This window comes from Rhyacophila brunnea, unplaced genomic scaffold (assembly GCF_057557595.1).
Source record: "Rhyacophila brunnea isolate RB1 unplaced genomic scaffold, BYU_Rbru_1.0 scaffold_16, whole genome shotgun sequence".
Lineage (NCBI taxonomy): Eukaryota > Metazoa > Arthropoda > Insecta > Trichoptera > Rhyacophilidae > Rhyacophila > Rhyacophila brunnea.
Window position 1 is genome coordinate 571364 of NW_028232816.1, and position 576716 is coordinate 1148079.

Sequence of the window (576716 nt, forward strand, 5' to 3'; positions counted from 1 at the left end):
TCTTTTTATCTTGTAATTATTTAGAATTCTCTGCTCATTGTTTGCTAATGACATATATCGTAAATACACATATATCGTAAATAATATAATGTCAAAGGTCCCTAGGTCGAATCCCACGTCTGGCAAAATTCACATGTGTTTCAAATTGTGTGTGGACCCAGAGCATCTGTGGCTAACACCAATTACTCGTAAAAACAAAGCTGGTAGGTAATACAAACTCCACTCCGCGGAGGCCCATATAATCATCGTACATGGTCAACTTTAATTTGTAAATGCTTGTATTATAGATCATAGAAACATGATTGTTACAACCATAATAGCTATCGACCTAAAAACTATTTTCTGTATATCAATATTATGTTGCACGAACTTGACTGAACACAGCGCTCGAAATTGAACATTTTACGAACCGAAGCGCTTAATGATTTTCAGAAAAGATTAAGATAGTTATCTAATTTTATGCATATTTCATAAAAATGAGTGTGTAGATATTTTGTTTTATGGCTTATCTAAACTCAGATGGTCTAATTATTTTTTCTACGAGACGGAACGATAATTTTTAAGGACTTCAAAGAACCGGAACGGCGCTCCGGCCATTTCGAGCCCTGACTGAAAAACTAAAACCATCCGATATTTTCCCAGATGGCAGCCGTAGCCACCTCATGTACGAATGATGATTTTTTAATCTATTACTGGGCATTCGCACTATGCATGTGCAAGGTATCGTCTTTAGGGGAAACATTTTCAGATATAACCGTTATATGACTATCTACTATTAAACAAGCTTTATTATCATCGTTACACGAAAGCTTACTTTGTATCATACCATTGCCGACTCAAGTAGAAAGCCGATACATTCACAACGACTGGTCCTACTTTTTCCGCCCCGCCCGTTGTTGTCTATGTATAAACTCTCATTGCCTGTCATTGTTCTAAAGAGTGGTGGTACTGACGTTTATGTCGTGTTCACACAGGGAATGGTTTAATTTGAATGGATAAGTTACATGATAAATAATACACTTGCATTAAGGGGGGACATGCTCGTCGAAGGTCAAAATTGAGTTTTTATTGTATTTTCAAACCATGATCCTGGACACTCCTTAAACGTTGTAGTTAATCTATTTATATAATTTTGAAGCCTTATTATCTTTTATAGTTATTTTAAACATTTGATGACTGCATGAAGTATTTTTGTTACATAAAATAGTATTCTTTTAAACCTCTCGCTCTAATGTTTTAGAATATAGTCATATTTCGGTACAGAACTGTGCAGTGGTGTTAAGATTTTTTACATTTATTAATTTTTAAACGCATTTATAAAACCATTAGTATAATTTATTACGAGATAATTTTTATAAAATATTCACGATAAAAAATTATTTTGATAATCTCTGTGATCCCAAATTTGACAAGAATTAAGCATTTTATTATTCAAAAAATCGGCAAGATTAACAAATTTGAAGATGATTCTAAAGATATTTATTATAAGCTATGTCTTTGACCATTCAAGTGTGATAAAAATCTTATGAATAATGATTGCTTTATAATAATTATTGACCTAAGAATAAGGTAGTGTTTTTTTGAAATTCGCCATTTCTTTTGTCATTCTCTAGTGGTTAATCTACAACATACGGCCGTAGCCATAAAATGACAAACTATAATTAAAGTAGGGAGTAAAATTATGTTAACGCGCGTGTTTGAACATGTACCAAACTGAATTTTTTTTTATTTTTTTTTAAACGGTACATGTTCAAACACGCGCGTCAATATCATTTTACTCCCTACTTTAATTATAGATTGTCAATTTATGGCTACGGCCGTATGTTGTAGCTTAACCACTGGGGAATGACAAAAGAAATGGCGTATTTCAAAAAAACACTACCTTATTCTTAGGTCAATAATTATTATAAAGCAATCATTATTCATAAGATGTTTATCACACTTGAATGGTCAAAGATATAGCTTATAATAAATATCTTTAGAATCATCTTGAAATGTGTTAATCTTGCCGATTTTTTGAATAATAAAATGCCTAATTCTTGTCAAATTTGGGATCACAGAGATTATCAATATAATTTTGTATCGTGAATATTTTACAAAAATTATCTCGTAATAAATTATGCTAATGGTTATATAAATGCGTTTAAAAATTAATAAATGTAAAAAATCTTAACACCACTGCACAGTTATGTACCGAAATATGACTATATTCTAAAACATTAGAGCGAGAGGTTTAAAAGAATACTATTTTATGTAACAAAAATACTTCATGCAGTCATCAAATGTTTAAAATAACTATAAAGGATAATAAGGCTTCAAAATTATATAAATAGATCATCTACAACGTTTAAGGAGTGTCCAGGATCATGGTTTGAATATACAATAAAAACTCAATTTTGACCTTCGACGAGCATGTCCCCCCTTAACACACCTTCTATAAATGTAATGCATAGATCAATGCCACATATTTTTTGGATATCGATATTACCACCGGTTTTTGTATGAAGGACTATTCTGACTTTGACAGCTGATGAATAACAGGAATGTATATTGTTAAATTTATAAATAATTTCACTGATAGTTAATATATATGATTTGAGATTTTTTTATAATTCAATTTGCAACGAGGCGAATCAATATGTCAAGCAATCTGGGATCTGATTTTGACAGTTGAAAGTGGACCACTCGTTGCTTGTGCAAAAAGTTATGCTCAGGCTTTATTAATCTAAAGATGGCGGTGATTAGGGATTCCAATCCCGGGATCCCAAGCTATTTTCGATACCTATGAATCCCGAGATTCATAAACATAATCCCGAAACTTTCGGGTTTGATTTTTTTATCAATTTTTATGGAAAATTAAATAAAAACGAAAATATAACAGAAAAAATACTCTTAATAACAAATAGCTACAGAAATAAACTGAGTTTGAATGAAGTTTGATTTATACCCATGTGTAAGTTGCTGATTCATTTTATTTTTTCACATAAATTAATAAAAATGAGAAAGATTGGAATAAAACAATGCTTCGCACTTTTCAAGTTATTCCACCATGATGTCATACGTTTTACGGTAGTTTCATATCAGAAGCGAAAAGGCTAAAGTACACCATGATTATTTGCTTTAATATTTTAAATCTCGCTAATCCATTCATTAAGTCTTTACTATCAGAAACAGCAATCTCATATAGAATTCACATTATTATTTTTATTACAATATAATTTAATCCATTAATTTTATGTATTTCTAATATTGAACGTAGATATACAATATTAACAATAAATGTCTTAAATAGTATAAATTATAATAGATTTATTTTTGACTGATTTTATCAATGTTATTTGTAAATATATTTTTTTTATTCTAACAATGGAAAAAATGCCAATTCCGGGACCAGTCCCGGGATCCCAGGATTGTCAAATTATAATCCCGGGATCAGAATTTTGGCTCGGGATTGGATTCCCTAGCGGTGATCATACCTAATATAATATTTTATCCAGAATCTTTTAACGGATATAATATCGCCTGTAAAATACGAGAATGAATGTCGGCCTGTAATTGACTTTAAGGACGAATACGTTGAAAAAACAACACACCAATTATTCAACTATGACGATCCTCAACCCAGTTGCTCATATTCGGAATCAGAATGTTACCCAATCAATCAGGTTAAAATATATGAATATAAAAATATATTAAGTAGGTACCTACATACGATCATAATATATTTGCAACAATGTATGAATATTTAATGAAACATACCTACTTTGCGTAGGTACCTATTGTTCGACCTTATAAATTTTAATGTTCCGCTTGTAGGTACGCGTTGAAATTAGTATCCAGATGATAATAATCTTCTTCTTCTTATTGTGCCATCTCCTAGCGGAGGTCGGCCACCATCAAGGCGATCTTATCTTTATCGTCTGCTACCCGGAACAGTTCAGTGGAGCTGCACTCGTACCAATCACGGAGGTTCTTAAGCCACGAAATGCGGCGCCGTCCTCTGCTACGCTTCCCATTGATCTTTCCTTGAATGACAAGTTGAGGAATGCTGTATTTTTGTCCTCTCATAATGTGGCCGAGGTATTGTAGTTTCCTGGTTTTGTTACTACGTAGAACTTCTCGGTCCTTCCCCATTCGATTGAGAACTTCAACATTTGCCACCCGGTCAGTCCAAGGAAATTTGAGGATGCGTCTATACAGCCACATCTCGAAAGCTTCAAGTCTCCGTGACATCTCTTGGCTTAGCGTCCATACTTCCATACCATAGAAAAGAATTGAGAGCACATAACAACGTACTATACGCAGTCTCAGACCTAGGTTAAGATCTCGATTGCTAAGGAGGCGTCTCATTATGAGAAAGGCGCTCCTTGCGATCTCAATTCTAGTTTTTATTTCCTGAGACTGGTCCCATTTCTCACTGACCCATGTACCTAAATATTTATAATGGGTCACACGTTCTATTGGTTCGCTGTTAATGACAAAAATTGTGTTGGTGTCTGGTGTCGCTGTTTTTGATACTAGTAATAGTTTTGTTTTCTTGACGTTCATTTTTAAACCATAAGAATTACTGACCTCATTAAACCTTTTCTACCAATTGATGTAAACTCTTTAAACTATCAGCAATCAGCACAGTATCATCGGCATATCGTATATTGTTAATATGTTTGCCATTAACCATAATACCCACCGATTCACCTTGTAAGGCTTCCTTGAAAATAGCTTCCGAGTACATGTTAAATAGGAAAGGTGACAATATACACCCCTGTCTTACACCGCGATGAATGTTTACCTCTCCACTGATTTCGTTTTCAATCTTAATATTCGCTGTTTGATTCCAATATAAGTTAGCTATCAGTTGAATGTCTCTTGCATCGATGCCTTTCTCCTGTAAGAGTTCGAGAAGTTTAGGATGCCTAACAGTATCGAATGCTTAAACACATATAAACATCAACATTAACATCTAGGCATCTTTGCACTAGAACATTCAAGCTGAAAAGTGCTTCGCGAGTGCTCAAACCACTTCTGAAGCCAAAAGCTTCTTCGCATTTTTGAAAAATCCTATTATGGATGATTTTAATAAGACTTTTAACATGTGGATCATCGAACTTATTGTTCTAAACTCGCTGCACTCCTTTGCATTCGAGGTCCATTTACCTGGATCACCCAATGTTAAAACTCCAACTTTTTTTGTGTGCATTTGTTTGTGCATCGTTAGTGCACGTTTGTGCACGATTTTTTTTCGTTTGTGCACCTATAATAACCGAAAAATTCCAATTTCAAATTGGGTGTTCCAGCTAAACGTTGGGTCACCCAATGTTGAAATTTCAACTTTTTTTGAGTGCATTCGTTTGTGCATCGTTATTGCACGTTTGTGCACGCGTTTATTTCGTTTGTTCACGCACATTAAGGGGGATATTCGCATTTCAATTTGGGTGACCCAGCTAAATGCTGGATACTTGTGTCACTAAACTTATATTTTTTTCAAAATTTAAATTGTAAGCACTAGTGCGTTGGTAGTGAACGTTAGTGCACGATTCTTTTTTGTCTTTTCATCTGAATTCAGCGCGCTATTTAATTTTTAAGTTTGTATGCAAAACCTGACTGCGTGGGTTTAAAAATATTTCTTTTAGTAAAATCTCTTTTCGCATAGCTAATGCGCAATCCTGCATACTTTTTTATTTTTTTTCTCATATAGTGCGTGAGTTATTCGATATGAAATATTTGATGAACGTTAAGTAGAACCATCCAACAAACTTTTTTAATTTTTTATTAGGTCATCAATTTGCCTATTATTAGCTTACGTTTGTGCACGTTTTTTTTGCTTTAGAGATTTTATCGTGAGAGATATTAGTTCTCTAAATTCAGTGACTTGATACTTGAACAATTAAATTCGCTTTAAAAAAAATTTGTTAAGTGCATACGATTATGTATATTTATTTAAAATTTTAACACGATTTTTCAAATTTTTATCTTTTATATTAATCTAGTAAAATAATTTTGAGTGGCCGTCAAGTTTTAACACCAAACATTTTTTTTCCACATATTTAAATGCATACCTTTAAGTAATTTAATTATATGATTTTTCATATATTTTTTATTGTTTTTCCATGTAAATTACGCGGAAAATTCGCATTTTTCCATTTTCACTAAGTACCCCGTCAAAATATCCCGAACAAAAACAACCGCATCCGCATGGATGGTCTGGTCAAAAGAGTTTCGCAAAACAGCCAATACCGCTCCTATCTACCTGTTTTCCATTTATACTAATTAATGATAATCAACATCTTCGTGCTTCAATTTGGAAAGCACCTGTATTTATTTTTATTGGTGCGACGTCAAAATATACTTTGCAAAGCCATTCGCAACAGTTATAGCTGTCACCAAAAACTGGTTTCATCACTCCAATGTCACAATATAATTTTTTTTTTTTTTTTTTTTTTCGACCATGTCCGATCCTGATAGGATCATATGGGCCTCCACAGAGTGGAGGTTTGTATTGACAGATTTTGTTTTTTACGAGAAATGGATGTCAGCCACTTGCTCAACCTATTAGGTCCATACCCTGACACACACAAATTGAAAAACAATTTTTGTACTTGCCAGACCCAGGATTCGAACCTGGGACCCACGGCTTTGTAGTCCAACGCTTATGCGCGACATAATATTATACTATTTATTGTTATTTATCTTACAAATTATTGATGGCTTTCACTGTATCCTTAGACCTCGTGCGTTCATAAATGTTTCGTTATGCATTAATTTATGACGAGCAAGCTTTATATCCAACGCTAGTTACTTTAAAAATCCCAATTTTAAATACGTTTAATAATAAGACAACCAATAAACAAAATTATAAGTAGTTATTATCCACCTTATCGTTTCGAATGACAGCGTATGAATCATGTATAATTAATAATTATTAAATATTTGTATTTTGTCATATATTGTCTATGATTATATGTATACTAAGTTTGTTGTCGTTGCCTACCATACGTCAAAATCTTCTGTCACATGTGATGCGCCTTTCAGGTTTAGGGTACTGGAAATACTATTTAATACAAGTTTATCCGTCTATTTACCACATCCCTGCTTAAGCAGTTATAGTGGATAATTATTGTTCTCCCTAGAATTTTCCCAGCACCTAGTAACTACATTGAATTATTCTATGGTAACAATGTCACGATAACGTCGATATTTTTTTCATTTCCTAATACCCATCATTTTCTACACACCCAGTGCCGTGGTCAATATTGATGGATGAGCCATAATGCACCAGCACCTATGCCACATACGCTCCACGAAAATAACTAGGATGCCATCTGAACTGAGAGAATCATACTCTGTTTAACACTGTCATGAGACTTGTAGCTCTATAGCACACCGGTGCGCCGCTAGACGGTAGGTGTGTCGCGGTGCATTGCTTGCAAAAAAACAAATAATTTTGTATATTATACGATAATTACTTAATAACCAAATTTGCGTACATATAAAAATATATGTTCGGTAATATATTTTAGCACCTGCATGAACTTAATAAAACAATGCAAAGTCAGAATGAAAATAATATATTGACGTGCTCTGATAAACTAGAAGGAGTTAAGACAAGGATCTCTACAAATGTATCAAAGGACCTACCAGACCACCATTAAAAACAAGCAATTAATTTTGGATCCGTCTCAAAAACAATTAACTTTGCAGCAAAAGAAATTTCATCATTACATTCATACAATCAATACGACTGGATTCGAAACCCTTTCGCAACCAATGCCGAAAATTCTATAGAAGCGCTTTCTCTATAAATTTGAGAGGAATTAGTTGAATTGAGAAACGATGGGACTCTAAAAACTGAATTTTGCAGATGTTCCATTGGCTATTTTCTGGATTTCGGTTAAAAAAGAATATTCTTGGATTTCCGACAAGGCTATTGCAGTTCAGCTACCATATCTACGATATATGTGTGCAAAAGTTTTTCAACTCAAGTTATAATTAAAAATTTCGAGAATGTAGTATAACCAAGAACTTCGGGTTGCTTTTTCAAATATCAAGTCAAAAAATATATAAAACTTTTACCTTCATTGAAAGAAGCTCAGGTATCACATTAATTTGTTATTAATACAAATACATGCAAATGTACATTTTTAGTTCTTCCTCGTCTGTTATGTATATTTAATTATGTATCGACTAAAAAAACATAAACTAATGTTATTTTGGTGCATGGCCCCCACAGGGTGGGGGACTGATAGGCCTCTAGCCTGGGGGACCAGGCTCAGGGGTGGGACTGCGTGGCAGGTCAACCAGATAAGTAAGATAAACACAAATTACAAATTTGCTCACATATTAAAAATAATTGACTGCAGCGCTATTTTACTACGCTGGTATTAATAATTTAAAACATTCGATTGTAGGTTACAATAATTATTTATTATTATTGTGTCAATATTCGACAAACAAATATTCCTAACCAGACAACTAACCATAATTCAAGTGGATGTATTAATAAATACAAACATTCAATACCATTAATTTTACCTCAAACACCATTTTAAAAACTCTATTTTAGAGTATCACACTGTCTTTAACCTTAGCGATAGGTAGGGGGGGCAAATATCCTAGTCTGGGGTCACCCTTCTGGAGGGCAATTCACGACTGAAGCACAAGTGACCAGTAGCGCAAACTTTACACAACTTGCTTCAACTGTAGCATATTAAAAGTCAACCGCTGGGTGTCACTAGGCCAGGCTTTGGTAGTACACATGCTTTCACGGTAGGGGCGCTCGCAACTCTGCGTTTGACATAATAAACGTCAGATTTCGTATCGTACGTAATATTGGAGAAAGCTGTTGATCTATTGTTTACATTTACCACTTATTACCACATATTACCGCTGAAATTATTATTTCGTGTTTCAATTCTCATTTAAGGATGTATTTATTGTGATTTTGTAATACAGAAACACACATGTTTGTTTGCAAAATACAACGGAAATTCCGTGTTGTAATCTTGTTGTAATATTGTTATATTGGAGACGTAACTAGCGTGTTTAAAGATTAATTGGTTACGTACTTCAATAATGAATGATTTAATCATGCAACGTTAACGGTAAGTACTGATTAAATATGAAGTCATTACCAAAATGGATAAAAATGTTATTTAATTTCCATGACATTGACAATAGTGCCGTCTTGATATGTTTACTTTCTATCTTACTCTAACGCATAAACATGAGGTATAAGCATGTTGAATGCTTTCTCACTCGCACTTATATGCCGTTTATCCGTTTCACTCGAAGCTCTGTACACAAAATATCTCCAGTAAAACTAAGAATTTTACGAGCTTCAGTTGAAGCGGTTCGGTGACGTGTTTTGCACTGCTTCATTCAGGAATCGCCGTCCAGGATGTGGGGTCCATGTTTTGGTGTATAAATTGTTTTACATGCGGTGTGTCACTGTCTTCTGTGAAGACCTGTGGTGTGTCGTGGGTGAGAAAAGGTTGCGGGGCAATGATTTACATACCGGTGCAAGTCAGTTTACAGAAAGCCACGCGGGAACAATTTTTATTGCTGATTTTGGCAAAATTCATGAAGACAAAAATGAAAACCTAACCTAACAAATAATCCAGTAGGTATATCAGCTATTTTCAAAATTTGTTTGCCGCTGGCTTCCTATAAACCGACAAGAACAATATACCTACCTACTTGCACTGTTTGAAAACACCTCAGAAACATTGGTACTTAAAAAAATATGACACCTGACAGAATTCGAACCTGTATACATTGAATTCTGGCCGATGCGCTTTACCAATTTAGTCACCAGTATTATATCCAATTACGGCATAACTAGCCGTAATGTGACTGAAGCTTTTTACAAATTATGCTAGTATTATTGACCTTTGCGGCTTGGTAAGAATACAATGGGACTCAGCTTCCAGCGGTTCCATTAATCGAGCAGATATGTTTTAAAATTGTGTTTTATGTTCATAAAGAATGTCACCTTCACAAATATTGTAATATAGTATATTCTATAAGATCCCTTTAGAGCAGTGTGGACTCCTCCAAAAGTGCAATTAGTAATATTATCAAGGCCTGAACAAAAACGATGCATGAGTGCGAGTGGGAAAGTATTCGGCACCCTTATAATCTCTGCGACACGCGCTAGAGTAAGATAAAAGGTCTACATATGTTTGAGTTAGTTTTCAAAAGTATCGCCGACAAATTGTGGTAAATCGCTTCACGTAGCGTCGTAGCTCGTGTTGCTAAATTGCTTTTTTTTGTGTTAAACATAGTCATTGGTAAATATTTTTAGTTATTTAAGCAGGAAAGATGGTTTTATGTGTTATATTAAAATATGGTAGCCGTACTAATAAGCAAAAAGATGGTATTACGCTTCATAGGTAAGTTGATACATGTTCGTGATAATTTATTTGTATATTATTATAGAAAATTATATTTTAATTCTGAGCGTCTAGTGCGAGCACTACCGAAATGGTCTATGGTCTCGAACATTTGTAGACGAATGCGTTCGCTCGCCCACAAACCAAACGCATGGCACGCAGCTTCATTTAGCAATGCAACGGGTGGCGTCTAGATGTATCTATAGTCTATGAATATTATGCTCTCTGCGAATATAATAATATTTTATAACAGCTGAGCAAAGGAAAGGGTGAAAAAATTAAATTCAACATTTATCATAAAACATCAATTATTTATTAAAATACTTTAAACTACATTTCTATTAACAATCATCAATCCAAGAGGTACTTAACTGGGTGGTCGACTTAAACATAAAAATGTAAGGAGGTGTAACGTGTAATTTCTTTGCTTGGTCTAAATATATTACAATAAATCATCAATGTTATAAAGGAAAAATCATGAAATTTATGATACAAAAATTAATCAATTTTCTGTGGGTAGGTAGTTACATAGGTAAGTATTGAAAGTAATAAACTTCTGTGACCAATCAAAACGTGGGCGGACATTCTTCCAGGATGAGCACCATGGTGTAGAGTAGAGAGCCGTTACAAGGCCCAACTCGTCTGGCTCGTAGCAAAGCTATATTGGCTTCCTGGAGTCGATTCGCATACGACACAGCTCGGGCCATGTAAATCAAATCATCCACATTATGGTGAGCGTGGAATTTGTTCAAACAATTCTCATACTGCAAACAAAAAAGCATTGATAAGATTAAGCAAACGTGATATAGTTTTTATACAGAATATTACTTAAAATATTTGCTGTATAAACGTATATTTACTACGTAGTCAACAATTTATTGATTGTTTAACCATTAAATGGGTGAGCAGCACATTACAAGTGAAGGGTGGAGGTAGGCTGTTAAGAACTGCCATAAATAGTGCACATTAAACTTTGTCAAACCCTGCGAAAACAAGTCTTTTACAGATTAACATCCACATAGACTTTTTTGGAATTCACTTTTTTTATCCCAAATTGCTCCATGAGATTTAGTCGATCACCCTTGTCATATAGATACACATATTTCGGACCATGAATTGGATCTACAATATGGCTGCTGCTCGCTATAAAGACGTGCTTGGTGAATTGTGTGAATCTCTAAACTGTTTTACAAGTTTCACAATGCAGATAATAAACACCTCTTCTCTGAAGTGTATATTGATCTATCTAGTATCAACGATGAAACAAAGACACATGACAAAATGACTAAGATGGTTATACATAATTATTATATCTTTAAAAATGAAAGTTTATGTCTTGTATATTAATAAAAAATTGGATGATATAACTGCAAATCAGACTGCTCTAATTAAATCCAAGCTTCGATGTCATCTGGGAATTGATCAGTGACTTTCTTGAGATGTGCACGAGCTACATCTCGTTAAGATTGAAAGGTAGATTTAGCGTATAGTGATCCAAGAATTTTTATTATCTCTTAGTTGTTTGGTTGAGCATTCATGACATTTTTGAAACATTGGGAGGCCCAGTGAAGGAATAATTGTTGAATACAATAAAAACAACTTAATATATTTATACATTGGCTTTGCATGAATTATTTAAATTCGCCTACCATACAGTATTAACAATAATAATTACAACATCATAATAATATAGACTAGAACATAAATTTCAGTCCTCATACTTGATAAAAAAATAAGAAAAAACTCAGCAATAAAGTTGGATGGCAAAATTAAAAAGTGGTCACGATCCTCAGCCATGAGTGAACGACCAAGAAGAATGATGTATGTGGCAGTAAAGAATTATGGACCGAGAAAAATGGAGGAAGCTAAGGGAGGCCTTCATCCAACTGTAGATCGACCCCGGCTGATGATGATGACTTGATAAAAAGCTTAGTGCCCATACGCACTTGCGGCAGGCCGCATCGCGGCTAGCCGCATATCGTTTTTTGTATGCCGGCTAGCCGCAGCGGCCTGCCGCAAGTGCGTATGGGTGTACAAAACAATTATTGTAAAGCAATTTTCTTAAGTGGTGAATACCAGTTCATATTCTATTATATACAAATTTTGATTCATAGATAGCATAAGAATCTCTTCGAATTTTCGTACTGACATACTAGTACTTTTTAATAGTTTAAATTAAATTATAGATTCTTCAAGATGTTACACAAGATTTAACAATGAAACATTCATAAATCTTCCATACATAACTCGAAACAGGTTCAGAAACAAACTTAATTGATAAAAATGTTAGAACATGACATGGGAATCAACCCTAGATTTTTCGCATGCCAGCTGAGTCAGCTTGAGAAGATCTAAGATTTTTCGAATGGGTATTTTACTGAGGCTGTTCCAAGTTAAATATTTTCAATGAAGACTGTTACATTCATAAATCAAGTGTATTATTTAGGAATATCAACTGTTAAGCTGTGGACCCAATAGGTTGAGCAAACGATCATATATTTCTTGTAAAAAATATCTGTTATGAGACCTCTTCATGAGGCAGCCGAGATCCACATCGGATTGTGAGGCCAGTAAAAAATATATTTTTAACTGTACGCCTATACAAATATGATATAAAATATACATACATTCTCTGAATTCCCTCGATAAAATGATATACATCTGCTCGAGGCCAAAGTGCGGCAGGACAAATGCAGAAAGTGCAAAGTGCGTAGCCTGGTCGCGGTTTCTCATGCAAGTTAGTAACAGTTCTCCGCACACAACCCCCGATTCTCTGTGTTGTTATTGGACTTGGATTGTAACCCTGAAAACAAATTACAAAACATAAGTTTCTTTAGCAGCTATTCATTATGTTAAAAATACGTAACTCTTGATCGTTCAATTTACCAACATCAGAAGACTGTGAAGATGTTTACAGTTTTAATTTAGATAAGAATCTAGCTAATGAAACGCAGTGGTAAAATCTTTGTAATACTATTACCTAACAGTTTAATTATTTTTCAATAGTTGAGATAGAATAATATAGGACTTCCGAAATAAGTTTGTAAATATTATGGTAAAATGGCATAGAAATTACATTATTTTCAACAGAAGGTATATGGAAGAATAATTATCAGAAACATATTCAAATAACATGAACTTATTCAACGAAACCATTTGCGTGTGATGAATGTGATTTCCAATATAATCAAATATGTAATTTAAAAATACCTAGTAAACTTAAAACATATGGAATGGCAATACTGATAAAAACCTTATAAATGCGATGAAAGTTCATATAGATGCTCGCAAATTAGTTGTCTTCTCCTCTCTTCTTGGTTGTATACTCATGGCTGAGGATCTTGGCCACTGTTCAATTTTGTTATCCTTTGAGCGACTAAGACTTTCAAGTCTTCTCGATCTTCAGTCTCTCGCAAAGCAGAATAAATGGTGGCCGCAGTAATCGTAAAAGACATGATATGACAAATTCTTTCGAAGAACCTAAATTTAATCAGTGCACATATAGCTGCTCGCAACATAGTAGTTTAAAAAGACAAAAGTGATAATAAATAGTGTTGAAAAACCTTATAAATGCAATTATTGTTTATAAAGATGCTCGCAACCTAGAAACATTAAAATCTAATAATAATCGACCAAGACTTTTAAGCCGTCTCGACCTTCCGCTTCTCGCAGAGCGGAATGAATAATGCCAGCAATACTCGTAAAAAACATGAAATAACACATTGCGACGAAGAACGTAAATGTGATCAGTGTACATATAGATGCTCGTAGTTTAAAAATACATAAGATGACAAAAGAAGTGTTCAAAAACTTTATAAATGCAAGATATGGTTATAAGGATGTTCGCAACCAAGAAACCTTAAAATTTATAAAATAAAACATAACGGGGCACAACCTCATAAATGATCCCATATGGGATTTGGGATTATAAGATCTTATAAGTAATGGACATGTTCGAAAACAATATGTGTCATAATATGTAGGTATTTAAAGACTACCACGTCGCGAGAATCTATATGAACATACATTAAATTAATAAAATTTTTGATCAGAATGTGTCATTGTATGACTTTTACAACATTAATTCGCGAGCATCTATATAAACACAAATCGCATTTATGAGGGTGTGCCCCGTTATGTTTTATTTTATAGATTTAAGGTTTCTAGGTTGCGAGCATCTTTATGAACATATATTGCATTTATAAGGTTTTTGAACACATTTTTTTGTCATCTAATTTATTTTTAAACTAGCGAGCATCTATATGTCCACTGATCACATTTAGGTTCTTCGTCACAATGTGTTATTTCATGTTTTTTACGAATATTGCTGGCATCATTCATTCCGCTCTGCGAGAAGCGGAAGGTCGAGACGGCTTAAAAGCCTTGGTCGCTCAAAGGATGATAAAATTTAAAAGTGGTAAAGATCCTCAGCCATGAGTATACAACCAAGAAGAGAGGAGAAAACAACTATTTTGCGAGCATCTATATGAACATTCATCGCATTTTTAAAGTTTTTCATTAGAATATAGCCTTTTTTTTGTCTTCTAAAATATTAATTCGCGAGCATCTATATGTCCACAAATCGCATTAATTAGGGTGTCCCCCGTTATGTTTCATTTTATAGATTTTAATGTTTCTAGGTTGCGAGCATCTTTATAAACAATAATTGCATTTATACGGTTTTCAACACTATTTATTATGACTTTTGTCTTTTTAAATTACTATGTTGCGAGCAGCTATATGTGCACTGATTAAATTTAGGTTCTTCGAAAGAATTTGTCATATCATGTCTTTTACGATTACTGCGGCCACCATTTATTCTGCTTTGCGAGAAACTGAAGATCGAGAAGGCTTGAAAGTCTTAGTCGCTCAAAGGATAACAAAATTTAACAGTGGTCAAGATCCTCAGCCATGAGTATACAACCAAGGAGAGAGGAGAAGACAACTAATTTGCGAGCATCTATATGAACTTTCATCGCATTTATAAGGTTTTTATCAGTATTGCCATTTCATATGTTTTAAGCTCACTAGGTATTTTTAAATTACATATTTGATTAAATTGGAAATCACATTCATCACACGGAAATGGTTTTTCTCCTGAATGTGTAAGTTCATAAGTTCTTTCATTGAATAAGTTCATGTTATTTGAATATGTTTCTGATAATTCTTCCACATACCTTCTGTTGAAAATAATGTAATTTCTATGCCATTTTACCATAATATTTACAAACTTATTTCGGAAGTCCTATTTTATTTTAGCTCAACTATTGAAAAATAATAAAAATGTTAGGTAATAGTATTACAATGATTTTACCACTGCGTTTCATTAGTTAGATTCTTATCTAAATTAAAACTGTAAACATCTTTACAGTCTTCTGATGTTGGTAAATTGAACGATCAAGAGTTACGTATTTTTAACATAATGAATAGCTGCTAAAGAAACTATGTTTTAAAAATAGGATGAACTTGATATTTTTATATAGCAAACGTATATAAGTATAGACATCTTATCCGTGGTAAACTCAAAATACCTAAACTATCAACTTACCAACTTTTGGCAGCATCGTATCGAATACGTTGTAAGAACTCATAAACTTACACATTCAGGAGAAAAACCAGTTGCGTGTAATGAGTGATGACTTTGAGGCCATCCTCCCACGGCGCAACTGAAATTTGATGGAACTAGTTTGTGAAGGAACTCATAAGCTGACCAATGTGATGCTTCGCACACGGCGCTACTGAAACCCACTTGAAATAATAATCACATAACCTCAAACTGTCAAACTCAACTATCAACCGTGTTGTACAAAAACTGACAACACGCGCGCTGCAGCGTTTACATACGGTTATTTTGATTTTCCAATTAATATTTAACCAATTTTGGTAAGAAAATATGATTTTTCACCGAAATCTAATGATGTTGGTACCACTGTTTTACGGTGACTGGAAACTTCAGAGACCGCGCGACTAGCATGTCGCATCTCTTCGCGACCGTTTTGAAGCTGAGAGATTCCAGTCTCGCCGTCAGCGAGCCGCCATTGAAATACATTAGCTAGATACTGACTGGAATTTTAGTTTCAGTTCCGACGGACATAAGTTGCGCCGTGGGAGGATGGCCTTAAATGTAATCAAATATGTCATTTAAAAAACCTAGTAGTCTTAAAACATATGGAATGACAATACTGGCGAACACACTAACGAATGCGATTTATGTTCATATGGATGCTCGCAAATTAAAGTTTTAAAAGACACAAAATAACACATTCCGATGAAAAATCTAATAAATGCAATGTATGTTCATATAGATTTTCGCGAATAATATGCGAACTTGTCGGACCGAGGATTGGAACTAGGGACCCTTGACGCAATATACCAACGCTTAAGCCGCGCGGCCATTTTTTGTGGTTGGTGAAAAACCTTATAAATGCAATGTATGTTCATATAGATGCTCGCAACTAAGTCATCTTAAAAACTAACAAATGACAAATTCTGGTGAAAAACCTTTAAAATTCGATGTATATTCATATAAATGCGTACGACTTTGTTGTCTTAAAAGACATGAAATGAATATGTACATATTATATAGAACATACTCGTGAAAAATCTTATAAATGCAATGTATGTTCATTTGGATGCTCGCGACGCAGTAATCTTCAAACATATTTAAAGATACAAAATGGTGAATAACCTTTTAAATAAATTGACTACTTATACGGAGGCTCGGCACAAAATTATCTTAACGCACATAAAACGAAACAGGAGAAAAACCATTTGCGTGTGATGAATTTTATTTTGAAAGTAGTACCTAAACAAATATGTCAATTAAAAACTCATAATCGTGATGATTTTAAATATAAATGTAAACAAACATGTAAGTAGGTACGTTGTTTAAGAACTAATAAACACACACATTCAAAAGAAAACCATTTGCGTGAAACAATTGTCGAAGCCGTCAGAGGCAATAACTTTTTAAAGAAACTACAAAACTTTATTTGATATCGATTCTGAATAGCATAATATGAAGTGACTAACACTTCTCTCCTAACATAACACCTACCAGAACTACACGCATACGTTGCACCACCTGGAGAAACAGAGAAAAAGAAGATGCAAATATTATTAGGAAGAGTTAAGAGCCTGCAAGTTAACCCCTTTATATAAAAAAAATATAAATGTCATTCCAATATTATCTTTTGAAGAAAATATCGTTGCATAAAAACATACCTATTGCATTTTTCAAAAGTATGCATACCTAATTGTATTCTAATAACTTAACGGTATTTTTTTTTATTACAGATAATTTTAAAAAACAGTAGGTAAGTATAATTATATAATTTACTGCATTTTTCTTATGAAACTGACATTGATCCATTCAAAATCATAAATAAATAGATTAATGTTGAGAAAGTTGAATGATTTTGTAATTTTGACATTTTTGTGTAATCAAATTGTCAATTTTGAGGTAGTCTATTATAAACCGACATATTTAGTGAGCCTTACACCGTTTTGGCTATTTTGAGGAGACTCTTTTGACTGGATGTTCCAAACGGATGCGGTCGTTTTTGTTCAGCACATTTTGACGAAAACTTAGTGAAAATGGAAAAATGCGAATTTTTCGCGTAATTTAAATGGAAAGACAATAAAAATTTCATAAAAAATCATGTAATTAAATTACTCAAAGGTGTGCATTTAAAAAATGTGAAGAAAAAATGTTTGGTTTTAAAACTTGACGGCCGCTCAAAATCTAATTACTAGATTAATATAAGAGATAAAAATTATAAAAATCCTGCTAAAAGTTAACATAAATTAATTTATTCGGATGCACTAAACAAAAAAAATTTAAGGCAAATTTAATGGTTCAAGTATCAAGTCACTAAATTTTAAAAAATAAAATCTCTCACGATATAATCGATAAAACAAAAAAAGCACGTGCACAAACGTAAGCCAATAATAGACAAATTGATGACTTAATAAAAAGTTAAAAAAGTTTGTTGGGTGGTTCTACTTAACGTTAATTAAATATTTCATATAGAATAACTCGCGCACTATATGAGAAAAAAAATAAAAAAGTATAAAGAATTGCGCACTAGCTATGCAACAAGAGATTTAACTACAAAATATTTTTTTAAACCCACCCAGTCAGGTTTTGCATACAAACTTTAAAATTAAATAGCGCGCTGAATATAGGTGAAAAAGCAAAACAAAATCGTGCACTAACGTTCACTACCATCGCACAAGTGTTTACAATTTATATTTAAGGAAAAACACATGTTTAGTGACACAAGTATCCAGCATTTAGCTGGGTCACCCAAATTGAAATGCGAATAACCCCCTTAATGTGCGTGCACAAACGAAAAAAACGCGTGCACAAACGTGCACTAACGATGCACAAACGAATGCACTCGAAAAAAGTTGAAATTTCAACATTGGGTGACCCAACGTTTAGCTGGAACACCCAATTTGAAATAGGAATTTTTCGGTTATTATAGGTGCACAAACGAAAAAAAATCGTGCACAAACGTGCACTAACGATGCACAAACAAATGCACGCAAAAAAAGTTGGAGTTTTAACATTGGGTGTTCCAGGTAAATGGACCTTGAAAAATTAACCCTGCCTACATCGCAATAAGGGTTATTGTTGTACATTTCTTTCCGAAACTCTTATATATACGAGGGTGGGTCAATAATTCCTTAGAAAAAAGCATTAAAACACTTTTTATTTTTGTATTTTTTTTTTTATTTCTCAACATAATCTCCTTGGAGCTCAATACACTTGGTTAGACGTTTCTCAATTTTTTTTAAACCGTCAGAAAAATAAGTTTTCGGAAGGTCCTCAAAATAAGCATTTGTCCGATTGATGACTTCTTCATTTGAAAAAAAACGTTGTCCACTTAGCCATTTTTTAAAGTTTGGGAAAAGGAAAAAGTCACTGGGGGCTAAATCTGGCGAATACGGTGGGTGGTCGACCAATTCGAACTTCAATTCTTCAATTTTAGCCATTGATCGTAAACATGTGTGAACACGGGCATTGTCCTGATGAAAGAGGATTTTTTTCCTGTTTAAATGAGGCCGTTTTTCTTCAATTTTGTTTTTTAGCTGGTCCATTAAGATGCATAATAATCCCCTGTTATTGTTTTTCCTTTTTCCAAATAGTCAACGAAAATAATTTCACGTGCATCCCAAAATACAGTAGCCATAACTTTACCAGCTGATTTTACGGTTTTCGCCTTCTTTGGACATGGTTTGCCTTCGCAATCCACTGCGTTGACTGTTCTTTCGTCTCGGGAGTATAGTGGTGTATCCATGTTTCATCTACAGTCAAAAAGCGACGAAAAAATTCATCCGGATTGCGTTGCATGAGCGACAACAGGGCTTTAGAGGCCACCACCCTATTGCGTTTATTGTCAACTGTGAGCAAACGCGGCACCCATCTTGCAGAAATATTTTTCATGCCCAATTTGTCATGTAAAATAGAAATGACGCTACCTTTTGAGATCCCTGTAACGTCAATTATCTCACTCAACTTTAATCTTCGGTCACTTAACACCATATCGTGGATTTTATTGATCATTTCTGGTGTAGTCACCTCTACAGGACGTCCTGAGCGTGGTTCATCCTTTGTTGATGTACGACCACGTTTAAATTCATTTAACCAGTTATAAATAGTTGCAAGTGAAGGAGCAGATATGCCGTGAACTAAATCCAACTCATTTTTTATTTCCTTTGCTGTTAACCCTTTTATATTAAAATGTTTAATAACAGCTCTAAACTCAATTTTCTCCTTTTTCCATTTTCCACAAGCAAATTTTTTTTTAAATGTACGAGAAACACACAACAACCCGACCGATCTGATTGAAACTTCGCAGCATACTGAATCGGTAGTGCCGCTGCATGAAAACAAACCGCTTACAGTACAATTCGCGCCACCTGTCGGCTTTTCTAAGGACTTATTGACCCACCCTCGTATATTATATTATATTGTAGCAAGTAGTTAAATATTAACTTTACCCACATTGCAAAAAAATGATTATTCGAGATTTTTGAAAGATGTCTTTGACCTATTCTGCAAAACTTGCCCACTTTAATATTGTGATTTTGTATGAAACGGTGTATTATCATGGTACTTATATCAATGTATACAAACGAGTAAGTTTTAATACCGGCTCGGTTATTGTAACTTGGTTTCTATGGGGCACTATTTCTTTCAAAAAGTTTGAAACGCCATATGATTAGCAAGGTCTTTTTTCATTGAGGCATGACCATAATAGATTAAATTGGATTAGAAATCATGCATTCTTGCACGCCAATCGAGATATCGGGAAGATTCTACAGGTGTCACTCTTAGCACAGCTATGAAAAACGCCCAATGTTCGGTACACCATGGTATACGCTCGACTATGTTTGTCGAGACGTGGTGGTTGGCGATGGAGAAAAGCAAACACCAGAGAGTAATCATTACCCATAAAAATTGATTAAAAAAGTATTCATGTAGTTATTTAGTAAAATATTAATATACCTACTCAAAAGGGTTCACCATCCAGATTATAATTGATAGTTTTTTTTTTTGTACAATAGACTGTTTACCCTAGGAAATTGATGGTGATATTCTAACTTCATTACATTCCATGCGTAAAATCTTATAAGTACTTACTACTTACGCCAACATTGACATTGACCCAGATGATAAGTGGGATCTCTCTAGGCGAAGAATACTGAGTATTTTTTTTCATCTCATGCGGTAGGTAATAATTGTTCAGGATCCAACTTCGATCAGCTAAAAACAATTTAGATTAGGCAAACGACATTGGTTACGTCACATGTCATAAAATGAAGTAAAATCACATCACAAAACTTTAGCTAGTTCAATGTAATAATTATAACGAAACTATACATTCAAAACACTACATTATTATAAAATAAGTGATGGTTTATCTTTACACTTTTATCAAAAATCAAAATGTTTCGAAGTCGCATGACCAGGCACCTGCAGTAGGTACGAGGAACTAAAGAATGACGTCATTACATTTTAAGCTACTAGAGTAAAAAATAATTGCGCTGTACTTACCCGTGTTATGGGAATTCACCGTCTTCGAGCTGCATAAGAAAACTTGGGAAGCCCCGTAAGGAATTATTGCTTTGCCGTAATCTATTTTCACATTGCTGCAAAATTCATAATATATTATATTTTCTTATAACGAATAATCGTCAACTTAACCCTTTGTCTATTGTACGGTATAACGATACGCTACGGCCTACGCCAATCGATGTATGAAGCTTCTCTAAGTAACATAGAAAAATAATGAATCATTTCAGCGTATAGGCATGTGGGGCTTATAAAATTTATATCAGAAATACGACTTGGAAGTTAAAGGCTTAAAATAGTATACGATCACTTCGTTATAGTTTTTAGATCTGCTAACACATAAACAGTAAAAAATAATGATTCATATTATAACACAGCATAATAATTATAAATTATTAATGATTTTGCTGTATTTTTTGCCTAACAAAGATATTATGGGTCAATGAGAAATGGGACCAGTCTCAGGAAATAAAAACTACAATTGAGATCGCAAGGAGCGCCTTTCTCAAAATGAGACGCCTCCTTAGCAATCGAGATCTTAACCTAGGTCTGAGACTGCGTATGGTACGTTGTTATGTGCTCTCAATTCTTTTCTATGGCATGGAAGTATGGACGCTAAACCAAGAGATTGATGTCACGGAGACTTAAAGCTTTCGAGATGTGGCTGTATAGACGCATCCTCAAAATTCCTTGGACTGACCGGGTGACAAATGTTGAAGTTCTCAATCGAATGGGGAAGGACCGAGAAATTCTACGTAGGTACTCGTAGTATCAAAACCAGGAAACTACAATACCTCGACCACATTATGAGAGGACACATATACAGCATTTCCCAACTTGTCATTCAAGGAAAGATCAATGGGAAGCGTAGCAGAGCCGCATTTCGTGGCTTAAGAACCTCCGTGATTGGTACGAGTGCAGCTCCACCGAACTGTTCCGGGTAGCAGACGACAAAGATAAGATTGCCTTGATGGTGGTCGACCTCCGCTAGGGGATGGCACAATAAGAAGAAGATAGGTACCTATCTCTATAAGGTTTATAGATTTTTAATAACACAGGTTTTCAATACGCCGTGAAAAATCAAATTATATGTGGGTACTTATAATATAAGTATTATTATAATTTAGGTAACTATTCTATTCATACATATTATACTGCATTCCTAATCGCTGAAAAGCCTCAATTAAAATAAAGACTCAACTCGGTGTTGTCGGCAAGTTAGGTACCTAGGTACCTATATCTCGCCTTAATGCCCTTAATCAATCTAATATTACGTTCAAAGCTGACTGGAAGAACGAAATAATGAGTTTAATAATTCTGTAAAGATAAAAAAACAGGAAGATCGCCTCTCTTCTAATTATAGCAAGGAATCAATCATTTTGAGGTTGCTGTTGAGAGATGTCCCAAGACTACAAAATGTTATAAAGGTTTTCGCAACGCCATTTTTTCATTGTACCTAGTCACCCAAGCATTTTGAACCTATAAGATACCTAGACGAAATAATATAGCTTGCCAGCGATTATTATTAACCAATGCCCATACAGGTCACATTGAAGTTAAAAAAATGTATGATAGGTAGGTACCTACCTACCATTAGTAATCGAGTGGCAATAGTCGTGCATGATTATCATTTTTGAGGTTTTTACGCCGAATATGTATAATATGTAGGTACATACCTATTTCTATATATTTAATTAATACATAGATATGGTGCTTTTATTTATGAATTGGTCATAGCATAGTAGTTGGCCGTTTCAGCTTTTGGTTGATAAAATAAGGTGTCAGTCATTATTTTATTACGTCGTCTGTTGATATGACGTATAGCTTGGTCTCCATTTTCATACAGAAAAACTTGAACCAAAATTATTCCCTGTGATTTTAAAAAAAAAGTTATTGGTGAAGAAAAATACAAACACTTCAAAATGATAAACACCAGAAAGGCTGTGAAGACACCCCCAAAAATTATAACTTGTTTCAATATTGTGGAGTTATTTTAAAACATCAGAAAATGAAAAGACCAGAGCAGCATTAAATTTCACTGCCATAAGGTAACAGCGTCTACTACGCAAATATACAATAATATTGATGTACCTACTACCTATGTAGGTTTTCAACAGTTTTAAGAACACTAAATGATATAGAACCACAGTCTAATCACGAACCGACAATCATTTACATAATATTATTATCTCGGCAAGATGACATTGAACCATCCACATCTGTTTATTTGATCCACTGTGGTGCAGTTGAAAACTATGTATTCCGTTTAAAAAACCTACTAGAAAATTGAAGAAAAAAATTAAAAACTTTTTTTTGCAATAGTGAAACAACAGTTGTTATTAAAATAGGTACGAGTAGGTAGGTACCTAATTCGGAAAATATTATTCATTGCAGATGATACACACTAGGAATTATCGATATTAATGGTATTATAATAATTATATAGTACCTATAGCAATTATTATATTTAACACAAAAAATATTACTCCAGTATTGGAAGATAATGACTTGTTTTTGTGTCTTGCACTATGTGGTGCCAGATAATATCTCAGATGGTATTTCAGATAAATCCGGCATTCATAAGAAAAACAAGGACGATTCTGAAAGATGGATACAGAGAAATACTAAAACCTGGTTTTTTCAATTATTTTTTTAATGGTTTTTTCATATTATTTTATGTTTGTTTTTGCAAAATCACTTATTTTTCATCAATTTTCTTAGAATTGGGCTCTTATCTTCAAAATTCTAGAAGCTCGTATATTTGTGTATTCCTTCGCTGCAAGGTTCTTTTGTGATTTCACATTATTTTTCGGGTTCTGTAGACCTACTAAATTTAGGTCACGGACCTGTAGCCCTTTTTGTAAATTCAGCCCTGCTTGTAAGGGTAAATAATTACAAATTTGGAGCACATCTGAAAACCGAACAGCCTATATTATATTGTAGACCTTGTAGGACTAATCGTTAATAAATAACCTAACATATTCTCACGAATCAGTTCTTACAACTTTAAGAACTATATACCTACATGCAATATTATCTCAATAACACGAAATGGAACGCAATTTTCAAAGATTCCACGAGCCGGAACGGTATCTTTTAGAATTTCACGAACAGGAACGGCGCTCCGGTGCGTTCCGGTCTATTTCGAGCCCTGGCTTGGTTGTATATCTAATGATGCCAATGTATAATTTAGACCAGTGGTCCTCAGAAAGTTTTCTTGTGGTCCGCAATTTTTGGGCGTCCAAATGCTAATGCTAAAATTTTAATAAAAACCTGTGCAACTGTAAGTATTTGAGCATTGTGTTTTTGTCCTTAAATATATTAATGGTTTTACGTGACGAAATTAACTTTTTATTAATTAATTAATTATATATTATATAATATGTTTTCCTTATACGTTAGCGGTGCGTAAAACGTTTCTAATAATTTCAGTAATCCACAGCTGTAAAAAGGTTTAGAAACACTGATTTCGACCATTTTAAGGGACAAATAAACATTTTAAACATAGTATAGAAGTCTGTCAGAAATTTGAATACCTGAATTAAAAACTATTTCAGTCAAACAAATAATTTAGATGGACTAAAATACCTTGTTCAGCAAGAAAAGAAAAAATACCTACGCCAGAAGGGAAAAGGAATCTGACAAAATTACTGAAAAATATGTGTTTACAATAGACAATGCGTTTTGATATATCCAAAATCTAATGCCGGCGCTCCATTGGCACGCAAGTCAGACGATTTACAGTCTTCGGACTTTTTTTCGCGTGGAGCACCCCAGGTCTGCGGACTTTTTAATCCGCAGACCAGGCTCGTTGGATTTCAAACATGTTTGATATTTTACCTCCGAGTTGCCAGACTTCGTCCGTCGATCGCAATGCAAATTTGATTTAACATTAATACGCAATCATTCGGACCGCAAAAAAATCTGTAATTGTTTTAAACATTTTCATTGATTTATTTGTTAATTTACACATTATAAAATGAGAGATTTACCAATTATTTTTTTATTTTTATTTATGAAATTCATAAAAGAAAACGTAAATCTTGTGTTGTTTTCACTGCTATATTATTTTACGCAAGTCTACATATAAATAACACAAAATTATAGGGTTATCAGAAGACATTACGATAATCGCAATTTTTGACTTTTGACAGCTCGACTTTTTTATTCGTTCATTGATCAGTAGCAGGGCATAGACAAATCGGACGATTTATTGTCCTCGGACTTTTGGCTCGCCAATGAAGCGCTGGCATAATGTGTCCAGCGCATAATTTAAAACAAAACTTGCCATTCATAATTTTACTCTCTGCAACCAAAAACGATTGATGGTCTTTGCAATGTTTTGATTGAAGTCGAAAGTGGGCTTACTGCAAATTAGCTTTCCAGTGTAATAATATGTCAATAATTTACTCTTCCTCTTCTGCCTCTTTCCACGACGACGACGACGACGACTATAAAACCGCTATTCTGTATAGTGATGGTGATGATTATTAAATTAATATTGCAATGCCACGTAATATCACCAATGTACATTAAAAAAAGGAGAAGGACCACACTCAAATTGAGGTTGAACGATTCGCTCTGTAATTTAAATGAGGTTGAGAAATAAAAAAAACGTGTTCATGCTGATTATATAACTGCGTTTAAAGAAGCCTGGAAAAACCTAAGCCATACCATGTCACAATCTCCGCCTATAGTAATAGGGAACGACTCTACCTACGCTATGACCGGTCCCAAGCCCGGATAAAGGATGAGGGTTCGTCGTAGGGTTAATCACCCAACACGGTAAAAAAAACCCTGATTACGAACCCCGGACTCCCCATAAACCAACGACCCCAGCAAAGAATTAAGGACAAACAATTATATATACAATGTGGCACATGGAACGTACGCACTATGTTGCAGCCGGGCAAGATGGAGGAGGTTGCAATTGAATTGCATAAGTATAAAATGAGCGTGACTGTATTGCAGGAAATAAGATGGGAGGGCGCAGGTTTCATAAATAAGAGAAACAACACTTTGTATTACAGTGGATCTGCAGGTACGCAGGGTCGCTATGGAACTGGGTTCTTAATCAGCTCTGATATCCGCAGGGCAGTACTAGGATTTGAGCCAATTAGTGAGAGATTATGTAAACTTAAACTGAAAGGTACACTTTTCAATATTACGTTCATCAACGTTTATGCCCCAACTGATGATGCGACCGAGGAAATTAAAGATAGATTCTATGAAGATCTGCAGAGAGCCTGCGAAAAAGTCTTCCCACATGATGCTCTAATTATCTTGGGTGACTTCAATGCAAAAGTTGGAAAAGATGAAGCATTTAAATAAGTAGCTGGGCAGCACAGTTTGCATCAAACGACAATCGATAATGGTGAACGTCTATCCTTTTTAGCGGCTGCAAATAATTTATTAATTAGTAGTACATGGTTTAAACATAAAAATATCCACAAAGGAACCTGGAAAATACCTGGAAGTAATACATGCAACCAAATAGAATGATCACATTCTTATATCAAAAAGAAGAGCGACAACGGTGGAGGATGTGCGCGTCTGCAGAGAAGCCAATTGCGATTCTGATCACTTCCTGGTGAGAGCAAAATTAAAACAAAAAATCTCTTTAATACTGAAAAAAGAAGGCCAGCAGGTCGATTCCGTAACTTACGACTCGTGTGAAACATCGTAGTCATTCGCGAAAGTGACGTAGGTTATCGAAATAAGGCATGTCGAAACTTATCACTACCTGAATTAGTCTTAATCTGTGTCGACAATATTGCACATACCAAAGGGTACTCGTGACCAGAGACGGCCATACGACTTGAGTCTCTCTTTCTCTCTCTCGCATTGATGTCTCGCGCCGATACGTAGGTAGTTTAGTTTCGAACTGTCAAAGGTGACGGACTAAACTGCGATCGGACACTATTATCTTATCTTTACTCGCGAGAATAATTATATATTATTATTTTATATTTCGCCAAAGCATTGCTATATGCTTGTATCGTTCACCCAATTATTTTAAAAGATGTCAATCCCAGAAATAGTTTCTTTTGCTGCAGTTTTAGGATCACGTAATCATCCGCGAAACAGATCAAATAATTATGCTAACTTATCTGAAAATGCTTTTTTACTCAGTGATGCACTATTTATACGTAATTTCCGCTTAAACAAAGAGCTTGTGAGATATCTTTCACAAATTCTCACGCCATATATGGTTTTGCGAAGGAGACGCTCCGCCCTTGACATTCAAAGTAAGGTTCTAATAGCATTAAATTTTTTCGCAACCGGTTCATACCAAATGCCTGTTGCAAATGGCTTAATACGAGTTTCCCAGTCTTGCGTATCACGTGTTCTGAGTGAAGTGGTGGCTGCCTTAAACTCACCCGATATTTTTAATCGGTGGGTTAAATTCCCTACAAGCCCAGAGGGACTTCAAGGCATCCGGAATGGTTTTTACTCCAGGTATCAGTTTCCAGGGATAATAGGGTGTATTGATTGTACACATGTAGCCATCTTTCCACCTAATAAACATGATCCATTAAGCCCAGAGCATATTTATGTTAATCGTAGAAGATACCATTCGATAAATGTTCAGTTAGTATGTGATGTGAATTTAAAAATTTTAAATGTGAACGCACGTTATCCAGGAAGTGCACATGATTCATATATACTCACCAACAGTAATGTTGAACCGATGCTCAGACGTTTACATAGCCACGGAGAAGACAACTCTTACTTGCTTGGGGATTCAGGCTATCCTTTAAGATCATGGCTTATGACTCCTTTACATACCGTAGAGCCGAATTCGCCAGAGGAACGTTTTAATACCAAATTCACCACAGTTAGGGCAACTGTCGAGCGTTGCATAGGTGTTTTAAAAATGCGTTTCCGATGTCTCCTAAAACACAGAGTCCTTCATTATGCACCAAAAAAAGCATCACTTATTATAAATGCATGTGTCGTTCTCCATAATTTATGTATCGAGAGCAATATGCCTGAACCCGATCCAATTGATGAGACTTTGGATTTTGGTGATGTAAATAATGAGTTTATTTATGTAGAAGAACCGCCTCGTAATAGGCGGACAAATCCAGATTTGATTGCCGGCCAAAGAGTTCAAAGTAGACTTATACGTAACTATTTCAGTCGCCATAACACTTAGTTAAACATCGTAAAGCCATGTAATTATTTATATTTAGTTTAATAGGTACTTATTATTTTATTATCATCTTAGGTTATAGTATTATAATGTCGTCGAAGATTCTCCAAATGGGTGAAGTATCGTAGGCCTGACGAAGGAAAGTCCATGTAAATGTATTTACTACCTTCATTTTTCCCTATATAAAAATTATTAAATTTAATAGGTATAGTCAAGTTGGTAAACTTGCGTTAATTACTGGTTGGACATTTTCCTTCGTCGGGGAACCTTAACGAGTTTGGTCACCAAAACACTATTGAAAGATTTTATGGATAAACTGATTAAGTATTGCTAAAGAAACATAGAACATTGATTTAATGTTGTTATAATAATTTAATAAGACATTTTTATTCAGATTCCATATTGTCTTTATAATGCTTTCGTGACTTGCATTACCTCAAGGGTCAACATGGAAACATGCTCTTGATATAACTTAACATGTAGCTTCCTTCATGACTAATTTATACAATGAATATATACTTACCTATAATTTATTGCTATTATTAATTTAAATCACAATCATAAGATACTGTAAGTTCCAAAGACTACGATGGGCGGGACATGTGGAGAGAATGCCTGAAGTTAGAGCGCCAAGGATCATGACGAAGTGGCTACCTCAACGGAAGAGACCCAGAGGCCGTCCAAGAAGGAGATGGGCTGACGCCGTAGAAGTGGACTGGCTTCATATAGGAAGACCCGGTAACTGGAGAAGTTTGGCGAGAGACCGGAGTGAGTGGAGAGCGGTTGTGGAGGAGGCCAAATCCCACCCCGGGATGTAGCGCCGTGGAAGAAGAAGAATTAATTTAAATCATTAATACAATGCATTTTCACCATGAATTGACAGTTAACACAATAAAAAAAATAGCATATGTATATTTATTTGGCCTCTGCTTAGCACCCTCTTAAGGTATCCATAGCGTGTGATTGAGCCAGCTCCAATCATATTATGGGCGGAACCAAGAGTCATAGCCACCCCTCGGATGAATTAAATCCTAAAATACATTTTGTTAATATTTCACCATTGACGAATATAATTCAAAAACCATTTACATCACAACCTTATAAGAAAATGCATAAATTTATAAGTTTAAATAAAGTCAATTAAAAATTTTTAAAACTGCGATCAATGTAGAATATTTTCTTCTTACATAGATGGGATAATGTTCGGTAAGTATTCTCCCTTCAATTATGCTATGCATATTTTTTCATAAGAGTATATCTGGGATTAATGAATGAATCTCATAAAGACACCACATCAAGTGACGTACGGAGGTAAGTTCAAAACGATTAATGTGGTGTGCGTCACACGTATTACGTACATGATGTGATGCCCCCGACTACTGTTGTATTATAAATTAATAGTACCTACCGTATTATGAAATTTTGACTTTCGGGGGACAAGCAAGTTAATGTGATTTACTGATAATTTTCATTTGAGTATTTTAATTCAATTACAACTAACAATTTATTGAAATCTATTATAAAGTATGCGTTCGTCGAACACTACATATTTTATCAAACAGTACATTTCTTTATAAAAACAATCATTAAATAGTATGCAACTAGAAATGACCCACCCTTCAACGAACAGATGTCAACAGTTTTGGAGTTATTGTAAAATCATCTTGATTATTTTTTTGTATTCATTGGTAAATTTTAAATGATATGATCAGTGCACCTTAAAACTGAATTCATATTTAACCAATCAATGAAATATGCAATGTATGTGATTATGTTCAATGTGTGTAAAAAACTGTTTTGAATAAATTATTTACTTGATTATTATGATTGACATTCAATGGAATTGGAGGGTAAGAAAATAATTATATAAAGGCAATTTTCCCAAAGCATTATTTTTTATTCAAAAAATCATGGTTTAAACCTCAGTCATGTACGCTCTGCATACATAATATATTTAATTACAATGCATTGCTTTTAAAACTAGAATGTCCATGAATCAGTGAAGAGTCGGCTGCACCAGTCCTCTGTAGAGCTACAAGCGCCGAGTAGAAAAATTCCATCTGCTTACATCAGTGAATCTAGAATCATGCAAAAAATTAGGTAGTTGACTTCTTGAATTTACATAAAATTACAATATCAACCCAAAAATATTTATCCACGACCCATTGAATTGATTGGCTTTCATCATGTTTCTATAGACATTATAGTTGATTAGAAATATGCACAATAGCTGAGTTGGTTTTAGAATATCTTGAGAGCCTGACAATTGCATGAAAATTATATTAGAAAAAATTATTGTTTATTTCATAATCTCTACTAAGTAAAAAATCCACTGGATCAAGCAAAACCCAATGCCATTCCAGTCTAATGTAATTATAAGTTTTTTTGGACCATGTCTGATCCGAAGATCATATGGACCTTTTTGGTTTGTATTAACAGTTTTTTTTTCTTTTACAAGAAACGGATGTTATCCATTTGTTATACCTATGAATATTCCGACTCCAAACAAACACATGATGAAAAACAATGTGTATTTGCCAGACCCAGGATTCGAACCAGGGACCCACCACATTATAAGCTGACGCATTAGCCGCCATCGGCCACCGTTGGGCCGTAAAAAATATAGGTTATATATTTATTATGAATAAACTATAAAGCTGCAATCATAGACTATCTGCAATATTATATCAGTTACACATCCATATCTTCGATTACATAAGACTTTAGACTATATTTTGTATTAAAAATGTTATAACTAACAAGAGCATGTTTCCATGTTGACCCTTGAGGTAATGCAAGTCACGAAAGCATTATAAAGACAATATGGAATCTGAATAAAAATGTCTTATTAAATTATTATAACAACATTAAATCAATGTTTTATGTTTCTTTAGCAATACTTAATCAGTTTATCCATAAAATCTTTCAATAGTGTTTTGGTGACCAAACTCGTTAAGGTTCCCCGACGAAGGAAAATGTCCAACCAGTAATTAACGCAAGTTTACCAACTTGACTATACCTATTAATTTAATAATTTTTATTTATAATAAGGAAAAATGAAGGTAGTAAATACATTTACATGGACTTTCCTTTGTCGGGCCTACATTATTGATACATCACCCATTCGGCGGGTTAATCCAGAATCTTCGACCGACATTGGCATATCTTCCAGGAGTTATATCACTCCATGTATATAATATCAAGTGGAAAATATGATTAACCTGAAATCAGATTAGCATGTAGCAAATATTATATAAACAGCCCTGTCTAATAGAGGATCCAACGTAACCCGCAGTATGATTAATATTTTTATGCATCTGAAATGGATTTTAGATTTTTTTTTATATTTGATTTATTAACTAATTGATGTTAATTATTGCATATTTCAATAATAAAACTTTTATGTAACAAAGTAGTTAAATGTGTGCTCATCATAATCTGCTAAAATAATATTGAGTGATGCTTGCAAAGGTTATGAAACTGAATAAATAAGTACCTACATAATATTAAAAATAATAAGTTTATAGGTGACAACGCCAGTTTTTAAAATGAATCAATTGATTCGTTAAACCATACTCACCATTAAGTCTGTAATAAAGAAAAATTTATAAATTGACACAAAATCAACAAGGACAAGTGAAGAATTAGAAATAGCAAAATCCATTAAGTAAATGTGTTTGTGCAAAGTCAACCTACCATCCAAGGTAGAGATTGAAAGGTAAATTATTAATAATATCTGTGTTGGTCTAATCGCTCGACGAAATAAAATTTGCTATCGATTCTAATGCCGTAGCTATACGTAAATTTGATGCAATCAGTTCGCGAGATGCTGTTCTATTGTCATTTATGACATCTTGAGCCATATTTAGAGCTGACTCAAGCGCGACAGTACTACGGGATTGTGTGTCCAACATCTCCCGAAGCAACGTACAGAACGTGCTGTGCGTGTTGCACACCTCGTTTAATTTCATCTCCTTCATTTTCAACGTATCTTGCTGAAATTTATCCAATATTTCCATGTGTTTTTTGCCAATGTCACACATTGCCTTTAAGTTTGACGCCTTGTTACGTGGTAGACACGGTGGGCCTACTACCTCTGAAACATGCAAATATTCTGGCGCTGCCACCTGTACCCTACGCTGTGATGTTGGCACGGCCAACTCCTCAATGGTATCGTCATCTGGATTCTCAATCATTGACTCCGGTACTTCATCTAGGCCTCGGACGGATGTCGGATGTACGAATTCCAATACTTGCAGATCTATTCCGGTTAAAACTTGGGCAGTTGAAGGTCCGCCTCCTGTAGCAGTCGAGTCTCTGATTATTGCGGCTTGCTTCCCTTTCGTTTTATTCCGTATATCGTGCCATGTCTGCAAATTATTAACCATTAGTTAAACACACCTTCACCTATATCATCTGTCAAGTTAAGGCGTGTCAACAATAAAAGACCCCGAACAAATAACCAAACGCGTACAAACTAAAAGGTTGGTATAATTTAACTAGGTACACCATGCGTCAACTTGAGATAAATTAACTTTAAAGAGGCCCATTATAAATATACACAGCTGTTTCCATGATTTTACTAGTACGGGTATTCGACCTTATAATACTTGTGACACCCTTTCATAAAACCCAAAAAATTAAACGCACATTGAACGCTGTTTGAATAATTATGAAATACCAAACCACAAATTATCGGTATTACACCGACCACAGTTCGATCGTGCCTCCGTTGTATTTTTATATTAATGAATCACTGCTGGGCACTCAAAATATATTAAGTTAGTACTTATAGCATATGTATAGTATTGGGTAGTGGGTACTCACCTTTCTCCAATGCTTCCAGTCTTTATTTGAGCCCGGAATCGCATTCAAAGTTAGAGTGATTTCTTGCCATTTACGTTGGGCGTCTTGGAATGTGAAGGTGTTTGAGAACTTCCCAGTTACCAATTCCGGCTCACTGCCCATGAAATCCAACAAGATTGTTTTCTGCTGCACACTACAATATGGTTTTCTTTCCATCTTGACCTGAAAAAAATAGAAAAACGTAACCTTACCAGACTGGATAAAGGAAACGAATGATGTAATTTTTGCGTCGCGTTTACTATATAGTAGGTATTTTGATTTCACAGGAGTTCCCGGCGACTATTTCATCGTAAATTCAATGTTACTACCTACAAGCCTGAAGAGTTTACAATCCGAAAAAATAAATATGGGTGTTGTATAGCTTAAAATGAATCAAAGACAGAAGATGTATGTTATATTTTGACGTTTACCTATAATATTATATCCATAGAGAAAACAAAAGTGGTAGGTACCTACCTACCTAGGTGTAATGTTGAGATGGACATAACCTTACCTAATTTCAATTAAGATCACTTTATTGAAGCTTCTCCTTTCTTTTGCTCGACGAAGGACGTAAATTCGTGTTCCTGTTTCCCGATTTACATGTTTATTTTGATATTTCGTTTCATATGTGACAGTGACATTGAAAATCAAAATGTCAAAATGAATAAGTTAGGTGTCGTCCACGACAATTACCAATTTATAAACAATAAAGATGCCAAATTATTATATTATTCACAATGTTACTTAATACTCTGTTATCTTGAGTTCAATTAATTATGTTAATGTTTTATAATGGTTTGTAATGAATAAATACCTACATACAAATAAATGTTATTGAAGACATTGTGTTTATTTTGTTAAATCTTGTTTTACAGTGTAATAATATCATATGGTTTCGCAATTATGTAAGGTTATATTCTACGTACATATATCTATATCATATTATACTAAATCAATCGAATATTATAGGAATTATACACAAACATAACCAACAAAAATAATGATTTCGTTTGACATTTCATTTTTGACGTTTCATCTTGTACCATAGACACCGATTTTCTCGGTTTTGGCGATGTTGCCAACTGGTCACTCGCGAATTAAAATAGTCCGTAGCGAGTGGCTTCAAAAATAGGTGTTATCGTATACGACATGAAACGGGCGATACTAACTTGTCATCCCACACGGTTGTCGACCACACGAGTCGATAGTTACGAATTCGGGCTGCAGAGAAGAACTAAATGGAGAGCTGAAAAATTGAGGGATGAAGAAATTTTGGATAAATACCAGGAATCTATAGAAACAAATTTAAAAATGACTTTAATAACCGATGATGTGAATGTGGACTGGGAAAATACAAAAAACTGTGTTATCACGAGTGCCACAGAAATTCTGCGGGAAAACAAAGCAAAAATAGATGCAGGATGGTTTGATGCTGATTGCAGGCAAGCACTGTTTGAAAAAAATGAAGCAAGGAAGAAATGCCTACAAAGGGAAACTCGCCAAAATTACGAAACTTATAAAGAAAAGAGAAAAACTGCAACAAAGCTCTGTCGAGAGAAAAAGCGATTGATGCTCAAGAGAATACTTCAAGACATGGAATGTCAAAGAAGAAACAATGATCCCAGAAAATTTTACAAGACTAAATACTATCAACCCTGATTAAACTCCTGTAAGGATAGTGAAGGACAAATGCTGATCAAAAAGAAGGACATTATGGAAAGATGGAAAGGCTATTTCACAACACTTTTAAATCAGGCTTATAATAATGGTCATGAGGAAACGGAAGAAGTATTGTACCACACTGCTGAGGAATTTATTGATGAGCCTACTCTGCCTGAAGTAAGAAGAGCATTAAGAACGCTGAAAAAGAATAAAGCACCTGGAACCGACAGGATAACAGCCGAGCTGATAAAGACTGGTGGCCCTACACTGGAAGCAAATATCCACAAGATAATTCTCAATATTTGGGAAAAAGAAATTCTACCTGAGGAACGGAAGATGGGTATAATAATCGTGCCTATTCTGAAAAAGGGAGACAAAACAATCTGCGATAACTACAGAGGGATCACAATTCTAAACACAGCTTATAAAGTTTTCTCATCTGTACTGTATAGCAGGTTAATGATCTATGGTGAGGAAATCCTGGGAGAATACCAATGCGGCTTCCGACCAAATAGATCCACCATAGATCAGATCCATCTTATGAGGCAAACTATGGAGAAAGCGCACGAATACAACCTGACACTCCACCACCTGCTTATTGATTTTAAACAAGCTTTCGCCAGTGTGAATAAGGATAAGATGCTGCAAAGCCTAAAAATACTGGGAATTCCCTTAAAACTAGTAAGGCTTATAAAGACCACACTGACGGATACTAATTACAAGCAGATCCAAACAGAAGATGATCGACCATGGTGGCACAATGAAAATAAAAGCAGAAAACGCTGGGCTGGAAATAAACCAGTCAAAAACTAAGTATATGGTCAGCACACGCGATCAGGTACCGCTGCAGAATATAGTTATAGGACAGCATGCATATGAAGAAGTGGACAAGTTCACGTATCTCGGATCCAGCCTAAATACCCAAAATAAGACAGCAGAGGAGATAAAAATCTGCCTTATCTCCGGGAATAAATGCTGGCATGCCTGCAAGCGACTCGTGGGGTCGAAAATTCTAGGCCGAAGAAGTAAACTTCTAATTTATAAAACGATTATAAGGCCAGTGGTCACTTATGGCTGTGAGACTTGGTGCTTGACTCAAAACGAGGAAAACAAATTAGCTGTCTTCGAGCGAAATACTCCGCAAAATCTTTGGACCCACGTTGGAAAATGGGAACTACAGAATTAAAATGAACCACGAGTTGGAAGAGCTGATTGAACAGCAAACAATCATAAGACACTGTTAGTTCCAAAGACTACGATGGGCGGGACATGTGGAGAGAATGCCTGAAGTTAGAGCGCCAAGGATCATGACAAAGTGGCTACCCCAACGGAAGAGACCCAGAGGAACGTCCAAGAAAGAGATGGGCTGACGCCGTAGAAATTGACTGGCTTCATATAGGAAGATCCGGTAACTTGAGAAGTGTGGCGAGAGATCGGAGTGAGTGGAGAGCGGTTGTGGAGGAGGCCAAATCCCACCCCGGGATGTAGCACCGGGGAAGAAGAAGAAGATACCATGTTACATATTTATGCCACCATTTTAATAAAAAAAATATTGGTGATAGATTTTACAAATCCATAGGTACGACCAAGAGGAAAACTAATGACTTATATTCGAGCACTGCAATATCGTCGCTATAGGATTTGTTTCCCGAATAGACCAAATGTCAATTTTACAGGAGACGAAAAACAAATTTCATTGTCGTATATTTTAATATCAGTAGATGTATCAATCATTCTTTCTATACTGTATGATTGCAACATTATCTAAGAATAGATTCCAAGAATAATATACTGGTATAAATCATTAAATGCACAGAAAATGCATTTTATTTACAAGTACTCACTGTGGATATTCGGGAAATTTTTAGCGCTCTCTTAGAATAATGGATATTCGGGACAAAATATGGACGTTCGGGATTTAAGACCGTAGCGTATTGCTGCACGGCCCACAGATTACTGAGTGGTCAAAAAGTACGCGCCTCAAATGTTATATCTATTTACACGATAATTGTTAATAATTACCTCTACTATTTAAATACTTAATGATCCTAATTACCCAAGTTCGTATGTAATAATAACATGCGGCAATCGCTTTTTCGATTTTTTTTCGGATTAAGTAATAAAATAGTTTTTAAGTAATTAACTATTTTTTTATTGAACGAATAATTCACAAGATTTAAGAATGTACCATTCTAATAATTAAACATACTAACATAATTTTTTTAAATCACTTCTGAGAAAATATATTATAAGGTATCTACTACTTCAATTACTAACCGACGTCACGGTCATTTCTCCAATATTTTATGATGGTACTTACTCGTACTTACTAACAATTTTATATTATTACTTTTTCAAAAAAAAAAAATAATCTATTTATATATATCTGTATATTATTATATCTATATATTTCTATAATTGACAATTAAACTTATTACAAACCACCAAATAAATATTATATATTTACTATTATAAGGAATAACAACACAAAATAATAGCATGAAAAAATAATTACCATTGGCTGCTAATATTAGGTAGGTACCAATATCCTAAGTATATAATATCCACCAAATAAATAGTTACTAACATACATATTAAATTAAATTAGCTATCAGCGCATTCAAAAATAAATAATAGCATCGCCTTTATTTTCATAGAAATACCTAGATTAAAAGTAAAATAAAGACAAACAATGTTTGATTAATAATAATTTGAAATAATAATTATTTTTTACGTCATAGTAGTTGCCGGGTCATACTGTAGAATTCATATAACCGTTGGGATTTTGTGTCATTTATCAAAACAAAATGCAGTTATTTAGGTTAAAATACCCACTTCCACAACTCTACTGTAAGTTCAGGGCGAACTGGTGATGTATCAGCTATGAATGATCTCTTCAAATTTGATGAATTCACTATTAAAACAATAGTAACGTTAAAAACAATATCAATAAGACGAAATTTGAAAGAAGTCTCCGGACGGCCGAAAAATATGAAAGTGGGCGTGATTGTTTTAGAGCTAGACAGCGTGAATGTGTGAGCGAGATGCACGGCGTGAGCGCGGTTTGATTGGCTAAAGTCATATTCGGGAAATAAACACTCAGCCAGAGATATATTTCGACCGAAATTAACTTGGATATTCAGGTACGAATAGTTGGACATTCGGGAGAACACCACGGAGTAATTGTAACTTAACATGGCGTATTCGGGTTTTTTGAAAAAATATCTCTGTTCCTAGATAAAAATATATTGTTTTTATATATGATTTCGGTAGAGTTCGATAAAAGAAATTGAACTGCATTAAAATGTCGATTTCGACAAAAATGGATATTCGGGAAACAAATCCTATAGCGACGATATAATGGATCTAATAAATGGAAATATTAATTTCAAACTGCGTTTTGGTGAAGAATAGCAAGAGCTCCCTCCAATCTCTTTGTCCCTGTACGAATAAATTAAAGTACTATTATGCAACCAAAATTCTTTGCAGCCTTCCTCAACTATATCAAGAAAGGCATGAAATAAAATAACTAAGAATACCTTCAGTTCTTGAAAACAAGTATGGTGGCTGATTATCACTAATTTTATAATAATCTGTCATTTGAAAGCTAACTCGAAAATTAAAATGAATTAAATATTATTTTGTTCATTTATGTGATGCTTATTACCCCTATTTATGCGATTTTATTGAATTTTCCAACATAATGTAGACAAGCAATAGATACTGTAAAACTTGGTGCTGTTTATTTTAATTCAAACATTGTAACTCCCAGCTCAAATCTCAAAAAAACAAAAGCAAACCATGTAACTCCTCTATATTCTATGTTAATAAATATTTAGTAAAAATGACCAGACTTACTCATTTACAACATTAAAATACTAAAAGTGTTCAAATTTCCTAAACCAGTCCGTTTTATTTTAAAACAGTTTTTTCTTCCTTCTGTGAAGTTGGTTAATACGGAGTTACAAGTTCCGCGCATTTAGTTGACGAAATGTCATTCCAATATTATCTTTTGAAGAAAATATCGTTGCATAAAAATACATTGCATTTTTCAAAAATATGCATACCAACCTGATTATTGTATTATAACTTATTTATTTTTTATTACGGAACATAAGTTAAAAACAGTAGGTAAGTATAATTATTATTTACTGCGTTTTTGCTTATGAAACTAACATTCATCCATTCAAAATCATAAATAAAAAGACAAATTTTAAGTTTAATAATGATTTTTTTTAAATTTTGACACTTTTGTGTATACAAAATATTTATTTTTAAGTAATCTATTATAAACCGAAATATTTAGAGAGCATACACCGTTTTGGCTATTTTGCGAGATTCTTTTGACTGGATCTTCCAAACGGATGCGGTTGTTTTTGTTCGGGATATTTTGACGGGGTACTTAGTGAAAATGGAAAAATTGGAATTTTTCGGGTAATTTACATGGAAAAACAATACAAAATACATCAAAAATCATTTAATTAAATTACTCAAAGGTGTGCATTTAAAAAATGTGGAAAAAAAATGTTTGATGTTAAAACTTGACGGCCATTCAAAATCAAATTTATAGCTTAATATAAGAGATAAAAAACTGAAAAATCATGTTAAAGTTTAAAAAAATATATGTAATCGTATGTACCTAACAAAACAATTTTAAGATAAATTTAATGGTTCAAGTATCAAGTCACTAAATTTAAAAAAATAATATCTCTTAAGATATAATCTCGAAATCAAAAAAAGTACATGCACAAACGTAAGCCAAAAATAGGCAAATTGATGACCTAATAAAAAATTAAAAAAGTTTGTTGGATGGTTCTACTTAACGTTCATCAAATATTTCATATCGAATAACTCACGCACTATATGAGAAAAAAATAAAAAAAGTATGCAGAATTGCGCATTAGCTATGCGACAAGAGATTTCACTAAAAAAAATATTTTTAAACCCACGCAGTCAGGTTTGCATACAAACTTAAGAATTAAATAGCGCGCTGAATACAGGTGAAAAGGCAAAAAAAATCGTGCATTAACGTTCACTACCAACGCACTAGTGCTTACAATTTAAATTTTGAAAAAAATATAAGTTTAGTGACACAAGTATCCAGCATTTAGCTGGGTCACCCAAATTGAAATGCGAATAACCCCCTTAATGTGCGTGCACAAACGAAATAAACGCGTGTACAAACGTGCACTAACGATGCACAAACGAATGCACTCAAAAAAAGTTGAAATTTCAACATTGGGTGACCCAACGTTTAGCTGGAACACCCAATTTGAAATTGGAATTTTTCGGTTATTATAGGTGCACAAACGAAAAAAAAACGTGCACAAACGTGCACTAACGATGCACAAACAAACGCACCCAAGAGTTTTAACATTGGGTGATCCAGGTAAATGGACCTTTGCATTCGCCCTTTTGGTAGAGTGATGAATGTCGATTTCAACCAATCATCGGGAATTATGCCCGTTTCGTTAATTTTATTAAACAAATCAACGAGAATTTCTAGTTGATCTTCTTCTAATAATTTTATCATTTCGTTGTAAATATTATCAGGGCCGACAGCTTTACCATTTTTAGAATTTCGTATTGCGTTTATTATTTCTGCAATATTTATGCATGGGGCTTGTTCACATTCTTTAAAAGTATAGCCAATAGGTCCCCTATCATCATCAAACAGATTTTCAATATATGTCTTCCAACGAGTCAGCTTCTTTTCTATATCTAATATAATACGCCCATCTTCGTCTTTCAAGATAGTTGATGAGGTTCCTTTCGTAATTCCCAATGTTTCCTTTATCTTCTTGTGCATATTAAAGGAATCGTATTTTCGTTGGAGACTTTCAATTTCTTTGCATTGGTCGGACATCCATTCTTCTTTAGCTGTACGAGCTGTACTTTTAATGGTATTATGAATTCTCCTATATTGAGTTTCATTTTTATTTTTCCATTTTCTTCTTTCGTCCATTTAAGACAGAATCTCATCTGACATTCATTTTTGCTTCTTAGCTGTTCTTTTATATTCGAATTGATTATTAGATATGGAGGAGAACACATCTTTTATCCTGTCCCACTTGTCTGTTATGTCAGAGGATGTAATGACTGAAGTTTTTATTTGTTCTATTTCTGTTTTCAGTGCACTTTTTACTTGTTGTTTGACTTCGGGATCCTTCAGTTGATTAATGTCAACACGTTGGGTTTCGCGTTGTTCCCTCAGTAATCTTTTTAATCTAATTTTTACTGTAGCTACAACAGGATTGTGGTCAGATGAGATGTCAGTACCTGGATAAGTTTTAGTAGATGTTACGCTATTTCTGTAACGATTGCGAATTAATATAATATAGTCTATTTGATTTCTTACAATGTTATTGCCATCATCTTGTGGGGATTTCCATGTATACAATCGCCTTGCTGGAAGTTTGAATAATGTGTTACAAACAATCATACTCTCTTCCTGGCAAAATTGTAGCAATCTTTCTCCTCGATCATTTCTTTGTCCTAGAACAAATTCTCCTACTAACTCTCCATTTCTACCTTTACAAATCTTTGCGTTAAAATCTCGTATTATCAAGGTTACTTCATTATGTTTCGTCGATTTTAGAATTTCATTTATCTGTTGATAGAATTCTTCTATAACATCGTCATCTTTGTCGGCAGTTGGAGCGTACACCTGTATTGTATTAACATTACCCATCCATGATTTGAGTTGTAATAGCATTAGTCACTGTCAGAGTAGGGAACAAAACTATCAACCGATCTGTTAATTTTATCGGTCACTATGATACCCACTCCATTTCGATGGTGGTTATCATCATTTCCCGAGTAATATAAGGTGCCGTTGTCAGTTTTAATTCTGCCGTTTCTCTTCCACTTCACTTCGCTGATACCAAGGATGTCTAATTTTAACCGATTCATTTCTATTATAACGTTTTGCAATTTTCCACTTTTAAACATAGATCGCACATTCCAGGTCGCAATCTTCATAGCCGGCCCGGGGATTCTTAGCACCCTCTGACCATTTAAAGCCTGGCAGGGACTGAGGGCCATTAAATTTGATTTTCCAGCCATGATGATTACTAGGGATATAGTTAATGTGGTAGTTTCCCGTTGCTTTCCACATCGCATGTCAAAGCCATTAAAGCCGTTGCGACCATGCCTTCGGTTATCTAAATGTAAGCTGTACCAAAGTCCAACCTCTCCACCTTACATCAGTACTTATTTAATAAATAATTGCTGCTGCCCAATACCAGGGATATTTATTGACTCCCCAGTCTAGATCCGCTGTGTTCTGCGATACCAGGGTCACCTCTAGGAGGATGTGGTGCTGGAACCACGCACAGACGGTCTCGGTAAGGGTGAGGCTAATGATCTGTTTTAGATCTATATTACGCATCCACTTGCCTTGTAGGACAGCGAGGACCAGCGTCTGGTTTACTCAGAACAAAGGTAGGTACTACCTCTGCAGTCCAACTTAACCCTATGATAATAATAGGTAAACATATTATACTCTCTTACTGTTGATTCGCCCGCAAAAAAATGGAAGAATTTTTATATTCTGCATGTCAGCATTCCCATATGAATATAATATGTATAATATCTTCATAATATGAAGTTCATGTGATTTTTTTTGTCATAAGTTAATTTAATATTCCATGTTTTTTTAGTTTGGTCCTACAACATCCGCATTGACTCAGATTACAAGTCTTTGAACGCCAATTAGTGCATCGGAAGTACAAGACCTATACGAAGAAAATCAGATTGATGAATTAGATATTAAAAAAGAACTCGAGGTATATCAAACGATTCCTAGTACAGACGCCATCTGTCACATTGCAAAGCGTAATCTTATTCAAACAATCACAGATCTTGAATCATTGGTAGCTGTTATAAAGATAGAGAAAATAATATTGCATGAAGAAAATTTTGTGTGCTGTATTTGCTTCGAGCTTTTTGCATCATTCGACTTACTGAAACATCACAAGGAATTTCATGAAAAAGAAAGCTTTAAAACCACCCTTTCAGTAGTTAAAAGATTTAAATGTGACAATTGTCACTATTCAACTCATTTCGCAAGCGTTTTAAAGAAACATAGTATGATTCATTCTGCTGAAAAACCTTTTAAATGCGAAAAAAGTAATTACTTAGGTGTATGTGCATCTCATTTCAAATTACACAGTATGACACATTCTCACGTAAAACCATATAAATGTAGTGAATGTGATTATTCATGTATTAAATCTCGATATTTGAAATTACACAAAATGACTCTTTCAGGTCAAAAACCTTTCATTTGTGATGAATGTGAATTCTCTACTATAGATTCAGGTATCATGAAGAGACATAAAATTACTCACTCTGGCGAAAGACCATTTAAATGTGACCAATGTAATTACTCAGCTGTACGCGCATTTGCTTTAAGATTACACAAAATGACACATTCCGGCTAAAAGCCATTTAAATGTACTACCTGTAATTATTCGTGTAGAACATCGAGTATTTTGAAAATGCACACATTGATTCATTCTGAAAAGCTATTAAAATGTGGTGAATGCAAATTTCTAACTACAGATTCTGGTAACATGGAAAAACATGTAATGAGTCATTCTAAAGAAAAGCTATTAAAATGTGACTAATGTAATTATTCAGGTATACGTATTTTTGAAATGAAAAGACATAAGCTGACCCATTCTGTTCAAAAGCCATTCAAATGTAGTGAATGTAACTATTCGTGTATAAGATCTTATGACATGAAATCACACAAAATGACTCATTGAAACGTAACCATGGCTAAATAGATATAGATAATTCGTTTAAACATCCGGACCTAGCTCAATACAAAACAATAAAGGCGGTACAACATGAGAATTTCATCCCTGTAGGATTACAATACCTACATAATAGAAGGTCGTGGATTACCACGTGGTCTTTTGGTTATAGATCTTCCAGGTTCCAGCACTTCGGATTAAGAAAATAATAAATTAATTATAGTATAAGAGGGCGCCACCTGGCCTGACTCCTCCCCTGGCATATTTCTATATACGGGACAAATCAGGACAAGAAAAATAATAAGATCATTTAAGAATGTTTCAAAATGAACACTAAAGCAAGTTTATTGAAACCAGTAAAACAACAAGGATACACGCGGACACAGCCGGAGGTACATTATGAAAGTTACAAAATTAGTTTCGAACCAAATGCCAGAATACCTATCAACACAACCAGAGTAACCGGGGGGAGGTTATTACAAATTTTAAGAATAAGGAATCTAGTCCTTCAAACAAATGATACAATAAATACCGTAGGTGGTAGACATCTTGGCTAGGTGGCTGGGCGGCCAGCCCGTCCGACGTCTTTCCTCGCCCGCGATCCAAACTAGACTTCCTTCATTGCGATGCGCATTTCTCCAGTAACGCGCAGGAAAGGTGCCAACTTAAAATCGTTTCCGCGCAATCCTGCCAATCCGACGATGTAACACACTCTTCAACGAAGTTGCCAGTGTTCGAAAACGTATATTATTCACAAGACCGGGAATAATAACGTTACATTACCCCCCTCGTCGAGAAAGAAGGTCCGGCCAGAGGTTGGAACTTCTCCTGGCGTCGTCCGGTGGTAGTATGAGTTATAGGTAGTGTCGCTTCCGGAGCGCGGATAACATGGCCATCACTACTCTTTTGGGTGGAGATGCGGTGAGTAAAGGTAGAACTCCCACTCTGCTTTGGTCGGCAGAGGAGTATAAATTCAGTAGAGGCAGGTAGCGCAGAAGTAGTTCACAAAATATTTTCCAAATAATTCCCTCCGTTATAGAAGGGCAGAGATAAGTCTTGAGTTATGTCGGTGTTCCCGTCATGTCGGGCGGCGGATTCCGTGATGTTCGGTCGCATAATCTTCCCTACATCTCTTCATGTTATGTTAACCGATAACTCCAATAATAATTTTTAAAAATTTGTAAAGTGGGAAAAAGCTAAAATACTATAAATTCTTAGGCATTGGTTCGTAAGGCAAAAAAAAATTTTTTTTACAAGTCAGCAGTAGAAAGTAGTTACAAAAGGCATTCCATTTTTATAAATAATGGAATATTAAATCAGTTCTTACAACCCATTACTATGGTATTCTCCCAATAGTTTTAATCAGTGCCCAGACAATGATGTACTGGCACAATTTTAAAGTCTAAGTATGTAATCAATAAATTTGCTTTAAAAATTGCTTACACAAAATAACCGTTCATCAAATAGAACGTACAACAAGATTAATAGTCTCCTTCACAGTATAAAAGACAACAATTAATTGTTTAATTTTAGATAATAAATATTTGCTAAGGTAATAGTTAGCTTAAAAGTAATCAGTACTTTTTTTAAATTCAAGTTAAGTTAAGTCAAAGATAAGAATTCGCCAGCAAACAGGAACCGTCAAAAGAATTTAACTTGTGAAAATAGAAAAACTTTCCATAACTCCGGCGTATAAAGCCAATACCAGTTTTTAATTTACCGCAGATGGGTGATCTTACGGAAATTATTTCTAAAACATTCAACAGATAATCACACTATGGCTATTCAGGTATAATCTCATATAGTGAAAAGTAGTAACAATAGAAGTTGCCATTTGACAATGTAGGCAATGTACCAACAGGTATCAGTAGTAAGTATACCTCAGTATACAATAGTGAACAACAGTAGTCAATACTAAACATAATAGTTAATAGTAGACATATTAGACAATAGTAAACTCCGCTTTGATTCCTAACATTTGATTTCTATTCTCTTTTCGGAATAAATTTACTGGTCCTGAATCCTAGTCCGAAGTAGTATATCATTTAATATTATATTACAAAATTCAAGTGTCAGAACACTTAGTCATATAAAATTAAGCTACTGTTTGTTGGAATCCCTGTAAGCCTAGCGTCCAAAAATATGACAAGAGATGAAAACACAAGCCGCCGGTTCAAAATGCGTGTAGAACTTTCAACAAGACAAACAATCAATATAGTTGACACCTAAATCAGAGGGAAGCTCTAATAAAATATAAAAGGAAAAAAAAAATATATACCTACGTTAGTAAACTACTTTAAACGTCTACCATGTGTTATAAGGCGTCATAATTATGTTCCAGAGTATACGGTTCAATCTTCGAAATTACTCTAAACAACTCGCGACAGTAAAACTAACTGTATCCCTTTCACGCAACAACTTAAGGTTAAATTAATAGTACCACACCGCAGACGCTGAAACACATCGACCAAACAAAACATGAGACAGTCCGAGGCGGAACCCGTGCCTTGACCCGGAAGTTCCACTCCAACCACCGGAGAACTAATCCTGAGGTTAGAGTTCCTTGAAGACACCATTCCAACAGCGGGCTAACAAAAGGAAGCTAAGAAAGTGCTAAACGTAAACCAAACAACGTCGAGTAAAATCAAAAATCAAGTCTGAAGCTATGAGTAGTAATATAACCTTCACAGGTTGAGGCTTCTCACATTCGAGTAAGGACATTCTCTAAAAATATAAAATTTAAAATGGCTCCAGATACCGTTTTAAACAAAACGTCCAACTAAATCTACAAAAGAAAGGTACCTACCTACTCTCAATTTGATATCAGGCTGCTATCTCCAAATCGTCAAAGTAGATTCCAACGAATCTCGAGGCCGGAATGACATTTGTATATATTTATCACATCGTGTCAAACCTCAAAAAAACTCCCACCATTTCGTCAAAGAGCGCGATGGAATCATGATATTATAAACATGAATTCCAGAACGCAAAGAAGTAGGCTTAGTTGAAACAATCAGCTCCGACCAGCGCTGCCTTATCCAGTGAACTAGAGAGAAAAGAAAGTGTCTAACTCCCTAGAACAAACGTTGCAACTATTAGTGTCAAGAGCACGACCATATACAATCAGTTCCAGTCGCCGGGAGCAAAAATCATAACCGGTCCATCTTCAGTACCGATTCATGATCGCTGTAAGAAATAGTAAAAGTAGAGCACGACCAGATACAATAAGTTCCAGTCTGCGGGAGCAAACATCACAACCGGACCATCCTTGGCACCGATTCGTGATGGCTAAGAGAAGTAGAAGTAGAAAAACACACTAATAGCTGAACCAAAAACAACAACAAGCAACCAGCACCTGAATCAAATTACATCTGCGCGACAACGCGAGTTTTCCTGCATATCCCAATGGTATAAAAATATTTTATGTTTTAATTAAATATAAAAACAAATAATCAAAGAGTTAGCAGTTTTTTCAAATTAGACAGTTTCATCAAAAAATTTGTTTCGCATCACTAATATAGTACATTACACTAAACAGTTAATTCACTCGCCCCGAAGCTCTTCGACCAGCTGGTCCCTGCCTAATCCATGGGATCGAACCCTCCTATCTATGTTTACACAATTGGATATAGTTTTTGATTACCACAGTTTCATTTGGCTGGAGGCGAAATGTTCTGTTGTACGCCTCCGTTTGGAAGGATCATGACACCAGGATATCCAGGATATCTTGACAGCAGGGCACAGCAAATCGAGGAGTCTCTGCTAGGTACCACCAACAGTTATTTCTGAAAGCATTTGTAGAGAATATCTATTGTATAATGCAAAACAAAACAGTAGCATAGTATTTACAGGAATGTGAAAATGCTAGCTGAAATGTGATTAATGGATCTAATCACGTATGAGTTAAATAACTATTAGTCAAATTTTAAATCAGTTATTTATCAAATCGAAAAAAAATTGGTTCCTTTGTGTAAATAGGACCAAAGTCAAGAGTAGAAAAAGTTTATATACTTATATAGAAAGCCACTATAGTTAATCCAAATTATTAGAAATAATACAGTAGGTCTTAATTGAAAAGACAATGCAACAAAAGCACCAAATAACTCTTGTTTTCCATTATTTACAAGATTAATAGTACGACTAGTAGAAAACAATATAACTTGTTGAGTTAATATCTTCTAACTTATAAATAAGGGCTTATAATAGACAACAATTATATACACTCAGATACGATCATAAACAATCAACTCACGTTCAGAGAGATTTAAGATTATACACATAAGTATTTCAAGTAACTATAAAGTACTATTCTACTATTCTTAATAATTAATGTATTAAGTTTTAACGTGAAGTATCACGGAAACACTCCCCTACTAAAAATAGAAAGTACCTATACGTGATCAACGCCAGTCATCAAGAAAAATCAAATAAGTAGGTAAGGATTTTAATACACCAGCATATCATTTAGTGAGTGTATTAATTCAAAAAATTGAGACAAGCAAATTATCACTGCGGGTTCAGATTTATTAATTACAATTCTGTCGTTATAGGTATAATATTAACCTGATTGAGTTCTAACTTTAGTTAGTTTAGATCAGTTATTAGTTAGATTAGACATGACGATCTCTAGATATTTATTTGTCAAATAAGATGGCTTCAATAAAAATAATGTAAATTCCCATAAGGTATTGAATCAGGAAATTCAATAGTTATTAACGAGTTCAATAGCAGTATGACTAAAATGAGTTAGTAATTTTAATACTGTAAGTAATGCATAAAAGTGAAAATTCAAATCTCAGTAAAATTTTAGACTGTAGAAGATAGTTTTTGAATAACCTGGTTTTCCAGGAACCTGGGTGATAGTTTACTTAAAAAGTAACTCGCTTGGTTTGACGTAACGCAGTTTCGTCTCCAAACAACATCTCCGACGTCGATCTCAACTCGTTTCCTTCTAAGGTTGTAACGTTGGGCGTTAGAATGGAAACTTTCTAAGAGTTGTTCTTGAACAATTTCATATATTTCAGGTAAATTAAGTAATTTGTCAGAGAATACAGACAGATCAGCATGATTAGGTAAAGTAAGGTTTTTATCAGTAGGGCAATCTCGAGGAAAGTGAAAACGTCCTTCAAGAATCATTTCACGTCCATGCATGAGGAAATAGGGTGAAAATTTAGTAGCCAAGTTGACAGTTGAATTCAAGGCAACTTGGACATGAGATATATAAGTAGGCCATGAGCGTTGGTCTTTCCCAACTAAAATTGCTTGCGTATTTATTTCAGGGTACGAGAATAAATTACGTTACAAAGAGTAGGAGTCAAATCATAGTTCTCATTGAGTCATATGGTCAAAATATACAGCTTTTCTGTGCTTGATGGTTTTACTTACCTTTAAGTTATTTTGTCTTATTTGCTGCTGTTAAAAACTTCACATTAGTAATGTGATCAGACCAGGATATCTGCATGGTCCCCGTTACAGCCACACACATATACCTTTATCATCTTCTTATTTAACGTCTCAGCTTTGACTCAATAGACCAGAACGTAACGTACCTACTGATGTACCTACCCTCATGTTCGAAACTAGCTCAGGGTGTTGGTGCGCACTTGGGGTTTCAAATAAATTGTTTGTTACAACTTTGTAATTTAGTGCTATAAAGGAGCACGGGTTTAGAATTAAAAAAAAACACCAGGATTAGCTTTATTTTCTATATTGTTTTCACCAGTTATTTTTATAATAATCCTTTACACTTGCATCTTAATATTAATTTATGACTTAATAAAAATACTCCCTTTATAACAAGGTTCTAAATATTTCTTATTTTTAGGTATCTACCTAATTATTGTTCTATAGCACATTCCGAATTACTCTTAACAATTATTATTGCTTTGGATTATAATCCTTATTGTTCTTATTCTATAATAATTATTATTATATTTGAGTTATGACTTAACGCTTTCGCTGCTGAAGAGATAATGAGATTTTAATTGCCCCCTTTAAAATGCACGTTAATGACATCGATCGGCCGCCTGGTTATTACGCGCCGTGTGCGTGTTCCGCGTCCAAAGTATTGAACACCTAGCGATGACTTTAATTTAACCGGATAATTAATACAATCTCTGCAGCGACCGGCGTCAGCTGTAAGTTTGCACTATTTTTCATAACAAACCGTTGAGGTCATATTTCGTGCATCTCAGTCTGAGGCTCTAACTGCCTTTCCCGCGTGAACCGGCGCTTTTTACAGAGGTCAATTACTCCGCGTTAATTGGTTAACGGTTTACATAAAAATTGTTATCCGAATACATAAAATCTTATATCTACAAATATTTCCAACATTGTCTAAGTACAAATCTTGTTAATAATGAATATTAGGTTCTTATCTTAATACACATGCCAAATTACATAATGATGCTTATTTACAATTCAAAATTATACCAAATCAAACATTATTGTAATATAATTCTTATTACCTACTTATTTTCTTTAGCTTTCGTCTGCTTTTTTTCGTTAGCACTATCATCTACGTTATACTTATATGTTTATCAATTAGCGGCTCTATGTTACGACCGTACACCCTGGATAAACGTCAGAATTTATTACAATATTTGAAAGCATCTAAGCGACACTTTTTGAGCATAGGACAATCATTGAAAAATTGCTATTATATGGGTAAAACGCTATTATAAGCCTAGACAATAAGTACAAATATAATTTTTATATTTGTTCTTATTGTCTACGATTATAATAGCGTTTTAGCCATATAATAGCGATTTTTTCCATGATTGTCTATGCTCAAAAAATCTCGCTTAGATGCTTTCAAGTATTGAATAAAGAAATCTGACGTTTATTCAGGGTGTACGGTCGTAATATAGAGCCAATACTGGTGCACACCCTCACAAATGCGATTTGTGTTCATATAGATGCTCGCGAATTAAATTTTAAAGACACAATGACGCATTCTGAAGAAAATCTAATAAATGCAATGTATGTTCATATAGATTCTCGCGAATAATATGCGTACTTGCTAGACCGAGGATTAGAACCTGAGACCCTCGACGCAATAGGCCAACTCTTAAGCTGCGCCGGCATTTTTGGTGACTGGTGAAAAACCTTATAAATGCAATGTATGCTCATATAGATGCTCGCAACTTAGTCATCTTAAAAACAAACAAATGACCAATTCTGGTAAAAAACCTTTAAAATGCGATGTATATTCATATAAATCCGTGCGACTTAGTTGTCTTAAAACACATGAAATGAATATATACATATATAGAACATACTCGTGAAAAATCTTATAAATGCAATGTATGTTCAATTGGATGCTCGCGACGGAGTAATCGTCAAACACATGTAAAGATACTTAATGGTGAATAACCTTTTAAATAAATTGACTACCTATACGGAGCCTCGGCACAACATTATCTTAAAGTTCATAAAACGAAACATGAGAAAAACCATTTGCGTGTGATCTATTTCATTTTAAATGTAAACAAATATGTCATTTAAAAACTCATAAACGTGATGAATTTAAATATAAATGTAAACAGATATGTATGTCGGTACGTTGTTTAAGAACTCATAAACTCACACATTCAGAAGAAAACCATTTGCGTGAAACAATTGTCGAAGCCGTCAGAGGCAATAACTTACCTACAAAACTTCATTTGATATCGATTCTGAAGAGTATAATATGAAGTTTTTGTCTAACACTTCTCTCCTTACATAATACCTACCAGAACTACAAGCATACGTTGCACCATCTGGAGAAACAGAGAAAAAGAAAAAAATCATAATACCTATGCAAATATTATTAGGAAGAGTTAAGTGCCTGCAAGGTAACTCCTATATACAAAATAAATATAAATGTCATTCCAATATTATCTTTTGAAGAAAATATCGTTGCATAAAAATATATTGCATTTTTCAAAAATATGCATACTTAATTGTATTCTTATAACTTATTTAGTTTTATTGCGGATCATATTGTTAAAAAACAGTAGGTACCTAAGAATAATTATTAATTACTGCTTTTCCCGTATGCAACTGACATTGATATATTCAAAATCATAAATAAAAAGATAAATGTTAAGAATGTTGAATGTTTTTGTAATTTTGACACTTTTGTGTAATCAAAATATCAATTTTAAGGTAGTCTATTATAAACTAATACATACGTCACAAGGTAATAATTTAATCACCAAATATAATTTATATAAATTAATCGAACGTTTTGACAATGCCCGTGTTTCCCAAGGAATAAATTCAGTTTACTAAAGTGGAATATTGTTTTGATTCCAGCCTGTTTTCACGCTGAAATGGAGGCCTTTGGAACAGATGATCAGAGCAGGATTACGCATTCGTATGGACTCGGGTGTCGACACGCCCGAGTACCCACTTCCTGGTCCATCTCGGACACAAAGGAGGTCAACGGAGTGACCGGTGTGGAAGAAGAAGTGGGTGAGGTCGTTCGTGGTAGGCGAGGACATGCAAGGCGTACCTAGTGCTCGTGTGACTGAATCGTGGTCAACAGCAGAATAAACTCCAGCACCTGGGCAGTTTACAGTAGTGTCGGGTTGGCTGGTGAAAAACATTAGTCTGTGGGACTATTCGCATAAATAGAGGTCTTCAACTTGAGTCCAGTCTTTGAATGGAAGGGCGAGTTGGTTATCTGTATAAAAGGAGATATTAGGTATCTTACATTCTTGGAGAGATAAGCCCATAGTGAGGATATCATCTATCCATTTCAGCGACATGATTTGGGCCCCAATTACAGAAATAAACGACAAGTATTTTAGCCAACGTAATAATAATTGTATTGTTAAGTAGGTATTAAGTTAATTAATATTTCACTGTTCTCTGTGACCGTAATTATTGTCTTCGCTTATAATAGCGGTTATTTTTATTGTCTACGATTATAATAGCTGGATAGCCATGGTTGTCTATGCTCAAAAAATGGCATTTAGATACTTTCAAGTGTATAACTAAACAATCTGACGTTTACCCAGGGAGTAGCGTCGTAACATAGAGCCCCAGTATTAATTGTCATTCAACATATTTTAAGACTACAAGGTGTTTTAAATGACATATTTGATTACATTTCAAATCACAATCATCACACGCAACTGGTTTTTCTACTGAATGTGTAAGTTTATGAGTTCTTAAACAACGTATTCAATACATTGCTGCCAAAAGTTAGTAAGTCGATAGTTTAGGTATTTTGAGCTTACCACGGATAAGATGTCTTTACTTATATACGTTTGCTAGAAAAAAAAATCAAGATCATCCGATTTTTAGAACATTGTATTTTTAGCTATTCATTATGTTGATAAAAATACGTAACTCTTGATTTTTCAATTTCCCAACATCAAAAGACTGTAGAGATGTTTACAGTATATAGAATAATGTAATTACATTATTTACAACAGAAGGTATATCGAAGAAATATCAGAAACATTATCAAATTACATAAACTTATTCAATGAAAGAACTTAAAGTTCTAATGTGTAAGTTCATAATATGAACTTACACATTCAGGAGAAGACCCATTTGCGTGTGATGAATGTGATTTCCAATATAATCAAATATGTAATTTAAAAGTACCTAGTAAGCTTAAAACATATTATGGAATGGCAATACTGATAAAAAAACCTTATAAATGCGAATAATGTTCATGTAGATGCTCGCAAATTAGTTGTCTTCTCCTCTCTTCCATCAATAAACGTACAATATCATAGATAAATTATTTCTCATACCTTATTGAATCCCGTTCACGAGAATTCTCTCTCACTCTGGAGATGGTTGGATTGATAGTTATTAACTGAAATTGGTACTCATAATCCGGCATTGTTACTTGCATACTTATTATTATTCTGCCGATAAGTTGCCATTTTTGACAGCTTGCAATACTGTTCTATATTGATAGGTTGGCCCATAGACTAAGGTTGGCCTCCGCCACGACGTGAAGTTATCGGCAGAATATTATAATATATATTATGTATCCCTTCGCCGGCCACGGCCGATTAATAACGATTGATCGTTTCAATAATAATATATAGTAATATTTTGTTATCATGTCGAAGCGTAATGAAATATGCAAGTTCCTATTTCTTTCGAGCGTTGATTATATTTTGGTTTTTATTTCTTTTTAAATAAAGCTACGTCTTTTTCAACCTTGTAAATGGCTAATTTTGAAACAATAATAATTAATGTCGTCCACGAAAGCCGACGATAAGCGCGGTTGCAATGCAGATACGTTTCATAAAACACTTATTTACATATTCCAAAGTTTTTTCGTCGGCCTTCAAGACAAGTAATAAGATAGTAGTTATAATATATTAAGTTGTAGTCTACCCCTAGGTTGAAAGCATAACCGAGAAAATTAAGATTTAAAAAAATTACGAGGTTAGTTTGGTATATGTAATATGAAAACACGCTTCATGAATATTTATGATAAGTATATTATGCCGAAAGGTAAGTTTTAAGTAGGAAAAGTGGCATTTTAATGAAAACCAGTGACGTTTAATTTCAATCAGTGCTAGCCGTTTTATCGAGGCTATTTGACCGGGCCATTTGTTTGTGGAGGCGAAATGTTTTTGGGGCTCATAAACTGGAGCCTGTTTTATTTATTATACATTTAATTAAATGAATACAAATACGGAATACTGACTATGGATAAATATTATTATCTTATAAAAACAATCACTAATCAAAGAGTAAATAAATGCCATTCAATGGCTCATTTCATCTCACTCGTATTTCTTATTTTATTGATTAAATTTGAGTCGGAATAATCTGAAATAATAACAATATCGTTTAGTTAACACGGCTAAATTATCTATAACGTTATTTTGAAAAATTTTCCTTATTTTCGCATACTTACCTACCTATTTGAAGCGTTTTTATATGAAGGTTTAAGCACGAGTGTCTTTGTGTCGAAGGTTACTTTATAATTATTTAAATTTTATGAAATGCATTGGCGAACTCTAATATGCTATACTGATTTTTGTAATCTATTTTTCATTGTAAAAGATTTTTATATATGTAGTTATAATAGCGTGTTACCCATATAATAGCATTTTTTCAAAGATTGTCTATGCTCAAAAAGTGTCACTTAGATGCTTTCAAATATTGAGAAAAAAAATCTGACGTTTACCCAGGGAGTAGCGTCGTAACATAGAGCCCACTTCTGCTACCAAAGACTGCGCTACAAATGCAGCAAATCAAATTACGTGAGAAATGGATTTCCCTTCTTAATATAAGGCGAAGTTCCTTCGCCGTATCTCGTTCTAAGATTTCTTTTTTAATGTCTTTCTCATCTATCGTGACTTTTGAATACTGCATCATTCTATCCTGGATTCCATCATCTGAGTATTGTTGACTGTCGCCTGTATCGTGATGCTCTGAGAAAAATCCCTTGGTAGAAACCTAGAAAAAAATACAATATTATCAATAAAATTGTTATGTGTTATAATATTTCATTTGATATATGTTTTCACTTTGCTTTTCAGCATCTGCCGACATTTTTAAATAACGAAATGAGAGTAAAATGACAATAGTGTCATTGGAGAGTGTGCATAGGCCTGTGAAACCTGTGTTCTTGGAGGTGAAATTTTGACGACATAACTGCCTTATAATAAATTGAGTCGCTAAATAAAATTACATTTACCACCCATAACAAAACCAAAGTAAGAACCAAGGAGTAAGTCCCGCAGTTCATACTGACCGGTTAAGCAACTACTCAGGATGGCCTGTGGATGCTAAGAATCGACCTAAGCGGTAAGTATTATAGATGTAGTATATAGGATTAATTAAATAAATGTAAAGGTATTACTCGTATGCATAACGAAATAATATGTTTTTAAATGTTTAATTGTATTGTGTGACGTTGCAGACGTCACCAACGGGCTAATTAACAATCATAATTAGTGGAGAGGTTTTTCTCTCGCGGGCAACACTAAAATCCTGCAGTTGGCACTTCAAGCTTCCGGGTTGGATAAGTGGTGGGGGGATCGATGTCAGGCGATCGAATTTTGTTTGGATCTCCTTCCTTTTCTGGTTGACCCTTGGGAACGAGAGGACGTTGGGAGGAGCGATTCCCGCTTGGCAATTTGCCAAGCGGCTGTAAATACATTTCAATTTCATTTTTTTAGTATTAATTAATTTTAAGTTTTTGTTTTAATTATAACCTCACTCACATGTGGATATTTTGGTTTAAGTTTAAGTTAGTTGCTGAGAACTTATTGTGTTATTATTTTAGTTTGCAGACGCTGATATTGTGTCTTTTGTATAACGTAAATATTTATGTATTTTAACATCGTCGTTTATGAACGGTGGTGATTTTTCTATGGCCTCATGTCGCCATTTTTGTACCATTGACTTTTAATTACATTTTCTTTAAATACAGTGAGGTTAAAATTACCACGGTGTTTCATTTAATTTAATTGTATCCCATAATATTATGTTCTTTTATGTTCTTTTCTTTCATAGAAAAGGCTTTGGCGTCCAATAGAGTCAAGTTTTCAGTGCTCGCAATTAACTCCTGCAGCGGTATGGTAAACATTATCCATCGAATACCAATTGATTTCGATGGTCCTTTCCGTAACAGGATTGGAATTCATCAGAGAGATAGTGTGGAAACCCAGTACCCTGAGCTAGCGGTGCCTGTTATCCACATAGCTTGGATAACAGTGTTAAATGGTGGTCGGATGTTATTTATCATTTAACAATTGTTAACATAAGATCACCGAGCAAATTTAATATGCCATTACTCAATGTATAGATTCGATTAAATTAATAATCATTATATAATTGCCATTACATTATAATCAAATGACGTATCAGAATACGTAGTTGTTATATAGAATCATGTAAAAAGCAGCATATTTTATCATTATGCAAGTTTACGTAAATTTATTAATATAGTGCAAGCTTTCTTTCTTATAATTGCTATATAACTCCGTATGTCAGACAGAGCCAGCGCTCCGGCCAATTTTCCACATACGTTTTGTTTGAAGTATTAGGTGCAGTAAGTGGAAAGAGCACACACTAGGTGGGCAATTTTCCATAGATAAACTCCACACGAGTGAACGAGATAATACCGTAATGCTAAAACAGAATTAATCAAAATTTCCTTGCAGATTAATTATTTGTGATGCCATAATTGATTTATATAAACATAGATAGAAGGCGAACATAATAATATTAACTAATAGACTAAGATAACCTTAAGCCTTTATAACTTTGTATCTATCATTTAGACGAGTATGTCCGAACATAAGTAGAGATGAAAAATCATAGTTTGTAAAGCTCAAAACTGGACGATATAACCATAAAGTTTAAACGTGCATCCTTACAAGTCCAGTCGATGAGCTAAGGGTTCATAATGTATGTAAACTATTAACTTCTATTATTCAAGATGTAACTATTTGAGAGGTAAAACATTAATCCGCCCAGCGTATCTCGTCTTTTTATGGTCAAACCTGATGGCCGCGAGGACATACTAATTACGTGTGCGGTTCTTCAACTTTCTAATTAGCGACTCTATAATATTAAGACATTAATAAGACTTTTATAAGTTAATAAAAATTAAATAAATAAATATATATAAATAAATTTGGACTTTAATATTTATAAAATTCTACGAATAAGTTCGTATAATTATAAATATAAACTATATATATTTTTTTTACGGTTTTTCTAAGAACTATATTTTACAATATATAAATTATATGTGACCTTGACCATAGAATAAAAGTAGTACCATTGACAATAAATATCGTTATACTGAACGTGAGTTTTATTCGTTAAAATAACTGTAGTGAAGCACAAGCATCAAGTGTTTCCACTATGTACTCCAAGATCCTCACATAGGTGACCCCCAGATCACATAGCTGAGCATGTCGAATCTGGGTGACTGTCACCTGCCTAGCTTAAAGGCGAAACAAAGGTCACAAAAAATATTCAAATCTCATCAGACAACCTCGATCAATAGTATAAACAATATTTCAATATATTATCATACTTCGAAATTCCACATGATTTAATAGAACACTCACTACACGATACTACTTCATATTGGAGAAAGTGTTGTGGGGTGTGGGAATGACTATTAGACGACGAAACTCAAAATTACTATATCCAGTTCTACGGATTTTTTCTACGGTTGATTTCAATATTTCGTGAAATTGGAATATTATTTTAATTAAATTAATAACGTTTGGCTTGCCCACTCTTGCGGCACATCCCGCTTTCGCCTATTAACTATTGGTCATTAATGAATGAATAGCAGTGTGAGGTTTTCCATAAAGTTTTGATTGTATAATCTAAAGTATAGTAGGGAGAGGGGTGCAATCACTTATCCATACTAAAAATACACGCTACATGCAAGAAGTGGACAAAGGATATCTTACTTAAGAGGTGAATTTTTATCCACTGCACTAGTAAAGATGAGAAAGACAATCAAGATTTTGTATTTTATGGCAGGTGATATATTATAATTAGGTACTACATTAAATCACCGATTTCGTGATATTTCAACTCGATTCGCATGAAATACCATTACCTCTCTGTTTTCAAGATTCCACAACGGAAAAAAAGAGTTTTATTTTTTGATTAGATAGAACATACGAAAGGGTTAATCGTCAAACTGACCTGTAATACTGCGCATACTTTTTGACACTTATGATCAACCCTTTTAGACCGGCAAATCATGAATAGAGTGACGATCGAACAGCGATTCAAAGATATAATTGTTTTACTTAAGCGTTGACGTTTATTTTGGGCTAAACGGGTTTGTTAATAAACAAAATTGGCGCATATGGGGTCTAATCTGGAAGAGGCCCTAGAGATTTCTTTACATAAAAATAAAACACTAGCTTATGCGGTTTACATGCTGGTAGAATCATCGAACCTTATTTATTAAAAAAGAAGCGAGAGCTCGCGTTACGGTCAATGGAGATCATAAGGCATTGGCCCATGATCAATGATATTTGTTGCTGTCGCAAATATGTATGGCATTGATCCGGACAGAATGTGGTGTCAACAGGATGAAACTACGTATCAGAATACGACCGCAACCACCGACTTATTGAATAAGATTAATTTATGATATGACCCTGTCAATTTGCTTCCAAAGTCGTGCGATTCGACAAATATGGAATAATTCCTGAGTGGCTAGGATTGTAAGTGCTATTTGTAATATACGGCCAGCAGTATTCGAAAAAGTGGCGCAAAACTGGACGTACAGAATGCACTTCGTCAAGAACTCCGCGGTGGCCAGATACCACAAATCATTATGAAATGTTAGGCACTGTCGACTGTCTGAAGGTACACAATAGATACCTATGTCCATTGATTTTAAAACTTAAATACGCTACCTGTAGATATAAATAATAGCGAGGATATTATATTTAATGTAATTAAAGGTTCAAATAGACTATATGACGATCGGGCACATATATGCTAAGAGCGTTTTAGTGTCTATGATCAAATCTATGCCATTCCAACATTTTTACATACATATTGTATGACACCTATGACATCGTATTTAGTGCTCGTCCGTGGTGGTTTGGCGGGCGCGGGGCGGCGGCGGGGCGGGCAACTCAAACGTATGAACACGTCTCGACGTGTCCGTAGACAATGCGCGGGGACGGGTGTTCGCGCGTGTTGTTTTGGCGCGTCTAGCTCGACGCAGGCAAGATCGTACATGCGGCGGGCTCTTCCCATACTGCGCGCATAGAGGTGTCCGCACTGAATGGACGGGCGCCAACACGGTAAACGAGCGAGTAGCGGGTGTCTCAAACCATCATGAGCTTACTGCGCGCGTCTGGTGTATTTGTGGTATTATTTTCACAAAGCATAGATAGTGCGAAGTGATGTAAAGTAGGTATACGTTTTATAACTTTGCACTTTTTACTTCACTGATACGCCTCTTTTCTTTATTACGTCGCATAAAATTATACCAAATGATATTCACTTGTATTAATATAATATGTAGTTCTAAATAAATATATATTATGTAAAAATAATATCTTTAAATTTCAATAATTCTTAACGCACATATAATATTGTATACTTATCTTACTTATATTTATAAAGGTAGCTACATAAAAACTGTTTTTTTTTTGTCTATAATTATTCAATATTCTTTCTCATTTATCTCTTTATCGAATTTCTCTGTATTTAAATTATAATATGATTAACTATAACTATTATAATTTATTTGGAAACTTTGCTTGTTCAATATCTTTTTCTAGTCTATTTTATACATATTTTTAGTCTATGTAACTGTTTGTTTTCTTTAATAAAAAAATATAAACATAATAAAAATAAAATATATTACGTAGGTACATCATTTCCATCCTAGAGCCGGGGTGCAAAGTTATGAAGCGTACATTCTACACCTACATTCACACCATATGAACCGAAAAGTCTTTTTTAAACTTTAACTTACATATTATCCAATATATAATCAAATTATAAAATCGACCAAGGGTACTTGATGGAATTTGAATTTAAATTCATAAATATAAATTTACCAAATAAACAGGAATTAATTGAAGATCTTGGCATAAAAACAGCAAATGTCACAAAACACTTTTTTTTCAGGAGAGGGTAAAAACATAATATCTTGGTTGTCAATTTTTTTTTATTAATTTGACAATGAGAAATTATAGAGAAACCGTATATGCACTATATGAATGTAAAAAAAATATTAAATTTATTTCGGTTAAATAGATATTTAAAAAAGAATGAGTGTGACATTTGCTGTTTTTACACAATTTTTGGACATTTGTTGTTTTTATTGCAAAATTGAAAAGATCGAAATGTAAATAGTATGCCAAAAACTATAATTTTATGAAATAAAATAAAGAATATATATACTTTTAATAAGGTTTGGACATATTATTTACCTATTAACAAACGACTTCAATGTTTCTAAAAAATCAAGAATTAAATATTTGAAAAAATGTTTTAATCATGTGCGGGTTAATACTGATTAGCTTCATATTATTATTATTGATTTAATTTAATAAAACACATTTTTTAGTATCTACTTATTCCACTTTTAATAAATAAATCTGGACCGGTTTCGTCCGACTCTGTTTTTCTGCCAACTGTTTTCAACAGTTGAAAATGTCCCTCTAAGGCCGACGAAACCTATCCAGATTTATTTATTAAAAGTGGAATAAGTAATAAAAAAATGTGTTTTATTAAATAAAATCATTAACACAATAGATTTCCACCATGAATTGATAGTTAACACGAAAAAAGAAAACCGATAAGCCTCGTCTGACACCTTCACTATCAGCAAATTAAACGATACATTTATTGGGTTTTGTAAATATTAAGCTAATTTTAAAATATTTTTTTATTTAGCTCCTTTTAATGGAACTAATCCACCATATGTTGTTTTAAATGCAATCGTGACTTGCATTTGATTTTTATTCACTACATTGAATCTATACCACAGTCTAGAGTAGTCTAGCACTTCTCCCTTACTAGCCTGGTCTATTTTGTACATTATAACTAGCCTACAAATTTTTACCGAAAAATGCCTAAGTTTTAACCTATATTTCATATTAAAAAAATATTTTTCTCCGGTCTCTTTAGATTTTATAATGAAGGGCCTAGAATTTTCCTTATTGCATCGAACTAAACAATAATGAAAGTCACCGTTATTTGGTAAAAACGTTCCATGGTTTTGTTAATTTTTCTCTTTCGAGACGTTTCAGCTGTCTATGCTAGTAATATCCATGATAAAATATAAAAACAGTCATAAGAAAACGTTATAAAAAGCAATAATTAAACGAATCAAGGATAATTTGACAGCTCAGACACTAAATTGTATGGAACATTACTAACGCCGCCTGGTGATAAAAGTGTAGAACTACTGGACCTTTGCTGTTTTCACACAAAAATGCCTGGACTATTGCGGTTTTTAGAAAAGTGGCATATTTTTGAGAGCAGATTTGAGGGACTTATGATTTTTTTTTAAACATATCTTTGCACAGTTGTATGTAATCGTACACAGGGAATATAGAAATGCAATAAAATGAAAATGGAAAAAAGTGGACATTTGATGTTTTTATGCCAAGATCTTCAATTGTATCAGATGACAGTGTGTATTCACCATTGGTGGTGTTTGAAGATGCCAAAAGGCGATAGTCGGATCGCAAAAAATGACTCAAAAAGAATAGAAAAAAATAGAATATACTTTCGGTTTTTCGACATATATATCAGTGCTCCGCAACCTTTTCTCACCCATGGCACACCAAAGGTATTCCCAGAATTCCGCGGCACACCACAGGTAAAACAATTTATACATAAAAATATGCACCCACATGCTGAAGCGGGCCCCTTACCTATCGCTAAGGTTAAAGACAGTGTGATACTCTAAAGTAGGTAGTGTTTTTCAAATGGTGTTCGAGGTAATATAAATGATATTCATTGTATATTTAGCTAATTTTTGTATATATTAATACAAACACTCCCCAATCGGATATTTAAAAATATTAGTACACCGTAGTAATATATTTTTTTAACCATTAGAGAAAAATTGTAATTTGTGTTTATCTCACTTATCTGGTTGATCTGCCACGCCCCCCCCCCCCCTGAGCCTGGCCCCCCAGACTAGAGCTCTGACGAAAGAGAACCCGAAGTTCTTATCACTCGTCAAGTATGACTGCTTATCATTTTTAATTATGGCTTGAGTTGAAAAAAGTTTCTCACATAGGTAATATGTCGTATAAATGGAAGCTGAACTGCGATAGCCTTGTCGGAAATCCGAGGATATTCTTTATTAACCGAAATCCAGAAAATACCCAATGGAACATCGGTGAAATTCATTTTTAGCGTCACGTCGTTCCTCAATTCAACAAAATTCCTCACGAATATAATTATAGTGCTTCTATAAAATTTTCGGCATTGGTTGCAAAAGGGTTTCGAATCCATATTGATTGTATGACAGTAATGATGAAATTTCTTTTGCAGCAAAGTTATAAGTTTTTGGGCCGGACCCAAAATTCATTGCTTGTTTTCAATGGTAGTGAATTTATTTAATATATCTATGGTAGTGAAGCATATCAATATATTTTCATTCTGACTTTGCATTTTTTTATTAATTTTATTCAGGTGCTCAAATATATTACCAGCCATGCACGCAAATTTGGCCATTAAGTGAGTATTGTATAATATACAAAATTATTAGCATTTTTTGACACAATGCGCCGCGGCACACCTAGCATCGTCTCGCTGCACACCAGTGTGCCGCGGCACACCGGTTTCGGAGCACTGATATATATGACCGATCGTCATAGAGTGTATTTGAAGCATAAGGATGACTTAGTCGCTGATCAGCAATCATGTTAGCGTGAATCAATTTGTGACTTTTTAGGACAGTTTCGCATCCAAAATTGTGCAAATACTGAAAATTTAATGCGTGAGAAATATATTACCTTTGTCAGAATAAGTCGAAGTTCCTTCGGAGTATTTGCTTTAAAGATTTCTTCTTTAATATTTTGTTCGTCTATCGTCACTTCTGAATACTGCATCACTTGATCTACGATTCCAACAGGCGAGGATTGTTGCCTCCTATCTGTATGGTGATGCCTTGTGAAAAATTCCTTACTAGAAACCTAGAAAGCCAAAATTATCGTTATTATAAATTCTAAATTATGTTTTCTACTGTTTCGTTTGAGTTATTTTTTTTCAACGTTTATGATTTTCAGAATTTTAAGACATCAACTCATTTAGTGCTGACACCGCGACTGGCGCGTTTGCATTAGTTGGCCATTAGATATAATTAATATTGATATTTAAATGTGATAATTAATTAGTAATTAGTAGGCCAGCAATTAATCATCTATACATCATCTAGATATACATCGGTGCAAATGACGCATGCCGAACGAAATATAATTTGTCATATAAATCCAAGATGCGTCTATTTAATGTTCTGTTTATCGTTTAAATTAGTAACAATAATAATATATTCATTGACATGTTTTCTTTTTCAAGTAAATAGGTAACGTTTTTAGTCATCTTTACACGATTTAAGAATAAACCCCCGTCGCCATCACGAAACAAATTGACGTATTCACACCTCGACGTTCGCTCTCCGAATGCCAGCGAGTCCAAAATTTCGTCGCGCCTATAGTTGAAAATTATTTGCCGTTTCACTGATGTATGGTCATAAGTAAAGAAATTAGAGTAAAAATGATAATAGTACCTACCCTACCCCTACCAAGGTATTACATACGAATTCAATATTGTTACATAATAATCCGTAAAAAGTTAAAACAAAAAAAAGAACTCAACATGTAACATCCAAAAGGAAATACATAAAACAGAATAATATGATACAATTATTGTGGTACAAGTCTTGGTACAATATGTGTAATTTGTTTTGTACAAAATTAATATAGTTTTGAATGCAAATTCAAAGATTGGATTACATAATTGACTGATGTCAATAAAATATGTTCACTCTGCAACCGTGCTATGTTTATTCCTGATATTTTTTGATAAAATAACTTATGATCACCTTAATAACGTAACGATGGCCGAGCAGCTTACGCGTCGGGATGCGTGCAATAAACCTCCTCTTTGCTGGAAGCAATTTTTTTTATAAATGTTACGCCGAATGTGCGAAATTGACTATTACATGAAATGGGCAACAATTTGCCTAAATCAAGAAAAATGCAAGCCCGTTGCCTTATTCATGTATTAGACAAAATATCTACCGATAGCGTGAATTCGGCAGTAAATTTTTCTGCCCAGTTCATGCATTGAACAAATTAGATAGTAGCGCTACGGTGGTGTTTTTTGCAACTAAACTAAATGTGTCAAATGCTCATGCATTGGTCAAAATTTACGTATATTATCTATGGTCAAAATAAATGGTCGCGCTCCGGTGGTGTTTTTTGCAACTAATCAAACTAACCAAATATGTCAAATGTCATTGATTATAATATAAAAATATGACGATCAATAACTACAATGACGATCATATCCATTTATTATGCGCAAAAAAAATCTAGAACTATAATATGATAACGGAAGAATTTTATTAAAAGGTATTTTTGCGATTTGATTCGTGCTTGGGTATCAATCGTGCAATGGTCGAATGTATGTTTGTGATAGTTTGTCGACGCTTGTTAGCTAAATTCAAAATGGACATTCAGTTGAATTCAGAATTACAAGACCTAACCTAAACTAACCTAACCTAATAATAATAATATTATATTATGTCCAATTAGAACTAATAAAACCATCCGAATTAAATTTACTTTTTCTACTGTCATGTTGATAGTTTAAGAATTCCATACCCTGGCGAATTCACGTAGTCGGCAGATAATTTACCTAATTCATGAATAAGGCAACAGGCTTAATTATTACATGAATTAGCCAAAATTTTGCCCATTTCATGTAATAGTCAATTTCGCATATTCGGCGTAACATAAACAATTGAACAAATTAACGTTATTTTTTGTTTACATATCTTACCTTGCATGACTTAAAAGGCACTTCCGGGAGATTAATTTAACGTACAGTGGATCGCAATTTAAGATACCTATTCACATTAAAAATTGCTTTACATTCGAATGATTGTGATGTATAAATTATCATAATTAAATGCTCATGATTTAACGAAAGATGTACAAACCTACACATATATTATATTAATATATTATTAGTGTAAGCTAAAACCAACAAATGAAACAAGTTGGAGCGAATTAATAAAGGCGTAATAAGTTTCAAAGATGCATTTGCAAATTACAACCTTCTATATAAGACAGCATACATTATGTCTACTTACAATTGGCCTGTAATCTGAATGCGAACAACCCGGTTGAGGGTATTCTTCATTATATATTGGGTGTGAAACATCTTCAATAATCTCGCGCTTGACGACGGCTTGTTGATCATCTGTCTCAGATTTTATATTAGAGAGGTCAGCCATTAGGCACTGAAAGAAACAATTATTGTATTTTGTAAACACGGTAAAACCAGTTTCAGTTATCGTAACATCCATAAAACAATGTAATATAATTATATTTAACATAAATTAGTAGATAACCTAACCTATTATATCACAGATGTATTATAGCTGTCAAGTATTATTTTGAAACAAATTTTGATGTCATCTAATGTCCTTACATAGTTTGTAAAAAATCAACATATTATTATAATTGTATACTTATCGTTATTATTCTCAATCTAAAGTGATTGTAAAAGAATTTAGTTTCCAAAAACTAACCTCGAAATTGCAACTTGAAACGTCCGCATTCTCTTGCGTTACATGAATGCGAGGGTCCGGGTTATTTGGATGGCTAGTCAGCGTGTCAAACAAGGGCCTGTCTTCTATATCGGAGTGTTCTCCATCGTATTCTTGCTTTACATCCATGTTATATATTCCAGAAACAACGTGTTACGTGACAGACAGAATCCTTTCAAGGTAATATTAGAAAAGTGTTGCCGCAATACTGAAAAGTATTTCCGTGAAAACTACATTATAATAAAAATACACCGGTGACACAATTTAATAATATGTATGTTTTGTTGTCTAAACAAAACAATGGTACGAAAATGATCGTCAGCATTTCCTCAATCATAACGAGAACAGCGCATCTCGGTATATAATAACTAATGACAAATAAATCAAATTGAATCTTTTTTTCTCCTATAGTGTAAACACTGGCGATGTCTTTTTCGTGACGGCTCCACTCTCTGCTACTCTCCAGCGACAGGACATACGTTTTAGTTACGATAAAAGTTCTACGTTTAGTCGGTGTTCTTGACATTAGCATCTGTACCATAATACCTACAAAATTCAATAGGTACATTATTATTTATCAGTTATGACGGAATATTATCAACTGCATTTTGGCAACACGTACATTTATAATACTACAACAGAATAGAAAGTTGTCAAGTTGTCTCTAGCACATTGTATACAATTGTTGATACACAAACATGGAAGTCAAGCGAGAATGTGATGGAGACCAATCTGGTACTGAAGACAAGTTTGATGTTACGACTAGACTTATAATATTCCATCGGAGCTTCTCAAGCATGGAGGAGAAACCTTTCTTAGTGCCATGCTTGAGCTAGGTACTGCAACAAATATGGGAGGAAGAAAAGATCCCTGAAGCATGGAAAGAATCACTGGTCTGTCCTATCTTCAAGAAAGGGGACAAACTCAACTGTGCAAACTACCGTGGCATCTCTCTTCTTCCTACTGCATACAAAGTTCTGTCGAACATTATTCTCGAAAGAATTCTACCATATGCCGAAAACATTCTTGGTGACTACCAATGCGGCTTTAGACGAAACCGCAGTACTACCGATCAAATCTTTACACTGCGCCAAATCTTTGAAAAGAAATGGGAATACGCCCAAGATGTACACTGTCTCTTTGTAGATTTTAAAACCGCATATGACTCTATTGATAGAGAAGCTCTCTGGAATATATTGAAAGAATTTGAAATACCGTCAAAACTTATAAATATAATAAAAGTATGCATGGACGGATCCAGAAGTAGAATTCATATGCAAGGTAGTATATCAGAATCTTTTAAGGTGACAGCAGGACTAAAACAAGGCGACTCCTTATCACCAATGCTGTTCAACTTAGCTTTAGAGAAAGCCGTTAGAGAAGCTCTGAAAGCAGAAGGTGGAGTTACCCTGAATGGGTCCCATAAAATATTGGGCTACGCAGATGATTTGGTGGTGCTCGGAGAATCTGAAGAAGAAGTCAGAGATATTTTCACTCCTCTGGAGGACACAGCGAAAAGGTTGAATCTACGAGTAAATGTGGGAAAGACCAAGTATTTGAAAATGACAAGAGGCATTGAACCCTCTGGAAACATTGGAATAAGAAACTCCTCGTTCGAGAGAACCTCTCTCTTCAAGTACTTGGGCTCCAACATTACCTCTAAAAATGAAATGTCCCTAGAGCTCTCTGACCGACTGAGAAGTGGAAATGCAGCGTACTTCGCGCTGAGTCGTCTGTTCAGGTCCAAAATGCTGTCCATCAAAACGAAATTCCGGGTGTATAACGTGGTCATCAAGCCAATCGTCATGTATGGATGTGAAACGTGGGGTTTAACAGAAAAACAAGAAAAGGCGCTCCAAGTGTTTGAAAACAGAATCCTCCGGAGAATACTTGGACCCGTCAATGAGAACCACCGGTGGCGCATCCGCACAAACGCTGAGCTCTTCGACCGATACCAACCTAGAATCACTAATATTCTGAGGTCAAGAAGGCTCAGATGGGCGGGCCACGTTGTACGATCTGAACGATCTAGAACTCTCTATAGGATTTACAAAGGCACACCAGCTGGCACTCGACCTCTTGGCCGCCCTCGACGGAGATGGGCGGACAACATTCAAAGGGATGCGGAAAGGCTGGGGATAGTCAACTGGGAAGAGAGAGCGCTGGACAGAGATGCCTGGAAAAACGTTGTGCAGTCGGCCATGGACCTGAACGGCCCCTAGCGCCAGTTTAATAATAATAACTAGCCATCAAAACAGTAATGACACGCGCACCTATATAAAGCAGGAGAACACAGACGATTTCAGTTGCGATTTTGAGGTTAGTTTTTATTTATTAGGTCCTTTCCTGCGATTTTTTATAATATTATTATTTTAGCAGAATACCTACGATTAGTTTATATTTTGTACAAATTGTTTAAGAATTTACGAGGATGTCAAACTTTCTTTTAAAAACCTTTTGACATACTTTCATTTAGACAGCTACATACGTCAATTATATAAGTAAGTATTGTTATAAAATAGGTACCTACACGACCTCAAAATTGTTTTATTTATATGATTACAAAAATGCATAATGTTTTCTTCAGTATCCAGCAACGCATCTCACTGAAATTAAACCCGAGATTGGCCTCCAGCTGGTTGACGTTAAACGAGAGTTCGTTGCAGACGCAAAACACCCATTCCATGATGAAGTACCATCACCTGGATGTTCGCATTCAGATAACGGACTATTACAGCAGGTAATTGTATATTATGCTGATACCTCCACGTTTCTACGGGCATGGAGGACCCCTTAATAGTAAATCACGAGCGAAGATATGGATGCCACATTCATGTTTCTCATATCCCGCCAAAATCCTTCCATCGCCGTTTTATGCATAAAATGCTCTTTAGTAATCAACTATAAATGTTGCTTCTTTTGGGCTCAATTCTTAGAAATCTCTGTAACTTTCAGTCTGCCTGCCAAAAAGGTAGCTTGGACGACCCTTACGGTAAAACCCAGGCAAAAGCCAAACATTCGCCGCATGCAAGAATGATAGAGAGGGGTGGTCGTTCAGGGGTAGATTGAAAGAGACAGCGATAAAGCTCAAAAGAAGGAGAGCTAGCCGCAACACTGCAGGTAGAAAGTTAGTTAGCGTAAGACTCCCAAACGCGACAGGCTGTGTGCCCTGTGGAAGCTTAATTTTTAATTGACAGCCTAGGCGCCCGTTTTTAATAAATTTAGGGCTGTTAAAAATTTATAAAGTGTGAGATTGTTAATGTGTAGTAATATTGTGTTGTGTATGTAATGTGTGTTGTGTAATTTTTTTCGTGAACCTAACTAATTAGGTAATAAAACTTTCGGCAACGATTGGTGCTACGAACAACGTGCGTTCATCATTTTTCCATCCCGTCAATCCTGCATTTACCCCCAACTGTCAAGACCTACCGTGCACTGAACGTGCTCTACCGGACTAAAAACCAGCTACTATTGACCGCCTTGAACTATTCTGAGCTAGTCGAAGGGTGGAAGCTGGTCGTGTGTCTCCCGCGTTCTGCCGACGGCACGCTACGAGGGCCTCATTGACGCCCGGTTGACCGGCGAGTCGAGCTCTGAGGTCGGATCGGCCGTGCGGCCCCGACTCCCCTCCCTACCCGGACTTCCGGGGTGTCAAGTTTGGCGAGCCCAACGTGGACCTGTGACAGTACCTGTCATTTTGACAAGTACGTGTCAGAAATAGGGCAGTGAAGAACCGAAGGAGCTTCACCGAACCGATATCCTGAAATGAAGAGTCAGTGCTAAATTTAGTGTGCTTAAAGCGTTTGACAGTTGACGTGGACAGTGACATTTTGACATTTGTGACAGTGGGAGGACGGTTGTTGTGGTTGACGACTGTAATTTTGACGTTGGTGGTGTTGTGATAGTCCGCCATCTTGGGACGGCTGAGTCTGTTGACATCCGCCATCTTGGATCGGCTGTGAAGGTTGTCAACTGTCACTTTGACGTTTGTCGTGTTGTGATAGTCCGCCATCTTGAAACAGCTGAGTCTGTTGACATCCGCCATTTTGAATCAGCTGTGAGTGTTGCCATTTGTTACTTTTGACAGCTGTCATCTGTCAGTTTGACAGTAAGACATTTTTTTTCTCGAGTTTATATTTTTCTGTTGATTTTGCAATACGAACAATTGCCAGTGCGTGCAAATAAGGATCAATGACACTAATAATAAATTTTAAATACTAAATTTATTTTTAACTATACGATGGATAACTGCGATACGGACTTGATGGAAGTTATTGAGTGTACCGTGCAGTGTATCTGCGAGAAGACGGCGCGGACCAGGAGGGATGCCGGCTACGAAATGTCCGTGGAGAGGCGTGGTACGCCAGCGCGGCGCGGACGACGCGGTAACAGACCGCCACACAGCCGGTTAGCGCCTATAAAGCTCTAACTGGAGAAGATGACGAGGAAGGAGACCCCCTACGGAGGAACGACCAGGCCAATATAAAACTTTCATTTTAATTCATATTTCATATTGTTGTTTATTTTCGTATTGTAATGTTTGTGTATTGTTATCATTGCAGTGTATGTCTTATTGATGTGTCATTTTGTTGTTAGACCTACAATTTAACTACAGTATATGCCGCAGTTTGGTACTGCATTAACCTATGTTGTCGAACACGACGGAATAAAATAGAATAATTAAATATTAATGACCTTATTCACTCAATTAAGATGAGATGAAAAATGTTGAAAATGAATCTTAATTCTCATTTATAAATCTACCTTGGCCAGGTTGATGACTCTGTATTGCGTATTTAGTACGGAGATTAGTGTACTAAGTATGATAACCATGAATACTTATTTTAAATTTTGTTTTGTAAGCACATTTTGTTAATTGTATCCCTTGAATTTTGCCTAGGTTAATTTACTTAATGACGACTCATGTATGAGCGTGTGACGAGAAGTAATAACGGTCGTTAGCGAGGAGCGTTTGTTAAGGAGGAATGGAGGTATTGGGATGAACTGCCGTGGACCGACGGAATAGGTTTTAGCTACGCGCATCTTCTTACGGGGCGGTTGACTAGATGATGGCGCCGTCGGCTGGTTGGTTGACTCGTTGAGGTAGGACCATGCCTCTCGATCGGGGATTGATCGAGGAGGCATCTGTCGTCTCTCTGTCAGGATTAAGGCGAGCCCATGAATGTAGTGACATTGAGCACGAGTGCCAGTGTGCGCAATAGAGTAGTGAGGCGGAGGGTGTCGGTGTGTAACGAATCTGTTCGCGCCAGGTACGCCATAATTGTGTTTGTATTTTATTTGTATTTTCTTTGTGTCACGAGTCAACAGTCGATCGCGGCCGGATATTCTAGTAATGGATGGTGTGTCCCCCACAACTATCCCGTGAGTTGGTGTCGTGTGATGGGGACAGATTTTTGAGGTCTAACGGACGTGAATTCGCAGCATCTCTGTGATAACTTAGCGCGCGTGGTAGATAACGATATGCCTTCAGCCGTGTCAGAAAGGACGCATGTATGTACGCATGTAGATACAGGTGATGAAAATAGGGTACGATTTTTAGTGTGCGCATTCGTTAGGTAGGAATAGTTGTGTTAGGATGAACTGCCACGGGTCGACGAGATGAGTCTTAGCTACGCGCCTCATCTTGCGAGAGCCCACTGTGGAAGTAACCTGCATCTAGGTAATGGTACCGATCGTGAGCGGGAGACTTGACGTGTCGTGTGTGTTGAGAGGAAGCCTAGATCGCGAAGTGTAGTGCCGGCCGAGTGATTCCGCCGTGCATGAATGGGTAGCGAGGCGAAGCTAAATTTGTTTTTTTTTTATTGTGGCACCTTGGTTTTGTCTTCTGTCGGGAGTGATTGACTGAGAGGCGCCGTTCGTCACTCCGGCGAGTGTGTGGGAGGCCGGCTCGTACGCCTTCGGTAAGACCCTCTCACCCTTGTGTGAGAGTCCGTTGGTAAACCCCTGTCGGCACAGACCCTCTCACCACCGCAGGGGCCGTTTTTCGACTCTTCGTCAAGATACGACTGGCGGAGGGCGGTATTGAGGCGTATTTTTATTATGTGTTGAGGGTCCCTTATCGATCGGTGGCCGGATATTCTAGTAATTCGATATGCAGGGTCGGAATGCCACAACCCTCTCGTGAATTGTATGTCGCTAAGTGAGGATGAATCTTTAAGGGCTAGCGGACGTGAATCCGAAGCATTGCTGTGATTACTTAGCGAACGTAGTAGATAACAATGGGCTTTCAGCCATGTCAGAAAGGGCGACACTTCAGCATTCGCTCGCTTAGCCGCGAGGCAGAATGGCGTCGTTGTGTCTACCCGAATTACCAGAAAATCTAATTCCATTTTAATTTTTTTTTTTAATTAGTAGTGGGGGGGTGAAGTAGCGAAAAAGTGCAGTAGTGTAGTGTTGAAGTAGGCGATGAGGATAGGCCCTCAGAGGAGCTAAAACGGGCGATGCTCCACCATCTACTCTTTCGAAGAAGAGTGGATACGGGTGGTGTGGAATCTACCCTTATAGTTAGAAATTCAAGGTATTTATATAAAGGTGCAAGGGGGGGCCTTCACCGAGAAGGATATAAATCGAGGAGGTTTCAGACCACGGAAATCGGTGGGGATAGCCACCGTAGACGTACGCGACCTAAAACGGTGCGTAGAAATAAACAGGTAGAAATTAAAATAGCACGGACTGCCGCCATACGAGTCGAAAACGTCGTTGACGCAATCGCTCGCAACCTAGCGATGTGGGTACTTCAGTTACCCGCCTTCTTCTTGCGGTTCGAAACGTAGGTAGGAAGCTTGCATCAGGGTCACCTCATGGCGGAGGGACGAGTTTTTAAGGTTTTATACTTTGTTTATTGATTGTAATTGTGGTTTTCATCCTAGTTATGTCTTGAATTTCTGTTGTGATTTAAAAATATGTTGTTACTAGCGTAGTGAGGCAGGAATGATAGAGTTCTACCCAGAAGTCGATTGCTGTTAAATTGTCTTCTTTTTCTTTTATTGTAATGTGTAATAGATGTTGCTTTGTGATTATGCCTGTCAAAACATAATTTCTCGCAAATGTAGCGTCACCGAGTAAGAATACCGGTGTGCGTAATTGGTAGCGAACTGAAGGTGATGAGCCTGTAACGATGTCGTTCATGCCAGATTCCACCTTGTAAGATTGTGCTTTGTTTTTGTAACCGCTACTTAGGTGACAGGATATACTGAGGCTGGTTATCACTGTCCACCGCGGGGGCACTGCAGCGAGGTATACTCTGCTGGTGGTTGAACGATGGGGGGCGATGTTCACGCTCTGAGCATGTGGGCGAGGGATCGACCACGCAAAGGTCTGTCTGAACCACTCGCCTCAGCTAGGGGCGTCCGTCGACCCTCCCTCGGGATATGAACGGTGGGGGATAGTCTCGTTGGTAAACCCAAAGTAGCGGTAAACGGTTGGGTGTTGCGACCAAATGGCGAGGACCCAGAATAACCGTGTGTGAGTGCTGCTTAGTGCTTGTTTATAACCATGAAAGTTGTAAGCTTAAAATAGAAGTCGCGAATGTAGCTGCGTCATGGAGACTCGTGACGTGTGCGAAAGGTAGCGAAAGGCATTGTTTAAAAAAAAAAAAATATTTTTGTAATGGAAAAGGGTCGTTATTAATAAGATTAATTAATAAGCTCTTCAAGCAGGATACGGAGGCGGACAATGACGTCCGGTCTTGTAATGTAAATTCCTTATAGATACGAATTATATTTCATGTCTGAAAAAAAAACTATGTGAACTTAGGTTGCTCATGGCGACGCCCCGATGCCTTTCTTGAATTGTAATGAATTACTTGCGAGAATATAATTTTAAACTGACCCTAAGAAGGGCCCGTTATATGTAAACTTATTGAGTTTGGTCATGTCACCGTCAATAAAGTAAATGGGGCAAGGAGCACACCGCTGTGTTGCGGTAATACGAGCGAGGATGGAGGGACGATGGCGGGAAACAGAATGGGCACTTCGCTCGAATCTGAATGGGGCCGCTTGATACCTCCACGTTTCTACGGGCATGGAGGACCCCTTAATAGTAAATCACGAGCGAAGATATGGATGCCACATTCATGTTTCTCATATCCCGCCAAAATCCTTCCATCGCCGTTTTATGCATAAAATGCTCTTTAGTAATCAACTATAAATGTTGCTTCTTTTGGGCTCAATTCTTAGAAATCTCTGTAACTTTCAGTCTGCCTGCCAAAAAGGTAGCTTGGACGACCCTTACGGTAAAACCCAGGCAAAAGCCAAACATTCGCCGCATGCAAGAATGATAGAGAGGGGTGGTCGTTCAGGGGTAGATTGAAAGAGACAGCGATAAAGCTCAAAAGAAGGAGAGCTAGCCGCAACACTGCAGGTAGAAAGTTAGTTAGCGTAAGACTCCCAAACGCGACAGGCTGTGTGCCCTGTGGAAGCTTAATTTTTAATTGACAGCCTAGGCGCCCGTTTTTAATAAATTTAGGGCTGTTAAAAATTTATAAAGTGTGAGATTGTTAATGTGTAGTAATATTGTGTTGTGTATGTAATGTGTGTTGTGTAATTTTTTTCGTGAACCTAACTAATTAGGTAATAAAACTTTCGGCAACGATTGGTGCTACGAACAACGTGCGTTCATCATTTTTCCATCCCGTCAATCCTGCATTTACCCCCAACTGTCAAGACCTACCGTGCACTGAACGTGCTCTACCGGACTAAAAACCAGCTACTATTGACCGCCTTGAACTATTCTGAGCTAGTCGAAGGGTGGAAGCTGGTCGTGTGTCTCCCGCGTTCTGCCGACGGCACGCTACGAGGGCCTCATTGACGCCCGGTTGACCGGCGAGTCGAGCTCTGAGGTCGGATCGGCCGTGCGGCCCCGACTCCCCTCCCTACCCGGACTTCCGGGGTGTCAATGCGATATTTTCTTCATTTGGCTTCGTACAACCATTTCACTAACCTATTTATCTGGTAGGTATAGTGTGAGTGGGTGCATTGACCTACAGTATTTGAATGTGATGTCTGTCACTGATGATGACCGATCGACCTATTCTGTCAGAAAGTACTTTTGTCATAACATTATTGTTTGTAGCAGTATAATAATGCTGCGATGACATAAAACAATATGATCTGAGAGTTTGACAGAACCTGATTAGCAATTATAAATATTGCTTTTAATTATCACCGTCCTTTTATTTATTCATTTATTGTTTTATAATCAAAATCAACTACAAGCCACTGATGTATAAAATACATTAAAAATATTATTTAGGTAGGTACATGTAGTCCAGGTGCGTTACCTAACAACCCGTATACATAATCAGAGTTCAGAGAGACATACTTTCTTCTGTGATTTGTCTACTTGAGATGATAGTATACCTACACGAAAAGTCATGGTACCAGGTCGGGAAGTGGCCGTGACTCCCAATCCTCACCTCCGTAACTTGGTACTCGATGAGAATCCCGCGCGTACATCGGATTCGTCAGAATCATAAAGTTTGTTTTGCAATTTGTCTATCTGAGACGATAGTATGCACGAAAAGATATAGCACCATGCCGAGGAGTCGACGTGGCTCTCACTCCTCACATACTCGATGGGCACCGCGAGCGCGCCTCTGATTCACCTGCACAATATGATATACCTACACGGTCTATTTTGTAATTCGTCTACCTAAGACGATAGCAAGTGATACACGAAAAGTCACGGTAGCAGCATTTCTATTAAGCAATTGCTGAATAATTATGAGAGATGCAATTTATTTTATGATTTGTCTGCAAGAGCCATATGTAGTAACTCAATTTATATTTTCTGGGACAACAAGGTGCCTGTAGGTGGATGTATATTTGATGAAATTGTTCGCAAAGTAAAGCTGGCCGAAAAAACTGTTCACCGTTTGAATAATGTCTTCAAAAATGATCCGTGCCTTAAGCGCAAAATGTTAAAGCTGTGTGTGCTTCCCGTAATCACAAGTGCGTGTGAAACATGGACCCTGAGTAAAAAGAGAGACCCAGAAACTTATAGTAGCACAGCGTGGTATAGGGAGGTGCATGCTTGACATAACGCGAAATGACAAAAAGCGGAATGATTGTATAAGAAAACAGACAAGGGTTTGCGATGTAATAGTGTTCTCTAAAAACTACAAATGGAAATGGGCTGGATACATAACTCGAAAAGGGGACAACCGATTGACAGTAGTAGTCATCCAGTGGTACCCAAGTGGTACAAAACGTCCGCAAAATAGACCTAGAGGCCGCTGGATCGATGAAATGGTTAAGTACTGCGGAAGTACGTGGTAACGCAACGCACAGGACCAAGAGAAGTGGAATCAGCTTGGAGAGGGCTTCATCCAGCAGTGTATTGATTCAGACTGATGATGATGACTCTAACGATGCTACTTTTCTACCAATGATAATAACTCTGAAATTCCCTCTATCAATATGTCTTCTACTTGTCATTATTTACACATGTACCTACTTTTAATCTCTACGCTCTATAAGAATATACGATGTAGTATATATCTATCTCATTTTTTTTATAAAAATACCTAGATAATTTTACGTACCTACTAAAATTTTTCCCTAAAACTATGACAATGGCTTTAGATTATTCGGTACTGTTCGGTTATACCGGAGCCAGCGGAAAACGCATTTTGAAAATAGCCGATAAACTGGATTATTTGTTAGGTTAACCTAACCAAACCTAACCTAACCTAACCTAACCTAACCCAACCTAACCGAACCTAAACTAACCCAAACTAACAAATAATCCAGTTTATCGGCTATTTTCAAAATGCGTTTTCCGCTGGCTCCGGTATAACCGAACAGTACCGATTATTCTGCATTTTTCTCCTGGTAGAAAACACTAAATAACACTTAGTGTAATCAATACCGCTGAAAAAGACAAAATGTGTTCTGGCAAAAAACACTAATTCGTTTTTTTATAAACAAATAAGAAAATAAACATAAGAAAAGAAAAAACGATAAATAATTATATAATTTAGTAATATAAGTTAAAATTTATAGAAATAAACCAACGGCGATTCAATAAGCGCCCGTTTTCTTACGTGTCTAATTTAACAAGATAATTAAGAGCTAGTCGAAGAATCTAGGTTATCACAAGCTTTGTTTTTGTTTTGTTATGCCAAAGAAGTATAACTTCAAACGTGCCTACATAAGTACACACACCAAAGAGATTGTTCAATCTCTTTGACACACACCGATTTTTTTTAATCGTCTGACATTAAAATAAATTGTATTTCGAACCCTACTGATGATTTAGTTATTTTTATTGTTCTCTTTTATTTTTCTATGTTTTATATTATTTTTTTTTATTTCTATAATAAAAGAATTTTTATATAAAACAATAATTTTATATGAAAAAGGTGCATTTTTTTCTATTAAAACAATGAAGCCGCATCTGCAAGTTTGTTCATCAATTCTCAAACTATATGGCCGTTACTGCAAAAATCCACAATATAATTAAAAAAATATATATTTAAGAACTACAGTAGGATAAAGTACACAAAATTATTTTATCGTGGTACAATTTTCTGCAGTCTACTGCAATTAATTAAATTGTAGTTAATAATTATTTTACATTCAAACTCAAATTACTCAAGATCATATTATTTGCAGTTATTACCGTATAGTCTCAATGTGCTGTACGTTTACAAAAAGCAGAATCAATTTCGCAATGTGATGCAGTTAGCCGGAGTGTCTTTCGGTGAGTATAGGTACATTCACTTGCCAAATGTAGTCGTACGTTGGTGGCCACTGAAAGCAGAGAATGCAGCTGTGGCAGGTCTTATCCTCGAATGGATTGACTCTGGCTGATCATAATGGTGATACTGTTACGTAATATTATTAATCATGTTGTTATTTTCAGGAGTGTGTAAGGAGTAAAAATATATTTAAAGAATAAAAAATATGCCTTCGTCTAGAATCACGATGAAAGATAGAATCTCTCATTGTAATTTTTAAACCTTTTTTAAGAGAATTCTTAAAAACTACTTTTTCATTTTTTCCCAATAAAAACGCCACATCAGGCAATCAAAAGAATATATTTGGAAAATTTTGACACGCGTACCTACGTAAAAAGTTCGCTAACACCGTGTCTAAGTACAATATTTCTACTTGGATCTTTTACTTATAATGATTTGTTATTTATAAATCTCTTAATTTGGTAATACTCTATATGTTTTTTTAGATTATCACGTGCATGTCTTATATCGTCCTGGGACGTGACTGAAACACAAGCGTCTAGCGAAGACCTACACATTGAGGAACAAAACATTAAGAAAGAACTAGAGGAATATGTTGAAAGGTAACGGTAAAGGTAAACGTGATATTTTTCAATCGAATATGGTAAATACAGAATTATTAGTGGCTGTTATACAACTGGAAAAAAAATCGTTTCATAAACAAAATTTTGTGTGTAGTATCTGTTTTGATTTTTTTTCATCGTTCGACCTAATGTTGCTTCACAAAGCGATACACAAAACCACAATTGCGAAAATGACCGATTCCGTTTCAAGGCTGATTAAATGTGACGATGGTCCTCGTCCTAGGATTTCGTCCTAGTCAATTACTCATGCAAGCAATCTGGTCAAATGAAAAAACACAAATTGATTCATTCTGGTGAAAGGCCATTTAACTGTGATAAATGCAATTATTCATGCAAACGGTCAGATGTCATGAAAACTCACAAAATGAGTCATTCTGGTGAAAAGCGATTTAAATGTGATGAATGCAATTACTCATATACAACGTCAAGTAGCATGAAAAGACACGAAATGACTCATTCTTGTGAAAAACCATTTAAATGTGGTATATGCATTTACTCATGCACAAGGTCTAGTCACATGAAACGACATAAAAGGACCCATTCTAGTGAAAAACCTTTTAAATGTGATAAGTGCAATTACTCATGCAGAGAGTCATGTACCATGAAAACACACAAAATGAGTCATTCTGGTGAAAAACCATTTAAATGTGACACATGCAGTTACTTATGTACGACGTCTGATAGCATGAAAAAGCACAATATGACACATTCTGGTGAAAAACCATTCAAATGTGATAAGTGCAATTACTCATGCAGACAGTCAGGTGCCATAAAGATACACAAAATGACTCATTCTGGTGAAAAGCCATTTAAATGTGATAAATGCAATTATTCATGCAGACATCCAAGTTACATGAAAACACACAAAATGACTCATTTCAGTGAAAAGCTTTTTAAATATGATAATTCCAAATACCCATACATCGATTTTAATGAAATAAAATTTTATGAAAGGACCCTTTCCGGTGAAAAGCCATTTCGTGTAAATTCTTATACGCATGCAAATTGTCTGGAAAAGACACTAAAATGAAGGACACTGGCTGTGCTTTTTTGTGAACTGTAAACTGTGAAGAAATAATTCGGATGCCGGAAGGGGAGAGTATGGCTAGGATGCCAGGCACTGACCTTTTATGCTATTTAGGCTGGCTCCATGGTTTGGTTGTCAATTCTGGTCGTACTATCAGTCTCGTTCGGTATTGTTCATTGGGTCATCCGGTGCGTGGCACTTGACGGTGTAGCTTAGGTAAGTGTTTATATGCGCACGGTTGACGAATGACTGACCGTTATTTTTCGCGCCAGGCAAGGGTCAAATTGTCAGGTGGGTTGGAATTATTCTGTTGCATCAGGGCCGCGCTAATTGGCTTATTCAGACAAGGCCGTTTGAATGTGATATAATTAATCATGCATAACTTCTGGGAGCATATTTCTTTATTATTAAAAAAAACCCCTCATTTTTGGGACATAATTTAAATATAATATATTATATCAATAAAGGCGTTGGCTACCCGTTCACTAATTAGCTAGGATAAAGTATCTGTAGTAAAGACTTTGAAATAATGGTCAGTCGAGAAAGGACCGAACGTGCGTAGGTACGTCATTTTTATCATCCACTGATAACGTAAACAAATAATATTTTTGTAGCCCATTCTATAGCGACATAATAATATGTAACCGTGTGTAATATTATTTTAAGCCATACAATAATAATTATTGCCTCTGTGCTAAGTACAGTTTTTGAATACTTCAAACCTACTTGCTCTAAGAAACCTCGTTTTTTTGTGGTGTATTTTGGATTGGTGTAAGCAGATGTTACGTCTAAGTGACATCAATTGAAATGTATGTAACTCCATTACCGTAAGCTAGTTGCTTTTTTAAAACCATATACGATCCTAGGAGGAACACATGGACCTCCAACATATTTTGTTTTTACGAGTAACGGATGTCAGCCACTTGCTTAACCTGTCAAATCCATACTCTGACCCTACACAAATCTAAAAACAATATATGTACATGCTAGATCCAGGATTAGATCCTGGACTCACGACGCTATAAGCCGACGCTTAAGCCACGTGGCCATCGTGAGACTGTTAGCTAGTTCATAGCTTTATTTGAGCGATCCGACAATATTGTGCACACTTTTTCATTATATTTATTTGTTTTCGTTGAATTAGAAAAACATATCACACATGTTGTTTGTTATTTTTTTTTTTATTTTTACGCCCTGCCCAACCATACTATAATCGATAAAAATATTATTCTATCTTTAAAATATCTTATTTTAAGTATGGATATAGCATAATTTTAGATATTTTATAGATAGATGAGTATTTTTTGGAAAAATATAATTTGTTATGGTTTGGTTTCGGAAGGTTTAAGGTGATAGATATTTTTTTTTGATAATTTACAATTTCAACTGTATTAATCAATAATTATGTATCTAAAGACATTGAAAACAAAAATATTTTTTATTTTGGTCTTAAGTAAACTTACAATTGTAAAAAATTTAATACTTTGGCAAATTTTAATACTTTATATATTTGTTTTAAAACAACATCGATTTTTGTAACAATCTAAATGAGTGCAAGCTTCGAATTTTTGCGCTAAATGCCTTTGCACATCTATTCTGTACATAAGATTGCTATCGAGGGTAGATTTCATTTTTATATCGAAGTATTAGCACGTTTTGTAACAATTACAATAAGTTAGCCGTCTAAACAGTCAAAACTGGCTATTCCGCTATAAAATTTAACACAGAGAGGTGCTGTTAAAACATAGCACGTATTGTAACACTTACAACAAACTTCTTGCAATTGTTACAATAAGTGCTAATACTTCTATACAAAAAAATGAAAAACTACACTCGATAGTTGCCGATATCATTCTTGTGTATAGAATGGTTGCACTGGTAGGTAGGTAAAGACATCTCCTTAACACTCCCGTTGCCACGATGGTCTCGCAGTTTAGAAATGACCTTAAATCATAGATACCCCACTTATTATTATGTATATAAACGTCTACTTTTAGCTATTTGTAGATAAAATATTTAGGCATAAAAAGAAAAATATATAGGTGGTTGAATTGAATGTTTTATATGTAAAATTAATCATTTTTTGAAAGTCTAATCAATATTTTGATAAGACAGTGATAGGGCTATCTAGAAAGATATACGTTAGAGAAACGCGCATAATAGTAATGTAAACATGAGACACTATTTTAAAATGTCATTTGTTAGTCAGAGATAGAAATGTATGTCTTTGTTCAACATAATTCTGTGAATAATGCAATCAGTTATAGCCTCCCATAATATATCGAACCTTGAAGTATACATTGTTCAAATACATCTGACGATAAACGCCAAAGCAACCCTTAACGCAATGTTATTAGTGTTCATTTTACCGTGTTAACTTCGCTACATGTGGCGTTTATTCATAAACAATTAACGAAAAGGATCCAATGCTATTGACCATTGTCTAGTCAAGTCATAAAACCTTTTTTCCCGGATTTAGAATACAGACCCTTGCTACAAGGTTTGTAAAGATTACATCAGTTTGTGGGACATAGGCAATTGAAAAAAATTCTCGAGCAGGCTAAATAAAAACAGCACAGCATGTGGCGTGGCGTATTCACATGTTCTACATGTTTATACTATTATCATATTAGGCAATGCAATATGTTAAATATTGGCAAGGGTAATATTATTTCATTCTGTTTTAGAATTTTAGGAAAATAATACAATGCGATAAATTTCATAATATTGATGTACCTACCCATTCAAATGTTGTATTCAAACCCAAATATTAAACCCGTTAAAATAAATACCTTGCATTGAAATCAGACAGCTACAGAAAATGTAGGTATGTTCTAATGACTAGCATCAATAATAATATATTTGTATCTATAGTTAACTGTAGCTTTGTAAATTGCGGTGCGGTGCGGTTAATACGATATTCTAAAATATCCTTTTTTTGACGATATTACTAATACCTACCTATATTAGTTTTTTTTAATTATAAAAGATTATAAATGAGACATTATTTTGTTGGTCCATGGTTGAACCGTAATAAATTGTATTGTCGTCGTAAATCACTAATAATAGCTTTCATCCGAAAATAATAATGAGTCAGCAAATGCAATTTAAGTGCAACTAGGTAGTACACGTGGAGTTTCTTTTGTTTATGAAGTAGACACACAGTTGCAAAAAATATTTTATAGTGTTTGCAGCATTTTTATTTTTTAATTTTACAAGTACCAATAATAAAATTATAAAGTAGGTACCTACTTACATACCTAATATGTAAATAAATAATCATAGTGAACCTGTTGTGTTTACATGATATTGTGTTATAATATTATATATTATTATTAACTATATATAATAATATGTATGTATATGTGGATTGTATGTAGGTACAAGAAATTCATATTAAGATTACTGAATCATTCTAATTTCATAAGTACTTACCAAATAATATTATTATATAAATAAATATTATCATACTCAATCTGATGTAGGTATATACATAATAATATACTATTATATTATTTCTCAGTGGTGAAGTGTGGAGGTAGACTGTTAAGATCCGACATAAATAGTGCATTGTGAGTCATACGTACCTATTTGTTTTTATTGAACTAATACTACAATAATTTACATAATATGGTGTTATATAGTTTTTAAAAATCAGATAAACCCAGGCCGAAATAAAACCATAATAGTTTCGGTACGCTTTGGGCAATCCTACAATTTTGTGCACACTTTTTCATTCATACTTCTCTTTTCGTTAAATATAAAATACATATTATTATTACACGTCATGTTGTTGGTATTTTTTAACTCTTCAAGTGAAGCGCCTAGTTTCAGAAGCCCTAAAAAGATTTTCATAAAATTTTGAGTTTGATATATATTTAGATATATGTTTTTGTCCACTATATATTGGACAAAATGTAAGCAATAAAACTTAATGTGTTCATTAAAATATATCGAAGCCAATATTATTTCATAATATGCTAGGTATCTATTATTTTATGTGGCGAACGTAATAACGAACGCCTGCACACGTGTTATTCTACCTTACAACACCCTCGTCCGCTTCGGATGAATTAGCCATCCCCACTCTCCGTGAAATGACAGCGTGTGTTCGTTGTTCCATTTAAAACAGATCGAGACACACCGTGGTTTGGTTATGACGTACATTTATCGATGTCCGATTATTATACACGATTATAAGATAATTGCATGTGATATACACAGAATAACATGTTAAACGATGACTAAATAGTATTTAAAAACATACTTTACCTTTTGAAGCAATCAATTAGCTTTTAAAATGCCTTAAAATGCCAAATTTCTAGCGGGACACTGAGTGGACGGCATGGGAACGGGCGTAATTTTTTTACCATGGTAAGGGAAAGGTTAATTAAATCGTAATACGTGTGACGTCACTAAAAAAAAAAATGTACAACTGTCATCGTTATTTTCGTTTATTTCTGTGAATTATTGGTGTTATTTAAAGTTGTATGCATGCTCCTCTTAATAATTATTAAACTTTTGCTTTGTTATGGTCATAATAGTTCTGGCCAAAGAGATTGTACTTGGTTCTGTCTAAATAAAATGTCAGCCTACGAAAGTTTTTGTTGTGAATTAGTGAACCCAACATTTTTAGCCTTTTGACAACTGGAAGGAACCAACCTTTTGAGTATGATGATAGCTTGGTTAAAAACTGTATTTAGTGACAATATGTACAATATTTTATATATAAATCAAGAAAATCGCAAACTTATTTGGTTTTAATCGTTTTTACTCAAACTATCCCTTTCATAATAGGTAGCACCTGTTCTCACAAGGAAACTACATTAATAGGTATGAGATTCATTATGGAAACCCATATAGTTTTTGCCATCTCCCGTCAGAGCGAAGAAAATGCATTCTCTTTCTTCGCTCGGTATGCTGGTTGCTGGTCATCGTCTGTTATTTGGACTTGGGAGTGAACAAATAAATATCTCGGAATGGTCGAAAAAGGCTATTTTTATTTGACTTAAACTTTCACTATTTATTACATTTTTATCAATTTTCAGGACGCGAGATGTACCTATATCATTTTTACAATTTTTTTGCAATCTCTGGAAGCCTAAACTTTTTCGCTTTCGATTTCGCTATCAGCGAGAAGCGCTTTAGCGGTACAAGCGATCTCCCATCACAAAAGCAGTGGTCATAAATGCAGCGTTGCTTTTTTATGCGTTCTGACAAACATCGTTGCCAGATATTTTTTCTCGTTATCGACCATTACTATGAGTCAGCCCGGAAATTGTTCCGGCCTCTCCAGGCCTCCAGAGGAGTGTGACATTATGTCATCTTTCAAAAATAGGAGACTCCTTTTTAATAAATTATTGACGTAGAAGTATCTTTCCAGCAGGTCTATTCTTAACGGTCATCTCTTTAGTACGTTTCCATTATTTTCATTGTCCAAATTAATACGGAAGGTATTCCATACATTAAACAGTTATCGGCGGCTATCTCCAATACGTAATACAGGGAAAATATAGGTTGGTAGACATGTCGGTCAAATTCATATACGTGTTTCCTGTGAAGAGCGATCCTAAGCTGATGAAGCCGAATCAGCGCCGTGTAGTCGGTAACTCGGTAATGAGTATGAGGTAATGATGAATAGATGTTTGACACCTCTTGACTGTAGTATTTTAATAGTATATAATAATTACTTATGATCTATTAGGTTTTGACGATTTATTATTTATGGATTATATAGGGGGGTTATTACAAACACTTCAACTATTCATAATTTTTTTATTGTGACCCTTGACTTGATAGGTGTAATGGAATTTTTACAAAGGTAATCAATTGTATTGATTTGTTATTTAAAGTATTCGTTGTCAGTGTTTATTTGCCTTTTGGTGAGTGTACATAGTGCCTGAAGATGCCGAAAGGCGAAACCCGGGCCGCAAATAACGACTCAATTATTGGAATAATACAAAACTTAAATCCATTAGAGTTTAAAAATACATCTAGGCATTTTGTTAATCCTTCATTATTATTATATAATGTTTGAGGCTTTCACGGTTGTTTTTTATCGTAGTAGATTTTTGGGTTTTCACCGTGTGTCCTTCTTCCTTCTAGACTCGACGTTTCGGGCTCGTTGAAGAGGCCATCATCAAAAGATGATTTTATAATATAATTATATTTTATTTTCATAAAACTTAATTTATAATTACTTCTATATTTATTTTTATTTGTATCAGTTACGTGAAACTTTACTATGCGGCACTTTATGAAAAGGTTGGGAACTACTGGCACTTTCCTAGATGTACCTTATGGTACTTCGCGTCTATAATATACTTGTGAGTGACTCACTCACAACGAGTGTACTTGCGGGGTGACGTCACCTACTGTGACGCACTTGCTAGAGAGGTACTCGTATGTACCTATTACTCCATGAAAATCCTCTCGTAGGATTTTACACCGGAAAATCCGACACCAAAGTGGCATGGATTAAGTCGGCAGGATTTTCCCGAATATTTGACTTCACGGGACGCGAGCCTCTGCCTACGGTTTTAAGACTTTATCAATTCTCTCTTTAAACCTTGAGAAATCTAATGAAAAAATACTAAGGCTAGCTGAGGACCCAAATTACCCTTCATTTGAAATATATTTTTAATGTGGAAAATAAGCGTACATGACTTTTACATGACATTTCAACGCTCATATGAGACATCTTTATTATTATAAATAAAAATAGTGCTAGATATTTTCCCAAACATTGGTAAGTAAGTATGTAATATACCGACGAAAATTAATGCGATACATTTTTTTATTGGCTCTAACTTTCTTAGTCATATGAGAAAAAACGCTATATATATAATGTCTTAATCAATGACTTAAAACATATGAAAAGATTAAGTAATACGATTGAAAAACGTTAGCGTGAAACTATTTGTGAATTGTGTTGGTACGAAATTGTTTACTTGATTTGTTTGATGTATTTATAAATAACTAATTCGCAAAAAAACTTTAAAACATACATCGCATTGATGTGGTTTCACCGATGTTTGTCATTTAATATGTTTTGCGTTCACTTTTTGTGATGAATTTTTTAAAACACACATCGCACGTGCGTAATCTGAGATCAGCAATACGCAGAAATTTTTTAAAACACACATCGCATTGTTGTGTTTTTTCACCAGTGTGTGTGTCATTTTGTGGCTTTTGACATAAGCAATTCGCAGAATTTTAAAAAAAAAACATCGCATTGATGTGGTTTTACACCAATGTGTGTCATTTTATGTATTTTGAGTTAACTTTTTGTGATGAATTTTTTAAAACGCATCGCACTGATATTTTTTTTCACCTGTGTGTCATTTGATGTGTTTTTAAATGACCAATTCGCAGAAATTTTTTAAAACATATATCGCATTGTTGTCGTTTGTCACCAGTATGTGTAATTTTGTGGCTTTTGAGAAGAGCAATTCGCAGAAATTTTTTAAGACACACATCGCATTGATGTGGTTTTTCACCAGTGTGTGTCATTTTATGTGTTTTGAGTACACTTTTTGTGATGAATTTTTTAAAACACACATCGCAATGATGTGGTTTTTCACCAGTGTGTACCATTTTATGTGTTTTGAGTTCACTTTTTGTGATGAATTTTTTGAAACACAAATCGCACTGATGTGGTTTTTCACCAGTGTGTACCATTTTATGTGTTTTGAGTTCACTTTTTGTGATGAATTTTTTAAAACACACATCACACTGATGTGGTTTTTCTCCAGTATGTGTCATATTATGTCTTTTGAGTTCACTATTGTTGATGAATTTCTTGAAACATACATCGCATTGATGGCGTTTGCCAAAATAATGTGTTATTTTGTGTCTTTTGAGATCAGGAATTCGCAGAAATTTTTTAAAACACACATCGCAGTGATGTGGTTTTTCACCAGTATGTGTCATCTTATGTGATTTAAGTTTACTATTTGTGATGAAATTTTTAAAACACACGTCGCATTGATGTGGTTTTTCACCAGTATGTGTCATTTTGTGTATTTTCATATCACTAGATTGTAAACAAGAATGATCACATTGGTCGCATTTAAATGGCTTTTCTCCAGAATGTTTAATTTTGTGCCTTTTCATATCAGCAAATCTTATACATGAGTAATTACATTGGCCACATTTGAATAGCTTTTCACCCGAATGAGTCATTTTGTCTATTTTCGTAGAATTAGATCTAACGCTGGAGTAACTGGTAGGTTTTAATAGTCCAACATCCTTACCCTTCTGTGTTGCTGTTTTATGAACTGCTTTGTGAAGTTTTAATAAATATAAAGATGCGAAAAAATCAAAACAAAAACTGCATACAAAATTTTCGTTATGAAACAATGTCTTCTCTATCTTTATAACAGCTACTAATAATTTAGGATCTGTGACAGACGGTTGCATTTGATTATATTTAGCAGTGTGACTGACGGCGTCTGTATTAGTAATCGTTGTATAATATATCAGGAGTTCTTTCTTGATGTCTTGTTCGTCAATCTGTGTTTCATCGTATGGCTCTTGTAATTCTGAGATTTTCTTTGACAATGTTAGGCTAGCGGTGTCGGTCAATGCAGGAGTTGCTGGAATCAACTAAAAGAACATGGAATATAACATCAAAGTGAATAGTGAAACACGTATTTAAAAAAAAAAACCTATTATATAATAATTTATTCACATTATACGCATGGAACTTAAATATATTATTTCAGACGATTGCTTATCGTTCTCTACCAGATTTACTTATGATATTGTATTATGTACGCACGGGGCCTAAAGATGACAGCATGCGAAAATCAGCTACAGATATACAGATAGGTAACACTATGAGGATACCTAATAAGCTAGTCGAGAATTCATCTTTATCACAATTACTTAATCCGAGTTAAACATATTCGTGACGATCTCTATATAACAGCAGGTAAGTAAGTAGGTGATCCTCCCTGAGAGATGAAATTTTTCGTTTACAATGTAAACTTCAACAAGTGAGGTATACTCTTTAATATTTACACACATTTATTTATTGTAGAAATTATATAATTATTAAAGAGTGACATTCCAAATCGGCCTAAGTCTAAAAATGTGATTTTGAGATAATCATATTTTTGTGATCTACAATAAATGTTTGGCTATTTCATAGAAAATTCAGACTCAAAAAGATGAAATATAAATAACATTAAAAAGCATACTTTTTTTTAAATTTCAAAAAAAAAAACTTTTTTTCAAAATGGCCACAAGTCAGTACTAAATAAAGTAAATTTGAGAATCTTTTGTATTTACAATTATGATTGTCTAATGGAATGTGGTCATGTACAGGTTTGTTGGAATGACTTATGCATTTTTTGATAAAAAGGTACACAATGTAACTTTTACAACATATATTAATAATACTACAATAATTAAGGTCATCATCAATAATCATCTTCAATAACAAAATATTTTACCTAATGTGCACATAAAAATGTAAGCTCCATTATGTAACTATATATATATGCCTACCTATACACAGTTTTACATTTTCCAAAAAATATGCCTGTACTGGCAACGGATCTTCTGCTATTCATCCATTTTTTAAAACTTACACTAGTTTGAAGTCAAGATCAGATGAATAAATTAAAATATCTCACTGTCATTCGAATAACACACCGAAAAAACAATATTAATTGAATTATATGTGTATATTATTATAATTAATAGGTCCAATTACCTGGATCACCCAATGTTAAAACTCCAACTTTTTTGGGTGCGTTTGTTTGTGCACGATTTTGCACCTATAATAAACGAAAAAATCCAATTTAAAATTGGATGTTCCAGCTAAACGTTGGGTCACCTAATGTTGAATTTTCAACTTTTTTTAGTGCGTTCGTTTGTGCTTCGCTACTGCACGTTTGTGCACGCAGTTTTTTCGTTTGTGCACGCACATTAAGGGGGTTATTCGAATTTCAATTAGGCAGATCCAGATAAATGCTGGATACTTGTGTCACTAGACTTGGGTTTTTTCTTAAATTTAAATTGTAAACAATTGTGCGTTGGTAGTGAACGTTAGTGCACGATTTTGTTTTGCTTACATATATTCAGCACGCTATTTAATTTTTAAATTTGTATGCAAGACCTGACAGGGTGGGTTTAAATTTTTTTTATTTAGTAAAATCTCTTGTCGCATAGCTAATGCACAAGTCTGCATACTTTTTTATATTTTTTCTATCACTTTAACAGATCGTCATTAGTCTATGGATCGTCAGAATTGGTTTGACGTAGGTCCATTTACCTGGAACACCCAATGTTAAAACTCTAACTTTTTTTGCGTGCATTTGTTTGTGCATCGTTAGTGCACGTTTGTGCACGATTTTTTTTCGTTTGTGCACCTATAATAACCGAAAAATTCCAATTTCAATTGGGTGTTCCAGCTAAACGTTGGGTCACCCAATGTTGAAATTTCAACTTTTTTCGAGTGCATTCGTTTGTGCATCGTTAGTGCACGTTTGTGCACGCGTTTTTTTCGTTTGTGCACGCACATTAAGGGGGTTATTCGCAATTCAATTTTGGTGACCCAGCTAAATGCTGGATACTTGTGTCACAAAACATGTGTTTTTCCTTAAATTTAAATTGTAAACACTTGTGCCTTGGTAGTGAACGTTAGTGCACGATTTTGTTTTGCTTTTTCACTTATATTCAGCGCGCTATTCAATTTTAAAGTTTGTATGCAAAACCTGACTGGGTGGGTTTAAAAAAATATTTTGTTGTTAAATCTCTTGTTGCCTAGCTAGTGCGCAATTCTGCATACTTTTTTATTTTTTTTTCTCATATAGTGCGTGAGTTATTCTATATGAAATATTTAATGAACGTTAAGTAGAACCACCCAACAAACTTTTTTAACTTTTTATTAAGTCATCAATTTGTCTATTATTGGCTTACGTTTGTGCACGTGCTTTTTTTGTTTTATCGATTATATCGTGAGAGATATTATTTTTTAAATTTTAGTGACTTGATACTTGAACCATTAAATTTGCCCTAAAATTTTTTTGTTTAGGGCATCCGATTAAGTTAATTTATGTAAACTTTTAGCACGATTTAAAAAAAAATTTATCTCTTATATTAAGCTAGTAATTAGATTTTGAGTGGCCGTCAAGTTTTAAAACCAAACATTTTTCTTCCACATTTTTTAAATGCACACCTTTGAGTAATTTAATTACATGATTTTTCATTAAGTTTTTATTGTTTTTCCATTTAAATTACGCGAAAAATTCGCATTTTTCCATTTTCACTAAGTACCCCGTCAAAATGTCCTGAACAAAAACGACCGCATCCGTTTGGAACATCCAGTCAAAAGAGTCTCCTCAAAATAGCCAAAACGGTGTAAGGTGCACTAAATATGTCGGTTTATAATAGACTACCTCAAAATTGACAATCTGATTACACAAAAGTGTCAAAATTACAAAATCATTCAACTTTCTTAACATTTATCTATTTATTTATGATTTTGAATGGATCAATGTCGGTTTAATAAGGAAAAATGCAGTCAATTATATAATTATACTTACCTACTGTTTTTTAAAATGATCTGTAATAAAAATAAATACCGTTAAGTTATTAGAATACAATTAGGTATGCATACTTTTGAAAAATGCAATAGGTATGTTTTTATGCAACGATATTTTCCTCAAAAGATAATATTGGAATGACATTTATATTTTTTTTATATAAAGGGGTTAACTTGCAGGCACTTAACTCTTCCTAATAATATTTGCTTCTTCTTTTTCTCTGTTTTTCTAGGTGGTGCAACGTATGCTTGTAGTTCTGGTAGGTGTTATGTTAGGAGAGAAGTGTTAGTCACTTCATATTATGCTATTCAGAATCGATATCAAATAAAGTTTTGTAGGTTCTTTAAAAAGTTATTGCCTCTGACAGCTTCGACAATTGTTTCACGCAAATGGTTTTCTTTTGAATGTGTGTGTTTATTAGTTCTTAAACAACGTACCTACTTACATATCTGTTTACATTTATATTTAAACTCATCACGATTATGAGTTTTTAAATGACATATTTGTTTAGGTAAGTACTACTTACTTTCAAAATAAAATTCATCACACGCAAATGGTTTTTCTCCTGTTTCGTTTTATGAGCGTTAAGATGATTTTGTGCCGAGCCTCCGTATAAGTAGTCAATTTATTTAAAAGGTAATTCACCATTTTGTATCTTTACATATGTTTGAAGATTACTCCGTCGCGAGCATCCAAATGAACATACATTGCATTTATAAGATTTTTCACGAGTATGTTCTATAAATATAATAAGTACATATTCATTTCATGTCTTATAAGACAACAAAGTCGTAGGCATTTATATGAATATACATCGAATTTTAAAGGTTTTTCACCAGAATTTGTCATTTGTTAGTTTTTAAGATGACTTAGTTGCGAGCATCTATATGAACATACATTGCATTTATAAGGTTTTTCACCATCCACCAAAAATGGCCGCGTGGCTTAAGCGTTGGCATATTGCGTCAAGGGTCCCTAGTTCCAATCCTCGGTCCGGAAAGTACGCATATTATTCGCGAAAATCTATATGAACATACATTGCATTTATTAGATTTTTCATCAGAATGTGTCATTTTGTGTCTTTTAAACCTTTAATTTGCGAGCATCTATATGAACATAAATCGCATTCGTTAGTGTGTGCACCAGTATTGTCATTCCACATGTTTTTAGACTACTAGGTTTTTTAAATGACATATTTGATTACATTTCAAAGTCATCACTCATTACACGCAACTGGTTTTTCTCCTGAATGTGTAAGTTTATGAGTTGTAATTGTATTCTAATAACTTAACGGTATTTATTTTTATTACAGATCATTTTAAAAAACAGTAGGTAAGTATAATTATATAATTGACTGCATTTTTCCTTATTAAACTGACATTGATCCATTCAAAATCATAAATAAATAGATAAATGTTAAGAAAGTTGAATGATTTTGTAATTTTGACACTTTTGTGTAATCAGATTGTCAATTTTGAGGTAGTCTATTATAATCCGACATATTTAGTGCACCTTACACCGTTTTGGCTATTTTGAGGAGACTCTTTTGACTGGATGTTCCAAACGGATGTGGTCGTTTTTGTTCAGGACATTTTGACGGGGTACTTAGTGAAAATGGAAAAATGCGAATTTTTCGCGTAATTTAAATGGAAAAACAATAAAAACTTCAGGAAAAATCATGTAATTAAATTACTCAAAGGTGTGCATTTAAAAAATGTGGAAAAAAAATGTTTGGTTTTAAAACTTGACGGCCACTCAAAATCTAATTACTAGCTTAATATAAGAGATAAAATTTTTTTAAATCGTGCTAAAAGTTTACATAAATTAACTTAATCGGATGCCTTAAACAAAAAAATTTTAAGGCAAATTTAATGGTTCAAGTATCAAGTCACTAAAATTTAAAAAATAATATCTCTCACGATATAATCGATAAAACAAAAAAAGCACGTGCACAAACGTAATTCAATAATAGACAAATTGATGACTTAATAAAAAGTTAAAAAAGTTTGTTGGGTGGTTCTACTTAACGATCATTAAATATTTCATTTAGAATAACTCACGCACTATATAAGAAAAAAAATAAAAAAGTATGCAGAATTGCGCACTAGCTAGGCAACAAGAGATTTAACTACAAAATATTTTTTTAAACCCACCCAGTCAGGTTTTGCATACAAACTTTAAAATTGAATAGCGCGCTGAATATAAGTGAAAAAGCAAAACAAAATCGTGCACTAACGTTCACTACCAAGGCACAAGTGTTTACAATTTAAATTTAAGGAAAAACACATGTTTTGTGACACAAGTATCCAGCATTTAGCTGGGTCACCCAAATTGAAATGCGAATAATCCCCTTAATGTGCGTGCAAAAACGAAAAAAACGCGTGCACAAACGTGCACTAACGATGCACAAACGAATGCACTCGAAAAAAGTTGAAATTTCAACATTGGGTGACCCAACGTTTAGCTGGAACACCCAATTTGAAATTGGAATTTTTCGGTTATTATAGGTGCACAAACGAAATAAAATCGTGCACAAACGTGCACTAACGATGCACAAACAAATGCACGCAAAAAAAGTTAGAGTTTTAACATTGGGTGTTCCAGGTAAATGGACCTGTTTGACGTTTCATTTCAAACCATTTCTGACGATCCATAGACTAATGACGATCTGTTAAAGTGATAGAAAAAAATAAAAGTTTGGAATGGTTTGATTTTCAATGGAACACTGAAGCAAACGTCAAATCTCAAACCGTATCCGGTTTACTTTCTACCCACATAAAACAAGTTAATGCGCTCACACCAACGAAATAGCTTAGGTACCTAATTAAAAAAAATAACATACAAACTATGGAGTGATGGTGGGTTTCAAATGTGATATGAAAAAATCTTAATAAATAGGCATCAGCTTCTTTAGCACATACAGGTTCAACGATCAAATACTAAACTAATTCAAGTACTTATATGAATGTGGGTACCTAAATAGAGTTACCTCAAAGAAGAAGTGACATAGTTATAGTTATAGCTGACCCAGAATTGAGATAGAATGCAATTCGGTTGCCGACCTTTGACAGAAGACGTCACCGAGGAGATGAAATCTTTACATCTAAAATCGGACATAGGTACCTGTTGTACTGGTCTGTAATCTGAATACGAGCATCCTGGTTGAGGAGCTTCATCATAAAATGGATCTACTGTATCTTCGACAAGCTCGCGCTTGACGTCAACAAACCCACAGTTAGTTTCAGGTTTTGCAGGGTACTGAAAGGAACATAATACATACTATACGATCACAATATACCAATATAAATAATATAGCCCATGTATCGTTATATTTCTGATATTTATAGGAGAATTGGAGTATATTATGTTATTATAGACAAGTTAGCGTACGTTTCCTACACAGAGTTAAAAAATAATTACCTACTTATGCAATGTTTATTATTTTAATACAAAATTTTGAGTAGGTACCTACCTATTTTAGATGCTATGATATGATATAAAAGTTAAATACAATCACGAAATGTGTTGACAGTTAGCTATATTCGTTTAAAATCGCAGTATCTTTTAGTAAGATACACCTTCCAGCAGCATAGGTAGATTAATAGCGCCTGTACACGTGCATGGATTTATTTGCAGCAATCGTGAGTATTTTAAACTATTGTGACAATAGTTGTTTAAACGTAAAAGTGCTGTCTCTCTCCAATCTCATTTATCAAGAGTAAGCGAGACGCGATGTTATCATTTCACGGTAAAAAAAATCGGTTCACCTCAAAATGAGGGTGAAGTTTGTTTTTTTGCCGGCAGGTTCGCCACTATCGTTCTACTGCGCTGGCACAGATTTGTCGCATAAAAATTCAGAAGCTTCCGAACTTTTTTGATTGATGCATGCAATATTGCAACTTGCATGACAATACGTGCATTTTCTTGTTATGGCCATGATAATACGTACTGTCAGCAGTAAATCCATGCACGTATAAACGAGTTATACGCCTAGCATGGACTTACATAATGATGAACAATTATTACTAAAATAAAATAATTCTTGCTGCTGAATTGAATGTTAGTGTCATTGATTAAACAAAATTTGAAAACATTTTTAAATAGTTTGTAAAATATAAAAACATACTATAGGTACTCCATACTGTTGTTTTGCAGTAGTATTTGACAGATTCTTAAAAAAACTAACCTCAAACTTGTAACCTGAATCATCAGCATTCTTTTGCTTTATGGTGGGGGCGTCCAGGACGTTTGGGTTCGTAATTATTGGTACTTCAAACCAAGGCTGCACTTCCTCATCAAGATCGCGCTTGATAATAGTATCCATGCTTCAATATTTGGGCTTCGGTCTGCGTAATAGTATATTAATGTACGGCCCTGCTCAGTGCCAGAAAGGAAAATGAAGCGTCCTCGTTCATGTTGCCATAATCAAGAAAATAATATTTTGTGAAACGAAGTATACCCACATGAGATAGGTACCTACATAAAATCAGATAATATTATTTTAATATAGTTAGCATAGATGGTATAAATATAGAGATAGGCAATGAAGCGGGTTACTCATGCAACCAAATGTGCATGTCGACGACAGCCGACAACTTACGAGAAAAAGCGACGCGATAAAAAAAATGCAGGGCATCACTGAGGATTTACGTTGGCCCTTTGACCGTAGTACCTTACGTAGTTACTACGTACTCATATAATATAATAATGTTCATCGAAGGAAGGTTTAAAATAACAACATTGTTAGGAGTTTAGTATAATTATATTTGAAAGTTGGGAATTTATGAAAAGATAGGTAGGATATTTAGGTACTTACTCTATATGTCTTTCAAAAGTAATACAAGTAATAAAGTGATTATAATAATAGCAATAAAGTAATTAAAGTAAATAAAATTATAAAAGGATAATATATGTCATATTAGGTATATTAATCAAAAATAAAGTTTACATAAAGATATAGAAAACACATTAATTCTTGCAAATATCCCATCACTGTAATTAATTATTCAGCCTTAATTAAGTTTAACTTACATATTTGTAATTAGCTCGGGTTTAATTAAGTTATACTACAATATTATATATACTTACAATATATATAATGTATAAAAAACATTCCAAAATTTCTGTAATGATAAATATTAAGAGAATTAATAAGAAAATTTTGAATTAATAACAACTAATCATTTAAAAATAAGAAACAAAGATCACATTATCACATATCACAAAACGTTTACCTAGGGATTGCAATACCGAATGAAAATATCAATGCCGGTTTTTCGGTGTTTCTTTATTGAATACCGGTATTCATTGAAACATAAAAAAGTACTTATCAGTAAAAATATAACTATCAAAATCTCTTTAAAACATTATTTTATAGTAAAAACCTACTTACCTACATGTATTATATCGACATATAAAATTGATCATAAATATTGTAGAATAATTGGTGATTTATACAAATAATTTGAATAAATTGATAATTTTAACTAAAACTATTAAAAAGGCTAGTTCAGTAAGATGTGCAAATTAGTGGGTTTGCAGGAAATGCCTCTTCAATTCAACGCGTGTACAGTCATCAATAATTTTATTAAGTCTTGAAAGTGTTTCAATTGTTTTCTTAAATATTGTTTTCGAGGTGTTTCACAGATGTCCTGGGGAAGATTTTCATTTCTGGGTGATATGCCAATGTCATCATGTGTTTCTATGACATTCATGGATTGCTATAAACAATAAAAAACAACATTTAAAAAAATATATTGGCGGTGATGTTTTTCTGTATATATTATCTGAGGTGTTTTCAAGTTATGTATGTTAAATAAACAACTTATATTTACCACACATTCTGAGGACGATGATTCTGGAGAAATTGATGGGAATGCATTTTGTTGTAATACGTGCTGTCCTTTGTTTAAAATTTTAATAAATTTCCTGTCAAAATGCGCCGAACAAACGACGTGATGGTCCTTTGCCACGTACTCTTTTTGACCAATTTAGCCGACGTTCCAAGTCACGGGGAAACCTAAGGCAAACATAATATAAGCAGTACGTACATATCTATAGGTAGGTATATGGATTATAAATATCTGAACACAAACTCGTCTTATAATCAATTAATATTGTAAACAAAATAAATAAATATATATCACGTTATTTACAATCTTAAAAAATCTTGTGTACTGGTATTCCACGAAGAATTAACAGTGAATAATATCAAAGTATCAACGCATACAATGATAATATAACAATGCTCAAATATACGATACAATCAAAATGTGTTTCTTATATTCAATCATAATATTAATAATCAATGCGTTCAATTAAATGCGGTCCTGAGCAATACAAACACGACTGCTGTGTCATGCGATGTAAACAGAGTAATTCGGAACGAATTTAACCACGCGTTAGCAGCCGAGATTATTTAAGATTATTATTTTAACATGTATAAAAGTAATTAAATATACTCACTTGTGAAACGTCACGGCTCCTAAGCGTTCATTCTTTTCATTTCTATCGTTTTTACAATTTAACACACTACACACAACCATTTTTACTGAATATTTCCTAGCTCAGGTGAACCTTCCACGTTGATTTACCAATGCAAACTGAGCGTCAATGTGACGCACGTTGAAGTGCTACCATAACTTGATTCCCAGCCTGCCTCACCATACTTTCATATAAGTTGCCGTCCCTAGATAGTTAGGTACAATCATTGATATAATAAAGTATATCAAAAAAATCAAAGTAAGTAGTGTTGTTAAAATCAATTGAATAATTCATCATATTAAAAATAATTAAATAATATATAGGTACCACATGAGATATTCCGGGTTCTATTAGCTTCTTCTCAAGATGTTGGCTGAACCCAGGAATCACACAATTAAATATTAATGAAAAGTCTTTCTTTGTTGAACACGTGGCTTTATATTATTTTCAACGGTTATTTTTATAAAATAAAATTATGCTAAACAGCAAACAAATATTCATATTGTTAAATGTTAGATTCCTAAGGTTAATTATTATATCCTATTTGTATACTGTAATAATGATATTAATGCCCCGGGGCGGCATTTTGTCCAGGGACGTCACTGGTGGCGGCAAAATTATTATAGTATACATATCTAATATATAAAAAATAATATTTGTTTGTGGGTTTGTTTGTTTGTTTGTTCGTTTTGAATGCACTGCCATACCGTTCATCCGATTGCGATAAAACTTTGTCAACTTATTGCTTGCACTTTCGCGAAGAGTATAGGCTATACTAATATATAAAAATGAATGTCTGTCTGTCTGTATGTCTGTCTGTCTGTGTGTCTGTCCCGTATGCGTTTCTATACCATTCATCCGATTGCGATGAAATTTTGGTAAGTGGTTGTATGCATACCCATGAAGTTTCTGAATTAGAAAAATCATCATCTTCTTCTTCTTCTTCATTCTATTTTCTTTTATTCGTATGGTTCCTATACCATTCATCCGATTGCGATTAAATTTTGGTAAGTGGTTGTATGCACACCCATGAAGGTTTCTAAATTAGAAAAATCATTATTTTCTTCTTCTTCTTCATTCTATCTTCTTTTATTCGTATGGTTCCTATATCATTCATACGATTGCTATGAAACCTTCATAAGTTGTTGTGGTAACACCCGTAAAGGTTTCTGAATTAGTACAACCATCTTCTTCTTCTTCTTCATTATATCTTCTTTTATTCGTATGGTCCCTATATCATTCATCCGATTCCAATCGTCAGTGGTTGTGCCAACACCCGCGAAGGTTTCTGAATTTGTACAACCATCTTCTTCTTCTTCTTTATTATATATGTATTCTTTTATTCGTATAGTTCCTATATCATTCATCCGATTGCGATGAAACCTTCATCAGTTTTTGTGGTAACACCCGTAAAGGTTTCTGAATTAGTACAACCACCTTCTTCTTCTTCTTCTTCTTCATTATTTCTTCTTTTATTCGTATGGTCCCTATATCATTCATCCGATTGCGATGAAACTTTCGTCAGTGGTTGTGCCAACACCCGCAAAGGTTTATGAATTTGTACAAACATTTTCTTCGTCTTCTTCATTATATCTTCTTTTATTCGTATGGTTCCTATACCATTCATCCGATTGCGATGAAACCTTCGTCAGTTGTTGTGATAACACCCGCAAAGGTTTCTGAATTAGTACAACCATCTTCTTCTTTTTCTTCATTCTATCTTCTTTTATTCGTATAGTTCCTATATCATTCATCCGATTGCTATGAAACCTTCATAAGTTGTTGTGGTAACACCCGTTAAGGTTTCTGAATTAGTACAACCATCTTCTTCTTCTTCTTCTTCTTCATTATATCTTCTTTTATTCGTATGGTCCCTATATCATTCATCCGATTCCGATCGTCAGTGGTTGTGCCAACACCCGCGAAGGTTTCTGAATTTGTACAACCATCTTCTTCTTCTTCTTTATTATATATGTATTCTTTTATTCGTATGGTTCCTATATCATTCATCCGATTGCGATGAAACCTTCATCAGTTTTTGTGGTAACACCCGTAAAGGTTTCTGAATTAGTACAACCATCTTCTTCTTCTTCTTCTTCTTCATTATTTCTTCTTTTATTCGTATGGTCCCTATATCATTCATCCGATTGCGATGAAACTTTCGTCAGTGGTTGTGCCAACACCCGCAAAGGTTTATGAATTTGTACAAACATTTTCTTCGTCTTCTTCATTACATCTTCTTTTATTCGTATGGTTCCTATACCATTCATCCGATTGCGATGAAACCTTCGTCAGTTGTTGTGATAACACCCGCAAAGGTTTCTGAATTAGTACGACTATCTTCTTCTTCTATTCTATATTCTTCTATTTGTATGAGTTCCTATTCCATTCATCCGATTGCGATGAAACCTTTATCAGTTTTTGTGGTAACACCCGTAAAGGTTTCTGAATTAGTACAACCATCTTCTTCTTCTTCTTCATTATTTCTTCTTTTATTCGTATGGTCCCTATATCATTCATCCGATTGCGATGAAACTTTCATCAGTAATTGTGCCAACACCCGCGAAGGTTTCTGAATTAGTACAACCATCTTCTTCTCATATTCTATCTTCTTCTATTCGTATGCGTTCCTATACCATTCATCTGATTGCAATGAAATTTTGATCAAGCTTTTAAGCTTTAAAAAGCTTTTAAGCTTAATGTTAATGAATTGATAAAACTATTTTCTTCATCTTTTTCTTCAATTCTATCTTCTTCTATTCGTGTGCGTTCTTATACTATTCATCCGATTGCGATGACATTTTGACCAGTTGTTGTGCGCACGCCCGCAAAGGTTTTTGAATTTGTACAACCATCTTCTTCTTCTTCTATTCGTATGCGTTCCTATACCATTCATCCGATTGCAATGAAATTTTGATCAAGTATTGTGCTCACGCCCGCCAAGGTTTCTGAATTGAGGCAACCATTTCTTCTTCTTTTTCATCTATTCTATCTTCTTCTATTCGTATGCGTTCTTATACCATTCATCTTATTGCGATGAAATGTTTGTAAGTTGTGGTGCGCACACCTGCAAAGGTTTCTAAATTAGTATTATATAAAATACAAAGTTCGTTTAATCCAATTTTGGTTTGTTAGTGCATATTAATAACATTAATAACGTTTGCGTATTTTGGATTCGATTTTAATTTAGTGTTCTTTTGTTTGACCTTTACTCCTATTAGAATTATTTTCATATTGATATATTGTATTACACAGATATTTTAATATTAAAAAAATAATTACCTCTTATTATTTTTTAAATATCTAAGATAAATATAACCACGAAGCGACCCTGTGCGAAGCCGGGTACTTCAGCTAGTAGGATATAATAATTAACCTTAGGAATCTAACAATTATAAAACAATATGAATAAATGATAAATAAATGAATAAAAAAATAAATAACTCTATTAAAATAATAGTATCTGATTTTATGTAGGTATCTCATGTAGGTATACTTCGTTTCACAAAATATTATTTTCTTGATTATGGCAACACGAACGAGGACCCTTCAATTTCCTTTCTGGCACTGACCGCACTGAGCAGGGCCGTAGATTAATATAATATTACGCAGACCAAAGCCCAAATATTGAAGCATGGATACTTTTATCAAGCGCGATCCTGATGAGGAAGTGCAGCCTTGGTTTGAAGTACCAATAATTACGAACCCAAACGTCCCGGACGCCCCCACCATAAAGCAAGAAAATGCTGATGATTCAGGTTACAAGTTTGAGGTTAGTTTTGTTAAGAATCTGTCAAATACTCTTGCAAAACACCAGTATGGAGTACCTATAGTATATTTTATATTTTACAAACTATTTTAAAATGTTTTCTAATTTTGTTTAATCAATGACACTCTAACATTCAATTCAGCAGCAATTATTATTTTATTTTAGTAATAATTGTTCGTGATTATGTAAGTACATGCTAGGCGTATAACTCGTTTACACGTGCATGGATTTACTGCTGACAGTACCGTAAAACCCCCTAACTTCGCCAGGTTTTTTAACAGAAAGTCGTTTTGCCACCAAAATATCCACCAATATGAAGTCTTATAGATCTTATGAAATGTACAATGATAGTGTTTAATTTTATTTATATTGAAGTAATACCCTTTTCATACTAAATAATACAATAAATCACTATTTTTTATATAGACGAAGTTACGGCACGATTCCCTAACTTCGCCCAATGTGTTTTAGTAGGTACAATAAAAAAATATTGTCTATGGATACTCACGAAATCTATTAAAAAATAGCCTTAAGCAAATTCAGGTCTTATGCTTGAGACAATTTGACATATTTTAAAGAAATATCTACGTTGGCGAAGATAGGAATCACTTCAATGACTGTTTCATACAACCTACCAATTTACGCTAGGGCTGCCAAAACCCAAAGCATTATAGTATCATTTTTATGTGTTGATTTACATAGTAAATTTTTAATAAAGGAAATATGAGAAAAATTGTTAACTGGTGATTCAAAGTGATGAATAGTTTTTAGTCTAAAAACAATAAAAATAAAAAAAACACATTTATTTCAAGAAAATCGTTTTTTTGTGACAACCCTAAAGCCAGGGGAAGTGTAGGAACTAGGAACAAGTAGTTCAAAAAACATAGCCTGACATTGCATACTCAAATAATTGATGTTTTATTATAAATATCGGAAATCGCACGTTACATTTGGCAAGCAGACTATATCACTATATTATATTAAAAATATGAAGAACCTACCTCTACAAGATTCGTAGAAATCAGCAAAAGTTCAGAGGTATTCCGAAAAAATCTCTTCAAACCGGACTCGAAAAAACGGTACTAACACAAACACGGCGAAAATAATGGCGGTTTGAAAATTGTGTGGTGACAGGACGAATATTATCTTTAAAATCGCCTCAGTGACTTAAAGTGGTGCAATAGGTAGTAAAAACATGAGTTTTTAGTGTTTAATTGATTTAGGTGAAGTTAGGGACACTTGGCGAAGTTAGGGGGTTTTACGGTACGTATTATCGCGGCCATAACAAGAAAATGCACGTATTGTCATGCAAGTTGCAATATTGCATGCATCAATCAAAAAAGTTCGGAAGCTTCTGAATTTTTATGCGACAAATCTGTGCCAGCGCAGTAGAACGATAGTGGCGAACCTGCCGGCAAAAAAACAAACTTCACCCTCATTTTGAGGTGAACCGATTTTTTTTACCGTGAAATGATAACATCGCGTCTCGCTTACTGTTGATAAATGAGATTGGAGAGAGACAGCACTTTTACGTTTAAACAACTATTGTCACGATAGTTTAAAATAATCACAATTGCTGCAAATAAATCCGTACACGTTCACGGGCACTATTAATCTACCTACCCATGCTGCTAGATATGTGTAGCTTACTAAAAGATACTGCGTTTTTAAACGAATATTGCTAACTGTCAAACACATTTCGTGATTGTATTTAATTTACTTATCATATCATAACATATATAGTATATACCTACTCAAATTTTTGTATTAAAAGAATAAGCATTGCATGGGTACCTAGGTGATTATTTTTTAACTCTGCTAAGGAAACGTACGTTAATTTCCCTTTAATTAGTAATAACATAATATAGGTACTCCAATTCTCCTACAAATAACATAAATACGTGTATTAATTCAGGCGCCAAGTACGAAAATTAAAAAAACTGACATTTTTATAGAAAACTGTTCTACGTACCAACGCCAATACTATTAACTATGGTCTAAGTGCCTTAAGCAAGTCAAAAAAATACAATAGAATATTTAAATCTGGCGACGATGTAAGTCCATTGGCGTGTTTTATTTGTAAGGGTGTAAGTACCACTTCAGTGTTCAACGGCATTCCATATAAAATGGCTGAAAACGGTGTGTTGACACTCACGAGTTTTGTTAAAAAACGTTGCCAAAAAGATGAAGGAAGTGTCCAAAATGTAAAAAAAAACTCTAAACTAGTGGCCAGGAGTACTCTACAATTAATAGTAAAGTGATTCTAGCCATAAAACCTCGAAATTCTGAGGTAGGTACATTTTTATAATTGTTTCACACAATCCGCTAATTTGTCAAGAAAGCGCTAGTGATGTTCAATGCGTATCGTTATATATCGTTTTTTTAAATACATTTTCTTGGTTTGAAATTCAGAATATTAAGTATATCTGATATATAAAAATCAATACCTATTTGTTTGTTTGTTCGTATTTTATGCGCTGCCATACCGTTCATCCGATTGCGATGACATTTTGTTAAGTGGTTGTATGCACACCCCCAAAGGTTTCTGAATTAGAAAAATCATCATCTACTTCTTCTTAATTCTATTTTTATTCGTATGATTCCTATACCATTCATCCGATTGCGATGAAACTTTCGTCAGTTATTTTACGCACACCCGCAAAGGTTTCTAAATTAGAAAAAACATATTCTTCTTCTTCGTCATTATATCTTCTTTTATTCGTATGGTTCCTATCCCATTCATCCGATTGCGATGAAACCTTCGTTAGTTGTTGTGATAACACCCGCAAAGGTTTCTGAATTAGTACAACCATCTTCTTCTTCTTCTATTCTATATTCTTTTATTCGTATGCGTTCCTATTCCATTCATCCAATTGCAACAAAATTTTCGTCAGTAGTTGTGCCAACACCCGCGAAGGTTTCTGAATTAGTACAACCATTTTCATCTTCTTCTTTTATTCTATCTTCTTCTATTCGTATGCGTTCCTATACTATTCATCCGATTGCAATGAAATATTGAACAGTTGTTGTGCGCACGCCCGCGAAGGTTTCTGAATTAGTACAACCATCTTTTTCTTCTTCTATTCGTATGCGTTCTTATACCATTCATCCGATTGCAATGAAACTATTGTCAGTTGATGTGCGCACACCTGCGAAGGTTTCTAAATTAGTATTATATAAAATACAAAGTTTGTTGTTTGTCTGTCTGTTCCATCCAATTTTGATTTTTTTTACTACATATTAATAACATTAATAACGTTTTCATATTTTGGATTTGATTTTAATTTAGTGTTCTTTTGTTTGACCTTTACTGCTATTAAAATTATTTTCATATTGCCATATTGTTTTAAACAGATATTTTAATATTAAAAAAATATTAACCTCTTATTATTTTATAAATATCTAAGATAAATATAACCACGAAGCGACCCTGCGCAAAGCCGGGTACTTAAGCTAGTTATATATATATATATATATATATATAAAACACATTGTACCTACTTCTTCAATAATTTACAGAATATAATAATAATAATTTATTATGCCTTATTGAATTAAATGGGAAATATACATCCTATCATTAATTAAGAACATATTTTATATTAACTATTTCACGATTGCTAAGTTGTACGGTATCAAATAAAAAAAATGTGTACTACTATTTAAATTAAAACATTTCAAAGTGTGATATTGACTGACTCACATATGTACCTACTTAATACAAAACAAGTTCAAAATAATTAATGATAATTTATCAGTTATATCACCAGTAGATGTTTATAATATAGACACTGGCTGAGTATTGTTTACAGGTAAAGGATAAAGGGAATCACTGCACACATAATGACATAACATAACAAGCATTTTATTATGGCCGGCCTATTTACTGCAGAGTTCTAGAATAGTTGATAATGCACTTTTAACATTATTTTATTAATTGTAAAAAAAGTTCCTGATCTCGGGGCCCGCTTCAGGATGTAGGGTCCATGATAGAATCCATTTGTCAATGAACATGATAAATTTAAATTGACTTCTATTGAAATTGATTGTGCTAATAAACAAGCACATTCATCGCATGAAAAACAAATTAATTTAAAAATGAATATATAAGTATTTAGTAAAACCTTGTTTATTTTTTTTTCATTTTGTGTTAGTACATTGTTGACTATTTTAAAAGGTGTCTGTATTATTTAATGAATTAAAGGGGGGGGGGGAGGCGCCAAGATTAGTTTATTTTTAAAAGGGAGGCGTAGTAACATAAAGTTTGGAAACCACTGCTCTATAGTCTCTAGGGTTATATGCACATCGCCGAAATAAAACGCAGAATGATTGTATTAGAAGTAGGTAAATAAATAATTGAATTATTAAATCAAAAGTATCGAAAAATCTTCTTTTTATAATTTGTAATATTTTACCCATCTCTATTGAAAATGTCATCAGTGTGTACTTAGATCCTACCAGCGTCCCTGAGCTAGTACTTAGACCTTAAAATAAGATTTTTTGCGTGGTACTTACACCGTGACCGGAAATGTTAATTTCAAAGCTATGTACTGTGGAAATTCAAAATAAATTTAAGTTTTAAAATTATAGAAGCTGCCGAAATTGCTTCATACTGTGAAACTACATTTTTCAAAATGTCTGCTTCATACAATTTTATTTGACAAATCAGTATTTTGTAGCCACAAGCAAAACTACTTTTTGATACTTAGCGCCTTAATTAATACACGTATTCACATATATAACGATACATTGGCTATACTATACTATTTATATTATATTGTGATCTTATAGTATTATGTTCCTTGCAGTACCCCGCAAAATCTGAGAAAGACTGTGGGTTTGTTGACGTCAAGCGCGAGCTTATCGAAGATACAGTAAACCCATTTTATGATGATGATCCTCAACCAGGATGCTCGTATTCAAATTACAGACCAGTACAACAGGTATTTCCAATTTTACATGTAAAGACTTCATTTCCTGGGTGACGTCTTCTGTCAAAGGTCGGCAAACTAATTGCATTATATCTCAATTCTGAATCAGCTATAACTAGCTTCTATTCTTCATTGAGGTAACTCTATTTAGGTACCCACATTCATATAAGTACTTGAATTAGTTTAGTATTTGATCGTTGTACCTGAGTGTGCTAAAGAAGCTGATGACTATATTAAGATTTTTGAAATTATACTTCTTTTGGCGCGTTTGGGAAATCAGATCAGAGTGTATTTTTAACGTGTGAATTAATTTTTTCACACGTAAAAAACGCACTCGATTGGATTCAAACCACCAATTGTTCGGTTATCAGGTCAACGCACTACCTATACGCCACGGTATGGTACTGCAATCGTGACGATTAAACGGTATAATATTATAAATTAGAATTGTTTCGTTGCCTAGGCAGCTAATTTATTATTGTCGGCCATTTGCAATTCCTTACGTAGACAAGCGATTAATCGCCAGAGTAACCTTTGGTACTTTAAAAATAAAAACAACGAGAAACCATTATTTAATTTAGTAATATAAGTTAAAGTCTAAAGAAATAAACCAACGTTGTTCCAATAAGCGGTCCTGAGTGTGTAATTTAACAAGTTGTCAAAAAATCTAGTTTATCACAAGTTTTGTTTTTGTTTTGTTACGCCAAAGAAGTATAAATTTCTACGCGCGTACAAAAGTACACACATCGATTGTTTTTCTTTACTTATCACATTTGAAACCCACCATCACTCCATAGTTTGTATGTTTATTTTTTTGTTAAATACCAAAGCTATTCCGTTTGTGTGAGAGCATTCACTTGTTTTCCCTATTCACCCTTTTTCACATACTACAGTAAGTAAATTACATTGATGGAGATAAAACTTGTTGGCCTCTTTCAATTCATACAAAAGAATATGTATTTAATGTATACTAGTTCGTCAATCCAGTGACTTTTAGGGTGATCCTGTGGCCGTTTCGTGCCCCGTAGGTACCACTGGATGATGGCATTTGTCCAGCGGCCATCCTTTCGGCGAGAAAAGTGCCCCGCCCATCTCCATTTCAGCTGTTTGGCAACGTCTATTACATCGCGTACTCTTGTCTGCTTCCTAACCCATTCGTTTCTCTTACGGTCCTTTCGCGTGACGCACAACATACACCTCTCCATGCCTAGCTGTGCGACTCTTAGCCTTTGGAAATCTCTCGTGTTGAGGGTCCACATCTCGCTGCCATTCGTGAGCACGGGTAGTACACATTGGTTGTATTCCCTACGCTTAAGACATAATGGTAGGTCACTCTTGAAGATACTATTCAGACGTCCGAAAGCACTCTATCCCAGCCTTGTTCTTCGAGTAATTTCATCGTGCATGCTTCCGTCTATGGGCAACAACTGTCCGAGATAGACGTAGCTGCTGACTTGCTCGAGTTGGGTGCCATTAATACTGATAATCGCAGGGTCCGAAAAACAGTTCCTCTTTTCATTCAGACATTTATCTTTAGACCGACCGTTTGACTGACATTCGCGAGTTCTTGCATTCTACCTTGGAGGTCTTTCGGGTCTAGTGAGAGTATAACAATATCATCTGCAAAGCGCAGGTGACTGAGGTGCTCCCCATTAATTGGAACACCTTTTCCTCTCAATCAAGTTTCCTAAATAAGTCTTCAAGAGTAGTGGGGAGTAGTTTAGGGGAAATGGTATCATGGATGCGTCTACACCTAGGAAGCAATCAAGCTGTAAATTTTTAACTTGTCGGCCTGCAGGTCTAGCTTTTCAGTGAAAGATTTACATTTTTCTGTAATCTTGATGATGTTTTCGTTTGCTCCTTGCATTTCGGAAAAGAAGGAAGAAAGGAAAGAAAATTGTAACCCATATTTTCAGCATCGAAGAAAGAAATAATTTCTGCTCGTAGAGATAAATCGTGGCAGTACTTTTCCTTTTGAGAGTCAACGTACTTCAGTATGAAGCACTCCGACACAGCGACAGATATTTATTAGAATATGTAAATGTTGAATTTATTATTATTATAAAATTGAAAAAAAAATTAAATGTATAGGGGTTATTTAAAATCAACCGTTTGGAGGCATCTTCATTCGCGGCACACCCAAAGACTTCTTGCGGCACACAGTTTAGCAGATCCTGATCTACAGCAATGTTTTGTTCTGCACATGTATTATTTTGATTCAATGTTGCATGTCAGTTATTTGGTAGACTTGTTTAATGTGGGGATAGCAGCGAATTATGAAATAATGTTTGATTTCATTTCCAATGCAAATTATGATTTCCCTCAACCTAGTTGCTCTAATTCCGAATACAACCCAGGAAGTCAGGTATATATCAATCTATTTATTTGAAAGAATCAACATTTTACTTATACGACTTTGATCCTCGCAGCATGTCAACATTTCTACATAATTACGTTAAGATGTTTGGTTTTTTAAAAATTAATATTTTATAAACCTATGTCATTTGCCTATGTTAATGCGATACTTTACCTTGTTTTAGTTGATTCCTGCAACCACTGACGTGACCTATTTCGGTCTCGGATTGTCAGAGAAAATGTTTAAAGTACAGGAGCCATACGATGAAATAGAGATTGACTATAAAGACGTTAAAAAAGAATTGGGGATATATGCAACGAATGAAAATATAATCAGTCGCACTGCTAAGTGTAAGAATATACAATCTAACTTGACAGATCCCAAATTATTAGTACCTGTTGATTGCTTAAGCATTCAAAAAAATTTTAACAATCTATACAAAATTAATCATTCTGGCGAAAAGCCATTTACATGTGAGCAGTGTAATTACTCTTGTATAACATTAAGTGATATGGATAGGCACAAAATGAGTCACTCTAGTGAAAAACCATTTAAATGTGACCAATGTAATTACTCTTGTATAGCATCTGTTACGTTGAAAATACACATAATGACTCATTCTGGTGAAACGCCATTTAAATGTGATCAATGTAAATACTCTTCTATAACATTATGTGGTATGAATAGACACAAAATGACGCATTCCAGTGAAAGGCCATTTAAATGTGACCAATGTAATTACTCTTGTATACAATCCGGTACGATGAAAACACACAAAATGACTCATTTTGGTGTAAAGCCATTTCAATGTGATCAATGTAATTACTCTTGTACAACATCTAGTAACATGAAAGTACACAAAATGATTCATTCTGGTGAAAAACCATTTAAATGTGAGCAATGTGATTACTCGTGTATAAAATTTGCTAAGATGAAATTACACAAAATGACTCATTCTGGTGAAAAACCATATAAATGTGACCAATGTAAATACTCTTGTATAATGCCTGTTGCGTTGAAAAGACACAAAATGACGCATTCCAGTGAAAGGCCATTTAAATGTGACCAATGTAATTACTCTTGTATACAATCTGGTACGATGAAAACACACAAAATGACTCATTCTGGTGTAAAGCCATTTCAATGTGATCAATGTTATTACTCTTGTACAAGATTAAGTAACATGAAATTACATAAAATGACACATTCTGGTGAAAAACCATATAAATGTGACCAATGTAAATACTCTTGTATAATGTCTAGTACGTTGAAAAGACACAAAATGACGCATACCAGTGAAATGCCGTTTAAATGTGACCAATGTAATTACACTTGTATAACATTTGGTAACATGAAATTACACAAAATGACTCATTCTGGTGAAAAGCCATTTTAATGTGATCAATGTTATTACACTTGTACAACATTTAGTAACATGAAAGTACACAAAATGACTCATTCTGGTGAAAAGCCGTTTAAATGTGACCAATGTTATTACTCTTTTATATATTTTAGTACGATTAAAAGACATAAAATGACGCGTTCTAATGAAACGCCATTTAAATGTGATCAATGTCATTACTCTTGTAGAACATCTGATAAACTAAAAAGACACAAAACGACTCACGTTCGTAATAATATAAAGTCATTATATTGAATGTTACTATGCAATATGTAAACAATGTAGTACCAACACAATTCATAAATAGTTTCACGCTTACCTTTTTCAATCGTATTAATTAATCTTATTCATATGTTTTAAGTCATTGATAAAGACATTATATCGACTCTGTTTCCGCAGAACACACTAACTAAAAAATACTAGTTTTGAGTAATTTGACTTTGAAGTTGTTAAAATATTTGAAATGGTGAGTGATACATGTGAGTTTATTAAGTAATCGTAAAAAGGATGACTTTAAAATAAAGACTTTATTTATTAAGAAGGTTGCCAGACGGTAAAGTTTGAAATAAGGTACATTTTGGTATAACTAACTCAATATGTCATTTTTTCGAATTAGTGTCTTCTGCCAGAACAGTGACGATATTATTTAAAAGCGTTTTTCTCAGAAGCCTAAGAAATTGAGAGCCAATAAAAATGTATTGCGTTAATTGTCGTAGGTATATTACATACTTACTTACCAATGTTTGGGAAATTATCCAGCATTATTTTTATTTATAATAATAATACCATATAAATGTCTTATACGAGTTATCTATCATTTTTTTAACATCGTGTGACAAAAAGCACATTTGAAAAACATCGGCACACTTCGTATTATTATGTCATATTTGTATGGCCCCACTGTTGTGACAGTATAGCTTTATCGATTGTCACATAATACAAAATATTTAGCTAGATTAGGTATGTAAAAACCCATAGTAACGCTTTCATGACGATATTGAAAGTCGTATCGTTTGCAGATATTAAAAGAATGGTTACTTCCAATCTGGTTGGAAAAATAATCCACATTCCCGTGGTTGGTTTAAAGATTTTGCCTTTTTTTTAGTTGAAGGGGAAAAGCGATTCTATTGGTCGGGAAATTTTACCAATTATCTTGAAGAAGGGGATAGAAACAATCCCATTGGTTCATCGCCCGAGCGTTGAAGTGTCATGTAAAAGTCATGTACGCATATTTTGCTAAGTTTATAGAGTCTCGTAATATATTTAAAATGAAGGGTAATTAGGGTCCTCATCTAGCCTTAATATTTCTTGATTAGATATCTCAAGGTATTACGATAGAATTGATAAAGTCTTAAAACCGTAGGCGGAGCCTCGCGTCCCGTGAAGTCATATTGTCGAGAAAATCCCGCCAATTCGTTATAAAACGTCGAAGTATTTCATACAAAATTTAGTAGGTCTCGCCGCTTCAAAACTAAATAGGCTTAATCCACGCCATTTTGGTGTCCGATTTTCCAGTAAAAAAATCTTACGAGAGAATTTTCGCGAAGTAATAGGTACATACGTGTACCTCTCGAGCAAGTGCGTCACAGCGTGTGACGTCACCCCGCAAGTACTCGCGTAGTGAGTGAGTCACTCACAAGTATAGACGCGAAATACCATAAGGTACATCTTGGAAAGTGTCAGTAGTTCCCAACCTTTTCATAAAGTGCCTATTATAATTATAAAGAATGTTACGACTACGAATAAATACGATATCGAAGTTTTATAAAAGATTATAAACAATTTTGCGAATGACAACTTTTATATGAAATAACGATAAATAAATAACTTATAAAATAAAGAATGTACCTTTAATTAATATAGTTCATGAATCCCAAATTAATTAGTGTTGCTATATGGCCCTGACCTAGGCCAACAATAGGATTGTGGTGACATTAAACTTGAACCTTACGGGATCGTAAATAGCCATCAGCTGTCTCTGATACATAGTGCCGTGACCGAGACCTTGAAAATTAATATGAACAATAATAATTGACGTAACCCCTGACGTAACCCCTGACGTCATCGCGATCATGAATTAATACAGTGGTCTGCTACCATAGAGTGCTACCAGTGATCACTAAGAACTCTTACTTGACCACCCCCTCCGCTCCTGCAGAGCCAGCCGAGAGCAGGGGTTCTCAACCTAGTTTGGAACTGGACCGGTTAAAAATCATGGTGCCACTGCACCACACCAGGATCAGGGTGTCGTCAACACCCTGGCAGAGAATCAAACCCTGCATTTCCTGGGTTTATGCCCCGTCCATGCATTACCTCTTTGCTACAAGGTGTCATACTAATTGCATCAAATTTTAACTATTGGCCTTTTTAATACCTACTCATCAGCGCGCTTCAAAATTAAGCTACTATACATAAGATGTTATATTGAATATGCAGTGACGATATTAAACCCTATCGGAGCTCGCGATCTATTTGACTTCGGCATCGCAAGAAATTTATGAGACGATGAAACAAGAAAAATATTACTTTTTCTATATAACCAATTATTTGTCAGTACCTAGAGTTCTTAGAAAAATTTGATCCCATAATTAAATAGGTGGGTTCATTGGCATCATGAAAGATGCAGTACAATTAGTGCATAACAATATTGTGAGGTGACTTAAAGCTGTCAAGTTTTTATCTGTCTTGCAATTTACCGAAAGGTTAGATAATTAAGTAATTCAATATAATAATAATGAAGGATTAACAAAATGCCTAGATGTATTTTTAAACTCTAATGGATTTAAGTTTTGTAGCATTCCAATAATTGAGTCGTTATTTGCTACCCGGATTTTGCCTTTCGGCATCATCAGGCACTATGTACACTCACCAAAATGCAAATAAAAACTGGCAACGAATACTATTAAATAACAAATCAATAAAATAGAGTACCTATGTAAAAATTCCATTACCAACCTATCAAGTCAAGGGTCACAAGAAAAAAAATTATGAATAGTTGCGTGTTTGTAATAACCTCCCTATATTATCATAAATAATAAATTTGTAAAATCTAATAGGACATCATTAGTAATAATTATAAACAATAAAAATACTACAGTCGAGAGGTGTCATACATCTTTTCTGACCTGATTACCGAGTTACAGACTAGACGACGCTGAATCAGCTTCATCATCTTAAGGGTAAGCTCTACAGAATTGCTCTTGAGAATTGAAAATATGATTTTTTTATATGTGGTCCGGAATTGTTGGTCTACTAGCAATATACAAAGGTCGCCGACAATGCTTGTGTCAAATGTAAATGGTCTCTAAATTAAATTTAAATCATAAACACGGTCGACGTGAAGACAGAATGGGGTGACCAAAAAATAATATCTTCTAATATAGGTAGGTACGTTAATGTTACTAAATTCAATTTGTTAATCAACTGTTTGGGAGAAAGTATTGCAACCGATATGATGGTGACATTTTCAATTATGTGGTTGCCACAATATAAACTTAATAATATATTAATAACTTTTTAACCTGAAATTGTCCGAGAACATACGAAGGATGTTGAAATGCATATCTACCTACATTTTTATTTCATGTGCTATCCAAAAAACATTAATAATGAATAGTGTTTATTTGTAATGTTTAGGACCTACGTATTAAAAATAATAGGTATTGTTTAATTCTAATGCATATTTTTTAAAACGTAGAATTTAGTGTCTGCCTATTATAAAAAGAAAGTGACTTTTTATTGACTGCGCAACTTCACTTTTATACTAGTGAAACAAGTGGTAGGTAGAACCATTATTGCATGTAAAGGCAATGGGCGAAATAATTTATATCATGAGTGCCTAAAAATAATTATTAACATACAGTCACTAGATACATTATTTTTTTATTAGACCATCCGACTGGCGGGCGACGCCAGGGCTGTCGACGCAATTAATTATATTGTACTTTTTAAATTTTATTTATAATATATTTTATTCAAGTTTTGTGCATATAATGCCGGGTCCACACTGGCAACATGTCGCGCGACAACCTCGATAAATTTTACGTTTAATACGTTAATTTATCATAATGGCTTAAGAAATTTTACGATAATTATCATACTTATCGTAAAATTTAACGAGGTTGCCGGCGACATGTTGCCAATGTGGACCCTGCATAATATCCACTGTGGTTCACGTAGTGGAATGGACCTGTTGTTTCTGGGGTCAACTAATTCAAGAAGTAAACACCCATGATAGAATTTTTCTAGTTTTAGTTGCATTATATTCCAAAACTCATTTTGGATTTTATAAATGGAAATTTCTTGGTGTACATAGTAAACAAACCTACGAATAAAAAAAGACAGGAAGGAACATACTGATTCATCGCCATAAAAACTGGCAACCAAATTCGCCATTTCGTCGCTGTAGGATTGGTTTCCCGAATAGACCAAATGTTCAGGAGACGAAAAATAAATTTCATAATCCTATATTTAAATACATGGAGATATTTAAATTGTTATTTTTACAGTATATGAATGATGTATCCATTACCATTACAAAGTAATTTAAAGAAAGGGATGGTTCTAGTCCAATTAGATACAAAAAAAACATTCTGCATTAAAAGGTCGATTTCGACAAAAACGGATATTCGGGAAACCAATCCTATAGCGACGATTTTGGAAAGCGATGACTTTGCGAAAACAAATATCGTGTGGTCTGCACGTGTGCGGTAAACTTAAATAGGTAATTTTGTGTATTTTATGTTTGTGTATCATGCATTGTTGGCCATATTTTCCGGTCTTTCTTGATTGCCGTGACACAATATGTTCCTTCCAGTCTTTTTTATTCATAGAAAAAAACAGTATGTTGTATTAGTTATATAACGTATTATGAATCTGTAATAAAATAATACACAATTAAAATATTTTCAAATTGAAAAAAACACATTTTCATAGCTTTGAGCCGTGCTCACTCATGAATGTCGAATATTCTTCATTTAGGTAAGTATATACAAATTTTGATGTTATCTTGAAAATTAAACAGGTATCTGACCTTTTCACTATATTATACATGTACCTACATGCAAATGTATTGTTTTCAAATAATTGATATGGATTATATATCATCGTATTATTTTCTCGAAATCATAAACATACTATAATAGTATTTGAGTATCAACCTACGCTCAATTTGAATTAGGTAATAATAATACTATGACGAAATTAACATTTTAAAAATATTAATGGATATAATATTTTGACAGCCCTGTTTTCTGATCGGCGGACACGTGCAGTTGTTTATCAAATAATAATTTGTAAGACGGCCGACAATGCCAATAATATATATTTTTTTTTAAATAAAATCTCCGATGATTAGTGGTTTTTGCGAAAATATCGATTTAAATTAACGTCCTAACGACGCCGATGTCCTTTTGATACTAGATTATATTTCAATCTCCTCCTCTTGAGCCCCCTCCTAAGGATCGCTCTTCACAGGCAGCACGAACATTTGACCGACATGTCTACCAACCTAAATTTTCCCCGTATTACGAATTGGAGATAGGCGCCGATAACTGTTTAATGTATGGAATGCCTTCTGTATTAATTTGGACAATGAAAATAATAGAAACTTACTAAAGTGATTATTGTTAAGAATAAACCTGCTGGAAAGATATTTCTACGTCAAATTTTTATTAAAAAAGTCTCTGATTTTTCTTATTTGAAAGAAGACACAATATTAATCTCTTCTGGAGGCTTGGAGAGGCCGGAACCATTCCGAGTTGACTCATAGTAATGGTCGATAACGAGAAAAAAATATCCGGTAACGTTGTTTGTCAGAACGCAAAAAAATGTAACGCTGCATTTGTGCATACCGCTATTGTGATGGGAGATCGCTTGCAGCGCTAAAGTGCTTCTTGCTGATAGCGAGATCGAAAGCGAAAAAGTTTAGGCTTCCACAGAGTGCAATTGTAAACATATAAACGTAGCGTTCCGAAAAATTGATAAAATGTAATAAGTAAATAGTAAAAGTAAAAGACCATTCCGAGGTATTTATTTGTTCACTCCCAAGTCCTAATAACAGACGATGACCAGCAACCAGCATAAAGAGCGAAGAAAGAGAATGCATCTTCTTTGCTCTGACGGAAGATGGCAACGACTATATGGGTTACAATGATGAATCTCATATTAATGTAGTTTAATTGTGCGAACATGTGCTACTTATTATGAATGGGATAGTGTGAATAAAAACGATTAAAACCAAATAAGTTTCCGATTTTCTTTATTTATATATAAAACAATAAAATATATATTGTCACTAAATACAGATTTTAACCAAGCTATCGTCAGCAGGACCTTCCACTTGTCAAACGGATAAAAATGTTGGGTTCATTTATTCAAAACAAAACTTCCGTCGGCTGACATTTTATTTAGACAGAACCAAGTCCAATCTCTTTGGACATAACTATTAGTACCATAACAAGGCAAAAGTTTATAATTTTCGATTAAGAGGAGCATGCACAGAAAATTAAATAACACCAATAAATTACAGGCATAAACGAAAATAGGATGACAGTTTTACATTTTTTTTTGTATTTCAATTAAGGAGATGTCTTTACCTACCGGCGCATCTATTCTATACACAAGACTGATATCGGCCGCTATCGGCAACCACCGAGGATAGTTTTCAATTATTTTGTATCGAAGTATTAGCACTTATTGTAACAATTGCAAGAAGTTGGTTGTAATTGTACAAAATTGGAAAAAAACTACCCTGTATAGCAATCTTGTATACAGAATAGAGGTGCAAAGGCACCTAGCGCAAAAAGACGATGCTTGCACGCATTATATTTTTATAAAAATAGATGTTTTTTAAAATAAATATAAAATATATTAAAACTATGAACTAGTAAAAAATTCTTAAATACATCATAGAAAACTTATTAAACTAAATTTTAATAATACCTAAATAATATGACCATAAAAAATATGTACCTAAGTAATAATAAGATGCGGTCCTTTGACAAATTCACATGTTATAACATTTTTTTAAATTGTAAGTTTATCTTTGACTTGAAATAAAAAATATATAATTTTAATGTTTTCAGATCCTTACATATTTATTATTTATTGTAGATAAAATTGTGAATTATCGAAAAAATGTCTATCGCCTTAAACCCCGTCGAAACCAAACCATAACAGAATATACTTTGTCAAAAAATATTCATCATTCTAAAAATATGCCATTTAATCATACATAAAATAAGATATTTTATAGATGGAATAATATTTTAATCGATTATAGCTTGGTTTGGGCAGGGCATTAATATTTAAAAAAAAAATTAACAAACAACATGTGTGCTATGTATTTCTAATTCAACGAAAACAAATAAATCTGAATGAAAAAGTGTGCACCATATTGTCGGATCAAATGGATAAAAACACAAAGCTATGAACTAGCTAACCTAATGATGACCGCACGTCTTGAGCGTCGGCTTATGGCGTCGTGGGTTCCGGGTTCAAATCTTGTGTCTGGCGTGTACACATATTGTTTTTCAATTTGTGTAGGGTCAGAGTATGAACTTTATAGATTAAGCAAGTGGCTGACATCCGTTTCTCGTAAAAACAAAATCTGTTGAAGGCCCATGTGTTCCTATTAGGATCGGATGTGGTTTAAAAAAAAAAACAATTATTTTACGGTAGTGGAGTTCGATAAACTTCAATTTATGTCACTAAGACCTAATGTCCACTAACACAAATCCAAAATACACCGAACAACAAACAAGATTTCTTAGAGCAAGTGGGTTTGAAGTATTCAAAAAGTGTATTTAGCACAGAGGCAATAATTATTACCGGATGACCCAATGAACAATAGCGAACAAGACTGATAATACGACCAGGATCGAGAACCAAACCTGGGAGCCAGCCGTAATAGCATAAAAGGTCAGTACCTGGCATCCTAGACATACCCTCTCCTCTCAGTACCCGAATCATTCCTTCACAGTTTACAGCTCACCGAAAAGCACAGCCGGTGTCTTTTACTTTAGTGTCTTTTACAGACAATTTGCATGCGTATAAGAATTTACACGAAACGGCTTTTCAATGCGTCCTTTCATGTATTCTCATGCTACTAAACGTTATACATGAGTAATTACATTTATCACATTATAACTGTTAACCAGTATGAGTCATTTTGTGTGTTTTCATGCCACTAGACTGTCTGCATGAGTAATTGCATTTATCACACTTAAATGGCTTTTCACCAGAATGACTCATTTTGTGTGTTTTCATATGACTTGGATGTCTGCATGAATAATTGCATTTATCGCATTTAAATGGCTTTTCACTGGAATGGGTCCGTGTATGCAATTTCATGCTACCAAACGTTGTGGATGCGTAAGCACACTTATCACATTGAAATGGCTTTTTAACAGAATGAGTAATTTTGTGTTTTCATGTCACCTAAATGTCTGTTTGAGTATTTGAGTACAGACTCGGATGTCTGCAAGAAAAATTGCATTTATCACATTTAAATGGCTTTTCACCAGAATGAGTCAATTTATGTGTTTTCATGTTACCAGACGTCATGCACGAGTGATTGCATTTATCACAGTTAAATGGCTTTTCACCAGAATGCGTCATTTTATGTATTTTCAAGCTACCGGACTGTCTGCATGCGTAAATGCATTTATCACAGTTAAATGGCTTTTCACCAAAATGAGTCATTTTGTGTGTTTTCACGTTACTCAATTGATTGAATGAGTAATTGCATATATGACATTTAAATGGCATTTCACCAGAGTGAGTCATTTTGTGTCTTTTCATGTCACTTGAATGTCTGCATGAGTACTTGCATTTATCACAGTTAAATGGCTTTTCACCAAAGTGGGTCATTTTGTGTGTTTTCGTGGTACTTGACTGTCTGCATCAGTAACTGCATTGATCACAGTTAAATGGCTTTTCACCAGAATGAGTCATTTTATGTGGTTTCATGTTACCAGACTCTGCATGTGAAAATGCATTTAGCACAGTTAAGTGGCTTTTCACCAGAATGAGTCATTTTGTGTTTTTTCATGTCACTTGAATGTCTGCATCAGTAATTGCATTTATCACACTTAAATGGCTTTTCATCAGAATATGTCATTTTTAGGGACTTCATGACGTGACCAGGACGAAATCTTGAAAAATGACCATCGTCACTTTTAACCATCCTTGCAACGGAATCTTTCGTTTTCGCAATTGTGGTTTTGTGTATCGCTTTGTGAAGCAACATCAGGTCGAACGATGAAAAAAAATCAAAACAGATACTGCACACAAAATTTTGTTTATGAAACGATTTTTTTTCCAGTAGTATAACAGACACTAATAATTTTGTGTTTACCATATTATTCGATTGAAAAATAGCCCGTTTACTATTGCGACAGGGGATATCTTTGTACCTTTCAAAATATTCTTTGAGTTCTTTCTTAATGTCATGTTCCTCAATTTGTAGGTCTTCGCTACACACTTGTGCTTCAGCCAGGTCCCAGGACGATAAGAGACTCGCAACATTGGCCGGGACAGTGCTTCTAGCGATAATCTAAAAATACATTTAAAATTATTAATAAATTGAGATTTTTAAATAACAGTTCATTATAATTATTCATTCTATTCAGTTCATTCTATTTTATTGCTTAATTTGTAATTTTTGAATCATTGTTGTTTTTTTTTTAATTTTATTTCTTTTGTATAAAACTATTTTTGCTTTCTTTTTTTTTCCACTTTGTTTTTTCTGATTTTCCGAACTGATTACTTGTAATTTTTATTCTAAATGTCATGTTGTGAACGTCCTGAATGAATAATTTGCTATGTACTTAACGTGTCTTTTTCAAATAAATAAATAAATAAGAGATCTAGGTACAAATATTATACCTAGACACGGTGTTAGTGAACCTTTTTACGTTGGCACGCCTGCCAACATTTTGAAAATATAATCTTTCGACTGTCTTGACGTGACGTGCAGTTTTTTTTATAAGGAAAAAATGAAAAAGTAGTTTTTAAGAATCCTATTAAATAAGGTTTAAACATTACAATGAGAGATGCTATCTTTCACCATGTTTCTAGACAAATGCATATCTTGTATTCTCTGAATATATTATTTTTGCTTGTTTTCAAATTTTTCAAAACGGTCGTGGGGGCATTTTAACCACGCTTCTTTTATAGATTTCCCATAACTGAACGGTTTTCCATTTTCACTGTCTGTCAGAATCACTACTACTAGCTCCACCAAGTTTTTGCTTCGTATTTGGTACAGGCACTTGTGTTGGTACCAATTAAATTGTTTGTTTCTGTATTACTTAGCTTGGTTTTTTACACACAAAAAGACACCAGAATTAATGCGATCAGATGAGGCATTCTCACGCTTCAGTGGTACATTTAATTAATAGTTTTGTTCTATGTTAATTTCTGATCATTTTACAATGGTAATTAGCTTGTAGCGGTGCTCATGCAAATGTCCGATTTGAAATAATCGGAGAAAAGTCAATTTCAAATTAATTAATCTTCATTTTAAAAGTACAGATTTTCATGAACCTTCTCCGAATGGCCTCATCTGGGTGTCAAACTGTAGCTGACGGAATTCCTTATTGAATGGCCCCATGATTAGTATCCAAAAAGTGAATACTAACCGATTTATCGACGTTTCAGAGCGTACATTTGAATAGCCGTGTTTACATATTTAGAATCATTTTACATTAACAAATCGCATTGCAAGACGATTGACTGCGCGTAAGGAACCATTAGGCGTATCGAAGGCGGTTTTTCGCGCGGGAGTTTTTTCGGAAAATGAAAATAATTTTCCGAATTTTTCTTTTTAGAAAATCTAAAAAAATTGACAGTCGGAGGACCTTGTTCTTGATACGAAGGTCAAAACCCGAGTACCGAATCGCTGTCCGTTTCTGAGATATTAATTATGCTAGTCTCTCAGCTCCCTTTTCCAATCGACCGGATTCGCCGGAGGTTCGTTTCACGCAGTTATAACATATTAGAACTTAGATCTAAGCACTCCTAGAAGTTCAACCACATACACAGATTATCGGTATTGAAATCCCGGTAGAACAATCTTGGAGTGGTCAACTTCGGCCAGATTACTTCACAATTTTGACAAGTCCGCAACGGAAAACGGTCTGCGGCGTAGTCACGCCCACGATGCTGAATGCAACCGTGGTGGGAGAACTGACTAACTTTCTCGTGGTCGAAATTGCTCCGAATCGTTACTAGATTAAAGTTAGCACTCCAGGATAGTGCGAAGCATATATTGTGATGCTGTAAATGTTCATAATCGAAGGATATATCGTTTATAGAAGCGGGATCGTAAGACGGTTCGATCAATCACAGCCGAGCGGGATTTTTTTGCTGAGATATACTCGGCGCGCGATAGAAGTCATTTTCCATCGTCTACAGCACAGCTGAGCTGGAATATATGCCCAGTACATTATGATCTTTACATCGGAATTTACTGACGTTATTTTTTTCCATTTTATGCATTCATTATCTCGCGGTTGAATTATCGCGAGGCAACACATGCATTTATGATTATTTTTACAGATTAATAATACATTTTGAATTTTACAGATTAGTCGGTACGGGAGGAATCGCAAGTGTTCATCTCATAATATCGACATTTCCATAACATGTTATTTTAGCATTTATAAGTTCTAATTATTTTCTAAAAACTCTTTCATTCCTCTGGTACAACCTGTCATCTTTCTCATTCATTCTTTACCCATGGTTTTACAATTTTCATACGTTTTCAACTAGGCATTTTACTACATAGTTTTATACATGATATTTTAACAACTCACGTAGTAATACACGTTAAATGGCAAAGGCCTAATATCACTCATCATCTCGCGTACTTTACTTGAACCTGATCTTAAACGAACCGTGTCCTCAGTCTCAAAGATATGGATCGTGGGACTTAATTTGAAAACAAAACATCCTGTTGGATGAACAAGAGCGTAACTAGGTGCCCTTATCTTGCCTTTATTTGACTACGAGACCAAGGGCTTGGTCAAGCTATCCTACACCCTCAAAAGGTACTCAAGATATATGACCTGAAATCCGAGGACGCAACAGTACTTATATTTTTATTTGTGTCACTTTTTTGTTTTTTTTAATATTATATTAGGTAATATTGTTTTCTCTTCAACATAAAACATTCGCGTGCCATAGGTTCACCATCACTGCCATAGAATAAAGATTGTTCAGCAGTGGGTGTCGCAGGGGAGGTAAGACCACTCGTTGTCGGCAAGTTAACGGCATAGGCTTATTTTATAAAACGCGTATTCTATCAGAAACTGTGCTTTTTCAGTTCTTTAATTCCATCATGTACAAATTAATTGTATGTCATTTAACACTTTCTATAAACCTACTCGATATATCACAATAACAATTATTATTTGGTAATAAAATACTATTAAAAAATGAAATAAGCACACTGGTGTACGGATGAATTTGAACAAGAAATAAAAAATGTATAGGATAACTTTTATAAAATAGAAATAGTTCCAGGTTTAGTATTTATTCAGAGATCACAGCGATTAATTAAAAATAAGGAAAATATTTCAAACGGTATCTTTACTAAAATAGATTAACAAGATAAGACTTATTATAGATAACCGCATTTTATACTAGAAATTAATCTTGATAGTGTTAAGTGCTTAGTTTCAAAATTGAGGGCCCGTATGATAAAAGGGTCAGATCCAATTAGACTAAGCTGACTGGCCGTAAGAATAGGATAAAAAATACGGAATTAACATATTGTTTAATCTTAATCTATCTATATAGCACTTGCGGCATCCAGTCATTGGGCAGCGCCATCTGTGGGTCTCTTGTTGCCGCTACAAATGGACTTTAATACGAAAATATAATCGGAAAACACGACACGATTGTCATTTGTCTTATCCGATCATAAACGATTGCTTTAGTTGATTTCGAAAAATGGGCCAGACAATTATTGGCCTCCTCCAAGGTAGTGCGATTTGATATATCTGGATTATTTCCCGTAAAACTTGGTGGAGTTTCGTGATTTATGCTGATAAACCCAATGGAAGCCTATATTGTTCGCGATATACGACCAGCAGTGCTCGAATAAGTGACATTCAATTTGGGTGACCAGATTTTTCTTCGTTGAAAACAACTGTGGTGCCATATAAATTTTAATACAATGTAGATATCGATCTTTCGAATATAAAAAAAAATGTTTAAAAGTTGTGTTATTAGTGAACCTGTAATTGAACTTACCTGGTCCACTGGGCTGTATTGTCGATCGGAGGAGCCGGGTTGAGGATTCTCATAATTGATTTGGCGAATTGCATCTTAAACAAATTCTTGTTTGATGATGACACCCTCATTATCATTCTCCGACCTTATATTTATCAGGCTGTCTTCACACTCCTGAAAAAACAACATGATTAATAATATTATGTAACAGTATCACCATTATGATCAGCCATAGTCAATCCATTTCTGGATAAGACCTGCCACAGCTGTATCCTCTGCTTTCAGTGGCCACCAATGTACGACTGCATTTGGCAAGTGAATGTATACTCACCGAAAGACATTCCAGCTAACTGCAGGACATTGCATACTTTAATCTGCCTTTTTGTAAACATATCGCACATTGAGATCTATAGGGCCGTAACTGCAAATAACATGATCTTGAGTAATTTGAGTTTGAATGTGAAATAATTAACTACAATTTAATTAATTCCAGTAGAATGCAGAAAATTGTACCATGATAGAATAATTTTGTGTACTTTATCCTACTGTAGTTCTTAAATATATAATTTTTTTTTTTTAATTATATTGTGGATTTTTGCAGTTGCGGCCATATAGTTTGAGAATTGACGAACAAACATGCACATGCGGCTTCATAGTTTTAAAAGAAAAAAAAAATGCACCTTTCCCATATAAAATTTATTTAAAATAAGTGTTTTATATAAAAATTCTTTTATAATATAAATAAAAAAAATATAACACATAGAGAAATAAAAAAGAACAATAAAAATAACTTAATCGTCAGTAGGATTCGAAATATAAATTATTTCAATGTCTGACAATTTAAAAAAATCGGTGTGTGTACTCTTGTACGCACGTTAGAAGTTATACTTCTTTGGCGTAACAAAACAAAAACATAACTTATGATAACCTAGATTCTTCGACTAGCTCCTAATTATCTAGTTAAATTAAACACGTAAGAAAACGGACCGCTTTTTGAAACGCCGTTGGTTTATTTCTATAAATTTTAACTTGCATTACTAAATTATATAATTATTTATCGTTCTTTTTATTTTGAAAGTACCAACTGTCACTGTAACGTTTAATAGTTTGTTTAGGTAAGGAATTGCTAATGGCCGACAATAATAGATTCGCTGCCTAGGCAACGGAACATTTATAAACCATAATATTATGCTGCATAATCTATCACGATTGCATAAGATTGTATAAGCGATCACGTTCGGCTGATAACCGAACAATCGGTGGTTCGAATCCAATCGAGTGCGTTTTTTTTTTCGTGTGATAAAATAAATTATGTGTCACATGTCACACGCCAAAAATACACTGATCTGATTGCCCAAACGTAGTAAGGCCATCCTCTCTCGGGGATACTAAAAAAAGACGAGATTGAAACTCCTGTATCCAGTTAATGTATTTCAATAGCGACTCGCATGACGGCAAGACTGGAATATCTCGTTTTAAATCGCCCGCAACTGAAACCGAGGAGACGCGACATGCTAGTCTCCCAGTCTGTCAGTTTCCAAGTCACCCATTAAACAGTGGTACCAATATCTGTAGATTCGATGAAAAATCATATATTCTTACCAAAATTGTTACCACTGAACTGATATACACAAGCAATAACAAGTCAAATATAAAGATGGGCGAACCGATTTTTAATATAAAACATGTGGCAGATGTTGAGAAATACTCCTGCCTGTATAATTACAGGCAACCAGAATATATCGGTAAAGATATTACGGAAAACGCTTAGGATGAAGTAGGAAAGACAATGGGTTTGACAGTTTGAGGTTATGAGATTGTTGGGTTTCAGTAGCCCGGTGTGCGAAGCATGTCACTGGCCAGTTTATCAATACCCATCAGCAACCAGTTTGTCGGATTTTAGTTTCTGCGTGAGAGGATGGCCTTAGTCTAAGCTTAAGAAATTCAACCTTGCCGTGTTAGGAAAATACTCGCAGATTGAAGTATGTATGGAGCGAACTCGCAACGATCGTCGCCGAGCACAGCGGAGATAAAATCTCACGCATTCGCCCATAGATAACAACACTAGAAAACTACAAGCGTCTCTTACATCAAAGTCTTATTACCTATTCAACTGATGATGGTTAATACGATGCACTGTGTTAATCAACAGCAGATTATTTTACCAAGGCTTCGGCCACATAGGTAGTTGCAATGCTTGTCTACTAAAAACACATTGCATGCTACGTGCTTAGGCACAAACACATTTGACATTTGGGAGCGCTCAAGTCAACAACTATTTATGTCACTCTCGAAACTAACCAAAAAGCAACTTCTCACAGTGAATTTAAGTTTAAAATTTCGGATGTGCGAAAGATTTGCGTGCGCACTGTCAATTATTGATTCCATGCGTTATTATTCATTACCTCAAAATATGCGGTGTTTGACGTTTGTCATACCTACTGAAGAAACATCGTACTGAGTGCATTGTCCATTAATACATTGGACGCGGAAGACGCACACGGCGCGTAATGACCAGGCGGCCGATCGATGTAATTAACGTGCATTTTAAAGGGGGCAATTAAAATCTCATTATATAGTTAGCAGCGAATGCGTTAATAATGTCATTGCCTAGCACGTAGTTACCAAGCAAAGCACCTGCCTACGTGGCCTTAGCCTAAAGCATTCACCCTAACATAACCTTAATCTAGTATAGTATAGTTAATGTAGTAGGTATCTGTATTAAATTTGTTTGCCGTTGGCTTCCACTAAACAGACTAGAATCGTGATTACTTTTGCAATACTTATTTCGTACATATTGTTTGTTCCGTACGATATTACAACAATATTGTCTTCAATTTGTTGTTCACTTTGTAGATTAGTCGTGCTTAGTTCCTGCGCATTTGAAACAGAATTTTGAATACCCTCGCCTAAACAAATTAGAAATCTACTTACCTCTTTTAAGTGGATACTATCGTTGTCCTCGATGTTTTCCTGTTTGACTGACACGTCAAATCGACCCTTGCTGTTGAAGTGATTTACGTCAATCGATAGGTATGCACCGTCACTGATAATCTCCGCCGTTTCGTCATGTGACAATTCACCGGTTTCTTCTTCCATTTTATGCGATATTTGATATTACAATCTGTCAATAGCTTCACGACCTCAGTCTAACGTGTTTCACGGAAGATATAAAATGGCATCTACCATAGACATCATGACTTCGATAAAAAAAAATTGTCTATGCTCTCTACGGAAAATAAAAAAAGATTCGACGGTATCTTTATTCAGTTTTTACTTCCATTGTATACGGTATTTTATATCAAAATCTCCAATAGCTTCACGACCACGTATGCGCTGAATAAATATTATTGAAGGGTGTTAAAATATACAATGGCATAGACTATAATGGCTTCTACCAATTAACCATAGACATCAAGACAGTGTTGCCATCTTTTTGTCTTCGAATTATTAAAGTACGCAGTCCAAGAAATTAATTATAGTATCTACCTAGTTCGCTGTACTTTGGCAAAAAATATAATACGCGTTCTTATCGTTGTTAGAAAAAAAGTTCGTTTGTTTAAGGTTATACCTCAGTTGAGGCATGGCTAAAAAGATCGTGGCTAGGCGATGCGCGGATTGTGCAAATAACGCGTGCCGAACGAAATATAATTTGTCATAAAAATTTCATTTAGTTCTATTAATATTGTCCTATTATTAACAATTATGATATAATCATTGACATGTTTTCTTTCTCAAGTAAATGGGTAACGTTTTTTAGTCATCTTTAAACGATTTAAGAATATTACCCCCGTTGGCATCACGAAACAAATTGACGAGTCCACAGCTCGACTTTCGCTCCCCGATTGCCAACGAGTCCAAAATTTCGTCGCACCTATATAGGTAGTTGAAAATTATTTGTTGTTTCACTGAAGTAGGTATGCTCTTAATATTATACATTTATTTTCAAATATTGAATCAAAAAAGATTTAAATAATAACAAGAATAACATAAACAAGATTATTCAAAGTAATAAAAATATTGGTAACTTTTCCCTGTTCATGTAGGTATTTTCTTGCTGTCGGGAAGGTGATGGTGCAGTTATAGCTGCAAACTTTGTATGTAGATACGTAGAACAATAATTTTATTAATCCCCTGTAGTTATTTTGGTGTGTGGATCTTCTTATTACCATAGTACGCGGATTAAATTGATAGTACCTACCTAAGTACCTACCTATTAAAATTTAATACTGGGTGCAATAATAAATAGAAGGGTCGCAATATTAAGTTCCGAAGGTAGGTACTATAATTATTTTGATTCTTCTCCAAAATATAAAACGTCACCACAATCAACGTGTACGTTCCGGTCCATTGGGAGCGCGGTAGCCTATTTGTAATAAGTATTGAGATCCTTGGAGGAAGAACCATCTAACCCTCGAAAGCTTTTTGTATGTTCGGTGTTAGATATTATAATATCGAAACATTTTCGTGCTAGTACCTACCTACCTATAGATTTTTTTTTCATATTTTTGATACTCGTATATATTTATGTATTATTTTGTCATATTATTATTAAGACTTTCGAGTACCTCCTAAAGATTAAAAAAGTAGGTAGGCAGAAACAAGTTACCTATTGCCTTGAAAATTACCCTATGCATTGCCCACTGAAGAACACATACATTACACGACTGGTCTTACTCTTCGCCCCTACAGTTATCTATGGATGACCTGTCATTGTCTATTAGAGTGCTCATACTGACGCGTTTGTCGAGTTCACTTGTCGGAGTATTCTTAGTTTCGAATTATTTTAACGTATCTTGCAGACCTTGGAGTGCATCTGATTTAGTGGTAATGTGTTATTAATATTTATTGGTAGTGACGATCAAAGTAAATAAACTTTTTCTGTGTATTATAATATCATATAACACTATGTCGTTTGTCAATGTGACAATCGATTCTTAACGACAATAACTAGTAACTTATTTATACTCTTCAGTCATTATAGAATACAAAACTCTGCTTGCAATAACGTTATTAATAAATAGAATGGCCGTGGACCATTCGTAGCTTGTGCAAAAAGTTATACTCAGGCTTCATTAATCTAAAGATGGCGGTGCCGCATGTCAAATGATTAACGTTCCTACTTACCTACATTCAAAATTATATGTTTGTCATACCAGATCCTTGATTCAACGGTGAGGTAGGTAATAAACTGTTCTATTGGGTTGTTTTAATTTAAAATATAGGTTTTAAGCAACCTGTAAAACTTGTCCGTGTGTTTATGCTCGAAATACACTTTTCTTAATTTCGGCCATAGATAATTATACGTGCAGCGGCAACACTTATCTAATATTATACCTTGAATGGATCCTGTTTGTCACGTTGTTCCTAGCACACTTACCATTAAAATGGACGTAAAGCGAGAATGTGATGGAGAACAATCTGGTACAGAAAGCAAGCTTTTGATTAATACACAGACTAGCCATCCAAACAGCCCGGAAGTTCGCACTCATGTAAAGAAGGAGATTTCCGACGTTTCAAGTTGCAATTTCCAGGTTAGTTTTTGGAAAATGATATCTTTTACAAACACTTTAGATTGGCAATAACAGCGATATGTGTAATATAATAATATGTTGCTTTTTACAAACAGAGTATGAACTTGCGATGATATTAAACTTGGTTTCAAAAATTACATGTTTATACAATTTGACAGCTACGATACATCTGTGTTATTGTAGGTTAGGTTAGGTTAGGCTATCTACTAATTCTTGTTAAATATAATTATTATACATTGTTATACGGATGTTACGTGAACTGAGACTGGTTTTACCGTGTTTACAAAATATAATAATTGGTTCTTTCAGTGCCCAATGGCTGACCTCTCTAATATAAAATCTGAGACAGATGATCAACAAGCCGTCGTCAAGCGCGAGATTATTGAAGATGTTTCACATCCATTATATGATGAAGATCCTCAACCGGGTTGTTCGTATTTAGATTACAGGCATATTGTAAGTAGATATAATGTGTACTGTTTTATATAGCAAGTTGGAATTTGCAATGCATCTTTGAAACTTATTTCACCATTATTAATTCGCTCCAACTTGTTTCATTTAGCGGTTTTAGATCACATTAATAATATGTTAATACAATTTATATACATATAGGTTTATAAATCTTTCGTTAAATCGTGAGCATTTCATTAACTATGATGATGTATACATCACAATCATCATTTGAATGTAAAGGGATTTTTAGAGCGAATAGGTATCGTAAATTGCGATCCATTGTACATTAAATTAATCTCCCGTGAGTGCCTTTTAAGTCATGCAAGGTAAGATTTGTAAAAAAAATAACATTTTGTTCTATTGTTTATAAAAAGAACTGCTTCCAGCCATCAATACCATTCACGAAATCAATATCTACTTGAAATGGGGTGAAAATAGACCAATTTTATTTTGAAAACATACTTTCAAACAAACTTTCGATGAAGTGACTTTTCCATGCGACCAAAGCAGTCACTTCTATGAAAAGTTTGATGCGTCGATGTTTGACAGTGATTCATAGGTTACTCATATAATATACATGCTCATTTGATTATTGTTGTCAGGTATATAATGTATTGTATATTGTTATCTGATACGTATCTATATCCTATACTTAAGTAAGTATATATTTTTTTTATTTGTAATACAAAATGGGTATCATCCAGCGGCAAAGGGTGTACATAGGTTGCTAATATCCAACATAAATATAGTACACACAAAACTTCTTCGTTCGTATCTACATTTTTGTTTTCATTTAACTACCACTAAAATAATTTTTGATGTTAGTTTTTTAAAATTTAACAAAAACCCTGCGAAACCAAGCCATAATATGTTATAGATATTTTATTGATGGAAGAATATTTTTTATTTATTTTGGTTTGGTATAGGCAAGGCTTAATGCATTTAAAAAAAACTAACGATACCATCTGTAATATGTACTCTTAATTGGACGTAGTTAAGCAGAAGCCATCCAACCCTCATTTTTGCAAAATTGAGATTTTTGCATATTCAAGATAGTCTACACTGAAACTTTAATTTGCTGAAGACATCCAACCTCAGCGAACATCACAAAAAATATTATGGTCATTTTTTCTAACCTACAGCTATGTAATTCTTCAAAAAAAACACGCTTAAACCATCCATGTGGGTTGAGCGCTTTCAGCTCTTTTTGACATTGAATTAATTACCATACAAATACATTTGTAGAATAAATCCATGTGGGTTGAATGTCTTTACATTTGAATAAATGACACAAATTATGTTTTGCTGAAAACGTTCAAGTGGGTTGAATTTTTTCTACAATTCAAAAACAATACATCGAATATCGCATTTAAATTTTGCTGAACACATCCAAACCACATGGATGTATGCTACAAAATTGTCTATGCTCGGTTATTTCTTTGTTTGTGGTCCAAGTGTTTCAAAAGTGAGGTTATGTTTTCTAAACTGTCATTTTCAATACGGCGCCGGTCTTGTCTAGTCTTGTTTGTGTTTATTTAATTGACTTATTTAACATGTATAGCAGAGGAAAGTACATCTCGTCACCGTTCAGGCAAAAGTCACCAACCCTAAAAACATAGTTTTGAGATATCGCAATTTGAAAGTTTGAAAATGCAGGAAAAATCAGATTTAAATGTTTTTAAGGTTTTATCTACATTACATTATTTTCTCATGTGTTCTTAATAATTTCTTTAAGGTAATTTTACTTTTTGATGCTAATTAAAACATCTAGAAGGTTTTGAAGGAGGTAAGGTAGCTCAATTATGGTTTGGTGACTTTTGCTTGTCAATAATCTGACCAAAGCGATCTTATTATAACAAGCTAATGTAATCTATTCCTGTTTGGTTATTTTTGCGTATTTCAGACAAGTGTTAGAAGTATTCAAATGACAAATTAGTAAAACTCACCATCCATAGTATAGTGACTTTTGCTTGTATATTTATAACGAAGGATTTATTTTTTTAGAGTCAATAATGTCTATTCACCTATAATGACTTTTGCTTGTTAAGATTTTATCAAAAGTCATTTAGTGGAAAACAAATAATTCGGATTTAAACAACATTTTACTAACTAATGTACCGTGGTGACTTTTGCATCTTAAAGAACATAATTTTACGCTTCGTGTGACATACTCAACTCAAAACTGCCATTTTCAGGGTTGGTGACTTTTGCCTGAACGGTGACGATCTGCAGTTTAGTATATAATAACAAAACAAATTGTGACAAAACAAATTGTAATAAAACAAATGATAATAATGACAGCCACAATGTGAATAATTCTATTGCAATTGACATCGATCAGATTCAATGGTTGGATGAAAACACCTGAGAATTGATTTGTATGCCTACCGACGACATTGGAAATCAGGTAAATATAGTTATAAACCCTCATTCTTAATACATAACTCGTACTTAACAATAAATATATATTTTATACTAATTACTGTTATTCAACTTATTTTTTTCAGAGCAACATTACTTCTCAGAATGTCATTGATACAGTTGACGAAATAAATACTATGGACAACATAGAATATCAGGTAAATATATTAATTATTTGTAATATTACATAATTGCCAATATATGTGCCATAATTTGTAGATATTTTATCCGCAATGAATAATTTCAGAGTACATATGCCAGCGACGTTGATGCAGATTCCGGTGATGATTATATGCCTAGCTGCGGTTCGCACACATCATCATCAGCTGATGATGCTGACATGGATTTGGATCAAATGAATTTACCTACGACACCCGAAGACATCCAAACGAGTCGAAACTGTGTTGTTACTGGCCGTCCTAAAAAGGGACGAAAGAAGAAATTTTTGCAAAGCCGTTCTGAAGCAAAAACTAATCGAAATCGTAATGAAGCATACGTTGATTATAAGGGTGTTTTGAAATCTGCTAAAAAATTTAATGACTTCAAATGTAATTGCACACTCAGATGTGATCACATTCTCAGTGAAGAAGAAAGGCGTCGTGAATTCGAGCATTTTTGGAATCTGGGTTCATATGATTTACAGACACTTTATATTGCCCGTCAGGTAACTGAGCAGCCCAAGAAACGCCTATACGGAAGAAACACAGAAAAAAGGAAATTTACAAGAATATATTCATTCGCAAATACAAGAATATGCCGAATGATGTACTGCAAGATTTTAAGTATTAGCCCGTATAGGATAACCACAGCACTGAGCAAAAATAGAACAAGTAGCGTTCCAGTGTTAGATCAGAGGGGTCGAAAGCAAGGTGGAATGAATAAAATCCCCGAAGAGGATGTACAAACAGTCGTCCATCAAATTGAAAAACTACCGAAGTATGTCTCGCATTATTGCCGAAGCGACACAAATGCCAATTTTCTACCTCCAGACATGACATTATCTAAAATGTATGGTGTGTATAAATCGGAAGAGGTACGACCGGTAACTTTTTCAATTTATAAAAGTATTTTTTACAAAAAAATTCAATTTGCGTACCAAAACATTAAAAAAAGATACTTGCCAGATTTGTGACGCATTCGAAGTAAAAATTCGGAATGAAGTTGACCCGTCGAAAAAAAAAAATATCGAATCTGAACGTAATGCACACATGGACTTGGCGAGAAATGCCCAAAATCTTATGCGAGAAGATTTAACGATCGCAAAAAATAATCCAGAAACGGAATGCATAACATTCGATATGCAAAAAACACTTCCACTACCCCGGATTCTCACTAATATAATTTTTTACAAACGCCAACTGTGGCTGTATAATTTGGGTGTTCACAGTGGCAAAACTAATAAAAGTTTTTGCTATGTTTGGCTAGAAGGAATTGCTGGAAGAGGTGCTCAAGAGGTGGGATCTTGCCTCCTCAAACATATAATATCAGCAGTTTCTCCCAATGTGAAGAACTTAATATTGTGGTCTGACTCTTGCGGCGGCCAAAACCGCAATATAAAGTTAACTCTAATGCTGATGGCAATATTACAATCGAGTTCATCATTGGAGAAAATATCACTTAAGTTTTTATATTCTGGGCATAGTTACCTGCCAAATGATAAAGATTTTGGTGACATAGAATGTCACTTAAAAACGTGCCAAAGACTGTACACTCCTGGAGAATATATAACCATAAAGGAGTCGTGCAGGAAAAAAAATCCTCTCACTGTAACAATGTTAAAAGAACAAGACTTCAAATCAACGGTTGAAGTGGAAAAGCATATCATAAACAGGAAATATGATATCGACAAAAGGAAAATTAACTGGCTTAAAATAAGAAATATTATATTATATAAAGAAAACACTTATTGCTTCAACGTTAAAACGGAGTTGAATGGCGAAGAGGCGATTGTGGATGTACATCGTAGAGGAAAACCTTCACATCGCTTTATTGTTCTTTTGACACCGCTTTGGCCTGAAGGAAAACCTATCACTGCTGAAAAATTAAAAGACATAAACAGTATGATGCATTTGATTCCTGCGGATGCCATAGATTTTTACAAAAATCTAGCACCATTACCAACACCCATCATAGAAGACATCGACGGTTTTAATGGTGAATTAGATTTTGATCTGGAGCTATATGAAGCTAATATTGATTAGTATAAAAATACTGTGGATAGCCCTAAGATTTTTTGTTTAATATATTTTTTGCTTTCTTCTGATTGTCTCCTTTCTTCTTTTGATGATAGGCTACATGATAATTGCTCATTTGATTTATATTTTATGTATAATCAGCATTGCACACCTATTGTTTAACCAAAATGTGGATGTAATTTTGTTGTGTATGTCTAAAGTTTAATAAACTGTAATATTTTGGTGAATATATTGTTTTTTTGTTGCACCTTTTGTTTTACTGAAGTAAATAGTAATTGCTAGAAAAGTATTTTGTCTTTTTTTTTCTGTATAGCAACAAGAATACATTAATTATTAAAACGTTCACATGTATCATAATCTATTATTCACATAGACTAAAACATCCTTCTCAATTTTGCAGAATCCATCGAACCCTAAAAAATCCTTATTATGGCTTTATTGAAACATTTTTGAAATTTTTGACAATGACACATGAAGAAGCATTTTTTTAAATTTCTATTGATGAAAAAAATATTAAAATATCATTTAAAATAGCCTTGTAATATTTATTTTACTGCCTCCAACTTTCAAACGCGTTTTTCTCAGTTTGACAATTTCGGGGTTGGATGGCTTCTGCTTAACTACGTCCAATCGAACTGAAATAAACAAGTATGACCGCAAGAGCACACTATTTTGTCGAATTGCCCATAACATTGGAATGTCATTTGGTGATTATACATTCACCTGCCAAATTAAGTCATACATTGTCGACCAATTATTGAAGAAAGAGCTATTATGGGTGACCCTTCAGGCTAATCGTAATGATAATACTATTACATAATATTTATAATATCATTTTCAGAAGTGTGACAATGGTCTGATGAATATTAAGTATGAGAATAATGATGAGGGAGTCATCATCAAAGAAGAATATGTTGAGAATGCAATCTACCAAGGTAATGATGAATTAACTCAACCTGGCTGCTCTTATCTACGAGACAAGCCATCAGACCAGGTATGTTTAATTACAAATGTTGTTTTTTAAGTTCAATGGACCTTTAAATAAAATTGTAAAAGTTAAATTTATTTTTTTGAGAAAAAACAAAATCTTAATGGCATTAACATTTGTAAATGATTTCGGGCATATGGCCACCACAGCTATTCTCAATGAAGCAAATTTGGGGCGCCCAATTTGGACTACATATAGTCGAGCACTGCTGGCGGTATATCACGGAAAATGTTGGCTTCCAATACGATAAATGTTGCTGGTTTATCAGCATATAAGAGTGACTTCACGAAGTCTCACAGGAAATAATCCAGAGATGAATGCCAATTGACAGGTCGATTTCTCAAATTCAATTTATCGGCATATCTTGATTTACTCCATATACGCCAATTTTGTCTATTAACCAATCCGTTTAGTCAAAAATGAGCTCGATCGTCACTCTATTCATGGTTGCCTGTCTAAATATTGTTCATAAATCTCAAAAAGTATGCGCAGTATCACAGTTCGGTTTACCCAGTTAACCCTCTCGTAAGTTCTATCTTAGCAAAAAAAATAGTTGTGAAATCACAACAAACAGAAAGGTAAATGACATTTAATGTAAATCGCACCAAGTAGTCATGAAACTAGCAATATTTCTCCTGACATAAAATTTGAAGTCTCCCATGTGTTTTTTTATAAATTATTAATATTATAAAAACAATTACCATCTTTAATGAGTGTAGTCATGTGCTGAAGTTAAAGATACATCTCTAAAGTGAGATATTCTTGGTTTACTTTTTCTTGCATGCAACGTATATTTTTAGTGTGGATAAGTCATTAGACTCTTACCCTAATCTGTTGCAGACGAGACAAATAAAATTAATGGAAATTTGTGTTCCAATAACTCTTTACGACCAATAATTCATAGATAAAAACGAAGTGCGCCGCAAAAGTCGGCAAGCCAAACGTTATTAATTTATTTGAACATTAATAATAGTAGTGATAATATTCTAATATTCTAATTCTTATATTATAATAGTGACATTATTAATAATAGTGATATTATTTTTAATAATCATGTTTCAAATTCACGATATATTGAAACCAACAGTAAAAGTTTCTACTGAGAATTATTGGCCACATTTTCTCCAATACGGAATATTACCTGTCGTTAATAATCTATTAAATCATGTGGAATTCTGATGTATGAAATATAAAAATACTGTCAATGATCGAGGTTGCTTGATGAAATTTGAATATGATTTTCTAGCTTTGCCTTTCAGCATAGCAGGCATTGTGCACACTCTCCAACGGCACAGTAAAACAGAACAAATAATTTTTCTCTCGAAGATGATGTATACATACATATAAGTGCATTTGACCCACTTATGAATCATTCCGTAACAATATCTCACTCTCACTTCGCTATTTAAAAATGTTTGAAGGTGCTAAAAAACAAAAGCGTCAAGAAAACAAATTGAATATTATAACTCATAATTGATAATATTGATATCGATTATTACGATTTTTCTAGGTTTCTACCAAGGGATTTTTCACAAAGAATCAAGATACAGATGAGAGTCAACAATCCACAGACAATAGCTTCCAGGATAGAACGATACAGTACTCAGCAGTGACGATAGAAGAGAATCACATAAAACAAGAAATCTTAGAACAAGATGCTCCGAAGGAAATTCGACTTATTCTTAGAAGAGTAATCCATTTCTCACGTAATTTGATTTGCTGCATTTGTAACGCAGTTTTCGGATGCAGAAATGCTCTAAAAACTCACAAAATGGGGCATATGAACGTGATTCTTGATCGAAATCAAAGCACAGTAGTCTCGCAACTTAGTGATCTTAAAGAACATGAAACGAGACATAGTGGTGAAAAACCTTATAAATGTAATGTATGTTCATATGGGTCCTCGAGACTCAATGATCTTAAAAAACATGAAATGACACATACCGGTGAAAAACCTTATAATTGTAATGTATGTTCATATAGATCCACGACATCATGTCAGCTTAAAAGACATAATATGACACATACCGGTGAAAAACCTTATAAATGTAATGTATGTTCATATGGGTCCTCGAGACTCCACGATCTTAAAAAACATAAAAGGACACATACTGGTGAAAAACCTTATAAATGCAGTGTGTGTTTATATAGATGCTCGCATATTGGTGATCTTAAAAGACATAAAATGACACATTCCGTTGAAAAACCTTATAATTGTAATGTATGTTCATATAGATCCACGACATTATCTCACCTTAAAAGACATAAAATGACACATACCGGTGAAAAACCTTATAAATGTAATGTATGTTCATATGGGTCCTCGAGACTCAGTGATCTTAAAAAACATAAAATGACACATACCGGTGAAAAACCTTATAAATGCAGTGTGTGTTTATATAGATGCTTGCATATTGGTGATCTTAAAAGACATAAAGTGACACATACCGGTGAAAAACCTTAAGCCCGCTGTATTCATTATGTACGGAGAATGCATGTGACAGCAAAAAAACTAGGTACCGAGAAGGCTGGAACTAGCTTTACTGGATTTTGAGAAAAAACTTCATCTTGCTTTCAACCAAATAGATTCTGGGTTCCTGAAAAGTAGTTAAATACCATATATCTATAGAGTGCACACTGGAGACCTACGAAATGTTGGTATGACTTGGAATTACGCTAAGAAACTTTCGAGTGACATATATTCTTGAAGGCGCAGTGTGGTGTCTAGCTAACAAGAGAAAACAATAAATATTTTTTAAAAATAATGAATTATGTCAATTACGTACTGGAATTTCTTTTAATGTGTTTACTGTCAATAAATGGTAGAACTGCATTGTATTATTACTTTAATAAATCGCAAAATTATAACTACTTATTTTACTTTTACTTTTTAATAAATCTGGACCGGTTACGTCCGCTTTAGAGGGACATTATCAACTTTAGAATTGTCCCTCTAAGGCGGAAGTTGATGAAGCACTAAAAATTTTTGCGTTTTATTAAATTAACCACTAATATATATAGGTACATTATCAGGAGTAACACTGACCCACCTTATTAGGTTCACGAGCTGCTTGAAGGTTATATGAATTATTATAACACAAGGGATACACAGATTTATAATGTTGAAACACGCGAGGCTTTCTGTTGGCATGGTATATCCGCCGCGTGGGCAGCGGACCCTTGCGAGGTACCACCGCTTTCGCAGTTTTTTATCATACTGATTGGAAAATATATCAGATAATATATAATTAGATTCTATTTATTATCTTGTGAAGAGAGGGGGGAGGGAGATGTGTAGGAAGTCTGAAGAGTATAGCTAAATTCCCGAATGTTCTCAGGTCTTTTTGGGTTTTGAAAATTTACCATTGCTTTTCATCGAAGCGACCTTGGCTCGGCCGAGGTTTTTTTTTTTTTTTTAAATATTTTATAATATTCATTAAGGAGTGCAAACTTATATCAGGGGTATGTTTGTTATTGAGGTAAGGTTTGTGATATGAAATTGCTGACGTTTTTATAGAGAAGAGTTTTACCTAATCACGCAGTACTTATTTTAAATGCCAACATTGCAAAGATCAGATGCTACATTCATCATAATAATAAGTATAATATATATTGTATTTTACTGCGAACAGGCAACATATTCAAATACACTGACAGAAACGTTGTGGCCATGATAACTCTTTTTTAAGAAGAAACAACGCGTGGCTTGTGTTAAAATTACGCAAATAACCTACGACGTGAATTGTCCACACTTCATTTCATATGTATGATAATATGACCGAATGATTCCACGCGTTGAGTTTCAAACATTTGGTACTACGCCTTTTTGGTATGCGTCAAACACTGTATAATTAGACATTATATACCTACTTTACTTAATATTAAACATAACTCCTAAATAATTCTAAATAAAATAATAACTGAAAAACTCCTAAATAACTCCTAAAACATTAAACTCCTTTTTCGAATTTTTCAACCTCGCTCTCTTCGAAAAAATAGCTGAGCAGACAAATTTATATTCAACGCAAAAAAGAGACTTCGAATTCGAAAGAATTGATCATATTCACTGGCATACAAATTATGATAGGTACGTTGAAGCTTCCGTAGACTCGAATGTACTAGTGTTATGATCTAAACATTCCAATTATTAATCAAGCAATGCCCAGAGACCGGTAGTTCGAACTGCGGAATCATTATTTGCATTTTGCAGATAACACTACTAAACACGGGCTGCACAGATAAACTTTGGAAAATTAGTCTGTTTTTGAGTGAAGTACTAAAAAAATGCCATACTTTGCCCAGACCTGCTCATAACTCCATCGACGAGCAAATGATACCGTTCACTGGCCGCTGTGAACACAGGCAATTTGTGCCTAACAAGCCAAATCCTGTGGGCCTTAAAAATTTTGTTCTCGCGGCCAGAGATGGATTAGTATTAGATTTTCACATATATGTAGGGAAGGGAACAGGTCCTAACATTTGGAAAGTAGTGTTCACACTTAATAAATGATTTCACAAATAAATAAATGAAATCACACAAAATAGTTTATTTCACAAAACAAAAATCATACATTAGGTACTCATTGTAAATATAAGTTAACAAAATTTTGACAACTGCACACATTGGTAAAATTGTTTTCACCGATAAATAATAGATCGCACAAGGAAAAGGTTAAAATTCAGGTCCATTTACCTGGATCACCCAATGTTAAAACTCCAACCTTTTTTGGGTGCATTTGTTTGCGCATCGTTAGTGCACGTTTGTGCACGTTTTTTTTTTCGTTTGTGCACCTATAATAACCGAAAAATTCCAATTTCAAATTGGGTGTTCCAGCTAAACGTTGGGTCACCCAATGTTGAAATTTCAACTTTTTTGAGTGCATTCGTTTGTGCATCGTTAGTGCACGTTCGTGCATGCGTTTTTTTCGTTTGTGCACGCACATTAAAGGGGTTATTCGCATTTCAATAATATGGGTTACCCAGCTAAATGCTGGATACTTGTGTCACTAAACTTAGGTTTTTTCTTAAATTTAAATTGTAAACACTTGTGCGTTAGCAGTGAACGTTATTGCACGATTTTGTTTTGCTTTTTCTCATATATTCAGTGCGCTATTTAATTTTTAAGTTTGTATGCAAAACCTGTCTGCGTGGGTTTAAATTTTTTTTTTATTGAAATCTCTTGACACATAGCTATTGTACGATTCTGCATAATTTGTTATTTTTTTTCTCAAATAGTACGTGAGTTATTCTATATTAAATATTTGATGAACGTTAAGTTGTACCAACCAATAAACTTTTTATTATGTCATCAATTTGTCTATTATTGGCTTACGTTTGTGCACGTACTCTTTTTGTTTTTTCGTTTATATTGTGAGATATTAATGTTTAAAATTTAGTGACTTGATACTTGAACCATTAAATTTTCCTTAAATTTTTTTGTTCAGTGCATCCGATTAAGAATTTTTATGTTAACTTTTAACATGATTTTTCAAATTTTTATCTCTTATATAAAGCTAGTAATTTGATTTTGAGTGGCCGTCAAGTTTTAACACCAAACATTTTTTTTCATGAAGTTTTTATTGTTTTTCCATATAAATTACCTACACGAAAAATTCGCATTTTTTCATTTTCACTAAGTACCCCGTCAAAATGGTTAGAAAAGTGTTGCCACAATACTGAAAAGTGTTTGCGGTCGATACTAATATTTATAATACATACATTAACACTTCACACGGGTGACACACTTCAATAATACTTATGTATGTTTTGCTGTCGAAATAAAACAATGGAGCGAAAATGAAAATCAGCATTTCATCAATCATAACGATCAGCGTATCTCGGTTTTCAAATTGCAAAAGGGCCCATCTGCATTTTTCTATATTAAAGTTTTCTCTTACAGACGTTTTTAAATACAATATTTATCTTAAACGTGGCAAAAGAACATATTATTATCTGTCAGTGCAATACATACAAACATAATGCCATCCGTATTTTAAGCCAGGCTCACGGACATTGGGTGTGATTTGCACCATGCACGAATAGACAAGGCAATGTCAATAGACATGGCTCTTTGACAATGTCTTGTTTGTTATACTTACTTGATCCTTGACTGAATGGGTAGGCAATTAAGACGTGTCCCTACTTAATTATTGTAGGTATTAATTGATTTTATTATATATGATAAAAATAACACTGTAGGTATTGAGATAAATTCCGGGTCCTGTGGCTAGCTCGGGATGTTGGTAGGACCCGTGATTCACAAAAAATAAATAATAATAATGAAGTGTCTTTCTTTGTTTAACACGTAGCTTTATATTTTCAACGGTTATTTTACAAAGAAACTTAGTTTGTTTAATAGTCTCCAAATTTATCTTATAGGTATCGTTACCTACGTTCCTAATGTTTATTATATCCTATCATCGCTTATATTCTAATATTATTAATTATCTGAAATCGTACTTTAATTGTTAAGTTTTTTTGCGCGGGTATTCGCGAACTCAATACCACGTCCTCCCGCGACTAGGTATGTATTTTTTCCACTCTTTTTATATTGAGCAGTGATGCCATCTTTTTTTTTACATACTCCTGAATATTAAATTTCTTTGGCTTTCGTTTCTTTTATTCGGCACAATCATGGCACACTATTATTATAATTAGATACAATTCTTACGTGCTAAGTACATGTTGAACATTTTGATAGTTGATCAAATAATTTTGGACGTACGTACGCCCATTGTTGACTAGAAGGTCAGATGACGTCATGGTTACACCTAATAATTACGACGTAATTAATTATTTGGCCATCCTCCCACGGCGCAACTTATGTCCGTCGAAACTGAAACTAAAATTCCAGCCAGTATCTAGCTAATGTATTTCAATGGCGGCTCGCTGACGGCGAGACTGGAATCTCTCAGCTTCAAAACGGTCGCGAAGAGAAGCGACATGCTAGTCGCGCGGTCTCTGAAGTTTCCAGTCACCGTAAAACAGTAGTACCAACATCATTAGATTTCGGTGAAAAATCATATTTTCTTTCCTTCACAAACCAGTTCCATCAGATTTCAGTTGCGCCGTGGGAGGATGGCCTTAGACTATCGGGAGACGCCCAATAGTTATGTGTATAACAGTATAGGTACGCTGTTAGTGTGTATTTGCCATTGGTGAATACTAGTAGTGTTTGAAAATATTGAAAGGCAAAACCCGAATGGGAAAAAACTACCTACTAAAATTGAATAGTACAAAACTTAAATCCAATAAAACACAGTTTATTATTTGATCGCTTCCACGGAATAGACCTTTCAGTATTTCGGCCATTCATAATAAATAATTACGTATTGCGGCAACACTTCTCTTAAATTAATGTACTTACCTTGAACGGATCCTGTTTGTCACGTGCTTCCTGACATATTTACCATTAACATGGATGGAAAGCGAGAATATGATGGAGAACAATCTGAAGAAGAAGTCAAGCTTCTGTTTGATACGCAGACTAGCCTCCCAAACAGCCCGGAAGTTGGCACTCATGTAAAGCAGGAGTATGCCGACGTTTCAAGTTGCAATTTCGAGGTTAGTTTTAGTGTGGAATAATAATATGTTGTTTTTTATAAACTGCGTAGAGACATACAATGATATTAAACGTTGATTTAAAAAATTATTTGATTATACATTTTGACAGCTACGATAAATTTGTGATCTAGGTTAGGGCAGGTTATCTTCTAATTCATTTTGACTAAACTTATTAGTATACATTGTTATATGGATATTCTATGAAGTTACGTGAACTGAAAGTGGTTTTACTGTGTTAACCATAATGTTTATTTCACTATCAGCTATTAGCGGACCTCTCTAATATAAAACCTGAGACGGATGATCAACTATCCGTCGTCAAGCGCGAGATTATTGAAGATGTAATAGACCCATTATGTGATGTTGAAGATCCTCAACCGGGTTCAGATTACATACCAATACATCAGGTTCGTTCAATTGAATAATTTGTTCTTTTTCTTCCCTTGGCAGTGGCGCACCCAGGATTTAATATTGGGGGGGGCCGAGGAGGAGAATGTAAATTAGTTCCATAGACTCTTTTTCTTCTTCACAGCTTAATTTCTCGTTTATCGGTCTTTTGTCTATTGCACTCGGTGTACCTATACCATGGTCCCCACATCCTGAAACGGGCCCTCAGGCTAGGATATTTGGCGGCCCCCCTACCTACCGCTAAGATTAAATGCAGTGTGAAACACTACATTAACGTTTTTCAAATTGTGTTTTAGTTAAAATTAAGGGTACTTATACAGTGAATTATTGGCGATTTTTTTACTGTTAAAGCATATTTATGATGTGTGTTTATCTCACTGATCTGGTCAACCCGACACGCCGGGCCCCCCACAGCCCGGGCCCACAGCCATGACCTACACCACTCCGGAATTCGGGTGGACACCGAGAATTTTTTGACAGTTCCCTTAGGTATTGGGTTTCTAAAAAAACCTGACATTAGTGTTCAGAAATTTTTGTGTTAGAAATTAAAATCTAAAAAAATTTTCTAAAAAGGGTGATGGAGAATTATTACAAATCATTTTTTGTCGTGTTTTTATTTGTCTAATCTATTGGCTTACAATTTCAATGTTTTTGGGGGGGGGCAAAGCCCCTTGCCCCCCCCCCCTGGGTGCGCCACTGTCCCTTGGTGCAGTCTTATATCGAAGGTTGGAATTAGCAATACATGTTTTAATCTTAGAGCCGTTTCACACGCGACACCATTGTCTCGAGACGCTGCATGAATGGGCGCGTTTAGACGGAGAAACAAGTATGTCGCGTTCATATATATGTAGAGAAAACGATAATGCGGTGCCCAATCCGTTGACATCTTTCCAATTGATGACAGTGACGTGTTTAGATTTATTAAAAAAAATAAGAATACTCGCTCTTAGGGACCGCATATTATGTCCCAAGATTTTTTTTAAAGGGCTGTATTGACTTTGTCAAGTGCCACTTTCATATATTATATTCAACCTGGCAATGGAGACGGGTATCTTTCCGGAAGCATGGATGATGTCGAAGGTTACTCCAATTCATAAGAGGAGTACGGAGTCATCAGTGAAAAACTATAGGCCGGTAGCCAATCTCTATGCACAAGCAAAAGTTCTTAAGATGATCATGCACAGCATGATTTCTCCGAGGATTGAGTCATTTCATTGCCAACGCAAGTATTAATCTAAAGGTGGCGCTGATCATCTATAATGAATGAGCAGCATGGATTTGGAGCAGGCCGTTAAATGATTTCTCGCGTTATTCGGGAGTTATTTTAGGAATCGTACACCCTCTATCAGTCACAGACATTTAAAACATTTTCTGGTGTGCCTCAGGACTCAATTTTGAGGCCATTGCTGTTCCCGTTTTTTATAAATGACATAGCATTGGTAATTAAAAATGCTATGTTTATATTGTTTGCTGATGACTTGAAACTCTTCATGAAAGTTATCACCTTGGACGATTGTCGTCAACTTTAACTTGATATAGATAATATATTAGATTGAAGATGGTTTACTAAAGCCTCGCGAGTATTGTTGTTCCAGTATTCGATGCATGGCAGAGTTCTTACGGGAATATCATCTGTAAGGGATCTTGAAATTATATTTGACAATAAACTTACATTTAGTGGTCATATGGATACCATTTGTGAAAAGGCCCTAAAACAGTTGTGCTTATTTCAGATTTTAATAGATTTTTTAGTACCTAATAATAATTGTTATCGTAATTGTGACTGTAGAAAGTGTTAAATGACATAACAAGTAATTTGTACACGATGGAATCAGTAGCGGCCGGTGATTTTTTGGATTGTTATTTTTGAGGGTGCGCTGGAAACTTACCTTATTGAAAAATGACATCAATTCGGCGTTGTTGTTGATTTGACAAAAGGTTATTGACATTTGGGAAATTACCTGTATATTTTATATTTTTAATAAAACATGATGCGAGTTACTTAAATCTTTATTGGATTAGTTTTAAGAAACGATTGTATCTCTTATAGTAGATAAATACCTCTTACTTTTAACGGAAACTATCTTATTCTATAAAAGTACATTAGGTATATTTAGCAATCTGTACACTGTTGAATAATGATTATTATGAAACTGCATTTAGTGAAATGGTGTTAAGATTTATTAGCTCATCACTAGAATTATTCATGAATTAATATTTTTCTATATTTTAAATAACCGACATCATTTCGCGTTTAGTCAACACACAGGATAATGAAATATTAATTTTCCAGAAATGCGGTAGGTAGCAAAATTATTTTTATCTTCACTGATTTAAATTGGAGTACACATAAATCAAAATATCTCACCGACATTGTATTTCTTACCGATTTTAAATTTAGGAAATAATGAATTCTATTGTTTTTAGTTTTACAGGCATTTTACATACGAGATTGCTAAATATGATACTAAACATAATTTGACCGTGAACTACAAGTAGTAAGCTACAACGTCTATAATAACAAACCATAATTCAAATCTGTAATTGCTCTCTACTCCGACCAATATGATGTCATTTTACCCGGTCGGCGCACGATATTCTGGGACTATTCTGGCTAAAACTATTAGCACGGTTTAAGTTGTTTTTTAATGGCTTTATTTCATACTAAGCTTTGGGTTAATTTTAAGTAAACTAAATATATTGACCGGGCGCAAATGATTTCAGTGAGGATGACGTATATGGTGCATAGTGACTGTATTATCGCCTATTGCCAATATCGGCACATCGGTTTTTGGTTTGCATTACAATAAGTAATAATATTAAAACCCTATGAAGAAAAAATATGATTTACGATATTGAACGATTTTTCATAGCAATGCAAGCTATCTCAATACTTATATATTTTCGGCTATGTTAAACTAAACAGACAAATACTCTAAAAATATATAAATTGACATACCTACACACTATCTACTGAGAAAAAGAACATTTCCACGAAACCTGCTATCGAAACAGTTGCGGTTTTAAGTAGAGAGAGAACAGATTCCTCCGGCATTGTGGCCACGACGACATCACTTTGGAACAGTATTGGTGTCATTAAATTTGACAGTAGGTAACGAAACCAACAGCTGAGTCACCTGAAGCACTGCCACATTCTACTTAGACAACATGTAGCGCTGATAGGTTTCGAAGCACCCTCGTGACAATTTCGCCTATTATAATATGTATTACAATGGGTAAAACAATACCTAGGTACAAAATTAGTTAAATGGTCAGGATTTTTTATGCTTCTATTTTTTGAAATAACATATCGATACATTCTAATGACAGTTCGTTTTATAGAAAACCGTCACTGCTCTTTTTAAGATTAGGTTAGGTTATCATGGGATCGAGGGATGGTTTCCAACCCTAGTATCCTAATTTGAATTAACATGCGCCTGTCAATTATAGATCTACCATCATAAATTGGCATTTCAGCGAGGGCGCTAGTATGACATTGAGAATGTTGCCATAACTAACAAAAAAATGGTTATTTATAAATTTTTATTAATAGTAGATTTATGTACAAATATTAAAATAAAAAATAAACACAATCAAAATAAAAACGCGTTACTTTCTTTATAACCACGAGGAAGAAATGCATAGTTGAAAAAATCAAAATTGTAAAATATAAAATAGTATTGCGTATATTTTAGTCATGGAAAAAATATAATAAAAAAGGCGAAAATAAATTAAATTCACTCTAAAGACAGTAAAATAGTATGAACATCAATTGAATTTTAAATAAAACACGATAACAAACTATAAATTACACAAACAATGTAGAAATTATATTACTACTATAATGGATCAATTCCAAATAGACTATCATCCGATTCTGTGTCACTATCAGGACCATTTACGGTAAAAATAAAACCCTCCATTTCTGTATCCATAATAGCATCTCTGGCGTAATATTGCTCTTCCAATTTTATGACATACTTACACATATTTTGCCATGTGGTAATATTTCCAAAGGCTGTTTCCGTTAATCCACATATATTGCTATTCAATTGTCCTACATTTTTTTGAGCAACCCTCCGTTTCATTGTGGCCCAGATAAATTCTATCGGATTAAGGTCACAGTGATATGGTGGGAGTCTTACTACAGTGTGACCATGACTGGCAAGCAGTTCGTCAATGACATATCTCTTTGGACCTTTGTGGGATAAAATTAATTCATAAAGTTGGCTTTTTCGCATTTCGTCAACAACTGGAATTCTATGTTAAAGAAGCCAATTCTTCATTTCACCTATGCGATAACCCATTGTTGGACATTTATCCTGCTGCACCGAATGGTAAGATGCATTATCCAATACTATGATTGAGTTTTCGGGTAAATTGTGTAAAAGTCTTTCTGTTACCCATTTTTTTAAATTGTCAGCATTCATGGAATCGTGGTAATCTCCTATGGATGATTTTGCTTTAAAAATTAATAAAGCATCTTTGAAGAAACCTATTTCTCCACCCGCATGCAGAATTATCCATCTTTGCCCGACAGATTCAGAAGCTAAAACGCCGTGAACTTCATTACTTTGCCAGCATTTTGATACGGCGTATGTAGGATGAATGTAAGTTTCATCAATATATACTACTGAGCGCTTTAGATTACCTTATTGTCTATTTTTACGTAAAATGTCTAGGTATCTTGCTCGCCATGCACAAATGTCGTATCTCTCAATCAAAATTTTTCTTTTGGACTGACATTTTTGAAATTTAAATCCCATTGCAAGAAGCGTTTTTCTGAGCGTCTCTCGTTCTCCTTTATAGTTCATATCTTCTTTTATAGAAGCCAAAATTTTATTTAATGTTGGCACTTCTTTTCTGACACAATAGAATTCTTCTATTTTATGGCGTATGGCACATTGGTCAAAGCTATCCAGCTCTATTATCTTCTTCCTTGTCCTTTTCTTCCCTGGCGTAGGAATTTTCGGTCTTTCATCTGTCATCTTACATGCTTCAATTTTAATTCAGTTAATTATCCTACTTGATACACCTGAAATATAGAATAATAATATATAATATATATCTATCGTAATTTAATACATGTCGATAATTCTGTCGAGGCGTTATTATGGAATTCGAACTTGTAAATGTCAGTTTAATTAATATACTAAATTTTGTAAATCCGTTTACATTCACAAATAATAAGTAAGTATTAATTTATATTGCTATCCGACATTAATATTTTTTTATATCATAACTTTGAACAAAACTAAAAAACAGAAGAAATTTCTTGCGTTGTAATATAAATGCAACTTGGTCACACTGAAAATAAAACTAAACCTTTCATGGCCACTACCCGTTGTATCGCGTTATCAATAGGAATAATCAATCCCTTTTGTCTTTTCTCGACATCGCAGAACTGCAATACTTTTAGAATGATGTCTCTGGCATTCCCACGAACTGTTTTAGAACTACTTGCCATTATGCACTACTTATACTTATTTCTTCTGTGTTTTCAATAACAAAATTTATATCCCGAATTTTATACGCTGACGTTTGACAATGTAAACATTTGACTCAGTCTGGAATAAATTTGTCATAACGTCCAATCAGTAAACGCTATAGAGTTATTTTTAGATTGCGCTTCGTCTGCATTCATTTTTTCGTGGACACATTATAATTGGTTGTTAATTATATTAAAATATAGCTTACTTTAAATACTTACAAATTAATTGGTGCTAAGTAGCTATCGAATAATGTCAAATATTATAAGGTCACATTCGTTTATTAAAAATCTAAAATGCTCTTTTTATGTTTACGAATGTACAAACAATAAAAATCTTGCGAGCAAGAAAATCAGCGTACTTAAATTAGCAACAAACACACGTTTGATTATAAAATACTACTTATATCAAATATAAAATTATGTATTAAGTAGGTACATATCTTATTTAGAAGGAAAAAGCTTTTTTTACTTGTTGATCTTTTTTTATATTTTGTAAGTATATTTTATGTATCAACACTAAATATAATGTGTTTTTTATATTTTGACACCATGAGAGTTAGATAAACGCAAGCGCAATCCATAATTCGAGAAACTTAAACGAAAATTAAATGGCGTTTGTGACAAATTTATCCTCGATAGACAATTTTTGTTTCAAATTCGACCGGCTGCCAACTTACGGTGGTCGCAGCCATGATTTATTCTGGATCGGAACCGTTTCCTCGTGTCAAGCCTATCAGGCACCATTAGCGAGGTGTGCAAATTAGTAAATGCGCTCCCTAAAGACATAAACATTTTCAATGATGTACTTTGTCTTTTGTTTTAGAAACTTTATTTTTCTGTGTAAATTTGTAGGTATGTTTTTTGTTTTTAATTTTTTTTCTGTATTAAATTATTGTACTTAAGTATGTTTTGATTTTTTTTCTGTTATTATTATTATTATATTCTATTTTCTCCTCTTCTCTCTTGTGAGGGTAATATTTGTTATAATGTAAATCTCATGTTGTGTAGGTACATCTTGAATTTAGATTTGTTATGTCCACAATGTTTTGTATTCTTAAATGAATAAATAAATCATTTTTGAATTATTCATGAATCAGCTAACCTTCAATAGGTAGCTGTTTTGAAAAACTGACCTCAAAACTGCTGGTGGCTACGTAGGTATTCTCCTGCTTGGTGCACATGCTGTTTGGATAACACATTGGCACATCAAGACAATGATGCCCTTCTGCATCAGCTTCGAATTCACGTGGTTCACGTTTTGTATCCATTGTATAATTATGTTTAAAGCAAACACGCGTTCTTTATACCTAATAATAGCATTGAAAAATAATTATTACTACGCTGGCAGCCGTGACAATAGACGTTTGGTCATAATAGGTTCGTATCATTCAACCTGAATCAAACAAATCAAACTAAACCATAGACAATATATGTACAAATTGTATGAGTAAAAAAATACGCCGGAAATGGTTTGAGATTTGACGTTTGGTTCAGTGTATTATTGAAAATAAAACCGTTCTCGGACAATCAGAAATGGGTTGAGATGAAACGTCAAACCAATTCGGACGGTTCATAGACTAAAGACGATCTGTCAAACGTCAGAAAAGCGTCTCCGTGGAAATTCCACCAAACGGTCCCAAATCCAACATGCCATTTGATTTGTTCAATTCAGGTTGAATGATACAAACCTATTATGAAGATCTGAAATGTATTGCCACTGTGATAAGATTAATGGAACAAACGACATCCAATCAACCACCAAACTAATAAAACGCAGGGTTTTATCACAGGCCCGGGGCTGGAGGTAGGCTGTTAATATTTGATGTAAAATGTTCACACGAAACTTTGTCAGACATAGGTACTTAGTTATTTACTTTCATTGAACTAAGAATACAATATTTGCAGATTGTATGCCTAAACCTAAACCATTATAGTAAAGTTTAGGTTGGTAGGTATGATATTATTATGATGTCTTTTTCGGTCATACTAGCTTCATAATATTCGTTTTTGTAGAAAAAATAAGGATACATAAATAAAAATATAGATGGTCTTGGTTACGTTTCTAGAAATTCCGTAAGCCCTGCCCAACGAAACCATTATCGATAAAAAATATCTAAATAATTATACTATTACACTATTAATCCATACATTAACACATATTTTTTGACTATGTATTATCTACCTACTATGGCTCGGATTAGGTAGGGTTTAATTGAATTTTATAAACTAGCCAACACTAAGTATCCACACAAAGTACCTAGTGTTATTTTAATGAAAGCATAACTACACCAACCCACATATTTTGACTGACAAAGTTTGGTTTGCACTATTTTTATCGGATCGTAACAGCCTACCTCCACTCTTCGCTAGTGTCACCTACCTAATCTACATAATATATCTAATATTATAGGCACACTATTATTATAGTCATAAGAAGACACTGATAATATTATGCTTTTTATATTTTTATAAAATCCCTTAAAAATACATTTACCAATATAAAATTGGAAAATGATTTCGAGCAGGTTGACTCAGAAAATGAGAGTGTTCTAGAGCAGTGCTCCGGAACCTTTTCTCACCCACGGCACACCAAAGTTCTTCCGAGAATTCCACGTTACACCACACGTAAAACAATTTATACACCAAAACATGGACCCCACTTCCTAAAGAGGAACCCCAGGCCAGGATCTTTGGCGGGCCCTCTACCTATCGCTAAGGTTAAAGACAGTGTGATACTCTAAAATAGCGTTTTTCAAATGGTGTTGATTGTAAGTTTAGAGATTTTTTGTATTTATAAATACATCCACTTGTCCATAGTTAGCTGTCGGGTTGAGAACAATTTTATTATTTATCGAGCATTGACATAATAATAAATTGTATCTTACAATCGTATGTTTTAAAATATTAATACCAGCGTAGTAAAAAGCTTTTCTAGCAAAATTGTAATTTATGTTTATCTCACTTATCTGGTTGACCTGCCACACCAGTCTCCCCTGAGCCTGGTCCCCCAGAGAGCCCTGTCAGCTTCCCCTTGTAGAGGCCATGCGCCATAATTACATTAGTATATGTTTTTCTATTTGATAAATAATTAAATATACAAACAACATAATACACGACGAAGAACTAAGTGTACAGATTGCCATGTATTTGTATTATCAATAACTAATTAATGTGATAACTTAGCTTTTTTCAATGAAAAGTTTTATATATTATTTTGACTTGATATTTGAAAGAGTAACCCGAAGCCGTCAGTCAAGACCCTTCAAGCAAGACTGCTTATTATTGTTAATTATAACTTGAGTTGAAAAACTTTGCTCACCTAGATAAGTCGTATAAAATGGGAGCTGAACTGCGATAGCCTTGTCGGAAATCCGAGGATATTCTTTATTAACCGAAATCCTGAAAATAGCCAATGGCACATCGGCGAAGTTCAGTTTTAGCGTCCCGTCGTTTCTCAATTCAACCAATTCCTCTCGAATTTATAGGGAAAGCGCTTCTATAGAATCTTCTATGAAATTTCTTTTGCAAGTTAAAGTTAAATGTTTTTGAAACGGATTCAAAATTAATTGTTTGTTTTCAATGGTGGTCTGGTAGGTCCTTTGGTACATTTGTAGAGATCCTTGTCTTAAAATTATTTGTGTTGTTTTGGGAGCAATGTACCGCGACACACCTAGCATCGTCTCGCGGCACACCAGTGTGCCGCGGCACACCGGTTGCGGAACACTGTTCTAGAGGATGCACGCCAAGCTAATTACCTATGTGAACTATTTATTATAATATAAAATGTAAGTACTTAGTTACTATTATTTATTACTTTTTGAAGTTATACTTCTTTTGGCGCGTTTGGGAAAATTTTTGGCGTGTGACATGTAGGTAACACATAATTTATTTTTTCACGTGAAAAAAAAACGCACTCCATTGGATTCGAACCGCCGATTGTTCGGTTATCAGCCGAACGCACTACCTTTACACCATAGCATGATACTGCAACCGTGACGATTATACAGTATAATAATTATAGCTTAGAATTGTTCCGTTGCCTAGGCAGTGAAATTATTATTGTCGGCCATTTGAAATTCCTTACGTAAACAAACTATTAAACGAGTGACAGTTGATACCTTAAAAATAAAAACAACAAGAAACTATTAAGTATATAATTTAGTACCTAATATATAAGTTAAAGTGTTTAGAAATAAACCAACGGCGTTCCAATAAGCGGTCCTTTTTCTTGAGTGTGTAGTTTAATAAGATAATTATTAAGAGCTAGTCAAAGAATCTAGTTTAGCACAAGTTTTGTTTTTGTTTTGTTACCTACGCCAAAGAGGTATAATTTCTAATGCGCGTACCTACATAACTACACACACCGATTTTTTTAAAATAATACTTACTAAAATATATAGGTAGGTATTTATCTATAATAATTTCTAAATATTATTGACCTTCACATTCAAACTTATTGTAATACGGACAAAATGTCAGTAAATTCTAGTGTGTTGGAGAATTGTTATCTTTAATACAATTCTAGGTAGGTATTTAATTCGTAATCAAAATGAATCAGAAGAAAGCAATCTTTCCATAATAAATCGAATGTTATGACGTGCAATCAAAATTATGTTCTATCCCTTGTCTATGGTATTGTTTGTCTACTATCACGTCTGCCAAATTCTGGTCTGTCAGGACTCGTTACATTCCGTTCGTGTGACACGATAATCTCTAAAAAAAGCGATTTCAATTCGTAAGATGGACGTAAAACAAGAAGCAGGTGACTTTAAACCTGATGCAGATGAGCAACAGTGGCTCGATGTGTCCTTACAGGGAAATAACCCGGAGCCAAATACTTGCATCAAACAAGAGTATGGCGATAATCCCGGCCACGCTGCCGAGGTTAGTTTTTCAGAGCTTATTTATTATAAAAACATACCTGTTAAATTAGTGTTTGTTTTATTTCAATCGCTAATATTTGTGTGATTGATTAAATTGCGATCTCTCTTTGATAAACATTATCAATGCATTGGTGGGAAATATTGTAAATCATAATATGATATGATATGATATTATAAGAAACTGAAAAAAATTGATGTTCATAAATCGCCATCTTTATACCTATTATTAAAGCCTGAGCATAAGTTTTTGCACAAGCAACGAGTGGTCCACTGCCATACTATTTATTGATAACGTACATGCAAGTAGAGTTTGGTATACTATAATGACTACAAGAGTATAAATAAGTTGTAAGTTATTGTCGTTTAGAATCGACTGTCGCATTGACAAACTTCTTAGTGTATTATGATATTATTATACACAGAAGAAGTTTACTCACTTTGATCGTCACTTCCAATTATTAATCACACATAACCACTAAATCAGATGAACTCCAAGGTCTCCAAGGTACGTTAAAATAATCTGAAAGAAATCTGAAACTAAGAATACTCCGACAAGTGAACACGATAGGCGCGTCACTATGAGCACTCTATAGGTCATCCATAGACAACGGGAGGGGTGAAAAGTAGGACCTGTCGTGTAATGTATCGGCTTCCTTCTTCAGTGAGTAATGGTTGGATACATAGCTCGAAGGAACAATCGTTGGACAAATTTAGTCATCCAGTGGTATCTAAGAGGAACAAAACGTCCGCAAGAGGCCGCTGGATCGATATTGGCTTCAAAGTTTGAACTTCAAGGTTATAATGTTTCAATATTTCATGTTTTATGATGTTTTTTTTATAGTAGAATGTTAGGTAAGTACACGTTTGTCTACTGAAAGCCAGGCGTGAACAGCAGCAATTTTCATAACAAATTTCGGCAAGAATCCACGAATTCAAGAATGTTACTTAACCTAACCGACACCCGACAGTATATTTCAGCTTCCACTAAACAGACAAGAACCGATTATTAACACGGGGTGTCAAATACTCTAAACCAAATAAATCAATATTATTCAGAACCATTCAACACTCCTGCCCACTAAAACATCTGATATTAATTTTCAGGGAGTTTATTTTAAAGATGTGTATGTTGAAGACACAATACGCCAAAGCATTCATGAGGACCCTCAACCCGGTTTCTCATATTCGGAATGGAAACCAGTAAATCAGGTAGATACACAATATTCTATGAAACTTGAACAATGAATGCATGTACGAACTGAGATGAAGGGGTTTATTTTGGTTGGCTTAAACCAGGGGCTGTCAACCTTTTTATACCTACCGCCCACTTTTGTTTCTCTTTTAGTGGTAAAATTTTCTAACCGCCCACCGGTTCCACAGTAATGGTGATTTATAAAGTAGGAAGGAGGACCTTTCTTCTTCTTCTTCTTCTTCTTCTTCTTCCACCCTGTCACGTCTCAACATTGGGGCATGGGGTCATGGTCGCAGAGTACCTTTACTTTATAAAATTCAGAAAGCAGAGTTACAGCAAGTAATAATATTTAAGTAATATTTATAATAAATAATATTTAAGTAATATTATTTAATAATTAAAGCATATAATAATAATTACTTACCAAATACTTTATATCAGACTTTCGCTAAGTTTGGCAGAATAAATCTTTATAAAACAACTTACTGCAGTTAAATTTATCTTTTTATTTATAGTTTGCATACATATAGAGCCATTTAGTTTCACCTACGTAACGTGAACTAAACTTATGCGAGGGCGATACAAATAGCATATTTTCTGAAATTTAAATTGTCACAGGAAATATTAGGAAAACATAATGAAAATGTTTTAAAACCCCTAGCGCCTGCCATTAAAGCTGGAACGCCCATTAGTGGGCGGTAGGGAGCAGGTTTATTACCCCTGGCTTAGACTTTAATTATTACCATGGTTTCAGGGTAAGCGAATGGTAGGTAAGTATAGTTTTAGTTTCACACGTGATATGAACAAAAACATATGTGCAAGTTTATGTGATAATTGGATTATTTGCGTGTTTTATTTAGACATGAATTTTATGTCAGTAATATCCGACCCAAAGAGGTTGGATGGTCTTTAATATACGACCATTTATTTCCGATACATCATAATATAAGTATACGGCGAACTGCATACATAGATATAAGTTTCCGGACACGGTTGGTCATTCATACAAAAATTGGGAAACAAAAATTTGTTGGAATCATTAATTATTATGAATCGGGCAATAGTGGCGTGATTTGTTTTTCGCAGCCCTTTACAGGCTAAATGTGGAGTAGAGGATTCAGTTGTTAACTTTCCAATTATTAAATTTGCTTTGTATCACTCATATGAATTTATAGTTTCATCAGTCGATATCCAGACTAAATTATTTAAAATGTCTTAGGTACCGTATTTCTGCTAAAACATATTCACGATTAACTACGGATTTTTACGGATCGTTGATACATCTATGGGGTCGAGGATAAGGATATGGGTAGGTGAGGTTATAATGATACAATGCGTCTGACAATGTAATTTAACCAGTTTTTTCTCCCACATAAAAAAATATCAATATGATATTACAAGGTTACAATTGAATACTATCTGATTCAAATTTCGCAGATAAGAAAATTATGAATGATTATAGGAAGAATTAAGCCGAGTTGAAGAGTTCTACAGCGATCTCTACAGTGATGACACTGACAATACGACTATAGATTTAGATCTTCAGAGAAATGGAAATTCGGAAGACTATACTTCCGAAATCACATCCTGGGAAGTAACCCATGCTTTAAATTACACGAAAAGTGGGAAAGCCGTAGAAGATTTGAAAATAAGTCGGCTAGTAGGAAGTATGTTTGAAAATAAATGTAACAAAGACGAAAGTCATGTTCAACTGCTTTGCGGGCCAAATATAGATCCTCGTCAATGGCACTCAGCTCGAACAGGTGAAAAGCTACATCTATCTGGGACAACAAACGTCTATAGATGGATGTATATTTGATGAAATTGTTCGCAGGGAAAAGCTAGGCTGGAGTGCTTTTGGCCGCCTGAATAATGTCTCAAAAGTGATCTTCCACTGTGCCTAAAGCGCAAAGTGTTCAACGAGCGTGTGCTTCCCGTGATCACATATGCGTGTGAAACATGGACCCTAAGTAAGAGAGAGATCCAGAAACTTAGAGTAGCACAACGTGGTATGAAGAGGTGCATTCTGGGCATAACGCGAAAAGACAAATAGAGGAATGAGTGGATAAAGAAGAATACAAGGGTTTGTGATGAATAGAGTTTATTAAAAGCCTTAAATGGAGATGGGCTGGACACAAAGCTCGGAGAAGAGACAATTGTTGAACAAATCTAGTCTTCCAGTGGTATCCAAGAAGTACAAAACGTCCGCAAGGTAGACCTAGAGGCCGCTGGATCGATGAAATGATAAAGTTCTGCGGACATACGTGGCAGCGTAATGCACAAGACCAAGAGAAGTGGAAACAGCTTGGAGAGGCCTTCATCCAGCAGTGGATAGATTCAAGCTGATGATGATGATGATAGGAAGAATGAAAAATGCTGATATGAATTCTACGAATTAGGTACGCAATGAGTGACGTCGACGTTACTGTACCGGAATGTTTGTAAGAAGTGGGAAGTGAGTGTGTCCCGTCAGAGTACGCGGTATTTGTATTTATTGACTGAAAAACTGCATTGTGTGTTTTTGCTTGTTATTATTTTGCAATAACAATGAAATGCATGTTTGATTCTAAGCGCTAAATATATTATGGTGCATGTCGCGGACTATCACGTGACGTCATACTTAGCTGTCGCTACGGGAAAAAAGTGTGCAATGTCGTTTTTCTAGGTGGTTAAAATGTTATCAGACTGATGGCCTCGTCCCGTAGCACATTTTGAACCTTTAAACGAACATTGTCAGTTGGCAAAATCTGCCGAAATCACCAAAACAACAATGAGGTCACCTCTCGCTGAACCGCACTGTATCGATACCTGCATGACATTTTGAACGTTTCTATAATTTTCTAAATGTCTACACTTTTTCGAATTATCTCAAAATCACGTTTTTTGTTTGTAATGATTGGCACTATGTATTTTATATAAGAATATTGTCGATTATCTATGGTCTGCAGGTTGGGTTATGTTCAAGATATTATATATGGATATAATATTGCAAGTAATTTTGACGTATGCACACGCAGAAACTGTTAAAATTAATTGAAATTAGCATGAATAATTAATAATAATTCAAAACACAGTACACTCTCAGTAATCCGTCGCTCGTTTATCCGACAACTACTAAAATCCGCCGTTATTTTTACAAGTCGAGAGCACAAAATCAAGCTTTATAATTCCCCGTTATTCGTGTATCAAATTCAGTAGTCCGCCGTGTAGTATAGATAACGTGACCATACGTCCCGTTTTGAATGGGACCGTCGCGTTTTTTAGGTAGCTTATCCCGTTGTCCCAAACACATCTTTGGGACGCCGAAATGTCCCATTTTTAGAAAGAGAGCAAACCCACAGTAAAAAATTTAAAAAAGCGTGAAAATCTAAAAAAATCGATAGAAAAGCACCAGTAGAAAGGGTATTTTCTCTTATTAAAGAAAAAACACAGTTGCGAGTCACAGTTCTTAAAGTAAGTTTTGATAACCCTGCCAAGAATTTCATTTATCCCCTGGATACCGACGCGAAGCCACCTAAAACAATGTACTGCGCACGTGAGACTTGAAAAATAATTTGTATGAAGCGGCGGTATTTAATTAAATTAGTTAAGGAATTTTCCGAATTTAATTAAACAAAATAATAGGCGATGTAACAGCTGTAATTTTTATAATCTTTAGGGTTTAAATTCTGCGACGAAAATTAATTAGTTTGTTAAGAGCGGACATGCTCAGCGTAGGTCAAAATGCAGCTTTTATTGTATTTTCAAAGCATGATTCTGAACATTCCTTAAACGTTGTAGATAAACTATTTATATAATTTTGAAGCCTTATTATCCTTTATATTTATTTTAAACATTTGATGACTGCATAAAGTATTTTTATTACATAAAATAGTATTCTTTTGAACCTCTCGCTCTAATGTTCTAGAATATAGTCGTATTTCAGTACATCCGTGTGCAGTGGTGTTAAGATTTTTTACATTTATTAATTTTTAAACGCATTTATAAAACCATTAGTATAATTTATGTCGACATTATTATAGTGAAATATTTACGATAAAAAATTCTATTGATAATCTCTGTGATCCCAAATTTGACAAGAATTAGGCCTTTTATTTTTCAAAAAATGGGCAAGATTAACACATTTGAAGATAATTCTAAAGATACTTATTATAAGCTATGATTTTGAAAGGTGGTGATCATTCTAAGTAACAGCATGACTGTGACGTGACATGCATCTCAATTTGACTACAACTTTAGTTGCTTAGTCAGGTGTGTTACGTGACTATTGATATATTTTGTTTCGTAAAATCTAAATAAATATTTATATTAGTTTTGCTAAATCAGCTTCCTTTTGAATTTTAATTGGCCTACTTAAATTGCTTGTTTCACCATAATTATTGTTTTCTTGATTTTGAACAATATGATATATAGTTATTGTAATGGTTTTGTGCCAAGCCATATTATCCGAAATCTACTCATACGCATTGGGAATTTAGTAAACTTAGTTAGTAGGTAGCTAATGTTATCATTATTTTGTTCTAAAAGATTTCTATAAGTCTGACTAGAAAAATATATAAATAGTAAAATGGATTTTTTGTTAGTTTTCGATTTTTCTAACTATTTTCAACTCGGATTATTCTGGGTAATCGAGTTTCTACTGTACAATGTTTTACGATTAATTTATATGTAGGTAATTGCAGCATGTCAAGCATATTATGATCTAGGGGTGTGCCATATGTCTGTTGAAAGGTTGGAGATTCACAAGTCGGTCCTACCGTCGCTTACACCGGTCGGCCTTTGTGATTTGCTATCTACGAGGGAGAATAAATCTTTTGTCATTGCGGATTGACTGTAATAAGAATCATGCACAGTGTACGCTGTGTACCGAGGTCTTTGTAAGTTGCTCCTTGGACATTCACCACAACATTGAAGGTCTTTACATCATGGTATACGTCTGCAGAACGGGTATGGAGACTTGTGTTGCTGAAAAAAAAGCAAGTGTCCGCTAGTAAAATCTTACTTGGGACTTTAGGATTAAATTGGTTCCCTATAGTTACTTAAGAGCGTACTTCCTTGAAACGGCAAATAATTTTCAACAGTAGGTGCAACAAAATTTCTCACTAGTCGCCAATCGGAGACTGCACGTCGATTTGTTTTGTTATGGCGTCGGATAAAAATGTTCTTAAATCGTGTAAAGATGACTAAAAAACTTATGTATGTACTTAAAAACTTACATATGTACTTAAAAAAGAAAACATGTCAATGAATATACTATTATTATTAGTAGTGTAACAATAAACATAACATTAAATGGACGCATGTTGGATTTTTATGACAAATTATATTTCGTTCGGCACGCGTCTTTTGCCGCGCATCGCCTATCCACGATCATTTTAGACCATGCCTCAGCTGAAGTCTAGCCTTAACAAGTACGTAGTGGAGCCTACAATACAACATCATATGGCATACATGCTGCAGAACCTAAGTAATAATCTACTTCGTGGTCGGAATTCCCCCACCGGATTCGTTTCAGGCACACTATAATAATATAGTCATAATAGGACATTGATATGCTTTTTTATGTCTGTAATCAACGTATTTTTTTAGATCCCTTCAATCTACCCTACCAGTGTAAAATTGGAGACTGATTTCGAGCGGGATGACTCAGAGAATGAGATGGTTCAAGAGGGTGTAGGGCGAAGCAATTATGATAACCCTCAACCCGGCTGCTATTATTCCGAATGCAACCCTGTAAATCAGGTATTTATTTATTTATTTATTTAATAATAGAAAACATTGTGGAGATAACAAATCTAAATTAAAGACGTTCACAACATGATATTTACATTTTAACAAATATTACTCTCTCAAAAAAAAGAAGAAAATATACTATATAATAATAATAATAATAAATATAAGTACAATTTTATACAGAAAAATACAATTTCAAAAACAAAATACATAGCATGTCACCGAAAATGTCTACGTCTCTTTGGAGCGCATTGACTAATCTTGCACCCCTTGCTAATGGTGCCAGATAGGCTTGATATGAGGAAACGTTCCTTTGCAGAATAAATCATGGCTGCGACCACGTAGATAATAATTTATTTATTTCGAATCTATATTCGATTAATATAATGTTGATGCACCAAACATGACGTTGTTATATAAAACTTCTGATCCTTATGGTCTGTTTCTAAATTGGAATGTAGTGTACTATTGCCCACCGAAGAAGAAAGCCGATACATTACACGACTGGTCCTACTTTTTGCACCTCCCGTTGTCTGGATGACCTGTCATTGTCTATAGAGTGCTCATACTGACTCGTCTGTCGTGCTCACTTGTTGGAGTATTCTTTTACTATTCCTACACTTTTCATAATAATATATGGATACACTGCTAATAAAAATATGAGTATTATAATGCTATTACATATCGATATTTCCAGCTGCCTTGACACAGGGAGTGGTTTGATTTGGATATTCGTCGGTGTTTTGTAAAAAGGGCGAATCAACCATTTTTGCGAAATCGAGATTTTAATGAAAATACAATATGTACCCCACTAGCTTTGTTGTGTAAAATGGCGAATTTTTATCTCCATAGGAAAGTACTTAAAAACGATAATCGACTAAAACTAAATTAATTGAAATTACGAAATAAAAAGCAAATGTGACATAGTAGGCCTTTTAAAATATTATATAATAGTACCTATTATAATGACAGTATTCTTTCTAAGCTTTATTATAAACTTGTTAGATATTTATAATCACCTACAGGTAAAAAACAAATAAATGTCAAAAGTTAAAAATCCTCCTCCTGTAAAGTAGCATTTTGGTTAATTCGCCCTTTTTACAAAACACCGACGATATGAGTTAAATGATAAATAATACACTAGAATTTATACACTTTCTGCAAAATGTATTATCACCGGTTTTTGTGTGAAGGACTAGTCTGACTTTGACAGCTGATGAATAACAGGAATGTATATTATTTATAAATACCACTGATAGTTAATATATTTAAATTGAAAATTTTGCATAATTCAATTTGAAACGAGAAAGGGCGAATCAATATGTCGAGCAATCTGGGATCTGATTTTGACAGCTGAAAAGTGGACCAATCGTTGTGCAAAAAGTTATTCTCAGGCTGTATTATCTAAAGATGGCGGTGAGTGCACCTATATCTGACGTTTTACACATAAGACTATGCCTGGGCCCTATAATATATTTATATATTATTTTAATATTTACTATATGTATTATTTGTGGATTTGTTATATTTAAAAAATAATTACTATTAAAAAAGTAGGTTCCATGAAAAACTATTATTCAATACCTACTAAATGTTTAACGAATAACTTTTAAAGACTGATATCATAGATATAATATATCTCCATTAATCCCCAATACCTACGTTACTATTGTTCCTGAAATGGACGATTTTACACCTCTCGACTGTAGTATTTTTATTGTCTATTATTATGAACGATCTATTATTAGGTTTTACGACTCTTTATACGCTTATCGAGTGTATTATTATTGGTAAGATGTAGAGTTTTTTTTCAGACATTTTAACTATTCATGATTTGTTTGAAACATTATGGCTATACTTCAGCTGGGGCGCGGTCTAAAACGATCGTAACTACGCGACGCGAAGATTGTGCAAATGACGCGTACAGATTATAACATAATTTGTCATAAAAATTCAACATGCGTCCATTTAATGTTATGTTTATTGTTCTATTGCTTATAATAATAATATATTCATTGACATGTTTTCTTTTTCAAGTAAATGCGTAACGTTTTTTAGCCATCTTTACACGATTTAAGAATTAATTCCCCCGTCGCCATCACAAAACAAATTGACGCGTTCACAGCTCGACTTTCGCTCGCCGATTGCCAGCCAGTCCGAAATTTCGTCGCACTCATAGTTGAAAATTATTTTCCGTTTCACTGAAGTACCATCTTAATAATGGTGTTCGTTGTCAATGTTAATTTGCCTTTTGGTGAGTGTACACAGTGCTTGAAAATGCCAAAAGGCGAAACCCAGCTCGCAAAAGACGACTCAAATAGAATAGTACAAAACTTAAATCCATTGAAATTTAAATTCAAATTCCATGAAGTATCTTTGGTCGTAGTATTATTATTTTTAGTACCTAAGTTGAAAATAATAAAATTGAGATTCTACTATGCGTTATACATGAGAAACACGGCTACATTTTGCCGAACAATAGCCACTCTATAATATTACTCTGATACTATTATATATTATATTATATAATATGTTTTATATACTTACAAATTTATGTGTAAGTTTTCAATATATTACAAGGGTATAACTTAAAGTGGTCATAAATGCATTTCAAACAACTCATCATTACAAGGTCACATAACAGGGTAAAATGGTGATATCAGTGCGGGTAAAGGAACGCGTGCCTAGATCCAACTGTTGTTTATCTCGTTAATCTTTCACTATTTGAGAATAAAACAATAGAACCCGAGTAAAATATTCATTAAAAACAAGTCAAACTGCTTCATTTCTATCATGAGGCTAGTTAAAGCGGTTCTGATATAATATCCTTCACCTGTCTTCACTTTTAATACAACATTCAGCACTTTCCCTTCAATCCAGTTGGCAAATGCAATTTGGTGACTACATACATGGTAAAAGACACTATTCGAGAACTACCGCTCTCCCAACCCAAACTGATAGTAGGATGTGCCTCAACAAATATCCATTTTTTTTAAACATAGCCATTGTTTTTCCCAGAGCCCTTCAACAGATTTTCCCATTACTAAATCAGATACTAATTTTCAAGAAGTTAATTTCAACGAAGAGTGTGATTCTGACACAAAACCCTAAAGCAAACATGTGAATCTCAACTCGGTTGAATTTGAATTGCACTCCAGTAAATCAATCTGATACACAATATTCTATAAATTTTAAACAATATAGTTTCTGTGACTTGCACTCAAGATGGAGTAGAAGTGTACTGCTAAAAAATATGTTAGTCATCAACGAATATTAAATTTGTACCTAGAATTAATTAATTTTGCCTAGCTCTTCCGTCTTACCCACCGCCAGGTTACCCTTCAATTCGTCGACATTCTCATAGATATCCGCAATTCGCAGCTGTACTCTGTGAAGTTCATATTAAGGGCATTACAGTGCTATATTTACAATGTCCTCTACATCATGACATTCATTGCAGAGTTGCGATTCGCTTCTTCCCATGAGGACATCAAATCTTTTGCCCATTGTGTGCCCTATTCTTAGCCTCAGTATTAACTTAAGCTCATTTCTCGTCAAAGGAGACTCTACAAAACAGGGCACCTCTCGTGGTGATGGTAGAATAGACTTACTCCATTTCCCCTTTTCTAATGATGCCCTATGGTGAAAATCTATCCACATACTTTGGCCCATTTTCTTTATAGCCTCAATCCAGTCCAGGTTTTCTGGTATCAAATGAATATAATATATCGCCCAATTTCATATTAGTGGTAACTTTAGGTCTTATACGTGTATCAATATTAAGCACTTATATGTGGTGATAGGAACAAAAACAATCGTCCGATATACCTAATATATTTATGTTTCTTGCGAATTCAGTTGAAATAGATACAATGCTATAACTTATTAACATACCCATTTTCCTCTACATTATATTATCATCGTTGCATGTCAAGACCTACGTGTTTTTAAAGTGTTTGATTTATTAAATACCTACTGTTTTCTCATAATTATTATATGTTGTTTTGAATTAATGTTAATGCAATCACGTTATTTTAGTTGATACCTGCAACCACTGCAATGACATGTTCGGCTATTGTCGGCTTATCAAAGAGGATCTTAGAAGTACAAGAGCCATACGATGAAATACAGATTGACGATCAGGACATAAAAAAAGAATTGGGGGTATATGAAACATATTTCAATAATCTAAACAAAATTAATAAAAAATCTAATAATCAGAGTGACTACTTCAGTAGTCAATCTGATTCGTTCAAACTACACAAAATGAAATACTCTGATGAAAAACTATTTAAATGTTCCCAATGTGACTACTCATGTCAAACATATAGTAAAATGAAACTACACAAAATGGTTCATTCTGATGAAAAGCCATTTAAATGTGACCAGTGTAGTTACTCATGTATAATATCTTGTTCGATGACTAACCACAAAATGACTCATGCTAGTGAAAAGTCATTTAAATGTGACAAATGTAATTTCTCTTGTATAACATCTAGTGCGATGAAATTACACAAAGTGATTCATTCTGCTGAAAATTCATTTAATTGTGACCAATGTAATTACTCGTGTACAACATCTTATTCGATGACGAAACACAAAATTATTCATTCTGGTGAAAAGCCATTTACATGTGAACTGTGTAATTACTCCTGCATAACATCTTATTCAATGCAAAATCACAAAATGACTCATTCTGGGGAACAGCTATTTAAATGTGACCAGTGTGATTACTCTTGTATAACATCTAGTTCGCTAAAAAAACACGTAGTGACTCATTCTGGTGAAAAGCCATTTAATTGTGACCATTGTAAATACTCATGTATAAAATCCCGTGATATGGAAATACACAAAATGGTTCATTCTGGTGACAAGCCGTTTAAATGTGACCAATGTAAATACTCTTCTTCAAGATCTAATATGATGAAAATACATAAAATGACTCATTCTGGTGAAAAGCTATTTAAATGTGACCAATGTAATTACTCTTGTATATCATCGAGTTCGTTAAAAAAACACATTTTGATTCATTCTGATAACAAGCCATTTAAATGCGACCAATGTGACTACTCATGTAAACAATCTGGTAACATGAAAGTACACAAAATGACTCATTGTGGTGAAAAGCCACTTAAATGTGAGCAATGTAATTACTCTTGTATCCAATCTAAAAATATGAAAATGCATAATATGACTCATTCTGGTGAAAAGCGTTTTAAATGTGACCAATGTAATTACTCGTGTATATTTCCTAGTTCGATGAAAAGACACAAAATGAATCATTCTGGTGAAAAGCCATTTAAATGTGACCAATGTAATTACTCGTGTATAATTCCTAATTCGATGAAAAGACACAAAATGACTCACACTAGTGAAAAGCCATTGAAATGTGACCAATGTAATATCTCTTGTATAACATCTAGTGCTATGAAATTACACAGAATGACTCATACTAAGGAAAAGCCATTTAAATGTCAAGAGTGTAATTATTCTTGTACAACATCTTATAAAATGAAAATACACAAAATATTCCATTCTGGTGAAAAACCATTTAAATGTGACCAATGTAACTACTCTTGTATAATTCCTAGTTTGATGAAAAGACACAACATGACTCATACTAGTGAAAAGCCATTGAAATGTGACCAATGTAATTACTCGTGTACAACATCTTATTCGATGAAGAAACACAAAATTACTCATTCTGGTGAAAAGCCATTTACATGTGACATGTGTAATTACTCCTGTAAAACATCTTATTCAATGCAAAATCACAAAATGACTCATTCTGGTGAAAAGCCATTTAATTGTGACCAATGTAAATACTCTTCTACAAGATCTAATATGATGAAAATACATAAAATGAATCATTCTTCTTCACAAATGTGCCCAGTGTGACTTTTCATCTAAAACATCTCGTAATATGAAATTACACAAAGCGACTCATTCTGGTGAAAAGCCATTTAATTGTGACCAATGTAAATACTCTTGTATAACATCACGTAATATAAAATTACACAAAATGACGCATTCTGGTGAAAGGCCATTTAATTGTGACCAATGTAAATACTCTTGTATAACATCTCGTAATATGGAATTACACAAAATGACTCATTCTGGTGAAAGGCCATTTAAATGTGACCAGTGTAATTATTCTTCTAAAACATCTCGTAGTATGAAATTACACAAAATGACTCATTCTGGTGAAAAGCCATTTAAATGTGACCAATGTAATTTCTCTTGTATAACATCTTGTTATATCAAATTACACAAAATGACTCATTCTGGTGAAAAGCCTTTCAAATGTGACCACTGTAATTTCTCTTGTATAACATCTCGTAATATGAAATTACACAAAATGACGCATTCTGGTGAAAGGCCATTTAAATGTGACCAGTGTAATTATTCTTCTAAAACTTCTCGTAATATCAAATTACACAAAATGACTCATTCTGGTGAAAAGCCATTTAAATGTGACCAATGTAAGCACTCTTATATATCATCGAGTTCGTTAAAAAAACACATTTTGATTCATTCTGGTGAAAAGCCAATTAAATGTGATCAATGTAATTAGACTTGTAGAACATCTGGTAATATGAAAGAAGACAAAATGACCCATTCAGGGGAAAGACTATTTAAATGTGTTCTTTGTGATTTCTCCTGTTTAACGTCTGGCAACATGAAAGCACACAAAAGAACTCATTATGTTAAAGAGCCTCATTATTGTGATCAATGTGACTACTCGTGTAGAAAAAATGTTAGCATGAAATTTCACAAAAAGACTCATTCTGTTGAAAACCTATTTAACACTCAAAGCTAGTAGTTTGTTATACATCACTTTCTAAATTATACTTAGCAATATTTAATTATGCCTTCGGCTGTTTTTACCGTCCTATATATTTTCGTATCTGCATAATATTTTTGAGTGTCTCTTGTAGGTGTAAAAAAATCTGGTATCACTAGTCTGTATTTATTGATAACTCTGTACATCTGCTTTAATTTGGTTACTTGTGTGCCTTACATATTATTATACAATTTTTCGTTTTCTAATCAGCTTAGTTTGGCAATCACACAATATAGGCTCTAGCAATGTTACGTAATTAACCAAATTTACTTTGAAATCAGTCTTCGATTCGCGAAATGTATAGCAGTTGAAGATAAAATTGTCTTCAAGCAATTTGGATCATTTCTGGCCTAAAGGATTTGCCAATAAACAAAATTGACACATATAGAGTGAGGCCAAGCCAAAGTGACACTGCAGACTATTACACCTACTAAGTGTAGCGTTTAGAGTAATATCGGTTAACTTTGGAACATATTTCTTCTGAAACCAATAATTAATATGGCCACGGTATTATTAATTGTAATATAAATTGTAAACGTTGCATGGAAGGAAATGATGAACATTTTACTTTATTTTTTGTACCTATTCATAAGTAACAAAACATACAATGGTTTTGAAGACTACTTTAAAGTAGAATGAACAAAAACTTTGTTTCAAAATCATTATAATGAAGTTCTACCACGTAATCGCCAGTTCAATTATATACAAGGAAAGATTCTTTGCATAAATATTGTTTGATTATAAAATAATACTGAAACACCATTTTTTGCTGCTTGATTGGAGTCATTCTTTTAGACGGTATTCAATGTTAAGAACATTTTTGCATCTTTTTGATGACAAGACGTGTGATGTGACTAATCACTTACATAAAACCAGGTTATGACTTCGAGTTGTAAATGTATTGCTGCTGGTATATTCTTCTGGACACTATATTGCCTCATGCCTTTGCGAAAGCCTCTTGTTAATTTTGTGGTGCTTTTGCTAAATTTGGTGAAATATCTACCTACTGCATATTACCATCAATTCAGAATTCATACATTTTAAAAAATCGGCTGTCTATTTTGCTTTCTTTAGAAACCCTTTGTCTTAGAATGAAATTATTGATGATGCCTTATTTACATAAAGCGTCCTTTCCCTGTTAGTAGCTGAGCAATTGGTATTTTTCTTCTCCTAATACTTAGTTCTAAAACTTATCTATTATTTGATTAGCCGTATCAAACTGTTATTATAGTTATTGCAACATGGTTCTCTCTGTTAAGAACTTTTTTGTATTTTTAGAGCATTTTTAAGCATCAAGGTTCCATGTGCAATTCTTTCTATTTAAATTAATATAATTACAATATTTAAATAAAATTATTCTGATATACATATTATTTTGATTACAATAATACTTAGAAATAAATTACTTTTAACCTAAAATATAGTTTCTATAAAAAGTTACATTTTCTGAAATCCCTAATTATTTGTCCTTCTGAGCCCTCCTTTTTTTTCAGGTGGAACCTTTTTAACCCAAAGCGACAATTTGCTGTTTTTATAACTTTTTTAGACCTTTGCTGTTTTTATAGCAAAATTAAAAACATGAAATAGCAAACAATGTGACTAAAATTATAATCTTAGAAACAAAACAAATATATATAATTATATTTTTTTTAAATCATAATACAATATTTAAAAAGGTTTCGTCATAATAATCATAATCTTTTATTACACTACTTACATGTTTCTAAAAAATCTGAAATGTTCTCAATTATGTGCATGATAATACTGATTAGTCTTGATCAATCACACCGATGGCACCCACACCCTGAAGCGGGTTCCCAGGCCAAGATGTTTGGTGGGCCCCCCAACATATCGTTGTGGTTGAGAGCAGTATGATAGCCAAGTGACATGCGACCTTTTGCTATATTGGTTAAATAGCAGTAGTGAATGGTGAAGATATGCTGTCAAGATCTGATGTAATTAGTGCACACTAAACTTTGTCAATCAAACGTATTTGTTTTCATTATTCAAGCCATAATAGACAAGGTGAAAATATAATCGTTTATCTACAAAATATCTATATAGTATTATAATTATAGTAAGTACATTATAGTCACTTAACAAATTTTCATAAAACGATACAGTTGTCGGGTTTTGCAAATACTAGAATAACCTTTGTCTAAGCTGCTTTCAATCTTTGCAATCGTATATCGCATTTAATTTTTCTTCGCAAAATTGAATCTCAGTACGGTTTCACCCCTCAAAAGAGTACTGAAGACGCGCTTCATGCAGCAATTGATAGAATCAGGGGGGCTAACCGCGATGGTCAGCTCGTAGTGGCGGTATCTCTTGATATCAAAGGCGCGTTTGACAACGCATGGTGGCCATATCTTCTTCAACAGTTGAAATCTAAAAATTGTTCCGCTAACATTTTCAGGCTCATCAAAAACTATCTATCCGACCGAGAAGTCTTCGTCGAATATGCTGGAGCATCTGCTACCAAAGAGACATCAAAGGGATGCATACAAGGTTCGTCTTGCGGCCCTGTACTGTGGAACATAGTTCTCGACGATCTTCTCTCTATGCCGTTTCCTGAAAGTGTACACGCACAGGCCTTTGCTGATGATGTATTGCTGATTATGGAATCCAAAGAACTTGGTTCTCTAGAAACCATGACTAACAGCGTGCTGAAGAGCGTCGAGGCCTGGGGAAGGAAGGTCAAACTGTCTTTCTCCGCGGAGAAAACGAAGGCCTTATTCTTTACTAGGAGGCGCGTCTCTCCGCCTTCGCTGGTGATGAATGGGCAACCTCTATCTTTTTCTAGGGATTTTAAACTTTTGGGGGTAGTAATCGATGACAAACTAAATTGGTCAAAGCACGCGGACAGCATCTGCAAAAGAGCAGCGGTGACTTCGCTCAAACTAGCAAGAATGGCCAAACCCACATGGGGTGTATCTTCTGAAGCTCTTCGAATTCTCTACACTTGTGCTATTGAGCCTATGATCACGTATGCGGCCAGCATATGGTATGAAGCTGCCAAACGGAAAAACATAGCAAAAAAACTCAATACGGTTCAGCGAGCACTAGCGATACGAATATGCAGAGCTTACCGAACGGCTTCGCTCAGTTCAACGCAAGCTCTAGCAGGACTTATGCCTCTAGATTTACGTTTAAAACAAATCGCTCTCATTTACAGAGCTAAAAAGGGCGAGGAGGGCCTCCCAGGTTTTCTGCCTGATGACAGGCTTTACGAAAAACCGGTGGACTATTGAAGTTAAAGTCCCTCCACCAAACCCGCCCCGTACCACCCTCGGTCTTAATCGAGAGTATCACGGGACCCATCAATTGGTGATGTGAAGCATCTAAGAATTGGCCTGGGAGTGTCCTGGGAGAAGATGCCCAAGACTTAGATTGCTACGCTCAAAGTGAGCTCTGACTGAGTTTACTGAGTTTACTCTAATGCAAAGTGCCAGGGAGAGAAAAAGCACATGGAAATTACTAAAAAGAAAATGAACCTACTTGTTTATTAAATTAAAGAACGAAGCTAATCATACAGGCAGCAAAATTTATGTGAAGAGATCTTCACGCCCGTAGTAAGACGCCGCAAATTTTTTGAAAGCAAGATAATTGGCCTTAGTAGCAACCAGGTCGGACGGGCCGATGGGTCCAACAGCTGGTTGGACCGACCTGAGCATTTCCTCCCGTTCGGAGCACATACTCAGACACTCCCATAGGATGTGGTTGGCATCCTGTATTTCCCCTCCGCATGGACATGTCGGACGGCTTACAAGTCCAAGCTCGAAGAGCTTGCCAGCGAATCCACCATGACCAGTCACAAATTGACTGGTGTAATGGTCTGGAGTCAGATATTTGGTTATCTCCATTCGCCACTGTATGTTTGGAAAAAACGTATATGTGTGCCGGCCCTTGGTCGATTCGTCCCACTTTCGCTGCCAGGTCGTAATGGCCGCGTTAAGCGACATGAGTCTAATTCTGCGCCTCAATAATGCTACTCCTTCGCCAGCTAGCCGAGGGGGAGGGACGAGGTGAAAATCACCAACGTCGGCCTCCTCGCCCTTGAGGAGCAATATTGAAGCGCCGCTGACCTGAATATGCAGGTCAAGTGGGAGAATGCCGGCCAGGACCGGGAGCGCGTCAGTTGAGGTAGTACGGTAGGCCTTGGTAATGGACAGAAGCGCGATGCGCTGTCCTCTTAAAAGAGAGATTCTAAGTTTGACACTTTTGGGAATGCGCGGGCACCAAGCACTGGCGGCATAAGCCGCGATTCCCATAAAAATGGCGCCGTAGGCGATCTTGAGCGCCCTTACTTTTAAGCCCCATCCTTCACCAGCCATGCGGCCGATCCTCTGGAAGGCCACCCCAGCCTTGTGGACTTGGGTTTCGGCATGGTATAGGAAATTTAACATTGTGTCCATTTTGACGCCTAGATAGGTGACGATCTTCGACACTTTCACTCTCGTGTCACCGAATCGGACTGTGGGTAGTCTCGAACAGCTAAGTCGTCTCGGTCCTTTAAGGACAATGAGTCTGTCTTGGAAGGTGCGAATGATAGTCTAGTTAATCTACCCCAAGCCTCAATTGATGCTAAAGCTTCGCCAACGGTGCTCTCAATCTTCGCCCTGCTGTCGGCCTCGACCAGCAGCAGCGCATCGTCTGCGTAGGCAATGACAGTACAGTCGGTTGGAAGCGGAATTCTAAGGAGATCGTCGAAGAGTACGTTCCAGAGAAGGGGCCCGAGGACTGAGCCCTGGGGACATCCCATGCTGGTGTTCCTCTTTATTGTGGTTGAACCAACTCGAAACTCGATCGATCTATTGGTGAAATAACTTTGAATTGACGCGAACAAATTTCCTGGTAGTCTCTTCAGCCGGAGCTTTCGAAGTATAAGAGGCCAAGACGCACTATCAAACGCACCTGCAATGTCCAGGAAAACTCCTAGGACGTATTTACGGCGAGAATTTTCAGCAATGGCAATCACGTTCCTTATGGCGTCGACTGTTGATTTGCCTCTTCTGAATCCAAATTGCTTATCGGAAAGCGGCGAGTGTGTCTCCAGGTGGGCTTCAATCCTGTGGCACAGTAGCTTCTCCAGCACTTTGCCCAGAGCGGGCAGAAGTGTTAGAGGGCGGTAGGCTTTGGGGCTAGACGGTTCTCGGCTGCCAGTTTTGGGGATTACCTTAAGTAAGCCCCTCTTCCAGCAGTCGGGGAACGTGCCGCTTCTGATGCAGTCACTGAGGAGGGCTGTAATCTCTGGCGCGGCGATGGCCCATGTGCGTTTGACAAGTAAATTGTCAATGCAGTCCGGGCCCGGGGCCTTGCCAGCAATCAACGTGCGTATGATGTGGTTTATCTCCTGTTCGGAAGGCAACGATGAGTGATCCGTGTCGATGGGAAGAGAAGCCTCAAAGCGGGCCATCCTCATGGCGTTATCATCCCTGGATTCGTCATCCAGGGGGATGAGGGCCTCGAGTAGGGCCGCAGCCGTTTCAGACTCGGTACTGGTGAATCCGCCACCCGGTTTCTCGATGCCGCACAAGAGGCTCGTCGGTCTGAGTCCCAGCCTCAGTGCACGGTATGGAGGACCCCAGGGGTCCGAACCTCCCTCAATGGTGACGAAGTTACGCCAGTAGTCTTTCTTGGCTTGAGTAATCGCTTTCTTGTATTCCATTCGGGTGGATTTGGCCATGGTTGCAAGGGGATCGATGGAGGCAGGTGGTTGCTTGCGCAGGCGTGCACGTTGATGGGCCTTGCGTGCTTTTCTGAAAAGGTCACGCAGGCGCGAAACATGCTGCGTCCACCACGGCGACTGGCTTGGTGGCTTGTGGTGGCCCGTGGTGACCGGTGGACTATAGAAGGCTGCCACACCCGGCTAGACTATTTTCTAAAGTGGTTTCTTATCCTGCAACGTTGGAAAGCAACGAATGCAATAACATGCCGATTTTCACGGATGGGAGCAAAATTGATGGCGGTACTGGTGCAGGGTTTGTGGCATACATTAATGGCGGTGAGATAGCGGCTCGTAAGTACCGCCTTGCCAGCTATTGTACGGTAATGCAGGCCGAACTCTATGCCATCCATTGCGCTCTGGAGTGGGCAGGCTCAGATCCAATCCAACGTAAGATCACCGAAAACCATAGTATTTGTATTTATTCGGACTCCAAAAGCTCAATCCAAGCAATTGGAGATCCCTTGTTTACTAATCCGATTGTCTTTTCTATTCACAGCGAGTCCGCAATACTGAGACGGCGCCACCCCGAGGTGCACTTCAAGTGGATAAGAGGACACACCGGGATAGAAGGAAATGAAAGAGCTGACAAATTTGCTCGGCATGGTGCCTCTGAACCCAAGACCGCGATAGCTTATGACAAATTTCCTCTGAGCTACGCGAAAATTACAATTTCTGATATGGTGAAAAACGAATGGAACTCACGATACATAAACTCATCGACAGGGGAGCTGACCCGAAAGTTTTTACCTTCAATTTTAGCAGCACGAGACGTCAGGGTGCATAAGGGGCTGTGTTTTGAGATGACTCAGATTCTTACAGGTCACGGAGTCATGCGAGCATACCTGCACCGGTTTAAAATAACATCTGATGGAAAGTGTCCATGCGACGACGGAAGCGACCAGGACGTCCTACATTTACTCCTAGATTGTCAAATCTTTAGCAAGGAGCGGCACAACCTGAACTTTTTATTACAGATGGCAGATGCGGACATTTGAGACCTTCCGGGGACCATGGCAAACGAGGCCGGAAGAGATGCACTTTTTAATTTCTGTATTGAGGTAATAAAAAGAATAAAAATAATAAATGGTGACATGTAAAGACGATTCATGCCTTTCAGATCCAGTGACTGCAATCATATAAGATAGGATAAGTATATGCTCAAAATATCAGTCCTATGCGACATTTCTTTTACCACGGGAAAAAAAAAAAAAAAAAAAAAAACTCGACTACAAATCGCAGTCCTCAGTTCCCAATGAATACGACAAAATATTCATCAGAATCACCTCCGCCTTGCGCTACTAAGAATTTTCCAGGGTTTTTGCAAGGCGGTTTCATAGGCCCTGGCCGAATTAAAATTAGCAATACCCGATGCGGGTAGAAGAACAGTTTTCAATAAGGCATATTCTCTCTGAACTCAGCCGGCACAATTTTCATTTGACTAGCATCAAGTAGAGTAGTTTGCGTGCCAAAGTCCTTAAGAAACCTCGATAGTAAATGCGAGGTATCCATGAAGGCATCTAGAAAAAAAAAAAAAAAAAAAATCTATCCTACAGCCAAGACAAACTGAGATGTTTGCAAAGCACTTCTTCCTAACTACGAGTATCTTGGTCTATTTTGTACATTTTAACGTGCCTAAGATGACGATGATAAGATACCCACGGTGGCCGCGCGGCTTAAGCGTTGCACTATCACGCCGTGGGTCCCAGGTTCGAATCCTGGGTAAGGTAAGGGTAGGTAAGGCTTTAACGTGTATTTGATGATTAAATACCTAATCTTTATGCTCCATTTTCTCCTGAAGGAATTTTTCTGGCACCTAATACAACCTCATCACAATCCTCTAGCACGTCTGCAAGCATTGTTTTTCTTGGATTGCTGAACAAATGAAAGTCAGCGACATTTGGTAAAAATGTGTGCCTTCCGATATGAAATATGTGGTTGATTCATTCATTTTTTTAATATATGCACCGAATCATAAAAAAAATGATTTATCCAGCTCAAAATACACAGTTTTCCTTGGCTGCTGGCAATGTTGGCAGTGGCGCACTCAGGATTTAACTCAGGACATTAATCAAATATTATCGGCTGTGCTACCCGCTTGGTCTAGAGAGCTACAATATTTATGCCGAATTCCACTGAAAAAAATGTTCTTTTGATTTACACCACCACCGACTAGTGGGTGTAGTTGTTCTTTTCGCCGAATGTTTATCGTTTTTAATATTGAGGTTCTACAATATTAAGTGAAAATGAACAAAAAAAGTATGAGTGCATTTAACTTACACAAACCTACTCAACACAACACAGCCTAATTTCTCGTTTATCGGTATTTTGTCTATTGCACTCGGTGTACCTACAACACCATGGCCCCTACATCCTGTAACGGGCCCTCATGCTAGGACATTTGGCGGCCCCCTTACCTACCGCTAAAATTAAAGTCAGTGTGAAACACTACATTAAATTTTTTCAAATTGTGTTCTAGTTCAAATTAAGAGTACTTCTACAGTGAATTATTTGCGATTTTTAAAACATATACTTTTATAATGGAGCTGTCAAGTATCGACACATAAAAGTCAGAAATATATTGCACAATTATATTATAATCTAAAATGTTCATGGCCATGAAGGACAATGGCGCCTTATTTTTTTTACTATTAAAGCTTATTTATGATGTGTGTTTATCTCACTTATCTGGTCAACCCGACACGCCGGGCACCCCGCAGTCCGGGCCCCCAGGCTAGTGCCCTGTCAGCCCTCCCCAGCCATGACCTACACCACTCCGGAATACGGGTGGACATCGAGATTTTTTTGACGATTCCCTAAAAAACCCGACAATAGTGTTTCGAAATTTTTGTGTTAAAAATTAAAATCTAAGAAATTTTTCTAAAAACGGTGCTGGAAAATTACATATCATTTTTTTGCCGTGTTTTTATTTGTCTAAGCCCAAGGTATAGTTTATTGGCTTTCAATTTCAATGTTTGGGGGTGCCAACGTTTTTATGTTTAAAGTTTCAATTATTTGTTTTAACGTGAGATTATTATTTCCGTTGTATTCTATGTCGAAATTAGAACCAAATGCCAATTTGTTTCAGCTGATAAACTCTTAAATATAATAAATATAGGCAAAATAAAATTGGACATAGCGCTGCTTGTACCTCACTTTTTAATTTAATTTATAACCGTGGCACTGTCGTGAGTTTACTGGATGCTACAGCATGGGAGACGCCATTTCCAATATTGAACATTCCATTATTGGTTGACTTAAACACGCGCGAAATCAATCGTGCTTTAAATAATATGAAACACGGACTTGGCGCTTTTTGTAATAAATCGAAACATAAAATATTTTTTTTCGTAGGGTTATGTCGCGTTTTGGAATTTATAGATCAATACATATTGTGTAAAATTATACAAAGAATACGTGCGTATTTTTTTCTCGATTTTGACCAAATGTGGACTTATCGCTTATTGGAATTAGACGCCTCAATTACGAATTTTCGCTATTTATCGTGGACAAAATCACTTACCTACTTACATCTTCTTCTGACAAAATATTATAAGATGACGAAGTGACCTTTTAAAGGATTAGGCGGCATTTCTTAAACACTCATTATTGGCGGTAATAAAATAGGTAATAAAAAAGGTAATTGACAGTCAAGGAAGCATTTTCATTGGTGTCTCCATAAATATTTAAAAAAGGGTTGCAATAAAACGTCGTATCTAGATAGAATTAACACAATAGTTTCTTCGTTTAAAACTTGCCCATCAGTTAGTGACTGAGAACGTTTTATAATTATTTATTTGCCAACTAACTAAGTACCTATATTATAATCTTTGTGTTTGTGACTAGTATCTAGTCGATGCTAGTTCATAATATTTTATGAACTACAGTTTTATTTCTATTGTAAATAAAATTTATACGGTTAGCTATTTTTATTTTGTTTAAAACATAATAATAAAACATGTCAGATCGTGCAAAACGTATATTTTATTACATTTGGCATCCGATCGACTTTAAAACAAAACATCAATCAATTAACTCGTTCAGTGCACCCAACGCGCCTGGCTCAAGGCCATTAGAGGTCATTAGCATGTTATCCAAATGGGGAAATTAAGGGGTAATTATTAGCTCAGCAGTGAATGTATTAAATATATATATAGTAGTGGTAAGTTTAGTATACACATCCATATACATGCTATTTACTTATTGATTATGATTGTTTTATTAAAATGAAAATTAGTAAGTACTAATTTTATTTCACCGGAGTAAAATTGGACAGAGTTTATATTATTTTGTAGAATGGTCAAAATAAAAAACAAGAGTTAGGTATGAATGACAATAATTGATAGTAACCCCTGTTTCTTTTAGAGAGTTTATAATAAAACGTTGATATTTAAAGAAAATTCTGGTTACCTACTTAAAAACCAATAACTTCATTTTTTCACCAGTTTGATTTATAAGTTTAATGCATAACGCAGTCCAGCTTAGGATATAAAGATTGAATTGCTACCTATATTGTGTTTCTTTAGTAAAAAGTACCTATAAAGTTATGAAAATATTCAGATGAAACTTTCATGTAGGTATCTATTACTCTATTAAGTACATTATTATGTATTAAATAGATAGGTTTTAGAAATTTACATTACTTATTTTTTATAAATTATTGTCATGAAACGCATGTTTTTTATAGAGCAATAATAATTGTTTATTTGTAAGAATTTTCATTAATGTAGGTAGGTACTCAGAATATTTTTTATGTAAGTAAACTAATTTACAATGCTACCTATATTAAATATAGAATATTTTTCTAATTCTAATACAATTCAATTGATTATTGTTTAAAGGCTTAAAATTATCCAATAAAATATACATAAGACGCGTTGAAAATAATATGTAGTAGGTACCAACCTATCATTTGACTGAGTAAAATAACAAACAAGACAGAAATTTATTCGTGCCACAGTACATTGGTCATCATCATCAGCCTGAATCTATCCACTGCTGGATGAAGGCCTCTTCAAGCTGATTCCACTTCTTTCGGTCCTGTGCATTGCGTTGCCACGTACTTCCGTAGAACTTTATCATTTCATCGATCCAGCGGCCACTAGGTCTACCTTGCGGACGTTTTGTACTTCTTGGTTACCTACCACTGGATGATTAGATTTGTCCAACGATTGTCTCTTCTTCGAGATATGTATCCAGCCCATCTACATACATACACAGTACATAGGTACCTACCTAGTCGATATTTTTATTCGCTGAGCTTGAATTGAAAGGTAGGTACCTAGTACCTACACATTCAAAACAAGAAAACAAGAAAACAAGTCACAAATCCAAAAGTTGTAGGTAATTAACAATATTTATTTATTATTTTTGTACACGTTGGAAATTCCGAATTGGTTGCAGAACCACCTACTTTTTTATATCTTTTGCAACACTATCCGGCACAAAAATTAAAAACTTGACACGAAAATACACAATACAAATTACCAGCTGCCTAAAAACAACATTAATAAGAGTCGACGTTTGTAATTCTTGTCGGATTTCATTACGTCACGTCTTTTTGACCTGTATGGGGTATTGAGAAATCATTAATAACGGAGGACTATGATTTTTTTACACTTTTTCATTAATTTTCCTTATTTTTCATTATTAAGACAAAAATACACATTACACGTGGATTATTACATGTGAGTGTAGGTAGGTACTAAGTGTGACATTTCTTGTGTTGCTCAGAGCTCAGGCGAAAAAAGTCCAGTTAATCTCGCGTGTCGGTGATCACACTATTATAATATTACGAGGGTAATAAAATGAGACATATTATTATTAGACATTATTAGTTTCCTTTATAATTTATTATTGTTTCCAATTCAATTTACTATTTAACAAGCGGGATGCCTTGAATTTGATTTTTAGAATAACGGTTGCAACTATGTTTCTATAATCTAAGGTTGCAACATTCTCCATAGGTACTTTTTGTCTATGGTAATACGAAAAGTATATTAGTCTATGGTGATACGGCTGCGTATATATCTGTCACTGTAATCCCAAAGATATTTCCAGGTTAAAGACGAAACATGGACATCAAACGTGAACCAGAAGACTTCGAACCTGACACGGAAGAGCAGTATTTGTTTGAAGTGCCCATTAATCACATAAACAGCCCTGGACCCGTTACCGAAATAAAGCAAGAGAACGCCGATTATGCCGGCAGCATTTGTGAGGTTAGTTTTTTTGAACCCTTTTTATTTTACTGATTAAATACGGGGGTTATACGACAATACGATGTATGTTAAGACGGTACTCCAGTGAAACGGCAAATAATTTTCAACTGTATGTGCGACGAAATTTTCTACTCGCTTTGAATCGGAGAGCGAACGTAGAGCTGTGGTCACGTCAATTTGTTTCGTGATGGCGACGGGGGTATTAATTAGTATTTTCAGGTCCCGTCGGGTTTTTCTAGTAGGCATATATTTGATATGCTTTCAAATTATGTATGTTCAATATAAAGAATGATACATTCTCAAATTTTGTTATTAGAAGCATGGGAGAGGTCTACGATTGGCTAGAATATCGCGTACCTACAGTAACATCATATATTTAATTGTAATTACATGTATTGTTTCAGAGCAATCCACCAGTTATCACAAATGTGCGATCGGAGATTGATTTTCCGTCAATTAGTATGAAGGAAGAGTTTCTTGAAGACACTCCTCCATTCAACTATGTCGATCCTCAACCCGGATGCCCGAATACAAAATGGAGACCAGCTAGTCAGGTAGTATTGTTTTTATTATTAAAATTTTAAACACTAAACAACGAAATATCGTTGTTCATAATAACAACAAAACATGCTAACAACGATCGCTGTTGTCATGTCATAATGCTTGAAATAGTAAATTATTTTGGGAATGGATTTTTATTTTGTTTGTTTTGCGGGTAGGTACCTACATAGTTATAAAACTCTTATTCGTGCACTCATGGCTGAGGATCGTGACCACATTTGAATTTCATTGTGGCCCCAGTCAGCTCTTTCACTTGGTCGCTCCAGCGCGCAGACGCTCTTCCTCCGCTTCGCCTTCCCTGGAGGCCACCCAAAACTATCAGTCTCTCCAGGTTGTTCGTCCGCGCCTGATATTAAAACATCCTAAATCGTTAAAAAAGCAAAAAAAATATCCATCTTTGTCGTACCCTCATGACTGAAGTGACCACCTTTGAATTTCGCCATTCTTTTAGCGACCAAGACCTTTAACCCCTTTTGATCTTCCGCTTCTCTCAGGATTGATTAAATGGTGCTTACAGCCATATTCTTCACTTGGTCGCTCCAGCGCGCCGTCACCCAAAACCACCAGTCTGGACAATATGTCCAAAAAACTGCAGAATGCGTCTCAAACATAAATTATCGAGAGCCGTTTCTTTGTCTGCAGTCTCTGGCTGATTGACTGGTTCGTCCTGTGCTGTCCAATAAATACGGAGCATTCCGCCTAACTCCACATCTCAAACGCATCAATTGCCTTCCGCTCCTTTGCCTTAGGCAACACCGTATTACAATATGGAGAACAATAATGTTTGCACGACCATCTATATAAAATTATCTAGCTGAAACATTCAAAAATGGGTTGTAGGTATTATCTATTAAGTGCTAGGATTAATTTTATTAGTTTCCCGCATGTAACGTCTCGATGTCGCACACTCAATAAAAATGTAGGGTGATTACAAATAATACCAAATTATTTTTGCCAAGAATAATTATTATAAAAAGTAGCAGCATTTCTCTCCGGAGATTTGAAAATCAGTATAGCAGCTGAGCTAAATGTTATAACTTCGATATGTTAGTTCGATCTTTATGGTTTCTATCGATTGCAGACATCAGACAAATTTTATTTTGTTTTTTATTGGTTTTTTCTCAGTTGATTGTCAAAGGAGTAATAAAATTAATGAAATTCCGCAATTCGAAGCTTATAGATATCCGTGTGAATATTTTTAACACCTTCCAATAATTGATAGGTAGTATACGGTTAGGTGAACTTCGTTCGCCAATCTTCCATACGCAATGGTACACAAAGAAGAAAAAATAGTGCAATATAATTTTATAAGGGTTTTTATTTACTTTCATGTTTTTAAAAAAAGATTAAATCGTTAGCATAAGGTTATCCAAAAATCATAAAACATTATTGTTGGATAAATAATTGCCTGTATTAGATTTATGATTGTAGGAAGAACTTACATGATGTAGATGGTAGGTACTCTGAGCACCGGCTTAGCTCTTAAGGCTGGTTCGGACTAGTCGAGTAAATTAGTCGAGTGGCGAGTAATTTAGTAACTAAACATGTATGAACAGACAAATTTATTCGTGTAATTTAGCAAAATCATTTAGTCGAGTTGATCCATTTTGTTCTATTTGTTCGGTCGAGTAGTGACCCCCACCACCTCTCATTAAATACCAAACAAGCCACGAGTCTTTAAGTCAAGTTAATTAGTTGTCGTCGAACTGCCATCAATCCTTCTAATATATTATAAAGTTATTAACTTATTTATTTTTTTAATTATAAAAATTTCAATAAAAAAGATAATGTGAGTGTAAAACCAAGGCATCTGCAAATTTTACGATTTCGAGATTAAATTCAAAACAACCGCAAAAGTCATGAACTTGATAATGTAAAAGTGAAGTAACTGAAAGAACATGCAAAATAATGTAGATATAAACCAATATTATGGTTTTTTTAGAAACTTTATTTTTCCTAACAAAACGAAGACTTCATATCCTAATATATCCAAAATATGTATTTTGCAGATGCCTTGGTTTTACACTCACGGTGCGAATTATTTGTTGAATAAAAAAAATAGTTCACTTTTAATTTTTGCTTTGTTACATTACATTACTTTGTTCATTTTGACACGTCACTTACTAATGTACTGTGTTCGGACATTTTTCAGTAACTAAATCATTTAGTGGTAACTGCATCACTCGCCACCCGACTAAATTACTCGACCAGTCCGAACCGGCATTTAGGCGTCGTCGAGAGCTCAACCCATAAACGGTTTATATTACTTTTGTATTATACTGTATGATGCTAATCTTACATAGTCTATAGGTGGAGGAATGAATTTTGATGCTCGCTGCTTCAGTGTTGTTAAGTCACTAAATTATCCATTGTAGAGCAGGCCTATAATTACATATCACTTAATATCTAAAAAGAGTTAATTGTGATAAATATATCACATTTTTTACTTTACGTATTCTGGCGGGCAATCATCTAAATAAGTTAATCGTCTGAACTGTCAAAAATGTTATCTTTTAACAGCCCCTCGACTGTGTTAATTTGTAGAGCGAGACAGTATGTCAATTTTCCATATGTATTGAGAATTGAGGAGCAAGAATCCGACTGTTTTGAAGTATGATTACGTCACGGCCGCTGTCTTACAGCCGTATTCATACAGTTTTGAAGCGCGCTCAACGCAGTCTGTGGTTTATCGGCCGAATAAGAAAGGTATAAAAAATGAGATGCGCACAGGAATGCGCACGGAAATGAAACATGGCGGCCGTCCACCTCCAGCCTCCTGTCAGTTTGATACATGACGGAGCATACTTATATACATACGTAAAGAGTCGTCAAAAATGAATTCATAACAAGTTTTACTTGGTTAGAATTGTCGTTATACTACAATATAATATGTAATACATATAATTATAATTGTAAACCCCATCAATTTTGTAGATTCGTTAGAGCATGTGCGAACTTTAAACAGTAATTATGCTGTTTAAAAAACGCATCATGAATTTTAATCCATAGTCTAGATACAATGCTCCCGTGGTTCGATTACTCACTAAAGACGTCATAAAAATGCAGTATTTCCCATGAATAAGATGAATTTACGTATCATTACGATAAAATAGGTACTACATAATAATATGAGGCTACTAGGTAGTTACTGTTTTATTTAAGATATTATATATGCAATTGGAAGCAGTCTGCATTGTTTCAAAATATCACTTAAACTGTAATAAACAAGATTAAAATCTCCAACACACTGGTAAGAGTGTCATAATGCGTATTACGTCAGAGATGTGACGTCACTATTCAACAGAGTCTGTTTAGGTTTATGCATGCAATAGCTTGAATGTAGTTTGCTGTTCTATGGATGCGCCAGTTAATTTATAGTTCCCCGCGAGCTTTCAAATATTCAGTGGCTAGTACCAGCTAGTGATAACATAATATTGGTTTTACGCAATCGTAATGACATGACTAAGAAAATTGTAGATAATGATGTTATGTCTGACGTGTCAATACAAAAATTTTGCGTTTGGCCGTCTCCGCTTGGGTTCGGGTGTATTTGTCAGCACGAACATACCTGCATTTGACTGACATGTCTACCAACGTAAATTTATATACCCACAGGACAAATAGAACAAGGAACTTTAAGTGGGATTTAGAGATGATAATTAAAACAGTAATTTAACCATAAATTATTACCCGCTGTATTAATTTTTCAGAACTCTGCGACGGAGCCAGTCAACATAAAATTTGAGGTCGATTTTCAGCAAGTTTATAAAAAAGACGAGTTTCCAACGAGCTCAACCAATTATGACGATACTCAACCTGGTTGTTCAGAATGGACGCCAGATGATCAGGTATATTCAATTCTTTTATTAAATACCAATAATTCAATAATTGGAGGGTTATAATGTGTTAATATATGTTTCTTCATCGCTTTTTTAGGTCAAGAAAGCCAATTAAATTTAATTATATAATGTCAAAAAGTTTATTAAAGCGGCAATCTCAGGCAAAAGATCTTTATATAATTTTTCACTATTCGTTATCCTTTCACTCGCATATAACTTCTACAGCTCTACGTGCTAAAACTGGACACACATGTTGCATTTGCAACCGGAATGATGTTAAAGTACACTGTATATACCTATTTATTTTTCAAGAATCCGTCTGAAACTAATTATTCTAACAATTGTTCTTCTTCCGCATGCGAACATCTTCTAGCATGGATGTTGTATTAACATTGAACGGATATCTTAACAATTCATTTTTTTGTTTATTTCTATATTGTATATTGTTTATTTCTGTGTGTAATCGAAAAAGTAAGCTGCTTGTTAGCTGGCGCAACCAAAGCCCGTTACAGCGCGTACTCCCACCAAACTCTTCCCGTCCTACAGGGGGTACGCGTACCACACTCTGGGAAACACTGTAAACCAACAAAACCCTGTTTTATTTAGACATGAATTTTATCAAGTACTATAAGACCCAATGAGGTTCGGTCTTTAAATATACGACCATATATTTCCGATACAACATTTCACGGTGCAGTTTGATACGGCGAACTGCATACGTGCAAATTTCCGGAGTTGGTCTAACTTTGCTTAACGTACTTGACGACATTTCAAAGGACCTTCCTAAATTTAATTAAAGATCAATAAATAGAAGCATCATGAACAATCGTCAGCCTATGGAGTCTGCTAATATTGTAATACTGGACTACGTTCATTTAATTAAGCTTTAAATTAATAACATTTCATGAATCACATAATGTTAAGTATCTTTCTATATAAATCGTTTTTATCTATCCGGGGTTTGCAGTCCGCCATTTTTAGACTTTCTTTCAAATATGCTTAGTAATACCTCGAAGAAAGGCGCATTATGAAGATTCTTCGGATCAGGTAGTTTAAAGTCATCGTTTTGTTGGTGTGTGTGTGTGAGAGAGGCATGGATGCCTTGATAACGCATTATATAACAGCAAAAATATAATATTAAGAACACAGAATTATAATTTGTTAACTTGCGCAAAGTTGGATTTATTATAATTAGAAAAACATTATCATTATTACATTATTTTAATTTATTTTATTTTGTTAACTGTCAATTCATGGTGGAACTGCATTGTATTGTTTTTTAATTTAATAAAATGCATTTTTTTGTAGTACTTATTCCACTTTTAATCAATAAATTAGGACCGGTTTCGTCCGCCTCAGAGGGACATTTTCAACTGAATACATTTTTTTAAAACAATATTTATCAAACGAAATCCAAAGCGACAGAAATAATATAGGACAGTAACCTTAAAAGCAGATAGTTTTTGTTACGCACTCGAAAGGTGTATCGTGAAAAAAATGCTTTTAGTAATATTTATTTATAGGCAGGGGTTGTGGACTTGCGCGGTCAATTGTTACGATTTTATATTAGATATTTGATATGGAATTTGAGTCATTTTTTTGGAAAAAGTATATTAAATTTGGTATTAATATGTATTGAAATAGTTTGAAATTATTATTTTATCGTATTTTTTTTAAGTTTCATATTATTAATAAGTTGTTGGTTCACAGCTTGAAATGTTGCTACTTTGAATTTCAGAGATGCGCGTAGCTAAAACGATACAACTCTTTAATTATTTTCATTCGCAGTGATGATAGAAGAATTAAATATAGAAGAATAAAATAAGTATACAATATGTCTATTATTGCTGTAAATAATGCAATAAGTGTTTAAAATCTTTTTGCAGAATTCTGCTCAGCGATGGTCTACAGGGCGCAAGTGTGTGAGTCCACTGCCTATCGTGAATTTAAATACATTTTATAAAGAAGGTGGCCTTTTAGAATGTGCATCCAAAGAACTCCATGAAACGATGACTCTGCATCCAGAGATCACCATAGATGACCAGTCCATCAAAGAAAAATTGCAGAAACCCTATCTGCGAAAGGTGGCTCAAAAGTCTAAAGCTTATAAAACACATAAAGCGATGAATTCCGGTGTTGTCAAAATCAACAGAAATAAACCTGAAGTTGATAAATCGCACAAATGCGATGTTTGCTCATTTAAGTGCTCAAAATCAAGTAATCTGAATAAACATAAAATGACACATATTGGTGAAAAACCATTTCATTGTGATGTTTGCTCATTCAAGTGCTCGTCATTAGGTAGTATCAAAAGACATAAAATGACACATACTGGTGAAAAACCATTCCATTGCGATGTTTGCTCATATAAGTGCTCGCTATTTGCCAGTCTCAATAAACATAAAATGATACATACGGGTGAAAGACCATTTCATTGCAAAGTATGCTCATATATGTGCACGTCATCCAACATTCTCAAAAGACATCAAAGGAAACATACTGGTGAGAAACCATTCCATTGCGATGTTTGCTCATATAAATGCTCGCTATCCGTCAATCTAAAATTGCATAAAATGAGACATACTGGTGAAAAACCATTTCATTGCGAGGTTTGCTCATATAAATGCTCGTCATCCGACAGTCTCAAAATGCATAAAATGACACACACAGGTGAAAAACCATATACTTGCGACGTGTGCTTAAAAAAATTCACGCAGTTAGGTCATCTAAATATGCATAAAAGGACGCATACTGGTGAAAAACCATTTCATTGCGATGTTTGCACATATAAGTGCTCGTCATCAAGTAGACTCAAAAGACATAAAGGAACACATACTGGTGAAAAACAATTTCATTGCGATAATTGCTTAAACAATTTCTCATCATTAAGTAGTCTCAAAAGACATAAAAGAACACATACTGGTGAAAAACCATTTCATTGCAATGTTTGCTCATATAAGTGCTCGTCATCCGACAGTCTCAAAAGACATAAAATGACACATACAGGTGAAAAACCATTTCATTGCGATGTTTGCTCGTTTAAAGGCTTATCAGTAAGTAGTCTCAATGTACATAAAAGGACACATACTGGTGAAAAACCATTTCATTGCAATGTCTGCTCATATAAGTGCTCGACATCCGGTAATCTCAAATCGCACAAAATGACACATACTGGTGAAAAACCATTTCAATGCGATATTTGCTCACATAAATGCTCTTCATCCGGTCTTTTAAAAACGCATAAAAAGACACACACGGGTGATAAACCACACACTTGTGATGTGTGCCCAAAAAAATTCTCGCAGTTAGTTAATCTAAAAATGCATAAAAAACACATACATATTGATATAAAATTGAAGTAATTCGATGTGTATTCATCTAATATCTCGCGACCTGGCAGCTTACAATTGGGTAAAAGAAATTGAGTGTAATGAAAAATCACATGATTGTTGTGTGTGCCTAAGAAAATACCTTATAAGTGATAACGTATACTGTAATGTAATTTTCATGCGTTTGTTTAAGACAATATTACATAAAAAAGTATAATATAATCTATTATGTTGCATGATGATATTATCTTGTGAGAGTTTTTAACACACACACAGTACGTTATAAAATTAGACATAGTTATGCAGAAAGTAGCCAGTCCACGAAAATAAAAAAAATAGATATGATATAAATCAGATGCGAGAAAGTTTTCTCTACGTTCTGCTGAAAATAGCCAAGTCGCAAAAAAATATTCTTGAAATAACATACTATTTACAATTTTTATTTTATATACATTTTTAATTTCATCTTGTTGCCAAAGTGCCATTATCTCAGCTCGACATTATTGTGGACTGGCTACATTCTGCATAACTACGTTCAATTATGCGCAATTACTTAGTATAGTATCGCGAATTAAAGTCAGGTTCAACAAATCTTCTCACATTATCACACATTTTAGCATGGTTTCCAAGATGATTTCTCTATAAGTATTTACCAATGATTCACTCTGACAATGAAACTTATCTTCCGCTCCGGTTTTACTCCGCTGGGGGGTAGGTACGATTAAAATTTATATAATTACATTTATGAAGTACTTTAAACTTGAGATAAAGTTAGAGCAACCAAATTAAATATTCATAATTTTCCAGAAAAGCCGGGAAATAAACTGCTTTTCTGTAATTGGTCCAAGGATCTGGCTCTGGGTCTGATGGAGGAGGTAGAAAAACTGCCCCATTGGTCCACTTTTCGCGTGTGAACATGCCCCGAAAAGTCATGTACGACCTTTTTCTGTATTTTAAGTTAATAAAATCCATATTTCAATGACAAGTATTTGAACCCTTACGCGTAGACATATTTTCTTAATCAAAATTATGAACGATTCTTTAGATAATCGATGAAAACATAAATTTAGAGGGGGGGAATTTTGCATCTGTGACGTCAATTTTAGGGGAGACCCTTCTGAAGGGTATAAAAAGACGTGTTTTTCTATACAAAGTCAGTCGTCGATGTTCAATACTAGAGTTAAGTTCTCTGAACCTGTGTAGCTGCCGAGCAAAAACACAGAGTAAAATCTCGCGTTGTTGAAAAATTATCGGGAAGTTTTTCACGTGAAAATAACGTCGCGTTATATTCGTGACGTCATCACGAATCGTGACGTGGGTATTAACGCGTCGACGGAAAATATTCGTAAACAAACAGATACGTCATTAAGTATCGCGTCATAAATACTTCGCGAATCTTCTATAAATGTAACATGGTTTCCCAAACTTTATAGTCGGCGACTCATTAATATATAAGTGTGCAGCCATATATAGCGGTTAGTTTTTATATAATAAATTAATTAAATAAGTTTATAAAATAATTATAATATGTATTTAAAGTTAAAATATAATGTTAAATTGTTTATAAATGTCAACTATAATAAATTGATCTATGGAAAGATAATTTAATAAATATTTGAAGCTGAGCTTGAGTTTTATTTTTAAATAATTTATTCTACTATCTTTTTCATGGAGAAATAATCCGATATAAAAACTAAGTGACAGTCGATCAGCAGTTTTTGACATTTCAAGTATATGGTTACGAAATAAAATAAAATTGGAGGTTAATAAAATATTTAAATATCTTGGCGTCAACCTATTACTAGGTGGCGATTCTTTTTGGACAATTAAATAAATAATATTGTTACAGTGTGTTTAATAGTGTCGAACAGAACTTTAGTTGACTACTCCCTCCTACTTAGGGCTGAGCTAGCTTAAGCAAAGGTTCTCAAACTGGTCTAAGGGCTGGGCCGGTTGAGGGTATAATGCCTTTGTGGTAATACCAGGACCGAGGTAAAGTCAATGGCTATATCGTCATTATTTTTTTAATATTATAAATAATTACTAACCGTGCTCTGGGAGGAATAGGGACCAGTGGTGCAAGGGGCGCTGGCACCCTCCAAACATAAAAAATATTAAAATGATTTTAAGCATTGAAATTGAAAGGCAATAAACAGATATATCTTGGGCTTAGACAAATAAAAACACGGCAATAAAAATAATTAAATTTGTATTCTTTATTCTATTCTCCAATTTTATTCTGTCGTATTTATATTATTGTGTCTATAATATTATTATGTCGGTTTTTTTTAGAAACCCAATCCCTAATGGAACTGTCAAAAAATTCTCGATGTCCACCCGAATTCCGGAGTGGTGTAGGTCATGAATGGGGAGGGCTGACAGGGCTCAAGCCTGGGAGCCCGGCGTGCCGGGTTGACCAGATAAGTGAAATAAACACACATCATAAATTAGTTTCAATAGAATTAGGCCATTTTAAATTTATTATATAATTGTGCAATATTATGTTCTGATTATTATGTGTCGATTACTCGACAGCTCCATTATTAAGGTAGATGTATTAAAAATTGCCAATAATTCACTGTATAAGTAGATAGGTACCCTTAATTTGAACTAAAACACAACTTGAAAAACGTTAATGCAGTGTTTTACACTGTTTTTAATCGTAGAAGTAGGTAGATGGCCCGTTTTAGAATGTGGGGACCATGGTGTAGGTACGAACGAGGTATAAACGAAAAATTAGGCTGTGTTGTGTTGAGTAGGTTTGTATTTAAGTAAAATGCAATAGGTAATATTTTTTTGTCCATTTTCAATTAATATTTTGGAACCTCAATAAAAAAAACCAAAAATCGACGATAAACATTCGGCGAAAAGAACGACTACACCAACTACTAACTAACAGTCGGTGGTGGTGTAAATCAAAAGAACATTTCGTCCCCTTATTGCAGAACTAGCCTAACTGATTTTTAGACATTTTACAGGAGAGCACTTTTAAACTTTATTTCGTCATTAATTTGAAAACTGTAAATACAAAAAAATTGATTTAAATATATGATAATGCATTGGTTAAATGCTTTGTTTATGTGAAAAAAAATACAAAAAAGTATATTCCGTCACATATTTTATGCAGATAGGCTACTTTTGCACTACAGTATTTGAAATCAGAACTATCTTATTTGAGTTAAGCTTCTTCTGCATAACTATTAGGATATGGTTGTACTACAATAATTCAGATCAGAACTATCTTAATTGAGTTAAGGTATTTGAATGCGAACATAAGGCAATAAAAAATGGTACCTTAAGCGCATTAGGAAGTTAGGTTAAATTTGTATAGCACTACAAAATAAAAATTAAATCTCAAGACATAGTTTTTTTATTCACAAAATCTACCAAACACTTCAATGAACATAGGTACTTATAATATACTGTAGTTATTAATGAAAGTTAGAGTTCAAGAAGTTATATAAATGAAAAGGTAATAAAACCTATTACTCATAAGCATTATTTTTAATTTAATCACTGTCGGTTTCATCCCTATTCACTTCTTGTGGTGAGGTGATCAGTCCTGTATAGAAGGAATGGTAGTCAACAGGGATTATTTTCTCCCGGCAAAGATACATTAGGTCACAATGTTTTAGCTTAGCTATTGGTATGACCGAACTTCTTACTGGCATCAATTTGAAGTCAGTTATCTTTTAAATTAGTGGTCTACGACTACGCTCAGCTGTATTAACTGGTGCAGGCGAATCTTCAAAGTTGTACTCGATTTGGAGTGTGTGGATTTTCTGGCATTACTGAGATTCGTTTTATCTTTTGCCAAGAAAATTTGATTCCACGTTCATCCTTATCCCAATTTTTGGTTCTTGATTTCAAGCAATGTAGGCGTAGGGTCTCTTTCTACATGCTGATCGTGCTATTGAATACCACTAGCTCGGTGTATATACTGGTATTTTCTTGGCAGCCCTTTTAATAACACTATGAATCGAATCAACTTCATTCTGCGTGTGACCTTTTTCTGAAAAGATATGTGTTATTTTACAAGAGAAATTGGCCGCACAGAACATGTACATACAGTACATGAAATGGATACAATTTTTTCCAGCACGATTATCTGAAAAAAATATGAATCCTTTCCGATACCTGTTGTTTGATGAAATCAAAGACACAGCTTCCAAATTTCACACACTCCTCTCATTCCAATTGATTCATGCCACATAAAACAATGGTCTTGTTGTGATCCTAGATCATAAATACTGAGATTATATGTGGCATACTTTCGTTTATGTTTATAGTATAAATGTGCGGCTTCTGCTCTGGGATTTGTAAGACTTGTTGTTGCGCAATAGGAATGTTTTATTTAAGTTTGCCTGCTCCTTGACATCTATTTTAACTTTCGGGTATTTTTTTTAATTTTTTAGATGAGCATCATATTCTGCTTTCATAATATCTTTTTCTTCATTACTGCTCTGCTCATATTTCAAGAAAAAGTCACACTGGTCCTTCTTCGGAGTAAAGAATAATTAAATTCATTACAAAATATGCCTCTATATGTAGGTACATTGAAGCAATGGCTACTGTCAAGCTTTTTTCTTCGTAGTCCTTTTTATATAGGTCAAACATCTTTGTTATATTTAATGCTGCATCCAAGTACTGCTTCGTGGTCTTTTTTCGGCAATAATGGCTGCTTACTGTAGAAAAGCTGTTAATGTGATCCCTTACGTTTTGCTTCATGTGGTCGCTTACCGCAAATATCCTCTGCGACCCTCTGCTGTCATCAGCAACCGTGCTTGAATTAAGGTGGTATGAATTCTTTGCAGCAGTCTTAACCATTTGATAACGTATGCTCAATGAGTTTAAAAACAATTGGCATATTTTAATCTTGTTAAGATCTTCTGAAAGAAAATTGAGTTGTCAGTCATTTTACGATGACTTCTTTCTCTACCTTCACTTATATCAATTGTAGCTCTTTTTTTTATTAAATTCAACGAAGCGGTTCACGTTGATGATTTATATCACCTAAATTCCAAAACTTATGAAATATTGCAACCGTCTGTTCTTGGGTAATTTTTATAGAACAACCAAATTTGCATGTTTGAGGAGAGGGTTCCTTCATTTGACGCTCACATATTACATTGTTTTTCCAGTTTATAAATTCGTTTCCAGAATTTCGCTGCTTTTTTATTACATTTCTGCGCCACAGAGCTTCATTACGATATCTTTTCCTAGTCTTTTTTTTCCTGCTTGACTTGAGTTAATCACCTCTAGGACAGGTGCTGAAAGTCGATTTACAATATTACCAATACCATTTGATGAGTTTTCATCACTATGTGATGATAGTGAATGCTGTGGTGGTTCATAGTCTGATCCACTGTCGGTAGAAAATGGGTCCACTTTCCCATCATTATCAAAAGAATCAGATGTCGAAAGAACATCTTGATCATCCATAAAATTATTGCAAACCTTGTCGATGGTTACAGAGTCTGAAAATATATACATCATTGAGCTAATGTGCGGGATAGAAGCAAATTGCAGTTCTTATTTCAGTCAAGAAAGTGTTTATTTTTGTTGTAAAAGTGAACAATAAAACTCATAATTACCTCGTTGTTCTAATGTAAAGTGGGCCACTGTGGCACTGATTTCTCCTTCGTTATTTGGAGTCAGCGGGATCAATCGATTTGGTGTTGATTGAACTCCAGTCATGCCACTGATTTCGGTAGAAAATGTGTTAACTATCTCATCATCATCAACCGAATTAGATGTGGAAGGAGCCACTAGATGGTCCATAGAATAATTGCAAGACTTGTCGGTAATTACAGCATCAGCGTAATTACGTTGGCAGTTGACATTGACAGCGAACTAGTACAAATAAATCCTAACTGCAATAGAAAGAGGCGATATTGCCAACGTGCAGGTGTACTTTTGCGTGCAGAACTAGCTTAACGTCAGTTAGGCTAATTTAGTTCCAAAATATTTTTAAGATTGAATTTAGGCTTGGAATGATCTAAGCTGATAACTTTTTTTATATTGATAATTCAGATACGCCTGTTCTGACTACAAATAGAGAATCAAAAAAGGAATTTTTCTGTCAAATAAAAAAAAAATCACAAAAAATCAGTTAGGCTAGTTCTGCAATAAGGGGACGATTTTATTCAGTGGAATTCGGCATAAATAATGTAACTCTCTAGACCAAGCGGGTAGTACAACCGATATTTGAGTAATGTTTTAGCATACTAGGCGCACATGTCCAGCATGGTCGCTATTAGTCACTTCCAATCCGCATGTCGCTGATGACACGCTCAACGTTTACAGCCACTATGCCGTCAATTAAAAAAAAAAACTAGGTGAAACTATAAAAATATTCCGCCGTGTATAATTGTGAAAATATATAAAAATAATAATTATAAGAAGAAGAAAGAACCTATGGGACTAATTTATATTCTCCTCCTTGCCCCCCCCTCACCAATATTAAATCCTGAGTGCGCCACTGATAGGGACTACGTGGGGCATAGAGACGTTATCGATACCTTAATTTTATTTCAAAGTGGTACAAACTGAGTATGACTCGGTTATTTTGTTATAGGGAGTTTATTTTTTGTATATTGCCATTATCTGTTTTGATATGGCAACACAGGCCAACGATAAAACGCGTCTTGAAACAAATGTCAAACGCACGTCACGGCTGTTACGTTCTGTGTGCCACGATTAGCTCGAAGGCCAATAATTAATTGTATGCATAAAATGGATATTAAACGCGAACGAGAAGACTCCGAACCTGTTGCAGAAGGGAAGCAATGGGTTGAAGTACCTGTAAATCATGATCCAAACAGCCAGCTGCTTACCTACATAAAGCAAGAAAACACCGAAGAGGCCGGATACACCTTTGAGGTTAGTTTTTCAAAACGGATTGTTGTACGTAGTAGTATTGTTTGTTTTAAGATGCGCGTCGTCTGGCCTAATTAACAATGTAGGTATGTATTTTGTGTAATAAAAACCGCGTGCAAATTTTGACAAAGTTCCGAGCGGCCTATATAACCTTTATAAGCCCAGTAAATTTTGCTGCTAACAGTGTATCTGTACTTTTAACTATGAGTTTTCGTAACAATTGATACCACACCTAACATTTACATTATTATTATTGATATCTTTTCCCACAAACAAGGCATTTATTTCCATAAAATAAAGTCAGCTGCCGTAAACATGGGACTCCGGATAAACGAAACTTATCAAAATACATTCATGTTTTCGACATGCAACAAATAATAATAATAGGTTTGTTATTGGCGGCGATGATTTTGAAACTGAATTCATTTGTTTTTCTAGGGTCCGTTGTCACAAACGACAAAATAAGTCGCCTGATCATTTATTTTACGTTTTCCTTAGCTCGTAATCTTATTATTTGTCCGGTACAAATCTTGCAATCGATTTTTACTAACTTCCCGACTAGCTAGACATTTAAAACTTTTAGAATATATCAGAACACGATGCCAATCCATTTTTTAAATACTTTTAGCCATCTTTAAGTAGAATTGGATTCATTTTCAGTTAATTCTGTTTTGTGTGTAAAGTTATTTCGATACCATTATTGGTTGCTAGGGGGTCCTAGCAATTAAATTATTAATACATACGTGCGTTACTATGGAAATCAATATGAAATGACATTTCATTATTCAGTATTTCTATCAAATACAAAATTTTTTGATCGTTTAAGCTAGTCAAGTCAAGTTTATATGATTCAACAGAAAATTTAAAAACGTTGTAGGTATATTAATAAAAGTTCTTTTTATCTTGTAATTATTTTTGAATTAACATTGAGTTTTCTTCTAGAGGTTTATAGCAATTGGATTGGCCGACATAATTATTGAGTATCGACAAGTTTCTTCCAATTATATTCATAATATTATTTTGTTTCATTCCAAATTAATTTATGACATTGACAATTCAAATATTATCGTAGATTAGTACCTATTGTTTGCAATAATTATGATTGTTGTCAATATATTTTTAAATACTTATTCTTATTAGATAACGACAGACACCATGTCCATATTGCAGAGTGTAAGAGCTGAGAACCCTCGAGTGTGTGGTCGAGCTTCACACGTAGGTATTGTCAGTCATCCTAAAAATATTCTTGATTTTATAACATAGGTTATATTTGTTTTTCAGAATATTGTTTCAGACCCGACATCGATAACATTGAAAAGAAATACTCAGCTAATTGACATCAAGACTGAGTCTCTTAAAGACGCAAAATCCCCATTCAATTATGAAGATCAGCAACAGGGTTGTTCTTATTCAGAGCGTGTTCATCGGGTAAGTATGTACTTTTATTTTAAATACTGACAGAAATACTGACCGTGTAAAAAATGTAAGTGCTGGAATGAACTGACAACATCAACAACGACTCGAATATACCTATGAATAATCAGTTATACCATTGAAGACAAAATCTTCGAATTCTAATTTCTTTCTTTCGACCATGTCTGATCCTAATAGGATCATAATGAGCCTCAGTATAAATAGTATAACTGCTCAAGTGCAACTGTTGTATATCCCATTGATTTACCAATTGTCTTGATTCTACAACATGAATAAATGAAAGCCGATGTTTTATTAATAAAAGAAAATGAACAGCTTGACCACCGTTGAACGTCTCAGTACGTAAATATTTTGTTTGCTATGGTTTTTAACTGCCATGGTTCTGGCCATTCTGAATCCCATGTACAATGGACGTACCTATCCTTCAGTTGATACCTTTTACATGCAACATGCAGAACTTTCACTTTAAGCATATGTCTTCATACGGTAGCTGCAGGCGAAATGAAGGCCCGTACATGATGTTCATTCTAGAACAATCTCCTACCAGATTTGCCAATTCCGATAGTAAGGTGCACCTTTATCAAATAACCGTTTGTTTTAGTTTCAAATTTAGTTATAAATTATTGTTGTTTCAGAAGGCCACTAAAAAATTCTGATATTAATTTTCAGGGAGTTGATTTCAAAGAGGAGTATGTTGAAGACACAATAAGCCAAAGCATTCATGAGGATCCAAAACCCGGTTTCTCTCATCCGGAATGCACACCAGTAAATCAAGTAGGTACACAATATTCTAATAAACTTGAACAATGCATGTATGTACTTATATGGAGAAGTTTATGTCAGAGGGTTTGTTTCGACTTTGTAACCACACATTCGGAGCAACTGAATAATATGAGATAATAATAATAATATTTCTTTTTACACGAGATATCTGTACATAATATGTAGAACGGGACCAGTCTCAGGAAATAAAAACTAGAATTGAGATTGCACAAAGCGCCTTTCTCAAAATGAGACGCCTCCTAATCAAGGTCTTAACCTAGGTATGAGACTGCGTATGTCACGTTGTTATGTTCTCTCAATTCTTTTCTATGGTATGGAAGTATGGACGCTAAACCAAGAGATGTCACGGAGACTTGAAGCTTTCGAGATATGGCTATATAGGCGCATCCTCAAAATTCCTTGGACTGACCGGGTGACAAATTTTGAAGTTCTCGATCAGATGGGTAAGGACCGAGAAGTTCTACGTAGTATCAAAACCAGGAAACTACAGTACCTCGGCCACATTATGAGAGGGCAAAAATACAGCATTCCCCAACTTGTCGTTCAAGAAAAGATCAATGGGAAGCGTAGCAGAGGACGGCGCCGCATTTCGTGGCTTAAGAACTTCCGTGATTGGTACGAGTGCAGCGCGCCACTAAACTGTTCCGGGTAGCAGACGACAAAGATAAGATCGCCTTGTTGGTGGCCGACCTCTACTAGGGGATGGCACAATAAGAAAAAGAATATGTAGATGATATTATGGTTACCTCCACAATCGTGAAAGTATATGAAATAATTCTCAATATGTCACGGGTAATGTATCATCATTAGGGATCACACACTGTTGAAGAAAACGTAGGTGTGCGAGGGTAAAATCGCACCTCACATATTCATTTTCAATTATTGATTCACTATGTTACATAACAAGTTACTTACAGTTAAACCTTCTAGTCCTAAAAATAAAACTCTATATTATATCCCCATAAAACTACAATCATGATATTTTCATTTATATACTCGATGTATTTTTTTAGATCCCGTCAAAATTCCCAACTAATATAAAACTGGAGCCTGATGTCGAGCCAGTTGACTCGGAAAATGAGATTGTTCAAGAGGATGTACGCCAACGCGATTATGAGAACACTAAACCTAGTTACTCTTATTCCGAATGCAATCTAGTAAATCAGGTAAGATATATTATTAATCTATTCATTTAAAATAATCGTATGTTTCTATTTACGGGTAGGTTTTCAAAGTAGGTGAAGTTTTCAAAGGTCACATAACAGGGTGATATTAGGTGTGAGCAAAGAAATGCGTGCCTATATCCAACTGTTATTTATTTCGTTGATTTTTCACTGTTGGAGAATGAAAGTAATAGAAACTGTGCAATTTTCATTAAAAACTGACTCATTTCTATCGGGTGTGATTGACAGTGTATAGTTACATGGTCTGTAAAATTCCCACCAACGCACCCGTTATGTATACGCAGCCACGTCGATGCGCGGCCGCCTAGCATAATCCTTACATATGCCAGATCAAAAAAATGAAGCCCTCATTTTGTCCCGAGCAGAGCCGCACGGGACTGGTGAGAAAGTGTATAGTTACAGTGTATTTAGCTTCATACATCTTCACTTTTCATGCAACATTCGCCACTTTCCCCTCAAGCTTGTAATATGGAATTTGTGACTACAGCCACGGGAACAGCCTGTATAATATACAGGCTGTTCCCATGCCTGTAGTCACAAATTACATTTATGAGGAACACCGCTCTTTTAGTATATCATACCTAAACTGATATTAGGATGTGCCTTAAGGGGAGACATGCTCGTCGAAGGTCAAAATTGAGTTTTTATTGTATTTTCAAACCATGATCCTGGACACTCCTTAAACGTTGTAGATAATCTGTTTATATAATTTTAAAGCCTTATTATCCTTTATAGTTATTTTTAACATTTGATGACTGCATAAAGTATTTTTGTTACATAAAATAGTATTCTTTTAAACCTCTCGCTCTAATGTTTTAGAAAATAGTCATATTTCGGTACATAACTGTGTAGTGGTGTTAAGATTTTTTACATTTATTAATTTTTAAACGCATTTACGAAACCATTAGTATAATTTATTACGAGATAATTTTTGTAAAATATTCACGATAAAAAATTATATTGATAATCTCTGTGATCCCAAATTTGACAAGAATTAGGCATTTTATTATTCAAAAAATTGGCAAGATTAACACATTTGAAGATGATTTTAAAGATACTTATTATAAGCTATGTTTTTGACCATTCAAGTGTGATAAACATCTTATGAATAATGATTGCTTTATAATAATTATTGACCTAAGAATAAGGTAGTGTTTTTTTGAAATACGCCATTTCTTTTGTCATTCCCTAGTGCTTAAGCTACAACATACGGCCGTAGCCATAAATTGACAAACTATAATTAAAGTAGGGAGTAAAATTATGTTAACGCGCGTGTTTCAAGTGAATACATGTAACCAGATTCCATGTAAGTGCTACACGCATACCCTACCTAGTGTATCATACATTTTTATGTGGTGTTGGGAACATAAACAATCGTCTGAAATTACATATTTTGGATCCATGTGTATTTACTTGAAATGAACAACTGATATAACTTATCAACATACCCCTTCTTTCTGTAAATTATAGCCTCCCTGTATGTCAAGATTTCTACATAAATCTTCATGGTGTGTGATATTTTAAATTATATTCTCTGATATACCTATGTCTTATGCTTTTATATTAATGTGGTACTTTACGTTCTTATAGTTAATTCCTGCATCCACTGCTATGGCACATTCCGCTAGTCTCAGATTGTCAGAGAGAATCATACAACTACAGGAGCCATTCGATGCAATACAGATTGACTCTCAAGACATTAAAAAAGAATTTGGCGTATATGATACGATTACTAATATGGTCAGTCGCACTGCCAAGCGTAAGCATACACAATCTAACGTCGCAGAACCCAAATTATTAGTAGTCGTAATAAAGTTAGAAAAAAAATCGTTTTATAACGAAAATTTTGCGTGCAGTTTTTGTTTTGATTTTTTTGCATCGTTATCTCTATTGAAACTTCACAAAGCGTGTCATAAAAAATCAATAACGGATAAAATGGAAAATTTCGAAAGCGTTCGATATGATGTCAAGAATCCAAATATAATAAATCATTCTGATAAAAAGCCATTTAAATGCGACCAATGTGACTACTCAAGTAAACGATCCAATGACATGAAATTCCACGAAATGACTCATTCTGGTGAAAAGCCATTTAAATGTGACCAATGTAATTACTCCGCTATAAAATCTATTGATTTGAAAATACACAAAATGATTCATTCTGGTGAAAAGCCAATTAAATGTGACCAATGTAATTATTCATCTAAAACATCTAGTAATATGAAATTACACAAAATGACGCATACTCGTGAAAAAACATTTAAATGTGATCAATGTGAATACTCGTGTATACTATCTGGTAACATGAAAACACACAAAATGACTCATTCTGGTGAAAAGCCATTTAAATGTGACCAATGTGATTATTCTTGTAAAACATCTGGTAACATGAAAACACACAAAATGACTCATTCTGGTAAAAAGCCATTTAAATGTGACCAATGTGATTACTCTTGTATAACATCAGGCACTTTGAAAAAACACAATATGACTCATTCTGGTGAAAAGCCATTTAAATGTGACCAGTGTAAATACTCATGTATCCGATTTAGTGATATGAAAAAACACAAAATGACTCATTCTGGTAAAAAGCCATTTAAATGTGACCAATGTGATTACTCTTGTATAACATCAGGTGCTTTGAAAAAACACAAAATGACTCATTCTGGTGAAAAGCCATTTAAATGTGACCAGTGTAAATACTCATGTATCCGATTTAGTGATATGAAAAAACACAAAATGACTCATTCTGGTGAAAAGCCAAAAAAATGTGATCAATGTAATTACGCATGTATCCGATCTAGTTACATGAAAAAACACAAAATGACTCATTCCGGTGAAAAGCCATTTAAATGTTATCAATGTGGTTACTCTTGTATACAATCCGGTACGATGATATTACACAAAATGACTCATTCTGGTGAAAAGCCAATAAAATGTGATCAATGTAATTACTCTTGCATATATTCTAGCAGCCTGAAAAGACACAAGATGACGCATTCTGGTAACAAGCAATTGTAATGTGATCAATGCTATTACTCATGTGCACGACCTGATACACTTAGATCGTATAAAATGAGTCATTCTGCTGATATACTGTTAAAATTTAATCTATGAGATTACTCGTGTATTCAATCATAACAAAAAATTCCTGAAATATCACATTCTGCCGAAAAGCATATTTAGGATGTCGAAAATAAATAATTATGTTACAATATTTAATTTTTAATAATTTCTGATACTTCTGTACACAATACGGTAGCTTGAAATCACTGAATTCAAAAATGACACATTCTGGTGAAAAACTTCTTAATTTTTTTGTCTCATCCATAACATCAGGTTATTTGAAATGACACAACAAAAAAACATTGATAAGCCCTTTCCATGCAGTCCTAGAAATATCGTACGATGCCGTGCGTTCGACTCTGTCTACATTTAATAAATTTGACATTTTACAGCCTTTATAAAGATAAATAATGATCGCTTCAAATGATTTTTAATACATTTTGGTCATCGATTTACAGATTGTTTTGTGTACATAACATGCAATTAAAACGTAATCGTCCATCAAGAACCGTACATTCTAATCCGATTAAGGCTTGTCTCGTTCTGCATTAGTAGAAACGGTCGCTACAATATAACATCATCATTGACCATCGTCAGGACAAAGTCGAATGTCGATGGAGTGGTGGTCGCCTAAAAACGCATAAGTATGTAGTTTTGCGTACGTACGTTCACACCATCAAATAATACCGCATTCAATGTAATTGATTGAAAAAGTATTTTTACTTACATAAATTTACGTAAAACAATATTGTAATATAAAAAAGATGTGCAAAAGAGATAAGATTAGATTTTAATTCTAAATAGAATTAGAAATTACAATTATATGGGTTTATGGGATGAGCTAAAAAAATAATAAATTGTAAAATTATAGTGAGTACAAAAGACTTTACCTATGACTTATATACCCTCCTGACTAAAAATTTAAAAATACACAAATACAAAAAAACCTCTACTCAAAGTTAACTTAAAATTATAGTATTTATGGCAATACTTTTTAACATGGCATGATAGATAATAACTAGTATTTAATTATATAGGTAGATATATTTTTTGTACAAATACCTATGACACAATAAAATAAATATAATACAATCCGATAGATTTAATAATCTTGTGTTCTACCGATACCTACACATTAAAATATTGATTTCTAACTCTAAAATGTAGTAAACCATCTAGTATCAACTTGTGAAAACGTACTTATATTGTATTGGTGATAGTTTAACGGGTAACTAAAGCCAATTTTTATAATTTTCTCACAATCATTTCTCTCCCACCATATTCACCCATATTTGGTCTTACCCATGGATATTGTGGGATAATTATCGTATTGGCCATTAAAGCTAAACCTCAATTGAGGCATGATCTAAAATGTTCGTGGCTAGGCGATTGGTAGATTGCGGGTCGCAGGTGCAAATGATGCATGCCGAACGAAATATAATTTGTCATAAATACAACATGCGTTCATTTAATGTTCTGTTTATTGTTCTATTAGTAACAATAATAATATATTCATTGAAATGTTTTCTTTTAAAAGTAAATGGGTAACGTTTTTAGTCATCTTTACACGATTTAAGAATTAATACACCCGTCGCCATCATGAAACAAATTGATGTATTGACACCTCGACGTTCGGTCTCCGAGTGCCAGCGAGCCCAAAATTTCGTCGCGCCTATAGTTGAAAATTATTTGCCGTTTCACTGAAGTATCGCCTTAACTGATTGCTTTGCTCTGTTTAATTTAAATAATTTTTGTATAACCTACCTACAATGTTTATCTTCTGCTGCATAAAAGTGGCAATACTCGATGACGATACAATTAATTTTATAATGTTTTGAAGAATTTAAGCCTCTTCAGTCAATAGGTTTTCGAAATAAAAATAGGAAGATTTTTCAAAAAAATGTCTTTTATTAAACCACACAACGACAGAACTCCAAGTCTCGAAGAATTCACAAAGGTGTTGGATTATGTACTTACATAAATATTTCGACCTCACACATTTATGGTCACACATGTTTTGATTTTCAATAGTTATTTCCGAATACCGTGACATCTCGACTAAGGTTTCATCGTCTAAAGCAGCGATTTCCAAACTGAGAGGCGCGCCTCCCTGGGGAGGCACGGAGTGTTGCGTAGAGAGGCGCGAGAAGCTTAACACAATTATTAATGTATCCACCGGTTTGAAGTTTGCAAATTCATATTTTATAAAACGGCCGCTAGTTTCAAACTACATAAAAAACAGTCCAATAAAAGGTTGTTTGCAAACCTGTCTAAAAATATGGAGAAAATAAAAGCGCGCTGGCAATAGAAATCTTTTTGACCATTGCGTCTAATAATTGGTGCGTTTATCATTTCATCATCAACCGTCATCCTGATTTTATTGTGTCAACACACTAACCAACTGTCATCAGAATACATTTATTATATTATGGACTCAACTGACAACAGTGACCGCACACTGACGTGCTCTACCAACTTAACCCCTTCAAATGACCCATTCTTGAAAACCTACAACTAACTGAGCTAGACCGAAGAGTTGAAGGGAGCTGTGTATTTTGCACGGTACGACCGCCGACACGCGTACCATCAGTGTCTCAACATTAGGTCGTGGTAAAGAGCGAGCATGGTGCCTGCTGCGTCCTGACCGACGTGTCTGCCACTTTATACCTGCCAATATTGTACCTACTACGCAAAAATGGTATGATTTATTTTGTACTTAAGGTAATAGCATTTATTATTATCTAAGATGCAATGTTTTTTAAGAATTTATTCAACAGACGTAAGGTGAGTCGGGGTAAGTGTAGCTACTAAGATATCTCAATATCTACTACAAATTGGACGATGCCATCTATGGAAAGGTGATAGCAAAGTCACCGATTTATAAAATAATCAGAAATGGTGTCGATACCATGTTTTTTGAGGTGACTACATGGATTATTCTCCAGACGACATTTTGAAGTCGACGAGTGAGATGGTAGCTGTTACTAAATTTTTTTTTAAACACGGAAATCTGCACATTGTGGTTGTAAAAAATGGTGAGTAGGGTGAATCATATAGCTATTGGCCGGTTAAGGATTTTTTTGACTTTGGCTGGTTATAACTTTCTTGATATTTAACATTTTTGAAGTTTCAGAATGGAATTGTACTGATCAATGCTTTGCGTTTTCATTTTGTTTAATACATACTTCATTCCTTTGACCATTTTTTGATTATTACGGTTTATCTAGATGGAGAGCAAAAATACAGTAATTGGCCACTTTTTTATAGCTATTGGCCCTCCCTTTCTATAGTTATTGGCCACTTCAAATCTGATCAAAATGTGTGCATAAAAGTGCTAACACAACCTTTGATTATTAGCAATTCAGAGTAAATAAAGAAAACCATGAGAATTTTATAGAACAAATATATTAAATTGAAAAAAACATAGACGAAATATGAAAAAATACAAAAAAAATATATGGTCAGTAATTAATAAGAGAATCTAGTTTTTAGTAATCTCTATTACGAAACAAGTTAAGCATCTCTTTTGTATCCATCAAGTCAGAATCTTCTGATAGATTCTCTCTGGTCGATATGTCCATATCATGGCAGATACATCACTTGGTACCACATAACACAAGTGTCTAATTCTGGGGCATGTTCTTTATGATGTATTAAAATATTGCCACAATTGATATAAAACATTTGAAATTTTGGAGCTTTTTTCACCGCCTATTTGGTGTTTACCATTCTCAAATTGTTGTATTCTCTCTTCACCAACAACCTCTTTGAAAAAATCAAAGAGTATAGTTTTGACTTCATTTATATATCAATGTTAGAATTTTGGTTAGTTAAAATTCGTTTTGCTAATCATTTTGTATAATCAACAGCGTTTGCATTGAAGGGAAAGAGGGCACATGCCTGAAACCATTAATTAGATATTCCGGCTTAATTTTATTAACAACTTTGTTCGAAACAAAATTGTTTTTGGAGACCACTCATGGACAGCCTTCTTCCACATTTTCTTCACCGGTGCAAAAACTGATACATCTGCTAGTTGAAGTATTCTCGTTTCATTACGATATAATGCAATTACGTCGATTTGCAATGTGTTACATAATATTACACTTAGTTCGTACGTCATATGCGTTTTGTGTACATTGACGAATAAAATTACTGGAATCTGGAACTGGCAATCGAGTGTCGCCATATTTTGCTGATAATGTAAATAATACAAAAAAATGCGTTCTTTTGTCTTTCCTTTACCAATTGCATACACGTGAACTTGCTTCAGACACTAGCACCTTCTGGTGGTAACTTCTGAAATATGGCATACTAAGAAGAGGACGGAGGAGTTATACATGGCGACAAATGTGAGAAAAGGATGGCTAACATCTTATTTTATCAACTAGAAGTTGAAATGGCCAATTACTATAACACGGCCAATTACTATAGCAGTCACCCTATATGTGTTTTGATACGCTGCTTCACGTGGTGTTATCGTTTTACTGAATTATAAGCATTTGAAACTTTTAATCAAGTAGACACACTTCCCCCACGAAAGTAAACACGTGGAGTAAGTGTGCCTTTGTATTGTGTCACACTTCCCCCATATATTTTCAATGAATTTGCAAAGTCAATATTTTAACTAGTGATGGGACATGACGCATTATTTATATCAATCGAAGTATCGAAGATCTAAAATGTTCGTAATTGAAATATAATGTTTACATGTAAGAATTTGTATACCAGTATAACCTAGATAATTCTAAATCCAAGGGACACTGAAAATTTGATTTCGAATTCGCGAAAATCGCTATAAATCGAATTTTCTGAAGAAGAAGAAAAAAATCGTCAATTTGTATGGGGACTGTTCGAGTAAAAAATGTTCTTCTAAGCCTATAATTCTGGATTGCAAAGTTGTTCAATTACCAAATAAATAAAGAAGTTACCTACCGAAAGTTTAATAGAAATACCACTGTTACAAAAGTTTCCTGCAGAAAATATGGAAAAAACTTTGTTTGGAACACTTTTGCTGAATTCTATCAGTAGTAAGGCGTATATAAAGAATAGGAGAAAAAGTGTTGCCCCAGGAGCAGAAGTGATTACATGTTATGATGTTATAGAGCGAATGAAAAATAATGTCCCAATAGAAAAGAAAATAAAGCCATTGCAAGACAAAACTAACATGCAGAAGAAGGTATTGAAACCAATAAAAGTATACCAAAACAAAAAAAAAACACGAACCCATGTCATCGGTAGAATTCTATCTTCAAAAGCCTTTGGTTGATTTACCTACCACCCCTGTTGCTGAGATAACCACATTAAATAATTAAGTACCTACCTAATAAAAAATGTCATTTTTGTTTTGGGATATCACTAGCTCTACATACATTAGTATGACACACTTACCCAAAAAAAATGATATCTAGAGATCTTTTTTGTTGAAAATCTATACAAAAGTTTTAATTTACGAATCAATATCCATTAAATAATGATTTATTACCTTTCTATGCATGTAATACGTTATGGTTTTGAAGAACTTTTGGAATAATGGTGAATTTAGTTAGGTACACTTACCCCAATAAAGTACATCAATTATGCAACATGATCTGGAAAAGTGGTGTATGGCCCAAGGACTGGACAGAGTCAATTTTGATCCCCCTGCACAAAAAAGGTTCCTCACGTAAATTTGAAAACTATCGAACAATCTCACTTATTCCACATGCAAGTAAGATCTTATTACATATAATCAGCAGGCGTCTGAAGCATTTCATCGACCGACAAATACACAAGGAACAAGCAGGTTTTGTTATGAGGAAGGGAACTCGAGAGCAAATTCTGAACATCAGACAACTAATTGAAAAATGCAGAGAGTTTAATACCCCTATGATGCTATGCTTTATTGACTACCAGAAGGCATTTGACTGCGTAAGATGGAACTGTATGTGGAAGGTACTTCTGGAAATGGGAGTTCCATCACACCTTACCTGTCTCATCAAAAACTTATATAACAATAGGCACACAAAGGTGAGAGTAAATAGTGCGTTTTCTGAGAGTTTTCGAACTGAGAAGGGAGTTCGTCAGGGATGTGTTTTATCTCCCCAGTTATTCAGTATATATGGAGAGCATATAATGCGAAGAGCCCTAGATCACTGGCAAGGCGGAATAACAATTGGTGGCCAGAAAATAAATAACTTAAGATTCGCAGATGATACCACACTAATCGCTGCTGATGAAAGAGTACTCACAGAGTTGCTACACCAGGTAGAAGAAGAGAGTCGCAAATACGGCCTCCTTATTAATAGGAATAAAACCAAGTTAATGGTTGTTGATCGGGCCAACCTTCTACCAACACCAAGTACACTCCAAAACCTCGAAACAGTCGACGAGTTTGTATATCTTGGATCGACCATCAGTGGAAAGGGCGGATGCGAAGCGGAAATAAGAAGGCGCACACAAATTGCAAAAAGTGCGATGACACGCCTTACCACTATATGGAAGGATCGGGGAATTTCGATTGCCACAAAAATGATGCTTGTGCAAACATTAGTGTTCTCGATATTCCTATACGGAGTCGAGTCGTGGACCCTGAAGGCAAGAGAACGGAAGGCAATTGATGCCTTTGAGATGTGGTGTTGGCGCCGAATGCTTCGCATTTCTTGGACGGAGCACAGGGCAAACCAGTCAATCATCCAGGGACTGAAGATAAAGGAACGGCTCTCGACGATATGTCTGAGAAGAATTCTGCAGTTTTTTGGACATATTGTCAGGCGCGGACCGGACAACCTGGAGAGACTGGTAGTTTTGGGTAGCCTCCAGGGAAGGCGAAGCAGAAGAAGAGCGTCTGCGCGATGGAGCGACCAAGTGAAAGAGCTGACTGGGGGCACCATCCATTCTGCCCTGAGAGAAGCGGAAGATCGAGAAGGATAGAAAGTCTTGGTCGCTCAAAGGATGGCGAAATTTAAATGTGATCACGATCCTCAGCCATGAGTGCACGACCAAGAAGATGTAACAAGCTGACTAGTAATCAAAAAATATAAAAATGTCGTATTATAGTAAGATATACAGTGGGTTCCTTCTCGTATTATAATTGTAATGATATTGTAGATCATATGGTAAAGTTTTCAATTGTTTAAAACATACCTATTCATCATGAACCAGGTTGAAATTCATCTCATTTAATTCTATGTCACACTTACCCCGACTCACCTTAATTGTTTCATTTACACTACTACTTACACTTATCATTGGGGTCCATGGCCTGTTGAAGAGTTAAAAAAAAACTATAATAAGTTTAGGAAACCTTGATCATTTTTGAAAACAACATATTTTCCTGAAATATAGTACTAGTAGGTGTAATCATTATATGAAAATGACTTTTTTAACAGCACCAATTACAGCAGTCAAACAATCACAGAAACACCCATGTATGAGAAAATTGCGATATCGCCAGGAATTTAACTCAAAAAGAGCATCTTATCCTATACAAGGATATTCTTATGATCATAAAACAAATATCTTGAAAAAAACAATCAATTAATACTAACTAAATTTATTATTGATGAAAGTAATACATTTATTAATAACAACTTTTCGGTGCTTAATTTGGTTTGTATCCATTCAATTAACGTTATCTGGATACCTACCTTACAATTACTTTTACAAAAAATAGTTTCATGTCATTCCTAAAAATATTTTTCAAGCCATAGTCCACCATATAATATTATTTATATTTTAAAGTGGGTTTTCAATCTCGAACCCTCATGACACGCAAACCAGAGGGTTTCGAGAACATCCATTAAATACGCCTAAAATATGACTAAGGTCATAGAAAATGTACGTTAACTAGGGTATATTTGGTTCTAAACAATATTATTTATCGATATCTTAATATTTTAATCCTCCGCCGCCGAAATTCGTCCGTTAATCTGTACCGTGAGCTTGAACTATAAAGGTACCATTAACACGGCACCTACGTATTATTGTATAAATGTAGGTGTAACAACACTTCTCGATTTTGTGTTGGTTGTTTATTTATATTGAAAAAAATAGGATGGGGATACATCTCTAACAAATTGTTAATAGATTAATGGAATATTCGTTCTACTATCAATGCAAATGGGAACGGCCATGCGTTTCACTATTTACTTGAATATCATTGTGAATAGTTTTATGTCTTTTTAAAATACTAGATGATTCGAAGACTGCATTACAGATACTGCATTTATGAAATTTCGCGGAAAATGCATTACTCTTTTCAGCACCATTGCAGCAACCATTGGAGTATTAGCTGCGGAGATTTCTTCTTTAAAATTTTGATCATCGATCGTTATTTCTGAATACTCAATCACCCCATCTTGGTTATCATCACTTGTGGGTGAACGGCCATGCGTTTCAGTATTTACATTGATATAATTATGAATAGTTTTATGTATTTTTAAAATACTAGAGGATTCTAAGACTGCATTGCAGATACTGCATATGAAATTTCGTGGAAAATGCATTACTCTTTTCAACACTATTGCAGCAACCTTCGGAGAATTGGCTGCGGAAATTTCCTCTTTTATATTTTGTTCATCTATAGTTATTTCTGAATACTCTTTCACGCCATCTTGGTTTCCATCAGTTGTGGGTTGTCGGCTGCCATCCGTATTGGGACACTCAGTGACACATTGCTGGGTAGAAATCTACAACGTGATAAGAAAATATTATATACCTATAGATATGTATAGAAGAAATAAGATCTAGAGATATTATAAATCAAGGTATACCTTACAGGCAAATCCAGCGACACATAAGAAGGCGTGTGCCAAATGAAAATGAGTTGCCATACAAGGTACATGTGTAAAGAGTGAGATGCTAAGTGAATTATTGAACTGTTTTCTATTGTTTTTGAAAGTTTAAATTAAATATGGCAATAAAATAGCCCAATTAACCAAGATTACATTATTTAGTAGACAAAACCAACAATCCAAGGTACATGTCGGTTTACAGGAGGCCAGGTTGGAACCGCGCTAATTTACATATGCGATTTTGGCAAAATTCATGATTTTAAGAGTGAAAATGAAAACCTAACCTACAAATGATCGAGCAAGTCAGCTGTTTTCAAAAATTCTTTGCTGCTGGCTATAAACAGAAATGAATCAAAACCAATTTCATTCGAACTTCATAAGGGCACAGGCGTAAATTTTTAAAAACCTGCCGTGGAACTTCAATGTTAGGATCATAATTTCATGGCGGACTGAAGATCTCTACAATTAAAATAATAAGTACTTACCTGATTGAATTTAAATAATATGACATATAGTTGGCGATATAAACTTACATGTGAATCAGTTTGTGGACTTGGCCCAAGGCAGTCGTCAATGTAGTTTTTGACTTCCGATGTTTCGTTTACAGCTTTGACGGCAAACTGAAAACAATACAATATCTTTAATACATAAATGGAAAGGGCGCAGTAATTTTGGTGTTAACTACCGCATGTCAAAATATATTATACCGATGTATGGATGGATGGATGTAGAAAAATCGCCTCAAAATTAGTGAAATCAACACGTTCCTGCTTGACGGAAAATTCCGAAGTAAAATCATCATCCGAGCTGTACGAATCACTTGATGAGGTTCCAGTGTATTCATCCAAATCGGAATCAAAATCTACCGGTTCTATTTTAGTGTCCATTTTCAACATTTAAGCAATATTATTGCAGGAAAATCGGATATACGGCCCGTTTTTTTTTTAGGAGAAATTTTTCACCACGGGTCGCAGGTTTTCCCAATTTTTTTAGGCTTCAAATTATTGGGTAAGTATATATAATATATGCATTATTAGCAAGTATTTTAATAAAAAATCGAGCAAGTATTTTATTAAAAAGGTGGGAACTATTTAATATGAACAGCAAGTAAAAAATGATTATTGGTAAGTATTATAATATTACAATGGAAGTATTTAAATTATGATAGGGAATTATTTAAACAATTTTCGGGAATTATTTAAATAATTAATGGTAAGTATAAATATCAATTTGTCAGTATAAAATCTATTTTGGACAGATTTTTTCTTTTACAGAAATAACTTATTTAGTAGCTTCCTTATTATGTTAAATTTAGTAGGATAGTATTGTTCTTTCTATCTGGCTCTCCAGAACAGATTGTACTATTAGAATGGTATTTCTCTATTATTTCATCCCTTACGCCCATTTAGTGTAGCAGCATTTGTGTATCTATAAAATGGCTCAATGATGCAATGCGAGTCTCCTGAGCAAGCTTCTAGTGCCTTTAAGATACTATTTCATTTTAACTATCAGCTGTAGCTTAACTTAACTGCACCTTCCGAACCATCAGTTGTAGGTAGCTGTTAGGCATACACTCTTGATCTAAGCGCACTTCAAAGATATATGTAACCTTACCTTATGAGATTCAAACCCTTAATCTCTACTTCATTGCGGAGTTAAATAAATTGTAGTGTCTATTATATACATTTTCAACTTTTCAATAATAACAAGACATACTTCAGACTTGTATAGTGCTTATTACATATTATTTTCAGTATCAGAATTAAATAATAAGACAGACTTCAGTTGTTTACAATAAATGTATTTCTTGTGTTCAAAAATTCACAATAATAATCAATGGTAACAAACATATGACAGAATAAGACGTTTCCTTCAATGATATACCTATCAATTACATACAACCTATTACTAATGCTTTAAATACACTCTATGACGATTGGTCATATATATATCGAAAAACCCGTTTCTTATGTTGGCGTCCTGTGTCATAGGGTGTCACAGAGTGTAAATACGATGTCATAGCTGTCATACAATATGTATGTATAAATGTTGGAATGGCATAGATATGATCATAGACACTAAAACGCTCTTAGCATATATGTGCCCGATCGTCATATAGTCTATTTGAACCTTAAAGACGACCGATGTCGATCAATGTGAATGATTGAAAATGATAATCTAGAATACACACCCAGTCAAACGATAACATAAAAATCTTTTCCTTCAATTACGTACAACCTATTACTAAAAACGTTTATGAAATTCATAAAAGAAAACATAAAATTTGTGTTGTTTTTACTGTTATATTATTCTATGCAAGTCTACATATAAATAACACAACATTTTAGGATTATCGGAAAACATTCCGATAATCGCAACTTTTGACAGCTCGATTTTTTTATTCGTTCGTTGATCAGTATCAGAGCATAGACAAATCGGACGACTTATTAATTGTCCTCGGACTTTTGGTTCGCCAATGGCAATACGTTTCACGGTCTTGTTTACATTACATACTGTAATAAATTAACAATATTAAATTATTATCTGATTCGGCATTTACACTAATAGTAAAAATAATAATATACATATTATATAAATAATTAAGATACTTACTTAAATTAGTAATTTTAAAAGACGTTAAAAAAACATTTTTTGTAGTGATGAGTAAAAAACATGTAAAATATAAAAAATCCACGAACCCTAATTAATATAGAATACAATTTTAATTGAGACAAATTTAATATCATACTATTACTATTAATTATTGTTGTACCCAAACTGAGATTCATTTTTTTTTTATAAAATTAGACAATAATAGGTAATAAAAATGTACTTAGTTAAAAAAAATGATTTCTGTAATATTTGTAGTACCTACCTAGAGAACCTATATTTTTGATCAATTATTAATTTAATCTTTGAGGTTATTCGCATTTACTCTGTGAAATGTCCATCTAGCTCTTTTTTCTGCACATCTGCTACTTCTTATTCGATCTTCTTTTAATAATAATATAATCATAAATAGTTTGTTCTTACCGATATTCATGAATGCATAGACTAATATACTTTATATGCGATAATGGTAACCCTAAAATGCCGTGCGCCCCATTGAATGTTTTTTACTTTTCATACTATCAAAATAATAATGGATATTGATTTTATCTATTGGCCCATGTCATTTAAATAATGATTATTTATTTTTACTACTGATTTTTGAATATTATTTCTTGCTGTACCATTATTTTACATTCAACATTAAAACTGGCGGGCTTATACCGATACTTTGAAATAAATACTTACCATTCATTTAAAATTCTGACAGTTGTTATTTAAAAACTTTTCAAAATTGTCTAATAATACTTGCTTCAAAAATGCACGCCATTTTTTTATAGCAGGCTCGTTTTTTTAAAAGAAATATTTCGCCGTGGGCCACAGCTGCCCGATTCGTAACTATCGACTCGTGTGTGCGAAAACTGTGCGGTATGACAAGTTAGTATCGCCCGTTTCATGCCGTATACTATAATATCTATTTTGGAAGCCACTCGCTAAGGACTATTTTAACTCGCGAATAGCGATTCCAATCCCGGGATCCCGCTCTATTTTCGATACCTATGAATCCCGGGATTAGTAAACATAATCCCGAAGTTTTCGGGATTGATTTTTTTATTAATTTTTCTGGAAAATAAAATATAAAACGAAAATATAACAGAAAAAATACTTTAAATTAAATAAATAAAAAAAAGAAAATTATTATAATATTTTCAAACAGTGCGGACTCAACTTTATGCTTAAATTGGTATGATGCCATATAATATGAAATGTAATATGAAGACACAATAACCCTTGCCGAAAAAATCAAATACTGATATTATCCTTAATGTATTTGTCATTAATGAAAATTACACTAATTGACTATTCAAATAATGTAATAAAATAACAATAACAGCTGAATTCAACACTTGATTCTATTTTTAGTTTGTTTCTTCGATCTTTGTGTATTAATGCTCGGTAATTGGTACGGCAACTATTTTTAATTGACGTAACATCCGAAGTTATTTATTATTTTTATCTCTCCTTTTAAAATAATAACAACAATTGAAATTTGAACAGATTATGCCTGGGTAAATTAGATCCAGATCAAATTAAGAAACACTTGATGCTTTGGTATTATTTCGGGCATAGGTATTCAGATTTTTTTTTTATATTGTATGGCTAACACAATATGTTATTTTTCATTTTAATTTAACTTGTATTTGTTATGTTATCTTAAATAAATAAAACTGTTTTACTTTCACATTATTATTTATATTAGAATATTATTTACTCCATTAAACCTATGTATTTCCAAGATAGAACATAAACAATATTAAACAAATGACTTAAATAGTATACTAACATAATTTTACTAGATTTATTTTTGACCGATTTTATCAACGTTATTTTTACATATAAAAATTAAATATTAAATATTGGAAAAAAATGCCAATCTCTTGATCAAGATTTTGGCTCGGGATTGAATTCCCTACTCGCGAGTGACCAGTGGGCAACATCGCCAAAACCGAGAAAATCGATGTCTATGGTACGTGATGAAACGTCAAAAATGAAATGTCAAACGAAATCATTATTTTTGTTGGTTATGTTTGTGTATAATTCCTATAATATTCGATTGATTTAGTATAATATGATAAAGATATATGTACGTAGAATATAACCTTACATAAATGCGAAACCATATACTATTATTACACTGTAGAACAAGTTTAACAAAATAAACAGTGTCTTCAATAACATTTATTTTTACGCAGGTATTTATTCATTACAAACCATTAAAACATTAACATAATTAATTGAACTCTAGATAACAGAGTATTAAGTAACATTGTGAATAATATAATAATTTGGCATCTTTATTGTTTATAAATTGTTATTTGCCGCAATTGCCGTGTTCTTTCCGTGAGCGAACTCATTCATTTTGATGTTTTGATTTTCATGGTCACTTACGAAACGAAATATCAACATAAACATGGAAATCGGGAAATAGGTACATGAATTCACGTCCTTCGTCGTGCAAAAGTAGCAAAAGAAAGGAGAGGTTTCAATTAAGTGATCTTAATTGAAATCAGGTAAGGTTATGCCCGTCTCAACACTATACCTACCTACGGAATTTTTAATTCTCCATGGATATAATGGTACCTATTATAAACGTCAGGATGTCTCAAAATATATTATACTCCTTCTATGTCTTTGATTAATTTAAAGCTATACAACCATATTCATTTTTTCGAATTGTAAACTCTTCACGCTTGTAGGTGGTAGGTAACATTAAACTTACGATAATATAGGTACCTATATGGCGTGAGAATTTGTAAAATATATCTCACAAGTTCTTTGTTTAACCGGAAATTACGTATAAATAGTGCATCACTGAGTGAAAAAGCATTTTGACATAAGTAAGCATAATTATTTATCTGTTTCGCGGATGAATACGTGATCCTAAAAGTGCAGCACAAGTAACTATTTATGGGATTGACATATTTTACAATAATTGGGTGAACGATACAAATATATGGCAATGCTTTGGCGAAATACAAAATAATAATATGTAGGTAATTATTCTCGCGAACTCAATAATAAAATACTATCTTTTCGCAGCCTAGCCTTTCACTTTTGACAGTTCAAAACTAAACTACGTTATCGGCGCGAGATATCAGTGCGAATGCCCACAGACTCAAGTCGTAGGTAGGTATGGGCGACTATGGTCACGAGTGCCTTTTGGTATGGGCAATAATATCGACACAGATTATGACTAATTCAGGTAGTGATAAGTTTCAACATGTCATATTTCGATCACCTACGTCACGTTTGCGAATAACTACGATGTTTCACACGAGTCGTTAGTTACGGAATCGACCTGCGTAGCCAATTTTTCGTAGTCGGCTCGTTTTTTTTAGGAGAAAAGTTTCGCCGCGGGCGGCAAGTTCCCAAATTTTCAAAGACGGCTCGTTTTGTTCCCGGATGGTGGGAATTTTATGGAACGTAAAAATATCAGTGAATTCAGTATATTGGCAAAAATATCAAAAAATATCAGTAGATCTACTGAAATTTCAGTAACACTGTAGCTAGGTTGACACTTGTGCCAATAGACAATTAACTAAACGATATTGATCTCTTCGCTATAGACAAATCGCTTGCGTTGCCACTGATATAATAATCAAGAGCAATATTACCAATGACTGTCGATTGTCGATCATACATCCAATGTTTCATATTTTCTTACATTTTATAATAGAATTGATAGGATGCATAATAATAATACCTATTTCGTTTAGTTTAAATTGGACATAAATAATATATATAATGTGGCAATACTATTCGGTATCTTTTATCTACGGCTCAGTGATGCCAACCGTACTATAATTATAGTACAATACTATAATTTTAATTCTGCAAAAAATGTAAAATACTATAATTTTAAACCGAATATGCCAAAATACAATAATTCTAAAGGATTCAAGACGAAAAATGTTCCTGTACTATATATTTTTCAGAAATACTATAATTTTTACGCCTTTGTACTATAATCAGCATAGAAAAAGATGGCAACACTGCTATGGCTGTAGCAGTCAACTTCTACTATCACGGTTGCCAGAATAATATACTGGTTTGTCAGGAATGCTTACAGTGTAACTCCATAATCTTTGAGAACGAACGCTTTCAAATCGTAAAATGGACGTAAAACGCAAAGGAGGTGACATCGAGCCTGCTGCAAATGAGCAACGTCTGTTCGATGTGTCCTTACATGGACAAAATCCAGAGTTAAATACTTACATCAAACATGGGTATGATGATTATCCCCGCCACGCTGCCGAGGTTAGTTTTTCAAAGGTTATTTATTACTTTCTCGGGATAAACATTCCCCAGAGAATCAACAAATAATGGTGCCAACGATATAATAAAGTATATTATGTACTTAGTCGTGTCGGCTATCGAATTGGAAATGTTTCAATAACCGTGGAAGAAAACTGTTTAACATTTCGACGATATAAATGAGTCGCTAGCGACATTTAAACTGATTGATTTAGATAAGGAAAGTTGGTACGTTCGTGTTTTGAATTACCGTTGAGTAGGTATTCTTATTTTATAGCAATACAATATACCAATAATTGAATTTGTCGACATAATTGAGTTGTATCGACCTGTTTCCTCCAGTTAGAAGTGTCCTTATGACGTTATCTGCATAATTATATTCATAATATTATTATTTTTTATTTTAAATTAAATTATAATACGTATGAAAGTACAATGTTGACATATTACGAAACATTATGTTTACTGGGGACAGTGAACAGTTAATTGCTAACAAATATTATATTAGTATTTATTTACAAAGTGTACCTACTGTAATACTACTTATATATTGGAGCAGGGTTTCCCAAACTATGTTCCGCCGAACCTGAATAGGTGTTCCGCGGCCATTTGGAAAGGTTTTACACACTCCAACACATTTAAATATCTTCTACTAAGTAGACGTTAAACAAGTAAAACTAAAATAATCAAAGAATCTACTTCATATTGAAAGGCGAGCGATGATCAATTTCCACTGATGTTTATGACGTAAAGTATCTAGATAGGTCAGCGGTTCCCAACCTATGGTACGCGTACCACCGGTGGTACGCGAGTGGATAGTTGGTGGTATGCGAAAAATAATCAGTAATGGCGGACATAAAAAGTAAAAAAAAATCACTCATAAAAATAACATTTAAACTATTGTATTTTTTCTATAATTCATAATTTTAATTCATAATATACAGTACAGTTGTTAATAATATGTATAGTCAATGATCGAAAATCCAACAATCAATATCTTATTTTTGGAGTGCACTTTTAAATTTAGCGCTAACTAAGGCAAGAAGCACAGATTTTTTTTCAAGATAATCATTTTGACCTTTCTTCAAAATTATATATTTTTTTATTTTATTCAGGCACTTGCATATTAATTATCTGATATTTTTTTGAAAATAAATGACTTAAATTTGACACTTCAGAAAACCTCGATGACGATCTTTAATGTTAATGATAAAATTGTATTGAATTGAAGTATGATTAAGAAATTAGATTTTTGGAAACAGTGTATCGAAAACAATCAACCGGAAGTATTCGAAACTCTAGATACTTTTTTGGTTGAAAATAAGGTTAGCTTGTCTCAAGATTTAAGAGAACATAATATAATAGTTCATTTAACTGGATTAAAATCGTCTTTCATGGAGTATTTTCCGAAACCCAAAAACAAAGATAATAATTGGATTTCAACCCCTCGTATGCAAAAAAATTTGAAAAAGCTTCATCGTTATCAATAATAGATAAAGAAAATTTAATAGACTTATCAAGTGACAAAACTTTACAAGTAAGATTCGAACGAAGCAATCTAATTAATTTTTGGTTAAACATCGATAAAGAATATGAAGAACTTTCTGAAAAAGCTCTCAAATTCTTATTACCGTTCACTAGTACGGAACTAGTAGAAAGAGCTTTTTCTTCATAATGTTTTTTTTAAAATAAGTATCGAAACAAATTGGGCGCAGGTGTAGATTTAAGGGTACATCTCACATCTTTTGAACAAAATTTCAAAAAATTATGTTCTCCGAAACCACAAGGATCTCATTAAATTTATTTTTCTTATATTAATGTGCTTATATTTTCGTAAAATTTGTTTAAAAATTAAACTTATAACTTGATAACAATATATTTTAATCTTAAGCAACACTTTCATAACTATTATTTTCGATAATAAATTGAAAATTCCGGTAATAAAAATATTTTTAAATACAATTTTATTAATATTATTATTTTTAAATCAAATTGCTGTGAATTTGTAAAAATTAAAGAGTGATTTGTCTCGTTTTCATCAGAAGAATTTTTACATTCACCGTGTTTAATTAATTTTATATACATATATTTTCTATTAATATCAGTAATTTTTGGAAAAAAATTGCCTGCGGCGCATTTCTTTTTTTTATACAATTAATTTAATTTAATTATATGTATTTTTTTTTTTAATAAAAATTTGTTGTAAAAAAAAACTTCTTTAAATGTTCTGGTTTTGAATTTCGACAAGAAATGAGCTTCGGCACCTTTTATTAAAAAAAAAAACATTGTGATATGTAAAGTTCAAATGTCTCATTTATCAGAAAAAATAAAACCTTTCGTATTTTAAATTGAGTTCTGGGAAATATTGTCACCCTATAAAACTTAAAATGCAAATAGAATAACAAATGTATCGAAATACAATCATTTTTACGAAGTGGTACAATTAAGCGTGATGTACTACCAAGTGGTACGCGAGCCAAAAAAGGTTGAAAAACGCTCAGATAGGTCACGCCTCTAGTCTGGGAGACTGGGCTCACGGGGGGCCCGGCGTGAGAGATCGACAAGCCGGGTGAGATAAACACACATCACAAACATGCACTAATACTAAAATAATTACAAGATAAAAAGAACTGTTTACATACAACGTTTTTAAATTCCGTTGAACAATATAAACTTGACTTGACTTGATTAGCTTAAACGATCAAAAAATTTCTACTTGACTTGTCATATTGATTTCCATAGTAACGCACGTATATATTAACGGACCCCAGACCCCTAGCAACCAATAAAGATGTCGAAATAACTTTTCATTTATACAGAATTAACTGGAAATGAATTCAATTCTACTTAAAGATGGCTAAAAGTATTAAAAAAAATGCATTGGCATCGTGTTCTGATATATTATTAAAGTTTCAAATGTCTAGCTACTTGGGAAGTTAGTTAAAAATCGATTTCAAGATTTGTATCGGACAAAGGACCACCGGACAAAGTACTACCGGGCAAAGAATCACCTGTCAAATAAGAATACGAGCTAAGAAAAACGTTCTAAAAATGTTGCCTGCGGCGCTGTTTCACTTCAGCATACTAACATTGAATAATATGTGGTTTTGCCATACGTACAATTTTTAATTATTGTCAATATTTGACAATTGACATGTCCATAATTGTGCATATCAACATAAAAGCGGGTGTATTAAAAATGACAAGTCTTGTCAGTTTAACGACAGTTACCAAAATTGGCAGAACAGTTAGCTGCGCTAATAGATAACCTACAAAATAAATTAAGTGGTCCGTTAATATTTCCGGGTTTGCGAAGTGTTCCATTGCAGAAAAAGTTTGGAAAACCCTGTATTGGAGAAAACATTTTCTGTTACTAGGGAAAGATATCTCATCCATATTATAAATTTTATATTTATAATATTAAAACTATCGACCGAAGGTGCTTGATGGAATTTGAATTTAAATTATAATGGATTTAAGTTATGTACTTTTCCAATTGAGTCGCTTTTTGCGACCCAGGATTCACCTTTCGGCATCTTCAGGCACTGTGTACACTCACCCAAACACAATCCAACCCACACTGACCACGAATACTATTAACTCTAACCTATATATTAAATCATCACAATAAAGTAGGTAAAAACATTATCACCTACCTATTAACTCTAGGATCACAATAAAAAAATACAACAAACAAAAAATTATAAATCGTTAAAGTGTTTCTAAAAAACCCTACCTATCTTATAAATAATAATACACTCGATAAGTGTATAATAAATCGTCAAAACCTAATAATAGATCATAAGTAATTATAAACAATAAAAATACTGCACTCAATAGGTGAAAATCGTCCATTCTGGGAACAATGGTGTATTGGGAATTCATGGAGTTAACTATCGAGTTAATATATCTATCATACCAGTCTTTAAATTAATACTACGACATACAACAATCCGTTATGAAAAACTAACCTCAAAAGTGTATCCGGCCTTGTCGGTGTCCTCTTGTTTTATGTAGGTGAGCAGCTGGCTGTTTGGACCATGATTCACAGGTACCTCAAACCATTGCTTTCCTTCTGCAACAGGTTCGGAGTTTTCTCGTTCGCGTTTAATATCCATTTTATGCATACATTTAATAAAATCGGTCTTCAAGTTGATCGTGGCACATGGAACGTAGTAGGCGTGACGTGACGTAAGCATTTCGCCATAGACAAGAATAGTTAACCGTGTTGCCATTTTCCAATATTATAAAAAATAAATACAAAACTAAACTTCCTTTGGTACAATATCTCCACATGCCGCCTTCCAGTTATAATCTTTCTAGTCTACAAAAATTATGGGATTGGATCTAGAATGCTAAATTTTTGATAATAATTGCCCCATGTTTGTTGAGCATCAGAGTCTGTAAAATTCATTCGGATTTAGAAATTTTTAACGAGTTTTTTGCTCGTTGATAGCTTTATGTAGGTACCAAATGAAAATAATTATTCATCCTTAGATTATAGAAAAATATAGATGGAGCTATTATGAGTGTTTGTCCCTGAACAGATGACGAATTTTTTCTCGCGCTTGGGTCGCCTCCACCATGCGTCCTTCACGCCCCTTTTAAGGGTTTTTCGGAAATACATGACAGTGTGCGTGAACATTTACTTTGCCAAGTGTTGCCAGACTTAGAATGATTTTACAAGCGATTTATTTTTATATTATAATAATAAATATTAGAAGAGTGAATTTTGGTAATAAGAAATATATTTAGGTAACACACAATCTCAAATATACGATTAATATTTATTACATTCCTAAAGGTGTTCGGAGAAATAATGTTTTCATAAAATTGTATTTATTATTAATCAAATAATACATTCAATTAACGATTCAAACATATTTGCTATATAAATTATGTAGCAGGTACCTACCTACTTAGAAGTATAAGTAAAGAAAAATATAAAGCGTCAATTACATTGAGCTACTTTACGAGCTGTTTGTTGGCAAATTTAAAAGCAGGCGATTCAGCTTCTTCGATTGTGATGACACACAAAACAAAGACCGGATGGTGCCACAAGATGTTCATTATAAAACATAGTCGTTCCCAAAAATTCCGATAGTTAATCAAATGTTTTTTGAATCCGGGCACTCGCAAATGAAATGAGATTCCGTTCATGCGAGAATCGAAAACTAAAGCATTTGGATATAAATACCATCCATCCGCATGGTACTCTGCTGTTCAGATGGCACACAAAAAATACAATCTAACTCAGATGGATCAAAAAGATTTTCTTGAAAGAAAAATGCATATTAGAAATATAGAATAAAATAAAAATAAAAAATAATAAAAATAAGAAGATTGATGCGGATGGAGAAAGTGTTATACGATTCATGCGGATTGATACGGATGGAGAAAATATGGATTTGACGAGCCATTCAAAATGCTCCAAGTCATACGAAGAGAAACCAGAATAATTAACCATTCATCTTTTCGACTCAAGCCTAAATATAACGCAGCACTCTCCCTCACTGCGAAAAAGATATCAATGGGCATTTTTCAGGAACAATATCATTATTTTTACAATTCTTTAAAGATGTCAAATCTTGAAAATAATTAGGCAAACATGGATGAAGAAGGTGCATAACAAAATTATGTATATAGTTAGATTTAGGAATAGAATTTGATGAAAGATATTTCGCCTATGTTTTGTATTGTCTATATTGTATTATGAACAAATATTTACCAGTAACCTTATTTGAAAATATTTTGAGAGACAAAAGGGCGAATGTCTCCCATTAATTATATTTTATTTTTTTCCCATCTAATGTCTAAAATGACGATATTGATGCTCTACATTACTCTTATAAATATGTATGTTACAATAGCTTTAATTTTTTTTGTATTTTTATAGTGTGAAATTGTTTTTTTAACCTTTCCCTTACCATGGCAAAAAAATTACGCGCGTTCCCATGCAGTCCACTCAGTGGACCGATAGAAAATTGGCATTTTAGGGCATTTTAAAAGCTAATTGATTGCTTCAAAAGGTAAAGTATGTTTTTAAATACTGTTTAGTCATCGTTTAACATTTTATTCTGTGTATATTACATGCAATTATCTTATAATCGTGTATAATATCGGACATCGATAAAAGTACGTCATATCTAAGCCACGGCGTGTCTCGGTCTGTTTTAAATGGAACAACCAACATACGCTGCCATTTCACGGAGAGTGGGGGTGGCTAATTCATCCGAAGCGAACGAGGGATGTTATTAGGTAGGATAACATCTGTGTGGACTTGCGTTATCACGTTCACCACATAAAATAATAGTTATAATTTTGCAATATCGATTCCCTATATAATTTTAAAACACTGTGATCTTATTGTATCATGTTATTAAGTATTTTTAAAAATCGTATTTTAAAACACATTAAAATAATATACTTACATAAGAACAATTAAACAAGAAAAATACTCCGATTGATCGTATAGTTTCCACTAAATATATTTTAATATCATGTTTCTTATGCTGAAATAATACACATTAATAAATATAAATCACTACGCTACTTGAACTTATACGCACGTATTAAGTCTGTACCTCTAAGACTATAGATATATCTTACCTACTTTTAGATAATTTCCCTAGTATAACCTAGTATATAAAAAATACTTATAATTTTGCAATATCGATTCCCTGATTATAATCTATAATATAAAAATCAATATTTGTTAGTTTGTTTGTTCGTATTTTATGCGCTGCCATACCGTTCATCCGATTGCGATAAAACTTTGTCAACTTATTGCTTGCACTTGCGCGCAGATTATAGACTATAATATCTTATACATAAAAAATGAAAGTCTGTCTGTCTGTCTGACCTATGCGTTCTATACCATTCATCCGATTGCGATGAAATTTTGGTGAATTGACGTGTGCACTACGGGTGCGAGTCATGGACGCTAAATGTGAAAGCAGCTAAAATGGTGGATTGCTTTGAGAGAAAAATCCTTAGGCGGATATACGGACCCATGAATGATGATGGGGAGTGGAGAATTAGGTACAACACGGAACTATACCGCTTATACCAAGATTCAAAACTCTCCAACTTCATAAAACTCCAGAGGCTAAACTGGGCAGGCCATGTTCAGCGCATGCCTGAGTCACGGATACCGAAGAAGATCCTCGAAGGAAACCCAGGAGGGAAAAGGCCAGTGGGAAAGCCACGCACACGATGGGGTGATAATGTTACAAAAGATGCCAACCAGATACTAAAAATCAGGAACTGGAAAAGACGTGCGGAGGACCGTTCCGGCTGGAGGACAGCGGTGGAGGAGGCCAGGGCTCGACTTGAGCTGTAGCGCCATCGAATAAGAAGAAGATGTGTGCACACCCGCAAAGGTTTCTGAATTAGAAAAACTATCTTCTTCTTCTTCATTATATCTTCTTTTATTCATATGGTTCCTATACCATTCATCGGATGGCGATGAAACCTTCGCCAGTTGTTGTGGCAATACCCGCAAAGGTTTCTGAATTAGTACAACCATCTTCTTCTTCTTCGTCGTCTTCATTCTATATTCTTTTATTCGTATGATTCCTATAACATTCGTCCGATTGCAATGAAACTTTCGTCAGTTGTTGTGCCCAAACCTGCGAAGGTTTCTGAATTAGTACAACAATTTTCTTCAACCTTTTCTTCTATTCTATCTTCTTCTATTCGTATGCGTTCTTATACCATTCATCCGATTGCGATGAAATGTTGATCAGTTGTTGTGCGCATGCCCGCAAAGATAACTGAATTAGAAAAACCATCTTCTTCGTTATATCTTCTTTTATTCGCATGGTTCCTATACCATTCATCGGATTGCAATGAAACTTTCGTCAGTTGTTGTGCCCACACCTGCAAAGGTTTCTGAATTAGTACAACCATTTTTTTCCTCTTTTATTCGTATGCGTTCTTATACCATTCATCCGATTGCGATGAAATTTTGATCAGTTGTTGTGCGCATGCCCGCAAAGACTTCTGAACTAGAAAAATCATCTTCTTCTTCTTCATTATATCTTCTTTTATTCATATGGTTCCTATACCATTCATCCGATTGCGATAAAACCTTCGTTAGTTGTTGTGATAACACCCGAAAAGGTTTCTTAATTAGAACAACCATTTTCTTTTTCTCCTTCATTTTATCTTCATTTATTTATATAGTTCCTATACCATTCATCCGATAGCAATGAAATTTTGGTGAGTTGTTATGTGCACACCCGCAAAGGTTTCTGAATCAGAAAAACTATCTCTCCTTCTTCATTATATCTTCTTTTATTCATATGGTTCCTATACCATTCATCGGATTGCGATGAAACCTTCGTCAGTTGTTGTGCTAACACACGCAAAGGTTTCTGAATTAGTACAACCATCTTATTCTTCTTCATCGTCTTTATTCTATATTCTTTTATTCGTATGATTCCTATACCATTCGTCCGATTGCAATGAAACTTTCGACAATTGTTGTGCCCACACGTACAAAGATTTCTGAATTAGTACAACAATATTTTTCCTCTTCTTCTATTCGTATGCGTTCCTATTCCATTCGTCCGATTTCAATAAAACTTTCGTCAGTAATTGTGCCAACACCCGCAAAGGTTTCTAAATTAGTACAATTATCTTCTTCTTCTTCTTCTATTCGTATGCGTTCTTATAACATTCATCAGATTGCGATGAAATTTTTCTCAGTTGTTGTTCGCACACCTGGGATGGTTAGTATTATATAAAATACAAAGTTTGTTGTTTGTTTGTTCCATCCAATTTTGAATTTTTTACTACATATTAATACTATTAATAACGTTTGCATATTTTGAATTCTATTTTAATTTACTGTTCTTTTGTTTGACCTTTACTCCTATTAGAATTACTTTCATATTGTCATATTGTATTACACAGATATTTTAATATTAAAAAGATAATTTCATTATTATTTTTTAAATATCTAAGGTAAATGTATCCACTAAGCGACCCTGTGCAAAGCCGTGTATCTCACCTATAATATAGTTTGAAAACACTGATCTTATTGTATCATGTAATTAAGTATTCCTAAAAATCGGATTTCAAAACACGTTAAATATTTATATTAGAATAATTAAAAACAAAAATAATCCAATCTTATAGTTTCCACTAAAATTATTTAATGTTATGTTTATTATGCTGAAATAATTACACATTATAAAAATTAAATCACTATGCTATGTGTACCTATACGCATGTAGTAAGTCTATAATATACCCACCTTTCGAGAATTTCATAACAAGAGGTTTTCTAGTCTATGTTAAAATAAATATATTGTATCTCCATAAAAATGTACTTTCATACATATTATATATTGCCAAACTGGTAAGTGCGCAGTGTTGCGAAGGGAGGCACGAAAAGTTTTACACAAATAAAGCCACGTCATGATTGCAGTTTGCAAATAAAGTTTATAAAACAGCCGCTAGTTATAAACTACATATAAACAGTCCTAAAAAACGTTGTTTGTAAACCTGTCTGAAGATAATATGTAGACTAATTTTTTAATACCTCACTTCTATACTATTGTTGAGTGTGCTGGCTATCTCGTGAAAAAATGATATACAAGGATCAAATCATAATATTGAAATTTGAGGCAAATTTGTTTACGAATGATAACTGTTGTTAAACTTGTCTATTTAGTTAAAATTTAAAAAAAAAAGTGAATAAATCAATGCAAGGACCACTAATGCATTGACTGATTTAAAAAGACAAAGTGAAGGCATACATAAAAAATTGGAGCTTTGGAAATCAAAATTTAAAAAAAAATCGTCATGTTTCCACTTTTAAATGATTTTGCGCCAGATATATTGAAGCAAACAAAATCTTTTTACTGAGCGCTTTGATAGTTTGCTAATGCACTTTCCCCATTATTTATTTCACAAATTTACTCTAATAGTAAAAACAATCATTTGATTTCAAAAATATGATATATTAAATATGTAGGTAGTTGTACGTTTGATGTGATACCTATATCATGATTGATATATGTAATGATAACTCCCGTGTATGTGTATAATTTAGGAAACACTACATTATAGTACCACACTGCCCTTAACCTCAGAGATAGGTAGGTGGGCCCGATAAATATCCTGGCCTAGGGGCTCGCTTTTCGCAAAATCTTTTTTACACATCCATCGCATGAAAAACAAATTAATTTAAAAATGAATAAATATAATATAAGTAGTAAAAGCTTGTTTATTATTTATATATTTAAGTTTTCTTCATTTTTGTATTAGTGCCTACATTTTTGACTATTTAAAAAGGTGTCTGAGTTATTTAATGAAATAAAGGGGGGAGGCGCCAAGTTTCGATTTTTTTAAAAAAGGAGGCGTAATAACATTATGTTTGGAAATCACTGATGTATTTGATAGGGACCGTAATTTAATACTTGTGTATTTTTGTAGATACTAAACATTATACTTACCTACATATAATAAAACAATCTTTAGATTTACTTAGGTGGAAGATAACGGTGTGAAAGACCCCTTACTTCAAAAATTGTACTGAATTCCACACCACCGTGGAGGTACAGTTAAATTGCGGGTTTTTTTAAATCTGTGGTTTTCCCATTACCCCTATTTCATTGTACTACGTTTTAACTTAATTTTCTAAGCATAACATATTATACAAACTACAAATGAATATATCTACATAATATTATTTAATTAAAATTTAAATGGTGACTCATAACTTTATATTATAATATAAAACAACCGAAATAATAAAACTACCTATTATTATATTTCTAAGAAAAATACTTACTTTCTGAAATGCAAAATATTAAGAATAACATTACCTACATAATAGGTATATACAAAATACATAAAAACATTTTATACATGTGATAGAGGTATTTTTTGCAATTTACATTAAATTTAGTCAATACCATTATGTACGGCCTATATCCAAAATGGTATACCAACGTAAAATGAATTGATTTTACAGACATGGGGTGCAGAGAAATAATATTATATTATGTTTATACCTACATCAAATTGAGTATGATAACATTTTTATAATAAAATAATATTATTTCGTACTTATGACATTAAAAGCAAAATTAATAATTAGTAGGTAATCTTAAATGTATTAGTCCTACCTAACTAAAATTCACTGATTTCAGGGACATAATAACATGGAGTTAATGTTATAGTATAATAACTACATGTAAATGCAACAGTTTCAATATAATTAATTATTTAGACATGTACCTACCTACTCACTAATATTATTTTGTATAAAATAAAAAAGATAAAAATAAATATCAGTAAGCAATTATTCATTAGACGTAACCAACTGAAAGAAAGCATAGTGGTTCGTACCACGAGAAAGTCGTGTATACTATTGAAAATACTAAAAATTCTTTCTGCGACTATTGTATACCTACATACTTCATAAACAAAATAATATCTAGTTGTATTTGAAATGCATGCCCTGACTAAATATTCTTTTCGGGCATAAGTTATTATTAGTAATTTATAACTACAATATAATTTATTATATAGGTAGAATATGCAAGTACTCATAGGCACAAAGCAAACCGACCGCTTGCTGTGCGTTTTTGTGCAGGTCACTCGAGGTAGGTATATTTTCAAATGCACATGTTCCACAAACTGATGTAAACTTTACAGACCTTGTAATAAGGGTTTGTATTCTTCTAAATCTGGGTAAAAAGGTTTTTATGACCTGCCCGAGATACCGGGAATTTCCGGTAAGTGTTGAGGAATAAACGTCATATGAAGCGAAGTTAACATGATAAAATGAACACTAATAACATTACATTGAGGGTTAGTTTGGCATTTATCGTCAGATGCAGTAAACATTTTAAACTTCAAGGTTCGTTATATTATGGGAGGTTTTATACGAGCGCATCAGTCATATAATTAAATTGAACAAACACATCAATTGTTCTTGCTGTTCTAACAAATAACATTTTATAATAGTGTCTCACTTTACAAAATTATGATGTGGGTTTCTCTAACGTATATCTTTTTACATAGCCCTATCACTGTCTTATCAAAATATCGATCAGACTTTGGAAATTGATTAATTTTATATAGAAAACATTCAATTAAACTACTTGTGCATTTTTATTTTTACGCATAAGCACTTTATCTACAAATAGCTAAAAGTAGATTTTTCTGTATATAATAATAAATGGGGTATCCATGATTTTAGGGCCTAAATAAAGTGCGAGTCCTTCATGGCAACGGGAGTGTTAACAATAAAAACTATTTTACCCTATTTTCCCATTTATCTCAGTACAGTGTTTTTGTAGTTTCGCCCTTATGATCCCAGATCCCCGAATTGTTATATGTCTCAAAATAAAGATATCGAAGAAATATTTTCTAGACGCGCTCTAAAATAAACTTGTGAAGAAATTCATAATAAATCCTGATAATAGAGCCATATTTAAGAATATATTATTGATTCGTCCTCCGAGGTTTGAACTGAGTTCAGATGAATCGCAATGTACCTAACCAGCCAGTGTAAGAGTCGTTTCACACGGGATACCTGTGTCCAACAACATTAATGGAAAATGGCTAAACCTACCCGGTGTGGTAGCGGTTTTGAAGCCGGGTTTGCATTATTATTTTAGAGGCCGTAAAACCAAGGCACACAAAGCGCGCCGACTGTAATGAAACATTAAATGGATATAATGAGACAGGCGTAACTATTGAAAATAATAATAATAACTCATTTATTCCATATTTTTCGACACTCGAGATTCATACCCCGTTAAACCATACCCAGTAAGCCAATTCCCTGTTATATCACAAATAACATACATTTGGGCCAGTCACTTATCCAAATAATCCGTATAACTATGTAATTAGTAACAGGTTTGTATGCAAATATAATGAGTAGTATGATAGACATATTATAAAGCTCGTCTATATTTAATGTAAATATTATTGAATACCTGTTATGTAACACACATAAGCAAATATTCTACAAAACGCTGTGGTTAAGTTAAAACACAACATTGTTACGAATCAGCAATGTAAACAAAATATCACAAATACGAGATAAAGAGTCAGGATGTGTAAGTTCATATTAACCCGTCTCCATTTTAGTACATGAAGTACAAAATATAAATAGGTGCTTATAGTATACAAATTACACACTAAAAGCAACTAAGAAATATTACATTATTCACTATTGACTCTGAAGTCTCTTGAGATGTTGATCGTATTTTTGCCTTGTGTTCTTCTGCGCTGGCCCCTTTTTACCCCATTTTCTTCTCGATTATTTACCTCTCTGGTTGTTCATCTTGTTTTTTACCGGCTGGCAGGACTGACGCTTGTATCGTGGCGTGCTTTGTCTTTGGTATTCAATTTGATATGTCTCAAGGAAACCAGGTAGGTGTTCTCTGGACTTCAGAGTCAACAAGAATAATAAAAGTTTTAGAGGTACTCGTACCTTAACAAAAAGCGGTCTCGGAGTTTCTCAAATACTCTGTTATTTCAAAAAACCTGGTACATTTTCAATAGATAACGCGTACTATATTATGTTTTCCCAAATACTATAATTTTGGAGTTTCTGTACTATAATTTCACTTTGAAAAGATGGCAACACTGTGTCAATGGTCTTTAGTTTATTACTATTTTCACGTCTGTCATTGAAGATTATTTTGTGACACTGTCCTTTTTGCTTTTAATAACAATAATATTACATAAGATGGATGTCAAACGCGAACCAAATGAATTTGCAGCTGAAACAGATGGGCACCAGTGGTTTGATGTGCCATTATTGCATACACACACCTCGGCTATTAACATTTGCATAAAGGAAGAGATTGCTCACGGCGAGGTTAGTTTTTCAAATTGTATTTATAATGAGTTAACGTTTACTGTTCTGTGCCATTGAATCCAAAGGCCTTGTAGACATACACATTTAAAAGTAGGTATATAATATAAAGGAAGATACAATACAGCTATGAAACAACAGATATAACATCCCCCACAGGATCAATAACGAGGAAATTTATTCCAAACACAACGTCTTCCATTACCTACTCTTGTCAGTAAAAAAAACATCACAAAAATAGGGACCTACTTACAGGCCACCAGTGGCGAAAGGTGGAGGTTGGCTGCCAAGATCCAACATAAATAGTGCTCACTAAACTATGTCAGTCAAACGTATTTTTGTTTTCATTGATCTAACAGTGGCAATGTGTAGATAAAGTTTATTAGACTTTAAGGCTATATCTCAGTTGAGGCATGGTCTAAAAAAATCGTGGCTAGGCGATGCGTGGATTGCGGGTCGCGGGTGCAAATGACGCATGCCGACCGAAATATAATATGTCATATAAATCCAACATGCGTCCATTTAATGTTCTGTTTATTGTTCTATTAGTAGGAGTTACGACTGAACTGTCGAGCCGTGCGGACGTGTTTTTGCATCGCTATTATTTCGCTTTCGTTATCTTCAATTTTGACCCTGCTATTCACAAGTTTTTGATCCCGTTTCTTTACTAATACCTGTAATGCCCTTGGAATACGATTTGTGAAACTTTTGTGTGTTTTCCTCTTAGACTTTCCCGGGAATTGTGACTTTTAATTCATTTAAGAATAGTTACCTAATTATTGTAACAATAATATTTATTGTGCGATAAATTGTGTTTGAGTGAGTGACGTGTGACGAGTGTTACCTAGCGCTATGGTCAACCACAAAGGGGACCCCATGCAAGTGGAAGGAATGTCCACTAGGAAGCGGAAGTCGGACGTGGCTGAGGGTATTGGTGACCCAAAGCAGGCCCCCAAGGTCAAGGATAAAAGGCCTGAGAAAGAAAAAGAGAAAGACAAGCAGAGCACTTCCACTTCAAAGGGCAAGGGCGTTAAGTCAAGGGCTGGTTCGGCCTCAGCATCTTGCGAGGAGATCAGTCCCGTGGCTTTGAGTATTCTCTCTGAGTCTCAGGAGAGTGCGTCCAGGGCGACGATTGCCATCAAGAGGGCGCTTGCCACCCTCGAGAAGGACAGTCGTATTGCCAGAGCAACCGTGAACGCAGTAGCCGAGGAGCTTGAGATGGCAATCACTGAACGTGGGCCATGGCGATAGAGCTGGAGGCGCACAAGGCAATTGTGAAGGATTGTGCCTCCTTAACGAGAGCCATCATCCAGGCTCCTTCTAATGCTCCTCCCAGGGCTCTCTGGAGTGACATAACCCGTAGAGAGGCTCAACCAACTAGAGTCACCGAATGGCCACCAGTTCCTCCGAAAACTGTCGCCAGGCCGGGGGTGATGTTTTATCCGACTAAGGAGGGCCAAGAATCGACTGCCACAAAAAAAGCGGTCATGAAAACTATTGTGCCTGAAACTTTGGGAGTGCACATCACCGGGGTACGCAAGATCCGGGGAGGCGGATCATCGTGCATCCCAAAAGTGACGACGAGGCTAAGCGGCTCATGGCTGCCCCTGGGCTGACTGAGGCCGGCTTAAAGGCCCAAGTCGCGGGGAGAAAGCTTCCCCGCGTCATAATTTTTAATGTACCCATTGAGACGACAGAAGAGCAGCTCAAGGAGGCAATCATAAACAATACCCAGGAGGCGTCTGGCCTTGCATCTGAGGGTTACGCTGGAACCAAACTGAGCCACAAGGCGGGACCGAAGACCGAACGTTGTCATATGATAATTTCGATCCCGGGAAAGGCTCGAGAGGCGCTGCTTAATGATGGCAGACTTTTCATGGGGTGGAATTCGTTCCCTGTGCGTGACTTTTGCGGAGTTGTCAAGTGTGCAAAGTGCCACTTATACGGACACATGGCAAAGGGTTGCAACGCTAAGGTTACAACGTGCGGCCACTGCACTAGAGAAGGGCATGGCAGAGCAGACTGCCCCACCGCTGACGAACCGGGCAACTGCCCTGCGTGCACGCGCTACAAGAAGCCGAACGGCCACTTGGCCACCGATCCCGACTGTCCCGCGCGCCTACACGCTATTGAGGAGGAAAGACGCCGCACTGATTACTGTCCGCAATGATCTCCTTCGCTCAGATCAACGTGGGCAGAGGTCGAGCCACATCTGCCGAGCTGCTTGAGGTTGCTCGGGATCAGAATACGGACATAATTATTATACAAGAGCCATACGCCTTTGGTCCCAATCGGGGCCTAAGCGGTGGCCGTATCATACAAGCTACCCCGAAATCTCTAGCTTGCATATTTGTAATTGACACCTCACTGACTGTGTTGCATCTCTCGCATCTATCCAATGAGCTCTTCGCGGTGGCGGAGATTGCTAATAGCAGGGGGCTCTCCATTGTAGTTATATCTGCGTATTTTCAGTACAGTTCTTCTACCCTGTATTGCACAAAACAACTGGAGAAAATCTTATATGCTTGCAGAAACAAGCAGATAATTGTTGGGGCGGACGTTAACGTCCAGTCCTTGCTCTGGGTCCAGACGTAACAAGGACAAACCTGAGCTACTCGAGGAGCTCTTGGTCGCCTTTGATTTGACGGTGCTAAATGACCCTAACGGGCCGGCCACTTTCTCCACCAGAAATGGTGAGTCACATATTTATGTCACTCTGACATCCAGTTGCGTTGCCAGATGCGCCGTGGACTGGCAGGTCCACACGGACGCGGTGGCTAGCGATCACCGTCTGATCACATTTTTGTTCAGAGTTGCGGGAGATGCGGCCCCATTGAGCCAAACCGAGAGTGTACTACTTCCCAGGCGCTTTCGGACGAGCGGTGTCAATTGCGATGCTTTTGACGTCAAAATTGGTGGACTGGCCTCTGCCATATCGGCTGACGATCTCCACCAAAGAACCAATGACTTGACTGCGTTCATTACTCAAACTGCGGAGTCCACGCTGGGTAGAACCTCTCTGAGGCCACCTAACCTTGCGCCATGGTGGATACCAAAATTGACGTCTTTGAGAAGGACCATGAGACTTGCTCAAAGAAAATTGCAAAGAGCTAGAAGATCTCAGAACGACTTACCCAGAAATGACGAACCTACGGAGATTGCTTATAAATCCGCAAGGGCAAAATTCAAAAAAGAGTTAAATAAAGCCAAGAAAAAGCACTGGCGGGATTTGTCTCTGAAATGGGGGGCTATGATCCGTGGGGACCGCCTTTCCGCGTGATAAAGCTGGGCTCAAGGCCTGGTAAAGTCATGGCGGCTATACGGCGCCCCGATGACACCTTTGCGATGGACAGCGCAGAGTCTGCATCCATACTGCTGGAAGCTCTAATTCCACAGGACATACCTACGGCACATGAAGATGACAGAACCTGTCAACTAAGACTATCTGCAATCTTGCCGTTGGAGACTCACCATTCTCCTGAGGTTACCCAGTCGGAGGTGGGATTAATTTTTGATGGCCTCAGGGCGGGTAAAGCCCCCGGACCTGATGGGATCAGCAATGTGATTGCCAGAAGGGCGTGGCTTCGAGCACCTCATGAGATAGTCGGGTTGTATGCTGACTGCATGAGCAGGGGCATCTTCCCGGACTGTTGGAAGAAGGGTCTCCTTAGGATTATACCTAAAATGAGCGCACGACCACCGCATGACCCAAAAGCGTACCGTCCAATCACTCTTCTGCCAGTGCTGGGTAAGATATTGGAGTGGTTAATCAGCAGAAGGCTGGAGGACCACCTTGAGAGAATCTACCCTATCTCGGAGAGGCAATTTGGCTTCAGACCCGGCAAGTCTACTGAGGACGCCATCAGATTTGCACAGAAATTTGTTGAGGACTCAGAAGGAGTCATTGTGGCAGGCTTCTTTTTGGACATAGCCGGTGCCTTCGACACCGCATGGTGGCCATTAATTCTATGTAAGCTTCGGCTCTGACAGATCCCGGGGGACCTCTTTGCCCTAGTGCAAAGCTATTTTAATAAAAAGGAAGTTATATACGACTCTAGCACTGAATTGATTTACAGGGAAACCACCATGGGGTGTCCGCAGGGTTCCGTGCTTGGCCCCTTGCTATGGAATATAATTTTTGACGATGTTTTGACGTTACCTCTGCCACCGGGCTGCGCGCTCGTCGCGTACGCTGATGATCTTCTTTTACTAGTTGGCTCGTCGAGCCGTCCGACACTCGAGCGCGTAGCTAAGGATGCATTATCGAGAATCCTTAACTGGGGTAAGCATAATAAGCTTGCATTTGCACCTGGCAAAACGGAAGCTATCCTCCTCAAGGGCAGCTCAAGGATAAACATAGATAAGCGATCACCCGCAATCACTCTGCTATAAGGTTTTCTCGAGAGGTGACCTACTTGGGGGTCGTTCTGGACGAGAAGCAGACCTTTTCAAAGCATGCTAAAGTAATTGTGGCTAAGGCCAACTCAGCCTATCAGAGCCTGGCGGGCAACAATTGGAGCCTAAAGCCTCGGGCCCTGAGAATCGCCTACGAATCTATATTCATGGGCATCGCTGGCTATGCCTCCAGCGTGTGGCTCACCAAAAGCCTCGCTGACAATTGTGAAGAGGGCTCTGCTTAGCGGACAGAGGGCTGCTCTGATTGGCCTTACTAAGGCCTATAGGACCACATCTTCGGATGCCCTGGCGGTCCTTGCGGGGTCTTTCCCCTCGACTTGCACGTTCAAATTAGAGGATCGATCACTCTCCTTATGAGGAGGATCAATACAACTCTCGTCGGTGTCCCTCTAACACCGCCATCGAGAGTGGAGGGCGTGAGCTACAGAAAGACTGTATCTGAACTGGTCTACAAGACCGCATATGCGGCATGGCAGGCGAGATGGGTGGCCTCCTCTAAGGGCCGCCAGACTTCTCTATACTTTCCAGATGTCTCGGAGAGACACATAACGAGGAGACTGGTGCCGACCCACTGGACTAGTCAATTCATGACTGGCCATGGAAACTTTGCGGCCAAACTGCAGGGGCTTGGTTTGGCAGGACATGGGTCGGGTTGCTCATGTGGACACGACCAGCAGGACGCAGAGCACGTCTTATGGGACTGTCCACTTATGGGCCCCGAACGAGCGGAGTTGTTTGCCCGGGTCCGACCCCATTCAGGCCCAATAGGACACGCGGACATGGTGTCAACCGAGGCCAATTTTGCGGCCTTTACTAAATTCGCCAGAGCGTACGGGGGGTGGGACACTCTCGACTCCCCTTGCGACTCTTCAAATTAAAGTCACTCTGATAGTTGCCATATAAATTAACATCATGCATTCGCACTTCGGTGCAAGGTTGCATCACCAGTCCCGTGCGGCTCTGCTCGGGACAAAATGAGGGCTTAAATTCTTTGATCTGGCACACGTAAGGGTTATGTTAGCTGGCCGCGTATGACGTGGCTGCATATACATAACGGGAGCGGAGGTGGGAATTTTACACACCATGTTCTATTAGTAGCAATATTAATATATTCATTGGCATGTTTTCTTTTCAAAGTAAATGGGTAACGTTTTAGTCATCTTGACACGATTTAAGAATTAATATACCCGTCGCCATCACGAAACAAATTGACGTATTCACACCTCGACGTTCGCTCTCAGACTGCCAGCGAGTCCAAAATTTCGTCGCGCCTATTATAGTTGATAACTTATTTGCCGTTTCACTGAAGTATCGCCTTAACATTCATTTAAACCCTGCCTATTTCAAGCCATACTTGTTAAAAGTAAACATATTCATTTATCTATAAAATATATATACCTACTTATGCCCAGGGCTTTTTTTTGAAAAATAAAGGTGCCGGAGAAGAAATTTATGTTCAAATATTATATAATATATAATAAAGTAACTTATCCTATGCCACGAAGCGCACGAAAAATTGGTTACATGTAAATAATTGTACGTAAAACATTTCACCGTGGCACAGTTTGCCGTGAGCTTTATATCGGAAAGAGATAACCGTATACTATACGGTTCCCATTTTATTAGATTCAATATGAACATTAATTCAATTTCCGTCGCTGATTTTAGCAAAATTCATGAATTCAAGAATGGAAACCTAACCTAACCTAACAAATAATCCAGTATATCGGTTATTTTCAAAATGCGCAAAAAGTATAAACCGATAAGAACCGTGTTTTATTTAGACATGAATTTCATGTCTGTACTATATGACCCAAAGAGGTTGGACGGTCTTTTTCGGCCATATATTTCCCATACAACATTTCACGGTGAAGTGTATTACGGCGAACTGAATACGTACAAGTTTCTGAAGATGGAAAAAATTAAACAAACAAACATTTATATAAATAAACAACTTAAGTTTTAAAAAATAAAATTGTAAAAACATCATAATATATTTGAATAAAAGTATAGGTATAGTGATTTCTAAAGCCAAAGAAACGGTCCCCCATTCCAGGATCTTTGGCGGGCCCCCTACCTATCACTAAGGTTAAATGCAGTGTGGCGCTATATACCTAGTAGCGTTTATGTTGTTGCTGCTCGAAGTAAAATTAAGGGTATTCAGTGTATTAACAATCATTATGGGCAGATATGCTCAGCGTAGGTCAAAATGGAGCTTTCATAGTATTTTCAGAGCATAACTCTGGACATTCATTAAACGTAGATAATCTATTTATATAATTTGAAGCCTTATTATCTTTTATATTTATTTTAAACATTTGATGACTGCATTAAGTATTTTTATTACATAAAATAGTATTTTTTTTTAAATCTCTCGCTCTAATGTTTTAGAATATAGTCATATTTCAGTACATCCATGTGGACTGGTGATTTTTTATATTTATTAATTTTAAAAGCATTTACAAAACCATTAGTAAAATTAATGTTAACACTATATAGTGACATATTTACGTGACAAATTTATATTTTATAAACTTTGTGATCCGTAATTTGACAAGAATTAGGCATTTATTATTCAAAAAATAGGCACGATTAACACACTTAAAAATAATTATAAAGGTACTGATTATAAGCTATGTCTTTGACCATTCAAATGTGATAAACATCCTACCAATAATGATTGCTTTATAATAATTATTGACCTAAGACTAAGATAGTATTTTTTTTAAATAAGCCATTTTTATTGGCATTTTCCAGTGGTAAAGCTACAACATACGGCCGTAGCCATAAATTGACAAACGATAAAATAAATGAAGTAGGGAGTAAGATCATGGTAACGCGCGTAAGGATAATAAGGCTTCAACATTATATAAATAGATTATCTACAACGTTTAAGAAATATCCAGGGTTATGCTCTGAAAATTCCATAAAAGCTCCATTTTGACCTACGCTGAGCATGTGGGCCGATAAGCCGTATGTCTAATCTTATATTGGATACTGACTAGGGTGCACACTAAATATTAATGATTTTTTTTTTAATTTTGCAATTTAATTTCATCTTTTTTTTTCCCACCCTGTCACGTCCCAACATTAGGGCATAGGGCAAGCACAAGTTGGCACCACTTCCCTCGGTCCATCGCCAACTCTTGCGCCTCCCGCCATGTCAGACCTGCAGCACGTAGGTCGCTTTTGTAGCACCGCTGCAGGGTGAGGGAGGGCTGGCCACGGCGACGGAACCCTTGAGCCTCTGCCACAAGGGTACGAAGTGCCGCACTCTTTAGCGGCATCCAGAATACGTGTCCCAACCACGTGAAAATTTAATTTCATAGGTATGTCCTATTCTATATTTATTTTCAGAAACCAAACCTTCCCATAGTAAAATCGGAGACCAATCTTCAGGAAATTGACTTCACCGACTCGTATGTTGAAGATACGATGGTTCATAGCAAATACGTTGATCCTCAACCCAGCTGCTCTTATCTTGCCCATGGACGTGTGAATCAGGTAGATACACAAGATTATATGAAGCTCTTAATAAAGTATGTGCATTACCCAATATTAATACTATCGACCGAAGGTACTTGATGGAATTTAAATTCTAATGGATTTAAGCTTTGTACTATTCTTTTTGAGTAGTTTTTTTCAACCCAGGTTTCGCCTTTCGGCATCTTCAGGCGCTGTGTATACTCACCAAGGCAAACACACACTATTTAACTCTAGGTAATATAATAAATAAATACAATAAAGTTGGTAAAAACTCCATTACCTACCTATCAAGTCAAGGGTCACAATAAAAAAAATAACAAACAAATTAAGGATAGTTTAAATGTTAGTAAAAAAACACCCTATCTTATTAATAATATATGCGTATGCAGTACGCCGTATCATACTTCACCGTGAAATGTTGTATCGGAAATATATGGCCGTAGGTATTTTAAAGACCGTCCAACCTCTTTGTGTCGTATAAATAGTACTGAGATAACATTCATATCTAGATAAAAGACGGTTCTTGTCACTTTACACTTTACAGGAAGCCAGCAGCAAAATTTTGAAAATAGCCGATATACTGGATTATTTGTTAGATTAGGTTAGGTTAGGTTTCATTCTTGAATTCATGAATTTTGCCAAAATCAGCTATGAAAATTGAATTAATGTTCATATTGACTCTAATAAAATTGGAGACCGTATGGTGTACGGTCATCTCTTTCCGATAAGAAAGCTTACGATAAACTGCCACGGTGAAATATTTTACGTACAATTTACATGTAACCTGTGTTCTTATCATTAATTTAATTCAATACTTGTTCTTTTAGTTGTTTCCTGCTGGTGTTGGATTGTCAAAGAGAACCACAGAAGTACCAGAGCCATGCGCTGGAATACAGATTGACGTACAAGACATTAAAACGGAACTTGTGACATATGAAACTATTACTAATGTAAATGCCGTCTGTCGCATGGATAAACGTTATCATATAAAATCTAACGTGGACGATCGTAATTTATTAGTAGCTGTCGTAAAGGTAGAGAAAAAATTGTTTTATAGCGAAAATTTTGTGTGCAGTATTTGCTTTGATGTTTTTGCATCATTATACTTATTAAACATTCACAAAGCGTTACAAAAACACGTATTAACGGAAAATACAATTACGAGTCTACAGCCATATAAACATAGTAAATTAAATTATAACGGCCTTCCGTCAGATTCCATGAAACAAAACAAAATAATTATTGATCCTGTTAAAAAGACATTTGATTGTGACCAGTGTGATTACTCATGTAAAACATCTATTAAATTTAAACTCCACAAAATGGCGCATTCTGGTAAAAAACCATTTAATTGTGATCAGTGTGATTTCTCGTGTACTGCAGCTTGTCACCTTAAAGTACACAAAATGACTCATTCAGGTGAAAAGCCATTTAAATGTGTCCAATGTGATTATTCATGTATTACATCTTTTCAACTAAGAGTACACACAATGAGTCATTCCGGTGAAAAGCCATTTAAATGTGATCAGTGTGATCACTCATGTACAACATCAAGCGGTATGAAAAGACATAAAATGACACATTCAGGTAAAAAGCTGTTTCAATGTTCTCAATGTGATTATTCGTGTATAACATCTTTTCAACTAAGAGTACACACAATGAGTCATTCCAGTGAAAAGCCATTAAAATGTGATCAGTGTGATCACTCATGTACAACATCAAGTGGTATGAAAAGACATAAAATGACACATTCTGGTAAAAAGCTGTTTCAATGTTCTCAATGTGATTACTCGTGTATAACATCTACATCGATAAAATTACACAACCTGTTTCATTCAGGTAAAAAGCCATTTAAATGCGAGCGATGTGATTACTCGTGTATCAAATCTAATCACTTGAAAATACACAAAATGACTCATTCTGGTGAAAAGCCATTTAAATGTGACCAATGTGACTACTCATGTATAACGTCTACCTTGATGAACTTGCACAAAATGACTCATACTGGTGAAAAGCCATTCAAATGTGATCAATGTGATTACTCAAGTACAACATCTTATAAAATGAAACTACACAAAATGACTCATACTGGTGAAAAGCGATTGATATGTGATCAATGTGATTATTCATGTATACAATCTAGTAGAATGAAAATACACAAAATGTCGCATTCTGATAAAAATCCAAATTGCATTTAAAACCAACACAATATAATCATTATTTGATTCTATCAATTTTATTGTATCCATTTTTTTTAATTTGAAATAGGCGACGTTTGTCTATTAAAAGCTGAAAAGGGATACAAAACTACGTTGATATAGTGTTACAGATGAAGAGATTAATAATATTATTAGGTTTTGTTGGCCTAAAAGGTAATCTTATATTATTTTACCTACAGTATTGATTCTTATACGTATCAATTAATTATAACACGTCACTTACATTTTTTTGTGTACTTTATCCGATTTTAATTGGATCATAATATGAAATATAACAGTTGCATTGTCATTATTTATTAAATTGTATTACGTTGAAGTAAGCGATCTTTAAAATAGTTACTGATAGAATGCATTAATTCAGCAGTCATATTAAAATTATATTGTTTCTTTTAAATATATATCCAACTTATCGACTTCGAATGCCATGTTTTATATGGCAGAAAGGCTATTCTTTATAACGTAGAAAAAATATTTTTAAATCATAAAATATCTACGTGTCCTTTTTGCGATTATCTCACAGCTTGTTTTAATGACAAAAAGTCAGTATGCCCTCGAGATTATGGGTGGATTTTTTTGATTTCAAAATAATGGGTGTTGTATTTTCGTGGTCATATTTGAATATTGTGTAAAATGTAATAGAAACCAATAAAAAATGAATTTTTCAATATAGGTAGCTACTTTGAAATTTTATTTCTCCCTTTGTCTCTCTCAAAAAATATATTCAGATACACCGATTATACAATCAATATTGTTAATTACAAAGAGACAGACACAATTTATTATTAAATTTAATATAGGTTAGCAGAAAAATTGCAAAATTGTAAGACACTAATGATAACAAGTACAATGGAAATTTATAACAGATGCAGCCATCTATAAATACCCATTAAACAATTTCATTTATGGTGATAAACAACTCAATCCATGTCAGCATATTGATCGGCGATATTAAATCATCATCAGCCTGAATCTATACACTGCTGGATAAAGGCGTCTTCAACCTGCTTCCACTCCTCTCGGTCCTGTGCATTGCGTTGCCACGTACTTCAGTAGAACTTTATCATTTCATCGAAACAGCGGCCTCTAGGTCTACCTTGCGGACGTTTTGTACTTCTTGGATACCATTGGGTGACTAGATTTGACCAACGATTGTCTCTTCTTTGAGCTATGTGTCCAGTCCATTACCATTTAAGGCTTTTAATAAACTTTCATCTGGTGTCCTTATGAGGTTTCCTATAAGCTTATTTTAGAACGCGTCCAGAAGAAATTTCGTCGATGTCTTTATTTTAAGACATTTAAGTATTTTCCTATCAATAATTCGTCAATTGATTATTTTCCGACTGCTTTTCTACAAGGCATACTTACTTTTCACTCTCTTGAATCTCGTCGGTCTCTTCTGCTCTTGAAACACTTTTGTTTGTTAGCGCGAGGGATGGTTTCCAATCTTGGTGTCCTAATAAATTTGAATTTACATGCGCCTGCCAATTACCTACGTGGTCGCAGCCATGATTTATTCTGGATCGGAACCTTTTCTTCGTGTCAAGCCTATAGGCACCATTAGCGAAGAGTGCAAGATTAGTAAGGCTCCTAAACGCTCCCTAAAGACATAGACATTTTTAATGATGTAAGTAATTTGCTTTTTTTTTGAAACTTTATTTTTGTAAAATTGACCTTATATAAAACAAAAATACTAATAATACAAATAAAATAAAAACATACCTACTTTCTTCAGAACCTAATTATATAAACAAAAAACATACCTGGGCATTTTCGCCAAAGTTTGTATATTGCGTTTTTGGCATGTCCCATGACTTTGATTGTTTTTTTCATAGTTATTATATGATATAATATTGGAAAGTCATGTATTTTTAACATGCAAATTTATTAATTTACTTTATTCGATCAGTTAAATACAACTGTCTGACCTGTATATTGACGTGCCCTAGAAAAACCATGATAAGTCTGAAAATAGCGTTTTAAGTTTTATTAGCTTTTTATAATATCATATTTTTTGTGCATGTCCTGTAAAAATTTCAGGTCTCTAGCATAAAAATTGACAAAGTTAGGTTTTCGACAATGGTGCTCTATATCTACATATCGCATCGACCAAATTTGTGTTCACATATAAATATCCGAGGAGTATAGTCATATATCAATAAAAAAAGTGTACTGCGTTTTATTTTACGAGTAAGAAGGTTGTTATACTTGCAATAACAGTCTTTAACGGAGATCCTAATATACGGCATGGTTTATATTGACGTATCACATTAGTTTTGAAAAATATATTGGTTTATCTTCGGAAAATATTGGAATTTGCAGTAGGTAAATGCAGTTTTAGTTAAAAAGCTACTCACTAGTCACTAGTACTAGTGTTTTATTATCAAAATATTATATTATTGAATATAAAACAAACAAAATATAAAAGAATTATTTTGTACTAATATAGGTAGGTACTTTTACTATACTAGGACACAGTAATAATGTTTAAATATTGATTATTCATTATATTGATTCATCAGCCAATTTCAATCCACCGCAAAATAAAGACCTCCACAAGCTTTCTTCGACTATTTTCGGTTAATTACTCTTCTACTTAGATACCCAAAAAACAATGTTGTAGGTAATGTTTAAGTTTGAAATTGTTATATTATTTGATATTAAACAAATATCCAATAGAAAACGATATGGATATATCATTATAATAATTCACTGTTTCAATTATTTAGATGAGTAATAAAAGTATGTAATTATAAATAAACTTAATTTAAATAAATACCCAGCAGAAAACGACATATTTTAATTAAATATTATTACCTATCACTAGAAAACAAATTGTTTTGCAATTAAAAATGTACCCACCTAAAATATCCGATCATGTCCGATCATAATGAGGCCCCCCACAGATTGGAGAACAGGTTTTGTTTTTACGAGAAATGGATGTCAGCCACTTGCTCAACCTATTAGGTACGTACTCTGACTCCGACCACAAATTGAAAAACAATTTGTATCTATTTTTCAGACCCATGATTCAAACTCGGAACCCACGATGTTATAGGCCGATGCTTATACCTATAATATTATGTTTTAACTTCAAAAAAATATTTTATTTTCGGTACAGTATGACACATTTTGATTAAATTAGTCTTGTACATCGATAATAACAACTAGGCAGTATTTTCATGTTTAAATTACAAAATATTTTATTATTTAAAAGGAAGGACTTATCTAGCTAGCAAATACAAGAGAGTTTATTTTATTATTATCTTAGTAAAATTCTTACTAATTACGGAATAATATTTATGACTTAAGAAAGTGAAAAAAATCATTTTTATTACTCTTTCAAACGGTGAGAATTTCCGAAAGGCTTACTAATTGATTTGTACACATTGGGACCAACTTAAGCTCATTGTAAAACTTAAATACGTCCGACGTGTTAATTTTATGTTTGCAATAATATAAAAGGGTATATATTATTATTACTTTGTACATTGAATGTTTCTCGAAAACGAGCTATGTGGATTATAAATTATTATTACGTCATGTCGGTCACCTAAGAGAAAAGATTAGCCGGGTTTTTTGAAAACTTATTTTATCTATTATTTTCAATAGAATTTTACCGAAAAACGTGTATAATAGTCAGTTTATGAATCATTTATTGTTGTCTAGAATCTAGGTAAATAATATGTATGAGATGGGATTAACATATTGTGGTATCCCCGGTAGGTATAATATCAAACAAAATATCAATTGGTTTTGAAAAATCTAGTACCTACTCTCATATATACTTACCTCGTATTAATTTATTGAATATGATTGTTTTAAAATATGAAAACTAGCATAAATAGTAATTACTATTTTTTATCTAAGTTAAATCGGTCGGAGTTATATAGATCGATCAAAATAGTAAGTTAAATAAAGTGCTATGAATGATAATTGATATTAAACTATGTTTTTTTGAGAAAGTATTTAATAAAACTCTACGTAATTGATTAGATTAGATAACAATATAATGTATCATTTAAAGAAAATACTAGTTAAAAGCCAACCGTTTAGAAAAATGCAGATTCGTACCACGATTATTTAAATTTTAAACTAAATATTACAATGTTGGGGAGGTACATATTTATTTTATCTTTCCAAATAAATTATTGCAATCATGACACCTCGTATTAATCAACATAACTGAGTTCAATTAAGACGTACTTATACTGATGTTTCATGATTTATGTTGACAATTAAATATAATTCAACTATGTTTACTAATCGATAATTAAACTCATATCAATAATAAACATTAGAAAAACAAAACGAAAGTTAATATGATCACTGTATCAGTATTTATAAGCTTTAAATTACAATTTTACAAGATCAATTACAGAAAGATATTATGTTGCAAAAATTGAATTGAAAAAAGTGAATAGAAGGTAGGTACTGAAAAGGTTATGTTATCACTCTTGCTACAGCAGAACTACATAATGTTGTATCAATGTTATTTTAGATAGGTAATTACCTAATCGTGATTATAGAATGTGTATGTAATACAAGCCTAGTATAAATTTTATATGAATTTAACTTCTGCTGATGAACATTTTAATAATGCGATCTCATTTGATAACGAAAGTGAATTCAGCTGTCTTTAAATAATAATTATTAGGTTATAAATAACACTTTCCTTAGGTTTATTAGTATTAAAATTTTTGAAACTAATAAACCTACTTACATATATTTTTTCCAAAATTTCGATGCTTTGGTAGGTACATTTGTGCCAAATTGTTATGTATAATATTATATTCCACTAGTTATTTAATATTTTTGTATTTTTGTATTGAACAATAATAATTATGTGTGTTCTAAAGTGACAATTATTAATTTAATTCACTCAGTACATCCTTTATGTAAACCATTAACGAACTTATAATGATTTATTTAATGAAATATATTATCTCTCTGGTTTCGATAATTGTACTGAATATTAATTAAATTAAAATTGTTCTAGCGATATACATGACCAACATTACATTGTTTTTTTCTATCTATTCTATATTTTTAATGAAAAATTTGTTACGAAGTAGGTATAAAAAATAGATATTTTATTGATGGTGTAGTAAGTAGTGTTATGTACTAATTTCCTCATAACTTCTTTATTATTCCATTACAAACATTTTTCCTGAATGTTTATTATTTCGTAATGTACATATTCTGATTATTTATAAAAATATCAATAATAATTTGCAAAAAAACATAAAAAGTCATACTTAAATACATTTAAATTATAAAAACTCCGTATAAATATATATATATATATCAATATGTCCCTATATCCCTTGTTAAGATTTTATAGACACGCTGTACTATTTCGAGTTAAATATTGCGCAATGTCAATTTTTCCGTAAAAGAGCGTTATAACTATAGTTGTAATTAATAAAATCGTATGGAGTAAGAAAAATGCGACGTAAAATAAGGTTTCTATCTCAGAATATGAATGTGTTATGCGGAGTCAGTAATCTATTTCGTCCGCGCAAAAGCATGTTGAATCGAGTCAAAATATAAAGTGCGTAATATTATTCCAAATAAAAACAATTTTTGGACATTATCTCAGCTGTTAATTAATGAATCACCATTAAATTTTGATAGGAATATCGACCATAAAATGGTCTATCTGATTTATTTAAATAAGATAAGAAAAAACTTACTCATTTTATATGACGAATTTAATAGCGTAAATATTTTAGTTTTTTCGCTCTCCTGAACATTTATGATTTTAGACTTATCATGGTTTTTCCTGGGGCCGTCGATATATTTTTAATTGATTATTTAGATCGAAAGGTAGTGTGTTTTTACCATGTCCCACCCCTAAATTCAAATAAACAAAGTCTGATTTCGTCATTAATTTTGAGTGTGTAAAATTAAATTCGAAGTGTCTTCAACAGCTTACATTATATATTTTTGGAAAATATACAGTTTATTCGTAAATTTGGACCAATATTGAAAAAAATGACGTTTAAAGTGTGTCCCAGGATATTTGAAAAAGTGGAATTCCACATTCCGTTACCACGATTTTAGCATGAAGGCGAAAAATTTCCACTATAAATATATATTTTTTTAATGTAGCAACACTTTTGTATAATACTGATCGCCATTTACAATTTAAATTGTTGGTGTGTGTCGGTATCGCTATCGCAACAGGTTGCTTTCTGGGTTTGGTCATTTAAGAAGTTCCACTACTGTTACCACGATTTGTAAGGTAAGAAATCACATATTTCTATTTCACATACTATACATATGGAGCTTATCTTTCATAATACAGATATAATAAAGCATATCGCAGGTTTAACAATAAAACTAAACTAAATTTTGGCTTAAACCACTTCTGAAACAGATTCCGTTACTTCCATTCCGAAACTATATTGGTGGTAACGTATATGTGGAATGTAAAAGTAACGAAATGGAATGCATAAAGTTGGCTTTACATTGTGTGTTTAGTTCTTCATAGATTATAAAATGTTTTATTTTGTCTGTTCGTATGAAAAACAAAAATATTTTCATTAAAAAATATAGAAAATAACCTGACTATATAATAAAGATTAAAAAAGTACGTGATATGTCTGAATACGCAAAACTAGCGCAGATAAAAGTATGGAGAGATAAAAAAACAACAGAAGGAAAAGAAAAAACACCAGACTAAAATAATTGCGAGACAGGCTCTGGCTCTGTCATACACTTTCTGTTATACGCCACCACAATTTTAAAACTTCTCCATATATTTTAGGCATAGAAATTTATAAAAATGTATGAAAAAGTATTTTTTTGTCACGTTTAACAGAAATGTGTACCCTATTAGATTTAATACCTGAAACTGTAGGTATTCGCGAAATGTCAGAAAAGTACGTCTTGATTACAATCAACCTGTATAGCTACATTTTATGTTGATGAATACAAGTAAATTTCGAGACAACATACAGTCGAACTTGGTTATTACGAGAAAGATGGGACCGACTGAATTTGCTTGTTATAAGCGTTACTCGTTATATCAGAGAATAGGTATTTTTAAACGAGCATGTCACATTACACAAAAAGTCGAAAATAAAAAATTTGGAAACCATCGTAAAAATTCCCGAAACGACCATGGCATTCATAAACTACAAAAGAAGTTGTTTATTGTAATGGACGCTGGTAGGTACCTACGGACTTCACAAACCTTAGATTTTTCAACCATATGCGTGGATACTTTTTTTATTATTGTCGGCGAAACACCAATAAGGTAGGTACTTAGACGCTTTACTAGTCTCATAAACGTAATCCGACCCCGGCGGCATCATGTCCAATCGGATTGTATTGCTTAGGGTCGAAATGTTTTAAAACGATCGACACATTAACAGTATTTTAGCTCGGTATATCCGATAAGTTGCTCGTTATAACAGTGAATAAATTAAATGTATGGCGAAAATCATAAACCAAATGTCAACAAATGTTTCCTTATTACATCCGAGATCTCGCCATGTCCAAGATCATAATAACCGAGTTCGACTGTAATTATTTTCGTAAAAGTTTTATACTCCGTGCCGCGCTGGGAACTCGCGTCCGAATCCCTTGCTGATTTAATTTTTTTCATATATTGTTAATTTGCTTTAAAATATTTTTTATCTGAGTTACAAATAATATAAATGCCAAATAAAAGTTATGGTGATGTATAGTGTGTCAAAATTATTAACTATCTTATTTTACTAGTATTGTGAATTTTTTTTATAAAATATCTCTATTTTAGTGATTAAATTTGATTTGTTTTGTTATTGTGACGCGCGTTGAATATATATCTGACTATCAAAAAATTCAAATAAATTTCATAAAACAAAAATTTGTTTTTATGGTAACATGTAACTTTAGCTTTACAAATTACATTCCGTTACCATTTCGTTCCATTCCGAAAATGTCCCCAAAAAAGTTGAACGTAACTATTTTTCATTTGATTATTAAATAACGAAACTTATGTATTTTTCCAATAAAATTTAGTAAAAGTGATTACTGTCTTTAAAAAAATAGCAGAACGAACATAGATTGGTTTTTTCAAATACTAAAGGAAAAATACTCTGCCATTATAGACATAGGGTAACGGAGTGGAACGAAATGTGTTTAAGAATTAAAATTCAATAATATTTTTTGACTATTTGTAGTTTTATTTTTAAGTGTATGGTTTTTTTAATCTAATAGAGCTCTTATTTTAAGTGATAAAAAGTTTCTCATTCATGTTTTATAAGCTTAGTTTCGTACTCACGGAACGGAAACCTATTATGCCGAATTTCATGATAAAACTGATATAAATATTGTATTAATAAATATTTTGCTGAAAAATTGCTATCACCAATTCAGCAATAGAACAAGAAATCTGCTAGCTATATAAAAATGGTTGATTTGTGTGAAAAAATAACATTACCCAAATTTCAAACATGTACAAACTTTGGCGAAAATGCCCTAATACAAAATATAAATACCATAAAAATAAAAAGAAACCATAATATGGTCTCTATATAATATAAAAATGTGTGTAAGAAAATAAAATCAAGGTCATTCTTTTTATAGAACGTCTCGTGTGTATCACTAGGCTTATCCACTTATTTTAAAATAAATTATTAAAAATCTAACTATTATATAATATTAGCTTAAATATACCTTGCCGTTTCCAAAACAATTCCGGTGTGTTATTTGTTCACCTCCAAGTCCTAAAATCCAGAAGAAAAACCAGATAACAAAATAAAAGTGATAGCATGTTTTTAACTTTCGACAATGGAGGGAAATGACAGTAGGAACCTACCTGGTAGTAATAATAAAAATTGAATTACAGAATCAAGATAAAAATTAATGTACCTACCTAGGTTAATATTTAATATCAGTTTTTATCTAACATAAAAATAAAGACAACGTGTACATATGTTTTATTACCTATTGATAGTGTCACGTGTTTCCTCACATTTTTTGTAATATCATTTCTGCAATAATCGTGTGAACAATATTTTTTTATTATTTTGATAAAATGGCTCCGACATTTTTAACCCGTAATGACAACCCAAACCATGATACAATTATTAATTGTCATAATATTATGTTGGGTGATCACTGTAGGTACGTATACAAACTACCTATTTCAAAGTTGTAAATATAAAAACTGTGTACCTATATTGAACATGTTCTGATAAGCTCAATTTTATTGTTCTTGTATTTTTGTTTTCCAAAGAGGACATTGCAAACACGTCTTAAAATTGCTCATAAAAAATAACGTCTCTGTTCAGGGCTAGGCTTATATTCTATATTAATTTCAACAAGACGTAATTTTCCAATTTAACACTCTCCGCCCAATCATGATTTGGGGACCCTGGTGACCTCATCACCACTATCTTTATTAGAAACACAGTTTTTGAATAACTGGGTCATAGTTTCTGTAAATGTTTGACTCAACTGTCGAAGGCCACGTGTTTATATATTTCATAATCATGACGTTATTGTTTCAATTTATTAGCCAACTTTACTCTTTGCGACGCCACCCGGAAAGCGGTGCCCAGCAGATGCGGAGTAAGGCAGTTACTAGACTTAACAAGCAAACACAGGGGGTCCTGAACGAGAGATGAAGAACAACTTTGCGGTAGGTATTCCTTTACCGGGCCACAGTAGGTAACCTAATTATTTATTAAACCTTTTATTATTTGATTTTGACTTTGAAGTTCTTGAGATATCTGTTGGCTATCGCCTGATTTGGATGCTAAAATTCATGCATGTGATAATGATCCATTGCTGTTGGGGGGGGGGGGGGCTGAAATTCACGTTGATTTTATTGTACCGGGATGAATACGGACGTTAATGGTTTCTTTCCTTTTGATGACTGGGTGACCATCTGTAGAAAGTAACGCACAGTATGTACTGGTTTTTTAGACATTGATCTTATTGTCAGATGTAACTGATATAGTTTAGTAATACAACATAACAAATATTAATTTATCAAAAAAGTACCTACCTATCTATATATCACAGACCACAGTGCATAATGCTCCGGGCTCGTCTGTCGAGACTGCGGTAGGTTAGATGTTGTAGTGGGAAGGGTTTACTGGGTGTATCGTATCGATAATCCCAAGTCGAGGTTCATTCTTTCATTTCGTTACAATAAACCGTGAAGTTTGTAACAATAATTACCTATTCATTTTTAGACAAACATGTGACACACTCCCATATTACATATTGCTGGGTAAAAAAAAGGCTAAAACATGTTACCTAATCTCAAAAATCGTCGGCTTAACAAAACATGCAAACGAGCTCCTTGATCACCCGTAAATATATTCTAGTTAATAAATAATCGTTTAATAAATAAGATAATATGTATGCAAACAGTATGTAAGATGCAGTATGTATATTGTACCGGATGGATAGGATGTGGACTGAAAGATTGACTGTACAAAGTAAACGATAGTATAAGTAATATTAAGATTATGCAATGTATAGAAAAATGATCAATCTAAGAAAAAACAATTTGTACTCTGCCGCATTTTAAATAATTCAAACCTTGCAGCACAGCAACAGGTAGTGCTCCGTATTGGCCTGGGGTACCCCATGGCCGAGTCAGTTGGCATTCCTGTCTCAAACAAGAAACACGTATTAAAAAAGTTTATATTTCTGTATTACCTGAACAAACTAACGTCACGTGAATAAATAATACAGTATCAAATAAACTCTCGCGCGTTACAAGAGCTTTCGTAAGCAATTAGAATATCCACATAATTAAATCCTAATGTTAAACAAAGTGCCACTAAATAACTTATAATTAAGAAATCAAACTTTGAATGTAAACCTTGTATGTAACATCTGTGAATAAAATATAAATACCATACCTGCTAAAAGTCTTTCAATGGAGAGGTTTATGTATTTAAAGAAATAAAAACTCTTTAGAAGTCAACTGTTTTCTTTTTATTTTACTCCCACAGGCACACTTATAACGTGTTTATTAATATGGTTCTCGCAATTATTGTCTATTATAATTAATTCGTACAAAACAACAGGGTAAAAGTTGGAGACCGCTGGTTTATATCTGATCACTCATTCACTAGCGCATTCACATTTGCTTATAATGTTCCGTAATCATTGTTTATTAAAATTAATTCATGCATAACAACAGGGCCAAAGTTGGAAACCACTGGTTCATGTCTGATAATATATCATAATTATATTATTCCCTTAATTGTGTCATCATATATTTTTTATTTGTTAAATTAACACGCAAGTTATTTGTTAATTTTATTACAATAGCTTATTTATATCTTATTCAAATAATATGTAATATTTAGGCACTTGTATAGTCTTCATTTAATTTTTCTTTTTAACAATAAGTAATTATTATTTATTGCTTTAATATGTCATTTTGACAATCAGCTGTTTGCTTATTGTACCAAAGTTCCAAGCGTTCATAAATATCAGTAATAATTAAAAATTAAAATATTGTTTCATAGTAATATATTGTATACATTTTTCTTCTTCGGTGGCGCTACAGCTCAAGTCGAGCCCTGGCCTCCTCCACCGCCGCCCTCCAGCCGGAACAGTCCTCCGCACGTCTTTTCCAGTTCATGGTTTTTAGCAGCTGGTTGGCATCTTTTGTAATGTTGTCACCCCATTGTATGCGTGGCTTTCCCACTGGCCTTTTCCCTCCTGGGTTTCCTTCGAGGATCTTCTTCGGTATCCGTGACTCAGGCATGCGCTAGACATGACCTGCCCAATTTAGCCTCTGGAGTTTTATGAAGTTGGAGAGTTTCGAATCTTGGTATAAGCGGTATAGTTCCGTGTTGTACCTAATTCTCCACTCCCCACCATCATTCATGGGTCCGTATATCCTCATAAGGATCTTTCTCTCAAAGCAATCCACCATTTCAGCTGCTTTCACATTTAGCGTCCATGACTCGCACCCGTATGCAACGATTTTGCGTATGACGGTTTTATAGAGCCGCGTCTTAGTTTTTCTGTGGACATTTCTGGATTTGAATATGGGCAGCAATGAGAAGGACGATTTGTTTGCAGCGGTTTTTCGGGCTTTTATTTCTTATATTGTATACATTAGTAATAGTAATATTAGGTTGGACAACCTTAAAAGGCTTTTCGCCAGAATGCGACATTTCAGGAATATTGAGGTTAAGATTGTATACACGAGTAATCTCATAAATTAAATTGTAATTGCTTTTCACCAGAATAAGTCATTTTACGCGATCTAAGTGTATCAGGTTGTGAACATCGGTAATTGGATTGAACACATTAAGATGGCTTTTTACTAGAATGCGACATCTTGTGTCTTTTTAGGCCGTTAGAAGATATACAAGAGTAATCACACTGGTCACATTTAAATGGCTTTTCACCGGAATGAGTCATTTTGTGTAGTTTTATTGCACCAGATTGTTTACACGAGTAATCGCATTGGTCGCATTTAAATGGCTTTTCACCAGAATGTGTCATTTTGTGCCTTTTCATAGTATTACATTGAATAGAGGAGTAATCACATTCATCACATTTATATTTTTTTTCACCAGAATGAGTCATTTTGTGTAATTTCAAATTACTTGAATTTATACAAGAGACATTACATTGGTCACATTTGAATGGCTTATCGCCGACATGAGTCATTTTGTGCGATTTAAGATGATCAGATCGTTTACTTGAGTAATTACATTGATCACATTTAATTGGCTTTTCATCAGAATGAGCCATTTTGTGTAATTTCAAGCTACCAGATGTTTTAGATGAGTAATTACATTGGTCACATTTGAATGGCTTTTCACTAGAATGTCCCATTTTATGTAATTTCAAATTACTAGATGTTATACAAGAGTAATTACATTGGTCACATTTAAATGGCTTTTCACCAGAATGGGTCATTTTGTGCCTTTTCATAGTATCGGATAGAATAGAGGAGTAATCACATTTATCACATTTATAGTTTTTTTCACCAGAATGAGTCATTGTGTGTAATTTCAAATAACTTGATTTTATACAAGAGAAATTACATTGGTCACATTTAAATGGCTTTTCGCCTACATGAGTCATTTTGTGTGATTTAAGATTAGAAGATCCTACACTTGAGTAATTACATTGATCGCATTTAAAAGGCTTTTCACCAGAATGAGCCATTTTGTGTAATTTCATATTATCAGATCTTTTACATGAGTATAAGCATTTATCACAACTAAATGGCTTTTTATCAGAATGGGTTATTCTGTGTCTTTTCATATAATAAGATAATATGCACGAGTAATCACATTGATCACATTTAAAAGGCTTTTCACGAGAATGAGTCATTTTGTGTCTTTTCAGTTGATAATATTGTTTACACGAGTAATCACATTTATCACATTTAAACGGTTTTTCATTAAAATGCACCATGTTATGTATTTTCTTGGAATTAGATCTAACGCCGGAATTATTGGTAGGTTTTAATAGTCCTACACCCTTATCCTTATTTTTTGTTGCTGTTTTATAAACTGCTTTGTGAAGGTTTAATAAATATAAAGATGCAAAAAAATCAAAGCAAACACTGCATACAAAATTTTCCTTATGAAACAATTTCTTCTCAATCTTTACAACAGCTACTAATAATTCTGGATCTGTGAACGTAGATTGCAATTGATTACATTTAGCAGTGTGATTGACGGCGTCTGCATTAGTAATCGTTTGATAAAATATCCCAAGTTCTTTCTTAATGTCATGTTCGTCAATCTGTGGTTCATCGTATGGATCTTTTAATTCAGAGATTTTCTTTGACAATGTGAGACTAGCTATGTCGGTCAATGCAGAAGTTCCAGGAGTCAACTAAAAGAATAATACATCAAAGTGAACAGTAAAAGATTTAAAAAAAAATCATATAATAATATTATATTCACATTATACGCATGGAACTTAAATATATTATTTCAGACGATTGCTGATCGTTCTCTACTTAATCTACTTATGATTCATTATAAACACACGGGCCTACAGATTACAATAATGCGAATAATATACACATAACACTATGAGGATAGGTACCTAATAAGCTTGTCGAGAATTTATTTTTATCACAATCTTAATCTGAGTCAAACATATTCGTTGACGACCACTATATCTTTGAACAGCAGATAAATAGGTGACCCTCCCTGAGATACCATACATATATGAAATTTCCCGTTAACAATATAAACTTCAAGTGATTTAAGTACATACTCTTTAATATTTACACACATTTATTTCCTGGAGAAATTATATAATTATTAAAGAGTGACATTCCAAGCCAGCCCAAGTCTAAAAATGTGATTTTTCACTTTATTTATTTACCTCTGATTTTTTCGGTAGGTACTAAAATATGTTTGACAATTTCATAGAAAATTCAAAGACTCAAAAACATGAAATATAAATAATATTAAAAAGCATACATAGTAAAATTTCAAAAGAAATCATTTTTTTTTTTCAAAATGGACCTAAGTCCGTTCTTAGCACAATAAAATAAATTTAAGAATCTTTTGTATTTGTAATTATGATTATGTTCATGGACAGGTTTGTTCGAATGACTTATGAATAAAAATAATTACATAATAAAAAAAAAGTTTTTATATACAACGTCTATAAATTGTCTGTTGAATCATATAAACTTGACTTAACTAGCTTAAACGATCAAAAAAAATGTACCTACAATTTGAGATGTCATATTGATTTCCATAGTAACGCATGTATATATTAATAATTTAGTTGCTAGGACCCCAGACCCCTAGCAACCAATAATGGTGTCGAAATAACTTTTCATACAAAACAGAATTAACTGAAAATGAATTCAATTCTACTTAAAGATGGCTAAAAGTATTAAAAAATGCATTTGCATCGTGGTCTGATATATTCTAAAAGTTTCAAATCTAGCTAGTCGGGAAGTTAGTTAAAAATTGTTTGCAAGATTTGTACCGGACAAAGAGACATTCTTGACTAAAAATGATGGGAAAATTTTTTACCAACTATTACAATATATTATGGTCGCCTGGTAGGCGTCTGATCAAGCAGATCCAAACAGAGGATGATCGACCATGGTGGCACTATGAAAATAAAAGCAGAAAACCCTGGGCTGCAAATAAACCAGTCAAAAATTAAGTATATGGTCAGCACACGGGATCAGGTACCGCTGCAGAATATAGACATAGGACAGCATGCATATGAAGGGGTGGACAAGTTCACGTATCTCGGATCCAGTTTAAATACACAAAATAAGACAGCAGAGGAGATAAAAATTTGCTTTATCTCCGGGAATAGATGCTGGCATGCCTGCTGGTGGGGTCGACAATTCTAGGCCGAATAAGTAAACTTCTAATATATAAAACAATTATAAGGCCAACGGCCACTTATGGCTGTAAGACTTGGTGCTTAACTCAAAACGAGGAAAATAAATTAGCTGTCTACCAGCGCAAAATTCTCAGAAAATCTTTGGACCTACGTTGGAAAATGGGAACTACAGAATAAAAATGAACCACGAGTTGGAAGAGCTGATTGAACAGCAACCAATCATAAGATACTGTAAGTCCCAAAGACTACAATGGGCGGGAGATCTGAGAGAATGCCTGAAGTTAGAGCGCCAAAGATCACGACAAAGTGGCTACCCCAACGGAAGAGACTCAGAGGCCGTCCAAGACGGAGATGGGCTGACGCCGTAGAAGTGGACTGGCTTCCTATAGGAAGACCCGATAACTGGAGAAGTGTGGCGAGAGACCGGAGTGAGTGGAGAGCGCTTGTGGAGGAGGCCAAATCCCACCCCGGGATGTAGCGCCGTGGAAGAAGAAGGTTAGCGTCTGTTCACAATATTATCTATGGATGCAAAGTTATTTTAACGTACCCACACGTAGACACTGTTGCTTATTTGAATATACCGTGAATAATAAATAATAATTCAAAATACTAATACAATAGAGCTGTTGGCACTCTCTATAATTAAATTTATAGAGTTAGTGATCATTCAAAATATTTTGCGGAATGACGAAACCATATACTAAATTTGTCTCCGTGACAGCGCATAAAGTGGGTGACGATTTTAAAGACGTCATAACTGCCATTTTTCTGATTTTTATCAAAATTGACGATTATATTTATTATTCAGTGTTGTTTGGAAAATCAACATAGAAAGATTCAAAGTAATACAGCGTAAACCAATTGTTAAACTCATTGTCAATAGTTTAATGGTACCTTATGTTTATGATATTAAGAAACCAACCCGTAAAAAACGTTAACGTACTGCTGAAAGTATCCATGTGAATTAAAATGTGGATGAAAATCCATAATAATCAATTGTATAACTCAATTGTATAATCATTTTTAATAACTCATTCATTGCTGACTAGTTAACTAGGTATCTACCACAACTTGGTCACTGCTTAAGACACGCCTGGCGTGAAGCAATAAGCATAATGTGATAATTAACTAGTCAGCAGTGAAAATACTTTACGCCTGACGCGTCTTTAGCGGTAGAAGACTTAAGAAGCTCATTTAAATAAGCACAATTGTCAAATCTGTGGCAATGAAAATCCACAACATGTTTTTCTTGAAACATATTTACATCTACAAACATTTGGTGTGGTTTATGGTCTGGAGGTGTAATAGGATAGTACCTATGTTTTGAAAAATAAATACAGTCACCTACTGTCAATGGAGAACGCTACGGAATCATGCTTATTAATTTTTTCTTGCATTAATTAGTTGATTTTTATCTAGAAAACAAACGGATCCAACAAGATAGTGCAACATGTCATACAGCTAATGAAATACTCAACATATTGAGAGAAAGGTGCAGTATATACATCTATTATTTGATAACCCTACCATTATGTCTTAAGCGTAAGGTGTTCAACCAATGTGTGCTACCCATGCTGACGTATTGCTGCGAGACGTAGACCCTCAACACGAGAGATTTCCAAAAGCTAAGAGTCGCACAGCGAGGCATGCAGAGGCGTATGTTGGGCATCACGCGAAAGGACCGTAAGAGAAACGAATGGGTTAGGAAGCAGACAGGAGTACGCGATGTAATATACGTTGCCAAACAGCTGAAATGGATATGGTCGGGCACATTGCTCGCCGAAAGGACGGCCGCTGGACAAATGCCGTCATCGAGTGGTACCCAAGGGGCACGAAACGGCCACAGTGTCGCCCTAAAAGCCGCTGAATTGACCAAACTGGTAAAGTTCGGCAGAAATACGTGGCAGCGAAAGACACAGGACCGAGAGAGTTGGAAGAAGCTTGGGGAGGCCTTCATACAGCGGTGGATTGATCCCGGCTGATGATGATGATTTGATAACCCTACTACGCAAACGACATTAGTACAATTATTAATTAAATTGTAAGACGGTCTTTCATGCTTATTCATAAATACTAAACTTGAGAAATGATGCATAACTAAACACTCCGATACTATATTCTTATATAAAATTTATTTTTATACTACATATCAAATAAAATTCTGTAAGTATTAAAAACCTCATAGCTTTTGCAGAGGCACACTTCTCAGGGTTAGATTTCATAATTATAGAATACTCGTTGTGATTATTTGTCACGATGTTTCTTTGTTTATGTTTCTATGTAGGTACTGTCACACCTATGATTATTGGGCCTCTCCAAATAATAGTATATCAGAGAAGAATGCGATTTGCCGAATAAAAAAGACGAATGAAAGCCAAATGAATTTAATAATAAGGTGTATGTATGTAAGGGAAGGATGGCAACATTGTTCGAGAGAAAAAGGCGAGTAGAGGGTCGCCATTGAAAGAGGCAACATCGGCCCCACGATTCGGAGAGTAAAAAGAAACTACATACCCACGCATGGACGTGAACAATTAGTTAGAGAAACGGATATTTAGAATAAAGTTTAAAGTTAAAGCGAATTAGAGATTAAGCAGTAATAAAATGACGGAAATGTGTAAGAATAATATTGTGAATTGATGGTGTGTCGATATAGCCAAAATATAAAAACCACGTTCTCTGAACGAAACATTTAAGACTTTTTTCATTTTACTTCTACCTATTTCTATTTATGATTTAATTTTTGTGAATCCCGGGTACTACCAACATCCCGAGCTAGCCACAGGACCCGGGATATCTCAGTACCTATCTATGTTTCGCAAGTGTAATTAATGAAATATTCATGGCCAATAACAAAAATAATAACCAAGCAAGGGCTGTAAATCTATTATGATGTATCTACTTAATATGATATCTAAATTCATAGAATACGAGGTTTAACCTGATTGCTTGGGTTGCATTCTGATTCCGAATATGAGCAACTGGGTTGAGGATCTTCATAGTCGAATTGACGTTTTGTATTTTCAACATACACATTGTTGCAGTCAATTACTCGCTGATAATCAGTCTCACATTTTACTGTGGATAGGTCTGTTGAAGGAATCTGAAAAAAAAAACAATACAAATATCAAAATTATTAGGTTACAAAATATACATTTTATGAGTACCTAAATTTGAAGACGTTTTGCGACATATTGTATTGTCTTATTTTATCGTCAGCTATGTTTTCATTCGCTTTTAACCACATCGTCGTGTTGTGTAGAATCTTCGAATTTAAGGCCTTCCGCTCACGAGAATACTCAAAAAAGGCGAAACTGAAACTAAAAATCCAGTCAGTATCCAGCTAGGTAATATATTTCAATGGCGGCTCGCTCACGGCAAGATTGGAATCTCTAAGTTTCAAAACGTTCGCTATTATCTTGAAGAGACGCGACATGCTAGTCTCCCAGTCTCTCAGTTTCCAGTCGCCCATAAAACAGTGGTGCCAATATCAATAAATTCGATGCAAAACCATATTTTCTTACCAAAATTATTGCTACCACTGAACTGAAAACCAATAACAAGTCAAGACGTCAAAAGTTAAGATGGGCGAAACGATTTTTAATTAAAATTTTGGTAATAGTTGAGAAATACTCCTGCCTGTATAATTACAGGCTGCCAGAATATTCCCGTAGAGATATTACCTACGGAAAAAGCTTAAAGAGAAATACCTAGGAAAGATAATGGGTTTGACAGTTTGAGGTTAGGTACCTATGAGATGTTTAAATTATTGCAAGTGGGCTTCAGTAGCGCCATGTGCGAAGCATCAGTCATTGACGTGTTTATGAGTTCAATCAGCAAGCAGTTGGATTTTAGTTTCATCATGAGCGAACGGCCTTAGTTGGCGAAAATCACCAACAATTAAATAGCTATCCCCCGACCATGTCCGATCCTAATAGGATCGTATGGGCCTCCACAGAGTAGGTAGACTTGGCAGACCCAGGATTCAAACTTGGGAACCACGGCGTAATAGTCCAACGCTCAAGCCACGCGGCCGCCGTGGGCGTACCTATAAATAAAATATAACCTACAAAAATTTTATTTTCAACAAACTCACATCAGAAATGGAAACGACAACTTCAGAGTTTTCTTGCTTTATACGAGTGTAGGCATTCAGGTTGTATGAATTAATAATAATAGGCACATCGAACCAATCATCTCCTGCGTCGAATGCGAATTCAGCTGGTTCACGTTTTACGTCCATTTTGCTCAGGTATATTTTCGGTTTTGTCAAAACTCAAAGGCAACATTGTGTTGCCACTTTATAAGACGTGCTGTAAAAATATTACGATGTATTAAGTATACAATATTGGTAAAAATAATGATAATAATAAAATTGATAGTTTAATGTCAGCTTTAATGCGAAGTTTCTTTTGCAACAATATTGCGGCAATAATAAAATAATAGATACTTAGGTAGGTATTGCTAAATAACCCACTATTTAAATAATATTAGATTATTAAGATTTCTTAATAAAATTACTTATTATTAATTAGTAGTTGATTAATTATTCTTGTAAGTACTTATAATTTTGGTTAGTCATGGTTATTTTATTCTCAGCTGTTGTTATTCAAATAGGTTTATTGATAAAATTATTGTAATACCTACCTACACATAATAAGATGTTTTAATATAAGTACATCCAACATATAAATTTTCTCCTAAACCTTTATAAGCTGGCTCTCACGTCAAAACTCGTCCGCCTGCAACGTATTGAATAGGTCGGTGTGACGTCATCCTTAATCACAAAACACACGTTGCCAAATGTTGCTCCGCAGATTGGTCGAATGCGACTGTTTAGTTTGAAAAGAACATCAGCATGCTCCACGAACTTGGGTCAATGATCAAGATTTAGCATACTTGAGAATATGATCCGCGCGCAAAAAGCCCAAAGCATATTATTTTACCCTCCGTGTTGCCAGACTTCGTTCGTCGATCACTACGCGAATTCGATAATAATTTTAACATTAATACCTATCATTCGGACCGAAAAAAATCTGTTATTGTTTTAAACATTTTTATTGATTAATTTGTTAATTTACACATTACAAAATGAGGGATTTACCAATTTTTTTAAAATTTGTATTTATGAAATTCATAAAAGAAAACGTAAAACATGTGCCGTTTTCACTGCTATATTACTTAATGCAAGTATAAATATAAATAACACAAAATTATAGGATTATCGGAAGACATTGCGAGAATCGACACTTATCTCTTTTGACAGCACGACTTTTTTATTCGTTCGTTGATCAGTAACAGAGCATTATTTACAAATCGGACAATAATTATTATTATTTATTGTCCTCGAACTTTTGGCTCGCCAATGGAGCGCTGGCATAACAAAATGCTTTGGTTTACAAACCAGTGGACCAGAAAGATTATAACGGGAAGGTGGCATGTGGAGATGTACCTAGGTACCAAAGAAAGTTGAGTTTTGTATTTAATTTTCATAATAATTGCAAAATTTTTATCTATGGCGAAATGTAGGTAATTATATGTATATTAGTCTATGGCGAAATGCTTACGCACGTCACGCCTGTTACGTTCTGTGTGCCACGATAAACTCGAGGACCGATTGAAAGCATAAAATGGATATTAAAGGTGAACGAGAGGACTCCGAACCTGTTGCAGAAGCGGATAAATGGTTTGAGGTACCTGTGAATCATGATCCTAACAGCCAGCTGCTTACCTACATAAAGCAAGAGGACACCGACGAGGCCGGATACACTTTTGAGGTTAGTTTTTCATATCGGATTGTTGTACGTCGTAGTATTGTTTGTTTTGAGATGTGTGTCGTCTGGCGTAATTAACAGTGTAGGTATGTATTTTGTGTACTAAAAACCGTATGCAAATTGCGACAAAGTTCCGAACGGCCTACGTCACCCGTATAACTCCAGTTAATTTTGCTGCTAACACTATCCCTGTAGGTACCTTTAACTATGAGTTTTCGTAACAATTGAAACCACACCTAACATTGACATTGTTATTGATATAATTGCCCACAAACAAGGCATTTATTTCCATAACATAAAGTCAGCTGCTGTAAACATGGGACTCCGGATAAACGAAACTAAAACAAAATACATTCCTGTTCTCGACAGTGGAACACATAATAATACAAGCTTTATTACTGGCGGCCATTTTGAAACTGGATTCATTTGTTCTTCTAGGGTCCGTTGTCACGAACGTCATTTATTTTACAACGTTTTTATTAGCTCGTATTCTTATTTGTCCGGTGGTTGTTTATCCGGTACAAATCTTGCAATCGATTTTCAACTAACTTCGTGACTACGTAGACATTTAAAACTTTTAGAATATATCAGAACACGATGCCAATTCATTTTTTAAATACTTTTAGCCATCTTTAAGTAGAATTGAATTCATTTTCAGTTAATTCTGTTTTGAATGAAAAGTTATTTCTATACCATTATTGGTTGCTAGGGGTCTGGGGTCCTAGCAACTAAATTCTTATTATATATGTGCGTTACTATGAAAATCAATATGAAATGTCAAAATGATATTTCAGTATTATTTCTATCAAGTACATTTTTTTTTGATCGTTTAAGCTAGTCAAGTTAAGTTTATATGATTCAACAGAAAATTTAAAAACGTTGTACATAAAAAGTTCTTTTTATCTTGTAATTATTTTTTAATTAACATTGAGTGTTCTTATTCTAGAGGCTAATAGCGATTTAATTGGCCGACATAATTGAATATCGACAAGTTTCCTCCATTTATATTCATAATACTATTTTGTTTTATTTCAAATTAATTTATAGGTACTAGTTATGAATAATTGACATTGACAATTCAAATATTATCGTAGATCAGTACATATTATTGTTTGCAATATGCTTGTTATCATTATATTTTAAAATACTCGTTCTTATTGAAGTTTGTTGTTAGATAACAACAGACACCATATCCACATTGCAGAGTGTAAGAGCTGAGACCCCTCAAGTGTGTGGTCGAGCTTCACACGTGTTGTCGGTCTTCTTAAAAATATTCTTGATTTTACAACATATTTTTTTTGTTTTTCAGACTATTGTTTCAGACCCGGCAATAATATCATTGAAGTCAGGCACTCAGCTAATTGACATCAAGACTGAGTTTATTGAAGACAATTATGAAGATCCGCAACAGAATTGTTCTCATTCAGAGCAAGTGAATCGGGTAAGTAGTTTTTTTTAAATAGTGACAGAAATACTGATCGTGTAAGAGATGGAATGAACTGAATTCCAGAAATATTAATTATTAATTAAAAAGATATACTTAATAGTTTTTTTGTCTGTTCTACAACAATTTAAAAAAAGCTACTCAAGTCCAACCGTTGTATATCCTATTGATTTACCATCTGAAAAACAAAACGAACTGCTTGACCACCGTTGAATGTGAAGTACCTACGTAACATTTTGTTTGCTATGGTGTTTAACTCCCATCGTTTTGGGCATTCTGAATCCCATGTGCACTGGACGTACCTACACCTCAGTTGTCACACTTTCCTTACAACATGCAGTACTTTCACCTTACGCATGCTTCTTCATGCGGTAACTGTAGGCCTATTCTATACTTATCGACCGCTTATGTGATAAAGTGATAGATATTATCAAACTAAGGGTAGGTTTGTACCAAAATATTAGCACTTCTTGTACCAATTACAATCACTTGGTTGTAATTGTTGCAATAAGTACTATATTTTAACATCAGCAAGAGAAGTGCTGTTAAATTTAGCGCTTATTGCAATAATTACAACCAACGTATTGTAATTGTTACAATAAGTGCTAATACTTTGATACAACCCTACCCTAAGTTTGATAATATTTATCACTGTATTACTTTAGCGGTCGATAGGTACAGAATAGACCCACTGGAGGCGAAATAAAAGCCCGCACATGATGTCCGTTATAGCAGTGCTCCGCAACCTTTTCTCGCCCACAGCACACCAAAGGTCTTCTCAGAATTCTACGGCACACCACACGTAAAGCAATTGATATACCAAAATATGTACCCCACATCCTGAAGGGGAAGGAATTTCTATACCCCAGATTATACGATGAAAATTTAATAATAAAAAAAAAACATCTGGAGAAGTGGGGCACTACAAATATTCAGTGCTCCGGGTAAAACCTTATTGCTCCACTGCTCCGTGCTCCTGCTCCAACGCCCTGTGTGAGACTCTAAAATAGCGTTTTTCAAATGGTGTTCGAGATAAAATTAATGGTATTGATTGTATGTTTAACGATTTTTCGTATTTATTAATGCATCCACTTGAATTATGGATAGTTGTCGGGTGAAGAATAATTTATTAATTGTCGAGTAAATTGACATAAGTAATAATAATAAATCGTATCCTACAATCACATGTTTTAAAATATTCATACCAGCGTACTCTGTAAAATAGCGCCGCAGGCGACTTTTTTACCATTAGACCACATTTTTAATTTGTGTTTATCTCACTTATATAGTTGACCTGTCACGCCGGCCCCTCTGAGCCTCGGTCCCCTGGCTAAAGCTCTGTCTGTCCCCTTTCTGCCCAATTCTTTATTAACCGAAATCCAGAAAATAGCCAATGGAACATCAGCGAATTTCTGTTTTAGCGTCCCGTTGTTTCTCAATTCAACAAATTCCTGTAGAATTTATAGGGAAAGTGCTTCTATAGAATTTTCGGCATTGTTTCCAGAAGGGTTTCGCATCCAGTCGTATTGATTGTATGAAAGTAATGATGAAATTTCTTTTGCAGCAAAGTTAAATGTTTTTGAGATGGATCCAAAATAAAGTGCTTGGTATGTAGGTAGTAGGTGGTAGATCATTTGGTACATTTGTAGAGATACTAGTCTTAACATCTTCTACTTTATCAGAGCACGTCGATATATTTTCATTCTGATCTTGCATTGTTTTATTAAGTAAATACAGGTGCTCAAATATATTACCATCCATGTACAAAAATTTGGCTATTAACTTAGTAGAGTATAATATACAAAATTATTTGTATTGTTTCTTTGGAAACATTGCGCTGTGGTACACCTAGCATCGTCTCACGGCACACCGGTTGCGGAGCACTGCGTTATAGAACAATCTCCTACCAGATTTGCCAATACCAATAGTACGCTGCACGTTATCAAACAGCAGATTTGTTTTATTTTAAAATGTGTTAATATTTTTTGTTTTTTCAGAAAGCCACTAAACAATCTGATATTAATTTTCCGGGAGTCGATTTCAAAGAAGAGTATGTTGAAGACACAATGAGCCAAAGCATTCATGAGGATCCACAACCCGGTTGCTCTTATTCGGAATGCAATCCAGCAAATCAGGTATATAATCTAATCTCACCTGGGTACACCGGATCTTAAAATACTGCTTTATTTCCATGCAACATTCGGCATTTCACCTCAAGCACCTGGTCATATGGAATTTGGTGACTTTAGGCATGGGAACAGCCCGTATATAAGGAAAACTGCTCGTTTGCTATATCATACATAAACTGATAGTAGGGTATGCCTCAAAAAAAATATTACATTTATTGTTTTTTTTTTTTAATTTTAAAATCTATATAATATACTTAACTAATTGTTATTTTCATAACCCTTCCAGTATTAAATCGCATGCTAATTTCCAGTAAGTTCATTTTAACTTCAAGTATCTTCCTGACACAAAACCCTGAAGCAAATGTTAGAGTCCGCAACCCCGATGCTCTTATTTATAATGCATACTAGTAAATCAATTACTTATATAAATTTCTATGATTTTTTAACAATATAGTTACTATGCCTTGCACTCAGGAAGAAGTACTAGCCTACTGCTAAAAAATATGTAGGTCGTCAGCGAATATAAATAGAATTAGGATTATTTGATCAAAATAGACTTGCGTTTATTATGAATCCCCATAAGGTTAAGTAAACACATTTAGCCAGATTCCATATAAGCGCTATCTTATACTATCATATCTAGTCTTCGGCATATCCTACGTAATGTAAAGCGCGACCCAAATTGAGGTGCATTTTGCTCACTGTCACAGGCTGCCGCTACGGGGAAAAAGTGTGTAATGTCGTTCTTGGTGTTAAAAATGAGACTGATGCTCCTATCCCGTAGCACATTTTGAACCTTTAAAGGAACATTGTCAGTTGGCAAAATCTTCTTTAATCACTAAAACAACAATGAGGTCACCTCAAATTAAACGGCACTGTATCGCCACCTGCATGACGTTTTGAACGATTTTATCATATTCCACAATATGCCTGCACTTTTCGAATGTCATGTAAAAATCATGTTTCTTTTTGTTTTTAGCGGTTGGCATTATGTATGTTGGCTATTGGTCGCCACTGTTGAGGTCACTCCAGTGTGGTGTCGATGCGTAGGTAGAGGATGATAGTAATGACGAAGTCTTCGATTTCGTATGGTGAGATTTATTTAGCAGCGTATTTATACAATGATAGTTACTTGCTAATTACTCTGAGTCGAGTGACTGATTTGAGTTGAATTGTTTTTCCTTATTTATACAATACAAAAGTAACACGTCAACACAAAATTACACAAGATACAATATAATAGGTATACAATTACATTAGATTAATTATAAGCATCAGCGTTTTAAATCGAATAGTGAAATGAAATATTATTTGTTATAAAATATGACACTACGAGAAAACTGATTATTCAGCTAATATAGTAATAGTATAAATACAAATACTATGGGAAACGTTTACTCAGCTCAATACGCCGTAATACTAATTAGGTAAGTATTGTTATATGTAATACTACACCGTCTCTAATTTCGCTGTAGATATTTTTTTTTTTTTTTTTATTGCTCTGTTATTTATTAGAAAATACATTCAGTGGGAATGTATCGCTGCAAAGTAACTTGATATTTTTATAAACAATAGATGAATTTGATAGTTATTATTCGGCCACTACATGTATTTGCGATAAGAACGTTGTATATTATCTATGGTCTGCTGTTTGGGTTCTATTATCAATGGATATCATGCCGCATGTATTTTAACGTACGCGCACTAAGAGCGCGATCCTCAATCGTCTGTCATAATTACAAAAAAATTACAACAAAACACTATCCAGAAAGCCTTTCATAGTTATGATCGAGTTGTCTATGGTCCACCAAATCTGCAATAGCTTTGTTCTGTTTTTCTATTGAAAATATTACCATATATAAAAATTCTCTTTTTCATAATTTAGGTAAATTATTTTGTAATTGTTAAACGATGACAAAAATATGAAAAATATACAAAATAAATTCAATAACTATAAATACACAATTAATATTTAATTAAAATGATTAAATGTCTCCGCAATTAGTGAATAATATAAGTTTGTTATTTTTTGACCCATGTTTTTCCCGATACGGTAACACTTGCCGTTGAAATGTCAGATTTTGTCATTTACAATTATTACAAATATGCCATGATATGAATAATTATATAGAGTGATTAAAACTAATATTACCATGTTGGTGTGTAGGTTACTTAGTACTTATATATTTTAACTACCTATCTATTGGTTTAATATTACATAAATATCTAAATCCGTATAAGAAAAGTTGATTCATAATTCATTGACACTGACATTTCAATTCGATAATCGGTTTAACTAAATTAAGACATGTACAGAATCAACGAAAGTAAAGGAAAATATGTCGTATTAAATATCACGGATATTTATTAGTTGTTCAATACCCATATTGAGATCAATTGTTAAATGAATTTGAGTGTATGTGCTGTTTATAGACACGTAAATATATTTTGACAGCAGCTGTCAGTGGTAAATGGTAATACAGAAGGGGGCGAGTTCATAACAAAAGTGGTCTATGGTTAAGGATTCCTTATTTCTATAATCTATAGTTAACAGATGGATTTCGGCTATTTACCAATTTTACTGTAAGTTTGTAGTAAGTACAAATTGAGCATTACGCCCATAGAAACTGTTAATATTAAGTGAAATAAGCATGACTAATTATTAATAATTCAAATTACTAATGCATTATAGTAGGCACTCTTCATCAGTGTTATCCTTCAGCGAATTAACGAGAGGGTGCACGTTCTAAATATTCTGCAAAATGACGAAACCATAGACAAAATTTTTTGCCGAGACAGCGTGACAGTAGGCGACATGCACCTCAATGTGGGTTGCGCTTAACATACATTATAATGTAGTGTTGGGAATATAAACAATCGTCTGAAATGATATATTTATGATCCATCCGTATTTACTTTAAATAAAGAGACCGATATAACTTATTAACATACCATTTCTTTCTGTAAATTCTATTCTTCCTCTATGTCTAGATTTTTACAGTAATCTTTAAGGTTTGTGATATTTTCAATAATATTTTCTGATAAATCTATGTCGTATGCCTATATGTTAATGCGATACTTCACGTTCTTATAGTTAATTCCTGCATCCATAGCCATGGCATATTCCGCTAGTCTCAGATTGCCAGAGAGAATCATAGAAGAACAGGAGCCATACGATGAAATGCAGATTGCTTCTCAAGACATTAAAAAAGAATTGAGGCCATATGAAATGATTACTAATATAGACATTCCCACTGCTAAACGTAAGCATATACAATCTTACGCCATAGACCCCAAATTATTAGTAGCCGTAATAAAGCTAGAAAAAAAATCGTTTAATGAAACAAATTTTGCGTGCAGTTTTTGTTTTGATTTTTTTGCATCGCTATCTCTATTAAAGCTTCACAAAGCGTGTCATAAAAAATCAATAACCGATAAAATGGAAAATTTCAAAAGCATTCGATCTGATTTCAAGAATCTAAACATACTGTATCATTCTGAAGAAAAGCGATATACATGTGACCAATGTTATTACTCATGTATAAGATCTAATGACATGAAAAGGCACAAATTGACGCATTCTGGAGGAAAGCCGTATAAATGTAATCAATGTGATTACTTTTCTATAACATCCTGTCAAATGAAAATACACAAAATGACTCATTCTGGCGAAAAGCCATTTAAATGTGATCATTGTAATTACTTAAGTATTTTTGCCGGTCAGATGAAAAAACACAAAATGACTCATTCTGGTGAAAAGCCATTTAATTGTGCCCAGTGTAATTACTCTTGTATAGATTCTAGTAATATGAAATTACACAAAATGACTCATTCTGGTGAAAAGCCATTTAAATGTGAACAATGTGATTATTCTTCTATACAATCTGGTGCAATGAAATTACACAAAATGACTCATGCTGGTGAAAAGCCATTTAAATGTGACCAATGTAACTACTCATGTATAAGATCTTGGCATATGAAAACACACAAAATGACTCATTCTAGTGAAAAGCCATTTAAATGTGACCAATGTAATTACTCAAGTATTTCATCAGGTCAGATGAAGAAACACAAAATGACTCATTCGGGTGAAAAACCATTTAAATGTGACCAATGTAATTACTCTTGTATAGCATCTAGTAGGATAAAATTACACAAAATGTCTCATTTTGACGAAAAGCCACTTAAATGTGATGTGTGTGCTTATTCGTGTATAACATCTAGCCACATGAAATTACACAAAATGATTCATTCTGGTGAAAAGCCTTTCAAATGTGACGACTGTAATTACTCTTGTAATCAATCTGGCAACATGAAAGTACACAAATTATCTCATTCTGTTCAAACGCCTCTCAAATGTGACCAATGTAATTACTCTTGTATCCAATCTCGTAATATGAAAAAACACAAAATGAACCATTCTGGTGAATAGCCTTTTAATTAAATGGCACCAATCTTACAACTCATGTATTAGATTTAGTTCCATGAAATTACACAAAATTAATTAGTTTGGTGAATATCCATTTGAGTGCTTTTAATGTGCTTACTTGTCTATAACTAAAACTCGCTTTCTTCTGGGTATGCTATCAATGCAATTCCTGTCTACCCGAAGAGTGATTGTTCTTTTAAAGCATTTCTTTTTACTTCTTCGTGGGTTCATTTACAATCCGTATATACTGGCAAATATTAATTTTCATGTTCCCACCAATATCACTCGTAGCTTCACGGTCTTCAAGATACATTGTCGCAGGATAGATTTTATGTTTCATGATGCTGTGTATAGTACAATTAGCTTATTTGATGGCACCATAAAGTGATTTGTTTTTTATTAACTATATAATGTTTGTGGACGTATTAAAAAGGTTAAATTTATAATTGTATATATTATCATATTTCTTTAATATTTACAGATGCTGTCTTTTTATTGTTATTTGTAATTAAGATATTTTTATACATTTGTATTTATTATGTATTATGGCGCATTGGTCAATAGCTGTAATGCCGTAATACTCTTTTTATAAATAAAAAAAAAACTGGTGACATGGAAGTCCACAAATAGCTCGCTCCAGCGCAGTCATTTAAATGTCGACAGTGTGATTACTAATGTATTAGATATGGTACGATGAAATTGCACAAAATTACTCATTCTGGTAAAAAAAACACTTAAATTTGACCAACATAATTGGACATGTATTATACCTGATTCGACGAATAATCAGAAATGATAAATTCTCGTTAAAAGTATTAATGATCAATGAGATTATTCATGTATTATATCCGGTGGGATAAAAATACTCAAAATGACTCATTGGTGAAAAGCGCTTTAAATTTGGTTTTAGTAACTTCTCCTGTATAACGCCCATTAAAATAAAAATATATAAATTTACACTATCGGGTGAAAACTTTAAATGTAAAATAAACATGTATATCAAATTTAGGATGAAAGCAAAAAATTAACTCATATTGGCTGATATAAGATATTGTGACAATTTCATTCGATTATATAAAAAAAGCATAGGTGTCTTTTTAGAAACGGTAATATTTATGTATTTTCAAATTAGTCCAGAACTTTACCATATATCGGCCTAATGAGTCATTTTAAATTCTTATCGCATGGCATCAACACTACTACTTGAAAATTGAAATGATATAGCATTGTTAAAATTACCAAATTATCAAAATAGTGGTTTTTTGGCAACTATAAAATTACACAAGAAATGAAAATCAAACAGTTATATTTGTAATATACGTGTATTATGCGTTAGATTCATTTTAATGCATACATTTTTGCATACTGGCAATACTGATTATCGAAGTTTGACAGCTACTTCATAATATTATGGCTACAGGTTTGGCCAAGGCCCTGTATTATTTTAGCAAAATGAGTGAACAACCAAAATCAAAAATAAAAAAACGTCAGTATTCGGAGGAATTTTTAAAATTTGGTTTTATACCTGCTGTGCACGACGAATGCCTACCTTTTTGTCTGCTGTGTGAGAAATCCTTTACCAATGAAACAATGAAACGAGGTCGTCTTGAAGCGCATTTCAAGTCGAAACATAGTATCTACCAGTGGCGAAGGGTGGAGGTAGGCTGTTAAGATTCGCTATAAATAGTGCACACTAAACTTTTTTAGTCATATTTATTTGATTTTATTGAACTAAGACTACAATTTACAGATGGTGTTAGTTAGTTTTTAAAAATCAATTAAACCCAGCCTAAACGAAACCATAATAGTTTTGGTCTAATTTGGGCAATACGACAAAATTGTGCACACTTTTTCATTCATAGTTATTTGTTTTCATTGGATTAAAAATACATATTACACATATTGTTGGTTAATTTTTTTAATTCATTAAGCCCTGCCTAAACCAAACCATAATAAATAAAAAATATTATTCTATTTATAAAATATTCAAAGTTATGTATGATTTAATTGCATAATTTTAGATATTTTATAGATAGACATGTATTTTTTGACTATTATCTATTATGACTTGGTTTCTCAGGGTTTAATTGAATTTTAAAAACTAACTAACACTATCTGTAAATTGTAGTCTTATTGCAATGAAAACAAATATGTATGTCTGAAAAAGTTTAATGTGCACTGTTTATGGCGGATCTTAACAGCCTACCTCCACCCTTCGCCACTGGTATCTACTCATATTAATTCAGGTATTATTTTATTTCGAAATCTTAAGGAAAAATTTGGAAAACGTGCAACATTAACAAATCTATTTTCTGCCCAAACTGCAAATGTCGATCGTAGTCTTGAGGCTAGTTACCAAATTTCACTGCTCATCGCTAAATGTGGAAAAAACCATACTATAGGAGAGGATCTAATCAAGCCATCAATATCAGCATTTCTTAAAACAGTTTTACAACAAGATGACAAACTCGTGAGGGCGATGCCGCTCAGCAACACTACTGTTTGCAGAAGAATAGACGAATTGAGTGAAAACGTTGAAATACAGCTAGATGAAAAGCTGAAAACACGAAAATTTTCACTACAAATGGATGAATCTACTGTGAAGCCGTGTTGCCAGCTATATATGATGTGTGTGTGTGTGTGTGTTTGTACTAAATTTCAATTGTCATTTGTGTTTTATTATTGTTTTAATTTTTATTTTATTCTACTTAATTATATTTTCAATTTGTGTTTTGAAATAATTTCAGTTATTATATATGTATTAGAATAGGTTTTATTTAATTTCCTTTAGGGGTTCATATGTTTACAAACATATTATTACAATATGATTTGAAAATTTACCTGCTGTTTTATTAAAAAAAGATGCCGGTGGGGCATTTGACTTTTGAAAAGGCTACGGTGGGGTATTGCATGAAGAAGGCTGGGAAACACTGCGTTAGAACATTATTTTTACCTGCCTATTGACACACCCCTGGGACGTTGGTCCTCTACTTATGTCCACCCTGGAACATTTTGAAAGGTCTAAACATCTAACCTGATACAATAGTCACTTGGATAAATAAACCGTATGCCCACATTTCTTGATTAATAAAAATGAATATTTTCAGGAGTAGGTAAGTCCCACGTCTTATGCTTTCAAAGTTGTTTGTGTAAGACGTGGATAAAAACCCTGGTAAGGTGGTACGAATGATGAAAAATTAGTTTGACTTTCTGTGTAGAAATGTATATATTAGAACATAAGCCTGTATATAACATGTTAATATTTTGACCATGTAATGTAAAAGAACCATAAGTGCAAATTTGTTTGGAGAAATCAAATATGAAGTTTTGAAGATTTTTCAAATAGGTACTTATTTAAAATCAAATTATTGCAGTATGCATTTTTTTTTTGTATTAGTGTTATAAAAAAGTGGTTTAAATATTTATCAATAGAAAATATATGAAAAAAACCATCAGAAAGCCTTATTTTTGCACTTGTGATCTTTTTGCATTTGAAAGTAAATGTAAGGACATGGCAAATAGAGCAAAATTATTCAAAACCGTAATTTATTACCACAAAAATAGATTAAAAAAAAGGTATAAAATAAAGGTACAACAACATTGTAATAATCTAATTGTAAAGTCGAGTAAACGCAGCAGCGTGCGTCTTGTCGGTTTTTAAGGATCATTTTTTGTGTTCATACCTAATTCTAACACACAAAGTGGTATTTGTGCCGTATTAATTCGGTTGTATCTTTTTTAACAACAGACAATAATTACCTACGTACAGTAAAAACAAAAGAATAATAATTCGGTTTGTCAATGGTGAGCGTGCCGATCTGGTATAGGAAGACCCAAAACGTTACTAGAGATTTAATGTTTTTTGCGTAATAATTAATTATTCTATTTTCTTTAATATCTTACTCTATATTATTTGTATCCATATTTTATTTTTGCTGATTGTTATTTACATTTGTAATAATACGATAATAAACATGTTAGGTATATTAAATTTCATCAACTGTTTGTTAATGCTCACTGTGTCGAGCTAAAAAAATAATGTTTCACCCTGTTAAGTGTTAAGTTAAGTGTCTTGGTGAAGCTATTATAACATTTCAAATTAAAAAATGTGTAACCTATTTGTAAATAATCAGAACTGGTTTCGCTAATTGAGCATTTTCAACGAAAATAATATTAAAAATCTTTCAGTTTTTTTATAATAAACACCTACTGTTCTATTTTATTATTATTATTTGTAATATTTTTCATTATACATTTATTATGTATATGTATACGATAATAAAAACTGTGTCGTAAACTTAATTATATTGTTAAATTTAGTACTTCAACTATTTTTTGAATAAATTATTTTTTTTGTACAAACTACATTTATTTTTTCTCCAAGAAAAATAATCACAGAACGCTTTTTGCATTTTCATCATGCGTCATTGCTATAATACAAGATTCATAACACCCTAAAATCATACATGTTAATTTCAAAAGTCCTTAAAATGGTATTTAAGTTTGGAAGTCCCCTGAAATGAAAACCATTTTATTTTTAATTTATTTTCTTTGTAAAATATGTAGAAAGTGATTAAAAGATATTAAATAGGTATAATACTCTTTTTAATGTATAAATCAAATAATAAATACCTACCTAAATGCAGTTGACGCATTCAATAGATATGACTTTTTCGCATTTTTTTCAAAACTATCTAAATCATTTTAGAGGGCTTTAAAATTCGACGGTGAAGAAGTTCCACACACGGTGGAAACCCAAAAATCTACTACATAAATTATTCATTCATTGTTTTCATGAAACAGGCGCAGGAAAAAGCTTATCTGACAAAATATTGGAAAGTTTCCATAATTATGGTATCGAATTGTCATATTTACGTGGACAAGGTTACGACGGTGCCACATCAAAGACCAGGAAGTTTAATGGTGTCCAATCTCATATATTCACAAGGTTTATATTATGATGTTCATTCTGCATCGGACAGTTTGAATTTGCCAATTGTAAATGCTGTAGCTGTGATAGTTATAGGAAATTGTATTTTCATTATTGAAAAAGTATATAATTTTTTCAATAGGTACCCCTAAGAGACAGACAGTCCTTGTTGAAAATATTGATAAATATTCATCGGAAACTACGTCAAGTATGCCCAAGTAGGTGGGTGGAACGGCATGAAGCCATCATGACCATGGTAGAACTATTTGATGGAGTGATTCATATTTTAGAAATAATTATTTTTCTCGTATTCGTCTTCTAACGGAAATTTTTTAAATAATTCGTCATGTGAGTTTGGTTTTACATTATCATTACTATGCTTGCAAATTAGAGTCTGTCTTCCATAAGTTGGCATGCGGTTTCCCCCCCGCTTCAGCATTCAGCACTGCATTCCTTCCCATTGAAAACTTGCAACAGTCGATCGCGATGGCACAATGCTTTCCGTCCGCGAACGCCAGCTTAAAGAATACAGACTCCATATTTGCGTAGGTACACCTTGCCATTGTCTAAAATATTCCAAAAATCAGACAGTGACCTTTTAACTGCCCTAACTTTTGTTGACGATGTTGAGGGTGAACTAAATACAATTCGCAAAACAACAGAATTTTCGTTTAAACGTGTCTATGAAGCGTGTGCAAAAGCCAATAACTTTAGTGGTAAAATAAAAAAGCCACGAACTACATGGAAACAAAAATTGAGGTGTAATGTTCCAGCTGATTCAGTAGACGAGTAGTTCAGAAGAACTATTTTTTTTCCATTTATTGACCAAATATTAAATCAGCTCAATGAACATTTCATGCAACATCGCAAAGTACTGAAGCAGTTTTTAACAGCTCTTCTTGCAAACGGAAAAGATGCTCCAATAGAAAGACCATTGGCAGAATTTCGTGACCTGTGCGAATTTTATGACCATGATATTATGCCTTCTACAAATCTTGCAATTTTGAACGCCGAATTAACGAACGATTATGATATAAAAAGTTCGATAAGTAAATCAAATGCAGTCACACCCCATGCAGAAATGCTGTTGATGCCATTTCAAACACAGGGAGATTAAAGTAACTACGGCCGAAGTTATTCAAGAGCTTTGTAAGAAGGTGTGATTTATGGCTGTGCGGTAGACGGCCGAGTGTAGATGTGAGAGCCGGCTTATGAAGAAAGCTCGACGTCGGTCACCACTTGACTTTTACCATCTTTATCTCATAGACTTTAATTCTAAAAAAAAAATTAATTCTTATAGCTAATCTACATAGTAGGTAGGTACCCTGCCTAGGTACCTAATATCTGTACCTCAGAGGCAGACGGATGCAATACAAATACCCAATTGTTTAGGAGAGCCAAAAAACAATTTTTATTTTAAACGAATACATACTCATAACTTCTAAGAAAATATACGTAGAATGATCATTATTTTTTTTTATTTTAATTCAATTAAAGTACTTCTGGAATATGTAAGAAAGGAATAAATATAATACAATTTTATATGTAAGAAAAATAAAATAACAAACGTAGTGTGGATTTGCATCCTTCTGCCTCTAAAGATGTTTTGTTAATGTGGATTTGTATCTTATTTACCTGGCAAATAAAACACATTTTTTTTTTAAATTTTTATTATGTCATCATCATCATCACCAGCCTGAATCTATTCACTGCTGGATGAATGCCTCGCTAATCTCCAAGCTGAATCCACTTCTCTCGTTCCTGTGCGTTGCGTTGCCAAGTTTTTCCGCAGAATTTTATCATTTCATCGATCCAGCGGCCTCTAGGTCTACCTTGCGGATGTTTTTTACCTCTTGGATACCACTGGATAACTAAATTTGTCCAACGATTGTCCTTTCTTCGAGCCATGTTCCAGCCCATTTCTATTTAAGGTTTTTAGCAAACTCTATCACATCATTAATCCTTGTCTGTTCCCTTATCCACTCATTCCTTTTTTGTCCTTTTGCGTTATGCCCAGCATGCACCTTTCCATGCCACGTTATGCTACTCAAAGTTTCTGGATCTCTCTTTTACTTAGGCTTAATGTTTCACACGCATGTGGTTACGGGAAGTACACACTGGTTGAACACTTTGCACTTCAGGCATTTTCGAAGAAATTATTCAGGCGGCCAAAAGTACTCCAGCCTAGCTTTACTCTGCGAACAATTTCATCAAATATACATCCATCTATAGACACTTATTGTGCCAGATAGATGTAGTTTTTCACCTGTTCGAGCTGAATGCCATTGATGAGGATCTCTTCTTGGCCCGCAAAGCAGTTGAACATGACTTTATTCTTTGATACATTTATTTTCAAGCCTACTTTGTTGCTTACTCCGGTGAGTTACTGCATTCTGCTTTGGAGGCCTTCTGAGTCTTGCACACTACTATTTATTGTTATCGGCAAAGCGTAAATGACTCACGTATTCTCCATTTCATCGTCATTCCAGTCAAGTTGTCTTAATAAGTCTTAAAATGTAGCTGTAAATAATTTAGGTGAGATTGTATCACCTTGTCGGACTCCTTTGTTGATAGGAAATGCGCGATGGTTTATGGAGATGTTGTTGCGCTACTGTATATATTATTGAAAATATTTATATAGCGCCCGGGGATTCCTTGATTTCTGAGTGCATCGAGTATTGAAAATTTCTTTATGGAATCGAACGCTTTCTCATAGTCTATAAATATAAAACCCATGGATAGCGGCAGCTTGTATTCCTATTACCGCTCTGATTTCTCTGATGACTTGGATATTATGATCCATAGTGCTGTATCCTCCTCTAAAGCTCGTTCTCCTGGCTGGTTCTCGACTAGTACATATTGCAGACGGTTTGAGAGAATTTTATCTTAGTGGATTATTGGATTCGCATCCTTCTGCTTCTAAGGTAGGTATGGCATTTGCATCTTTATGCAACGCATATCTTGGACTAGGACTTTAATCTCTCTGCCACTAATAGATAAAGCCTTTAGCATGACGATTCTTAAAAAAACTCATTTTCCCCAAAAACGGAGTTGCATCCGTCTGCCTCTGAGGTACAGATATTAATTCTAAGTATCAATACGTACTTTTTATCTAGATATAATGTCCCTTCTCTAGGCCATAGACAGTTAAAAAAATTCCAGTTTATTGAATAACATCCCTTATACTACCTACTTTATCTTACAATAAGATCAATGTACCTAATGACATAATAATATTATCTTTTGGGATAATAATCTTCTTGCGAAATCACTGACCTAGGTACTTAGGTAGGTACCTACTTATTTTATTGTTAATCGAAAAATGACAAAAAAAGTCAATTCCATACCTTATAATTATAATTGGTTTCGGCTGCTCACTAGGTCATGGGTCGGCAAACTCTTGGGCATAAAGCCCATTGACGCAGCGAGTGCGGCGCTCGCGCAAAATTTCTACAAGTGGCGCGTAAATCATCGAAAATACAACGTAATCAAATACGCCAGCGCACACTGGACTTTACGATGCCTTGCGCCCCGCCTGCCGCATGAGTCACCGTTTTTCGCTTCTCGGCGATTCGATTTAATGAAAATACAAAGAAGTCCATTCATTGAACACGGCTACCAAAATCACGCTGCTCGAGGCGTCGTCGATCGACGGGCGAAAAGCAATTATTTAATAACAGGGAACTCTTTGTTCCGTGTCCTATATTTCGCTGGTTGAATAATGTCGTCGTAAATATTAATTACAAGCCCCGAAATAATATAATATTTTTATTGCTTTGTTATGAGAGACGCTGTAAAAATAATTATGTTGTGCTGAATGGGCCGCTTATTACATAGGTGAAGGGTAATGCGCGGGAAGAGACGTGTGATTATGGTTATGAATAAACGCTTCATACGCCGACTTCGCCCGCTCGACGCGTTCTATGAGCACTATCGCTTGGACCAAAGAAGCCAAATATGAGTGGCACAACCAAAGACATATTCGTTCACATACAAAGGCAAACGGTTAAAAAAATCGGTAGCCATACGTATATTTTTATAACAATGATTTATTTAAATGAAATAATTACATTTTATAATAATTATTCTTTAAGTAAGTATTTATTAAGTCAAGAAGATTTCCCGAATAAAACTAACGAAAATACCTGTATGTTTTTATTGTTATAATCATATAAGTACAATTTTTACAGAATAAGAATTACATACAATTTTCACGCATTCCTTAAAACTAATAACGTAATGACCTTCCATGCATTTCTTTGGAAAGTTTCTGTATGTTTGGTACCTATGTAACTAGTAGTTTTTGTAGTTATTGTAGCGTGACTCCTAATTCTCATCGGTTAATAATTTGGCTTCTTTAAATGTTATTTATATTGTTCATGTTTGGAAATGATTGTTCACATAGGTACCTACTTACATGTTATGTAAACTCGAATATGAGTTCGGAAAGCTATTCCATGTATTAAAAATCATAGTAAGTACATATAGATCTTTTAGAGCGCTCCACTTGTGTTGTGAAATTAAATTGCATTTTTCTCTCTCTAAATCCTCAATTTTGGTGTCAAGACCTACAAATTTGGAGCTACACAACTTTACTCTTTTCTTGTTAAAACCACCAATAAAATTGTATTTTAAAAGTGATCGTATCAATTTCAAATGGAGAAAAAGTTAATTTGTCGACTTTTGCAATGGGCGGATTTAAAACAACAACAATCATACTTGTTTTTTTGCATCAACCATCACCGAGGATAAATTATTAGGCTTGCGATAATCTCATTATACAATACCTATAATAAGTACTAATTAATGACAAAAAATAAAAATTGTGTTTTTGTAAAAATTGTGAATTAGGAATTTGGCAAAGAGCCGCACGCCAATATCCAAAGAGCCTTGGTTTGGCGACCCCTGCACTAGGTGAACAGATTTATAAATTTTTATTATGTAGGTAGGTACCTACATAAATCAATCAACAAGCAAAAAACTTGTTTAAAATGTCCAAATCCGAATGAATTTCACTGACTGATGCTCAACTCTCGGTCAATGATCAAATTTAGCATACCTACTTGAGAATATGATCCGCGCGCAAAAAAGCCAACATTACCAAATGTTTTGGTTTGCACATCAGTGGACCAGGAAGATTATAACTGGAAGGTGGCATGTGGAGATGCACCTACCAAAGAAAGTTGTGTTTTGTATTTAATTTTCATTGTGATTGCAAAAGTCGCAACACGGTTTACTATCATTGTCTATGGCGAAATGCTTACGTCACGTCGCACCGGTTGCGTTCTGTGTGCCAATATAAACTCGAGGACCAATAATTGTATGCATAACATGGATATTAAAGGCGAAAGAGAAGACTCCGAACCTGTTGCAGAAGCGGAGAAATGGTTTGAGGTACCTGTGAATCATGATCCTAACAGCCAGCTGCTTACCTACATAAAGCAAGAGGACACCGACGAGGCCGGATACACTTTTGAGGTTAGTTTTTCATATCGGATTGTTGTACGTCGTAGTATTGTTTGTTTTGAGATGTGTGTCGTCTGGCGTAATTAACGGTGTAATTATGTATTTTGTGCACTAAAAACTGCGTTCAAATGCGACACAGTTCCGAACGGCCTTCTAACCTAACCTAACATTGTCATTGTTATTGATATCATTGCCCACAAACAAGGCATTTATTTCCATAAAATAAAGTCAGCTGCTGTAAACTCCGGATAAACGAAACTAAACAAAATACATTCCTGTTCTCGACAGTGCAAGAAATGGTAATACAAGCTTTATTATTGGCTACGACGATTTTGAAACTGGATTCATTTGTTTTTCTAGGGTCCGTTGTCACAAACAGTAATAACACAAACGACAAAATAAATCGCGGGATCATTTATTTTACAACGTTTTTCTTAGCTCGTATTCTTATTTGTCCGGTACAAATCTTGCAATCGATTTTTAACTAACTTCCCGACTAGCTTGACATTTGAAACTTTTAGAATATATCGGAACACGATGCCAATGCATTTTTCAATACTTTTAGCCATCTTTAAGTAGAATTGAATTCATTTTCAGTTAATTCTGTTTTGTATGAAAAGTTATTTCGGAAGAAATCCGTAATCCAATCCACTATTATTGGTTGCTAGGGGTCTGGGGCCTAGCAACTAAATTATTATTATATACGTGCGTTACTTTAGAAATCAATATGACATGTCAAAATGACATTTCAGTATTATTTCTATGAAGTACACATTTTTTTGATCGTTTGAACTAGTCAAGTCAAGTTTATATGATTCAAGAGAAAATTTAAAAACTTTGTATAAGTATAAAAGTTCTTTTTATCTTGTATTTTAATTAACATTGAGTATTTTTATTTTAGAGGTTGATAGCGATTTAATTGGCCGACATAATTGAATATCGACAAGTTTTCTCCATTTATATTTATATTATATTTTGTTTTATTTCAAATTAATTTATAGGTGCTAGTTATGAATATGTACGTATTATTGTTTGCAATATGCTTGTTGACATTATATTTTAAAATACTCGTTCTTATTGAAGTTTGTCGTTAGATAACAACAGACACCATATCATACCACATTGCAGAGTGTAAGAGCTGAGACCCCTGAAGTGTGTGGTCGAGCGTCACACGTGTTGTCGGTATTCTTGAAAATATTCTTGATTTTATAACAAAATATATTGTTTTTCAGACTATTGTTTCAGACCCGCTAATTGACACCAAGACTGAGTTTATTGAAGACATACAATACCCAATCAATTATGAAGATCCGCAACAGGATTGTTCTCATTCAGAGCGAGTGAATCGGGTAGGTAGTTTTATTTTAAATAGTGACAGAAATACTGATTTATTGTTTTTTTGGGAGCATTGCGCTGCGGCACACCTAGCATCTCACGGCACACCGGTTGGGGACTGCGTTATAAAACAATCTCCTACCAGATTTGCCAATACAAATAGTAGACTGCACCCTTGTCAAATAACCGATTTGTTTTATTTAAAAATGTTTTTATAAAATATTGTTTTTTCAGAAGGACACCAATCTGATATTAATTTTCTGGGAGTCGATTTCAAAGTGGAGTATATTGAAGACACAATGAGCCAAAGCATTCATAGGGATCCACAACCCGGTTGCTCTTATACGGAATGCAATCCAGCAAATCAGGTATATAATCTAATCTAAGCTGGGTACACTGGATGTTAATATACTTCAGAGATCTTTATTTCCATGCAACATTCAACATTTCCCCTCAAGCACCTGGTAATATGGAATTTGGTGACTATAGGCATGGGAACAGTCTGTACATGAGTCTGTACACTGCTCGTTTGCTATATCATACATAAACCGATAGTAGGGTATGCCTCAAAAAATATATTATATTGTTTTTTTTTTATTCTAAGCCTATATAAATATAACTCTTTGTTATTCTCACAACCCTTCCACTACTAAATCGCATACTAATTTCCAGGAAGTTGATTTTAACTAAGAGTATCTTCCTGTCACAAAACCCGGAAGCAAATATTAAAGTCCGCAACCCCGATACTCTTATTTATAATGCATACTAGTAAATCAATTACTTATACAATTTTCTATGATTTTTTAACAATATAGTTACTATGACTTGCACTCAGGAAGAAGTACTAGCCTGCTGCTAAAAAAATATGTAGGTCGTCAGCGAATATAAATAGAATTAGGATTATTTGATCAAAATAGATGGGAGAGTTGTGTTTAATTATGAATCCCCATAACGTAAAGTAAACACATTTAGCCAGACTCCGTATAATTTCTATCTTAAGGTCTCACGCATACCCTACGTAGTGTTAAGCGCGACCCAAATTGAGGTGCATTTCGCCTAATGTCACGGGCTGCCGCTACGGGTAAAAAGTGTGTAATGTAGTTCTTGGTGTTGAAAATGTTATCAGACTGATGCTCCTATACCGTAGCACATTTTGAACCTTTAAACGAACATTGTCAGTCGGCAAAATCTTCCTTAATCACTAAAACAACAATGAGGTCTCTTCACACTGAACGGCACTGTATCGTCACCTGCTTGACGTTTTGAACGTTTTTATCATATTCCACAATATGCCTGCACTTTTCGAATGTCAAGTCAAAATCATGTTTTTTTTTGTTTTTAGCGGTTGGCATTATGTAATTGCGATAAAAACGTCGTATATTATCTATGGTCTGCAGGTTGGGTTCTATTATCAATGGATGTCATGCCGCATGTATTTTAACGTACGCGCACATAGAAACTGTTAATATTAATTGAAATTAGCATGAATAATAAATAATAATTCAAATTACTAATGTATTATAGTAGGCACTCTTCATCAGTGTTAACCTTCAGTGAATTTACGAGAGGGTGCACGTTCTAAAAATTATGCAAAATGACGAAACCGTTGACTAAATTTTCGCCGCGACAGCGTGGCAGTAGGCGACATGCACCTCAATGTGGGTTGCGCTTAACATACATTATAATGTAGTGTTGGGAATATAAACAATCGTCTGAAATGATATATTTATGATCCATCCGCATTTACTTGAAATAAAGAGACCGATATAACTTATCAACACACCATTTCTTTCTGTAAATTCTATTCTCCCTGTATGTTAAGATTTTTGCATTAATCTTTATGGTGTGTGATATTTTAATATTTTCTGATAAAACTATCTCATATGCCTATATGTTAATGCGATACTTCACGTTCTTATAGTTAATTCCTGCATCCACTGCCATGGCATATTTCGCTAGTCTCAGATTGCCAGAGAGAATCATAGAAGAACAGAAGCCATACGATGAAATACAGATTGCTTCTCAAGACATTAAAAAAGAATTGAGGCCATATGAAATGATTACTAATATAAACAGTCCCACTGCTAAACGTCAGCATACACAATCGTACGCCATAGACCCCAAATTATTAGTAGCCGTAATAAAGCTAGAAAAAAAAATCGTTTAATAAAGCAAATTTTGCGTGCAGTTTTTGTTTTGATTTTTTTGCATCATTATCTCTATTGAAGCTTCACAACGCGTTTCATAAAAAATCAATAGCGGATAAAATGGAAAATTTTAAAAGCATTCGATCTGATTTCAAGAACCTAAACATAATGAATCATTCTAAGGAAAAGCAATATAAATGTGACCAATGTAATTACTCATGTATAAGGTTTTGTGACATGAATAGGCACAAAATGATTCATTCTGGTAAAAAGCAATATACATGTGACCTATGTAATTACTCATGTATAAGATCTAGTGACATGAAAAGGCACAAAATAACTCATTCTGGTAAAAAGCCATTTAAATGTGACCAATGTGATTACTCTTGTATAGAATTTAGTAATCTGAAACTACACAAAATGACGCATTCTGGGGAAAAGCCATATAAATGTAATCAATGTGATTACGCTTGTATTCAGTTAACTAACATGAAAACACACAAAATGACTCATTCTGGTGAAAAGCCATTTAAATGTGACCAATGTAATTACTCATGCATTTCATCCAGTACTTTGAAAATACACAAAATTACCCATGCTGTTGAAAAGCCATTCAAATGTCTTCATTGTGATTACTCATGTAGGAGATATTATAGTATGAAATTGCATAAAAAGACACGTCATTCAGTTGTAAACCTCTTAAATAGTCAATGCTTTTAGTTTTAGTTTGTTATACCTCCCTTTCGAAACATTGACTATTATGATTTGATTATGCCTTTAACATTTTCGAATTCTTTGTCCTATGTATCACTGGTCTTATGTATTTATTAATCATCTATATCAGTGGTTCTCACGTGAAATTTAACTGTGGCCGCACAATTAAAATTGACAGTTCTGTGGAAACGTCAGATGGGCGCACCAAATTTCACTTTTGTTATGATTGAAAAATTTAAAACTAAATTTTATTAAGATATTGAAAAAATGTATCAATTTATTTAAAGAAAAACCATTTGAAAAAATAAATTCTTTTGAACATTGAATACGTGTATTAATCAAGGTGCTAAGTACCAAAATAATAAAAACTGACATTTTTATAGAAAAATATTCTACATACTAACGCCAATAACTTCAACTATAGTCTAAGTGCCTCAAGCAAGTCAAAAAAATACAGCAAAATAATTAAACCTGTCGACGCTGTAAATCCGTTGGCGTGTTTTATTTATAATGATGTAAGTAGCACTGCAGTAGTCAACAGCATTCAATATAAAATAGCTGACGATGGTGTGTTGACACTTGCGAGTTCTTAATACCTAAAATTATAAAAGCTGCCGTGATTGCTTCACACTGTAAAACTACATTTTTCAAAAGGTCTGCTTCATGAAATTTTACTGCAATGACTCGGTATTTTGTAACTACATGCAATACTACTTTTTGGTACTTAGAGCCTTATTTAATACACGGATTCAATATCTATTTATGTGTTTAAAAATAATGCAAATGGAAATTACTCAATACTCCTTTTTTTCCAATGCGAGCCGCATGGCTGCTTCTAAGTATACATCTGTCAACTGGCTTCGATATTTGTTCATTATGAAGTGCCTTACACTGAATGATCTTTCTCAGAACACAGTAGTAGGAAAAATTGATAATATTATTATAACAATTGTATCTAATTCTCTGAATTGTCTTGATTCTTTGTCAACGTATAACTTCGACCAAAATGTTTCAACTGTGGTATTATTAAAATGATTTTTAAGTACTTGGTCATGACTCATTTCGATGAACGCATATTTAACGTTGTCCCAGTTAATTACATTAATTTCAAAATTAATAAAAATGATAGTCCGTAGTTTCATTTTTGACCGTTCTTTAGATAAGTTTATAGTACTGTACGCGTTTTTATAATGTTGAAAATGTATAGGTTTTGCTTCTCACCAAAAAAACAACAGAGTATTTCAGAAATTCCGAGATCCCTTTTTATCCAGGTACCTTTTCCAACCAAAAACGCTTCCCGAAGAATAAAAAACAAATATTTAAACCGAAATCAAGGGTTTTATTTAGGTAGGTACGTTTTTTGAGCATTTTTTTCCAGGATATCCAAATGTTCTTTAATTGCAAAACTATAGTCGGTAGGTATTTTCCACTAATTTCTTGTACAAAAATATAGAAATTTTAGTACCTACCTACTTTTTGCGTATTTTTTAAAATATAAAGCTTACGTTCGTCCTCCGATTAAAAAATGATGTATGATATTGTGGAGTTTTTGTATAATTATAATATTAGGGCCCAGATTTAAATGATAGTACATGTTTTGTTAGGGTGTATGCACAGCTATGGGAGTTGCACAGAAATCCGTTTCGAAAGACGCAGAATCCAAAAATGAAATTTTATTGTGAAAATAAATTCATATTTGAGACATTAGTGCATATTTCATTAATAAATGCATATTTTTGGGCTTTTGCATTTAAAATTTTATCGAAAAAGCTAAATCAGGTAGATGCACTTGCATTTTTAATGGCATCCTCGAGCATTTCATTAATTTATCGGAAAAAGTGAAGTCAACTCAGGAACGTTATTCAAATTTTACGCTATCATATCTGTGAACGTTGAGAGATCATTCTCCGCATATAAAGAAAATACTTACAGATATGCGGAAAAATTTAATGCCAGAGAATATTAAAAAAAAATATTGTAACTTATTATTTCGGACAGAAAAACAGCAAATAGTATTTGGGAATAATTAAGTGTGTCGTTTTCGTTATTTTAAGTTGTGTTTAGTTTACATTTACATTTTGAATTTCATGTTCAATTATTTGTACCTACATGTAAACAAACTATTTTGAAAATTGTAATTGTAATGAAAATCTTGATATTGATTATTTGTGTTTTTTTGTTATTGTATTATATTGCTTAAGATTATTAATTTGTTATTCGATTTTTTATCGGTAATATTAGGGGAAGTGGGTATTTACAATATTTTTCCATAAAAAGTTCCATTTTTAACTGCATATTGCTTTGGTTTTAGTGCATATTTCAATGATTTTAGTGCATATGTGCATGCATATAATCATGTTTTTTGTTGAATGTATATCCGCTCTCTAATTATAATAAATAAATGTAAATAAATCTGTACCCGAGAAGCATACGGATGCAAGTCCAAAACATCAAATGTTCAGTAGAGCCAAAAAACTATTTTATTATATGTTAAGCTCTTATAACTTTTAGAAATATTTATACAGATTGATGAAAAAAATAAGTTATGAAAATCAATTAATTTTGAATAATAATTGTGTTTTTTTTAAATTTTTTTATACGTAGAAGACATAGATTTTTTTTTCAAATATAGGTATTGACATCAGTGGACTTGAGTCCTTATGTCTGAAAATGAAATTGAAAATTTGACTGAATTGACTGGCAGTCCAGGACTGTTAGTAGTAGTTGTTTAAACTTTTTACGATTTAGTGCGAAGAATTCTTGGGTGCCGATCCAGATACCATAAAGATGAATACATTTAGAGATAGAAAATAAAGGTGCTTTAAAATAAATATGTTTTCGATTACATATTCTACAAAAAAAAAATCTGCTTCTCTGCATCTGCGTTTTCACAAGTATTTTATATTATAGAGAATATTTGATTTTTTCTTCTAACGGAAAAATGCGCCGGGCCAGCAACGTCTCGCGGCACACTAGTGTGCCGCGGTACTACGGTTGCGGAGTACTAATCTACAGGATCAATGTGTGTATAATAAATTTATGTTAAAGAAAAGTTAGAAAGCAATCATTACAGGTTATTAAGAACTCCGATGCAAGTATAAAGCTTTTTTTAATAAAATTTAAAAATCAAAAAAATTACAGTCCTACATAAACAATTATTTCCGACATATTATTTTTGTGACCTAAGATTTTGTAAAAAAAAAGTGGAGTGGTTCTGCGATCCACTGCAATTTTTTTTAGATCTGCAAACTAAGCGGTACTTAAAAGTAATGAATTGTTATTCACTCGGGGTATTACACTTGGAGTAGTCAAAACACCTCTCTTTTTTCTTCTTACGGCAAGTTGTTCGAAACAATTTTGCTGAAGAGTGTTTTTGTATAATAATAATACCCCCGACATATTCGCGTCAGCTCGCAGTTAGACCACTGTGGATAATAGTAAATCCTCATCACCAACATTCTTTTTTCGTAGCACAAAATGTAATTAGGAACCAGCATAAAGTGATGCCATATTCAGTTATCAGACCAGATAGTTATTTCTTTCACATCATCTCCCATGTCATCATATATCCATTTAAGGTTACAAGACGCCACTTCATTGGCCCCCCTGGCACCAACTGTCTAATTCCACATACAGCAATATGCCTTTTCATTTGTGCTGTCAAGAATGGTTTCGTTTAAAAACCATATTTTTTTTTTAAATAAAATGATTGGGCATTTGTCAAAAACGGATAGGGAAGACATTTCTACATATCTACTTGTACACCCTTCTGCTTCTAAAGAGTTATGGTGGTTGCATCCGTATACATCATTGAAAATCCTTTATTCTTTAAGATAGGACATCTCTTTGCCACTGATAAACATGATCATTAACTCATTTCTTCAAATTTTGGACTTGCATCAGTATGCTTCTCGGGTACAGAAATATTCTTCTTCTTCTTCTTCTTTCACCCTGTCACGTCCCAACATTGGGGCATAGGGCAAGCACAAGTTGGCGCCACTTCCCTCGGTCCATCGCCAACTCCTGTGCCTCCCGCCATGTCAGACCTGCAGCACGTAGGTCGCTTTTGTAGCATCGCTGCAGGGTGAGGGAGGGCCGGCCACGGCGACGGAACCCTTGAGGCTGTGCCACAAGGGTACGAAGTGCCGCACTCTTTGGCGGCATCCGGAATACATGTCCCAGCCACGTGAATCGTCTCTTCGTGATAACTTCAATCACCGAAGGCTGTTGTGTCTGCTCACGAACTCGGATATTTGTAACGCGGTCGTACCAATGTACCCCTAAGATTCTGCGGAGACATCGATTCTCAAAGCTCAAAAGCCGTGACTCTTGAAGCTTAGTAAGATGCCATGTCTCACAGCCATACAGGAGCACAGGTAGCACGCACGCGTTAAACAAACGACATTTGGTCCTCACAGAATACAGCCTTGACCTCCATGCGACTCCAAGTTGGTTGAACGCAGAGCCCGCCACACCCATGCGGATTCCAAGCTCACTAGAAATACCACCATCATCGGCAACCGTGGCACCCAAGTACTTGAATCTGGACACCAGCTCGACGGGCAGACCAGAAACCCGCAGAGGAGTGTCGGCGTCGATGCAAGCAGCACTGCACATGGATTTGGTCTTAGCGGCATTCAGATGAAGACCCACACGCATCGAGTTCGTGGCTAGCCTGTTCACGGTCACCTCCAACCTCTCGATCGTCGAGTCAAACACGACTGCGTCGTCTGCATACTCCAAGTCGCACAGTCTTTCTTCGCATAGATCGCTTGTGTCATCATGATGTAGGCGTATCCCACTGTCGGGGCAAACCGTCTTACGCATTATGAAATCCATCATGATGATAAAAAGAAAGGGCGCAAGTACACATCCTTGCTTGACTCCTGACGTGATTTCAAAGAGGTCAGAGGATGTTCCGGCTGCTCTCACGCGACACTCTGTATTGGTGTAGAGAGCACTTATCACGGTGACCAGTTTCCGTGGGACACCATATCCTAGCAGAATTTGCCACAGAGATTCACGATGAGGACTGTCAAATGCCTTTTCATAGTCCACGAAGCAGCAGGCGACAGGTATATTCATCTCTTGGTACTGTTGCAGAAGGCTTCGGAGAGTTGAAATATGCTCTGAGCAGGACTTCCCCGGGACAAATCCACTCTGCTGCGCACGCAAAACGTCCAGCATGGGACTTCTAATCCTGTACAGGAGAATCTGCGCCAACACCTTCCCGGGAACGCTGAGGAGAGTGATTCCTCTGTAATTATTACAGTCTTGTGGGTTACCCTTTTTGTGCAGAGTAACAACGGTACGATCCCTCCAGGCTTTGGGGCACTGCTCCCTTTCCCACACCTCGTGCAGAAGGTCACACAAGGACGGCAATACAGCGCTCAGTCCGCAGAGCAGAAATTCTGCTTGGATGCCGTCATCTCCAGGAGCTTTCCTGCGCTTCAGTCTTTTGACAGCCTCTTTAACTTCAGCAGTTGTCGGAGGATCTTCGCAGAATCCCGATGCAGTAGTGATTCCGAGGGCAGTGATCTCCGACGGAATATCGAAGGGATGCAATGGAGGTGGGCGATTCAGGACATCACTGAAATGTTGGCGCCATAGCTCCTGGACCTTTGCAGGTTCGGTGACTGTCACTCCGTCAGAGTTGCGTAATGCAGTGACCACTGGACGTTTCTTACCGCAAATTGCTCTGGTGATGCGGAAGAGAGCACTTGGATTATTCTTGCAGGCAGCAGATTCCGCATCCCGAATGAGGTCATCCAGGCGTCGGCGCTTATCGCGGCGGGCAGAACGCTTTACCACGCGGTCCATTGTCTGGTATTCCGCGCTGCGCTGTGGGTCGTATGTACCATTGTCTCGCAATTCTTTCAGGAGCTTCCTCTTCTCAATCATCTCCCATGTATGAGGTGACATCCAGTCCGGTCTGTGTGTATGCCGCTCTCCTAATGCAGTAGTTGCGGAGCTCATTATAGCATCCCGGAATAATATCCATTTTCCTTCTAAGGGATCCGAGTCGATGGAAGACGTGAGAGTTCTAGCATCATATAAGCGCTTCTGCAGCTCCAGCTCATAGGTTGCACGCACACGGGTACTTTTCAGTTTTTCCACATCGAGTCTGACCGTCCTTTTGGGTTTTGGGACTCGTTTGAGGTCTATACGGGATTTCCCGACCAAGAGTTCGTGGTCACTGTGGATGTCTGCACCTCTATATGTCCGCACGTCTAGCAGTTCATGCCGGTATTTCGCTTTGACCAAAATGTGGTCGATCTGGTTTCTTGTATTACCGTCTGGCGATGTCCATGTATATTTGTGGATGGTCTTATGAGGGAAAAGACTACCACCAATCACAAGACCATTCATTGAGGCAAAATCTACCAGATGGGAACCATTATCGTTCATTTGGCCAAGGCCATGTTTTCCCAGCACAAAGGGTCCACGCGAGGGGTCAGATCCTACTTTGGCATTAAGATCACCAAGGATAACTGCATGATCACAGCTGGGGATATTTCCAGCGGCTTCCGCCAAACTTTCGTAGAATGTATCCTTATCTGCATCGCTAGCAGCCTCTGTGGGAGCATAGCACTGCAGAAAAGTGATGGAGCCCGACTTGGTCTTGAAAGTAGCGCGGAGTAGACGTTCGGAGATAGGTTCCCAGCTGGTGAGGCACTTGCAAGCTTCCTTGGACATCAGCAATCCGACTCCACTACGTCGCAATGTGGCGTGTCCGGAGTACAATAGACGAAACCCACGAATAAACTTCTCGCCAATGCCAGTGAGTCGACACTCACTGATCCCGAGAACATCTAACTTGTATTGAGAAAGTATTTCTGTTAGATGCTCGGCCTTTCCAGGGACATTTAGAGTACGGATATTGTAGGTTCCAAAACAAAATCGTTTACCGAATTCAGGCGAGGTCGTCAAGATGGAAACGGGGGTCCGAGGCTTCCCTGTGCTTGGATTAATCTGTTGTTTTAGGGTGTGCAGGTGATCATCCCACAGCACCCGAGTTCACTGGTGGGGCTGCCACCTTAGGGCCCGTGAACATGCCCTGGTTTTCTGTAGGGGTTTTCCTTCCCGTAGCCAGAGTGTACCAGTTTTTAGGCGCTGGTGATTCGCCTTGCACCCTCCTCTATCTGCTACAGCATGCTGCATTGCCTAGGGACCCCCACGGAGAGGTTAGAGGTAGGATTTGTTGGCAGAGCTATCATGGATAGTCGACATACTCAGCATTTCAAATGGAAGCACACCTGATCTGGCATCAAGGCATACCCCACTGAATTCATACCAACCTTTGGTCCCAGAAATATAATAAATGTAATTTTGTATTTTCATTATAAAAAGTTCCCGCAATATAAACTTTATAGTGATGAGGGTCACAAAGAATAATGCAAATGGAAGTAACTATTTTATTTTTAATAACAACACAAAAAACAATATTTTGTAAAATTAAACACAAATCATTTAATAGCAAATGGGTTAATCTTGGAATAAAAAATATGGTCTTGTTTTTACATATCGTTCTATATAAAATAACATACGAGTAGTATTATTGCTTTGATAAAACTGTTAAATAAAAAACACAAATAATTACACAGTTAATTACAAACCAAAAAAAAAGTTTACTATATTACCTACATATTTATACATGTGTATTTTGAAAATATTTTATGAAACAAAAATATCACATGGGTTCGTTTTTGGCATATTGTTTATATAAACCTATTATATACAAAATACAGGTATGTATGTTGAAAATTTGATTATATAGTTAATTACAATATTTTGTTTATTTAACATAATATTATCAGAGAAGTCCTGCATATATAATATGAATATATTCATACAAAAAAATCGAATATTGATGGTATTGAGGACTCTTTCAGCCGGATAATGTGTCCACCTCTATGAAATCACTTTCCAAGAAATAATGCTTCCCACGCAGTAAAGAATATTGAGAGTGCACCATCTCTACCACCTAACTGCATCAATCGACAATTTCCGAAGAACTTAATTTTTCGGAAATCTGAAATAATTTAATTTATATAATATTACAAAAATTGCTACATAATATCGTCACCAAAATGCTCGGAACTTGTAACTCCATATTGACCAACTTTACAGGAGGAAGAAAAAACTGTTTTAAAATTTAACGGACAGGTTTAGAAAAATTTTGAAAAAAAACATTATCAGTAGTTTAATCTGGTAATTTTTACCAAATATTTATTAATAAAGAAGATACTATAAAAGTTTTGATAGTAGTGTGTTCCTTTTTCTTTCCCAAGATTTTCTCCTCCTCTGGCGTACGTCCTGTCTCGCCGAAGCACCATAAAACCTGGGAAGCTAATAACTATGTGAGAAATAGTGTCGTTTAACCATGTTTCCACGCCTATAAAAATATCAATTTCATCTAGCATCACTCTAAGCTCCTCTAGTCTATTAAGAATGCTTCTTGTATTCCAGAAAACAATACGTATATCAGATTGAATAAATTGGTTAACTTTGTTGCTGGAATTATGCATTATGTTATTGTTCCTCTTGTCCTTCCAACGAACTAATATCTTCACTGGAAACTTTTAATTGTGGATTACTGAGTCTTTTCTTGATCCTTGTTATGCGAATTTTAATGCTACGTTCTTTTAAATGACTATAGATTTCTGTTAGCATGTTATTAAGAGCTTCTATATCAGTAGTAAATTTATTAGCAATCATTTCGGTATTGGGATTTCCATGTGTTTTCACAAGGAAACTGAGTAATGTTTCATAATCGATGGGAAATCTATGACGATTACTTTCAACATGTTCCTTGGCAGGTAACAAAAGTTCATTTGTATCCTCAGTGGATACTTTTTTCGATTTTTTTGGTGTCTGTTGGAGTGCAGGAATGCGTGTGATTGCATTCCTTTTCACTGTATCTTCAAATTCAAATTCTACACTGCTGATATCAGTTGGACTGGTCAACGGCCTTTTTGAACCGATTGGCGTATCCTTGTTGATAATAGAGTTGTCCGACTCTATATCTGCGGCTAGTTCATCCTCCTGGAGTGTATTTTCTCTCTCTAACGAAAGAGAGGTGAACACCTTTGGTACATTGAGAGATTCAGGCAATTGTACAGTGTGAGGTTCATTATTTCCAGTTGTTTTACAATATTTGGCCAGATGGCCCTCTTCTTTGCAAATAAAGCATGTCAATTTTTCGGTGGAGAAGTAAATCCAGTACAGGGTATTATCAAAATTTATTTGCATTGACTCTGGCAGTTTTATGGTGTCTTCTGGGTTTACATAAACCTGTCTCCGGAAACTTAAAATATGTGCATAACCCGGTTCGTTAATACCAGCTCTGATGCTTGTGATACGTGAGGTAGTTTTTATCTTTAAGTCATTGAGTTTTGATTCCAAAACGCTGTGTGGGATTATAGGACATACGTTTGATATTATTATCCTCTTTGATTTGGTGATCAGCGGCCTGATTTCTAGTATGTGGTTTCCAATTTTAACTGTTTCTCTATTTTCTGTTAATTTGTCTGCTTGTTCTTCACTACTCAAGTATATACATATTCTTCCCTGGGAAATCCTAGATACATATCTTATATTACATGGACCTACCTTATTCCCGATCGATAGCGTGTATTCTCGTATAGAGATGCCATCGATAGCATCTAGAACGATGGCTTGCTCCTTCTTCGGAAACTGCATTTTTTGAGCAACTGATGCATATGACATTGTTTGTTGGGTTTCTTTTTGGTGATCCATTGCTGGCAACGTTGTATTTTTTTGATTTTTAATAAACGCCCCTGTAGTCAGAGACACTTAAATGTAAACAACTTTGTAACAATAATTTATTGTTACGCCGCACGCACAACTGGTTATTATTAATTTGTAAACACTCGCTATCTCGTTATTGGAGACGTCCTACTGTCGTCGATCACACGGAACAACTGGTGTGCATGTGACGTTGATGGCCTCATTGATGTGGACGGCATTACTGGTGTTAATGTCGCAGCCAAACCTGCCATCAGCGTTGTCACAGACGTTGACGGCATAATTGGTGACGTTGCAGCCAAACCTGCAGTCAGCGTTGTCGGTGAGTATGTCGCCGACGTAATCACCTGGAAAGGATACAGATTAGGATCAGAAGACAGCATTATATTTTAATTTCTTATTATTTTGTCCACATTAAAAATGACAAAAAGTCTTTCCTTTTATTCACCAATACCAGGATCTAGTATTCTATTAATATACAGCATGGTCGGATTACCCGCAGCATAATTATTATCCATTATAAAAATAAGATTGAAAATAGATACTTTTCTATAAATTTTAAAATAAATAACGGTATACTATTACCCTTTTCATGAATTATGAAGAGTTTAATTAGCTGTGGTATACCTAATATATATACCTTCATGAAGTAGTATTACCTGAAATAATCACTTAGGTAAGAAAGTAGATTTACCTGAGTTCATTTAAATCATATCAGCAGATTATAATCCATTCCCAACTGTACCAAATTATTTATCCTTGACTTATGTTATGGTACCATTATATATGTATTGCATTTGAATATGCGTAAACTGATTAAAATCAAACAAAAACTAATAAAGAATGAAGTAGCAGTTAGTAGGTTTGAACTCACATTGGTTAATATCGCAGAATTAAAATAATGTGAACTTACAATACTCTCTCTTATTACTTCGTTACTAGGGAGACCTGACGATTCGGTCTCCGTCAACATCTCCGCCACCCTCTGTTGCACTGCGGTTAACTCCACATTACACGGTGGACCGCCCCCAGTTTGCTTTCGCCACAGCAGTATTTTCGACTGCTTATTTTTTACAGCTTGCCGTAAATCATGCCACGTCTGTAAAACAATAATGACATATTAGGAAACTGCCTCATATGATGGTATGGCAGTGGCGAAGGGTGGAGGTAAGCTGCTAAGATCCGACATAAATAGTGTACACTAAACTTTGTCAGTCCAATGTATTTTTGTTTTCATTGACCAAAGACTACAATGTGTGGATGTGTTTGTTACATTTTAAAATTCAATTAAACTCTCCAAGCAATAAATAGTAAATAAGTCAACAAAATATTCGTTGATCTATAAAATATCCAAAAATTATATCATCAAACCATACAACATTTTTGATATTTTATAGATAGAATAAAATCTTGTATCAATTTTGGTTTGATTTGGGCGGAGTTAAATTGAATTTTAAAAACTAACCTGCACCGCCTGTAAATTGTGTTCTTAGTTCAATGAAAATAAATAAGTATGACTGAAAAAGTTGAGTATCCACCCCTTGCGATTGTGGTATGGCTATTAAATATATCTTACAATTGTATTTGAAGGAATTCCCTCATCTCTGAGGGTGTATTCATATATTTGGTGTAACCATATGATTATAATAAAATTAATTAATGTGTATATAAATACCTTCCGCCAGCCGGATCCATCTTTTTTAGCACCCACCCGGGAATTCAATTTATGGCTAATGGCCGTCCATAGCCGCATCGCGTCCGTTGTGGTAAAATATGGCGTGAAACGGCTACTCACAAGCCGTGGATTTTCTGTAAAATATATAATAGAACAGGTTATGTATGCAGATTGAGAAATTCTCAAAAAGAATTCGTATCCATAATGGAAATGTGGTAAATAGTATTTAAGATAATGGACAAAGCCATGATAGTTGAATGTGATGTTTATGATAACAATATGATTCAGACCATTACAAGATAATTGTCAGTATTCAATGAACTTTTGTTGATATCAAATATTTGGCACTATCCACTTACCGATTAATAAATCAATCAGGAGATGCTGTTGTTCCTCGCTGACTTTCATTATTCTAGAAAAATAAAAACTACGATTAGGGTGTATTTCTAAGACAATCACTAGGTACTAATATATGAAAGAAATGAATTGTTAAAGTTATAAATCACTTTAATTTTGTGGTATAAGGTCACTGAATCAGGCCACGAGGGGAATAATTAATAATATAATGAAATGGTATACGATTATTTAGCACGTATACATTACAACGAAGAAGCTAAAGAAATATAAATACATATAACATGCATATTAAATGAAACAAATTTTGAGTTCAAATAAAATAGATATGACTTATTCATACAGTACAGATAAATATTAAATCACTTACTGTTTGTATTCCGGTTGGACTGAGGGTATTAAAAGTTCTTCTGTCTTCACTGGAAGTCAAGAAACGATTGAATATTCGGTTGCATGTACACTTCATAATACTTAATATGTTTATAGCCGCGTTTGACAGTACACAGTCCCATAGACATCAAACTTATCAAAAACTGACCATAAAGAAAAATATTTTTCTGATTTTGGTAGAAAGAATACTTGATCCAAATAAGCGTGCATACCCGAACACTATGATTTGAGTGAAGCATAACGGAACACGAAGCCAAGTCTATATACAGTTCCTCAAGCACTTCCATGAACACTCGACTAGTTAGTAAATGGTTGTAAATGGAAACAGCGTAAGTGTGGAGGGTAATAAACCATTCGGTTTGGCTTATTCCATGGATAGCCTAGTAGTGTCCGTGACACGCTCGATTATGACCGAGTGTGGTTCGGGGCGGGTTTGGTTAGGAGGGTGTGTTTGTGTTGTCACGTGACTATTTAAAAAATAAATTATTTTATTAAAACACATTAGCTGGTAACAATTATATTTAGTACCTACCTATTTATTATTGGAACTAGCGATGCAGCCGCGTTATTTTCCGTCACTTTGTCATTCAGGTTTCTTGTGTACAAACTCTTATTTAATAATACCGATGCTGTTTGTTTAGTGCGCGGGTGCAGGGGAAGGGATACTTTCTCAGAAGGGACGCGTTAAATTTCTTTAAGACAGAATAGATTGTGATGATTGTACCTTATATATTATATTAAAATATGTTTTGCAAAAATTATTTCTATATTTTTGATTGTGAATTATTATACAAATATGGCGTTTTAGTATGATTGAGATAACTATTAAATATGGGTCAGGATTGGTTTGCAGTAGGTAATTATTAGGTTTCCACTTTGTTTGATTGTTTTCTTGTCGACAGTATGCTATTGTGACTTAGACGACAATCGAACTTAGGTACCTATTAAATTATTGATAAAATTCGTTAGGTATTATAAAACCCGATCATTCCGGGTTGATTAAACACAGTTTGTAGTTTAGAATTTCCGTTAGAAAATATAAATAAAATAAAAATGAATTCTTGGTCGGACATGTTAATTATTTTATATAGTACGTAAATATATTAAATTGCACTCTTTGCATAGAAAATAAGGCTAGATTTTGGGATACCTACCTACCTAATAAGACCAAAAGCGGCTTCTTGTTCGCGTATGGTTACTAATGAATAATAGGTATTGATTACTAATCTATAATACTTATACATAATTCAAGTAAACTCCTATGGTGTATTTAACATAATATGAACATCTCACGATATATATATGCCGAATAATGCTTATAACAACACTTTGACAGATTGCCATTAGTCTATGGATTGTCCGAATTGGTTTGACGTTTCATGTCGAACCATTTCTGATGTTCCGAGAATGGTTTGATTTTCAATCATACACTGAACCAAACATCAAATCTCAAACCATTGCCGGTCGACTTTCTACTCATACAATTTGTACGGATATTGTCTATGGTTTAGTTTGATTTGTTTGATTTAGGTTGAAAGATACGAGCCTATCGAAACCTGTTTTGAGCGATTGTGTTACTAAATTAATATTCGTAATAACTGGGGGTTTTTTTTTAGTTTTCAGTATTGCGGCAGCACTTTTTTAAATTACCCCGAATGGATCCGGTTTGTCACGTTGTTCCTAGCATACTTATAATTAAAATGGATGTAAAGCGAGAATGTGATGGAGAACAATCTGATACAGAAGGCAAGCCTTTGTTTGATAAACAGACTAACCATCCAAACAGCCCGGAAGTTCGCACTCATGCAAAGCAAGAGAATGCCGACATTTCAAGTTGTAATTTCGAGGTTAGTTTTTGGAAAATAATTTCGTTTACAATCACTTTACATTGGGAATAACAACGATAAGTATACTATTATAATAATATGTTGATTTTTTTACAAACTGTCTATGGACATGCCATGATATTAAACTTTGTTACAAAAAAGAAATTGTTTACTTATACAATTTGACAGCTACGATACCTACATCTGTGATATTGGTTTGGTTATCTACAATTATTCATGTTAAATATAATTATTACGTATACATTGTTAAATGGATGTTAAGTACATGAACTGAAATTGGTTTTACCGTGATTACAAAATAATATAATAATGCTTCTTTCAGTATCGTATGGTAGACCTGTCTAAAATTAAATCTGAGACAGATGATCAACAAGCCGTCATCAAGCGCGAGATTATTGAAGATGTTTCACACCCATTATATTATGATGAAGAACCTCAACCGGGTTGTTCGTATTCAGATTATAGGCAAACTGTAAGTATATATTATAATGTGTACTCTCATATAGAAGGTTTGAATTTGCAATGCATCTTTGAAACTCATTTCGCCAATATTAATTCGTTCCAACTTGCTTCATTTAGTGGTTTTAGCTCACACTAATATTTTAATAGAATTTGTGTAGGTAAGTATATACATCTTTCGTCACGTAGGTCAAACTGGAGGTTTTATGGTATTTTCAGAGCATAACCCTGGGCATTCCTTAAACGTTGTAGATAATCTATTTATATAATTTTTAAGCCTTATTATCCTTTATATTTATTTTAAACATTTGATGACTGCGTAAAGTATTTTTATTACCTACATAAAATAGTATTCTTTTAAACCTCTTGATGTAATTAAGAATATAGTCATATTTTCAGTACAATCATGTGCAGTGGTGTTAAGATTAATAATTTTTAAACGCATTTATAAAACCATTAGTAAAATAATGTTAACATTATATAGTGAAATATTTACGATAAAAAAAATATTTATAATCCCTTTGATCCCAAATTTGACAAGAATTAGGCATTTCATTATTCGAAAAACGGGCACTTAAACATTTAAAGATAATTAAGATTCTGTTTATAAGCTATGTATTTGACCATTCAAATGTGATAAACATCCCACGAATAATGATTGTTTGAACGGTTTACACTACAAACTATGTTAAATTAATCCGGAATGATCATGTTTTATATTATTATCTAACTAATTTTATTTTAAGTACTACCGGCTATCGATTTTATCAATTTATATTCATGTCACATCATGTCGTCATGAAAACAATCAAAAAAGTGAGAAATCAGGAAAAGCTTTGGGAACAATGAATTTACAATAAAACCGTTGTCATATAAATCAAATAAATGATCTAACTTCATGAGTTATTATTTACAATTTGTATAGTGTGTAGGTAGGCGTAGTAGGTTAGAATTACATAACAAATTTACATTTCAATAAATATGTTGCTGTTAATATTATTTATAGAGACAAATTAATTATTGAATTATTTGTAAGGATTGGCAACACTAATTAGTAGTCAGACATTGCGTTCCAGCATGTCTGCCAAATGGTCCGCGATCCAACTGTCCGGTTTGATTTGTTTTTCGTTCAGTTTGGTTTGTTTTGCTGAAACATAACTTTGATATCAGGAGTTTAACCGTATCTACCTGTATTGTTCTATGATACCGGCAATACAATAATCTCTAGGAGCAATGTGATGTACCCAGGGATAAGTTCTTGGACCCTTCTATGAAATATCCTATTTGATGACCTTCTGTCGATCCCGCTTCCACACGACTACAGTGTTATTGGCAATGTTAATGGCGCACCTATCCTTGAGTCCCAACAGCGTCAATGGTCTCAAGCAAGCTGCTAACGAGGCTTTGCTACCTAATCATAATGATCTGTGGTTTTACTTACAAACGTACTTTTGCACCGAATAAAACAGAATCCACTCTCAAGGATGCAGCCAACCTCAGTTCAAGGTCGCTCACCATCAGTATGTGTAGTACTTTAGTTAAAGTCAAAGATAGGATTACATATCTAGGCATTTTACTGGATGATAAATTATAATTTCTGCACCACGCCAAGACATCGGTGGCTAAAGCCAATGCTGTTTAGCATTGGATCTCCTGGCTCACTGGCAGTAATAATTGGGGTCTTAGGTTCAGATCCCTCAAAATAGCTTATGATGCAAACTGTCTGAGTATCGTTGGATATGCCGCCAGCACGTGGTATCATAGATGTAAGTTATTGTCCATCCGGAAAACTCTTCTCAGCGGTCAACGCTCAGCATTACTTACCCTCACTAAGGCTTATAAGACGACTTCTACTGACGCGTTGCCTGTCCTTGCTTGCATTCAAGTCCATGGTGCCATAACTGCTTTTCTCGGAGGTCTGGAGGCGGAGGTTAGCGCTATCTTAATATCGCCGCCTCCAGGACTTGGATCCATGGGCCGGTGCGCTCGAAAAGTTATTGTACGCGACCTGATGTATGAAACCGAGCCGCGAGCATGGCAGGGGCGATGGACCACCGCTTCCAAAATCAGACAAACGCACTTGTTTTTCCTAATATAAAGTGACGCACGGAGATAACCAGATTGACTCGAGACCATTGCACTTCTAAGTTCTTAACCGGACAAGGTGTTTTGCCTCCAAACTCTATCAGATTGGCCAAATAGAATTTCAGACTTGCTTATGTGACGAATTGCAGGATGCCGATCACATCCTTTCTCAGCCTTTTGCGAGAAGGTCTTTTCTCATCGAGAATTGACCGTAATACATTACATCGAAGTAGGAATCACGCACACTCTAGTGCATGCCAGCTAAGGTCATGGGAAGTTGCTCCTGGGAGTCTTTCGGAACAGATTTGAATAGCGACTAACGTTCATTACGCCACGGTATACGCCTGCATAACGGGTGTGAAAACGTGGTAGAGGGGAAAGCGAGTATCTCCCAGTTCACGCGATTTACTTGAAACCGGAAGTTAAAAACCAATCTGACATGAAACTCATCTCAGTGCCGAATGTACCATAAAAATACCTTTAATTATGCTTCAAATAGATTAATTATCAACACAAATGTTTGCGATAGTGTAATAAAATACTTAAACATTACGAGTAGCTTCAACATTACACTGTAAGTTGCATGCTGGACATCATGCGAGAAGACTTTAAATAAGTTTTTATTCTGAAGGCAGACAAGAGTACGCGATGTGATGCAGCTAAGCTGATGAGATGGAATTGGTCTGGAATATCGTTCGTTGATTTCCCAAATGCAGTCACACATTGGCACCAACTGACAGCAGAAGAAAGAGCTGTTTTAAAAAAACATAATAATATTGATAATGTTGTTATTTTCAGAATCGTGAATCCGAAGTGATTAACATAAAGTCTGAGAATGATAACGAGGGAGTCATCAAAGAAGAATTTATTGACAACGGAATCCGCCGAAACATTAATCAGAATCTTCAACGTTGTTCCTCTGTTCCACAATACAAGTCATTAGATCAGGTACGTTTAATTATAAAGGTCGTTTTTTAAGCCCGATGGCACTTTGGTTGGTGAATAATTTTTTTTTTTTTCATTTTTTCTTGAAAAGATCGGTACTTACTAAAATAGCATTAACATTTTAAAATGATTTGGGGCATATAGATGTGGCCACCGTAGCTAAAGAGCTTTTACCGTTACATAATATTAATAATGTTATTTTCAGAATTGTGAAAACGGTCTTATAAATATAAAGTCTGATAATGTGGGAGTCGTCATCAAAAAAGAATCCTTTGTCAACGCAATCAGCCAAATCAGTAATGAGAATCCTCAACGTGGCTGCCCTGATCCAGTAGAACAGGTACAATCAAAATATTATAAAGGATGTTTTTTAAGCCCGATAGAACCTTTTATTGTAAAAACTTGCACAAGATAATTTTTGATTTTTATTTTAATTCGAAAGAAAGACTTGCATGGCATTAACATTTTTAAATAGTTTAGGGCTAATGGCCACCGCAGCTGTTCTTAACGAAACATATACTGGACGTCCGATTTAGAGCACTTTTTTCGTGCACTGCTGGTTGTAAATCACGAATAAGAGCGAAGCCACAAGGGCGCTGCGTACGCGCTGCTTTGCGAGACCGCTGTATTCCGACTACGAGTGGTAGTAAGTACGCAACCGCGGTGCGTTCTCACTTCCTCTAGCAGTCGGAATACAGCGGTCTCGCGACGCAGCGCGTACGTAGCGTCCTTGTGGTTTCGCTCTTACACGAACAGTGTTGGCTTCTGGTGCGTCAATTGTCGTGTTTTTATCGGTAATAATCAGAAACCCCACATGAAATGATCCTTAAATAATTCTTAAAACAATTTAGCGTATTGTAAAATCTGATGACTATAAATAGAGGTCAATAAATGACTAGTTCATTCGTGACGACTGATTTTTAAAGTAAATTATGTTAATTTGCTAGCGTTGTTAAAGCGTGATTCTATATATGTTGTTTTATCAGTCTATACTGTTCATAAATGTCAAAAAGTCAGGACAGTGTCATAGATTAGTTTGACACAATATATATTTTATTGATTTTAATATTATTAAATTGAATATGTCAACCCTCTTCTTTTTGTAGATATCTTCTCAGCAATATTTCACACATAATTCACTGGACTTCGTAAGAAAAGATACAGTTGACTATAACTTGACAAATTGACAACAATGAAATCTATAAAATGGAAAATATGATACAGCATTCAGCAATTACTACAGATGAACAAAACATAAAACAAAAAGTAGTAGTAAAAGTAGTTTTTTAAGCACATTTATGTGAATTTTGATAATTTGCTAGCGTTGTTCAATCGTGACTCTATTCACGTTGTTTTATTAGCATAGACTGGAGATTAGTTTGACAGTTTAAGCGTTTCGTAAGTTCTATCTAAGCAAAAAACAACCAACCCTTTTAATATTTACATGACGAAACACTGTATCAATGCTATTTGAGGAATTTTATTGATTTTATTACAATTGAATTGAATATACCAAACCTTTTCTTTTTGTAGATTTCGTCTCAGCAATGTTTCACACATAACCCACTGGATATCGTAAGAAAAGATAGCGTTGACAATAACCTGACCAATATCGACATAACACATGCATCTAATAAAGTGAAAAATACAATACAGCATTCAGAGATAACTATAGATTTACAAAACGTAAAAGAGGAAGTTCTGATATCATACTTGCCAAAAGTGGTTCGAATTGTGTTGAGAAGGGTTACATATTCTCCACGGAATTTTATTTGCAAGTATTGTTATGAAGTCTTTGAATCTGGAAATCATCTTAATAGTCATTACATTTCATGCATAAAGCCTCAGCATCTTGGATCATATAAGACGTGTATTGGTGAAACTCCAAATCAATGCAAACTGTGTTTAAAATTTTTTCTTACAATTAGTGATCTCAAAAATCATCAATTGACACATACTGGTGAAAGAACACATCAATGCGATTTGTGTTTAAAAACATTTTCTAGAAGCCAAATCCTTAAAAATCATAAAATGACACATACTGGTGAAAAACCACTTCAGTGCGATGTGTGTTTTAAAAAAATCATACAAAGTAGTTCTCTCAAATCACATAAAATGACACATACCGGTGAAAAGCCACATCAGTGTGATGTTTGTTTAAAAGATTTTAGGCGAATTAGTGAACTCAAAATACATAAAATGACACATACTGGTGAAAAACCACATCAATGCGATGTGTGTTTTAAAAGATTTCCGCAAATTGGTCTTCTCAACAGACACAAAATAACACATACTGATGAAAAACCACATCAGTGTAATGTTTGTTTAAAGGATTTTAGGCACATTGGTCATCTCAAAATACATAAAATGACACATACTGGTGAAAAACCACATCAATGCGATGTGTGTTTAAAAAAATTCACTCAAATCAGTGCTCTCAAAATACACAAAATGAAACACACTGGTGAAAAACCACTACAATGCGATGTGTGTTTCAAAAAGTTCATTGCAAATAAAGTTCTCAATCGACATAAAATGTTACATACCGATAAAAAACAACATCAGTGCGATGTGTGTTTTAAAAAATTTTTGCATATCAGTTATCTCAAAATCCATAAAATGACACATTCTGGGGAAAAACCACATCAGTGCGATGTGTGTTTAAAAAAATTCACTCAAATCAGTGCTCTCAAAATACACAAAATAAAACACACTGTTGAAAAATCACAACAATGCGATGTGTGTTTTGAAAAGTTCATTGCAAATAAAGTTCTCAATCGACATAAAATGTTACATACCGATGAAAAACAACATCAGTGCGATGTGTGTTTTAAAAAATTTCTGCATATTAGTTATCTCAAAATCCATAAAATGACACATTCTGGAGAAAAACCACATCAGTGCGATATGTGTTTTAAAAAATTCATAGTAAAAAATGATCTCAAAAGACATAAAATGACACATACTGGTGAAAAACCACATCAGTGCGATATGTGTCTTAAAAAATTCGTACAAAGTAGTGCTCTTAAATTACATAAAATGACACATACTGGTGAAAAACCACATCAATGCGATGTGTGTTTTAAAAAGTTCATTACAAATAGTGATCTCAAAAGACATAAAAAGACACATACAGATGAAAAACCACATCGTGGGACTTGTTTCAAATCTAGTACCCATGAGAACAAATGACAACCTAACCATTGCTATCAGGCATAATCCTCAACCTGACTGATGATTCCACATACTAGTCAGAAAGTACCGCAAGAAAACGATGACGTAATATTTCATACGAAATAATCTGACACGTTTAAATATTATGATTATTTGCAGAGTTTTCATCGTTAAAAATCTCACAGAAAACGACGAGATGCTGTGCCCATCCAAATAATCTAAGAGCGCGATACAGAAAGATATTTAGGCGCGTACGTCCTTTAAATACGCGCCTAACTTTATGGGTCTGATTTCGACGACCTAAGTTCTGTGAGAAAAACATTATTTATTGTTATTAGAATTTCCAAGTGGAATAGTGAAAGGAAATGTGACCGGTTTTTCTTTTTAGAACGGTTGCTTTACGTATATGGTTCTGCATCGCGCTCTAAGATCATAACTACTGGATTATCATAACTCTTTTTATAAACTTAGCATTATAAAACATAGTTAGAGAGAATATTTATATTTTATATTCGTTTGGCAGATTGTTGCCTTTAAATTCACTCATTAACCCAGCGTCATACTATTAAAAGTTGAAATAAATGTAGCAGTAAAATAACATTTAATTTTCACTGGTAGGGACAATCACCAGATGTTTTACATGCAGATGTTTTGAAGTACATATTATACATATATTTATATAGTGTATAACATGAACATTATTCATGATTTTTATTTATATCAAATATAATTACAGTAGGTAACGATGGTCACAACATTGTAGATAAAATAAGGATTGAGATGCACAAGAAAAAAATGATAATAGTGTTTTAAATAAAAATCCACGGAAGAGATTAAAAAATAGTATTCCGATACGCTACATTTTTATGCAGAGTTTTGAATGTGAGTGTCCTACGAAAATGGTCCACACATTATAGACGCCCAATAGTGTGTGTAGCAACCTTCAACAAAAACACTAATATTGAATGAGCGTCAGTGAATTAACCGAGAATAGTCAGAACGAAGGACAAGCGTATTCTCGACACGTGTTTAAGCTTATCCCATATTCTTTCACACTCAAGATCCTCCAAGAAACTCCATACCAGTTAGGTGTTTCAGTTTCCACTATTTGAGGTATCTGTGAAAAACATAACCATAAAATAAATTTTAATAAGAGATGGTATCATTTAACAAATTCACATTTTATAAAAATAAAAAAATTGTGGTTTTATCTCCGACTTAAATAATATATATGTAAGTAGGTAATAATTATTATTCTTTCTAATGATTTTAAGATAGGTATTGATTAGTTAAAACACAAAGTGAATATTTGATTTGATTTGAAGTATAATAATATGCATGATATATGTTCAATATAATATTTAATGTAACATTCTCAAATCTTATGTCTTATTTGTTGAATAAAATAAAAATAGTTCATTATCCATTATTTTTGACACAATTCAGTTCCCATTAAGTCTGTGTTCCCTGATTAACCCTTGTCGACTTATAAAGTTGGCTAGGTATTATATCGGTTTTGATAAGTACTTATAACATTTATTCTGAAGCTTGGAAAGTCATAATTTGACAGATCGATCACTCCACGCAATATCTGGTGAAAATAGGGGCCGGACTGTCTTTTGGATCTATTACGATAATACTGATAAAACTACGAGAAAATTTAATAATAGAATTTCAGAGCACTTGGCAACCCAAAGACTTGGAAAGGATACGTCAACATTATTTGTGAACGATAATTATTATTAAATACATTTAACATTTAAAAGGGTGCAAAAAATATTTTACAGACATACGCATGATAATAAAATATTTCTACCAAGAAATATTTGAAATATTAAAATTATAGAGCACAGTTACAAAGTCTACCTATCCCTAATGATAAGATTAATAATTCTTATTAGAACGCCCAAGTGGAAGAGGGAAAGAACACGTAACATGTTTTTCTTGTTAGAAAGGCTGCTTCACGTCAACGTCTCTGGATCGCGCTCTAAGATTACAACCACTGGTTTATAATAACTATTGTTATAAACTTAGCATTATAAAACGTAGTCAGAAAGAATATTAATTTGTGTTTTATATCCGTTTGGTAGACTGTTGCCTTTAAATTCACTCATTACCTAACGCCATACTAGTTATTAAAAGTTGAAATAAATGTAAGTAGTAGTAAAATACAACTACTAACTACAACTAGATACTAATATTAAATTTTCACTAGTAGGCACGACCTATCAGATATTTTACATGTAGGTGTTTTGCAGTACACACACATATATATATATATAAAGTGTATATATAAATCCAGCTATCATTATTGCGTCCTTTTACAGAACCCACAGTATAGCGTCCACCTGAAAGACTTGATTTTTCGTAAATTTAAACAAAGTAAATTCTTTTTGTCATTCATCTGACGACCGTGAGGTATTTAAATTTTTGAAAAACGTTTATATAAAAATATACAAAAATAAAAAAACTATCTTTCAATGACCCGCTTATCGGAACTCCTTTCATATTAATACATTGGGTATACAATACTATTTCTCTACGTTTTTGTTTAATAGATTTAATAGGTATGTAGATAGGTTGTTATTGAATGTTAAAGCGTTCTGGGAAGAGCGCTATGATCATGTCGCGTTATTATGAGTTTTCTGAGACTATTATTTAGAATAGAAAAATTGGAATGGTACTCTTTATTATGGTTAGTGATACGAGATATATTATGTATAGTTGGGTAGGTACTTTCCAACCTTTTTCAGTTCATTCTCTTGCCTCAATTTTTTTCCGTCTTTGCTGGAATACTTATTTTTAGGTCTCGTAGATCTTGATATTTTCTATATAGCATGTGGCAGTATCGAAAGATGGAGGTAGGCTGTAAGTTTCGACATAAATTGTGTGCACTTAACTTTGTCAGTAATACGTATTTGTTTTCATTGAAATAAGACTAGAGGTCGGTTGGTTTGTTTTTAAAATTCAAATAAACCCTGCGAAAACCAAGCCATAATAAATAATAGTTGATAAATACTAGTAAGTATATCTATAAAATATCTAAAATTATGCAATTAAGTCATACATAACTTTGGACATTTTATAGATATAATAATATTTTTTTATCTATTATAATTTGGTTAAGGAAGGGCTTCATTAATTTTATATAACATTAATTTTAACAATTAACCAACGGTATGTGTAATATGTATTCTGAATCCAACGAAAACAAATAAGTATGAATGAAAAAGTGTACACAGTTTTGTCGTATCGTCCAAAATATACCAAAACTATTATGGTTTGGTTAGGGCAGGGCTTAATTATTTTTTTAAACTAAACAACACCATCTGTAAATTGTAGTCTTAGTTCAATAAAAACAAATACGTGTGACTAACAAAGTTTAATGTGCATTATTTATGGCAGGTCTTAACAGCGTACCTCCACACTTCGCTGCTGGAAGGTGGTAATTAAGTTCCATAATTCTCTGATTCCCTTTACTGTGATAGGTAAAACTATACTTTGCGGATCCATAAAATTGTATAAGCAAAGAGAAAGGGGCGTATTTAATATAAAATTGATAGCATAACATTCTTATAAGTACATCTGAATAAACACAAAAAAACTAGATATTTATTTATTTTATATAATGTCATTGGATCTCTTCGGTACTGGGTGAAAGAAAAATAGTCATAAGCAACAAAATTATTTTTAATAAATTCATATTATAATAACTGTTATAGTATTATAGTTACTACTTTAAATAATAACTATACATAAATGAAGTTAGTTTGGTAGTTAATAGAAACATTAGTTGATAAAAATAATAGGCACCCAATATGTCCTTCAAAATAGTTACACAATTTAATAATTAAAAAAACAAGAACAATGTCTAAATAAAGTTAGGTTTTTGGACGAAACACAATTATGACATTGTATAAGAAAAAAGTAACCCTATATATAATGGAAAATAGGTTAACAAAAACAAAAACCAAGAATTACCTATAAGTAACAAAATAAAGTTAAGATGGCTGACAAAAACATACGAGAATCAATAAAATAGCTGGTAATAAACTTTTGCAAAAAATTGCTAAACTCAATAAAGCATCTTTCCCTACCAACAATAAAAATAAAGATATTATATAATACTGAACAAAAACCTAATACTAAGTAGGTAGGTAGGTTACCAAAATTCCAAAACAGTAAGTATCCGAAACAATAACGGGAATGCAATAAAATAATAATACTTACCTACCTAATTTACCATACATCGCGTCTGTCCCGAAGGTCACATCATAGGAATGAGTAATGAATAAATTTAATAATACCTAATTATTATTATTGCATCACCCGTGTTGCCGCAATACGCTATTATTAAATTATTATGTAAGGCCGAAGTACTGAAAAGTCTATTCCGTGGAAGCGATCAAACAATAAACTGTGTTTTATTGGATTTAAGTTTTGCACTATTCTATTTGAGTATTTTTTTTCCACTCGGGTTTTGCCATTCGATATTTTCAAGCACAACGCGTATTCACCAATGGCAAATACACACTAACAACGAATAGGTACCTACATTGTTATTTTTCGACGTTTTTCTTAGCTCGTATTCTTGTTTGTCCGGTGGTTGTTTATCCAGTACAAATCTTGCAATCGATTTTTAACTAACTACCCGACCAGCTAGACATTTGAAACTTTTAGAATATGTCAGAACACGATGCCAATGCATTCTTTTAATTACGTTTAGCCATCTTTAATGGCACCCAACTTGAGCAACTCAGCAGCTACGTCTATTTTAGTCAGCAGGTGCCCATAGACGGAAGCATGCACGATGAAATTGCTCGAAGAACAAAGCTGGGATGGAGTGCTTTCGGACGTCTGAATAGTATCTTCAAGAGTGACCTACCTACCAATAAGTCTTAAGCGTGGGGTGTTCAACCAATGTGTGCTACTCGTGCTCACGTATGGCTGCTAGATGTGGACCCTCAACACGAGAGATGTCCAAAGGCTAAGAGTCGCACAGCGAGGCATGGATAGGTGTATGTTGGGCATCACGCGAAAGAACCGTAAGAGAAACGAATGGGCGAAAACTAAACAGCTAAAATGGAGATGGGCGGGGCACATTATTCGCCGAAAGGACGGCCGCTGGACAAATACCGTCATCCTGTGGTACCCAAGGGGCACGAAACGGTGACAGGGTCGCCTAAAAAGCCGCTGGATTGATGAACTGGTGAAGTTCGGCGGAAATACGTGGCAGCGAACGACACAAGACCGAGAGAGTTGGAAGAAGCTTGAGGAGGCCTTCATCCAGTAGTGGATTGACCGCGGCTGATGCTGATGATGATAGTGAATATAAGAAGTGTCGAAAAGAAGATAAAATGTACATTGAATCTTTGGTAAAAAACAATTATTAATTAATTATCATTTTTAACTATCTTCTAGGTCGAGAACCCCGATTAAATATAATTGGTATATCTAATATTAATACTTTCGACCGAAGGTACCTACTTGATGGAATTTGAACTTATATCCTAATGAATTCAAGCTCTGTACTATTCCATTTAAGTCGTTCTTTGCAACCCGGGTTTCGCCTTTCGGCATCTTCAGGGGTCGTGTACACTCACCAAAGGCAAACACACATCAATGTGCAAAAAACGACATAAATGGAATAGTACAGAGCTTGAATCCATTAAAAAATATAATTATATCTTATTAATCTCGTCGGTCTCTTCTTCTCTTGAAACACTTTTGCTTGTTAGCGCGAGGGATGGTTTCCAATCCTGGAGTCCTAATAAGTTTGAATTTACATGCGCCTGCCAATTACCTATGTGGTCGCAGCCATGATTTATTCTGGATCGGAACCGTTTCCTCGTGTCAAGCCTATCAGGCACCATTGGCGACTGGTTCAAGATTAGTAAATGTGCTCCCTAAAGAAATACCTAGACATTTTCAGTGATTTACTTTGCATTTAGTTTTTGAAACTTTATTTTTCTGTGTAAAATTGTACTTAAGTATGTTTTGATTTAATTTGTTTTTCTGTCATTATTATTGTTATATTCCATATTGTAATATTTGTTATAATGTAAATCTCATGTTGTGTACCTACGTCTTGAATTTAGATTCGTGATGTCCACAATGTTTTGTATTCTTCAATAAATAAATTCAAAGCAAAACTATGGCAATAGTGTTCATAAATTTACTATTGTCTATGACGAATAGTCTGGTAAATTATCATCACCTTGACACACTCTCATTAGTCTATGTATCGTGAGGAGTGGTTTGACGTTTCATTCCAAAACATTTCTGATGTTCCGGGACGGTTTGCTTTTCAATGGAACACTGAACCAAACGTCAAATAATCTCAGTTTCTGACTTACTTTCTACCCATACAATTTGAACGTATATTGTCTACGGTTTAGTTTGATTTATTTCGTTCAGTTCCAATGGAATAAACCTATAATAATCTTTGTGTAGGTAGCTGTCACGTTTCTTCTTCCTAAACATGGATGTAAAACGAGAATTTGAAGATCAACCTGACACAGACGAGCAGCCATGGTTTGATGTACCATTAATTAATCATCCAGATACATCGGAAGCCCGCGCTTATGTAAAACAAGAGTATACCGGCGATTCCACTTGCAATTTTGAGGTTAGTTGTCCAAATTCATTCCCAGCGACTCCGTCGGTTTGCCAATAGTACCTACTGTAATGTATATCGTGGACGTACAGGCAAAAGTCACTAACTCCAAATACACAGTTCTGAGATAATCGATGTTTTGTGTTTTTGGTGTTCTTAAAATGGTTGTAAAATCTTTATTTTTTGAGTTACTATTCATTAATTACTTTTATTTTTTATATATTCAATAATCTTAAATCGAGACTTCTGCCAATCAAGCAGCTTTATTTTTTCTATATATTGACATTAAAATCTCAATTTCGTCAAACTGGAGTTAGGTAGTGACTTCTGCCTGTACGAGCACGATATGTGCTATTAACAATGAGCTCTGCTTTTGTGTTATTTGAGAGCATACCTACACGAACATTGGATTTCGAAAGATGTCAGATGTAAATGTCTTAGATCGTTTGATAACCGATTTCTGACGAGTTGACCATCCGTATAAAGTAGGTACACCAGCTTTGTTTTGAGATTTGACGTTTCTGCGTGTCTATTCATACCAATGACATTAATATGGACGAAGCATCTGGAAAAACAAATGACAATCACTTTTTTGTCGGGTCTGCCGAATGGCATAATCTGTTCTAACGCCATTAAAATAAAGGTGATATTGCTATAAATTCCCGATGCGTCATATCGCATAATGGAAATTACGTGACGTCCACGTATACATGTGCGAATGTCGTTATGCGCGAATATACTTGCTAGTTACTGTAGTGAGTGCGTTGTCCATTAATAATGTCATTGATTCATACACAAGGCTGTTTTTGAAAAAAAAGCCGTCAAAACAGTCTATCTCGTTATAAAAGTTAACACAGCCAAGACAGATGCTGTTAAAACATAGGTAGGTAGGTAGCACTTTTTGTCAGTTCAGCTCAACTTAATGTCACTAACTGCCTTAATACATAAATATGATAAATTACCCTCAATAGAAGCCTTGTGTATCGAATAAATGCGCTGTATCTGTTACATCAAAAGTCTAGTGAGTTCTGATGCCCAGATGTCGTTTGAATTAAAATATCAAACTAGGTACTTTTCTCTTACTATTCTGAGCACAGAACAACTGATAATAAATATACTTTCGATAGGCAATATTCAATACACTACACTTTGATGCAGGGTTTTGAATGTATGAGTGTCCTACAAAAATGAAACACGCATTATGCACCTGCAATAGTGTGTGTAATATAGCTACCAATATTAAACGAGCGTCAGTGCATAAACCGAGAGCACTTGTCAGTTTTCGATGTGTGACGTATTCTTGACACGTATTTAAGTTTATCCCGGGCCATTCCTTACTCGAAATTAGTAACCTGCTACTCCTTACCCGTTAGGTATTTTAGTTGTCATAATATCTGAAGTCCCTGAATATGACTAAGGACAACCTGTCAAGACAAGACCTCTCCTAACATCAAATCGATATTCATTTATGTTGGTATCGTTTTCGTGTCTGTTATTTTCATATTGGGCGTGAACTACACATGATAAATACAATATTCTTCGGCATTTACACATCGTGACATCTTCATATTGGTGGATTTTAGATATTATAACATAGTAATCATTACCTACTATTCATAAGTAATCATATGGGAACAAGAAAGAGCTTTAAGCTCGTATGTAATATTAATTCCTACCTCTTCATGAAGCAGTATTATTATACATTTAACATAAATAAATACATTATATTATATTGTGTATCTATAATATAATATATATATATATTATGTGTTCAATGAATGTGTTCTTTTTGAGTACCTACCTATACGACAAGGTATAGCAGGTTGAATTTTCAAGACCGTGTGTTTGGTTGCCAAGTTAACAGTTGAGTAAATTTGTTGCTCTTTAAGAGTCAAATATAATATATTATTTAATTCATTTTAAGTAATAGATAGACGCGCACACATGAGAATGGTTTGGGGTGGGGTTCATTTTGAAAAAAATGTTTTAATATAAATATTCTTAGGCGATGAGATGAGGCGGGGTGCCACTGACTTCCACAGTTACCACGCCTTCTCCTTATAGATTCTCGTCGCTTCAACCCAATGACAATATTAATGGACAACGCACTCAATACAGTAGCTAGCATGTAAATTCGCTCATAGCGACATTCGCACATGTATACGACAGACGCAGTGACCTCCCTAGACAAAATGCCGCCCCTAGGCAGCGCCAATACAGTATTTTTTATCATCCTTTCATGACTGAGATATCTAAGAAATGTGTTGTATAGATACAATACTGACAAAATTTATGCCACTAAATCTAATTTAAATGCCAACTCTGCATTTATCAATATACCTGACAACTTCCAAAACTCGCGAGCAACGGGCAAACATATTTGGATACATTTTAAATTAGGTTTGTATGTACCTACTTATAATTCGAAAATCTGCACATGCCATTGCTGGTCATAGAGTACGTGACCTCCAAGGAAAATGGAAGTAAACTAGATATCGCAAACCCGATAAAAAAAAACAGTCCGGTAAAACCTTGTATGTTATTTAATAAATTTTGTTTCCAACCGTTATTACTAAGTTTATGTAGCTATTTCTATATTATATACCTAATGATTCTCCTCGATTTGCCGCCCTTCGGGTTACTTGCCGCCCCCAAGCGACGCTCAATCTGCCTACCCCCACGGGACGTCACTGGTTAGACGTCACGAAATTTCCATTATGATAAATCGCATCGGGAATTTATAGCAATATCACTTTTATTGTATTGCGTTAGAACAGTGTTTCTAGTGTCAATGTTCAACCCGTTCGAACCGTACCATTTTGCAGACCCGACAAAAAGCATCGTAAATTTATAGCAATATCACCTTTATTGTAATGGCGTTAGAACTGATAATGCCATTCGGCAGACCCGACAAAAAAGTGACTGTCATTCTTTTTCCAGATGCTTTGTCCATATTGATGCCATTGCTTCAACCAGAGATTATTGCACTTGTATATGTATATTCTTTATACCCAGACACTCTTTAAATCTAGCGATAAATACCTGGCCTGCAGGTATAACTACAAGTGTTCACCTGCGATTGCATATAACTAACAGTCATAATTTTTAGTTTAGAGCCCATTTTGTTTCATCTGCGTTGTTTTGGTTTTTAGACATGCCGAATCGCAAAATTAAAGAAAACATTGGATACCTAAGGTAGTTGCACGAGGGTTTTCTAATAGTCACGGGCATTGCGTGTCGTAGAATGAGTGGCGAGAATTTGACATCATCCGGGTCACGATTCTCAATAATGAAGACTTGAAGAAAAAGAACTAATTTTTCATTTACTATTTTGTGTTTTTGGACTGGAAAGCCCTCCTCCCCCCCTTGTATGCCTGCGCTGTGGAAATAAACAATGTTAAGTTATAATCCATTATCGGTTAACTGAATACATTAACCGCGTCAGGTTTTAAGAAGGTACTGTGATACCCATGATTATTGGGCCTCTCCCGATAGATTAAATTGATTATTAGGTATAACCATGTCACCTGACCTCCTAGTCAACAATGGGCGTACGTACGTCCAAAATTCCCTGATTAACTGTCAAAATATTCAACATGTACTTAGAACGTAAGAATTGTATATAATTATAATAATAGTATTTCAGAAAAATGTAATTTGCCGAATAAAAGAGACGAAAGCCAAAGGAATTTAATAATAAGAAGTATGTACGGGAAGGATGGCAACACTGTTCGATAGAAAAAAAGTCAGTTGAAGGTCGCCATTTTAAAGAGGCAACACGGCCCTCAACCCCGCCCGGCCCTGGCCCGCTGGCCAAAATATAAAAATCACGTTCTCTGAACGAAACAATCAAGACCTTTTCATTTAACTGCTACCTATTTCTATTAAATATTTAACTTTTGTGAAACCCGGGTCCTACCAACATCCCGAGCTAGCCACAGGACCTCGGATATCTCAGTAGCTATAACAGATTACTTACTATTATATTTCATTTAGAGCCCTGCTACTTGCATCACTGATATCAAACCTGAGATTGACCTTCAGCTGGTTCACATAAAGCGCGAGGTTGATGAAGACTCTCCGAAACCATCATGTGATGAAGACGCTCAACCTGGCTGCTCGTATTCTGATGGAAGACCAGTCCACCAGGTACGTTTAACTGGTTGCAGTGGTGAGGGATGAAGATGGATGTTGAGATTCTACATAAATAGTGGACACTAAACTTTGTCAGTCATACTTATTTGTTTTCGTTGGACTACGAATACAATTTGTAGATGGTGCTTGTATATTATGGACGATCCGACAAAAATAGTGCTCACTTTTTAATTGTAGTCCTCGAATTATGTATACATATTATTACAAATGGTTTTGGTTAGTTTTTTTTTTAAATTCATTGAGTCCTATCAAACCAAACTATAATCGACAAAAAATACTTATGTACTATGAAATATATAATATGACATATGGTGTAATGGCATGCTTTTTCATGTTTTATAGATAATCGATTTTTTTTTATTTATATTATTATACTATGGCTATTATACTATGTGACGAGCTAACACTCACAATCTTTTGCCGTGAGCAAATAAATGACTATATCATTAAAATTATTAATCTTACCATATTTTTTTCAGACGTCTACCCTGGAATTCTCCAAGGCACGTGACAATATGACATATCGTTGTGACAAACCATTAGATCTTGATATTTGCACAAATGAAGAAATAATAGAGAATTCAGAAATAAATATTGACGAACAAAATGTCAAAGAAGAAGTGCTTAATTTCAAAATAGATGGAATTACAGATAATGATAAGAAAACACACCACTGTGACGTTTGTTCATTTAAATGCACGCGTCTCGATCACCTTCAAACACATAAAATGACACATACCGGTGAAAAACCTTATCAGTGCGATATTTGCTCATTTAAATGCTCTCATATTGGTAATCTTAAAAAACATAAAATGATACACACGGGAATAAAACCATACCAATGCGACGTTTGCTCATATAAATGTTTGGAGCTATGTGTACTCAAAAGACACCAAAGGACACATACCGGTGAAAAACCTTTTAAATGCGACGTTTGCTCATTTAAAAGTGCGCATTGCAATGTTCTCAAAAGACATAAAATGACACATACTGGTGAGAAACCATACGCTTGCGATGATTGTTTATATAAATGCGCTGACCCTGGAGATCTCAAAATACACAAAAGAACACATACTGGCGAAAAACCACATCATTGCGATGAATGTACATTAAAATTCACGCAGCTCGGTGATCTCAATAGACATAAAATGTCACATACTGGTGAAAAACCATATGCATGCGACATGTGCCCATTTAAATGTTCACACATTGGAAATCTCAAAAAACATAAAATGACACATACAGGTGAAAAACCCTTTCAATGCGACGTATGTTCGTTTAAGTGCTCGCAAAGTAATAGTTTAAAAAACCATAAAATGATACATACTGGTGAAAAACCATATCAATGCGATGTTTGCTTATATCAATGCTCGCATCAAAGTCATCTCAAAACTCATAAAATGACACATTCTGGGGAAAAACCCTATCAGTGCGAAGTGTGCTCATTTAAGTGTTTGCGTTCTAGTGGTCTCAAAAGACATAAAATGACACATACTGGTTAGAGACCGTATCTCTGTCAGGAAACATATTCCAGTACATCCAACGTAATTCGTTTATTAATTATGATATTGCGCTTTCTGGGGATCACAGGTTTATAGAAAAAATAACTATGGCAGACGTGGATTCAAACCTGCACCCACAGCTTTCAAGTAACTTTTAAAATTTTGTTAACTGTGTTCTTCATTTTCATTTTTTTTATTCGAGGTTTTGGTTCCTACGACATATTTATTAGACAAAAATGTTCTGAGACACCTTTTTTCAAAGCTTTGATTATATCAATTTTTGTCTAGTAATGATAGTGCAATACGTTTTCTTTATGATGGCATATTGATAATATTAAAAATAAATATTTAAATTGTGAAAATAAAAGTTTCAGATTATAGCAGCATGACTTCGAAAAAAGACACATAGATAGCGCGGTCTATTAACGACACCGCAAGCGCTATGTATACAGATTAGAATTTTACTATATTTAGCGGCGTAACTTTGAAAAGATATCCATACATGGCGCTTCCCATTGACTGGAAGTCGCGAACACTATGTAGACGAATTAGGATTTAACTCTATGTTGACTCCGTAAATGATATCTCTCACAGTCTTACAGTCAGTCAGCTTAGTCTGATTAGCCCTGACTCTTTTGATCTTCTAGATCCTCAATTTTGAGACTAATTTTACACTATCGAAATCCATTTCTAGTAATACATAGGCGCGCACACATGAGAATTGTCAAATGTGATACCTACCTGAACTGAACTAATCGTTGGCACTTCCATACGGTTATTTGGTCGAGCGAGTCTCCTTATCTTGTTAACCTGTTTTCGTTTACCGTTTGAAGTATTTTCTGTGAACCCTGATTAAATGCTAAACCGGAAGTGTTTCTATTTATAACTAAAACATACTATAACTGGCGACCAACGTTGGTCCAAAGTGTTTCTTTGTTATAAATAAAAACCATCCTGTAACTTGTGTTTGTTTTGAGTAATCCGGATAATCGAGGTTCCAATGTATGTAATATAAAATAGATGAATAGGTACACTGAATCGATGAAATTTCAAAAGCTCAATTGGTTTGTTAAGATAAGTTTATAAAAAATAAGCAATTAGTTTGAATTATATATTTTCCTCAACATTTATAAACGTAACATACGCACAAAATATATTACCTACCTATCATCTTTGAAAATATCCGTTTTGTATATTATTATGCCCCATAACAATTTATAATTTAACCCATAAAACTAGACATTTTAAAATACTTCTATTTTTAAAACACAGACTTAGGTAGGTACAATATCAGATCTCAACTGACTTAACTAACTGAATAAATTGTCTTATGAGTGAACTAACATATAAATAAAAATCACTAGATAAATTAATTTATATTTTTAATAACACTCAATATTTATATGTGATTGAATCCCATATAAATTATTTATTTAAATTATCTTCATATTTTTTATTTTGAATAAATGTACTATAGCATATGAAGGCGCTAACTAAAAAACTTGCAGATTGGTATGCTCATCGATAGACATCTTGAAATTATGAAAAAAAAACTTCATATAAAAAAAACCAGACGATCTATGCAAACATATTCTCATACAGTATGTGAAGCAAGTCGCGATGTCTTTATTTTCTCATTTCTAATAATGCAAACTTTCTCCGAAATAGCTAATTTGAAAGCTAGGTATTAATTAATAAATTCTATCATATAATTACTTTTGCATATTACATTTTGTTCAATTATTACTTACGTACTTCTACAAGATCTATTTTACGCTCGTTTATCTATAGTTTTAGTTTGACCCGTTGCCCTAATAACAAAGGTTCATACGCGAAGCTCTAAGTAAACACGTAATACATTAATCCCGATCTACTAAATAATTATTTACGTTAGTAAATTATCACCTATATGAATTTCACGCAGTTTTCTCTTCAAGAAAGAGATGGACGAAGTAATGTCGCTTTTCCTGCTGACATTATCACCAAAAAGCCGTGCGATTGACTATAAAAGCACCAGCTTGTTCATATAAAGTTTAGTTGCGTCGATATTCTCCGTACCCGTGAAAGATATCTACAGATATTAGCAATTGCTTCCGAAGCAATTTGCATAGAAAGCCCTCCATGTGCCTTCAAGCCAGGGGCGCTTACTTACGTATTACCCCGTGTTTGTTGATGAATCACCCCATAGCGGTGACATCACCTCATAATAGTAATTGCTCGCAAGTACGTCTCCGGACGCAAGTACCTTCACCAGCAGCTCCACAGGGAGTACCTAGTAACATACGCGTGGTTTCCAACCTTTTTTTAAGTGACGCATGCCTACGTGGATTCACGAAATATAAATAAAAATATAGTAAATATTTCATGATTATTTTAATGTGTCAATTATTAAGTCAATTTTAAAATTAAGTTATATATAAATACATTACTTTCATGAAATTTTACTAAAAACCAAGTTTTACAAAATAAAAGATAATTAGATTTTATATAAATAATACCAGACTTTTATAAACTATTGTTACAAAATAGGTGAAAATTAGAAATTATATAGATAGGTACATAAATAATTTTTCATTAAGTATATAAAATAAAATATAAGTTTTATTAAGTATAACTTTATATAAATGTATGAAATAAAATATAGAATATACTATAACCCTTTATAAGTTAATAAAATAAAACAAAACCAGTTTCCAAAAATAAATTTACACTTTTATTTATTATTACTGAACAATATTTAATAAAGTTCTACAAACTTAAATACCTATTGACTATATAGAACTTATACTTACTAAAAACTATATATAGTAAACTCCGGTGACCTTGAAATGCTGTGATCTTGATCATGGAATGCTGTGATATTAAGCAACAATAAATATTGTTCAACGTAAAAGTGACTTTTATTTGATTAATATATAGTAGAGTGCTACCACATAGTGCTGCCACCAATCAATCTGAGATCCTCTAATTAGTTTGACCTCTAGCTAAACACTACCCCTGAGCTGGCTGGAGCCGGATCACAATAGTTTTTTTTGTCTGTGTTCTACACTCTACATCCTACCTCTTATATTAGTATTAAATAAATGGGTCATGTTGAATGATTATTCATTAATAATAAAGAAACTTCAACTCAGGCGGTCGTATATATGCATTAGTTATTTATTTTTTCTTATTCCTGATCAAAACAGGCTCAATATGGGGTCCTGATTCAATAGAATGAGTAATTGTATGTGATTTCATGTTGGAGGATTGTCTGCATGAGAAATTACATTCCTCACATTTAAAAGGTTTTTCACCAGTGTGAGTCATTTTATGTCTTTTCATTTCATTCGACCGTTTGCACGAGTAACTACACTCATCACATTTAATTGGCTTTTCGCCAGAATGACTCATTTTATGCGATTTCAAATCTGTAGATCGTGTACATGAGTAATTACATTCACCGCAAATATACGGCTTTTCGCCGGAATGGATAATTTTATGTGATTTCATGTAGGAGGATTGTCTGCATGAGAAATCACATTCCTCACATTTAAAAGGTTTTTCACCAGTGTGAGTCATTTTATGTCTTTTCATTTGTTGCGACCGTTTGCATGAGTAACTACACTGATCACATTTAATTGGCTTTTCGCCAGAATGACTCATTTTATGCGATTTCAAGTCTGAAGATCGTATACACGAGTAATTACATTCACGACAGTTGTACGGCTTTTCGCCGGAATGAATCATTTTGTGTGATTTCATGTGAGAGAATTGTATACTTGAGTAATCACATTCATTACATATATATCTTTTTTCTCCTGAATGAATCATCTTGTGTGATATCATGGAACTTGACTGTATACAAGAGTAACTACAGTCATCACATTTTAATGGCTTTTCTCCAGAATGACTAATTTTGTGTAATTTAAGATGATAGGATGTTCTACATGAGAAATTGCACTCATTACATTTAAAAGTCTTTTCATCAGAGTGTATCAATATATGTGATTTCATGTTACTCGATATTATACAGGAGTAATTACATTTATCGCATTTGAATCGCTTCTCACCCGAATGAGTCATTTTGTGTAATCGCAAGGACGACCATTTTATGCAGGAATATTCACAATTATCACATTTAAAGGGTTTTTCACCAGAATGAATCATTTTGTGTGATTTCATGTTGCTAGATTGAATACAAGAGTAATTACATTCATCACATTTAAACTGCTTCTCACCGGAATGTCTCATTTTATGTCTTTTCATACTTCCAGACCCTTTACAAGTGAAATTGCACTCATCACATTTAAACTGTTTCTCACTAGAATGGCACATTTTATGTCTTTTCATACTTCTAGACCCAGTACAAGTGAAATTGCAGTCGTCGCATTTAAATGTCTTTTTACCAGAACGAGACATTTTAAACCTTTCCAAATAACACGATTTTATACATGAGTTGTTACAATCATCACATTTAAAGGTTTTCATTGAGTTTTTAGTGACCTTTTTCATTGGTCTGTTTACCAACTTTACATTAATCTCGGGGTTCAATTGAATTACATCACATTTTCCAGAGCCACGTATATTTATAAACTTATGATTGTAATCCTTGAGTTCTTTTTTGAAGTCCTGTTCATCTATTTTTATGTCGTCATGAAATTCTTCCGTTACTCTAGTTTCCAACACTTCCACAGCGCTAGTTGCTACGGTGCTTGCAGCGACAACCTAAAATGTATTGAATGGTATTTTTTATTCAGCCCTTTCGATACGTGCGTTCTAACGGTATTGCTTTACGGTGATACAACATGATACCTTACAAGGTTCAGAGAAACCGTATACTGAGCTTCGACAAACGATATTAGCGGAAGATTACTGGGTGTGCGATGGTTTATCTTTAGGAATCGACCTGCTACCCAGGCTTCCAGGTCCCAGGTCAACAAAATAAGGTCACTCTAAACACTCGACAGTGGTCAACAGGCTAAGATCCAACATAAAAAGTGCATACTAAACTTTGTCAGTCATACTTTTGTTTTCATTGAACTAAGAATATTAATTATTTGTGTCAGTTCTCCGAGGCGTACTTCAACAATGATGGTTTGGTAGGCAGCGTTTAATTGAATTTTAAAAACTAATTGACACTTTCTACAAATTGTGGTCTCATTTCAACGAAAACACATATGTAAAACTGAAAGAGTTTAGTGTGAACTATTTATGTGGGATCTCAACAGCTTACTTCCACCCTTCGCTACTGGTACTTGTAGAGGTTTTATACAACCCTACAACTGGACAACTGACATGTTATTGTCTGTGCTCATTTATAGAGCATATTAAAGAACGCAACGGAAATGACACAATTGTCATAGAGCGTTCCTAAAATGCTGTCGACACCAGCAGCTCTTCCGTTAGAAATGACCAATTCGTAGGTATTTGTATGAGACTTCGACTCTTCGACTCGGAGCCCGAGAAGTATGCAACTTGTCGATTGCAACAGCCAGATGTTTTTTTCAAACGAAACAGTCGCATTCGATCAATGTTCGGAGCTCAATTTGGCAACGTGTGTTTTGTGAATAACTATGACGTCACATCGACGTGTTCGAAACGTTTAAGGTGAGACGAGTTTTGATGTGAGAGCCGGTTTACATGTAAGGATCGTAGCTACGTCCATACGACAAATTTGGATGCGGCATTATAACGTGGATGTAATAACTCATAGGTGGGCACGTGTAGTTAAAATTGCAGGTTAAGTATTCATCGCTAGATTGAAAGTGCGAGAGTGTATGAGGTATGGGTAATTGTGAATGTACATGGAAAAGAGCGGGACTCCGCGGTTGAAGTCACGAGAAACTATAAATAGAAGGCGGGGTGAATGCGAACTTCGGTGCCACGTACTAATTTGGTCAACCCCGCGTACTTGCGTTTTTATGGCACCAACGTTCTCATCGCCACAACCACCAAGGCCACGCCACAAGTTAAAGGTGCTTGCATTGTAAACCTACCTGGGCAACCTGTGTAGACACTGAATAAGAGCACCCGGGTTGAGGATCCTCATTTTTTATTGGGAGTATTGTGTCTTCATCAAACTCCTGCTTGATGTCAGTTGTGTGAACATCAGTCTCAGGTTTTATTATGGTCAAGTCAGTGGCTGGATCCTGGAAAACAACAAACTATTATTTTACAAACTGAATTCATTTCACGTTCAGCACATGCAGAGAACTTCAAAAGTCGTTTTCTGACTGTGGTCGATTTTCACGTCGCCTGCACCAACGCTGATCAAGTGGATATAAATATCAGGGTTCGGTTCATGCCAACAGACTACTTAATTATAAAATTATGCTAGAAACACATTACCATCATCTCACGTGAGCGCACGAGCTATAACAATTAGAACATTCAATAATAAAAACTGCTAAATTACAAAAACAATGTGTCAATTACCTGTATATTTTGTAGTCCCTCCGCTAAAACCAAACATACGCAAGAACATGTAACTAGAAAATGTGTACAATTTGAGATAATAAAAAACTGGTGTGAATGCGTAAACTGGTGTGAGAGGTTTGGTCCATTTTGGGAGATTTTACAAAGTTAAAAACATGCTACAGGATAAATCAACATTGCACACTTTTTACCTGTGTTATTACAAGCTCACCCGCTCACACGTGATATGATCGTAATGTGGTTCTAAAATTAATGTCTTTAGATGAATCGAAATTTACGTAGTCAGGAAGTGATAATAGGTAATATTCTGTCGACATTGTTAGCTAATCACCAGTAAACGAAATCTCTGCCTGTGCAGTTAACAAATTCGTAATTATTGTTAAATTTCTCACATCCAAGAATGTAATTGGCCGTATCATAGTTCACCTTGAGGTGTTGTATCGGAAACCGGTCGCCGTATCGCGCTGAAATTAAATACGCAATAAAAACCATTGAACACAAGGGAAAGATAATATAATAATTACAAGATAAAAAGAACTTTTTATATACAACGTTTTTAAATTTTTTGTTGTATCATATAAACTCTACTTGACTAGCTTAAACGTTCAAAAATTTTGTACTTGATAGAAATAATACTGAAATGTCATTTTGACATGTCATATTGATTTCCATTATAACGCACGTATATATTAATAATTTAGTTGCTAGGACCCCAGACGACTAGCAACCAATAATGGTGTCGAAATAACTTTTCATACAAAACAGAATTAACTGAAAATGTATTCAATTCTCCTTAAAGATGGCTAAAAGTATTAAAAGAATGCATTGGCATCGTGTTCTGATATATTCTAAAAGTTTCAAATGTCTAGCTAGTCGGGAAGTTAGTAAAAAATCGATGCAAGATTTGTACCGGACAAAAAACCACCGGACAAATAAAACGAGCTAAGAAAAACGTAATAAAAAAAAAAAAAACAGCTATTGAAGTTATTTATAAATATAGGTAATCATATCGTAAACATGTATCTGCTTAAATAAATGAGATATTTTTATTGAGTCTTAGAATTAATTTGGAACATTGCTGTCCGCAATGCTCCATGAACGCGTTATTTAATTACTATCATTACTAAATAGTAAATAGTCTTCAAAAGTGACCTTCCACTCTGCCTAAAGCGCAGTGTTCAATCAGTGTGTGTTTCCCGTGATCACATAATATGCGTGTGAAACATGGACCCTAAGTAAAAGAGAGATCCAGAAACTAAGGGTCGCACAACGTGGTATGGAGAGGTGCATGCTGGGCATAATGCGAATGAACAAAAAGAGGAATAAGAAAAGCCTTAAATGGAGATGGGATGGACACATATAGCTCGAAGAAGAGACAATCGTTTTCCAAATCTAGTCATCTAGTGGTATCCAAGAAGTGCAAAACGTCTGCAAGGTACACCTAGAGGCTGCTGGATCTATGAAATGATAACGTTCTGCGGAAGTACGTGGCAACGCAATTCACGGGACCGAGAGAAGTGTAAACAGCTTGAAGAGGCCTTCATCCAGCAGTGGATAGATTCAGGCTGATGATGACTAAATAATAGCAATGTGTTTTCGGTACGACAGCTCACGGCGAACTGTCATACGTACAAGTTATAAGTACTCGTAATAATATGTAATAGCGCCTGTTGTACACGTCCATGGATTTACTTGCACCAATTAATAGTGTGTATTTTAAACTATCGCGATACTAACTGTTTACACATAAAAGTGCTGGCTGTCTCGCCAATCTCATTCTTTAAGAGTCAGCGAGACGGGATGTTGACATTTTATGTTACTATTTGAAAGGTCGTGTTGACAAATCTGGTAACCTCGAAATGAGTCTACGCGGTGTAGTTAGATTTTTTCCGGCAGTTTCGCCACTTTCATTCCGCTGCGCATTCGCACCTCCATGTAAGTACCAATTATTATTATTGCGTGAAAATTCAGAAGCTTTACACGTGAATTTATTTGTTATGGCCGCGATAATACGTACCTACTGTCAGCAGTAAATCCACGTACGTGTAAACGGGGCATAACCGTTGAATTTCCCAATAGAAAAGAAATTTGTTTAAAACTAACCATAATATCACAATTGACATTTTCTTGCTTTATATCGCAACAGTCAGTACCGACTATTGGCACATCAAACCAACTCTGTTTTTCTGCGCCAGTTAAACATTCATCAGATTCGCGTTTCACGTCCATTGTACGATTTTAAGCCGTAAATCAAAGTGTAAGGTTAATAATTTTATTGTGACTGACCACTTTGACTGACACAACGACAATAAAAAATCACTGTAGCGCAGTGTTGCCATATTTGCTGATTATAGCTGATAGATATGTATATATTATGCTGATTATAGTACAAATGCGTAAAAAGTATAGTATTTCTGAAAAATATATAGTACATGAACATTTTTCGTCTTGAATCCTTTAAAATTATAGTATTTTGGTATATTTAGCGTAAATTTATAGTATTTTACATTTTTCGCGAAATCAAAATTGTAGTATTGTACTGTAATTATAGTACGGTTGGCATCACTGCTTTCGTTTCTTTCAACATGAACGAAACAAATCAAATTAAACCATAGACAATATACATACAAATTGTAGTTGACCGGAAATGGTTTGAGATTTGAGGTTTGGTTCAGTGTATCATTGAAAATCAAACCGTTCTCGGACCATCAGAAATGGTTTGACATGAAACGTCAAACCAATTCGGACGATCCATAGACTAATGGCAATCTGTCAAAGTGTTGATAAGCATTATTTGGCATTTATATATCGTGAGGTGTTCATATTAATATGTTAGATATTTACACCATAGGAGTTCACTTGAATTATATGTATTATAGATTAATAATCAATACCTATTATTCATAAGTAACCATACGCGAACAAGACGCCGCTTTTGGTGTTATTAACTCAAAATCCAGCACTATTTTCTATGCAAGTTCGATTTAATATCATTACTATAATTATTATGTCAGACAAAGAATTTATTTTAATTTTATTTATATTTTGTAACGGAGATTCTAAACTACAAACTGTGTTAAATCAACCCGGAATGATCTTTATATTACCTAACTAATTTAATGTGTTCGATTGTCGTCTAAGTCACAATATCTTACTGTCGACATGAACAAGTGGTCAATAATTATGAAAAGCTCTAATCAAAAGTAATTTTTAAAAACTTGTCATACCTATAAATCTTATAAATTAACTAAATGGCTACCTATTTATGAAGCATTCTTTATATTTTGTATATTTAAATGAATGAATACGACAGTTTGTCAAATTTGTATTATTGTAGACCACGATAGGAGGTTAGAATTTCATAACAAGTTGACGTTTCAAATATGTTTCTGTTTTAGAGACTAATATATTATGAATTAATTTTAAGTACTGGCAACACTAATTAGTTGTCAGAAAAGCGTTTCCGTGGACATTCTACCAAACGGTTACAAATCAAATAAATCCAACGTGCCATTTGATTCGTTCAGTTCAGGTTCAATGATACGAACTTTTGGCCTGTGCTGCCATATCAAAACAGATATGGCAATACACAAAAAATAAACTCCCAATAACAAAACATACTCAGTTTGTACCACTTTCAAATATAATAATTAAGGTATCGATAACGTCTCTATGCCCCCACGTAGTCCCTATCAGCGGCGCACTCAGGATTTAATATTGGGGAGGGGCGGGCAAGGAGGAGAATATAAATTAGTCACATAGACTCTTTCTTCTTCTTATAATTTTATTATTTTAACATATTTTCACAATTATACACGGCGATATATTTTTACAGTTTCACCTAGATTTTTTTTAATTGGAGGCATAGTGGTGGTAACCGTTGAGCTGTCATCAGCGACAAACTTAACCTCTAATGCCAGCGCTCCATTGGCGAGCCAAAAGTCCGACGACAATAAGTCTTCAGATTTTTCTACGTTCTGCTACTGGCCAACAGACGTTCAACGAAACGAGTATATAATTAATTTGACGAGTAAAACAGTCGACTTTGACAGCATAGATAATATACGTATATCTGACAGTTAAATCGTGATGGCGTTAAATGATACCGACGTTTTATGTTTTTTGGGTTATTGGGTGGCAGATAATGTAATAACGAAGCAAAGGGTACACAAATACTGGGTGAAACATTGGATAAGGAAACGAACGACATTATCCCACACAAATTTAATACGAGAATTGCGTTTGCAACCGAGCGATTTCCGCAATTATTTGCGAATGTCGGAGGATGTATACACAGAACTGTATAATTTGGTCTACCCATTTATTAAAAAAAAAATACTATGATGAGGGAAGCTATTTCTCCTCATGATAGATTATGTGCAACCCTGCGATTTTTGGCTGCTGGCGGAACATTCACTGACTTGCATTATAGAACTGCGATTGGAAGACAAACTCTGGGCAAGATAATTCCCGAAACTTGCCAAGTCATCATTGACGTTTTGAAAGGAGAATATTTCAAGGTGTGTATTATATTATACGTCATCTAATAAAGTTGGGCAAATTTACAAATATATCATTAACAAGTAGACATTGGTTGGTCTTATAAAGTGAACGTTTAGTGGATTGTTTTACCTATATAAATCATAGACGGCAACATCATAAGAATGGCAGACAAGATGCATTTGAGATAGGTATATATATAGTCACAAATAAGGCCATCGTTGACATGCTAAATATTCAATAGACCATTAGAATGCTGTACCTAGCCAGGACTCTCCATATAGGCTGTAAGCAAGCTGCTTAATTATTCCTGTTGAATGTATTGTAATACTAGTCATATTCTTCGAAAAGCAAGCATGGAATTTGATTTCTAAATGAGGCCACATAATAATATAGGTTTGCTAACATAGCTCAAATACTTACCATTTGTTGTATCGCTTAAGCTAAGGTTTATAGGCATAAAAACAAACAAAAAAACAAATATTTTTACAAGATATTTATTCACACAAAAAACATTAATTTATTATACCGGCTTTTGTACATTTTTGCTTAATATACGATAAACTGGTTGAGTATGAACAGTAGTTGCTGGCATTATTTTGTCACTTTGTCCCATAAAGGCAACTTCATGCATCAGCTTCTCGGCCAGCAATCTTTGTCCCTGTGACATCGATTGTAGTTTCATGGCCATCATTTTGCCAAAAACATCAAATTCATCTTCAGTCTTGCTTAGTTTGTCAGTGATTAATTCTAACACTTTGTTGGCGCTATCATTCGATTTTTTTCGTTTGAACGATGGGGGTTCTGGTACTCTATTGAGATTCGACCTTGGAGTAGTCGACAACGTGGATGTTGAAGGCGAATATTCTATCTGTAAATAAAATGTTGATTATTTTTTGTTGCAGTTCCCTGATACGCACGAAGAAATGGAGACGATTGCAGAAGAATTTAATAGTAAATGGCAATTTCCAAATTGCCTGGGCGCAGTTGATGGGAAACACATTGCAATCGTGCCACCTGCAGGCGCCGGCTCCCACTTTTATAATTACAAACATTTCCACAGCATTGTTTTGATGGCGATTGCAAATGCTAATTATGAATTTATTTATGTTGATGTTGGAACAAATGGACGTATTTCTGATGGAGGCGTACTGAGAAAATCTGATTTTTTCAAACGTTTAGACGAAGGCAGATTAAAAATACCTGCACCAAAAAAACCTACTGCTAATTCTGATGCACTGCCATTTGTTTATATTGGCGATGAAGCCTTTGCATTACGTAACGATTTCATAAAGCCGTATTCACAAAGGCAATTAAATCACAGTAAAAGAATATATAATTATCGGACATGCAGAGCCAGGCGAATTATAGAAAATGTTTTTGGCATTTTAGCTGCTAGATTCCGCATTTTTCAAGCTCCAATAAACATGAAAATTGAAAATATCAATACAGTTGTATTAACTTGCTGTGTGCTGCACAACTTTCTTCGTCGCAAATCAACACATACTTATACTCCTTCTCATGACCTTGATAGGGAAAATCCTGAGACAGGTTTAATAGAGCTCGGACTGAGGTCACAGGACACCTTAGCGCCTTTGGAAGCAACGACTAATCGGAACTCGACTGCCAATGCTAAGAAAGCGCGAGGAGATTTCGAAAAATATTTTAATACTACCGGGGCTGTCACATGGCAAGAAAGTATGATAAGCAATAGATAAATTAAACCAATGTAACAATTTAGTTAAAATGTTTTACCTCAATACAATCTTCGTTGTTTAACGAGTTGGAGTAACTCTCATCAGGAGACATGTTTTCCAAATCGTCCACCATGCTGGATATTGAGCTCGATTCTGTAAAACAAAATGTAAATTGTTAAAATACAACATAATACTCAAACTTGTTTTTTATTATCTCTCCCCTAAGTACCCATTCCTTCATACGGTTAATATTGATATTGGTATAATTGGTGTAATCCAGTATATCGGGTATTTTCAAAATGTGTTTTCCGCTGTATTCCTCATAACCAAACTGTACCATTAATTTTGATTGATGATTGACGATTTATTGATTGTCTCTGAAGGAACCTAACTCGAGCGATTTTTGATTTTATGATCATTTCTTTTCTTCTTCTTTCGACCTTGTCCGATCATAATATGGACCTCCACGGAGTGGAGGTTTGTATTGACAGATTTTGTTTTTACGAGAAATGGATGTCAGCCACTTGCTCAACATATTAGGTCCATACTCTGACTCATACACAAATTGAAATTCAATGTGTACTTGTCAGACCCAGGATTTGAACCTGGGACCCGACCACGACTCAATAAGCCGCGCTTCCACCGCCATGATCGTACCTATATATTATTATTTCTTACCTACCTCAGCAAAGAATTAATAATTTTATTGTGACTAGAAATGATTCATAGCTGTATGTTTTAATTGCTTAATAGTAGCTAATCTAATGCGATGTCACTTTCAGAGATACGACAATGTCATAGTCTGCACGTGTATAATAAATAGCTTTAAAGAATTCCCTCGTACCTATATATTATTATTATTTATTACCTACCTCGGCAAAGAATAAGAAATTTTATTGTGACTAGAAATGATTCATAGCTGTATGTTTTAATTGCTTAAATAGTAGCTAATCTAATGCGATGTCACTTTCAGAGCTAGGTACGACAATTTCATAATCTGCACGTGTATAATAAATAGCTTTAAAGCATTCCTACGTACCTTCCATTTGGTCGTTCAAGAACTCCAAATTTTTATAGTACCACAGTTTGGGTAGATAAACTGCGTCTGTGCCGGCTCCGCTTCGATATGATGTCCTTACTTTATTTCTCTCCTTTCTGTAACCCGACCTCAATGTCTGTATTTTCTTTTTAACATCGTCGACCCTTGCCTGCGGCTCCACCTTGATTAAAATCTCCAAAAGTTCCGCATACGCCAAGGACTTGGCATCACGATTCTTGTATAGTGGGCTGGTCGTCTTCCACAACGATGGGTTGTCTTTAAAACAACTAATAAAATCTTCCAAGAAACTTTTCGAATGCCTACCATTGTTGTTATCGATGTGAGATGTCCGAACACTTTGAATGACAGTAAAATAATGATGGCGCTGTCGTCCGTCGGCATAGATATAAATAGTGTGACGGTAAAGCGTGGTGAACGTACGAATTTCAGCGGCTCGGCGAGTAAAATATCAAACATGTTTGAAATCCAACGAGCCTGGTCTGCGGATTAAAAAGTCCGCAGACCTGGGGTGCTCCACGCGAAAAAAAAGTCCGAAGACTGTAAATCGTCTGACTTGCGTGCCAATGGAGCGCCGGCATAAGTGCAAGAACGTAGTGATCGCGCGGGGGCGGTGCGGCGGCGTCTTGCAAAACTCAAACGTATAACCGTGTGTAAAGTATTCGTAGACAGTGTCTTTTTTGGGGCATAATACACACGGTTATACGTTTGAGTTTTGCAAGACGCCGCCGCACCGCGCCCGCCAAATGACTACGGCCGAGCACTAAAAATGGAAAACCGCTCAATGACGGAGAATAAAATATTATAAAGAAGAGTGGTTTAAAGGCTCACTTTGAGTAATTTGAAAACAAGGAAAAAATATTCAATGAGTAAATATATGCCTTCAGCGAGAAATACGGTGAAAGATAGGATAGCAATAACTCAAATGTAATTGATTTTTAAACCTTTTTAATAGAAGTATTAACTATTTTTTTTATAAAATTAAAAAAAATATTGTCGCTATAAAAAAACTGCCTGGCACGTCGGACAGTTGAAAAATATTAATTGGGAAATTTTGGCACGCGTACCTTAAAAGGTTCACGATCCCTGAATCATATAGGTACCTATTTATCTTTCTTTTACGGAATTCAACAAATATTGGGTTTTATGATTTTAAATGAGAAAAATCCACATTTAGAGAAAAAACAAACATTTTATTAAAAAATCACAGTAAACAACAATAATTGAAAAAACACTAACCGAACGTTACCGAAAACATTTTATTCAAAAACATAATAAGCGTCAATTGAAAAAACACTAACCTAACATTATCAAAAACATTTTATTAAAAAAACACTCACCTAACCCAAGGGTTTAGTTAGTGAAACCCGACGGATATCTCAGATTAGAATTTTTTCCATCCTCAGCGCTTGGCCGTAGTCATGGGGCGTCTTCGACGCGGAATTGGCGCGGGGACGGGCACGGGTAGAGTGTCCGTAGTAGCCCGCGCGCGCCCAGTCGTGTTCAGCGTCAAATCAGGGATAGGAAACCATAAACACAGAAAAGTTTTTACTGGAAAACTCCTATTTGAAATGGCAAAACTTTGCACCAAAATATGGGGCCAATGAAATCAATATGGAAAGCACTAATTTAGCAGAAGAATTTTATAACTTATACTTACAAGAAACTGCGGGAACAACCAGACAAGTTTTTCGAAAAAGAGTAACATGAGAAAATATTTGATTAGGTATATTCTAATTGATCTAAGTTTTTATCTATTCTTTTTGAGTAATTTTTTGCGATCCGACTATCGCCTTTTGGCATCTTCAAACACCACCAATGGTGAATATACACTGTCATCTGATACAGTTAATTCCTGTTTATTTGGTAAATTTATATTTATGAATTTAATTTCAAATTCCATCAAGTACCCTTGGTCGATTTTATAATTTGATTATATATTGGATAATATGTAAGTTAAAGTTTAAAAAAGACTTTTCGGTTCATATGGTGTAAATGTAGGTGTAGAATGTACGCTTCATAACTTTGCACCCCGGCTCTAGGATGGAAATGATGTACCTACTTAATATATTTTATTTTTATTATGTTTATATTTTTTTATTAAGGAAAACAAACAGTTACAAAGACTACAAATATGTATAAAATAGACTAGAAAAAGATATTGCAACAAGCAAAGTTTCCATATAAATTATAATAATTATAGTTAATCATATTAAAATTTAAATACAGAGAAATTAGATAAAGAGATAAATGAGAAAGAATATTGAATAATTATAGACAAAAAAAAACATTTTTTTATGTACCTACCTTTATAACTATAAGTAAAATAAGTATACAATATTATATGTGCGTTAAGAATTATTGAAATTTAAAGATATTATTTTTACATAATATATATTTATTTAGTACTACATATTATATTAATACAAGTGAATATATAATTTTTATATATATTTGATATAATTTTATGCGACGTAATAAGGCAAAGAGGCGTATCAGTGTAGTGAAAAGTGCAACGTTATAAAACGTATACCTACTTTACATCACTTCGTACTATCTATGCTTTGTGAAAATAATACCATAAATACACCAGACGCACGCGGTAAGCTCATGATGGTTTGAGACACCCGCAACTCGCTCGTTTCCCGCGTCGGTGCCCGTCCATTCAGTGCGGACACCTCTATGCGCGCAGTATGGGAAGAGCCCGCCGCATGTACGATCTTGCCTGCGTTGAGCTAGACGCGCCAAAACAACACGCGCGAACACCCGTCCCCGCGCATTGTCTACGGACACGTCGAGACGTGTTCATACGTTTGAGTTGCCCGCCCCGCCGCCGCCCCGCGCCCGCCTAACCACCACGGACGAGCACTCAGATTTAGCAGTCGTAGGAAATAAATATTCCTGCGTAGGCCTCCAATTATTGAACGATTTATAATTGAAAACATTAAGAAATGGCCCCAGGTTAACCTCGCGTTTGTCAGAATGGTAGGTTATTCTGACGGTGCACAAATATTTTTTTTCCAATAGTTTGATTAGATGCAAGAATGCATTGAATCCACGGGCATATACGTGTGCCCTGGCAATAAATAATTTAACATGATGTTTTCTATATTTTTACTTATGTTATATTGCGTACTTTCGTGAATAGTACCTACAACATGAATTCCCCGTGTGGGGTATTGAGGACCTAATTGGAGGTCGAAGGAAACATAAAAATGATACATGTATCCTATTTACCCCGAGTTTTGTCTTTGTCAAATGCCAGCTTCATCAATTCTTTTTCTTTTAAATGTGTCATAAATTCTTCATCGTATACCGTACGGTCACAATCCTTTATACTTTTCACACTTTACACACTTGTCTTTTTTTGGAGTTTGAATTCTTATATTAAACTTATTTCTAAATAATTATGTCTTTAAAAACGTTTTCCTTCACTGAAAATCAACCTTCAGATTGCTCATGCGATTTATACATTCGATAAACGTTTGATAAATTCTTGCACTCTGATGTCAAGTATTTTTTTTTTTGGGAATTAGCGCGATTGTAGTGGGATGGAACTGCTGGCAACATTTGTATAAATTTTACCACATGTGACGTTAGAGCCACAGGTGTTTTGTTTGCTGAGCTTTTCATCACAGGTTTATCGTCCTGCGGTCCATTAATTTCACTTTTATGTAAATCGGTATATTTAAAAAAAAATTGGCTGATATTAAATATCTTTAGAATAAATTGTTGACAAACTTGAAACCGGGTGTCATCCTTAGGTAAAAATAATGGAATGACGCACTGCGTCGTTTTTCGACAGCACCAGTTGTACTATAGGTACCTCCGTTTTATGTGGCTCTGTTCCATGGTGTTAATTAAAAATGAACGCTTTTGTGGGTCGTCAAGTTCCCAAAATGAATCAAACAGCTGTTGCCGTTGAACTTCACTGAAATTATGGCTGCGTTTCTGTTCTGGCACTTCATGTTTTGGCATGCAACTGGTTGTACAGATTTACCCGCCACGAGTCTATCAGAGTTATTGTATGCAGTGTAATTTAATCCCTTTGATCTTCGGTCTTTCCTGACCCTCTTGGCGTTTTCTTTTTTTGGCTTCATGAAACCTTCCTTTCCAACAACATCTATGGATTCACTTCGATCTGTAACAATTGAAACAGGATACAATATAAATACAAACATTCAAAATTTCAAGTATCAAACAGAACAAAAATTATATTATTATAATTAAACCACGTAGGCGTGAGGTTTGAAAGTCTAGGTAGGAAATAGGACGGGCAAAGAGCGAGAGACCGAGATACACTATGCTTTATGTAAGTAATCATAAGGCCCTACGCATATGCGCATGTTTTTGCTTAAACGGTTTCACTATGGGTGCTGTATAGTATGTAAATTATATTAGTAATTGTATAATTACGAAACACTTATTAGCAAATAATTACTTCTTACAAATAAAGCTAGTAGTTTCTGCATCTAGAAATAATAAAATATCATGGATTATCTATCATAATAAAGAATCAGTAACGTCCCTAGACAAAATGCCGCCCCCAGGCAGCTTTTTTATCATTCTTACATCACCCCAATGTTTAAAAAATGTGTTATATGGATAAATTACTAATAAAATAAATACCACTAAATCATAGGCGGCCAACCCGCGGCCCGCTGGGTGTCAACTTGTGGCCCGTGGAGCAGTTATAAAATAAAAATAATATTAAATGCTGCCGTTTCTTCTTCGATGGCGCTACAGCTCAAGTCGAGCCCTGGCCTCCTCCACCGATGTCCTCCAGCCGGAACGGTCCTCCGCACGTCTTTTCCAGTTCCTGATTTTAGTATCTGGTTGGCATCTTTTGTAACATTATCACCCCATCGTGTGCGTGGCTTTCCCACTGGCTCTTTCCCCCCTGGGTTTCCTTCGAGGATCTTCTTCGGTATCCGTGACTCAGGCATGCGCTGGACATGGCCTGCCCAGTTTAGCCTCTGGAGTTTTATGAAGTTGGAGAGTTTTGAATCTTGGTATAAGCGGTATAGTTCCGTGTTGTACCTAATTCTCCACTCCCCATCATCATTCATGGGTCCATATCGAACCTTAATCGGCAGAACTACGTAAGCGACACTTTTTGGTAAATTGCGTTTTAAATGGAGAACTGTTCAATATCACCTAGCGCATAAGTGACAAAAATATTAGAGCCCAATCTCAATCGCGTGACATTTTTTTAGGGTCTGTGCCTTTTAGCGTTTTAACTTGTATCGCATTATAAAGTAGAGCAAAACAACGTAACCGACGTTATTTGATAGTGTAAGCTACGGTACGGTTTATTTGGTTCGTGCGAAATCCGATTTGGGAGCAAAGTTCGCGCCATCCAGTAAAACTGGCTGAGATAAAATAAACCTGGTAATAGAGTTTATTAAACAATAATTACCCGCCATTCCATCTCACTACTGTCGGAATAATCTACGAAGAATAGTATCTTCCTGTAGATTTTTGAAATGTTGAAAATGTATATAAAATTTATACTGAAAATTTGGATTCTTTGAATGAATCCAATAATGTCGTGATTCGGAATGTTTTCAGAAACGTATTTAATAGACAGTAAGTTCAACTTGGGTTTTCATCTACCAAAAAAGATAATAGTGTTCTTTTTGCGAGAAAGTAACAAATATGTCTGGTGACGAGAGACTTCGGCTAATTGAAACGGATACTTACAAATGTCCCCTTACCGTAAAGGATAAATGCAAGGAGATGTTCTTTAATGATCTGGCCAAAAGTAAAAATCACAATGACATTTTGTGCGCAAGTTTTGACCTCGAGAAGGTGCTAAACACTCCCTAGTCGAAATACGCATACTATAATGAAAGTATCTACGAAAGTGGAACAAATAATGGATACTGCTCTTTATGGGGTGAAACTGATGGTAAACATGGTAGTAATGAGATCTCAGCAATCATGCACAAATCTTTGGACAGGACTGACAAAGCGGGAAAAAATCAAGGAATTATTATACTGTGATTGGTCAGAATAAGAATCGGGCAACACTGGGTATGCTATCTTATTTTATGAAAAATTCAACTTTCATTCAATTGATAGAAATACATTTTCTATTACCAGTGGGTCTATTCTGTATTTATCGACCGCTAAAGTGATAAATATTATCAAACTTAGGGTAGGTTTGTATTCTAGAATTAGCACTTATTGTAACAATTACAATACGTTGATTGTAATTGTTGCAATTAGTACTAACACTTTTATATAAACCTACCCTAAGTTTGATAATATCTATCACTTTAGCGGTCGATAAGTATAGAATAGACCCACTGGTCGTACTACGATGCCGGTCGATTCCATTCATGCGACAATTGAGTCATTTATATTCAGAGTAGTTTGGGCACTATCAGAATGACCCACCATCATTTCCAACGCTAGGTCATCATGTCATATGCAGAATTCCGTGACTGGAAATCTTTCGCTGCTACTTGCATTCCTTCAAAGTTCAAAATTAAATTTGGTGAAGTACGAAAGGCATAATTTAAAAAACTTACCAAATATTGTACCTACTCTGGTGACAGTAGGACTAAACTGTTAGACCTAGAAAATGTCATCAGATCCCGATCAAGTGCTGTGATGCTTTAAGCGCAGCCACCCTTGCTGTATAGTGCTAAATCACCAATATCGGAGATCGAGTATAACGATCTTAAAAGTCTGTGTTAAATGTAATATCCCTCAGAGATGACGCATGAGTTTATGAAACTGCCACATGGATTATCAGTGGATGATACTTTACCGGAATCCGATCAGGAAGATGTGAATGAGGATAATACAGCGATTACTGCTTAAAAAATGTGGGACAATAATTTTTTTTTAAAACTGAATAGTTGATTACAATTTTATTTTATCATAATTAGTAGGTCTCCATATTTAGTTATGTACAAGTAGATACGTACCTATTTCATTTCGAAAAATAGCAATACCTGATAATATTAATAATATAAGTGAAACCTCATTTATTTTTATTTTACCTATATGTGATTAAGTATCTACAAGCAAAAATATTAATTTAAAAAGTATTTTTAATTTATTTAACAACGTCCCCTTTCGTAAAATAAATGGGTGCTTATGTTATTTATTTTAATACTTAATTAGTAATGCCCTGTGATGATAATTAGCATGAAATTTATAAATAAAAACGACTACGCCAAATAGCGTAAGCGACATGCCTGGAAAAAATATCGAGTCATAGACATAAGCAAAACAGCGTTACGGCCACTATCTCGAAAACTAAAAGCACTAATGCAATCGTTTTATAATTTCCGTATAGGCAGTAACCAATTATTATTAACCACATTAACAGAATTCATTTTTGGAACTAATTACGGAAATAATTTAAAAAAAACCTTCTCTAAAATTTATGAATTGTCGCTTACGTTGTTCTGCCGATTAAGGTTCGATATATCCGCCTAAGGATCTTTCTCTCAAAGCAATCCACCATTTCAGCTGCTTTTACATTTAGCGTCCATGACTCGCACCCGTATGCAACGACTTTGCGTATGACGGTTTCATAGAGCCGCGTCTTAGTTTTTCTGTGGACATTTCTGGATTTGAATATGGACAGCAAAGAGAAGCACGATTTTTTGCAGCGGTTACTCGCGCTTTTATTTCTTATATTGTATACATTAGTAAAAGTAATATTACGTTGGACAACCTTAAAAGGCTTTTCGCCAGAATGCGACATTTCAGGAATTATCAGGTTAAGATAAGATAAGTATACACGAGTAATCTCATAAATTAAATTGTAATTGCTTTTCACCAGAATGAGTCATTTTATGCGATCTAAGTGTATCAGGTTGTGCTCATCGGTAATTGGATTGATCACATTAAGATGGCTTTTTAGCAGAATGCGACATCTTGTGTCTTTTTAGGCCGTTAGAAGATATACAAGAGTAATCACACTGGTCACATTTAAATGGCTTTTCACCGGAATGAGTCATGTTGTGTAGTTTTATTGCACCAGATTGTTTACACGAGTAATCACATTGGTCGCATTTAAATGGCTTTTCACCAGAATGGATCATTTTGTGCCTTTTCATAGGATTGGATTGAATAGAGGAGTAATCACATTCATCACATTTATATTTTTTTTCACCAGAATGAGTCATTTTGTGTAATTTCAAATTACTTGGATTCATACAAGAGACATTACATTGGTCACATTTAAATGGCTTTTCGCCGACATGAGTCATTTTGTGCGATTTAAGATGATCAGATCGTTTACTTGAGTAATTACATTGATCACATTTAAATGGCTTTTCATCAGAATGAGCCATTTTGTGTAATTTCAAGTTACCAGATGTTTTAGATGAGTAATTACATTGGTCACATTTGAAAGGCTTTTCACCAGAATGGGTTATTTTGTGTCTTTTCATAGCATTAGAGAATATGCATGAGTAATCACATTGATCACATTTAAAAGGATTTTCACGAGAATGAGTCGTTTTGTGTATTTTCAGTTGATAATATTGTTTACACGAGTAATCACATTGATCACATTTAAACGGTTTTTCTTCATAATGCACCATGTTATGTATTTTCTTGGAATTAGGTCTAACGCCGGAGTTATTGGTAGGTTTTAATAGTCCAACACCCGTATCCTTCTTTTTTGTTGCTGTTTTATAAACTGCTTTGTGAAGGTTTAATAAATATAAAGATGCAAAAAAATCAAAGCAAACACTGCATACAAAATTTTCCTTATGAAACGATTTCCTCTCAATCTTTACAACAGCTACTAATAATTCTGGATCCGTGAACGTAGATTGCAATTGATTACATTTAGCAGAGTGACTGCCGGCGTCCGTATTAGTAATCGTTTGATAAAATATCCCAAGTTCTTTCTTAATGCCATGTTCGTCAATCTGTATTTCATCGTATGGCTCTTTTAATTCAGAGATTTTCTTTGACAATGTGAGACTAGCTATGTCGGTCAATGCAGAAGTTGCAGGAATCAACTAAAAGAACATGGAATAATACATTAAAGTGAATAGTGAAACATTTAAAAAAAACTTATATAATAACATATTCACATTATACGCATGGAACTTAAATATATTATTTCAGACAATTGCTGATCGTTCTCTACTAGATCTACTTATGATGCATTATAAACGCACGGGGCCTACATATGACAAGAATGCGGAAATCAGCTACAGATATACACATAACACTATGAGGATAGGTACCTAATAAGCTAGTCGAGAATTCATTTTTGTCACAATCTTCATCTGAGTCAACCATATTCGTTGACGACCACTATATCTTTGAACAGCAGGTAAGTAGGTGACCCTTCCTGAGATACCATACATATATGAAATTTCCCGTTAACAATATAAACTTCAAGTGAAGTAAGTATACTCATTAATATTTACACACATTTATTTCCTGGAGAAATTATATAATTATTAAAGAGTGACATTCCAAACCGGCCCAAGTCTAAAAATGTGATTTTGTACTTTAATTATTTACCTCTGATTTTTTCGGTACTAAAATATGTTTGGCAATTTCATATAAAATTCAAAGACTCAAATGAAATATAAATAATAATAAAAAGCATGCATAGTTAAATTTCAAAAGAAATCATTTTTTTTTTCAAAATGGACCTAAGTCTGTACTAAGCACAATAAAATAAATTAAAAAATCTTTTGTATTTACAATAATTATGATTATGTAATGGAATGTGGTCATGGACAGGTTTGTTCGAATGACTTATGAATAAAAATAATTACAAGATAAAAAGAACTTTTTATGTACAACGTCTTTAAATTTTCTGTTGAATCATATAAACTTGACTTGACTAGCTTAAACAATCAAAAAAATTTGTACCTACCTACTTGATAGAAATTATACTGAAATGTCATTTTGACAAGTCATATTGATTTCCATAGTAACGCACGTATATATTAATAATTTAGTTGCTAGGACCCCAGACCCCTAGCAACCAATAATGGTGTCGAAATAACTTTTCATACAAAACAGAATTAACTAAAAATGAATTCAATTCTACTTAAAGATGGCTAAAAGAATTTAAAAAATGCATGGGCACCGTGTTCTGATATACCTATTCTAAAAGTTTAAACGTCTAGGTGGTCGGGAAGTTATAATATTGATTGCAAGATTTGTACCGGACAAATAATAACACGAGCTAAGAAAAACGTTGTATTAATATTAAATATCTTTCACCTTATTGCATTTTTTGATAAAAAAGTACACAATGCAACTTTTATAACATAATCAATAATACTACCATTTAGGGATCATCTTCAATAAGAAAATATTTTACCCACGATGGCCGCGGGGCTCAAGCGCCGATCTATAGTGTCGAGGGTACTAGGTTCGAATCCTGGGTCTGGCAAGTACACGTATTGTTTATCAATATGTGTATGAGTCAGAGTATGGACCTAATAGATTGAGCAAGTGGCTGACATCCATTTCTCGTAAAAATAAAATCTGTTAATACAAACCTCCACTCTGTGGAGGTCCATATCGACCGTGTTTAGGAAAAAGGACGTAACCCTCACTGAACAAGTTTTACAGGAGAGGCAAAAAACGTTTTTTGAGACTTTTTAGGTTAATATTTTTTTTAAAATAGGCACATATATTGGGTGCATGATGGTAGATGATTTGGTGTAATATATTTTCGATTTAACAATAATTAAAGAAGTTATTACAGAAAAATCATTAAAATTGAGGATAAATGCTTTTTCCATAAATTAAAAATTAATTAATCTCAATTAAAACCTGAATTTAGATAATAATTCGGCATTTGCGGCTTACTTCTTTTTTATAGAACGTGTATTTAGTTGTATACATTGTTAATATCTAATAAAAGCACGTTTCAAAAAATCGAGGGTTACGCCCTAGGATCGGACATGGTCGAAACAAAGAAAAGAATTACAATATATTATGGTGGCCTGGTTGGCGTCTGTACACAATATTATCTATGGGTGCAATATCGCAAGTTATTTTAACGTACCCACACGTAGACACTGTTGATTAATTATTGAATATACAGTGAACAATAAATAATAATTCAAAATACTAATACAGTAGAGCAGCTGTTGGCACTCTCTATAATTAAATTTATACAGTTAGTGACCATTCAAAATATTTTGCGGAATGACGAAACCATAGACTAAATTTGTCTCCATGACAGCACATAAAGTGATGATAATGTATTTGAACCATAATAAGTAAAGCGTTATCAAATTAGTAATTTAGATTTTAAAAACGTCATAACTGCCATTTTTTCTGATTTTCTCAAAAATTGACGATTATATTATTCAGTGCTGTTTGGAAAATTAACATAGAAAGATTCAAAGTTGTACAGCGTAAACCAATTGTTAAAATCATTGTCAATAGTTAAATGGTACCTTATGTTTATGATATTAAGAATCCAACCCGTAAAAAACGTTAACGTACTGCTGAAAGTATCCATGTGAATCAAAATGTGGATGAAAATCCATAATTATCAAGTACACGTCATTTTTAATAACTCATTCATTGCTGACTAATTAACTAGGTACCTACCACAACTCGGTCACTGCTAAAGCTACGCCTGGAGTGAAGCAATTAGCATGATAATTAAATGTGGTAATTAACTAGTCAGCAGTGAAAGTACTTACTATCTAATGGCCACGCGCCTGACGCGTCTTCAGCGGTGAAAGAATTAAGAATCTCATTTAAATAAGCACAATTTTCCAATCTGTGGCAATGAAAATCCACAACATGCTTTTCTTGAAGCATATTTACATCTACAAACATTTGGTGTGGTTCATAGTCTGAAGGTGTAATAGGATAGTATGTTTTGAAAAATAAATGCAGTCACCTACTGTCAATGGAGAACGCTACGGAATCATGCGTATTAATTTTTTCTTGCATGAATTAGTTGATTTTTATCTGGAAAACAAACGGATGCAACAAGATAGTGCAACATATCATACAGCTAATGAAATAGGTACTCAATATATTGAGAGAAAGGTGCAGTATATACATCTATTATTTGATAACCCTACCATTATGTATTAAGCGTAAAGTGTTCAACCAATGTGTGCTACCCATGCTGACGTATAGCTGCGAGACATGGACCCTCAACACGAGAGATGTCCAAAAGCTAAGAGTCGCACAGCGAGGCATGCAGAGGTGTATGTTGGGCATCACGCGAAAGGACCGTAAGAGAAACGAATGGGTTAGGAAGCAGACAGGAGTACGCGATGTAATATACGTTGCCAAACAGCTGAAATGGAGATGGTCGGGCATATTGCTCGCCGAAAGGACGGCCGCTGGACAAATGCCGTCATCGAGTGGTACCCAAGGGGCACGAAACGGCCACAGTGTCGCCCTAAAAGCCGCTGGATTGACCGAACTGGTAAAGTTCGGCGGTAATACGTGGCAGCGAAAGACATAGGACCGAGAGTTGGAAGAAACTTGGGGAGGCCTTCATCCAGCAGTGGATTGTTCCCAGTTGATGATGATGATTTGATAAGCCTACTACGCAAACGACATTAGTACAATTATTAATTAAATTGTAAGACGGTCTTTCATGCTTATTGATAAATACTAAATTTGATGAGAAATAATGCATAACTAAACATTCCGATACTATATTCTTACATAAAAATTATTTTTATACTACATATCAAATAAATATCTTTATTAAAAACCTCATAGCTTTTGCAGAGGCACACTTCTCAGGTTCAGATTTCATAATTATAGAATACTCGTTGTGATTATTTGTCACGATGTATCTTTGTTTATGTTTCTATGTAGGTACTGTCACACCTATGATTATTGGGCCTCTCCAAATAATAGTATATCATATAAGAATGTGATTTGCCGAATAAAAAAGACGAATGAAAGCTAAAGGGGAGGATGGCAACATTGTTCGAGAGAAAAAGGCGAGTAGAGGGTCGCCATTGAAAGAGGCAACATCGGACATTCGGAGAGTAAAAAGAAACTACATACCCACGCATGGACGTGAACAATTAGTTAGAGAAACGGATATTTAGAATTAAGTTTAAAGTTAAAGCGAATTAGAGATAAAGCAGTAATAAAGTGACGGAAATGTGTAAGAATAATATTGTGAATTGATGGTGTGTCGATATAGCCAAAATATAAAAACCACGTTCTCTGAACGAAACATTTAAGACTTTTTTCATTTTACTTCTACCTATTTCTATTTATGATTTAATTTTTGTGAATCCCGGGTACTACCAACATCCCGAGCTAGCCACAGGACCCGGGATACCTCAGTACCTATATATGGTTCGCAAGTGTAATTAATGAAATATTCATGGTCAATAACACAAATAATAACCAAGCAAGGGCTGTAAATCTATTATGTTTGTATGTACTTAATATGATATCTAAATTCATAGAATACGAGGTTTAACCTGATTGCTTGGGTTGCATTCTGATTCCGAATATGAGCAACTGGGTTGAGGATCTTCATAGTCGAATTGACGTTTTGTATTTTCAACATACACATTGTTGCAGTCAATTACTCGCTGATAATCAGTCTCACATTTTACTGTGGATAGGTCTGTTGAAGGAATCTGAAAAAAAAAACAATACAAATATCAAAATTATTAGGTTACAAAATATACATTTTATGAGTACCTACATATCGTGTTATTTTGAAGACGTTTTGCGACACATTGTATTGTCTTATTTTATCGTCAGCAATGTTTTCATTCGCTTTTAACCACGTCGTCGTGTTGTGTAGAATCTTCGAATTTAAGGCCTTCCGCTCACGAGAATACTCAAAAAAGACGAGACTGAAACTAAAAATCCAGTCAGTATCCAGCTAGGTAATATATTTCAATGGCGGCTCGCTCACGGCAAGATTGGAATCTCTAAGTTTCAAAACGTTCGCTACTAACTTGAATAGACGCGACATGCTAGTCTCCCAGTCTCTCAGTTTCCAGTCGCCCATAAAACAGTGGTGCCAATATCAATAAATTCGATGCAAAACCATATTTTCTTACCAAAATTGAAGATCTTGGCATAAAAACAGCAAATGTCACAAAACACTTTTTTTTCAGGAAAGGGTAAAAACATAATATCTTGGTTGTCAAGAAAATATATTAAATTTATTTCGGTTAAATATATATTTAAAAAAGAATGAGTGTGACATTTGCTGTTTTTACACAATTTTTGGACATTTGTTGTTTTTATTGCAAAATTGAAAAGATCGAAATGTAAATAGTATGACTAAAACTATAATTTTATTAAATAAAATAAAGAATATATACCTATTTCTGTTATTTTTTAACCATAATAAACTTTTAATAAGGTTTGGACATATTATTTAACTATTAACAAACGACTTCAATATATGTAAAAAATCAAGAAATAAATATTTAAAAAAATGTTTTAATTATCTACATATTCCACTTTAAATAAATAAATCTGGACCGGTTTCGTCCGCCTCTGTTTTTCTGCCAACTGTTTTCAACAGTTGAAAATGTCCCTCTAAGGCGGACGAAACCTGTCCGGATTTATAATAGTGGAATAAGTACTAAAAAATGTGTTTTATTAAATTAAATCATTAACACAATGAATTTTCACCATGAATTGATAGTTAACACGAAAAAAGAAAACCGATTAGCTTCGTCTGACATCTTCACTATCAGCAAATTAAACGATGCATTTATTGGGTTTTGTAAATATTAACTAATTTTAAAATATATTTTTTTTAGCTCCTTTCAATGGAATTAATCCACCATTATGTTGTTTTAAATGCAATCGTGACTCGCATTTGATTTTTTTTCACTACATTAAATCTATCCCACAGCCCAGAGAGAAACTGAAATGTTCGCAAAGCACTTCTCCCTTACTAGACTGGTTTATTCTGTACATTATAACTAGCCTACGAATTTTTACCGAAAAATGCCAAAGTTTTAACCTATATTTGATATTAAAGTTTTCTTTTTTTTCGGTCTCTTTAGATTTTATAAAGAAGGGCCTAGAATTTTCCTTAATGCATCCAATACCACCCTATTCAACTGAACTGAACTATCAACTGAACAATAATGAAAGTCACCGTTTTAGTAAAAACGTTGCTTGGTTTTGTTAATTTTTCTCTTTCGAGACGTTTCAGATGTGCTAGTAATATTCATGATAAAATATTAAAAAAATCATAAGAAAACGTTATAAAAAGCAATAATTAAACGAATCAAGGATAATTTGACAGCTCAGACACTAAATTGTATGGAATGTATACTAACATTACTAACGCCGCCTGGTGATAAAAGTGTAGAACTACTGGACCTTTGCTGTTTTCATACAAAAATTCCTGGACTATTGCGGTTTTTAGAAAAGTGGCATATTTTGGAGAGCAGATTTGAGGGACTTATGATTTTTTTTTTAAATATATCTTTGCACAGTTGTATGTAATCATACACAGGTAATATAGAAATGCAATAAAATGAAAATGGAAAAAAGTGGACATTTGATGTTTTTATGCCAAGATCTTCAATTGCTACCACTGAACTGAAAACCAATAACAAGTCAAGACGTTAAAAGTTAAGATGGGCGAAACGATTTTTAATTAAAATTTAGGTAATAGTTGAGAATTAATACTCCTGCCTGTATAATTACAGGCTGCCAGAATATTCCCGTATTACCTACGGAAAAATCTTAAAAAGAAATACCTAGGAAAGATAATGGGTTTGACAGTTTGAGGTTAGGTACCTATGAGATGTTTAAATTATTGCAAGTGGGCTTCAGTAGCGCCATGTGCGAAGCATCAGTCATTGACGTGTTTATGAGTTCAATCAGCAAGCAGTTCGTTGGATTTTAGTTTCATCATGAGCGAACATTGATTTAAACCTGGGAACCACGGCGTGATAGTCCAACGCTCAAGCCACGCGGCCGCCGTGGGCGTACCTATAAATAAAATATAACCTACAAAAATTTTATTTTCAACAAACTCACATCAGAAATGGAAACGACAACTTCAGAGTTCTCTTGCTTTATACGAGTGTAGGCATTCAGGTTGTTTGAATTAATAATAATAGGCACATCGAACCAATCATCTCCTTCTGCGTCGAATGCGAATTCAGCTGGTTCACGTTTTACGTCCATTTTGCTCAGGTATATTTTCGGTTTTGTCAAAACTCAAAGGCAACATTGTGTTGCCACTTTATAAGACGTGCTGTAAAAATATTACGATGTATTAGGTATACAATATTGGTAAAAATAATGATAATAATAAAATTGATAGTTTAATGTCAGCTTTAATGCGAAGTTTCTTTTGCAACAATATTGCGGCAATAATAAAATAATAGATACCTAGGTAGGTATTGCTAAATTACCCACTATTTGAATAATATTAGATTATTAAGATTTCTTAATAAAATTACTTATTATTAATTAGAAGTTGATTAATTATTCTTGTAAGTATAATTTTGGGTAGTCATGGTAATTTTATTCTCAGCTGTTGTTATTCAAATAGGTTTATTGATAAAATTATTGTAATACCTACCTACGGCATAATAAAATGTTTTAATATAAGTAGAACCAACATATAAATTTTCTCCTGAACCTTTATAAGCTGGCTCTCACGTCAAAACTCGTCCGCCTGCAACGTATTGAATACGTCGGTGTGACGTCATCCTTAAGGTCTCCACACACCAAAGCGAATATTCGCGGCGAATAGTCGCAGCGAATTATTCGCCAATCAAGCTCGTATTGGCTTACGGGACAGAGCACGCTTGCGCGACCGCCTTGCGTCTTGAGTGCGAATTTGCAGCGAATATTCGCTGCGATTTTCGGGAACTCTGTCGACAGCGAATTTATTCGCGGCGGACAGATTTCGCCAAGCGAATTAGTAAAATCAAAATGGCGAAGATATTTAGCAGCTGATCGAGTTGGTCCGGAAATATCCAATCCTTTATGATTTCTCTGACAGTGATCTAGTCATAGATAAGATACTTACAGTGACTACAAAACATAAGAAAGAAAGATAAGATATGGGATGAAATTGGCAGGGAAATTGTTGAAAATGGTATGAAGGTCGTCATATAATATTATGTAGGTATCTTTGTCTAACCAAAGTATGTAAATTTTTTTGACAGGATGAATACGCTATTATAAATAAATAACTTTAATCTAAGGTCCCGATATTTAAAAAATACATATTATTAATTTGCGTCATGCACAGCCTTTAATAACAGAAACTTTATAACTTTGATTGTTAGTGCACTGACAGTTGTAACTTATTGCGATCGTTTGACGTTTTGGTTTCGACTTTCGAGCAGTCATATCAATAATGTTATAATTAGGTATCATTTACAATACCTACTTCAATCATATTCGGTATCGGTCACGTAAATACCCATTTTATATTCGTCGATAATATCTTGATAATATTTTTTTAGGTTAGATAGGTAGTCTTTAAGATTATTTTTTTGCATCTAACATTATGCAGCATAGCATTTCTATTGTAGCTAAAGATATAATATACATATAGGTAGATAAGTAGGTACTCCATGTCGTCATTGTGGTATTTTGTAAGGTTTTAGACCAAAAACCTTACAAACTACTTACTATCGGGTTATTTACAGTAGGACATACCTAGGTTGTGTTTGTTTTTTGATCTCAAGAGACCTCAATCACAAAAACGATATTATGTACCTATATACCTACTATATATTTCCTTCATTATGTATAGGTATATTGAGCTAATAAACTGGTTTTGCCCAGTGCCGACCGCGAACCAAGATAATATCTACATGTTCCATGTACCTACCTAACATAACCAATGTTTTCTGTTTCACATTAATTTGTATACCTACAAACATTTTAAACTTAATTGAGATGTTCTTAAACTTCTGTTCATGTAATATTACGTAGGGAGGTATATCTTGGTCTGCATTAGGCAATAAGATTAATAATTTTATGTGCATGTAAATATAAAGGTCAGGTACCTCCTCTAAGTACATAATATTATATTACCATCATGGATACCTACCTGAATGATGTTGGAGATATACTAATGCTTTGTGATGAATTTAATTTTAGCAAAGATTTTCAACCTTTCAACGTAGGTACAAAGCACCAGAAGAAATTAAAAATGAAACCCCCGGCATTAACAGGAATAAAATAATATTTCATCATCAACATCAGTCGGGGTCATTCCACTGCTAGATGAAAGCCTCTTCTAGCTCCTTCCACTATTTTCGGTCTCTAGTTCTTCGCTGCTACATACTTTTATTGTACTTTATGTGAACAAAGAGATCAACTAAGTGAAGTGTCAATCAACAAAAGTGGCAATTGTGCACAATGTTAATGAATTTTCCAAAACATTAAGTGTGATAATATAATATACAAGGATGAATAAGGCGTGGGTGAGGGCCAAGGTCCATTTTATGATTCCTCTATTGATGTACCTATTTTTATTAAGAAAAATGTTTGCCGTAGAATGGGGTGAATACTGAATAGACCCCTTTTAAAATTTCTATTTTTCTGCTACACATTATTCGGACAAACATGAATGACTTAAAACCTGTTTCTATGGACATAATCATACTCTAAAATATTTTTCAACTACCATTTATTATCAAACAGCCAATTTTGTGTGATGTCTCTTTCTATCCAGCGTTGGGGTGATTATAGACATGGCGGGTGGATAGAATCGAATAATGGTAATTTCTTAATGTTAAAAATGTAATTAAGTACCTACTGTACATTACAAATTTATGTAGGTACATTTAAGTATGTAAATCAAAATCAAAAATATAAATTTAAATGCTATACAACACAGTATCATGTAAGTATTTAAAAAAACATATACTTACATAAACATCTATTTATCCAAGAATTATTTGATACTTGAATCTGTATTTTATATACCATATTCGATGGATGTATGTGGTGTATTTTGTAAAATATTTGGTACGTATTTATTATTTAACTAAGCGTATTTAATTTGCTACGTGACCTGTAGCTCTTTTATAATCACAAATTATTGTTGAATGTTCCGAAAATGAGTTTATGTGCCGAAACAGCTGTCAAGGTAAATGACTCAGTTAAAGTAGAATTAACAAAATAACTATATTTCAAAACCATTATAATCCATCTACCATGTAAACACCATTTCAAGTAATAAAGAAATAAAAAGTCACCTAATTAAATAATATTATACTAGAAAAAATATACTATCTATATACCCACTTAATTTTCATTTAAAGTTGTAAAACGCCCGGTTACTAAATAGAGGAAGGACAGATTCTTCTGGCACGACCAAATCACATTGGAACGGTGTTATTGTCATTTGAAAGTAACAATACTGACACCTAAATGAGTCGCCTACACTGCCAGAATCATCTGAACCCTGTCTACCTATCTATATACAATTTATTGTTATTTTTTTTTCATATTTGTCCATTTTATTACAATATCGTGTTACTTTTAAAGCTCATTGTAATTCTAATAATTATATAAATATTTTTCTTGTATTCTGTGCAAAAATGATTATTAAAACTTTCTTAACCTAAACCAAGTATTTTTTATTGAATGATCCTGCAAAAATATTCAAGTACAGTTAAGTGACATATTTTGTTTTGGTGTATAAGCCATAAATAATTATACATAAATTATATTTAATATATACATGTATACTGTATGTATAGCCACGGTTGGTCTTGCACTTGTTGCTGTAGCTATGCGATCTGGTGTGGTCCATTATCCAAAAACACTCAATCACATCCCTGGTCAAACAGCGGGCAGCCGTGTAGTGAGTCTGGCTGGCCTATGGTGGCACTAGAATGATTTCAATATACACAGTCTGTTAATTTGAATATGTTTTCGACTGAAAGTTGTAAAAATATTAGAAATCAGGATTTAAATAATTAAAAAAACTGTTTCATTAAATATCATATTCATACCTATGCAAAATTTTGATTCCTTTGAAGTACCTATACAAAATACGGATGAATATAAACCAAACAAAAATATTTGTTACTGGTACTGCCATAGTAAAGTAAAGTTTAACATACTTCCCTAATAGAACAAAATTCCCAATTCTTGTCGTTCTGTAGATGTTTCATTTCAGTTTTTACCAACGATCCACTAAATATGAATTGGTCATAAACACTCAAAGGAAATCTGGCACTCACTGCCAGAATGTCCATGTCAGATACCTGCATAAAAATAAATGTCATGTTATGATATTATACGTAATGAATATGAATGTATCAGAAACAACATAGATTTTATTACGAATTTCACATTTACAGAAAATTTTCTGCGCTCATTTTTGAAAGTCTCCAAGTATGATGGGTATATTCGCACATGGGTGCAGTTAATGCGCCCAATGATTTTCGGGAAACCTGCCCTTTCTTGAAGTCTGAAATTAAAAAATATTTTTACCGACACAAAATAATATTCCCGTTAAATTCTTATTGAGTAGGTAATTTACTTGTTGTGTCTATGCGCAGTTACTCTAGTTACATGACATGTACATTGTAATATTGTATAAATTGATCAGAGGGTATCAACACAACACTAAAGACTGTCAGCGCTGTATGGCGACTGTATGTAAGTATTACTAAGCACTGCTATTATAGCATCGGACACGTTTCCTATGCATCTGCTTACTGATGCCTGGCTCATTGCGCAGAAGACTTGGCCTACCCATTTTTGGTACGCTCCCTCTGCGTAGAAACGCAAAATAGTCAAAACCTACAATTCAAATAAAGGAGACATGTTATTTCAATAGCATATTACCTTCAAATCCTGTTAACCCTTCATGGTAAATGCTTATTTATAATATGTGCAGTTATGAAACTGAGTAAATCTATCTTACCTATGAGCCATGGTAATCTTGCCCGGTCATAAAGTAAGGTTATATTAAATGTCGATGTAATTTGTCGCACGCCATCTCATTATATCTTCAGCGTGTAATAAGCATTCAGAAGACGTGTACATTTTGTCAACAAACAACTGTCACTTTGACATTCGTATATGTATTTAGTCTATGGCTGCATCCAATGCTGCAACCTAGTTTCAGATAATTAAAATACATTTTACGCAAAGTGGGTAAAAGTTGTAGCAATTCTGAAAGCGATATAGTGTACGTATATTTTTCATATTTAATTCATAAAAATTATAGAATATTTGGCGTAAAATATTAATATTATTTACAATTTTAAATCTAGCGCGTAAATAAAATTATTTAGTTTATGGCTGCGTCACTGACGCTTTGGTGTGGGGCCAAACGCGAAATTCGCATCAAATCCAAGCGGTAGCGACAGCGACAGCGAGGGCGTTGCGAATTCGCTGCGAATATTCGCTTTGGTTTGGGGAGGCTTTAATCACAAAACACACGTTGCCAAATGTTGCTCCGCAGATTGGTCGAATGCGACTGTTTAGTTTGAAAAGAACATCAGCATGCTCCACGAACTTGGGTCAATGATCAAAATTTAGCATACTTGAGAATATGATCCGCGCGCAAAAAGCCCAAAGCATATTTTACCCTCCGTGTTGCCAGACTTCGTTCGTCGATCACTACGCGAATTCGATAATTATAACATTAATACCTTGGCGGCTCTCGTGGTACAGTGGGTAAGGCGCTCGCCTTCCACCCGAGAGTTCCTGGGTTCGATTCCCGGTCATGACAAAAACATTTATGTGTTTTTCTCAAAGCCTGGGTGTTTGTGATTGTTCAAAATTACTAACAAACCACCTTGTACGAAAAAGCAAGGACATGGTTAATAATTCTAAAAAAAAAAAAAAAAAACATTAATACCTACGCAATCATCGGACCGAAAAAAATCTGTTATTGTTTTTAACATTTTTTTGATTAATTTGTTAGTTTACACATTAGAAAATGAAGGATTTACCAAATTTTTTAAAATTTGTATTTATGAAATTCATAAAAGAAAACGTAAAACTTGTGCCGTTTTGACTGCTATATTACTTAATGCAAGTCTAAATATAAATAACACAAAATTATAGGATTATCGGAAGACATTGCGAGAATCGACACTTTTCACTTTTGACAGCACGACTTTTTTATTCGTTCGTTGATCAGTAACAAAGCATTATTTACAAATCGGACAATTATTATTATTATTTATTGTCCCCGAACTTTTGGCTCGCCAATGGAGCGCTGGCATGACAAAATGCTTTGGTTTGCAAACCAGTGGACCAGAAAGATTATAACGGGAAGGTGGCATGTGGAGATGTACCTAGGTACCAAAGACAGTTGAGTTTTGTATTTAATTTTCATAATAATTGCAAAATTTTTGTCTATGGCGAAATGTATAGTCTATGGCGAAATGCTTACGCACGTCACGCCTGTTACGCTCTGTGTGCCACGATTGGCCACGATAAACTCGAGGACCGATTGAATGCATAAAATGGATATTAAAGGTGAACGAGAAGACTCCGAACCTGTTGCAGAAGCGGAGAAATGGTTTGAGGTACCTGTGAATCATGATCCTAACAGCCAGCTGCTTGCCTACATAAAGCAAGAGGACACCGACGAGGCCGGATACACTTTTGAGGTTAGTTTTTCATAACGGATTGTTGTACGTCGTAGTATTGTTTGTTTTAAGACGTGTGTCGTCTGGCGTAATTAACAGTGTAGGTATGTATATTGTGTACTAAAAACCGTATGCAAATTGCGACAAAGTTCCGAACGGCCTACGTCACCCGTATAACTCCAGTTAATTTTGCTGCTAACACTATCCCTGTAGGTACCTTTAACTATGAGTTTTCGTAACAATTGATACCACACCTAACATTGACATTGTTATTGATATAATTGCCCACAAACAAGGCATTTATTTCCATAACATAAAGTCAGCTGCTGTAAACATGGGACTCCGGATAAACGAAACTAAAACAAAATACATTCCTGTTCTCGACAGTGGAACACATAATAATACAAGCTTTATTACTGGCGGCCATTTTGAAACTGGATTCATTTGTTCTTCTAGGGTCCGTTGTCACGAACGTCATTTATTTTACAACGTTTTTATTAGCTCGTATTCTTATTTGTCCGGTGGTTGTTTATCCGGTACAAATCTTGCAATCGATTTTCAACTAACTTCGTGACTAGCTAGACATTTAAAACTTTTGGAATATATCAGAACACGATGCCAATTCATTTTTTAAATACTTTTAGCCATCTTTAAGTAGAATTGAATTCATTTTCAGTTAATTCTGTTTTGTATGAAAAGTTATTTCGGAAGAAAACCGTAATCCAATCCACTATTATTAGTTGCTAAGGGTCTGGGGTCCTAGAAACTATTTTTTTTAACAAGTACACATTTTTTTGATCGTTTAAGCTAGTCAAGTCAAGTTTATATAATTCAACAGAAAATTTAAAATGTTGTATACAAAAAGTTCTTTTTATATAATTATTTTTAATTAACATTGAGTATTCTTATTCTAAAGGTTGACCGGTTAGATGCCACGACCGTATATATAGGTACGGTGTACAATTCCATGGGCGCAGTGCCGGCCATAGCAAATGACCGTATATATACGGTCCACTTTGACACCTATTTTTACTATCCAATGACAATTATTTTAATAATTCAAACATATGGTATACACAGCAACATCTCTTGGAATCATGGTGTGATATTTTCGTATTTACACAAACATTTTTCTGCCTTAAAATCAGTGTTTTAAAATAGCTTTATCTCGTTACCGATATGTGTCGCTCAGCAGGGTTGACACACACATGTTGACAATATCAGTCAGTTGTCTCGTGATATTTGCATTGCTAACCAAACTTTGTTTCATGGGTGGAATACTGAAATATTGTGATTTTATAGTTTATTTCTTTTATGATAGTTTTATAATCGTGTGTAAATTTTGTGACAACCCTGACGTTTTTTGAAATATTTGGTTATGATTTTTTTTAATAAATGGCGAAGCAGATGACAAATAGTGCATTGATTTAGTAAATCTATATGATATACTATTAATTTATTGTCAAAAAATATATATTTATTAGGTTTTATTTTTTAAAAGAAAATCGCGGCCCTTCATGCACGGCCATACTAAAACTCCCGGCATATAACCGGTTAATAGCGATTCAATTGGCCGACATAATTGAATATCGACAAGTTTCCTCCATTTATATTCATAATAATATTTTGTTTTATTTCAAATTAATTTATAGGTACTAGTTATGAATAATTGATATTGACAATTCAAATAATATCGTAGATCAGTACATATTATTATTGTTTGCAATATGCTTGTTGTCATTATATTTTAAAATACTCGTTTTTATTGAAGTTTGTCGTTAGATAATGACAGACACACCATGTCCACATTCAGAATGTAAGAGCTGAGACCCCTCAAGTGTGTGTTCGAGCTTCACACGTGTTGTCGGTCTTCTTAAAAATATTCTTGATTTTATAACAAAATATTTTGTTTTTCAGACTATTGTTTCAGATCCGGCAATAATACCATTGAAGTCAGACACTCAGCTAATTGACATCAAGACTGAGTTTATTGAAGAAAATTATGAAGATCCGCAACAGGATTGGTCTCATTCAGAGCGAGCGAATCGGGTAAGTAGTTTTATTTTAAATAGTGACAGAAATACTGATCGTGTAAGAGATGGAATGAACTGAATTCCAGAAATATTAATTATTAATTAAAAAAGTATACCTAATAGTTTTTATATTTTTTTGTCTGTTCTACAACAAATAAAAAAAATAACTACTCAAGTCCAACCGTTGTATATCCCATTGATTTACCATCTGAATTAGTTTAAATTTTACAACGTGAATAAATAAAAGTCGATGTTTTATTAATAAAAACAAAACGATCTGCTTGACCACCGTTGAATTTCTCAGTACCTACGTAATATTTTGTTTGCTATGGTGTTTAACTCCCATCGTTTAGGTCATTCTGAATTCCATGTACAATGGACGTACCTACACCTCAGTTGTTACACTTTCCTTACAACATGCAGTACTTTCACCTTACGCATGCTTCTTCATACGGTAACTGCAGGCGAAATAAAAGCCCGCACATGATGTGCGTTATAGCAGTGCTCCGCCACCTTTTCTCGCCAACAGCACACCAAAGATCTTCTCAGAATTCCACGGCACACCACACGTAAAGCAATTTATATACCAAAATATGGACCCAACATCCTGAAGGGGGACCCCAAGTCAGGATTTTTGGCGGGACCCGCTACCTATCGCTAAGGTTAAATTCCATGTGATACCGAAGCGTTGGAGCAGAACCTTTTATATACCACGGATTATAGGATGAAAATTTAATAATAAAAAAAACATCCGGAGCAGTGGAGCACTACATATATTCAGTGCTCCAGCTCCGCTCCTGCTCCGGGTAAAACCTCATTGCTCCTCTGCTCCGTGCTCCTGCTCCAACGCTCTGTGTGAGACTCTAAAATAGCGTTTTTCAAATGGTGTTCGAGATAAAATCAATGGTATTGATTGTATGTTTAGCGATTTTTTGTATTTATTAATATATTCACTTGATCTATGGATAGTTGTCGGATGAAGAATAATTTTATTATTTGTCGAGTAAATTGACATAAGTAATAATAATAAGTTTTATCCTATTATATTATATATATATATATATCCTATTAGAGCACATTTTTAATTTGTGTTTATCTCATTTATATGGTTGACCTGCCACGCCGGCCCCGTCTGAGCCTCGGTCCCCAGGCTAGAGCCCTGTCAGCCCCCCTTGTGGGTAACATGCACTAAAATGACATTAATTTACGTTTTTTTTATTTGATAAATAATTAAATATACGTACAAGCAACATATCACACGACGAATAACTAAATGGTACATATTTCTAAGTATTTGTATTATCAATATAATAACTAATTAATGTGATAACTCAGCTTGTTTCATTGAACGTAAATATTTTAACTTGGTATTTGAAAGAGCACACGACGTTCTCGGTCAAGACCCTTCAAGCAAGACGGATTTTTATTTTTAATTATAACTTGAGTTGAAAAACTTTTCTCACCTAGGTATGTCGTAGAAAATGGAGCTGAACTGCGATAGTCTTGTCGGAAATCCGAGGATATTCTTTATTAACCGAAATCCAGAAAATAGCCAATGGAACATCGGCGAACTTCTGTTTTAGCGTCCCGTTGTTTCTCAATTCAACAAATTCCTCTAGAGTTTATAGGGAAAGTGCTTCTATTTTCGGCCTTGTTTCCAGAAGGGTTCGCATCCAGTCGTATTGATTGTATGTAAGTAATGATGAAATTTCTTTTGCAGAAAGTTCAATGTTTTTGAGATGGATCCAAAATTAAGTGCTTGTTTTCAGTGGTGGTCTAGTAGGTCATTTGGTACATTTGTAGAGATCCTAGTCTTTACATCTTCTACTTTAGCAGAGCATGTCGATATATTTTCATTCTGATCTTGCATTTTTTTATTAAGTAAATATAGGTGCTCAAATATATTACCATCCTTGTACGAAAATTTGGCTATTAACTAAGTATTGTATACCTAATATACAAAATTATATGTATTGTTTTTTTGGGAGCATTGCGCCGCAGCACACCGGTTGCGGAGCACTGCGTTATAGAACGATCTCCTACCAGATTTGCCAATATCGATCGTTGGCTGCACCCTCATAAAATAACCGATTTGTTTTATTTTAAAATGTAGTTACTTATAAATTATTGTTTTTTTCAGGAGGCCACGAAACAATCTGATATTAATTTTCCTGGAGTTGATTTCAAAGTGGAGTATGTTGAAGATACAATGAGCCAAACCATTCATGAGGATCCACAACCCGGTTGCTCTTATTCGGAATGCAATCCAGCAAATCAGGTATATAATCTAATTTATGCTGGATACACTGGATCTTAAAATAGTTCAAACGTCTTTATTTCCATGCAACATTCGGCATTTTACCTCAAGCACCTGGTCATATGGAATTTGGTGACTATATGCATGGGAACAGCCTATATGTGAGGAATACTGCTCGTTTGCTATATCATACATAAACTGATAGTAGGGTATGCCAAAAAAAATATATTACTTTTATGGTTTTTTTTTTATTATTTTTAAATTTATATAATATACTTAACTCATTGTTATTTTCACAACCCTTCCACTATTAAATCGCATACTAATTTCCAGGAAGTTGATTTTAACTATTGTATGACAACTTCTTCTTGGCTACGCTTCTAGGCGCTGTTGTCTACTAAATGGGAGGAGTTTGTTAGTTTATAATGGAATTGCGGGTAAAAATGGGCGGAGCATGTTAGTTCACAGTTTTAACACGTAACCAAAAAGATGTTGTCGTACTATACGAGTATCTTCCTGACACTAAGCCCCGAAGTAAATATTAGAGTCCGCAACCCCGATGCTCTTATTTATAATGCATACTAGTAAATCAATTACTTTTACAATTTTCTATGATTTTTTAACAATATAGTTAGTATGACAGGAAGAAGTCCTAGTCTGCTGCTAAAAAAATATGTAGGTCGTCAGCGAATATAAATAGAATTAGGATTATTTGATCAAAATAGATGGGAGACTTGTGTTTTATTATGAATCCCATAAGGTAAAGTAAACACATTTAGCCAGATTCCGTATAAGTGCTATCTTAATTTATTTATTTATTTTTATTTATTTATTTATTTATTTGAAAAAGACACGTTGAGTACATAACAAATTATTAATTCAGGACGTTCACAACATGACATTTAGAATAAAAATTACAAGTAATCAGTTAGGAAAATCAGAAAAAACAAAGTGGAGGAAAAAAAGAAAGCAAAAATAGTTTTATACAAAAGAAATAAAATTTAAGAAAACAACAATGATTCAAAAAGTACAAATTAAACAATAAAACAGAATATATAATGGATCGCCAAAAATATCTACATCTCTAGGGAGTGCATTGACCAACCGCACAGCCCTCGCTATTGGTGCCTGGTGAGCCTGACATGAGGAAACAGCTTTCACCCAAAATAGGTCATGGCTGCGACCACGCATGTAATTGACGGGTGTGTAAAAATTTAAATTTTCTAGAATATCGGGATTGAAAATGATACCACGTGAGAGCAGGGAAAAATGCTTTAAGAGCAGAAGTGACCTACGAGCTTCAAGAGAATGAAAGGCGAGCATGCCTTGAAGAAAGTTAGTCGGAAAATACTCGTTTGAGAAGGTGTCAAAAGGAAAATAATTATAAACTTTAAAATAGAGATGACGAAGAAATTTTTTTCTGAACACGCTCTAAAACAAGCTTATAGGAAACTTCATAAGGACTCCAGATGATGGAGCCATACTCAAGAATACTCCGTACTAACGACACATAGAGTGTACGTAAAACAGTTGGATTCTTGAATGACTTGGCTTGTCTCATGACTAATCCTAGAAGCTTGCTCGCACGCAATGCCGTAGAAGTGATGTGCGAGCGAAATGATAAACGTGAGTCAAACAATATGCCAAGGTCTTTAATTTCTGATTGATGGTTCAGTAATCTATTTGACATATTGTAGTTGAAAATAATTGGAGATCTTGATTTTGAAAAGCTAATACACACACATTTATCAGTATTAAATTCGAGTTTATTTTTTTTCGCCCAAATTTCAATTGAGTTGAGATTATTTTGTAATATGTGACAATCTAATTCACTGTGAATTGACGCATATAATTTTAAATCGTCTGCAAAGAGTAAAAACTGGATTCCATTTATAACATTGACAATGTCATTGATGAATATAAGAAACATAATTGGACCAAGATTTGATCCTTGGGGAACACCTGAATAAGTTTGAAAGACGTCGGATCTACACCTTGCATACTCCACATATTGACAGCGATGCGAAAAGTAAGATTTGAAAAAGTTGATAAAATTTATAGATCCACCTACTGCACTTAATTTGTTATTGAGAATATCATGATCTACCCTATCAAAAGCCTTTGACATATCTGTATAAATTGCGTCCACTTGACAATTTACGTTCAGCGAATGAGATATGTACTCAGTATACGTCATAAGGTTTGTAACTGTTGACCGAGCTGATCGAAATCCATGCCGAGCGTCAGTCAGTTGACCATCTACATGTTTATAAATATACCTATGCAAAATAGACTCAAATAACTAAGCTGGTGCAGATAGAACAGCCACCGGGCGAAAATTTATTATTTCAGAGCGCGAGCCTTTTTTGTGCACCGAACGAATACGGGTTAGGCTCCAACAATCTGGGAAGACAGAAGTACTTAGGCTGAGATTAAATAAATATAGTAGGGGGTCAGTTAACAACTTATGACAGCCCTTTAAAATCCAAGGGGGGATACCATCAGGACCTACTGAGGATTTTGGATATAGTCGAGAGAAAGCATACACCATGTCAGTCTCATCCAGAAGGCAATATCGAAGGAGCTTTAGAATATACAGACATAAAATATTGAGCGAAACCGTTAGCAATGGACTGGGAGCCACTCAAAACATTCCCTTCCAGAGACATAGATGATAATTGAGCAGAAGAGTCGCGCGTACTTCTAACGTAATTCCAAAATGATTTAGGATCTGACGCTAACTTCCCCCCGATACCATCAATGTATGACTTATACGCAGCACCGATGGAACGATGCACACTCCTACGCAGATTAGAAAATAAAATATAATCGCTGAGACACTTCGATTTCTTCCATTTTTTGTGATGCAAGTGCTTTAGTCGAATGTTTTTAATTAAATCAAAATTGAACCATTTTGGGTAGTTGCGCGAAGAGCCCGATGATTTTTTTATAAAGAATGACTTGTCAAATACATTTTATATACATTGGTAAAATACCTTCACTGCAGCATTGACGTCACTAATTGAATATTAAATTTCCCAATCAACATTCTGAAATTCGTAATACATATGCAATAGGTCGCCCTTAAAGAAGTTCCACAAATTATTATTAATAAACTTCGATTCAATACATTCACTGTCTCCATTTCCAAAATTATGATGTTGAATACGACTATTTGTGAACCGTAAAGAATTTAATGGCAAATCTATTGAGAGCGCGGGGTGATATGCATCTTCAGGTATAAGTGGGTCGGCACAGGCATGTACCGGTACACAACAATCTGAATCCGCCAAAACTAAGTCCAAAATTCGCGATTTTACATTTCTAATCTCTGAAAACTGCTTGAGATTCATACAGGACAAAAAATGAGCAAACTCCAGATCGATATTTGTCGAGGATGAATACAAATTGAAATCACCAATGATGGTTATGCAATTTTCAACTGGCAAGTTTTCAAAGTATGAAAAGAACGAATTATATGCATCGCGAGACGATCGCGGTGGAAAATACACGCAACAAACAGTGAAAAATGACCCATTGCACCGTAATCGAATAATAACGACGTCAATAGCTGCAGCAAAGTGACAGTCAACAACAGATATACTGTCCACTCGGTCGGAGCGTACAGCAATGAGAACGCCACCACCTCTCTGTCCAAATCTACGGTCACAACGAAATACCAGATATCTTTCATCAAACAGCTCGGAATCACACATTGAGTCGTTGAGCCAAGTTTCGCTCAGACATATGACTGTAAAGTCAGATGCTAGAACATCATTTCGCAGATCAACGGACTTAGTAAGAAGACCCCGAACGTTTTGATAATAGATATTTAGCTTCTGAAATGAATTAATATTATTTGGACGTCACAGTTTCGGACTACGAGAAGGCCGTTTCCACTGCCACTCGCTTACGACCGAGTTAACAGGCCAAATATTGGGTATCATAAATTTGTTTACATCCGACTCCGGAACGACAACTTTAAATGAAGCATAATTCTTCTTTGTTAGAAGTTTATGAACAGATATTTTCACACCAGCTACACTGTCGTTTAAAAAACTAGTCAATGCCTCCACGGTAGTATCAGGATGAAGCGACCAAACGTGAATTAATTTTGTCTTCTCGATACCAGAGCAGGAGGCAGTGCCTGATTTGGTACCTCTAATGTTAACAGCTGCTTTGGTAAACTTGTTGTTTTGACGTTTGCTGCTTTCCACCGTGGTCCATATTTTATCATCAGTGCCGGCTGACTGCGACAAATTGCCTTGGAAAGGGGCCGGTGTGGCCGGTAAAGCCACTACATTAACTGTTTCCGCACAGCTGGGAGCGACAGGTGGCTTACTCATGGTTAATTTTTTTGTTTTCGACCTTATAATGACTGTTGTCCTAGAACGGACAGCAGGGACTGGACTGACCGGAGAGATTGGCTGTACAGCAGTCGTAATAGTCGATGGCTGCTCCAAGGAAATGGACTCCAGATGACAGCTGCATTTGTCACACAATCCAATAGCGATTACATTCTGAAGAGCTTCCACTCGGTCAACAGCTGACTTTAATAATGCGATCAATTGAACCAATTCCATTTTTGTATTCATTTTAATTTTTAAGGTCTTACACATACCCTACGTAGTGTTAAACGTGACCCAAATTGAGGTGCATTTCGCATTCTGTCACGGGCTGCCGCTACGGGAAAAAAGTGTGTAATGTCGTTGTTGGTGTTGAAAATGTTATCAGACTGATGCTCCTACCCCGTAGCACATTTTGAACCTTTAAACGAACATTGTCAGTTGGCAAAATCTTCCGTAATCACTAAAACAACAATGGGGTCACTTCACATTGAACGGCACTGTAGCGACACCTGCATGACGTTTTGAACGTTTTTATCATACTCCACAATATGCCTGCACTTTTCGAATGTCATATCAAAATCATATTTTTTTTTTAGCGGTTGACATGTATTTGCGATAAGAACGTTGTATATTATCTATGGTCTGCAGGTTGGGTTATATTATCAATGGATGTCATGCCGCATGTATTTTAACATACGCACACATAGAAACTGTTAATGTTAATTGAAATTAGCATGAATAATTAATAATAATTCAAATTACTAATGCATTACAGTAGGCACTCTTCATCAGTGGCGACAGCGTGACAGTAGGCGACATGCACCTCAATGTGGGTTGCGCTTAACATACATTATAATGTAGTGTTGGGAATATAAACAATCGTCTGAAATGATATATTTATGATCCATGCGTATTTACTTGAAATAAAGATACCGATATAACTTATCAACAGACCATTTCTTTCTGTAAATTCTATTCTCCCTGTATGTCAAGATTTTTACATAAATCTTTAAGGTGTGTGATGTTTTAAATAATATTCTCTGATATACCTATGTCGTATGCCTATATGTTAATGCGATGCTTCACGTTCTTATAGTTCATTCCTGCATCCACTACCATGGCACATTCCGCTACTCTCAGATTGCCAGAGAGAATCATAGAAGAACAGGAGCCATACGATGAAATGCAGATTGCTTCTCAAGAAATTAAAAAAGAATTGAGGCCATATGAAATGATTACTAATATAGACAGTCCCACTGCTAAACGTAAGCATACACAATCTTACGCCATAGACCCCAAATTATTAGTAGCCGTAATAAAGCTAGAAAAAAAATCGTTTAATAAAGCAAATTTTGCGTGCAGTTTTTGTTTTGATTTTTTTGCATCGTTATCTCTATTGAAGCTTCACGAAGCGTTTCATAAAGAATCAATAGCGGGTAAAATGGAAAATTTCAAAGGCATTCGATATGGTTTCAAGAATCTAAACATAAAGAATCATTCTAAGGAAAAGCTACATAAATGTAACCAATGTAATTACACATGTATAAGATCTTGTGACATGAAAAGGCACAAAATGACTCATTCTGGTAAAAAGCAATATACATGTGACCAATGTAATTACTCATGTATAAGATCTAGTGACATGAAAAGGCACAAAATGACTCATTCTGGTAAAAAGCCATTTAAATGTGACCAATGTGATTACTCTTGTATAGAATTTAGTAATCTGAAAGTACACAAAATGACGCATTCTGGGGAAAAGCCATATAAATGTAATCAATGTGATTACTCGTGTATTCAGTTAAGTAACATGAAAACACACAAAATGACTCATTCTGGTGAAAAGCCATTTAAATGTGACCAATGTGATTACTCATGTATATCATCCAGTTCTTTGAAAATACACAAAATTACTCATGCTGGTGAAATGCCATTCAAATGTCTTCATTGTAATTACTCATGTAGGACATATTATAGCATGAAATTGCATAAAAAGACACGTCATTCAGTTGTAAACCTCTTAAACAGTCAATTCTTCTAGTTTTAGTTTTTTATACCTCCCTTTCGAAATATTGATGATTATGATTTGATTATGCCTTTAACATTTTCGAATTCTCTGTCCTATGTAACACTGATCTAATGTATTTATTAATCATCTATATCAGTGTTTCTCACGTGAAATTTAACTGTGGCCGCACAATTAAAATTAACAGTTCTGTGGAAACGTCAGGCGGCCGAACCAAATTTCACTTTTGTTGTAATTGAAAAAATTAAAGCCAAATTTTATTTAGGTATTGAAAAAATTGATCAATTTATTTATAGAAAAGACTATTTGATAAAATAAATACTTTTAAATATATCTATTTATGTGTTTTAAAAATAATGCAAAAGATAATTCCTCAATACTCATTTTTTTCCAATGCGAGCTGCATGGCTGCTTCTAAGTATACATCTGCCAACTGGCTTCGATATTTGTTTATTATGAAGTGCCATACACTGAATGATCTTTCACAGAACACAGTAGTAGGAAAAATCGATAATATTAATGAAACAATTGTATCCAATTCTTTGAATTGACTTGATTCTTAGTCAACGTATAAATTTTTCAACCGTGGTATTTAAAAATGGTTTTTAAGTACTTGGTCATAACTCATTTCAAAGAACGCATATTTAACGTTGGCCCAGTAAATTAAATTAATTTCAAAATTAATAAAAATGATAGTCCGTAGTTCCATTTTTGACCGTTCTTTAGATAAGATTGTAGGACTGTACGCGTTTTCATAATGTTGAAAATGTATAGGTTTTGCTTCTCACAAAAAAGACAACAGAGAACGCAAATGGATTAATCTTGGAATAAAAATATGATCTTGTTTTTACATATTGTTCTATATAAAATAACCTAGTATTATTGTTTAGATAAAACTGGTAATAAAAAACACAAATAATTACACAGTTATTTACAAACAAACAAAAAAGTTTATTATATTACCTACCTATTTACAAATGTGTATTTTTAAAATATTTTATGAAATAAAAATATAACATGGGTTCGTTTTTGACATATTATTGTTTATAAATTATTTGTTTATATAAGCCCACTAGACACAATATATAGGTAGGTATGTTGAAAATGTAATTACATAGTTAATAATTACAATATTTTGTCTATTTAACATAATATTATCATATTCAATCATATCAATATCATAATATATTCATACAAAAAATCGAATATTGATGGTATTGAGGACTCTTTCAGCTGGATAATGTGTCCACCTCTCATGAAATCATTTTCCAAGAAATAATGCTTCCCACGCAGTAAATAATATTGAGAGTGCACCCATCTCTCCCGCCTGTCTGCATCCACAATTTTAGAAGAACTTGATATCTGAAATAATTTAATTTACTTATGTAATATTACAAAATTGCTACATATCGTCACCTAAATGCGCGGAACTTGTAACTCCATATTGACCAACTTTACAGGAGGAAGAAAATATTAAAATTTAACGGACAGGTTTAGGAAAATTTTGAAAAAATGCTATCAGTAGTTAAATGTTATAAATGCGCAAATCTGGTCATTTTTACCAAATATTTATTAATAAAGAATATAGAGGGTTACATGGTTTGCTTTTGTTTTTTTTTTAGATTTGAGCTGGGAGTTACAATGTTTGAATTAAAATAAATAGTACTTACCAAGTTTGTTTACGTTGGAAAATTGTATATGTTACGCCCAATGTTCGAAATTGAATATTACATGAAATGGTCAAAATTTTGCCTAAATCATGAAAAATGCAAGCCCGTTGCCTTATTCATGAATTAAACAAAATATCTGGAGAGTTCGTGAAATCGGCAGTAATTTTTCTGCCTACTTCATGTCTTGGACAAATTAGATAGTAGCGCTACGGTGGTATTTTTTGCAACTAAACTAAATGTATCAAATGCAAGAATTTTATTGAAAAGTATTTTCGCGATTTGATTCGTGCTTGGGTATCAATTGTGCAATGGTCGATTTAATGTTTGTGATAGTTTTAGAATTACAAAACCTAACCTAACCTAATAATAATAATATTATATTATGTCCAATTATAACTGATAAAACCATCCGTATTAAATTTACTTTTTCTTCTGTCATGTTGACAGTTCAAGAATTCCATACCGTGGCGAATTCATGTACTCAGCAGAAAAATGACCTAATTCATGAATAAGGCAACAGGCTTGACTATTACATGAATTAGCGAAAATTTTGCCCATTTCATGTAATAGTCAATTTCGCACATTCGGTGTAACATAATTATACATAGGGGAAATAGGCATTGCATAAATGAACGAAAAAAGACTTACATAATCAAAGTGTATTCAAGTTAGGTTTCAAATGGCAGATTAGAAAAAAAATAGTGGCAATCAGCCTCCATACTTGCTTTCAACGACTGAAGGTACCTATTCGTACTTATTTAATTTTATTTTAAGCCTTTCTTGATATAGTTGAGGGAGGCTGTCAAAGAATAAATTTCGGTTGCATAATAGTGATTACTTTAATTTATTCGTACAGGAAGCTCTTGCCAGTCATCACTAAAACGCAGTTTGAAATTAATATTTCCATTAATTCCATCCATTATATTGCAGTGCTCGAATAAATTAGTTACGAATATGTTTTAGTTTTCCTCCTGGTCGTATGGATTTGTAAAATTTAACATCATTAAATATTTTGTCTTTTAGTCTTCAATCTCTTTGTATTTTCCATTTTTGACAAATAATGTACTGAATATGCAGTTATATTGCTTATTAAAATGGGCACATACATATTATTCTATTAACATTTCCAATAGTAGTCTTTTGTAGCCAGTACAGCGGTTGAAAAACGGCGTCCAATTTCAAATTGCGTACCGTCGTGACCCCGAGCTTCGCCTGCAGTACCTTACATCGCCTATTTTAGTTAAACCTAAAAATTACCCTTCTTTCTTTGACAATGGCATTCCTACTATCTTTCCAAGATATATGTTTTATAGTGGTAACATTTTTGCGCCAAAATTTTAATCTAACTTCATGTGGATGTGTCAGGAAAACACGTTTGTTTGTGATGCGGGAGTTTCGAGTTACGAATTGTCTTACAAAAATTTGTCTGTAAAAAGAATCTGTTGAAGGTAAGTTATTATTTTTGTATTCTATAGGTTTAATGTAGTTTTATATTTATAAATTGAAAACATTTAGAACTCTATCTTTGATTATAAGCATTTAATTTGAATTAATAAGAGACTCTAGCCTTTTCCCGCCAAAGTGATCCCAGCTTCGCCTACGCGTAGGGTTGGCACCACCATGTGTACTTTTTATTATTTTACATTCCATGAATTATGTTTTTGAAATATCTGTATTAAAATAATATGTCTGCATGATCTTGTCAACAAATATTACTTATTAACTACATGAGTATATTTTTTGTTTTAAATAAAATATTCCGTGCGAAGAAAATGTCTAATAAAAAAAGAAATTACACCACCAAACACGACGAGGAGATGATGAATATTGCATTAGAATTAATGCGAGATAAAAAGTTATCGTCGTATCAAGCGGAAAAACAATTTGGCATTCCAAGAAGAACATTGCTGGATAGGCTACATGGTAAACATGTAAAACCAGTTGGTTCTCCAACCCGTCTTACTCAGGAAGAAGAAGACAAAATTGTGAAAGTTTTAATTGCTGCTGGGGATTACGGTTGTCCACTGACTCTGCTGGACTTAAGACTTGTGGTGCATCGATACCTATTGTCCAATGGGCGACAATTTTTATTCGATGGCAATCCGCCAGGGAAAAAATGGGCATATTCTTTTCTTAAACGTAACAAAGTTAATTTAACAACACGATCCACTCAAAATATAAAAAGATCACGCGCCGAAAAAAATTCAAGTCAAATCGAAATGTATTTCAAAAACTTGAAAGAGACATTGAAAGATGTACCACCGGAAAATATATTAAATTATGATGACACCAATTTGGTGGATGACCCGGGTGCGTCCAAGTCCATTTTTCGCCGCGGTATTAAATATCCAGAACGTGTAGTGAATTACACAAAAGGATCAATTTCTGTGATGTTTGCCATATCTCCAGGCGGTGTTTGCTTGCCACCGTATGTGGTTTATAAAGCGGAACATTTATTTCACCAGTGGCGAATAAATGGACCTATTGGAGCAAGATATAACAGGAGCAAATCTGGCTGGTTTGATTCTGTTATTTTTGAAGACTGGTTCCAACAAATAGCTATACCTTGGGCTAATTCTAAAATTGGACCAAAGGTTATAATTGGAGATAATTTGGCGACACACATCAATCATTACGTTGTAGATTTGTGTCAATCAAACAATATTAAATTTGTTTTTTTGCCACCAAACTCGAGTCATTTGACTCAACCGTTAGATGTTTGTTACTTTGGGCCCATGAAGAAGTTGTGGCGTACTATATTATTAAAATATAAATACCAGAATCCAAGAGAAACATCTCTAAATAAGGCACATTTTCCAGAACTTCTTAAACAGCTGATTAACGAATTGGACGAAAAAAGGCATAATATTACTAGTGCTTTTGTAAATACCGGCATATACCCTTTTAACCCAGAGAAAGTACTGCGGAAATTTCCTGATGTATCAAATAGAAATGAATATTCAATAGAAATATCATTTTTAGATTACCTGAAGGAAAATAGGTCACCCAACCCTATGAAGAAAGAAAGAAATTAAAGACTTTACATCCAGCCTGGTACGTCTGCGTCAACTTACAATTTCCCCCCAGAACGTTCAAATACATCCAGTAAAATAATTGTTCCAGAATATGCTAATACATCAGCGAATAGCATAATTGTACCAGAACATTCTAATGCATCTAATGAAATAGTTCTACCTGGAACATCTAAAGATCCAAAAGATTGGAAATGCTCAGAACACGAAAGGCATCAAAACAAAAAAATTACAGTAACTTCGGATATTCAAATAATTCCACCCACTAAAACTAAGAAGCGAAAAGAACACATTATACTTACAGATTCATCAGATTCTGAAGAGACTATTAGTAGCATTAGTAGATATTTGCTATAAGATAAAATTTTTGAGAAATAAAAGAAGAAACAGATATGGCTGGTGACACGGCCCCAAAATGTAGGCCCTCAGCCGGCATTTTTCCTTAATAAATTAGTGACGTCACAACTTTTCGATCCGACCGTGAATGTCGATTTTACTTGCAAAATACGTGCCTAATCTCTAAACAAAGCTATAGTTATTGTGTATTGAGTCCCGTAGTGCAGTCTGAGTGACTTATAGCCCCTCAGAATGAACTACGGATGAATTCTCTTTCAAGGGGACCAAATGGTCTTATAAGGTGAAATGTAAGTAATTGAAATGTATAGGATTAAGGTTAAAAATAGATAATAAATTGTAAACGACTTATGGGATATCATTTGCTAAACATTGTAAATAAATGTTCATTTGTATTTAATCTGATTTTGAATTATATAAAAATAAATTTTATTTTTCTAAATTAAGTCGCGATGTTTTCGCCGCGGCCAAAGTAAAATAACTTAAATAAATAAATTATGATATCAAATATTGTCGTATTTAAAATCTAATGATTACCTACGTTTTGTAAGTACTGATTACGCACACTTAATTTAAATAACAAATTAATATTTCGAATTATAATAAAAAGGGTACCAATTTAAGTACCTACTTTTGTAAAAGTTAAATGAAGGAATTTCGAAAATAGAAATTCTGACAATGTAAGTCTAAGGACTCGGTTGCTCTCTTAATTTATGAATAAAAATTATTCTTTAGATCTGTCAATTAACCTCGACAGATCAATATTAAATTACCCAAAGTAGGTAATTTTCAAACTTAATAAATGAAGGCTTGTCATAGAAATTTTGATTGAAACTAATGTTATACCTTTAAGTTGAAGTGTTCTATAAATATAATTGAATAAATTTTAACCGCAACCCTTTCCGATCATCCATAATTAGCCCGCAAAAGTTCTGCATAAAAGAAACGGACAAGTTTGTTTTTCTGCCATTCTCTTTGCAAATACGTAGCCAGTCGGTAGTCTTAATGATTCACGCCTCTGTTGCGTGTTATTTTTAGCGAAAATATTTTCATTTTTCTTTTCCGTTAGCTCGATAAATGAACTAACAGATATTTGGACAATTTGTGCCAAAAGCCCTATAAGGACTTTCACGATTGTTATCAAACTTGTACCGCCTATAGGTATTAATTAATTATATATTTTTATTCTATTGAATGTTCATAATTTTCCGGAAAAGCCGGGAAATAAACGACTTTTCTGTGATTGGTCCAAAACTTTGGCCATTAGCTCTGTGGAGGAGGTAGAACGATCTCCCATTGGTCCATATTTCGAATGACGTCAAAATCTCGGGTTTTTCGCGCTGTGAATCTATATAACGGCCTGTATTTTATGTACCGTTAGTAGTCGATCTTCTCATATCACCGTGAGGTTGTGCCCGAGGGTGCACCAAATTCACATAGTTTTAATTATTTTCGCGAAGTAATTCGTTCGCGAAGATTATTCCCGACGCGTCACGAGTTGATACGTCATCGCAGCCGACACGTGTTCGGGCTGTCAGTTGATAACGTGAATAATACTGCGACGCGTCATCGTTCGCGAAGTTATTTCCGCGATAAATATTTTTTTTTTTTTTGAAAGAGCATAGCTCTTCAAAGTTTACGGTCGGCGACTCATAGTTATAAGGTGTGATCGTACATAAATTAAATATAAGAGAATTATAATTAATTAACTTTATTTAATAATTAATTTAAATAAGTTTTATAAAATATTTATGCAATTATTTGAAATTAAAATTAAAGTGTATAATTGTTAATAAGCAATTAAATAAAAGGAAGATAAATTTACTATTGCAAATAATTTAATAAATAATTTAAACTGAATTACCACAAGGAGTTTTATTTTGAAAATAATCTACGAAGTATTTTACGGAAAACATCTGATCTGAAAATAGTGACAGGTGGTCAGCTGTCTGACATTTACGTAAATATTTACGAAAATAAATTCAAACTAAAAGTTAATTGGATAATTAATAACCTTGACGTCTACCTATTATTAGGTGGCGATTCTAAATAATATAAAGTTAAATAATATCGATCAAGTGTATTCCAAAAGTGTCAATCAAGAACTTTAGTTGATCACCCTCTCCCCGAATAGTATCGAGCTAGCCAAACAAAGGTTCTTGATCGGTCCGAGGGCAGGACCGGTTGTAGATAAAGTACCTTTGAGACTATTCCCGGACCGGGGTGAACGTCACTGGCCGGTGGTAGATGATATTTGTCAAATTAATAAAACCGATATTGTTTTGGTTCTAAGCGAACCGAAATCACATCGCAGAGGAATTTTGATTTTTGATTCAGAAGTTTTAAACAATTTTTCAGTATATTAATAAGCTGTATTCTAATGTTTATGGTGTATACGACATTATGAGTGAATAAATGTTGTGTTATGTGCATAAAAGTTTGCTGAATAATTGTATCATAAGATTTTTTTATTACCTATCATTTTTTATCTATGGTATTCTAATCGAATGCGATTTATTTGTATTTTTTTCGTTATTGGTATACTTACATGTATAGTTGATTTAAATTAATTAATTGTAGTTGTAAACAAATGTTCCTTTTTATATTTTCATTGGTTATATTTCTCAAATCATTAAAACCGATATTGTTTTGGTTCTACACGAACTGAACCCATATTATCGCAGAGAAATTTTGATTTTGATTCAGTAGTTTTAAACGATTTTACAATATGTTAATAAGTTGTATTCTAATGATTATAACATATTTTAAGGGGGGACATGCTCGTCGAAGGTTAAAATTGAGTTTTTATTGTATTTTCAAACCATGATCCTGGACACTCCTTAAACGTTGTAGATAATCTATTTATATAATTTTGAAGCCTTATTATCCTTTATAGTTATTTTAAACATTTGATGACTGCATAAAGTATTTTTGTGACATAAAATAGTATTCTTTTAAACCTCTCGCTCTAATGTTTTAGAATATAGTCATATTTCGGTACATAACTGTGCAGTGGTGTTAAGATTTTTTACGTTTAATAATTTTTAAACGCATTTATGAAACCATAAGTATAATTTATTACGAGATAATTTTTGTAAAATATTCACGATAAAAAAATATATTGATAATCTCTGTGATCCCAAATTTGACAAGAATTAGGCATTGTATTATTCAAAAAATCGGCAAGATTAACACATTTGAAGATGATTCTAAAGATACTTATTATAAGCTATGTCTTTGACCATTCAAGTGTGATAAACATCTTATGAATAATGATTGCTTTATAATAATTATTGACCTAAGAATAAGGTAGTATTTTTTTGAAATACGCCATTTCTTTTGGCATTCCCCAGTGGTTAAGCTACAACATACGGCCGTAGCCATAAATTGACAAACTATAATTGAAGTAGGGAGTAAAATGATATTGACGCGCGTGTTTGAACATGTACCTAACCGATTTTTTTTTATTTTTTTTTTAACTATATAAATATATAAATAAATAAATTATATAAATATATAAATTATATAAATAAAGGAAAAAATTTAATAGTATATATTATATGGCTACATTTTTTGAAAAATACAACGCTGGGCGAAGTTCGGGTAAGTACACCATGCTTCGCCTGGTGTCTTTCAATGATCAAAAATTAATGTTTTCCCTACAAAATGTGAAATTTCATGTCACTTCTACAAAATTGACAACGCAATACTTCATTGGATATAATTACTAGTTACGAAAACATTTTAATTTTTATGATATTACGCAAAATCACACTAAAACTAGGCGAAGTTCGGGGTCACGACGGTATATGAACATTGTTCAGACTCACTTGAATTATCTTGTGTGCTTCATCAGTTCATTTTTAAGATAAGACTGTTTCTTGCAGCAATCATAATAATTATGATTGCTGCAATTATTGATTGATATATTGTATTGACAATACATTTAATATCACTATAATATGTAATTGAACCACAAGATGTCACTGAAAATTGACAAATGAAGTGTGTTATGACATAAAACGACGTGTCCAAAAATGAGTCGCTAATGGATTGCCTACAATATTCAATGCCAATAATTATCTGTTTTTTTAAATAAAGGTTGCTTAACCTGTAAGTACATGCTGTAGGCCAAATTAAGGTCCATTTACCTGGATCACCCAATGTTAAAACTCCAACTTTTTTGTGTGCATTTGTTTGTGCATCGTTAGTGCACGTTTGTGCACGATTTTTTTTCGTTTGTGCACCTATAATAACCGAAAAATTCCAATTTCAAATTGGGTGTTCCAGCTAAACGTTGGGTCACCCAATGTTGAAATTTCAACTTTTTTTTAGTGCATTCGTTTGTGCATCGTTAGTGCACGTTTGTGCACGCGTTTTTTTTGTTTGTGCACGCACATTAAGGGGGTTGTTTGCATTTCAATTTGGGTGACCCAGCTAAATGCTGGATACTTGTGTCACTAAACTTGGATTTTTTTCTAATTTTAAATTGTAAACACTAGTGCGTTGGTAGTCAACTTTAGTGCACGATTCATTTTTGTCTTTTCATCTGTATTCAGCGCTTTATTTAATTTTTAAGTTTGTATGCAAAACCTGACTGCGTGGGTTTAAAAATATTTCTTTCAGTAAAATCTCTTGTCGCATAGCTAATGCGTAATCCTGCATATATAATCCTGCATTATAATCATATAGTGCGTGAGTTATTCGATATGAAATATTTGATGAACGTTAAGTAGAACCATCCAACAAACTTTTTTAATTTTTTATTAGGTTATCAATTTGCCTATTATTGGCTTACGTTTGTGCACGTGCTTTTTTTTGTTTTCGAGATTATATCGTGAGAGTCTTTTATATTAACCTAGAAAAATAATTTTGAGTGGCCGTCAAGTTTTAACACCAAACATTTTTTAAATGCATACCTTTGAGTAATTTAATTATATGATTTTTCATATATTTTTTATTGTTTTTCCATGTAAATTACGCGAAAAATTCGCATTTTTCCATTTTCACTAATTACCCCGTCAAAATATCCCGAACAAAAACAACCGCATCCGCATGGATGGTATGGTCAAAAGAGTTTCGCAAAACAGCCAATACGGCTCCTATCTACCTGTTTTCCATTTATACTAATTAATGATAATCAACATCTTCGTGCTTCAATTTGGAAAGCACCTGTATATATTTTTATTGGTGCGTCGTCAAAATATACTTTGCAAAGCCATTCGCAACAGTCATAGCTGTCACCAAAAACTGTTTTCATCACTCCAATGTCACAATATAATAATATTATACTATTTATTGTTATTTATCTTACAAATTATTGATGGTTTTCACTGTATCTTTAGACCTCGTGCGTTCATAAATGTTTCGTTATGCATTAATTTATGACGAGCAAGCTTTATATCCAACACTAGTTACTTTAAAAATCCCAATTTTAAGTACGTTTAATAATAAGACAACCAATAAACAAAATTATAAGAAGTTATTATCCACCTTATCGTTTCGAATGACAGCGTATGAATCATGTATAATTAATAATTATTAAATATTTGTATTTTGTCATATATTGTCTATGATTATATGTATACTAAGTTTGTTGTCGTTGCCTATCATACGTCAAAATCTTCTGTCACTTGTGATGCGCCTTTCAGGTTTAGGGTACTGGAAATACTATTTAATACAAGTTTATCCGTCTATTTACCACATCCCTGCTTAAGCAGTTATAGTGGATAATTATTGTTCTCCCTAGAATTTTCCCAGCACCTAGTAACTACATTGAAGTATTCTATGGTAACAATGTCACGATAACGTCGATATTTTTTTCATTTCCTAATACCCATCATTTTCTACACACCCAGTGCCGTGGTCAATATTGATAGATGAGCCATAATGCACCAGCACCTATGCCACATACGCTCCACGAAAATAACTAGGATGCCATCTGAACTGAGAGAATCATACTCTGTTTAACACTGTCATGAGACTTGTAGCTTTATAGCACACTGGTGCGCCGCTAGACGGTAGGTGTGTCGCGGTGCATTACTTGCAAAAAAAACAAATAATTTTGTATATTATACGATAATTACTTAATAACCAAATTTGCGTACATATAAAAATATATGTTCGGTAATATATTTTAGCACCTGCATGGAATTAATAAAACAATGCAAAGTCAGAATGAAAATATTATATTGACGTGCTCTGATAAACTAGAAGGAGTTAAGACAAGGATCTCTACAAATGTATCAAAGGACCTACCAGACCACCATTAAAAACAAGCAATTAATTTTGGACCCGTCTCAAAAACAATTAACTTTGCAGCAAAAGAAATTTCATCATTACATTCATACAATCAATACTACTGGATTCGAAACCCTTTCGCAACCAATGCTGAAAATTCTATAGAAGCGCTTTCTCTATAAATTTGAGAGGAATTAGTTGAATTGAGAAACGATGGGACTCTAAAAACTGAATTTTGCAGATGTTCCATTGGCTATTTTCTGGATTTCGGTTAAAAAAGAATATTCTTGGATTTCCGACAAGGCTATTGCAGTTCAGCTACCATACCTACGATATATGTGTGCAAAAGTTTTTCAACTAAAGTTATAATTAAAAATTTCGAGAATGTAGTATAACCAAGAACTTAGGGTTGCTTTTTCAAATATCAAGTCAAAAAATATATAAAACTTTTACCTTCATTGAAAGAAGCTCAGGTATCACATTAATTTGTTATTAATACAAATACATGCAAATGTACATTTAGTTCTTCCTCGTCTGTTATGTATATTTAATTATGTATCAACTAATAAAACATAAACTAATGTTATTTTGGTGCATGGCCCCCACAGGGTGGGGGACTGATAGGCCTCTAGCCTGGGGGACCAGGCTCAGGGGTGGGACTGCGTGGCAGGTCAACCAGATAAGTAAGATAAACACAAATTACAAATTTGTGTGAAAAAATGCATATTAAAAATAATTGACTGCAGCGCTATTTTACTACGCTGGTATTAATAATTTAAAACATTCGATTGTAGGTTACAATAATTATGTATTATTATTGTGTCAATATTCGACAAACAAATATTCTTAACCAGACAACTAACCATAATTCAAGTGGATGTATTAATAAATACAAACATTCAATACCATTAATTTTACCTCAAACACCATTTTAAAAACTCTATTTTAGAGTATCACACTGTCTTTAACCTTAGCGATAGGTAGGGGGGGCAAATATCCTAGTCTGGGGTCCCCCTTCAGGATGTGGGGTCCATGTTTTGGTGTATAAATTGTTTTACATGCGGTGTGTCACTGTCTTCTGTGAAGACCTGTGGTGTGTCGTGGGTGAGAAAAGGTTGCGGGGCACTGATTTACATACCGGTGCAAGTCAGTTTACAGAAAGCCAGGCGGGAACCGTGCCAATTTTTATTGCTGATTTTGGCAAAATTCATGAATACAAAAATGAAAACCTAACCTAACAAATAATCCAGTAGGTATATCAGCTATTTTCAAAATTTGTTTGCCGCTGGCTTCCTATAAACCGACAAGAACAATATACCTACCTACTTGCACTGTTTGAAAACACCTCAGAAACATTGGTACTTAAAAAAATATGACACCTGACAGAATTCGAACCTGTATACATTGAATTCTGGCTGATGCGCTTTACCAATTTAGTCACCAGTATTATATCCAATAACGGCATAACTAGCCGTAATGTGACTGAAGCTTTTTACAAATTATGCTAGTATTATTGACCTTTGCGGCTTGGTAAGAATACAATGGGACACAGCTTCGAGCGGTTCCATTAATCGAGCAGATATGTTTTAAAATTGTGTTTTATGTTCATAAAGAATGTCACCTTCACAAATATTGTGATATACCTAGTATATTCTATAAGATCCCTTTAGAGCAGTGTGGACTCCTCCAAAAGTGCAATTAGTAATATTATCAAGGCCTGAACAAAAACGATGCATGAGTGCGAGTGGGAAAGTATTCGGCACCCTTATAATCTCTGTGACACGCGCTAGAGTAAGATAAAAGGTTTACATATGTTTGAGTTAGTTTCCAAAAGTATCGCCGACAAATTGTGGTAAATCGCTTCACGTAGCGTCGTAGCTCGTGTTGCTAAATTGCTATTTTTTGTGTTAAACATAGTCATTGGTAAATATTTTTAGTTATTTAAGCAGGAAAGATGGTTTTATGTGTTGTATTAAAATATGGTAGCCGTACTGATAAGCAAAAAGATGGTATTACGCTTCATAGGTAAGTTGATACATGTTCGTGATAATTTATTTGTATATTATTATATATTTTAATATCAGTGACCTAGTTTCTTTAAAATAACTTAAATTATGGATATCTTTACCTAATGGTTGCATTTTGACCGGTTAAAAATACTATATAACGTAAAAAAAAATAGAAAATTATATTTCAATTCTGAGCGTCTAGTGCGAGCACTACCGAAATGGTCTATGGTCTCGAACATTTGTAGACGAATGCGTTCGCTCGCCCACAAACCAAACGCATGGCACGCAGCTTCATTTAGCAATGCAACGGGTGGCGTCTAGATGTATCTATAGTCTATGAATATTATGCTCTCTGCGAATATAATAATATTTTATAACTTAACAGCTGAGCAAAGGAAAGGGTGAAAAAATGAAATTCAACATTTATCATAAAACATCAATTATTTATTAAAATACTTAAAACTACCTATCTATTAAAAATCATCAATCCAAGAGGTACTTAACTGGGTGGTCGACTTAAACTTAAAAATGTAAGGAGGTGTGACATGTAATTTCTTTGCTTGGTCTAAATATATTACAATAAATCATCAATGTTATAAAGGAAAAAATCAATATGGGTAGGTAGTTACATAGGTAAGTATTAAAAGTAATAAACTTCTGTGACCAATCAAAACGTGGGCGGACATTCTTCTCAGGATGAGCACCATGGTGTAGAGTAGAGAGCCGTTACGCGGCCAAACTCGTCTGGCTCATAGCAAAGCTATATTGGCTTCCTGGAGTCGATTCGCATACGACACAGCTCGGGCCATGTAAATCAAATCATCCACATTATGGTGAGCGTGGAATTTGTTTAAACAATTCTCATACTGCAAACAAAAAACCATTGATAAGATTAAGCAAACGTGTACAGAAATAAACAGAATATTACTTAAAGTATTTGCTGTATAAACGTATACTACGTAGTCAACAATTTATTGTTTTTACATTTCATTGCTTGTTTGACCATTAGATGGGTGAGCAGCACATTGCATAGAAAGCCTTGGGGCATAGATAGCAGTGGTGAAGAGTGGAGGTAGGCTATTAAGAACTGCCATAAATAGTGCACATTAAACTTTGTCAGTCATGCATATTTTTTTCATTGAAATAAGACAACTTACAGATGGTGTTGGGTTAGTTTTTTTTAAATTCAATTAAACCCTGCAAAAACAAGTCTTTTACAAATTAACATCCACATAGACTTTTTTGGAATACACTTTTATCCCAAATTGCTCCATGAGATTTAGTCGATCACCCTTGTCATATAGATACACATATTTCGGACCATGAATTGGATCTACAGTATGGCTGCTGCTCTCTATAAAGATGTGCTTGGTGAATTGTGAATCTGAATCACTGAACTGTTTTACAAGTTTCACAATGCAGATAATAAACACCTCTTCTCTGAAGTAGTGTATATTGATCTATCTAGTATCAACGATGAAACAAAGACAGATGACAAAATGACTAAGATGGTTATACATAATTATTATATCTTTAAAAATGAAAGTTTATGTCTTGTATATTAATAAAAAATGGGATGATATAACTGCAAATCAGACTGCTCTAATTAAATCCAAGCTTCGATGTCATCTGGGAATTGATCAGTGACTTTCTTGAGATGTGCACGAGCTACATCTCGTTAAGATTGAAAGTTGATGTAGCGTATAGGGATCCAAGAATTTTTATTATCTCATAGTTGTTTGGTTGAGCCTTTATGCCATTTTCGAAACATTGGGACGCCCAGTGAAGGAATAATTGTTGAATACAATAAAATAACTTAATATATTTATACATTGGCTTTGAATGAATTATTTGAATTCGCCCACCTACAGTATTGACAATAATAATTACAATATTATATAGACTAGAACATAAATTTCAGTCCTTATACTTAATGTGACGCATCAGTGAAACGCCAAATAATTTTCAACTGTGCGCGCGACGAAATTTTGTACTCGCTTCGCATTCCTTGAGAGAACGTCGAGTCAGACATACGTCACTTTGCTGCGTGATGGCGACGGGCCAATTAATTCTAAAATCGTGTAAAGATGACTAAAAACGTTACCCATTTACTTTAAAAAGAAAACATGTCAATGAATATATTATTATTGTTAATAATAGAATAATAAACAGAACATAAAATGGACATATGTTGGATTTATATGAGAAATAATATTTCGTTTGACAGGCGTCTTTTGCACCCGCGACCCGCAATCCGCACATCGCCTAGCAACGATCTTTTTAGACCGTGCCTCAACTAATGCATGGCCTTAACTAAAAATAAGAAAAAACTCATCAAAAAGTTGGATGGCAAAATTAAGAAGTGGGCACGATCTTCAGCCATGAGTGAACGACCAAGAAGAAGGATGTATGTGGCAGTGAAGAATTATGGACCGAGAAAAATGGAGGAAGCTAAGGAGGCCTTCATCCAACTGTAGATCGACCCCCGCTGAAGATGTTGACTTGATAAAAAGCTTATTGTGTGAACATAACAATTATTGTAAAGCAATTTTCCCAAGTGGTGATACCAGGTCATATTCTATTATATACAAAATTTGATTCATAGACAGCATAAGGATCTCTTCGAATTTTCATACTGACATACTAGTACTTTTTAATAGTTTAAATTAAATTATAGATTCTTCAAGATGTTACACAAGATTTAACAATGAAACATGCATCAATCTTCCATACATAACTCGAAACAGGTTCAGAAACAAACGTAATTGATAAAAATGTTAGAACATGACATGGGAATCAACCCTAGATCTATCGCATGCCAGCTGAGTCAGCTTGAGAAGATCCAAGATTTTTCGAATGGGTATTTTACTGAGGCTGTTCCAAGTTAAATATTTTCAATGAAGATTGTTACATTCTTAAATCACGTGTATTATTTAGGAATATCAACTGTTAAGCTGTGGACCCAATAGGTTGAGCAAACCATCATCTATTTCTTGTAAAAAATATCTGTTATGAGACCTCTTCGTGAGGCAGCCGAGATCCACATCAGATTGTAGGGCCAGTAAAAAATATATTTTTAACTGTACGCCTATACAAATATGATATAAGATATACATACATTCTCTGAATCCCCTCGATAAAAATAATAAACATCTGCTCGAGGCCAAAGTGGGGCAGGACAAATGCAGAAAGCGCAAACTGCGTAGGCTGGTCGTGGTGTCTCGTGCAAGTTAGTAACAGCTCTCCGCACACAACCCCTGATTCTCTGTGTTGTGGAACGCACGCAGAGTCAGGTACTGGACTTGGATTGCAATCCTGAAAACAAATAACAAAACAACTGAATGAACTGAACTGAGAAAAATTTTCACCCTGCTGAATTAAGCGGATACACAAGGAGATTGAATTACTATTATGATTACTAGATAGATGGAGCAACGAGATCTTTTTAAAATTTATGTAGAAAGAATTTTATTCTTTTCCTCATAAATTTCATACTCATGTGATATATGAAATTTACATTATGTATGTAATTTTATTAATCACACATTATTATAGGTTAATATAATTTCTTCATGTTTTCTTTACAGAGATTAAATGGCCCACATGCTCAGCGTAGGTTAAAATGGAGCTTTTATGGTATATTCAGAGCATAACCCTGGACATTTATAAGACGTTTTAGATAATCAATTTATATAATTTTGAAGCCTTATTATCCTCTATATTTATTTTAAACATTTGATGACTGCATAAAGTATTTTTATTACATAAAATAGTATTCTTTTAAACTTCTCGCTCTAATGTTTTAGAATATAGTCATATTTCGGTACATCCATGTGCAGTGGTGTTAATATTTTTGAGTTTCATTAATTTTTAAACGCATTTACAAAACCATTAGTAAAATTAATGTTAACATTATATAGCGACATATTTACGATAAAAAAATATATTTAATAATCTTTGTGATTTATATCTTGATTAATAATCTGCATTTTATTATTAAAAAATTGACACGATTAACACATTTAAAGATAATTCTAAAGATACTCATTATAAGCTATGTCTTTGAACATTCAAATGTGATAAACAACCTACGAATAATAATGCATTACAATAATTATTGACGTAAGAATAAGGTACTTAGTATTTTTTTGAAATACGCCATTTCTATTGGCATTTCCCAGTAGTTAAGCTACAACATACAGCCGTAACCATAAATTGACAAACGATAAATGAAGTAGGGAGTAAGATCATGGTAACGCGCGTGTTTAAACTTGTACCGATTTAAAAAAAATATTTTTTTCGGTTAGGTTAGATTATGGTTACAATGTAAGTATCCCAAACCTTGCTTTATCCTGATTATTTAGCTTTATAAAGCAATGGCCCATGCCGAAACGGAGAACAGCCAGGCGGTTGGAGTTGGTTTTCAGAGTTTCCCTGTAGAAGCCGAGAGCGCTGTGATAGTCTTTTTTATTAAAAGCGATGTACACTTTCTATTCAACACAAAATTGAATTACGCATCCGCCGTCCACCACTTTATTACCCTCCAACAAGCACAAGTATGCTCGGCCCAAAAGATGATTCTGCAAAAAAAAATGCAGATGTAGGTACAGCATTTTCGCCAGTAAATAAATTTGGCTGTTGTATAATGAAAAATCAGTTGTTTTCATTATGTTTTTCCAAGTCATGTTGTGAATTGATTGAACTTGTAAATTGTAAAGTTCACTTCATATTATTAAATATAAATAAATTTGAACAAAATTTGACTAGGTTGAATAAAATAGGTAATGAAAGTGGGTCTTACATGATCGTACTTGACGATTTTGTCGGCAGTGGTGTATACGTTTGTGGCTTTGGTGAACAGATCCCGTTTCATGTTTTAATTCTTTTCATGGTTAGCTTCCTGCACGCAGTATGCGGTGAGCATGTCCAGGCACCGCATCTGATCTTCCTCTGAGTTAGAATAATCGATGTTGGCCGCGGTTAGTGCAGCCCGCATCCAAGATTTTGATGAAGTCATCAGTTCTTTTTGTTTACGTACGGCACCTGTATAGAATACAAACATTTATATGAGAATACGCAATTTGAAAAAATAAAAGGACCCTCGCAAACGATGCTAATAGAAATCAAGATCCGACACGTCCCATCCATTCATTCAAATATCATTCTCTCTGGACATAAAAATGTGGATAAATGTGGTTGAAAAATTAACCCTGCCTACATCGCAATAAGGGTTATTGTTGTACAACATTTCTTTGCAAAACGCTAATATATATAATATATTATATTGTAGCAAGTAGTTAAATATTAACTTTACCCACATTGCAAAAAAAGGATTATTCAAGATTTTTGAAAGATGTCTGACCTATTCTGCAAAACTTGCCCACTTTAATATTGTGATTTTGTATGAAACGGTGTATTATCTGGTACTTATATCAATGTATACAAACGAGTAAGTTTTAATACCCGCTCGGTTATTGTAACTTGGTTTCTATGGGGCACCATTTCTTTCAAAAAGTTTGAAACGTCATTTATGATGAGCAAGGTCTTTTTTCATTGAGGCATGACCATAATAGAGTAAATTGGACTAGAAATCATGCATTCTTGCACGCCAATCGAGATATCAGGAAGATTCTACAGGTGTCACTCTTAGCACAGCTATGAAAAACGCCCAACGTTCAGTACACCATGGTATACGCTCGACTATGTGTGTCGAGACGTGGTGGTTGGCGATGGAGAAAAGCAAACACCAGAGAGTATCATTACCCATAAAAATTGATTAAAAAAGTATTCATTTAGTTATTTAGTATAATATTAATATACCTACTCAAAAGGGTTCGCCATCCCGATTATAATTGATAGTTTTTTTTTCTACAATAGACTGTTTTCCCTAGGAAATTGATGGTGACATTCTAACTTCATTACATTCCATGCGTAAAATCTTATAAGTATTTACTACTTACTCTCTCTAGGCGAAGAATGAGTATTTTTTTCATCTCATGCGGTAGGTAATAAATGTTCGGGATACAACTTGATCACCTAAAAATAATTTAGATTAGGCAAACGACATTGGTTACGTTAATCACATGTCATAAAATGAAGTAAAATCACATCACAAAACTTTTGCTAGTTCAATGTAATAGGTAATTATAACGAAACTAAACAGTCAAAACGCTACATTGTTATGAAATAAGTGATGTTGAAGGTTTATCTTTACGCTATTATCAAAAATCAAAATGTTTCGAAGTCGCATGACCAACCACAAGCAGTAGGTATGAGAAACTAAAGAATGACGTCATTAAATTTTAAGCATATTAGACTACTAGAGTAAAAAATAATGGCGAGTTCAGTACCCGTGTTATGGGAATTCACCGTCTTCGAGCTGCATTGAGAAAACGAAACTTGGGATGCCCCGTAAGGAATTATTGCTTTGCCGTAATCTATTTTCACATTGCTGCAGAATTCATAATATACTATATTTTCTTATACGGAATAATCGTCAACTTAACCCTTCGTCTATTGTACGGTATAACGATACGCTACGGCGTACGCCAATCGATGTATGAAGCTTCTCTAAGCAACATAGAAAAATAATGAATCATTTCAGCGTATAGGCATGTGGGGCTTATAAAATTTGTATTAAAAATACGACTTGGAAGTTAAAGGCTTAAAATAGTATACGATCACTTCGTTATAGTTTTTACGATCTGCTATCACATAAACAGTTAAAAATAATGATTTATATTATAACACAGCATAATAATATTATTAATTATTAATGATTTGCTGTATTTTTTACCTAATAACGATATTATGTAGCTTACTGATTGTTTATATTTTTACACAAACTGCAACATCCCATGCAACTCTAGTGACGTTGATATGCCTAAAAAATGTGTGCATTTTTTTTAACAGTCGTGAGATGATAATGATATTATCATGGGAAAAAAAATGACTCTGTTTTGTACAGAATACTACGAGAAGAAACACCGCTAGATTAAAAACTCAGGTTAAATGGACGAGGCTCAAAAACAGCAGTTAATAAAATTGACAAAGCTCCAATTTCTGGAAATATTTAACTACTTATCTATTTCATTACACTATTTCTCATTGTAGAATGAAACAAGCCCTACTATTCGATATTTGCCCGATGACATTACAAGTACGTTTATGCATCAAGACTTCATATCAAAAGATACGTATCTCAACTGGTCACAATATGACGTTTATAGAAATCTAATCAAAGAAATTTAATGAAGATAGGTACCGACCTATATTTTTTACTAAATTGGGACATGAAGAATATGAGTAGGTAGGTACCTATCTAGTGTGAACAATAATATTCACTTCATTTTCAAGAACACGAGAAAAATGATTCTTTGGATGTAATTCTAGATTGCGACATTTGCGTTTCATACAAAACACATAGGTAGGTAGGAGTAAAGAAGAGTCTATTATATTAAATGGTTGATTAGCACGTTTTATGCCTTTTTCGCTCTCAAGCGTGATTTCAAAAATATTACCAACTGATCGGTGCGAAACAAAAATTTGACGTTATCTGCTTTCTTATATTATATTTTATGATAAACTCAAACAACATTCGTGCCGAAGAGACCACTCTTAAATGGTTCCATGAATAAACAGAACTTAAGAAAAAAAAACGGTGACAAAACAGAGCAGCGATAAACAGAACTATGACATTTCAGGAGAAATATAACTTTTAATATGGTATTTAAAATTGTCGTAGGTACCTATCTCTATAAGGTGAATATATTTTTAATTACACAGGTTTTCAATACGCCGTAATAAATCAAATTAAATATGAGTACTTATATTATAATATAGGTAGGTAACTATTCTATCCATACATAATACTGCATTCCTAATCGCTGAAAAGAGGACTCAAATCGGTGTTGCCGGCAAGTTAGGTACCCAGCCAAAGCTGACTGGAAGAACGAAATAATGAATTTAATAATTCTGTGAAGATAAAAAAAAAGCAGAAAGATCGTCTGTCTTCTAATTATAGCAAGGAATCAATCATTTTGAGGCTGCTGTTGAGAGATGTCCCATGACTACAAATTTATTGTTATAAAGGTTTTTACAACCCCATTTTTTCATTGTACCTAGTCACCCAAGCATTTCGAACCTATAAGATACCTAGACGAAATAATATAGCTTGCCAGCAATTATTATTAACCAATGCCCATACAGGTCACATTGAAGTTAAAAAAATGTATGATAGGTAGGTACGAGTACCTACCTACCATTAGTAATCGAGTGACAATAGTCATGCATGATTATCATTTTTTATGTTTTTACACCGAATATGTATAATATGTACATATTTCTTTTATAAGTATTTAATTAATACATAGATAGGGTGACTTTTATATATGAAAATTGGCCATAGTATAGTAGTTGGCCGTTTCAACTTTTAGTTGATAAAATAAGGTGTCGGTAATTATTTTATTACGTCGTCTGTTGATATGTATAGCTTGGTCTCCATTTTCACACAGAACAACTTGAACCAAAATTATTCCCTGTGATTTTTTTAGAAGAGTTATTGGTGAAGAAAAATACAAAAACTTCAAAATGATAAACACTAGAAAGGCTGTGAAGATACCGCCAAAATTTATAACTTGTTTCAATATTTTGGAGTTATTTTAAAACATCAGAAAATGCCACAAGGTAACAGCTTCTACTGTGCAAATACACAATAATAAACAGTTACAGTTACAGAAACAGTAAAGAACACTAAATGATATACAACCACAGTCTAATCACGAACCGACAATCATACATAATATTATTATCTCAGCAAGATGACATTCAACCATCCACATCTGTTTATTTGATCCACTGTGTCGCAGTTGAAAAACTATGTATTCCGGTTAAAAAACCTAAACGAAAATTGAAGAAAAAATTAAAAACTTCTTTTTGCAATAGTGAAACGCAACAGTTGTTATTAAAATAGGTACGAGTACCAAATTCGGAAAATATTATTCTTTGCAGATGATACATAATAGGAATTATCGATATTAATGATATTTATTATATAATGATATTGCTCCAGTATTAGGTTAAAACTAATGACTTATATTCGAGCACTGCAATATAATGGATCTAATAAATGGAAATATTATTAATTTCAAACTGCGTTTTAGTGAAGAATAGCAAGAGCTCCCTGTACGATTAAATTAAAGAACTATTATGCAACCAAAATTATTTGCAGCCTCCCCTCAACTATATCAAGAAAGGCATGAAATAAAATAAAATAAGTAAGAATACCTTCAGTTCTTGAAAACAAGTATGGTGGCTGATTATCACTAATTTTATAATAATCTGTCATTTGAAAGCTAACTCGAAAATTAAAATGAATTAAATATTATTTCGTTCATTTATGTGATGCTTATTACCCCTATTTATGCGATTTTATTGAATTTTCCAACATAATGTAGACAAGCAATAGATACTGTAAAACTTCGTACTGTTTATTTTAATTCAAACATTGTAACTCCCAGCTCAAATCTCAAAAAAACAAAAGCAAACCATGTAACAACTCCTCTATATTCTATGTTAATAAATATTTTGTAAAAATGACCAGATTTACTCATTTATAACATTTAAATACCTACTAAAAGTGTTTTTCAAATTTCCTAAACCAGTTCGTTTTATTTTAAAACAGTTTTTTCTTCCTTCTGTGAAGTTGGTCAATACGGAGTTACATGTTCCGCGCATTTAGTTGACGAAATGTCATTCCAATATTATCTTTTGAAGAAAACATCGTTGCATAAAAATACATTGCATTTTTCAAAAACCAACCTAATTATTGTATTGTAACTTATTTATTTTTTATTACGGATCATAAGTTAAAAACAGTAGGTAAGTATAATTATTATTTACTGCGTTTTTGCTTATGAAATTAAAATTGATCCATTCAAAATCATAAATAAAAAGACAAATTTTAAGTTTTATAATGATTTTTTTTTTAATTTTGACACTTTTGTTTATACAAAATATTAATTTTAAGTAATCTAATATAAACCGAAATATTTAGAGAGCATACACCGTTTTGGGTTTTATGCGAGACTGTTGACTGGATCTTCCAAACGGATGCGGTTGTTTTTGTTCGGGATATTTTGACGGGGTACTTAGTGAAAATGGAAAAATGGGAATTTTTCGCGTAATTTACATGAAAAAACAATACAAAATACATGAAAAATCTTGTAATTAAATTACTCAAAGCTGTGCATTTAAAAAAATTGGAAAAAAAATGTTTGATGTTAAAACTTGACGGCCATTCAAAATAAAATTTATAGCTTAATGTAAGAGATAAAAAATTGAAAAATCATGTTAAAAATTTAAAAAAATATATGTAATTGTATGCACATAACAAAACAATTTTATGGTAAATTTAATGGTTCAAGTATCAAGTCATTAAATTTAAAAAATAATATCTCTCAAGATAGCCTCCCCCAAACCAAAGCGAATATTCGCAGCGAATTCGCAACGCCCTCGCTATCGCTGTCGCTACCGCTTGGATTTGATGCGAATTTCGCGTTTGGCCCTACACCAAAGCGTCAGCGACGCAGCCATAGACTAAATAATTTTATTTACGCGCCAGATTTAAAATTGTAAATATTATTAATATTTTACGCCAATTATTCTATAATTTTTATGAATTAAATATAAAAAATACACGTACACTATAGCGCTTTCAGAATTGCTACAACTTTTACCCACTTTGCGTAAAGTGTATTTTAATTATCTGAAACAAGGTGGCAGCATTGGATGCAGCCATAGACTAAATACATATACGAATGTCAAAGTGACAGTTGTGTGTTGACAAAATGTACACGTCTTCTGAATGCTTATTACACGCTGAAGATATAATGAGATGGCGTGCGACAAATTACATCGACATTTAATATAACCTTACTTTATGACAGGGCAAGATTGCCATGGCTCATAGGTAAGATAGATTTACTCAGTTTCATAACTGCACATATTATAAATAAGCATTTACCATGAAGGGTTAACAGGATTTGAAGGTAATATGCTATTGAAATAACATGTCTCCGTTATTTGAATTGTAGGTTTTGACTATTTTGCGTTTCTACGCAGAGGGAGCGTACCAAAAACGGGTAGGCCAAGTCTTCTGCGCAATGAGCCAGGCATCAGTAAGCAGATGCATAGGAAACGTGTCCGATGCTATAATAGCAGTGCTTAGTAATACTTACATACAGTCGCCATACAGCGCTGACAGTCTTTAGTGTTGTGTTGATACCCTCTGATCAATTTATACAATATTACAATGTACATGTCATGTAACTAGAGTAACTGCGCATAGACACAACAAGTAAATTACCTACTCAATAAGAATTTAACGGGAATATTATTTTGTGTCGGTAAAAATATTTTTTAATTTCAGACTTCAAGAAAGGGCAGGTTTCCCGAAAATCATTGGGTGCATTAACTGCACCCATGTGCGAATATACCCGTCATACTTGGAGACTTTCAAAAATGAGCGCAGAAAATTTTCTGTAAATGTGAAATTCGTAATAAATATCATAACATGACATTTATTTTTATGCAGGTATCTGACATGTCTGACATGGACATTCTGGCAGTGAGTGCCAGATTTCCTTTGAGTGTTTATGACCAATTCATATTTAGTGGATCGTTGGTAAAAACTGAAATGAAACATCTACAGAACGACAAGAATTGGGAATTTTGTTTTATTAGGGAAGTATGTTAAACTTTACTTTACTATGGCAGTACCAGTAACAAATATTTTTGTTTGGTTTATATTCATCCGTATTTTGTACAGGTACTTCAAAGGAATCAAAATTTTGCATAGGTATGAATATGATATTTAATGAAACAGTTTTTTAATTATTTAAATCCTGATTTCTAATATTTTTACAACTTTCAGTCGAAAACATATTCAAATTAACAGACTGTGTATATTGAAATCATTCTAGTGCCACCATAGGCCAGCCAGACTCACTACACGGCTGCCCGCTGTTTGACCAGGGATGTGATTGAGTGTTTTTGGATAATGGACCACACCAGATCGCATAGCTACAGCAACAAGTGCAAGACCAACCGTGGCTATACATACAGTATACATGTATATATTAAATATAATTTATGTATATTTATTTATGGCTTATACACTGAAACAAAATATGTCACTTAACTGTACTTGAATTTTTTGCAGGATCATTCAATAAAAAATACTTGGTTTAGGTTAAGAAAGTTTTAATAATCATTTTTGCACAAAATACAAGAAAAATATTTATATAATTATTAGAATTACAATGAGCTTTAAAAGTAACACGATATTGTAATAAAATGGACAAATATGAAAAAAAATAACAATAAATTGTATATAGATAGGTGACAGGGTTCAGATGATTCTGGCAGTGCAGGCGACTCATTTAGGTGTCAGTATTGTTACTTTCAAATGACAATAACACCGTTCCAATGTGATTCGGTCGTGCCAGAAGACTCTGTCCTTCCTCTATTTAGTAACCGGGCGTTTTACAACTTTAAATGAAAATTAAGTGGGTATATAGATAGTATATTTTTTCTAGTATAATATTATTTAATTAGGTGACTTTTTATTTCTTTATTACTTGAAATGGTGTTTATATGGTAGATGGATTATAATGGTTTTGAAATATAGTTATTTTTGTTAATGAGTCATTTACCTTGACAGCTGTTTCGGCACATAAACTCATTTTCGGAACATTCAACAATAATTTGTGATTATAAAAGAGCTACAGGTCACGTAGCAAATTAAATACGCTTAGTTAAATAATAAATACATACCAAATATTTTACAAAATACACCACATACATCCATCGAATATGGTATATAAAATACAGATTCAAGTATCAAATAATTCTTGGATAAATAGATGTTTATGTAAGTATATGTTTTTTTAAATACTTACATGATACTGTGTTGTATAACATTTAAATTTATATTTTTGATTTTGATTTACATACTTAAATGTACCTACATAAATTTGTAATGTACAGTAGGTACTTAATTACATTTTTAACATTAGGAAATTACCATTATTCGATTCTATCCACCCGCCATGTCTATAATCACCCCAACGCTGGATAGAAAGAGACATCACACAAAATTGGCTGTTTGATAATAAATGGTAGTTGAAAAATATTTTAGAGTATGATTATGTCCATAGAAACAGGTTTTAAGTCATTCATATTTGTCCGAATAATGTGTAGCAGAAAAATAGAAATTTTAAAAAGGGTCTATTCAGTATTCACCCCATTCTACGGCAAACATTTTTCTTAATAAAAATAGGTACATCAATAGAGGAATCATAAAATGGACCTTGGCCCTCGCCCACGCCTTATTCATCCTTGTATATTATATTATCACACTTAATGTTTTGGAAAATTCATTAACATTGTGCACAAATGCCACTTTTGTTGATTGACACTTCACTTAGTTGATCTCTTTGTTCACGTGAAGTACAATAAAAGTATGTAGCAGCGAAGAACTAGAGACCGAAAATAGTAGAAGGAGCTAGAAGAGGCTTTCATCTAGCAGTGGAATGACCCCGACTGATGTTGATGATGAAATATTATTTTATTCCTGTTAATGCCGGGGATTTCATTTTTAATTTCTTCTGGTGCTTTGTACCTACGTTGAAAGGTTGAAGATCTTTGCTAAAATTAAATTCATCACAAAGCATTAGTATATCTCCAACATCATTCAGGTAGGTATCCATGATGATAATATAATATTATGTACTTAGAGGAGGTACCTGACCTTTATATTTACATGCACATAAAATTATTAATCTTATTGCCTAATGCAGACCAAGATATACCTACCTACATAATATTACATGAACAGAAGTTTAAGAACATCTCAATTAAGTTTAAAATGTTTGTAGGTAGGTATACAAATTAATGTGAAACAGAAAACATTGGTTATGTTAGGTAGGTACATGGAACATGTAGATATTATCTTGGTTCGCGGTCGGCACTGGGCAAAACCAGTTTATTAGCTCAATATACCTATACATAATGAAGGAAATATATACCTAGTAGGTATATAGGTACATAATATCGTTTTTGTGATTGAGGTCTCTTGAGATCAAAAAACAAACAACCTAGGTACCTATGTCCTACTGTAAATAGCCCGATAGTAAGTAGTATGTAAGGTTTTTGGTCTAAAACCTTACAAAATACCACAATGACGACATGGAGTACCTACTTATCTACCTATATGTATATTATATCTTTAGCTACAATAGAAATGCTATGCTGCATAATGTTAGATGCAAAAAAATAATCTTAAAGACTACCTATCTAACCTAAAAAAATATTATCAACGAATATAAAATGGGTATTTACGTGACCGATACCGAATATGATTGAAGTAGGTATTGTAAATGATACCTAATTATAACATTATTGATATGACTGCTCGTAAGTCGAAACCAAAACGTCAAACGATCGCAATAAGTTAGAACTGTCAGTGCCCTAACAATCAAAGTTATAAAGTTTCTGTTATTAAAGGCTGTGCATGACGCAAATTAATAATATGTATTTTTTAAATATCGGGACCTTAGATTAAAGTTATTTATTTATAATAGCGTATTCATCCTGTCAAAAAACTTTACATACTTTGGTTAGACAAAGATAAAAGATATTATTATGACGACCTTCATACCATTTTCAACAATTTCCCTGCCAATTTCATCCCATATCTTATCTTTCTTTCTCATGTTTTGTAGTCACTGTCAGAGAAATTATAAAGGATTGGATATTTCCGGACCAACTCGATCAGCTGCTCAATGTCTTCGCCATTTTGATTTTACTAATTCCCTTGGCGAAATTGTCCGCCGCGAATAAATTCGCTGTCGACAGAGTTCCCGAAAATCGCAGCGAATATTCGCTGCAAATTCGCACTCAAGACGCAAGGCGGTCGCGCAAGCGTGCTCTGTCCCGTAAGCCAATACGAGCTTGATTGGCGAATAATTCGCTGCGAATATTCGCCGCGAATATTCGCTTTGGTTTGGGGGAGGCTATAATCTCGAAATCAAAAAAAGCACGTGCACAAACGTAAGTCAATAATAGACAAAATTGATGACCTATTAAAAAGTTAAAAAAGTGTGTTGGGTGGTTCGACTTAACGTTCATCAAATCGACACCTCCTACGTATACTATTGTAACTAACAAAATGACGTTTTTCACTTTTTTTCATTTTTCGTATCCATAGTATGTATTACATATGATGCAATTTACAGAATTTCAAAATTCGTATTATAAGTGCGATTTTCAAGCATTGCATATTATTGTATCTCAAATTTCTTGAAATTTTTCCGACGTGAAGTATGGTAATGTATTTAGCAATATTATACGCGGGAAACGCGCGGAGATCTTGCCGCGCGGGTGTATTGTTACTGCTAATTACGATACTTCACTTCGGACGGGAGATGACACACCGCTACCACTGTGAACTTTCGGTTATATTGTATTTTTGTATGGTTTGGTAAATATTAAATAGCATAATGAAGAGATCTAGACAATGTCAACAAATATTGCGCAATATATTCGCCCCTACAGGACTTTAGTGTCAAGAATACAAAAATTGATAGAAAATCTATGCGTGCACAAAAATGTGTGATTAGGCCAGATGGGACAATTAATAATACAGCGTATAATATTATAGAAACGGATAATAATAGTAAAACAACAATGGACGAAATAAATTCTACCCAGGGAAACTGTGACTTTAGGATTCAAGGTAAGTTAATATTTTTAATCTTTTTCTCGTACGACAACAAAAAGTATCGTAAGTTATACTTAGCATTGTTTACGTCGTTTCTTTGCGTGTAACTATTATTGTATGTAATATTTACCAGATTTTACGTCGGAAAAAACTGAAAAAAAATATTGTATCTATCACTTATAATAATTTACGTCGTGCTTATTTTAGTAAAATATATTGTATGTAGTACTTATCATATTATACGGCGACATACAATTTTAGTTGCAATATTATACGCGTGATAACTTTTATAAATTCATGTTTATTTAGTTGTTTTGCTTTTTACAGAGTCATCACTGCCTCCAGGTGCTGATTAAAATATGATAATGGAACTTTTAGACATTATTTGTGACGATGATGAGACTAGTGACAGCGTTGCTGATACAAACAGACTACATTCTCTCGAAAAGATTAACAGTAAAATTAATTGGATATATTATAAAAATATAGAGCTAGTTTTGTGAAAAATCACCTCAAGAGGTACTGTTATCAGAAACTATGAGATTTATAATGCTTTATAATCATTTTTTTTTTAAAACCTCAATTATAATGGCTAAGGTTTCGGGTGATCAAAATAAAAGTGGTAATATGTTGCTAAATTAGCGATAAATGAAAAGCAACGCAGAGTTTTTACTGAAACTCAGTCGTGGCGAAATTTTACCATTAAATATCATCTGACGAAATATCAAAATGAAAATAACATGGAGCTGGTTAAGGTCTGTAAAAAAAGTTTCTAGCTACATTCTCTATTTGTGACCAATTCGTATTCACAGCTTTGGACAAGGTGGATAATGAAACTGCCGTTTTAACACATGATCAACGAAGTTGACACAAAAATTGCAATGTTGTATTAACTGATGATATGAATACCAGTGTTTCCGACCATGTTAAGTCCATCCAACCGGTCGAATCAGATTATGTTCGACAGCGATCAAGCAAACTTTACTTAGATGGCGACTTGGATTTTACCCATTTATTTAAACTATATAATGAATGGTATGAACCCATAATATACACACATAAAGCTCAAACAGAAAGGCAGTATCAATTTTATTTTAAATTGTGTTGTGTCACTATGTCCCTAAAAAGGACCAGTGTGTCCAATGTCACATTTTCAAAAACTTACAAGTCCGAGTAGCATCCACGGAGCAACTCTCAGTTTATGGCAAGAACCTTGGTCGTCAGTTAAGATTATTTGATAAACATGATGTTCAATCATTACACGGCAAAATTGTATCTGCGAATTTTGACTTCCAAAAAATTTTGAATGCCCTTCACGGAAATTTGAGTAAGTACATTTTATTATAAACGTAAATTATCAGTTTGAAATTTCACAGTTTTTCAATTTACACAAAAGGTAGCTACATGATACATATAGCAGGAAGCTGAAGGCAAACGAGGTGCAAATGAGGACTCAAGTTGCTTACTTATTGTGGTCTATAAGCAAAAGAATTCAGGTTTTGCTCTAACAATATAGGCCAGAACAGAAATCGCATTGTTTATGACTTTAACATGACTATATTTGGTCCATAAATACAATGTTAATGTAAAGCACACATTTTTGGAAAGGGGACGTACGCAAAATGAAGAGGACTGCGTTCAAGCCCTGATTGAAAGATGTTCGACAAACAAACAAATTTTTGCACCTCCAGAATGGTACTGTTTAGTTGGATGAACAAAACAAGAAGGAAAACCTGAGGATGTGGTAGAGATCAATGACATAGCATGTTTGATTTCAGAGCTCTATTAAATTATCATATATGGACTAATACAAATTAATATAAATCACAATGATCCGTTTAAGATTAATTACAAGTGCGACTTGTCCAGCACTGTCTACTCGACCATGGTCGTGAAAAGTAACACATAACACACGCAACGAGAAACTTCATTTTCGGTAAAGGTTCTTTATTCACAAATATTGCCAATTCCAAAAGCTAAGACAGATGATTTACTGCATATGTGCAACAATGGAATCATTCCTGAGCGTTATCTTGAGTTTTTCAGTAATTTTATACCTGTTAATACCTACCACTGAAATTCCACCAGCAGTTTCTGAGGAATCAGCTTAATAATTAATATGTCAGTGTAAAAAATCTCTTTTCGGTTGTATGTTTTAAATTGTGCATGCTTCTTTTTTCGCATCATATAATTGAAAATTAATTCGAAACTAAAAATATAGTTGCAGAATGATTTCTTTTTCAGTTTCACTTATATTTTAACCTGAAGTGCACCCTTCCACTTAATCACCCATTGTTATTCTCTTGTTTGATTTTCCTTTGATATTTGATATATTATTTAACCAAAAACGTTGGTTTAAAGTGATTGTAATTTTTCTTTTTTGCTTTTAATTTTATTTCAATATTTACATACTTTCTTGAATTGGATTTTTGATTGAAATTATTTCTTCTCTGTTTTTTCTGTATGTTTAATTTTTATCATGTCATGAAAGTCTTAAATTTATGTAATGTTTTATTAAATGAGAATAAAAGCAATTTTATATAGAGTATTTTTTCCAACCTACCTATCTGACGACCCATACCATAACTTTTAATTATTGTTATTACCGAATTATGATTTTAAATACGCAAAAAATCCTAGGTGAAGGATTGTATCTAACATATACAATATATTTCACCAAAACCATGACGACGTAAATTATGATAAGTATCACATACAACTAAATGCATGTAAGAGGTTCCGCCGTAAACTATTGTATGTGGTTTATACAATATTTCAAACAAATTCTTTTCCGCACTATAATGTTGTAACTGCATTTTCTGATTAACCACAAAAAATATTAGATATCCTTTAATGCAAAACAAATCTACTTATAATTTACAATTGACATCCCAAATTTGGTGCAAAACATTTAAAAGGTCGACTTACACCAAGCTTTTGTATCTTTAAACCGCTCTCCTGTAAAGTTGCGATTTTGAAGTTACAATACTCTACGTAGGAGGTGTCGAAATATTTCATATCAAATATCTCACGCACTATATGAGAAATAAATAAAAAAAACTATGCAGAATTGCGCAATACTTATGCGACAAGAGATTTCACTAAAAAAAATATTTTTAAACCCACGCAGTCAGGTTTTGCATACAAACTTAAAAATTCAATAGCGCGCTGAATACAGATGAAAAGGCAAAAAAAATCGTGCACTAACGTTCACTACCAACGCACTAGTGTTTACAATTTAAATTTTGAAAAAAATCTAAGCTTAGTGACACAAGTATCCAGCATTTAGCTGGGTCACCCAAATTGAAATGCGAATAACCCCCTTAATGTGCGTGCACAAACGAAGAAACGCGTGCACAAACGTGCACTAACGATGCACAAACGAATGCACACAAAAAAAGTTGAAATTTCAACATTGGGTGACCCAACGTTTAGCTGGAACACCCAATTTGAAATTGGAATTTTTCGGTTATTATAGGTGCACAAACGAAAAAAAATCGTGCACAAACGTGCACTTACGATGCACAAACAAATGCACACAAAAAAAGTTGGAGTTTTAACATTGGGTGATCCAGGTAAATGGACCTCCCCATGACTACGGCCAAGCTCTAAGCAGTTAGCACGTACTTTGATGACAAAGTATGGCAACACTGACGCTATTTTAGTAACTGTGTTTTCGTGAGCTGTCACTTGCTGATGCCAATTATTGTTCATTAAATTTACGTAACATTTTTAAAGATGGAAATTAAAAGTGAAGCAGCAGACTTTGACACCGATCCCGGAACGTCGTTCAGGTCTATCTATATACCCATAAAACGCTCGCACAGCCCGGAAGGACAAACGTCACAATCATATTTTATTCAACAATTCCGTATCGAGCATTCTTACGCCGCCATTTTAGAGGTAATATTATTATGTTTATATGTTTAATATTAATTACCTATATTATCTAATCATTGTACAGTGCTTGACGCATACCAACGAAGGCGCAGAACTAGTTGTTTGAAACACAACGCGTATAATCATTCGGTCATATTATCATATTAAATGAAGTGTGGACAAGTAGTAACCACCCCATAGTAATTTGCTTGTTTTAACACCACATGGCACGTGTTATTTCTTCTTAAAAAAACAGTAACCATGTAGACAGCTTGTCTGTCAGTGTATTTGAATATGTTGTCGGTTCGCAGTAAAATACATTATGTATTTATATTCCTACCAAGATTGGCGTTTTGGTAATTACAACTTTCGGTACAAGACGGTTATGGGTAAGGCAGGCGGGAACCGCGCTAATTGTCATAGCCGATATTGGCATACCTAATTTTTGTATTCAAGAATGATAACCTAACCTAACTTAACCTTACCTAAACTAACCCAACCTTACAAATAATCCAGTATATCAGCTATTTTCGAAATGTGTTTGCTACTGGTTTCCCCATAACAACTTGGACCCATTATACTTATTGAAGGGTTTTGAGTACTGAACAGAGTAATAAATAGACTTCCGTTATGCTATAATACCCCAATACACTACCTTTTGATACAGGGTTTTTTTTCTTTTTGTTTCTTTGTTAAACACCACAACAGGCCGTGAAGCCCAATAACAGTGGCAAAACTCCCAAGCTCTTTTATTTACCTATCTATTAGATTATGTAAATATATTTTTAACCTTACTGGGTCGAACCCGGAGCACCCGGATGGAAGGCGAGCGCCTTACGCACTGCACCACGCGAGAGTCTTCTACGAAAATGAACCTCACATTATAGACGTGCAATAATGTGTGTTGCAACCTTACAATACTCCAATATTGAATGAGCGTCAGTGCCTAAACCGAGAGCAGTTGTCAGAGCGAAATCCAAGTGTATTCTTGACATGTTTTTATTTTATTCCATAGTCATCCACACTTCGACCGGTTGCCTCTTACTCCACACCCGTTAGGTACGAGGGTGGGTCAATAATTCCTTAGAAAAAAGCATTAAAACAGTTTTGATTTTTGTATTTTTTTTTTATTTCTCAACATAATCTCCTTGGAGCTCAATACACTTGGTTAGACGTTTCTCAATTTTTTTTAAACCGTCAGAAAAATAAGTTTTCGGAAGGTCCTCAAAATAAGCATTTGTCCGATCGATGACTTCTTCATTTGAAAAAAAACGTTGTCCACTTAGCCATTTTTTTAAGTTTGGGAAAAGGAAAAAGTCACTGGGGGCTAAATCTGGCGAATACGGTGGGTGGTCCACCAATTCGAACTTCAATTCTTCAATTTTAGCCATTGATCGTAAACATGTGTGAACACGGGCATTGTCCTGATGAAAGAGGATTTTTTTCCTGTTTAAATGAGGCCGTTTTTCTTCAATTTTGTTTTTTAGCTGGTCCAATAAAGATGCATAATAATCCCCTGTTATTGTTTTTCCTTTTTCCAAATAGTCAACGAAAATAATTTCACGTGCATTCCAAAATACAGTAGCCATAACCTTACCAGCTGATTTTACGGTTTTTGCCTTCTTTGGACATTGTTTGCCCTCGCAATCCACTGCTTTGACTGTTCTTTCGTCTCGGGAGTATAGTGGTGTATCCATGTTTCATCTACAGTCACAAAGCGACGAAAAAATTTATCCGGATTGCGTTGCATGAGCGACAACAGGGCTTTAGAGGCCACCACCCTATTGCGTTTATTGTCGACTGTGAACAAACGCGGCACCCATCTTGCAGAAATATTTTTCATGCCCAATTTGTCATGTAAAATAGAAATGACGCTACCTTTTGAGATCCCTGTAACCTCAATTATCTCACTCAACTTTAATCTTCGGTCACTTAACACCATATCGTGGATTTTATTGATCATTTCTGGTGTAGTCACCTCTACAGGACGTCCTGAGCGTGGTTCATCCTTTGTTGATGTACGACCACGTTTAAATTCATTTAACCAGTTATAAATAGTTGCAAGTGAAGGAGCAGATATGCCGTGAACTAAATCCAACTCATTTTTTATTTCCTTTGCTGTTAACCCTTTTATATTAAAATGTTTAATAACAACTCTAAACTCAATTTTCTCCATTTTCCATTTTTCCATTTTCCACAAGCAAATTTTTTTTTTAAATGTACGAGAAACACACAACAACCCGACCAATCTGATTGAAACTTCGCAGCATACTGAATCGGTAGTGCCGCTGCATGAAAACAAACCGCTTACAGTACTAGTCGCGCCACCTGTCGGCTTTTCTAAGTACTTATTGACCCACCCTCGTATTTCAGTCCCCATTAATTCTGTGTTCCCTGGTGTATGGCACCCGGTTTCACATATCCTACTCAGCACCTTTTCTCGAAGACATTCGAAGCAACGGCCTTGGTGACGTCAAAGTTCACACGTGGGTCTATAACATGTGTAGATAAGAATTATTTTTGTACGACAGGTGTGGATTGTTTCAATGTACGCCAAATTTGTATTATGTGGTATCGTCATTTGCAGGTGTGGACATTCATTAAGTATCCTTATACCTATACACTGTGGCGTATAGCTTCATTTTAATCGTATATGTCAGTTGTTTGTATGCAGATATAATATATTTACGGTGACATCCCCATGGGCTTTGGCAGGATATGCATTGTATAGATGCGGCACATTTTAAAAGGCGGCGAATGAAGGATCCAATGAAAATATCAGATATATTCATAAAGCAGATGCTGCTGTCGCTTCATTAGAAAGTTTGAAGATATAAATGTTTTAAAAAATCTCATCGGGCTGTCCGAGCTGGTTGCCACAAAGGACAAGTATTTATAATACTTTAGAAAATTTGTGATGTCTTCTTGCGGACGTGTAGTTCTCTTCACATGGTTTAGTTTGTCCGTATTATTTTAGCTTTGTTTTTACATGTTATACCTATGTAAATTAATTAGAATCATTTATTTTTGTAATTCTCCGTTCCCATCTCTCCAGTGGGCGCTTTTATTAGAAAGTCTCAGTCTTCTTCGTCGTGTCGGGTCTTCAATAGCTACAATGTGTCACTCCAGAAGTTGTCGAAGGCCACACCATTTTCCTCGCCTATAGGACCTTGTCGAAATTGCAGCTTTCTGTGCAAGCCTTGCATGAAGAAAGGTGCTTCATGCTTTGCATTTCACCGCACTCAGAGGTTTGGTCATCGGAGAACCCCACTTCACCATGTTGTCTCGAGTGCGCCCTAACATGATTGTCAGTCCGTTCAGGGCGTTCCATATACGGTACCCGAGTCTGGCTCCGGGTTGGAAATGCTCTGTTGGCTTTACCCAATCTTCGAGACCCTCAGAGGCTAGGTTCGCCTTCCATGCGGATATTCTATCTCCTTCGGGTGGGAGGGTCAGAGATACGGTTGTTGCCAAGCTTCTTCTGGGTTTAAGGCTTAATTTGCACATTTGATACACATGGCATGACGTGTCGCGGGGCCCTCTCTTGGGCTGCCTTTTCAACTCGGGCTGCAGTTTAGCGTCAGATTGGCGGGGTGGGGTGTGGATTCCTGTAAGCATGCGAATTTTGGTGACAGGCGTGGGTTTCAATCACCCCGTCGTCACGATCCGGCAGGTTTCGTTAAGCGCAGTGTCTACATGTCTCGTGTGCGCAGATTTGTGCCATACCGAACAGGCGTACTCGGCCACCGAGTTGCATACTGCAAGGGCTGAGACCCTGAGTGTATGTGCTTGAGCTCTCCACGTATTGCCACTTAGTTTTCTCAGGATGCTGTTCCTTGCCTCTGTCTCCTTTTTGGTATTAATGGAGTGTTGCTTATAGGACAGCACTTAGGTGATTCCCAGGTATTTTGGACTGCTTGTGGGTTTATTTGTGTGTCATTTGTAATATCGCCTCTTTTCATCTAGAAAAAGATCAGCCGAACAGACCCTCACTCTAATTCTGTTAAAGAACATTACAATTCTGCCAATCTCTTCCGTCCTACCCACCGCCAAGGCACTCGCATTCTCGAAGATATCCGCAATTCGCAGCTGTACTGTTGTTTATATTTTGGGCATTGTACTGTTATATGTACAATGTCCTCCACAACATCACATTCATTGCAGAGCTGCGGATCTCTTCTTCCCATGAGGAAATCAAATCGTTTACCGTTTGTAAGCTCATTTCTCTTCAAAGGAAACTCTACAAACCAGGACAATAAACGTGGAGATAGTAGAATGGACTTACACCGTTTCCCATTTTCGAAGGATGTACTGTGGTCAAAATCTATCCATTGACAGTTTGAAAGTAAAAGTTAAAGGTGGCCCCATTCTAAGTCTACCTTAAGGTGACACTGTATTTATATTGGTCTGGAATAGGCTTAATGATTCAATGTTATACAACGATATCTCGTCTAACACATTATTTATTTTATAAATATATTAATGACAGTGCATACTTACTATTTTGTTTATAGGTTGACATCAAACCTGACGTGGAATTAATATGTGAAGTTGATCCTCTTCTCAAAGAGACTGACAAAGAAAGCTGTCATACGTTTGTAGAATCTGGGGAACGCCCAAATCCATCTTTGGTGAGTAATTATTTTTCAGATCTAGGTTCGTTCCTAATAAGTTCATATGGGCCTCCACAGAGTAGATGTTTGTATTAACAAACTACTGGTTTTAGCCGGCCTGCTCCTTCACTTTATCGGATACATTACCTATGCGCAGACATTTCGCATTATAATTAATCCTATTTTTACTGTGAATAAAAACTTGCTAGCAGGTATAACTACTGGTAGGATCCTTATCCACAAGTCACATACTATGCTGGGCTCGAAATGGAGCGAAAAATGATCGAGCGCTCCAGTTCGTTGAATTTTCAATTTCGAGTGCGGTTAGAGTGATGTCTCATGGAAGAAGGCAGGTCATGCGTCGTTTAGGTGCGGTAAAAATAAAACCATTTAGAGTAGATTCTGCGAACACGATCTGACAGTCACTACTCACTTTCAAATTGAAAAATCAACAATAAATAATTTATTATTGGTATTTATCTTAATGGACCCTCGCCGATCATTTTTCTATCTGCGTACATGTACGTGTATAGCTGGCTGATAATTTTATTTGAAATTTAAATATATAATAATGTGAAATTAAGCCACCGTTAATTATAATTAGGTAATAAAAAGTACATATTTGAATATAGGTATCTATATAATTCGTAAATACATCAGACACTTTCATTTATTATTTGTAAAAATCTTGAAAAAAAGTATGATGCCAGACGGGAATCGAACTTCATAGGATACCGGCCATTACCACCTACTTCACCTAATTACGCTGAAATTCATTAATAGTCACGCAAGTGAGGTGTTTCTCAAATTTAGATTTCGATAAGTTGGTGGTTGCGGTCGTTGTACGGCAAGTACTGCCATAATGTATATACCACATCTCGTTCGCATCATTGTCGTCGATATATTCAAGACCAAAAAATCATTGATTGTGGTCCGGTTACTAACGATGTCCATTGACCGTAAGGCTAGCTCCGGCCTCATTTTTTAATACATACCTAGGGTGATGCCACTTGCTCAATCTATTAAGTCCAAACTCAGACTACACACACGCACATTAAAAATCAATATGTATATTTGCCAGACCTAGGATTCGAAACTGGGACCCACGACATTGTAACCCGACGCGTAAGCTGCTCAGCCATCGTTGCGTTATTTAGGTGATCATAAGTTATTTTATCAAAAACATATTTTATTGATATTAGTCAATTATGTTATCCAATCTTTGAATTTCCATTCAAAACTATATTAATTTTGTACAAAATATATTACACGTCATATTGTACCAAGAATTGTACCACAATAATTGTATCATATTATTCTGTTTTATGTATTTCCTTTTGGATGTTACATGTTGAGTTCCATATTTTGTTTTAACTTTTTATGGATTATTCTGTAACAATATTGAATTCGTATGTAATACCTTGGTAAGGGTAGGGTATTGTTACCCCTCCCTCAGGAGTATCCGACAATGGATGATGGGCACACCGTATAAAACTGTCTTTATTAGTATGCCGCCTGACGTCGCACCTACTGAGGGTGACAACGCTTAAAGTGAATGGGCGATCAAGGATGGCGGACCCTGATGTCGACTAGCTCAGTATCGTTAGAGGGATTCCACCCAGTGAGGAATTGGAGTAGGTAGTAGATGCACTCGCTGACGGTGCTCCACTATGAACACTTCATTAACAAAAAAACTCGCTTTTAAAATATTTATTGTCTTTGGCACAATCCTCTACAGAGGTCAAGGTCACAGAGTAACGTTCATGGTATAAAATTAATAAAGTTTATATTTAATATGTCTTCTTGAGAACTATCTTATTTATAATAATTGTTTTTGTAAATAATATAGCCTTTTAGTTGCGTATTAAGTTTATAGGTTAAAATTAGGAACTTAGTATTTAATTATTTATTTTAAAACCTTAGATTAGACACATAGTTATAATTTATAAGATAGTTTTATAATTAGTTATTATTAAAATTAAAACTTAGTAACACTATTTAATTCGAGAGGTAGGTATTTTAATTAAGTTCCTAGATTGTACGCGTATGTATTTTAAGTGCACTGAGGAACTGCCATTTATAAAATTCAGTACAAGTTTCGCAATACTGTAAGCGTGATGTCATCTACGTATGACATCAGTTTAGCGCTCGTTGAAAATAACTCGCGAGTGCGTGTTTGATTCGAATTTGTTAACGAAGAGTGCGAGAGGTCTTGCACGTTCTCCGGAGAATATCGCTGGCACGGAACTGATTTGTTCGAAGAGATTATACTCTTTTATAGAGGTCCGGAGGGATATTGTGAGGGAGTTCCGTGAGAGAGGGAAATCCCTGACGTCTCTTTCTACAAGAAAATACGTGGTTAAACATATCGATTACCATTTCCTGATGTGAAAGGTAGATGATTGAGTGGATGCTTTGGGCCTGTAGGCACAGGGTGACTTCCATATGTCTACTTCCATCCTTCTCACAGAAAACATCAGAATAACAGGTGGAGAGCTAAGAGTATAGCTCCAGGTGGTTGTTAGCAAATACGCAATGTTTTGCTCAGAAAAGGTATAAATAAGGTAGAACTGATTGATAGATAGTAAATTGGATGCTTTTGAGAAAGCTAGAATTATCGGGAATAGGTTATTTTGACAATCTAAATTCTTCATACAACTTGTCTCATGAGGCGCGAACTAAACAGATCCGTCTAAACTCTAGAAGGAGTGGAGAGACAGGTTGCATGGATCAACATCTTACCTCCCAAACTATTACATTTGTTAGTAAAGTCTACAAGAAGACTTAATTATTATATTCTAACAACATAAACAATGTTCATTTTATATTCAAGTTTATACAAATCATTAATCGCATCTCAAAAGATCGATATAAACAGATTTCTTCCTTTGATTGCTTCTATATTTTAGGAATGTGAAATTATCTCGCTCACACGTACGAGATTTGACTATAGTGAGTATGCTCTTTCCCACTCACTAAGCTCCACACTGAACAAGGTGTATGAAGGGATATCACGAGCGCTGTCTCTATTTAACACAAAGGGTTATATAGCATTTACTAGAGAAAGAAGATGCGCGACAATATTTGTGTGAATTCACAAGATTAAACATTTTATAAGAAAGCGCAGCATTGCAATTTAAATTTGATCTGCGATTTACATTCTTAACATAATATAATAATAGATATTGACTCTCAATGTATGCGAGTAAAACTTACATAATTATAAAAATCACACTTATGCGATACTTTTTATATTACTTACTTATAGTTTATTCATGACCTTTTTAGGTCGACTTCTATCATCCACAGCTCACTCTGAGGAGTCGGCGAACCGATAAGGGCGAACTGTATGACTTAATATGGGGATTTTGTATCAGTTTTGTTGTGGGAGGTTAACGTCATTTTAAACTATGTAATAATTGACTACAATGCTGAAACATTGCAGTTATGTCGTTACGATTCTACTACTACAAGCATCAACTTAAGATCAATGCATGTATGTTGATGTCATTATACTAAGCATATATATATATATATATATGTTTTTTTATGTAATACATAATGGGTATCATCCAGCGGCAAAGGGTGTACGTAGGCTGCTAATATCCAACATATATAATATAGTACACACAAAACTTCTTCGTTCGTATCTACGTATTTGGTATAACACTAAAATAATTTACTGATGTTAGTTTTTAAAAACCCTGCGAAACCAAGCCTCAATATGTTATTAAATCATACTGAATTTTGGATAATTTACAGATGGAAGGATATTTTGGTACTGTTCGGTTATACCGGAGGCAGCGGAAAACGCATTTTGAAAATAGCCGATAAACTGAATTATTTGTTAGGTTAACCTAACCAAACCTAACCTAACCTAACCTAACCCAACCTAACCGAACCTAAACTAACCCAAACTAACAAATAATCCAGTTTATCGGCTATTTTCAAAATGCGTTTTCCGCTGCCTCCGGTATAACCGAACAGTACCGATATTTTATATTTATTTTGGTTTGGTATAGGCAAGGCTTAAGCATTTTAAAAAACTAACCCTACCATCTGAAATATGTACTCTTATGGCTCTTATTATTATTATTGATAAAGTCTACGTTTACCGACATCATTTTAAAACACATACACTTTACTGATTAAAGTATAATTATATGTACTAGTATTAATCTTTTATTCAAAATTTATTTTTATGAACAAAATTATCGAAATAACGTGACAAAACACCTAAAAAAGGCCGACTATAGATCGCAACCACAGAAACCATACTGAATTGTTATTGTAAGTAAATAAATATTTGAAGAATATATTAAAAAAAATAAAATAATGTATAGCTGTCGATTGGAATATGTAGGTTCGTATTTTTCGACTCTCGCCGTCAGTTGCGTCGTCTACAAAAAGCAATAAAAGTCCGCGCCGCATTGTTAAAAATATGACATTTGTTATAATAATTCACTCACTTTGAGAAAGAACATAGTAACTAAGATATTATTTTTTTATAAATTATATTCAAATATAGAACGATTTAAGGATCGTATCCATAATATTTATGTTGATAATCAATTTGTATTCAATATCAGCCTATTTCCAATGAATTTATATAAGATTTAAATAAAAAAAATCATTTTTTTTTATTAATCCTGCTAAATCTCAGTTACTACATTTTTCCGGGTAACTTTTGTGCTGCGTTCCAAATGGTCATAAAATTTTGTGTATTCATGAGTTGTTTATCGTTTTCACGTGTCGGGTTGAACTGTTATTACACAGTGTAAAATGAATGGTAAACCAAGATCGATATTGGGGCGCTGACCACAGCGCTCGTTTTGAATGACTGTTCAATGGGTGCATGATTTTGGTAACATGGATTAAATTGCGATAAATGAGTGATGACTTATGAATAGCATTGTTGCACATTGAGTGATGTTTAGGAAAAAGCAGTGCAGCGCACATGCATGGTGTTAGAGGAGCCGCCGCTGGTCGTTCGGTGATTATACATTCACCTGCCAAATTAGGTCATACATAGGCGATCAATAATTATTGAAGAAAGAGCTCTGGGAGACCGTTTCTGGCTAATCGTAACAATGATACTGTTACATAATATTTTTAATGTTGTTATTTTCAGGAGTGTGAACACGGTCTGATGAATATTAAGTATGAGAATAATGATGAGGGAGTTGTCACCAAAGAAGAATTTGTTGAGAATGCAATCCACCAAATGAATGCTGAATTAACTCAACCTGGCTGCTCTTATCTACAATACAAGCCATTAGACCAGGTATGTTGAATTACAAATGTTTTTTTTTAAGTCCGTTGGGCCGAAGTCAAATTCTGGGCGCCCAATTCGAACTACTTTTATTAAAGCACTGCTGGTCATATAGTATTGGAAATGTTGGCTTCTAATGCGTTAAATGCTGCTGGTTTATCAGCATATAAATGTGACTTCACGAATCCATTTCTCAATGTCATTTTATCTCCAAATCTTGATTCAAACAAAGCGATGGTTGCGGCACTTCCTGTTGAAATCACTATTCGTTCGAATGATTCCACATTTAAAACAAAGTATTAATCATGGTTCGACAAGGATATCCATTGACCTTAACGTGGGCTTTGGCCCCTTTTTGAAGAATTGTGCGGCGCTTCCACCAGCGCGTAAGCCGCACAAATTGATGCATTTTTGTGGATGTAATGAATTATAGTAAGTCTTCTGGATTGGTATTTTACCGTGTAGGAAATTTTCCATCGTTAAACGCAATTTTGCGATAAAATGCAGTTATAAGTTAGGTTAGCATCAAGTAGAGTAGTTTGAGTGCCAAATTCCGGAATGAAACTCTAGTAAATGCGAGGCATCAAGGCATCTAGAAAAAAAAATATAATTTGCATAAATGAACAACGGATTTTCTAAGTAAATATGGATACTTTATTAGCATTCTTCCAGTGTGGTTATATTTATAAAGCATTGCCGGGCAAGGTATACTGATTATTAGAGTTCGCTCACATACTGTAGCTTAAAATTTAGAAGGATCTTAATTTTCTATATATTTTTTCCATCTTATACGGAGCGTAAATGAAAACTGCTATTGTTAGTGGTATTGGATGCTATGTCCCATGGGCGGCGCGCTTCTGTATGCGGCCTTTGTGTAGCTGCCGTCTGTATGGCTCCCCTTTTCTTGGTGGCGCAGGTCCGACACCTGCAGACGCAGTCGTCTACATATTTTCGTTGCTTCTTCCAGAAATATAGTCGTCCGATCGGCCTGTTGGTCTCTTCCGCTCCGAGGTGACCTGCTTTAGGGTCGTTATGGTACGCCCTTATGACTGCCCGCTGCTACAAGCGTGGTACTATTAGCAGGCGTCTGCCTTTTACTACTCGACATAGGGCGCCGTCGTGCATTGTAGTGCGATCGTCACTATGTGTGTCGTCTCTTGGAGTGGGTCTTTCGGTGATCATCTCGGCCAACTCCGGATCGTCTCGTTTTATACTATGCCGGTCGCCAGGTCTGGTAACTCCAGTACTAAAGCCATGGAAGTTGGATCTGTTGTCGGTCCCTCTGGCATGCTCATACGTCCATGTCTCTGTCTTCCGACGGTTCCGGTTCTGAGATAAAGCGCCAGGTAGTTGGTTATCTTTCTCTTGACAGTGGGTAATGGTGAAAGAAAACTCTGATAATAGGATCGCCCATCGGGCTAGATTCGCTTTTTGGTCTTTCGCTCGTTGGAGCCAAGCGAGCCCCATATTGTCGGTTACCAGGGTGAACTCTCGTTCTTCTAGGCAGACCCTGTAACGTTTGATAGCCTAGATGATCTCGAGGGTTTCCTGTTCATTGCTGCTGTACTTGCGTTCCATTCCATATAGGAAACCGCTGGTGTATAAAATGATGTGTCGATGGGCGTCGTCCCTATCTTGGAAGAGACAGCCCCCATTCCGTTGGGACTGTCCATTTATGGGCCCTAAACGAGCGGAGTTGTTTGCCCGGGTCCGCCCCCATTCGGGCCCAATAGAACACGCGGACATGGTGGCAACCGAGGTCAATTTTGCGGCCTTTACTAAATTCGCCAGAGCGTACGGGGGGCGGGACACTCTCGACTCCCCTTGCGACTCTTCAAATTAAAGTCACTCTGATAGTTGCCATATAAATTAACATCATGCATTCGCACTTCGGTGCAAGGCTGCATCACCAGTCCCGTGCGACTCTGCTCGGGACAAAATAGGGCTTAAATGCTTTGATCTGGCTTACGTAAGGGTTATGTTAGCCGGCCGCGTATGACGTGGCTGCATATACATAACGGGAGCGGAGTTGGGAGTTTTACACATCATGTCCAGCCCCCATTCCGTGTCCGCTGGCGTCCGTCTGTAGGGAGAATCGTCGGCTTAAGTCGAGGCGGGCTAGTCGCGGCTTCCGTCCACCGGAACTTCTGTGATGTTGTGATGTGATTTGCAGCATTGGAATTCAGTTTTGCATGCGGGAAGGCTCTTAAGTAACAAACTGATTCACACGGACGTGATTGCTGATCGGCAACTTATTAACCTTAAATTCCGGAACCGCAATTTAAGTTAAGTGTTGTTGTTGCTGAATCCGTTTAGTCAAAAATGAGCGTCATCGCATAAGTCAAACATTATTTTGACAATTTGGAATCGGTGCTCGATCGTCACTCTATTCATGGTTGCCTGTCTAAATACTGTTCATAAATGTCAAAAAGTATGCGCAGTATCACAGCTCGGTTTGACAGTTAACCCTTTCGTAAGTTCTAAGCAGAAAAAAATAGTTAATTACAACAAACAAAAAGGTAACTGACATTTAATGCAAATCGCACCAAGTAGTCATGAAACTAGCAATATTTCTCCTGACATAAAATTTGAAGTCTCCCATGTGCTTTGTTATAAATTATTAATATTATAAAAACAAATACCATCTTTAATGAGTGTAGTCTTGTGCTGTGGTTAAAGATTCATCTCTAAAGTAAGATATTCTCGGTTCACTTCTCCGTGCATGCAGCGTATATTTTAAGTGTGGATAAGTGATTGGACCCCTTACCCTAATCTGTTGCAGACTAGACAAATAAAAGTTAATGGATATTTGTGTTCAAATAACTCTTTTTCGTTAAACGACCAATAATTTATAGACAAAAGCGAAGTGTGCCGCAAAAGTGGGCAAGCCAAATGTTATTAATTTATGTGCACATTAATAATAGTGATAATATTTTTAATAATCATGTTCCAAATTCACGATATATTGAAACCAACAGTAAATGTTTTTACTGGGAATTATTGGCCACATTTTCTCCAATACGGAATAGTACCTGTCGTTAATAATCTATTAAATCATGTGGAATTCTAAAATACTTAAAATGTAATAATAAAATACTGTCAATCATCGATAACGACACACTAAAACAGAACATGATAAAATTATTGTTCTTTAAGATGATGTATACATACATATAAGTGCATTGTTTTGACCCACTTTTGAATCTTTCCGTAACAATATTTCACTCTCTCTTCGCTATTTAATAATGTCTGAAGTAGCTGAAAAACAAAAGCGTCAAAAAAACAAATTGAATATTATAACTCATAATTGATAATATTGATAGCGATAATTACGATTATTACGATTTTTCTAGGTTTCTGCCAAGAGATTTTTCACGAAGCATTACGATACAGATGAGAGTCAACAATCCTCAGACCATGGCATCCAGGATAAAACGATACAGTATTCTGAAGTGACGATGGATGAGAATAATATTAAACACGAAATCCTAGAACGAGGTGCTCCGAAGGAAATTCGACTTATTCTTAGAAGAGTAATCCATTTCTCATGTAATTTGATTTGCTGCATTTGTAACGCAGTTTTCGGATGCAGAGATGCGCTAAAAACTCACAAAATGGTGCACATGGACGTGATTCCTGATCAAAATCAATGCATAGTAGTCTCGCACCATAGTAATGTCAAACTACATTCAAAGACAATTACTGCCGAAAAACCTTTTAAATGCAAACTATGTTCATATAGATGTACGATATCTAGTAATCTTAAAACTCATACAATGACACATACCGGAGAAAAACCTTACAAATGCAATATATGTTCATATGGGTCCTCGAGACTCGATAGTCTTAAAAATCATAAAATGACACATACCGGTGAAAAACCTTATAAATGCAATATATGTTCATATGGGTCCTCGAGACGCGATTATCTTAAAAATCATAAAATGATACATACCGGTGAAAAACTTTATAATTGCAATGTATGTTCATATAGATCCATGACATCATCTCGCCTTAAAAGACATAAAATGACACATACAGGTGAAAAACCCTATAAATGTAATGTATGTTCATATAGATGCTCACAAATTAGTAGTCTTAAAGAACATAAAACAAAACATACTGGTGAAAAACCTTACAAATGTAATGTATGTTCATATGGGTCCTCGAGACTCGTAGATCTTAAAAGACATAAAATGACACATACCGGTGAAAAACCTCATAAATGTAATGTATGTTCATATGGGTCCTCGAGACTCGATGAACTTAAAAAACATATAATGACACATACCGGTGAAAAACTTTATAATTGCAATGTATGTTCATATAGATCCACCACATCATCTTACCTTAAAACACATAAAATGACACATACCGGTGAAAAACCTTATAAATGCAATCTATGTTCATATAGATCCTCTTCATCTGGTAATCTTAAAAAACATAAAATGAAACATAACTGGTGAAAAACCTAATAAATGCAATTTATTTTCATATAGATGCCCGACATCTTGTCAGCTTAAAATACATAAAATGACACATACTGGTCAAAAACCTTTTTTTTTTTTTTGTTTTGTGATTTTACCAAGGCATTGACTGCGACTCGATATCACGATATCATATCGCCTCTTCTCTTCTAAAAGGGGATCCGTCGATCAGGTCCTCACTCCTTTTCTGTTAAATAGCTTAATAATTATTTTGCCTAGCTCTTCCGTCTTTCTTTCTTTCTTCTTTAGACGCCAGTGTTTTATGCACCCGAATCGCTACTCCGTATCTACCCACTTTGTATTTTCGATACATCGTGTAATCATTGAATTTCAATTTCAGATAGTCTAATTCAGACCTCAGCCAAGTCTCTGAGATTAATGATATTGTTATTTTTTGTCTTATTGAGTAAAATTCTATATCATTCTTTTTTTGCTTCATACTTCTGGCATTCCATTGTAAAATCCTAATTTGTTTTTTATTATCCATTTTGTTGCAGTTCCTCCCCTAGAATTTCTCCTAAATTTCCTTTGAAGTTTTTGCATACCCATTCAACTGCTTTAATTATTAGTTGTTTAATGATCTGCTGCCAGTCCCCCTTGCAGCAAGATTTTCATAATTTCTCCCATCGCATTAACTTCAGTCTTCCCCTTTGCATTTCTTATTTTTTGTAGGCTTTACGCTACTACTTGTAGCTGTTATTGTTGAGCCGGAAGCTTCTACCACCACTTCATCTTTCTTTTTGTTTTCCTTTATTTTTTGAATTATTTCGCTTTCATCTCTTCCCTCGATTTTATTTTGTTTTAATATGTCAGCATAGCTGTTACTTAACATATATTTTTTTGCTTCCTTGAAAGGTATGTCCATTTTTTCATTGCTTCTTTGCAATTCTTTTCTTTTTGCCACTTTGGGCATTTTTGACTGTTTGCCGCGTGGTTACCTATGCAATTTATGCAAGTAACTCCCTCATTTTTTTCGCAAGTTTTGTGGTTTTCACCGCACTTGGGGCACGTTTCTACTTTACTGCCGCAATTGTTCGCAATGTGCCCATATCGCCGGCGTTTGTAGCGTTGCATTACCCTGAATACATACGGTTCTACAGCAAAAGAGACGCCATATATGTGAATTGTTCTCGGCAATATTTTCTCCCCAAATTTAATACTGACTGACAAAGTCTTCGTATGCTCTCCTGTATCACTTTTTCTTGTCAACCTCTTAAGGTTGGTCACTTTTGCATCACTTTTGATTTCCATTTGCAGTTCTTGGAGGTCCATATCAATGTCGACTTTTCTTATTACTCCATAAGAGCAGGAGTCATTCTCTTTAATCACAAAACCGAGATCTTTGAGTTCTCCAGCTTGTTTCACTTTATCTGCTTCTTTTTCATCTTCTACTTGGATGTACGTCTTTAAATTTTTGTTGTAAATTTTCTGTACTTTAACTCCTGTCTTATGGAGCATCTGCGCTATTTTCAACATTAATGGTATTTTACTTCCCGTCGCTATCATGACGATGTTTTCGTTTGTCTTTGAAGCGACCCCAGAGTCTCTTCTGGGTTTTTTTTCCAGAGGTCACAGTCTGCCATTCTTCTTCTTTTTCTCCAATCACTTCCTCTTCATCGTCGTTTCTTTCTTCTTCGTTTTTTTTGGTTTCATTCACGTCCACAGTAGTGTTAACCATTTTAATATTTTTGCTTTTCACACGGACTTTGAAATCGCGTAACAGTGTGAACAAATAACGGTGTGGACAACCCTTCGCTTCACCACGTTTGGCGCTCTAATTGCTCCCGTGCAACAATAATATATATTAGTCACTCTTGCTCACTGTTAATATTAATAATATATTAATTTGTGCAGTATGTATGCACTAAATAATATATACACTGTAAATCTCGGCTGTCATTTTTCACCTAATAACCTTTCTTTAGGCCATATTCCACCGGCAGACGCACAGACCCAACCCGATTCAACGATCGACGCCGACCGTCGTCGCCAGCTATTTGCAATTACACGCAATGATTCAATCTCGTTGGTCCTTGATTTGATTGGTTTAAAATAATACTAGTGTTGCTATTATTAAAAATATTGGTTGGTGAAAACTAGATATTTCTTAGATTGGTGGCTACACTGAACGCATTCCCGCGCAATTTACGTCAACAAAACTGAGCTGTCAAACCTAGCGAGCATCAAATCTGTTAAAACTTACGCAACCGTTTGAGATTTATAGAAAGTTTTGTATACTTATTGTTAATTTACATCATGAATAACTGGGCGAGCTTGAATCTCCAAACCAATCGATTACGATTAATTGTAGCGAGTATGGCTATATTTCAACTGGCTCAGGCGGTCAGAACTCGCCGTAAACGAAAACACTGGGTCAAAAGTTGGCTAACTGAAGAACAGCGTGATCGCCATGGTTTTGCAAATAACCTTATTAAAGAATTAACCCTAAATAATCCGGATAGCTATCGGAGGTATGTACACATCTTAACAATGATTGAACATAAATATACGTAGATAAATTAAAGGATATAGGTAGGTGCCTACTGTAATCATGTTGATGATAATATCTAATCATAATTTTTACTAATTTCAGATGTTTGCGAATGAATACCGAGTCATTTGAGGTGCTTTTGAATATGGTGAAACCCAAGCTGCAAAAACAGAATACTGTTATGAGAGAAGCGCTTCTTCCTGAAACAAAATTAGCAATTACCCTTAGATTCCTTGCAACGGGTGAGAGTCAGGCATCTTTAGCATTTGCCTTTCGGGTGAGCCAACCCTCCATCTCAAAATTAATACCGATTGTGTGCGAGGCAATATATTTGATGCGCTGAAAAATGAATATATGACCGTGCCTGACAATGAAGCTAAGTGGGTGGAAATAGCTGAAGAATATGAACGTAAGTGGAATTATCCAAATCTGTTGGGAGCCTTGGATGGTAAACATGTGGTGATTGAACCACCTCTCAATTCTGGTTCCACATTTTATAATTACAAAAACTCATTTAGTATAGTATTAATAGCACTCGTTGACGCCAACTACCGTTTCATCTATACAGATGTTGGCACCAATGGCAGGGTTAGCGATGGTGGTGTATGGGCGAAATGTAGTCTTAGCCGGCTCGCACATCACAATTCGCCTTGTGTGCCTAACGGCCATAAATCAAAATTTCGACGAATGTTGCATCGTACATCCTCGCACATCTGCCCAGCGGCAAACGTCAAACACGAAAAAAGAGAAGTCTCTCGTCTGCCATTTTTATTGTGTTGATTGTATGAATAAACGTCAAACGCGGCGGCGTGAGCGAGCAATGACATTGTAGACAGAGACAAAGACAGAAATGACCGATGGCCGCCAGCTGTGCGCTTGCGCGGAGGCGACATTCCCGAGATCGACATGCACGCTTTGGCCATTGCAACTAGACGAATGTCGCAGGGTCGCAGAGTTGCAGTTGCATCGGCCAATCTGCGAAGGTCCATTTGATAACGTTTGTTTCTTGGTTTACGATGACGTCACATCGACGAATTCGTCGTAAGACGCATGCGGCGAGTTCTGATGTGCGAGCCCTCTTAAGAAAGCTCTGGACCGCAATGAATTAAACATTCCCAGGGCACGCTCGGTTTCCAATATTGAATTGCCATATGTAATAGTTGCAGATGACGCTTTTCCTCTAGCCACAAATCTCATTAAACCATACCCGAGAGCCGAATTAGTAAGGCGAAATGACAGAAGAATCTGCAACTATCGTATATCTCGTGCTAGAAACACGGTAGAAAATGCCTTTGGTATTTTGGCGAATAGGTTTTTAATTTATAGGTCACCGATGCGTGCCGATCCTGTGAGAGCTACAAAAATTGTTTATGCCACTCTAGCGTTACATAACTGGCTACGTACATTATGTTTGCAGGAAGAGTTTGACAGAATAGTAGATGGTGTATCAACACCGGGTAGGTGGCGTGGGGATCCAGATCCTCTAGCATTAGAACCGCTCTCCGCTCACTGGCTTGCTAGTAACCATTCATCACGAGCAGCCCGTGAAGTGAGAGACCTCACTTGCTACTATTTTAATAATCAAGGAGCTGTGGATTGGCAATACAGTTGCATTTAACAAAATCTATATACGTAATCAGAATTAAAGTATCTAGCCATAGCCTCAGAGTAGGTATATTGATGACAATTAAACTTGTATTAACTGCTAGTCTGTATTCTATAAACTGGCGTACACGTCACACCGAAAGCATTGTGCCATCGCGTTCAACTGTTGCAAGTTTTCAATGGGAGGATCAGTTTCTTTTCTATATCTAATATAATACGCCCATCTCCGTCTTTCAAGATAGTTGATGAGGTTCCTCTCGTAATTCCCAATGTTTCTTCATCTTCTTGTGCATATTAAGGCTATACCTCAGTTGGGGCATGGTCTAAAAAGATCGTGGCTAGGCGATGCGCGGGTGCAAATGACGCATGCCGACCGAAATATAATTTTTCATATAAATCCAACATGCGTCCATTAAATGTTCTGTTTATTGTTCTATTAGTAACAATAATAATATATTCATTGACATGTTTTCTTTTTTAAAGTAAATGGGTAACGTTTTTAGTCATCTTTACACGATTTAAGAATTAATACCCCCGTCACTATTTCACGCGGATTTTATAAATAATAAAAAATATTAAAAATTTACCTATGTATTTTAGCTGTACGAATTTTTCTTTTTATGGTATTATGAATTCTCCTATATTATTGAGTTTAATTTTTATTTTTCCATTTTCTTTCGTCCATTAAAGACAGAATCTCATTTGTCATTCATTTTTGCTTCTTAGCCGTTCTTTTCTTTCGCATTTTTCTAAATGATGTTCCTATAATTGCCAATTTTATAAATAATAAAAAATATTAAAAATTTACCTATGTATTTTAGCTGTACGAATTTTTATTTTTATGGTATGAATTCTCCTATATTGAGTTTCATTTTTATTTTTCCACTTTCTTCTTTCGTCCATTAAAGACAGAATCTCATCTGTCATCCATTTTCGCTTCTTAGGCGTTCTTCTATTTCGCATTTTTCTAAATGATGTTCCTAGAATTGCTGGATTTTATAAATAATAATAAAAAATATTTAAAATTTACCTATGTGTTTTACTATTGATTTATTCCCATGGTTTCTCGTCCATTAACAAATGCTTAGCTGTTGTCTTGAGATGTGTTCAAAATATAAATTTCACCTGGGCTCCTTCGGGTTAGAACCGGTGAGGTTACAATTTATTTGTGATAGTCCCAGAGCCTGGTGGTTTTGTGATTGTTTATTTGCTATTATTAACTACACATTTTTTTAACTACCTTATTTTCAATTGTCAGTTGGTGACTTTGAACCTTTTAAACATAATATATAACGTTAGTTAATCTAAAAGCAGTGAAGTATATATAACCATAAAAACCACATCAATGGACACGTATAAAAAAATTCAGAAAATACAAATTAATGACACTGTAGAAAAACCAAGCGGAATAACCCCGTTTGACGGTACTCAACTGTCACCAATTTTTCATTGAAACGTGGGTGAAAAATGTTGAAAGGTGAGTGAAAGTGGTTTTTTCTATTTTATCCATAACCACTGTCCGATTCTAAGTGACATTTTATAATCAGAGACTAGCTGGAAGTGTAATTTGAATTTTAGGGTCAGGGTAGGTATTAAAAAATAATACAAGTTATCAGACAATTTAAAAATTTTATATAAATAAACAAAAGATACAAATCGGTTAAAATCTCATCCTTACAAATAACAAAATAAATTTTGTTGGTAAAAAGTTTTCATTTACATACAAATTAAAATAATAATGAAAATAAAACACACTGATGACGTTGGTAAAATAAACCATGATTTCACTAATGTTGTGTAGTTTATCGATTCACAGAAACAATACAGTACTCTCAATAATCCGCCACCCCAAAAACCAGACAGGTGTCCAATTAGTGAAAGCGGTGGATTATAGTACATACATACAAAATATGATAAAAATTAAAACAGGTCTTACGTAAAAATACTTTTTTTGAGAAATTTGTATGAGCAAATTAGTTTTATTTAAAATCAAAATCAACTATTTACAAAATTATACACATTTACAAACTATGTTTAATAATAATTGTGATGCGGTCCTAGGGCACTTTCCTCCCTGGTAGGTACATTGCTCTCTTCGCGATGAATGTACATTTTACAAAGAAGTTTCCAAAATAAGCCTGTCTCATCTGCGTTGTATACTTGTACACGCTGCACTACTGAAATTGATAATCGAATACTGGCAAATTATAGAACTTGATTTTGTGCTTTCAACTAGTAAAAATTATAGTAGTTGTCGGATAATCGAGCGGTGGATTACTGAGAGTGTACTGTATTATATTCGTGTGAATATAATATGATCTAGAATACAATGGGCATAATATTATGAGTAAGCATTTATCTATTTGGTCATATATTTATAATAGGGTAATATTTATACCTACGTTGATTTTTTATACAATTTTTAAACATGGCAGAAAATTATATTTACATCAATCGATATTATAATTAACATGTTTTATTAAATACATAAGTAAATTATATTTAGATTTACTGACATTGTCCTTCACGATTAGGGTATATTAATTTATTTATTCTCCGGATTATCTATGTCGTATACAAACAATAATTCGCTAATTGCACGGCGACACTTTTGTGCATTGAAGGCTGTCATTCTTTCAGTCAATTGTTTTGCCACCATTATGCAGAAATCCTTGTGGTCGGGATATGCTTCGATGGGGTGACACGGAACATTACGAATATCTTGTTGCACGGTTTGGAGGGTTGCCATTGCTGAGGCACACATTTCACCCACGTCGGGTGTAGAACGGATCCTTCTTCTTTTAGTTGAAGGCCGCGGCGTACTACAGACGACCTCTGTAGATGCCTCTGCAGATGCCTCTACAGATGCCTCTGCAGATGCTTCTGTAGATTCTTCTGCCTGCTGTGAGGCAGTAATAGGTAGCTGTAAAAATTAATAAAACAATCTTAAGAATTTGAGTTTTCATCTCCTAGAAGTCAGTCATGGCCACTCATCACACTGAAGTGAAGATGCGATGTTGGATATGGCTCAGCCACGTGCTGCGTATGCCAAAAGAGCATTTCAACCCGGCTTGCCTAGTCTTCAAGTCAACTGAATTCTGGTGTCCTGGAACGCTGCTAAATATTATCTAGAGTGGCGCAGAGGGAAGATAGGCTGTTAAGATCCGACATAAATAGTGCACACTGAGCTTTGTCAGTCAAACGTTTTCATTGAACCCAGACTACAATGTGTAGTCAGTGTTTATTGTTTTTAAAACTCAAAGAAACATCCAAGCCATAGTATATAATAGCTAAAAAATATTTGTTTATCTATAAAATGATGACATTAAACCTTAAATAATTTTAGATATTTATAGATGGGATATTTTTTTATATATTATGGTTTGGTCTAGATAGCACTTAATGAATTAAAAAAAAAAAAAACCAACACCATCTATAATATTATGTATTAAAGCATATGGACGCCGTTCGGAATCCATATGCTTCAGCTAATGGGTGGACATGGCCGAAGAAAAATAAGAAATTACTCACCTCAACAAACTCTACATCCATTTCGGTCTCGATCACGGGCAAATTGCATTGGCTTGCCCTAACAGCGCATGCTGATATTAAAAATTGGCATTCATTCCACAAATGCCACGTAGGCGTGTATAGTTCTTCAGGGCAACATCCGCTCCTTTGAGAGGCTTTCACCTTTCTCAGGTTTGCGGCGAAAGTGGTCCTAATATTCGCCCAGCGGTTTCGAACATCCAGTACCTACCTACTGAAAAGTTAAACAAAACAGTTAGGTACCTAGCGAAAATAACAAGTAACACTTCTGTCAAAATGTTAAACATAAGGTTCCAGAATAACTTAAATTTATGCGTGTATACATACCGTAAAACCCCCTAACTTCACCCGGTTTTTTAACAGAAAGTCGTTTTGCCACCAAAATATCCACCAATATGAAGTCTTATAGATCTTATGTAATGCACAATGATAGTGTTTAATTTTATTTATATTGAAGTAATACCCTTTTCATACTAAATAATACAATAAATCACTATTTTTTATATGGACGAAGTTACGGCACGATTCCCTAACTTCGCCCAATGTGTTTTAGTAGGTACAATAAAAAAATATTGTCTATGGATACTCACGAAATCTATTTAAAAATAGCCTTAAACAAATTCAGGTCTTATGCTAGAGACAATTTGACATATCTTAAAGAAATATCTACGTTGGCGAAGATAGGAATCACTTCAATGACTGTTTCATACAACCTACCAATTTACGCTAGGGCTGCCAAAACCCAAAGCATTATAGTATCATTTTTATGTGTTGATTTACATAGTAAATTTTTAATAAAGGAAATATGAGAAAAATTGTTAACTGGTGATTCAAAGTGATGAATAGTTTTTAGTCTAAAAACAATAAAAATAAAAAAAACACATTTCTTTCAAGAAAATCGTTTTTTTGTGACAACCCTAAAGCCAGGGAAAGTGTAGGAACAAGTAGTTCAAAAAAGATAGCCTGACATTGCATACTCAAATAATTGATGTTTTATTATAAATATCGGAAATCGCACGTTACATTTGGCAAGCAGACTATATCACTATATTATATTAAAAATATGAAGAACCTACCTCTACAAGATTCGTAGAAATCAGCAAAAGTTCAGAGGTATTCCGAAAAAATCTCTTCAAACCGGACTCGAAAAAACGGTACTAACACAAACACGGCGAAAATAATGGCGGTTTGAAAATTGTGTAGTGACAGGACGAATATTATCTTTGAAATCGCCTCAGTGACTTAAAGTGCTGCAATAGTAAAAACATGAGTTTTTAGTGTTTAATTGATTTAGGTGAAGTTAAGGACACTTGGCGAAGTTAGGGGGTTTTACGGTATTATAAATGTCATTAGCAACAATATGCAACACAAATGACAAATATTGACACGTGGATGTGGATTAATAGTGAGGTTAAGCTGTCAGTCAAAAGTACCTATCTACAATATTTCGTGATGTGAGAAATGATACATAATATAGATTTATATGTTTATCAATAAAAATGCACGTGTCTATACTAAAATGCTATTACTTTACAAAATTGAAACTACCTAGTCACAAAATAACATTCTAGGACTTACTTGATTTGTTGCCAATTATATCGGCTATCTCTTCGAATATTCGGTCCTTCAAATGGTTCTTTGAATATAAAGGGTTTTTTACAAATTCCACACGATATCCTTGCCGTATACCAATTCGACGAGGAGTGAATCATCATGGGTACTCCAGATGTTTTTTTGAGTTTTTGCCATCTTGACTTTGCTTGTTGAGTTGAACGACCATTGCGCGAGCGGGCGAGTATTCGGCTATTTTCGTACACTTTCGGCAATCTTCGCTTGTTAAATGAATGGATCGCACGTCTGATAATAGGGAAATTTCCACTTTCGACCCGATCGCTCACGATCCTTGAAAACCATAGAGAATAGAGTTTGACAGTCGTGGCAGACGATCGGGCCAGACGCAATCTGCCAATGGAATATGGGCTTTTCGGACTTTTACTTTCTATTCGACACGGGTGTCCTACTCAAATGCTCAAGTCCAACTGGGTCAAAAACCTTATACTTGCAATGTATGTTCATATAGATCCTCGACATCTGGTAATCTTAAAACACATAAAATGACACATAACTGGTGAAAAACCTAATAAATGCAATGTATGTTCATATAGATGCTCGCAACGTAGTAATCTTATAAAACATGAAATGAGACATATTAGTGAATAACCTTTTTAAGACAATATTACTTATTCATATTATGCAGGTGATACTTTTCTCATTCCTGAATAGTATCTCCATGTGACCTACCTCATATTATTTGCGTAAAGTATTCAACCCATGTGTGCTACCAACGCTCACGTAAGTATCTGAAATACGAACTCTTAATGTAAGATAAAGTTTAAAAAAAAATGGATAGCTTGCGCAACTTGACAAGAAAAGTTTCTTCTTGGGTACAACGGTTAAAGATTGCAAAAAAACTAATGGATAAGGAACCAGACACAAATACGCGATGTGATCGAGCTCGCTAAGCAGATGAAATGCTAATAGACTAGAGATTTTTCTCAGTGAGTGGGCCACCACTGGACATATGCCGTCCTACAATGGTACCCAAAGAGCGGAGCACTAAATGTCCACAGGTACACCCTTAAGCCTGCTGGATTCATAATGTTTGGAGGATGCACGTGACAGCAAAAAAAACTAGGTACCCCTAGGCTTCCAGCCAAATCGTCGCTATAGGATTTGTTTCCCAAATATCCATTTTTGACGAAATCGACATTTTAATGCAGTTCAATTTCTTTTATCGAACTCTTCCGAAATCATTTATAAAAATAATATATTTTTATCTAGGAACAGAGATATTTTTTTAAAAAACCCGAATACGCCATGTTAAGTTACAATAACTCCGTGATGTTCTCCCGAATGTCCAACTATTCGTACCTGAATATCAAAGTTAATTTCGGTCGAAATATATCTCTGGCTGAGTGTTTATTTCCTGAATATGACTTTAGCCAACCAAACCGCGCTCACGCCGTGCATCTCGCTCCCAAATTCACGTTGTCTAGCTCTAAAACAATCACGACCACTTTCATATTTTTCGGCCGTCCGGAGCCTTCTTTCAAATTTCGTCTTATTGATATTGTTTTTAACGTTACTATTGTTTTACTAGTGAATTCATCAAATTTGAAGAGATCATTCATAGCTGATACATCACCAGTTCGCCCTGAACTTACAGTAGAGTTGTGGGAGTGAGTAGTTTAACCTAAATAACTGCATTTTGTTGTGATAAATGACACAAAATCCCAACGGTTATATGAATTTAACAGTATGACCCGGCAACTACTATGACGTAAAAAATAATTATTATTTCAAATTATTATTAATAAAACATTGTTCGTCTTTATTTTACTTTTAATCTAGGTATTTCTATGAAAATAAAGGCGATGCTATTATTTATTTTTAAATGCGCTGATAGTTAATTTAATTTAATATGTATGTTAGTAACTATTTTTTTGATGGATATTATATATTTAGGATATTGGTACCTACCAAAGAGATTGGCCTCCTCCCCTAGAGGTAGCACACAAATGTCAGTGTGTACTCGTTTTGTGATAGAAAGTTCTACCTCTCTGAAATTAGGTACACTTTGCTGCAAATGGGCCATACTCGGATATAAAAACGCCCCACTGAGTATTTTTTTTATCAACACAAGCTTACAACCAATTTATGATAAACGTATTTTCATTATAAAAAGTTCCCGCAATAAAAAATTTATTAGGATTCAGGGTAAGAAAAAATAATGCAAATTGATGTAAGTATTTTATTTAATAACACAAAAAACACAATAATATTATGAAAAATTATACACAAATCAGTTAATAGCAAATGGTTAAATATTGGAATAAGAAATATGGTCTTGTTTTTACATATTGTTCTATATAAAATAACATAGCATTTTTGTTTAGATAAAACGGTTAAATAAAAATCACAAATATTTACAGTTAATTACAAACAAAAAAAAAGTTTATTATATTACCTACCTATTTACACATGTGTATTTTGAAAATATTTTATGAAATAAAAATATAACATGGGTTCGTTTTTGACGTGTATAAAATAACTTGGTTATATAAACCTATTAGACACAAAATACAGGTAGATATGTTGAAAATTTAATTATATAGTTAATTACAATATTTTATCTATTTAACATAATATTATTATCAGAGAAGCCCTGCATATATAATATGAATTCATTCAAAAAAATCGATTATTTAAAAGGAAAATGGTTTTATTTGAAATATAATGTATGAAAGTCAGCGTTGAGAAAATAATATTTTGAAAAACTATTGATTCCTAAGTATAATTAATCTATTAAAATATTGTCTAATATGGTTGATTGGTTGCTCTGCATTTTTCGCTAAATAATGATATCTTATTTCTAAATATTTTTTTGAAACTAGTTTCATTAAATTTGTGATAATATGGTTTGTTAATGGCGAAGTATCATACATGTGATTATCTAATTCTCTAAAAATACAGTTGCTATTAACAAAATAGTTTAAAAGTTTATTATTTAAATATTCTAAATTAAATTTTGGATGCATACGAATGCCTCCGCTTTGATGTAGGGCTTCTCTAAAGATTTTTTCACTGCGTGTACAAATGGAAATTACATCCATTGAGGGGTACACTAAGCCACCTCTATCTTTCGCAACGATCAACGACTCCATGAAATTCTCCCTGACACCTGTAATCGCTGACAGACACTTTTCACACTTTACCGTTTTCCGCAAATGTCTGACAACGAATCCGGCAATATATGTTACGACTTCGTCGACATAGTTGCTTATATAAATTGAATCAAGAATATCGTCAAAATCAATATCTTCGGAACTGTAATTTATGTCCCCATCAGTGGCGCACCCAGGGGGGGGGAGCAAGGAGCCTTGCCCCCCCCAAAAACATTGAAATTGAAAGCCAATAGATTAGACAAATAAAAACACGGCAAAAAATGATTTGTAATAATTCTCCAGCACCCTTTTTAGAAAAATTTCTTAGATTTTAATTCCTAGCACAAAAATTTCGAAACACTAATGTCAGGTTTTTTTAGAAGGCAATTCTAAAGGAATGCAATTACCGGTGAAAGAAGCCTTAAGTTCAGCATTAATCAATATTTTTTTATATCTGATCTAAATTGACGAACTGTTGGGTTGTTGTTATACCCACCTTGCGCACGTATTTGTCCAAAAAATATTTCTTTGTGATCCTGCGAAAATTTATACATAGTTAAATTAGTTAAATTAGAAAGTTGTGAAGTTATTGTATTACGATATAAAAATTCTAAACTTTTTATACCAAATCCAAATTTAAAAAAATTTAAATCCAAAGAAACCTGTTTTTTGTTGCTAGTAATGACCCTTTTCCCATTTCTAAATATAAGACCTCCAATGTAGACATATACTTCAGAGAGGAATGAAGAAATAGCAGGGTAATTCTCAGAACATATCGGCTTTTTCAACTTCCCCGAACAATTATTATTACTTCTGGAATTAAATATATCAAAAAGTTTATTCATATGTCTAATGAATTTTACTGTCGGTTCACAATTAGCAAACTCTGGCAGCTCTAATTGATAAGCACAGAATTCTATAGCATCAGCTACAGAATCGCTGAACAACTGAACAGCCAATCGAACTTTCATTTTTTGTTTAGTGTATTCTACGTGCGTTTTTTTAAATTTATTTGCTAGATGAAGCCCCTCACTGCTTTGTAATATTTGTAAATTAACAATTAAATCCCATTTAATAAGTCCCCCATTTGAATCTATTATAAGTTCTCTATCCCCCAAAGCATTTCGAATAAGTTTAATCATATGACAAGGATCTAAAATAACAACTACTTTTTGGTTATCAAAAACAAAATATGGTACAAAATTTTCTTCATCGAAACAACAACCCAACTGTTTCGCCATTGTAATATTAGCAGGTGCACCATCAAACGTTAAAGATATTACATATACATTGCATTCCTTTAAAATTTGAAGGCATTGTTTTACTAAAACTCCCTTCTGTTCCCCGGAAATCCCATCGATTGGAAAATATCCAAGTGGAAGTTTCCATGACTCGTTGACACAAACAACCATAAAAGTTAGTATCTCACGTGCAAGGGGTATTTGATCTCCTTCAAAATTAGCACCAAAGTTAACGTATCCCATTTCTTTATCACCAACTCGTTCTAACTGTTTTCTGACACTCATCTCATCCATTATCAGTGAACAAACAAGAGGATGAGTGCTATTATCAGATTTGAGCATAACAGCTTCGATCGACTCCTGTGTAAATCCTGGATCGCAATTAACTTGTCTATACCATTTCGAAAGTGTTTTTTCGTGCGGCAAACACGTGTTGAAAATTTGCCGTACATATCTATAAGCTGCAGGCGAATAATAATGTAATGTAATGGCAAATTTCCGAAGTTCCGCAGAATACTTTTTGTTAACCGGACTTTCTTGAGACTTGGTTAAGTATCTTATTAAAAAATCTTTGTTGGGATCGTTCATCGAAGACAACAATTCAATGCCTTCACCTAGAATATTTCCCTTTTTTTCTAATTCTCGAATAATATTATCTAAACTAGTGATTTTTAATGCCTGTCGACGATTTTTTTGACGAAGATTTTTTACTTTTGATCTAAATAAAGAAACTTTACGCTTTAACATAAACCGTCGAGGTGTACAGGGAGAACCAAATGAAGTTGCTGGTAGAGCGCTATTTTTCGACGTATCATCAGAGGTAACGTCAACATCCATCTTTTCCAGTGTTGGCGGGTTATGAACCTTCGGCATTGACTGAAAGAAATACATGAATTTTATTTGCAAAATTTTCAAAAGGAACTTTAGGCAAGTTGTTATAGAGATATCATTTCATTAAACTATAGTAAAATGCACATTTGTTATTCAGGCACACTGTCAGATATTATCACTTTAGCGGCAGCTAACTTTCATATCCGGTTTAAACGGCTAACTGCGGCGTGAAGTACGTACGTTATTTGCTGGTATATTATCTATGATTTTCTGACTTCGGTTAAAATCGGCCATGTTCGTGCCGCGTTGTCTCTGGTACCCGAACGGCGCGAGCTTTGTTTATATAAATGTCAAACGTCAAACGTAACCAAACTTAACCTACAATTTTGCCAGTCATGTCAATTGCATAAAATATAGATAATATACGTAAAGTCAATTGTCAATCGGACAAAGATTTTGACGGTAAGAATATATAATTTAAATATTACAATGTTGTTTGTGTGTATGGAACAGTAGGTAAGTATATTATTTTGTTTGGGATTATTATGCAACTATAGTACAAAACTTTTTTATATTCCAGCACGTAAAATATCAAGGCGTCATCCTGTGGAAGAAGCCGAGAGCACACCATTGCAACCCCGGCCTAGAGGTAATAGTTAAATATTGTTTGTTTCATATTTGTTTATATAAAAAATATTGAAGAAAACCTTGGTGTAGGAAAATGATTGAAAAAACACCGCAAACATACAGCTTGTCTTATATTTTTTCCATCAATGTTGCCGGCCATGAATAGGGATGTTTCCAACCTTTTATTGGAGAATAACCAGACGAAAGTACTATTATCATACATTCATTATATAATATCTATATATTTTAACTATATCAAAATAGCATTCACCTAGACTTGGTCATCATGACTGATTGACTGCATTCATACTTGCTTTACACTAATATAATATTATGTATGCAGTATGTAAACAAACAATATTTATTTAGTAAGTAAGTAGTACATATGCCTGCCATATCTATACTTAATACATGTGGCCCTCGACTTTCACACGTAATTAGTTCCTCAGAAAGTGTACATTAAAATATTATTTATTTATCAATGGGTGTAATAAAGTTAACGGGTGTTTCTTTAGAAACTTGTTATATATATATATAAATAGTCGAATACCACCCTTTTATATATTTGAGAAGGTGACAGGGAACGGAGGAGAGAGTAGCAACTGCGTGGTAGATTACAGTTTTTGCATTATCAACAAGAATCTACATTGTAAGAAATGTACGAAATAACGAATTATTTTAAAGTCGAGGGCCACCCTACTACGATATCAAAAGAGAGTATTGTATCAGGAGAAATTATGTATATGTGTTGTAAAAAAAATAATCCAAGTATAAAACCATTACTAACAATTTTTATTAATGTTAATATAATACAATATAATTATTATATATAAAAGTATAAAACAGAATAAGTACATAATAGTATGTGCATTATGATAAATTTGGCATATTTCAGTCATTTGTCGATAATATATTGGATAAAAGGTTAGTTATTTATAACGCCGCATTTATTTAATTAATTATTGGCACCAAAATATCTGTTGACAATTCTCTGTTGAGCAGAATACGCCTGCCTTATCCTATTGGCATTCCAAGTGTCAGTATATACAAATTCAGATGGGACAGGGTCATCTACAAGTTAGATTCGGTATCCTGTAAAAAAAGAGATTTGTTAGCACAATACATTACATACTCAATCCAATGTCACATCTATTTAAGTACCTATTGTTTTCATTTACTTGAACTTAAATTACCTAAATTCTTGTATCACGTTGTGCAGAATACAATATGCATATATTTTTTTTATTTTTGTTGCTTTTTGTTCGCTCGTAGGCATCTAACTAAGGCAACTAACGTAAGGCTACACCGTTGAGTCTCTCTACCACATTCGTTGAACAGTGGGTTTCTCAACCGCATAACCTAATTTGCCTGAAATGTTTTTAGATCAGTCAATACCAAGAAAACCAAAAGGAAACAAGAGAATAACGAAGATGACCGAGAGAGAAGACGAAAGCTGCAACCGACTACATCATCTGCTTCACGTTCGTCAGCTGAATGCAGAACTAAGATTTCAATGATCACAATCTGTTTTTTGAATATGTTTTTGATTAAATAAATTTGAAACGTTATACATTGTTGTTTCATTAAATACCCACTCATAACTATGCAAAATTTTGATTCCTTTGATGTCTACGGAATACGGGTAATTGTAAAACCAAACGAAAATGTTTGTTACTGGCAGTGCCAGTGGCGAAGGGTGGAGGTAGGCTGTTAAGATCCGCCATAAATAGTGCACACTAAACTTTAAGTTAAAACTCTTTCGTTATGCAATCGTTCCAATTTGACAAGTGATTCGTTAAATAATAAATGTCATCTCATAAGCAACAATAACGACCTCGACACGTTCGCTACCAGTCGAATTTGAATAAAAATGGGGGCCCTGAAAAGGGCCTTTTGTACGACGATAGATGGATTATTGCATGTAATCATAGACGATAAGATTTTTTTTCACGCCTTCTCAGTCTTCTTGGGCAAGAGCACCGCCTGGATATTGGGCAGCACTCCACCCTGGGCGATGGTGACGCCGGAGAGCAGCTTGTTCAGCTCCTCGTTGCGGATGGCGAGCTGCAAATGACGAGGGATGATCCTGGTCTTCTTGTTGTCCAACATTAGCTGCATCTCCTTCGTATATCATATATACGTTTGAATACAGGCTAAATTATTTGGCACATACATGTGGAACGGTGTGGAATGAGTTATTGAGCGCTGAAAACGAGCCTGTCCATTAGATACTGGTATAGTGATTGTGTTAATCGTCACCAAAATAGATGTCAACAATTCGTTGACGAGTAGCATATGCCTCCCTTAATCTATTTTGATTCCGCGTCTCATTATACACGAATTCCGATAGGACAGGCTCATCAACAGGTTCTAGATTCGGTATCCTGAAAAAGAAAGAAAAAGAGATGTGTTAGCACATGACAGATTCAGTCCAATGTCACATCTATTTAAGTAATGTTTTCATTTACTTGAAACTTCAATAATTACCTATAATGTTGCATCATGTTATGCAGAATACAACACGCATATATCACCTTGGTTGCCTTCTCAGGTTTATAATGGAGGGCTCTATCCCCTCGAAGGCATCTAAATTTTGCTTTCAACACACCGTTCAGTCTCTCTATGACATTCCTTGTTGAGCAGTGGGCAGCCGTATAGCGAGCTTCAGGTGAATCTACCTCGGCACGTAGAATCGGAATGAGCATATATTTTTCTACCGCATATCCTGAATCACTTGAAATGTTTTTTGGATCAATCAATAACAAGAGGAAATGAAGAATGACGAAGGACAATGAACAATGACAATCTGTTAATTTTAATATGTTTTCTGTCGTGGTGAATGCTTAAAGATGAAGTAGGTAGGTATTTACATGTGCTGTTGTCAAACTGAGTAAATGTATCTTACCCATGATGTTATCTTGCGCTGTCATAAAGTAGGGTTAAGTATAGCTACTAAATGTCGAAGTAATTTGTGATTTTAATTACCTGAATTTGGACAGGAATTCCTTTGGGTATGCCTCTCATCAACACGGAGTCCAATTTGGTCACTATCTCGATCACTATTTCTTTCGACAGTCTGTACAATTGTAGAATGTAGATGGATAATAAAATTGATAAAACAATATTACGACAGTTATTTGACATCCGCGAAACGAACATTATTTATTAGTAGTATCTATGATTCTTACCATAGAATCCGTAGAACCGAACCACAAATTGTGGTTTGAAACTTTGCATATTATCTTGCATCTCAATTTTCAATATGTAAAATTGACATATTTTCTCTCGTTCTCGCAGTAGCACGGCACATCGAGGTGCCGCTAACTTTGACAGGGATATCGGTTAACTTTCTTACGCAAATGACCGCGAGAATAGCAAATGTGTTAATTTTGATAATGTTATCATAATTAGCCCTTTTAACACATACGTTTGGATACGTTAGAATAGCCCCGCTAAGTACATTAATATAAAATATCGATGGTATTGAAGGCTCTTTCGGCCGGATAATGTGACCGCCTCTGATGAAATCACTTTCCGAGAAATGCTTCCCACACAGTAATGAATATTTGGATGGCACCCAGCTCTCCCGCCCGACTGCATCAATCCACAATTTCCGAAGAACTTCATTTTTCGGAAATCTGAAATAATTTAATTTATATAACATTATAAAATTGCTACATATACTTCATTACATACTTCATATAAATACAATTTTTTGTTTGGTATTCGTAAAAATATATTTAACTCTGAAATGAAATATAAAATCTATGTAAATAATGAATGCCATTAACTAGCACTAACAGTTTTTACTTTGAAAAACACATCGTATATTTTGGGTTCAAAATAATATTCTGCATACGGCCCTGGATTTTTCGTAATAAACAACCATTTGACGTACGATGTAAAAGTGTGAATTGTTATTGTAAAAGATCTTTTAGGAAAAACTATCAATGTATAAATAATTAATAGTGTGCATATTGTTCCGAAATGCTGTTACTCATTTGTATTCTTCCATTAATAAACATTTTTTTTACCGAATAATAACGTATAGTAATACAACACTTATTTGTCAATAAACGTAGAGAAAAATGTAATATTATTATTATAAATACCTGTGAAAAGATCCTGCAGCATTTCTTTTGGCTTTGCATCCTATTGCACTGCAAGAGGCCATGGTTTTTTTACTTAAAATGTCGACGAAAATATCTTACTTCTTTCAACATCGAGAGAGTAACAATATTATATCCGCTGATTGTTTTACCACACGAACTTGAAGTACTAGCTCCAGAATACCAACATTACCAACTGTCTTTCTACGATTCGTATTTTTTAGTACATAAATGATGGCGTGTTCCCTCTCCAGTCTTTTTCAATCTCTCTGGTACCTACCTTATATTAGCAGCCAATGCAATAACTAGGCAAATAATGTCGTTGAGCCAATGGTAATTAATTTATACATGCTATTATTTCGTGTTGTTATTCCTTACAATAGTAAATATATAATATTTATTTGGTGGTTTGTAATAAGTTTAATTGTTAATTATAGAAATATATTGAATATATAATACGAGGGTGGGTCAATAAGTCCTTAGAAAAGCCGACAGGTGGCGCGACTAGTACTGTAAGCGGTTTGTTTTCATGCAGCGGCACTACCGATTTAGTATGCTGCGAAGTTTCAATCAGATTGGTCGGGTTGTTGTGTGTTTCTCGTACATTTAAAAAAAAAATTTGCTTGTTTACAAAAATGGAGAAAATTGAGTTTAGAGCTGTTATTAAACATTTTAATATAAAAGGGTTAACAGCAAAGGAAATAAAAAATGAGTTGGATTTAGTTCACGGCACATCTGCTCCTTAACTTGCAACTATTTATAACTGGTTAAATGAATTTAAACGTGGTCGTACATCAACAAAGGATGAACCACGCTCAGGACGTCCTGTAGAGGTGACTACACCAGAAATGATCAATAAAATCCACGATATGGTGTTAAGTGACCGAAGATTAAAGTTGAGTGAGATAATTGAGGTTACAGGGATCTCAAAAGGTAGCGTCATTTCTATTTTACATGACAAATTGGGCATGAAAAAAATTTCTGCAAGATGGGTGCCGCGTTTGCTCACAGTCGACAATAAACGCAATAGGGCCCTTTTCGCCGACATGAGTCATTTTGTGCGATTTAAGATGATCAGATCGTTTACTTGAGTAATTACATTGATCACATTTAAATGGCTTTTCATCAGAATGAGCCATTTTGTGTAATTTCATGTTACCAGATGTTTTAGATGAGTAATTACACTGGGCACATTTAAATGGCTTTTCACCAGAATGAGTCATCTTGTGTTTTTTCATCTGACCGGAAAAAATACTTAAGTAATAATTACATTGATCACATTTAAATGGCTTTTCGCCAGAATGAGTCATTTTGTGTATTTTCATTTGACAGGATGTTATAGAAAAGTAATCACATTGATTACATTTATATGGCTTTCCTCCAGAATGCGTCAATTTGTGCCTTTTCATGTCATTAGATCTTATACATGAGTAATAACATTGCTCACATTTATATCGCTTTTCTTCAGAATGATACAGTATGTTTAGATTTTTGAAATCAGATCGAATGCTTTTGAAATTTTCCATTTTATCCGTTATTGATTTTTTATGACACGCTTTGTGAAGCTTCAATAGAGATAGCGATGCGAAAATATCAAAACAAAAACTGCAAGCAAAATTTGTTTCATGAAACGATTTTTTTTCTAGCTTTATTATGGCTACTAATAATTTGGGGTCTATGGCATAAGATTGTATATTATGCTTACGTTTAGCAGTGGGAATGTCTATATTAGTAATCATTTCATATGGCCTCAATTCTTTTTAAATGTCTTGAGAAGCAATCTGCATTTCATCGTATGGCTCCTGTTCTTCTATGATTCTCTCTGGCAATCTGAGACTAGCGGAATATGTCATGGCAGTGGATGCAGGAATTAACTATAATAACGTGAAGTATCGCATTAACATATAGGCAAATGACATAGGTATATCAGAAAATATTATTGAAAATATCACAAAGCTTAAAGATTAATGTAAAAATCTTGACATACAGGAAGAATAGAATTTACAGAAAGAAATGGTGTGTTGATAAGTTATGTGGGTGTCTTTATTTGAAGTAAATACGGATGAATCATAAATATATCATTTCAGACGATTGTTTATATTCCCAACACTACATTATAATGTATGTTAAGCGCAACCCACATTGAGGTGCATGCCACCTACTGTCACGACGAAAATTTAGTCTATGGTTTCGTCATTTTAAAAACATTAAAGAACGTGCACCCTCTCGTAAATTAACCGAAGGATAACACTGATGAAGAGTGCCTACTATAATGCATTTGTAATTTGAATTATTATTAATTAGTCATGCTTATTTCGATTAATATTAACAGTTTCTATGTGCGCGTACGTTAAAATACATGCGGCATGATATCCATTGATAATAGAACCCAACCTGCAGACTATAGATAATACACAACGTTCTTATCGCAAATACATAATGGCAACCGCTAAAAACAAAAAGAAACATGATTTTGACATGACATTCGAAAAGTGCAGGCATATTGTGGAATATGATAAAATCGTTCAAAACTTCATGCAGGTGGCGATACATTGCCGTTCAATGTGAGGTGACCTCATTGTTGTTTTAGTGATTAAAGAAGATTTTGCCAACTGACAATGTTCGTTTAAAAGTTCAAAATGTGCTATGGGATAGGAGCATCAGTCTCATTTTCAACACCAAGAACGACATTACACACTTTTTTCCCGTAGACAGTAGGCAAAATTCAACCTCAATTTGGGTCGCGCTTAACATTACGTAGGGTATGCCGAAGACTAGATATGATAGTGTAACATAGCGCTTATATGGAATCTGGCTAAATGTGTTTACTTAACCTTATGGGGATTCATAATAAACGCAAGTCTCCCATCTATTTTGATCAAATAATCCTAATTCTATTTATATTCGCTGACGACCAACATATTTTTTAGCAGTAGGCTAGTACTTCTTCCTGAGTGCAAGTCATAGTAACTATATTGTTAAAAAATCATAGAAATTGATATAAGTAATTGATTTACTAGTATGCAATATAAATAAGGGCATCGGGGTTGCGGACTCTAACATTTGCTTCAGGATTTTGTGTCAGGAAGATACTTGAAGTTAAAATGAACTTACTGGAAATTAGCATGCGATTTATTACTGGAAGGGTTGTGAAAATAACAATTAGTTAAGTATATTATATAGATTTTAAAATTTAAAAAAAAAAAACAATAAATGCAATATATTTTTTGAGGCATACCCACCCTACTATCAGTTTATGTATGATATAGCAAACGAGCAGTTTTCCTTATATACGGGCTGTTCCCATGCCTATAGTCACCAAATTCCATATGACCAGGTGCTTGAGGTGAAATGCCGAATGTTGCATGGAAATAAAGCAGTATTTTAAGATCCGGTGTACCCAGGTGAGATTAGATTATATACCTGATTTGCTGGATTGCATTCCGAATAAGAGCAACCGGGTTGTGGATCCTCATGAATGCTTTGGCTCATTGTGTCTTCAACATACTCTTCTTTGAAATCGACTCCCGGAAAATTAATATCAGATTGTTTAGTGGCTTTCTGAAAAAACAAAAAAATATAAACACATTTTAAAATAAAACAAATCTGCTGTTTGATAAGGGTGCAGCGTACTATTGGTTTTGGCAAATCTGGTAGGAGATTGTTCTATAACGCAGTGCTCCGCAACAGGTGTGCCGTGAGACGATGCTAGGTGTACCACAGCGCAATGTTTCCAAAAAAACAATACAAATAATTTTGTATATTATACTCTACTAAGTTAATAGCCAAATTTTTGTACATGGATGGTAATATATTTGAGCACCTGTATTTACTTAATAAAACAATGCAAGATCAGAATGAAAATATATCGACGTGCTCTGATAAAGTAGAAGATGTTAAGACTAGTATCTCTACAAATGTACCAAATGATCTACCACCTACTACCTACCTACCAAGCACTTTATTTTGGATCCATCTCAAAAACATTTAACTTTGCTGCAAAAGAAATTTCATCATTAATTTCATACAATCAATACGACTGGATGCGAAACCCTTCTGGAAATAATGCCGAAAATTCTATAGAAGCACTTTCCCTATAAATTCTACAGGAATTTGATGAATTGATAAACAACGGGACGCTAAAACAGAAATTCGCCGATGTTCCATTGGCTATTTTCTGGATTTCGGTTAATAAAGAATTGGGCTGAAAGGGGGCTGACAGAGCTTTAGCCAGGGGACCGAGGCTCAGAGGGGCCGGCGTGACAGGTCAACTATATAAGTGAGATAAACACAAATTAAAAATGTGGTCTAATGGTAAAAAAGTCGCCCTCGGAGCTATGTTACAGAGTACGCTGGTATGAATATTTTGAAACATGTGATTGTAGGATACGATTTATTATTATTACTTATGTCAATTTACTCGACAATTAATAAATTATTCTTCACCCGACAACTATCCATAATTCAAGTGGATGCATTAATAAATACGAAAAATCGTTAAACATACAATCAATACCATTAATTTTATCTCGAACACCATTTGAAAAACGCTATTTTAGAGTCTCACACAGGGCGTTGGAGCAGGAGCACGGAGCAGTGGAGCAATAAGGTTTTACCCGGAGCACTGAATATTTGTAGTGCCCCACTTCTCCAGATGTTTTTTTTTTATTATTAAATTTTCATCGTATAATCTGGGGTATAGAAATTCCTTCCCCTTCAGGATGTGGGGTACATATTTTGGTATATAAATTGCTTTACGTGTGGTGTGCCGTAGAATTCTGAGAAGACCTTTGGTGTGCTGTGGGCGAGAAAAGGTTGCGGAGCACTGCTATAACGGACATCATGTGCGGGCTTTTATTTCACCTCCAGTGGGACTATTCTGTACCTATCGACCGCTAAAGTAATACAGTGATAAATATTATCAAACTTAGGGTAGGGTTGTATCAAAGTATTAGCACTTATTGTAACAATTACAATACGTTGGTTGTAATTATTGCAATAAGCGCTAAATTTAACAGCACTTCTCTTGCTGATGTTAAAATATAGTACTTATTGCAACAATTACAACCAAGTGATTGTAATTGGTACAAGAAGTGCTAATATTTTGGTACAAACCTACCCTTAGTTTGATAATATCTATCACTTTATCACATAAGCGGTCGGTAAGTATAGAATAGGCCTACAGTTACCGCATGAAGAAGCATGCGTAAGGTGAAAGTACTGCATGTTGTAAGAAAAGTGTGACAACTGAGGTGTAGGTACGTCCAGTGCACATGGGATTCAGAATGCCCAAAACGATGGGAGTTAAACACCATAGCAAACAAAATGTTACGTAGGTACTTCACATTCAACGGTGGTCAAGCAGTTCGTTTTGTTTTTCAGATGGTATATCAATAGGATATACAACGGTTGGACTTGAGTAGCTTTTTTTAAATTGTTGTAGAACAGACAAAAAAACTATACAAACTATTAAGTATATCTTTTTAATTAATAATTAATATTTCTGGAATTCAGTTCTTTCCATCTCTTACACGATCAGTATTTCTGTCACTATTTAAAAAAAACTACTTACCCGATTCACTTGCTCTGAATGAGAACAATCCTGTTGCGGATCTTCATAATTGTCTTCAATAAACTCAGTCTTGATGTTAATTAGCTGAGTGCCTGACTTCAATGATATTATTGCCGGGTCTGAAACAATAGTCTGAAAAACAAAATATTATGTTATAAAATCAAGAATATTTTTAAGAAGACCGACAACACGTGTGAAGCTCGACCACACACTTGAGGGGTCTCAGCTCTTACACTCTGCAATGTGGATATGGTGTCTGTTGTTATCTAACAACAAACTTCAATAGGAACGAGTATTTTAAAATATAATGATAACAAGCATATTGCAAACAATAATATGTACTGATCTACGATAATGTTTGAATTGTCAATGTCAATTATTCATAACTAGTACCTATAAATTAATTTGAAATAAAACAAAATAGTATTATGAATATAAATGGAGAAAACTTGTCGATATTCAATTATGTCGGCCAATTAAATCGCTATTAGCCTCTAGAATAAGAACACTCAATGTTAATTAAAAAATAATTACAAGATAAAAAGAACTTTTTATATACAACGTTTTTAAATTTTCTGTTGGATCATATAAACTTAACTTGACTAGCTTAAACGATCAAAAAAATGTACTTGATAGAAATAATACTGAAATATCATTTTGACATTTCATATTGATTTTCATAGTAACGCACATATATAATAAGAATTTAGTTGCTAGGACCCCAGACCCCTAGCAACCAATAATGGTATAGAAATAACTTTTTATACAAAACAGAATTAACTGAAAATGAATTCAATTATACTTAAAGATGGCTAAAAGTATTTAAAAAATGAATTGGCATCGTGTTCTGATATATTCCAAAAGTTTTAAATGTCTAGGTAGTCACGAAGTTAGTTGAAAATCGATTGCAAGATTTGCACCGGATAAACAACCACCGGACAAATAAGAATACGAGCTAATAAAAACGTTGTAAAATGAATGACGTTCGTGACAACGGACCCTAGAAGAACAAATGAATCCAGTTTCAAAATCGCCGCCAGTAATAAAGCTTGTATTATCATGTGTTCCACTGTCGAGAACAGGAATTATTTTGTTTTAGTTTCGTTTATCCGGAGTCCCATGTTTACAGCAGCTGACTTTATGTTATGGAAATAAATGCCTTGTTTGTGGGCAATTATATCAATAACAATGTCAATGTTAGGTGTGGTATCAATTGTACACTGTCAATACCTACACTGTTAATTACGCCAGACGACACACATCTCAAAACAAACAATACTACGACATACAACAATCCGTTATGAAAAACTAACCTCAAAAGTGTATCCGGCCTCGTCGGTGTCCTCTTGCTTTATGTAGGTAAGCAGCTGGCTGTTAGGATCATGATTCACAGGTACCTCAAACCATTTCTCCGCTTCTGCAACAGGTTCGGAGTCTTCTCGTTCACCTTTAATATCCATTTTATGCATTCAATCGGTCCTCGAGTTTATCGTGGCACACAGAACGTAACAGGCGTGACGTGCGTAAGCATTTCGCCATAGACTAATATACATATACCTACATTTCGCCATAGACAAAAATTTTGCAATTATTATGAAAATTAAATACAAAACTCAACTTTCTTTGGTACCTAGGTACATCTCCACATGCCACCTTCCCGTTATAATCTTTCTGGTCCACTGGTTTGCAAACCAAAGCATTTTGTTATGCCAGCGCGCCATTGGCGAGCCAAAAGCTCGGGGACAATAAATAATGAAAGGAGTTTTACCTACCAATAAAACTCTTATTATTCATGTTGACTTTGAAGTCCTTGAGATAGGGTTTGCTCTTTCTTCTTCGCGTGAGGATATATTCTACTAATTTATTTTCCTTTTTCTTGTCGTTGGTCATTTCTCCGTTTTCATTTACTGGTCATACCCGCGCGTCTGTTTTTTTATGTATAAAGTTTGGCATCACTTTGTCTTCATTATGATATGACTCAAGGAACCAGGTAGAAGTTACCTGGACTTCAAAGTCAACATGAATAATAAGAGTTTAATTGGTAGGTAAAACTCCTTTCATTATTCGAATTTGACTTTGAAGTCCTTGAGATATCTGTTTGTTATCACCTGGTGTTGGGTATGCCAAATTCCTGTATGTGACAATGATTCATTGACGAGGTATAGACCATCGTGACTTTCCATGTATATGTTGAATAGAGAAGTTAATGGGTTCTTTTCCCCTTCTGATGGTGGTGTATCCATCGTTCTCTGGTAGTTGTCGTGAAATGTCGACTCACTACGCCAGTTACCTCTCTTTAAAAATATCATCTATTGGGTATATTTACAGTTTAAGGAAGCCACTACTGAGCGGACACTACCTGGTGGTTCTTGTACCCCTGCTTCCAACAGTACTGACCATATCCAATTCCCTATAACTGTCCTGGTGGTTGGTTTTGGTGATCCTCTTGAAGATATAAATAATTCCGAAATATACCCACCTTCCCCTCTCTTTGGGTTTGACCAGCGCTCGAAATGGAAAAGATTACAAGCCGGAGCGCTCGAAAATTAACATGGTTATCAAATTTTATGTGTATTTTATAAACATAAGTGTGCTAGATTTTTTTTTTATTATATGGCATATCTAGCTCGGACGGTCAAATTATTTTGTCCACGAGACGGGGCGATAACTTTACAGATTTCACGAACCGGAACGGCGCTCCGGTGCGTTCCGGTCCATTTCGACCCCTGGGTTTGACATGCAGACGAGTTTCCGTAACCAGAATACTGGGTCGATGTTTTGACACGTGGAAGCGCTTAGCTTCCATTCCGATTGACGATGCTTGGCGGTATCTGTATTTGAGCCAAACATTGGCCATACAATTTGTGGCCACTTTTTTCCACTAATCCATTGTCTACTATTACTGAGTAGTGTGAGGTCATGAACCCTTCGTCCCGATGCGAGAAGCAGCCGAGTAGGTGGCTGTCCTGCGAGAGGTTTCGAATAGGTTGTACTCCATCGGTGTTGTTTTCCTAAGATGATCTACCACTCGTCCTGGATCCCAAACCGGTGGTTTGATGGGTTTCATATTTTCTTCAGTTATCATTACCGAAATTGCCTGTAACATATTGTGTTGTACTACCACGTTGATGCTGATATCTACAATGATAATCGGTTTGCAAAATGTGGCTATGGCTGACTTATGCACCAGGATGGTTATGTACGACAAACCCTCCATGTTGTGCATGTAGCCTAGGTATCTGGCCAATTCCATTGGTTGAGGGCTATTATGATCCATTAGGTTCATGTTACCCATGTCATTGTCTTCCATTTGTTCCAAGCTGGTTTATAAGTTTTTAGAGTCGAAGGCCGCCATCTGGAAGTAAGAAGTGCCCTTTCTTCCACCATTCAATTTGATGTTATTTCCACCCCACCCGAAATTATCCATAGTTAAAGGGACAGGTCCCGGGTCCTTGGAGGTGGACCGTTGGTCTCCATACCAACTAGTGTCGTATGTAGGTGAGGCATTGTATAAGCATTGTTTCCAGCTTGGTGCCACTAGTAAGTACTTCCCTCTTGCTGAGTTCAGGTGCGCTAGGACTCGTGAAAGGATGTTTGGTGGGGGAAATATCCACGCCAATCTAAAGTCCTAGACTCGGCTGAAGGCGTCGTGAAACAGCGCGCCACTGTCTGTAACGTCCCGTGACACATACGTTGCAATGACATGTGCTGTTTCGCTTGCGAATAAATCCACCTCGGGAACACCCCATCTTTGAAACAGGGGGGTGGTTGCGGTGTTGATGAGGTGCCATTCGGGAATGAGTTGTCTGCGGGAGAGATGATCAGCCACGCAGTTGTAATTTCTGCGGAAGTATTGTGCAGTAAACAACGTGATGTTGGTTCGACTGGTAAATACTAGTATCTGTCGGCATAGGTTTGGGAGGGTGACAGATTTTGTGCCGCCCTCGTTGTTGATGTATGCCACCACTGTTTTGTTGTCTGTCTGCAGAAGCAGATCTGATCCTATGATTGATTGTATCTGAGATTGAATTGCAAACATCTCCTTCCTGTTAGAATGCCATGCCATGCTAACTGGTCTTGTTTCCACGTACCTGATAGGTGTGTTCATTCAGTTGGGCTCCCTAGCCTGTGTCAGACGCGTCTGTCGTCAGGAGGTGATTTATGTGTGTCAACTCTGAGGAGCCTATCACCTGGAGCCACCACATGATGTCCTGTTAGGCCTGTGGTGGGATTGTCGTCTATTGGCGAGAATGGGACCTCGACAATTTTGATGACTGGAGCTTTGTAGCCGTCGGCAATGCAATCTTCCTCGTGGAGGTAGGATGCGAAGTTAAGTCGCCCCAGAAGGGATTGAACATGTGCCTACCTGAGGGACCAACTGCCTTTTTGTAACTGCGTTGTGTCAAATCTGAGGATCCTATCGCCTAGGGCCACCACAAGATGTCCCGTTGGGCCTGTGGTGGGATTGTCATCAATTAGCAAGGATGGGACCTCGGCCATATTGATGACTGGAGCTTTGTAGCCGTCGGCAATACAACCTTCCTCGTGGAGGTAGGATGTGAAGTTGAGTCGCCCCAGAAGGGATTGGATATGTGCCTGTCTGAGGGACCATCTGCCTTTTCCTGCGTTATGTCAACTCTGAGGATCCTATCGCCTACAGCCACCACATGATGTCCCGTTGGGCCTGTGGTGGGATCGTCATCAATTGGCGAGGATGGGACCTCGACCATATTGATGACTGGAGCGTTGTAGCCGTCGGCAATGCAACCTTCCTCATGGAGGTAGGATGTGAGGTTGAGTCGCCCCAGAAGGGATTGGATATGTGCCTGTCTGGGGGACCAACTGCCTTTTTGTGCCTGCATTAGCAGCTGATGGTGACGGAGTGCTACACACTTCTCCGGCGACAGAAACCTCCGCTTGTTGTGTGTGTCCTACGTGATGTCCAGGGACCCTCATTGTTGGCTTGGGTTCAGACAGGATCTTTTAATATTTATTAACCATCCTAAAGACTGTAGGAAGGTTATCCTGTATTCCACCTGAATCGAGACTGTTTCTCGGATTGGTTGGCTACTAAGAAGTCGTCCAGGTAAGTGAATATTCTCAGCCATTCTTTCGTAAGCGTTCGGCGACCCAATCGGTCAGGGATGCCAACATAGTTGGAGCGGTTGGCAGCACGAACGGGAGTCACGTGAATTGTAGGAGCTCCCCTTGGTAGGGTAGTCGAACGAATCGACGATGTTGAGAAGCCATTGGTACCTGGAGGGACGCCTGGCTTAGATCTATTATTACTAGCCAGTCTTCTGTTTGTAAGACGGCTGGAACCTCGTAATGGTGAATTAGTTTGAATGGCCTTGGCTGTAGGAACGCATTCAAACGCTTTCGGTTGAAAACAGGGCATAGGGCCCCGTCTTCTTTCTTGATCAGAAACAGGGTAAAGAGAAAAACCAGGGGTTTGACCCGCTTCTTCTAGAACCCCTGAGTTCTTTAAGTCCTCGATCTCGAGAGTGACCGCTGCTGATTGTTGCGTTTGAAAATCTTTCCGTAAAAGTAAAGAAGGACTTACCAATGGTGGTATCCGCACAAAAGGTATGCGGGATACGGCTATTATTTTTACCAATTGTTTTGAGGATTAGTTGCCTAATCCACTAACCCTTGCATACCCTTTCAGAAGCTGTCCCGTTGGGAAAAAATCGCATTCTGGAAGGCCGCGATGGTCCTTTTCGTCAGATGGTTAGCTGATCACGAGTGGTCGCACCGACGCAACTTGTCATTTAGACAATTGTTTTTTTTTTGGGCGTTGTGCCACTCCTTGCCGGTCCCCCTGCTGAAATAAGGTACGTAACGAGGATACCTCAAACATCAGCATCTTAATCGACGCTGGTACGTTGAACTTTTCCTCCTGTAGCAGTTCTGCTGCGCCGTCTGGTGTCCATTGCTTTTAGAATATCCTCCTCACGGTCATTCAGATGTTGCGCCATAATCACTGATCACTTAACGTTCACTTAACTATCACTTAACGTTCGTCCAAGATAATTGTTTTGATAGTTAGAATGAACTGTCAGAAGCAACACGTAAACAAAGTAAGAAAGTCAAATCCATAATGAAGACAAAGTGATGCCAAACTTTATACATAAAAAAACAGACGCGCGGGTATGACCAGTAAATGAAAACGGAGAAATGACCAACGACAAGAAAAAGGAAAATAAATTAGTAGAATATATCCTCACGCGAAGAAGAAAGAGCAAACCCTATCTCAAGGACTTCAAAGTGAAATTCGAATAATAATAATTATTGTCCAATTTGTAAATAATGCTCTGTTACTGATCAACGAACGAATAAAAAAGTCGTGCTGTCAAAAGAGAAAAGTGTCGATTCTCGCAATGTCTTCCGATAATCCTATAATTTTGTGTTATTTAAATTTAGACTTGCATTAAGTAATATAGCAGTGAAAACGGCACAAGTTTTACGTTTTCTTTTTTAATTCGTTTTAGATTTTTTTTCGGTCCGAATGATTGCGTAGGTATTAATGTTAAAAATATCGAATTCGCGTAGTGATAGTGCTGATGTTCTTATCAAACTAAACAGTCGCTTTCGACCAATCTGCGGAGCAACATTTGGCAACGTGTGTTTTGTGATTAAGGATGACGTCACACCGACGTATTCAATACGTTGCAGGCGGACGAGTTTTGACGTGAGAGCCAGCTTATAAAGGTTCAGGAGAAAATTTATATGTTGGTTCTACTTATATTAAAACATCTTATTATGTGTAGGTAGGTATTACAATAATTTTATCAATAAACCTATTTGAATAACAACAGCTGAGAATAAAATTACCATGACTACCCAAAATTATACTTACAAGAATAATTAATCAACTACTAATTAATAATAAGTAATTTTATTATGAAATCTTAATAATCTAATATTATTTAAATAGTGTGTAATTTAGCAATAAATACCTAGGTATCTATTATTTTATTATTGCCGCAATATTGTTGCAAAAGAAACTTCGCATTAATTTTATTATTATCATTATTTTTAACAATATTGTATACTTAATACATCGTAATATTTTTACAGCACGTTTTATAAAGTGGCAACACAATGTTGCCTTTGAGTTTTGACAAAATCGAAAATATACCTGAGCAAAATGGACGTAAAACGTGAACCAGCTGAATTCGCATTCGACGCAGAAGGAGATGATTGGTTCGATGTGCCTATTATTATTAATTCAAACAACCTGAATGCCTACACTCGTATAAAGCAAGAGAACTCTGAAGTTGTCGTTTCCATTTCTGATGTGAGTTTGTTGAAAATAAAATTTTTGTAGGTTATATTTTATTTATAGGTACGCCCACGGCGGCCGCGTGGCTTGAGCGTTGGACTATCACGCCGTGGTTCCCAGGTTTGAATCCTGGGTCTGCCAAGTCTACCTACTCTGTGGAGGCCCATACGATCCTATTAGGATCGGACATGGTCGGGGGATAGCTATTTTATTTTTGGTGATTTTCGCCAACTAAGGCCGTTCGCTCATGATGAAACTAAAATCCGACGAACTGCTTGCTGATTGAACTCATAAACACGTCAATGACTGATGCTTCGCACATGGCGCTACTGAAGCCCACTTGCAATAATTTAAACATCTCATAGGTACCTAACCTCAAACTGTCAAACCCATTATCTTTCCTAGGTATTTCTTTTTAAGATTTTTCCGTAGGTAATATCTCTACGGGAATATTCTGGCAGCCTGTAATTATACAGGCAGGAGTATTTCTCAACTATTACCAAAATTTTAATTAAAAATCGTTTCGCCCATCTTAACTTTTGACGTCTTGACTTGTTATTGGTTTTTAGTTCAGTGGTAGCAATTTTGGTAAGAAAATATGGTTTTGCATCGAATTTATTGATATTGGCACCACTGTTTTATGGGCGACTGGAAACTGAGAGACTGGGAGACTAGCATGTCGCGTCTCTTCAAGTTAGTAGCGAACGTTTTGAAACTTAGAGATTCCAATCTTGCCGTGAGCGAGCCGCCATTGAAATATATTACCTAGCTGGATACTGACTGGATTTTTAGTTTCAGTCTCGTCTTTTTTGAGTATTCTCGTGAGCGGAAGGCCTTAAATTCGAAGATTCTACACAACACGACGATGTGGTTAAAAGCGAATGAAAACATAGCTGACGATAAAATAAGACAATACAATATGTCGCAAAACGTCTTCAAATTTAGGTACTCATAAAATGTATATTTTGTAACCTAATAATTTTGATATTTGTATTGTTTTTTTTTTCAGATTCCTTCAACAGACCTATCCACAGTAAAATGTGAGACTGATTATCAGCGAGTAATTGACTGCAACAATGTGTATGTTGAAAATACAATACGTCAATTCGACTATGAAGATCCTCAACCCAGTTGCTCATATTCGGAATCAGAATGCAACCCAAGCAATCAGGTTAAACCTCGTATTCTATGAATTTAGATATCATATTAAGTAGATACATCATAATAGATTTACAGCCCTTGCTTGGTTATTATTTTTGTTATTGGCCATGAATATTTCATTAATTACACTTGCGAAACATAGATAGGTACTGAGATATCCCGGGTCCTGTGGCTAGCTCGGGATGTTGGTAGTACCAGGGATTCACAAAAATTAAATAATAAATAGAAATAGGCAGCAGTTAAATGAAAAAGTCTTGATTGTTTCGTTCAGAGAACGCGATTTTTATAGTTTGGGTATATCGACACACCATCAATTCACAATACTATTCTTACACATTTCCGTCACCTAATATTACTGCTTAATCTCTAATTCGCTTTAACTTTAATCTTAATTCTCTATATCCGTTTCTCAAACTAATTTTTCACGTCGATGCGTGGGTATGTAGTTTCTTTTTACTCTCCGAGTCGTGGGGCCGATGTTGCCTCTTTCAATGGCGACCCTCTACTCGCCTTTTTCTCTCAAACAGTGCTGCCATCCTTCCCTTACATACACCTTATTATTTAATTCCTTTGGCTTTCATTCGTCTTTTTTATTCGGCAAATCGCATTCTTCTCTGATATACTATTATTTGAAGAGGCCCAATAATCATGGGTATGACAGTACCTACTTAGAAACATAAACAAAGATAACATCGTGACAAATAATCACAACGAGTATTCTATAATTATGAAATCTAACCCTGAGAAGTGTGCCTCTGGAAAAGCTACGAGGTTTTTAATACAGAATTTCATTTGGTATGTAGTATAAAAATAAATTTTATATAAGAATATAGTATCGGAGTGTTTAGTCATGCATTATTTCTCATCAAGTTTAATATTTATCAATAAGCATGAAAGACCGTCTAACAATTTAATTAATAATTGTACTGCTGTCGTTTGCGTAGTAGGGTTATCAAATCATCATCATCAGCTGGGATCAATCCACTTCTGGATGTAGGCCTCCTCAAGTTTCTTCCAACTCTCTTGGTCCTGTGTCTTTCGTTGCCACGCATTTCCGCCGAACTTTACCAGTTCGGTCAATCCAGCGGCTGTTAGGGCGACCCTGTGGCCGTTTCGTGCCCTTTGGGTACCACTCAATGACGGCATTTGTACACCGGCCGTCGTTTCAACGAGCAATGTGCCCCGCCCATCTCCATTTCAGCTGTTTGGCAACGTCTATTACATCACGTACTCCTGTCTGCTTCCTAACCCATTCGTTTCTCTTACGGTCCTTTCGCGTCATGCCCAACATACACCTCTCCATGCTTCGCTGTGCGATTCTTAGCCTTTGGACATCTCTCGTGTTGAGGGTTCACGTCTCGCAGCCATACGTGACCATGGGTAGCACACATTGGTTGAACACCTTACGCTTAAGATATAATGGTAGGTCACTCATGAAGATACGATTCAGACGTCCGATAGCACTCCATCCCAGCATTGTTCTTCGAGCAATGTCATCGTGTATGCTTCCTTCTATGAGCACTTGCTGTCCAAGATAGACGTAGCTGCTGACTTGCATGAGTTGGGTGCCATTAATACACATAATCGCCGGGTCCGAAAAACATTTCCTCATCACTTTTGTCTTTGAGACATTTTATAATAATACACACAAATAATTTAATGAATATCAGTTTTTAGGTGAGTTATTCGAATGACCGCAAGATATTTTCATATGTTCATTTATCCTTAACTTCAAACTAATGTATTAAAAAAGTATGAATAGCAGAAGATCCGTGGACATTACAGGCATATTTTTAGGAAAATGTAATACTATATAATGTATCATCACCAGCCTGAATCTATCCACTGCTGGATGAAGGATTCTCCAATCTGCTTCCACTTCTCTTGGTCCTGTGCATTGCGTTGCCACGTACTACCGCAGAACTTTATCATTTCATCGATCCAGTGGCCTCTAGGTCTACCTTGCGGACGTTTTGTACTTCTTGGATACCACTGGACGGCTAGATTTGTCCAACGATTGTCTCTTCTTCGAGCTATGTGTCCAGCCCATCTCCATTTAAGGGTTTTAATAAACTCTATTACAATGCAAACCTTTGTCTGCTTCCTTATCCACTCATTCCTCTTTTTGTCCTTTCGCGTTATGCCCAACATGCACTTCTCCATACCACGTTGTGCTACTCATAAGTTTCTGGACCTCTCTTTTAATTACTCTTATAAATATATATATAATACTTATACTTACTTAAACTCAGTAAATAGAGTTTTGTTTGCTTCAATGTATCTAGAGCACAAACCATTTAAAAGTGGCAACATGGCATACTTATTTTTTTTAGTAATTTTGATTTCCAATCCTCCAATATTTTATGAATGGCTTCATTTCGTCTTTTTAAATCAGTTTCTCATTTTTTTTAAATTTCAACCAAATAGACAAGTTTAACAACAAAATTATTGTTCCTAAACAAATTTGCCTCAAATTTCAACATTATGATTTAACCCTTTTATTTCATTTTTTCACGAGATAGCCAGCACGCTTCACAATATAGGTACCTACTATAAAACTGAGGTATTATAAAATTAGTAGCCATATTTTCCAGAAAGGTTTGCAAACAACCTTTTATATGATTTTTATGTGGTTTATATCTAGCGGCCGTTTTATAAAATAAACATATTTGCAAACTGCAAACCTGTGGCTACATTAATTGTGTGAAACTTCTCGCGCCTCCCAGTTTTGAAATCACTGGTATAGACTTAGGTCCATTTTGAAAAAAAAATGATTTCTTTTGAAATTTTACTATGTATTTCTTTCAATATTATATATATTTCATGTTTTTGAGTCTTTAAATTTTCTATGAAATTGCCATACATATTTTAGTACCGAAAAATTCAGAGGTAAATTTAATAATTAAAGTACAAAATCACATTTTTAGACTTGGGCCGGTTTGGAATGTCACTCTTTAATAATTATATAATTTCTCCAAGAAATAAATGTGTGTAAATATTAAAGAACCTCACTTGAAGTTTACATTGTTTACGGAAAATTTCATATAGGTATGGTTTCTCAGGGAGGGTCACCTACTTATCTGCTGTTCAAAGATATAGTGGTTGTCAACGAATATGTTTGACTCAGATTAAGTAATTGTGATAAAGATAAATTCTTGACTAGCTTATTATGTATCCTCATAGAGTTATGTGTATATCTGTAGCTGATTTCCGCATTCCTGTCATCTTTAGGCCCCTTGCGTTTATAATGTATCATAGTAGATCTAGTAGAGAACGATCAGCAATTGTCTGAAATAATATATTTAAGTTCCATGCGTATGATGTGAATATGTAATTATATGAGTTTTTTTTTAAATGTTTCATTATTCACTTTAATGTATTATTTCATGTTCTTTTAGTTGATTCCTACAACTTCTGCATTGACCGATATAGCTAATCTCACATTGTCAAAGAAAATCTCTGAATTAAAAGAGCCATACGATGAATCACAGATTGACGAACATGGCATTAAGAAAGAACTTGGGATATTTTGTCAAACGATTACTAATACAGACGCCGTCAATCACACTGCCAAATGTAATCAATTGCAATGTACGTTGACAGATCCAGAATTATTAATAGCTGTTGTTAAGCTTGAGAAGAAATGGTTTCATAAGGAAAATTTTGTATGCAGTGTTTGCTTTGATTTTTTTGCATCTTTATATTTATTAAACCTTCACAAAGCAGTTTATAAAACAGCAACAAAAAAGAAAGGTAATGGTGTAGGACTATTAAAACCTATCAATAACTCTGGCGTTAGATCTAATTCCAAGAAAATACATAACATGGTGCATTTTGATAAAAAACCGTTTAAATGTGATCAATGTGATTACTCGTGTAAACAATATTATCAACTGAAAATACACAAAATGACTCATTCTCGTGAAAAGGCTTTTAAATGTGATCAATGTGATTACTCATGCATATTATCTAATGCTATGAAAAGACACAAAATAACCCATTCTGGTGAAAAGCCATTCAAATGTGACCAATGTAATTACTCATCTAAAACATCTGGTAACATGAAATTACACAAAATGGCTCATTCTGATGAAAAGCCATTTAAATGTGATCAATGTAATTACTCAAGTAAACGATCTGATCATCTTAAATCGCACAAAATGACTCATGTCGGCGAAAAGCCATTTAAATGTGACCAATGTAATGTCTCTTGTATGAATCCAAGTAATTTGAAATTACACAAAATGACTCATTCTGGTGAAAAAAAATATAAATGTGATGAATGTGATTACTCCTCTATTCAATCCAATCCTATGAAAAGGCACAAAATGATCCATTCTGGTGAAAAGCCATTTAAATGCGACCAATGTGATAACTCGTGTAAACAATCTGGTGCAATAAAACTACACAAAATGACTCATTCCGGTGAAAAGCCATTTAAATGTGACCAGTGTGATTACTCTTGTATATCTTCTAACGGCCTAAAAAGACACAAGATGTCGCATTCTGCTAAAAAGCCATCTTAATGTGATCAATCCAATTACCGATGAGCACAACCTGATACACTTAGATCGCATAAAATGACTCATTCTGGTGAAAAGCAATTACAATTTAATTTATGAGATTACTCGTGTATACTAATCTTATCTTAACCTGATAATTCCTTAAATGTCGCATTCTGGCGAAAAGCCTTTTAAGGTTGTCCAACGTAATATTACTTTTACTAATGTATACAATATAAGAAATAAAAGCGCGAGTAACCGCTGCAAAAAATCGTGCTTCTCTTTGCTGCCCATATTCAAATCCAGAAATGTCCACAGAAAAACTAAGACGCGGCTCTATGAAACCGTCATACGCAAAGTCGTTGCATACGGGTGCGAGTCATGGACGCTAAATGTAAAAGCAGCTGAAATGGTGGATTGCTTTGAGAGAAAGATCATTAGGCGGATATATGGACCCATGAATGATGGTGGGGAGTGGAGAATTAGGACAGAGGCTAAACTGGGCAGGCCATGTCCAGCGCATGCCTTAGTCACGGATACCGAAGAAGATCCTCGAAGGAAACCCAGGGAGGAAAGCCACGCACACGATGGGGTGATAATGATACAAAAGATGCCAACCAGATACTAAAAATCAGGAACTGGAAAAGACGTGCGGAGGACCGTTCCGGCTGGAGGACAGCGGTGGAGGAGGCCAGGGCTCGACTTGAGCTGTAGCGCCATCGAAGAAGAAGAAGCGGCAGCATTTAATATTATTTTTATTTTATAACTGCTCCACGGGCCACAAGTTGACACCCAGCGGGCCGCGGGTTGGCCGCCCATGATTTAGTGGTATTTATTTTATTAGTAATTTATCCATATAACACATTTTTTAAACATTGGGGTGATGTAAGAATGATAAAAAAGCTGCCTGGGGGCGGCATTTTGTCTAGGGACGTCACTGATTTTTTATTATGATAGATATTCCATGTTATTTTATTATTTCTAGATGCAGAAACTACTAGCTTTATTTGTAAGAAGTAATTATTTGCTAATAAGTGTTTGGTAATTATACAATTACTAATATAAGTTACATACTATACAGCACCCATAGTGAAACCGTTTAAGCAAAAACATGCGCATATGCGTAGGGCTTTATGATTACTTACATAAAGCATAGTGTATCTCGGTTTTTCGCTCTCTGCCCGTCCTATTTCCTACCTAAACTTTCGAACCTCACGCCTACGTGGTTTGATTATAATAATATAATTTTTGTTCTGTTTGATACTTGAAATTTTGAATGTTTGTATTTATATTGTATCCTGTTTCAATTGTTACAGATCGAAGTGAATCCATAGATGTTGTTGGAAAGGAAGGTTTCATGAAGCCAAAAAAAGAAAACGCCAAGAGGGTCAGCAAAGACCGAAGATCAAAGGAATTAAATTACACTGCATACAATAACTCTGATAGACTCGTGGCGGGTAAATCTGTACAACCAGTTGCATGCCAAAACATGAAGTGCCAGAACAGAAACGCAGCCATAATTTCAGTGAAGTTCAACGGCAACAGCTGTTTGATTCATTTTGGGAACTTGACGACCCACAAAAGCGTTCATTTTTATTTAACACCATGGAACAGAGCCACATAAAACGGAGGTACCTATATTACAACTGGTGCTGTCGAAAAACGACGCAGTGCGTCATTCCATTATTTTTACCTAAGGATGACACCCGGTTTCAAGTTTGTCAACAATTTATTCTAAAGATATTTAATATCAGCCAATTTTTTTTTTAAATATACCGATTTACATAAAAGTGAAATTAATGGACCGCAGGACGATAAACCTGTGATGAAAAGCTCAGCAAACAAAACACGTGTGGCTCTAACGTCACAGGTGGTAAAATTTATACAAATGTTGCCAGCAGTTCCGTCTCACTACAATCGCGTTAATTCCCAAAAAAAAAAATACTTGACATCAGAGTGCAAGAATTTATCAAACGTTTATCGAATGTATAAATCGCATGAGCAATCTGAAGGTTGAGTTTCAGTGAAGGAAAACGTTTTTAAAGACATAATTATTTAGAAATAAGTTTAATATAAGAATTCAAACTCCAAAAAAAGACAAGTGTGTAAAGTGTGAAAAGTATAAAGGATTGTGACCGTACGGTATACGATGAAGAATTCATGACACATTTAAAAGAAAAAGAATTGATGAAGCTGGCATTTGACAAAGACAAAACTCGGGGTTAATAGGATACATGTATCATTTTTATGTTTCCTTCGACCTCCAATTAGGTCCTCAATACCCCACACGGGGAAATCATGTTGTAGGTACTATTCACGGAAGTACGCAATATAACATATTAAGTGAAAATATAGAAAACATCATGTTAAATTATTTATTGCCAGGGCACACGTATATGCCCGTGGATTCAATGCATTCTTGCATCTAATCAAACTATCGGAAAAAAAATATTTGTGCACCGTCAGAATAACCTACCATTCTGACAAACGCGAGGTTAACCTGTGAACCTTTTAAGGTACGCGTGCCAAAATTTCCCAATTAATATTTTTCAACTGTCCGACGTGCCAGGCTGTTTTTTTATGGCGACAATATTTTTTTTAATTTTATAAAAAAAATAGTTAATACTTCTATTAAAAAGGTTTAAAAATCAATTACATTTGAGTTATTGCTATTCTATCTTTCGCCGTATTTCTCGCCGAAGGCATATATTTACTCATTGAATATTTTGCCCTTGTTTTCAAATTACTCAAAGTGAAGGTCCATTTACCTGGATCACCCAATGTTAAAACTCCAACTTTTTTTGGGTGCATTTGTTTGTGCATCGTTAGTGCACGTTTGTGCACGATTTTTTTTCGTTTGTGCACATATAATAACAGAAAAATTCCAATTTCAAATTGGGTGTTCCAGCTAAACGTTTGGTCTCTAGTGACTTGATACTTGAACCAATAAATTAGCCTTAAAATTTTTTTGTTAAATGCATCTGATTAGGTATATTTATGTCAACTTTAAACACGATTTTTTAAATTTTTATCTCTTATATTAAGCTAGTAATTTAATTTTGAGCGGCCGTCAAGTTTTAAAACCAAACATTTTTTTTCCACATTTTTGAATTACACACCTTTGAGTAATTTAATTACATGATTTTTCATGAAGTTTTTATTGTTTTTTCATTTAAATTACGCGAAAAATTTGCATTTTTCCATTTTCACTAAGTACCCCGTGAAAATATCCCGAACAAAAAAGACCGCATCCGTTTGGAAAATCCAGTCAAAAGAGTCTATACAAAATAGTCAAAACGGTGTAATGCTCACTAAATATGTCCGTTTATACTACCTAAAACTTAAAAATACTACCTTTAAAATGATATTTTGATTACACAAAAGTGTCAAAATTACAAAAACATTAACATTCTTAACATTTATCTTTTTATTTATGATTTTGAATAGATCAATGTCAGTTGCATACGGGAAAAGCAGTAATTAATAATTATTCTTAGGTACCTACTGTTTTTTAACAATATGATCCGTAATAAAAATAAATAAGTTATTAGAATACAATTAGGTATGCATATTTTTGAAAAATGCAATATATTTTATGCAACGATATTTTCTTCAAAAGATAATATTGGAATGACATTTATATTTATTTTGTATATAGGAGTTACCTTGCAGGCACTTAACTCTTCCTAATAATATTTGCATAGGTATTATGATTTTTTTCTTTTTCTCTGTTTCTCCAGATGGTGCAACGTATGCTTGTAGTTCTGGTAGGTATTATGTTAGGAGAGAAGTGTTAGACAAAAACTTCATATTATGCTCTTCAGAATCGATATCAAATGAAGTTTTGTAGGTACTTTAAAAAGTTATTGCCTCTGACGGCTTCGACAATTGTTTCACGCAAATGGTTTTCTTCCGAATGTGTGAGTTTATGAGTTCTTAAACAACGTACCGACCTACATATCTGTTTACATTTATATTTAAATTCATCACGTTTATGAGTTTTTAAATGACATTTGTTTACATTTAAAATGAAATAGATCACACGCAAATGGTTTTTCTCCTGTTTCGTTTTATGAACTCTAAGATAATGTTGTGCCGTGGCTCCGTATAGGTAGTCAATTTATTTAAAAGGTTATTCACCATTAAGTATCTTTACATGTGTTTAAAGATTACTCCGTCGCGAGCATCCAAATGAACATACATTGCATTTATAAGATTTTTCACGAGTATGTTCTATTATTATGTATATATTCATTTCATGTGTTTTAAGACAACTAAGTCGCACGCATTTATATGAATATACATCGCATTTTAAAGGTTTTTCACCAGAATTGGTCATTTGTTTGTTTTTAAGATGACTAAGTTGCGAGCATCTATATGAGCATACATTGCATTTATAAGGTTTTTCACCAGTCACCAAAAATGCCGGCGCAGCTTAAGAGTTGGCCTATTGCGTCGAGGGTCTCAGGTTCTAATCCTCGGTCTGGCAAGTATGCATATTATTCGCGAGAATCTATATGAACATACATTGCATTTATTAGATTTTCTTCAGAATGCGTCATTGTGTCTTTTTAAAATATTAATTCGCGAGCATCTATATGAACATAAATCGCATTTGTGAGGGTGTGCACCAGTATTAATTGTCATTCAACATATTTTAAGACTACAAGGTGTTTTTAAATGACATATTTGATTACATTTCAAATCACAATCATCACACGCAACTGGTTTTTCTCCTGAATGTGTAAGTTTATGAGTTCTTAAACATCGTATTCAATATGTTGCTGCCAAAAGTTGGTTAGTCGATAGTTTAGGTATTTTGAGCTTACCACGGATAAGATGTCTATACTTAAATACGTTTGCTAGAAAAAAAAATCAAGGTCATCCGATTTTTAGAACATTGTATTTTTAGCTATTCATTATCTTGATAAAAATACGTAACTCTTATTTTTTAATTTCCCAACATCAAAAGACTGTAGAGATGTTTACAGTATTAATCTAGAATAATGTAATTACATTATTTTCAACAGAAGGTATATCGAAGAAATATCAGAAACATTATCAAATTACATAAACTTATTCAATGAAAGAACTTAAAGTTCTAATGTGTAAGTTCATAATATGAACTTACACATTCAGGAGAAAACCCATTTGCGTGTGATGAATGTGATTTCCAAGATAATCAAATATGTAATTTAAAAATACGTAATAAGCTTAAAACATATTATGGAATGGCAATACTGATAAAAAAAACCTTATAAATGCGATGAATGTTCATATAGATGCTCGCAAATTAGTTGTCTTCTGCTCTCTTCTTCATATTATGAACTTACACATTAGAACTTTAAGTTCTTTCATTGAATAAGTTTATGTAATTTGATAATGTTTCTGATATTTCTTCGATATACCTTCTGTTGAAAATAATGTAATTACATTATTCTAGATTAATACTGTAAACATCTCTACAGTCTTTTGATGTTGGGAAATTAAAAAATAAGAGTTACGTATTTTTATCAAGATAATGAATAGCTAAAAATACAATGTTCTAAAAATCGGATGACCTTGATTTTTTTTTCTAGCAAACGTATTTAAGTATAGACATCTTATCCGTGGTAAGCTCAAAATACCTAAACTATCGACTAACCAACTTTTGGCAGCAACATATTGAATACGATGTTTAAGAACTCATAAACTTACACATTCAGGAGAAAAACCAGTTGCGTGTGATGATTGTGATTTGAAATGTAATCAAATATGTCATTTAAAAACACCTTGTAGTCTTAAAATATGTTGAATGACAATTAATACTGGTGCACACCCTCACAAATGCGATTTATGTTCATATAGATGCTCGCGAATTAATATTTTAAAAAGACACAATGACGCATTCTGAAGAAAATCTAATAAATGCAATGTATGTTCATATAGATTCTCGCGAATAATATGCATACTTGCCAGACCGAGGATTAGAACCTGAGACCCTCGACGCAATAGGCCAACTCTTAAGCTGCGCCGGCATTTTTGGTGACTGGTGAAAAACCTTATAAATGCAATGTATGCTCATATAGATGCTCGCAACTTAGTCATCTTAAAAACAAACAAATGACCAATTCTGGTGAAAAACCTTTAAAATGCGATGTATATTCATATAAATGCGTGCGACTTAGTTGTCTTAAAACACATGAAATGAATATATACATAATAATAGAACATACTCGTGAAAAATCTTATAAATGCAATGTATGTTCATTTGGATGCTCGCGACGGAGTAATCTTTAAACACATGTAAAGATACTTAATGGTGAATAACCTTTTAAATAAATTGACTACCTATACGGAGCCACGGCACAACATTATCTTAGAGTTCATAAAACGAAACAGGAGAAAAACCATTTGCGTGTGATCTATTTCATTTTAAATGTAAACAAATGTCATTTAAAAACTCATAAACGTGATGAATTTAAATATAAATGTAAACAGATATGTAGGTCGGTACGTTGTTTAAGAACTCATAAACTCACACATTCGGAAGAAAACCATTTGCGTGAAACAATTGTCGAAGCCGTCAGAGGCAATAACTTTTTAAAGTACCTACAAAACTTCATTTGATATCGATTCTGAAGAGCATAATATGAAGTTTTTGTCTAACACTTCTCTCCTAACATAATACCTACCAGAACTACAAGCATACGTTGCACCATCTGGAGAAACAGAGAAAAAGAAAAAAATCATAATACCTATGCAAATATTATTAGGAAGAGTTAAGTGCCTGCAAGGTAACTCCTATATACAAAATAAATATAAATGTCATTCCAATATTATCTTTTGAAGAAAATATCGTTGCATAAAATATATTGCATTTTTCAAAAATATGCATACCTAATTGTATTCTAATAACTTATTTATTTTTATTACGGATCATATTGTTAAAAAACAGTAGGTACCTAAGAATAATTATTAATTACTGCTTTTCCCGTATGCAACTGACATTGATCTATTCAAAATCATAAATAAAAAGATAAATGTTAAGAATGTTAATGTTTTTGTAATTTTGACACTTTTGTGTAATCAAAATATCATTTTAAAGGTAGTATTTTTAAGTTTTAGGTAGTATAAACGGACATATTTAGTGAGCATTACACCGTTTTGACTATTTTGTATAGACTCTTTTGACTGGATTTTCCAAACGGATGCGGTCTTTTTTGTTCGGGATATTTTCACGGGGTACTTAGTGAAAATGGAAAAATGCAAATTTTTCGCGTAATTTAAATGAAAAAACAATAAAAACTTCATGAAAAATCATGTAATTAAATTACTCAAAGGTGTGTAATTAAAAAATGTGGAAAAAAAATGTTTGGTTTTAAAATTTGACGGCCGCTCAAAATTAAATTACTAGCTTAATATAAGAGATAAAAATTTAAAAAATCGTGTTTAAAGTTGACATAAATATACCTAATCAGATGCATTTAACAAAAAAATTTTAAGGCTAATTTATTGGTTTAAGTATCAAGTCATTAGAGACCAAACGTTTAGCTGGGACACCCAATTTGAAATTGGAATTTTTCTGTTATTATATGTGCACAAACGAAAAAAAATCGTGCACAAACGTGCACTAACGATGCACAAACAAATGCACCCAAAAAAAGTTGGAGTTTTAACATTGGGTGATCCAGGTAAATGGACCTGCCAAATTATCCATTTCTAATTGTTCACAGGCCGCATGAAAGAGTCACGGTAATGATAAATATTCTCTCCTCTGTCTCGGAGCAGAGGTGTAATTATTGGTAGTCATTTTCAAATATCATATTGTCCATTTTGAGGTTATGTTACTCATCATCATCATCAGACTGAATCTATCCACTGCTGCCTCTTCAAGCTGCTTCCACTTCTCTCGGTCCTGTGCATTGCGTTGCCACGTACTTCCGCAGAACTTTATCATTTCATCGATCCAGAGGCTTCTAGGTCTACCTTCGGATGTTTTGTACTTCTTGGATACTACTAGATGACTAGATTTGAATGTTACTCACAAACTGTCAAACATATGCCAGCGCTCCATTAGCGAGCCAAAAGTCCGACGACAGCCTCCCCCACACCAAAGCGAATATTCGCGGCGAATATTCGCAGCGAATTATTCGCCAATCAAGCTCGTATTGGCTTACGGGACAGAGCACGCTTGCGCGACCGCCTTGCGTCTTGAGTGCGAATTTGCAGCGAATATTCGCTGCGATTTTCGGGAACTCTGTCGACAGCGAATTTATTCGCGGCGGACAATTTCGCCAAGGGAATTAGTAAAATCAAAATGGCGACGATTCGGACGATTGAAAAGCTGATAGAGTTGGTCCGGAAATATCGAATTCTTTACGATTTGTCTGACAAGGAGTATAAAAATATACGAAAGAAAGATAAAATATGGGATGAGATTGGCATCGAAATTGGTGAAAGTGGTAAGGATGTCGTCATAATATGTAAAAAAAAGTATTTGATTACCGTCGCTGCCTAACCTATCTACATTTATTTTGACAGCATGGATACGATAAAAAATACAATAATTATTGTTTCCCGATATTTATAAAATACACATTAATATTAATGTGCGTCATAACGTTATAGCTTTGTTAGTGCACTAACAGTTATTTATCTTATAAAGTTCAATATGGAGCGCTGCGATTGTTAACATTTCGGTATCGAGCATTCAAATATAACAATAATTTTATATCATTGATGCAATTTGTGTCCAATACTGCCATCTTCTTCGGTATCGGTAACGTAAGTACCTATTGTCATTTTATATTTGTCAATAATATCGTGATTTGATAGTATTCAAGAATATTTTCTTTAGGTTATGTAGGTATCTTTAAGATTTTTTTGCAGGTGCCTAACATACAGCTTTGCATTTTTATTGTATTGTATGTTACGCCGAATGTGCGAAATTGACTATTACATGAAATGGGCTAAATTTTGGCTAATTCATGTAATAGTCAAGCCTGTTGCCTTATTCATGAATTAGGTAAATTTTCTGCCCGAGTACTTACGTGAATTCGCCAGGGCATGGAATTCTTAAACTATCAACATGACAGTAGAAAAAGTAAATTTAATACGGATTGGATGGTTTTATTAGTTATAATTGGACATAATATAATATTATTCGGGGTCAATCCACTGCTAGATGAAGGCCTCTGCTAGCTCCTTCCTTCTTCGCTGCTACGTACTTCTATTGAACTTCACGTGAACTAAGAGACTAGCTAAGTGAAAGTGTCATAATATACGAGGATGAATAAGGCAAGGGTGAGGGCCAAGGCCCATTTTATGATTCCTCTGTTGATATACCCACAGAACAGATAATAAATAGAATACCGATATGCTATATTCAATTCGCCGCATGTTGAATGTGTGAGTGTCCTACGAAAATGAAGCACGCATTATCCACGTGCAATAGTGTGTGTGTAATACACCAACATTAAATGAGCGTAAATGCATAAACCGAGAGCCGTTTTCAGTATTCGACGTACAACGTATTCTTGACACGAGTGTAAGTTTAACCCGGATTCTTCCTTACTCTAGTCGGTTACCTGCTATCGTCTTACCCGTTATGCATTTCAGTTCCCATTATTTCTGAGTTCCCTGGATGTACCTATATTTATTAAGAAAAACGACTACCGTGGAATGGGGTGAATACTGGATAGACCCGTTTTTCCATTTCTATCTTCCTGGTCCACATTATTCAGACAAACATGAATGACTTAAAACCTGTTTCTATGGACATAAACATACTACATACCTGAATATCACCCCGCGCTCTCAATAGATTTGCCATTAAATTTTTTACAGTTCACAAATATTCGTATTCAACATCATAATTTTGGAAATGGAGACAGTGAATGCACTGAATCGAAGTATATTAATAATAATTTGTGGAACTTCTTTAAGGGCGACCTATTGCACATGTATTATGAATTTCGGAATGTTGACTGGGAAATTTTATACTCGATTAGTGACATCAATGCTGTAGTGAAGGTATTTTACCAATATATATAAGTATATATAATTTATTTGACAAGTCATTTTTTTTTAAAAAATCATCGGGCTCTTCGCGCAGCTACCCAAGATGGTTCAATTTTGATTTAATTAAAAACATACGACTAAACCACTTGCATCACAAAAAATGGAAGAAAACAAAGACATAGGTACATTGATAGTATTGGGGGGAAGTTAACGTCAGATCCTAAATCATTTTGGAATTACGTTAGAAGTACGCGTGACTCTTCTCCACAATTATCATCTATGTCTCTGGAAGGTAGTGTTTTGTGAACTTCTTGAATTAATAATTTGTTATGTACTCAACATGTCTTTTAAATAATTAAATAAACATTTTTCAACTACCCTTTACGGTATTAGCAGTAAAACAGCCAATTTTGTGTGATTTCTCTTCCTAAGCGTTGGGGCGAATATAGACATGGCGAATGAATAGAATCAAAACAACTTTCTTAGTGGTAAAAATGTAATTACTGTAAAATTATAAATTTACGTACATTTTAGTATGGAATTTAATAAATCAATGTATACATTTTACAAGTGCGGTGGCAAAAACATAACAAAATTAGGTATATATAAAAAGTTAGGTACCCACAAAATAAGCTTTATCATATTAGGAATAATTGTGTTTTGTATGTAGGATAATAATTAGTGAAGTTGTGTTAAACGATGCGATTTAGCCACCATATTTCAACATCGCCCATACAGATTACTGCACCAAACCTTTCTCGGATGTCAGTACCTTCGGCACAAACGGTTCAAGTCCTGCTCAGTGTCATATTTTAGTATCTATAGTAAAGATGTTTTCTAGTAGGTCGATATATTTCTGAGGTATTTTCAAATAGTGTACATTAGTGAATTCATTTTGTTTTTAATTTTTATAACAGTAATTCTAGTAATTAACAGGAGTATCCAAAATACTACGGTTATTAGTTTATTTCGGAATAAATAATTGGTCATGACCATAAATAACACAACAGGTAGGTAAAAAAAAACAAAATATCTATTTACATAATATTGAAATATATTTGCCAAAAATAGAAATGTACATGTTATACCAAGTTATAATATATATATATATATATATCATGTAAGTATATAAAAATAAATATACATAGACAAATTATAAAATATGATATAATTATAAGGTAGTAATAATTGTCAAATCACAATGAGATGGGGATGCTTTTGAAAATTCTTCTGGCAGACGAAGACTAATAATTCTACCTAGGTATATAAATAAAATTTATTCTGCTGTAATTTTTTTTCATATTTGTCCATTTTATTACAATATCTTATAATATAAATCTTATTATATAAATATTTTCTTGTATTCTGTGCAAAAATAATTAAAAAAACTTTATTAACCTACACAAGTATTTTTTATTGAATGATCCTGCAAAAATATTGAAGTAATAGTTATGTGACATATTTTGTTTTGGTGTAAGCCATAACGAAATATACATAAATTATATTACAACAATTATATCAGACACAATTTTAGACACTATTAATTATTGTTAAATTAATTGTTTTACTGGTAGGTACTTAGTATGAATCTATTTTAATATTGATTCCAAATTATTGTCAGTTTTAAATAGACGTTATGTGCACAAACTATTAATCATATTGAGTACCTATTGAAATATTATGATATATTATGTTGAATTTATTAGATATAGGTATGCCATATGAGAATGATATTCAATATGTAGTGACAGTAAGTTTTATTAAAGGCACTGCAATGCAGCATAACAGCACAGGATTAATCTCAATTTAACTTAAGATTTAAGGAGCTTTTTGGCTATACCTGTAATGTATTTTAGTATTCATTCATTAAAATAGTTTACAAACTTTTCTCGAGTAGAAAATGCTAATCTCGCTGCACGTCTTGGATCGTTGTTTAAATTAGTAAAAGCTCTAAGCTCAGGCTCCGGTGGCTCTAAAAATTCAAAAAACCGATCATTGCAATTTTTTGTTCGCACAAAATTATGTAAAACACATGTCGTTTTCACAATGAGAATTGTGGTGGATACTTTTGTTTCTATTGGTCTATAAAATATTCGCCATTTCTGAGCCAATATGCCAAAGGCATTTTCAACTACTCTTCTTGCACCGCAGAGTTTTAAATTGTAATTTTCTTTCAAAGGATCTGTCCTCGATTGCCTATATGGGAAGGGTCTCATTATATATGTTTTCAGACCAAAAGCTTCATCTCCGATTAAGACGTGCTCGCAAGGTTGATTCTGTCCAGGGAGATTTTCAGGTCCCGGAACATTCATTTTATTTGCTTCAAATCGTCTTCCCATGATGGAAGTCTCGAAAATTCCTCCATCGCTGTTCTTGCCAAAACCACCAATGTCGACGCATATGAATTTATAATCTGGTCCAACGATAGCCATAAGCACGATTGAAAATTTATTTAAATAGCACCAGTAGTTGGAGCCAGTTTTGCCTGGACACTTGATGGTGACGTGCTTACCGTCTACACTGCCGATACAGTTAGGAAATTTCCATAAATTCTTAAACCCTTCAGCAGATTGTTTCCAAGTTTCTGTTGTAGGTTGGGGTAAATATTCACTTTCTAATTTTCTGCATATAGCTTCACAAACTTGTGTCACGATTGCACTCACTGTCGAAAATCCAACTCGAAAACTATGGCCAATTGTGTAGAAAGTATCACCGGTCGCAAGAAATCTGTAAAATAATTATTTTTGTTTAGGTGAACAAGCCAAAAAACGATGGAAAAATTTACGGGACACATATGCAAAGGATCTCCGGTCCAGAAAAACAAAAACCGGCCAAGAAAACATATGTAAGAAGAAATGGATGTGGGCCGACCAAATGTTGTCGTTCCGACCATTTCTGACGTTCGCCAAAACATCATCCAACATATGCGAAGAAGTATGCGAAGAAGTATGCGAAGAAGTATGCGAAGAAATATGCGAAGAACCTGATGACATACAAAGTTTTGATTGGATGGCCACGTATCACGAAGATACGGAGATTGAAAAAATTGTTTTATCACAAGCAGGAACATCGATAACGTCATCAATCAGTGATCACCAGGCAACAGCCACAACACCGAAGACGTCGGCCGGTAAACATAAAAAGGATAATTCAAATCTGGAAAAAATGATACATTATCTCCAAGGGAAAAAAAGTAATAAAATGGACTCAGTGGATATGATTATGTTGGCTCATGCTGCAACAATTAAAACATTTTCCCGTAAGTTGCAGCTGAGTACAAAAAAAAAAATAGGGCTGTTAATGATAGAACAAGAACATCTTCACCTTGAAGAACAGGAGAAGCAAGCTGAGACTGACAATTTTTCGCTTGATCCTGCCTCTGGCATTTTAACAATTGAGTAAAATTTGATACATAGTAGAGCCGTGGCAGAGGGTGCAGGTAGGCGGTAGAGATCTGGCATAAATAGTACAAAGTCATATTTATTTTGTTATTTATTTAACTAAGAATACAAATTGCAGATGGTACTGCTTAGTTTTTCAGTTTTTAAAATTCAATTAAACCCCTCCTAATCAATTCATAATAGATGGAAGAATATTTTTATCTAATATCTATTATGGTCTACTTTAGGTAGGGCTTAACAAAATTAATTGAATCTTAAAACTAATCCACACCATGTGTAATTTGTATTCTTAGTTTAATGAAAACAAAATAATATTTATATGACTGACAAAGTTTAGTGTGCACCATTTATGTCAGATATCACAGACCACCTCCACCCTTCGCCACTGCAGTAGAGCTGTTCCATGTTTTTATGTTAGAATTTTTTGCATTTTCACACTAATTTCATCTCATAATTTATGTTCGCACATTAACTCATTAGGTGCTAACACCGCGACTGGCGCGTTTGCGTAAGTTGGCCATTACATATAATTAACATGATATTTAAATGTGGTAATTAAATTTTAATTAACAGGTCAGCAGTGATTAAACAGTGTGTTAAAGTGATTGTAGAGTTGAACTCGATTATATAGACTAATTTAATAGATTGGATCTAAACTAATAAAGTAATCTGTTTTACTATTTTTCATTACCTAGTACTTACCTACCTATATAATTTTTAAATCGCATCAACTTCTTACGAAACCGATGATCATATAGAATTCTGAATAATCGAGATTCTACCTTAGGTACCTATCTATGTATGTTGTAATAATTGTTGGGTGGGAATTAATCGCACATTGCAATAATCAAAATTCACAAAACTAACATTTGAAAAGTAGTTTTCACATAATATATTAAACGATTTCACAAAATAAAAATCATAAATCACTCATTGTAAAATATAAGTTAACTAAATTATACTGGCAATAATGTCACTATGTATTCTACATTTTATTCAACCGCCATTTTTTTGTTGATTATTCGTGTTGTGTTCCAACTTCCAACCTCATTTGTAACATAAATACACCGCCGTCACCTTCTTTTTTAATTCAAAATAATTATTGTTGAAACACAATCGTGATCGTGCATCTACGATGGCTTCATTACAATATGTGGACGTATACAAATGAGAGAGTAATTCCGACTCGATCCGAACTCTTTCTACAATCTGTTACTATGTACCTAGCGTTATTTTTGATTTTGTAGTAAATATTAATTTTGAATTGTTTTATTTTAGAAATCTATTGAACTAAAAATATGTCCAGATATTATTGTGCCCTATTATATTATGTTCTTCATCATGGAATTGCTTATTGTAATAGTCAAGAATTACTGTACACGCATGAGTTGCCATCATCTTTTTTCATAGTTAATGTTATGTATGTAATTAAACCCAATTCTCTAAACGTCTATACTGAATAGTATCTTCTACTTTGCTGTATATACCTAACTGCCTTTTTCAATCTGGATCAGTAGGTATTTATTTATAATTTCTTATAGTAATACTGTTCATAAATTTGCAATAATATAATATAATGATTATCAAAACGATCATTCAGTATTAATGTATTTAAAAAGAATAATGTAAGTAAGTACATAAATAAATTTTGTTTTCAATGTTATCATAATATTACATAATATACCTAAATGCTATGTTCACTTTCATGTGTGAAAACGTGTAATGTGTAATAACTTGACCGAGAGATGATGAGAAAAATGTGTGATCTTATAATGATTTATTTTATTGATTTACATAGATGCATGTTTAATATCTGTTATGCCAGGAAGTTGTATGTGTGTTTTTACTATTTACTGTTTCCTTGCCTTTTAATCTTTACTTAAATTACTTTTTTTTCATTTTACTATTTTTATTTCCAAAGTTTTGTGTTTATGTTCCGGAATTATTGTGTTGAATAAATTTATTATAAATTTTCAAGATATTTTATTACATATCTCCCCATCCATACACCTAAAACACACTATAATTTTTATTGATTAAATATTGTAATTTGCTAAAATGCAATGCCAACTGGTAAAGTAGTACAGTGAGTAGGTATAGACGGTACTGGCAAAGGGTGACTTTTGGAAAGAGGTAGGCTGTGGAGATCAAAGAAAAAGAGCATACTTGTCAGGTATACTCATGGGAAATAAGACGATATTACTACTGATGAATAGGTACACGCTAATGTCAACATCACACTAAATCGATGAAATTTTAATAGCTCACTGACAATATAGAATTGGGCAATGAATATAAATTATGTATTTTGCAAATCGATCATTTGACAGTTGTAGTTGATTTGTGAATATCATCCATTTCCGATGTGATAAACATCTTTTTAAATGTCAGTGCTTTGTGAAAACAGTCTATTGAATTATGCGAATATATATTCCCCATAATCTTTGTGATTCTATTTAGACATGTTGATAATAAAACTTAATTATATCATTATACATCATCTTTTTTTACCTCAATGCAATGCTTAGCCGTTCTTCAGGCGAGATGGCTTCTCGATAGTTGGTATCACATTTTCGAATATCATGCGTGATGGCGTTCAATATGTCATCAAAACATTCGAAGTTCATTCGAAAATAAATGTAGAACCGCTTTTCGTCTTTGCGCAATTGAGGCATCAGAGTGTGGTATTCTCCATACCTTCTTCTCTCTACATTGATATCGTGAACCCATTTTCTTTTTTCCCTGAGAAGAAATTAGAAAGAAGGTAAATTAGTCGAAAATAGTTTATGAATTGGATGAAAATAAATAAAACACGTAATGGTGTGAATAGTCAAACCTGGCATTATCATCCTCTTCCAAGCATAGTAACAAAAACGCTTCTTCGTCATCCGATGATGAATACATTTTGTTTGTTTGTCAAGACTTGTCACTTTGACATTAGTATTTAGTCTATGGCTGCATCCAATGCTGACATCTTGTTTTCAGATAATTAAAATACACTTTACGCGAAGTGGGTAAAAGTTGTAGCAATTCTGAAAGCGCTATAGTGTACGTGTATTTTTCATATTTAATTCATAAAAATTATAGAATAATTGTCGTAAAATATTAATATTATTTACAATTTTTAAATCTGGCGCGTAAATAAAATTATTTAGTCTATGGCTGCGTCGCTGACGCTTTGGTGTGGGGCCAAGCGCGAAATTCGCATCAAATCCAAGCGGTAGCGACAGCGACAGCGAGGGCGTTGCGAATTCGCTGCGAATATTCGCTTTGGTTTGGGGGAGGCTTAGTCTTCAGATTTTTCTACGTTCTGCTACTGGCCAACAGACGTTCAACGAAACGAGTATATAATTAATTTGACGAGTAAAACAGTCGACTTTGACAGCATAGATAATATACGTATATCTGACAGTTAAATCGTGATGGCGTTAAATGATACCGACGTTTTATGTTTTTTGGGTTATTGGGTGGCAGATAATGTAATAACGAAGCAAAGGGTACACAATAACTGGGTGAAACATTGGATAAGGAAACGAACGACATTATCCCACACAAATTTAATACGAGAATTGCGTTTGCAACCGAGCGATTTCCGCAATTATTTGCGAATGCCGGAGGATGTATAGGTACACAGAACTGTATAATTTGGTCTCCCCATTTATTAAAAAAAAAAAATACTATGATGAGGGAAGCTATTTCTCCTCATGATAGATTATGTGCAACCCTGCGATTTTTGGCTGCCGGCGGAACATTCACTGACTTGCATTATAGAACTGCGATTGGAAGACAAACTCTGGGCAAGATAATTCCCGAAACTTGCCAAGTCATCATTGACGTTTTGAAAGGAGAATATTTCAAGGTGTGTATTATATTATACGTCATCTAATAAAGTTGGGCAAATTTACAAATATATCATTAACAAGTAGACATTGGTTGGTCTTATAAAGTGAACGTTTAGTGGATTGTTTTACCTATATAAATCATAGACGGCAACATCATAAGAATGGCAGACAAGATGCATTTGAGATAGGTAGGTATATATATATAGTCACAAATAAGGCCATCGTTGACATGCTAAATATTCAATAGACCATTAGAATGCTGTACCTAGCCAGGACTCTCCATATAGGCTGTAAGCAAGCTGCTTAATTATTCCTGTTGAATGTATTGTAATACTAGTCATATTCTTCGAAAAGCAAGCATGGAATTTGATTTCTAAATGAGGCCACATAATAATATAGGTTTGCTAACATAGCTCAAATACTTACCATTTGTTGTATCGCTTAAGCTAAGGTTTATAGGCATAAAAACAAACAAAAAAACAAATATTTTTACAAGATATTTATTCATACAAAAAACATTAATTTATTATACCGGCTTTTGTACATTTTTGCTTAATATACGATAAACTGGTTGAGTATGAACAGTAGTTGCTGGCATTATTTTGTCACTTTGTCCCATAAAGGCAACTTCATGCATCAGCTTCTCGGCCAGCAATCTTTGTCCCTGTGACATCGATCGTAGTTTCATGGCCATCATTTTGCCAAAAACATCAAATTCATCTTCAGTCTTGCTTAGTTTGTCGGTGATTAATTCTAACACTTTGTTGGCGCTATCATTCGATTTTTTTCGTTTGAACGATGGGGGTTCTGGTGCTCTATTGAGATTCGACCTTGGAGTAGTCGACAACGTGGATGTTGAAGGCGAATATTCTATCTGTAAATAAAATGTTGATTATTTTTTGTTGCAGTTCCCTGATACGCACGAAGAAATGGAGACGATTGCAGAAGAATTTAATAGTAAATGGCAATTTCCAAATTGCCTGGGCGCAGTTGATGGGAAACACATTGCAATCGTGCCACCTGCAGGCGCCGGCTCCCACTTTTATAATTACAAACATTTCCACAGCATTGTTTTGATGGCGATTGCAAATGCTAATTATGAATTTATTTATGTTGATGTTGGAACAAATGGACGTATTTCTGATGGAGGCGTACTGAGAAAATCTGATTTTTTCAAACGTTTAGACGAAGGCAGATTAAAAATACCTGCACCAAAAAAACCTACTGCTAATTCTGATGCACTGCCATTTGTTTATATTGGCGATGAAGCCTTTGCATTACGTAACGATTTCATAAAGCCGTATTCACAAAGGCAATTAAATCACAGTAAAAGAATATATAATTATCGGACATGCAGAGCCAGGCGAATTATAGAAAATGTTTTTGGCATTTTGGCTGCTAGATTCCGCATTTTTCAAGCTCCAATAAACATGAAAATTGAAAATATCAATACAGTTGTATTAACTTGCTGTGTGCTGCACAACTTTCTTCGTCGCAAATCAACACATACTTATACTCCTTCTCATGACCTTGATAGGGAAAATCCTGAGACAGGTTTAATAGAGCTCGGACTGAGGTCACAGGACACCTTAGCGCCTTTGGAAGCAACGACTAATCGGAACTCGACTGCCAATGCTAAGAAAGCGCGAGGAGATTTCGAAAAATATTTTAATACTACCGGGGCTGTCACATGGCAAGAAAGTATGATAAGCAATAGATAAATTAAACCAATGTAACAATTTAGTTAAAATGTTTTACCTCAATACAATCTTCGTTGTTTAACGAGTTGGAGTAACTCTCATCAGGAGACATGTTTTCCAAATCGTCCACCATGCTGGATATTGAGCTCGATTCTGTAAAACAAAATGTAAATTGTTAAAATACAACATAATACTCAAACTTGTTTTTTATTATCTCTCCCCTAAGTACCCATTCCTTCATACGGTTAATATTGATATTGGTATAATTGGTGTAATCCAGTATATCGGGTATTTTCAAAATGTGTTTTCCGCTGTATTCCTCATAACCAAACTGTACCATTAATTTTGATTGATGATTGACGATTTGTTGATTGTCTCTGAAGGAACCTAACTCGAGCGATTTTTGATTTTATGATCATTTCTTTTCTTCTTCTTTCGACCATGTCCGATCATAATATGGACCTCCACGGAGTGGAGGTTTGTATTGACAGATTTTGTTTTTACGAGAAATGGATGTCAGCCACTTGCTCAACATATTAGGTCCATACTCTGACTCATACACAAATTGAAATTCAATGTGTACTTGTCAGACCCAGGATTTGAACCTGGGACCCGACCACGACTCAATAAGCCGCGCTTCCACCGCCATGATCGTACCTATATATTATTATTTCTTACCTACCTCAGCAAAGAATAAATAATTTTATTGTGACTAGAAATGATTCATAGCTGTATGTTTTAATTGCTTAATAGTAGCTAATCTAATGCGATGTCACTTTCAGAGATACGACAATGTCATAGTCTGCACGTGTATAATAAATAGCTTTAAAGCATTCCCTCGTACCTATATATTATTATTATTTATTACCTACCTCGGCAAAGAATAAGAAATTTTATTGTGACTAGAAATGATTCATAGCTGTATGTTTTAATTGCTTAATAGTAGCTAATCTAATGCGATGTCACTTTCAGAGCTAGGTACGACAATTTCATAATCTGCACGTGTATAATAAATAGCTTTAAAGCATTCCTACGTACCTTCCATTTGGTCGTTCAAGAACTCCAAATTTTTATAGTACCACAGTTTGGGTAGATAAACTGCGTCTGTGCCGGCTCCGCTTCGATATGATGTCCTAACTTTATTTCTCTCCTTTCTGTAACCCGACCTCAATGTCTGTATTTTCTTTTAAACATCGTCGACCCTTGCCTGCGGCTCCACCTTGATTAAAATCTCCAAAAGTTCCGCATACGCCAAGGACTTGGCATCACGATTTTTGTATAGTGGGCTGGTCGTCTTCCACAACGATGGGTTGTCTTTAAAACAACTAATAAAATCTTCCAAGAAACTTTTCGAATGCACTCGTAGATCTACCATTGTTGTTATCGATGTGAGATGTCCGAACACTTTGAATGACAGTAAAATAATGATGGCGCTGTCGTCCGTCGGCATAGATATAAATAATGTGACGGTAAAGCGTGGTGAACGTACGAATTTCAGCGGCTCGGCGAGTAAAATATCAAACATGTTTGAAATCCAACGAGCCTGGTCTGCGGATTAAAAAGTCCGCAGACCTGGGGTGCTCCACGCGAAAAAAAAGTCCGAAGACTGTAAATCGTCTGACTTGCGTGCCAATGGAGCGCCGGCAATAGATCTCGTGTCGTGTGTTCAACAACATTTATTGTCATTGTAACCATGAATAATCGTCAAGAAATTGCTATGTTGAGTGATGACTCGATTCTGATGACTCCTTAAAACTAAGAACGAAAGAAGAAGCAAGATCCAACTTCGTGGAAAAAAATGTGTTGAAAAAAAGTCGTCATGATCCTAAAGGTTAACCGAAGCTAGGTAGGTACCTAATTGTGTTCATATTACGAAGCAGGTGACATTTCAATGTGACCAATTGAATATTCACGATGTCACACGGATTCGCTCACTATTTTATAAAGAATGTAATAAACATTATCAAGATCATTACCATTACCAGTACATGATAAGTCTTTGAAAATTAGCAAGCCCACAAGACAGCGATGTAGAAAAGGAGGACCACAGAAAAACTTTGTAGTAAAGCATTTCGTTAATCGCTTTCGAAGAGACAGTGGAAAAGAATTTGATTCAAGTGTATCAAAAAGCATTTATTTGAGTATTTCGAAGGACAGAATAATTCGTCTTGTATGCAAAGCATTTTTCGAATCTGGTTCATTGCCTAAAGAAAAGAGAGGAGGAAAATATACACTAAACATTACCTAACATAACTCACCTTGTCCATAAAAAACATTTCCAAGTGCATCAAGTCCATAAAACTGTGTCAAAAGTCATCTTGTCCATGACAATATAGTGTCGCTAGATATAAAAATCAGCCAAGTCCATAATAGATGAATAGGAGAAAAACAGCTTTTTGTTTTCTGAAATACACAGTCACAATAGTGAAAGCTTATATTATTTCGAGCATAGAATATTTTAAATTAATAAATTCCACATTTGGTAATGCAGAAATATTAGAAAGCAGGAGTTTTTCAGCAATTCACAAAAAAGTCAAAAATACCTGTAGTTGGACTTGGCTGATTTTGAAATGAAGCAATACCTGAGTTTAACTATTTAAAAAAACTGTGTATGATATTTTAGGAGACGATGTGTTTTTGCAAGCATAGGTATTATATTAATTTATAATTTCATTAAAAAAAGAGACATTTATTTCTTTCCTGTTGAGGCTCCATATACATTTTTCGTGAATATCTCTAAATTAAACAAAATGGACAAGGTGAATTTTGGAAATAGGTGACTCAACTGTACAGTGATGCTTCACATAAAACGTAGTGCCCCGTGACACGCTCGATTATGACCGAGTCTGGTTCGGGGCGGGTTTGGTTTGGAGGGTGTGTTTGTGTTGTCATGTGATTAATTGAAAAATAAATTATTTTAATAAAACACATAAGCTGCTGGTAACAATTATATTTTGTAGGTACCTACCTATTTATTATTGGAACTAGCGATGCAGTTGCGTTATTTTCGCTCACTTTGTAATTCGGGTTTCTTGTGTACAAACTCCTATTTAATAATACCGATCCTGTTTGTTATAGTGCGCGGGTGCAGGGGAAGGGATTCTTTCTCAGAAGGGACGCGTTCAATTTCTTTAAGACAGAAAAGATTGTGACGATTGTACCTACATATTATTATATTAAAAGATGTTTTTCAAAAAATTGAGATAGGTACCTATTAAATATGGGGCAGAGTTGGTATGCAGTAATTATTAAATATGATAATAGGCTCGTATCATTCAACCTGAATTAAACAAATCAAATGGAACAGTTTGACTTGTTTGATTTAGGACCGTTAGACAGAATGTCTACGGAAACGCTTTTCTAACGACTAATTGAGTCGTAGGTATCAAAAGTAGATCTATGCGTTAATCATCATTTCGAGAAAATGACGAAAAACGTTTTGTTGGGTTTTTAGTGGTGTAATAGCATGAAATATGTTTCTACATTTAGAAATTCAATTCAAATTCAACAGTTCTACTTTTGTTTCCAAAGTATTGAACAGTTCTAATTGTGATACCAAGCCCTATGATCTATAACAATTTTATACCACACAGATATGATTTTGATTCGAATATTATATTGATACCTAGTCGTACATTATGGTCAGAAGAATAGTTTGGAATACTTAGTTAAATTTCGATATATTTGATACAGTTCTACTTTTCGTCGCTATAGGATTTGTTTCCCGAATAGACCAAATGTCAATTTTTCAGGAGACGAAAAACAAATTTCATTGTCGTATATTGAAATATCAGTAGATGTATCAATCATTCTTTCTACACTGTATGATTGCAACATTATCTAAGAATAGATTCCAAGAATAATATACTGGTATAAATCAGTAAATGCACAGAAAATGCGTTTTATTTACAAGTACTCGTTGTGGATATTCGGGAAATTTTTTGCGCTCTCTCAGAATAATGGATATTCGGGACAAAACATGGACGTTCGGGACTTAAGACCGTAGCGTATTGCTGCACGGCCCACGGATTACTGAGTGGTTAAAAAGTACGCACCTCAAATGTTATATTTATTTACACGATAATTGGTAATGATTACTTTTACTATTTAAATACCTAATGATCGTAATAACCCAAGTTCGTAGGTAATAATAACATGCGGCATTCGCTTTTTTTCGTAATAAGTAATAAAATAGTTTTTAATAATCTTTTTTTTTATTCAACGAATAATTCACAAGATTTAAGAATGTACCATTCTAATTATTGAACATACATAATTTTGAAAATCACTTCTGAGAAAATATATTAAAACCAATAGAAAAAATCTTTTTGAAAAAAGTAAGACGCCCGGCAGGATCGTCCCTGCATCTCCTGGGTTTACGACCAAGTCCACGAATTATCCACTATGCTACGAGGTGACATACTTATGACGACAAACTTTAACTATTGGCCTGTTAATACCTGCTCATCAGTATTCTTCAAAATCAAGCGACTATTGGCGATCGGTTTTTGTTTATTAAATAAAAGTAGGTATCTACTACTTCAATTACTAACCGACGTCACGGATTTCTCCAATATTTTATGATGGTACTTACTCGTACTTGCTAACAATTTTATATTAATTCAAAAAAAAAAAAAAAACTATGTATATATATCTGTATATTATTATACCTATATATTTCTATAATTAACAATTAAACTTATTACAAACCACCAAATAAATATTATATATTTACTATTGGAATGACAACACAAAATAATAGCATCTATAAATTAATTACCATTGGCTGCTAATATTAGGTAGGTACCAATATCCTAAGTATATAATATTCACCAAATAAATAGTTACTAACATACATATTAAATTAAATTAACTATCAGCACATTCAAAAATAAATCATAGCATCGCCTTTATTTTCATAGAAATACCTAGATTAAAAGTAAAATAAAGACAAACAATGTTTGATTAATAATAATTTGAAATAATAATTATTTTTTACGTCATAGTAGTTGCCGGGTCATACTGTAGAATTCATATAACCGTTGGGATTTTGTGTCATTTATCAAAACAAAATGCAGTTATTTAGGTTAAAATACTCACTTCCATAACTTTACTATAAGTTCAGGGCAAACTGGTGATGTATCAGCTATAAACGATCTCTTCAAATTAGATGAATTCACTATTAAAACATTAGTAACTTTAAAAACAATATCAATAAGACGAAATTTGAAAGAGGATTCCAGACGGCCAAAAAATATGAAAGTGGGCGTGATTGTTTTAGAGCTAGACAGCGTGAATGTGGGAGCGAGATGCACGGCGTCAGCGCGGTTTGATTGGCTAAAAGTCATATTCGGGAAATAAAAACTCAGCCAGAGATTTATTTCGACCGAAATTAACTTGGATATTCAGGTACGAATAGTTGGACATTCGGGAGAACAACACGGAGTAATTGTAACTTAACATGGCGTATTCGGGTTTTTCAAAAAAATATCTCTGTTCCTAGATAAAAAAATATTTTTTTTATAAATGATTTCGGTAGAGTTCGATAAAAGAAATTGAACTGCATTAAAATGTCGATTTCGACAAAAATGGATATTCGGGAAACAAATCCTATAGCGACGTTTTGATACTATGTATTATTTCCTCACTAAATTACTACGAAAATATAATCTAAGAAGACGACACTGTTTTTTATCTGTCAGACTTTTGATTATCATTTGTTTTCTTTTTCGAACGTTTTCATTTGACGTGTCAGAATTCAAATTTCGAATTTGCAGGAATAATCGAAAAAATGTGTCATTTCTATTAGTACCCATAAATAATCAATTTAAGTCAAGACATTTATTGTAAGATGATTATGTTTTTGTAAAAAACGAATATTATAAAAAATTATATTACGTATCATTAATTAACCTTTATCACCTGTAATAATATCGCTTATTGGCAAATAATAATAGTCAATTATTACTATTTTATGCTATAATTAGATATTTACTATAATTACGTAGTTACTACTTTTCCATTTTTTACGTGATAAAAATTATATCATTTTTATTTCCTCACCCAGATAATTTGTTAAATAATAAATTAAGCATGTTTGAATTTATTCAGTAGTATTATTAAGAAACTACTAATTTTAAAATAAAATACCATTTTTGCTCCTAAGCAAAGCATGTTGATACACCCCTTCAGAGTGGTAATAACTATGAGTATCTTGGTATCTTGAATGACTTATTACGAGAGATAGTTTTTACATTTTTTTTCAATCTAATGAGATCTTCCCCATTGAATAAATAAAACGTATTTTAACGCAATAATCTAAATGTATGAAAAATTAGACTATCCTGCTGTGGGGATGAGTGGAGGTAGGGTGGATCCACTAAGCTTTATCAATTATACGTATTTGTTTACATTGAAATAAGAATATAATTTACAGCTGTTGTCAGTTAGTTTTTAAAATTCAATTAAACCCTGAGAAAACCAAGCCATAATACGCATCTGTCTACAAAATATTTAAAATAATTCCATTAAATCATACTTACATCATTTTCGATTTTTAAAACTCATTCACCGCGGAGCGTTTAATTACTATTATTAATTACCACATTTAAATAACATGCTAATTAAGTATATCTAATGGCCATCTAATGCGGAAACAACAGTTGTACCGTCAGCGCTGTAAGGATTTTAACTCTTTTTCCGACCATGTCCGATCCTAATTAATAGGGATCATATGGGCCTCCACAGAGTAGAGGTATGTATTAACATATTTTTGTTTTTTACGAGAAATGGATGTCAGCCACTTTGCTCAACTTATTAGGTCCATACCCTGAGTCACACACAAATTGAAAAAGAATATGTGTACTTGCCAGACCCAGGATTTGAACCTGGGATCCACGGCGTTATAGTCCAACGCTTAAGCCGCGCGGCCACCTCGGGCGTAACTCATTTACGGAGTGTTTTATGTGAGCGAAGTTGGCGCGGAGCGGAGCGGCGCGTGCAACTCAAACATATAACCGTGTGTGAAAATGTTCGTAGACAGTCTTTTTGTCGTTATACGTTTGAGTTGTGAGCGCCGCTCCACTCCGCGCCGACTTCACCCACGTAAGACGTTGCGTTAGAGCTAACACCGCGACTGGTGCGTTTGGAGTACTTGGCCATTAGATATAATTAACGTGTTATTTAAATGTGGTAATTAAAAGGTATTTAAAAGTTCAGCAGTGATTGTGTTAAGGGGGGACATGCTCGTCGAAGGTCAAAATTGAGTTTTTATTGTATTTTCAAACCATGATCCTGGACACTCCTTAAACGTTGTAGATAATCTATTTATATAATTTTGAAGCCTTATTATCCTTTATAGTTATTTTAAACATTTGATGACTGCATAAAGTATTTTTGTTACATAAAATAGTATTCTTTTAAACCTCTCGCTCTAATGTTTTAGAATATAGTCATATTTCGGTACATAACTGTGCAGTGGTGTTAAAATTTTTTACATTTATTAGTTTTTAAACGCATTTATAAAACCATTAGCATAATTTATTACGAGATAATTTTTGTAAAATATTCACGATAAAAAATTATATTGATAATCTCTGTGATCCCAAATTTGACAAGAATTAGGCATTTTATTATTCAAAAAATCGGCAAGATTAACACATTTGAAGATGATTCTAAAGATACTTATTATAAGCTATGTTCTTGACCATTCAAGTGTGATAAACATCTTATGAATAATGATTGCTTTATAATAATTATTGACCTAAGAATAAGGTAGTGTTTTTTTGAAATACGCTATTTCTTTTGTCATTCCCCAGTAGTTAAGCTACAACATACGGCCGTAGCCATAAATTGACAAACTATAATTAAAGTAGGGAGTAAAATGATATTGACGCGCGTGTTTGAACATGTACCGTTTAAAAAAAAATAAAAAAAAATTCGGTTAGGTACATGTTCAAACACGCGCGTTAATATCATTTCACTCCCTACTTTAATTATAGTTTGTCAATTTATGGCTACGGCCGTATGTTGTAGCTTAACCACTGGGGAATGATAAAAGAAATGGCGTATTTCAAAAAAACACTACCTTATTCTTAGGTCAATAATTATTATAAAGCAATCATTATTCATAAAATGTTTATCACACTTGAATGGTCAAGGACATAGCTCATAATAAATACCTTTAGAATCATCTTCAAATGTGTTAATCTTGCCGATTTTTTGAATAATAAAATGCCTAATTCTTGTCAAATTTGGGATCACAGTGATTATCAATATAATTTTTTATCGTGAATATTTTACAAAAATTATCTCGCAATAAATTATGCTAATGGTTTTATAAATGCGTTTAAAAATTAATAAATGTAAAAAATCTTAACACCACTGCACAGTTATGTACCGAAATATGACTATATTCTAAAACATTAGAGCGAGAGGTTTAAAAGAATACTATTTTATGTAACAAAAATACTTTATGCAGTCATCAAATGTTTAAAATAACTATAAAGGATAATAAGGCTTCAAAATTATATAAATAGATTATCTACAACGTTTAAGGAGTGTCCAGGATCATGGTTTGAAAATACAATAAAAACTCAATTTTGACCTTCGACGAGCATGTCCCCCCTTAATAGATGGATGAAAATTTTTACCTATTATTGTTTGGTTTAGGCAGGGTTTAATAAATTATAAAAAACTAACCAACAACATGTGTAATATGTATTCTTAGTTCAACGAAAACAAATAAGTATGAATGAAAAAGTACATTATATGAACATATTAGGTAAGTACTTATATTCTATTAAAATCTCATTGGTGGAAATCGGCGATTGCCAGCTGTTCTGCTAGGCCTATCAGGCTGAGGTGGTGTCAGACGATATTGTGAAGGCCAGACTCCAGAATAGACTACGCATATGACTCCAAATTTAAATTGGCGGTGACGACTTGCAAATCGTAAAACTGACAAATCAGCGAAATGTCAAACTGTCTAAGGTGAATGAAAATCCATCCCGAAGGGAAAACTATGGCGCCGTCTATGCATAGTTCACAATTAAGTATATTAATATCCAACACCGCCAAGCCGTCTGCAAGACCTAGCGAGACAGACCTGACTGGCGACCGATAGCTGGCTCTGCTAGTGTAGATAATTCAAGTAAACTTCTATGGTGTGTCTAACATATTAATATGAACATATCACGATTATATAAATGCCGAATAATGCTTATAACAACACTAAGTCTTGATTGATTGCCTTTAGTCTATGGATCGTCCGAATTGGTTTGACGTTTCATGTCAAACCATTTCTGATGGTCTGAGATCAGTTTGATTGTCAATGATACACTGAAACAAACGTCAAATCTCAAACCATTGCAGGTCGACTCTACTCATACAATTTGTACGGATATTGTCTATGGTTTAGTTTGATTTGTTTGACTCAGGTTAAAAGATACAAACCTATCGAAACCTGTTTCGAGCGTTGTGTTACTAAATTAATATTCTAACTGGGGAGGTTTTTTGGTATTATTTTTTAATAGTTTTCAGAATTGCGGCAACATTTTTCTAATAATTATTACCTTGAGTGGATCCGGTTTGTCACGTTGTTTCTAGCATACTAATTATTAGAATGGATGTAAAGCGAGAATGTGATGGAGAACAATCTGATACAGAAGGCAAGCCTTTGTTTGATAAACAGACTAGCCATTCAAACAGCCCGGAAGTTCGCACACATGTAAAGCAGGAGAATGCCGACATTTCAAGTTTCAATTTTGAGGTTAGTTTTTGGAAAATGATTTCTTTTACAATCACTTTACATTGGGAATTACAACGATAAGTATACTATTATAATAATATGTTGATTTTTTACAAACTGTCTATGGACATGCCATGATATTAAACTTTGTTACAAAAAAGAAATTGTTTATTATACAATTTGACAGCTACGATACCTACATCTGTAATATAGGTTCGGTTCTCTACAATTTATGTTAAATATAATTATTACCTATACATTGTTAAATGGATGTTAGGTACATGAACTGAAATTGGTTATACCGTGATTACAAAATATAATAATGCTTCTTTCAGTATCTTATGGCAGACCTCTCAAATATAAAATCTGAGACAAATGTTCAACAAGCCGTCGTCAAGCGCGAGATTATTGAAGATGTTTCACACCCATTATATTATGATGAAGAACCTCAACCGGGTTGTTCGTATTCAGATTATAGGCAAATTGTAAGTATATATAATGTGTACTGTCTTATATAGAAGGTTGGAATTTGCAATGCATCTTTCATACTCATTTCACCAATATTAATTCGTTACAACTTACTTCATTTAGTGGTTTTAGCTCACACTAATATTTTAATAGAATTTATGTGTAGGTAAGTATATAAATCTTTCGTCACGTAGATCAAAATGGTGATTTTATGGTATTTTCAGAGCATAACCCTGGGAATTTCTTAAACGTTGCATATAATCAATTTATATAATTTTGAAGCCTTATTATCGTTTATATTTATTTTAAACATTTGATGACTGCGTAAAGTATTTTTATTACAAAAAATAGTATTATTTTAAACCTCTCGATGTAATGTTTTAGAATATACCTAGTCATATTTCGGTACGTCCATGTTCAGTGGTGTAAAGATTTTTTAGATTTATTAATTTTTAAATGCATTTATAAAACCATTAGTAAAATTAATGTTAACATTATATAGTGAAATATTTACGATGAAAAAATTATATTTATAATCTCTGTGATCCCAAATTGGACAAGAATTAGGCATTTTATTATTCGAAAAATGGGCTTTTAAATATTTAAAGATAATTAAGTTACTGTTTATAAGCTATGTATTTGACCATTCAAATGTGATAAACATCCTACGAATAATGATTGTTATATAATCGCATTGTCAATTACCACAAATGTTTAATCGACCCATGGTGAATTGACCCGAGTTACGTAAGTAAGAAGAAAGAGATTGAATTGCGCACTGTGACTTTGGTGATGTTCGCGCACACCGTAGACAGGCACAAAGTGACGCAAGTCGAAACCACAAGTTGTATATTTGAGACTGGTCCTCTGCAGCAAACAGAGAGCAGTAATACACCCCTTCAACACGTTACTTCCCTTGGAATGTGATAGTGACCATGGAGCAAACGATGAAAAATGAAAATTGCGTTTTGTGAGATTTCCCTTTTCGTCGAAATCTCACGCAACTCCGCAACCTCATTTGAGCGAAAATTTGCTCACCTATCGAATTCCTTCCAACACAAACAACCGCTACTTTGATTCTCCCTGTGAACGCAATGGTCAATGTAGTTGGACCAAGGTTTCACTGTACTTAACTTAACGACAAAGTCTTATGTCGAAAGACTTATGTCAAATTATACTAGACTTATGTATATGACAAGGCACAATATGAAGTAATATATCTAACGATGATGTTGGACGAGACAATTATTAACTAATATTTGGCGATGTCCTTTATATGAAATCGACCTAACGGCTTACCATTCAGATCACCTAATTCATAAACCAACGGAGAGATCTTAGTTAAAACTATATTTTCCACGTACCGTTGCGCAAGCTTGGTACTGAAATAATTTGCAGCATCTGAGAGTTTGAAGTTCCTCCTCCAGACCCTCTGACCTACGATGAGTTCAGTATCTTTCCTTCTGAGATTATACCTTCTGGCGTTCGATTGAAAATTTTCCAAAAGCTGAGCTTGGACGATTTCGAAGACGAACGGCAAGTTCTGTATGCGATCAGCATACTGCGCACAGTCTGCTGCCGCAGGGAGAACTGCGTCTTTGGCCTTGAGATAGTCTTTCGGAAGATGAAAACGACCATCCAAGATTATCTCTCGACCATGCATGAGGAAATAGGGGGAGTACTTGGTTGCTAAGTTTACAGATGCGTTTATCGCAGTCTGCACGCTTTGAAGATATTGCGACCAGAGTCTCTGATCCTTTCCTACGAGGATTGCCAGTGAGGTACCCACTGTCTGGTTATATCTCTCAACTGTGTTGCCTGCGGAGAGTAAACCGCATTAAGGAACAATTTGGGAATAGAGTACTTTTTAATGAACGCCTTGAATTCCTTCGATATGATTTGACGACCATTGTCCGTTAGAATACTGTTAGGTACTCCATGTTTAAGAAAGATCTCCTGTTCAATGAATTTTATGATAGGTGTTGCTGTAGCTTTTCTAAGTGGGTGTAACCACACATATTTAGAAAAGACGTCGACAACTGAGAGAATAATATGCATGTATCCCTCCTTTGATTTTGGTAGAGGCCCTATCAAATCAATCGACAACGATTGCATCGGGCGGTCGACTTCCTTCGGATTCGACATAAGTCCCGCCGGTGCATTAGTTGTGTGTTTATATGCTTTGCATATAGCACAACCCTTAATAAATAACTTAACATCTCTGTAAATCCCTGGCCAATAGAACAGTGAGGAAATGCGCTTGAAAGTTTTGAATGTGCCAAAATGCACAGAAGCGTTTCCACTATGAAACTCCGAGATCAGTTTTGTTCTATCCGCGCCCTTGACGCACTCTTTCCAATTAGAGTCATCAAGGGACAGATCTCCTGCCTTGAATTGTCAGACAATCTCTGCAATTCCGCGCTCAAGTTTTTGGTACCTTAAGGCACCTTGAGAAACTCAAACAAACCTCCGCGTGGAACCACAAAATTTTTGACGTTGTTAACGTTTGACCATACCATTTCGAGAAAGTAACATAAAACTAGCCAAGTCTTTTATACTAAATGGAAAATGATGCGGATGTCCACATCCACAACATAAAATTAACTACCATTTGCTGCACCTATTTTCACAGATACGAGTATTTATTATTACTATACGAAAATGTTATGCACGAAGCCGCAGCGAACAAACACCTACCTATACACTGATCGAAACTGACTAAAACTGGCACAAAATTTACAGAGAAATACAATAATGATTATCCTAAAATAATTTCATTGTAAAGTTATTTTAATTCTACCTATCACTAATCATAGCATAACGTAACTACAATGACATCACACTATTCTTAACGGAATGTTCCAGAATGATTTTGCATTATAACAAAACACGGTACGGCACTGTGAAATTTTGTGAAAAGGAAAAAAAATCCTACGGAGTCGATGTAATTTTTGCCTTTTTCAGGCAAGAGGTGAGCGCTCGTGAATTTTGTAACAAAAAGTTGTTACATAATTCGATTTTCACTGAATTTGTTTTTGGATCGAACCAAACAAATTTTACTATTTGTGGACGCACGAGATATGCTATGCGACCAAACGGAAGCCATAGTCTGACTATCTTGTAAGTTTTCATTCAAGCTAATCTTTTTATAGACGAGAATTCATTTAAGTAATTGCAGGAAGACTTAGCTATGATTGAGTACGTAGAACATCATCGTGAACTGGAAGGCCACGCGACTTCTACGTCTTATCCATCATCCTTCAGAAGCGACTTCACGTTCCTCCAACGTGAAAAGTCCAAGAGTGCCTCCTGGGTGTATGGCAGGGAATGAAAAAAACGTCCTCTCCGTCGTCCTTCACCATTTGTCTCAAGTTGGCTGACTTGATATGATGATTGATATCCACGAACATATGCTTTTCAATAAATTCTAAAACAGTATATTGGAAGGCACAACATGTTAATTATACAAAAGCGCGTTAAACGATTAACGCAAAAGTTATAAGTGTGCACGGATTGCACAGATAAACGTGGATTTAATTCGGATGCTGGATTCTAACCAACCATCCTTGCGCGCCGAAAGCGGAAATGCTCCCTCAAAAACTTCACACTCGTTCACAAAATCACGTGTCGTAAATAATTTGATTGAATCAAATAAATTAACCATATTTCACACTGTGGAAATATTTCCAAAGTAACTTTAATGTTACTATTATGAGTTATAAACTGATTCGAAATAATGCGGAACGCAACAAAAAAATGTGCGTGTTCCTTTTATCACTGCCGAGCAGGAAGAAACCGCACCTTTTTCAAGAATGCGCGCGCCCGCTCACTTCTCGTCATTCCAACCAAAACATTCCGTGATCGAAGAAACGCGACGTTTACAACTAAACTAAGGACAAATGTGCTATGGGAAAAAATACATGTGACATATAATATGAGATAATTAAATGCTGGTGACTGAAATTAACACGTTAGTCAAATGAAACAACAAACCCACTTCACTGTCTAAACCGCGATGGAGGCGCAAATGTAACATTACAGGAACTGAAAGTTCTTCAATTGTTATTATAAATACTTGCCTACATACAAGAGTGGTACTCTTATGTAATAAATGTACTTAAATGAGGATAATGACTATACCTATATCGGACTTATAACTTTATGATGCTGCTCGTGCCGACCTCGTTCTCACCTCCACCTGCCTTTGCCACCTTTCGGTGTAGAACATGAGATTCTTTCACTCAAAGGGCATGGATACGGCCACTATCCAGTGCAGCTAAACCCACGCCGGGAAGCATCTCCCATGGCGTGGATTCCCAGACTCATACAGAGTCTGGAGTAAGGTTTATGTGTTTCATCTAATCTACAAGGTACCTCCGTCCACCAGGGTGGACGCCAGCAAGCTTTTCTTTGGAAGGGAAACAGCTGCAAAAGACCATGTGCTTGGTAGGACAATAGGTTGAAAATGAAAAGAATAGTTAAGTTATATCGCTGTGACGCGGCAACATTTAATAGATGAAATTGGTCCAGCGATAAGGTATAAAAGAATATAAAGAAATTACGTGGACGGAGACCCTCACACGAGCATCCCCGCCACCAGCAAATAATATTAGCCTACACTACAAATGACAATGATAATGATGGTTTTGGTTACATATTTACATGAATCCGATGAGTCCGACATGAAGTTGCATGACGGATGTTATAGAGTTCTCCTCTTTGGTTTTCCCTTCATCTCGTCCATGGGTAATTTACTACACACACGCACTTAACACTGAAAGGTACGGGACTATAACGTCGCCTAGATTCTCGTCCATGGCAGTCCGCCATCTTGTACCCAATCCGTGATTCCGCCACCCGGCGGAGCGCCGTGCGGGCGATCCGCCCAGCAGAACAGTTCGAACCAGAAAGAGAACGTTGCCTCGGATTCGTGCGGCACCTTGACATCGCCCCGCGCCCCTCCCACCTTCTGCCAATGCGGCCGTCGATTCCTTGCAGCCAGTGACATGAATGAGTGTTGCAAGTCAAAAGTCACAAGTTAGACTTTTGGTAACGAGTTTATCACGTTACATCATATTTGTTTACATTTGAAATGAAAAATGGAAAAATGGAACACCCAATTTGAAATTGGAATTTTTCAGTTATTATAGGTGCACAAATGAAAAAAAATCGTGCGCAAACGTGCACTAACAATTCACAAACAAACGCACCCAAAAAAAGTTGGAGTTTTAACATTGGGTGATCCAGGTAAATGGACCTGCTGTTAATATTATTTATAGAGACAAATAAATGAATGAATTATTTTTAAGAAATGGGAACACTAATTAGTAGTCAGAAATTGCGTTCCAGCAAAATGTCTGCCAAATGGTCCGCGATCCAACCGTCCAGTTTGATTTGTTTCGTTCAGCTTGGTTTGTTTTGTTGAAACATAACTTTGATATCAGGCGTTTAACAGTATCTACCAGTATTATTATAATGATACCGGCAATACAATAATCTCTAGGAACAATGTGATCTCCCCAGGGATAAGTTCTTGGAACCTTCTATGGAATATCCTGTTTGATGACTTTCTGTCGATCCCGCTTCCACACGACTACAGTGTTATTGGTAATTTCTAATGGCGCACTTCTCCTTATGAGTGCCGTCAACAGCGGCGTCAACAGCGTCAATGGTCTCGAGCAAGCTGCTAACGAGGCTTTGCTACCTAACCATAATGATCTGTGGTTTTACTTACAAACTTACTTTTGCACCGAATAAAACAGAATCCACTCAAGGATGCAGCCAACCTCAGGTCAATGTCGCTCACCATCCGTATGGGTAGTACTTTAGTTAAAGTCAAAGATAGGATTACATATCTAGGCATTTTACTGGATGATAAATTATAATTTCTGCACCACGCCAAGATATCGGTGGCTAAAGCCAAATCTGTTTACCATTAGATCTCCTGGCCTACTGGAAGTAATTATTGGGGTCTTAGGTTAAAATACAGATCTCTTAAAATAGCTTATGATGCAAACTGTATGAGTATCGAGTATCGCTAGTATCATAGATGTAAGTTATTGTCTATCCGGAACAATCTTTTCATACGTCAACACTCAGCATTACTTGCCCTCACTAAGGCTTATAAGATGACTTCCACCAACGCGTTGCCTGTCCTTGCTGGAGTCCTTCCGTTAGACTCACACATTCAAGTTCGTGGTACCATAACTGCTTTGCTCGGAGGTCTGGAGGCGGAGGTTGGCGCTATCTTAATATCGCCACCTCCAGGACTTGGATCATTGGGCCGGTGCGCTCGAAAAGTTATTGTACGCGTGTATGAAACCGAGCCGCGAGCATGGCAGGGGCGATGGACCACCTCTTCCAAGATCAGTCAAACGCACTTGTTTTTCCTAATATAAAGTGGCGCACGGAGATAACCAGATTGACTACACGATTGCACTTATAAGTTCTTAACTGGACAAGGTGGTTTGCCTCCAAACTTTATCAGTTTGGCCTAATAGAATCTCCGACTTATGTTATGTGACAATGCTTATGACGTATGCTTATGTGACGAATTGCAGGATGCCAATCACATCCTTTCTCAGCCTTTAAAAAGTTTGCGAGAAGGCCTTTTCTCATCGGAAATTGACCGTAATACATTATATCGAAGTAGAAATCATGCACACTCTAGTGCACGCCAACCAAGGTCACGGGAAGTTGCTCCTGGGAGACTTTCGGAACAAATTTGAAGAGCGCATAAAAATATCTAGAAAGCAAATATCTCCCAGTTCACGCGATTTGCTCGAAACCGGAAGTTAAAAACCAATCTGACATGAAACGCATATCAGCGCCGAATGTACTATAAAAATACCTCTCATTATGCTTCAAGTATAATAATTATCAACACAAATGTGTGCGATAGTGCAATAAAATACTTGAACATTACGAGTAGCTTCAACGTAAGTTGCATGCTGGACATCATGCGAGAAGACTTTAAATAAGTATTTTAGGCAGACTAGAGTATGCGGTGTGATGCCGCTAAGCTGATGAGATGGAATTGGTCTGGAATATCGTTCGTTGAGTAGGTATACGTTGATTTGCCAAATGCAGTCACAAATTGGCACCAACTGACAGCAGAAGAAAGAGCTGTTTTACCGTTACATAATAATATTGATAATGTTGTAATTTTCAGAATCGTGAATCCGGTGTGATTAACATAACGTCTGAGAATGATAATGAGGGAGTCATCAATGAAGAATTTATTGACAACGCAATCCGCCAAAACATTATTCAGAATCCTCAACGTTTTTCCTCTGATCCACAATACAAGTCATTAGATCAGGTACGTTTAATTATAAAGGTCGTATTTTTAACCCTGATGGCACTTACTTTAAGTGGAAAAATTCTTATCTTTTCATCATTTGTTTCTTAAAAAGATCGATACTTACTAAACTAGCATTAACATTTTAAAATGATTTCGTGGATATAGATGTGGCCACTGTAACGAAAGAGTTTTTACTGTTACATAATATTAATAATGTTATTTTCAGAATTGTGAAAACGGTCTTATAAATATAAAGTCTGATAATGTGGGAGTCGTCATCAAAGAAGAATCCTTTGTTAACGCAATCAGCCAAATCAATAATGAGAATCCTCAACGTGGCTGCCCTGATCAAGTAGAACAGGTACGTTCAAATTATTATAAAGGATGTTTTTTAAGTCGGATAGAACTTTAATTTGTAAAAAATAGCACGAGGTAAATTTTTATTTTATTTTAATTCGAAAGAAAGACTTGCATGGCATTAACATTTTTTACGGCTAATGGCCACCGCAGCTGTTCTGAACGAAACAAATACTGGACGTCCAATTTAGAGCAATTTTTTCGTGCACTGCTGGTTGTAAATCACGAATAAAAGTGAAGCCACAAGGGCGCTGCGTACGCGCTGCTTCGCGAGACCGCTGTATTCCGACTGCGAGTGGGAGTAAGTACGCAACAGCAGTGCGTTCTCACTTCCTCTAGCAGTCGGAATACAGTGGTCTTGCGACGCAGCGCCCGTGTGGTTTCGCTCTTACACGAACAGTGTTGGCTTCCGGTACGTCAATTGTCAAGTTTTTATCGGCAATAATCAGAAACCCCACATGAAATGATACTTAAATAATTCTTAAAACAATTTAGCGTAGTGTCAAATCTGATAACTATAGAGGTCAATAAATGACTAGTTCATTCGTGACGACTGATTTTCAAAGTAAATTATGTTAATTTGCTAGCGTTGTTTAAGCGTGATTATATATAATATATTGTTTTATCAGTCTATACTGTTCCTAAATGTCAAAAAGTCAGGACAGTGTCATAGATTAGTTTGACACATATATTTTATTGATTTTAATATTATCAAATTGGATATGTCAACCCTCTTCTTTTTGTAGGTATCTTCTCAGTAATATTTCACACATCATTCACTGGACTTTGTAAGAAAAGATACAGTTGACTATAACTTGACCAATGTCAATATAACAGATGAAATCAATAAAATGGAAAATATGATACAGCATTCAGCCATTACTACAGATGAACAAAACATAAAACAAAAAGTAGTAGTAAAAGTAGTTTTTAAGCACATTTATGTGAATTTAGATAATTTGCTAGCGTTGTTCAATCGTGACTCTATTCATGTTGTTTTATTAGCATAGACTGGAGATTAGTTTGACAGTTAAGCGTTTCGTAAGTTCTATCTAAGCAAAAAACAACCAATCCTTATAATATTTACCTGACGAAACACTTTGTATCAATGCTATATGAGGAATTTTATTGATTGTAATACAATTGAATTGAATATACCAAATCTTTTCTTTTTGTAGATCTCGTCTCAGCAATGTTTCACACATAACCCACTGGATATCGTAAGAAAAGATACCGTTGACAATAACCTGACCAATATCGACATAACACATGCATCTAATAAAGTGAAAAATATAATACAGCATTCAGAGATAACTATAGATTTACAAAACGTAAAAGAGGAAGTTCTGAAATCATACTTGCCAAAAGTGGTTAGAATTGTGTTGAAAAGTGTTACACATTTTCCACGTAACTTTATTTGCAATTTTTGTTATGAAGTCTTTGAATCTGGAAAGCATCTTAATAGTCACTACATTTCATGCATAAAGCCTCAGCATCTTGGATCATACAAGACGCGTATTGGTGAAACTCCAAATCAATGCAAACTGTGTTTTAAAAATTTTCTTACAATTAGTTATCTCAAAAATCATCAATTGACACATACTGGTGAAAGAACACATCAGTGTGATGTGTGTTTAAAAGATTTTAGGCGAATTAGTGAACTCAAAATACATAAAATGACACATACTGGTGAAAAACCACATCAGTGCGATGTGTGTTTTAAAAAATTCATACAAAATAGTTCTCTCAAATTACATAAAATGACACATACTGGTGAAAAACCACATCAATGCGATGTGTGTTTCAAAGAGTTCATCGTAAATTGTAAACTCAAAATACATAAAATGACGCATACTGGTGAAAAACCGCATCAATGCGATGTGTGTTTTAAAAAATTCAGACAAATTAATGCTCTCCAATATCATAAAATGACACATACCGGTGAAAAACCATACCAATGCGATGTTTGTTTTAAAATATTCACACATATTAGTTCTCTAAAATCACATAATATTACGCACACTGGTGAAAAATTACATCAATGCGATGTGTGTTTTAAAAAATTTCTGGTCATTGCTCATCTCAAAAGTCAAAAAATGACACATACTGGTGATAAACGACATCAATGCGATGTATGTTTTAAAAAGTTTCTGCAAATTGGTCATTTAAAAACACATCAAATGACTCATTCCGGTGTAAAACCACATCAGTGCAATGTGTGTTTTAAAAAGTTTATCGCAAATAGTCAACTCAAAAGACATAAAATGAAGCATACTGGTGAAAGACCCTATCAGTGCGATGTGTGTTTTAAACATTTCGTAGTAAAAAATGATCTCAAAAGACACAAAATGACACATTCTGATGAAAAACCACATCAATGCGATATGTGTTTTAAAAAATTCGTACAAAATAGTTATCTCAAATTACATAAAATGACACATACTGGTGAAAACCCACATCAATGCGATGTGTGTTTTAAAAAGTTCATTACAAATAGTGATCTCAAAAGACATAAAAAGACACATACTGATGAAAAACCACATCGTGGGACTTGTTTAAAATCTAGTACCCATGAGAACAAATGACAACCTAACCATTGCTATCAGGCATAATCCTCAACCTGACTGATGATTCCACATACGAGTCAGAAAGTACCGCAAGAAAACGATGACGTAATATTCCATACGAAATAATCTGACACGTGCAAATATGACTCATTATCATATTTTTCAATATCAAATATCATTGATTATTTTCCAATGCCTAATGATCTTCATTGACCGTAACGCGAGCTCCGGCATCATTTTTTGATAAATAATAAGGTTCCATGATTCCACTAGCATGTAACAAGCCAGCGCATTAAGTTTTATATAATGGAGTCTGTAGGGCCTCGCCTAGTAAGATTGGACTCCATATGCGCCAATTTTGTTTATTAACAATCCTGTTTAGCCTAAAATGAGCGTCATCGCACAAGTCAGGGGTCGGCAGAAGCGGCTCTTTGCATAGACGTTTGCGGCTCTACAGACATAAACTCCAATAAATTTCACCTCATTTAAGCAGCCTAATAACTTATGAGTTTTGATTTCTCAGCACAAGTAGACAGCTATTAAAACTACTGCCTAACATAGAAATAATACTATTTGATACTCACAATCTTTGGCTCTATATACCAATATATATATAGGTAATATATATGCGTACAAACTTTCTCATTTATGAACCAAATAAAAAATAAACTTAGAAGCAAAATAACGGATAAAAATTTACAATCATGAATTCAAGTGAAAATATAAGTACTAAGCAATTTTCCAGATATAATAAAGCTATCAATAGCGATGCATGGACGCCGTTCTAATTATTATTTTTATGAAAAATCTTGAACTTTTTCTCCCCTAAAAATCATCATTATGTACCTATATTACATATATGCAGCTCTCTGGTAGGTACCTTTGTTATCCTGTTTCCTTTACAAATTTGGCTCTTCTCACTTGACAAACTGCCAAACTCTGGCATAACTCAAATATTATATTGATAATTTGGAATCGCTGTTTGATCGTCAGTCTATTCATAGTTTGCCTGTCTAAATTATCATCAGCCGGGGTCATGAAGGCTACATGAAGGCCTCCCCAAGCTTCTTCCTACTCTCTCGATCCTGTGTCGTTCGCTGCCACGTATTTCCGCCGAACTTTACCAGTTCGTCAATCCAGCGGCTTTTAGGGCGACACTGTGGCCGTTTTGTGCCCCGTGGGTACCACTAGATGACGGCATTTGTCCAGCGGCCGTCCTTTCGGCGACCAATGTGCCCTGCCCATCTCCATTTCAGCTGTTTGGCAACGTCTATTACATCGCGTACTCCTGTTTGCTTCATAACCCATTCGTTTCTCTTACGGTCCTTTCGCTTCATGCCCAACATACACCTGATAACAGCCCAGCCCACCCATACAACAGACCAGCCACAGGTGCCCTAGCGATTGGAGATGAAACATCATAATAATTCATAGTATTCCAGGCGGATAAAGACATCATATCATCGGATTCATATTCTTGCAACCCCTCATCGATGAGTCTGACCGGGTCAGGTGGAGTGATATTTTTCAACTCATTTTTTACTTTTCGTCACAGTGCGATCAGGTTCGTTGTTTTTGCGGAATGATTCAAGATTTTCCTCATCAATGTTTTTACTCAGGAACTCTCTCTAAATACCGCTTGGGTTCCTCTGATGTAGCCAATGAAGGCACACTTTATGATTCTCCTGGTACTGTTACAGCTTAAGGGCTCCATGGACAAAGTCAACATTTTCGGAAATTTCTTGAGGAATTCTTTTGTACTTGTAGAGGACTGTCGTTGGTGTGACAGCCCCGCCGACACTCCCTGTTACTATGACGGTTATGCATTCTTTATCGTCGGCATTCACCTGCTGGTACACTGTCTCGATTCCTTTTTTGGCTAAGAGCCCGCTCCTCTAGGGGCGGCAGGTTATATGAAAGTATGGTGAAGCAGGCAGGTTATATACAAAAGTATGGTGAGGTAGGCTGATAAACAATTTGCGGCAAAACTAACGTTAACATTATTAATTATATGGGTACGTTATAATGACCAAAGTAAATCCTCCGTGATGCCCTGCATTTTTTTCATCGAAAAAAGGTCAACTACCGGTACATGGTCAACTACTGGTACATTTACCTTATTGTTTATCCAAGATTGCACGGTCCAAGAAAAAATATCGGCCAACAAGGTCGAACACCTTCAGGAACTAAAATGTGTTATTCCAAGGGACTGTCACCATTTTATGACTCTTCACCTCATTTATAATTTAAATATGTTACAATTTAAAAAAAGCTTCATACCTAGCTATGTTGTGTTTGATTCCATTGGTTACTTATTTACTTTTCTCATAAAATGTAATGTAAAGGAACACCTCATATGAGTACCTTGGTATCAAAGTGGGACATAAGCCACATTCCACTAAATTCATATTTTTATTGATTCTGGTAGTATTAGTGATGCTCTTTTCAACAATGCCTTCGACAGTATCAAAAACGGTCGTTTTCATAGAGATTTTTGTGTTTAAAGTTCGTGTATAGTATCAAAAACGGACACTTGACTTATATGTGCGCGCAGGCAACGGACATTTGCATGCCAGCCAATCACTGAGCTGGAATCTACTCAAACTGTCATGGCTGCCGGGATTTTGGCAGTCTGATAACATTGTTCTAAAATAGAGGTTCTGTGACATTTTTTTCCAAAATAAGTGCATTTATAATGGTTTTCAAGAATAAGTATTTTATTTAATCAACTGAAATGGACTCAAGGAATCCTAAAAAACGTGTAGCTAAGCCCAATGAGTGGAAAAGGGCCAAAGAAAAGACTTTAAAGTAAGCACTACCAGAATACCACTACAAAACTTTTTCGATCACAATGCATCTTTTTAAATGCGGTTTATTGTTAAAATATGAAGTGCCCAAGCAAAATTTTATGTTTTTATCAGAATAATAATATTTGAATATTAGCCTTTGCGCATTTTCACTCGTTATTTACGAGTATTTTTCATTATTGATGCATGTACACACACGCTATTACCTCCATAGAAATACTATGGACGCAAAAAGGGTGGTTTAAGAACAAAATGTTTTTTCAAACTGTGGTTTCTAAGTTGAATAAAACTGTGCCTACCTTTCCTAAATGCGGCCATGCGGATTATTGACAATGCCAGATATAAGGAAGTTTCATAAATCCTTTTATTCTACACCAGCTAAAGACAAGCAAGATTCTTTTATATTGAAATTCTGTAGAACTCTCGTACCAAAAAGACGCCGTCAACGTTTATAAAACAAAAAATGGCAACATTTCAATACAGCATTTTAAACTATGCTGGCAATTGTCTTCCAGTATGTAGGGCCACATTTTTATCAGTGTTAAATGTTAAAGAGTTATCAGTCTTCCAAAGGTTTAAAAAAGATATCGTCATTTTAGTACCCATTGAAACAAGAGGTGGACCAATAAAGATAAACTTTTTGAAAACATGATTAAATTCTGTCATTGATTTCATCAAATGTCTCAAGGGAATTGAGTCACATCATAAACGGCTTTTCATTTGTTAAATTTTGTCAATAAAAGAAATCTGAACTACCTTGAAATTTTATTAAAAAAATTACTTTCTGGGAATTGTTATCTCCAGAAAATGAATGATTATTAATTTTACGACTTTTCATTTATTGTTAAGTTTTGTCATTAAAAGAAATCTGAACTACCTTGAAATTTTATTTAAAAAAATTAAGCTTTGTGTCAAAAGCGGACACGTATGGCCGTTTGCGTATCAAACACGGACAAACGCAAAAGCTAGTGTCAAAAGCGGACTTAAGCAATTTTGAACGATTATATTTGATATTTACGAAATGAATATCTTAGATTTAACTTAATAAATGTGATTCTGAGCCTCTAAGCATTACTCAAGTATTTTTTTTATGTAAATTATGTTTCAATATTTATATGAAATGAAAAATCACCTCTCCTGTAAATAATTGCAGATGGCTCATGTCCCACTTTGATACCAAGGTACTCATATGTCAAATATGTCAACAAATCTGAGTGCACAATGCTTCTATGTCATGATAAATGTAATACGGTTTATATTAGTTATAAATAAAGTTATAAAATCTTTAAAAAACACGAAAATATTAGTTTTTTGATATTTTTTTTAAATAAAAGTCTTACATTATTAAATAATTTTTTTACAAAAAAAAAAAAACAGTTTTTACTTTCCCCTGTAAAATCCCATTTTTCTACTAAGTTTGTACACAACCACCTTAATCCATGCGACAAAATTTACCACTGTGATAATTATTATGAATTAAAGGTGTTCATAGCCCATAACACCTTCATCCATTTTCAAATAAAAAATAAAGTAACATAGTCCCTTCATCCATTGCCAAAATGACAGACCAATGAACATTATACGTCCGTATGAAAGATGGGTACATATCACCTTTATCCACTCGTGTCTTCAATTATTACTGCGATTATTAAGAATTTTTGGATTTAAGTATAGGTACTGAGATATCCTAAGGTTCTTAGCTAGCTCACGGTGCTATGTAGAACCCAGAATTGAAAAATTAAATAAATAGTCTTTTTAGTGAGTACGTGGTTTTATATTTTCACTATCGTTATACAAAATGAATATACTATACACACATTTATTCTTATTGTTAATTGTTAGTTTCGCAAGGTTAATTATATCATATATATATATTATAATTATAGTTGCCGACATTCGTTTTATGGTTAAGCGACAGTTCGCGAGCTCAATTATCGCGTTTTTCGACGATAACGTCAATTGTCTACTGATTTTAAAATGGCCGCACAGACCGTTCAAATTTCATGAAGGCCATGCTATCTCTTTCAAACTCATTAAAAATCCTATATAGACTTACAAGCTATTACTATTACAATGTTCTACGTACAAAATTAGTTTCAATTTTAATGTTATAAAACTTAATATCTGTATTAATTGAATGACCATTTACTTGGTAGAATTCCATTTTACAAGAAACGAAAATATAATAATATTAAATTCTACATGTTTTACCTATAGAATTTAATATTAAATTATATTTTCATTTCTTTTAAATGGCAATAGTGTTCATAAATTTACTATTGTCTATGACGAATAGTCTGGTCAATTATCATCACCTTGACACACTCTCATTAGTCTATGGATCGTGAGAAGTGGTTTGACGTTTCATTCCAAAACATTTCTGATGTTCCGAGACTGGTTTACTTTTCAATGGAACACTGAACCAAACGTCAAATAATCTCAAACAGTTTCTGGCTTACTTTCTACCCATACAATTTGAACGTATATTGTCTACGGTTTAGTTTGATTTATTTCGTTCAGTTTCAATGGAATAAACCTATAATAATCTTTGTGTAGGTAGCTGTCACGTTTCTTCTTCCTAAACATGGATGTAAAGCGAGAATTTGATGATCAACCTGACACAGACGAGCAGCCATGGTTTGATGTACCTTTAATTAATCATCCAGATACTTCGGAAGCCCACGTGTATGTAAAACAAGAGTATACCGACGATTCCATTCGCAATTTTGAGGTTAGTTGTCCAAATTTATTCCCAACAACTCCGTCGGTTTGCCAATAGTACCTACTGTTAATGTATATCGTGGACGTACAGGCAGAAGTCACTAACTCCAAATACACAGTTCTGAGATAATCAATGTTTTGTGTTTTTGGTGTTCTTAAAATGGTTGTAAAATCTTTATTTTTTGAGTTACCATTCATTATTTACTTTTATTTTTTTATATGTTCAATAATCTTAAATTCGAGACTTCTGCCAATCAAGTAGCTTTACTTTTTCTATATACCTAATTATATTGACATTAAAATCTCAATTTCGTCAAAACTGGAGTAAGGTAGTGACTTCTGCCTGTACGGTTACGATATTTGCTATTAACAATGAGTTCTGCAGTTGTGTTATTTGAGAGCATACCTACACGAACATTGGATTTCGAAAGATGTCAGATGTAAATGTTTTAGATCGTTTGACAAACGATTTCTGACGAGTTGGACATCCGTATTAAGTGCACCAGCTTTGTTTTGAGATTTGACGTTTCTGCGCGTCTATTCATACACAAGGCTGTTTTTGAAAAAAAATATCCGTCAAAATATAGGTAGGTAGCACTTTTTGGCAGTTCAGACGGTTAACCTTTGGCTGCTACGATGTTTTACAAAATCCGAGCGAGGGTTGCTACCAATAATTGTACCTAGATAAATTAAAGTATTGTATTATTTTTAGACACCTTACCGCTCTAATTGATTCTGCGAAATCGGAATATTATGAAAACATGATTCGTAATAATTAATTTATCGTTTTGAATAGATAATTAGGTAATTAGATATCCCGCACTGCATTTACTGTTAAAAGTAATTATTGTCATATCTCTTTCTCACTCCATCATACGGGCGATCGCGGGAGCGAGCAAAATGCACGATCCGCGCACAGAGTTTTGATTTTTACCAGTTATTGGAAACAATCGGTTATCCCACACGAGGGATAAGTAGTGGAATTAGGAAACTACCCGGCTGAAAAGAAAAAATTTGCATGGTGGCCTCGTTAAAAGATCGCGTACAATATGCGTGATTTGTGAAAAAGGTCTTTATGGTGTTTGTTTATTGGAACATTTAAAATATGTATTGCAAATGATTTTATTTCATTATTTTTTTATAAATGAAACTGTTTTTATATAGCACAAATCCACTTTACTTTAAACACTGAGTTGAGTAAAAGTCTTTCCCATTATTTCAAATCCATAAAATAAAATAAAACATTGTCCTTCCACCAAGAATTTGACTGCAAACAAATTTTTATATTGTAAACTGAAATTTGTATTTTGAATTGTTTTTATTGTAAAAAGGGTGATGCCATGAAAAAAATATACAATATTTATAAGTATAAATATTATAGTGATAGTTATAAGTATCCAGTCACAAAACATATTATATGAATCGGGTTATATTACACAATAATAAAGAACTAAATAGATTAAACAATGTTTCGTACCGTTTCATCGTTGTTAGCATTTCTGGCTGTTATCAAAAACAACGATATATCGTTGCGTAGCATTCTAAGGGTTAAGGTCTAAGGAAACTAACTTCCTCAATACATAAATATGATAAAGTACCCTCAATAGTAGTCTTGTGTATCGAATAGATGCGCTGTATCTGTTACATCAAAAGTCTAGTGAGTTCAAATGCCCAGATGTCGTTTGAATTAATATGTCAAACTAGGTAGGTACTTTTCTCTTATTATTCTGACCACAGAACAGCTGATAATAAATAGACTTTCGATAGTCAATATTCAATACACTACATTTTGATGCAGGGTTTTGACTGTTAGAGTGTCCTACAAAAGTGAAACACGCATTATGCACTAGCAATAGTGTGCGTAATATAGGTACCAGTATTAAATTAGCATCAAAGCTTAAACCGAGAGCAGTTAACAGTTTTTGACGTATGACGTATTATTTCTTGACACGTGTTTAAGTTTATCTCGGCCCATTCATTACTCGAGATAAGTTACCTGCTACTCTTTACCCGTTAGATATTTCAGTTCCCATTATTTCTGAGGTCCCTGAATATGACTAAAAACAACCTGTCAAGACTAGACCTCTCCTAACATCAAGTCGATACTCATTTATGTAGGTATCGTTTTCGTCTCTGTCATTTTCATATTGGGCGTGAACTCAATGACATTAATATGGACGAAACATCTGGAAACAAAAATGACACTCACTTTTTTGTCGGGTCTGCCGAATGGCATAATCTGTTCTAACGCCATTACAATAAAGCTGATATTGCTATAAATTCCCGATGCGTGATATCGCATAATGGAAATAGCGAAATTTTGTCACGTGACGTCTACCTACACATGTGCGAATGTCGTTATGCGCGAATTTACTTGCTAGCTACTGAACTGAGTGTGTTGTCCATTAATAATGTCATTGGCGTGAACTACACATGATAAATACAATATACTTCAGCATTTACACATCGTGACATCTTCATATTGGTGGATATTATATATTATAACATACCTAGTAATCATTACCTACTATTCATAAGTAATCATATACGAACTAGAACGCGCTTTAAGCTCGTATACGTACTATTATTTTCTACCTCTTCATGAAGCAGTATTATTGTACATTTAAAATAAATAAATACATTATATTACGACAAGGTATAGCAGGTTGGATTTTCAAGACTGTGTGTTTGGTTGGCAAGTTTACAGTTGAATAAATTTGTTGCTCTTTTAGAGTCAAATGTAAAATATTATTTAATTCATTTTAGGTAATACATAGGCGCGTACACATGAGAATGGTTTGGGGTGGGGTTAATTTTGAAACAAATGTTTTAATATAAATATTCTTAGGCGATGGGATGGGGCGGGGTGCCACTGACTTCCACAGTTACCCCGCCTTCTCCTTATAGATTCTCGTCGCTTCAACCCAATGGCATTATTAATGGACAACGCACTCAATACAGTAGTTAGCAAGTAAAATCGCTCATAGCGACATTCGCACATGTATAGTTAGACGCAGTGACGTCCCTAGACAAAATGCCGCCCCTAGGCAGCGCCAAAATGCTGCCCCATTTTTATACGGTATTTTTTATCATCCTTTCATGACTAAAATATCTAAGAAATGTGTTGTGTAGATACATAACTAACATAATTTATACCACTAAATCTAATTTAAATGCCATCGCTGCTTCCATATACAATATTGCGAGTCCACGGTTTCAGATATGTATATTTATAAATATACCTGACGACTTCCAAAACTCGCGAGTGAAGGGCAAACATATTTGGATACATTTTAAATTAGGTATGTATGTACCTACTGATACCAAATATCATAATGCCTAAATCCCCCATCAAAAATCCTCTAATCGACAGAGTTTGGAATATAATGATATTATTGTAACTGTAAATGAGTCAAAGCTAGACCAGGATGCACGCACAGCTAAACAAAGAAAAAGAAAGTTACCGTTATCTGTTTCTGGGCGAACGAAGGGTCGAGGGCAGGTACGGTCAGTCGGTTACCACCCTTGAGCCTTGATCATCGCCTCTAAATACGATTTGCTACCATTTTTTTGCGCCAAGGCGTGCGTTTACAAAAAATGTTGATAATTAATTGTTACTTGTCAAGCGAAATTAACTTATGTAACTTGATTTCCTTGAATCAGTGTTTTTAATAAGTTAAAAGTATAAATCAACACCTTACGTAAACCCATACCCCTCACTACCTATAATTCGAAAATCTGCACATGCCATTGCTGGTCATCAAGGACGTGACCTCCAAAGAAAATGGAAGTCAACTAGACATCGAAACCCGATAAAAAAAAACAGTCCGGTTAAACCTTGTATGTTAATTAATACATTTTGTTTCCAACCGTTATTATTAAGTTTATGTAGCTATTTCTATATTATATACGATTCTATATATATGATTCTCCTCGATTTGCCGCCCTTCGAGTAACTGCCGCCCCCAAGCGACGCTTAATCTGCCTACCCCCACTGGACGTCACTGGTTAGACGTCACGAAATTTCCATTATGCGATATCATGCATCGGGAATTTATAGCAATATCACTTTTATTGTAATGGCGTTAGAACAGTGTTTCTAGTGCCAATGTTCATTTGAGCGAACCCGTTCGAACCGAACCATTCGGCAGAGCCGACAAAAAGCATCGGGAATTTATAGCAAAATCACCTTTATTGTAATGGCGTTAAAACAGAGTATGCCATTCGGTAGACCCGACAAAAAAGTGGGTGTCATTTTTTTTCCAGATGCTTTGTCCATATTAATGTCATTGCTTCAACCAGAGATTATCGCACTTGTATATGTATATTCTTTATTCCCAGACACTCTAGCGATAAATACCTGGCTTGCAGATATAACTACAAGTGTTTACCTGCGAATGCATATAACAGTCATAATTTTTAGTTTAGAGTCCATTTTATTTCATCCGCGTTGTTTTGGTTTTTAGACATGCCGCATCGCAATATTAAAGAAACCATTGGATACCTCAGGTAGTTGCACGAGGGTTTTCTAATAGTGACGTACATTGCGTGTCGTAGAATGGGTTGCGAGAGTTTAACATCATCCGGGTCACGATTCTCAATAATGAAGACTTGAAGAAAAGGCAATAATTTTCCATTTACCTATTTTGTGTTTTTTTCGTTTCTGGAGCGGGGGTCTAGACCGAAACGCCCCCCCCCCTGTATACCTGTTTAGAGGAAATAAACAATGTTAAGTTTATAATCCATTATCGTTTATCTGAATACATTAACAGTGGCATCAAAATTTCAGGTTTTAAGAAGGCACCTATAACAGATTACTTACTATTATATTTCATTTAGAGCCCTGCTACTTGCATCACTGATATCAAACCTGAGATTGACCTTCAGCTGGTTCACATTAAGCGCGAGGTTGATGAAGACTCTCCACAACCATCATGTGATGAAGACGCTCAACCTGGCTGCTCGTATTATGATGGGAAAGCAGTCCACCAGGTACGTCTAACTGATTTTTTTCTTGTAATTATTTTCTCTTTGTGTCATTTTGCAGTGACGAGGGATGAAGATGGATTTTAAGATTCTACATAAATAGAGGACACTAAACTTTGTCAGTTATACTTATTTGTTTTCGTTGGACTACGAATACAATTTGTAGGTGGAGCTTGTATGTTATGGACGCTCCGACAAAAATAGTGCTCACTTTTTAATTGTTTTTAACAGATTATTACAGATGGTTTTGGTTAGTTTTTTTTTTATTTCATTGAGTCCTACCAAACCAAACTATAATCGACAAAAAATACTTTTACTTATCCATGAAATATATAAATTGATATATGGTGTAATGGCATTCTTTTTCATGTTTTATAGATAATCGAATATTTTTTTATTTATATTATACTATGGCTATTATACTATGTGACGAGCCAACACTTACAACCCTTTGCCGTGAGAAAATAAATGACCATATTATTAAAATTATTAATCTTACCATATTTTTTTCAGACGTCTATCCAGAAATTCTCCAAGGCACGTGACAATATGACATATCGTTGTAACAAACCATTAGATCATGATATTTGCACAAATGAAGAAATAATAGAGAATTCAGAAATAAATATTGACGAACAAAATGTCAAAGAAGAAGTGCTTAACTTCAAAATAGATGGAATTACAGATAATGATAAGAAAACACACCACTGTGGCGTTTGTTCATTTAAATGCACGCGTCTCGATCACCTTCAAACACATAAAATGACACATACCGGTGAAAAACCTTATCAGTGCGATATTTGCTCATTTAAATGCTCTCATATTGGTAATTTTAAAAAACATAAAATGATACACACAGGAATAAAACCATACCAATGCGACGTTTGCTCATATAAATGCTTGGAGCTATGTGTACTCAAAAGACACCAAAGGACACATACCGGTGAAAAACCATTTCAATGCGACGTTTGCTCATTTAAAAGCGCGCATCGCAATGTTCTCAAAAGACACAAAATGACACATACTGGTGAGAAACCATACGGTTGCGATGATTGTTTATATAAATGCGCTGACCCTGGCGATCTCAAAATACACAAAAGAACACATACTGGCGAAAAACCACATCATTGCGATGAATGTACATTAAAATTTACGCAACTTGGTGATCGCAATAGACATAAAATGTCACATACTGGTGAAAAACCATATGCATGCGACATGTGCCCATTTAAATGTTCACACATTGGAAATCTCAAAAAACATAAAATGACACATACAGGTGAAAAACCCTTTCAATGCGACGTATGTTCGTATAAGTGCTCGCAAAGTAATAGTTTAAAAAACCATAAAATGATACATACTGGTGAAAAACCATATCAATGCGATGTTTGCTCATATAAATGCTCGCATCAAAGTCATCTCAAAACTCATAAAATGACACATTCTGGGGAGAAACCCTATCAGTGCGATGTGTGCTCATTTAAGTGTTTGCGTTCTAGTGGTCTCAAAAGACATAAAATGACACATACTGGTTAGAGACCGTATCTCTGTCAGAAAATATATTCCAGTACATCCAACTTAATTCGTTTATTAATTATGACATTTCGCTTTCTGGGGATCACAGGCTTATAAAAAAAAATAACTATGGCAGACGTAGATACAAACCTGTACCCACGGCTTTTAAGTAACATTATAAAATTTGTAAACTGTAATTTCCTTATTTTCATTTTTTATATCCGAGGTCTTGGTGCCTACGACATATTTATTAGACGAAAAACGTCCTGAGACACCTTTTTTTAAAGCTTTTATTATATCCATCATTTGTTGTGTAATAATAGTGCAATATGTTTACTTTACGATGGCATATCGATAATATGAAAAATAAATAATTAAATTGTAAAAATAAAAGTTTCAAAAAATTAGCTTTATAGCGGCATGACTTCGAAAAAAGACACAGATGGCGCAGTCTATTAACAACACCGCAAGCGCTATGTATACAGATTATAATTTAACTATATTTAGCGGCGTGACTTGACGGAGTGAAAAGAGATCCATACATGGCGCTGCCCATTGACTGGAGGTCGCAAACACTATGTAGACGAAGTAAGATTTAACTCTATGCTGACTCCGTAATTGATAACTCTCCGTATTACAGCCAGTCAGTTTAGTCTGATTAGATCTGACACTTTTGATCTTATAGATCCTCAATTTTTAGACTAATCACCTTGTACCATCGAGTTTCATTTCTAGTAATACGTGTGATATCTATTTGTCAATTGTGATACCTACCTGAACTAATCCTTGGCACTTTCGTATAGTTATTTGGTCGAGTGAGTCACTTCGTTTGAAGTATTCTCTGTGAACTCTGAATAAATACTAATTCTAACTATCTAACCTAACTAAAACATACTACAACTAGCAACCAACGTGGACCCAAAAACCACCTCGTAACTTGTGTTTTTTTAGTAATCCGGATAATCGAGGTTCCAATGTATGTAATTTAACAGAAATTATAAACGAATTAGCTCTGAAGTCAATAAGTCAATCGATGTGCTGCAGGAAATTTTTGTCTAAAAGTGATGAAAGATATGAATAAGCGTAAAATAGTAAATAAGCCGCCAAATCTATGCTATATTCGCTTGCAATATTTAAACAAGGAAGATGAATGAATAAAAAGACAAATTTACTCAATAATTAATAAATTATATTTCACTTAAATAATTAATAAATAATATTTTGAGATGTATGCATGTTCTACGAATGTTTGTGATTAATATAATTAATAATACCTAAACAAGTAACTAACAAAGACAAAATATACAACTTGCCACTTAATCTAAGTGGTTTTCATTCCTGCCGTCTTTGGGCATCCAGGAACCCGAAAAGCAGTAAAACGCCCTCTTCTTCAAATCGCCAATTTTAGTGCAAAACTTTATTTTTTGTCACCTAAACCAGTGCTCCGCAACCTTTTATCACCCACGGCACACAAAAGGTCTTCCCAAATTTCCGCGGCACACCACACGTAAAACAATTTATACACCAAAACATGGATCCCAGGCCAGAATCTTCGGCGCCCCCTACCTATCTCTAAGGTTAAAGACAGTGCGATACTTTAAAATAGCGTTTTTCAAATGATGTTCGAAGTAAAATAAATCGTATTGATTCTATGTTTAGCGTTTTTTTGTATTTATTAATTCATCCTACGTCCTACCCATCCTACTTGAACTACGGTTAGTTGTCGGTGAACAATAATTATTTGCCGAGTATTGACACAATAATAATAAATTGTATCCCACAATCGTATGTGTTAGAATATAAATGCCAGCGAAGTAAAACAGCACCGCATGCAGCTTTTTTTTGCAATTACAGCAAATTTGTAATTTGTGTTTATCTCACTTATCTGCTTAACCTGCCACGCCACCCCGTTGAGCTTGGGCCCCAGGGCACCAAAATTACATTACATAACTACTTATTTGATAAATAATTAAATAAACATAACACACGACGAAGAACCAAATGTACATTATTATTTCCATGTATTGGTATTATCAATAAATAGCTTGTTATAATGATCGTACAAGTTTTTAGCCTTACTTAAATAGTTTGGTAGCCTTAACTTTAGGTATAAATACAAGGATATTCTTTATTAACCGAAATCCATAAAATACCATAAGAGGTTCTATAGAATTTTTGGCATTGGTTGCAAAAGGGTTTCGAAACCAGTCGTATTGATTGTATGAAAGTAATCATGAAATTTCTTTTAAAACTAAGTTTAAATGTTTTTGAGACGGATCCAAAATTAATTGCTTATTTTCATTGGTGGTCTGGTAGGTACTTTGGTACATTTGTAGAGATCCTTGTCTTAAATCATTCGAATTTATCAGAACACGTCAATATACTTTCATTCTGACCTTGCATTGTTTTATTAAGTTCATGCAGGTGCTCAAATGTATTTATTACCAACCATGTATGCAAATTTGGCTATTAAGTAAGTATTGTATAATATACAAAATTATTTGCGTTTTTTTTTGGAAGCAATGCTTCGTGGCACACCTAGCATTGTCTTGCGGCACACCGGTTGCGGAGCACTGACCTAAACCACAACACTTCAAATGTTTGTCGCCCTATGTATTGCGACTTCCTTTAAGTAGGTATAGATTTTCAAATTATGAAATGATGCAATAATTTAATAAAAGCCTTTTAAATTATGTCATTTTGTTATTTTATTTCATGCGGAACACCACCCCTATCTTTAGATTAATACTACTAATAGATACTTGAGTCGGCAAGGCGGCGCACGTGGTGCAGTGGCTAAGGCACTGGCCTTCCGCCCGAGCGTTCTGGGTTCGATTCCCGGTAAGGACAAAAATATTTATGTGTTTTTCTCAAAGCCTGGGTGTTTGTGATTGTCCAAAATTACTAACAACCAACTTGTACGAAAAAGCAAGGACATTGTTATTAATAATTCTAAAAAAAAATGGGTACACTTATTGGAAGCCATCTGCTCAAATTAATTGGAAAGTGCATTATATTAAATATTGAACATTTTATCTACTACAATTATAATGTTTTTCATATATTGGCCTCCACAGAGTGAAAGGTTTGTAGTAACAGATTTGTTTATTTGTTGCCAATCCAGGTTCGAACCCGGGAACCACTACGCTTTAAACCGCTTGGCCATTGTAGGCGTTACATTCTTAAACCTTACGTATACTTATTAAAGTAGTTTACATATTTTAAAAAATCAAAGTCAATAGGTGAATAGGAGGCAAGTACCTATATGAATTTAGGTAGTTACCATTTCTAGACTTTTCAAAACGAATTGATATTTTAATTGAAAATCTAACAAATACCATGTACGTTACAATATCATCATTTGTCATAGTTTATTTGAGTTTATCACAAATTATAGATACATAATAATTAGGTATCTATAGTTAAAACTCAAATAACCCTTGTCAAATTGTGATCAAATTATTATAGAATTAGTTAAAGCAACACTGTATATTTGAACAAATTCAACTAAAATCATTAATTATGTCACTAATCACCAATACCAAGATTATAATATAGAACATATTAAAAATTCTCAATCAGTTTTCAGAATACGTACACATCATTTTGTTAACATTACTTCATCCCTTCTCCAAAATATATTTACTTAGGTAAGCATACAATGCTTTAGCAATTATTGACCATTATAGTTTTATTTTTACATTCAATTATGCTGCAAACAATGGGTAACTACATATTTTCTTCAAAAAAACTTGCCGCTAATCCTTTTCGGCGAACGGCATGTAATAAAATACTATAATCCCTTGGGTTATTTTTGTCTTCGAGGAATATTCAAAATACAGAATTATTCATAATATACATAATGTGCACCCTTTTATATTTTCAAAAATACTAAGAACACGTTGACCCACGTATTTATGATGACGTATAGCCGACTTTATAATTTTCAAAGCCAGCCGTTGATAAATGCCATTTCAAAGTGCAATGAAAAGGATTATTTACCTTGGTTGGGTCATAAAAAATAATCTGCAATTATTAATGTTTTCAAACTGAAGCATGATAATAGTGATTTTGTATTATCTTTGTGCAAGATTTAATCAAAATATGTCATTTTCTACTAATAATAAAATAATATTTTGAAGTTAAAACATAATATTTTAGGTAGTTACCTTTTTAGGTGCAAACTATTTGTTTTTATAGTGATAGTAATATTTAATTAAAATATGTCTTTTTCTACTGGGTATTTATATAAATTAAATTTATATATTAGAATATTACAAACTACTTTTAAATTAAGTAAGTACCTGCAAAGTAATTAAATATAATTATATTTAAATAACGTTTTATACTTATATGATATTAATTTGTTTTCTATTAAATAATATAATATTTTCAAATTAACACTTTACTTCATTGTTTTGTTGGGTATCTATGTGGGAGAGTAATCAACCGAAAAGAGTTAGAGAGAGCTTGAAGAGGTCTTTATCACGCAGTCAATTTGTATAAGCGAATCAAAATTTATTTACTTTTACAAATTTTAAGATAATATTAATTACTAAGTAGTTTTTTAAAGATGCTACGAGGGTGGGTCAATAAGTCCTTAGAAAAGCCGACAGGTGGCGCGACTAGTACTGTAAGCGGTTTGTTTTCATGCAGCGGCACTACCGATTCAGTATGCTGCGAAGTTTCAATCAGATTGGTCGGGTTGTTGTTGTTTCTCGTACATTTAAAAAAAAAATTGCTTGTGGAAAATGGAAAAATGGAAAATGGAGAAAATTGAGTTTAGAGCTGTTATTAAACATTTTAATATAAAAGGGTTAACAGCAAAGGAAATAAAAAATGAGTTGGATTTAGTTCACGGCATATCTGCTCCTTCACTTGCAACTATTTATAACTGGTTAAATGAATTTAAACGTGGTCGTACATCAACAAAGGATGAACCACGCTCAGGACGTCCTGTAGAGGTGACTACACCAGAAATGATCAATAAAATTCACGATATGGTATTAAGTGACCGAAGATTAAAGTTTAGTGAGATAATTGAGGTTACAGGGATCTCAAAAGGTAGCGTCATTTCTATTTTACATGACAAATTGGGCATGAAAAAAATTTCTGCAAGATGGGTGCCGCGTTTGCTCACAGTCGACAGTAAACGCAATAGGGTGGTGGCCTCTAAAGCCCTGTTGTCGCTCATGCAACGCAATCCGGATGAATTTTTTCGTCGCTTTGTGACTGTAGATGAAACATGGATACACCACTATACTCCCGAGACGAAAGAACAGTCAAAGCAGTGGATTGCGAAAAGCGAACCATGTCCAAAGAAGGCGAAAACCGTAAAATCAGCTGGTAAGGTTATGGCTACTGTATTTTGGGATTCACGTGGAATTATTTTTGTTGACTATTTGGAAAAAGGAAAAACAATAACAGGGGATTATTATGCATCTTTATTGGACCAGCTTAAAAACAAAATTGAAGAAAAACGGCCTCATTTAAACAGGAAAAAAATCCTCTTTCATCAGGACAATGCCCGTGTTCACACATGTTTACGATCAATGGCTAAAATTGAAGAATTGAAGTTCGAATTGGTCGACCACCCACCGTATTCGCCAGATTTAGCCCCCAGTGACTTTTTCCTTTTCCCAAACTTAAAAAAATGGCTAAGCGGACAACGTTTTTTTTCAAATGAATAAGTCATCGATCGGACATATGCTTATTTTGAGGACCTTCCGAAAACTTATTTTTCTGACGGTTTAAAAAAAATTGAGAAACGTCTAACCAAGTGTATTGAGCTCCAAGGAGATTATGTTGAGAAATAAAAAAAAATACAAAAATAAAAACTGCTTTAATGCTTTTTTCTAAGGAATTATTGACCCACCTTCGTATGTAAGTGAAAAATAATTCGGTTTCTTTTCGGTATTTGTTTTATATTAAATAATATAATAATTTTACATTCTGACACAATAATATTGACTAACTTTTAAACTAACAATGCAAATACTTACTGCAAATATCAATATTTTTCGGAGATAAACCAATATGTTTTTTTTAAATTAGTGTGATACGTCAATATACACCATGCCGTATATTTAGATCTCCGTAAAAGAATGTTATAACCAGTAAAACAACCGTCTTATTCGTAAAATTAAGCGCAGTGCACTTTTGTTATCGAGGTATGACTATAAATACTCCTCGGATATTTCTGTGAATACAAATTTGGTCGATTCGATATATAGATATAGAGCACCATTGTCAAAAACCTAACTTCGTCAATTTTTATGCTAGAGACCTGAAATTTTTACAGGACATGCATAAAAAATTACATATTATAAAAAGCGAACAAAACTTAAAACGCTATTTTCAGACTTAAAATGGTTTTTCTAGGGCCCGTCGATATTCTGATAGCCATGTGTATATGATAACTACTGTACTTTGTAAAATTTTAGTTTTAAACATTTAAATCGTGTATTAGATTATGCGTAAGACGGTTTGCCCCGACAGTGGGATACGTCTACATCATGATGACACAACCGATATATGCTGAGAAAGACTGTGCGACTACGAGTATGCAGACGACGCAGTCATGTTTGACTCGACGATCGAAAGGTTGGAGGTGACCGTGAACAGGCTCGCCGTGAACTCGAAACGTGTGGGTCGGTCTTCTTATGAATGCGGCTAAGACCAAATCAATGTGCAGTGCTGCATGCATCGACGTCGACACTCCTCTCCAGGTTTCCGGTCTGCCCGTCGAGCTGGTGTCCAGATTCAAATACTTGGGTGCCACGGTTGCCGATGATGGTGGTATTTCTGGTGAGCTTGGATTCCGCATGGGTGTGGCGGGCTCTGCCTTCAACCAGCTTGGAGTTGCATGGAGGTCAAGGCTGTATTATGTGAGGACCAAAAGTCGTTTGTTTAACGCGTGCGTGCTACCTGTGCTCCTGTATGGCTGTGAGACATGGCATCTTACTAAGCTTCAAGAGTCTCGGCTTTTGAGCTTTGAGAATCGATGTTTCCGCCGAATCTTAGGGGTACATTGGTACGACCGCGTTACAAACACCCGAGTTCGTGAGCAGACATAACAGCCTTCGGTGATTGAAGTTATCACGAAGAGACGATTTACGTGGCTGGGACACGTATTCGGGATAACGCCAAAGAGTGCGGCACTTCATACCTTTGTGGCACAGCCTCAAGGGTTCCGTCGCCGTGGCCGGCCCTCCTTCACCCTGCAGCGGTGCTACAAAAGCGACCCACGTGCTGCAGGTCTGACATGTCGGGAGGCGCAGGAGTTGGCGATGGACCGAGGGAAGTGTCCGCTTGAGCGTGTATTGGCTGACGTCACAATTACGTCATGTCATCTGGTGCCACACGAGACGATTGTTAGGAAATCGGGCCCCTGGCGTTCTAATTATTGAACATACTTACATAATATTGAAAACACTTCTGAGAAAATATGTAAGTAGGTACATAGCTCAATTAGCAAATGCGCTTCAGTGAGTATTAAAAGTCATTAGTTAAAATTTATCGTCATTAAGTATGACTCCTTTAGCATTGTAGTCAATGTGCGTGATCGAAATACCCGAGAGATGCAGGTTCGATTCTGGCGAGGTGTTCCACATTTTTCAAAAAGATTATTTCAATTTGGTTATAATATATTTAAATATATAATTATATATATATATGTATTATAATATATTTTTATAAAGTATTTTCAAAATAATGTCAATGGGAGAGATGAGCAGTTACGTTGAGGCTACATTCAAAATTGTAGTCACAGCACAGAAGCTAATACAAAACTTCCGAACATTCTAAGTGAAGAGCTCTTAACTTTGGCAGTATGACGCCGCAAGTTTTCTAAACGAAATAAAATTGTTCTTTGGTGCAACCAGGATACCAATCCCCGAATAAAGCACTATGGCCGGTTGCGCAACGGTAGCGCGAGCCTACTTCAACGAAGTATATTAAACGTCAACCGGTAGTGTCGACTGCAGTATGCAATTGAAGTATACGTGCTTTGGCGGTAGAGGCGCTAGCAACCCTCCGTTTGTTATATTATTAAACGTCAGAAATTTGTACGTAGTATGTCAATCTATTTTTTTCTATCTTTTACGTAACTATTACCGCTGAAAGTATTATTTTGTGTTTAAATTCTTATTTAAATATTTATTGTGATTTTGTAATACAGAAACACACATGTTTGTTTGCAAAATACAACGGAAATTCCGTGTTGTAATATTGTTATATTGGAGACGTAACTAGCTTGTTTAAAGATTAATTGGCTAGGTACGTACCTACTTCAACAATGAATGGTTTGATAATACAGTCACCTAACCATCAACAACTCATTTCCAAAATGGATAAAAATGTTATTTAATTTCCATGAAATTGACAAGAGTTCCGTCATGAGATGTTTACTTTCTATCTTACTCTAACGCATAGACATGAGGTATAAGCATGCTGAATGCTTTCTCACTCGCACTTATATTTCGTGTATCCATTCCATTCGAAGCTCTATACCTACACACAATATCTCCTGAAAACTAAAAAAATTACCTGCTTCATTTGAAGCGGTTCGGTGACGTGTTTTGCAGTGTTTCATTCGGGGATTGGCCTCCAGATCGGACGCTCCGATGGGTCCTCAGCTGGTTGAACCGACTTGAGCAACTCTTATCTTTCCGTAAACATTTAAGAACATTCCCAGAGGATGCGGTTTGCATCCAATATTTCTCCGCCACACACAGATGAGTGATGTTTAAAAGCATACATTCCAAATAGGTACCTACATAACAAAAATATCAAAACACAGTACTTATCCAAAAACAAAAATGAAAAATATTGCTAACATTTTAATAGTTTCTGACCCCTTCTGAGTTATTTTTCGTATTTTAAAGTTGGAAGATGTTAAAAAAGACAAAATAAATTGAATATATATAATTTGAAAACATCTCATGCATAAACACACTGGTAAAAATAATTAAGAGGAAAAAATACGATACCCGACGGGATTTGATCCTCTACCTGCTGCATTCCGTCACTATGCTTTTCCAATTAAGCTGCGGGCATCTTAGTTAATTACGGTTATTTTAACTAGTAGTTGTGACCATCGGCGGCTGGTTTAAAATCATACAAGTGCATTGCACTGCTTGCATTGCTATGAAACATGGTTCAACATCGTAAATCATATTTTTTCTTGATTAGTTTTTAATATTATCGCTCACTTATTGTAATGCAAACCATAAACCGATGTGCCCATATTGCCAATAGGCACTATGCACCGTATACGTCATATTTATTGAAATCATTTGCGCCCCGGCAATATATTTGATTTACTTAAGGGGGGACATGCTCGTCGAAGGTCAAAATTGAGTTTTTATTGTATTTTCAAACCATGACTATGGACACTCCTTAAACGTTGTAGATAATCTATTTATATAATTTTGAAGCCTTATTATCCTTTATAGTTATTTTGAACATTTGATGACTGCATAAAGTATTTTTGTTACATAAAATAGTATTCTTTTAAACCTCTCGCTCTAATGTTTTAGAATATAGTCATATTTCGGTACATAACTGTGCAGCGGTGTTAAAATTTTTTACATTTATTAATTTTTAAACGCATTTATAAAACCATTAGTATAATTTATTACGAGATAATTTTTGTAAAATATTCACGATAAAAAATTATATTGATAATCTCTGTGATCCCAAATTTGACAAGAATTAGGCATTTTATTATTCAAAAAATCGGCAAGATTAACACATTTGAAGATAATTTTAAAGATACTTATTATAAGCTATGTCTTTGACCATTCAAGTGTGATAAACGTCTTATGAATAATGATTGCTTTATAATAATTATTGACCTAAGAATAAGGTAGTGTTTTTTTGAAATACGCCATTTCTTTTGTCATTCCCCAGTGGTTAAGCTACAACATACGGCCGTAGCCATAAATTGACAAACTATAATTGAAGTAGGGAGTAAAATGATATTAACGCGCGTGTTTGAACATGTACCGTTTAAAAAAAAATAAAAAAAAATTCAGTTAGGTACATGTTCAAACACGCGCGTTAACATAATTTTACTCTTTACTTTAATTATAGTTTGTCAATTTATGGCTACGGCCGTATGTTGTAGCTTAACCACTAGGGAATGACAAAAGAAATGGCATATTTCAAAAAAACACTACCTTATTCTTAGGTCAATAATTATTATAAAGCAATCATTATTCATAAAATGTTTATCACACTTGAATGATCAAAGACATAGCTTATAATAAATATCTTTAAAATCATCTTCAAATGTGTTAATCTTGCCGATTTTTTGAATAATAAAATGCCTAATTCTTGTCAAATTTGGGATCACAGAGATTATCAATATAATTTTTTATCTTGAATATTTTACCAAAATTATCTCGTAATAAATTATACTAATGGTTTCATAAATGCGTTTAAAAATTAATAAATGTAAAAAATCTTAACACCGCTGCACAGATATGTACCGAAATATGACTATATTCTAAAACATTAGAGCAAGAGGTTTAAAAGAATACTATTTTATGTAACAAAAATACTTTATGCAGTCATCAAATGTTCAAAATAACTATAAAGGATAATAAGGCTTCAAAAGTATATAAATAGATTATCTACAACGTTTAAGGAGTGTCCAGAATCATGGTTTGAAAATACAATAAAAACTCAATTTTGACCTTCGACGAGCATGTCCCCCCTTAAAATGAAGACAAAGCTTAGTATGAACTAAAGATATTATAAAACAACTTAAATCGTGCTAATCGTTTTCGCCTATGTGGGTTCCAGAATATCGTGCGCCGATCGGGTAAAATGACATCATATTGGTCTGAGTAGAGAGCAATTACAGATTTGAATTATGCTTTGTTAATATAGACGCTGCAGCTTACTGGTCACGATCAAAATATGTTTCATATCATATTTAGCTATCTTTTATGTAAATGCCTGTTAAACTAAAAACAATATAATTTATTATTTTCTAAATTTAAAATGGGTAAAAAATATAATACAATGTCGGTAAGATATTTTGGTTTATGTGTACTTACTCCAATTTACTTCAGTCAAGATAAAAATAATTTTGCCACCTACCGCATTTCTAGGAAATTAATATTACATTATCCTTGTGTGTTGACTAAACGCGAAATGATGTAGGTTATTTATAATAGGTATAGAAAATTATTAATTCATGAATTCTAGTGATAAGCTAATAAATCTTAATACTGTTTCACAAAGTGCAGTTTCATAATAATCATTATTCATACATTGTACAAATTGCATAAAATAATGTACTTATATAGAATAAGATGGCTTCCGTTAAAAGTAAGAGGTATTTATCTACTATAAGAGATACAATAGTTTCTTAAAACTAATCTTATAAAGATTTAAGTAACTCGCAACATGTTTTATTAAAAATATAAAATATACAGGTAATTTCCTAAATGTCAATAATGTTTAGTAAAATCAAAAACAACGCCGAATTGACTTAATTTTTAAATAAGGTAAGTTTCCTGCGCACCCTCAAAAATTATAATCCAAAAAATCACTGACCGCCACTGGTTGTGACATCAAATGATTATCGAATTGCGTTATAATGTTGGCTATCGGTTTTAGTACAATATGATTTTTTCTAGTGTATATTAAATAAATAGAATGTAACATTCTCAAATATTATTAAGTCGTATTCATTGAATAAAAATAGTTAAACAAATTAAATCGTCACATTTAAATGGGTTTTCGCCAGTATGTCATGTTATGTAAGTTTGTATATCTAGATTGTATACATGAGAAATGGCATCCAACGTAGTTAATGGTTGTTCGCAAGAATAAATCATTTAGTGTGATTTCATGGGACTAGATGTGATTAAATGAAAAATTACATTCACCGGGATGAGTAATTTTGCTGTGAAATTTTCGGTAAATTTAGTGACGGGATGTTATAAAAGAGGATTTAATTAAAATAAACATGTTTAATTATTTTTCACTAGAATGTGTCAATTTGTGTAATTTCAAGTTACAAGATGATATACATGAATCACCACATTGATGACATTCAAATGGCTTTAAACCGGTATGTATAATTAAATGTAATTTTATCCGACGAGATGTTATACATGAGTAATCACATCCTAATTACTTTTCACCAGAATGTGTCATCTTGTGTACTTTCAGATCACGGGATGTTGTACAAGAGTAATGACACTGATGACATTTGAATGGTTTTATACCAGAATGTGTCATTTTGTGTACCTTCAGCTGACGAGATGTTACACAAGAGTAATCACATTGATCACATTTAAATGGCTTTATACCAGAATGTGTCATTTTGTGTTGTTTCATGTTACCAGATTCTAAACATGAGAAATCACATTGATCACATTTAAATGGCTTTTCACCAGAATGTGTCATTTTGTGTCGTTTCATGTTACCAGATATTGTACATAGGTAATCACACTGATCACATTTAAATAACTTTATACGGGTATCATTAAATGTAATTTCAGCTGACGACATGTTACACATGAGTAATTACATTGTTCACATTTAAATGGCTTTATACCAGAATGTGTCATTTTGTGTACTTTCAGCTGACGAAATGTTATACAAGAGTAATCACATTGATCACATTTAAATGGCTTTATCCCAGAATGTGTCATGTTGTGTACTTTAAGCTGACGAGATATTTTACAAGAATAATCACATTGATCACATTTAAATGGCTTTATACCAGAATGTGTCATTTTGTGTTGTTTCATGTTACCAGATTCTAAACATGAGAAATCACATTGATCACATTTAAATGGCTTTTCACCGGAATGTGTCATTTTGTGTACTTTCAGCTGACGAGATGTTATACAAGAGTAATCACATTGATCACATTTAAATGGCTTTATACCAAAATGTGTCATTTTGTGCTGTTTCATGTTACCAGATTCTAAACATGAGAAATCACATTGATCACATTTAAATGTCTTTTCACCAGAATGTGTCATTTTGTGTCGTTTCATGTTACCAGATATTGGACATAAGTAATCACACTGATCACATTTAAATAACTTTATACTGGTATGTCTCATTAAATGTACTTTCAGCTGACGAGATGTTACACATGAGTAATCACATTGTTCATATTTAAATGGCTTTTCACCAGAATGTTTCATTAAATGTAATTTCATCCGACGAGATGCTACACTTGAGTAATCACATTGATAACATTTAAATGGCTTTTCATCAGAATGAGTCTTTTTGTGTGATTTCATGTTACTAGATGTTTTACAAGAGTGATTACATTGACCACATTTAAATGGCCTTTCGCCAGAATGTGTAAATTTGTGTACTTTCAGATGACGGGATGTTATACAAGAGTAATCACACTGATGACATTTAAATGGCTTCATACCAGTGTGTGTCATTATATGAAATTTCAAAGTTCTTAATGTTTTACTAGAATAATCACAATGATGACATTTAAAAGGTTTTTCTGGAGAATGAGTAATTTTGTGTTCTTTCATTCTACCAAGTGCTATACACGAGTAATCGCAATGATCACATTTAAATGGCTTTATACCAGAATGCATTTTTATATGTAATTTCATCTGATCAGATGTTATACAAGAATAATCACATTGATCACACTTACATGGCTTTATACCAGTATGCGTCATTAAATGTAATTTCATCCGACGAGATATTACACTTGAGTAATCACATTGATCACATTTAAATGGCTTTTCATTAGAATGTATATTTTTGTGTGATTTCATGTTACCAGGTGTTTTACAAGAATAATCACATTGGACACATTTAAATAACTTTTCTCCGGCATGCGTCAATTTAGGTTTTTTTGTGTCACTAAAATAATTAGAGTCATCGCTTTTAAATGACGTTTGGCAAGAGAGATTGCTTTTACTACGTTTACAGTGTTTTAAATCCTTATTAGTGATTTCGTGGATTAGTTTTTTATGAAACACTTTGTGAAACTCAAGCAAGTCTAACGATGCAAAAATATTATCACATATACCGCACACAAAATTATTAACATGAAAATATTTTTTTTCTAGCTCTATAACAGCCACTAATTCGGGGAATGATTTAGAAACATTTCGTTTAATAGTGTCACGTGTTTTTTTAAACCTTTTGTTGTAATCCTCGAGTTCTTTTTTACCATCTTGTTCGTCGATTTGTATGATGTTACCAATTTTCTCTTCTTCCGACGATTTGAGATTTGCTGCGTTATCCTAAAAAACCATTTATAATATAATTATTAGCACCACACGATCTAGACAGCGTAACCATCTTTAAAACTTGAATCCGCATTATATGTATGCCGTTAATTATGTGCTGAAGTTACGCAGATTCCTAGTTGAGCTAAACAATGCGAAAATAATTAAAAAAAACTTTGATTTAAGATACATGTCGTTTTCATAATATAGAACGTGGGTGTCATGTCGTCGTCTTGTTAGTTGTTCGCTCTAATCCAGATTTCAATTTGATCTCGATCGACTCTGAGGATTCGCGTATGGTTCACTTTTCATTGTACAAAATAGATTCTGATCCGGATGGTCAAAGTGAAGTAGCCTTTTGTATCACCCTGCATGTACCTAAGTGTGTTTGACATCCTTCAGTATATCGAGTTGAGTAGGCCGTAGTGTACTTTAACGTGAATTAACTATTGTTTTAACTCAACCATTGTCTTATCTCTTAAGTGAGTAGAGTAAAAGAGGGTACCACATTTTGGTACAGTAGATGAAGACTGCACAATGGGATAGTAGGTACATTTGCTTGCGGCATTCTCCTTCTATTGAATTATATGACCCATTGTTACTGTTTATGATTACGCCATGTGTACGGCTATTTTCCGTTTTATTTACAATCGCGCGTTAAAAGATGGACGCGGTGAACGAAACAATGTCATTTAATATACGAAGAGAAATTTGACAGTTGATAACTTGACTCGAATTTAATATGCATGTGTACGTGTATGTATTCAACCAACTCTGGTATAGTAGAGTAGTTTGAATAATAACCTTTTCTAAAATAAAGATTTACCAACTTTATGTTTTTACGAATACTAACAATGTATTTTTCTTTTTTAACGGTATCCAATTATGTTCATCGCAACTGTACCTAATATTTGATCTAATTTGATTCATTAGTTACGCTATTTGTGTCCGCTCTTATTAGGACCATCACATATTATTTTATATTAAATTATAATTATTCTACTTATTCTATGTGATTGATTTTACTGGTTAACCTACATTAATTTATAAAAAATATACTTACCCCATTCATTATTACGAATACGTAAGCATAAAAATGGTTTGCCATCGCTACTATAGATTAAAGGAAGATGTATATTATCATATCAGTACATACAATACTAAAAATATGCAATACAAGTATTTATTTGTAAATCTTACGTTGTATTCTTCGAGTTCCTCTTTAATGTCATGTTCATCAATGTGTATGTCGGAGAAAATTTCATCTGCTTCTGACAAACACGAGTTCGATTTAGCCATAACAGTGCTAGTGGTGTTAACCTAAAGAAAACAAACAGAAGACAGATCGTATTAATAACAGAAAAATAAATATACGTATTCATTTTGATGAGTTTCCGGCTAAAACGCATGTGAGAATGTTACAGAGGCAGTGGTCGGTTAGAAAAGTCTATGAACCGAAGCGCACGGAAATTTTTAGAAAATACTTATGACGAACCTTTGCTTAGTTTGCAAAAAGTCACCAGATATGGAATCAGCCGTTGTACCAACTGTGAGGGTCCACATCCTGCGAATTACAAAGGTTATCCGAAAATGCATCGCCCTGCTATAAACCTTTATAAAGAGTCATGGCCAACGTGTTCCAATAGGCAGGTAACCACTAATACAGCAGCCACATTTACCCAATTCGCCAATTCACTTCACCAATAAGGCAACCTCTCCCAATTGCTCCAAAAGTTTTAACCCCGTGAGACACTCATTGAGAAATTGAGAGCTACCCATGCCCAAAGCATTGAATTGCTCCACTAGTCACAGCATACACAACCCACTATAGTTATTAACACCACACAGCCAACAACTCTGCAGATTGCTGACTAAAATGCCGACAGCGGACAAATAAACTAAATAAAGTCAAATTATTTCTTTGTTGTGTCAACACAAACATAGACATCTCAAATGTAAGCCGCCCCCACCACACACTGTCATAATCAAAAGGTATCAAGGGCTCTAAGTCAGATGTGAAGCATTAGTATTTTTTAAGCCTGGGAAGGTCTCAGGATCCGATACCTACGACTGAGGTCAGCACAATGTGCTCATGGGAGAGAAGAGCACGGTGAGCTAACAAAAATAATGAGTAAGAGATGAAAGATAGGCCATTTGTATGGCTGATTCCGTCAATTCGTAGGAGAAATCACTGTATAACCCCAATTTTTTCAGTTATTTTTCTTTCTTTCTTCCTTCAGAACCTTGACGAAAGTCTACAAGCTCTTCTTTAATAGGTATATACTACAGAAGGCGAGGATAAAATGCCATTTGCCCGTTGTGCCTCAAATTACCGGCGCATGGGCCATTGATTGCCACTCACATATACTTTTCACCGCGGAAGCATTCCTTCCCAGCTGCAATTACTGACAAAATGGTTTGAAACTGTCAAATAATATCGGTTAACCTAGACTGCACTACGATGAATAGGAATAGTTAAGTAGGTATGTACCTAAACTTGTATCTGTGTATTCATCCAACATGCATAATTTAATACCGCGTAATCATTATTATGTTATTACATAATTTACAATTATTGCTTAATTTATTTGTAGAATAATAATAAATATCTCTCTAAAATTGCGACGGGTTTAGATAGATGAAAATAAATTAAATAATTATTTTAATCATTTAATTAAATAAGTATATTATGACAATGATAAAAATATCGGGAGTTTGTTACGCATTCTCCACATGATAACGATGTGGGGATGGTCCCTATGAACCCTTTAGATAGAGCTGCCCCTGCATGCATAATATTACCATGTCACATTATGTCACTAGATAATATCATCCACCATTTATTTGTTTTATTGTCATCATCATTTTTATAGACTAGATACGAGAAAGAAACACAATATCTTCATGTTTATACCTATATTGTACAGTAGGAAAATAGTTTAAATAAATGTATTACCTGTTTTACTGGGCTATATTCCGAATACGAACAACTTGGTTGAGGATCTTTATAATTAATTGTATCTTCAATAAACTCTTTCTTGATGTCCACTCGTTGAAATTCGGGTTCCGATTTTATATTTACCATGTCTCTTGTTTCAAGGTTCTGAAAAAAACAATATACTTATTATTATTTCATTAAACCTAGCTTACTTTATGGAATATCACAAACTTGTATATGCTTTATAACAATAATTAGTATATTCATCGCGAAAGCATTATTTCCCATTGCAGTATGATTTCTTATGCCGGGTCCACACTGGCAACATGTCGCGCGACAACCTCGTTAAATTTTACGATAAGTATGATAATTATCGTAAAATTTAACGAGATTGTCGCGCGACATGTTGCCAGTGTGGACCTGGCATTAGGATCACAGGCACCTAACTACAAAAATGCATGTTTATATTTAACCCCGAGCTCGATAATGCCGTAATTATAAATAAAGCTCGATCCTGTACATAGGTAGATCCGTTTACAAGATATAGTTGAGAAAAGTGTGATTTATTTAATTAATTACATGGTAGAAAAATCTGTATTTGCGTTTATCTCAAAACCATATTGTTATTTAGGACCCTGTTATCTTAAAACTCCAAGTAATGCTAACCAAATATAAATATGTTTCTGTAATTATTATTAATAACCATGTCTTTGCTTTTTCGTACAATGTAGTTGTTAGTAATTTTGAGCAATCACAAATTGTGTCCTCACCGAGTAGGTATCGAACCCAGAGCTCCCGGATTAGAATACCAGTGGCACACGCACTGCACCACGAAAACTGCCTTGACCAAATGGTTGGAATCTGTCAAATAATATCGGTTTCTGCATTCAGATGAATTGGATCAGTGCAGTATGTCTGTCTTCGCGCAATCGATAAATATATATTATCATTTACATCTACCTAACCAGTAATCAGTAAATAATCCAGTACTTATATCGGCTATTATCAAAATTCCAATAATAAGAACTGAAATATTGGGATAAAAAATATTTTCTATAGAAATATCTTGTATAGAAAAAAGAATTCACAAGCCGGTTGTTTGTAATTCCAACAGGTACCTACATAGTGGATTTATTTAAGAATTTGGATAAGTTTAATATAGTTAACCTAAGTACGCGTAATTTTGCAACGCTTACAAAGAAATAAATACGTGTACGAAATTAATGACAATGTCCGCAAAAATAACCAAACACCAATAAATACCTACCTACCCTGTTTACACGTGTATGGATTTACTGCCGACAGTACGTATTATCACGGCCATAACAAGAAAATGTACGTGTAAACATGTTGTGCTATCCTGCAGTTGCAAGATTGCATACCTACATTAATTAAAAATATTCGGAAGCTTCTGAATTTTCACGCGACAGTTGGATTTGTTCGATATCTGCGTCTGCGCAGTAGAACGATAGTTGCGAATCTGCCGGCAAAAAAACGAAATACACCGCGCAGCGACTCATTTGAATGACAACCGATTTTTATGACTGTCAAATAGTACCATAAAATGACAAAATCGCGTCTCGCTTTCTCTTGAAGAATGAGATTGGAGATACAGTCAAAACTTAAAATACCCACTATTGCTGTAAGTAAATCCTTGGACGGGTACAGGCGCTATAAAAGACAATAATATAAGCTTTATAAAACTAACCTCAAAAGCAATGCTAGAACCGTCGGCAATCTCTTTACTTATATAATTATTGGTCACAGGGTTAATTTGATGGTTTAAGGGCACCTGCCATTCTGCATCAAATTCGAATTCATCCGGTTCGCGTTTCACGTCCATCTTTCGAATCAAAAGCGTGCGTTGGATTATCGTAGCAGAACAAAAACGTGCAGATGTCAGATGATATTCTTTTGACAGTTCTGACAATGGGACACGCGCTTTAGCATAGACAAAATATGCTGATAGTATTGCCATATAATATTATAATCATTACGATGCAGAGAAATTCAATTTGTATAAAATTATTATAATAAAATATCAGGCAACTGTGCCGGTGACACCGCGTGGGGCTAGGTATACCATGAGTTGCATAGGGTCGGCATATTATTGTAAAGTGTGTAGAATGAAGGAGTGAATATAATTAACATTACACCTTTTGGCAGCATTCGCGGTTTTCAGGTTAACAGACGATGCAGCAGCCGCTTCATTAAAAAGAATTGACATTTTAGTTTTTATTTTTAAAAATAATCAAAGCATGACCATCCTGACATCGCAACTATTGTAGATATTTTAATACACAATATTCCTATGTAATAAATATTGTAATAATTACGGTTTATCAGATCACCACAGACTAGGATTCCCAGGGTCCTCTTATCCGGACAAGTCGTCTTTTTTTAGGTCAATGTCCGTGTCCGGTATCATTTTTTTTTTTTATTTTTATCGAAAAATGCGTAATATTATAATGTCCTAGTTTCGGGTTACATGTAAATTGTACGTAAAACATTAATTATTCACCGTAGCACAGTTCGCCGTGAGCTATCTATCGGAAATGACCGTATACTTTACAATATAAAAAAGGTAGGTAGCCGATTTTCTAAAATCAATTCAAAATTCGTGAATTATTCAAGGATGAAAACCTAACCTGATCTAAAAATAATCCAGTACCTATATCGGCTACATGGGCCTTCGGCTCAAAAACTTTTTTTGATAATTATTAAGTAGGTATTTATAATATAGGAATATTATTTATTGAATCAAGATTTACACATAAAACATCATTTTTAGAGTAGAAAAAACCAATTTAATTAAAACATTTTAATAACGGTGACCTGCGCAATGAAAGAACATAGGTTTTGGGTATAAATCCCATATTATTTTTTGATCCCACCTATAATATTATGATCCGACGTGTTGGCACAGCCATCGTATCCTTGTCTCTCTAAAATAATAAATGCTGATCCAATCCAATATCCTGTTCCGTCTTTGGATAAAGGTTGCACAGTTAAATCCGATAGACCAGAATAGACCTTACATTATTCATTAGCACGTAAGAATTGTATCTAATTATAATAATAGTTTGTCAGAGAAGAATGTGATTTGCCGAATAAAAAAAACGAAAGCCATAGTAATTTAATAATAAGGAGTATATAAGTGAAGGATGGCAACACTGTTCGATAGAAAAAAATCAGTAGAGGGTCGCCATTTAAAGAGGCAGCGTCGTCTTCACGACTCGGGGAGTAAAAAGAAACGACATAACCACGCATGGACGTGAAAAATTAGTTACCTAGAGAAACGGATATAGAGAATTTAGTTTAAAGTTAAAGCGAATTAGAGATTAAGCAGTTATATTAAGTGACGGAAATGTGTAAGAATAATATTGTGAATTGATGGTGTGTCGATATAGCCAAAATATAAAAACCACGTTCTCTGAATGAAACAATCAAGACTTTTTGATTTTACTGCTACCTATTTCTATTATTATTTAATTGTTGTGAATCCTGGGTCCTACCAACATCCCGAACTAGCCACAAGACCCGGGATATCTCAGTACATTTTTTATAGGACATAGGTGCATAATTTGAAAACAACTGTGTAGGTAGTGCCATCTCCCGTCAAGTCCACAGCGAGAAGATGCATTCCTCTCCCGCTCAGTGTGCTGGTGTTTCGTCATCGTCTATCATTTGGGAATTGGGAGTGAACAAAAAAACACCAAACGTTGCCGGATATTTATTTTATGTTTTTCTCGCAATCAACCATTACTTAACTACCTACCTACCTTATGTGTCGACCTGCGGTTCAGGAGACATCAAAGAAGACATCCCCAAATGGGGACCATTCGGTGATGTAATAGTGTAGGTATCTATAAATTATTAGCTACCTACCTAAATTTATTAAGATCTCCAGAATATATTTGTGTATAAGTTAGTGTAGTTTTTTAAAGCCAAATACCTACATCTTGGCAATGGCGTTACAAACCAAATTTAATAACTACCGATTATACCTATTAATAAAAAAATGTCATTTGCATAACTATTAACAGCTTACACTAAGAAAGAAGGGCAATTATTCATATCTCAAGGATGTCAGTCAAAATGAAAATGAAAGGAGTTTTACCTACCAATAAAACTCTTATTATTCATGTTGACTTTGAAGTCCTTGAGATAGGGTTTGCTCTTTCTTCTTCGCGTGAGGATATATTCTACTAATTTATTTTCCCTTTTCCTTGTCGTTGGTCGTTCCTGTTTTTATTTACTGGTCATACCCGCCCGTAAATTTTTTATGTATGTAATTTGGGATTCTTTTGTCTTCATTATGATATGACTCAAGGAACCAGGTAGAAGTTACCTGGACTTCAAAGTCAACATGAATAATAAGAGTTTTATTGGTAGGTAAAACTCCTTTCATTATTCGAATTTGACTTTGAAGTCCTTGAGATATCTGTTTGTTATCACCTGGTGTTGGGTATGCCAAATTACTGTATGTGACAATGATTCATTGACGAGGTAAAAGACCATCGTGACTTTCCATGTATATGGTTGAATAGAGAAGTTAATGGGTTCTTTTCCCCTTCTGATGGTGGTGTATCCATCGTTCTCTGGTAGTTGTCGTGAAATGTTGACTCACTACGCCAGATACCTCTCTTTAAGATTATCATTGGGTATATGTACAGTTTAAGGAAGTCACCACTGAGCGGACACTGCCTGGTGGTTCTTGTACCCCTGCTTCCAACAGTACTGACCTTATCCAATTCCCTATAACTGCCCTGGTGGCTGGTTTTGGTGATCCTCTTGAAGATATAAATAATTCCGAAATATCCCTACCTTCCCCTCTCCTAGGGTTTGACATGCAGACGAGTTTCCGTAACCAGAATAATACTGGGTCGATGTTTTGACACGTGGAAGCGCTTAGCTTCCATTCCGATTGACGATGCTTGGCGGTATTTGTATTTGCGCCAAACATTGGCCATACAATTATGTAGTCACGTTTTTCCACCAATCCATTGTCTACTATTTGTAGTGTGAGGCCATGAACCCTTCGTCCCGATGCGAGAAGCAGCCGAGTAGGTAGCTGTCCTGCGAGAGGTTTTGAATAGGTTGTACTCCACCGGTGTTGTTTTCCTAAGATGATCTACCACTCGTCCTGGATCCCAAACCGGTGGTTTGACGGGTTTCGTTTTATGTACCGAAATTGCCTGTAACATATTGTGTTGTACTACCACGTTGATGCTGATATCTACAATGATAATCGGTTTGCAAAAAGTGGTTATGGCTGACTTATGCACCAGGATGGTGTTGTACAACAAACCCTCTTTGTTGTGCATGTTGCCTAGGTATCTGGCCAATTCCATTCGTTGAGGGCTATTATGATCCATTAGGTTCTTGTTACTCATGTCATTGTCTTCCATTTGTTCCAAGCTGGTTTGTAAGTTTTTAGAGTCGAAGGCCGCCATCTGAAAGTAAGGAGTGCCCTTTCTTCCACCATTCAATTTGATGTTATTTCCACCCCACCCGAAATTAGCCATAGTTAAAGGAACAGGTCCTGGGTCCTTGGAGGTGGACGGTTGGTCTCCATACCTACTAGTGTCGTATGTGGGTGTGGCATTGTATAAGGAGGTACTATCGCCCTTTTTCGTAAGTCCACTCCCCAAAAGCATTATTTCCAGCTCGGTGCCACTAGTAAGTACTTCCCTTTTTCTGAGTTCAGGTGCGCTAGGACTCGTGAAATTAAGTTTGGTGGGGGAAATATCCACGCCAATCTGAAGTCCTACACTCGGCTGAAGGCGTCGTGAAACAGCGCGCCACTGTCTGTAAGGTCTCGTGACACATACGTTGCAATGACATGTGCTGTTTCGCTTGCGAATAAATCCACCTCGGGAACAGAAACAGGGGGGTGGTTGCGGTGTTGATGAGGTGCCATTCGGGAATGAGTTGTCTGCGGGAGAGATGATCTGCCACGCAGTTGTGTATAATGTAGTAAACATGATGTTGGCTAGACTGGTAAATACTAGTATCTGTCGGCATAGGTTTAGGAGGGTGACAGATTTTGTGCCGCCCTCGTTGTTGATGTATGGCACCACTGTTTTGTTGTCTGTCTGCAGAAGCAGATCTGATCCTATGATTGATTGTACCTGAGATTGAATTGCAAACATTTCCTTCCTGTTGGAATGCCATGCCATGGTAACTGGTCTTGTTCCCACGTACCTGATAGGTGGTGTTCATTCAGTTGGGCTCCTTAGCCTGTGTCAGCTGCGTCTGTCATCAGAAAGTGATTGATGTGTGTCAACTCTGAGGAGCCTATCACCTGGAGCCACCACATGATGTCCTGTTAGGCCTGTGGTGGGATTGTCGTCTATTGGCGAGAATGGGACCTCGACAATATTAATGAATGGAACTTTGTAGCCGTCGGCAATGCAACCTTCCAGGTGGAGGTAGGATGCGAAGTTAAGTCGCCCCAGAAGGGATTGAACATGTGTCTGCCTGAGAGACCAACTGCCTTTTTGTACCTGCGTTGTGTCAAATCTGAGGATCCTTTCGCCTAGGGCCACCACATGATGTCCTGTTGGGCCTGTGGTGGGATTGTTATCAATTAGCGAGGATGGGACCTCGGCCATATTGATGACTGGAGCGTTGTAGCCGTCGGCAATACAACCTTCCTCGTGGAGGTAGGATGTGAAGTTGAGTCGCCCCAGAAGGGATTGGATATGTGCCTGTCTGAGGGACCAACTGCCTTTTTGTACCTGCGTTATGTCAACTCTGAGGATCCTATCGCCTAGAGCCACCACGTGATGTCCCGTTGGGCCTGTGGTGGGATTGTCATCAATTGGCGAGGATGGGACCTCGGCCATATTGATGACTGGAGCGTTGTAGCCGTCGGCAATGCAACCTTCCTCGTGGAGGTAGGATGTGAAGTTGAGTCGCCCCAGAAGGGATTGGATATGTGCCTGTCTGAGGGACCAACTGCCTTTTTGTACCTGCATTAGCAGATGGTGACGGAGTGCTACACAATTCTCCGGCGACAGGAACCTCTGCTTGGTGTGTGTGTCCTACGTGATGTCTAGGGACCCTCATTGTTGGCTTGGGTTCAGACAGGATATTTTAATATTTATTAACCACCCTAAAGACTGTAGGAAGGTTATCCTGTATTCCACCTGAACCGAGACTCTTTCTCGTATTGGTTGGCTACTAAGAAGTCGTCTAGGTAAGTGAATATTCTCAGCCATTCTTTCGTAGGCGTTCGGCGACCCAATTGGTCAGGGATGCCAACATAATCGGAGCGGTTGGCAGCACGAACGGGAGTCACGTGAATTGTAGGAGCTCCCCTTGGTAGGCTAGTCGAACAAATCGACGATGTTGAGAAGCCATTGGTACCTGGAGGGACGCCTGGCTTAGATCTATTATTACTAGCCAGTCTTCTGTTTGTAAGAAGGCTGCAACCTCGTAATGGTGAATTAGTTTGAATGGCTTTGGCTGTAGGAACGCATTCAAACGCTTTCGGTTGAAAACAGGGCATAGAGCCCCGTCTTTTTTCTTGATCAGAAACAGGGTTGAGAGAAAAACTGGGGGTTTGACCCGCTTCTTCTAGAACCCCTGAGTTCTTTAAGTCCTCGATCTCGAGAGTGACCTCTGCTGATTGTTGCGTTTTAAAATCTATCCGTAAAAGTAAAGAAGGACTTACCGATAGTGGTATCCGCACAAAAGGTATGCGGGCTACGGCTATTATTTTTTACCAATGTTGGGGGGGGGGGGGGGTACACTACGCCATCCAGACTCCCCGAAAGTCTCTTAGGCGGTCCCCAATGTTGTTGGTCGTCCAGATGCGGTCACCTTCGCTTAGAGTACGGATCCCTGGTGGAACCCGTACCTCCGATGGAGAACTCCCTTCCCACAGGACGTCGCCCCTTGGGAGTACCCCGGCCATAATTTGAGTTCGAGGGCCTTCCGGGACTTTAAGCTCGGAGGAATCCTTGATAGTGCTTCCCGAGTGAAGGTATCCTTCCGGTAAGGATCTGAGTCATGTTCTCGCAAATTTTATTATGTGTTGTCCCCAAAACCCCCTTCGATTTTTTGGTACAGGCTCATCGCTGTTATGATTTTTTGAGGATTGGTTGCCCAATCCACCTACCCTTGCATACCCTTTCAGAAGCTATCCCGATGGGAAAACATCGCATTCTGGAGGGCCGCGATGGTCCTCTTCGTCAGATGGTTAGCTGATGACGAGTGGTCGCACCGACGCAACTTGTCATTTAGACCTAACTCTACGACCGTAGGGGCAAGAATTGTTTTTTGGGCGTAGTGCCACTCCTTGCTGGTCCCCCTGCTGAAATAAGGTACGTAACGAGGATACCTCAAACATTAGCATCTTAATCGACGCTCGTACGTTGAACTTTTCCTCCTGTAGCAGTTCTGCTTCGCCGTCTGTAGCCAAATCCATAATGAAGACAAAAGAATCCCAAATTACATACATAAAAAATTTACGGGCGGGTATGACCAGTAAATAAAAACAGGAACGACCAACGACAAGGAAAAGGGAAAATAAATTAGTAGAATATATCCTCACGCAAAGAAGAAAGAGCAAACCCTATCTCAAGGACTTCAAAGTCAAATTCGAATAATATTAGTTTTATCAGTACATAGGTAAAACTATTTTCCTTATTTCCTTCATAGCGTTTAAATATAGATTACTTCGTTGATACAATTCGTTGGTAAAATAATATCTTTTAGGTAATAATATTACGATAATAATTAATTTAAGGTATCGATCGCTCATTTGTGCTAGATTATATTTTGTTAATTTTTAAACTGGCAACCGAATCCAAATGTTATTCCAAAGACATTACATATTTTGTCTATGGGCACGTGTCTATAATCACGGCTGCCAGTGAAGTTTACCGATACTTATATTGCAAAATATTCATTAGATTTCTTCCGCTCCGTTAAACAATTTTCATCTAAATTCCAACATTATGGATATAAAACGTGAACCAGATGAATCCAATACTGACACAGGAGGTCAGCTTTGGTTTGAGGTACCAATATTGCATCCAAACAGCCAGGACGCCATTCGTATTATAAAACAAGAGAAAGCCGATGATTCCAGCTGCAATGTTGAGGTATGAGTGTTAATAATTATAATTAATAAATTCACATACCTATGTGATCAATTGAACAGACATTGTGGTGACACACATGAGTATAGTAGCGATGAATGTAGGTTAAATCAAACGTTAAAATTAAAATCCACCCAAAGACTAATTCATAATTGCATATTCCAACGCTACCTACCAGGTATGTCTTCAGGATACTGGCGTAGGTATATATTCTACCCACAAGGCTGCTATAGAGGGTAGTTTATCGTGTTTTGAATTATACTTGTTACTCTAAGTTAGCCGTCAAAACTGTCTACCTCACTCTAAAAATGAAGACAGTTCAGACGGTTAACTTATTGTAGGTAACATAGGAACATACAAATGCTAAACTTCCCTCGATAGCCACCGGTAGCAGCCTTGTGTATGAATAGTAGCACTGGAAGGCTCTTTATATTTATTGTTTACGGTTTCACCTATTTACGATTTCTTATTTTAAGATAATAAATATAGTGTGCGTACAGGCAGAAGTCACTAACTCCAGTTTTGACGAAATTGAGATTTTAATGTCATTGTGTAAAAATTTAATGCTGCTTGACTGGCATAAGTCACGATTTAAGATTATTGAACATATTCAAAAATAAAAGTAATGAAGAACTCAAAAAATAAAGATTTTACAACCATTTTAAGAAAAACAAAAACACAAAACATTGCTCTCAGAACTGTGTATTTAGAGTTAGTGACTTCTGTCTGTACGACAACGAATATAGGTACCTACCTACTGTCACATTATGCCTCAAGTCACAGAAATTTTAAATGAGCTTGAGATGTGTAAGAGAGGGTAGAATATTGTTATATCACACGATTGAAATGGAGGCTTAGATAACGATGTTATGATAATAAAAATCCTTCATAAAGTTCGAAGCCAGCTCGAGAGTGGCTCGTTGTTTGGACCCCGCATCAGTTAAAATACGACGTTATGGTAAAGCGAGTTCAAAAGAATTTTTTGAGATTCCCTTTCTTGAAGATATTTAAAATGTACTTTTAAAATATAGAATTATTATCGTATAATATGCTTTTTTCAGGTACCCACAATGGAGTTGATCAATATAAAATCAGATGCTGATTCACATAAACTTGAATTCAAGCACGAGTTTGTTGAAGGTAAAATACATCCGTTCAGTTATGAAGATCCACAACCCAGCTGCTCTGACTCAGATTGGAAACCGCCAGTTAATCAGGTATGTAAATATAATATTATATTATCTAAATTTAGCTAGCAATTAAAAAAAGGAAGTCTCGTGGGAAAAAAGACTTGACACTCATCATTGTTTTTAAAATTAACCCAATAATTGTATTAATATCAGACTAAGGATATGAAAATCAAATTATAATGCACGTCAAGGTTATGTCTATTTTTTATTTCAACTTTGACCTAAAACCATAACAAAAACGTTGAATAATATTGTACAATATACGGACCAGTGAACTTAGAAATAATGGGAACTGAAATACTTAACGGGTAAGGCGATAGCAGGTAACCGACTCGAGTAAGGAAGAATCCGGGTTAAACTTACACACGTGTCAAGAATACGTTGTACGTCGAATACTGAAAACTACTCTCGGTTTATGCATTTACGCTCATTAATGTCTGCATTTGCACGTGTATAATTCGTGCTTCATTTTTGTAGGACATTCACACATTCAAAAACCCTGCACCAACATGCGGCGTATTGAATATAGCCTATCGGTATTCTATTTATTATCTGTTCTGTGATACGGACGTTGACATGACCCGGCTCACGGCTAGCTCAATAATGCTACCGGGCCGTCACTGAGGAGACTAGTGATGAATTAGGAGAGGTGGATCTCCTTTGTAGTATCACAACTTTTGAATTCCCGAATAAAACTCTCAGCTGGTGTGGTGCCGAATTTATTCAGGTACTAGAGTTCACGGTCACACAATAAGGTTAACTGTCATTGTTCCCGTAATTAAATCTCATTAAAGTATCAGCAAACTATTTATTTGTTCACTATAGGATCTCTGTGAAATCTTTCACAAATTCCCGAAAAGTCACACCTAATTCAGAGAATGTATACGCAGATATTCTTTGGATATTTTTAATTCATGAAATATTTTCCCATAAGAAAGAAAATATAAATTATTCTTTGGTCACACAGTATTAGGTTTATAAAAGAATAGAATTATTTTATTGTTGTTTATAAAGTTTATTTATGTTCACAGTGTATTTACAAATATTTATTTGTGATTACAGACTTGTTTACAAAAGGTTTGCTTAATGTTTACAAATTTATTTACTAAAATTTGTTTTTATGTTTATGAATTTGTTTACTAAAACTTATTTTATAATTATGTTTACTTAATAAAGTTTCAAAAATTTATTTTATAATCCCGAAAAAAGATTTGTAAAATTTATTATTACAAACTGAGTTTATTAATTTGTTTTTATAAAACAAATCCGATCACGTAATTTATCCCGATTACGTCACCTCGTATGATGAGTAATGAAAAATGAAATTACTCCGCGAGCGCGTTACTATCGACAGATACGTGGTATTCGAGCTACGTTTAGCGGCCGACGTCACTACCGACAGATACGTGTTATTCGCGCTACGTTTTGCGGCACACGTCACGACCGGCAGATACGAGATATTCGCGTTACTTTTTGCCCGTCGATGGGGACTTATTGTAGGTAAATTTCACGAATGTTACTGAGAACCGTATCTCGTATCCGCGGAAGGACTGCTGCTTAGTAGGAGATCGCTGGTGAGAAGTGTAGAAACTAATGATTTTACGGAAAAAGGATGTCACCTTTTATACCCTCGGGATGGAGGTTTAACAGGAAACAGTCCGTAAGGGATAGCAGATGTATATCTTTCTCTCACGGGATAAATTTACGTATATCTCCCGTTCCTGGTAACTTTCTAATAGAGATATCTTCTAATTAAATCGAGTTAAATTTACTCTACTTTATTTCCGCAAAATTAAGACTTAATAGGGGTGTTTTAAGCACCCTCTAGAACATGTCCTTTAAATACGTAGTTACGGTGACGTCAGCAAAATAGTTGATTTTATATGATTTTTCGTGTTCAAACGAAGGGGAAAGTTTTTAGCTTTCCAACGAGGTATCAGAATAGGTACTCGTGTACTAAATAAGGGAATGGCAGTCTTTAAATTTAAAATGTCAAAATGAAAGGTTGACACCCACGTACTAGTCCTTTCCACCACTCTTGGCCTTTTTAGGCCAATAGAATTTTACTAAGTTTTAATAAAACTATTTGGAGCCGCAGAAAACGTTTCATTCGATATTTACCTTTCGGACGAACATTATTACGTGAAAATACTATAATCTTATACTTAACATTTCAACTTAAATATATAAATGCTTAATCCTAACAAGATGTTATTTACAAGCGACTACAAATTTATTTCGTCTTTAATAGTGGCTTTTCCATAGTAATCTAAACGTAACCTTGAATCTATTTTTATCTGGCAACTCAACACAGCCGGGCCGTAAATTCTAGTCGAACAGAATTCAGTTAAGGTTCAAGGTCACGCGTCAATTCGTGTTTTTAGTCGCAGTATTTGATTCTTTTATTACTTAGGAGGCAATTAAGATTTATTATTGTTTATGGGTAGAAACCCATCTATACCAGAATCTCAAGTTTTTCCAATTGTTACTTTTACAATATTCATTATAGTCAGCAAGTTATAGCATTAACAAAATCTATAATTATAATTACGCGTCTATAGATATAGATACGCGTTTACAATATTTTTATAACGGTAGTTAACTCCTATCTTGTATTGATAAAATTAGTATTAAAATTCTTTATTTACAATTATACAGTATATAAATTTATAAATATTCAATTTTCTTTTCCAATTTTCATACACTTCCATTATAGCTATAAAAGTTATTGAAGCATGTACCTGCTTAATTTTACGTAAACAATCTCTCCCATAACTTATTTTCTAAGTTTAATGGAGATTTCCCGGAAATTATTTCCGAAATAGATCGATTTGAAATTTCATGGCGTGTCATTTCGAGGTCTGCGGTCACAGCGTTCCAATTACACTTGAACAGTCTCGATTCTCCGAGGCGAAATTTTTTACGTAAAATTTTATTACATTTTACAAAGAAAAGGTTAACAACATACATTTTACTTCCTAATACTAAACGATTACGCTACTGGTTACCTGTTCATGGTCTTTTTCGACCATTTCTTCTCTGCTTCTTCCATAGTTTAGGACCATGGGACTTATATATTCTGTTTGTACCTCGTCGTGAGGTTGTCGCACGGCTATTTGAGAAGTAGAATTGACTACAAGGCTAGATTTGTATAGTTATGTCGTTAAACCATACTCTGCCATAAACACTAACTGAAGGTCGGCGTTTTTGTTCGTGTCAACGTTTTGGTTTTGTATTTTTTTCTATTTTTATCGAATGAAACAAAGGTTTTCATGTCCTAGCTTCAATCACCATTAATTTTGTGTGAAAGTCATTGGTGGGCATTACATTTCAGTTAAGGTTAAGAAAATGTCTAGCTTGTTGTAACGAGCCAACTAATCGATAAAATGATGCCTTTATGTGTATATATTGATTATTATCTAATGATTTATCATTAGGGTTTTGATGATTTTACAACGTTTTTCTTAGCTCGTATTCTTATTTGTCCGGTAGTTCTTTGTCCGGTACAAATCTTGCAATCGATTTTTAACTAACTTCCCGACTAGCTAGACATTCGAAACTTTTAGAATATATCAGAACACGATGCCAATGCATTTTTTTAATACTTTTAGCCATCTTTAAGTAGAATTGAATTCATTTTCAGTTAATTCTATTTTGTATGAAAAGTTATTTCGACACCATTATTGGTTGCTAGGGGTGGGGTCCTATCAACTAAATTATTAATATATACGTGCGTTACTATGGAAATCAAAATGACATATCAAAATGACATTTTAGTATTATTTCTATCAAGTACAATATTTTTTGATCGTTTAAGCTAGTCAAGTCAAGTTTATATGATTCAACAGAAAATATAAAAACGATGTATAAAAAAGGTTCTTTTTATCTTGTAATTATTATATTATTTGTGATAACGTAGGGTTTTTTACAAACACTTTATGACATTGTGTTTGTTTTATATTTTTTTTGTGACCCTTGACTTAATAGGTAGGTGATAAATTTTTACCTTCTTTATTGTATTAATTTATTCAGCAAATTCATGTCCCATCGGGTATCCTATTTTTTCTAGAAAATGATTTTTTCCAGTGTGTATATGCATTAGATGTTTCAAATTATGTAAATTTAAGTATATCTGTTGTTTATAAGTAAACATCGCATGCTTATGTTTTAGGTATGTTGTCTTTCTGTATCAGCGTATTCAATTCTATAAACTATAGTATGTCCATAATACATAGAAAAGAAGTAAATCATTTAGATTATATGGCATGTCCACTTTTAGTTTGGAGTTAAGCAATTGTATGTCCCACATACAATAGTTTACATCTGATAAATATTTGTCAGCTACCTACATACTGTATTGTAAGTCTTACATACAATATTATGGCCCTGACTTTTTTGCACCTGAAATAATATTATATAATATTTTCTTTTTAGATCAACTATATCGACCAGTTAATGCCTCCTGATAAGAAGTCTATCCAGCGTGTAAAACTTCCATATGACGTAGATAAAAATGAAATTCAAATTCATGTATCTGACATTAAAAAGGAAATAACTGATTCTTCCGAGAAAATGGTCTGTCTCAAGTTGAATAGAGCCTTATTTTATGATAGAAATTTTATATGCAACGTATGTTTTGCCCTTTTCCCAGCTAAATACGTTTTAAATAATCACAAATCTACTCATGCGGTTTCATTTACTGGTAATGATACGCTGGATAAGAACCAAATGGGTTGCAGTTCAACTAAATATAAAACGCTATCATGCAGAATATGTGATTACAAATGCAAAAATTCTAAAGACTTCAAAAGTCATGCAATGATTCACAGAAAAGGAAAAAATCTTAAGTGTAAATTTTGTAATTACAAATGTAAAGGTTCAGTTACCTTTAAGAGACATGAAATGATTCATACCGGTGAAAAACCATACAAGTGTGAATCATGTGAATACTCGTGCATACAGGCAAGTACGATGAAGACACATAGCTTAATTCACAGTGGAGTAAAACCATTTATGTGCAAGCTTTGTGACTACAAATGCATCCAATCTAGTACCTTAAAAAAACATGAAATGATTCATAACAACGAAAAACTTCTTAAATACGAATTATGCGATTACAGATGCACAAATACGAATTATTTAAAGGCACATGCAATAGTTCATAGTGTTGAATCTCCCTTTAAGTGCAATGTTTGTGATTGCAAATTTAAGACCGCAGCTTATTTGAGGAAACATTTAATTATTCACAGTGAAAATAAACCCTATCAGTGCAATTTATGTGATTATAAATGCTCACAATCAAATAGCTTGAAGATACATAAAATGGTTCACAGCGGTGAAAAACCTTTCAAATGCTGTTTGTGTGATTATAAATGTGTACAATTGTGTTCTTTAAAGATACACCAAATGGTTCATAGTGGTGAAAAACCTTTTAAATGTGATCAATGTAACAATAGCTGTATACAGTCATAATATGACTTAAAGAAACACAAAATGCGTCATAGTGGTGAAAAACCATTTCAATGTACCGTATGTGAATACAAAACTGCACGATTCAGTTCGTTGAAGATTCATAAAATGGGTCATATTCGTAAAAACAGCCTTTCGAATCCGAATATTTTAAATGTAGATCTACATAATGCTTAAATATGGTTATATCAAACGGCTCACCGTGCCGAAAAATTCTTTATATTAAAATTATAAATGTTTTACATTTCTAGAGTTATGTCATAGTCTTGCAATATGTAGGAAGTGGAAATATTTGTATTTAAAAAAATACCGCGTCTACTCAATAAATTATACGAATAATACAATAAAAAACCTCTTCACCGAAAGATTTAAAAAATCTGAGACATTTAACGTGAGAATTAGGTATTACTTGTTTTTTTAAAAATCACGTTTGTTCCTAAGTAAAAAATTTAAGTCTCCTATATTCCTACCAAAAGACGGATACAAATTACGAACAGTGTGATGACACGTCTTACCACGTATTTAAAAAATGAGTGAATGAGTTCCTTTATGTCTTCGACGGTCTTGGGTACTTGAATTGCAAATCTTCTTGATGTCAGGCACAATATTAGAAAGCTGAATTCTTATATCCTACTTTGCATAAATGTTGTCCAATAATCAAACATAAAACAATACTACCCTTTTTAGCTAGGTACTGTTTTGATAAATTCATGGAAAATCCATTGACGCTCCGCGATGTGACATTATGCTGACAACGTTTTTTCCAAAATAATAAATACTAGGTACCCCCAATGGACAATGTTATTATCTGGAACCTCTTTCAATAAGAAAATAACAATCCATTCCTTTACTGCGTAGGTATATTGTATAATTATACCATGAATGTGCTTTGTAGAATGTGTATTTTATTATTACCGAAATAAATGTGTTTGAAAATAATGTGCCGATTGTCCAATTACCTACCCCTCGATTCGAGTTTGTGTCCAGTCCCTTGCCATTTCCCGCAAAGTAGGTACCTTACGCCTTAGTATAACATTATATACCACCTATCTTAAAATGTAATGTTTGTCATAGAGATTGTTATTGAAAATAATATTATTCTGCGTGCCTAGGCATTGTCACACCCATGATTTTTGTGCCTCTCCCGATAGATTAAATTAATTATTAGGTATAACCTTGCCACCTGACCTCCTAGTCAACAATAAGGGTACATATGTACGTCCAAAAATCCTTGATTAACTGTCAAAATATTCAACCTGTACTTAGCACGTGAGAATTGTAGGTATCTAATTATAATAATAGTATGTCAGCGAAGAATGTGATTTGCCGAATAAAAGAGACGAAAGTCAAAGGTATTTAATAACAAGCAGTGTGTAAGGGAAGGATGCCAACAATGTTCGATAGAAAAAAGGAGAGTAGAGGGTCGCCATTGAAAGAAGCAGCATTGGCCCCAAGACTCTGAGAGTAAAAAGAAACGACATAACCACGCATGGGCGTGAAAAAAAATTAGTTAGAGAAACGGATATAGAGAATTAAGTTTAAAGTTAAAGCGAATTAGAGATTAAGCAGTAATATTAAGTGACGGAAAAGTGTAAGAATAATATTGTGAATTGATGGTGTGTCGATAAAGCCAAAATATAAAAGCTTGTTCTCTGAACGAATCAATCACGACTTTTTCATTTTACTACTACCTATTTCTATTTATTATTAAATTATTGTGAATCCCGGGTCCTACCAACATCCCGAGCTAGCCACAGGACCCGGGATATCTCAGTAGGTACCTACTTCTATCATTTTCATTTAAATATGTTTGGATACTGACTACCTTCTAAAAAGCAGTGGTTTGGGACCGAATGGGTTGTAGAATCTTTAAACTCTTTTTTGGGACGTAACAACGAAACAGCAATCTACATAGGTAATATATTATAATAATATATTTTATTAATTACAAGTATGGCAATAAAAGCACCAAAAGTATTGTCAATGCAGTGTTGCCAACCGTACAATAATTATAGTATTTTGTACTATAATTTTGGTTCGCGTACTACGAACGATATAAAACAGGTATAGTACGCCCAAAATACTATAATTTTGAATATACGAAAAAATATGTGAAAAGTACTAACATTTCGAAATTTCCGTTAGATAAATTGGTGCAAAGTACTATAATTTAGCAATATAAGAAGATTTGGAGAACTTGAAAAAAATAAAGCTCGAAAAACGTAAATAAATCCCTTGACTGGTTTGAAATGAAATTTATTGAATTCTTCGGTAAGCATTTTTGGTAGTAATAGGTACCTACATAAAAAGCGGTCTCGGAGTTTCTCAATTACTCTGTTGTTTCAAAAAACCTGGTACATTTTCAATAGATAACGCGTACTATATGTTTTCCCCAAATACTATAATTTTGGAGTTTCTGTACTATAATTTCACTTTGAAAAGATGGCAACACTGTGTCAATGGTCTTTAGTTTATTTTCACGTCTGTCATTGAAGATTATTTTGTGACACTGGGTATCCTTTTTGCTTTTAATAACAATAATATTACATAAGATGGATGTCAAACGCGAACCAAATGAATTTGCAGCTGAAACAGATGGGCACCAATGGTTTGATGTGCCATTATTGCATACACACACCTCGGCTATTAACATTTGCATAAAGGAAGAGATTGCTCACGGCGAGGTTGGTTTTTCAATACGTATTTATAATGAGTTAACGTTTCCTGTTCTATGCCTTTTCTATAATCTATGTCTGTGCCATTGAATCCAAAGATCTTGTAGACATACACATTTAAAAGTAGTTATATAATATAAAGGAAGATACAATACAGCTATGGAACAACATTTATATAACCTCGCCACAGGGTCAATAACGGAGAAATTTATTTATTCGAAACATTACGTCTTCCATTACCTACTATTGTCAGTAAAAAAATCACAAAAATAGGGACCTACTTACAGGCCACCAGTGGCGAAAGGTGGAGGTTGGCTGCCAAGATCCAACATAAATAGTGCTCACTAAACTATGTCAGTCAAACGTATTTGTTTTCATTGATCTAACAGTGGCAATGTGTAGATAAAGTTTATTAGACTTTAAAATTCATTTAAACCCTGCCCATTTCAAGCCATAGTAGTAAACATATTCATTTATCTATAAAATATAATATATACCTACTTATGCCCAGGGCTTTTTTTTGAAAAATAAAGGTGCCGGAACGCACTTATTGAACTTCAAAATCATATAAAGTAACTTTTCCTATACCACGAAGCGCACGAAAAAATGGTTACATGTAAATTGTACGTAAAACAATTCACCGTAGCACAGTTCGCCGTGAGCTTTATATCGGAAAGAGATACCGTATACTATACGGTTTCCCATTTTAATGAACATTAATTCAATTTCCGTCGCTGATTTTGGCAAAATTCATGAATTCTAAAATGAAAACCTAACCTAAACTAAACTACCTAATCTAAACTACATAACCTAACAAATAATCCCGTATATCGGTTATTTTCAAAATTTGTTTGCTGCTGGCTTCCTGTAAAGTGTAAACCGACAAGAACCGTGTTTTATTTAGACATTAATTTCATGTCACTAGTATTATACGACCCAAAGAAATTTGACGGTCTTTAATATACGGCCATATATTTGCGATACAACATTTCACGGTGAAGTGTGTTACGGCGAACTGCATATATACCTACAAGTTTCCGGACACGGAATAATTAAACAAACAAACATTAATACAAATAAACAACTAAAGTTTTTGTAAAAACATCATAATACATTTGAATAAAAGTATAGATACTTATAGTGATTTCCAAAGCCCCCATATCCTGAAACGGTCCCCCAGTCCAGGATCTTTGGCGGGCCCCCTACCTATCACTAAGGTTAAAGGCAGTGTGACGCTATATACCTAGTAGCGTTCGCTGCTGCAAATGCTGTTCGAGGTAAAATTAAGGGTATTCAGTGTATTAACAATCATTAACCAAAAATTCAATTACACAACCACATATTTTAAAATGTTAATACGCCTGAAGGATATTAGCGCCGGAGGCGATTTTTTTTACGATTAGAGCAAATTTATGATTTGCGTTTATCTCACTTATCTAGTCAATCCCCCAGGTTAGAGCCCTGTCAGCCCCTTTGTGGTGGCAATGGTGATTTGCAAAGTTCAGTCCAATTCTCGTCTGGAAAATTGTCTCGATTCCTTTTATTAGCCGGCTCGCACATCACAACTCGCCTCGTGTGCCTGACAGCCATACATCAAAACTTCCGAGAACGGGCGGCCAGTGTTGCATGACACAACCTCGCACATATATCTAGCGACAGTCGCGCGTAACCTTCGAAACGTATTGATATTTCAATGCGGTGATCGGCGAGCCAGTATAGGAATGACCAATTCGTAGGTGTTTCTTTGTGACTTCGACCCTCCGACTCGGAGCCCGAGAAGGATGCAACATGTCGAATGCAACAGCCAGATGTTTTTTTCAGACGAAATAGTTGCATTCGGTCAATCTGCGAAGCTCCATTTGGCAACACGTGTTATGTTGTTTCGTCAAACAACGATGACGTCACATCGACGTATTCGACACGTTTTTTGGCGAGACGAGTTTCGTGTGCGAGCCGACTTAGTGAGAGTCTATGGCCGAATGTCTTCCACTGACTAACCACCGATCAACGTATTTTAATATGATCGAAAAGTGTCAAAGGTGGTCCGACGAGTTTGATGAACAAAAGTACCGAAACTGTTTTGGTCTTCAACGAAGCTCTTCTTCTTCTTTTTGTACCATTCTCCCGGAGGTCGGCCACCATCAAGGCGATCTTATATTTGTCGTCTGCTACCCGGAACAGTTCAGTGAAGCTGTACTCGTACCAATCACGGAGGTTCTTAAACCACGAAATGCGGCGCCGTCTCTGCTACGCTTCATATTGATCTTTCCTTGAATGACAATTTGGGGAATGCTGTATTTTTGTCCTCTCATAATGTGGCTGAGGTAGTGTAGGTTCCTGGTTTTGATACTACGTAGAACTTCTCGGTCCTTCCCAGCCACATCTCGAAAGCTTCAAGTCTCCGTGACATATCTTGGTTGAGCTTCCGACCTAGGTTAAGATCTCAATTGCTAAGGAGGCGTCTCATTTTGAGAAAGGCGCTCCTAGCGATCTCAATTCTAGTTTTTATTTCCTGAGATAGGTCCCATTTCTCATTGACCCATGTACCTAAATATTTATAATGGGTCACACGTTCGATTGGTTCGCTGATAATGGGGTAATAATTAGATTCATTTGCGAAAATTCGCGTTCACATTCACTGGAAGAAATGGTAATATAATTCGATGAATACGTAGGTATATCAAACGAGATAGTTTTTCAGGATATGTTTTTTCATATGAGATAATCCAGGAAAATTTACTTGTACTATGTAAGCGCGAATATTGTTTCGTCTAATTGCTTTTGAAACATTAAAACTACCGTGAAAAAAGGTGCCGGAACGCCGTTCCACCGTGTTACATTACAAGAAAGCCCTGCTTATGCGATTAAATCATGCATAATTTTGGATAATTTATAAATGTAGGTAGTAGAATATTTCTTATCGATTATGGTTTGGTTTGTCAAGCCTTAGTGCTCGGCCGTAGTGGTTTGGCGGGCGCGGCGTCTTCCGAAACTCAAACGTATAACCGTGTGTATTATGCCTCAAAAAAGTCACTGTCTACGAACATTTCACACACGATTATACTAACCAACACCATTTATTGTGTAATATGTATTCTTAATTCAACGAAAACTAATGGGTACCATGAATGAAAAAGTTTGCACTATTTTAACGGATCGCCCATAGCATACCTAAACTGTTGTGGTTTGGCTAGACAGAGTTTAATTGAATTTTAAAAACTAACCAGTACAATCTGCAAATTGTATTCTTAGTTCAACGAAAACAAATAAGATAAACTGACAAAGTTTAGTGCGCACTATTTATGTCGAATAATAGCATACCTCCACGCTTCGCCACTGCAGTAGGCTACGGAGCACTGAGATTCTTTCTAAAAAGATTTAAATTGAGAGGCGATGACTGCTGCCCATGTGACGGGTACACATATGAAACTGTGTGACATGTCATTAACGTTGGCCCGTTACTGGAAAAGTAGTGATATATTTACGATAAAAAAATATATTTTATAATCTTTGTGATTCCAAATTTTACAAGAATTAGGCATTTTATTATTCAAAAAATTGGCACGATTAACACATTTGAAGATAATTCTAAAGATACTGATTATAAGCTATGTCTTTGACAATACAGATGTGATAAACATCCTACGAATAATGATTGCTTTATAATAATTATTGACCTAATAATAAGGTAGTATTTTTTTGAAATAAGCCATTTCTATTGGCATTTCCCAGTGGTTAAGTTACAACATGCGGCCGTAGCCATAAATTGACAAACTATAAATGAAGTAGGGAGTAAGATCATGGTAACGCGCGTAAGGATAATAAGGCTTCAACATTATATAAATAGATTATCTACAACGTTTAAGGAATGTCCAGGGTTATTCTCTGAAAAATCCATAAAAGCTCCATTTTGACCTACGCTGAGCATGTGGGCCATTATGCCGTATGTCTAATCTTAAAATGGATACTGACTTACTAGGTGCACCCTAAACATGAACGATTTTTTTTTTAAATATTTGCTATATGATTACATACGTCCTATTGTATATTTATTTTCAGAAACCAAACCTTCCCATAGTAAAATCGGAGACCAACCTTCAGGAAATTGACTTCACCGACTCGTCTGTTGAAGATACGATAGCTCATAGCAAATACGTTGACCCTCAACCCAGCTGCTCTTATCTTGGCCATGGACGTGTGAATCAGGTAGATACACAATATTATATGAAGCTTTAACAAAGTATGTGCATTACCCAATATTAATACCTTCGACCGAATGTACTTGATAGAATTTGAATTCTAATGGATTTAAGTTTTGTACTATTCTATTTAAGTAGTTTTTTTTCGACCCGGGTTTCGCCTTTCGGCATCTTCAGGCGCTGTGTATACTCACCAAGGCAAACGCACACTGACATCAAACACTCTTAACTCTAGGTAATTAAATAAATCAATACAATAAAGTAGGTAAAAACTCCATTACCTACCTATAAGTCAAGGGTCACAATAAAAAATATAACAAACAAATTAAGGATAGTTTAAATGTTAGTAAAAAAAACCCTATCTTATTTATAATAAATGCGTATGCAGTACACCGTATCACACTTCACCGTGAAATGTATCGGAAATATATGGCCGTGGTATATTAAAGACGGTCCAATCTCTGTGTCGTATAGTACTGACATACCATTCATATCTAAATAAAAGACGGTTCTTGTCAGTTTACATTATACAGGAAGCCAGCAGCGAAAATTTGAAAATAGCCGATATACGGGATTATTTGTTAGATTAGGTTAGGTTAGGTTTCATTCTTCAATTCATGAATTTTGGCAAAATCAGCTATGAAAATTTAATTAATGTTCATATTGAATTTAATAAAATTGGAGACTGTATGGTATACGGTCATCTCTTTCCGATAAGAAAGCTCACAATATACCGTTGCACGGTGAAATATATTACGTATAATTTACATATTATAACCTGTGTTTTTATCATTAATTTAATTCAATACTTTTTGTTCTTTTAGTTGTTTCCTGCTGGTGTCGGATTGTCAAAGAGAATCACAGAAGTACCAGAGCCATGCGCTGGAATACAGATTGACGTACAAGACATTAAAAGGGAACTTGTGACATATGAAACTATTACTAATGTAGATGCCGTCTGTCGCATGGATAAACGCTATTATATAAAATCTAACGTGGACGATCCTAATTCATTAGTAGCTGTCATAAAGGTAGAGAAAAAATTGTTTTATAGCGAAAATTTTGTGTGCAGTATTTGCTTTGATGTTTTTGCATCGCTATACTTAATAAACATTCACAAAGCGTTACATAAACACGTATTAACGGAAAATACAATTGTACAGCCATATAAACGTAGTGAATCAAATTGTAACGATATTCCATCAGATTCCAAAATACAAAACAAAATAATTGTTAATCCTGTTAAAAAGACATTTGATTGTGACCAGTGTGATTACTCATGTAAAACATCTATTAAAATGAAACTTCACAAAATGGCGCATTCTGGTAAAAAACCATTTAATTGTGATCAGTGTGATTACTCGTGTACTGCAGCTTGTCATCTAAAAGTACACAAAATGACTCATTCAGGTGAAAAGCCGTTTAAATGTGTCCAATGTGATTATTCATGTATAACATCTTTTCAACTAAGAGTACACACAATGAGTCATTCCGGTGAAAAGCCATTAAAATGTAATCAGTGTGATCACTCATGTACAACATCAAGTGGTATGAAAAGACATCAAATGACACATTCTGGTAAAAAGTCGTTTCAATGTTCTCAATGTGATTACTCGTGTATAACATCTACATCGATAAAATTACACAACATGTTTCATTCTGGTGAAAAGCCATTTAAATGCGAGCAATGTGATTACTCTTGTATCAAATCTAATCACTTGAAAATACACAAAATGACTCATTCTGGTGAAAAGCCTTTTAAATGTGACCAATGTGACTACTCATGTATAACGTCTACCCTGATGAACTTGCATAAAATGACTCATACTGGTGAAAAGCCATTCAAATGTGATCAATGTGATTACTCTTGTATAACGTCGGGTGGCATGACAAGACATAAAATGACACATTCTGGTAAAAAGTTGTTTAAATGTACCCAGTGCGATTACTCGTGTATTACATCTAGTACAATAAAAATACACAAAATGACTCATTCCTGTGAAAAACCATATAAATGTGATCAATGTGATTACTCAAGTACAACATCTTATAAAATGAAACTACACAAAATGACTCATACTGGTGAAAAGCGATTGATATGTGATCAATGTGATTATTCATGTATACAATCTAGTAGAATGAAAATATACAAAATGTCGCATTCTGCTAAAAATCCAAATGGCATTTAAACCCAACACAATATAATCAATATTTTATTCTATCAATTTTATTGTATCCATTTTTTTAAATTGAAATTGGTGACGTTTGTCTATTAAAAGCTGGCGATACAAAACGAAGTTGATATAGCGTTACAGATGAAGAGGTTGATAACAATATTAGATTTTGTTGGCCTAAAAGGTAGTCTAATATTTTTTTTACCTATAGTATTGATCCTTATACGAATCAATTAATTATAACACGTCACTTACATTTTTTTGTGTACTTTATCCGATTTTAATTGGATCATAATATGAAATATAACAGTTGCATTGTCATTATTTATTAAATTGTATTACGTTGAAGTTAACGATCTTTAAAATAGTTACTGATAGAATGCATTATTATAGCAGTCATATTAAAATTATATATATATATTTTTTAATATATTATATCCAACTTATCGACTTCGAATGCAATGTTTTATTTGTCAAAAAGGTCATTCTTTATAACGTAGAAAAAATATTTTTAAATCATAAAATGTCTACGTGTGAGAACGCTTTTGAAAAAAAGGTCCTTTTTGCGATTATCTCACAGCTTGTTTTAATGACTAATGCTTTTTGTCAGTATACCCTCGAGATTATGGGTGGATTTTATCAGAATTATTATGTGTGGATTCTGTTGATTTCAAAATAATGGGTGTTGTATTTTCGTGGTCATATTTGAATATTCTGTGAAATGTAATAGAAACCAATAAAAAAATAATTTTTCAATATAGGTACTTTGAAATTTTATTTCTCCCCTTGTCTCTCTCAAAAAATGTTTTCAGATACACCGATTATACAATCAATGTTGTTATTTACGAATAGATACACACAATTATTTAATATAGGTTAGCAAAAAATTTGCAAATTTTTAACACACTTGTTATGATAACAAGAACTTTTTTTTCTAGATGCCTTTGTGGATACCTTGCATTTACTATTGAGGTTTTTTAAGGACTTTGGCGCGCAAACTACTCTACTTGATGCTAGTCAAATGAAAATTGTGCCAGCTGAGAGAATATGCCTTATTGAAAACTATTCTTCTACCCGCATCGGGTATTGCTAATTTGAATTCGGCCAGGGCCTGTGAAACCGCCTTGCAAAAATCCCTTGCAAAAAATTCTTTGTAGCGCAAGGCGGTGGTGATTCTGATGAATATTTAGTTGTATTCATTGAGAACTGAGGACTGGGATTTGTAGCCGAGTTTTTTTCCGTGGTAAAAGAAATGTCGCATAGGACTGATATTCTGAGCATATACTTATCCTATCTTATATGACTGCAGTCACTGGATCTAAAAGACATGAATCATCATTTAATATTTTTATTGTTTTAATTACATCAATACCGAAATAAAAAGTGCATCTCTTCCGGCCTCCTTTGCCATGGTCCCCGGAAGGTTTAGAATGTTCGCATCTGCCATCTGTAATAAAAAGTTCAGGTTGTGCCGCTCCTTGCTAAAGATTTGACAATCTAGGAGTAAATGTAGGACGTCCTGGTCGCTTCCGTCGTCGCATGGACACTTTCCATCAGATGTTATTTTAAACCGGTGCAGGTATGCTCGCAAGACTCCGTGACCTGTAAAAATCTGAGTCATCTCAAGACACAGCCCCTTATGCACCCTGACGTCTCGTGCTGCTGAAATCGAAGGTAAAAACTTTCGGTTCAACTCCCCTGTCGATGAGTTTATGTATCGTGAGTTCCATTCGTTTTTCACCATATCTGAAACTGTAATTTTAGCGTAGCTTAGAGGAAATTTGTCATAAGCTTATCGTCTGGCTTTTGAATTGAAAATCTAAATATTAGGCACACAATTTAGAAAGTTGAATTTTTATTATTGGTATGGCGTCGAGCTAGTTCCTAAAACCTGAGTTCGTTTCAGCATAAGTAATTAGAAAATTATGAATCGCATAAATAATAATATGTCGTAGTAAACGGAAATAAAACATTGATATCTTGTTTTGACAAATACTTTTCTGATAAATTTGTCCAGAAATTATTTTATTACCTACTGATCTTTGTTTTTTTGTTTTAAATCAGAGATTAGTTTAGAGTAGGGAATCCAATCCCGAGCCAAAATTCTGATCCCGGGATTTCGGGATTACAATTTGACAATCCCGGGATTGGCATTTTTTTCTATTGTTAATCTAAAATATTTATATTTACAAATAACATTGATAAAATTGGTCAAAAATAAATCTAGTATAATTTATACGATTTAAGACATTTATTGTTAATATTGTATATCTACATTCAATCTTGGAAATACATACAAGTTTAATGGAGTAAATAATATTGTAATATAAATAATATTGTGATTTAATATGAGATTGCTGTTTTTGATAGTGAAGACTTAATGAATGGATTAGCGAAATTTAAAATAATAAAGCAAATAATCATGGTGTACTTATGGCCTTTCCGCTTCATAAATCTAATTAGTCGGCCAAATATGAATTATTATTTAAATTTAGATTGTTGTATTATGATTTATTAGTTGGTGAGAATTTAAATATGCACACGTAAATAATGATTTAATCGTGCATATGTTTAAGTTTCAACGAGCTATAAAGCTTAAGGCATGGTTATTCTCAATCCGCAATAAAAAAAAACATTATGTTAAGAGTGAAATGAATTAAAACTACTAATTAGTAGATAGAAACTGATTAAAATTCCTCGTCTACGTTCTGTATACGTGTCTACGACAGTGCGGCGTCCATTTGTCGTGGCGTCCAGTTGTCCCATTCCTAATTTCGCACTCCTCTGGAGGCCTGGAGACGCCGGAACCATTTCCAAGCTGACTCGTCATAGTAATGGTCGATTAGGAGAAAAATAATATCCGGCAACGCTCTTTGTCCGAACGCAAAAAGGCAACGGTGCAATTATGGACACCGCTTTTGTAATGGGGGTCACTTGCAGCGCTAAAGCGCTTATCGTTGATAGCGAGATCGACAGCGAAAAATGTTAGGCTTCCAGACATTGCAATTATAAACATAACATACATCTCGCGTTCCGAAAAAATGTAATAAGTAATATAATGTAGGTAACAATAAGCAGGTATGAGTAAAATAAAAATTGCCATTTTAGACCATTCCGAGGTATTTATTTGTTCACTCCCAAGTCCAAATAACAGACGATGACCAGCAACCAGCATACCGAGAGAAGAAATAGAATGCATCTTCTTCGCTCTGACGGGAGATAGCAATAACTATATGGGTTACAATGATGAATCTCATATTAATGTACCTACCTAGTTTCCTTGTGGGAACAGGTGCTCCTTATTATGAATGGGATAGTGTGAATAAAAGCGATTAAAACCAAATAAGTTTCCGATTTTCTTTATTTATAGGTATATAAAATATAATACAAAACAAAAACTTCCGTCGGCTGACATTTTATTTAGACAGAACCAATTCCAATCTCGTTGGACATAAGTATTATTACCATAACAAGCAAACGTTTAATAATTAAGAGGAGCATGCATAGAACATTAAATAACACCAATTTACAGGCATAAACGAAAATACGAGGACAGTTGTAAAAGTTTTTGTATTTAGTTACGTCACACGTATTACGATTCAATTAAGGAGATGTCTTTACCTACCAGCGCATATATTCTATACACAAGACTGTGATCGGCAACTATCGAGGGTATTTTTTTATTTTTTGTATCGAAGTATTAGCACTTATTGTAACAATTAAGTACCTACTATAAGTAGTTGTAATTGTTACAATAAGTCCTATATTGTTTTAACAGTACCTTTCTGTGTTAAATTTTATAGCGTGATAAGACAGTTTTCACTGTTTAGACGGTTAACTTCTTGTAATTGTTACAATGCGTGCTAATGCTTCAATATGAAAAATGAAGAACTACCCTCGATAGCGGCCGATAGCAATCTTGTGTACAGAATATAAATGTGCAAAGGCACCTAGCGCAAAAATACGAAGCTTGCACACATTTATATTTTTATAAAAATCGATGTTTTTAAAATAAATATAAAAAATATAAAAACTATGAATTTGTCAAAAATCTCTTAACTACAACATAGAAGACATAATTACCTAATTTTAATAATACCTAAATATGAACATAAAATATATGTACCTAATTATAAGATGGGGTTCTCTGACAAAATCACATGTTATTAAGGTTCAAATAGACTATATGACGATCGGGCACATATATGGTAAGAGCGATTTAGTGTCTATGATCATATCTACGCCATTTCGTCATATTATACATACATATTGTATGACAGCTATGACATCGTATTTACACTCTGTGACACCCTGTGACACACTAGGACGCCAAGTTAAGAAACTGGTTTTTCGGCATTTATATGACCGATCGTCATCGAGTCTATTTAAGCCAAAATAACATTTTTTTACCAATGTAAGTTTATATCTGACAATATAATATTTTTTTAATGTTTTCAGATAGGTAGGTAGGTACTTACATATTTATTAATTATTGCAGTTGATATTGTAAATTATCAAAAAAATATATATCGCCTTAAACCCTGCGTGACCAAACCATAACAAAATATACTTTGTCAAAAAATACTCATCTATCTATAAAATATCTAAAATTATGCCATTTAATCATACACAGAATAATATTTTTATCGATTATAGTTTGGTTTGGGCAGGGCATAAAAATTTAAAAAAGAATTAACACACAACGTGTGTGATATGTATTTCCAATTCAATGAAAACAAATAAATATAATGAAAAAGTGTGCACGAGATTGTCGGATCGACCAAACAAAGCTATGAACTAGCTAACAGTCCCACGATGGCCGCGCGGCTTATAGTGTCGTAGGTCTCAGATTCAAATCCTGGGTCTGGGGCTCTATGTTAGAACTTGCGAGTGCAAGCTTCCCGGTCGAGATGACGTCATATGACATCATTATGACGTACTACCGGAGTGATAATAGCATTCGAGAAAATAGCGAGTGGTCAGACAGCGGCGCTATTCATTGTCACCATACACATATAGGTGTATCATAATAAAATTTTCTATGGTTATTCTGTGCGCGGTCGGCATGCCTCGAGCGTGACGTCACAATTACGTCATCTCGTCTGCAGCCCGATTTCCTAACTGTCGTCTCGTGTGGCACCAGACGACATGACGTAATTGTGACGTCAGCCAATACACGCTCGAGCGGGCGGCATATATTGGCTGACGTCACAATTACGTCATGTCGTCTGGTGCCACACGAGACGAGAGTTAGGAAATCGCGGTGCTGGCATGTACACATTTGTGTAGGGTCAGAGTATAGACTTAATTGGTTGGAAAAAAAAACAACTAGATTACACATACAATTCAATGTAAGTCACTAAGCCCCAATTTATTAAAATACACCAAACATCAAACGAGATTTCTTAGAGCAAGTGGGTTTGAAGTATTCAAAAACTGTATTTAGCAGAGAAGCAATAATTGTTATTTTATGGCTTAAAATAATATTACGTAAGGTTACATAATATTATGTCACTATAAATAGAATGGGCTACGTTGTCGGTTGATGATAAAAATAACGTACGCACGTTCGGTGCTTTCTCGACTGACCATTATTTCAAAGTCCTAACTACAGATACTTTATCTTAGCTAATTATTGAACGGGTAGCTAACGCCTTTATTGGTAGGTATAATATATTATATTGAAATTATGTCCCAAAAATTCGGGATTTTTTAAAAATAAATAAGTCGTGAAATATGCTACCAGAAGTTATGCATGAGTAATTATATCACATTCAAATGGCCGTGTCTGAATATGCCAATTAGGGTCGCTCTAATACAACAGATAAATTCCTACCCACCTGACAATTTGACCCTTGCCTAGCGCGACAAATAACGGTCAGTCATTCATCAATCGTGGGCATATAAACACTTACCTAAGCTAAACCGTCAAGAGCCATGCTACCGGATGACCCGATGAACAATACCGAACGAGACTAATAATACGACCAGGATTGACAACCAGACCATCGAGCCAGCTTCCCTAGCATAAAAGGTCAGTGCCTGGCATCCTAGACGTACCCTACCCTCCCAGCATCCGAATCATTTCTACACCGGAATGGTCCTTTCATGTAATTTTATCTTATTAAAATATATGCTTGGGTAATTACATTTATCATAATAATTACGTTAATGACTATTCACTAGAATGAGTCCTTTTGTGCAAGTTCATGCTACCAGATTTTATGTATGAGTAATAACAATTATCATATTTAAAACGCTTTTCGCCAGATAGCATCTTTTTATGCTACTAGACGTTCGTTATGCATGAGTAAATACATTTATTACATTATGACTTTTCACCAGTATGAGTCATTTTGTGTGTTTTCATGCTACCTGAATGTCTGCATGAGTATTTGCATATATCACATTTAAGTAGCTTGTCACAAGAATGTATCATTTTGTGTCTTTTCATGTGACTAGATTGGTTGCATGAGTAATTGCACATATCACATTTGAATGGCTTTTCACCAGAATGAGTCATTTTGTGTGTTTTTATGTGAGTTGATCGACTGCATGAGTAATTGCACTTATCACATTTAAATGGATTAGTGCCAGAATGAGTCATTTTGTGTATTTTTACTGAACTAAATGTAATACACGAGTAATCGCACTGGGTACATTTAAACAACTTTTTACCAGAATGTGTCATTTTATGTCTTGTCATGCCACCCGATGTTATACAAGAGTAATTACATTGATCACATTTGAATGGCTTTTCACCAGAATGGGTCATTTTGTGTGTTTTTATGTAAGTTGATCGACTGCATGAGTAATTGCACTTATCACATTTAAATGGTTTTTCACCAGAATGAGTCATTTTGTGTCTTTTGATGTGACCTGAATTTCTGCATGTGTAATAGCAATTATCACATTTAAAAGGTTTTTCACCAGAATGAGTCATTTTGTGTGTTTTCATGTGACCTGAATTTCTGCATGAGTAATTGCATATATCGCATTTATATGGCTTGTCAAAAGAATGTGTCATTTTGTGTATTTTCATGTGACCAGATTGTTTGCATGAGTAATTACATATATCACATTTAAATGGCTTTTTACCAGAATGAGTCATTTTGTGTGTTTTCATGTTAACTGAATGTCTGCATGAGTAGTTGCATATATTACATTTAAAAGGCTTTCTACTGGAATGGGTCCCTTTATGCAATTTCATGACACTAGACGTTGTGCATGAGTAATTGCAAATATCGCACTTAAATGGCTTTTCATCAGAATAAGTCATTTTGAGTGACTTCATGACGTGACCAGAACGAAATCTTGAAAAATGCCCATCTTCACATTTAACCAACCTTGCAACGGAATTGGTCGTTTTTGCAATAATTGTGGTTTTGTGTATCGCTTTGTGAAGCAACAGTAGGTCGAACGATGAAAAAAAATCAAAACAGATACTGCACACAAAATTTTCTTTATGAAACGATTTTTTTTCCAGTTGTATAACAGCCACTAACAATTCTGCATTTACCATATTCGATTGAAAAATATCACGTTCACTATTGCGACAGGCGACATCTTTGTACCTTTCAATATATTCTTTGAGTTCGTTCTTAATGTCTTGTTCCTCAATGTGTAGGTCTTCGCTAGACGCTTGTGCTTCAGTCACGTCGTCCCAGGACGATAAAAGAGTCGCAACATTAGCCGGTACAGTGCTTCTAGCGATAATCTAAAAAAAACCTATAAAAATATTAATAGATTATGAGATTTTTAAATAACAGTTCATTATAAGTAAGAGATCTAGGTAGAAATATTATACCTAGACATGGTGGTAGGCAAGTGTGCCAAAATTTTCCAAATATAATCTTTCGACTGTCTGACGTGCCGAGCAGTATTTTATAGGGAAAAAAATGAAAAAGTAGTTTTTAAGAATCCTATTAAAAAAGTTTTAAATATTACAATGAGAGATTCTATCTTTCACCGTGTGTATAGACGAATGCATATCTTTTATACTTTGAATATATTATTTTTGTTTGTTTTCTAATCATTCAAAAAGGTCGTGGGAGCATTTTAACCACGCTTTTTTTATAGATTTCCCATTTTCCATTTTCACTGTCTGTCAGAATTCTACTACTAGCTCCACCAAGTTTTTGTTTATTATTTGTTACAGCAATTTTTGTTGGTGCCAATGAAATGGTTTGTTACTGTAGTACTCAGATGAGGCATTCTCTCGCTACAGTGGTCTCAAGCATTGTAAAGCGATCAAAATCAGAAGTTCGTGGAGCGGCTTCCTCCGCCACCTGATGAGGTTGCGATTACGATTGTCATTTATTTTCTTTCGCGAACCGAATACAAACGGTGGTTTTAGTTAATTTCAAAAAATGGACCTCCTCCAAGGTAGTGCGATTTGATATACCTATCTGGATTATTTCCAGTAAAACTTTGTGGAGTCGCTGGTTTATGTTGATAAACCCAATGGAAGCCAATATTGTTCGCGATATACGACCAGCAGTGCTCGAATAAGTGACATCCATATTGGGTGACCAGAATTTTCTTCGTTGAGAAATACTGCGGTGACCATATAAATTTTAATGAGATGTAGATATTGATGTTTCGAATATTTTTTTTAAGTTGTGTTATTAGTGAACCTGTAAATGAACGTACCTGGTCTACTCGGCTGTATTGTCGACCAGAGGAGCCGGGTTGAGGATTCTCATTATTGATTTGGCGAATTGCATCGTCAACAAATTCTTGTTTGATGATGACACCCTGATTATCATTCTCCGACCTTATATTGATCAGGCTGTCTTCACACTCCTGAAAATAACAACATGATTAATAATATTATGTAACAGTATCACCATTATGATCAGCCAGAGTCAATCCATTTCTGGATAAGACCTGCCACAGCTGTATCCTCTGCTTTCAGTGGCCACCAATGTACGACTGCATTAGGCAAGTGATTGTATACTCACCGAAAGACATTCCAGCTAACTGCAGCACATTGCGTACTTTAATCTGACTTTTTGTAAACATATCGCACATTGAGATCTATAGTGTCGTAACAGCAAATAACATGATCTTGAGTAATTTGTGTTTGAATGTAAAATAATTAACTACAATTTAATGAATTGCAGTAGACTTCAGAAAATTGTACCATGTTAGAATAATTTTGTGTACTTTATCCTACTGTAGTTCTAAAATATATAAATATATATTTTTTAATTATATTGTGGATTTTTGCAGTTGCGGCAATATAGTTTGAGTTGACGTACAAACTTGCAGATGCGGCTTCATAGTATTAATAGAAAAAAAACATTTTTTTTTTTAAATTAGTGTCTTATATAAAAATTCTTTTATTATAGAAATAAAAAAATCAATAAAAATAATATAAGTTTATAGATTTGTGAAAAGATGTCCGGCCATTTATGGAACTAATTGCTAGAAATGCAATGCGACCAAGTGAAAGAGATGTCATGGGGCACCATCCATTCTGCCCTGAGAGAAGCGGAAGATCGAGAAGAATGGAAAGTCTTGGTCGCTCAAAGGATGATGAAATTAAATGTGGTCACGATCCTCAGCCATGAGTGTACGACCATGAAGAAGAGCAAAGCTTTTTGCCGCGTAAAGCCGGCTCTCATGTCAAAACTCGTCCGCCTGCAACGTGTCGAATACGTCATCGTTATTTACAAAACACACGTTGCTCAATGGAGCTCCGCAGATTGGTGGAATCAAAATCTGTCAATACAAACTTTTACTCTGTGGAGGCCCATATGATCCTGTTATGATCGGACATGGTCGAAAGAAAGAAATAAATACCAAGAGAGGTGTGTTTCTCATTTACAGGTTGCTCAATGCCTGCAGTCACCATAATTCCATATTACCAAGTGGCTTGAGGGTAAAACACTGAGTGCTGCATGGAAAATGAAGACGTATGAAGCTATTATACATTGTAACTATATACTGTCAAGCACATTCGATAGAAATGAATCAGTTTTTATTGAAAATTGTACTAAGCTTCTATTGTTTTCATTGTTCAATAGTAAAAGATCAACGTAATAAATAGCAGTTGGATAAAGGCATGCATTTCTTTAATAGCACCCATTATCGCCCTTTTACCCTGTTAGGTGATCTAATAGTAAGGAATTGTTTAAAATCCGTTACATTTCCACATTCAAAGTCGTCTCAAAGACAAAAGTGATGAGGAAGTGCTTTTTGGACCCTGCGATTATCTGTATTAATGGCACCCAACCCGAGAAAGTCAGCGGCTACGTCTATCTCGGACAGCAGGGGCCTATAGACGGAAGCATGCACGATGAAATTGCTCAAAGAACAAAGCTGGGATGGAGTGCTTTCGGACGTCTGAATAGTATCTTTAAGAATGACCTACCATTATGTCTTAAGCGTAGGGTGTTCAACCAATGTGTGCTGCCCGTGCTCGCGCATCAATGACAAAAAATATAAATTGTGAATTTTGCAAAAGTTTTTGTAAGAATTGGGAATTGGGAATTTGGCAAAGAGCCACACGCCAATACCCAAAAAGCCGAATGCGGCTCGCGAGCTGCAGTTTGCCGACCCCTGCCCTACACGATAAGTATTTCTGCCAGTATTTAAAATAAAAGTACCTACCTGATTTACTTGCTCCGAATAAGAACCCGGTTGAGGATCTTCATAATTATTGAATCGGGGAATCGTATCTTCAATAAGCTCAGTCTTGATGTCAATTAGCTGAGTATCCGTCCTCGACGTTATTATTGTTGGGTCTGAGACAATAGTCTGAAAAACAAAATATTTTGTTATAAAATCAAGAGTATTTTTTAACATGATACGTGTGAAGCTCGACCACACTTGAGGGGTCTCAGCTTTACACTCTGCAATGTGGATATGGTGTTTCTCTTATTATCAAAGCATAAATTCAATAAGAACGAGTATTTTAAAATATAATAACAACTAAAGGTATTGCAAACAATACTAATCTACGAAAATATGTGAATTGTCAATGTCAATTCATACCAATTATAAATTACTTTAAAATAAAATAAAATAATATTACATATGAATATAAATATGCACATGACATAATGACGTCTTCTAAGTTAAGGAAACTGTTCGATACTCAATTATGTCGGCCAATTCAATTGCTATATTGTAGTATCTCTAAAATAAGAATAAGTACCTACTTCATGTTAATTCAAAACGAATGTACCAACCTAACCCTATCTAAATCAATCAGTTTAACTACCGCCGGCAACTCGTACACAGTAATTATAATTGTTGAAAGTGTAAAATAATTTCCTTCCACGGCTATTGAAACAGTCCCAATTCGATTTCAAAATAATACATAATTTTTCCTGTAAGTATATCGTTGGCGTTATGAGTTGTTGATTCACTGGAGAATATCTATCCCAAGAAATTGATAAGTAGCCTTTGAAAAACTAACCTCGGCAACGTGGCTGGGGTCATCTGCATACTCTTGTTTGATGCAAGTATTTAATTCCTGGTCATTTACCTGTGAGGACACATCGAACCGATGTTTCTCATCTGCGTCAGATTCGAAGTGAGCCGCTTCACGTTTTACGTCCATTTTACGTTTTGACTCGCTTCTGAAAGATTATCATGTCACAATTAATAATAAACTGTATGTAAGCAATCCTGACAAGCGGTATTTGGCAGTCTTGATAGTAGACAATGATTGCTTTTACCATAGACTAAAGATAGAACACAATATTATTGCCACCTACATGACATATTATTTTGAAAGATGCATATAATCTAAACTAAAAAAAATTATTAGTATGATGTATTACAAAATATTTTTGTTAAAATGTAAGATTTTTAGACGTATAGATAGTTATTTTTTAGATTTTTTCACTTTTTTTTGATACGCGAAAGGAAAGGTACCTAGGTAGGTACCTATTGAATTCATTCTTGGTAGCATCACCCATAAACTTTGAGTCCCATTTTCTATTTCAACCAAAGAGATTAGACTCCCGTCCCGAATGGTCGCGTATTAATGTCAAATCGTTTTTGCATAGTTATCGACGGACGAAGTCTGGCAACTCGGATACCTAGTAAAATATATTTGAAATCCAACGAGCCTGGTCTGCGGATTAAAAAGTCCGCAGATCTGGGGTGCTCCACGCGAAAAAACAGCCCGCAGACTATAAATCGTCTGACTTGCGTGCCAATGGAGCGCCGGCATGAGAAACAAAAAACCTATCCATTTTCAACAGGACAATGCGTAGGTACCAAGGCCTGAACAAAAACGATGCATAAGTGCGAGTGAGAAAGTATTCGGTACCTTTATAATCTCTGCGACACGCGCTAGAGTAAGATAAAAGGTTTACAGATCTGGGATATGGTTTGCTACGATTTAGCTGGCAAATCTTAACTTATTGCATAACTAAGCGTCGATAATCGTGTTGCTAAAATTGGTATTTTTGTGTTAAACATAAAGTCAGTGGTAAATATTTTTAGTTAATTAAGTAGAAAAGATGGTTCTGTGTGTTGTATTAAAATATGATAGCCGTACTGATAAGTAAGAAGATGGTATTACGTTTCATGGGTAAGTTGATTTAGTTGATACATGTTCGTGATAATTTATTTGTATATTATTACCTATATATTTTAATATCAGTGACGTATGTAGTGTTTCTTTAAAATAACTTAAATTATGGATATCTTTACCTAATGGTTGCATTTTGACCGCTTAAAAATACTACCTATATAACGTAAAAAAAATAGAAAATGATATTTTAATTCTGAGCGTCTAGTGCGAGCACTTTGGGTGAGCACTAGCGAAATGGTCTATGGTCTCGAACATTTGTAGACGAATGCGTTCGCTCGCCCACAAGACAAACGCACAGCACGCGGCTTCATTTAGCAATGCAAGAGGTGGTGTCTAGATGTATCTATAGTCAATGGTAAGTACTATATTTTCCCCCCAAATACTATAATTTTGGAGGCTCTGTACTATAATTCCACTTTCAAAAGATAGCAACTCTGGTCTATGGCGAAATGCTATGCACGTCACGCCTGTTACGTTCTGTGTGCAACGATAAACTTGAGGATTAATTGCATGCATAAAATGGATATTAAACGCGAACGAGAAGACTCCGAACCTGTTGCAGAAGAGAAGCAATGGTTTGAGGTACCTGTGAATCATGATCCAAACAGCCAGCTGCTTACCTACATAAAGCAAGAGGACACTGACGAGGCCGGATACACTTTTAAGGTTATTTTTCATACGTAATTTTTGTACGTCGTACTATTGTTTGTTTTAAGATGTGTGTCCTCAGGCGTAATTAACAGTGTATGCATTTTGTATAATAAACATCACGTGGAGACATATTTCCGAACGGCCTACAGATAACAGCAAAGAGGAACAAAATTTATTTTCCGTCGAAACACCTACCTATTCATAGTTGTGCTACAATAATCAGTACAAGTCGGTTATGGGAAGCCAGCGGCAAACAAATTTTGAAATTATCCGATATACTGGATTATTATTTGTTAGTTTGGGTTAGTTTAGGTTAGGTGAAGTTGGGTTAGGTTTTCATTCTTAAATTCATGAATTTTACTCAAAACCGGTTATGACAATTAGGGCGGTCCTCGCCTGGCTTCTTCATAACCGACTTGTACCTAATAATCTATAGACAAGTTAAGCGTTAATTACATTGAGCTACTTTACGAGCTGCTTGTTGGCGAATTTACAATCTGCCTGTAAAGCCCAGTGTCATCATCGAACAAGCTAACATTGTAAATACTCTACCGAGAAAAGTTGAAAGCCGTTCAACTTTACCCGCTACACGCCGGCGTGTGGGCCTACAGCTCGTAAAGCAGCTCAATGTAACTGACGCATTAGAATATAGAGAGAGATTTCTTTCCATAGTGAAAATCTACCATCTGACAGTTGTCTATCATTTATAAAAACCATCCATTTCCGATATGAATTTCATATTTTTCAATGTTGGCAGAACTCTATGATAACACTATTTTATTGTGCGAATATAATATATTCCTCTTCTGGATGCCGCACACTTTGGCGGCATCCAGAACAGCTATCCAAGCCATGTGAATGTTGATTATGCCAATCATCGTGAACCAACGTAGGTACCTATCACAAGCTCACTCATTACTTATTGTGGTTATATTACAATAATTATAGGTACCCATTCCATTAGTATTGACAGATATTAATTTTTTTATGGTGTCATAATGCAATATTGAATAATTTTGGTGATTTATACATTATCCTTATATGTATACCTTATATGTGCTTTCGAACCTCTGAATAGTATCTTCAAGAATGACCTGTGCGTAGGGTGATCAACTAATGTGTGTTGCCCGTGCCCACGTATGGCTGCGAGACGTGGACCCTCAACACTAAAAATGTCCAAAGGCTAAGAGTCGCACAGCGAGGCATGGAGAGGTGTATGTTGGGCATCACGCGAAAGGACCGTAAGAGAAACGAATGAGTTAGGAAGCAGACAGGAGTACGTGACGTATTAGACGTTGCCAAACAGCTGAAATGAAGATGGGCGGGGTACATTGATTGCTGAAAGTACGGCCGCTGGACAAATGCCGTCATCCAATGCTACCCAAGGGGCACGAAACGGCCACAGGGTCGCCCTAAAAGCCGCTGGATTGACGAACTGATAAAGTTCGGCGGAAATAGGTGGCAGCGAACGACACAAAACCGAGAGAGTTCGAAAAAGCTTGGGGAGGCCTTCATCCAGCAGTGGATTGACCTCGGCTGACGATGATACCTTATCCGCGGGTGGAGTAGGTACATACGTATCTTAAAAGAGTCTTTTGGATTCTTAAACCATGACGTTTTATTTCAACCTAGGCCAGTGGTCAGTAAACCGCGGCTCTTTGGCCCCTTGAATGCGGTTCTCTTTCATAGGTATGATCAGTAAAGTTGAAAAAACTAGCATTGATGGTTCTTTACCTTTTCGGTTCTACATATTCATGCAAACATTTTTTTTCAAGCATGAACCTTATGAGTAAATTGAGAAGTCGTCTTATTGACGAGAATCTGGAATCTAATGGCTAAAATTAAAAACAGCAATATACAATTGTTGTTTGATTTAATAAAACGCATTTTTGTTTACGCATTATGGTTGTTAGCATTCCTAGCCATTATCAAAACAACGATATAGGTATCGTTGCGTAGCATCCAAAGCGTTGCATATGAGTTCTAATTGGACCAGTTTTTACACATTTATTAATTTAATCAATGTACCTTCAATACTTTAATTTAACTTCAATACAATAATTTAACTTCAATACAATAAAAGTCAATACTTTTCAGAATCCTCCAAATAACCTGGGAAATATAAAATTTGAGACCGATTTTCAACAAGTCGACATCAAAGATGAGTTTCCAATGCGATCAGTCAATTCTGACGACCTTCAAGCAAGTAGCTCTTATGTGGAATTGACGAAGGATAATCAGGTACTTATATTTTATTTTATTTTAATAATGACGTGCAATAATAATCTATGGCAGATATTCCCAATTGGTGTGTTGCAAGATTAGGAGTAAGTAAGTAAAGAAACGAGGACATAAGCCCTATTTAAATTCAGGCATTTTTTCGTTCTTTAGATGAACGCATCGCAGTTCGTGCAACAATTTAGAGCAAAGCCACACGAGTGTTGCGTCGCGAGACCGCCGTATCCCTACTGCGAGCTGAAGTGAGGACGCACAGCTGCTGCCTCCTCACTCCCACTCGCAGTAGGAATACAGCAGTCTCGCGACGCAGCACGCAGTGTTTATTAGTATTTTTTAACAATCACAAACACCCGGCTTTGAGAAAATCACATTAATATTGTGTCCTCACCGGGAATCGTACCCAAAACTCTCGGGTGGAAGGCCAGCGCGTTACGCCACGAGCGCCGCCAATGACTCGTAATTACGTCTGGACTTCCAACAATAATAAGAATTAGAGATAGAAGGGAAATATTGAGGTGAGGGAGACGATAATTGGCCCGACCAGTTAATATTATTTGATTCGAATGATGTTACGTTTTTGAAGTAGTATATGTTAGGATGTACCGAGTGACCCAAGTATTATTTGGTCAGCGTATTTGCAGTGGGAATGGAATTCTACCACTGCGATATGCACCAAAGACTTGCACATGCATTTACAAAATATAATAAATAATGTATTTTTTTCAGGAACCTGTAACAAATCGTAGAGCTGTAAAATCGGAAACTGATTCTCAGAGAGCTCAAATCAAGGATGAGTTTATTCTTGACACAATGCTTCCATTCAATTATGATGATCCTCAGCCAAGTTCATCTCATCAGGTAATTTTAAGCACTATTTACAGCATCATAAATCGTCCGGTGTTCGAAATTAGAACTAAGCTCATCGCAGTATAAAAAGTATTCAATGATACCTCAATTGTTAGCATGTGGCGCCCTCACTCAACGGACAACTGATACTAGTGGATCTATAATACGAGCAGTTTTTTACTTATTTTTATTGCATTTCACCTTTTTGTATTAGAAAGTTACTCAGTATATTATATGATACGTATTTAAATCTTGGGATCTTCTGAAATTTACAAATTATTTATTCAAATGCCTAAAACTCTTGCCTCTTCTTAACTGAAAGGGGATCTCCATGCCCGCCAAAACCTTTTGGTATCATCACTATATTACAACCTCTATAATATTCTTCAATTTGTTTTTCACGTAAAGTTTCATCCTTAGGTACCACATAAACATACGTCGATAATTTAGTTTATTTTATATTTGGTTTCATCAGGTCGTCGCCGCTGAAACCGCAGTCAATGATGAGATCCAGGATATGCGAGAAGTAAAAGAACAACACGATGACATATACCTTGGTAAACAAAACATTAAAGAACTCAAGGATTACAAGGAAAGGTTGACAGATTTGTGTAAGACTGTTAAACAAAATGATATTCGATCTGACTCAGAATTGGTAGCTGTTATAAGTCTAGAAAAAAACCATTTTTATGAAAATAATTTAGTTTGCAGTATTTGTTATGTTTTTTTTAATTCGTTAAATTTACTAAATCGCCACAAAGCATTGCATAAGAAAACGGTTACCTCAATGGGTTTTAAACGGTTTAAGTGTGATGAATGTAATTTCTCCAGTAGACATGGTAATGATATGAAAAAACATAAAATGATTCATTCTAGTGAAAAACCATTTCAATGTGATGTATGTAATTACTCGTGTATTCAAGTCGGTCACATGAAAGAACACAAAATGACTCACTCTGGCTTAAAACCATATAAATGTGATAAATGTAAACTATCATTTATAACATCGAGTAGATTAAAAACACATAAATTGAATCATTCTAATGAAAAGCCTTTTAAATGTGACACTTGTAAATACTCTTGTACTTTGTCTACTTCAATGAAAATACACAAATTGACTCATTCTGGTGAAAAACCGTATAAATGCGAAGAATGTAATTATTCTTGTATAACATCCAGTAATATGAAATACCATAAAATGACGCATTCTGGTGAAAATCCTTTTAAGTGTGATATATGTAATTTCACTTGCAAGCAGTCATGTAAATTAAAAAGACATAAAATGACCCATTCCGGTGAAAGACCCTTTAAATGTACTGAATGTAGTTTCGCGTGTATAGAATTTAGTAGCCTGAAGCTACACAAGATGACTCATTCTGGGAAAAGACCATATAAATGTGACGAATGTACTTTTACATGTATAACATCAAATAGGTTAAAAATACATAAAATTAATCATTCCGATGAAAAACCATTTAAATGTACTGAATGCGACTACTCTTGTAATCATTTAAGTTTCTTGAACAAACACAAAATTAATCATTCTAGTGAAAAGCCATTTAAATGTGAGACTTGCGATTATTCAACCGCACGGTCCAGTTGCTTGAAATTACACAAATTGAAACACGCTAGTGAAAAACCGTTTAAATGTGAACAATGTGGTTTCTCTTGTATACGATCTGGTGATATGAAATCCCACCAAATGACACATTCTGGTTTAAAACCATTTAAATGTGACGAATGTAAATATTCATGTACAACATCTGGTAATTTGAAAAGACATAAAATGACGCATTCTGGTGAAAGACCATTTAAATGTGATGAATGTAGTTACTCTTGTATAGAATCTACTAAGTTGAAGAGACACAAAATGACTCATTTTGGTGAAGGAAAATAATCATTATTTAAGAAATTATTTTTACGATAGCGTCATCTGAATTATTTTGATTCCAATAATGGAATCAAATTGGTCCTTGTGCACTAGTCTGCCACATATTAATATAGTGTAGTGTATTCTTTCCCGGCTGCTCGTTGGAGGTCCAGTGTTTGTCCGTAAATAATTTCCCCCCAGTTTGATACGCTAATATCGTAATAGATTCGTAGGTTTCCACGTTTTCTTTCTCTCCTCTACGTGTCGGCCTTGTTGCAGAAGCCAGCGTCTAATTGAATTTTAATAACTAATAAGCACCATCTGCAAATTGTATTCTCACTTCAATGACAACAAATAAGTACGACTGACAAAGTTTATTATGCACTATTGATGTCGAATTTTATCAGCTTACCTCCACCCCTCGCCACTGCTCTATGTTATATCGGCTATTAAGCTTTTGGCAAAAATAATATTAAATGAATTAGCGATAATTCCGCGCAGAATGATAAAAGGGGCAGGCATCATCCAGCCATCAAGAACAAAGAAACAGTTCTTCAATTAATTTATTAACCATGATATTATTATATTGACTTTGTAGTTAGGTAGTTTTTATAAAGTAGATAGGTACTTACATATTTACCTAATAAATTTATTATTTTTACACTTAATATTAAATAGCTATATTTTACACTGGAAGTTGTTTTCTTAATAATAAAAATATATTATAATAAATCATTTCTTTTATTCAATAAACAATTCACAAAATTTTGAAAGTGTAACATTACATTTCGTCGCTATAGGATTGGTTTGTCGAATATCCGTTTTTGTCAGCGCTCGAAATGGAATATTTTACGAACCGGAGCGCTCGATATGTTACGAAAATATTAACAGTTATATAATTGCATGTGTATTTTATAAAAATAAGTATGTTAGAATTTTACATTATATGGCAAATCTAGTCCAGACGGTCAAATTAATATGTCTACCAGACAGAGCGACAACTTTAGAAATTATACAAACCGGACGGCGGTCCGGTACGTTCCGGACCATTCGAGCCTTGGTTTTTGTCGAAGTCGACCTTTTAATGCAGAATATGTTTTGTATCTAATGGTAATGAATACATCATTCATGTGCTGTAAAAAAGACAATTTAAATATCTCCATGTATTTAAATATGGTATTATGAAATTTGTTTTTCGTTTCGATAAACCAATCCTATAGCGACAATTTAACATACATAATTTGAAAACACCTCAGATATATATACCCATTAGAAAAAAACATATTTGAAAATAATACGATGCACGACGTGTTTAAATTCAATCCTAATCGAAGCATTATTTTTTTGTTCTTGACAAAACCTTGTACTTCTTGTTTAAAGTTTAAAATTCACAAGGAAAATGTAAATAGTACTGCATTATCTCGTTATTTTTTTGTAAAATTTAAAATTACTTACCTATGTCGATGTCCTTCATCCATTAAACTAGAATCCAATACCTTATGAGAAATATTTTTTCAGTATTTTTACATCAAAATTTTTGGTTTCTTATTACGGTAGGTATTTATTGTAGAACACAAAACATTTTTCTTTGTCCTATTATAATCGCCATTTGATATAATGTAATAATATAGCAAAGCTCAAAAGCAAAGAAAGACAACTATTTTTATTATTACCTTATTTATACTACCGGATTCTGGCGTCCTGGAAAGCTGGAGGAAGTATACAGCGGAGATACGGGATGTTGGTTTGATATGAAACGATGCAAGAAGACTGGCGAGGGATAGGGATTCTTAGAGGCGCCTCGTGGTGTCCATAGACTCCTACTAAGGGGCGGACATAGCTGAAGAAGAAGATAATTTTATTGTACTTGAAAATCAATTAATATGGCGTTTTAAACTAATATTTCTATCGTAATACCAAATGTCAAACAAGCGTTCAACGTAAGATAGCGACTAGCGCCATTGTACCTGATGTAAAATACAATATTTTGGCGAGGACTTTCGTTTAGCATAAAGGTAAATATATTGTTAAGATCACAATCTCTTGCTCATAAAGATTCCTGGAGGATTTACAATATAAATTTTAATAATTATATATCTTTTAAATAGTAGGTTTTAGGAGATGCGATATTTTAACACGTAAAAATATAGGCTATTGACGTTACTCCGGTCCTGGTATTACCACAAAGGCGTCACACCTTCAACCGGCTCTGCCCTCAGACAGGTTGAGAACCTTTGCTTAAGCTAGCTCAGCCTTTTAAGCGCTTGGCCGTAGTCATGGGGCGTCTTCGACGCGGAATAGGCGCGGGGACGGGCACGGGTAGAGTGTCCGTAGTAGCCCGCACGCGTCCAGTCGTGTTCAGCGTCAAATCAGGGATAGGAAACCATAAACACAGAAAAGTTTTTACTGGAAAACTCCTATTTGAAATGGCAAAACTTTGCAGCAAAATATGGGGCCAATGAAATCAATATGGAAAGCACTAATTTAACAGAAGAATTTTATAACTTATACAAGAAACTGCGGGAACAACCAGACAAGTTTTTCGAAAAAGAGTAACATGAGAAAATATTTTATTAAGTATATTCTAATTGATCTAAGTTTTTTTCTATTCCTTTTGAGTCATTTTTTTGCGATCCGACTATCGCCTTTTGACATTTATTCAAACACCACCAATGGTGAATACACACTGTCATCTGATACAGTTAATTCCTGTTTATTTGGTAAATTTATATAATATATGAATTTAAATTCAAATTCCATCAAGTACGCTCGGTCGATTTTATAATTTGATTATATATTGGATAATATGTAAGTTAAAGTTTAAAAAAGACTTTTCGGTTCATATGGTGTGAATGTAGGTGTAGAATGTACGCTTCATAACTTTGCACCCCGGCTCTAGGATGGAAATGATGTACCTACTTAATATATTTTATTTTTATTATGTTTATATTTTTTATTAAGGAAAACAAACAGTTACATAGACTACAAATATGTATAAAATAGACTAGAAAAAGATATTGCAACAAGCAAAGTTTCCATATAAATTATAATAATTATAGTAATCATATTATAATTTAAATACAGAGAAATTAGATAAAGAGATAAATGAGAAAGAATATTGAATAATTATAGACAAAAATTTTTTTTTTTATGTACCTACCTTTATAACTATAAGTAAGATAAGTATACAATATTATATGTGCGTTAAGAATTATTGAAATTTAAAGATATTATTTTTACATAATATATATTTATTTAGTACTACATATTATATTAATACAAGTGAATACCATTTGATATAATTTTATGCGACTTAATAAGGCAAAGAGGCGTATCAGTGTACTAAAAAGTGCAAAGTTATAAAACATATAGGTACCTACTTTAGATCACTTCGCACTATCTATGCTTTGTGAAAATAATACCACAAATACACCAGACGCGCACGGTAAGCTCATGATGGTTTGAGACACCCGCTACTCGCTCGTTTCCCGTGTCGGCGCCCGTCCATTCAGTGCGGACACCTCTATGCGCGCAGTATGGGAAGAGCCCGACGCATGTACGATCTTGCCTGCGTCGAGCTAGACGCGCCAAAACAACACGCGCGAACACCCGTCCTTGCGCATTGTCTACGGACACGTCGAAACATGTTCATACGTTTGAGTTGCCCGCGCCGCCGCCGCGCCGCGCCCGTCAAACCACCACGGACGAGCACTAAGTCGGAGGGGATAGTCAGCTAAAAGTTCTTATCGACACTTTCGAACACACCACAACAATATTGTTATATTGATCGTTCCACACCCACGACGTGCGCGAAACGTCAGAAAACAGCTGATGGCTTGTCATTCGGTTCATATGCCGAATTGTACTTGCGAAAATAAGATCGCGGATTTATTTAAATAATAAAATCTTCACGAGTATTGTTTCAATTATTTATTAAATTATTTCTTCGTAAATAAATTGATTATACTTAATTAATTTTTATCAAATATCTTAGCACTACATTTTATTTACTAACAAATCAACGATATTTATTTATACTTATAACTTATTTTATTTGCTTAATTTTATTGTATATAACTATTCGTATTTATTTTAATATTTATTTATTTAATTACACACGTCACACAAATTCATGAGGTGAGAGTTAACGTCCTCTAGATTGAGGGTTATTGATTTTAGTACTTAAATCCTCGTAAGGGTACTACTGTAAACCGGTTGCCATACGCGGCTGATGATGAATGATGTCATCGTAAAGTGATGCATTTGCTTACATCAAACGCGGAGTAATCGAAATACTTACAATTTCATTACACTTTAAATGCCTCTCGAACTCAATTCGTAGCAAGGGCTTTCTCACGGAAAACTAATAAATACATTGAATGCGCCACTATTTACGCAGTGAAAGCTCGGCTTTTCTCCCGAGTGGATATTTTCAACATTTTTCCGGCAAAGGAACCGACACAACCTTCTTTTGCGGATTATACTTCCCCACTACTTTATTAAATATTTTAAATCGACATCCCGGACGCTATCGGGAAAATGACAACATTTCTGGCGAATCATAGTCCAGTTAAATGATGACATTTATGTTTAATTTTATACTGATGCCCATTGGTCGAGAATGTCTTCGCATTCGACCAATTGAATGCTATAAAAATGTCATCATTCCACTGAAGATTTTACATTGCCAAAAATAGATCAATTACGTTATTGATTTTATTTTCTCTCGCGCGGATTCAAAATATTACGTATATACGCAAAATAATTTTATATGATGCAAAGAAGATTATAGTTATAAATTACCTTTCGTTTACAGGATTTAGCTAATGATATCGCATAAGTTATTAATTTACATGAAATGGTTTATGTTAAACCTTAAACTCTAAACTTCTTAATTACTTACATTTTACTTACAAGACCGTTTGGTTTATCTGAAAGAAATCATCCATAGTTCACTCTGAGTGGCTGTGAGCTGCTCAGACTGTACTATGGGACTCACTACATAATGTTTATAGCTTTGTTTAGAGGTAGGCCGCGTAATTTCAAACAAAAATCGACATTTATGGTCGGACCAAAAAGTTGTGACGTCACAAATTTATTGCAAGAAATGCCAGCTGGAGGCGTGCATTTTATGGCCATGTCACTATCTTTGGTACGTTTCAATACCTACTTACTTAACTCATTTTGGACCAACACTGGAGATACAATATCTTAGCTCTAAGGTCTAAGATTGTAGGTACCGTGATATTTAAATCGTAATCAAAACGAATCAGAAGAACGTAATCTCTTCCATAATAGGTAGGTACATTATAAATAACAATTTTTATTTTGCGTGGGAGGTCCGAGATATATTTTTCCTATTTTCACTGGTCCGCAGGTGTAAAAAGATTAGGAAATACTGTTCTACACGGCAACTTGCCACGCATTCAACTACCAAACCATGCACTTTGTTGTTGATGTTAACCGTATTTTTTAAAAACTAAAAATATTTTATGTAACGCTAACTGTAGGTGCTGGTAACATATCACGATTAATAACCAAAGAAATGCTAAAAAAATCCAGTACTGCACTGATAAAATCAATAGGTATGGTCACATTACTTAAAATTCCCTAAGTGGACCCTAAGTAAAAAGAGATCCAGAAACTTAGAGTAGCACAACGTAGTATGGAAAGGTGCATGCTGGGCATAACGCGAAAGGACATCAAGAGGAATGAGTGGATAAGGAAGCAGACAAGAGTTTGCGATGTAATAGAGTTTATTAAAAGCCTTAAATGGATATGGGCTGGACGCATAGCTCGAAGAAGAGACAATCGTTGGACAAATCTAGTCATCCAGTGGTATCCAAGAAGTACAAAACATCCGCAAGGTAGACCTAGAGGCCGCTGAATCGATGAAATGATAAAGTTCTGCGGAAGTACGTGGCAACGCAAGGCACAGGACCGAGAAGTGGAAGCAGCTTGAAGAGGCCTTCATCCAGCAGTGAATAGATTCAGGCTGATGATGATGAATAATGAACAATTACATTTTTAGATTAAAAAGTGCTTTGCATCGCAGTCAGCGTTCGTTATATTACTATGAGTCGATCCGATAATGGTCACGGGGTCTTTAGGGTTCTAGTGGAGTTAGATCTTTAGTGGATGACACCTTTAGAAGGCTGATAATACCTATGCACTTATCATGGAATATTTGTCAATTCTTTCTCTTTCATATTTCCTTTCCAGTTTTATCAGGTTATTGATTACATTGAAGCGTTTCTGTGGGCAACGCATCAGTTGAAGTAAGGCCGTATAGTCGAGAGGATTCAGAAGAAATTCTTGAGACTCCTTTACTTGAGGATACTATCCGTGGCTTTATCTAACTGACTTTTCTGAGGTAGGTTTACATACTGCAATTTAGAAGAGTACGTATTGTTTTCCACTTATACGAGGTATAAATGAGAACTCTGCCATTCTGGGCTGTGTTGACCTGTGTCCCTGATAACTATCTTAGCAATAGAGATCATCAGTTGTTTATTCTCTCAAGGTACAGAACCAACTTGCCACTGGTAATGTCATTAGGGAGGGCGATAACTATGTTTAACCAAATCGCTTCGGGTGTTGATATATTCCACATGCGTGACAGTGAGCTTAGATGGATGCTATCGTATAAATTCTTAAAATATGGTCTCCTTAGCAAACTCGGTCTACTTCTTTGAACTTCTATAGATGTATTAATGTATTTTCACTGCTTTTGTATGTTTATTTATTATGTTCCCTTTTTATATTTTCATTTTTATCGCTGTTATTACTTTTCTTTATAATAATTTTTCATGTCATGTTGTGAATGTCTTAAACTTATAATTTGTAATGTATACAATATGGTAAAAAAAAAATTAAAATAATTAAAATTTGAGAGAGAATTATCTTAAGCACACATTACAATTACATGGTTTTCACCATTATAGCTATTTTTCAGCATGTTTAAATCTTTGGGTCCCCAGAATTTAGATGAAAACACATTGCACTGATGAGGTTTCATATCAATACGTATGTGTTCTTTTATATGTTTTCAGATTACCAAACCGCGAGAATTTTTTAAGGTATTCATCATGGTTATACGGTTTTTCAACAGTATGTGTCGTTCTGTGAGTTTTGAGATTACTCAATTGCGAGAATATTTTTAGGCACACATCGCATTGAAATGGTTTCTCACCAGTATGTGTCATTTTATGCTTCATCAGACTAATGGATGTTGAGCACTTGTGTGTGCAAACATCGCAATGAAACGGTTTTTCGCCTGTATGTCTCATTTTGTGCGTTTTGAGATTACCCGATGACGAACACTTATATGTGCACACATCGCAATGAAATGGTGTTTCACCAGTATGTCCCATTTTGTGCGTATTAAGATTACTCGGTGACGCACACTTATATGTGCACATATCGCAATGGAATGGTTTTTCACCAGTATGTGTATTTTTATGTATTTTAAGACTACTGGTCGACGAGCACTTATACGAGCAAACCTCGCAATCAAATCGTTTGTTACCAGTATGTGTGATTTTATGCTTTGCCAAATTACTGGATGACGAGCATTTATATGAATGAACATCACAATGATCCAATTTTTCACCGTCAGGCATTGTTTTGTTAATATTGAGATTTCCAATATAAATTACTTTATGTGTTTTTAGACCTTTAGACATCGTGCATGAAATATTGTGGCTCTTTAACGCGATTTTAGATTCACATACTGCATAGCAATCATTGCAAATAAAATTTCGTGGAAAATGTATTACTCTTGTCAGCTTAATACGGACCACCTTTTGCAAATAGGGTTTCTGTAATTCTTCTTTCATGTAATGTTCATCTATGGCTATCTTGGAATGCTGTGTCGTCCTTTCGTGGAGATCTTTGGGTGCACATTCTAAGTATTTGAGGCGACCTTCTTTACAAAGTGTATTTAGATTCACGATAGGCAATGGACTCTCACACTTGGAGCATTCTGTAAACCATCGCTGCAAAGAATTCTGCAAAAAGATTTTGAACACCTATTGCATTATTTACAATAATATAAAGAAACATTTTTGATTAATTACTTCCTTTATTCAACGAATAATTCACAAGATTTTTAGAATGTAACATTCTAATTATTGAACATACAAAATTTTTAAAAACACTTTCTTTTAGTGTGTATATGCATGAGATGTTATCAAATTATGTGTATTCAATATAAAGAATGTTAAATTTTCAAATCTCTTGTTTTATTCGTTGAATAAAAAAGAAATGGTTTCTTAAAAATACCTAACTTAAAATGTCAACTTAGGTAGATACTTAACGGCCCACATGCTCATCGTATGTCAAAATGGAGCTTTTATGGTATTTTCAGAGCATATGACTGGACATTCCTTAATCGTTGTAGATAATCTATTTATATAATTTTGTAGCCTTATTATCCTTAATATTACCGAAAAAACATTTTTTTTAAAACGGTACATGTTCAAACACGCGCGTTATTAAGATCTTTTCCCTACTTCATTTATCGTTTGTAAATTTATGGCTACGGCCGTATGTTCTAGCTTAACCACTGGGAAATGCCAATAGAAATGTATTTAAAAAATTACTACCTTATTCTTAGGTCAATAATTATTATAAAGCAATCATTATTTGTAGGATGTTAATCACATTTAAATGGTCAAAGACATCGCTTATAATCTGTATCTTTAGAATTATCTTCAAATGTGTTCATCGTGCCCATTTTTGAATAATAAAATGCCTAATTCTTGTCAAATTTGAGATCAAAAAGATTATGAAATATAATTTTTTTATCGTAAATATCTCACTATATAATGTTAACATTAATTTTACTAATGGTTTTGTAAATGCGTTTAAAAATTAATATATCTAAAAAATCTTAACACCACTGCACATGGACGTACCGAAATATGACTATATTATAAAACATAAGAGCGAGAGGTTTAAAAAAATACTATTTTATGTAATAAAATAATACTTTATGCAGTCATCAAATATTTAAAATAAATATAAAGGATAATAAGGCTTGAAAATTATATAAATAGATTATCTACAACTTTTAAGGAATGTCCAGGGTGTAATTCTCTGAAAATACCATAAAATCTCCATTTTTACCTACATGTGGGCCCTTAATAAATTTTGGAAGCAAGGTTATGGTATAAAAATTTATGCACCTGCATACACCAACATAAAAAAGCGAAATAGTGTTACAATGTGTGTATAGCGGGTAGCCGCTTCGACAGGATAGAATTAAGAAGAAATATTCAATTGAACGTACCTCATCTTTTGGTCTGTATTCTGAATATGAATAACTTGGTTGAGGGCCTTCATCATAGGTTGGGTGTATAGTATATTCAACAATCTCGCGTTTGATATCAACTTGCTGAAGGTCAGTCTCAAGTTTAATATCAGCTAAGCCAGGTGCAGGGTGCTAAAAGCAAATTAATCTTATGTAATCACAGTATGATAAAAGCACTTTGAGCTCTTCGAATTTAAAAGAAGTATACTATATTATAGTATACATGAGGTAGGCTGTTAAAATCCGTCATAAATAGTGCACACTAAACTTTGTCGGTCATACGTATTTGTTTTCATTGAAATAAGACTACAATTATTTACAGATGGTGTTGGATAGTTTTTAAAATTTAATTAAACAGTCATACTAAATAGTCAAAAAATACTCGTCTATCTATAAAATATCCAAAATTATGCAATTAAATAATAGGTACATAACTTTAGATATTTTATATATAGTATAATATTTTTTATCTACTAGCTGAGCCAGCTGGCTCTCGCCAATCTGTCTCGCTAGTCTATTATAGTTTGGTTGAGATAACATGTGTTATATTATGTATTCTTAATCCAACGAAAACAAATAAGTATGAATGAAAATTTTTGCACAATTTTGTCGTATCGCCCGAAGTATACCAAAACTATTATGGTTTGGTTAATGCAAGGTTTAAGGCTATACCTCAGTCGGGGCATGGTCTAAAAAGATAGTGGCTAGGCGATGCACGGATTGTGCAAATGACACGTGCCGAACGAAATATAATTTGTCATATAAATCCAACATGCGTCCATTTAATGTTCTGTTTATTGTTATATTAGTAACAATAATAATATATTCATTGACATGTTTTCTTTTTCAAGTAAATTGGTAACGTTTTTTAGTCATCTTTACACGATTTAAGAATTAATACCCCCGTCGCCATCACGAAACAAATTGACGTGTTCACAGCTCGACGTTTGCTCTCCGATTGCCAGCGAGTCCAAAATTTCGTCGCACCTATAGTTGAAAATTATTTGCCGTTTCACTGAAGTACCGTCTTAATTCATTTTTAAAAACTAACTACGAGGGTGGGTCAATAATTCCTTAGAAAAAAGCATTAAAACAGTTTTTATTTTTGTATTTTTTTTTTATTTCTCAACATAATCTCCTTGGAGCTCAATACACTTGGTTAGACTTTTTTCAATTTTTTTTTTAAACCGTCAGAAAAATAAGTTTTCGGAAGGTCCTCAAAATAAGCATTTGTCCGATCGATGACTTCTTCATTTGAAAAAAAACGTTGTCCACTTAGCCATTTTTTTAAGTTTGGGAAAAGGAAAAAGTCACTAGGGGCTAAATCTGGCGAATACGGTGGGTGGTCGACCAATTCGAACTTCAATTCTTCAATTTTAGCCATTGATCGTAAACATGTGTTAACGCGGGCATTGTCCTGATGAAAGAGGATTTTTTTCCTGTTTAAATGAGGCCGTTTTTCTTCAATTTTGTTTTTTAGCTGGTCCAATAAAGATGCATAATAATCCCCTCTTATTGTTTTTCCTTTTTCCAAATAGTCAACGAAAATAATTCCACGTGCATCCCAAAATACAGTAGCCATAACCTTACCAGCTGATTTTACGGTTTTCGCCTTCTTTGGACATGGTTCGCCTTTCGCAATCCACTGCTTTGACTGTTCTTTCGTCTCGGGAGTATAGTGGTGTATCCATGTTTCATCTACAGTCACAAAGCGACGAGAAAATTCATCCGGATTGCGTTGCATGAGCGACAACAGGGCTTTAGAGGCCACCACCCTATTGCGTTTATTGTCGACTGTGAGCAAACGCGGCACCCATCTTGCAGAAATTTTTTTCATGCCCAATTTGTCATGTAAAATAGAAATGACGCTACCTTTTGAGATCCCTGTAACCTCAATTATCTCACTCAACTTTAATCTTTGGTCACTTAACACCATATCGTGGATTTTATTGATCGTTTCTGGTGTAGTCACCTCTACAGGACGTCCTGAGCGTGGTTCATCCTTTGTTGATGTACGACCACGTTTAAATTCATTTAACCAGTTATAAATAGTTGCAAGTGAAGGAGCAGATATGCCGTGAACTAAATCCAACTAATTTTTTATTTCCTTTGCTGTTAACCCTTTTATATTAAAATGTTTAATAACAGCTCTAAACTCAATTTTCTCCATTTTCCATTTTTCCATTTTCCACAAGCAAATTTTTTTTTTAAATGTACGAGAAACACACAACAACCCGACCAATCTGATTGAAACTTCGCAGCATACTGAATCGGTAGTGCCGCTGCATGAAAACAAACCGCTTACAGTACTAGTCGCGCCACCTGTCGGCTTTTCTAAGGACTTATTGACCCACCCTCGTATAACCATCTGTAAATTGTAGTTTTAGTTTAATGAAAACAATTAGGTACGTATGACTAACAAAGTATAATGTGCACTATTTATGGAAGATCTTAACAGCCAACCTCCCTATTGCAATATAATATCGTGTCTGGAAACATGTACGTATGCAGTTCGCCGTATCACACTTACCGTGGAATGGTGTGTATCGGAAATAATATATGGCCGTATATTAAAGACCGTCCAACCAAACTCTTTGGGTCGTATAGTATAATAGGTAAATCATTCTACAGTGGCACCATAGGCGATTCGTGTGTGTATTGAATTGCTTGCGACAATGCCTGTTTCAATTTTAGCAAATAATACCACTACAACTGCAAGCCGCATTTGTCGTACCCATGGTGCCACTGTAAAACGACTTACCTATACCTACTGACATAAAATGCATGTCTAAATAAAAGACGGTTCTTATCGGTTTACACTTTACAAGAAGCCAGCAGCAAACAAATTTTGAAAATAGCCGATATACTGAATTATTTGTCAGGTTAGGTTTTCATTATTGAATTCATGAATTTTGCCAAAATCAGACATGAAAATTGAATTAATGTTCATATTGAATCTAATAAGATTGGAGACCGTACGGTATACGTTCATCTCTTTCCGATAAGAAAGCTCACGGCAAACTGTACGGCGGTGAAATGTTCAACATACAATTTAGATGTAACCTTATAATAACATATGCACAGTGGATTCTTATAAAACGAAATCGTGGGTATCAAATTCAGATAAGTTTATATTTTGAAAGACAAATTTAGATCCTGGAGCGTTATTAACAGTTTGTATAAAATAGAAAAAAACATTACGCTTGTCGTTGGTATTCCGTTATTGTCTATACAATTAAATCGCAGGAAATTAGCTTTCAATATACTAACCTCAAAATCGTAACTGGATTCGTCAGTATTTTCTTGCTTTACATGAATGTGAGTGACCGGACTATTTCGATGACTGGTTTGCATATTAAACAAAAGCTCGCCTTTTGTATCATATTGGTTTTCATTGCATTCTTGCTTTACACCCATCTTTGTTATTATACGAGGGACAACGCGACTTCTCCAACTTCACTTTCCAATAGACAAAATAGAGATGCGGTAGCATAGATAATGCTGCTATAATACCTACCATAGACGATAGAATAATATAATCTTAGTAGGTACCGTACAGAATATAAATTAGGTATTATTATTAGTTCAATATTTATTTTCTAATTCGCTAAAGCTGTGAATTTTCCAAGGATACCTACGTACTCTTTTGATCCAATAATATTTAAAACTTAAATTGTGTTAAAAATTGTACTCACTCCCTATTTTTACCTACCTATCTATTTTTGGCTATGATATGTACATTTACACCATTTTGAAGAGGATTATAACTTTTCTGTCAAACATACTCTCAAATTGCAGTTTTAAGATTGTGGATTTTTTTTATAAGCTAAGATGACGGCACTTTTTAACGAAGCGAACGCATCGCGTACTTCATTAAAAACCGCCACACCTCTCAAAAGCTGCAATATTCATATTATTCGTTTCTTTATTTTCCACCCCTTAGCAACGCATTTCATGCCATCCCTACGGCCATCACTGTAATCATATTACCTATATTGTATTACCTATGCAAATAAATAGTAAAAATAGTAAACAGAATATCGCTGAATGCAAACGTATACGTTGCTATGGTAATGACGTAGACGTCCGCCTAAGTAGTCACATTTTTATTTTAATTATAATATCATCATCTTCAGCCGGGGTCAAACCACTGCTGGATGAAGGCCTGCCCATGCTTCTTCAAACTCTCTCGATCCCGTGTCGTTCGCTACCACGTATTTCCACCGAACTTTACCAGTTCGTCAATCCAGTGGCTTTTAGGGCGACCCTGTGGCCCTTGGGTACCACTGGATGACGGCATTTTGGTCCAGCGGCCGTCCTTTCGGCGAGCAATGTGCCCCGCCCATCTCCATTTCAGCTGTTTGGCAACGTCTATTACATCGCGTGCTCCTGTCTGATTCCTAACCCATTCGTTTCTCTTACGGTCCTTTCGCGTGATGCCCAACATACACCTCTCCATGCCTCGCTGTGCGACTCTTAGCCTTTGGACATCTCTCGTGTTGAGGGTCCACGTCTCGCAGCCATACGTGAGCACATATTTTTGTTATAATATGTTGGGACCATTATATCGAAGGAAAAAGTAACGATGCAATAGTAACGAAGTAACTGTCTAAAAGTATTGATGCTTTTCACAGCCCTAGCCGCAATGTCATTCCATATTGTATGAAAGCCAAGTCAGCCCTATACGTTTACGAGTCAAAGTCAAACACATAGTATGGATATCAAACGCGAACCAAATAATGAAGAACCTGATGCAGAGAGACAGCATTGGTATGATGTACCCATAGAGCGTGCCGACATCCACATAAAGCAAGAGTATGCTGACGATACCAGCTGTTGTATGTTTAAGGTAAGTAATTCTTCAAACGCGTGACATTGGATAGGTACCTACTTTACAATCTGAAGGTAACAAGTCCTAATCTTACTTTGAAAAGATTCTAACTGACATTTTGACCTAAAATGACTTTTTGGTGTGAGAAGGTTCCATTAGCCACATTCTTTCATATAAGTACGTTCATTTCAGAGTCATCTATTGTCAAATATGGGAATTGGCAGTATGCCGGAGGATCTACATGTCTTTTTATACCTATTCAAAATATCATTCCAAATTTAAAACGCTTATAGCTCAAAACATGGTCAAGTGCAATAAGAACCTTTTCAAAGTAAGGTAACGAAGTCTTACGAAATACATTTTTCATTGTGTTAATAAGTGTGATGACTGATGACCTATAAATTATTATATAGTAGGTATGAAGATAGGTATATCAACTTAGATTTGAGTGTTTTTTTGTAATAGGTTTTGTGGTAGGTAAGTAATAATTATTTTTAGTGTTCCCGACGTCCTCTTTTACCAGGACAAGTCCTCTTATGTGGGTTCAATGTACGCGTCCAACACAGAACAGATAATAAATAGAATACCGATAAGCTATATTCAATACGCAGCATGTTGATGCAGGTTTTTGAATGTGTGAGTGTCCCACGAAAATGAAGCACGCATTATGCACGTGCAATAGTGTGTGTAATACACGAAAATTGGATGAGTGTAAATGCATAAACCGAGAGCAGTTTTCAATATTCGACGTACAACGTATTCTTGACACATGTGTAAGTTCAACCCGAGTTCTTCCTTACTCGAGTCGGTTACCTGCTATCGCCTTACCCGTTAGGTATTTCAGTTCCCATTATTTCTGAGTTCCCTAGTGTCCAATATATATATATATTTTTTTTTTACCGAATAATGCGTAATATTATGTCCTCGTTTTCTGCTGTGAATATTTTATGCACCTATTTTATAAAATCGATTGACAAAATAGTTTTTAAGTTACTAGGTACGAGTATCATAATAAGTATATTTTAATCGCAAAATTTACTCTACCTACCTATAGGTAAGTACTAATTCTTGTTTGTTAATAAATAATAAATGATTATGTACATAAGTATAAGAATATTATTATAATTGTTAAATAATCGAGATCTTGCAAACATTGGCATATCCCGGGTTCAATAATTCCAGTGGCAAAATACTTAACAATGACACTCACAAATATTGAGAAAATAACATATTGTGTAAAATAACTTATTTATTCATCCACTGTTTTATCCGGTTACCATTCTGAACATGTTATCTTTTTTGTCAAGTGAATACAATATGATTGATGCCAAGATTTTGTTTTTGCTGTGTTCGGACACTATTCAGTTGCTATAGGTACTTAAGTAAATCACTCCCCAATGGATTGACTCCATTTTACAACGTCTTAATTAGGTCGTATTCTTGTTTGTCCGGTGGTTGTTTATCCAGTACAAAAATCTTGCAATCGATTTTTAACTAACTCCCGACTAGCTAGACATTTGAAACTTTTAGAATATATCACAACACGATGCCAATGCAGTTTTTAAATATTTTTAGCTATCTTTGTGTAAATTAATGTTTTGGCAACTGGAAGCGCTTAATTTCCATCTAGATTGGCGGTGCCTTGATGTGTCCGTCTTGGAACCAAACACTGGCCATAGAATTATATGGTCGCCATTATCAACTAGGCCATTATCCGCTACGCTGAGTAGGGTAAGGTCATGAACCCGTCGTCCCGATGCGAGTAATAATTAATAGTATAGCTGTTCTGCGTGAAACTTCATACAGGTTGTATACGAGTGGTGTTGTTTTCTTGAAGTAGTCCAAGATTATTCTTGGATCCCAAATCGGTGGTTTTGTATGTCTAGTCTTGCGGGTTGATATGGCTTTTAACATATGACGCACTACTATGTTACTGCTGATGTCTTTACTGATCATAGGTTTGCAAAAAGTAGCTATGGCTGATTTTTTGTACAAGAATAGTGTTATATGAAAGACTTTCCTTATTGTATAAGTGACCCAGGTATCTAGCCACTTCAATTTGTTCGGGGGTATTATAGCTTATCATGTTGTCCCTGCAACATGTCTTCCATTTGTCCCATGCAGGTCTATAAGTCTTCAAAGTGGATGGTCGCCAGCCGGAAGTGCGAAGTGATCTGTCCTCTTCCGACCAGCTAGAAACTAACTCTGCCCACCCAAAATTATCCATAACTGGAGTGATAGGTCCCGGACTTGTGGAGGTGGATGATTTCTCACCGTATCCACTAGAAATGACTCCAAGTGCGGGATCGGTAGGGGGGTTCCAGTGATCTCTGCTGTAGGTCTGCGCTCCAAAAACACTTCTTCCACCATGGGGCCACTAGTAAATATTTTCCCCTTGCCATGTTCAGGTGTGCCAATACTTGTAGAATTAGATTCGGTGGCGGGAATATCCAGGCTAGTTTGAAGTCCCACTGTCGACTAAAGGCATCGTAGAACAGTGCAAGGGCATCGTTCGGATTTCGTGAGACATACATTGCGACAACATGGGCTGTGTTGGACGCGAACAGGTCTACGTCTGAGAGTCCCCATCTTTGAAATAGGGGAGCTTTAACGGCCATAACTAGGTGCCATTCTGGGATAATTTTGCTGCGTGAGAGATGGTCTGCCACGCAGTTGTATTTTCCTGGAAGGTATTGTGCAGTCAATGATATACTGGCCTTATTGGCGATTTCCAGGATCTGTCGGCAAAGACTTAGTAGGGTTGCGGACTTTGTGCCCCCCTCGTTGTTGATGTAGGCCACCACTGTCTTGTTGTCGGTT

General features: G+C 34.7%; 15 protein-coding genes and 13 long non-coding RNA genes across 36 annotated transcripts in view; 17 read left to right on the plus strand and 11 right to left on the minus strand.

Moving 5' to 3' along the window:
- The window catches only part of LOC147074106 (uncharacterized), a 16529-nt gene extending 9384 nt beyond the window's left edge, over positions 1–7145 (plus strand). Inside the window, exons 3-4 of the mRNA XM_085943892.1 lie at positions 3498–3665; positions 7128–7145. Coding sequence (XP_085800018.1) covers positions 3498–3665; positions 7128–7145 — 186 coding nt within the window. The remainder of the gene's footprint in view (positions 1–3497; positions 3666–7127) is intronic.
- A 24831-nt stretch (positions 7146–31976) lies between these two features.
- LOC147074107 (uncharacterized) lies at positions 31977–436744 on the minus strand. Of its 3 annotated transcripts, XR_015070239.1 has the most exons (6): positions 436542–436744; positions 435229–435360; positions 433080–433217; positions 431362–431530; positions 33455–33655; positions 31977–32997 (listed from the first exon to the last, which is right to left on the minus strand). XR_015070239.1 is itself a non-coding variant. In XM_085943705.1 (4 exons), the coding sequence occupies exons 1-4, from the start codon at positions 436695–436697 to the stop codon at positions 32374–32376; spliced, it is 1113 nt and encodes a 370-aa protein (XP_085799831.1). In that variant the 5' UTR covers positions 436698–436744; the 3' UTR covers positions 31977–32373. The 3 variants fall into 3 exon arrangements, 2 of the variants coding, with proteins under 2 accessions (XP_085799831.1, XP_085799832.1); XM_085943705.1 differs by lacking the exons at positions 431362–431530; positions 433080–433217; XM_085943706.1 differs by lacking the exons at positions 31977–32997; positions 33455–33655 and having other exon boundaries at positions 431293–431530.
- Positions 63422–65846, minus strand: LOC147074108 (uncharacterized). The gene is made up of 2 exons (XR_015070292.1): positions 65717–65846; positions 63422–63533 (listed from the first exon to the last, which is right to left on the minus strand). It is a non-coding gene; the product is annotated as an uncharacterized LOC147074108 (long non-coding RNA).
- LOC147074109 (uncharacterized) lies at positions 101162–388699 on the plus strand. Of its 5 annotated transcripts, none has more exons than XM_085943723.1 (4): positions 101162–101357; positions 106163–106297; positions 388041–388193; positions 388429–388698. In XM_085943723.1, exons 1-4 carry the CDS (start codon positions 101220–101222, stop codon positions 388474–388476), a joined length of 474 nt encoding a protein of 157 aa, XP_085799849.1. In that variant the 5' UTR covers positions 101162–101219; the 3' UTR covers positions 388477–388698. The 5 variants fall into 5 exon arrangements, 1 of the variants encoding a protein (XP_085799849.1); XR_015070241.1 differs by having other exon boundaries at positions 101164–101357; positions 388041–388304; positions 388429–388559; XR_015070244.1 differs by lacking the exons at positions 101162–101357; positions 106163–106297 and adding an exon at positions 387255–387495.
- On the minus strand, positions 118947–126449 carry LOC147074110 (uncharacterized). Its single transcript, XR_015070318.1, has 3 exons — positions 126217–126449; positions 123304–123456; positions 118947–119599 (listed from the first exon to the last, which is right to left on the minus strand). It is a non-coding gene; the product is annotated as an uncharacterized LOC147074110 (long non-coding RNA).
- Positions 128683–137705, plus strand: LOC147074111 (uncharacterized). The gene is made up of 4 exons (XR_015070298.1): positions 128683–128816; positions 129126–129272; positions 134727–134879; positions 136384–137705. It is a non-coding gene; the product is annotated as an uncharacterized LOC147074111 (long non-coding RNA).
- LOC147074112 (uncharacterized) lies at positions 147162–148311 on the minus strand. Its single transcript, XM_085943893.1, has 3 exons — positions 148170–148311; positions 147589–147798; positions 147162–147169 (listed from the first exon to the last, which is right to left on the minus strand). The coding sequence occupies exons 1-3, from the start codon at positions 148309–148311 to the stop codon at positions 147162–147164; spliced, it is 360 nt and encodes a 119-aa protein (XP_085800019.1).
- LOC147074113 (uncharacterized) lies at positions 152979–165312 on the plus strand. Of its 2 annotated transcripts, XR_015070240.1 has the most exons (4): positions 152980–153219; positions 154323–154427; positions 160000–160152; positions 164182–165312. XR_015070240.1 is itself a non-coding variant. In XM_085943721.1 (3 exons), the coding sequence occupies exons 1-3, from the start codon at positions 153076–153078 to the stop codon at positions 156227–156229; spliced, it is 606 nt and encodes a 201-aa protein (XP_085799847.1). In that variant the 5' UTR covers positions 152979–153075; the 3' UTR covers positions 156230–158273. The 2 variants fall into 2 exon arrangements, 1 of the variants encoding a protein (XP_085799847.1); XM_085943721.1 differs by lacking the exons at positions 160000–160152; positions 164182–165312 and adding an exon at positions 155873–158273 and having other exon boundaries at positions 152979–153219.
- Positions 178787–187576, plus strand: LOC147074114 (uncharacterized). Its single transcript, XM_085943894.1, has 5 exons — positions 178787–178933; positions 179338–179487; positions 183205–183342; positions 185220–186591; positions 187470–187576. The coding sequence occupies exons 1-5, from the start codon at positions 178787–178789 to the stop codon at positions 187574–187576; spliced, it is 1914 nt and encodes a 637-aa protein (XP_085800020.1).
- LOC147074115 (uncharacterized) lies at positions 192815–200155 on the plus strand. The gene is made up of 5 exons (XM_085943703.1): positions 192815–193544; positions 194823–194969; positions 195645–195749; positions 196772–196924; positions 198533–200155. Exons 1-5 carry the CDS (start codon positions 193389–193391, stop codon positions 199961–199963), a joined length of 1992 nt encoding a protein of 663 aa, XP_085799829.1. The 5' UTR covers positions 192815–193388; the 3' UTR covers positions 199964–200155.
- On the minus strand, positions 251663–259204 carry LOC147074116 (uncharacterized). The gene is made up of 3 exons (XR_015070280.1): positions 259033–259204; positions 257878–258039; positions 251663–253445 (listed from the first exon to the last, which is right to left on the minus strand). It is a non-coding gene; the product is annotated as an uncharacterized LOC147074116 (long non-coding RNA).
- Positions 260588–268224, plus strand: LOC147074117 (uncharacterized). Its single transcript, XR_015070305.1, has 4 exons — positions 260588–260713; positions 262020–262151; positions 264152–264289; positions 267378–268224. It is a non-coding gene; the product is annotated as an uncharacterized LOC147074117 (long non-coding RNA).
- On the plus strand, positions 280341–283627 carry LOC147074118 (uncharacterized). The gene is made up of 3 exons (XR_015070304.1): positions 280341–280457; positions 280678–280811; positions 282365–283627. It is a non-coding gene; the product is annotated as an uncharacterized LOC147074118 (long non-coding RNA).
- On the minus strand, positions 292174–295620 carry LOC147074119 (uncharacterized). Its single transcript, XM_085943785.1, has 5 exons — positions 295472–295620; positions 295107–295159; positions 294748–294881; positions 293986–294171; positions 292174–293419 (listed from the first exon to the last, which is right to left on the minus strand). The coding sequence occupies exons 2-5, from the start codon at positions 295153–295155 to the stop codon at positions 293201–293203; spliced, it is 588 nt and encodes a 195-aa protein (XP_085799911.1). The 5' UTR covers positions 295156–295159; positions 295472–295620; the 3' UTR covers positions 292174–293200.
- Positions 297009–302214, plus strand: LOC147074120 (uncharacterized). The gene is made up of 5 exons (XM_085943694.1): positions 297009–297338; positions 297661–297810; positions 300681–300830; positions 301033–301167; positions 301934–302214. Exons 1-5 carry the CDS (start codon positions 297147–297149, stop codon positions 302012–302014), a joined length of 708 nt encoding a protein of 235 aa, XP_085799820.1. The 5' UTR covers positions 297009–297146; the 3' UTR covers positions 302015–302214.
- On the minus strand, positions 318968–325017 carry LOC147074121 (uncharacterized). Its single transcript, XR_015070251.1, has 3 exons — positions 324795–325017; positions 322253–322405; positions 318968–320981 (listed from the first exon to the last, which is right to left on the minus strand). It is a non-coding gene; the product is annotated as an uncharacterized LOC147074121 (long non-coding RNA).
- Positions 337549–346114, minus strand: LOC147074122 (uncharacterized). Of its 2 annotated transcripts, none has more exons than XR_015070287.1 (3): positions 345924–346114; positions 343379–343540; positions 337549–338941 (listed from the first exon to the last, which is right to left on the minus strand). It is a non-coding gene; the product is annotated as an uncharacterized LOC147074122 (long non-coding RNA). The 2 variants fall into 2 exon arrangements; XR_015070286.1 differs by having other exon boundaries at positions 343470–343540; positions 345924–346078.
- Positions 352344–363965, plus strand: LOC147074123 (uncharacterized). Its single transcript, XM_085943810.1, has 4 exons — positions 352344–352498; positions 354395–354526; positions 356651–356788; positions 362213–363965. The coding sequence occupies exons 1-4, from the start codon at positions 352352–352354 to the stop codon at positions 363155–363157; spliced, it is 1362 nt and encodes a 453-aa protein (XP_085799936.1). The 5' UTR covers positions 352344–352351; the 3' UTR covers positions 363158–363965.
- LOC147074124 (uncharacterized) lies at positions 395888–414738 on the plus strand. The gene is made up of 6 exons (XM_085943895.1): positions 395888–396131; positions 400622–400738; positions 405852–406004; positions 409346–412950; positions 413073–413726; positions 414037–414738. Exons 5-6 carry the CDS (start codon positions 413325–413327, stop codon positions 414586–414588), a joined length of 954 nt encoding a protein of 317 aa, XP_085800021.1. The 5' UTR covers positions 395888–396131; positions 400622–400738; positions 405852–406004; positions 409346–412950; positions 413073–413324; the 3' UTR covers positions 414589–414738.
- On the minus strand, positions 416191–418262 carry LOC147074125 (uncharacterized). Its single transcript, XM_085943866.1, has 2 exons — positions 418107–418262; positions 416191–417498 (listed from the first exon to the last, which is right to left on the minus strand). The coding sequence occupies exons 1-2, from the start codon at positions 418125–418127 to the stop codon at positions 417121–417123; spliced, it is 399 nt and encodes a 132-aa protein (XP_085799992.1). The 5' UTR covers positions 418128–418262; the 3' UTR covers positions 416191–417120.
- On the plus strand, positions 425245–427117 carry LOC147074126 (uncharacterized). Its single transcript, XR_015070249.1, has 3 exons — positions 425245–425382; positions 425501–425569; positions 426931–427117. It is a non-coding gene; the product is annotated as an uncharacterized LOC147074126 (long non-coding RNA).
- A 29169-nt stretch (positions 436745–465913) lies between the features above and the next one.
- LOC147074127 (uncharacterized) lies at positions 465914–468245 on the minus strand. The gene is made up of 3 exons (XM_085944009.1): positions 468160–468245; positions 467180–467274; positions 465914–466295 (listed from the first exon to the last, which is right to left on the minus strand). Exons 1-3 carry the CDS (start codon positions 468164–468166, stop codon positions 465948–465950), a joined length of 450 nt encoding a protein of 149 aa, XP_085800135.1. The 5' UTR covers positions 468167–468245; the 3' UTR covers positions 465914–465947.
- An 8137-nt stretch (positions 468246–476382) lies between these two features.
- On the plus strand, positions 476383–486102 carry LOC147074128 (uncharacterized). Its single transcript, XM_085943804.1, has 4 exons — positions 476383–476890; positions 477205–477354; positions 484867–485001; positions 485744–486102. The coding sequence occupies exons 1-4, from the start codon at positions 476744–476746 to the stop codon at positions 485756–485758; spliced, it is 447 nt and encodes a 148-aa protein (XP_085799930.1). The 5' UTR covers positions 476383–476743; the 3' UTR covers positions 485759–486102.
- Positions 486103–492665: 6563 nt separating this feature from the next.
- Positions 492666–500728, plus strand: LOC147074129 (uncharacterized). The gene is made up of 3 exons (XR_015070265.1): positions 492666–493102; positions 497932–498084; positions 498592–500728. It is a non-coding gene; the product is annotated as an uncharacterized LOC147074129 (long non-coding RNA).
- A 10836-nt stretch (positions 500729–511564) lies between these two features.
- Positions 511565–518696, minus strand: LOC147074130 (uncharacterized). The gene is made up of 4 exons (XR_015070260.1): positions 518480–518696; positions 516790–516936; positions 515034–515153; positions 511565–513848 (listed from the first exon to the last, which is right to left on the minus strand). It is a non-coding gene; the product is annotated as an uncharacterized LOC147074130 (long non-coding RNA).
- Positions 518697–525621: 6925 nt separating this feature from the next.
- LOC147074131 (uncharacterized) lies at positions 525622–532491 on the plus strand. The gene is made up of 4 exons (XM_085943910.1): positions 525622–525887; positions 526946–527101; positions 531509–532268; positions 532472–532491. Exons 1-4 carry the CDS (start codon positions 525741–525743, stop codon positions 532489–532491), a joined length of 1083 nt encoding a protein of 360 aa, XP_085800036.1. The 5' UTR covers positions 525622–525740.
- A 2546-nt stretch (positions 532492–535037) lies between these two features.
- LOC147074132 (uncharacterized) lies at positions 535038–541602 on the plus strand. The gene is made up of 3 exons (XR_015070297.1): positions 535038–535227; positions 539278–539424; positions 540242–541602. It is a non-coding gene; the product is annotated as an uncharacterized LOC147074132 (long non-coding RNA).
- A 13166-nt stretch (positions 541603–554768) lies between these two features.
- LOC147074133 (uncharacterized) lies at positions 554769–557840 on the plus strand. The gene is made up of 3 exons (XR_015070276.1): positions 554769–554813; positions 556896–557039; positions 557763–557840. It is a non-coding gene; the product is annotated as an uncharacterized LOC147074133 (long non-coding RNA).
- Positions 557841–576716: the final 18876 nt, after the last annotated feature.

Bases quoted from the DNA above. Each gene is read 5' to 3' on its own strand.
- LOC147074109 (XM_085943723.1), top strand. From the start codon at position 101,220: ATGGATACTTTTATCAAGCGCGATCCTGATGAGGAAGTGCAGCCTTGG. The intron at 101,358-106,162 runs GTTAGTTTTGTT...TGTTCCTTGCAG, and splicing joins ATTCAGGTTACAAGTTTGAG to TACCCCGCAAAATCTGAGAA. The intron at 388,194-388,428 runs GTATGTTAAACT...AAATCATTCTAG, and splicing joins AATTTTGTTTTATTAGGGAA to TGCCACCATAGGCCAGCCAG.
- LOC147074112 (XM_085943893.1), bottom strand. From the start codon at position 148,311: ATGGCAAGTAGTTCTAAAACAGTTCGTGGGAATGCCAGAGACATCATT. The intron at 147,799-148,169 runs GTTTAGTTTTAT...TTCCTACGCCAG, and splicing joins ACGGGTAGTGGCCATGAAAG to GGAAGAAAAGGACAAGGAAG.
- LOC147074113 (XM_085943721.1), top strand. From the start codon at position 153,076: ATGGACGTAAAACAAGAAGCAGGTGACTTTAAACCTGATGCAGATGAG. The intron at 153,220-154,322 runs GTTAGTTTTTCA...ATTAATTTTCAG, and splicing joins ATCCCGGCCACGCTGCCGAG to GGAGTTTATTTTAAAGATGT. The intron at 154,428-155,872 runs GTAGATACACAA...GAATGATTATAG, and splicing joins AATGGAAACCAGTAAATCAG to GAAGAATTAAGCCGAGTTGA.
- LOC147074114 (XM_085943894.1), top strand. From the start codon at position 178,787: ATGGACATCAAACGTGAACCAGAAGACTTCGAACCTGACACGGAAGAG. The intron at 183,343-185,219 runs GTATATTCAATT...ATCTTTTTGCAG, and splicing joins AATGGACGCCAGATGATCAG to AATTCTGCTCAGCGATGGTC. The intron at 186,592-187,469 runs GTGATAAACCAC...ATAATTTTCCAG, and splicing joins GCATAAAAAGACACACACGG to AAAAGCCGGGAAATAAACTG.
- LOC147074115 (XM_085943703.1), top strand. From the start codon at position 193,389: ATGCATAAAATGGATATTAAACGCGAACGAGAAGACTCCGAACCTGTT. The intron at 193,545-194,822 runs GTTAGTTTTTCA...TTTGTTTTTCAG, and splicing joins AGGCCGGATACACCTTTGAG to AATATTGTTTCAGACCCGAC. The intron at 194,970-195,644 runs GTAAGTATGTAC...ATTAATTTTCAG, and splicing joins ATTCAGAGCGTGTTCATCGG to GGAGTTGATTTCAAAGAGGA.
- LOC147074119 (XM_085943785.1), bottom strand. From the start codon at position 295,155: ATGAAAGTCAGCGAGGAACAACAGCATCTCCTGATTGATTTATTAATC. The intron at 294,172-294,747 runs GTATTTATATAC...ATTGTTTTACAG, and splicing joins ATGGATCCGGCTGGCGGAAG to ACGTGGCATGATTTACGGCA. The intron at 293,420-293,985 runs GTAAGTTCACAT...TATCCTTTCCAG, and splicing joins AAGTAATAAGAGAGAGTATT to GTGATTACGTCGGCGACATA.
- LOC147074120 (XM_085943694.1), top strand. From the start codon at position 297,147: ATGGATCCGGTTTGTCACGTTGTTCCTAGCATACTTATAATTAAAATG. The intron at 297,339-297,660 runs GTTAGTTTTTGG...TGCTTCTTTCAG, and splicing joins TTTCAAGTTGTAATTTCGAG to TATCGTATGGTAGACCTGTC. The intron at 297,811-300,680 runs GTAAGTATATAT...TGTTATTTTCAG, and splicing joins ATTCAGATTATAGGCAAACT to AATCGTGAATCCGAAGTGAT.
- LOC147074123 (XM_085943810.1), top strand. From the start codon at position 352,352: ATGGATATTAAAGGTGAACGAGAAGACTCCGAACCTGTTGCAGAAGCG. The intron at 352,499-354,394 runs GTTAGTTTTTCA...TTTGTTTTTCAG, and splicing joins AGGCCGGATACACTTTTGAG to ACTATTGTTTCAGATCCGGC. The intron at 356,789-362,212 runs GTATATAATCTA...ACGTTCTTATAG, and splicing joins AATGCAATCCAGCAAATCAG to TTCATTCCTGCATCCACTAC.
- LOC147074124 (XM_085943895.1), top strand. From the start codon at position 413,325: ATGACCGTGCCTGACAATGAAGCTAAGTGGGTGGAAATAGCTGAAGAA. The intron at 413,727-414,036 runs CGTCTGCCATTT...GGCGAGTTCTGA, and splicing joins ACGAAAAAAGAGAAGTCTCT to TGTGCGAGCCCTCTTAAGAA.
- LOC147074125 (XM_085943866.1), bottom strand. From the start codon at position 418,127: ATGGATGTAGAGTTTGTTGAG. The intron at 417,499-418,106 runs GTGAGTAATTTC...TAATTTTTACAG, and splicing joins TGGATGTAGAGTTTGTTGAG to CTACCTATTACTGCCTCACA.
- LOC147074107 (XM_085943705.1), bottom strand. From the start codon at position 436,697: ATGCATAAAATGGATATTAAAGGTGAACGAGAAGACTCCGAACCTGTT. The intron at 33,656-435,228 runs GTAAGTAGTTTT...TATTTTTTTCAG, and splicing joins ATTCAGAGCAAGTGAATCGG to GTCAAGATGGAAAGAAAACC. The intron at 32,998-33,454 runs GTGAGTACCCAC...AATAATTTGCAG, and splicing joins ACTGGAAGCATTGGAGAAAG to ACATGGCACGATATACGGAA.
- LOC147074127 (XM_085944009.1), bottom strand. The intron at 466,296-467,179 runs GTAAAACATTTT...TTTTATTTACAG, and splicing joins ACAACGAAGATTGTATTGAG to ATAGAATATTCGCCTTCAAC.
- LOC147074128 (XM_085943804.1), top strand. From the start codon at position 476,744: ATGGATGTAAAGCGAGAATGTGATGGAGAACAATCTGATACAGAAGGC. The intron at 476,891-477,204 runs GTTAGTTTTTGG...TGCTTCTTTCAG, and splicing joins TTTCAAGTTTCAATTTTGAG to TATCTTATGGCAGACCTCTC. The intron at 477,355-484,866 runs GTAAGTATATAT...TGTTATTTTCAG, and splicing joins ATTCAGATTATAGGCAAATT to AATTGTGAAAACGGTCTTAT.
- LOC147074131 (XM_085943910.1), top strand. From the start codon at position 525,741: ATGGATATAAAACGTGAACCAGATGAATCCAATACTGACACAGGAGGT. The intron at 525,888-526,945 runs GTATGAGTGTTA...TGCTTTTTTCAG, and splicing joins ATTCCAGCTGCAATGTTGAG to GTACCCACAATGGAGTTGAT. The intron at 532,269-532,471 runs GTGATTGCAAAT...TGTTCTTTAAAG, and splicing joins TCCCTTTAAGTGCAATGTTT to ATACACCAAATGGTTCATAG.